Below are 568,936 nucleotides of genomic sequence, written 5' to 3'. Positions count from 1 at the left end.
ATTTCTGCAAATCCACAGAGCAGGGTGTAGGTGCTGTCTCCAGTGTCACTTCCCTCCAAACTCCCCGCTCTGTTGCACTAATTCATTTGTGGTTCATCTCACTGTGCCCCATGTGTGGGCTGAATGTCAGTCAGCTTGGCGTCTTCAGTGCCTCCTTTTGTCTTTCCTTAGCTTCCAGCTGTTTTCCCTATGTAGTGTCAGATGAGAGTCTTCCAGTGGGAGATGCCCATGCAGGGCCTGGAGGATAGAGGAGGAGGTGAAGCCTTTACTCTCCTGCACTGGCTACAGCAGACACAGGGCAGATGGCATACTCCTGACTGCAGGAAGCTAATACCAGCTGTGGCAGGTGTCACCACTCCTGAGTTTCTGGAAGTTTACAGGAGCTTCTCTGTCCTCTGCTTCCTTCATTTTCCTGTTTGGATCTCTGAGCAAAATCCATGACCCCTTGAGGGATGCAATGCTCAGATGTAAAGTCGTCCCCATCCTCGAGTCCCACCAAAACCACCCACTGCCACTCAGGGACTAGGCTTTGCTTCTAGAATTTCTAGCCCTCTGGTTACCTCCTCTGAGCTCCCAGTGCTGTTCACTTTTCCATTCTCAAATCCTCAGTTGTTCTCTAAAATGCCAGAATTTCTTTGCAATTTCCTAACCCCTGAACAAACTCACCTGGGTGGCACCAATCTCAAAGCTGCAGCAGTGGGTCTCACTATGCTTTCAGTACAACCTTACATAAGTTCAGAGAAAGCCTGGACTGAGGAAATGAAAACCTGCCCTGCTGCTCATCAGGCTGGTGATTGTTTATCCAATCCACTGGTGGTGAGCCCCTGGGTTGATTCCATGTCTCTGCTATTGTGAATAGTGCTGGGATGAACACGTGAGTGCACGTGTCTTTTTGATAGAACAGTTTATTTTCTGTTAGATAGATATACTCAGTAATGGGATTGCTGGGTCACATGGCAGTTCTCTTTTACGTTCTCTGAGAAATCTCCACACTGCTTTCCACAGTGGCTGAACTAATTGACACTCTCACCAGCAGTGTGTAAGTGATCCCTTTTCTCTGCAGCCTTCCCAGCATGTGTCATTGTTTTTTTAAAAAACAATAGCCATTCTAACTGGGGTGAGATGGTCTTTCATTGTGGTTTTGGTTTGTATTTCTCTGATGATTAGTGATTAGTGATATTGAGAATATTTTCGTGTTTGTTGACTGCTTGTATGTCTTCTTTTAGAAGTGTCTGTGCGTGTCCTTTGCCCACTTTTTAATGGAGTTGTTTTTTGCTTGTTGATTTAAGTTCACTGCTTCTTTGTTGTGGGAGGGGGAAGGCGGGGATGGGCGGGAGCTACAAGAAAAGAGGCATCCCCTCAGACACTGGGTTAAAGAAGGAAGAGGCTCTATTCAGCTGGGAGCATTGGCAGACTTGCGTCTCAAGAACCGAGCTCTCTGAAGAAAGAGTTCCTGGCCCTTTTAAGGGCTTACAACTCTAAGGGGTCCACGTGAAAGGGTCATGATAGATTAAGATCTATAGATAGCACATGTGGTTAGAGTGCGGGGTTAATCTTTTTCAGCTTTTACTTCCTCCTTCTCTTCAGAGACAGGAGACAGTAAGAGAAATGGCCTCTCTCCTCATTCCCCCCTTTGAGAACCTCACTCACTAGTGGGAGTTCTCACTTTCATCTTCACTATCCAGGTCTTCCTGAGAGACAGCTGAGGTCTTTTGATGAACTAAGGTGGTAACGGAGCCTCTTAGTGACTGGAGAAATATGGGTAATGTACAGGGGAGTAACATGCAGGTTCCTAATACTATTATTATTCGTATTATAAGAGTTTTAAATCCTCCTAGAGCTGGAAACCATTTTCCAAACGGGAATCCAGGATCAAGCCTATGCCAAACCTGCATGGGCACATGTGCCAGCTTTGTCATGTCTCTAACTATCCTCATGCTTCAGCTGTGCATGGACCAGTCAGCTTCCAAGTGTGACTGGAGCAGGGCTTGTCGTCTTCTTCAGAGTCACTATGCAGGTGTTGTCCGGGCTTGGTCTCGCCTCCCAGGTCTCAGTTGGCCGGGAGCGTCCGCAGACTTGTGTCTCAAGAACTGAGCTCTCATCTTTTCCTTGAATGACCTGAGAGACTTTGTTAACATTTGTGGCCTTCTGAGCTCCCTTCTTTAACCCTTCCAGAAGGGCTTCCCTGTATCGGTTTAGCCTTTGCATACCCTGTCTTTCATTTGGGTCCCACTGGGGGTCTGTTCCTGGTAATTGGATCCTCACATACTCTTGGGGGTTTTGGTAATCAGCTGGAACATGTTCTTCCAGCCACTTAGTTGCTGCTTGGAGCACTCTCCTTTCATCTGTGTTAAAGAGGTACATGAGCAACTGGTGGCAATCAGCTCAGGTGGGGTTGTGGGTCTGGATAATAGTTTGGAGCAAACCAATTATAGCTTGAGGCTTTTCAGTATAGGATGGGGTATTGTTTTTCAGTATAGGATGGGGTATTGTTTTTCCAATTGAGGAGATCGACAGAGGTGAAGGGTTTGTACACAAAGGCATGCCTTTCCACCATATGCCCATCCTCATCTACCCCAGTATACTGTTGCTTTCTCATGGGCATTTGTATCCCAGTTCTAGGCCTCAAATGGGCTGCCAAGGGAGGGGTTTCTCCTGAGGTCTCACATCCTGTCTTTTCTACCCTGGGTGGCCTAGGGGTATGTAGGCCTTGGGAAGCTCAGGCACAGTGGCCTCAGGAGTGGGAGGCCTTCATTCTTGGTGAAACGGGGGGCCACTGGTGCCGTTTCTTGCCATGAATCTTCTGATGTTGGGTCGGACAGGACTTCAGGAGCTGACTCCCCTCAGCGGGTGGAGCAGGATTCTTCTTTGGCTGTCTGTCCCTTTGCTACTAGTACTGCTGCTGCCTGTCCTCTTAACGACTGTAGGGGGTCTAAAACCAGCTGTAACCAAGTGTCTATGTACGGAAACTGGTCTGGGTGTCCTGGCTTACCAGTTACCTTGTGCCATACCTTTGAAACAAGGGGCCAGTCTAGGCTTCCTTCTGATGGCCAACCTACTTCTAATGCTGGCCAGTCTATCTCACACAAAGTTCTAAGTTTTCCTGGTGTCATAGTAACTCCATAGTCCCCATTAAATCCTTTCTTGAAATTTTTCAACATAGTTCCTAGTGGAGTGGGCTTACTTTGCGTTCCACCCATCTTCCTCCTGAGACAAAACAACACTCACACCACAAGAAGGAAAGTCTAAAGGGGTCACTCACTCATCTTGCCTGTCTCAAACTCAAGCACTCATTCACTTTCACTTTCCTTTTTGCAAACAAGTTAAGCCAAATCAAAATCAATACTGAGATCAAAGTGCCAATTGCAATCAAGTCAAGTCAAATCAAAATCAATACTGAGATCAAAGTGCTGATAAGGGCACATTGTGGGTGATCAGGCGACGCTTCCACTCAAATGGAGCGGGCAAATTCCCAGGACTGGTCCTACTGTATTCCAGATGTCCAGACTCCAAGTGCCAGTTCCTTCCCGGTGTTCAGCTGCTGCATTGATCCTCCATGGGGCCCTGCCGTGCACTGCTGTGATGAGGCGTTCCACCAGGGCAAATGCCTACCCGGCAGTGCTCTCAGGATCTGCATTGCTCAAGCTGGCTGGAGTCCCCCACAGGGATGCTCCGCAGGGCAGGCCAAAGCTGCCTAAGGGGCTCCCTCAGCTGTCCATTAATCACCTCACTTCTGGATCAGGGAACCAAGAAATGTAGCAGGACAAGCCGCAGACAAAACCCCTCAGACACCGGGTTAAAGAAGGAAGAGGCTTTATTCGGCTGGGAGCGTTGGCCGACTTGTGTCTCAAGAACTGAGCTCTCATCTTTTCCTTGAATGACCTCAAAGACTTTGTTAACATTTGTGGGCTTCTGAGCTCCCTTCTTTAACCTGGTGTCTGAGGGGTTTTGTCTGCAGCTCGTCCTGCTACAGTGACACTTAGCCTCAGTCTCATTTCCAGTAGGGTCAAACTGATGACCTGACATACTTATTTTCTGTGCTCTCAGCTGTGTCTAAATATCCCTGTGAACCACTATAAATTCATGGGCAATCAAGCGTGGCCCAAAAATATGACCAGAGTGGCGCAGACCTGCCTACAATAGCCCTTGAAGCTGATTGAGGCAGTGCCTAGATGCCCTGCAAGAAGGCTGGTGACACCTACCCCTGTCTGAGGCATCCTCCTCATGTCTGGCAGATGCTCTCTTCCTGCTCCTCCCCCATTGTCCCTGGGGCTCCTCAAGGCTCTCGAGGCAGCCACTGATGGCCAGGTTCTCTGTGGGAGTTGGCTCTCCTGTCAGCCCTCCTTCCTTCTCTCTTTTGCCCACATTCCCTCCTCTCCTGTCTTCCCCCAAAATTCAAAAACTGTTTTTATTCCTGCTGCATCCCCAATCATTCATCTGGAGACTCACAGGTGGTCCCTTCCCCATCCCCTGAGACTCCTTGGGAGAAGATAGTTCAGGATCCGAGACTTGGTCTAGTACAGGAATGAGTGATAGCCACCCTGAGTGAGTGCCTTCATGGCTCTCTGGAGTTCCAGGCCCTTGAAGCGGAGCTTACACTTACCCAGAGTGCAGCCCATGACAGTGTGAAAGAGCACTGGCTGTAGCCAAGTGTTAGGGACCAAATGCTTCCAAGATTCCAGAGCGTTGGTCTAGATTCACTGATGACATCACATCATTCCACGAGGAATGGCTCTTTGGTTTATAAAAGGCACTCAAGGAAAAGGCCATGAGCCTCACAGGGAAGGGGGTTAGTGTCCCAGCCCGAATGCTGGAGTCACCTGCTCTTACCCCAACATGACCTTCACGTGGGGCCTCATCTTGTGTTCAATCAAATCCATTAATGATTTCAAATGAAAATGTTACATTCACATAGCAGAAAATTGAGAATATGCAAAATTAAAAGTTGATTAACCTCTCATCTATACTACAAAGTTACAAATATTGTTTATTTCTATTGCCTTATTTGTGTTTAGTATCATATTAAAATTTAAAAATGTAAGCTTTAATATTTTGAGATAATCATAGATTCACATGTGATTGTAAGAAGTAACACAGAGGGGCTCTAGATACCCCTCATCAAGATTTCTCCAGTGGTAACAACTTGCATAACTATAGTTCAATATCACAATAGGAAATTGAGTTTGGTACAATCCATTGACATTGTTCAGATTTCATCAGTCTTATATACACTTGCTAGTGTGTGTGCATTTTGTTCTATGCAATTTTATCTCATGTATACACTTGTGTGACCACCACCAAGTTACAGAACAGTTGTATTATAAGAATACTTCCTATTACTTTTTTTAGAACTTCATCTTCCCTAATCCCTGGCAACCACTAATCTTTACAACCTTATAATTTTGTTATTTGAACAATATTGACCAGGCATGGTGGCTCACGCCTCTAATCCGGGCACTTTGGGAGGTCAAGGTGGGTGGATCACTTGAGCTCAGGGGTTTGAGACCAGCCTGGGCAACATGTTGAAACCCCATCTCTACAGAAAATACAAAAATTAGCCAGGCGTGGTGGTGTGCACCTGTAGTCCAAGCTACTTGTAGAGCCGAGTTGGGAGAATCACTTGAGCCCAGGAGGTCAAGCCTGCAATGATCTATGTTTGTACTATTACTGGTGGTGAATCCACGTGGGTCTGCAGCAACCTCAGTTCTTGCCTCCTCAAAAGAAAGAATTCGACTGAAGAGCATAAGGCAGAAGAAGAGACTGGGGCAAATTTTAGAGCAGGAGTAAAAGTTTATTAAAAAGCTTTAGAGAAGGAACAAAAGGAAGGAAAGAACACTTGGAAGAGGCCCAAGTGGGCGACTTGAAGGACAAAAGTGCAGGGTTTGTTGGGGTTTGGTATGCAGGCATACTTCTGGGGTTTTGTGTTCCTTCTCCCCTGATTCTTTCTTTGGGGTGGGCTGTCTGCATGCACAGTGGCCTGCTAGCGCTTGTGAGAGGAGCATGTGCAGTGTGCTGACTGGAGTTGTATGCATGCTCACCTGAGGCATTCTTCCCTTACCAGCTGAATGCCCCTAGGAGGTCATACACCAGTTAAACTCTGCCATCTTGCCTCTTAGTCTGCATGTGTGAGCCTACTTGTTCAACTCCTGAGATTTTACTGGGAAGCTACTGATCACCAGGTTCAGGTGTTTTCTATTTATCAGGAAACTGCCTTTCTCTGGCACTGGCTGTAACCAATTATTATTTTAGAGAGACAGTTAACAACTGCTTGACCATCACCTGGTGGTTGCCTAACATTCCTGGTTTGGGGTTGTGAGGGGCTCTCTCCTGCCCTGCTCAGACCTGACCAGCTACCTACTATAACAGCACCACTGCACTCCACCCTGGGTGACAAAGCAATGCTGTCTCAAAACAAAAAGAAAACAAAAATGAAAAGCCCCCAGTATTACCTAAATGGAACCAGCCAGTATATAATCTGGGATTGGTGTTTTTCACTTAGCGTAATTCCCGATATCCAGCCAAGTTGTTGCATGAATCAATAGTTAATTCATTTTTATTGCCTAGTGGTGCTCCCAGTCATATGATAAGGGCACATTGACTTTGTAAGAAGCTGCCATACTTTGTTCTAGAGTGGTCCTGCCATTGTACATGCCTGCCAGCAGTGTCTGAGTGATCCATTTTCTCCGCATTGCCAGTGTTTGGTGTTATCGTTATTTTCTAGTTTAACCATATAAGACTGTGGTTTTAACTGAAATATCTTTTCAATAACATCACACAGTTGGCAAATAATGTTTATCCTTTGCCCATGTCTTCTCATTATTGAGCCATAATTTTTAAAGATATTTTATTGGGTAAACATATTTACATAACAGTAAATGCCTTAATTGTCTTTGTATATTCTAAATATAATTTCTTTATCATTTATATGGCTTGCAAATATTTTCTCCCATTCTGTATTTTTTTTTTTTTTTTTTGAGACGGAGTCTCGCTCTGTCACCCAGGCTGGAGTGCAGTGGTGAGATCTCGGCTCACTGTAACCTCTGCCTCCGGTATTCAAGCAATTCTCCTGCCTCAGCCTCCTGAGTAGCTGGGACTACAGGTGCATGCCACCACACTTGGCTAATTTTTGTATTTTCAGTAGAGATGGGGTTTCACCATGTTGGTCAGGCTGGTCTCAAGCTCCTGATCTCAAGTGATCTGCCTGCCTTGGTCTCCCAGAGTGCTGGTATTACAGGCGTGAGCCACCACGCCTAGCCCTGTCTCTTTCTTCCTTCCTTCCTTCCTTCCTTCCTTCCTTCCTTCCTTCCTTCCTTCCTTTCTTTCTTTCTTCCTTTCTCTTTCTTTCCTTCTTTCTCCTTCCTTCCTTTCCTTTTCTTTCTTTCTTCCTCTTTTTTCTTTCTTTCTTTCTTTCTTTCTTTCTTTCTTTCTTTCTTTCTCTTTCTTTCTTTGTCTGTCTTCTTTTCTTTCTTTCCATCTCTCTCTCCTTCCTTCCTTCCTTTCCTTTCTTCCCTCCCCTTCCCTCCCTTCCCCTCCTCCCTCCCCTCCCCTCCCCTCTCCTCACTTCCCCTCCCCTCTTCTCTTCTCTTCTTTTTTCTTTCTCTCACTACATTGCCCAGGCTGGAGTGCAGGAACCTAGATTCAAAGATACAATTTTAGCACTCTGTAACCTTGAACTCCTGGCCTCAAGTGATCCTCCCACCTCAGCCTCCTGAGTAGCTAGGACTATAGGCCCATGCCACAATTCCCAGCTCAAGGAGTGATACTTTGTCTTGTGCATCCTCTGTCTTGCCTTTCCACTTAGCTATGGCCTGGCTAGAGTTCTTAATGAGAGAAGTCTGCTATAATCCTTTCTCCCAAAGAGCCTCCTTTATACACTACATGGTCACTTTCTTCCATATACGAGAGAAGAGTAAGCTTGCTCTCTCACATCATCATTACCAAATCTCAGCTGGGCAATTAAAGGAAATACTTGGATATTTACTTATCCAAATACTTGGACAATTTCCAAAGTAGAATTATCACAGTTTTGGCTTTGAGAAAGAACTTGGTATTATTGCAGGTATTTTGGGAACACTTATATAATATTTTCTATTATACTTCTTGAGAGGGGTTGGTTATTTAGTGACATGAATTAAGGCATTATAATATTAAAGAATGGGGCATCAATTTCATTGGTAAGTTTCCTCTTCAGCAGAAAAGAGATAAGAATGTTCATTTATGCATAAAAGAACTTGTCAAATGCTTTTTTTTTCCCATCAGTTAATATGATCATGTAATTTTTCCTCCTTAGTCTGTTGATATGGTGAATTACACTGATTGCTTTTCAAATTTTGAGTCAGCCTTATATCCCTGGAATAACTTAGTCATGGTTAAGAAAAAATATATATTGCTGAATTTTATTTGTTGACATTTTGTTAAAGATTTTTATATATATCTTCATGACAAATATTGGTCTGTAATTTTTAAAATACTGTTTTTATCTGGTTTTGGTATGAGGTTAATATTAGTTTCATAAAATAAATTAGGAAGTATTCCCTGACTTTTTTTTTTGTAAGAGATTTTGTAAACTTGGTGTTTAAACTTTTAAAAACATTTGTTAGAATTCTCGAGGGAAGTTATCTGAATCTAGAGATTTCTTTTATGTGAGTTTTACAATTACAAATTCAATTTCTTAAATTATCTATTTCATCTTGAGTGAGTTGTGGCAGTTTGTAAGTTTCAAAGAAGTAGTTCATATATCTAAGTTGACAAATTTGTTTGTAGAGTTGTTTATAGTATTCCCTTATTATCATTTAATGTTTTAAATATCTATATCCCCTCTTTCATTCATGATATTGATAATTTGTGTCTTTGTTTTCTTTGTTAGATTTGCTAGAGGTTTATTTTATTAATCTTTTAAAATAATCAACTCTTTGTTTCATTGATTCTCTACTGTGTTTCTGGTTTCAATTATATTAGTTTCTGCTCTTTACTATTTCCTTCCTTCTTTCTGTTTTGGTTTTCTTATATTTATTTATTTTAGAGACAAGGTTTGCTCTGTCATCCAGGCTGGAGTGCATGATTATAGCTCCCAGTAACCTTGAACTACTGGACTGAAGCAATCCTCCCACCTCATCCTCCTGAGTAGCTAGGACTACAGGTGCATGCTGCCACACCTGGCTAATGTTCTTTATTCTTTGTAGAGATGGAGTCTTGCTATGTTGCCCAGTCTGATCCCAAACTCCTGGACTCAAGCAGTTGTCCCAGTTCTGCCTCCCAAATCACTGGGATTATAGGTGTGAGGCACCTTGCCCGGCCTGTTTTGGTTTTATTTTGATCTTTTTCTAATTTTTAAAGGTGGAAACTTAGATTATTGATTTGAGACTTTTCTTTTCTTATGTAAGTATTTAATGCTGTGAATTTTCCTCTTAGCACTGCTTTGGGTACATTTCACAAATTTTATGTGATAGTTTCATTTTCATTCAGTTCTATGTATTTTAAAAATTTTCTGAGAAATTGAGAACTTTCTTTTTGACCCATGGATTACTTATAATTGTGTTGTATAGTTTTAAAGTGTTTGAAGATTTTTCATATGTCTTTCTGTTATTGATTTCTAGTTTGATTCCATTATGGTATGAAAATATACTCTGTATGATTTCAATTTTAATTTTGTTGAGATTTGCTTTATGGCCCTGGATATGGTCTATCTTGATAAATGTTTTGTGGACATTTGAAAAGATAATGTGTGCTGTCTGATGTCACTGGGGCAATGTTCTACAAATCTCAATTATATTCTTTTCATTGACACTGTTTTTGTGTTCTTCTAAATGCTTGCTGATTTTCTGCCTAGTTGTTCTTTTTTATTATCACTTTTTATTTCTTTATTTGGTGGTTTTGCCTAGTTGTTCTATCAGTTGTTGAGAGAGAGTGTTGAAATTTCCAACTATAATGTGATTTCTCTCTTTCTCCTTTTGGTTCTATCAGTTTTTGCTTTACATATTTTGCAGCTCTGTTATTTGATGCATGTACATTTAAGATTGCTATGTCTTCCTGGTAGATTGACTCTTATCATTATGTAATATCCCTTTATGTCTCTGATAATCTTTTTGCTCTGAAGTCTGCTTTATCTGATATTAATAGCAACTCCTGCTTTGTTTTGACTGATGGTTACATAGTAACATGGTATATATTTTTCTCATCCGTGTATGTTGAACTTACTTATATTCTTATATTTGAAGTTAACTTCATATGGATAGCATATAGTTGGGTCATGATTTTTAATCCACTCTGCCAGTTTCTGTTTTTTAATAGGTCTATTTAGACAATTTACATTTAATATAAGTATGAGATATTAAGGCTAAGTCTGCCATTTTATCTATCTGTGCTTATTTGTGTGTTTATCTCTTTTTTTTCTCTGTTTTATCTTCCTTGCTTTCCTGTGGATTGCTTGAAAATATTTTATAATTCCATTTTGACTTATAGTGTTTTTTAAGTGTATTTCCTTGTATCAATTTTTTAGTGGTTGCTCTAGGTGCTACATCCTGTACATGTAACTCAGGAAAGTCTATTTGAGTTGATGTTTTATCAGTTCGAATAAAGTGTAGAAACTTCATCTCCCTTTAGATAACTTTACCCTATCACATTGATAATATAATTATCTTAAATAGTTTCTTTCTATATCTCGAGAAGTATATTAGACAATGTTATAATTTTTGCATCAACCATCATAGTTTAGAAAACTTGAGAAGCTAAGTGTAGCATATATTTACCCATATTTTTTCTCTTTTTGTCCTTTCTTCCTTTCTGCTACTAGAAGATTCTTTCTATCATCATTTCCTATCCATCTCAAGAAATTTCCTTAGTTATTCTTTTAGGGTAGGTCTGTTGGCAATAAATCCTGTTTGTTTTCCTTTATTTGACAATATGTTGATTTTCCCTGCATTCCTAAAGGATATTTGTGCTAGATATAGAATTAGGGGTTGACAGGTCTTTTCTTTCATTACTTGAAAAAAATCTGTCACCTCTAGTCTCTGTTGTTTCTGATGAGAAACACATTGTCATTTGAATTGTTTTCCTCTTATAGGTAAAATGTCATTTCAATGTTTTCAAGATTTCTTCCTTTAGTTTCAGAATTGTGATTATAATATGTCTTAGCACGGATTCTTTTGAGTTTGGGATTTGGAATTTGCTCAGCTACTCGAATCTGTAGCTTTTTGTCAAATTTGTCATTTTTCAACCATTGTTTCTTTGAATACTTTTTAAGCCCCATACTCTTTCTCCTCTTTTTCTTGGTTTTTGATCATGCAAATGCTAGACCTTATAAAAATAGTCCCATGGATCCCTGAAGCTCTTTCCCCCTGCCTTAGTATATATTCTTTTTCTGGCTCAGATTGGGTACCTTCTATTTTTCTATATTCAAGTCCATTGATTCTTTTCTCTATCCTCTTGTTTCTGTTCTTCAGCCATATTGCTAAAATATTTATTCTGTTTATTGTATTTTTTTCAATTCTAAAATTTCTATGTGGTTCTTTTCAATATCTTTTTTGCTGAGACGTTTTTATTCTTTCATTTGTTTCAAGCATTTTCATAATTGCTCACTGAAGCTTTTCTATTTTAGCGAGTGTTCTTTGACATTGTGTTGGCAGAGGGGAAAAGGGCATTGCCTTCTTAGTGCCAGATGGGAGTGGAAGTCCAGGTTACCCATTTGGCACCATTGACACCTATGCTGGGAAGGGGTTCCTTGTTACTGCTAGGTAGAGGTCAGAGTCTAAGATTTCCATGTAGCTTTCACCAACACTACTGAGGGGGAAGGGCATGCTTCATTAATGCCAGGCATGAATGAAATTCCTGGATCTCATCTGGTTTTGTCCAACACCATTCTGGCTGGCGTGGGATGGGTAGGGTGCTTTGTTGCAGCCAGGAGAGGATGCAAGTCTAGATTCTCCACTCAGCCTTTGCTAACAAGTGTGGGGCTGGAGTCACATTTTTTTCATGGTGTTTGGCTGGGGGTGCTTATGTTGTAGACAGAAGTTTTCTGCCTTGTTAGGCTGACTTTTTTCTGGTCCTTTGGCTGGGGAAGCTTTTCTTGGGGCCTTTTTTTTTTTTTGGCTGTGCCTGTTGGTATTTCTAGGTTGCTGCTTCTCTGGCACCCAGTTTGAGACATAAGAAGCCAAAAAGAGGCCAGGCACAATGGCTCACACCTGTAATCCCAGCACTTTGGGAGGCCAAGGTGGGCTGATCACTTGAGGTCAGGAGTTCAAGACCAGCCTGGCCAACATGGTGAAACCCCATCTCTACTATAGATACAAACATTAGCCAGGCATGGTGGCAGGCACCTGTAATCTCAGCTATTTGGGAGGCTGAGGCAGGAGAATCGCTTGAATTCAGGAGGTGGAGATTGGAGTGAGCTGAGATCACACCACTGCTGTGCTCCAGCCTGGATGACGGAGTGAGTGAGACTCTGTCTAAAAAAAAGAAGCCAATCAGAGAACTTATAACCATGTCATTCATTTCTTATGTCCTGGGATCCTTATTCAGTTTGTCTTCTTTCCATATTTCAAAGTCTTTCATGCTTCATATATAATGTCCAGTGTTTTCGCAGCACTTAGAAGGAGGAATAGAGAGAAATTTATCTACTCCATCTTGTCCATAACCAGAGGTTCAAGAGAGTAATTTTATTTTGCCATTAAATTTTGAGTGTCTAGAGGCCATTACTGTTAGCAAACTTTCTTCAACAGAGGGAGTGTTTACCCTGAAAGCTGCATTTATATAAAAAATAAGGTACCAAAAAATTAGGAAGAAAAATGCAACCTGAGAGTATGTGATAACTTCATGTACACTTCTTTTCTCTTTTATTTGTTCACTATTATACCTAAAAGTTATGAGAATAGAGAATAACATTAATAACGTTCTGACAATCCTTGGAATTCTAAGAGAATATAAGACATCCCTCTCTTATTTTAAGAAAGCATGGAATACTGATCAGCAAAAAAAGAAACGACTTGGGTGGATATCAAGGGAATTATTCTGAGTAAAAAAATCTTTGAGGGTTATATGCTGCATGATTCCATTTATGTAGCATTATTGAAGTGACAAATTTATGGAGGTCGAGAACAGATTTGTAGCTGCCAGTTTAGGGAAGAGGGTAGGGAGAGGGATGGCTGTGGCTATGAAAGAAATAGCATGAGGATTCCTTGTACTGTGTTATCTGTGGTGGTGGTGGTCATACAAATCTACACATAATAAAACTGCATAGACACACACACATACTGGAGTGCATGTAAAAGTGGTGAAATATCAATAGACGAAAGGATTGTATCAATGGCAATTTTGTGGTTGAGGCCAGACACTACCCAGAGACTTCAGTGACCCTCCCCTGCTGGTGATATTGTACTATATAGTCCTGCAAGTTTTCACCATTGGGGAAACTGGGTGAAGGGTGTATGGGAGTCTCTCTAGTGTTTCTTATAACTGTATGTGTCAGTCTACAATGAATTCAAAAGAAAAAAGTTTTAAAAAGCAAAGCAAAGCATTTTGCTATTTTGTACTTTCTTCCTCTGCAGACTGCCCTACTCACTTCCCCGGTGCAAAGAGGAAATGGACAGTCTAATGTGGCTTCTGCTTAATAGTCTCTTGTGTGCATAGAGAACCTGTTTTTTCCCAATTGTGTAAGAGTTGGTTGTTCTTTTCTCCATGAGCTATTGTTTGGGCTTTGAGTGAGTGAGGGGAGATTTGGTCCTATTCTGGAGTTACAAGAGGGAGAATCTGACTTATGTAGGCACCATTGGTTTCCACTGCTGTCCTTAATGCCCTTCTGAATAATCCAGGTGATTTTCTCTGCACAGTCCTGAGGCTACATCCACTGAGACTGGCTCTGTACAAAGATGCTAAACGCCAGACACTCCCCAGATACCTCTGTGCCCCCTCCCCTATTGATGGAGAGCAGAAGAGATATGAGTCTTTCACGGAGGCTGACATCACATGCAGACTTTGGCCTCAAGTCTTTGTCACGTGCCAAGGACAGAAGAAATACCGTGAACTAGAAAGCTTTTGTGAGTATAAGGAGGAGAAAAAAATTAGCCAGAGTTGCAAGATGCTTTATGTTGTTTCAAGTTTGTTCTCATCTCTAAAGGTAAACTATAGAACCCACCTTCTGGGGCAGGTAGATGAGATAATCCTGCATTAGTGAACTGTAGCATCTGACTTTCATAGAGAATGGTTTTCTTAGTAGAAATTGGGGCGCAAAAAAATGAATGCAGTTATGGGAACTTTGCGATGAGATGCAAAATATCTGGGTAGAAAGCAGATAAATTACCCTCATGTATGTATTTTAGTGTAAAGTGGACATGATTACTAGGTAAAATGCACAGAATTTCTCAGTTTTCATTGATGGTATGAAATGTCTCACACTCAAATGTCAGTAAGGGCCAGAAGAAAATGTAAATATAAGGAGTTAGTGGATAAATAATAATAGAAAGTATGGGGCATTGTCAATAAACTGGAGATCTTGGATTCAATATGAATGTTTTCAAATTCAAATTTTTAAACATTGTGATGGCTGGATAATCACATCTGACCACAGATGGTCAGCAGCTGCTTCAATATAAGTTGTGCTTGGCTTTTCTACATTATGAACCCGGAAATTAAGCTTTTCTGTATATAACAAAAGCACAAATATCAATGGCGTAAACAAGATTAGGTCACCTGCTTCTCGTTAGGATGTAGAAAGACGTGAAAACTTTCCTCCTGTGGTGATGACAAGAATGAACCACATAAGAATCGTACGTTCATGGGGCTTTCAAAGATTGGAAGATGTAAGGAAGCTCTGATGAACTGAATTGCAGAGGGCGCGCCCTCTAGATGAGCAGAGACCCTGGAGCTCTCTGGGGCAAGTGCCTGAATGAGTTCAGGTGGGAAAAGTAGCAGCTGCCTACAGGCAGGAGGCTTTGCAGGGTTAAGAAGGAGCATCCTGCGTCAGGGGCAACATGTGGCTCTGGAGGAGTTCCAAATGCAAATATCCATCTCTCAGCCCAACAACTCTCTTCCTTACCTGGAATTTTGCTGGGAAAGTGGCATTGGAGAAGGGGTTGGTAGCAGGGAGAATACAGACAGCCTTACACATCTCTGTGAGGCTTGGGTTCTGGAGCCCTGCAGAAGGTGAACCTAAAGGTGAATCCAAACTGTCTGAAACAGTAGCCACTCCCCAGCTTCCAAACATGAAGAAAAGGTAAGAATCCTTTAATTATAGCAATGCAAGAGGCTGGGGTTGGGCTACCAGAGTTTCTTACATTAGATGTAAAGTGGTATGATATGAATTCAAGATAGAGATTGCCAGACTGGATAAAAAAGCAAGACCAAACCATACAGTATTTACAAAGATACACTTTAAATATGACACAGATACATTGAAAGTAAATGGATGGAAAAGGAAAAACATGGTAATGTCCAGACTCAATGTGAGAGGGAACTCACACAGAGGTGTGGCTGATTTTGGCATTGGGAGGTGTGACTCATTGGCATTGGGAGGCATGGGCCATTGGCACTGGGAGGTATGGCCCATTGGTACTGGAAGGCATGGCCCATTAGGACTGGGAGTTATTGAGCATTGGGACTGGGAGGTACGGCTCAGTGGCACTGGGAAGCATGGACCATTGGTGGGAACCATGGCTCACTGCACTGGGAGACGTGGACCATTGGCTGGGAGGTGCAGCTCATTGCCCTGGGAGGTGTGGATCATTGCAATGAGAGGTGTGGACCATTGCACGAGGAAGCATGGACCATTGCACTGGGAGGTGCAGCTCATTGCCCTGGGAGGTGTGGACCACTGCACTGGGAGGTGTGGCCACTGCACTGGGAGGTGTGGACTATTGCCCTGGGAGGTGCGGACCATAGCACTGGGAGGTGCAGGTTATTGCCCTGGGAGGCATGGATCCTTGAACTGGGATGCGTGGACCATTGCAGTGGGAGGTGTGGGCTACTGGGGGCCATGTGGCATTTGAGTTATGGCAGAATGGGTCTGGGAAAGAGAATTCTGGGCTAAGAGAGTCTTCCGTTCTTTCTTGTTTCCTCCTCTGGAAATGGCTACCTCTTCTTCCTCAAAGGAAGCTGAGGAATGTCTGCAGCAGGCAGGCTGTGTGGGGACTTCTAGACCACAAAGGCCTGTCTCTGTGACAGCTTAGGCCTGGTGGGGTGTTCATGGCTGTGAACACCCCGGAGAGAACATGGCTGTGGTCTTTACCAGCCCTCCATTCCTCTTCCCCTCATAGATCTGTGAGAGAAAAGGAAAATGGATGTGTTCCTTCGTTTTAGGTAGAAGGGCTTTGAGGACTGGAGAACGCCTAGGGAGAAAGGGGTGATCAAAATATAACGTTGTTCCGGGATGTAATTATAAAAAACTGGGCTCCAAATATGAATTCAGGAATACTTGGTCCCCGTGCCAATGCAGCCAAACCCCTGCACAGTGTGGGAGCAACTCCTGGGGTTGGTGGGAGGCCTGGCTGATGCATGATGGGTCTGAAAACCGCTCAGGCTTTGCCAGGTATGTGTCAGGCACTGATGGCGGCGATCGGACCGGCCTAGGTTGGCTTAGCGCGCCCTCTAGTGGGAGAAGGTCTAAAGAGCAAAATGCGAGCATCCTTGCCACAGGGCAGAAATGATGCTGAACGTGCACGCCACATCAAAGGACATACGTGCTTAAGGGACTTGTGCTTAACAATTACTGTGATTAGTCCGTTCTCACGCTGCTCTAAGGACACACCCGAGACTGGGTAATTTATAAAGGTGTTTTAATAGACTCACAATTCCACATGGCTGGGGAGCCCTCACAATCATGGCTGAAGGCGAAGAAGCAAAGGCACGTCTTATATGGTGTGTGCAGGGGAACTGCCCTTTATGAAACCATCCGATCTCGTGAGACTTATTCACTATCACGAGAACAGCACGGGAAAAACCCACCCCCATGGTTCAATTACCTCCCACTGGGTCCCTCCCATGACATGTGGGGATTGTGAGAGCAACAATTCAAGATGAGATTTGGGTGGAGATAGAGCAAAACCATATCAGTCACCATCTTAAATTGTTAATACATTGGAATTTGTTTATGTCTGTTGTAAAAAAGGCCAGTCGCTTAGCTATTTCATGGCGGTTTTGAGGAATTACCACCATAACTTATGGGAGAGTGTTTTGGTAAATGGTTACATAAGTATGAGGAATTTTAATTTTTTCATTAGAAATAATGTGTGGAATTTATAGGACAATTTATTAAGAAGCTTAAATGTATGTATGGTCGTTGATTAATCTAGGGCCATTTCTCTCTTAGAGTCTCTTAGAGAAGTTGCTAAGCATTTTGATTGCTGTCAATAGAGATTGAGTGTGTGGTAAGGCTTCCTCCTTGGTGGGCCTTTTGGTGATAGGATGGTCAAGTGAGGAAGGGCTGTGCTCCTGCGGCTCCTAATTCTGAATTATATTTATTGGGCCATGCAGTCTGGTTAGTGCCTGAGTTTATGTATGGGAAATGAATTCCATTTCTACATGCTGGGTCCTTATCAGAGCAGAAAAAAGAACCCACGCTATGCAGATACATAAATGTCACCCACATGAACAAGGCACTGTCTTCAGTATGGCATGAAGGGGGCAGTGATGGATGGGCAGCTGGAGAGGGGAGCGTGTTCAGATGAGACAGGCTGGTGCAGACATCTGGGGTCAACCACAGCAGACACTAAAATGCAGTGGGGCCGTGGTGAGGGGGATGGAGGGGATGTGGGAGGTGAGTGGGAGCTGAGGGAAGAGGAGTGGCTCAGAATGCAGCGGGGGGTCTGCGAGAGGACCAGAGAGGGAGGAAGCCTCTCCTTGGGAAGAGTTGGGGGCAGGTCAGGAGAGGTTCCAGGTAGAGTCAGAGGTGGCTGGGCTGGGGTGGTGAAAGCCACCCTTATCCTCCCTGTGACTCTTAGGGTCATTGCACTGCTTTTCTGCTTCCAGATGAGATGGAGTAGCAGGGACGGCGTTTATCCTTTCACCTGACATAATTAACACAGGACAAAATAGATGAGGAAAAAAACAACAAAGCGAAACTCTTGCCATCAGACAGCGCAGAGCTGTGGTCCCTGAGAGGGAGAGACAGACAAGAGGAGTGCTAGGATTTCCCCAGAGGGCGTGGCCTGGACACTTTCCAAGCTGTGGCCCATGGATGTGGCTGCTGTCGTGGTGGGGTCCCTCCGGGGAAATCACTTTGTCAGTGAACAGCAACATCCTTTTCTGATTTTTCTAGTACCACGCATTGTTTTCTCCCATTGTCCAACAAAGGAGGCAAGAATGCAGTGTGCCGCATTCCTCCTGCAGCAGCGCTCCGGTGGCGTACCTTAACCTCGCTTTTGTTTTTTCATGTGTTGGCTGAGTCAGTGAGTGTGCTGTGGTGGACCTCTGCCATTTGTAGCTCCTCAAATCTTCAGCACCCTCTTCACAGTTTGATAGTTCCCCACAGTGTACCTCCTGCCTTCTAATGAGTCTCCAAATATTCCATTTCACAACCATCCTTGTTTTTGAGGTGCAAACATATGATTTAGGTCCAGGGATCATAGGCACCCACTCAAGGCTTTGATCCCAAACAGTTCCCATGGCTGGGGCAGATTGCGGTGGAGGGGCAGGGGCAGGGGCTGACAGCTGTGGCAGAGGCGTCCTGATTCAGCTGCCTCCAGATGGGGCCAGAGCGGCTGCCCCTCACTGCATTAGATCTATGGTATGGCACTGGGGGTCTCTTTCTTCAGCATTCGATTTGGTATGTTATCTTTTTTTTTTCTTTGATCAGCTTTTCATTATCTCTATTCACAAGTCGTTATAATATTGCTATTTATCAGTTTAATGTAACACATATGATAAAAACAGATGATAAAAAGTATCATATTAACAATGAGAACATTATTGGCTGGGTGCAGTGGTTCACGCCTGTAATCCCAGCACTTTGGGAGGCCGAGGAGGGTGGATCACCTGAGGTCGGGAGTTTGAGACCAGCCTGACCAACATGGAGAAACCCTGTCTCTACTAAAAATACAAAATTAGCCAGGTGTGGTGGCACATGCCTGTAATTCCAGCTGCTAGGGAGGGTGAAGCAGGAGAATCACTTGAACCTGGGAGGCGGAGGTTGCGGTGAGCTGAGATCGCGCCATTGCACTCCAGCCTGGGCAATAAGAGTGAAACTCCATCTCAAAAAAAAAAAAAAAAAAAAAAGAGAACATTATTTTACACAACCCATTTACTGAATATGCAGCCTCTTGCAACAATAACGTAGTGGACCCAACTCTACCCTCTGAATGGACCACTTTTATGATTCTCCTAAAAAGTTTTGAGTTGGATATAGTTTCTTGTTGCTTCTTTCTGTGATCCGAGACTTAAGAATGAGTCTCTGGAAACGCAGCAATTGGAACCAGACCTCCCCAGGATCAAAGAGGACAGGAGTGGGAGAAAGGATGCAGGACACGACTCCCACCGTCTCCAGCACTGCGCCGTATGCTTGACCTCAGAGCATGCAGGCACTCAAGGTCAAGTGTGCAGCCACGTCTATATCCTGCATCTCAAGTGCTCGCAACTGTGACAATTAGCAGATATGGGAGAGAGGAGGCATATCATGGAGGAATGAGTCAGTCCCAAAAATTACATGAACATTTCTGAAATTTCAATACCAAGGGTTAACTTCTAAAGTACTAGTGTATAAACAGAAGCCATATAGCTAGCCATGAACTGAAACGCATGTACCATACAGTGAAGGAGCTCCTGTGCATACAAAACCACCCACGTCTCATTTATCTCTAATTTTAAAATAACTCATTCCCTTGCTGGATATGCAAGTGAGTGGTGGAGAAAGCGGTCTATCTGCAAGGCTGGCGGGGGTTAAGGATTTCATTGCTTCCAAAAGACGTGAGCAAGAGAACTTTATTACTCACTGAAGGGGATTCTTCCTTCTCAGCCAAGATGGTCCCATTTAAATCACTTTTGAATTTCCTTTCAAGCTTCAATTGTGCAAATTCTAGTTGTGGTTGAGGATCGTCCCCAACAGCTTTTTGAGTTATTCCTTGGACTCTTCCTTTTTCTACTATGTTTTCATGAATAATTCTAGAATCCATATTTATATCCAGCCCAAGGCTTCTTTCCTATAGAGGTGTCGTCGAGTTGTGACAGCTTCAAAGATCTGATCATACTGTTTAAAAGCAATAGGCTTGGGAGTCCAGATGTCAGCTTCTCAGATCCATTTTCACAGTCTGATGCTGTCTGCTAGCAATTATCAGTGCCTGACCCAGAAGCGGTCTATTGCACCTCAGCTTGGAGGAAAAAGTGAAGGCACATGCAGTCTGGGAAAAAAAGAGAAAGGAAGGAAAAGGCAGGCAGGCAGGCAGGAAGGAAGGAAGGAGAGAAAAAGAAAGGTGGTAGGTTTGTATGTACTGACTTGGATTTGTGTACTGTGTTCCCCAGGCAATTCTAATCCAGACTGCATTCCCCTCAATGTCTCTAAAGCTGTCACATTTGTAAATGCTTACTGCAGAATTTTCTTTTTTTTCTTTTCTTTCTTTTTTTTTTTTTTTCTGAGACGGAGTCTCACTCTGTTGCCCAGGCTGGCATGCAGTGGTGTAATCTCAGCTCACTGCAACCTCCGCCCCTGGGTTCAAGTGATTCTTCTGCCTCAGCCTCCCGAGTAGCTGGGATTACAGGTACCTGCCACTGCACCTGGCTAATTTTTGTATTTTTTTAGTAGAGACGGGGTTTCACCATCTTGGCCAGGCTGATCTTGAACTCATGACCTCGTGATCCACCTGCCTCTGCCTCCTGAAGTGTTGGGATTATAGGCACGAGCCACCGCGCCCGGCCTGAGGAATTTTCTTAAATGAATTTTTAAGTTGTTTCATATCAAAAAGGTCAGCATCTTCACCTGGTCCTTTACTCGTCTGAAAAGCATCCCAAACTTTCTTGTGCTGATGAAATTGAGTATAAACTGTGTCTCAAAGGGCTGCGTCATAGGGATATTTGCATGCTTCTCACACAGCAGAACCAAGTGCTGAACGAGAGAGTCCTTTCTCTGCCGGAAATTTAAAGTCTGCAGTTGATTTTCAGACAAAAAATCCCAGGCTTTAGGATTGTTGTCATTTCCGTCATGGGGTTCCTCTTTCTCTCTTTTCTTTCTTTCTTTCTTTCTTTCTTTCTTTCTTTCTTTCTTTCTTTCTTTCTTTCTTTCTTTCTTTCTTTCTTTCTTTCTTTCCTTTCTTTCTCTCTCTCTCTTTTCTTTCTCTTTCTCTCTTTATTTCTCTCTCTTTCTTTCCTTTCTCTTTCTTTCTTTCTTTCTCTTTCTTTTCTTTCTCTCTTTCTCTCTTTATTTCTCTCTCTCTCTTTCTCTCTTTCTCTCTGTCTCTCTCTCTTTCTGCCTTTCTTGCCTTTCTTGCCTGCCTGCCTGCCTGCCAGCTTGCCTGCTTTCTTTCTTTCTTTCTTTTCTTTTCTTTTCTTTTCTTTTCTTTTCTTTTCTTTTCTTTTCTTTTCTTTTCTTTTCTTTTCTTTTCTTTCGACAGGGTCTTGTTCTGTCACTCAGCCTGGAGTGCAGTGGTGTGATCTCAGCTCACTGCAACCTCGACCTTCCGGGCTCTATCGATCCTCTCACCTCAGCCTCCTGAGTAGCTGGGTCTACAGCATGTGCCACCACGCCTGGCTAATTTTATTTTTTGTAGAGATGGGGTCTCACTATGTTGCCCAGGCTGGCCTTGAACTCCAGGGCTCAAATGATCTTCCTGCCTTGGCCTCCCAAAGTGCTGGGATTACAGGAGTGAGCCATCACACCCAGCCATGAGGATGTTTGAGATGATCCTCTTAATAAACTCAGCAACAGTCTCATCCATCTCTCTGTCATGGCCCACGTCTTCAGCTACCTTTCTCCTCCTGCATGCTATCTTTGTCCTGTAATAAATCATTCACTCCTGAAACCTGGTAGAGGGGATTCTGTTGTCTATAACCCCCACCAGTGCATTTCTATCTAATGGTTAGGAAAACCTCCTTGGCTGGGCACAGTAGCTCTCACCTATAATCTCAGCACTTTGGAAGGCCGAGGCAGGCAGATCACCTGAGGCCGGGAGTTCGAGACCAGTCTGGCCAACATGGTGAAACCTTGTCTCTACTAAAAATACAAAAAAATTTAGTTGGCTGTGGTGGTGTGTGTCTGTAGTCCCAGCTACTTGGGAGGCTGAGGCAGGAGAATTGCTTGAACCTGGGAGGTGGAGGTTGCAGTGAGCCGAGATCACACCATTGCACTCCAGCCTGGGTGACAGAGTGAGACTCTGTCTCAAAAAAAAAAAAAAAGAAAAGAAAAGAAAGGAAAGCTCCCAACTAAACACTCAATGGCCTGCTCATAACAGGAGACACAGGGGAGGTGGTCCAGGGTGGGCGAGTCAGCCGTTCAGCAGCATTGTGAAGAAGCCAGTTCCTTCCACCTTCTACTCATTGTTGTGCGGCTTCTTCCCCTTTGCGATCTGGTGCTGCTTTCCATCTCTAGTCTTCGGGCATCACTACTTTTCCCTGTGGTGCTCAACAGGCCATACAGGGCAGCTCTGATGTTGGCCAAGTGGAACTGATGTGGTCAGGAGACACAAATCCATTGAGAGGAGGCAGCTTCTCCTTGGAAGCAGAATCTCCCTTTTTATATCCATGAGAAACAGCCAGGAGAGCAGGAAGCCAAGGGCTTTCTCCTTTTCTGTTGCATGCCAGCGCCCTCTTTGGCTATGAGCAGCAGGTCTCTCTCCCTTCACCACTGCATTTGGATGAGACTCAGAGGCTGCTTTTGCTGTCATCTGTTTGGCTTACTTGGTAAGTTTCTGTGATTTGAGGCTTGTCACCACTTGTAGAGTTTTTGCTTGATCGTGTGTTGTTTGTCCAGCTTTGGTTAAGGCCGCTTAAAACCCTGACCTTTGGAGACTTTGTGTGCAGGTTTCCTATTTCATCATTGTCGTGTTTTGTCGCAAAGTCAGGTTTGCATCTTGGAGAGCTTTCTGGTCCCCCTTCCTGAGTTTTGTGCCCAGTTTTGTGGATGAGTCCATCATAAATCTTGTGGATGGAATCTTCCAGGTGCTTCTGGACTTTTCTGTTCTTTTGCTTCGCCTGTGTAGTGAGAGGGAGAAGTCCAACATTAAATGAGCCCTATTTTTACCCAACGTCTCTTTCTCCCTGACCACTCTGTGTAAAATGCAATCATAACTCCTCCTTCCTGACCAGCACTTCTAGTCCTCTTTATCCTATTTTTTCTTTCTCCATAGCGCTTATCACCCTTTCCTATGCCATCTCTGCCTCCAGATCTGGAATGTAAAGTCCTCAGTAGGAAATACCTTTATCTCTTTTGTTCAATGAGGTATTCTAATTGCTCAGAATGGTACCTGACACATATTAGGTGCCCAATAAATCGTTTGTGAATAAATGAGTGAATAAATACTCAGGATTTTTAACAAAAGCCACCAAAGAAAACATGCTTAATTTATTCAGGAAGTGGAAATCTTGGGTGGGATGAATTCCTTATGAGACCTGCGAGAAGCGCAGGTGATAGTTTGTGTGTGTGTTCGTTGTGCATTTTTATTGATATAAAACAGAAGCACTGGAAAGTGTGGGAAGTGCGCATGTCATGAGGATGCAGGCCCTTGGCTGGCTTGTTTATTTCAGGGGTGGTTAGGCATTGTCGCCCTGGGTGGAGGGGTCAGCGACGAGCCCTCTGAGGCCATCCTGTGACATCCCCTGGGCACCTCCTAGTGTTTGTCATTCCCCACGCCCCAGGGCCAGTGTCCTTGGCCTTGGAGATCTCAGGCTCTGCTGGTTTCCCCACCTCCCTGGCTGTCCCTTTTTAGTCCTTTGCCACCTCCTGACCAGACACTGAACATCCTTGGGGCTGGTCTCCTTCATTTCTTGCTATATTCTTTTTTTTTTAAAGACGGAATCTCGCTCTGTCACCCAGGCTGGAGTGCAGTGGCATGATATCGGCTCACTGCAACCTCCGCCTCCTGGGTTCAAGTAAGTCTCCTGGCTCAGCCTCCCAAGTAACTGGGACTACAGGCATGAGCCACCATGCCCGGCAAATTTTTGTATTTTTTAGTAGAGACAGGGTTTCGCCATATTGGCCAGGGTGGTCTCGAACTCCTGATCTCAAGTGATCCTCCTGGCTCAGCCTCCCAAAGTGTTGGGATTATAGACGTGAGCCACCGCGCCCGGCCACTATATTCTCTTTCTATTCAATTTCATTCTTCCCTGTGCCTCTGCTTACCATGGGGCACCTACTTGCAGAGGATGCCTGATTCCATGCCCTGGCTCCCTCCTTGGTGACCTCATGCATCTCAAACTCAATATACCCAATGCTGTGCTCAGACCTTCCAGCTCAAATGCGCTCTGTCTCAGACATGCTGCAACCATCCTCCTGGGAGTTGACACCTCCCCACCGTATCCCCTCACATCCAGTCCCTCAGCATGTTCCCTTGATCCTAACTTCTAAAGTGTCCTTGAACCTACTCACTTCTACCTCCCATGTGCCCACCAGACCCAGCCCCAACCACTTTTCGCTGGGGTAACCTCAGTAGAATTTACACTGGTCTCCCTTCATTCTCTCACGCACACGACAAACCATTCTGTACCCTGAAGCTGGTATGGTTTTTGAAAAGCTCAAATTTGGTTGTGTCTTTAATGAGTTCCCATTGCTCTGAGGTCAGTGTGGCATCTTTCATGGGGAAGGTCATGGCCAGCCCCCTTCCCCTTCCCTTCCTATGTTCCAGCCACCATGACCTACTGTCCAGTGGTCATGAGCTGAGTCCCTCATACCCAAGGCTTTTCCAGATGCTTTTTCTCTGCTGGAACACTGTTCTTGCCTTGCATTGCTAGCAAAGATCCCCATGTTCATTAAGTGCCTCTTAAATGTGACCTCTCCAGGGAAGCCTCCTCCACTCCCATTGCCCATTGCCCTGGCTCAGTCAGACCACTCTGTGTCTTCCTTGTTGGTGCTCTCTCCTCTTGTCATTAAATCGCTCCATGTTTAATGTCTGTATCCTCCACTTGACTGTATGCTCTACAAGGGCAGGGTCTAGGCTGGCTTGGATGTTATGCTGCTGAATCTACAGGGCGAAGCATAGGAGGTGCTCAATAAACTGAATAGATTTTGAATAGATGTTCACTGAGGGTAATACTGAGGAGTGGGGTTGTTCTCGATCCTTACTGTAGACTCCAAATGCCAGTACTGTTGGGCGTTGCTTCCTCTGAAACACTCCTTGAAGCTCTGAGTCTCCTTTGGATGGTTTTACCCAACTCCACTCATGCCTCCATCCCTTGCTGCCTCTCCAGACATTTGCCTTCCTTGTCATTTTCAGGCCGTCAGCTACAGTGACTGGGAATGTGTGCCACTTGGCTCTCACACTAGCCTCTCACTGTCGTTTTTCTCTCACGGGAGTTTATCATCTATTCTTCTCATTTCCTTGCCTTTCTCTCTGCAGCACCGATAAATCATCAGTTTCACCTGAACTTCAGAAAGAAGCCATTCCTTAATTTTGGCAGAAGCACGATGGAGTAGAAAGTGACCAAGTAGACTGACTTCTGATCATGTCTCTATTGTGACATGCCTTCATGAGCTCCCATTGTTCTTGGGGTTAAGGCCTTTAATATATGTTACAAGGTTGGAATCACTCTGGGGAAATGGCCGAAACTCCCTGAGCTTTGTTTCCTCAAGAGGAATGTGAGGTGGATTGGATTAAATTCCACCTACAACCATTTCCATCTCTTACATTTCCAGAATTTGTCCCAGAATCATAGAAGCAAACCTTGTTCAGAGAGGCCATATCCAGCTTTGCAAAATAAAAAAAAAAAGTCACTGTGCTGGTGAGATGGGCCTCAATCCTGGTCACATTTCTCTCTTCTCTCCAGATATCTATGCTTCCTCCCTCTCCTGCCTCCCCAGAACATAAACAGCTCCCTGAGGGTTGAGGATGTTCCTTCGTCCCACTCCCAACCTGTCACCCCCAACTTCCAGATTTCTTTAAAAGTCAAAGAGAAAGGAAATTTTCAGGAAGGAGATCATGTCTAAGAGCTTTTTATTAGTCTCATCTTCCAATTTCCTGTAGACTCAAGCTTCTTTCTTTCTGTCGTGCGGGGTTTAATATCCAGTGGCTGTTTGACAACAGCACCAGGAAATGGAATTTCCATCCTGATTCTGCCTGGAACCTTGGGCAAAGTGCCCAAACCTTCTGCCTCACTCTCCTCCTGGGAGTAACAGTCCCCACCCTACAGCCTTCTGGGGCAAGCAACAGAGACCTAATATGAAAATGGAACCAGAGAGTTCTGATGGATGTAAAGTCCTCAATAAATGCATGCAGGTATTATTTGTTAATTTTTGCCATAGGCAGGCTGCAGCCCCCAGGCAAACTCTGAGTAGAAGGAGCCTATAAAAACAAGCCTCCTGCTTCTCTCTCTCTCTCTCATTTTTTTTTTTTTTAATTTTTTTTTTAGACGTCTTCCTCTGTCGCCCAGGCTGGAGTGCAGTGGTGCGATCTCGGCTCACTGCAAACTCCGCCTCCCGGGTTCATGCCATTCTCCTGCCTCAGTCTCCTGAGTAGCTGGGACTACAGGCGCCCGCCACCATGCCCGACTAATTTTTTGTATTTTTAGTAGAGACGGGGTTTCATCGTGTTAGCCAGGATGGTCTTGATCTCCTAACCTCGTGATCCGCTCTCCTCAGCCTCCCAAAGTGCTGGGATTACAGGCATGAGCCACCACGCCCAGCCGCCTCCTGCTTCTCTCTTGAAGCCTGGGTTCTGCTCTGGTGTCTCCCCAGCTCATTGCCGGTTGATGGCACATTGGGCTCCCTGTCAGTCAGGTTGGCCACGTGAGGAGGAGTCAATGAGGCACTGCTTCCTGCCAAGCTGAGGCTGCCCTTCTTATAATAAGGAGGTGAGCCTGTCTCAGGGAAGGTTCTTTTCCTAAATTTCAGGTGGGATTCTAAACAGGACACCACTGATTTTTTAAAAAATGAACCTATCAAGACATGCATTTTCATGGGTGTAATCCTGTTTGAAGTGGTCACATTTGGGGTTTTTATGTACTTGCTCCTATTACTGGTGAAACTTCTGTGAATGGGCTACAGAACATGAACAGCCTCAGTGGTGGCAGAGTCTCATGATTTCAAGTTACCTTATAGTTGAGAAATAGCCCCGCAGGGTAGGTGATGGCGTACTCCCCACTTGCCATTCTATCTGGAACCCGGAAGGTGGACAATCCATATTCACTGAAATGAACCAAGAAATGAGACTGTGGCTATAAGGTTGAGGATGTTCATTTGCTTGTGAAGCTTCTAAACAAGATCTTCCGAACAGTTAAGAGAACACTTGGATATCATTATGATGGTGTGTTTGCTTTGAAAAATAAACATGAAAGAGAACCATTATGTTATAGCTCCGCTTTCTAGTGAGTACCCCGTCAAGGCATCATATCCCTCTGTGTAGCAATGGAAAGGCATTTAACCCAATGATTGAACCTCTCTGTGCCTCAGTTTCCTCATCTCTAAAATAATAATAGAACCTAGCTCATATAACTGTTAAGGGGGATCAAAGGAGGTAAAATGTTGTGACAAAAGTTGCATAACACAGTGGAGTGTATTTCATTCATTCCCAAGTCTGAACTTACGTGTAGAATAATGCCACAATCTATGGCCCTGTGTCCTGAAATGCCATTCCTCCAGGCCCTTTTGGAGCAAGAGCTCCAAGGGGCTGTTCCCTCAGATAATAACCTAGGTGATTGGAAACCTTGGCTAGGGAGCACAGACCTGGAGGTCGGTTCCAGTGTGGGACAGTTGGTCATATTTCCCAGTCACCCTCTGCCATGCAAAGTGGGTGAGGCAGTGGCTCTGGCCAGTTCATTGGCAGGTGGCAAAACCTTGTCTAGTCTTTGGCATTGGGCATGTGATACCATCGATGGCCAGTAGGTGGCACAAGTTGTCCATCACTGCCGCCAGCTTTGCTCCATTGGGTGCTTTCTCAGAAGGGGAAGATCTATTTCTAATCCAGTCCTGGCTTTATGGCAATGCTTAATCACATGGAAGGGAACATGCAATAACTACTGGTATTTCTGTAAACATGCATGCTAAGAAGCAGCTGCCAGTTGGAAATGAGGATGGAGGGAACACTCAGTGAGAGGTCTCCTGAGGACAATCTAAAAAAGGAAAACCCTGAGGGTTTTAAAATTTTAGAGCCAGTTAACCTTTGTGACTCATGGAGAGAAACGTTTAGAACCCAGAAGGACAATGAGAATACATCCTGTGGATTGTAACCTGGTCCAAGGTCCACCTTGCCCTCTCCACCTTCCTTCAGCTGTGAAGTTTAGGAAGGAGAGACAAGATCCCCTTGCATGGAGTCAGCTTACCCACCTCATGACCCCCAGCAGGGCCGGGCTGCACCTTCTGGGCTGTTTGCTTATTTTTTTATTCTTTTGTCCTGGCAAGTTGCCTGCTTCTTGGGTTTGTCGTTTCCCTGGAGGAAAGTTTATTTGAATCTCATTCTACCCTTAATAACATTGGCACCAGATAAATACGAAGCGGATGAAGAGACACATTGCAGCAAAACAAAAAGTGGAACGTGGTCAACAACGGGGCGATGAGGACTTTAATACATGTGTACACTTTCTAAATAAAAAATTTTCATTGTAGTAAAATACACATAACATAAAATTTACCATCTTAGCCATTTCTAAGTGTACAGTTCGGTAGTGTCAAGTACGTTCACACTGTTGGGCAGCTAATCTCCAGGACTCTTCATCTTGTAAAACAGAAACTCTCTACCCATTACACAACAGCTCCCTGTTCTTCTCTCCCCCAACCCCTAACAGCCACTATTCTACTTCCTGTCTCTATGAACTTGATTACTCTAGTGTCAAAGAAAAGAATCAAACTCTGTAAGATATTTGAAGAGATTTATTCTGAGCCAAATATGAGTGACCGTGGCCCCCGACACAGCCCTCAGGAGGTCCTGAGAACATGTGCCCAAGGTGGTCGGGGCGCAGCTTGGTTTTATACATTTTAGAGAGGCATGAGACATCAATCAAATACATTTAAGAAATATATTGGTTTGGTTCAGAAAGGTGGGACAACTCAAAACTGGGTCGGGGGGACTTCCAGCTTATAGGTAGGTTAAAAAATTTTCTGGTTTACAATTGGCTGAGTTTATCTAAAGACCTGGGACCAACGGAAAGAAATGTCTGGGTTAAGATAAAGGATTATGGAGACCCAAGTTTTTATTTTGCAGAGAAAGCCTTCAAGTGGTAGGCTTCAGAGGGAACAGGTTTTAAAATGTTTCTTATCAGACTTAAAGTCTGTGTTGATGTCAGTGCTGGAGAGGTATCATGAGGCATGTCTGACCCCTGCTTTCCATCATGGCCTGAAACAGTCTCTCAGGTTAAATTTTAAAAGAGCCCTGGCTGAGAAGGAAGCCCTTTCAGATGGTTGCAGGGGCATGGGGGGATGCTTAGAATTTTATTTTTGGTTTACTCTAGGTACCTCATATAAGTGGAATCACACTATTTTGTCTTTTAGTGACTGGGATATTTCAGCATAATGTCCACAAAGTTCATCCGTGTTGTAGCATGTGTCAGAATTTCCTTCCTGTTTAAGCTGAATAATATTCTATTGCATGCGTGATGGTTAATTTTATGTGTCAACTTGACTGGGTTAAGGGGTGTCCAGATAGCTGGTACAACATTATCTTTGGGTTTGTCCTTGAGGACGTTTCCAGAAGAGATGAGCATTTGAATTAGTAGGCTGAGTAAAGAAGGTCCGCCTTCGCCAGTGGGTGGGCATCAACCCATCTGTTGAGGGCCCAAGTAGAATAAAAAAGGCAGAGGAGGGCTGGGCTCGGTGGCTCACGCCTGTAATCCCAGCACTTTGGGAGGCCAAGGCAGGCAGATCACGAGGTCAGGAGATCGAGACCATCCTGGCTAACACGGTGAAACCCCGTCTCTACTAAAAATACAAAAAAAATTAGCTGGGCGTGGTGGCGGGCGCCTGTAGTCCCAGCTACTTGAGAGGCTGAGGCAGGAGAATGACGTGAACCCAGGAGGTGGAGCTTGCAGTGAGCTGAGATCGCGTCACTGTACTCCAGCCTGGGCGACAGAGTAAGACTCCGTCTAAAAAAAAAACGCAGAGGAGGAGCAAATTCTCTCTTTCTCTTCTTAGCTGGAGCATCCGTCTTCTCCTGCCCTGGGGAATTGGAGCTCCTGTCTCGAGCTTTCTGACTTGGGGACTCATCACCCTTAGCCCCCCAGGTTCCCAGGCCTTCAGCTGAACGTTGGTCACTCCAATGGCTCCCCTGGTTCCCAGGCCTTCAGATTCAGCCTGAACGACACCATGGCTTTCCTAGTTTTCCAGCTTGCAGATGGCATAGGGTGGGCCTCTTTGGCCCCCTTAATTGGATGAGCCAATGCCTGTAACAAATCTCCTCTTATGTATCTGTATATATTCTACTGGTTTTGTTTTTCTGGAGAACCCCGACTAATAGACTATGTACATACCACATTTTGTTTATCCACCCGTTCACCAACAGACACTCAGGCTGCTGCCTTCTGGCCATTGTGCATAACACTGCCATGAACATGGTGTAAAATGCCTCTTCAAGACCCTGCTTCCAACTCCTTTGGGTATATGCCCAGAAGTTGAATTGCTTGTTCATGCAGAATTTATTTTTAATTTTTTTTGTGTGGAACAGCCATACTATTTTCCATGGTGGTTGCATCATTTTACATGTCCATCAACAGTGCACAAGGGTTCCCATTTGTCCACATCCTTGCCAACATTTGTTATTTTCTGTTTTTCTTTTTTCTTGATGGTAGCCATCCTAATGAGTGTGAGATGGTGTGTGGACACTTCAAGTTTGCTCTTTCTAGGGCTTTTTCTGGAGTGGGCAAGGCTCCCTGATCCCTTCCTCTGAAAGTGGTGTTACTGTAAAGGTGGCATTTTCCTGCTGGTCGTGGTGGCACGTGCCTGGAATCCCAGCTACTCGCGAGACTGAGGTGGAAGGATTGCTTGAGCTGAGGAGTTTGAGGCTGCAGTGCACTATGATTGCTCCTGGAAATAGTCACTGCACTGGAGCCTGGGTGACATAGTGAGACCTTGTCTCAAAACCAACCAACCAACCAACCAACCCACCCAGACATTTCCCCTTCTGCCCTCCCCTCAGAGCTCTGCCTAGAGAGCCTGCTGAGTGTGGGTACTTCTGGGTTGGTGTCTCCACCCTAGGAACCCACTTGAGAGTGACTTTATTTGGAACAATCTTCAGTCACAGGAATCTTCTGGGAAGTCACCAGACCATTGCTTTGAAGAGTACACAGCCTCAGACCCTCTGGGGACAGGAGCAAGGCAGGCTGATTTATTAACCACGCTGCGTCACCCTTTTGCCCTAGAGGTTAGATGGTCCCAGGAGCCCCCCTCGCCAAGACACTCCTCACAGTGGGGGTAGGAGGGTGGGAAGTTCTAGATCCTCAGTCTGGCCTTCAAATATTCCATTACATTGCCGGGGACATGGCGCACCCACATTTATCCAAAGGACAGGGGTCTCCAGAAATGTCTGCCCACAATATCCTTTGGTTACCTCCAAAACATTCTCTTGAAGTTGTTTAACTGCCATACATTGTTGTGGGCCAGCCTTTTATTCCCAGATTCACTTATTTAAAAAAAAAAAAAACAACAACTCTCGAGCATCTCTGAAGAGAGAGGTTATATGGCAGATGCAAGTCAGCAGAAGGCAGAGAGCTGAGAATGATGGGGAGAGAGACACAGGGCTCACGGTGTGACAAGCTTCTTGGTGAGTGGTCAAGTGCGTAATGGCCAGGTAGGCGGCTGGTGGGATGTGCTCAGGCAGACCAGCGTCTGAGTCCCAGGCTGGTCACTAATTTGCTCTGCGTCCTTGGGCAAGCTCCTTCCTTTCTCTGTGCCTCAGCTTCCTCATATACTAAATGAGGGTAGTGAGAGCTAGCTCAGAGCTGTTGGGAGGTTTAAACGAGTGGATGATGTAAATACAAGTGTCAGGAATAGTGTAGGTGCTCTTTAGTGTTCACCCACTGCTGTGGTTTGAGTGTGTCCAAAGTTCGTGTGTTGGAAACCTAATTCACAACACCAACAGTGTTTGGATGGGGGACCTTCAGGAGGTGATTAGGTCATGAGGGCTCTGCCATCATCAATGGATTAATAGTGTTACCTTAGGAGTGGGTTAATCATTGAGGGAGTGGTTTCTTGATTAATGGATAAGTTCAGTCCCCTTTCTCTATTGCTCCCTCCTGCTCTTTTGTCCTTCTACCTTCCCCCATGGGATGACGCAGCAAGAAAGTCCTTGCCAGATGCAGTCTCCTTGACCTTGGACTTCCCAGCCTTCAGAGCTGTAAGAAATAATTTTTTTTGTTTTCTTTTTAAAATAAACCACCTGTATGTGGTATTCTGTTACAGGCTAAGATACTTTCTTTCTCCACTAGCCACTTGCTCAGTACAAGTTGAGAGAAGAGTGTTGTGAAGCCCAAGTTTAGGCAGAGAGGAGCAGGTTAGGGCAAGTGAGCAGGCAGGGTTTGTCTCTCACCCACCTGCATTTAGCCAACAGCTACCAGTGGCAGCCACTGGGCTGGTGGACATGTTCCCTGCCACGGAGAGAGGGGAGTGGTCCAGCTGCAAGGCTCTAGTTCTGGGATCTAGTCTTGGTGACGGAGGATCCTGGAACCATCTAACCTCTGGGGCAAGAGGGTGACGCCATGTGGTTAATAAATCAGCCTGCCTTGCTCCTGTCCCCAGAGGGTCTGAGGCTGTCTACTCTTCAAAGCAATGGTCTGGTGACATCCCAGAAGATTCCTGTGACTGAATATTATTCCAAATAAAGTCACTCCCTGGCAAAGGGATAAGTCCCTACCCAGTAGCTGCCCAAATTTTTTTTCGAAACGGAGTCTCACTCTGTCACCCAGGCTGCAGTGCAGTGGTGCGATCTTGGCTCACTGCAACCTCTGCTTCCCAGGTTCAAGTGATTCTCCTGCTTCAGCCTCCCGAGTAGCTGGGACTATAGGTGCTTGCCACCATGCCCAGCTAATTTTTGTATTTTTAGTAGAGATGGGGTTTCCCCATGTTGGCCAGGCTGGTCTGGAACTCCTGACCTCAGGTGATGTGCCCACCTCGGCCTCCCAAAGTCCTGGGATGACAGGCGTGAGCCACTGTGCCCGACCTCCTGCCCAGATTTCTATTTTATTCTTGCACTCAGCCAACAGCCTGGCTGCCCAGAGGCAGGTACAACTTATTCAAGAGCAGGAGAATTCCAATTTTATTATTTAAAAAATCACATAATTAACTGAGTATTATAAGCTTTGAGATGTTTGTTGGTTAATAAAGATGAATGGGCTATCTGAGGTAATGGCTTTTAATTAAATGGAAGCTAATAACTTTGGTAAGTTTGTCCGAGTAGTAATCTTGGCTAACAGTTTGAAGTTTCGTACAATAATCTTGGCTAACAATTTGTAGCTTGCCTTGCACTGATTTCATAGCATTCATTGTTTACAACACGCAGAACACCCACTTTACAGATGGGAAAACGGAGGCTGAGGCTAAGGGCACAGGAAGGCTGTGGGGGGATTGCAGTCCACAGCAGCCCCGGGGGTCTCAAGGGCATATTCCTTTTAATCATGGCTTCCCACACAACATGCATCCCTAATTCTGTTCAGCTGACCCCTGACTAAAGCTCAGCTTTAGGGCAGGAGATTTAAAATACAAACGCATTATATCTGCAGGTATGGGCTGCAGGGAGGGCTTGGAGATGTAGAATCCTCCTTTGCTGCCATGTAGAGAGAGGAAAGACTGCATGCAGGCCCAGCTCTGCTACTCACGGCCTATACAACCCTGCACATTTTATCCCAGAGCTTAAATCTTTTCCCTTCTTGCAGCTCTTCTTCTGTTAAGGGACCTAGAGCAGGACATAATCATCTGTTCTTCTTATGGAGGGGCTAAGGAACAAGAAAAATGGTAAGGAGCAAAAAATGGGGCCAGGTCATTTGACAAGGAACCCTGGGAAATGCAAAAGTTGTATATTCTTTGCTGAGTTGGAGCATTAGTGACCTTTCTCTCTTTTCTTGTGAATTTACAGGAGTTGCAAAGGCCCAGCACCTCCCTGTGGCTTTTAAAACCAGGTATGTGGGCAATGCTCAGCAGAGACTGAGGACCATGGCCGGGGTGCCCTGCAGCCCTTTCATGCCGGGCAGCTGCAGCCTTTAATTTGGGGGCTATTGTGGTATTGTTGGTATTATTCAGGGTTTGGGCTTCAAGAGAACCTGTGATGATTTCTTTGTTATTTCACAGAAATTGGTCCGAACGGTTGGCATGTAATGCGGTGGCACTGGTTCTCCTGTGTTTGCCCAAAACCTTGCCAGGAGAACCAGGCAGTGGACGGGTGTGTGGTCAGTGTGGTGACCTGCAAACACCACTGTCCACACCTCATGCTCTTGCTCAAGAATTTTCCCAGGCTCCGTGCATGTGTAAATTTGCAAAAATAACAAAGCCAACCTTCATTGTTTGTTCTCTAAATAAGAAGAAGCTTCGTGGTTTGTGTTCGAGTGAAACAGCAAGGGAGAATTTTGATCCTGTGGAATCTGGCCAGACCTTACAGGGTTGAGGGGTCTCTGCACTCACATTTGCCATGTTCCTGTCCCTCTGCCTCTCACCTTTGAATGCCTCCCTGGGGCAGATGCTCCCGGCTCCTACTCCTCGGATCCTTTGTGTAATTTCTCACAAATTTCTAGAGCTCACATGGACCTTCCTTTCATAGTCCAGGAACACACAGGGTTGATCCTCGAGGCCTGTGCCTCTCTCCGGGCACCCGTAACACCCTGCTCCATGTTTGCTTCACCTTGGAGTAATCACCTTGCACTCACCCCATTGTCTTTGGGGGCTTATGTTTTGTGGGTGATAGAGTGCATCATCTATGAGGTAAAATCTTTTATGTGTGTTTGCTTATTCCGGGATGCACTGGTGGCCAGGCTGTGCTCATTCTGGCTCACTGAGGGTGTGTTATCATCCTGCCATGGACCACCCTCTTCTAGAAGGAACAGAACATCAGGGTCTCCCTCCCAGCCCCGTTCCAGGTAACCACAGCGTTCTGCAGGAACAAAGGTGTAGACTGAAAGTAAGTTAAAGGACAGGGCTGAGGCCTATAGACTGATTTTTCGGAGTAAGGAGGTGGGCCCTTTTGAAAATATTGAGATATAATTTATATAAGATAAAATTTACGGCTGGGCTAGGTGGCTTACACCTGTATTTCCAGCACTTTGGGAGGTCGAGGTGGGTGGATCACCTGAGGTCGAGAGTTTGAGACCAGCCCCACACAAAACCCTGTCTCTATTAAAAATACAAAAATTAGCCGGGCGTGGTGGCACGTGCCTGTAATCCCAGCTACTTGGGAGGCTGAGGCAGGAGAATTGCTTGAAGCCAGGAGGCAGAGGTTGCAGTGAGCCGAGATAGCGCCATTGCACTCCAGCCTGGGTGACAAGTGCGAGCGAAACTGCGTCTCCAAAAAAAAAAAAAAAAAAAAAAAGATAAAATTTACCTATTTTAAGTGCACACAATGAATTTTGGTAACTGTTTGCATTTGTATAACCACCCGACAATGAGATACAGAACACTTCATCACCCCCAATAGTTCCCTCGAGCCTCTTTGCAGTTTCTCCCCTCCCTTTGGCCTCAGCAACCAGTCTGTGAGTCTAGTTTTGCCTTTCTAGTCTTTCATGTTAATGGAATCAAGAAGTGTGTACTCTTTTATGTCTGGCTTCTTGCATTCAGCATATTTTGGAGCCTTGTCCATGTCACTGTGTGATTTCTCTTTATTACTGAGTAGTAATGCATTGTACAGAGGTAGCACAATTTGGTTTTTCATTTACCAGTTGGTGAATATTCGAGTTGTTTCCAGTTTTGGGCAATTAGGAATAAAGTTGCTATAAACATTAATGTACAGGACTTTGTGGGGAGTTCTACTTTCATTTCTCTTTGGTTCATATTCAGGAGTGGGTTTGCTAGGTCACAGGATAGACATATGTTAAAACTTTGTAAGATACTGCAAAACTGTTTTCCAAGGTGGCTATACCATTTGTATTCAAAATCAACACTTTTAGCCTAGACCATATAACTGGCCTTCCTGAAATCCATGGATATCTATCTGTGCAATGGTTTTAGAGACATTTTATTGACTCCCACATGTAATTAAGTTACTTGGCTTTTAGGCAAAAGATGATACCATGTCTATGGATGAGATGACTCTAGTTTTGAACTCTGGGTTTTGCAGAAGAGTTTGCATTATCCTCCTCCTGAGGAAAGCAGATACATCCGCCACGATGCATGTGAGTCAGGTCTTCTGCGTGTCCTCTGAATCAGGTTCGCATGTGTGCCTCTAATGGCAGTTTCGAGTTCATCCTGTGTTGAGATAATGCCTGAAGGCGAGAGGAAAAAATATCTGTGGTTGTCAAATCGGGTGGAAAGTGATTAATCATGGAGACATTTACGGCATGCTGAACTGTTTCGTTTCCTGACCTTTATCCCACGTGCGTTAGGGGCAGGCGGGGTCAAGTTTAAATCCAAGATGACAAGTGTCTGAGGCTAAGGAAGGTTTCTGCTGAATACTTGGCTTAGAGTCAATGGCTCCGTGTCTCACACCTGGTGAAAACCGACTCGCAATTGAAAGAAACAGCATGGGAGTGTCAAACACTTGCTGACTTGGCCTTGGGCTAGAGCTTCTTGCGAGGGTTTTAGAACTGACACACCCTTTGGATGTGCTGGGGGCATCTGGTTTTTGGTGCCTGAGTCACAAATCCTGGAATACATTTGCCCACAGTGTTTCCATACCATTGGAAGTGCATTATGGCTGCTTCTCTTAGAGTCCTTTAACCTCTTCCTCAAGAGCCAGCTTTGTCAACTTGATGTATCTCATGGCAGGCATGGACTCATGCCTGTGTGTCCCATTGTATCCCCAGATCATGGGATTTGTGGGATTCAGCCAGTGTGATTTACTAATCACTAGGTCCAGGGCCAAGTTTAGGTGAGGTTCACTCCATCTAAGCTGTGTTTTGGGGGAGGGAGGGTCTCTATTTTTTCATTTAGAGAAGTGACTAGACACTAGAAAATGTCACAGAGTAAACGTATGGACTACAGCTTGTTTTCTGAAAAGGTTTAGGGATCCCGTGTTAGTATTGAAAGACCCTTTGAGGCCTCATCCCCTCCACCCAGTGGGCACACAGGCCTCTGACCTTCAGCGCCAAGTCTCCCTTGAGGTCACCTTCTCTTCATCTTTCACTTCTTTTCTCTTCCTTTCACCCCTGCTGGTTGCAGCGACAAGGTCCCTGCCAACTGCGGTGTGCACACTGGCGGGCCTTCACCTCCCTTAAAATCCAGCTCTCGAAATGCCTGCAAGGGAGCAGCCTGCAATATTACCTAATTTGTCTTTAATCTGGTATTCCTAGAATAATCCAGAGAATAGAGTGGCCTACTGTACACACTCTGGATTACTCAATAAAGAACATGATGGGAAACGGCAGTATTTTTCTGTTTTAAAATAAGTAGGTTTGGAGGGAGCTGGGAAACTGCGGGCTTTAGTTACAAAATGACTATAATTGTGGGAGACGTATTTTCTTTGAATGTTGAAACACATTGGACAGGATATACAATTTAGAAATAATTTACAGTTAGAGAAAGGCCCTTTCATCTGAGAGGGGGCACATCTTCTGATTGGAAAGGATGGTCCCAGGGGATGAGGGATCGGGCCCCAGGTGAGCTTCATCTTTTTCTCTTCCAACTTCAGTGTGGCCAAACAGAGCGGAAAGTCATCACGTAGAAGGACAAAGTCTGTGTTTTTTTGTTTTTGTTTTTGTTTTCTCTCATGAGAGAAGCAGGCAAGTGCTGCCTGAGAAGGTGAAGGCTCACCTGTGGCAGGCTTGCTTCAAGCTGGCTGCAGACTGAAGGCCACCCAGAGGCTTTGGTCACCAAGGGTGGCATGATGGGTGGCCTTCTCCTTGCTCATGCAGCTCTCACCAGCAAATTTCTACTGAATGCCCACTCTGTGCAGGGTACTGTGCCAAGCACGAGGGATGCCAGGACCCGGAAGAAAGAACTCTGTTAGAGAACCACAGCTGATAGCTGCCAGTCAGCAGTAAAGGTTCAAAGCTTGGCCTGGCCAAGGAGCTATCACGGAGGGCTCTGTGGACCAGGGTCTTGTAGTGGGAGTGTGTCAGCAGAGTGGAGGGGTTGGAGGAGTGAGCCCAGGTATGCAGGGGTATGGATGGGCCGAGAGCCTTGGGCCTGGCCTGGCTGAAGGCTGTCCTGTTGAGGCACTGGCACGTGGGCTTGGGAGGCAGACGGATGACCAGACACGGCCCCACAGAGATCAGCCCAAAGCGCTTGGACCTAGGGCATCTGGGATGGTTCTTGAGGTGAGCGCATGAAGCCTTGTTTTAGACACATACACTAGAGGGCTCCAGCCTCCCTGCAAGCCCTCCTCCTCTCTCTCTCCTCACTGTTGAGGCGAGTGCTGTGTCTGCCTTAGATTCCTTCTGCAGGCCTCTGTCTGCCTGCCAGCAGATGCCTCTATGTCTGTCAGCCCTCAGAATGTCAGGCACATGCACTACCCACTGTGTGTGTGGGGTGTGTGTGTGTGTGAACATGTCAGATACCCACACAGGCTCTCCACTGTTCAGTGTGTCTCCAGTCTGGGACCTGGGGGTGGAAATAGTCACCGTCTACATCCATCTTCTTCTGCTTCTCTCTTAGGCATTTCCAACTCAACATACACCAGCCTGAACTCTTTATCCACATCCCTTTCCAGCATGCTCTTCCTCCAGCCCCTACTGACCCCATCACAGGAAAAAGCCATTCTGTTCTTCCAGTTACTCAGGGCGACAGCCTCGGAGTCATCATCGATGTCTTTTTCCTCTCACACCTGACACCTGACCTGTGGCCATCCTGTTGACTCTCCCCTTGAAATACATCCAGAATCCAGCCCCTTGTCCCCACTCCAGCACTCACAGTCACATTGCACCTGGTCTGGACCCCAGCAAGTGCTGCCCTGTGGGACTCCCTGCTTCTCCCCTTGCTCCACACTGTCTATTCTCTGTAGCCTTTAAGAACAAGTCAGGTCATTTCACTGTCCTGCTCAAAACCATCAAATCGTTTCCCGTTTCCTTCAGAATGACATTCACAGTCCTTTCCGTCACAGCTCTGCGTGGCCTGTGGTGCCTCTGTATCCTCATCTCTGACTTAGTTTACTCCACCCCATTCTCCTCCTTCACCAGACTCCCAGGCACTCCTTCACGAGCAGCATGCACCTGCCCCAGAGCCTTGGCACCAGCTGCTTTCCCTACCCAGAACACTCTCCTTCCCACATCTTCACAGCCAGCTGTTTCATTCCCTCCAAGTCCCTTATCAGAGAGGCTTTTTCAGTCACTTTGAGTAAAACAGAAACCTACCTTTTCATCATTCTTGACCCCTTAACTAAACTTGCTTGAGTTTTTGTTGTTGTTGTTTGCTCGTTTTTTACTTATTACCACTTGACATCACTTTTGTGGGAACCCCCTTGCTTTTATGGAAATATGTAAGAGTAAAGAACTTCATCTTATTTTCCGATTATCCCCAGGTCCTAGAACAGTGCTGGCATTTGGAAGCTGTTCAGTATTTGCTGAATAAATGAAATGAATTATGCTGTGATTCATTGTGTGTTTGGAGGTGTTTGGAGGGACTGGCATGGGAGGATTGGATTCTACGGTGGTAATAGTGACATGGCATGATGAAGGCATGGAGTAGAGGGGCGGCCACAGAAATGCAAAGGAAGGATGACTGAGGGAGAGGCCTCTAGCTCGGTTGTTGCAGGACAGGGATGCTTGACTGGCAGTGCCTTGGATGACTCGTTATAAGAGCTGTACTCCAGACTCAGGATATGCTTTAACCATAGGTTTTCAGATTTCTCCTGGGGTCCAGTCAACTCCCATGCCAGTCCCTTGTTCCATGATCCCAGGCCCTGCTCCAATTCCTTAACTCTCATTCTGTAACCGTAACCCAAATGGCTAAGCCTGAGGATGCAGGCTGACCTTTAGAGAAAAAGTTGAACTTTCTCTTTAAAGCTAAGTGGGAAAAAAACAATGATGGATAAAATGTAAAGATGTACAAAGGTACCAGTTTGTACCTGGGTGTTTGAATTTCTTTACATTTTGCTGTCAGTTGTACATGGCCATTTGAAATGAGTAATTTAATATTCTGCTGATTTTTAAATACATAGATCATTTTCATGGCACTACATAGTAAATCTGTGCTTTGCTTGTCTGCTATCTGTGTGTTTAGGTTCACACCAGTTCTGGTCGTGAAGCTATAGCTCAGGCATTATCATGGACTTCCTAGAAGCTGCCTTGCCAGCAAGGAGCCTAAGAGGTGTTCAGAAAAATTATCCAAAACTTGGAAATAAGGAAAGAGGATGACTCTATGTCCTTTAAAGTCCAGATCAGAGCATTGTCTATTAGATCCACTCAAGGATTATTTAAATCTCAAGGAGAATGTAACTTTGCTTCACATACTGTTTACTAGTAACTGGCTGCCTGTCAACTTGTGGGAGATAAGCTGGATACAATTTTGTCCAGTACAGATGCAAATGATTCCCTTCCCTTCCCTTCCCTTCCCTTCCCTTCCCTTCCCTCCCCTCCCCTCCCCTCCCCTCCCCTCCCGTCCCCTCCCCTCCCCTCCCCTCCCCTTCACCTCCCTCCCTCCCTCCTTCTCTCTTTCTTTTCTTTTCTCTTTTCTTTTCTCCCTTCCTTCCTTCCTTCCTTCCTTCCTTCCTTCCTTCCTTCCTTTCTTTCTTTCTTTCTTTCTTTCTTTCTTTCTTTTCTTTTCTTTTCTTTTCTTTTCTCTCACTCATTCTGTCACCCAGGCTAGAGTGCAGTGGCATGATCTCAGCTCATTGCAACCTCTGCCTTCCGGGTTCAAGTGATTCTCCTGCCTCAGCCTCCCAAGTAGCTGGGACCACTGGTGTGCACCACCACGCCTGGCTAATTTTTGTATTTTTAGTAGAGGTGGGGTTCTGTTATGTTGCCCAGGTTGGTCTTGAATTCCTGAGCTCAAGCAATCCACCCACTTTGGCCTCCCAAAGTGCTGGGATTATAGACATGAGCCACCGCATCCAGCCAGCTCTTTTATGTTTAAATCGGCCAAGCGTGATTGATTTCCTTCAGGTTCAAAAGATTACCCAAACATTACAGTTGTATTGTGCCATAGAACATTAACCAGTTTTGTATGTAACTTAGCAAACTTTTTTCAGCATTCTTTCTGACATACGATACATCTGTGTTCCTCAAATGCTTTGAGAATCAGCTTTTCCATCCTATGGGTTCCCTCAGTAATGAGTTAAAGAATTGTGCTTGCTACATGTATGAGGGTATGAGAGCCAAGTTCCTAATATTTTGAAAATGATGTTTTGATGGAGGAGATAAAAAGTCTCCTGTGTTAGCTATATATACCCAAACCTACAAAATGATGTCAAGTACCATAGAATGTATACAAAAGACATAACCTACTCCTCCCACCAATTTCTATTTTATTAGCATGCATTTCTCAGGAAAGACTGTTCAAAAGGTAAGGAGAGAATACCATTCTACCATTCTGCCAATTCAAGTTAGACCAGCTATTTCTCTTTGCTTATTCACTTCCTGTTTTCTCTTAATAAATTTATTTAAAGACAATTTATTAGAGAAAAAGTTGTCTTACAAATGCGAATTGTTAAGTTGTCTTACTGATGTGATCCAGCAATCCATCCTGGCCGGCACCCTGCCAGGTCTGTAATTAAGACTGGGGGTTTGCTCTGCAAGGACACATTCTCCACCTTTGTCTGGGGGGCTCTGTACTCAGTCTTGCGGTTTGTCTGTGGAGCTGAGGTGCTGGTTGGGAATCAGGAGACGTCAGTTCCGGTCTCAGCAAAGCTGCTGCGAGGTGCGGGGCAGAGGCCTGGTTTACCTGGTATACCACATGCCCTTGACTTCCCTGTGGTAGGTGCCCCTGATTCCGCTCCAGCTCTTGCTTTGCATGTAATTTACACTGAGGTTGCAAACAACTGCTTATTCCTGTGGGACTTAGTTTTTTCCTTAGGGCCAATCTGAAAAACTTACCTCCTTAGTTACATCCTACGGATTTGCAGACAAATAGGGGAAAGAAATGGAAGAAATAAGGGAAAATGTTATCCAAAGTTGGAAATAATAGAAGATTACTCTATGTGCTTTCGATGTCATACTAGAAGAAGCCGCTTTATGTAACACCATTATTCTGAATGGAGAAATCTGTGGTTGCTTTAGTCATGGAGACTACATCACAACTAGGGTTTTCCTTTTTTTTTGAGATGTGTGTGATGGGGGAGAATAGGGGTACAGCATTCTAGAAATGGCCTCATTTTGCATTTCCTTAGGTCCCAAGTTAAAATAACTTTCTGTTCTAAGAAGCTTTAAAAGTGGTTCATGGACCAGGCACGGTGGCTCACGCCTGTAATCCCAGCACTTTGGGAGGCTGAGGTGGGCGTATCACCTGAGGTCCAGAGATTGAGACCATCCTGGCCAACATGGTGAAACCCCATCTCTACTAAAAATACAAAAAAATTTGCTGGGCATGGTGGCGTGTGCCTGTAGTCCCTGCTACTTGGGAGGCTGAGGCAGGAGAATTGTTTCAACCCAGGAGGCAGAGGTTGTAGTGAGCCAAGATCCTGCCACTTCACTCCAGCCTGGTGACAGAGCTAGACTCAGTCTCAAAATAAAGTGGTTCATTTCTTTCTAAAATCATTGATTGAACATTAAAAAACATTGGTAAGAAAAATTGAACCAAGAAGGTTTTGGGTTATACTGTAGGTCAGTGAGCTTTAAGTTTCTGTGTCTCTGAAGCTACATGGCTGGACGATAGCTGAAGTCAGTGCCCCGAGTGAAGCCTGAAGAGGAGCTGATGGATTTTTCTGGTGGGGAAGGCCTGTGACTGCACTCAGAGAGAGCTGGGCCAGGCGGGGTGAGGCACGGTCACTCTGAGTTCACAGACCCACTCTGATCCTTGAATGGGTCTGTCCTGAAATAATGGGGAATCCTGGAACATGCTGCTTTGTGTAGACGCCTTTCTCCTTTGCAACTTTTAAAGGTATTTGTCCCCTGGGTTTCATTTGAAATGCTTTTTTTTTCCTTCTTCTTTTTTTTTTTTGCCAGATGCTTTCACTAGGAGCAGTATCCAGAAAGCTATGTTTCTAACCTACCTTGTTGTTTGCCTCTTGGGCAAATGGGTTTGTTTACCTTATTGACTCAGTTCAGTGGAAAATATTACCCTGATTGGGATGGAGATGGGGCTGCTGTTCTGAAATAACTACGCAAGTTTACCTGTTCAGGTGGGACACAGCTTCTTGTGTTAGTCACGGATGAATTTTGAAAATTTATACATAGTGCAATAAATGCTGGTTTCTTTCCCCTTCCTCACTCCTTCCTGGGGCCTATATGTGTGTATCTCTAACACACATACACACACACGCAGGCACACACACACTCATACACATGCACACTCACACACAAGAGGATACGTTGCATATACAGCTCAATGCTACAAAGAAGCCCTTTTACCAGAAGAGCACACGGGAACTCCGCTGAAGTTTGACAGGGTGATTGTCTTGTGGCTACTCTACCTTGAGGCCAGAGCACAGTGAGGGCCTCCCTCCTGCCCCCAGCCACACCAAAGAGGGGGCAGGGGGTCACAGGGAGCAAAAGAGGAGCTTTTTGCCATCACCATGAGACGGTGACCACAGGAGCCTGGCTCGAAGGTGAGGGTGGGGCTGGTGACTGGTGCCTGTGGATTCCAGAGTGGTTGGCCTACACAGCCTACTGAGAGGTAGAGCATGGTCCTTTGCGTCCCTGTGGACTCCGAGTGCCTGCCATGGTTTGGAAGGTCCACTGAAGGCTGAGTGCTCAGCGGCGTTGCCAGCCAGCTGGATGCATGTAAACAGCATTGTGAATGGAGAACATTCTTTCACCTTATTCTTGCACATTCTTCTCCCATACTTAGCTTCTTATCCTTCCTATCTACTCATCTAGCTAGCAATCCCTAAAATTAAATCATTTATAAATGAGTCCGATGAGGGTCTTTTTTTGAAAACTGGATTTAGTGAATAAGGCAGACCCCTGTTTTTGGATAGGGCTTTGCCTCTTGTTATTAAGGAGGAATAACTTGTTCCCAACTTGGTTGGTGACCCCAGCTGAGGAGGAACAAGTGGCAGATGAGTCCCAGGGAAGACCCCTAGGGGGAATGGCTGGAGGTAGCTGTACCAGGGATGAAAAGGGTGGGGGTGGTGATGAGGGGAACGCAGCCCTTCATGCAAAGAAGTGGGTGTTTGAAATCAGTGGGTGACTATTTTTTTGGCAATGTGGGCTCCTTAGGTCATATACAGTGGCCTTAGAAAGCCAGCCCTGCCTCTCTTCCCTCAACTGATGGTGGATTTGTGTAATGAGATCACCGTCTTCTTGAAAAACACTTCCAGGGTAGCTCATTACAAAGCCTCGCACAGTGTTCGGAGCAGGGCGAGCTGCAAGGCCCCGGGCTTTCCATTCTGAAAGAGCTGTGGGTGTCGGGGTGGCTGCCAGCTGTGAGAGCTCTGTGGGTGGGGACTCTGTCCCTCAAAGCCACGCACTCAGGCTTGCCCATTCTAGTGTCTCCGTGGGAGACACAAAGCTGAGGTTTCTCTAGGAATGGGGAGCTCCAGCTGGAAGGATATGGAATTTGAATGCAGCATCTGCCTTTAGCTCAGCCCCGAAGAGAGTCAGACAGAATCTGGTGAGAAGGAGGCCACTGAGTGATCTGATGTCCCCTCATCTGGCCTGGACCTTTTTTTAAGTGAAACTCAGCCCAGCCCTCAGGTGCGTCCCCCGGCATCCCAATCACCTGCGAACTGTGATTCCCTCTCAGGGCTTCGGTAAGTGATTCAGTGGAGGCAGCCAGCAATTAAAAGAAGCAATTAAAGATCTTTTATTAAAAGATCTTTATGACAGGCTGGGCAAGGTGGCCTGGGCCTGTAATCCCAGAGCTTTGGGAGGCTGAGGAGGGAGGATCACTTGAGCTCAGGAATTTGAGACCAGCCTGAGCAACATAGTGAGCCCCTCCCTGTCTTTACAAAAAATGAAAAAAATTAGCCAGACATGGCTAAAAAACAATCTTTACGACAAATTGTTAAATAAAGAATGTAAGTGATGGAATGATATATGTAGCAGATTTTTATCTGTATGTATGCAAATATATAAAGTTCTGTAAGATTGCACACTAAACCATTGGCACAGATGGAGAGTAAAGAACTTTAATTTTTTACTCTATAGGCTTTCCCCCCCACAACATTTCAGATATTCTTTTTTTATTTTTTGAGACAGGGGCTTGCTCTGCTGCCCAAGCTGGACTGCAGTGGCACCAACATAACTCACTGCAGCCTTCACCTCCCAGGCTCAAGCAATCCTCCCACCTCAGCCTCCCAAGTAGCTGGGACTACAGTGCAGTGGTCACCATATCTGGCTAATATTTTATTGTTTGTAGAGACAGGGTCTCACTATTTGTCCAGGCTGGTCTCAAACTCCTGGCCTCAAGCGATCCTCCTGCCTCAGTCTCCCAAAGTGCTGGGATTACAGGCATGTGCCACTATGCCCAGCCAGCAGATACCCTTGAAAACGTGATGTATCATATAATACAAGCAATGTGCACTCTCCTTGCTATTTGAAATGCCTCTGAAAATGAAAACCTAATTCTTCACTAAAAAATTGTGTTGCGGCGGGGCGCGGTGGCTCACGCCTGTAATCCCAGCACTTTGGGAGGCCAAGGTGGGCGGATCACGAGGTCAGGAAATCGAGACCATCCTGGCTAACACGGTGAAACCCTGTCTCTACTAAAAATACAAAAAGTTAGCCGGGTGTGGTGACACACACCTGTAATCCCAGCTACTTGGGAGGCTGAGGCAGAAGAATCGCTTGAACCCGGGAGGCAGAGCTTCCAGTGAACTGAGATCATGCCACTGCACTCCAGCCCAGGAGACAGTGCGAGACTCCATCTCAAACAAACAAACAAACAAAACCCAAAAAACAACAAAAACAAAAACAAAAACTTCTGTTGCATCTGACATGAAAAGGGCACATAGTCTTCAAATGTCAAGTTTTCTCCATAGCCTCCCTGTCTTGCTTGGGCTGTAACTCCTTATTCCAGCCATCTCTTTGCTAATTCCTTCAGTCATCGTGGGCTTCATTATTGTCAATTCTTAATCAAGCTTCAATTTTACAAACCCAGCCTTTACATTTTGGTGAAGCAATTTTGGGAGATTTCCCACAATTCAGGAGAAAGCATCTGGAACAATGCAAACTCGAAGAACAAAGAACACCAGAGGAGTCTCATGATGCTTTGATTTTTTCTTATTTCTTTTCTTTATCATGATAAGCTCTTTTTTTTGTTTGTTTTCAACTGTGCGTTGCCTTATTCTCATATACTTGGATTAAAAAAAATCAAGTTACTAGATTTGTACAAGACTGTCCTGACGGCAGAGATTCTCTTGAAGTAGTTTCACTACTTAACCATTCTCTGTTGATGAACTCATCATAACCAAGTTCTTCTGTCAGAGGACTAGTAGCTTCAGACGCAGTCAGAGCTGTAGTCAGTGTTAGAATATCAGAATCCATCCTCCGAGGATTTCTCTGTTGTTCGGCATCAAACGCCGCTTCCCTTGCTCTGCAGGCCTCTGCTAATCGCCTGCGGCCTTCTGCAAGTTCCTGCATTCTGCTCGGGGCAATTGGGTAATTAATTCCTAAGACGATGACAAGTGGGTGTTGGAGGCAGAGATTCGGCAACACGGCTAGGCCTGGTCAGTTCAGGGGCTCAGACTTGGGCGTGGCCTCTACACCCTCCTCTTTGGCTGCTCTGAAAACAATCGGATGGCCCGGTCATTGTCATCGGACCTTCCCCGGCCTCCTCACGCTGTACCACCTGGGCTCCCACCTTTCTTGGCCTCCCTTTACCTGCCTGCCCAGTGTTAGACCACAGGGTCAGCTGAGCCTCTCCTAGGAAAATTGGAATAACAACAGCACAGCTGAGTGTGCACGCGCCCTCACATATCTTGCAGACTGTTGTCCCCATGTAGACATGTTCCCATGAGTAAGGACTTATCTATTATTTGAATACTTGGTACATTTATAAAAAGAAAACAATAGTGCAAGAAGAAAGAGAGAGTGTGTAGCAGGCCCCAGATGCCCGAGTTCCCCTGGGCAGAACCTCTTCCCAGCCTGGTCTCTGGCATCTGGGAAGGCCACTCTGCCTTAACTCCTGCTGGAGACACTCAGCTCACAGCTGCTGACAATTTGATGCTCAGTTTTCACTGTAACTGGGGCGGACGTCCTGGATCTCACTGAGGAGTCAGAGGAGGGTTGTTCCCTAAGGCATCTCTCCTCCTCCCCAACTCATCCACCAAAGCAGGAGTGGCCACTCTGAGAATGCAGTGAAAGCACTGGATTTGCTACCGATGCCAATGCAAATACTGCACACCTTGCATGACACCTTAAGGCCAAAGGGTCTGGGTTGGGAGCTTTTGCCTTAGGGAGGTGCTTGCTCCTTTAGCAATGAGTTCTATTCTCTGCCCTCCTTCATCTGAAAACATGCAACCCTGAGCTGCCAGCAGCCAGAGAATGCAGGACTAATGTTCAGGGGGAAGGCAAGTTGGTCCTGGGGCTTGAAGGTGTCAGGGGCTGCAGGTGGCTGCTATGGTAGAACTCTAGGAGACTGCTCAGTCTTGGGGGAGTCAAGAGCATAGCTGGGGGCTCCGCATGTCCAGGCATTTCCTAAATACACTAGTCACTGTTGCGAAACCTCCCACACCTGAAGGGGCAACCAGTCAGCTTACACTGGGCAAATCGCAGCCAGGAGCAGACTAGAGATAATGTCTGCCCTGTCCTCACCACCGCTTCCCCTCTCTTTCTCCATTTTCTCTCTCTCTTGCCTAACTCAGCAGGAGTTATAGCTACTGTTGGGTTTGCACTTAACAAAGTCTATGAGGGTCTCTGTTGACATTTTGGCAAGAGGGGCCCGGAATGCCCGTTGCGCGGTTCACCTCCATCCTCAGCCACGTCGCTGACATTTTGGAGTGAAGAAGCCCTTTGGTGAGATGCCAGTCCAATTTGGATTTTGCTCAGTGTTGAGCCTGGGCACCGGGCCCATTCCTGCATTCACTGCACATTAGGATGTGGCTGTCGGCTGAGACATTTCAGGAGAGTGGGGTAATCCTGAATGGAGTTGGCCTGCCTGGGCTCAAATTCCAGCCCTGCCATTGACCTGCTGGGTGACCATGGACAGGTTTCTTAACCTCTCTGGCACAGAGGTTCCTTGGCCATCAGTGGGGATAACAGTTGAAACCATGTTATGAAGTCACTGAGAATGAAATGAGATCTTTCTTATAGAGTTTTGTTTGCATTATTATGCCAGGCACATGAGAAGTACTTTGGAGTCATGACTTTCAATCGTGTTTGGCACCAGAGAGAGGGATTGTGGTTCTGAACCACTTCTCTGAGTAAAATAATCTCTCAGTGTCTCTCCTTCTTCCACATCACTGTGCACATAGTTTTTCTTTAAAACTTTGAATATAAAATTAGCCAGGCATGGTGGTGCACACCTGTAGTCCTAGCTACTTGGGAGGCTGAGGCAGGAGAATCGCTTGAACTTGGGAGGTAGAGGTTGAGTGAGCCGAGATCCGAGATCGCACCACTGCACTCCAGCCTGGGTGACAGAGCAAAAGACCCTGTCTCAAAAAAACCAAAAAAACCCAAAAACACTTTGAGGTGTATTTTTTGCCATTAGGGATGTGAGTCCAGTGGATCAATAGATGTCTTTGTGACTCACAGTGATGCAGATGAACCACAGTGGTGCATTCATTCATTCATTCATTCACTCATTCATTCATTCAGCAATGACTTCTCTAACTGCACATTGCTGGCTGGGCCTTCACTTCTGCACATAGTGTGCAGGGGAGCAGATATCTCAGAGTCCTGATTGAAACAGGCCCGAGTCTCGTGCTCCTTCTGGGGAGAAGTTTGCCCTTTTCAGCCCGAGGTCAGGATGGGGTGAGTGGTCACTGCCAGAGGGCCGTGTTAGGAATCATTTAGGACTCATGTGACCTGGATGGCTGCCCACTCACCTGGGGTGTGAGGGTGTGAGCTTTTCCTTTTCCTGGAAAGTTCTTTTCAAGTGTGAGGGGTGGGATGAAGACTTTGTCCACATGTTTTCTCCCTGCCCTGACTCACTTGTGGTTTTCGTTCCCAGAATCTCCTCTGCCGTGTTTTGGTTTTGAGGAAGTCGTGTGTGTGCCTTGCTTCTCTCCACTGGCCTCACCCACTTCACCACACCAGAACCTTCCAAGGAAACATTCTGGATGTGCAGTTTTCTAGCAGTTGAGAGAAGAAATGGTGAGGGACATGCTATTTTGCACCATTTTGTTCTTGAATATTTTTAGTTCAAGAAAAACAATAATACCACACCCAAACTAGCGTTCCATTGCACTCACCTTTTAGAAACACGAGAGAACCTCTTGAGCTTAGCTGTTGTGGTCCTACCTCCAGCCTCTGCCCATGCAAGCCCTGCTCTCACCTGGCTCCCAGCCGGTCTTACCTGTCCTGTTGCGTCCTTCCCAAGCCACCAGGCCACAGGGCTTTCTTTCTTCCTGTGTGGCGCTGGTCCTTTTCATTAGCTTCTGGCACATCACCCCAACTTGCCGGTGAACCCCTGAGGAGAGGGACTAAACCCTGACCTTTACAAAAGGTTTCTGTAAAATCAAATCATAATCACTGTAAATTAAAATAATGCAAACAAAACAAAAGCGCAAGGAAGAAAGTCAGTGTCAGTTACAATCCAGCCCCCTAGAGACATCCGCTGCCCATGCCAGCTGCAGCGTCCCTCTGGCTAGCTCTCTCTACACCTGTATCAGGTGCTGCTTACGGAGGTTGTTACAAGAGTGGGATGGTAATAGGCGTTGCTGCTGTGGGACTGACCAGGACTACACTGCTTTGTCATTTCTTTCTTTCTCTCTTTTTTTTTTTTTTGAGACAGAGTCTCGCACTGTCACCCTGGCTGGAGTGCAGTGGCGCGGTCTCGGCTCACTGCAACCTCCGCCTCCTGGGTTCAAGCAATTCTCCTGCCTCAGCCTCCCGAGTAGCTGGGATTACAGGTGCATGCCACCACGCCCAGCTAATTTTTTGTATTTTTAGTAGAGACAGGGTTTCACCATGTTGGCCAGGCCGGTCTTGAACTCCTGACCTCGTGATTTGCCTGCCTTGGCCTTACAAAGTGCTGGGATTACAGGCGTGAGCCACCGTGCCCAGCCTGCTTTGTCATTTCTTGCTCTTGCTTTGTCATCTGTTTCCCTTCCCAACCCAGGGGACCCATTTTTAGCGTAGTATTATGTAAGAAATAGGTACTCTAGCAAGCCTTGATTGATGGCCTTGACTGATTATTCAACACACATTTCTTTTATTATTATTATTATACTTTAAGTTCTAGGGTACATGTGCACAACTTGCAGTTTGTTACATATGTATACATGTGCCATGTTGGTGCGCTGCACCCGTTAACTCGTCATTTACATTAGGTATATCTCCTAATGCTATCCCTCCCCACTCCCCCACCCCACGACAGGCCCCAGTGTGTGATGTTCCCCACCCTGTGTCCAAGTGTTCTCATTGTTCAATTCCCACCTATGAGTGAGAACATGCGGTCAACACACATTTCTTAAGAGATAGAATGACACATGGTCAAGAACACAGCCCAGTAGCCAAACTGCCAGGGTTTGAGGCCTGCGTATATCTGGCTGACCCTGGGCAAGTAACACAAATTCTCCATGCCTCAGTTTCCATATCTTTAAAATGGGGATTAGAATAGCACCTACCTCACATGTTTATACTAATACTTGATTGTGTTATAAACAGCGCCTGCCTTGTGGCAAGTGTTTGGTGAGAGTTCTATTGACCATCTATTAATGTGCAAAGTCCTGGGAATATGGGAAGTGAAGGCTACAGCAGCTCTCACGAGTCATGCCATGCATGCAGTGAATGACACCATAAGGGCCGCTGGAGGGCAGTCAGCTTGGGATCTCTATCCATGGCAGCATTGAGAAAGGGTGCTTAAGCCAGCATGGGAGGGGCAGGAGAGCATCCTCCTGCAAGGGTGCCCTGGCCTTCCTCACCTCCCCGCCCATGCAGAGAATAACATTTGCACCACTCATACTGGGAGGTGCTGGTGGGACGAGGCTGCTCATGGCTGAAGGGGACCTGCAGGGCTCTGCATGCTCTGGACATCCTGGTTTCCCCTGCACAGCCTCCATGGCAGGGGTGAAGGACTCTGATGGTGCATGTCACACCTGAGCAGCTTGGGTGGTGAGACAGTGTTTCTTGGCTCTGTCTCTTCTCTTCTGTTGCTGTGTCCTTGATTTCAGTCCAGAAATCCTATGGGCCCTGTGTCCCCTTCTCCTGTGTTCTTCACCTCAGTGGCTGGTGATCTCCAGCTTGAGGACCATTGCAGAAGCAACAAGGAGCTTGGAAGTTTATTTCTATCCAACAAGAAAAGATCATGACTCCCTTTATTTTCTGGTCTGGATACTAGAAATGAGAGATCAGGAGAGGAGAGGCCACATAGACTTTAATTATGCCCAGGCCAGTTTCTAAAACACATTTACACTAACCAGCTGTCTTCTGAGGGTGCTAAATAAACCCCTCTCATCCGAGGCTTGCCCTCGGCCCTGGGCTGCAGCAGGAGGGCCTTCACTCACATCCCCAGTTGTGGGGCTACCTGAGTCTTGCTGCGAGCTGGCGGTGTGATTGATGTAGGGTTTTGCGAGATGGGAGCGAGCAGGGATTCTGCAGGGATTTCCTAAGTCCACTGTTTTGGTTAGATTCTCTTGTTCTTCCAGTTCCCCAACAGATTTCACCATCACATAAATCAATGCTGAAGTGAGTTGTGGCACGAGTAGTTCCAAGCAATCCATGATCAATATGTACATTTAACACTGGGGCAAATGGCTCAGTTTCCATTACAAAATTGACCTTCAATCATGTTCAGTTTGGGGTGATATGGAAAGGCAGTCTAACTGAAGAGAGCGTAGTTGGGGTGTTGGTGTAACTGCCCAGTGTGTTCTCCTTGCCCCCTGCCCAGATACAGCCAATTTATCAGGAACAGAAGAATTGCAATAGAGAAAGAGTTGAATACACACAGAGCCAGCTGAACAGGAGACCGGAGTTTTATTACTCAAGTCAGTCTCCCTGAAAATTTGGAGGCTAGGGCTAAGGATAGTTTGGTGGGCAGGGGCTAGGGGAATGGGTGCTGCTGATTAGTTGGGGATGCAATCATAGAGGTGTGGAAAATGGTTCTCATGCTGTGAGTTCACTTCTGGGTGGGAGCTTCAGGAGCAGTTGAGCCAAGAGTCATGGGTCTGGGTGGGGCCACTCGGTCATCAGAAATGCAAAATCCTGAAAGGACATCCCAAAAGGCCGATCTTAGGCTCTACAAGAGTGATGTTATCTGTGGGACTTGGTAATCATTTATGCCTACATCTTAGCAGAATTCAGCCCCTCTCATCCCCCTAACTTTGTGGTCTCTCATCAGTTTTACAAAGGTGGTTAGTTTTGGGGAAGGGCTATCATCATTGAAACTATAAACTAAATTTCTCCCAAAGTTAGCTTGCCCCAGGTCCAGGAATGACCAAGGATACTCTGGAGGTTAAAAGCAAGATGGGGGTGATTAAATCAGATCTCTTTCACTGTCATAATTTCCTCACTGTTGTAATTTTTGCAAAGGCAGTTTCATTGGGAGGTTACCTGGAGGCGGCAGGACACCTGTGCACAGGTGAGTCTGCAGGGGAGTAGGCGTTGGTCTGGAACTGCTTCTGACCTTGGGTACACAGGTCACGTGACCTCAGGCAAATCCCTTAACCTCTTAACTTTCCTTTTTTCTTTAAAACCAAGAGCAGTAAATTGTGTTCCAGATGCTAGTGGGTGTCTCACCAAGAAGGTTCCATGGGCAACTATGTCTGGAAAAAGCTGGTCTTCCACGTCCTCTCAATTACAAGTTCATTAGCATATTAAAGACTCTGCAAATACCTGCAGGAAGAAAACTGTTTGGTGTTCAGCAAGCACTTTCCCCTTGTTTTTTGACCACAAAACCTCCTTTCTGTGGTGATGGGGGGACACATTTTGGGAAATATTGGTCTAGGGGTTCTTCCTGTGCTCGAACCTTGTGATGTAAAAATTTTGCCTGCAAAGCGCATGTTGTTGACCTTGGCCTTAGCAGCCTCTGCTGAGGCCTGCTTTAGGAGGGAAAGCCTCAGGCAGCAGAGTCGCAGAGCTCGGCCCTACCACCAGCTTCCAAAACATGGCATCCAGAAGAGCTTCAGTTCAAAACCAAACCTCGCTGTAAACTTGCAACTGAAATTGTTGCAAGTTCCCTGTGGGTGAGAAACACAGGGCAGTGTGTCTGCATCCTTCCCTGTCGTGGAACCTGCCATGTCCCAGCAGCCACCAGGGTCCTGGCCCTCCCCTCCCCTCTCCCCTGGGCCGCTGTCATTAGCCCAGCTGACTCCCAGCCCCCTCCCTTCCTCTGTGCCTGGCACCCTGGTTCTGCTTTTAGAGGAGCCGGCCTTGGCTGAGCAAAGTGGCCAGCATTGGGAGGGAGCAGAATGGCTCCTGTTATTCCCTCCCTTCCTCAGTTTGGAGCAGGAAGCATCCACCTCTTCCATCCACCTGTAAGAGTCTTTCTTACATCCACCTGTAAGAGTCACCAATGACTATATCTGGAGACTTATTCGTTTCTGTGGCTTGAAAAAAGCTTTTCAAAATATGAAAATCCCTTGTATTTACATAGCTTTTTCACTCTTCGAAGGCTTCACTCATGATCTGGTTTAGTTGCCTTCAAGCCCCATGTCTGGAAAGGCAGTGGGCAGAGACATATTTTATAGACCCTGCAGCCCGCAGAGCAGAAGAGGCTGAGGGAGTCCTTCACGTTATCCTGGCAGTGGCAGGAGTTCTAAGCAGTCTCCCTCAGGATTCCCTGAGCTGTGATGGCCTAGCTCACTCCATAGATGGACGCTTCCAGGCCGGCTGGAATGCTGCCCCTTCCCGTGGATTTGGGTTGACTCCCAGGCTGACCACAGAAAGAAATGTCCCTTACTTCCAGAAGCTCAGGAGTGAGGGTGCAGAACACCCTTCCTGGGGGCTTCTGTATCAGCAACAGGGGCTTTCTTGCACTGCTTTGTCAGGATATTTGGGGCATGCGTAAGTCTAAGGCCAAATTCCTTGGCCTGCATTGGAGAAGCAATTTCCTTATCTAAACACGTGAAGGGCAAGTGGAAGAAGCCAGGTGGGGGGGCTCTAGGGGCATGCAGATGATTATGTAGAGTCAAAATAGAGTCAAAAGCACCCATGTAAGGGACATGTTGGCAGTGCTGCTGGGCTTCTTACTAGAGAGCACACTCTTTGCTGCTCCATCAGGGACATGCTGTCCAGTCTCTGGCCCCCTCTGCTGCAGCCATGGGGCTTCAGAAGCCTCAACCAGTGTTCCAGGTGGTCAGAGATGTCCTGTGAGATGGAAGCTGTTGCTTTCTTCAAGCTCCACACCGGGAGGATGAACTGTCAGTAACTTTATGTATCCTGTGGCTTATACCTGACACTTTTTCTTTGTTTTAAATCTCTCAGTGTAAACAGAGTAATTATATAACCCTTTCCTGCAACCCATTTATTACAGTGTTTAAAAAAATAATCTCAAAAGACGCTGTCCTAAGTCAGGTGTGCTGAGACATTTTGTTTTGAGTTTCCAGAATTACTGCAATCCTTTGTTGTTCGCCCTTGGTCCCTGCCCCATTTTGCTCTTGGGAACAGGAACCAGAGGCTGGCACTGGGCACCAGGCTCAGCTCTGCAAGAGCAAAGCCAGACCAGGACAAGAGCTGTTGATTTTTACAGCCATGTTTAACTAAAATTCCACATAGAACATTTTCTAAAAACGCAAACTTTGAACCATTTATTATGGAACATTTTTTTCTTATAATTTTTGGTAGAAATTTCTTTTCAGTAGCTTTTTAAAATTATAAAGTCAACATATAGAAAATAATAGAGGGGCAAAGAGAAGATAAAAATGAAACATAATCTCACCATCCAGAGATACCCACTTTTGACATTTTGTTGTATTTCTTCCCAGTTCTCTGTATATACACATATATGTGTAATTTTATTGTTGTTTTGGAATTCGTTGTGTATAAATTTTGTACTATAGCTTTCCACTTTGCATCATATAACTATGTTTCTGCATCATTAAATAGTCTTGAAAAACACCATCTTGAAGTTGCTACAATAGATTCCATCTTATAGCAGTGCCATAATTATTTAACTGTTCCCATATTGTGGGACAGATGCACTGTTGCCAGTTTTTTTACAACTATATATAAAGCTTCAATGAACATCTTTAAAAAGAAGTCCAAGTTTCTGACTCCTTCCTTCCCATGGTTTGCCAGAAGGGTTATTGCCAGGTGGAGGGATATAAATTCCTTTATTATAAAGGCCTGAAACCCAGATTGCCAAATTGTTTTCCAGAATAGTTCTTCCAAAGACACATGCCTGAGGCTGCCAGCAACTGCCAGCAACCTCAGCTGGGGGCTGTGGAGGTGAGAGGAGGCCATTTATTCATTGCACATTCTTTCTGTGATTTATGAGATGAAGAGAGAGGTTGAGATTTGACTTGTTGCTTACAGAGCCGTAGGCCACAACGGAGGAAGGGAATGAATGAGTGTTGAGAATGCACCTGTGTCAGATCTGATGGGAACCATAATGACCCAATGCCTATCACCCAAGCTGTGGTGAGCAGTAACATCCAGCAGGTGTGTGGACTCCTGAATTCCTGACGTTTCTTCTGACTTTTCTCTGTACCCAGTTAACAGCCAGCAGGTTCCAAGCGTGCTCAGGTCAGGCTGGACTCTCTCTCTGAAGAACATCAAAATTGTCACTTTACACGTAATTGTAAGTACACAGACTCTGGGAAGGCAGTCCTTAGGGTGTCCTGAGAGGAAGTATTGGCTTTCTGCAGTAATGTTTCTCTTTTGTTCGGGTTCAGAGGCTACTTTTCTTGCTAACTGCTGAGTTCTGAGCTCCTGGGTGAAGTAGATTCTGAGTGCCAGTGAAGCAGAACATAATGATCCTCAAATTTAGGTTTATTTCTTTAAATAACCATAAAAAAGATTTGTAGAAAGGTCTTAGCTAAAAACACGATGCCTGGAGCCAGCCATACGCTCAGCCAATGTTCGTGATGCTGAAATGAAATGAAGTGACGAATGTCACCCCAGGAGGTGTCCAAAGAGCACCCTCCAGGGGTCAAAACCTCTACCAGGCATCCATTGCCACCTCTTCCCAAGACAGCTGAGGGCCCAGGACCAGGGCAGAAGGTCAAGCATTAGACGCTCCAGGTGCCTTGTCCCCCAGGCTGGCATCTGCCCGGTGCCAGGTGCCAGTAGAAATGTGAGAAACAGTGTCCTGCTGCAGGTGTGTGACACCACAGAGCCATGGGCTGTCGTGGCTGATGTCCGTGGGGTTGAATCTGGGCTTCGGTGGCTCTGCAGACATTACTTAATCTCACTCATCATCACATCCTTCATCTATAAAATGGGCTTACAGGCTGTCCACCTTTTGAGTGGTTGGAATCACTGATGGAAAAGTTGATATTGGAAGTGTACTGAAAAACTTAGGAGGGCTGGGCACGGTGGGTCACGCCTGTCATCCCAGCACTTTATGAGGCTGAGGTGGGTGGATCACTTGAGGCCAGGAGTTCAAGACCAGCCTGGCCAACATGGTGAAACCCTGTCTCTACTAAAATACAAAAATTAGCTGTGCATGGTGGCACACGCCTGTAATCCCAGCTACTTGGGAGGCTGAGGCAGGAGAATCGCTTGAACCCAGGAGGTGGAGGTTGTAGTGAGCCGAGACTGTGCCACTGCATTCCAGCCTGGGTGACAGAGCAAGATTCGGTCTAAAAAAAAAAAGAAAAGCTTGGGAGTTGCTAAATGAATGTTACCTTCCATGTGCCTCGTCCCACAGATTGAGCAATCCAGGAGCAGAGGCAGTGACCTAGAATCACTAGGGGTGATTATCATAAGAGATTTTCAGTATGTATGGGGGCCTTTGGGGGAGATATTTTCCCTCGAACTGAGGGAGGTCTTCTTGCGTCTTCAGGTGGTGCTTGTCCCACGGGCAGGATGCACAGTGGCTCCTACACATGGGGTTTGGCAACCCTGTCCCTCCTCACCTTGGTGCCCCAGCAGTCCCTTCATATTTCTGTCCTTCGCATCTTCTCTGAATTCCTGAATTCCTAGCTGCTGCCTTGGCAGCATGGCCTGAACACTGTGCCCACTGGCGGTCGTTTAGAGGGCAGAGGTGTTCCCTGGGCTCATAGGGAGCCCAGCCGGGCACAGGGCACAGCACTTGCAGGTGGATGGAGGCTCAGGAGGCACAAGGGTATTGCGGGCAGATGAAGTGGGGCTGTCCCCTCGCCTGCCCTTGCTGAGAAGGAGACTCTGGTGGGGTCAGAGGGTCCCAGTCCCTGGCAAGGCAGCCTAGTGGGTACCATTTGGGAACAGGCAACTCATAGCCTACTGCCGCTTGTGCATGGTTCAGCCTATAGAAGGCAGCCTTGGCTTGCAGCCCAGTCCCAGTTCCTTCCAGGTGGGACCACAAGACCTGAGCTATGTGACACAGAGCATGACAACTTTCACGTGGGCCACCTCTTCTAGAATGGCTATGAGGCCTGACAGGTCCCTGCGCCCCCTTGGACAGCTAGACTTGTGACAGTAAGTGATCAAACAGGGACAGGGCCTGGTGTGTGGCCGTCCCTCTGCCCATAGGAGGTTACCAGGTCTAGGCTGAGCTGGAGCTCCATAGCACTGGTTTCTAGAATAGTGCAGATGCTGGGCCTATCCTGGAGGCTACACTTAAAATAAAAAAAGAACAAAAAAATCTTTATTAGGGTGTAACTCTTCACAGTTATTCCTAGTGCATAGGGGAGCAACTGTTCATGATGTTTTCTGGAGGCTTCTTAAAGGAAACCTCTCACCCTCTCTCGGGTGTGGCACTTGGCTGCTGGGAACAGACAGTTTATCTTGCAGAGAAAACTGTTTTGCAAGAGGTTTCCCACCATTATGGTCTGAGGGAGGGTCCCTGCCAGCTTTTCTTAGTCACTTGGGCTTAGAGGGAAGGTGGTTTTCGTTTTTTTTTCTCTGTTCTTTTTTTCTGAAGGCAAGAGCCATCTGGGGGCAGGGCACACATGGGTAATTACCCTGACTTGGAGAGACAAAAGGACTGCTGATCAGCAGTTCTCAGGGCAGCTGCAGGTGGCTGATGCTTTTGGTGGAATATCACAAAGTACCCAGGCTGGGGGTGAGTCAGAAATCCTTAGGTCACTTGTGGTTTTCTTTCATGGTTTTGCTGTGACTATTAACTTGTTTTTACTTAACAAGAAAAACAGGTGTTTGGGTGTCTGTTTGAAACAGTGCTGCCCTGCTGTTAGCAACTCACTGTAGTCACGAGGCTGCCCTGGCTTGGCGACACTGAATACCTAACTGGAATAAGGAGCAAACCCTGGAAGAAGCCGGAAGCCAGTCCCGTGAGAGGGATGGGGCATCCCTGAGCACAAATACAGAACCTGGTTGTTGTGAATTTAAATCGAACTTGGAGTCAATCAGCCAATTCATTAATTTGAATTGCTTACTTACTGCGCCAGCCCCTAGCACCCTCCTGCACAGCTTTGGAGATGAACTTCCACCTTGGAATAAGCGTGTGTGCTTGGATCTTGGCTTTGCTTTTGTATGTGTAGCCAGGTGAGCCGGCAGCTCTCACCTGAGTTGTGTTGCTTTCTGGAGGGAAATAGAGGCAGTGCCTTCGTCCACATGCTGCTGTGGGTTTTCTTTCCACCTGGCCAGGCAGCCAGATGCTGCAGCTTTTTAAGTCTCATTAACGTCAACGTGTGCACTGCCCGTTACCAGTACCAAGAGACTGACAAGAACTCCTGCCTCCCCAGCTGCAGGTGCTGAAGGCTTCCCTCAAGTCCTTAGGCCTTAAAGGATGAGTTTCAGGCTTTCTGCAAAGACTATCAGAAATGGGAATCTGGCTCAAAGCAAGTCTGTGCAATTCTGCACAGGGATCAAAGGAAATGGAGGCACCAGTTTGAGTCCTGGGCCTTGGGCCTGGACATGGCTGGGATCTGCCAGAAAAACAGACCAGGAACTCTTTTTTTTCTCTTTTTTTTGAGACAGTTTCTTGCTCTTGTCACCCAGGCTGGAGTGCAGCGGCACGAACGCAGCAACTTACCGCCGCATTGACTTCCTGGGCTCAAGCGATTCTCCCACCTCAGCCTCCCAAGTAGCTGAAACGACAGGCATGTGCCGGCTAATTTTTCAGTTTTTTGTAGAGATGGGGTCACACTATGTTGCCCAGGCTGATCTCTGACTCCTTGGCTCAAGTGATCCTCCTGCCTTGGCCTCCCAAAGTGCTGGGATTACAGACATGAGCCACCACGCCCAGCCTGCTCTTTTTTTTTTTTTTTTTTAATTTCTTTAAAAAAATTTTTAAAAAGAAAATTGGGTGGAGAAAAACAAAGTGTTTTTTAAAAGAAAAAACAAAAACAGGAGTGGGGCTGTATTCTGCAGCTTGGAGCACAGGTGACTGTAATGCCGAATAGTGATTGCTCAGGGCATAGCCTTCCCCATCCCCTTTCACCAAACCAGACCCCAAGGCTGTGGGAATTCCTGGAAATCATGGGGTACTTGTGCTCTGTCCTGTATGGCCGAGAGCTCCAAAGATTTGCTGCCTTGCTGTGCCACTGCGGCTGGCAGGGAAGAACCAGAGCAGCCGGTGAGTCAGACACTCGGGGTGATTGTTGCTGAAGTCATTTCTGAGGGAGGTGGTCAGCACCTCACTGCAACCAACTGCTCTCCAGGAGGCACCAGTTGCAAAGGTGGGCGAGTGCAGTCGCTGCAGGCAGACTTTGCTCTGTATCTTGCTGTGTCCCCAGTACTGTGGACATGCCCAGATCCCAGCAGACAGTTCATCTGTTGGATTAATCTGTTTTATTCTTTTTGAAGAAGAGGCAGTCCAGGGTGGAAAGCCTGAGAGTGCATCACCCGTCACTTCAGGAGACATCCTCACCTCCGATTCCTTATGTATATCAGATAGGGTGTTCGTGGGCCCTTCCCTGGGCCTCCCTGAGGTGTGAATTGCCTGTGTGAAGGGAAGTTGAAGCTGGTGCCTTGTAGGTCCCCTAACAGTGGCTGCAGGTGAGCCCTGAGCCATCTGGGCAAAGCCAGCTGTCATAAATGACCAAGCAAGTTGGCTTGTGGCTAAATTGATGTCCTCACCAGCATGTCCTCGCCAGAAGGGTGAAACTTCATCAGGACAGGCCGCACGCCAGTCGCAACTGCCCTTGAGGCAAATGAGAGACTCCTTCCATCTCTGCAATTCCCACACTTGGGGAGTGCCTGTGCTTTGCAGAGGCCCATGGTGAAGAGACAAGGGTGGCTTATTGTCTGGCTGGGGAAGCCCAGGGCTCAGGGCTCCTGGCACAGGGAAGGTGCCGGGAGCCCACAGGCTTCCAAGGGCCTGAGTGAGGATGGCTGGTGGATGTCTGCCCTGCTGGCCACGCTCACTACTCACCGAGGCAGAGTTGGCTCTGCTCAGCCTCTGAATGCCTAGGAGGCATTTGTTGTCTGTGCAGGGACAATGAGAATCCAGGATTAGAGGGGGACAAGGGTCCTAAAATCCACACAGGCCACTCCTAAGGTTTGTTGATTTGACTAGCATGAATTGAGTGCCTACCGTATACAGGAAACTGTGCCAGGTTCACAGGGATGTATCTGTGGCTGGTAGTGGATGAAATGAGGCATCGTGACAGGAGCTGCTGTCAAGCTTCCCGGAGCCTGAAGGTTCTTAGGGAAGTGGAGATGGGGATGACAGGGGCATTCAGGAACTACCAACAGAAGAGAAGCATTTACTCTTTTCTCTTTCTTTCTTTCTTTTTTTTTTTTTGAGACAGGGTCTCACTCTGTGGCCTGGGCTAGAGTGCAGTGTGGTGTGATCATAGCTCACTGCAGCCTCGGTCTCCCAGGTTCAAGCGATCCTCCCACCTCAGCCTCCCGAGTAGCTGGGACTACAGATGTGCACCACCACACCCGGTGAATTTTTGTATTTTTTTGTAGAGACAGGGTCTTGCCATGTTGCCCAGGCTGGTCTCGAATTCCTGGGCTCAAGCAATTCGCTCACCTCAGCCTCCCAAAGTGTTGGGATTACAGGTGTGAGCCACTGCGCCCTGCCAGCTCTTTTATGTTTAAAATCCAGTCCTTGGTTTTTGTTTATCCATCTGGCAGTGGCTCCAGGAATACAGTCACCCCAGCATGTCTGCCACTTACCTGCCCAGGTCGATCTTCCCATCTATCAGACTTGGGCACAAAGTGTGGCGGGTTGGTGCCTAGAAGAGAGATCAGGAGGAGGGGAGACCCCACAGAGCAGTCTGGTGCCCCTCCTCCTCTGTTTACCGACTTCCTTGGAAACCAGGACCATGCTTTACTGCCTGTGCTCCATTGTCCTCTCACTTCCTGGAGATGGACACTGAGTCCCTTTTTCTCTCTCCCAACATCGAATGACCCTGACCTTTCCTTCCTCCACAGTCCGCACTTCACCAGAACATGATCTCGCTCTGTGCGAAGATGCATGTGGTCCGGGGAGGGGAGCCTGGCCTGGCCTGTCCTCCAAGTCTGCCTTCCGGAGGGAGCGAGAAGTCGTGGGCTGAAGCTGAGTGTCTCTCCCCGCAGCCATCAGGAGTCCACCAGCTGTGGACACGTGGGAGGGGTTCTTCATTCTTGGGGCCTCCCTTCCTTTGTGCTCACACAGAGAGGGAGCTGTGAAAACTGCTCTAACACAAGGGCCTGGGAGAGAAGGTGGACCGACCGCACCTTTCATCTGGTGTGGGTGGGGAATTGTCTTTCCTTGTTCTCAGTTCCTGTGAAGGGAATTTCCTCTCCCCTACCACGGAGGGGCAGTGTTGGGCTGAACACTTTGTTTTTCTGCACCCAATTTTCTGACTTGCCCCCAGGGAGGTGCTGTGTTTTGTCTGACCAGAGAGACTGTTGAGGGCCTGATGCATGTTGGCTCAACTTATGAGCGACCATGGCCACCATGTTGCTGTCATGAACTCTCTCCCTCTCTCTCTCTCTCTCCTCCTCTCTTCTCTCTCACCCACCACGCATCTCACCACCGGGAAGAAGTGCCAGGGCCCTTCTCTGTTTTCTTTCTGAGGGAAAAGGACATCTGTGGCAGAACCAGTCTCTTTTGACAGCCCATTTCTTGCCTGCCGTCTGCTGGACCTTTGGGCCGGGGCGTAACCTTCCAAACGGGACTTGGCAGACTCAATTCTCCCCTTTGGCAGTTCCGAGCCCAAGACTTGAGGGTGATGCTAGGAGCCTCCAGTTCGCCCTCTGGGACCAACCAAGTTCTAGAATCCAGCTTTTCCACAGAGCGGTGAGCTTTCCAAGTTTGGGGTTATCTAGTCCTTATGTTCATCAAGTGTTCTCTCACATGAGTTGTAAGATTTCAGGGAAATGTAAGTTTTCTTGAGCTCTGGCTAATCAGAAATACTCTTAGAAGTGTCTCCACTCATTCATGAGTATCATCCATGTCCTTATTGCAGTCACATTTTACGAGTTGCACTGATCTCATTGGCCAGTCTCTGCTCCATGGTGTCCAGGACCTCAGCTGGTGAGGCGCAAAGTGTCAGGTGAGGTGCAAAGGCTGAGGCCTGGAGTCCTCCAAGGCTCCCTTGCACTTATGGCACTTCATGCCAGTTATCAGCTGGGACTTCGGTTGGAGCAGGCTGCCAGCACACCTGCGTGTGGCCTGGGCCTTCTCTCAGCACTGTAGCCTCAGGGCAGGAGTGGGTGTCAGATTTCTTACTTGGGGCTCAAGATTGCAAATACCAAGGTGGAGACTGCATCTCATTTTATGACCCAACCTTGGAAGTCATGTGAAACACTGGCTACATTCTTTTGGTTGCAGGCAAGTCCCAAACCTTTCCAGATTCAAGACATAGGGAATTAGATTCTAGCTCTTGGTGGAGGAAGATGAGTTTCTAGAATAGCATGTGGGATGGGAGGTATTCTGAGGCTACCTTTGGAAACACAATCTGCCATAGACCAGTCAGGGAGAAGGAAACTGTAATGCTTCCTCTTTCATCTGCCCAGGCTTACTGGTAGACACATGGTTGAGAAGGGCAAAACCTAGGCCAGGTGCGGTGGCTTACACCTGTAATCCCAGCACTTTAGGAGGCTGAGGTGTGCAGATCACTTGAGGTCAGGAGTTTGAGACCAGCCTGGCCAACATGGTGAAACCCTGTCTCTGCTGAAAATACAAAAATTAGCCAGGCATCGTGGCAGGCACCCGTAATCCCACCTACTCGGGAGGCTGAGGTGGGAGAATGCCTTGAACCCGGGTGGCAGAGGTTGCAGTGAGCCAAGATCACACCACTGCACTCCAGTCTGGGCAACAGAGTAAGACTCCATCTCAAAATAAATAAATAAATAAAGCAAAACCTGGCAGGAAAGCTCCCATGAACAACCAGTAATGGAAACAGTTGCAGATTTCTCATGCCTTTGACCAGGAAACACCCACATGGAGGGCAGGGGGCTTGGGCACCTCCATGTGGTTGGCCAGCTCCACGGGCTCTTCTGTACTCTTGAATCTGAGCTCTTGCATTATGCAGTGAAGTAGCTATTTCCTTGCCATTTTGGGCCAAAAATACTACCACAAAGCGGGGATGATAGCTTTCTGTAAAAGTGCTTTGTGTAGTGCCTGGGACCTAGTACATGCTTAACAAACAAGAATATTATTATTCTTGTCTGGCTTTCTCATAATCATTAATGCATGCTCTAGGAGGAATAGTGTGTCCTTTCTCTTCTTCTCCTTTTTTTTTTTTTTTTTTTTTTGAGATGGAGTCTTACTCTGTCGCCCAGGCTGGAGTGCAGTGGCTTGATCTCTGCTCACTGCAACCTCTGCCTCCTGGGTTCACGCCATTCTTCTGCCTCCGTCTCCCAAGTAGCTGGGACTACAGGTGTCCACCACCATGGCCAGCTAACTTTTTTGTATTTTTAGTAGAGATGGGGTTTCACCATGTTGGTCAGGCTGGTCTTGAACTCTTGACCTCAGGTGATCCACCTGCCTTGGCCTCCCAAAGTGCTGGGATTACAGGCGTGAGCCACCGCGCCCGGCCTCTCTTCTTTAGTCCAGAAGATGGACTGTGTGAAGAAAGTCTCCGCCCAGCCACTGTCCTGAGGGTTTATAAAAGTCCACCTCACCCTTACCAGCTCGAGTTCCTAAAAGGTGAGGAACTTTGTGGTGATAATTTTAACATTACAGTATCTATTCAGATAGGTAGAAAACTGACTTATTCTGTTTATTTTTTTATTTATTATTATTATTATTATTATTTTGAGATGTAGTCTTGCTCTGTCACCCAGGCTGGAGTACAGTGGCGCAATCTCAGCTCACTGCAACTTCCGCCTCCCAAGTTCAAGCAATTCTCCTGCCTCAGCCTCCCAAGTAGCTGGGACTACAGGCACCATATTAGCCAGGATGGTCTTGATCTCCTGACCTTGTGATCCACCCACCTCGGACTCCCAAAGTGCTGGGATTACAGGTGTGAGCCACCTCACCTGGCCTAAACTGCCTTATTTTAAAGCCTTTAGATTGTTATGTGTTTTGGGCATGTAATGCCTATTGAATGAATCTTATGTGTGGTGAGCATAATTATTTCAAAACATCTATGATCCAATAATTCTTTAATATTATCTCCTTGAACTTGCACACTGGCTGTCTATCACTGTTCAGGTGGAAAAGAAAGTAAACTTCTTTAAACAAGTGGCTTCAGGATCACAGTAACATTTGTTTTAGGGCTGTGTGTGTGTGTGTGTGTGTGTGTGTGTGTATCATGTTTTGATACTTAGATGCTTAGACTCAGAGCAGTAGCTCTGCTGGGGACTTAGTGAGTGACGGAATACCAGCAAATGGCCACATGTGGGTGTGCGTTCTCCACGTATGGATCAGAGACCTGGAGCACATGGAGGTTCTGCCAGCTCGCACACCAGCATTCAGCAAGCAGATGGTCCTGGCAATATTTGCAGCCATTGAAAATCATGTTTTCCAAGAATATTTAATGACGGAGAGAAATATGATCTAACGTGAAGTGAATTGCATCAAGACTCTGAACTGTGTACCCAGGATGGTCTGATGAGTCAGCTATAATAACCACAGGCAGGAAGTGGAGCCAACCAAACCCTGCTGACTCATTCCCATGGACGGGGAGAAGGGGAGGAAGCTCCTATAGAAGGTGCCCAGCCCTGGGAAGGTCAGTTAACGCCTGACTGACAGGGTCAGAGGAGGAGGAGGAGCGAGCCGGGCAAGAAAGGGGGCGAGGCTGCTGGGAACAGGACAGGGCAGCACCCCTGCAAAGGTCATCATGTGGACCATTTTCCCAGGTGCCAACCCCAAACTGTCCTACCCTTTTCACTAAAGGGTGTTGGCTGCCGAGCTCTTGTTTGGTAGTTCCTTGAGTGTCCCTTAAAGTCACGTCTACATGCTTTTTAAATTTTAATTTTACAGTACTATTTGAAAGGCAACTTGAATGTGGTCTAGTCCCATAACTAGAGGGTCGGCTGAAATGAATCTATGTGGCTTCAAAAATAAATTGCAAATGTATCTTTCAGTTGTCAACCCTAATAGTTATCAATAACTTGCTTTGGGAAAGATCTTTCATCTCTATGTATTTACTATGATTAGACTCCATTAATACTATTAATATTAATAATAATATTAATCTCTGTGGCCTTTGCAAACAGTGGTGTTTATTTATTTGTAGCTGTTGGTTCAGATAGAACTGAAAAGGAGGGAAAGTGGTTTGTCTTAAGAAGGTGATGAGATGGAAAAGAACACCTTCTGGTTCTGAAGTGACCGCTTTCCACGTGCCATTTTCCCGGCCCTGCTGCCCTGTGACCTCTCCCAGGATCACTTAAGGAAAGAAAGAGGAGCTCAGACTTCCCTTCAGGGGTCTGACACCCTGGGGGCTTGGCTGCCACAGGAGTTTCTTGGCATTCAGGCTGGGGACATCCTAATTCTTGCACCTGAGAGGCCCTGTCTCTCTTCCTCCAACATTACTGACAGGCATCACGGGGTTAATTGGTGTGTGTCTAAGTTCCTTCCAAGGGAAAAGTTGTGCACATCCTTGTTAAGAGGAAAAGGAAAAAAAAAAGCTTGTTTTTTTCAGGAGGTCTACATGTTTATTGTTGAAAATGTGTATATTGACTCTCTGCTATGTATCTTCTTGTTTTTTTAAATTTTTACTTTGAAATAATTATAGACTCATATGAAGTTGTAAACATAGTACAGAGAGGTCCTGGGTACCCTCCACCCAGGTTCCCCCATTGGTTATATCTTATATAATTATAGTACAGTACCCAAACCAGGAACCTGGCATTGGTATATTGTGTGTGTATAGTTTTATGACATTTTATTACATGTGGAGAGCACTGAAACCACTACCACAATCAGGACACAGAACTGATTCGTCGCCACAAAGGGACACTGCGCTTCCCCTCCGCAGTCACACCCCCTCCGCCCCCATCGTCCCCAACCCCCGTAACCACTAATCTGTTCTCCGTGTCTATATTTTAGAAATGTTATATAAATGGAATCACACAATATATGACCTTTTGAGGCTGGATTTTATTTAATTAATTTATTTATTTGAGACAGAGTCTGGCTCTGTTGCCCAGGCTGGAGTGCAGTGGCGTGATCTTGACTCACTGCAACCTCTGCCTCCTGGGTTAAAGCAACTCTCGTGCCTCAGTCTCTCAAGTAGCTGGGATTACAGGCATGTGCCACCACTCTTGGCTAATTTTTATATAGTATTTTCAGTAGAGATGGGGTTTCATCATGTTGGCCAGGCTGGTCTCAAACTCCTGGCCTCAAGTGATCTGCCGGCCTTGGCCTCCCAAAGTGCTTGAATTACAGGTGTGAGCCACCATGCCCAGCTGGAGACTGGGTTTTTTGTTTTTTTGTTTTTTTTCACTCAGCAGGATTCCCTAGAGACCCATCCAAGTTGTGGCATATATCAATAGTCCATTCTTTTTTGTTGCTGAGTAGTACGCCATGGTGGTCATTAATTTTATGTGCCAACTTGGCTAGGTCATGGTACCCAGATATTTGGTCATGCGTTATTCTGGATGTTTCTGTGAAAGTATTTTTTTTTTTTTTTTTGAGACAGAGTCTCGCTCTGTTGCCCAGGCTGGAGTGCAGTGGCGCAATCTCGGCTCATTGCAAGCTCTGCCTCCGGGGTTCACACCATTCTCCTGCCTCAGCTTCCTGAGGTAGCTGGGACTACACGCGCCCGCCACTGCGCCAGGCTAATTTTTTGTATTTTTAGTAGAGACGGGGTTTCACCGTGTTAGGATGGTCTTGATCTCCTGACCTTGTGATCCGCCCACCTCGGCCTCCCAAAGTGCTGGAATTACAGGCGTCAGCCACCGTGCCCAGCCCACGCCTGCCTAATTTTTTGTATTTTTTAATAGAGACGGGGTTTCACCACTTTAGTCAGGATGGTCTTAATCTCCTGACCTCGTGATCCACCCACATCGGCCTCCCAAAGTGCTGGGATTACAGGCGTGAGCCACTGCGCCCGGTCTCTGTGAAAGTATTTTTAAGATGAGATTAACATTTACATCGGTAGACTTTGAGTAAAGCAGACTATTCTCTATAATGTGGGTGGGCCTCATCCAATCATTTGAAGGCCTTAATAGAACAAAGACTGATGTTACCCAAGGAAGAGGGAATTCTGCCAGCTGACTGCTTTGAGACTTGAGCTGCAACCTCAACTCATTCCAGCCTGGCAGCCTACCTTGCAGATTTTGGGCTTGCCAGCCTCCATAATCATGTGAGGCAATTCTTAAAATAAATCTCTCTCTCTCTTTACACACACACACACACGCTCGCACATGCATGCAGATGCACACCTATTGGTTCTGTTTCTCTAGAGAACCCTGACTAATACATCCATGGCATGGATATACTACAGTTTGCTCAACTATTCACTCATTGAAGGATATTTTGGTTGTTTCCAGTTTTTGGCTATTATTATAAATAAAGTAACAATGAATATTTGTATAAAGGTTTTTGTGCAGACATAAGTTTTTATTTCTCTGGGATAAATACCCAGAATTGCAATTACTGTGTTATAAGGTAAGGGTATGTTTAGCTTTTTAAGAAACTGCCAAACTATTCCCCAGAGTGGCTGTAGATTTTTATGTTCCTACTGGCAATGTGGGAGAGACCCAGTTTCTCCACATCTTTATCAGCATTTGCCATTGTTACTACTTTTATTTTAGAGGTTCTAATAGGTACGTCGTGATATCACATCATCATTGGTTTTAATGTGCATTTCCCTGATGGCTTGTGTGTTAGTTAGTTTGCATTGCTATAAAGGACTACCTGAGGATGGGTAATTTGTAAAGAAAAGAGGTTTATTTTGGCTCACAGTTCTGCAGGCTGTACAGGAGGTATGGTGCGGCATTTTCTTCTGGTGAGGCTTTAGGAAGCTTTTAGCCGTGGCAGAAAGTGAAAAGGGAGCTAGTGTGTCACATGGCAAGAGAGGAAGCAAGAGAGATGCCAGGCTCTTTTAAACAACCAGCTGTTGTGTGAACTCACAGAGCAAGAACTCACCCATCACCCAGCCGTTTATGAGGGATCTGCCACCATGACCCAAAACCTCCCACCAGGCCCTACCTCCATCAGGAATTGCATTTCAACATGAGATTTCGAGGGTACAAATATCTAAACTATATCAACTTGTAATGCGGAACATGTTTTCGTGTGCTTATTTGGCATTTGTAAACTGTCCTGCAGTCAACTCTTTGCCCATTTTTTAATTGAATTTTTTCCTGTTTTTCAAGAGTTAAAAAATATATTTTAGATATAAGCTCTTTGTCACAAATATGGTTTGCAAATTATTTCTCCAAGTCTGTGATAGGATTAACTTTTAAATGTTCCCCAAGAACCTTATCCCCTATTCAGTCAAACACGGATCTACTGCTGTGAGGGATTTTCAGATGCAATTAAGGTTACTAAGCAGCTGACTTCAAAATAGGAAGATTTTCTTGAATTATCTGAATGAGGAAAACAGAAGAGATGAGGCAGAAGAGGAGGTCAGAGTAATTCCAAGAGTGAGAAAGGACTCAACCCACCACTGATGACTTCAAGATGGAGGAAGTAAGGCAGGAGCCAAGGAATGCGGGAAGAGCCTAGAAGCTCAGAATAAACCTGGGCTGCCAGCCAGTAGGAAAATGGGAACCTCAATCCTATGACTGCGTGGAACTGAACTCTGCCAACAACCAGAATAAGCCTGAAAGTGTATTAATCACCAGAGCCCCCAGAAAGGCACACAACCTTCCTGCTATGGGAGATTAGGAACAAAGAAACCAGTTGAGCCTGCCAGATTTCTGACTTACAGAAATGTGAGATAATAAATGGGTGTTTCAAGCTGCCAAATTTGTGGTAATTTGTTATGGAAGCAACGGAGCACTAATACATAGACTGTGGTTTGTCTTTTCATCTTTTTACCAAGGTCTTTCACAGAGCAATAGCTTTAACTTTGATAAAGTCTGATTTGTCATTTATTTTCCTTTATGGGTTATGCTTTGGTATCAAGTTTAAGGACTGTTTACCAAGCCCTGTGTTCTGAAGATCTCCCCCAGGTATTCTTCTAAAGGTTTCATAATTTACATTTTATTTATTTTATTTTATTTTTTATTTATTTATTTTTTTGAGATGGAGTCTCGCTCTGTTACCCAGGTTGGAGTGCAGTGGCACGATCTCTGCTCACTGCAACCTCTGGCTCTCGAGTTCAAGCAATTTTCCTGCCTCAGCCTCCTGAGTAGAGTAGCTGGGACTACAGTCACACACCATCACACCTGGCTAATTTTTGTATTTTTAGTAGAGATGGGGTGTTGCCATGTTGGCCAGGCTGGTCTTGAACTCCTGACCTCAGGGAATCCACCTACCTCAGCCTCCCAAAGTGCTGGGATTACAGGCATGAGCCACCATGCCTGGCCCATAGTTTACATTTTATATTCAAATATATGATCTCTTTTTGAGTTAATTTTTGTGTAAAAAATGAGGTGTAAGTAAAAAATTTTCCTTCCTTCCTTCTTTCCTTCCTTCCTTCCTTCCTTCCCTCTTCCTTCCTTCCTTTTGCCATTGAACATCCCCTTACTCCAGCATCATTTATTGAAAAGACTACTCTTCTTCCATAGAATTGCTTTTGAACCATTATCAAAAATCAGTTGGCTTTCTCTTCTGTTTCATTGGTCTGTGCATTTATTTTCCTGCCAATATCACACAGTCTTCATTACTGAACTATACAATAACTCTTAAAATTGGGCCAAGGGACTCCTCCCATTTTATTTTTTGAAATTGTTTTAGCTATTCTAGTTTATTTGATTTTCCATATAAGTCGTAGAATAACCTTATTTATATTTAAAAATATCTTTCTAGGATTTCAATAGAAATTATTTAAACCTGTACATCTATCTGGGAGAATTGGCAACTTTACTATGTTGTTTATTACAATTCATGAACATAGTATATCTATTTGTTTAGTTCTTTGATTTCTTTCATCACTATTTTTTGGATCTAGGAGTTTTAATTTTTTGGTAGATTTCATAGCGTTTTCCATGGACATCATCATGTCATCTGCAAAGAGCAACGCTTTACTTTTTTTCTTTCTGATCTGTACGCCTTTTCCTTTTATTTACTTTTTTTTTTTTGCCTATGGTGCTACTAAAACTTTCAGTACTAAGTTGATAATAGCATGACAGCAGACATCCTTACCTTGTTCTTAGGTGGAAAACATTCACTTTCATCAAGTTTGGTGTTAGCCATCGTTTTTGTGGATGTTGTTTATCAAGTTGATATTCTCATCTATTCCTAGTTTTCTGAGAGATTTTGTCATGAATGGGTATTGAATTCTGTCAAATGTTTTCTCCACATCAGTTGATATGATCATGTGATTTGTGTTCTTTCTCCTGTTGATGGTGAATTACATTGATTGACTTTCAAGTATTGCACCAACCTTGCACCCCTGAAATAAACCCCACTTGGTCATGTGGTATAATTCTTTTTATATATTACTAAATTTTATTTATTAATATTTTGTTAAGAATTTTAGCATCTATACTTAATGAAAGGTATTGGTTTCTAAGTTTTTTTTGTACTGTCTTTGGTTTTATTATCAGGTGATACTAGATTCATAAAATAAATTGAGAAGTATTCCTTTCTTTTATTTTCTGGAAGAAATTGCATAAAATTGGTGTTTTAAACATATTTGTTAGAATTTCCTTCTGTGAAACCATCTAGGCCTGGAGTTTTTTTAAGACAGTTTAAAAATTATTAGTTATTTATTAGTTTCAGGGCTATTGATAGTCTCTATTTCATCTTGGTGAGTTGTGGTAGTTGGTACTTTTCAAGGAATTGGGTTATTTCACTGAAGTTGTCAAATTTATGCATGTAGTGTTGTTTGTAGTATTTCTTTATTATCTGTGCAGTGTTTACAATAGCTATGGCTTTATCTCCGATTTCATTTGTGATGTTGGTGATTTGTGTTTTCCCTTTCTTTTTTCTTGCTTGAGATTTGTCAATTTCATTGATCTTTTCAAAGAACCAGCTTTTTGTTTCACTGATTTTCTGTATTAATTTTTCTGTTTTCAGTTTTATTGATTTTTGCTTTGTTCTGATTTCTGGTGTTCTTCCTCCACCCTCCAGCAGGAGAAGCTTGAACTGGGCTTAGGAGAAGTGAGTGGGGTGAGGAAGCCATCTCCACTTTAGGGAGTTGCAGACGGGAGTGGATGAAGGTGGAGGCCAACAGCCTAAGTAGCTGAGAGGGGGTGCTAGAGTAGGTGTTGTTGATTTACTCTCTTTCTGACTCCAGGTTGCACTGCAGAATGAGCTGAAGGTGGTGAGGAGGCAGCCCCCACCAGCACTTCCTGACCTCTCTTTAAGGGGACTCTGGCTCTGGCAGGGCTTTGGGTGCTTGAAGGGTACTCTCTAGTTTAAAACCTCATAAGCCCTGTCAGCAAGAAATGGATGAGGAAGCTGAGACTCCCTAAGCCTCTATGTGGTGAGTGTGTCCCTCCTTACCTGAAGATCCTGAGAATTCTGAGCTCTTCACTTGTGCTTAAGGACAGTGACCTCAGGAGGATTCTTTCTGAAAACGTTTGCACTGGGCATCCTAGTCTCCTCCCTGGGTCCAAGAGGACTTTGTTGGGTGTGGAGGTGAGGTGGACTGGGTGGTGTCCAGTCTGCCCTCCTGCCCTGAAATGGCCTGAGTTGTGTCTGTGCTTTAGTTACCCCAGGTTGTCATGGGGCAGCCAGGCGCAAGCAGAGTGAGTGGGGCCTGGTGGCACAGCAGGGCCTCCATTTAACAGGAGAAACCAGGCTGCTCTCCACATATAAATATAGGAAGGGAAAGTTTCCCAGACCTTTTGGAGTTTAGACAGCTCTTATAAAATGGCATTTTGATGAGCTGAGCATAAATGAATTGGAAACATTCAGATAACATTTCCCCAGAGTGTATAAACCGAAGACAAAAGTGCTTGGCAAAGAGTTTGAGGGGCTGGGCCAAGAGTTTGAAAAATGATTTGAGATGTTGTGATGAACCCAAACTACCACCAGCTTCTCCTGGCTCAGCTGCTTTGGAGAGCCTGGGAGAGGGGGCCTCAGGCAGGAGAGGAGAGATGCTTTCTTTCCCTGGGAACAGAGAGAGCCACTTTGAAACCATGCTCACCTGCATGTAGCTTCCCACCTGGGCTGTATTTGCAGCTAGCGACCAACCATCCATCCATCCATTCATCTGTCCATCTGTCCATCCATCCATCCATCCATCCATCCATCCATCCATCCATCCATCTGTCCATCGATCCATCCATCCATCCGTCCATCCATCTAACTATTCACTGTTTGTCCATCCATCTACCATTTATCCATCCCTTCATCTGTCTGTCCATTCAACCATCCATTCATCCAACCAACACTTGTTAAACACCTACTGTGTAGATGGCTCTGGGAAGACAGAAGGTAACGAGACTTAGCCCCTTCTCTTGCAGAGCTCAGTGTCATGGTGGGAGAATGTTATAAACGAAGATTTGAGGACAGGCAAGCGCTGCAGAATCCCAGGGAGGAGTCACATACTTGTGAAACTGTGAGGGTGACAAGCTTGCCAAATCTTCCAGTGTTACCCCAGCAGGGTGTTAGGATGCCTCTAAGTTGGACCAGGGACCCTCAAGATGAGATGTTATTTGGAATAGAAGGTAAAGGAAGGGGTTCACCTTGCCCCTGAGCTCAGAGCTACACCAAACCTACTGTAAGACAGTGGAATTCAGACATCACAGCAGTGGGATGGTCATCATTGGTAAGGGAGAGACCTCTTTCTCTTAACATTGACCCCGGGACCACTGCTTTACCCCATGCAGCTCCTAACCGAATCCTATGGGGAAGATACTGCTGTTCTCTCAGGAAATGGAAGCTAAGTGTGAGGACTCAGTTTGGGGCCACCTGGCTGGCAAAGGGAGAACTGAGACTTGAATCTGGGCCCATTGACTCCTGTACTGGGCAGTGGGGCTTCTACCCAGTAGGTGAGAGAAGAACTAGGGGTATACTGGTTGCTGCCAAATCCAGGCTCTGTCACTGGGCTATGGGTGTAGTGTTTGACCTTAGCCAGGTAGGGAAGTTGCTGAGAATGGCAAAGCTGTAAGCTGCAAGGATATTCAGGCCCAGGGAGGTCTCTTGTTGAGCCTAGGTCCTTCTTAGTGTGGGAGACAGAATCTTGGAGTAGATTTGGAGGCCATATGACCTGAATGCTGATTACGCAAATCATCCTGTCCCAAAAGGGGACTTTTATATTATGGACTTTTTTTCTCTTAGATGCAATTATGCTCTGTGTCAGTGGTATACATTCAAGTGTTGGAGAACCTAGGATAAATATTTCAGCTTTCTTTTCCTCACTTAGGTCTCTAAGTCACTACCCCAAGAAGCCCCTTGACAGTGTGCCCGGCTGGTGAGAGGATTCTTTGAATGATGTCTGCACACTGACTTTCTCCTAAGCGTAGAATCACTGTCACTGACAAATGCAGACTGGAGCTGGGGTGTGGTGCTGGCAACTGAAATACTTGGAAAGCAATGCTGTTTGTAATCAGATTGTCCAGCCTGGAGAACGGCTCGTAGAAAAGTTCCAAACCAATCAAAATACAGACTTCTCTTGATGGGTACAATGGTTGCATTCCTGGGAAATTCAGTGTATTTTAAGCCATGTAAAAAACACCCCGTACAATGTTTACATATAAAATGGAATTAGGTTCCAGGCTCAGGTAATTAATAGATTTTTACCCATGAGGCTGTCAACAAGGATGTTTGAAAATCATTTGGGATGTGGGATGATTCTTTGTTGTCAGGGATTGTTCTGGATTTCTTACTGCATCTGCCAAATTCTGTCAGTGTCCCTTCCCTGTCATGGTGATGACAGAAAAGGCCCTACTGATTTTCGAAGTTTCTCCGAGGGGGCCTCCTCCCACCCCTGCCCTGAGAAAACCCACTTGCATGAATGAAACATTTTGTAGAGCATCAGAAAGCAGACTGTACCTGCCATCATCTCTGTTTGCTAAAGAGGTGCTTCTCTCTTTCCCACTGAGAACACCTGACCATTGTAAAAGTCCAGAAACTTCTGAGGGTCATCCAAAATTAGCCCTTTGAATCACAACATGTTACAATGGTTTTTCTGGACAGGTAATTTTTTTCCCCTATATTGCTTGAAATGACCAAAACAACCACCATTAAAAATACTCTCTAAAAAATTGGTTCTTTAGAAGGCCCTCTGGTCTTCACTGTAGCAAAGGTACTGGAGCATGACTTGCATAAACATTGCCAATTACTAAATATGGGGTGTGGAGTATCACAAGCTTTACAAGGAGCCCCAATTACCATGGGGACAAAAGGCAAAATTCTGTCTTCTGCACCCTTTGTCTACTGTCTGTGGTCATCAGGCTCCTGGGCACAGCTTCTGGTGGGACATGCCCCACTGGATTGCCATGGGCTTGAGCCACAGCATGGGAAATCACTCAGGCGCCTTTGCTGGGTGGCAGAACTTGGAGGCTCTTGGATCCATAGCTGGGACCTGAGTGTGATGGGGTCAGGTGGGCCTGTCCTCAGCCAGGCTGGGATGTCCAGCTGTTGCTGGTGTCCCCAGCCGGGGCTTGGAGCGAAGCTGGGAGGCATACAGCACTTACCATCCCAAACTCAGTTCCATCCATGATAGGAGCCCCAGTTAAGAATCCAAACCGGCCCATGTCAGGAAGTTTGTTTGTAAAATAAAAGTTCAGAGCTGCCCCTTATGTACACATCACAGTGATAGGAACCCTGGAGAATAAGAAAGAACTCGAAAGCTGGTTCCTCACTTGGGGGAAAAAAAAAAAAAGTAACCAACAGGTCCTTGTTGTGCCTCCATCAGCGGCGGATGTGCTTTGGAAGCTCTCTCACTAGTTAGTAACAGCTGCGTACGCTCGGGGCCAGGCAGGGTTCAGAGCACTTCACAGACACAGGCAGCACACAATGCAAGCCTGCTCCGTTTCCCATGCAGAACAGGGAGTGAGAGTTTGGACAGGGAGGAATACTGGCTCCACCCAAAAAACTGCATCCCAATCTATCACTCCCCGAGGTGTGACAGCAAGAGTTCTTAGGATGAGAGTTTCCATAGCAAACGTGGTGCATTTAGTCCCCCAACTGTTCAGTCTTCTGACTCTTTCAATCCTCTGAGGCTTTGAACCCTCCCTACTGCCCTATGAGGGAGATGCTGTTAAGGCCCTTTCATGAAACTGAGGACCAACAAGTGAACCTTTTGGTCACTTTAAAGTCATGTGACTTGCTCACAGTCACTCTGCTGGGAAGTAAAAGGGACTAGAAAGCAGGCTGCCCAGCCTCAAAGTCTGCAGCAGAGCTGGTGTTCTGACAGATGACAAACCGAGCAGCCAGGCTCTGGGACTTCTTGGCCCAGGGAAGCCCCTCACCAGCGTGACAGGTCTGGGTTCTGTTAGGGAAGCCCCATCTTCTTGCAGGATGATGGAATAGGAAACCTGCGGGCCAACACAGGCCCCGCAGCTCCGCGGGTGCTGGGGCGAGCCTGGGGAGTTGGAGATCGGTCTGTGCTCACCCCAAGAACTGAGTCCACACACACCCCTGCCCCCTCGTTATCCATCAGAAAATCTGCTGTTAGAGAGAGGGCTCCAGGGCACCTCAGATCATGTCCTGCCGTCTCAGAATGCTTTGAGAACGTGGGAGGCCAAAAGGGGGGTTTTGGAGGCCTTGAGACCATCCTCACATTCTCCATCAATTATAAGCAGTGCTCACTGGACAGTCTCCACTTCCTAGTGTGGCAGCTGGCACCTCCTGCTCCTCATGGCTGGGTGGAGAGTGTGACCAGTCCTGGCCAATTCGCTGTGAGCTGAAGTGATACTGTTAAGTGCTGATCTGAGACCCTTGAGAGTGTTCCTCTATCAATCAGTGTACCTGAGTGACCCCAGTGAGCACCAGAAGTTGGGGCTGCAGTTGAAAACCAAGGCCCTCCTAGCCCTGGGCAGTGATGACCATCTGGCAGAGAAAGCCAAACCAAGAGAATTAGGTATCCAAGGAAAATATCAGTCAGAGAGCTTCAGCACTGTGCCAAAACTATCACATGGCTGGAAAGCGGTGAGAAAGGATTTGAACCCAGGGCTGCTTCCAGAGTGCAGGCATCCTGCCTCCCAATAATGGACTTGTGGTTCCTGATGCAGACAGCTGTGGAGTAATGATGAGAGGCCCAAGGGGCCAGTGACAGAGGCTGCTTCCCAGAGTGCCCGTTTCTCTGGACACATGGTGGGTCCCAGAATTAATTGGGGCAGAAGATGTGCTGGAAAGAGGAGCTGAACACCAGCCTCAGATGACTTGGAAAGCTGTTAGAAGTTATTCAGTGAGCAGGTGGCCTCGTCATACTCTCCTTTCTCTCTCTGCCCTGCTCTGGGCACTGATTCCATGCCAGCTGCTTCACCTATGACCCTGTGAGGGCAGTGCTTATTACGCCGGGTCACAGAGAAGGTCCCTAACCAGCCCACTGGGTCAGCTCTGCACTTGCCTCACCTCAGTCACCAGCTTCAGGCCTGCAACACAGGACATGGGAATGATTTTAGGGAAATATTGCCTAAGTTAAGAGAGTCCTCTAGCTTGGCTAGATGTCTTAGTTTAGGCCACAGAAATACTACAGACTGGGTAATTTATAGGTAATAGAAGTTTATTTCTCACAGTCCTGGAGACTGAGAAGTCCAAGATCAAGGTGTCAGCAGGTTCAGTGTCTGGTGAAAGCCTATTCCTTATAGATGGCAGCATCTTGGTGTCCTTACAGGGTAGAGGGGCAAAATGGGGGCGGCAGCTCTCTGAGGCCTCTTTTAGAAGGGCATAATCCCATCCATTAGAGTGGAGCCCTCGTGGCCTAATCATCTCCCAAGGACCCCACTTCTTAATACCATTACCTTGGGGGTTAGGTTCCAACATATGAATTTTGAAGGTACGCATGCATTTAAACCATAACACTAGATATAGGATAGACCTAATCCATTACCAAGGCTTGGCCTGGGCAGGGATGAATGTGAGTTGTGTGGAGGAGGGGGTGACATGCTGTTTAATCTTCACCACGTCTTCAGTGCATTTTCCAGAGAAAAATGACTTATTTCTGGTCCTCGGGCATGTGGTTGACACCAATGCTCCTCAAACCTGAAAGTGCACAGGCATGCATGTTTATAGCGGCACAATTCATAATTGCAAAAACGTGGAACCAACCCAAGTGCCCATCGATCAATGGGTGGATAGAGAAACTGTGGTATATGTATGCAATGGAATACTACTCAGCCATAAAATGAATGAATGAATGGCATTTGCAACAACCTGGATGACGTTGGAGACTATTATTCTAAGCAAAGTAACTCAGGAATGGAAAACCAAACATCATATGTTCTCACTCATAAGTGGGAGCTAAGCTACGAGGATGCAAAGGCCCAAGAATGACACAATGGACTTTAGGGACTCGGGGAAAGAATGGGAAGGGAGTGAGGGATAAAAGACTACAAATTGGGCCGGGCACAGTGGCTCACGCCTGTAATCCCAGCACCTTGGGAGGCCGAGGCAGGCGGATCACAAGGTCAGGAGATCGAGACCATCCTGGCTAATGCGGTGAAACCCCGTCTCTTCTAAAAATACAAAAAATTAGCTGGGCATGGTGGCAGGTGCCTGTAGTCCCAGCTACTCGGGAGGCTGAGGCAGGAGAGTGGCGTGAACCCGGGAGGCGGAGCTTGCAGTGAGCTGAGATCGCACCACTGCACTCCAGCCTGGGCGACAGAGCGAGACTCCGTCTCAAAAAAAAAAAAAAGGCTACAAATTGGGTGCGGCGTATACTGCTTGGGTGATGGGTGCACTAAAATCTCAAATCACTATTGAACTTACTCATGTAACCAAACACCACCTGTTCCCCAATAACCTATAATAAAAAATTAAGAAAAAAACCCCCAAAAAACCCTTGAAAGTGCATATGAATGATCAGGAATCTTGTTGACAGGCAGATTCTGGAAGAGCAGGTCTGGGATGGGGCCTGAATTCTCTGGAGGTGCCCTGCTGTTCTGATGATAGCAATAACTGATAAGATACTTTAAGACCAGGCCCTGTGCAAACAGGTTTCAGAGTAGGCTAGATCTTATTTGGTCTCTGAAATTTTGCCAATTTGGCCACAGAATAGATTGTCAGCTCCAAAATAAGTTTCATTTTCTAGCATATTGAAATAATTAGAAGAAAGGGAACCTTTCTTGCTCTTTTGGAATAAAGAAGACAATGAGGCCTGTGAACCAAGGCTAAACCACTGTGGTAGGTGGACTTCTAAGATGGTGCCGAAGATGCTTGTCCCCCTGGCTTACACACGGCTTCTCCCACCTGTTCAGTCAAACACGAATTGAGGTGCTGCCATGAAGGGATTTTGCAGATGTAGTTAAGGTCCCAAATAAGTTGACTGTAAAGAAAAGAGACTATCCTGGGTGAGCCTGACCTAATTGGGTGAGCCTTTAGAAAGGCCCGGGCTCTTGTTGGTGCAAGAGATTTGGAATCTAAGAGGGGTGGATGCGAGGGAGATACTCAATTGCTGGGGTGTAAGAAATGGCAGGGAATATTGATGGCCGCCAACAAGGAGAGTTCAGTTTCCTTGTGGTTCTGTAGGGACTTCCACTCTACAATTCATTCATCCAACAACTTAAATGAGCTTGCAGAATCTTCCCTTGGTCCTCTAGAAAACAACACTGCTCATCTGATGCTTTGAGTTCAGTCCTATGAGACCCTGAAGGGAGAATGCAGGCACACCACACCCAGACTTCTGACCTAATAAACTGTATGTAACAAACGGGTGTTGTGTGAAGCTGTTAAGTTTGTGATAATTTGATATGCACCAACATAAAACGAATACAGTCACAAGAGGGGAACTTTGCAGCCTTAGCAGCACTTGTGGGGGTGCAGCCCTGTGCATGTGGCTTAGCAGGGTTCATCTTTCATATCGACATGATGGGTCAGAAGTGTCACAGATAGGGTACCTGGAACCTGAAAGACATAGGTTTTGTATCTAAAATTTGATTTCTTCCATTTTTCTTGTAGAAAAAAAGACTGTGTGTTAAGAGAAGAATTATTATTTCCTTAAAGTAATTTGTGCCTGGTATGATATTTATGTTTTTCTGGCCAGCTCAGTAGGAAAAATATGGTTTGAAAATATTTGGCTAAACACTTAAGCTCACCAAGGGAGGTGAGGGTGGGGAGTGGGGTAGGAGCTCTGAAGCCGGGTCTGAATGGGGTCATATGTTGCATGTTTACTTTCCTTTTGCTTACATGTTATTTTGGTTTCTAAAGATTTAGTTGCTTAGCTAAGAGGTGCATGATATTCAGCTTTATTGCCTAGACATGTTGGGGGTAGTCCTTCTTAGAAGAGCTCTGAAGAAAGACTCCTCAGGTGCACATTCCATTCCTCTGTGCTCCCCAACTCCAGCCACTAGGGAACTCCCACCTGGATGAGGTCGGACTTTATTTTATTTATTTATTTAGTTTTTGAGATGGAGTCTCGCTCTGTTGCCCAGGCAGGAGTGTAGTGGCGTGATCTCGGCTCACTGAAACCTCGGTCTCCTGGGTTCAAGTGATTCTTGTGCCTCAGCCTCCCAAGTAGCTGGGACTACAGATGCGCACCACCATACCCAGCTAATCTTTGTATTTTTAGTAGAGACGGGGTTTCTCCATGTTGGCTAGGCTGGTCTCAAACTCATGACCTCAAGTGATCTGCCCGCCTTGGCCTCCCAAAGTGCTGGGATTACAGGTGTGAGCCACCGCACCTGGCTAAGATCGGATTTTCAAGACTCTGAAGAGATCTCAGTGATGGGACTTTCCATGGATGATCTTGTAAACCCGCAAGGCTTAACCTCATTTTTGAATAGCCCAACATCATTCGTTATTATTACTATGCCATAATTATTATGATGAACTTAGTATTTTAACAGGGGCACAGATCTCTGACTTCTGGGAGAATTCATGTCTTATTCTCCAATCTCGAGTTGAAGCTTTTCAACAGAACTGGCTTAATTTGGAGGCACAGTTCACCTCAAGTTGTTTGTAACTTCATCTTTCCTCACTCTTACCTATTAGATGGGTTAATGCCTGGACCTAACTTTAGAGTGGATTTAAGGGGGCAATTTAAGTGACCCAAGTCAAGTTCTTGACTTACATGTCCTTGAGGGATCTAGACTTTAACACGTTGGAAGATTAGGGGGTAGCTGGGGAAGGGTGAGCAGACATGCTGAAGCTGGGGCATATGTTCCCATTGGAGGTGTAGCACACGCGGTCTATGGGGGCATGCAAGAAGCATTGCCAAGTGACAGACCAGAGAGCAGGGGCCATGTGGAGGTGATTGCTAAGGCCCATATTGTGTCCGGAATTGGTGGGTTCTTGGTCTCACTGACTTCAAGAATGAAGCCGCAGACCCTCGCGGTGAGTGTTACAGCTCTTAAGGTGGTGCGTCTGGTTTGTTCCTTCTGACGTTTGGATATGTTTGGAGTTTCTTCCTTCTGGTGCGTTCGTGGTCTCGCTGGCTCAGGAGTGAAGCTGCAGACCTTCACAGTGAGTGTTACAGCTGTTAAGGTGGCGCGTCTGGAGTTGTTCGTTCCTGCTGGTGGGCTCATGGTCTTGCTGGCTCAGGAGTGAAGCTGCAGACCTTCACCGTGAGTGTTACAGCTCATAAAAGCAGCGTGACCCAAAGAGTGAGCAGTAGCAAGATTTATTGCAAAGAGCGAAAGAACAAAGCTTCCACAGTGTGGAAGGGGACCCGAGCCGGTTGCCACTGCTGGCTTCGGTGGCCTGCTTTTATTCTCTTATCTGGCCCCACCCACGTCCTGCTGATTGGTAGAGCCGAGTGGTCTGTTCTGACAGGGCGCTGATTGGTGCTTTTACAATCCCTGAGCTAGACACAAAGGTTCTCCACGTCCCCACCAGATTAGTTAGATACAGAGTATAGACACAAAGGTTCTCCAAGGCCCCACCAGAGTAGCTAGATACAGAGTGTCGATTGGTGCATTCACAAACCCTGAGCTAGACACAGGGTGCTGATTGGTGTGTTTACAAACCTTGAGCTAGATACAGAGTGCCGATTGGTGTATTTACAATCCCTGAGCTAGACACAAAGGTTCTCCAAGGCCCCACCAGAGTAGCTAGATACAGAGTGTCCATTGGTGCATTCACAAACCCTGAGCTAGACACAGGGTGCTGACTGGTGTGTTTACAAACCTTGAGCTACATACAGAGTGCTGATTGGTGTATCTACAATCCCTGTGCTAGACATAAAGGTTCTCCACGTCCCTACCAGACTCAGGAGCCCAGCTGGCTTCACCCAGTGGATCCTGCACCGGGGCTGCAGGTGGAGCTGCCTGCCAGTCCCGCGCCGTGCGCCCGCACTCCTCAGCCCTTGGGTGGTCGATGGGACTGGGCGCCGTGGAGCAGGGGGTGGCGCTCGTCGGGGAGGCTCGGGCCGCACAGGAGCCCATGGAGGGGGTGGGAGGCTCAGGCACGGCGGGCTGCAGGTCCTGAGCCCTGGCCCGCGGGAAGGCAGCTAAGGCCCGGTGAGAAATTGAGTGCAGCGCTGGTGGGCTGGCACTGCTGGGGGACCCAGTATATGCTCCGCTGCCGCTGGCCTGGGTGCTAAGCCCCTCATTGCCCGGGGCTGGCAGGGCCGGCCGGCTGCTCCGAGTGCGGGGCCCGCCAAGCCCACGCCCACCCGGAACTCCAGCTGGCCCGGAAGCGCCGCGCGCAGCCCCGGTTCCCGCTCGCGCCTCTCCCTCCACATCTCCCTGCAAGCTGAGGGAGCCGGCTCCTGCCTTGGCCAGCCCAGAAAGGGGCTCCCACAGTGCAGCGGTGGGCTGAAGGGCTCCTCCAGTGCCGCCAAAGTGGGAGCCCAGGCAGAGGAGGCGCGGAGAGCGAGCGAGGGCTCTGAGGACTGCCAGCACGCTGTCACTTCTCAATATCAGAGAAAAGAACCTGGAGGCAGAGGTGAGGACTGGGTGATGGGTGTGATGTGGGAGGTGTGCGGGAAAGAGGAGGTGAGCTTGACTCTAAGGCTTCCAGCCTGGACACGTGAGCAGATGGAGAAATAGGAAGGCGGGCTCATAGAGAGGGGTGGTTGGAGGAGGCATGAGAAGGGCTCTAGACTTCATGTATTTGACATGTTTGAAGACAATTGGTTGGGGAGACTTACAGTCTGTTGGAAAAATATCCAGTGCTAAGGAGAGAGGTGGGGATAGACTGGGAAGAGCCACTGATAGCTATACTTTCTTCTATACTCATTTTTGTTAACTTTGCCCTCTGACCATCCCCTACTGTATGAGGATTTGTAACCAAACAGCCCTAGGAAGCAAACTGGGTGGCTTATACCAACAGACGTTTATTCTTACACAGTTTTGGAGGCCAGAAGTCTGAAATCAAGGTGTTGGCAGAGCTCTGCTCCCTCCGGAGGCTATAAGGGAGGATCCTTTCCTTGTCTCTTTTAGCTGCTGCTAGCAATTCTTGGTGTTCTTGGCTTGCAGCTGCATCACTCCGATCTCTCTGCCTTGGTCTTCACATAGTCTTCTTCCCTGTGTGTCGCTCCACTTCTTATAAAGACACCAATCATATTGCATTTAGGGTTCACCCTATTCCAGTATGATCTCATCTGAATGAATTATATCTGTAAAGACCCTATTTCCAAATGAGGACACATTCTGAGGTTCCAGATAGACCTGAATTTTTGGAGGAACACTTGTGAACCCAGTACACCTTTCTTACAATGTACATTTCGAATTCCAGATGTGCAAAATGTGGATACTCATTTCAGGACCACAGTTGCAAGATACATGATGGTATTGAAATTTGCATGCATAGCATCAGGCTATCTTGAAGTTGGGGTTGTCCATTCACGTAATGTAAGTTTGATGCAGGCTGGCTCTGGTATTTGTAGTTCTTTTCATGTAAGAGCCAACACAGAACTCAGTGCCTTTCTAGCTATCCCCCATAAAACATCACTGAGAGTTTTCTAGGGAGGATGTAAAGGAGGTTTTTCATGTCATCACAGCCACCAGCTGACACATCCTCGCTGGACTCTGGAGGGCTCTCTTTCCGACCCCTCTCCAGCCCAGCCCAGCCTCAGTGGCTGCTCTCATCCTCCAGGACTTCCTTCATCCCCACCAGAGGAGGCTCCTGCTCCTTTCCCGTTGTATGGAGTTGTGATGGATACAGCTGGCTTGGCAAGGGTCATGTCCCCAGTCTCCCTTCCCTCTAGATGGGGCCCCTTGACCAGTTCCCACCAGTGAGATGGGAGTGGACGTGATGTGGGTCACCTCACCTAAGTGGTTGTCTACTGGCCAGAGGCCACCACGAGTTGGAAGGATCCTGGATCCCTGAACCATGGTGTGGAAGGCTGCCTCCTAAACACTCACCTTGGACTGCCTGTGAGCAAGAAAGAACTTTCATCGTGAGACATCTCTGAGCATGGAGGTTTATCGGTCACAGCACTCATGTCCCCTCTCAGACCACCTTCTACACAGCTGGGAAGTCTCCATCCTTGACTACCAGGTGCAGTTCAGCCCTGTCCCTGCTCCTATTCCCATCTCACAACCCAGGCCTGTCGTGGGGCTCAGTGGAACCCATTGCTGCCCAGGGTGCAGGGCCCTCTTCATAGAGGGTATTAGGGATGATAAACAACTCAGAATTGTTTGGGTGGGGCAAGGTATGGGGCTCATGCCTATAATCCCAACATTTTGGGAGGTCAAGGCAGGAGAATCGCTTGAGAGCAGGAGTTGAAGACCAGCCTGGGCAACATAGTGAGACCCCATCTCTACAAAAATAAAAATAAAAAAATAGCTAGACATGGTAGCAGGTGCCTTTGTTCCCAGCTACTTGGGAGGCTGAGGTGGGAGGATTGCTTGAGCCCAGGAGTTTGAGGCTGCAGTGAGCTATGATTGTGCCATGCACTCCAGTCTGGGTGACAGAGTGAGACCCTGTCTCTAAAAAAATAAAAAAGAATCCTTCTGGTGCAGGTTAAACTTAAGCAAATACAATGCTTGCTGTGGTATCTTTTTGGGGGGAGAATTCCATTTTTTCATCTGCTCACCTGAAAAATTCAGTTCTTGGTGCAAGACTAGGATAGCATTGGTGTGACCAATGCATTGTACACCACTGCCATCTCATCTGATACAGAATACGTCCCAGTGGTTTCTGTCACCAAGAAGCCTCTCATTGGCATTGAATCATCACGGATGCACATGGCAGCTCTCATTTCAACAGAAATCTGTGATTTTTAAAATGATGATGCAAGTCTGTGGCTTTTGAGCTTTGTGTTGTTTTCATTTAATGTCTTCTTGAGTGTGACTGCTTTCCTTTTGAGGCCTGGGGACCCAGGAGTAAATAAAACAGACAAAGCTCACTACTCTCATGAACTGACAGTTAACTTTAAGCCCAAAGTTTGGTTTTTGTTCTGCAATCAGTTTTATGCTATTTTTTCTTTTTTTTTAATGTTAACATTCTGCAGCTGTATATGGAGCTGTGACAAGGGGATTGCTTTGGAGCCTGGCAGACGCGGGCTGGAATGGTCCCTCTGCCCCCACTCTGGGTTTTCCTGGGGGTGTCGTGGGCTGCTGCTGCCTGCTGGCTTAGCTACTGTAAGGAATCAAGGTGTCAGTGTAGGCCTGGTGCCTGATCGTTGGGAACCAGTTGGTGAATTACTCATTTTGTATGAATAATGCATGACTTTTGCATTTTACAAATCATCAAATGTAGTGCACATGGATCACATTGTTTTTGGTTTATCAAATACCTAGAAAATCACTCCATTTCCCAAGGCAACCTTGCCCTGGTCCTTCCACCCCGATGTTGCTTTCTCCTTCTGTTCCTCATCTACCTACTCCCCTGACTCAGCATCATCAGATCAAAGGAAAACACAAGCTTCCTCGAGGCACTTGAAAATGAGCCGTGACTGCTTAGGAGAAGAGAAGCAAAGGACTAGATTCAGGGAAGGGGGGCGGGGGGAGGCAGGGCAGTTCTGGCAGTTAAGCCCCCACCCAGGAAAATCTTCTGTTTGTCTCCATTTCAGCACAGAACTATAATCATGATTTTTCTTGAGTCCCATCCTGACTGTTACCAAGCTGCGGCGTGGACAGGCTGGCATTTTGCATTTGCATCTGCTGATTTAAAACAGGAAAAGGTGTATCTTTTTAAAGCAATCAGAATGTGGATAGTCTAGCTGTGATTGCTATGCACAGCTGAAAACACTTCTTCCCACGTGGTTCGGGTTCTGTCATGGGGTGCCCCTGTCTGTGGAATGCTTTCTGTAACCTTGAACTGGCTTGGTTTAATTTGCTGCACGTAAAGATATCCCCCAAGTGCAGTTTTGGAGGCACCTGATTCTATGCGGTTAATGAGGGTTCCCGTCCCTATTCTATGTCAAACTATTGTGAATGAAAAACAGGTGAAATCTGATCACCACAATTCACTTTGAATGGATAGGTTTTTTAAAAATAGGTTTTTATTTTCTAAAGATAAAGGTAATATAAGCTCATGTTTGAAAAAAAAATGAAAATCAGCAAAGTACAAAGAAGGAGGTACACACACACACACACACACACACACACACACACACACACATAAAATCCTACTCAGGATTTGCATTCTTGCTGATTTTATTTTGGGCTTCCTTAATCTGCTTGTCATTTTCTACCTTCTCCCTCTATCACTTTAAATCAATGATTCTCCATGGTCTCCTTTCTTGAAATTTTCCTGAATACATGTGATCTCTCTTAGAATGTTTTTGTTGTTGAAACTCAGAGGGAAGTGAGCCCTGGGCTTTTCCTTAGCGGTAAGCTTGGGGCCAAGGCTACGTGGAAGCCACTCCAAACCCCCAGGGAAGGCAGACCTTGTTAAAAAGGGGCATTCAGGGCAGCTCCCGAGGACAGGATAAGAACAAGGACAGGGTCCATGGGGACAGGCCCATAGGCGTATTTGGGGGCTTCTGTGAGGCAAGCACTGGTCTAAGAGCTTGAAGATAATTAGCTGGCTCTCCCTCCTCAGGTGCTCTGATTACCCCATTTGCAGATACCAGGGGGAGGTGTGGGGATGGGCGGGCACCCAGGTGGGGCTCCTGTTGCAGGCTTTGGCTGGCTAGGATGATGCCAAGCTGTGTAGCTTGGTATCAGCCACTCTTGTATGGGACCTGAGTGCCTGGTAAGGAGCAGACACTTGCTGAATAGTTATTGAATGGCTAAATGTATGGAGCTTTTAAATAACAATCAATAATCAATGGTGTTGAAGGAAATGAGCCTGTTCCTAAAGAAGAAAGTCCCCATACCAGCCCAGCTTTAGACACCTGACTACTAAATCCTTTGTTCAGGTCTGTGGAGGGTGACCAGCAGTCCAGGTTTCTCTCCATTTGTCAAACGTGGCCATATATGTTCATATGTGGTTTTGTGTCCCCAGAGTGCTCCCAGGGCCCGTGGTGCTCCAGCAGTCAGTGTGGCCAAAGCCCCAGTCACCTGTGTGACCAAATGCCGAGTTTCTGGGCCTTCCTGGCGAGCAGCTCCATGAGCCAAGTGGGTCCCACATCCTTGGCTCCAGGGTCTGTATCTTCCCATGGGTTGCATAAGCTCTTGTTTCATCTTCCTGTGTCTTCTGTTTTGAAGTTATTTTATTGTGAAAAACTAAATACACAGAAGCACAGAGAACACACCAATCCCTGTGCTCATACCACCCGGATTCGGTCATCAGTACTGTCTCGTCATTCTTGCCTTGGGTCTTTGTTTTAATGCTATATTAAGGCATTGTATAGAGGTGGGAGTCTCACTGGCTCTCCCCACTCCCCGGGCCCCCTGCCCCAGAGGCAGCCTCCTCACTACAGGTTTGTGCCCTTCCAGCCCATTTCTTACACTTGTCCATACAGTCCACACACACAGCCAGAGCAGAGAAGTTTATGCCTACCATTCAGCATCTGTGGTTCTTAGGATGTTACCACATTTGCTTACTTTCCTCCTATCCTCTTTGCTGAAGCGTTTTATCACAGATCCTAGTCATCCTGTCATTTCATCCTAACAGCTGTGTGCAATGCTACACTGTTTACTTTTTTTTTTTTTTTACATAGCCACAAAGCTACTATCAAATGTAACAAAAGCAGTAAGAATTTCTTACCATCTGTAGTCAGATTTCCCTGTCTTAAAAATATCTTTTTCGGTTGGTCTGTGTGAATTAGAGTCCAGACGCTGTGTGTGGAGCATCCTTCCCTCCCCTGTTTTATTTTTATTCCATGAAAGCAAAGGAACCCAATCACTTGCCTGGAAAACAGCCCCCATTTGGGGGTCTCCTTTTGCTCTCAGAGTGTCATAGAGCCTGATCCTGTATTTCTTTAACTCCAAGAAATGGATATTTATCTAAAGGCTGGACTAGAAGCTGGTTCAGCTTTTGGGACAGGACTTCTTTGTAGGTGCAGAAGTTTTACTTATTTGTTTATTTTAGCTCATCACTGTCATCTGTATCTTCCTGGAGTTTGAACTAGCTTGTTCCCTTTAACTGCTGACCAGGGCATATTCTACTTCTCCATTCTGCCTGTCTCAATCCATTTGGGCTTCTATAACAGAATGCCATCTGGGGTGGCTTATAAACAACAGAAATTTATTCTTCACAGTTCCGGAGGTTGGGAAGTCCAAGATCAGGGTGCTAGCAGATTTGGTGGCTGGTGAGGGTCTGCTTCCTGGTTCACAGATGTTGCCTTCTTGCTGTGTGCTCACGTGGTGGAAGGAGTGAGCGAGCTCTCTGGGGCCTCTTTTATAAAGGCACTAATCCCTTGTATGAGGATCTTAGTCTCGTGACCTGATCACCTCCAAAAGGCCCCACCTCCTAAATACCATCACATTGGGGATTGGGTTTCAACACATGAATTCTTGGGGGACACACGCATTCAGCCTGTTGCACTGCCGTCAGTGGATATTCGGTTGTCTCCACCGTTCTGCTGTCCATGTGGAGCTGCAGGGCACACTCTCCCTTAGGGACATGTGCAAGACGATCTCTAGGGGTTTGGTCCAGGTATGTAGTTACTATGCATAACCTTTTTTTAGAGGAAGTAGAAATACCTCACTACTGATGATAAATATCTGAGCCCACAGCACTGAGTCCAAACATTGATATTCATATAATTTATAGTTTAGGCTTGCATTTAAACTGGTTTCAGTTTCTCTCTCGTTTTTCAGACAATGGATGTTCTTGTGTGTTTTTGCCTTTGGGGTTTTTTTTTAATTACTCAAAAAAGCTTTATTTATTTATTTATTTTAAATTTAGTTCTCTGGTTCTGTATTTGTGCCTTCAGCATGTTCCCAACAACTTTCTGCTCCTCAATAAGGAAAGCACACTTGGTCCGGTCACAGACACATTTGGCACTCATGGGACCACCATCAGCCTTGCTGACTTTTTTCATTCTAGACAATCTCCTAAGAACTTTGGTCTCACAGCGCAAATCCCTCCATTTGCCTGGGCACAGGTCACATGCAGATATGGGTGTCTTCCCAGCCTTCTTGGTATAAAGGTAAGCAATTCTATTATCAGAAGTTTGGGAAAGTCTAGTTTTGTTAGAGGCTGCATTGTAGGAAAGCCTATGCCCAATGCAGGACCATTCTGAGTGCCTCCAGACACCATCCCTGGAAGAGTACAGTTTTAAGTTTCACTTTCAAATAAAATACACCAGTTACAAAAATAATGAGTCAATCGCTTAATTTATAAAGTAAAAATCACCTTGAAACCTACTTTTTCCATAAGCATGGTTCATAATTTGTTGACTGTCCTTCCAAATTTTTTTATATTTGTACACAAACATGCAAATATTTGAGCATTCCATTTAACACAATACGGGCCCCCAAATGGCCCCCAAATGTATATTTTTCTGTGGCTATTTAACAAAAACATTCCATGGACATCTTTTCATGTCAGTGTGCTCAGATCTGAGCCTTTTTTTTTTTTTTTTTTTTTTTTTGAGATGGAGTCTCACTCCGTCACTCAGGCTGGAGCGCAGTGGTGTGATCTTGGCTCACTGCAACCTCCACCTCCCAGGATCAAGTGATTCTCCTGCCTCAGCCTCCTGAGTAGCTGGGCCTGCAGGCACGTACCACCACGCCTGGCTACCTTTTCGTATTTTTAGCAGAGACGGGGTTTCACCATGTTGGCCAGGCTGGTCTCGAACTCCTGACCTCAAGTGATCCACCCACCCTCAGCCTTCCAAAATGTTGGGATTACAGGCATGAGCCACCGCGCCTGGCCCAAGTCATTTCATTTAATGGCTGGGTAGCATTTGATGGCCCAGGGATAGCAGGATTTATTTAAACATCTTTTTATTGAAGGGCATTTAAATTTTTTTCCCAATTTTTTGTTTTAAAAAACAAACCCATGGATCATTCTGCATGTCTATATCTTTGTACCCTTGAGGAAGTGTGTCTTTAGCATAGATTCCCAGGAGTGAGATGGCCGGATAGAAAGATATTTCAGATTTTGATAAATACTGCCAAACTGTCCTCCCCCAAAAAGTGATGCCAACGTATGGCTCTGCCAGAAGTGTACCAGAGCCAAGCCTGACTTTTAGGAGAAAAACACAATTATCTGACCTCAACTAGAAATAGCACAGAGGTTTAGAATACAGGGTGCAAATGGGGAAAGAGAGGAGCTGCTGGACAAATCTGCCCCTAGATGTGTTCTATTTGGCCGGCAGTGTTTAAATGCTGGAAAAAATTAGTTGTTAATATTTCAAAGCAGGAGATTTAAAATCTGGATCTTCTGCCTCTCTTGGAAATTTGCAAGTGGGCAGGAGGTGAGTGGTGGCTGCCCCTTGCACATGGGGCAGGGGTCTCTGGGGCTGCCGGGCCTCTTTATTTGTCCCTTGAACCACCAGCCCCTGCCTGCGTCTGGGTTCGTGACCTCCAGAGGAGCATACCTAGAATGTTTGCAGGGCTGGGGGTGGAATGGCATAATTTGCTTAGACATGGTAACAGTAGGTTTCTATTTTTATCTCGATCTTTTTTATCTTGCAGTTTTTAAACTGTTGCAGAATGAAATAGAACCACCAGATTTTTCATAATTTACAGATTCCTTTCATGTGTGTCTGAGTTGTTTTTATGTTTCTCACTTTTTTTTTTTTTTTTTTTTTTTTTTTTTTAGTATTTATTGATCATTCTTGGGTGTTTCTCCGAGAGGGGGATTTGGCAGGGTCATAGGACAATAGTGGAGGGAAGGTCAGCAGATAAACATGTGAACAAGGGTCTCTGGTTTTCCTAGGCAGAGGACCCTGCGGCCTTCCGCAGTGTTTGTGTCCCTGGGTACTTGAGATTAGGGAGTGGTGATGACTCTTAACGAGCATGCTGCCTTCAAGCATCTGTTTAACAAAGCACATCTTGCTCCGCCCTTAATCCATTTAACCCTGAGTGGACACAGCACATGTTTCAGAGAGCAGGGGGTTGGGGGTAAGCTTATAGATTAACAGCATCCCAAGGCAGAAGAATTTTTCTTAGTACAGAACAAAATGGAGTCTCCTATGTCTACTTTCTACACAGACACCGTAACAATCTGATTTCTCTTTCTTTTCCCCACATTTCCCCCTTTTTCTATTCGACAAAACCGCCATCGTCATCATGGCCCGTTCTCAATGAGCTGTTGGGTACACCTCCCAGACGGGGTGGCGGCCGGGCAGAGGGGCTCCTCACTTCTCAGACGGGGCGGCCGGGCAGAGACGCTCCTCACCTCCCAGACGGGGTGGCTGGCCGGGCAGAGATACTCCTCAGTTCCCAGCCGGGGTCGCGGCCAGGCAGAGGTGCTCCTTACATCCCAGACGGGGCGGCGGGGCAGAGGCGCTCCCCACATCTCAGACGACGGGTGGCCGGGCAGAGACGCTCCTCACTTCCCAGATGGGATGGCGGCCAGGAAGAGGCACTCCTCACTTCCCAGACTGGGCGGCTGGGCAGAGGGGCTCCTCACATCCCAGATGATGGGCGGCCAGGCAGAGACTCTCCTCACTGCCCAGATGGGATGGCGGCCGGGAAGAGGCGCTCTTCACTTCCCAGACTGGGCAGCCGGGCAGAGGGGCTCCTCACATCCCAGACGATGGGCGGCCAGGCAGATGCTCCTCACTTCCCAGACAGGGTGGCGGCCGGGCAGAGGCTGCAATCTCGGCACTTTGGGAGGCCAAGGCAGGCGGCTGGGAGGTGGAGGTTGTAGCGAGCCGAGATCACGCCACTGCACTCCAGCCTGGGCACCATTGAGCACTGAGTGAGGGAGACTCCGTCTGCAATCCCGGCACCTCGGGAGGCCGAGGCTGGCGGATCACTCGCGGTCAGGAGCTGGAGACCAGTCCGGCCAACACGGCGAAACCCCGTCTCCACCAAAAAATACAAAAACCAGTCAGGCGTGGCGGCGCGCGCCTGCAATCCCAGGCACTCGGCAGGCTGAGGCAGGAGAATCAGGCAGGGAGGTTGCAGTGAGCCGAGATGGCGGCAGCACAGTCCAGCCTCGGCTCGGCATCAGAGGGAGACCGTGGAGAGAGAGGGAGAGAGAGAAGGAGACTGGGGAGAGGGAGAGGGAGACCGGGGAGAGGGAGAGGGAGACCGGGGAGAGGGAGAGGGCTGTTTCTCACTTTTACAAAAGTTTTTTTCCCTTCTGGGAAGTTGGGGCTATCCCACTCCACAGAGGCCTCCTACAAAGGACAGGTCCCCAAGAGAGAAGAGGGTCGCCATCCAGGTACCAAGTCTGATTCCTGTGCCTCCTCACCTAGGACCATGCCAATTCCTCCAGGCAGCGGAGCCAGTTGGTCAGAGGAGGTGGGGAAGGCCTGATGCCAGAGAGTTTCCTGGGTAAACTGAGGCTCACTGCCTTTTTTTTTTGAGGACTTGCCTGCCAGGGCAGAAGCCTTCCAGTGGCCCTGAACTGAGAGTGGAGGCAGCTGGGTCCCTCCTTTGTTGCCCTTTCACCGCTTCCTCCAGCCTGCGTTGCAACTCTGTGAGGAAAAGCTTGGCAAGGGGATGGTAAAGGTTTGACGTCACCAGCCCAGTGAGCATTTGACCGTTACCATGGGAAGGTCAGGCCAGGGCCAGCTCTTTTCGTATTGACTTTGGTTTCCTTCCTCTTGGGTCTCTTTCACTGATCATCCCACTCTTGTTATTCGGGGCTGTCCTCGAGTTTTAATTTACTTATGCTCAAATACCTTGGCTCTGTATTCTTATTGAAATAAGATACACTCATGTGCTCCCACCCTTCACTTCTCCATGGCATGTCTGTGTCTTGGAACATTTTGAAACATGATGGTTATTCCATTAATTAAAAAAAGAAGAAGGAATAGCTGCCACATGTTAAACTCTGCTTCACAAATGAGTCTGAGGAGAAGAGAATGGTATCTTCAAGCCCAGGTAGAGTAATTCTCATCCTACAGCTGACCCAAGGAGCAGCACTGAAGATCAGCAAGGCGAGCCACTCTGACTGGCAGGCAGGTGGCCCCTTCCCTCTGTCCATAGCAGGCCTGAGAGTCACACTGTGGAGGAGAGGGGCGACCTGCCTGCCCTCTTCATCGCCAGTACCACCACTGCTTCTCTCTTTAGCCAAGTTTCTCCCCGTGCCCTGCCTTGTGGAGATCTTCCAATGCGTCCTAAGTCTCTTCCCCAAGAAGACGATGTTGGCTGCTAGCTGCCAAGAGGTGGGGGCTGGGAGCTGGGGGCTGGGGTTAGTGTCTGTGCATAAGGCCACAGCTGCATTGTGCAGGTGGCTGGGACCTCCAGTTTAAAAAGTTTATTTATAGATCACTGTCGAGTTCAGACTTGTCTATAAATGTGAAATGCTCATTCCATGCCCAGGCCCATGCCTGGTTTAGAGCAATTGAAACGAAAAACAAATTTAAAAAGTTAATTTAAAAATTTCAGCTTTACTTAAAATTATTAACATGCACAATTTGTTTTTAAAATAGAGGTGCTCTGGGCATGCTGTCCTAGTTAGCTGTTGGGTTAAGTTGTACTAATGCATAGGTGTTTACCTTTTGGGGTGTGAAAAGGTTGATTAGGGAAGCTGCCCCCGTAGGTCTGCTAGCCACCTTTGCTCCTGTTAAATTAGATCTCTGAAAAATGCTTAGTTCTCAGCACAGGGCCCAGCCTGCAATGTCAGCCCAGGCCCCAGCGTGTGCATTATCATATACTATTATTATTGCCACACAGGCAGGCCCGCCTCTCTGAAGCTGTGTTGCTGAGGATGAAATGTCAGAATTGAGGCTGCACTCAAGCCAGGGCATATTTCCTGATTGCTCTGTATTCACAAATATGTGTCCGTCAAGTCACAGAGCACTTCCTGACGGACACCTCAATGGCCTTCTGTGCTGGAGGTGGACGTGATCTGAAGGCTGTGCCGCAGCCTCATATGGGCTGTCCCTCCCAGGGAGGACCTGCACCCCAAGCCCCCTCCTCTGGCCACAGCCTTTGAGCTGAAGGAGAGTGGTGATGCAGCGGGAGGCACTTTTGCGGGGCTCGTCATGGTTTTTCAATGGGTTGATCTGTTGACCAAAACTCTGGAGACATCTTAGATCCCCTTCTGTTACCACAAGAGGGTGTTTTAAAACAACCTTGCAAGTTCTCATAACTAAATACACTTAAATTTCCATTTGCTCTAAAACCAAGGCAGCATGTCACACGCAGAGTGGGCACAGTGCAGTGGAAAGGCTGACCTCACAGAGGGTGACCAGCAGCCGCACAGGCGGGACAGTCGCCCTCAGCGTTCATTCTCCGTGTTCTTGGCCCCCTGACTCAGCCCTCCCTTGGTTTATGGTGAGTGTTTAATGTCCACCTTCACTTCTAGACGTACGGGTGGGACTTTTCTGTCTTGTTCACCTCTGTGTCCCCAGCTGGTGCCTGACAACTAGTAGGTGCCCAGCACAAAGTTGTGAACAGACTAAATGGATGGGTGCTATTTTATATTTAATGGTTTAGAAATGCTTGTGAATGGAGTTTAAATTAAAAAAAAATCAAAATTGATTTAGAGAAATTGAGCTTGATTATATTAAAAAAAAAAACAAAAACAACAAAAAAAGCAACCCTCCTCACACCCCTCATCAAGCGCACACACACCTTGAAAAAGGGCGGGAATGCCAAGATGTTAACTGTGCTTGTTTACTGATGGTCAAACTAGGGATGGATTTTCCATGCTTTTTGAAAGTAATTTTTAATGTTTTCCAAACTGTCATCAATACATGTATATTGCCTTTATTCCATGGCAAATAAATGCAAAGTAAACAGAAAAATCAAATCTTTCACTTTTTCTTTTCTGAATCACAAAAATCCAGTAAGTTGGGTGGGAGAGCAGGGCCCTCAATGGTGGGGAGCACCTGTCCTAGGTCACCTGTGTTATGTGACTTAGGGGGTGAATAAATGTATTTTTTTGTTTTTGGTCATGCTCTGTAATCAAGTGTGCAGCTTGGATCAGGCCAGTAAGAAACTCAGCAATGTCAAAAGCGGGCACAGGGATTCCACCACTGCTGCCTGGCCATGCGCGTGGTCTACTCCAGTCATGCAAGTTTGGTTCTTTGCTCTCATGATGGTTAGTTTTACATGTGAATTTGTGTGGGTCGCAGGACACTCTTGGATGTGTCTGTGGGGTGTTTCAGAATGAGGTTAGTATTTGAATCAGTGACTCTGTCAGGGAGACCTCTCTCCCCAGTGTGGGTGGTGCCATTCAATCCACTGAGGGCCTGAACAGAACACAAGACAGAGGAAGGAGGAACTTGCCTCTTTTCTACCTCACTGCTTTAGCTGGGGCATCTCAACTCATTTTCTCCACCCTCGGCCTGGGATGTATATCATTAGCTCTCTGGGTTCTCAGGCCTTGGGACTCGGTCTGAATTACACCACTGGGTCTCCAGCTTGTTGATGGCAGATCATGGAGTTTCTCAGGTTCCATAATGTGTGAGCCAATACCTCAGAATAAATCACACACACACGCACACACACACACACACACACACACACGTACATGTATTCACTGTTTCTTTGTGTAGCCTCAGATTTGCAGTGGAACATAATGATAGACTTGGTGTCTTAGCCACAATCCATTTGGAGTGAAAACCTAAGGCAGGCAGAAATCAAATGGATGCAGCACAGGCGAGCGCCCAAGTTGGGGCTTAGCCCAGGAGGGTTCTTGGTGTCACTCAGGAAAGAATTCATGTGTGAGCTGGAGGTGTCAGACAGCAACTTTTATTGAAGCGGCAGTGTACAGCAGCAGCAGAGGAACTGCTCCTTGCAGAGCAGGGCTACCCATAGGCAGTGTGCCCGCAGAAGCAGCTCAGGGGAAGTTCAGCAGTTATAGTTATACCCACTTTTAATTACATGCAAATTAAGGGGAGGATTATGCAGAAATGTTTAGAAAAAGGGTGGTAACTTCTGGGTCATTGCCCTGGAAAGGGTTGATAACTTCCAGGTGTTGCCATGGCAGTGGTAAACTGACATGGCAGTGGTGGGCATGTCTTATGGAGAGGTACTTTAGCCTCTTACCTGTCTCAGCCAGTCTTTAATCTGGTCTGGAGTCCAAGCCCTGCCTTCAGAGTCGAGTCCCACTGCCTACCTCAAAACTGGACAAGGAAGTTTCAAAAATCTGAGGAGAAACAACCCCTGTCAGGCATATTTCATGAATGCCATCAACAGGACCACATTGGATACTACAGCTAAAGTCTTATGGCTAAAGTCCTCAGAGCTTCATGTGCTTCCAGAAGGGCCATTCCATAGAATTCCTTCGTTCCTCAGGCTGACGGTCTAGAGCTGGTATTGGAGAGAGCTGGGCAGGCTGGTGCCCTCTGGGCCCAGGGCTGTGATTTCTGCAGTGCCTTGGCCTCTGCCTGTGTGAGCCTCTGTTCTCCTCTGTGGAATGCAGGTCACAGAGCCTGCCCTGCAAGACTGTTAAGAGTCAGCAAGGGGCTCCACACTCCATGGTTTTCTTACTTCCTTTTCCTTCCTAGATAGGGCTGGTATCCACCTCCCTGATTTTAAGAGGTTTCCTTGTCCTCTCTCCTCTGCTCTCTTTTCCTTTCATTTTAAAGTACCTTTATAACTTTTCAGCAAAAGTTTTCTTATCACCGCTTAATGTTGTCCTTTTGGGCTTAGGGATATCTTAACAGAATTTCCTGGATCAGCTGTTTCTTTTAAGACATAAAAATCGCAAATTAATTACATTTATTTGGTGCCTACTGTGTGCCTTTGCCTGTAATATGTATACCAGTGAGAAATAGAAAAGAATTAGAAGCTGATGCTGATACGGTTTGGCTCTCTGTCCCCACCCAAATCTTATATTGCAGCTCCCATAATTCCCACGTGTTGTGGGAGGGACCCGGTGGTAGATGATTGAATCATGGGGGCGGGTCTTTCCCATGCTATTCTTCTGATAGTGAATGGGTCTCACGAGATCTGATGGTTTTAAAAACGGGAGTTTCCCTGCACAGTCTCTCCATTTGTCTGCTGCCATTCATGTAAAACGTGACATGCTCCTCCTTGCCTTCTGCCATGATCGTGAGGCTTCCCCTGCCATGTGGAACTGTAAGTCCAATTGAATCTCTTTCTTTTATAAATTGCCCAGTCTTGGGTATATCTTTATCAGCAGTGTGAAAATGGACCAATACAGATGCTTTTCAAAAAAAGGGTTTACTTCTTTATTTTCTTTACCATAGTGAGTGCCTGAAATTAATAACATTTTAATAAACCTTTGTTTCAGTAGAATCTTGTCTATACCTAATACTGTTGCCATTATAACCACCACCACCACCATCACCACCACCATCAGCTCCACCATCATCACCACTGGTACTGCTAATGCTGCTGTCACCATCATTGCTGCCACTAATATCACCAGTACTGCCAGCACTACCACTAACACCACCGTCACCACCACCATGACTACTAATATCACCATTACTGCCGTCACTACCAATGACACAACCATCAACACTACCATGAATACTAACAACACCATCATGGCCACTGTTACCAGTAACACCACCATCACCATCACCACCATCATTGCAGTTATACCACCATCAATGGTCATCACCACTACTATTACCATCATCACCACCATCACCTGTATCAACATTACCATCACCACCACCAATCCCATCAGCATAACATTACTACTACTACCGCCCCCCCAAGATCCCTGCCATCACTGTCACTACCACCGCTACCACTAACACCACTGTCACCTTTACCTCAGTCCCAACATCACCATCACCATCATCATCTCTACTACAATCACTCACCACCACTACAATGATCATCACCACCTCTGTTGCCATCACAACCACTACCATCACCTCCATCATAATCCCCATCACCACCACCAGCAGCATCCTCACCACCCTCATCCCACATGTGGACCACACTCAGAGCAGAGGTTTTCAGATTACACTTGTAAAACCTTCTTCAGTCTGAGACAAGCCCCATGATTTGTTTCTCATATTGCAGTTTCTCATAAAATTCCACCTGAAGAAAGAGTTCGAGACCTTAAAGACTACTTTAAAACCCTGCCTGCACAGTGCTTCATCACACTTTCTCACACACGCATACATGTTTTCTGGGGAGCATTTATGAAGATGTAAATGTGCTGTCTGAGGAGGGTGCACAGTGAAGGGGGAAGCACCATAGATTTGTGTCATTAGAGAGCAGGGTCACCTTGGGTGCCATGGGGAGAGGCCAGGCTTCACACTCCTGGGCTAGCATCACAGAAGGAAGGTGGAAGGAAGTGATAAGGGAAGAGAAACTTGAAGGCAGCAGAGTCAAATATTGCTTTTATTTCCAAGGCATATTAAGGATGAGATGGGTTAGTTTAAGTTTAGGAAGAGGAGTGGAGGAGGCTGTGAGATTTTTGCAGGGCTCAGTGTGAGGACAGGCATTCCCCACCAGCCTGCAGCCCCCTGCTGGGTCACTCCACCTGATGCCAGGACCAGGCGGGCTCTCCTGGGAGGCTTCTCTCTCCACGCTTATTTCTGGCCTATCTCATCTTTGCAGGCAATGGCATGAGTTTTGTCTTTTTTGGATCAGAAGTATTGGAGAGCCTTATTGAATAATTCTGTCCCTTTAGATTTTACTCTCTGTGGAAAAAGACATATTAATACTTTCACTAGATACATAGTATATCATGCTTTGATAAATCCAGCACCGAAACAGACCTGAGACATACAAACAGGTCCAGTACTAATGACAGTTCCTTCATTTATTTACTCAACAGTGATTTCTTTGCCCGACTATGTCAGATGTGGAAACACTGTGAGGTGGGGGTGGCTTTTCCAGCGTTCCAGAAGCTAGCTGAAGTTTGCTTCCCTTTTCCGCTCTGAGGGGCAACTCGATGGGAGTAGGGGTAGGAGTGGGGAACCTGAGGCAGGAGAGGGGTGTATTATGAGAGAACCAGGCTCCAGGGTAGACTTCTGGGGTGCAAGCTGACATGCCTCCCGGTGGGCAGGTGGTGGTGGGCACAGAGGGCCGGCTGTGAGGCAGAGGGGAGTGGGGGCTGCGGGGAATGTGGAACACATGCCCATCTCAATGGAACAAAGCACTGAGGTCTAGCCAAGTTTTGCCATGAGAAAAGGAGGGCCCATTGTTGCTAGATTTTCTGATCTTTTTTTTCCAAGAGAAGCTGGAATCGAAACTTTTTAAATGCAAAAATGCTTCATTTTTAAATGTCGATAACTCCTTGCATTAACAAAAATCATAACCATGAGGTCAAACAAACACATTTAGGAATAGTATCTGTTCTCCAGATAGCCAGTTTGCCTTCTCTGTTCTATCCAGTAAAGGATTTCCAGTCTCCAAGTGAACACACAGAAAAAAACATTGGAGTATCTATGGCTAAAGAAGACTTACTTAGCAAAGAACCATTTTCCCTCCATTGGCATATTTTTGAGAATCTACTGGGGAAGAGCCCTGGTTTGAGATGGTTCTGGTGGGCTGGGATGTTCAAGACCCCTTTCCCGGGGCCAGGAAGCAGTTTGTGGTCAGGTCACTGGTCGTGGAGTGAGGGGACCTGGATTTTAAGCATGACCAATGCTAATCAATCATTCCTTTCCCAGCCACCCGTTTATTACCTGTGAAATGAGAGAAATGAATTGGGCTTGGAATTTCAAAATGAGTATGGGTGTGTGTGTGTTTAATATTCTTACTCAAAACTACTCAAAAAAAAAATGCAGCGAAAGAAGCAGATGAGTGAAGATCATCTGCAGTTTAGGGGAAGGGAGGGTCTGCAGCCTCATGCCTGTGCCTCCCCAGGCCCTGGAAGAATGTGCCAACCTCTGGCCTGTCTTTTCCAGATCCTTTGTGCTGAATTTATTTTTCTTTATGCTCATCTCAGAGCCAAACTTTTGGGGATATAAATTTGGTCAGATGCCTTTAAGGAGGAGAACTTGGCCAGAGCAGATTCTCACTTTAAAAAAGGATAGTGGAAAATCCAGACCTCAAGACATTTTATCCGCCAAAACATAAAGTGTATTTTTCTGGTGAGTTGGAACTCCCACTTCAACTAAGAAAAGAAATATAGCCTAAAGGAATCTTCAGAAACAGGAGATACTGTCTTGAAGTAAGCATGGGTCCAGGTACTGCTTGGCTACCGTTAGTTAGTGAAAGATCACAATTTCAGTCCTTAGGACGCTGATGGAAAAATCGAGATGGATTACATCCTGCCCAGCGCACAGGACCCTAGGGAGTGATGGTTGTCATCTGTCTAGTTCCTCCTGCTGTGTGTTTGGCCTTCGTAAGAGCAGCGACCACCAACAGTGATGTGAAGTGTGGAGACTAAACTTTGGAAGGATGGAAAGAGCCAGCAGAGGGAGACGGCATTTGGAATGACTTAATGCCGTGTTCTCAGGCAGTGTTCTCACAGGGGTGCTGTCTGTCACTCTGTAAACATGCACGTTTGTGGAACTAAAATCCAAGCAAAGAGCCTCTGAACAGTTGTAAGGGAGTTGATAACAGCTATCTTGAGCTGCAGATACATTATCTCATTGAGTCCTCATAACGACCCTTTGAACAAATAATTTGACAGATGTCACAGATGAGACTCCAGGATCACAGAGCAGCAGAAGTGGTGGGGTTGGAGCCCTTCACCCCGTCTGTTTTCCAGACCATGCTCAACCCTATTGGTGTTCGTAAGAAGCCAATTCCTGCCTGTCCCACTGATGTGTAGGATTTGTGAAGGGCCCTGGGCATCCTTGTCCTTAGTGCTGCCTACAGAAGCCTTGCTTCCTTGGGGATGAATGTAGAGTCAAAGCATAGCCGAGTCGGCCTCCAAGGTTGCTGCCCTGCCCTCGCTGCTGGTTCTGGGAGAGTCTGTGGTTTGCTCCGTTCCTGGCTGAGATTCACAGAGGTTCCTGGTTTAGCCTCTCGGTTTCACCTTCTCTGGCAGGTTCTGGGTTGACTCAGAAGCTGGGTGTCAGGCTGTGAGCAATGGTCTAACTGCCTGGGTGCTGTTCTGCAGGAGAAAAATGCAAAAATGCAAAACAGAGTCCACCCTTTGCTTCCCAAGGGTCCTCTGGGACCTGGCACGTCTTGGAGTTGCAGGAGGTAGCTGTATGAGGGACATGGGCTCTCTAGGTGCCAGAGCTGGGAGGAAGGAGAGCCAGGCACTGGTGGGGAGAGGGACTGGGTCCTGCTGGGGGCTCCTGGCACCCACAGTCTGACTGGGATGTGAGGAAAGAAAAAAGCTCTGGACAGGGCAAGAAGGGGTTTCCTGGGGCAAGAGGAGCCCAAGAAAGGAAACCAGAGGGCAGGAGGGCCGGTGGCTTGGGGTCTCAGCACAGCCTGGAGTTGGGGGATGGGTGCACACCACAAGTCCCATCCAGCAGCTTGTGTCTGCAATTCAAAGCTGGTCCCGGTTTAAGCCTCAGATGTTGCTCTCAGGCCAAAAATACATAATGATTTTCACAAATGAAATAAAGCGAGGCTTAGGCATTATTATCTTTGAAAAGAGATGTTTTTCTCTCCCTCTTCATCCCTTCTTCAGGCACCCTTCCCAAATTACAGTGAAAATCATCTCTGTCCAGGGCTTTGCACAGAGGTTGCATGCATTGGCAGGAAGTACAGTGTGAATCACATCTACTGACAAAATCTGAGTCTCCGGCCCTGTGATTTTTTTTTCTTTTTTTTTTTTTTGGCAGAATGCATGTCACTAACAGAACTCTAGAGAGGACTGCAGGGTTTCTGAGTTGAGATGGGCCTTAGAGATCACCACCTTAATTCCCTTATTTTATAGAAGAGCCCCAGGAGACTGGCGGGGTGGGGACAATGGCTAAGGCCACTTAGTCAGCTACTGCTGCAGACCAGGCAAGGGCCTGGAGTGAGGGCTGCGATTGGAGTCATGGCTGTGCTATTTACTAGTTATGTCATTTTGGGAAAACCACCTGACCTCTCTAAAACTCTCCTCTCTCAAGTGCAAAATGAGAACAAGAATGTCATCTACTGTAGCATTTTGGTGAGAATTAAGTGAGTAGAAGCAAGTTCATCTGTCTAACTCTTCTATCATTAGTGGTTTCCATGCCTTACTCATTTAAACCATTAGCTACTTCTATTTATAGGTTTATGATTCAATTAAACGAATGTTTATTTCACCCATACTATGCATCCAGTAATTAGGCCAAACATATGACAAATTGAAGGCCTTAGCTCCACCGTCTGGAAACGTGCAGCCTCCGCATGGAGGGAGTGGTTGAAGGGATGGCAGGGGTGTGGCACTGAGTGTTGAGGGTTGGAGAACGACTGCACCTCAGGGCACAGGAGGTGCCAGGGAAGGAGGCTGGGAAGGAATCATCCTTGTGGCGGGAGACCCAGGAGAAGGGAGTGGGCATGAAAGCAGGAGAGAGATTTGAGATGCAGGAGGTGCCGGGGGTCTGAGGAGTGAGTAGATGTGCGAGTTTTCTGTCCACTGACGTTGACTCCATCAACTTCATAAGGGAGAATATTAGTAGGAAGGGGCTGGGGGAGGAAGAAGCTGAAAGAGACAGGGCACATGTGCCCTCATGCCATTGGGTCCAGATCTATTGGATTATCCCGGGGGAACAAGGCCTGGAAGCTTACACCCTAGACAGGCACCCAGTGGTAAGAAGCCCCAGGCCGGGAGCCCACAGAGGTGGCCTTGTATACTCAGGAGTAAGAAGCCTGGCTCTGCCACTCACTCCCTATATGGCCCTAAGTAATCTCTTTGGCTTCTTTGAGTCCAGTTTCCTCCTCTGTAAACTGGGCCACTAATAGCACTGGTCTCATAGGGTGCTGAAAGGATCAAATGGGGAAATATATGGAACTGACTTGGGCCCATGCAGGAGAAATGTTGAATACATGCTTGCCATTAGTTTTGAGGCTTTGGTCTTCTCATATTTAAAAAGGAAGATGGCAATAGCTTTTCTGCTCTGGAAAAAGAATGAGACAGGGTAATGTGTGTGAAAGTAATTTGGAAATGTAAATGTGTAATGTAGTATTATTGTTGGAGGAGCCTTCAGTTCACTTTCGTTGAGGAGGTCGAGGGAACATTAGGGACATGGGGAATTTTATGTGTTGAGTTAGGAGAATAAGCTAGAGAATCACATGCTGGGTTTCAAAAGGAAAAATGGTCTTAAATAAAACTGTGTGTTTTCCCAGTGAATTTGTGGAAAGAACGTAAAATCCCCCATTATTGGTCTCTGTTTTAACGAAAGAAAGGGAAACTTTATTTAAAGGGCCTGTCGACCATATCAGCAATGTGTGGGTAACATCAGTGAGCATAGGAGGGAATCATCTAGGGCAAACTTAGCTTTCAAAATGGGCCTGGTGTGGTGGCTCATGACTGTAATCCCAGTGCTTTGGGAGGCTGAGGTGGGAGGATTGCTTGAGCCCAAGAGTTTGAGGCTGCAGTGAGGCATGATTGTGCCACTGCAGTCCAGCCTGGGTGACAGAGCAAGACTCTCTAGAAAAATAAATAAATAAATACATACATAAAAAGAGTAGGCCCTTTGAGTCCCAAATCAATTGCCTAAGTATGCTACCTTATAAGGTAGTCTATTAAACCTTTGTGAAACGATTATGCTAGCACTGATTGTCGGGCACACACTGCTCAGTGGGGATTCCCATGTGTTCTGCCCCACACGTTACTGATGATGGGCCTTTCAGAATTGTGTTTCAAAATATTTCCATCTGAGCATTATGCCTTATGCTGGCCATGTGAACACCTTATTTAAGGGAAGGAGAGAGAACTGCATTTTGAGTTTCTCATCGTGTATTTTCAACCCACTGCAGGCTAGATTATCTGCCCCTCAGTATTAAAATTACGAGGTCTCAACCCCTCTTGATGCTCTATTAACAATCTGGTACCATGTGGAACACAATCAGGAAGCCTCTGAGCTGGAGAAAGTGTGCGGTTATTGTTATTGATTGCATCAAAAGACAGGCATGTGATCAGGGAGAAGCTGGTGAGGAGGAAAGGCGAGGCTCCTTCCAGGGCCTGGGAGGGGTGAAGGGCCTGTCCGTCCAGCACGGATTCTCTGGCACCAACTGGGTGTCCCACACCTCAGTTCAATTCTGATGTTAACTACCCAGAGTTGGCGCAGACCCCACAGGTGAAGGGGCTTGGCAAGACTGTCCTCACTTCAGGCACCAGCTGTAAGTCCTGGGTCTCCAGGCTACTCATACTTCTGTCCAACTTGGCTACAAATTTGAGAGTTCCCATGACCTCCCTTCTGGTTGGATGGTTTGCTAGAATGACTCACAGAGCTCAGGAATGTGCTACAGGTTACAACTACAGTTTTATTATAATGGATACAAATGAGCAGCCAGATGGAGAGATGTAGGGCAGCAAGGTCTGGGGCAGGGGTGGGGGCGGGGACAGCGGCAGGTGCAGGAGCTTCTGTCCCGCTGGAGTCAGGGTGCTGCACCCTCCCAGAGAGTCAATTATGTTCACCAGCCAGGAAGTCCCCAAGCCTCACTGTTGCAGTATTTGTCCAGGGTTTCACTAAGTAGGCATGTGTGATGAAATCATTGGCATGTGACTGAACTCAAATTTTCAGCTCCCTCTGCTCCCTGGAGATCAGGGCGTGGGGCTGAAACCTCCAACTCTCTAATCACGTGCTTGGCCTTTCTGACGTGGCCAGCCTCTCCCCTGAAACTATGCGAGGGCCACCTCCTTTGTGCAAACTCAGGTAGGAGTTGTATAAGGGGCTGTTTCTGAATAACAAAGCACAGTGGAATCACTCAGGAAATGCGAAGGGTTTGGGAAGCTCTGTGCCAGAAACCATGGACAAAGACAAACAGGTATTTTGATGAGACCACAGCACAAGTTTGTTCATCACAGAGTCCTGGGTTCAGATCCTGGCTTCTCCTTGCTGGGTGAGGCTCTGCCCTCTCAGAACCTGATATGCTTCCTAAGTAAGGTGAGGGGACTGACAGGACCTGCCTCTCAGGGTTGTTGTCCAAATTCAGTGGGTAAGGCTGAGAAAGGCTTGATGGGAGATCAAGCAATGGCAGGATTCAGGGTGGCAGTGGTGCTGCGGTGAGGGGTACGCACAAACACCACGCTGTGGACGCAGACCCCAGACAGTCCTTAAAACGCTCAACACAGAAGTCTAGGACAGAAAACTTGGTCAACATTTGGAATTTACTGTTTTTTTTTTTTGTTGTTGTTGTTGTTTGGTTTTGGTTTTTGAATCAGAGTCTTGCTCTGTTGCCCAGGCTGGAGTGCAGTGGCGCAGTCTTGGCTCACTGCAGCCTCTGCCTCCTGGGCTCAAGTGATTCTCCTGCCTCAGCTTCCTGAGTAGCTGGGATTACAGGTGCATGCCACTATGCCCCCTAATTTTTTTATTTTTAGTAGAGACAGGGTTTCACCATGTTGGCCAGGCTGGTCTCGAACTCCTGACCTCAAGTGGCCCACCCACCCTGGCCTCCCAAAGTGCTGGGATTATGGATGTGAGCCACCACGCCTGGCCTTGGAATTTACGGTTTTGAGAGAAGGTCTTGCTTGAAAATCCAAATAGTTTGAAAATTGATGAGAAGGATAGTTGCTGACACTAAGACTGAGCCCTAATGAGCTATGGAGGAAACATGGGCATTTTAGGGACCACTCACTTAAAGGTTAGTGGTCAGAACCACTGATCTTTTGGTTCTGAGAGGAAAGCCCTCTCCAAACACCTCATGTCCAGGACTGTGAGTGATACATCCTAGTCTGAACAGCCCATGGGTTTGACCTGATGGCCTTTTTTTTTTTTTCATTTTTTATTTTTTGAAACAGGGTCTTGCTCTGTTGCCCAGACTGGAGTGCAGTGGTGCAATCAAGGCTTGCTGCAGCTTCAACTTCCTGGCCTCAGATTATCCTCCCACCCCAGCCTCCTGAGTAGCTGGGACTACAGGCATGCACCACCATGGCCAGCTAATTTTTGTATTTTTTTGTAGAGATAGGGTTTCACCATGTTGCCCAGGATGGTCTCAAACTCCTGAACTTGAGCCATCTGCTCACCTCGGCCTCCCAAAGTTGATGGCTTTTCTTGAGCCATCGACTTGATTTTAATTGTCTTTATTACACTCATTGTTTCTCAGGAAAAATAATGAGCTGTGAAAACACTATCATATTTCAATCTTAGAAGCTTGGTTGGTAATTGTGATCAGAAGTATCGGTTGGATATAAAGTACATGCCAAGTTGAACCAGGTTTCCTTCTGCTTCATCCTCACCTGGGCAGTCTCACTGCTGAGACCCTCTGTATAAGACCTCCAGCTGTCGAAAGTGAAGCAGTGTGACAGGCCTTAGGCAGCCTGGTCCCAGGGAGAGCATGGGGCGTGAGGAGGTGCGACTTCCAATCCCACCTGTGCCTAGACATGTCTGAGTACCCTTGGGAAACTCATTTCCAATTCCTGGGCCTTGGTTTCCTCATCGTAAAGTGAAAAGATTCGACTAGATGCCATGCATCTTTTTGCCCCCAGCTGTCACTGTCCATAGCATGGATGGTCCTACCCCAGCCAGCACCTCTGGAGCTGTTACTGAGCATTGACTATGTGCCAGGCCCTGTACTAACACTTTCCACACTCTGTCTCACTGCCCCCCTCCCAGGAAGTAAGACCTGTATCATCCTTATTTGTTGGGCGGGGAAATTGAGGCTCAGAGGTTGAGTGACTTTTTTTGGGGTCTCAGCTGGTCACTCGGGAGCTGGGTTGGAGTCCAGTTGTGCCTGAGTCCACTGAATAAAAGCATTATTGGGAACTGGCTTCATTAACAATGAGCCCCAGTGGAAACGTAGTATGGAATGGAAATGGAAATGGAAATGCAGTGGAAATGTAGAGTGGATATGGTGTAAGACACCTGGAAAGCTTAAGGAGCGGGAGCTAGAGAGACAGAGAGAGAGACCGAGAGACAGAGAGAGAGAGAGAGAGAGAAATCCCCAATTTCCTGGGTAACAGACACACACCCTTCTCTACCCTGGCTCAGGGCTGGCCATGGCTGTCGTGGCTGCTTTCTGGCCAGCAGAAAGGAATAACCTTGTCACCCGGGAGCAGCGGTGGGTGATGGCACTCCATGAAGAAACCTTTGCCCTCTGGCTGGTAATAAAATAAAGAAAGCTTCAAGTAAGGTGACACAGAACAGAAGTAAGAATAGCAGCAAGGTTATTCTGAGAAAGGCAGAGAGGTCTGTGCTTCGGCTGTGGGAGGATGGAGTCCTGGCGCTTGCTAACCTGCCCGGCTCGTCCGCCTGGAGTTATCGTGAAGGCAGGAGGGAGGATGTCGAGCAGGAGGGGAATTGAAACCATTTAGTCTTGGGGCTGAGATTGTGTTTTACGTATTTGGCAAAGACATTTTCAGTCATTACTTGGATTAACCCTTGCTGGGAGCACAAAGAACAAATCCACGCACGTCGTCCTTTGCTGTGGAAAGACGAGGCACTCAAGGAGCAGGCACACTCCCTTTGCACGCCGACCCCAGCAGGGGAGTGGAGAGCCCACTTGAGGCCCAGGGCCTCACAGAGCTCCATCAAGGACACCCAGACGTCATCTTGCCTTTTCGACAGATAACAATACTGTGTCCCCGCAGCTGGAAGGTGGGCTCCAAGTGTGATGGTTGCAGAAGAGGCTGCTCTCCTATTTGCCTCTCTGAGTGGCTTTCTGCCTTGCCTTGTGTTTCCCCAAAACAGAACCCCCTTTCTGCCCCCACACCATACTCTACCTCCTCACCAACAATAAAAACAAACCCAATTGGGAATGGTTGTACTTTGAGGCTCTGTATGAAGGTTTGGGTCAGAACTGCCTACTCCATGCGGAAGTCTGAGTGCCTTCGTGGAGGTGGCAGGCCCAGGGCATCCTAGCTGTGGCAGGGCTGAGAACATCAAGCCCATTGCGGGGTCACTAGTAATGCCAGTAGCACATACCGTAGCAAATGACAGTGACTTAAAAAGCAAAAAACGGAAATAATAAATTCCCAGAGCAAGACTCTTGGGAGAGTGATTTATCCATAGCATTGTCAATGAGCATCAATAGAAGAAAGGGAAACTTTTGGGTAGAGTTTCTGTTTTGTTTTGTTTTTGTTTTTTTTAAGAAATCTGATCTTTAGTAAAATTACTATAAAATCTGTAAATCTGTAAATCTCTTCACCAACTGAAGACCCTCTGGGAGTGAGGGGCTTGCAGAACTCTTTTAAGAGTCTCCCCAGTTGCATTCTTGGATTTTCTTTTTTCTTTTCTCTCTTTTGGAACAAAGCCTTAAAAGTTTTTATGATTTGTAACATATATTGATCAGATGTGGGTAAAAATCTCAAAACCATTCCCTCGGGTTGACTGTCTTGCTTATCTTTCCTTTCTGAAAAATGAAACTTGTGCATATCAAAAGGTTGGGGCAAAATAAATAAGAGTGATATTTCAGAGAAAAACCCAATGACAAATGAAAAGTCCAAGGCTGACAGCCAGTGTCTGCAGAGGAGGAAACAGAGCAGATACTGACCATGAAGTAGCATCTGTGGCCTGTGGGCTGCTCTAGAAATTGAGTGGTCTGAGGCCGGTCACCAAGGGTGCTGTGGCTGGATTAGCAGAGCGCTCATCTGTGTGTGTTCTGGGCATTATTTTCTTTTAATTAAGCTGAAGAATTACCTGCACCTTTATTGACAGAGAAACACTGAAACATTATTGTCTAACAGAAATAAATACCAGAGCTCTGGTCTCTTTCTTTGGAGGTGGTGGGGGTGGTGGGTGAGAGGCAGCTGAGGGTGGGCTTTGCAGGCTTGTTAACAGGGAGAAACATCCCCCAGCAGAGGCCTTCCTCCCACAGCACAGCCATCTGACGCCATTTCTCGGCTACACACTAAGATGTATGACTGGTGCTCTGTGCTAGTTAGTGAGCTAGGCTTGATGTGTGAATTTATTTAAATCTCACAACAGCCCTGTAAATAGATCTAACTATCCTGGGGCTACAGGTGAGAAAAATGAGGTTCAGAAATGCTGAGCCGCCTCTTTGAGGCCCTGCAGCCTGTGATCAGTGAAGGTGGGATGAGGCTCAGGTGGGCTCTCTACTCCCCTGCTGGGGTTGGTCTGCGCAGAGTTCCCCCATCCACAACCTCTCTGTTTTTAAGGCAGGGTCTTCAAAGCCAAACTGACTGAGCGCAGGCAGCCAAGCAGCTGTTCAGCCCTCAGGCTATGATTCCGCAGTTGTCTCAAGAACTTGATGTGTGCCTGGGTCACCAATACCAGAACAGGGGATGTGGGCAGAAGGCCCAAGGGTGAGAATACAACTTGCCTTCCTTTTCTTTTTCAGGATTCAAGGGGGGCGGGGGGCTAGAGTTTTTCCAGTGTGGGAGGAAGGTGTCAGGCTCTAAACTAGATTATGAGCATGGAAACTCTGTAGGAGTATGAACATCAGAATGAAATATCATGATTAATAGAACTATTAGAAACCGGAACAATTATTTTGTCCTTGTCTTGCATTTTTTGGACAACATTTTCCACTTACACAAAACTTTGTATTGCAATGGATGAGACTTGAAATTTTGTAGAAATGATCTGGAAAGAAGTATGCAGAGCCATATTCCTTTCCCTGGAAGGTGATCCTTGAGGCAACAGCATCCATTCTTCCACTTAGGCACAGCACCAACAACAGGCCCACACACTTAGCAACCACATTGTCCATTTGTTATTTCTTTTTAGTCTCAGTGGTATTGGTATAGTGGTTTTTGACGGAGTTGACTCCATCGGTTGTAAACAGAGAGGGGACTGTGAATGACTTGAGAGGGGCATGAATAGATTGTGTGCTAGAAAATAATGGGCTTGTTAACCATGACCCAGCTGATCTATAACACATTCCAAATTGTGCATTCACTTCTTTGCCAAGATGGGAAGCTGATATTTACAAATCCCCATAAATGATAAAGATGTGGTTCAGAAGAAGCAGCCGTGCTATACCTCAATGCAGACCTTCCCAGTGTGGACAGGTTCAGGGTCCAGTGAGTTAGGGTGGGATCGCTGGGCCAGTGTACCTCTGTGCTCCCACATTTCAGCCCACATTCCAGCCCTTAGATGCAGCAAGGAATGCTCACGGGAACCCCCATCTGTCAGCCTGCTTTTGGAACACTCCAGATAGGAGGGAGGGCAGAGGGAAGGGTCTCAGCAGTGCTAGCTCAGGGGACAGCTCTCCTGCAAAGCTGATGTGCTGCTTCTGAAGACAAGTGCCAAGTGGCTTCCAGGGGCTGTGGTGTCATTGGGAGGCCACCGTCCTACAGGCACTGCCTGGAGTAATGGCTAGAAACCCAATACAGATGGTTTTCTTGATGGACAAGTGTGCCCTTGAGACATTGTCAATAAAGGGAAAAACTTTTTGCTAGGGCCCATTGTCGTTCAGTTTTATAGAATAAAGAGCAGGACTTGAGCCTGGGATTGAATGAGACTTTCCATAGCATGTGTGGACCTCTTGAAAAGAACATCACTTATAGTTGAAATTTTGTGTTTGTGGTCATTTCTGTAAAAATTTGAGGTTAGTCTTTTTATTAGCAATGTGATATCTCTGGGGTGGAATCAAACAGCATCCCAGCGTTTTCCTCTGGAAGGCACATTTTACCTTCTAGGTGCATGGATTTTGTGCATTGGATTTGAATTCCCTAAGAATATTTCTCTGGAAATGAACCCAGTCTTGCAGAAGCTGCCTTTGGTAATATGCAGAGGCAATCTGGGTCTGTGTTAGTAGGAGGTGGTATCTTGCAGAGGTGGAGAGCACAGGCCAAATGCCAGCTCCACTACTAACCAGCAGTGGGAGCTTGTCAAGGTGCCTACAGTTTTGTACTTTAATATCCTCCTCTGTCAAATGGAATGATGATGGTAAACTATGCTTCATAGGCTTGTTGTGAGGATTAAACAAGTTAATACATATCAAGGGCGTAGAGCACATCCTGACACTCAACTGTACTCATCCTTTACTCAACTGTGCTAGTTAGCAGTGCTGCTGAAGGGCTGAAGCAGTGCTGCTGAGTTCTGACATATAGGAGAATTGTGTGCTGGACTTCCAGTGTTGCACACTTGCCTTCTGAAATCTGCCTAATATTTTTCCCTGGTCATCTTCAGAGACACTTTTTTTTTTCCAGTCAGCTCTATGCATGCACATTTCTTCCTTTTGTGCTATCAGGAAGGAACTGAAGATGGTTCAAAACTATGAGAGGAGGCAAGTGTGATGGAGTTTTCCATGAGGACCAAGTCAGCCCTTCTAAGTGTCTCTCTCTCATACTCAGAATAGCAGCTGCTCCATTTCAGCAAGACCAAGCACTTGATTCCTGGAAAATGTGATAAGAGAGGAATCCAGTCTTGCTTTTTGACTTTGCTTGCAGATTCTGCTTAGACTCACTCTCACCTGGACTGCTTTTTATGCACACTTCTTCTGGCAGTTTCTGGATGACCTCTCTTGCCTTGCCTTCCAAATGTTTTCTTTGGTAAAGCTTTTGACATACACAGTGAACGGTGCACACACCATGATGAATTATTACAGAATCAACATACTTGTCTATATTCCACCTAACTATAGATATTGAACATTGCAAGCACTCAGTATGCTGCCTCATGCCTCCTCATAAGCATTACTTCCTTCAACGTTAGCCAGTATCCTGACTTTTCTCACAATAGATTAATTTTTGGCTGTTTCAAAACTATGTATAAATGTAACTGCATGGTTTCATTCTTTTGAGCTTGGCTTCTTTTGATTGATATTCTGCCTGTGAGATTCCTCCATATTGTTGACAGTGGTAGCACTTTCTTTTCCATTGTTGTATAGGGCTCCATCGTGTAAATTTTATCCATACACTTGATTTATTCATCCATCCTTTTTTAATGGACATTCGGGTTGTTTTCAGTTTTTGACTACCATGAATAACGCTACTATGAACATGCCTTTTGGTGACTATATGCAGGCATTTCTGTTGAGTCTGTGCCTAGGAGTGGAACTGATGAGTCATAAGGTTTGCAACTGTTCAGCTTCAGTAAATTCTGTCTAATAGTTGTCAAAAGTGCTTGAACCAACTTATATCCTACTAGCAGTATATGAATATTCCTTTGCTGAACATCCTCACCAACACTTGGTATTATTAGTTTATTTTCTGGAGTGTGTGTAGTCGTATCTCATTGTGGCTTCAGTTATATTTCTTTGATGATTAATAATGTCCTGTACCTTTTCATATTTTTTTTGCCATTTGGATATCTCCTTTTTTGAAGGGCCTGTTTACATTATTTGCTCAATTTTAAATTGGGTTATCAGAGCTTGTCTGATTTAGAGATGTTCTTTATATATCCTGTATATGAGTCCCTTGTTGGATACCTATGCTACAGTTACTTTGTCCTACTAGATTATTTGCTTTTTTGCTTTCTGAATAGTGTCTTTTTTCTCAATATTCTTAATTTTAATGAAGTGAAATTTAGCAATTTTTCACTTACTCGTTGGCGATTTTGTGTCCTATTTGAGAAATCTTTGCCTAGCTCAAGGCTATAAAATTATTTTCCTATGTAATGTTAGAGAAACTTTATTGATTTGCCTTTCACATTTAGATTTATGGTACTACGGAAATTGATTTTTGTATATGGTATGAGGTAGGCATCAAGCTTTGTTTTTTCCGTTCATATATCCAATTGAACCAAAACCATTTATTGAAAAAATAATGTACTTTTATCCTTTGTCTAGGATATTGCTATAGAACCATTGCTGTAAATCAAGTGGACTTATATGTGAAGGTCTGTTTCTGTACTCCTTGTTCTGTACAATATATCTATTTGTTGACTCTTTTATGAGAAACCACACTGTCTTAACTACTGTAGTTTATCTGCGGTATAAATCCTCCAACCTTGTTCCCCTGCAAGATTATCTTGGCTATTCTTGGAGCTGTGTGTTTCTAAATATTTTAGAATCAGCTTGTCACATTACACACACACACACACACACACACACACACACACACCACCACCATGCTGAGATTTTGATTAGAATGGCATTGCAGTTATAGATGATTAGGGGAGAATCAATACTTTTACAATACAGAATCACAAAATCTTCTGATCCATGAACATAGTTCATCCTTCCATGTATTAGGTTGGTGCAAATGTAACTGCAGTTTCAAATATTTATGCCTCATTTAATTTTTCTCAGTTATGTTTTATGGCTCTCTGTAAAATTTTGTACTTTTGTAATTAAAAAAATTTAACATCTCTATTGAGATATAATTCACATACCATACAATTCACCTGTTTAAAGTGTATAACTCAATAGTTTTGATATATTGCATTATTAATTTTTAAAAATTGTAAGATATGTATAACATAGTTTACCATTTTAAACATTTTAAAGCAAAAATAACATTCTCAATGTTGCACCATCATCACTTCTATTTCCAGAACTTTTTCATGATTCCTAACAAATTCTGTAACCATTGGGTGATAACTTCCCATTTTTCCTCCCCCAATCCCATCAATAACCTCTAATTTATCTTCTGTCTCTATAAATTTGCCTATTATTTGTCCTTTTGTTCCTGTTTATTTTTATTTTTATTTTTTTCTGAGATGGAGTTTCACTCTTGTTGCCCAGGCTGGAGTGCAATGGCACAATCTTGGCTCACCACAACCTCCACCTCCCAGGTTTAAGTGATTCTCCTGCCTCAGCCTCCCGAATAGCTGGGATTACAGAGATGCACCACCACGCCCGGCTAATTTTGTATTTTTAGTAGAGATGGGGTTTCTCCATGTTTGTCAGGCTGGTCTCGAATTCCAGACCTCAGGTGATCCGCCTGCCTCGGCCTCCCAAAGTGCTGGGATTACAGGTGTGAGTCACCATACTCGGCCTTGTTTCTGTTTTTTAAACTTGGTATCATGTCTTCAGTGTTCACCCATGTTGTAGCATGTATTAAAACTTCATTCCTTTTTGTGGCTTAATAATATTCCATTGTATGTGTACAACTTATTTTATTCTCTCATTTGTCTGTTAATGAGCAATTAAGTTGTTTGTAAATTTTGGCTATTGTGAATAATGCTGCAATGAACATTGACATAAAAATATCTGTTCAAGTTTCTGTTTTTAATTCCTTTTGATTTATACCTAGGATTGAATTGCTGGATCATATGGTAATTTAATGTTTAGCTTTTTGAGAAACTGCCAAACTGCTTTTATAGTAGCTGGAGCTCTTTACATTCCCACCAGAAATGTATGAGGGTTCCAACTCTCCACAGCTTCACCAATGATTATCTTCCTTAGCATTTTTTTTAAAAATAAAAGCCATCTTAAAGGTTGTAAAGTGGTGTCTCATTGTGGTTTTGATTTGCATATCTCTGATGATGTTGAACATTTTTTCATGTGCTTGTGCTTATTGGCATTTGTATATCTTCTTTGGAAACAGTTTTATTCAAATCATTTTTTTCACTTTTAAATTGTGTAACTTGTCTTTTTAGCTATATAAGTGTTCTTTATATATTCTAAATAATAGACTATTATTAGATATATAATTTTTCCCTACTATGTGCATTGTTTTTTCATTTTCTTGATAGTGTACTTCAACACACAAAAGTTTTTAATTTTAATAAATTCTGATTAATTTATTTTTTCTTCAGTTGCTTGTGTTTTCAGTGTCATAGTCAATAAGCCATTGCTTAATCCAATATTATGAAGACTTACACCTATGTTTTTGTCTAGTTTTATAGTTTATTGTATTCAGGTTGTTGATATATTTTGAATTAATTTTTGTATATTGAGTGAGGAAAGGGTCCAACTTTATTTTTTTTTTGTGTGGATATCCTGCTATCTCAATACCATTTGATGAAGGGAGTATTCTTTTTTTTATTGAGATGGAGTCTTGCTCTGTTGCCCAGGCTGGAGTGCAATGGCATGATCTCAGTTCACTGCAGCCTCTGCTTCCCGGGTCTAAGCAATTCTCCTGCCTCAGCCTCCCGAGTAGCTGGGCTTACAGGCACCTGCCACCATGCCCAGCTAATTTTTGTATTTTTAGTAGAGATTGGGTTTCACCATGTTGGTCAGGCTGGTCTCAAACTCCTGACCTCAGGTGATCCACCTGCTCTGGCCTCCCAAAGTGCTGGGATTACAGGCGTAAGCCACTGAGCCCAGCCGAAGGGAGTATTCTTTAGCTATTGAATGCATGGAGTGCTTTATAGACATAAGACTAGTTTGCTTATACTGTTGTTAATGTCTTATATTTCTTTGAAGATCTTCTGTCTGGTTGTTCTATACATTATTGAAACTGGATTTTTAAAAATTCAGGTTGAAATATATATAGATTCAGGTTGAAATATACATAGTTCTACCTCATTGTAAGCTATTGTTGGATCTTGAATCTTATGGTGATTGGAAAAAAAAAAGAAAGTGGAGTATTGAACTTTCTATTATTATTGAATTGTCTATTTCTCCTTTCAACTCAATCATTTCTTGCTTCATGTATTTTATGGGTATATTGTTAGATGCATATACGTGTATAATTGTTATATCTTCTTGGTTGATTGACGCTTTTATCTTTCTAAATGTTCTATCACTACAGTAACAACAATTGTTTTCGTAAAGATTATTTTAAAAATATTAGTATAGCCACTCAGCTTTCCTTGGGTTACTGTTTGCATGGTGTATCTTTTTCCATTCTTTTATTTTCAACCTATTTGTGTCTTTAAAGAATGTATCTTGTATTCAACATATATTTGGCTCATTGAGAAAACAATTCTTCCAATCTCAACCTAATAGGAGAGATTAACCCATTTATACATAATATAATTACTAATAAGGTAGTATTTAGGTTTGCCATTTTTGCTATTTGTTTTCTATATGTCTTATGTATTTTTACCCCTCAGTTTCTCCATTGCTGCATTCCCTTTTTGTTAAATATTTTCTAGAGTACCAATTTAATACACTTGTAATTTCTTTTAATATGTGTGTGTGTTTCTAGTAAACATATATACATGTGCGTTTACAAATGCATAGTGGGAGTCCCACAAATATAAATAAATACATATTTATTTATATATAAAATGTTTGTATATATATGTGTGTGTATATATACACATATATAATATATATGTATAAATATATAATATACATAATTATATATAAGTATAATTATATATATACACACCCACATATATATATCTATGTAATTTTCTTAGTGGTTGTCCTGGGGATTAACATTAACATCTTAATTTATAACAATCTAATTTATAACAATTAGATTAATACCTACTCAATTTCGATGGTATACAAAACCTTTGCTCCTGTATAGTCTCATTTGCTTCTTTGTGCTCTTATTGCCACAAATTACATCTTTATACATTGTATGTCCATCAACTTAAATTTACAATTATTGCATTATGCAGTTGTTTCTCAAATCAGATAAAAAAAAGGAATTATATGCAAACATTCAATTATACTCTCTTTTACATTTATCTATGTATTTACCTTTGCCAGTGCTCTTTATTTCTGCTTGTGGACTCAAGCTACTTTAATTTCATTTCAGCCTGTGGAACTCCATTTAATATTTCTTATAAAGCAGATGAGCTAAGGACAAGCCCTGTCAGTTTTGGTTTATGTTGGATATCTTAATTTCTTCGTTTTTAAAGGATAGTTTTGCTAGATATAGAATTCTTAGTTGCCAATTTTTTCTTTCAGCTCTTTGAATATGTAATCTCACTGCCTTTGAGCCTCCATGGTTTCCGATGATAAATTAGCTATTAATCTTATTGGCAAATCTTTATATATGACGAGTCACTTCTCTGTTGCTGCTTTTAAGATTTCTCTCTGTCTTGAGCTTTCAACCATGTCATTATCTTACATCTTGGTTGGGGTATATTTGAGTTTATCTTATTTGTAGTTCTTGTAGCTTCTCATATGTGTAGATTAAAATTTTTCATAAAATTTGGGAGGTCTTTGGCCTGTTTGTTTAAATATTGTTTTTACACATTCTCTTTATCTTCTCCTTCTGGGGTACCCACTGTACATTTGATAGTATGCTTGACGGTATCCCAGAAGTCACTGCACTCTGTTCATTTTTCTCTATTCTTTTTTCTTTCTGTTCCTCATACTGGATTATCTCAATTGACATACCTTCAAATTTGCAGATTCTTTTTTTCTGCCTGCTCATTTTGCTCTTTATTTCTTGTAATCATTTTTCATTTCAGTTATGGTACTTTTCAACTCCAGTGTTTCTATTTAATTTCTTTTAATAATTAATAATAAAATAATCTCTTTATTGATACTATCTATTTGTTAAGGCATTGTTTTTATGCTTTCCTTTAGTTCTTTAAACATAGCTATTTTGATTTTTAAGTGAGGATAGCTGATTTAAAATAGCTGATTGTCTAGTAATTCCAATGCCTGGGTTTCCACATGGACAGTTTCTATTAATTTCTGTTTTTTCTGCATACCAGTTATTCTTTTTTTTGTGTCTTTGAACATCTCTCCCCACCCCTTTTTTTTTGTTTTGAAAATTGGACATTTCAAATGATACAGTGTGGCAACTCTGGAAATAATGTTTTCTTTAGTTTTGTTGTTGTAGCTTCTTGTCTTAGTTGTTGTTTGTTTGTTTAGTGATTTTTATGAACTGATTAGTTAAAGTGTGTGCTTTGTAGTATGTGGCCACTGAAGTCTCTACTTGCTTTACATGGTGGCTGGCTAATAACTTGACAAAGATTTCTTTAAATGAGTAACCAGTAAGTCTCCAGTCTTTGTGTTTCTGCTGAGCATTTCTCTGTGGGTGTCGGGACGCTGCTTAACGGTCAGCCAGGTAGTTGACCACTATGCCTTAGCCTTCACTTCTTGCTTGGAGAGACTCAAGGTCAGTTAGAAGTGAGAGATAAGAGCTTTCTCAGGTATTTTCCTGAGCACACACACACTCCTTGTAGATTCCCAGGACTGTGTGGGAGCTTTTCAAAGCCCATATAGACATCTCACTTCTCAGCTTTTCCTTTTAAGTTTTTTGGTTAGCCTATTGTTTGGTCCAACTATTATCTATTACCTCAGGTAGCTGTAATTAAAAAATATTCAACAAAGGCCTCTGAAGAGAAGAAAGTTAGAGTGACACCTTTCCAGTATATGCCAGGGAAACACCAAATAGGCCAATTAATAGCTTTTTGTTGGGATTAAGCCTTTTAAAGTACTCTAGACCCATAATACTCTCTCAGGCACTGGGAATGTAGCTGTTAATTTTCAAGGTTGCCACAGAGCTGGGAAGTAAAGGATGAGACTAGAGTATGTTCAATTGCCACAAGGCTTGCTTTTCATTATGAGATTCAGCAATTTTTCTTGATTAAATTCTCCCTGGGTTGCTGGGAGCTTTTGGTTAATTTTCAGACTTCTGGAAAAAGTTGATTTTGAGAATTTTTACCCATTTTTTATTGCTTTTATGGAGGGGAAATTTTTGGAATTCATTACTCTTCTGTTTTTGCTGATGTCTTCTCAGTATTTTGACTTATTTTATTTATCTCCTATATAACTATGTCTTATTTTATTATATATATATATATATATATATTTCTTTTTTTCTTTTTTTTTTTTTTGAGATGGAGTCTCACTATGTTACCCAGGCTAGAGTGCAGTGATGCGATCTTGGCTCACTGTAACCTCCGCCTCCTGGGTTCAAGTGATGCTCCTGCCTCAGCCTCCCAAGTAGCTGGGACTACAGGCGCATGCCACCATGCCTGGTTAATTTTTATATTTTTAGTAGAGATGAGGTTTTGCCATGTTGGCCAGGCTGGTCTTGAACTCCTGATCTCAGGTAATCCACCTGCCTTGGCTTCCCAAAGTGCTGGGATTACAAGCGTAAGCCACCACCTAGAATAGATAAATTCTGTTATATTTTTATCTCTATAACAAAAGAACCTAGGGTTCATATGGAAATGAACTTCATTATTGCTATTTCAAATGTACAAATCATCAAAAGTGTTGCAATATTTTTGTCACTTGGTATTTCCCTGCTTTGATCTCAATATAACTACCTACTGCCAAAAGGATCCAAGAGAATACATGTGAAACACAGACATATGTCTTATTTTCCTGTTCATATAATCTGTTTTACATTTCTTTTTCTCTCTCTTCCTGCCTCTTTTTGTATTAATAAAGTATTTTTATCACTTGATATTCACTTTGCATTAACTCATTAGTTTTTTAAACCTTGGGCAATTACATCCAAATACAAATGAATATTTTTACCATTTCTCAGTCAATGTTATAACCTTAGAACACTTTAACTTTATTTACCCCCTCATGCCTTTATGCTCTTATAGTAATCATGAATTTTAATTCTAAATATATTTTAGTTTCTGTAAGCCATCATCATTATTGTTTTGTACAACCAATATTTAACTACATTTACCCAATATACAATGTTTTCCTATGTTGTGAGCTATTTTCTTTCAGCCTTAAAGAAAAACCATTCCATTGTTCCTACTGGAAAGTTAACCGTAAGTCTCACTGTTGCTCCTTTGAAGAAAATATGTTTTCCTCCCTCTAGCTACTTTTAATATTTTCTTTTGTCTTTAGTTTTCTCTGATTTTATTATAGTACGCTGCAGAAGGTGCTGTCTATGTTTCACATGTATTCTCTTGGATCCTTTTGGCAGTAGGTAGTTATATTGAGATCAAAGCGGGGAAATACCAAGTGACAAAAAAATTGCAACACTTTTGATGATTTATAAATTTGAAATAGCAGTAATGAAGTTCATTTCCATATGAAATTTAGGTCTCTTTGTTATACAGATAAAAATATAAAACAAGCCTAATTCTCAGCATATCATTTGTACTCTGTAAATGTTACAAATAAATATTTCAGTAATCTTTTCAATGAGGGAATAAATGAATGAAGCAGCCCAAATTAATGATTAGGCCAAATTAAAGATATGTGGGCCTCAGTTTTGATCTGGCAATCATTTCATTTTGTTGAACACATCCCTGAAACTCTCTTGGGGCCACTTTCTTCAGGTTATTTATTCACCTGTAACAGGATAGTACTGGTGTGGAACATCTTTAGGTTCTCCTTTGGCTCTACTAGTCTGTGCAACATCTGAAACAAAGTATCTCTGTGCACTGAAGCCAGCCCCCTTTGGTGGCTTCTCAGCCTGTCCCAGGGCTTCCAGGCAAAACAGACTTGCCTAACTCATAATTTTTTCTCTGTGGGTGCCTCACTTCAGTGCAGGAGTAAGAAGATGATGAGGGTTGCTCTGTTCTACCCCAAATCAGACATTTCCTGTGCTCCCTCTAGCTCTGTGTCACCACCTTTGCTTTGCTTCGCACCTGCATATCCATCTTTTTGTCTGCTGCCTTCTTCCTGTCTATGTGTCTACCCAGTGTCTGGTGTAACATCTGACCCATGGCAGGCTCTCATTGAATCATGAAGGGGGTTCCTCCATTGGAAGTTCTACTTCTAATGGCACAGTCTTCTTCCTATCAAGTGGAAACATTTTTTCCTCCTCCAGATGAAGTTTTTTTTTTTTTTTTTGAGACAGAGTCTCGCTCTGTCACCCAGGCTGGAGTGCAGTGGCGCGATCTCGGCTCACTGCAAGCTCTGCCTCCTGGATTCACGCCATTCTCCTGCCTCAGCCTCCTGAGTAGCTGGGACTACAGGCGCCCGCCACCGCGCCCGGCTAATTTTTTGTGTTTTTAGTAGAGATGGGGTTTCACTGTGTCAGCCAGGATGGTCTCGATCTCCTGACCTCGTGATCCGCCCACCTCGGCCACACAAAGTGCTGGGTTTACAGGCGTGAGCCACCGTGCCTGGCCATGAAGTTTATACTTAATGATGGGAAAGAGATTGTTTTAAAAAAGTGTGAAACCAGAACTGCTCAGAAACTTTTCCTTCAGTGCAAGTTATTCACCTGTGGGAAGAGAAAATTAGAAGGAGGAAGGTGCTTGGCTCAGCTTCCCTCTTCTGGCTGTGCTTCCGCTTTCCCCTGCTCACCCCCATCCTCTGCATTCCTGGTTCTGGATACCAGGCTCCTCATACTCACAAGGCAATTAGGTTCCCATGCAAGAGGAAGACTTACTCATTTGGGAGGGCATTGTGGGCAGGTGTGATTTGGGGTGTGCTTGGGCTCTTGTCAGCTCACACAGCAGAGCTCACTCAGCCTCTTATCTGCAGCTCTCAGCAGCAGCAGCAGCAGTTCCTCTTTTGCCTTCTTGAATTTTCCTTGGTCCAGTCCCTTGAAAACTTGTAAGGCCTTGACTGCCCCACCTACTCAGCCCGCCACAGGGTAAATCCATGGCTACCATTGCTACCAAACTTTTCAAGTTGGATATCCTTTTGATAAAAGATTTTTCTGATACCCAATCCACCTTCCTTGAACCTTCTTTATTTGGGGAAAAGACAGTGTGGTTTCCAGCCTCAACTCCAGCTTTCCAGTTGGGTGACCTTGGGTGGACTTTTTGGTAAATCAGTGACAAAGATTCCTCATCTGTAACAATTACAGCAGCAGGCATATGTGAAAGCTCCTGGCTGCCACCTTCAAATCTGGACTTCATTGTCCACTAACAGAGATACCTTAGAACAGAAACCTGTCTTGGTCTCTGCTTCTCTTTCTGCATATTAGGGACTTATGACATCCCTGTGAGAAATATCAAATGAGATGATGCTCATAATAGCCGTAGCAGAGTTTCTAACTCAATACATGTTCATGGTTGTTGCTTCCGCAGCCTCTGAGACATGGTAAATAGTCAAGATCAATTTCCTCCTTTTTTCTTGGCTTAGTGGCGTTTGAGCAACAAGTCAAATCCTGATTTCTCTCTCTACTTCAGGAATCATAGGAAGAATGTAAAGTGGGAATGCTGCCTCTTCTGATGCCTTATGGTTCCCAGCTGAGGTTGCAGATGTGGGCTTCCTGGAAAACACTGTTGTACTCTTTAAGGAACTCTTTCCCAGTCAGTTATTTGCTGAACTGAATGGTCCTTCATTCCTGGGCTTGCCTACATTTCACAAAATTGCAGATTTACTTCTTCTTTTTTTTTTTTTTTTTTTTTTTTTGAGACGGAGTCTCGCTCTGTCGCCCAGGCTGGAGTGCAGTGGCGGGATCTCGGCTCACTGCAAGCTCCGCCTCCCGGGTTCACGCCATTCTCCTGCCTCAGCCTCCCGAGTAGCTGGGACTACAGGCGCCCGCCACTACGCCCGGCTAATTTTTTGTATTTTTAGTAGAGACTGGGTTTCACCGTTTTTTTAGCCGGGATGGTCTCGATCTCCTGACCTCGTGATCCGCCCGCCTCGGCCTCCCAAAGTGCTGGGATTACAGGCGTGAGCCACCGCGCCCGGCCCAGATTTACTTCTTTTAAATAAAAAGAGAAGTTTCCTTTGGAGACCTCAGCAAAGTCCTATGAGAAGGCAGAAATCTGCCAGGGATGACACATGGGTGCTCACCCTGGGTCACAATTGCTCTGTCATAACTGCCCTTTGCAAATGGAGACAATAACATCAGATACAAAAAAAAAAAAAAGTCATTGAGGGGTTAACATTGGGTGAAACCCCTCTAGTAATTCAATAGGTCACAGTTCACAAAACCACAGTTTATTATGATGATTGTTGTTCCATGTTAGAATTCTGAGAATTGGTGACAAAGAAATGTCAGATATTGTGCCTCCTTAGTGTGAATTCACTATTTTTATAACATCATCTTGACCTTCATCAGATAGTAAAAGAAACCACATTACCTGTTGAGGATTCGTTTTTTTTTTTCTCCCTTTATTAACCAGTCTTTTATTCTAGATTTATATCTGATTTCCTTGACTTTTAACACAAGGATTCTTAAGATGATTAATTTTGTTGGCGCCTATGGGTTTGATTTTCTATGGTAGGGAGTGGCAGGGGTGTGAACTTTGGTTCTCACCCTTTCTTAAGCAGCACACCAACCTTCCACATGATGTTTTTTCCTGTTGGAGTAGCTGCTGAACTTGGAAACTTGCTTTTCTAGTTTATGTCAAGTGTTACAAGAACCTAGACAACCAAAAATTATGAGTGACTTTATAATCAAACAACACAAGCAGACATTCCTGTGAAAAGGCACCTGGATCAGCAGGGAAATGGAGTAGGAAAAGATGGTCAGGATGTTACTAATGTGTGTGTGTGCATGCACGCCTGTGTGTTCTTCAGGGGACTAGGAGTTATTCAGAGGCTCTGTACTGGGACTGGGGACCTGGGGAGGCATCATTGCATAGTAGCTAATGGACAACCTCTGGGGTCCAACCAATTTGGGATCCAATCCCTACTTTCCATTTAGGGACTGTGGCTGTATGAACTTGCAAAAGGGACACAGCTTCTCTATGACACTGTATCCCTGTTATGGGCTGAATTGTATCCTCCCAAATCCATATGTTGAAGTCTTAACCCCCAGTACCTCAGAATGTAGCTGTACTTGGAGACAAGGTCTGCAGTCGTTTGCTATGACAGCCCTAGCAAATGAATACACTCCCCTTCCATATAATGGAGGTGACGACAGCAATAGTTACCTAACAGGACTGTAGTGAAGATTGAACAAGACCAGGCATGTAAAGCTTTCAGCAAAGGCCTGATGCAATGCATGCATTATGACCATAGGTATTACTTTCTATTGTTGCAGTAACAAATCATCACAAACTCTGTGACATAAAACAACACAGATCTACCATCTTACCATTCTGGAGGTCAGAAGTACAACATGGATCTCACTATGTGAAAATCAAGGTGTTGACAGACCTATGTTTCTTTCTGGAGACTCTAGGGGAGAATCTCTTTCCTTGTTTATCTGGGTTATTTGCAGAACTCAGTTCCGTGTGGTTGTAGGACTGAATTCTCCATTTTCTTGCTCGCTGTAGACTGAGGGCCATTCCCAGCTTCTGGAGGCCATCACATTTCTTGGCTTGTGGCTTCCTTCCCCCATCTTCAAAGCCAACAATGGTGGGTTGAGCCCTTCTCATTACATCTCTGACCAACTCTTCTGCTGCTCTATCTTTTTTTTATTTTTTATTTTTATTGTAGAGGTGGGGTCTTACTATGGGGTTGCCTAGGCTGGCCTTGAACTCCTGGCCTCAAGGAATTCTTCTGCCTTGGCCTCCCTTGGCCCTGGGATTACAGGCAGGAGCCACCATGCCTGATCCCTCTTTTGTTTTTAATAGCTCAGGTGATTCAGTTGGGCCCACTAGGTAATCCAGAGTAATCACTCTGTCAGCTGATTAACAACCTTAATTCCTTCTGCAACCTTATTCCTTTTTGTCACATAACCAGTAACCTATTATTCTGGAACCCGTAATATCTTTATACTCAGGTTCTAGGAATTATTAGGCAGATATCTTTGTAGGGCAGCTATTCTTCCTACCATACCATCACAATCATCATCCTCATTCAGAATGCATTGGCCTTGGGGTTGAGAGCTCCCTCATCTCGAGGAAAGACTTGCCCCAAAGGCGAAGAGGAAGAGAGGGGAGAGGCTGACTGAAGTTCTCTTCCTTCAGCACTAGCCGAGAGGGAGTTTCTGGATGTTTAGGTGGTGAGATGTGGAGAGATGTGGATCCTCGAGGTGGCTGAAATTATGCTAATCTGTGCCCTCAGACTGACTGGCTCTGACAGCATGGCCCTGCATCTCAGCTCTGAGCCAGCCTGTGGAAGGAAGGGAGAATGGATGCCTCAGCTGGCATCTGTGTGAAAGTGGCTCAGTGGCAACACACATGTGTCCATGTACACACACACACACACACACACACACACACACCCCTGCGGGCTTGACTAGAAAACATGGCATCTGAAAGAGTTCAAAGAACTTAGATTGAGTACAGAAGATTGACAACTTTTAAAAAATCTACAAATCATGCTTCTTTCAGTGTGATACCAATATTGCACCCCTACTATGTGTCAGGCCCAGGGTCAGGTGCTGTATGTGCATTAGCTCTCTTAGGATTACCCAAAGCTCTGCGAGGATTTTCCCTTTTACCAATGACAGAACTAAGGTGCAGAAAGGTGGAGGGCGAAGGCTGCTGCTCAAGGCCCTCAACTGGTAAGTGGTAGAGCCAGGCAGAGCCTTCAGTGAACACAAGGAATAGACGGCCTTACGACAACACAGAGGACTTAGGTTAGACATGAGACTAACTTGGGAAAAACAAAGCTTACTGCAAGGCTTTGCAATGAATTACTAGAAGGCTGTGGAATCTTCTGAATGCCATGGGAAATAGGATGGTTTCTTAATAGCCAGAAGGTGGAAGCAACACAAGTGTCCATAGATGGATAAATGGATAAACAATGTGGTATGTCCATAAAATGGAAAACAATTAAGCTTTAAAAAGAAAAGACACTTTGACATATGCAACAGCATGGATGAACCTTGAGGATATTATGCTGAGTGAGATAAGCCAGTCACAAAAAGACAGATACTATATGCTTCCACTTATTTGTGGTATCTAGAGTTGTCAAATTCATAGAGACAGAAAGTAGAATGGTGGTTGCCAGGGGCAGGCAGGGAGAGGGGAGTAGGGAGCCAATGTTTAATGGGTATGGAGTTTCAAATGGGATGATGAAACCCATCATAGATGGTGGTGATTGTTACACAATAATGTGAATGTACTTCATGCCACTGAACAGTACACTTAAAAATAGCTCAGATGGTGAACTACTGGGTTACATGTATTTTATCACAATTAAAACAATAGGATGGTTAAATGTGGTAATTCATGAAGGTGAGTGCTCGTCTCTAAGGCAGGCTGTCATGCCCTCGGGTGCCACGTGACTTGCTGTGAATACCAATATAACTATCATGTCATCCCCCGTCCTGGTCCATATCCCCTGATGTTCTCTTGATTGTTAGCTGGTAATTCTGCCCCTTAGCTTAGCTTTTAATGCATCACATGGTTGAGAGCTCTCCACCAGGGCTCTGCTGGCTTGGGCCCCCAGGGGTGGTGTTTTTGTGGGTAAGCCTGGGTTTGTAGTTTCTAAGACATTGACTAGGTTTTATGTTGCATGCCTGGGAAGAAGACCTGGGTGCTTTTTGCCAGAAAAAAGCCTTGTGCCTGATTGACATGTGGGTGAGTTTTGAAGAGTATACCTAAGATTGGCTTCGGAATGTGTGATCCAAAAAGGAAAACAATGTGTGATCTTGTTTTTGGTGCAGATGGAAACATAAAAGAATTTGTGCTTCTCTCAAAGTTCCAGAAATTTTGAGGCACAACTTCTGGTAAATCATAGAGGACCTTTAAGTCAAGATTCAGATTTTGGTGGTAGATATCTTTGGATAATGCCTCCTTTTAACCCACTGAAGTTCTTTTCCTTCATCACTGTTTTGCAATTCTCCTAAAAGAGTTCAAGTCCAAGACTTTGTGATTGCCTCTTCCTTCTTTCTTCCCCACAGCCAGTTGGAGGTGGTAGCCCTTAGTGCAGGGACTAGCAAGGTTGGGTATCCTCTTAGCTACTTTGTGCGGGTTTCTCTTTGTGTAAATTGCCTATCCACATCCTCCTATTTTAAAAAGAGGATTATTACTGTTTTCTTATGAAATTGCCTATAAATTTTGGACACTAATTCTTTATTGACAATGTGTGTTGCAAATTTTTTTGTTCCAATCTGTTGTTTTCAAACTCTATTTTTGTTGTTGTACATAATTGAGATATGTATGTAGTCCTTTTCTTTATAGCTGTTGCATTGCATTTCTACTCTACTCTAGATTTACCAAAATGTGATCTTACAGTTTTTTTGTAATGCTTCTATAGTGTGTATTTTATGTTTGTTCTTTAATTCACTTAAAATTCATTTTTGTGTGTATGGTGTGAGGTAGGAATCTAAACTTTGTTTTGTCCCACATAGATACTGGATTGAATCCCCAAATTTTATTTTTATTTCTTAACTTTAGAGACAAGGTGTTACTGTGTCACCAGGCTGAGGTTTAGTGGCATGATCATAGCTCACTGCAGCCTCGAACTACTGGGCTCAAGCTATCCTCCTGCCTCGGCCTCCCAAGTAGTTAGGACTACAGGTTTGCATCACCATGCCTGGCTTCTTCTTAGTTTTTTTTTTTTTTTTTTTGGTAGAGATGGGATCTTGCTATGTTGTCCAGGCTGGTCTCAAACCCCTGTGCTCAAGCAATCCTACTGCCTCAGCCTCCCAAAGTGCTGGGATTACTGGCATGAGCCACTGTGCCCTACCAAACTTTAATTTCCCACTGACCTGAGATCCCATCACTTTCACGTTCAGTGGCTTACATACCCGTATCTACACCCACACGCACTCCTAAATTATACATTGTTGACTCCTCTCTCCTATTTAGAGTTATTTATCTAGTTTTTGATCTAGTTTTCAAGAAAAGCACTTTTTATTTTATTGAGCAACTCTACTACTTTATTACCTCAACTTTATTTATGTTTTTGTATTTATTAATTCTACACTTCCTTGTTTTTTTTCTTTTTGAGTTGAATGTTCTATGCATTTATTTTCATTTTTAGAATTATCTAATATTTGCATTAAAGACTAAGTTTTTTTCAGAATATCTGTCTGACTGCAATTTATGGGTTTTGATATGCATTGCCCTGTGTTTGTTTTAAAATAGTTTATAATCCTGTTTGAGTTTTACTGTTTTTTAAAAGGTTGTTTTAAAGTTCTCAAATGAATTGGATTTTTGTTTCTTCTTTTGCTATTAATTTATATTTTATGAAATTGTGTTTGGTGAAGGTGCCCTGTGAGATTTCTGCTTTGAGAAACCTGCCGAGGTTTTCTTTGAAGTTGATAGTGATCCATTTTTGGACAGGTTTTGTGTGTTTGCAATTTATGTGTATTTTCTGCTTGCTGGATACAAAGTTCTCTATTAAATAATTTCTGTTGGTAATATTTTAAAAATCTTCTAAATTATTACTTTTTTGGGTATATTCAATCTGTTGATTTCTGAAAGAAGTGGGTTAAAATATCCATGTGAGATGGACTCATCCATTTCTTGTCTTTCTATCATCAGTTTTTAAATTAAATATTTTGGAATTAGTTGTTAGCTGCTTAAAGGTAGATGATTTTTATATAGATTCTACCTTTTTTAAATTAGAAATATTTTTATTTGTCTCCTTTGATGCTTTTATCTTTGAACTCTGTTGTCTGAAATTAACATTATTGATCTGGTATCTATTTGTTAGTGTTTGCCTGTGATGCCTTTTGGTTTGTTTTGCTTTAGCCTTCTTGCATTATTTTATTTCAGGAGTGTCCCTCATTCTCAGAATTTCTACCTTTACAGAGAAATTGTACTGGTCACTGATCTGTTAGAATTTATTTTTGCCATGTTACTTTATCTCTAAAATGCTACTGGTTCTTCTCCTTTTTGATTAAAAAAAAAACCAAACAACTTCTTACCTTCTGTTGGATTTTCTTCTTTTTGCTGCTTTCATTTTTATTCGAATGGTTTGAAAGCAATATATCTCAATTATACATTTTTTTCTAGTGATTATTCCTAAAACTGTAATTTATACATTGACACTTATTTCCTCTCTCAGTGTCAATTTAATTTCATCTATATTCCTCATTGTTTACTGTATTGTCTGAATAAAACAAGAATCTTAACTTTTATTTCCCCTGCCATCACCAGTTCTCATTTAAGATTATATGGAATGATCATCAAGAGTATTGTCTTTTCTTGTGATTGATAGTTGTTTAGATGTAAGTATATATTGCTCTTTTCTTACCACTTAAAAAAAAATTCCCCGACAGTCTCTTGGATCATACTGCATTTTGCTGTAGGCTATCCTTTAGTAATTCTTTCAGAGAAGGTGCCTGAATATTAAACTTCCTATTTCCCTATTAATCAGGTGTTGCTGCATTAATGCCATCTAATAATTAATACACGACTTTGTGACTTATAATGGCAAACATATATTTTCCTTGTTTGTGGCTCTTTGGGTCAGCTGGAATTTGTCTGCTTCTGGTTGGGCTTGACTGGGCTTAGCTCCAGCTGTAAGTTGAATTTGAGTCTGTTCCATGTGTCTGGTTCTGGGAGCAGTGGCTCCCTGGGGCATATTCTTCTCATGGCAAATCACAGGAGCTCGAGAGGCCAGCAAAACCATGCAGACACGCCCCAATTTTTGCTCACATATCATTGGCCAAAGCAAGTCACCTGGCCAAGCCCAAAACCAATGGGGTGGGGTTGATAGGGTCCCACAGTGGAGGGAGAAAGTGAATAATTGGAAGCAACAATCTAATTTACCATGACATAACTGGAAACAGTTTTCTTTTTCCTCACACTTGAATGATAGTTTGGTTGAGTATAGGATTTTAAGTTCTTTTAATTTATTTTCTTTTTCTTTTTCTAAAAAAATTAATCCTATCCTCTCTCATGCCTTGAAGATTTTACTTGTTCTTTTTTTAGTAGTTTTTACTTTAAACATTTTAAATTTCTATTTGTAAAAGAATGTATACCTATGATTGGTATCAGTTTAATTATGTCTATTTAAAGATTATCTTCTGTTTCTTCCTAATTCTTTTTCTGGATAATTTATTTTTCTATTTGTGTGTTTGAAGCTTTTTTTTTTCTGATGGATTATAGTCTTCTTTAAATACTTATGCTTTTGTTGATGTCCCTTTCACTTTTGTATTGAAGGTTGTCTGACTGCTATTTCCCCTTTATTACAGTCTAATGACAGGGGTGGTATTGGGCAGGCAAGGCTGTGCAGAGTAGGCTGTCTGTGTGTTATGGTTTGAATGTGTCCCCCAAAAGTGATGTGTTGGAAACATAATCCCCAATGCAACAGTGTTGAGAGATGGAAACTTTAAGAAGTGATTGTGGCATGAGGGGTCTACCCTCATGAATGGATTAATGTTGTTATCTGGGGAATGGGCTTATTATCTCAAGAGTGGGCCCTTATGAAGAGTGAGTTTGGCACCTTCTCTCACTCTCTCTCACACATGTGATGGCTTCCATCCTGTTATGACACAGCAAGAAGGCCCTCACCAGATGTGGCTTCTTGATCTTGGACTTCCCAGCCTCCAGATCACGAGTGAAACAAACTTCTAGTGTTTATAAGGCACCCAGTCTGTGGTATTTTGTTGTAGCAACACAAAACAGACAAAGACACTGTGGATGCGGGCTCAGTCACCATCTGACCTCATCCCTCATGGTGTCTTATAAGTTTTGGGTCCTTTAAGCACCCTTTCTGGTTATCTGACCCAGGTAAGGATTGTTTTCTTTTATAAAGCATACTTTATTCTTGTCTCCAGAGATTTGGGATGAGAGGGAAGGAAGGTATATGTGCTCTGGTTAGTGTCTTCTCTGATTCTTTTTTTTTTGAGAACCCAAGAACTCAGGGGAGAGAGAACAGGAAAGGGAGTCTCTTCCTCCAACACAGGCCTATCTCAGGCTCTGGGAAGCAGTACTGGGCACGGGTGCAGATAAGGTTTGCTCTTTCCTTCCTCCTCCTTTGGCCTCTCCCCGTGTGCAGCTCCCCTGTGCCCGGGCAGGCCGAAGGGGGAAGCTGGCTATGGCTCTGGCCCTTCTCCGTTGGTCTTTTCTGGCCCTAAGCACCCTCTGCCTCATTGCCATCCACATGACGGGCCTCTTGGGAGATACATGTGTATTCTTTGGAGGACCCAGCAGGCTCCCACTGCACGGTTCCCTGATGTGGGGGATCCCCTTGGCCTCAAACTTTTCTTTTTGATGTATCCTTTATTCAATTCAGATAAGGGCCTGGAATTCTCTGCCAGCTGCAAGATGTGTTCATTCACTTGCCCAACATTTGTCAAGTGCCGTTATGGGCTAGGTACTTTGCAGGGGCTTTTTATCCCATAGAAACCTCTGTGTAGGATGATAGTGCTTACAAAATAGATGATGTGGTGTTGTTTCTGTGTGCGGAGGTGGGGAGATGGATGGACTGGTTGGAAAATATTTTACAGAGGATATGAGTCCTAACTGAATCTTGAAAGGTGAGTGGGCAGCATAAAGGGAGAGGAGTGGGGAAAGTCAGGCTTGGAGGTAGACAGTGGGTCCACAGCCCAGTTCCAGGCAGTGAGGCAGTACATTCCCAAATGGTTCTGAACAGGGAGGGGAGATATGACTCCCCTTAGTTTTGGGTTTCAGAAAGACCCGGGTGGTATGAGTGAGGAGGAGGGATTGGATGGGGCAGTTTGGATTGAATGGAGACACTGCTAAGAGGCTGTTTGGAGTTCTGGGAGCTGAAAAAAATACCCATGAGGATGTTTATGTTTGGGAAACTGTGCATCTGCGTGTACACCTGCCACACACACACACACACGCACTCTCTCTCTTGCACAACCAGATCCAGAAGCTGCTGCTCCTGAATCAATTGCTCAAACTGGTGCCGGGCTGCACTTGCTGTGGAAGGATAGAGTCCAAAGAAACAACAGCTCCTGGGGGCCAGTTTTCTTAAAAAGCTGCTTTTCTCTGAGCCCTGGGGTGAAAGCTGAGCCTGAGAAAGGAAGTAGGGCCCCAGGATGATGTCATTGCCCACATCATTCAGTGCAAGGTGGGAAAGGGAAGCTTCAGCATAGCTCTACAATCACCTGACAGCTCAGGGTATCTGGAGGGGGATGCCGAATCTCCAAATAAGTCTTCTCACTGTGCATCAGTGGGAGACAGAAGTGTGGAGAGAAAGGGTGGTTTGTCTGGTCCTTACATGTGCTGCTAATGAAGGTTCAGCAACTTTGCCAAAGGCCGTTAGGAAATCAGGGTATGTGATTATTTTAGGAACCTGTCTTGACTCTAAATGGGTGAGATTAGAAATGTGTAACCATCATTATATTTGTCTCCTGAAGTCACACAGGTCTGTGTACCAGCTGGGCCTAATTCCAGAACCTGTGCTGTGGACTTTTAGGGCTGATTCTCAATGATGGAAGGTCCCTGGCGCTGAGACTCAGAATGAAAATCTGGGTCTAGGAGAGGAGGGTTCTACATTTTGGAAATGGCATTATCCAACACACATTTAATACTAATTATAATTGGATTTAATTTCCCACAAAGCTCAGCTGAAACCCCCTTTTGCCTCCATACTATTTTTCTTGTAGAAGAGCTATAATTAAGTTACCCATGACATTGTCAGATTTCATTTTGGGATGAAATGTCTCATGCTTGATTTTGGCACAGAAACACTTTCTTTTGGAAAGTGTTGTAAAATACCCTTTCAGTTGCTTTCTTGTAGTAAAAAGTAGAAAAAAACTATCTTCACTCTTGTGTATTCTTCCCAAAAAGGACTTGAGTCTGTGTCTTGAGCCTAAAATTGTTTAGTGTTGTTTTTTTTGGGGATGTAGTGGGGTTGTGGGGAGAGGGTGTTTACAAAGTAAATGCAAAAATTCTCCAGTTATCTAGAGGCCACTTTTCTAGCCTTGATTATTTGTAACACAGCCAATAACACGAATTTAGTAAAAGCAGCTACTGAACTGCCAAAATATTATCAAAACTCCAAGAACCCAAGCTCTGGCTCACAATATATATGTCTCTTAGATGCGCCTTCCCAGTCAACTTACTCTTCATTTAGATACAATAATATAATCCTGGTTATATTATTTCCTTGACCCTCAGCAAATTAGAAGTAAGGATTGAAATGAGAGCCTTCCAGAAGTAGGTACCCTGATGTCAGAGTGACAACTGGCAGACAGACAGCAAGTCTAGGGAGAAAAGAGGTATAAAAAATGGGGAGAAGAGAGACCCACTTATTGAGCTGGACCATGAACAGGAGACAGAAACATAGCAAAGGGTAGAGGGTGCCCAGAGGAGTTTAGATTTTGTCCCATTTAGTGACTGTGCAATACGTCGAGAAAACTTTTCATCCTGTGAAATTAAATAAAGCAACTTTGAAACTTTGGGTTAAAGGAACATTCACGTTTGTGAAACTTCACCTTTCTCAAAGACTACCCCTGAGAAGCCAATAGCCTTACAGCAGAGGTGACCCATCACCATGGTCCAGGCAGTCATCAGAGTCCCTGAGGGTCTGCTGTTGGTTAGCCGTGGAAGCTGAGTGCAGTGCCTGGTGCAAAGTGGCATCAAAAATAAATGCCAGCTCTTCCAGTTCTAGAATCAGATGGCATACACTCAGTTTCCCCTCTCCAAATATATCTAAATCCCCTGGAAATTATTTGACAGACAGTTATAAAAGGACCCTAAAAACTGAAAAGAAGGAGGATTTGGTATGGGCCTCAGGACTTGAGGAATGACAATGAGGTGAGTGCTTGGGTTTTCTTTGTATCTCTCAGATTGGGTGCAGGAGGGATCTGCAACCTGGGACCGACAACAGACATAGATTAAAAACAAACAAGAGAAGCCTGATCTCCCCGGCCAGAAGACTAGGGAAAGGAAAGCCAACCAGAGACCTAGTGGGGACCTCCAGCCTCAGGTCTGTAACCGGGTTCCCTGCAGGTGGTCTGATTTGTTTGGAGGAGGAGAAATGAAGCCTTGATCAGTCCAGGCCCCACTCACAAGCCCAGATCAGTGGGCGATCCCATCTACCCATAGTGGCAGCAGCCAGGAGGCCTATGTTGGTGTGAAACTAAAGAAAATATTAGAACTAATGGCTAAACACTTCCCAAGTTTGGCAAAATATATAAATCTTCAGATTCATGAAGCTAATAAAATCCCAAATAGAATAAACTCAAATCCACACCCAGACACATCATAGCCAAATTTATGAAAACTAAAGACGAAGAAAAAATCTTAAAAATAGCTAGAGAGAGGCTGGGCGTGGTGGCCCATGCCTGTGATCCCAGCACTTTGGGAGGCTGAGATGAGTGGATCACCTGAGGTCAGGAGTTTGAGACCAGCCTGGCCAACATGGTGAAATCCTATCTCTACTAAACAATAAAAAAAAATTAGCTGGGTGTGGTGGCACATGCCTGTAGTCCCAGCTGCTCGGGAGGCTGAGGCAGGAGAATCGCTAGAACCCAGGAGGCAGAGGTTGCAAGTGAGCTGAGATTGTGCCACTGCACTCCAGCCTGGGTGACAGAGCAAGACTCCATCTTAAAAAAAGAAAAAAAAGTAGTCAGAGAGAAATGATACATTATCTATACAAGAATACCAATTTGATTGACAGTGGATTTCTCATTTGAAACCATGACTATTTGAAGGAAGTGGAACAATGTTTTTCAAGTGCGGAAAGAAAAGAACAGCCCCAATTCACATATCCAGTGAAACTATGCTTCAGGGTTGAAAGAGAAATAGACACCTTCACAGAAGAAGAAAAACTAAGATAATTTGTTGCTAGCATAGCTACCTTTAAAGAATGTCTAAGGAAGCTCTCCAAACAGAAAGAAGATGATAGTAGAAAAAGGCTGGAACCTTCAGAAAGGAAAAAACAAACAACGACAACAACAACAAAAAACAATGGAATGGATAGAATTAGAAGTAAACAGATTCTCCATCTCATGAATTTCTTTGATTATATTTTATGGTTTTATGGTCGAAGCAAAAGCTGTAACACCATTTGATGTAGTCCTCAATGTCTGCAGAGAGAATACTTTTAAGAGGATTACATTTAATAAGCAGAGACAATAAAAGGATCTAAATGAAAGTAAGATTTCTACACTTGTGTTATTGATTTTCTGCATTGTCTTTCTGTTTTAATTTCCTTGATTTCTGCTCTTATATTTACTATTTCTTTTTTTTTTTCTGTTTGTTTTGAGCATATTTATTTATTTTTTTGAGGTGGAGTCTTGCTCTCGTCACCCAGGCTGGAGTGCGGTGGTTTGATCTTGGCTCACTGCAACCTCTGCCTCCCGGGTTCAAGCCATTCTTCTGTCTCAGCCTCCTGAGTAGCTGGGATTACAGGCATGCACCACCATGCCTGGCTAATTTTTGTATTTTTGGTAGAGATGGGGTTTCATCATGTTGGCCAGGCTGGTCTCGAACTTCTGACCTCAAGTGATCTGCCCTCCTCGGCCTCCCAAAGTGCTGGGGTTACAGGCGTGAGCCACCGTGCCTGGACTGTTTTGAGTATATTTTGTTCTTTTTTTCCCTAGGTTCCTTAGGTAGAAGTTTAGGTTCACTTGAGATTTTCTTTCTTCCAGTGTATGCATTTAATGCTATAAATATCCCCCTCAGTACAGCTTTAGCTGTGTCTCACGACTTTTGATATGTTGTATTTTCATTATCATTCAGTTGAATGTATTTTTTAAAAAACTCTTGAGACTTCATCTTTGACCTATGGATAATTTAGAAATGTGTTATTTAGTTTCCAAGTGTTTTGAGATTTTTCTTATTGATGTCTAATTTTATTCCATTGTGGCTGGAGAATACACTGTATGATTTCAATTATCTTGAATTTGTTGAAGTGTGTTTGGCTCAGAATAGAGTCTGTCTTGGTATAAGCTCTGTAGGCAACTGTCAAGAATGTATATTCTGCTGTTGTTGGGTGGATTGTTCTATAAATGTTGATTAGATCCTGTTGGTTGACGGTATTGTTCCATTCTTCTATACCCTTGCCAATATTCTGTCTGGTTATTCTATCAATTGTTGAGAGGGAGGTATTGAAATCTCCAGCAGTAATTGTGGATTAGTCTATTTCTCCTTTCAGTTCCGTTGGTTTTTGTTTTGCCTATTTTGCAGCTCTGTTGTTGCATACACATTTATGATTGCTAAATCTTTGGTGGATTGTTTCTTTTATCATTATACCATGTCCCTCTGTCCCTCTGGGTCTCTGATAATTTTCTTTGCTCTGAAGTCTACTTTGTCTGAGATATACATTATATATATAATCTCAGTTTGTTTACCTTCAACCTATCTATACTATTATGTTTTAAATTGATTTTTATAGATATTATATAGTTGGATCATGTTTTTTTAACCCACTCTGCCAATCTCTGTATTTTAATTGTCATATTGTAACCATTTACACTTAATGTAATTATTGACATGACGTAAATCTGACTTTTTTTCTCTGTTCTTGTTTGCATTTTTCTCTTTTTTCCTTTCTTTCCTATGGGTTATTTAAACATTTTTAAGAATGTAGTGTTGGTTTATCTATGGCATTTTTGAATGTCCCTGTATTAGTCTGTTGTCATGCTCCTAATAAAGACATACCTGAGACTGGGTAATTTATAAAGGAAAGAGAATTAATTGACTCACAGTTCCACATGGCTGGGGAGGCCTCATAATCATGGCGTATGGTGAATAAGGAGCAAAGTCACATCTTATATGGCAGCAGGCAAGAGAAAACTTGTGTAGGGGAGCTCACCTTTATAAAGCCATAAGATTAATGAGACTTATTCACTATCATGAGAACAGTACAGGAAAGACCTGTCCCCATGATTCAGTTACCTCCCACAACACATGGGAATTATGGCAACTGCAATTCAAGATGAGATTTGGGTGGGCACACAGTCAAACCATATCAGTTCCTCTTTGCATGGCGTTTTAGTTGCTGTAGGTATTACATTATAGATTCATAATTTATCACAGTCTACAGGTGTCATAATTTTGCCAATTTTAGTGAAGTGTAGAAATCTTATTTGCCTTTATGACCCCTTACTATCCTCATTTATAATATAATTGTTTTAAATATTTCTATTACATAATTAGAACTATATCAGAGGGTGCCATAATTTTTTACTTCAAATTTCAAACATAATTTAGAAAACTTAAGACAAGGAAAGTGATATGATTTGGTTATGCGTTCTCACCCAAATCTTATCTCAAATTGTAATCCCCATGTATTGAGGGAGGGACCTGGTGAGAGGTAATTGGATCATGGGGCATTTTCCCCCGAGCTCTTCTCATGATAGTGAGTGAGTTCTCATGAGATCTGATGGTTTAAAAGTGTGTGGCTTTTTTGCGTGCTCTCTTTTGCTCCTGCTTTGCTGTGGTAAGACGTGCTTGTTCCCCTTCTGCCTTCTGCCATGATTGAAAGTGTCCTGAGGCCTCCCCAGCCATGTGGAACTGTGAGTCAATTAAACCTCTTTTAATTATAAATTATCCAGTCTCAGGTATGACTTTATAGCAGTATGAAAACAGACTAATACAGAAAGTGTATTGTATTTATCGACATTTTTGTTTGCTGTTTTCTTCCTTCCTTTCTGATTTTCAAAGGTCTGATTTTCTTCTTTTGTCATTTCTTTTGTATTTATAGAACTTCTTTTATCCTTTCTTTTATTATAGGTCTGTTTGCTACAAATTCTCTTAGTTTTGTTTCATTTGAGAATGCCTTAATTTCCCCTTAATTTCTGATATTTTTGTTAGATATAGGATTCTGGGTGGACAGTTATTTTCTTTCAACACTTGAAAAATATGCCATTTCCTTCTAGAGTCCATGGTTTCTGATGAGAAATATGCTGTTATCTGAATTGGTTTTTATCTATAGGTAAGGTGTCATTTCTCTCTTGCTGTTTTAGGTTTTTTCCTTTGTTTTAATTTTCAGAAGTTTGATTATGATAGATTTTTGCATAGATTTATTTGGTTTGACCCTGTTTTTGGTTTTCTCAGCTTGCTGAATCTTTAGGTGTTACCAAATTTGGAAGGTTTTAGTCATTATTTCCTTTACCAGTTTGTCAGCCCTGTGCCCTTTCTCCTCTCCTTCAAGAACTCTGATAATACAAAAGATGTATCTTTTGTTACAGTCTCACAAATCCCTATGGCTCTGTTTATCATTCTTTTTCAGTCTACTTTCTTTCTGTTGGTCAGACTGAGTAATTTCTATTGTTCTATGTTCCAGCTCACTGATTCTTCCCTGTCCCCTCCATTCTGCTGCTAAGCCCACCCACTGAGCCTGTTATTTTAATTATTGTATTTTTCACTTCTAAAATTTCAGTTTGGCTCTTTTCTTTGTATATCTTCTTGTTCTTTGCTGAGAGTTTCAATTTATTTGCTGAGAATTTCAATTTTTTATTGGTTTCTCGTGTGCTTATAATTGTTCATTGAAGCATTTTTATGACAGCTACTTTAGAATCTTTGTCAGATAATCTAACATCTCATTTCTCTCAGTGTTGGTATCTACTGATACCTCCCTAGCTGAAAAAGATATGAGTGACTCATTTCTGCTCCCCATGCAGCCTCAACTGACACCACTGATATGGGGTGTGGGCCTTCTTACACTGGGCTGTGGTGAAATCCTGGTTCTCCACTCTCCTTTGAGACTACACTAGCAGAGAGCGGGAGGCCTTATAACTCTGAGTTAGGGGTAAAAATCCAGACTGACCAGGTGATCTTTAAAGGCACCATGTAGTGATGGGAGATGCTTGTTACTGCTTGGTGGGGATAGAAGTCCTGGCTCCCTATTCAACTTTCTCTGACACCACCTGACAGGTGATTGGGGCACATTCCTGCAAGGCTAGGCTCCCACTTGACCTTGGCTGGTGTGGGTAGTGGCTGAGCCACAGTTTTTCTTGGGTGTTTGGCTGGAGTAGGATGGTTATTGCCTGAAAGTTTTCTGTCTTGCTAGGCTGACTTTTGCTGGCCCTTTGGCTGTGGGGAGCAGGCTTTTGTCAGGGCGATTTTTGTCTGTGCCCACTGGTGTTTCCAGTTTGCTGGCTTGTTCAGTTCCAACTCTGGCATATGTGAGGCAAAACATTAACTTGGAACTCCTTATCATTTTGTTACTTGTGTGTTGAGGTTCCTAGCCTCCTGTCTGCCTTCTCTCCACCTCTCAGAATCTTCTTACCTAGTTATTGATTTTACATATAATGTCCAGGGTTTTTAGTTGTACTTACCAGGAGGAATAGGGAAAAGTACATCTCCTTCATCTCATAAGCTCAAATTCTGGCATCACATTTTTAATTATAAGAAACATGCTGTGTAATCCCAGCACTTTGGAAGGCTGAGGCAGGCAGATCACGAGGTCAGGAGGTCGAGACCATCGTGGCTAACACGGTGAAACCCCATCTGTACTAAAAATACAAAAAATTAGCCGGGTGTGGTGGCGGGCGCCTGTAGTCCCAGCTACTCAGGAGGCTGAAGCAGGAGAATAGAGTGAACCCGGAAGGCAGAGCTTGCAGTGAGCTGAGATGGCGCCACTGCACTCCAGCCTGGGGAACAAAGCGAGACGCCGTCTCAAAAAAAAAAAAAAAAAAAGAATCATGCTCATTTTTACTAACTTGTAATAGATTCTGGCCTGATGGATTATAATTTTGAAAACACAATCAAGATCCAAAGACAAGAAAAGCTTCGTCAAAGGGACTGTGTTCTATATACCATGTACCAAATGTGCTGATTTTTACAACTGTGACTTGCTTCTGTGAGCAAATCTTGTAATTGGAACCCTCACTGAAGCTTTCTTCTTAGAAGTCCATGTTGAGAAATGCACTGATGTGAGATTAGCATCTGAACATGTTGCTTAACATAGCTAGTATTTCCACACAAACTCATAGCTACTATTTCCACACAAACTGTGATTTATATCAGGAAATGGGCTCTTGACAGTTCTTAAAGAAACACAACCAGCTAATTCGTGGCAAACCCATATTTGGCAGACTTGGGTTATTGGAGCAGGAAAAATAATTTCTTAAAAACAGTAGTTGCCCCCATTAAAAAGTAGGCAAAGGACATGAACAGACACTTCTCAAAAGAAGACATTCATGCAGCCAACAAACATATGACAAAAAGCTCTACATCACTGATCATTAGAGAAATGCAAATCAAAACCACAATGAGATACCATCTCATGCCAGTCAGAATGGCAATTATTGAAAGGTCAAGAAACAACAGATGCTGGCAAGGCTGTGGAGAAAAAGGAACGCTTCTACACTGTTGGTGAGAGAGTAATTTAGTTCATTGTTTAAGACAGTGTGGCAATTCCTCAGAGATCTAGAAGCAGAAATACCATTTGATCCAGCAACATCCAGCAATCCCATTATTGGGCATATACCCAAAGGAATATAAATCATTCTGTTATAAAGATACATGCACATGTATGTTAATTGCAGCACTATTCACAATAGCAAAGTTATGGAATCAACCCAAATGCCCATCAACACTAGACTGGATAAAGAAAATGTGGTACATGTACACCATGGAATACTGTGCAGCCATAAAAAGGAATGAGATCATATCCTCTGCAGGGACATGGATGGAGCTGGAAGCCGTTATCCTCTGCAAACTAATGCAGGAACAGAAAACCAAACACCGCATGTTCTCACTTATAAGTGAGAGCTAAACAATGAGAATACATGGTCACATGTTGGGGAACAACACACACTGAGGCCTGTCAGAAGGTGCACTGGGGGGAGAGCATCAGGAAGAATAGCTAATGGATGATGGGCTTAATACCTACCTGATGGGTTGATCTGTGCAGCAAACTACCATGGCACATGTTTATCTGTGTAACAAATCTGCAAATCCCGCACATGAACCCTGGAACTTAAAATAAAAGTTGATTAAAAAAATAGTAGGTGCATGATTGTGCCTGTGAATAGCCACTGCAGTCCAGCCTGGGTAACACAGTGAGACCTGTTTCTGAACATAAATAAATAAATAAATGGTAGGTGTAACAGGTGTGAGAAGGCTGGAAGGTGCTGGAAGATGAGACACAATGCTTGGTTTCTGATCCAAGCATTCAGTGTCTGGTAGGAGAGAGAAATACAAAGAAATGATCCTGGGGCGGTGGTATAGTAGGGAAGAGACTCCTGGAGACACCATGGAGGGAGAAGCAACCTGCAGGGGAGGATAGTGAGGCACAGATAGACTTGGTATGGGCCTTGTAGTGAGGTGAGAAGCAGCATCTGAGCTGAAATTGTGGGGGCGATGATGGGGTGCAGGGAGCAGCATGCAGAGTCATGGAGGAAGATCCATTACTGCTGAAGGAGAGTGGGTGTGGGGCAGCATCAGAAGACAAGGCTGGAAGAATAGGCAGAGACAGATTGCAAAAGATCTGGATGCCATGAACTGCGGAAAACATTTTTTTTTTTAAAGAAAAAGTTGGCTTTGAAGGGAAAAGGCCTTGTTTTGGTACCTCTGCAATAGTTTAAAATGCAAAGGCAAGACTAGGAAGATGAAGAAATGGGAAACTGTGACATGTGGAAGAAACAAAGGTGCTACCCTCCGAAGGCGTGGCTGAGCCTAGGAAATGGGAGGGCGGGGCAGGTGGAAGGTGTTTGCACAGATGATGGGGAATGTTTCATGGAAGAGGTGTCTTTCTCATGTCATTGGGTGACCCCAAGGCATAGGCCCAGGCCCACTGGGGAGCCACGGCCAGGCTGATTTGTCTTTGCCACAGGAATGTTTCCACACAGCTATGCATGGATGCCATGGCTGCCTATGAAGGAGTGAGCTCCCTGTTCCTGGAACGTGTTGTCCAATGTGTTGGATGTGCTGGCCAGTCAACCACTGAGCTAGTGAAATTTGAGAATTTGAGCTTCCAGTGGGCAATTGGATGAGACAATTTCCTGGGTCCCTTTTAGGCCTGAGGATCTATGATTCATATTTACTAATAGACTGGGTGGAAATCATGTTGGGATCAAAGTGTGAAACACTCGATTCTAACACAATCCACTCAGAGAAATGGAAGCTTTGCAATTTTCATTATTTATGTTTTCTGTGAGGATCTTTCTCAGTGCAAGGCACTTCTATAAGCCTTTGTCAGAATTTTCAGCCACTCCACGATTGGTATGATTCCTTCAGAGCTGAACTGTGAACCTGCTATGGGCTTAGCTGGGAAAATGTATCATCCATGTGAATCTAGATTGGATCATGTCCCCAGATGTGCCCCAGAATCAAACTTGCTCCAAGTTGGGGTCATTTGACCCAGGACTACTCTAAACCACTGCAGATTCAATATTTTCAGAGTTAGGAGGGAGCTCAGCCAGCCACGGGGAGAGAACAGAGCCATGCACAAAGGCCACAATATTGGGCAGGAACTGTGTTCTTGCCTTCACTGGCTGTATTCTCAAATATGCATTCTTCTTCTCTTTCCCTTCTCCTATCCACCTGTGGGGCTGATTAATAATCATCATAGCCAATCTATTGAACATTTGTAGTATTTTAGGCAATGTGACACATATTTAATCTCCTCAACAACACTAGAAGTAGAAGTTTTTTTTTTTTTTTTTGAGACAGAGTTTCATTTTTGCTGCCCAGGCTAGAGTGCAATGTTGCGATCTTGGCTCACCGCAACCTCTGCCTCCTGGGTTCAAGCAATTCTCCTGCCTCAGCCTCCCGAATAGCTGGGATTACAGGCATGCACCACCACACCCGGCTAATTTTGTGTTTTTAGTAGAGATGGGGTTTCTCCATGTTGGTCAGGCTGGTCTTGAACTTCCGACCTCAGGTGATCCGCCCACCTCGGCCTCCCAAAGTGCTGGGATTACAGGCATGAGCCACCATGCCTGGCCAGAAGTAGAAGTTTTTATCTCCACTTAACACAGGAAGAAACTGAAGGCCAGAGTGATTAGAACTTGCCCAAGTTTGCGGAGCTGGATGGAGCCACCAACTCCTGATCCTGAAGTATTCGAGTCCCGTGTATGACCTCATTTGATCTCTTTTAAAGGTTCAATCAATGATCTTTTTTCTCTTAAAAGGGAATAGAGGGTCCCCATTTTCTTCTCCACTACCAATATGAATAGAAATGTTATGAGGCTGTGTCTATGAAAAACATTCCATCGTAAATGTGAAGCACAAAGGAATATAAATCATTCTATTATAAAGATACATGCACATGTATGTTCATTGCAGCACTATTTTCACACACTGACCATGCCCATGAAACCACCACCAAGATCAAGACTCAGAACACAGCCGGTTCCCCGGATGCCCTGCCATACCCATGGCTTCCATCACCATAGCTCAGCTTTGCTGTCCTTGATCTCCTCATATGGGTCATGCATAGTGTCCTCTTTTGTATCTGGCTGCTTTTGCTCAGCATTTGTAAAAGCCATCCAGTGGCGTTCTGGTCAATTGGTTCTCAGAAGACAAAAAGCAAAACCAACCAAAAAATCAAAAAACAAAACAAGATCTCAGTTTTAACATTTACCAATGTCAACACCTCCACCATGGCTGATGTCAAGCTACCAATGATTTAAATTCCAGACTATTTCGTGATCAAGTCTTGTGAGCTGATATGGGCCAGCCCCATCATCTGCAGGACTCATTCACCTGGTGACGTGTGGTTGCATATCATGCATTTTCAGTGTCCCAGGTGTACAGATATGTGGGCTCTTTTTTATTGTGGCCTTTGGGCAAGTCACTGGTTTTGGAAGCAGCCTCTTTGGGGGAGTTTCATTTCTGTAGCTCTGTGATGCTAAGTTGCAGAGGTGTGAACACTGGGGCCAGAAACCTGCGGTCCTGGTCTTGTCTCTATCAGTAACCCTCTTGACTCCCATACTCAATCTTATCCATACAGATGGGAAGCCGCATTCCTCCTCACAGGCTTGTGAGGTCACTTACCACTCATTAGGTGCTTAATAAAGGGTTTCTCCCTCCCTTTCTCTCTCTTTTTCATCTCAGAGAAGGTGACTGTACCTTGGGTGAAGTTGTATGGAGATGTAGGAATCCATGTCCTTCCACTGATCTTTGGAGTGTTTTGCTTTGACACCCAGAGCCTCTGCAGGATCCTCTGAAGGGAAGGAAAGGAAGGAGGGAGGAAGGAGAGAAGGATGAAAGGAGGAGTGGAAGGTGGGGAAGGAGAGAAGGAAGGAAGGGAAGGAAGGAAGGAAGGATGGTGGGCCTATCAGTTCTGTCCCTGTGAGCCTGGAAGAAGAGTTCCGTTGACAGATGGACCGTTTGAACTGGCTGCCTGTGATGGACCCAGAAGACCTCTCACACATGGAAATGATGTTCTTTTTGCACCAGAGTCTCCTTGTTCCTGAATACAGTCAGTCATGTGTCACTTCACAACGGGGATACGTTCTGAGAAATGCATCATTTGGTGATTTCATCGTTGTGTGAACATCACAGGGTGTACTTACACAAGCTTAGATGGCATAGCCTACTACACACCTAGGCTGTATGGTGTAGCCAATTGTTCCTAGGCTACAAACCTGTACAGCATGTTACTCTACTGAATACTGCAGGCAATTGTAACACAATGGCAATAATTTGTGTATCTAAACCTTAAAAAGACACAGGAAAAACACAGTATGAAAGATTAAAAATGGCACACCTGTATAGGGCACTTCCCATGAATGGAGCTTGCAGGACTGGAAGTTTCTCTGGGTGAGTCGGTGAGTGAGTGGTGAGAGAATGTGAAGGTTTAGGACATTGCTCTACACTGCTGTAGGCTTTAGAAACACTGTACGCTCAGGCTACACTAAATTTATTTCAACATTTTTTCTTTAATAATAAATTAACATTAGCTTACTGTAACATTTTTACTTTATAGATCTTTTCATTTTTAAATTTGTTTTGCTCTTTTCTAATAACAGCTTAAAACACAAACACGTTGTACAGCTATACAAAAATATTTTCTTTCTGTATATTCTTATTCAATAAGCATTTTTTCTGTTGTAATTTTTTTTAACATTTTACACTTTTTTATTCAGAACTAAGACACAAACACACACATTAGCCTGAGCCTCTGCAGGGTCAGGATCGTCGCTATCACTGCCTTCTTGTCCACATCTTGTGCTGCTGGAGGGACATCGGGGCAATACGATGCATGGAGCTGTCATCTCCTAGGATAACAGCGCCTTCTTCTGGATACCTCCTGAGGGACCTGCCTAACTATTTTTTCATAAGTAGGAATACACTCTAAAATAATCATTAAAAATACAGCAGTAAATACCATAAGCCAGCAATCTAATCATTTATTATTATTATCAAGTATTATGTATTGTATGAAATTGTGCTAGACTTTTACAGGCCTGGCAGTGCAGGAGGTGTGTTGACGTCAGCACTGCCACAAACACGTGGGTAATGTGTTGTGCTATGATGTTATGTGCTATGGCTGGAAGAAGTCCTGGTGAGCCTGGAAGAAGAATTCTGTTGACGGATGGACCACTTGAATTGGCTGCCTGTGATGGACCCAGAAGACCCACTCACATATGGAAATGATGTTCTTTTTGCACCAGAGCCTCCTTGTTCCTGAATACAGTCATGTGTCACTGTATTTGCGACATGTGGAAGAAACAAAGGTGCTACCCTCCAAAGGCATGGCTGAGCTTAGGAAACGGAAGGGTGGGGCAGGTGGAAGCTGTTTGAACCTTCTCCCAAACCCATTTACTTAACAATGGTGATTTCGTCATTGTGTGAACATCACAGGGTGTACTTACACAAGCTTAGATGGCATAGCACTGTCACTTGGTGATAGGAATTATTCAGCTCCTTTATAATCTGAGGGAGCCACTGTGGTGTATGTAATCTGTCATTGACCAAAATGTTCTGACCATAGATCCTCACAACCCAGGCGTCCTCTGGAGAGATGTCCCATCTCTGAGGGATTGTGAAAGGAAACCGGAGAAAGGCAGTCAAGAGACCAAGAATGATAGTCTGTGAAGACGTTTTTCAGGGTGAAGGGGAAGTAAAGACTTGGCTGCAGAGGGGAACCCGGGGCCTTCGCAGCCAGGAGGCTGAGGCCTCAGCAAGGCAGAGAGTGCCCACTGGCCTTGTGTCGCCACCAGCTGGGTTCGTGCATCCACCAGCAGGAGCTTCTCCTGGAAGGGGGGTGGGGAACATCTTCCACGGAGTTGGGCCAAGGGCACTTTCTCTCTGCCACAGGCTGGAGAGTCATCTCCTGCTCTCTCAACTGTAAAAACATGCTGATGTGGCCAAGGGAAACAAAATGCCCCTCCCTGCCTGGGAGTTCAATCCATGTCCCTTTAACAGCTGGCTGAGATGGAGAACAGCATCTCCTTCCAAATCAATGACTGTTTTTTTTGGATCCCCCTTCAGCACCCCAATCCCAGGACTTGGGGCTTCCCGGTGAAAGCTGCTGATTTCTGTGACCTCTTGGATGGATGCCTTGCGTCCCAAGGGCAAAGATCACGCTCAGATCCCTGTCTGGGGCCTCACTTCTTGGCCGCCTGTCTGCCGCTCATGCTGCTGCCGCCTCCCCAGGGCTTTTTGGAGGATAATCTAGAAAGAGGCAGCCTGGTATGCATACGGAACGGAAAAAGTAATGATTCTGGAACTGGCTGGATCTAATTTAAAATCCTGGCTCTGCAACATGCTGGCTGGGTGACTGTGGGCAGAGCCTGGCTCCCATGTGTCAGGCACCCTGTAACTTCTCCAAGAGCCCTGCAGATTCAGAACATCAACCCCACTTCCCTGGGTTGGGGGAGGCAGAAGAGCTGCCCGGGCTACGCAGGCCAAGGCAAGACCAAGCTGGATTTGAGCCCATGCTGTTCTGACCACAAAGCCACCCTCTGTTGTCCACGTGACACTCCAGTGCCACAGGCTGGGAGTGCCCCAGGAGCACTGGAGTTCCTGTAGGTCCCATAGCTCTTCCTATGGGTGGAGGTGAGGGGTGCACAGGAAACTCTTCCTGCCTGGAGAAGGTGCATGCACACGTGCGTAAGGTATGCATTCTACTCATGGGTGGCACATTTATTTAACTATTCCTTTACAGTCAGACATGGCGATCACTTCCAGTTTACTGTTCATCAGTAAAGCTGTGTAAAATATTCAAAATCCCAAGTCTTTTCTCCATTCCTACTTCCTTATGAGACATACCTGAAAGCCGAGTCACTGTGTCTCTGTATGAAAAATGCAGGCCTTAAATAAAATACCTGTTGTTAAATTGCCATCAATAAGGGCTCTGGTGGGACTTGTACTCCCCCTGCTCAGAGACTTTTTCCCTGTAGCTGGAGGCTGTTTGTGAGTTAAGGTCAAGGCTATGTTGTTTTGATCTTTGGTTAAGACTAACAAAATACCCAGTGTGTGTATGTGCGTGTGTATGGGGGGGAGGGGAGGGCTGCAAAATCAATTTCTACCACAAAAGGGCACCCTCAGTGCCCTCTCCACTGTTTTCCCAATCTATTGTTTAAATCCCACGGTGCATAGGCAAATGCACAGAGAATGTAAGGAAATGAAAAAAAAAAACAAAAAAACAAAACAAAAAAAACAACCAGAGAGGAAAAAGAAAAAAGAAGAATCTTGCCTGGGATAGTGAGTATATAAGAGGTTTTCTTTTTCTAGTCAAAATGTTTTTACAGTAAAAATGGGAGGGGAGGGAAAGGATATCCTCAGCCAGACTATGAACCCAACCCTCTTAGATGTTAGACACTTGGGAACAGACAGGACCTGTCAATTAATTTTTAAGGTAAAAAATGTGGAGATCCTTTTGTTCCGCCTGGAAACTGAAGTCCAAGCGTGGTCTGTCTGCCCTCTGGCAAGGCAGGCTGCTGACTTTTCTCTCCAGCTGTGCACCTGTGTGCAGGTGCCTCTCAGGTGTCATGCATCGAAGTGAAGTTGCTCTGACCCAGCCTCTGAAGAGGACAGAGGGGCTCTGATGCTGCTCCAGTGAGCACTCTGTCGGCTGAAGTGCGGGTGCTCAGGCTCTGGCTGACCAGGGCAAGCGTGGGGTGAGAAAGAGCAGCCGCATCTGGATGTGCAGGCCAGTGATGCCCAGCAAGGCTGCATTCCTCAAACCCCAGGGACAGGGAGCCATGGACTTCACCTGGTGACCTTCAGATTCTGCCCTGAGCTTAACACGGTACAGGGGGAGGGCAGATACCATCTTCATTTTACTTCTGGCCTCCTCAGTCACTGGGAATGGTGATGCCAGGACTTGACTGTAATTGGAGATAGGCCCTTTGAAGAGGTACTTAAGTTAAAATGAAGCTGGTAGGGTGGACCCTGATCCAAACTGATGGGCGCTCTTAGAAAAAGAGGAAATTTGGACAAAGAAGAAACACGAGGAGGTCTTGTTCATAGAGGGACAACCACGTGAAAAGACAGCGAGAGGGCGGCCATCTGCAAGCCAAGGCGAGAGGCCTCGGCAGAAACCAGTCCTACTGGCACTTGATTGGGACTTTGAGCCTCTAGAACTGTGAGACATAAATTTCTGTTGTTTAAGCCACCCAATTCATGGCATTTTGTTTTGGCCATCCTAGCAAACTAATACAACCAGCCTCTCTCATCTCACACACAATTTAATAAAACTGGAGTCATTCTGCATTGCAGTTCTGTATCATGCTTTATTCACTTCATCTTTGCATTGTGAGCCCTTTCCTGTGTTCACGGTTCCCTGCTGACCAGGAGGATAAGGTTTGAATGCCACAGCCCAGCACTCGTGATCATCCATGGACAGCCCTTCTTCTACCCAGCCATGCTGGTTTGCTCTCTGTTTCCCAGACTCTGTATGTCTGTCTTTTCTGCTCCTGCCAGCCCCTGGCATCCATTAAAAGTGATTTTCCCTGCTGTCATTCAAGGCATGGCTCATACTGAAACCTGTCTTGCCATGTATCCCGCTTCATGGCAGGGCATTTATAAATCAACCTGTGTCTCCAGCATTTACCATGCTCCCTTGTAACACATATTATGTCTTCACCCAGCCTTAGGAGATGGTGATTATTTTAAAATGAGGATTGAGAATTGTTAGTCTGTTCTGGCATTGCTATAAAGAAATACCTGAGACTGGGTAATTTATAAAGAAAAGAGGTTTAAGTCGCTCATGGTTCTGCAGGCTGTACAGGAAGCATGATGCTGCCATCTGCTCCACTTCTGGAAAGGCCTCAGGAAACTTAAAATCATGGTGGAAGGCGAAGGGGGAGCAGGGATCTTACATGGTAGGAGCAGGAGCAAGAGAGAGTGAGGGGGGTGGTGCTACACACTTTTAAAAAACCAGATCCCTCAGTAACTCACTATCACAAGAATAGCACCAAGAGGTTGGTGCTAAACCATTCACGAAGGACCACCCCCATGATTCAGTCGCCTCCCACCAGGCCCCACCTCCAAAATTGGGGATTACAATTCAACATGAGATTTGGGTGGGGACACAAATCCAAATCATATCGAGAATTACAGGCATAATTAAATTATTCCTTGGTCCCTGTCTCTGACTTCCATTAATATTAGAGAAAGGGTAATACATCTTCATTAAGTTGGGTTTATCTCAGGAATGCAAGCTTGGTTAAGCATTAGAAACCCAATCAATGTGATTTACTCTATTAATGGAATGAAGGATTACAATAATAAAATCTTTTTCAAAGAATGCAAAAAAGCATTTGTCAAAATTCAATATCCATTAATGGTAAAAACTCTCAGCAAACTAGGAACAGTAGGAAACTTCCTTAAAATAATAAAGGCATTTACAAAATTCCTGCAGGTTGCATCATGCTTAATGGTGAAAGCCTGAACTATCTCCTAAACCCATTTACTCCTCCTCAGGGAAGACTTCCCTGACCCCATGTTTAAGTCAAACACTCATTATACATTCCCTTAGGACCAGCCTCTCATCCAAAGAAGTGATCATAAATGCAATTTAAAATGTATTTGTGGTTGGGTGCGGTGGCTCATGCCTGTAACCCAGCACTTTGGGAGGCCGAGGCAGGTGGATTTCTTGAGGTCAGGAGTTCCAGACCAGCCTGGACAACATGGTGAAACCCCATCTCTACGAAAAATACAAAAATCAGTTGGGTATAGTGGTGCGTGCCTGTAATCTCAGCTACCTGGGAGGCCAAGGTGGAAGGATCACTTGAGTCTGGGAGGTGGAGGCTGCAGTTAGCCAAGATCGTCCCACTGCACTCCAGCCTGGGTGACAGAGTGAGACTTCGTCTAAAAAAAAAAAAATTATTTCTGCCACTATTTGCTTAATGTTTGTTTTCTGGTGTAGGCATTCAGCTCTGTGAATAAAAGCATTCTGCTGATTTCTGCTGCCCTGTATCCAGACGGAAGGAATGGGTGAGTGAATGACAGGCACCTGTTCTGTTTACAGTCAGTAAAGTAAACACAACACTACACGTATGAACTCCACCGGAAAGATGAACACTTATGGCATATTTGGTGCCACTGTCCCAGGGAGAGTAGAAGTACAGGGTTTTGTTCTTCTGACTTGAGAAATTTTTGTGCTAGAAGGGCCACTGAGGGTCATCCAGGCCTATCACTGCCCACACCAAATTTATAGGTGAGGTCACTAGGGCCTGAGATCTGAAGCATGCATGACATCCCGAATGAACTACAAATCCTAGGTCAGAGTTAACAGTAGTGGTAACTGCACAGGATGAGTTGGTGCAGGGTGACAAGCTCATGCGTGGTAGCTATTTTGAATCAATACCCCGTAACTAACCTCTGCTGTTTGAAACACCTGGCAGAGTGCTGCAACTCACCCTTGGGCAAAGCCCCACTCTCTGAGGCTGTGGTGGGGTTCAGGGAATACTACCCCAAAATATGGCAGATTGGCATTGGAGAAAACGGCAGAAGCAGGAAGGCCTCTCTCACCTTCTCCTTGCCCTTCTTTTCCTGAAGCAGGCCATGAAACCAAGCTGACTTTCTCCTGGAGCAAGGCATAAGGTCCTTGTGTGAGAGGTGCCCACTCTTTACCTGGAGGGGAGGAACGTCTTTATCTCTGAAGACACAGGGATGCAGAAGAAAAGCTGAACAAACAGGCCTTGCTGAGTTCCCCCTTGTATATAACTAATTAGATCATACTCTCTTTGTCCAATCACACTTCTCCACTACTATCGACTTCTCCATCAAACTTACAATAAAAACACACAGGTGTCCCTATTCCCTATTTCTTTATCTTTTTCTTTCTTTCTTTCTTTCTTTTTTTTTTAAGATGGAGTCTTGTTCTGTCACCCAGGCTGGAGTGCAATGGCGTGATCTTGGCTCGCTGCAACCTCTGCCTTCTGGGCTCCAGCAATTCTCCCACCATAGCCTCCCGAGTAGCTGGGATTACAGGTGCCCGCCATCATACCCGGCTAATTTTTAAATTTTTGTAGAGACGGTGTTTCACCATGTTGGCCAGGCTGGTCTCAAATTCCTGACCTCACGTGATCCACCTGCCTCAGTCTCCTAAACTGCTGGGATTGCATGCATGAGCCACTGTGCCCAGCCTCTTTGGATCTTTTTTCCTGAGGTGTCTTATGTTACATAAAATTTAAATTAAATAAGTTTGATGTTTCTCTTGTTAATCTGTATTTTGCCATAGGTGCCTCAGCTATGACCCTCGTAATGGGTGAGGAAAAAACATATTTTCTTCCCTGCAGCTGCTTGGCCACCTGCCTTTTGCTTGGATTGGCAGAAATCTGGCTTAATCTGGCTTCTCCAGTCCTCCATCACCTGGCCAGGAGGTAGCCCTTGGTCTAACCCCTTCTCATGTTTGGAAGCAGACTTTCCCTTTCTTTCTAAGGACTGGTAGGCAGCTCCTCATGGATGGAGTGATAACTCCAGAATGTCTTCGTGTGATGGCTGTTGGAGTGGGAAGTGGGCTGGGAGGCTGTGCTGGCATAGACTTTGTGTAGGATTGAGAAGACAATAACTGCCAGTGTGAAGATCAGGCGGGAGTTGGGAAGACAGCTGAGAGTGGCCAAGGGGAAGCCAGAGCCTCTTCAAGTCATCTCTAGATGGGTGTGAAAGGGAGAGAAGAGGCCAAGAAACCATGAGATTAAAAGGTGGAGGTGGGGGCATAGAGATCCCAGCTGCTCTAGGGGACCCTCCCAGGCAAGTGCTGTGTGTGTATGCTTCTCCACTGTTCCTTCTGCAATGCATTCCATCTGGCTGCTAGATACGGTAAAGGGAATGAAAGGTGGGAAAGGCAAAGGGTGCGTTTAATCTACCCTTCAGCTGTGAATTCTCTAGAGGAGAGCTAGTCCTTGTGTTTGTTGATGCAGCTGCCTCTCTCCTGAGACCTGTAAAATGACTTTTTTTTTTAAAGGTAAAATCATGACTCTTACACAAATGTAAAATGAACACATGTCAAAGATTTTATTTAGTTCATTAATTAATGAGGGAACCAGTAAGATGCTACAACCAGCCCAAAGGAGAATTAAAAATGCCACGCATAGCTAGGACAATAGGAATGCTGACATAGAATTTACAAATAGATGCAAAATTGATGATAGCCACTGGACAGTCTGTCCACATGTCCATGGACAAGGATAGTTGGCATTCCATGGGTCTTTTACAACTTGCAAACCGAGGAAAGTTTAGGTCCTCCTTTTTCCTTGCTGACCTTTCATGGGTCAGCCCTCATCTGGACATCAACACTCCTGAGACATGTGGTCACTGCAATAATTGACTGAAATCAGTAAAGACACAATTTCTCCCTCTGCTGCTCCGTGTTCCTGTCTAGATAGTTGTTTTCCTCTCCAAGTAAAAGTTGTTAAAGAGCTTAAAGACAATGAAGGGCAGAGAGAGCCAGGATGTGAATACTTTTCTGCTGTACTGTCTTTCACAGATCCATGTTGCAGCTGGGAGCATGGGGAAATCTGGACACGCACTTCACCAAAATGAGACAACTGTGGCAGGAGACAGGCTAAGGCGAGTGGGGACAAATCAATGTGCTGGATGCCCTGGTGTACCTGTGACGAAGAAGCAGGAGCTGGGAAGAGAGAGGAAAAGGAAATAGACAAGTGAATAAATAAATAAGAGTTCAGAAACCCCGTCTCCACCAAAAATACAAGAAATTAGGTGGGCATGGTGCTGGTGCCTGTAGTCCCAGCTATTCGGGAGGCTGAGGCAGGAGAATGACGTGAACCCAGGAGGCGGAGCTTGCAGTGAGCCGAGATTGTGCCACTGCACTCCAGCCTGGGTGACAGAGCAAGACTCCATCTCAAAAAAAAAAAAAAAAAAAAAAAAAAAAAAGAGTTCAAAGGAAGTGTAGAAGAGTTGAGAGAAGAACTCTATTTGCACATTCACTCTTCAGTTCATTTCCTCATTCATTTTCTGAACAGTGAATCTGGCTCTGTGCTGGATCCTGGAGCATAAAGACTAAATTAGCTGCACAAAGACCCTGATCACTAACATCCTAGTGGGAAAGACACACTGTGTATTAAGCTGAGTAATCACCACCTTCCCACCATGTCTGTATCCTGATCCCTGGAACATGTGAATATTATCGTATATGGCAAAATGGACTCTGTAGATGTGATTAAGTTCAGGATCTTGAGATGGAGAGATTACTCTGCATTGGCCTAATGTAATCACAGGGGTTTTCATAAGGAGGAGGCAGGTGATCAGCATAGGAGAAGGCAATGTGATTATGGAAGTAAATGTGGGAGTGCTGCAGCTACAAACTGAGGAAAGCTGGCAGCTCTGGAAACTGGAAGAGGCAAGGGACAGATTCTCTGCTGGAGCCTTCCAAAGGAGCCAACCCTCTGATACCTTGCTTTCAGCCTTGAAAGACACATTTTGGACTTCTGACCACCAGGACTGTAAGAGAATAGATTTGTGTTGTTTGAAGCCACTGAGTTTGTGGTAATTGCTATAGGAGTCATAGGAAACTAACATATATGCTGAACAATTGCATGGTCGCATGATTGCAATGTAGAGTGTTTTGAGGAAGGAAATTAAGGCAGCTGGGGAGCTGATGACAGGTGTCCTGGAGGAGGAGGTTTCCTGTGGAGAGCTGAGGGCTTTGAAGGAGGCCACCCATGGTGGTGGATTGGGGACGTGGCAGTTTCAAAGCATACACCATGTGAAGGAAGGACCCTGCAGAAGTCCCAAATCAATGTTTTCTTGCTTATCCCTGGTGGACGATGGAGGCTGGTGGCAGGGGCATTAATGTGTGGCCATGGTGGTCTGTGTGATATGGTGAAAATGCAAAGGAGATGAACTCCCAAGACTTTTGGGAGACATTTATAGGAAGATGGGTGCTAAGTAAATCCAAGGCAGTCTTTTCAGACAGAGGGCTTGATACCACTAATTAGGCAGCTTGGATGAGTGGCACCATGGAACTGGCTGGTGGTTTTCTTGTCAAAATAGACACAAACTCCCTTCTCTCCATGTCCTTAGAAGATGTGAATTTAGAGGTCTCCACATTGCCTGACAAAGTCTGTTTTAACTGGGTAAAATAAAAAAAAAATTACCATTGTATTGCTCCTGAACCTTGCTTAAAATTCCCTTTAAAGATCTGCAAAGGGTTTTGCTCATTTGTACAATCTTAAAGGTCACAAAATTAGAAGCTTAGCAGCCACATGCCAACTGCACACAGCATTTGAAATCTTTGACACAGACCGTTCCAGAAGTCACAATTGGCCAAGCTGCACTTCTTGTGACACTCAGTAGCCTGCACACCCATCTCCTGGCTTGTAAGCATATGCCTTTTTGTCCAGCCAGCTGAGGTACTTGGTTCCTGATTGTTTTCTTGTTTGTTTTTTAATGCTCAGATATTCTCATATGGTGAATATTTGTGAGCCAAATTACTTGGCAGGAGCGTTTGATGCCATGGCCAAATGGGGAGCCCAGAGTCAGCATCTTTTTAAAGCTAACTCTTACTTGCCAGCTCCTCTTTCTGCCCACATACTCGCCCCGTACCAGGCCCAGTGGCTGTTGCACAGACAAACACCAAGCAGTCCTGCAAACCCCATTTGCTTCCTTCTGGGCTTGATGCTGCCTGGGAGTGGGCTTCTCCCTGGGTGGTATGTAGGAGTTTTCCTTACATTTTCATTTCTTATCAGCTTACCATTTGCAACTGATGCAGGACAGGCAAGACCCCAAACTGGGGCTTAGCCCAGGAGGATTCTTGGCTTTGCCCAGGAGAGAATTCAAGCACAAGTGGTGGTGTTAGACAGCAACTTTTATTGAGGCAGCAGCAGCTGTACTGCTCCCTGTGGAGCAGGGCTACCCCACAGGCAGTGTGCCCAGAGTAGCAGCTCAGGGGCAGTTCAGCAGTCATATTTGTACCCACTTTTAATTACATGCAAGTTAAAAGGCAGTTGATGCAGGCATTTCTAGGAAAAAGGTGGTAACTTCCGGGTCATTGGGTTACTGCCATAGAAAGGGGTGGTAACTCTCAGGTGTTGCCACGGCGATGGTAAACTGACATGGCACACTGGTGGGCATGTCTTATGGAAAGCTGCTTCTGCCCTGGCCCTGTTTCAGCTAGCTCTCAATTTGGTCCAGTGTCTGAGCCCAGCCTCTGGAGTTGAGTCCCGCCCCCTACCTCACTATCTTGGTTCTATTTGGAGATGCCCTGAAAGGCTGTGTCCAGTCCCACAGTGAGTGAGGAATCTATGCTGAGGTTCCTTTGGAGGTGAATTTTGAATGACGTATAACCCAGTACAGTGGAAAAGTCCAGAACTGAGGGATGCAGGCTAATATTAAAGACTCATAGTTTTGGGGGCTGTCTGTCCAAAGGCTCATGCATGGGCAGAAAGAGTTCACCTGACCTGTGCTGTGGGAAGTTTGCTGTAAACATTCTGATAAACATTTAACTGTAGTCCCTTTCAGTACCAGTGCCATGCCCTGCAGTGTTCACTAAGCACCCACAGGCATCTGCTCTCTGTGACCTGCTCATATGACGAGCTAAAGTCGAGCATGCTTCATTCACAGCCAGGCCTCCTCCTTTTTGTTGGCCTGAGTGTGTTGCTGACCATTCATGGGTCAGCCCCGACCTGGACATCAACACTCCTGAGAAATGTGGCAACTGCAATAATTGACTGAAATCAGTCTCTCCCTGTTTGCTGGTCCATGTTCTTGTCTAGAGAGTTGTTTTCTTCTCCAAGAATAAGAAGGTGGAATCGATTTTTCCACCTTTTGTTCCCCTCACCCCAATGATGATGAGGCACCAGGAGGGAATTTTCTGACTTTCTGCAGGCATTTATGTTCTGCTTCACATCATCATATTTATTCCTTTAATGTAGGAGAACCTTAAATGAAGCTTGTTGGAAATAGGCCATCCTCCATAACCTGGGTTTGTTGGAGCCCATCTATAGAAATGATTTCTTGGCAACTCTAGTTCTCTTGAGCATGTGTGCTATGGTTAAAGAGGCAGAAGGGCACAAGAATTTTAGCACCCTGAGGACTGAAAACCTTCCATAGAACCAGCATACATATTGTTTTATAAATAAGGAGTATTCTTGGCGTATAGTTGTTTGCAAAGAAAGGGAGCTCCTTAAGATTTATGACCCAGCTCACAATAACCAGATGACCTGAATCAAGGGTGTATGTCAGGAAACAGGATCCTGGAGGGGTCAATGACAGTGTCCATCTGTGGCCTCAAAGAGCCCGTTCCCAACTCTCCTGCCTTTTGACAGAAGGTCTGTCTGGTTATGGCTTTAGGAAGATAGATGACTTCTATATAGTCACAGGAAGAGTCTGCGTGCCTGGAGCTGTGGGCTAGAAAGGAGGTGAGAGATGCTGGCCTCTCCAAGGCCTCGTCCACGTGCCCCATCTCCAGACAGGAGCAGCCAGGGCTCCGTTAGGCTGCAAACAATGGAAAGCCTGAATAGCAGAGGCTTAAAAAACATGTGGTTTGCTTGTCTCACCTGAAAGAAGTCTGAAATTTGGAAGTCCAGGGCTGGGTCAGAGGTTCAGAGATGCTGGGGTTGAGGCCTAGATGGCTTTTTGGCCTTTTCCCCAGGAAAAAACAGAATCAATCAGAAGGTGGCTGATGTAGGTCAGGTGGGCTGGGGCTGGAGGGGATGGGAGGCTGTGAGTCTGGCGCTCCCTCTTGCTGGTGTGGGGATGGGTACCAGGAGGGCTTCTCTCCTCCACCTTGCTCTGTTGCTCTGTTGCTCTGTTGCCCAGGCACCCATTGCCAAGAAGCCAGACTGGAATTCCCAATGGGATGGGGCAGTCCCAAGGCACATGGAATCTTTGGTGGGACTTATACACCCTGTACTCCTGTGAGCTCCTCAGTCACTCTGGTCAAAAACTCTAATATTGTTCCTTTTACACAGTCATCACCCAAAACCCTGTTAAACACCCAAATGCACCTGGGGCAACCCTTGACCTTATGGAGCCCACTTTCTTTGCAAACAACACAGATGTTGAGATGAAGCAGGAAGGAGTGGTTACATAGGAGGATCCAGAATCCCCAACCCCGAGGAGTTCGATATGGGAAAAATGCCTCTGAGTAGGGTGGAGGGATGCTCAGAGGGCTGCAGGGTCCTGGGAAGTGTCTGTGTCTCAAAGTGTGCTCCATATTCATACCCCGTCTCTCCCCACTGCTTTTATTTGCTTCGCTTTTGAACCTGTGATTCACCTTCTTTGGTCTCACCTCTTCCTCGGGCCCTTTGGTTAAGGGCAGGCTGATTACTGCATATGGCTGTGCCCCAGCCCTCTGCTTTACCCAGCGATTAAGGAGAAGCCCACACCAATTCAACAAGGCTTGCATTTTAGGAGCAGACAAAAATCTTAGACCCAGAAGCCAGGTGTGCAGAAAATGCATGTTGGCTTCCCTTTAGCGTTATCTAATTTCCCAGGCTCAATTCTGTCTGGGTAAAGGAACATTATTCTTGGTTAGCTGAAGTCCCCTGCTTTTCCTGCAGATGTGTCTGATGCTGGGGGCTGGCATTGCTCCCCTTGGGGGCTGGGAGATGCTCTCCTTTCTGGTCTTTGGTTGTCAGAGCCTGCTGTTCACTGCTGTTGTCTCTTGTTCTGACTCCACCCCAGCTCTGCTTCAATCCTACTCTCTCCAGGCCACAGCCACCCACTTGGACCTCCCATGAAGCTCTTGGGAGCTCTCACCCATCCTGGAGGGAGCCCATGTAAATTTGGGCCTGGCTTGTTGATTCTGAATCACCAAATAGGCATTTGCGCAGCCTGCCTCTCCAAGGGAACTTCAGGGTTTTGCTGCCACTCTGGACTTTGTCTGAGGCTATCTTTCTGCACAAACTGCACAAAGTGGGGATGAAGCCCACTTCATGGGCACAGGCCCTTCCCAGGACACTGCAGCCTCTCCATACCCCTCCCCCCTACTCAGGAGGCCTCTGTGCTGCTGAGGCCAAAGATTTGCTTTGAAAGGCCAAATGTTCTTCCTGAGCCCTGGTCTTAACCCGGGGCTGAAGCTTTGCTCTCAAAGGTAAAGGTGAAGACCTCCATTTTCCTCTGCTCTCTGCAAATTGCCTTTGGCTGAAGCAGGGAACAGGAAATGAATGACCAAGTTATGTGGCCTGGGAGAGGGAGAAGAGCCCAGTCAACAGCTCAAGAAATCCCGCCATGTCTACTTAAGGGGAAGAAGAGAGAAAGGAGGATAAAGAGAGATTTTTTTTTCCTTTTAATATAATGCACATTAAATTTTAGGTTTTTTTTTTTTTTTTCTACATTTAGGTCCCTTACGTGGCAGAAAATTCCAAAATATATTAGTAAAAATGAACCCACCTTACATACTCTTGGGGTTTCGTTGAAATGTTGAGAAGTTAAGAAACTTTGTTAGATTATTTTACTTAATTTTTAAAAAATAGCCTATCAAGGAGTTTTCAAAACTTTTTAGGTGTATAAACACCCTATTTCGGAAACCACCGTATTTTACACTTTCACTTCCCACCTACACCAGCTCAGTGACAAGAAAGTGTCTGAAACAAGGTGCAAAATCAAGGTTCTCAGAAACATGCTTGGGACCTCTTGTTCCGCAGCTTGGCTGCTCTTTCCGCCCGGAGTGTCCTTAGCCTGTGCCCCTTTCGAACTCCGGCACTTTGTCTGCGGAGTAGCTCCAGCGCAGTCTCCCAGCGTTACCTGGCAGCCTCCTCCTTCCTGGAGCAGGAGAAGCGGCTCTGTCTCCTGTGTTCCATCATCGATTATGGCTGCTCTCACACTGGGTTAGGAAGGTTTGGTCACCTGAGTGCCTCCCTCCTCTGTGCTGTTGGACTCTATGGTTTACATACTCCTAGATGCTATTTTTTACATACTCCTAAATTTTCAACCTGAGAAATCTGAAACCATCCCCTAACCTTACCTGGTTACCTGTTGAAAAATGTGTTATCCCAGAGGTAGATTCTTTGGGTCCTAGGCATCTGGACTTGCAAGAGTCTCATGTCAGTTTCATGTGCTTACAAAGGTGATAACAGAGAGGGACATAGCTGTGAGTTTTTCCCAACGGCCAGTGAGTGCTTCGTTCCCTGTATCATGTTTTATTTATTTATCTATCCCCAGGGCTAGTGCAGTTTGGACATAGGGTGCTATGGGTTGAATTACATACTTGTCAAATCCATATGTTGAAATCTTAACCCCTAGTACCTCAGAATGTGACATTATTTGGAGAGAGGGTATTTATAGAGGTAATCAGGGGAAAAGGAGGTCTTTAGGGTGGGTCCTAATTCAATATGACCGATGTCCTTATATAGAGGGAAAATCTGGACACAGAGCTGTATACATCCAGGGAGAACGTCATCTGGAGATGAAAGCAGAGATCAGAGTGATGCAGCTCCAAGACATGGAATGCTGAAGATGGTGAGCAACCCACCAGAAGCCAGGAGAGAGGTATAAACGGTTTCTCCCTCACAGCCCTTAGAAGCCACCAACCCTGCTGATGCCTTGATCTCTGATCCTCAAGGATGTGGAGTAGCTGTGTGAGAGGCTGTCTGAGGGCTCTTCAGAAAGTTCATAGGAAATGCATATTATGAAAAAACTATGCTGGATTTCAAATTTTTTGCACCAAAATTGATTTGTACTACCTTTTTATAACATGTTCATGCACAATCTAGTTTGAGGCACTAAGAAGGATAATACATCAGTTTGAAAAGAGCCTCTATCAGAGCAATGTGAATTTCTGCTAAAATTGAAGTAAGAACAAACATCAAATTTATAGTGAAGCTTGAGGGGAAGTATGGTGAACTCATTGATGCTTTGTGAAAAGCTTATGGGGACAATACCCCCTTCCCCCAAATCAGCAGTTTACAAATAGATAACTTCTTTTAAGAAGGGAGAAGTTGAGGCTGGGCACAGTGGCTAACGCCTGTAATCCCAACACTTTGGGAGGCTGGGGCAGGTGAATCACTTGAGGTCGGGAATTCAAGACCAGCCTGGTTAACATGTGAAACCCCATCTCTACTAAAAATACAAAAAAAAAAAAAAAAAATAGCCAGGTGTGGTGACAGGCACCTGTAATCCCAGCTACTTGGGAGGCTGAGGCAGGAGAATCACTTGAACCCAGGAGGCAGAGGTTGCAGTGAGCCGAGATCGTGCCACTGCACTGCAGCCTGGGTGACAGAGCAAGACTCTGTCTCAAAAAAAAAAAAAAAAAGGGAGAAGTTGATGTTGAAGATGAAGCCTGTGGTGGCAGACCATTCATGTCAATTTGCAAGGAAAAAATTAACCATGCCCTAATTGAAAAGACCTGATGATTAACAGACATTTCAGTTGGTTCAGTTTATGCAATTCTGACTGAAAAATTAAAGTTAAGTAAGTTTTCCACTCAATGGGTGTCAAAACCATTGCACCCAGATCAGCTGCAGACAAGAACAGATCTTTCAATGAAAATTAAACAAGTAGGATGAAGATCCTGAAGGATTTCTTCAAATAACTGTAATAGGAGACGAAACATAGCTTTACCAGTACAATCCTGAAGACAAAGCACAATCAAAGCAATGGATACCAAGAGGTGGACATTTTCCAGTCAAAGCAGAAGCAGACCAGTCAGGAGCACAGGTCACAGCAAGAGTTTTTTGGGATACTCCAGGCATTTTGCTGTTGACTGTCTGTAGAGCCAAAGAATGATAACATCTGTTTATTATGAGAGTGTTTTGAGAAAGTTAGCCAAAGCTTTAGCAGAAAAATGCCACTGAAGAATTCAGCAGAGAGTCCTTCTCCACCCTGACAATGCTTCTGCTCATTCCTCTCATTAAGTAAGGGCAATTTTGTGAATTTCAATAGAAAATCATTGGGTATCCAACTTGCAGTTCTGATTTTGCTTCTTCTGACTTCTTTTTGTTTCCTAATTAAAACAAAATAATTAAAAGGTACCCATTTTCTTCAGTTAATAATGTAAAAAGACTGTATTGATATGGTTAAATTCTCAGCACCCTCAATATTTTAAGAATGGACTAAATGGGTGGTATCATCACTTACAAAATTGTTTTGAACTCAATGGAGCCTATATTGAGTAATACGGTTTATAAAGTTGATATTTTTCATTTTTATCTTTTGATTCCATTTTCCATGAACTTCCTAAAGTCCTCTTGTATTTCTAGGAGGGTCTTGGATTAAAGAAAACAGGAGGAAGGAACAAATGAGAAATTATTCTCATAGTTTATGGCGTGTCTTAACATCAAGTTACTTTTAAGTCTTTTATTCTTTTAGGAAGATATTTTCTCTTTCAGGGAAAATTAAGAAACATCAGGGCCTGAGTTATGTTGGAAAATCTCTCCCCTACTCTGACTGTCTGGCTTTATTCTGAGCCCCCAGGCTATAACAGTGGCACTTGGGTGGGATGAGAGTGGGGTGGGGCTCACATCTACATGGCTGAAGACCAAGGCAGAATCTCACACCCAAGTCTTGATTCTCTGTGCTGCTTAGCTGTTGTTCACACCATTTTTCCTGCTTGTGTCCAGATCTGAATGAAACTGATGGCTGTTGGAGAGGCCTTTGTCATCTGACTCTATCTGTTCCTCTGTCAAGTAATACCATCAATGATGCTATTCATAGAAACATTTCATGTTTGAGAGGTGTTAGGAGTTGAATTGTCTTCTAGAAGCTGTTGAATTCCTAACCCTTTATATCTGTGAATGTGACTTTATTTGGATATAGGTAGGGTCTTTGCAGATGATCAAATTAAGATGAGGTCAGTAGGGTGGGCCCTAATCTGTATTACTACTGGTCATTCTAAAAAGGGAAAATGCCGATACAGACAGATGCATTCAGGAGAATTCTGTGTGAAAATGAAGGTGGAGATCAGTGTGATGCATCTCCACACCAAGGAACACTAAAGGTCACCAGCAAACCACCAGAAGTGAGATGCGAGGCATTGAATAGGTTTTCCTCGCAGCTTCGGAAGGAACCAACCCTGTTGACACTTTGTTCCTGGACTTCCAGCCTGCAGGTGGTTGTGTAAGCATTTCTGTGGTCGAAGCCACCTGGTTTGCAGTACTTTGTTAGGGCAGCCCTAGCAGACTAACACAAGAGGTCATTGAAAGTGTCATATCCAGAACAGTGTGCCTTTTGGGGGAGGAAAGTCCAGTTGGCCCTTTCACATACACGAACATCTCACATTTAAAGACACAATTCCAGGCTGTCTGTGGACACTCATAAGTGCCCGTGAAAGCCGCCTCAGCCATAAACTTCTTGGAGTCACATTGTGAAGTATTTATTTTTAATTACAGATTTTCTTTGATGATCCTCTTCTCTTCTCTTTTTGTTTCCTTGGCTTGTCACTCATTCGTTGTGGTAAATAGACTGCCTGCTGTTTACGATGAGAAGTAGCCTGTGCTTTGGTCTGGTCTCCTGACGCCCGGTTGCCAGCAGTCCTTGCTGTCTCTGGGTTGGAAGCCGTGATGCCTGCTCATGGGCTCGCTGTCTCCTCAGGCATGAAAGTGGAGGCATCCTTCTGGCTCTATTTTCAACTTACCTTGGTGAGGCCACAAGACCCTATTGACACATGAAGGGGAAGCACAGAGGGAAAGGGGGTTTTACTTTTCCTCTTCAACAGGGCTAGCCCTCGGGGACTGAGCGGAGAGAGTTGTGAATGCTGGGTTTTGAAACTGGCCCCAAACGATTGTCTCCTGGAATCAGAGAAGGAACAACCGACCGCGCCTAAAAGAAACAGAGTGTTTACCAGTCTTGCTGGATGGCTTTAAAAACCCAAATACATACGCATTCTCATTAGCCCATAGCACTCAGCCATCTTCACCCCCATTAGAGAAAGCCAGTCTGCTGCCTGCCCCCCTCAAGTCACTGCTGAGCTCATAGCATGTGTCGGGGTTCTGGAACCTCACAGATGTATTGCCGCAGACACCCTTTAGATGAGAGGTGTAGGTTAGGGGCACAGGCAAGGGAGCGGTCACTCCTAGACCTGAAGCATCTCTTCCATAGACGTCACAGTATATATCTTCCCAGCCAGCTCCTCCCCAGCCCTTCAGGGAAGGTGAACACAATTCCACACTAGAGTGGCTTTTAAAGAAAAATAACATGTATGAACTCTTCCCAGAATTCTATGAAATGAATGAGTTTGCATTACTTTTTCTAGCTTATGACCCGAGTCTTTTATTTTTTCAGATACATTTAGTTGTGTCTTTCAAAATCTATTTTTGCAGAACCTACCCTTTGTTAGCATTGGGCTGGAACCCCGGAAGGATAATTATGTGTGGGACTTGGTAGCTGCCCTTAGGTGTACAATCCCATAAAGGAGAGATGCCATATGCAGAATGATGAAATGCAGCATGAGGCTAAGTGTCCAGCATGGGTTATGGAGGGTAGATGAGAGAGAGGTTGGTGCCCAGAAGACAGCCGTCCTGCCTCGGGCCTATATGTCTGCAGAGGCCCACAGGAGTGGGGCAGTCCTGTTCAGGGAGGGCTGAGGGGTTCTCCGAATCTTATCAGGTAGGACAGGGAGACTTTAGAAAGGATTGGGCATTCAGTTTGTGGGTGTGTTATAAGCAAAGTCTGGAGCAGCTGTGAGTTGGATTTCACTGGGTTTCATGGAGCAGATGTCTCTTGCTGGGGAATGATGGGATGTAAGACTAGAGACAGACACAGTCAGAGGCAATGTCTGCCTTGAGGCAGACAAACAGATTTCAACTTGGTCTTCTGGGCCTAGGCAGTGAGAAGCCTGGAAGGTGTCTGAGCTTGGAGATGACCTCATAGATCCAACTTTTTGGAAGATTGGTTGGGTGGCAGAGTACACTGTATGAAGGCACAGGAGAGAGAAAGGACAAATGCACAAAGGAAGGATCCAGAATTCCAGGGCAGGCTGGACATGTGGGCCTGAAGGAAGGGGAGGGGTGAAGGGAGACCTGACCATGGCTTCTGCCTGCTTGACCAAGCTTGGCATGTACATTAGAATATACAGAGTTTGAGGCCTGAGGACCCTTGTTCTTTTTCAATAAGTAATGGTATTTTAAAAACCATCTCTGGGTTTTATCATGAGCAGAGGTGAATTCCATGCACGGTGAGGACTGTTTTATTTATTTATACTTGTTGAATAGTAAACAGCATTGAAGAATGTTTTTAAAGAAACCCAAACTTCCTTTTCCATTTCTCAGTATTAACTTTCTTTTTAGCAACTAGGGACACAATTGAATGCTATTTTCTTAAACCTGCCTGACAGAGCAGAGGTACACGCTGGGGGGCGTGGGAACCTCTATTTGGCAAAGGGAACTTCTCCTGTTATTCCCATATGGAAAGAGACATAAATTTGGGGAGAGCTTGCTCCTTCCCTACATTTCTGTGATCCATGGTTAACAGTCTCCTCAAGTGAATTTCAAATTCTCTTTCCAATAAGCTGCAAAAGTACTTAAATCATTTATTTGTTCTGCTCCTGAAATGAGAGTTACTCACTAAAGTCCCAAAGTGTCCCGAACCATGAGGTGTCCACAGTAAAATGACATGTTTAAAAGTTGCCATAAATGCTGGTAACTGGACATGATAATAAATCTGAGTCATTTCACATGGCCAGTTGGGTCGGTAATACAAGACATGAACTTAAAATATATATCTTTTTGCCTTTCGGGCTATAAAGATTAATAAATTGTGTAAATTTCCAAGATAAAGTGTGAGACATTCTGAATTTTATGTGAATGACTTGCATGGTGACAGTAACCATGTTCTGGCCCTTGGAACAGGAGGTAATTTACTGTTGATGGTTTCTTGGCATAATATATGTACGTATTTGGGGGGTAATAATTTAAAATCATCCAGCACATGGACTCTGATAAGGTGCATAACTCAGGTACTCAGAGTTGTTTTATAGGAAAAGAGATACAGGCACACCGTGCGACTGCAATCCCGGCACGTTCTCCTTCCTCAGGAATGACAAGGGATGGAAACCTGGCTCCCCACGGGGAATAATAAAGCATGCCTGTGAAAAATGAATCCTGGACCTGAGCTCAGGGCCAGAGTGCTCCAAAATTTGGGGCTTTCCCAGGACTTAGTCCAGATTTGCTTCTGTCCAGGCCAGTGACCGCTTGAAGCTGTAGAGGGCAGGGGAGGGAGGGTCCCCTTCCTGAAAGGGAAGTGCTGTGAGACGTGGCTGTCACTGATACCAGTGGGGACCTCTCTGCCCCCAGCCTCTAATCATGCTTGAAGGTTTACTCTCTGAGCATGGCTTGAGAAGACAAGGGAAAGCAATGGAGATTGGCCATCACAGCCAAATTCTGCCTGATATGGAGGCCTGAGTCCTTTTGTGCAGGTGGTGACTCACTGCCCTGTTGAATGGGAGGAAGGAACAGTGATCAGACCCAAACACTCTGGTTTTCTTCCCACCTGTTTCTCAGAAGTAATAAGTGCAGGGCTCGTGCTCTGCCTCTGTGTGTGTGTGTGTGTGTGTGTGTGTGTGTGTCTCTGTGTGTCCTGTGTGTGTGTCTGTGTGTGTGTGTGCCTGTGTGTGTATGTCTCTTTGTGTGTCTATGTGTGTGCGTGTGTGCCTCTGTGTGTCTCTGTGTGTGTCTCTCTGTGTCTCTTTCTCTGTGTGTGTTGTCTCTGTGTGCACGTGCATACATGTATGTCCCTCTGTGTGTCTATGTGTGTGCATGTGTGCCTCTGTGTGTTTCTGTATGTGTGTGTTGCAGAGGAGCTGCTAATGTGTTCTCATGCTGGTTGTACTGCCCTGCCTTGGAACAACTTTATCCTTGGGTGCAGGGGCTGGGTGAGCCTGGAAGCTGCCAGATGCAGCACATGATGGAGGAGAAGGGCCTGGAAACTTTTGCAGTTGTCACTCAACAAACACTCATGCAGCTCCTCCTGTGTGCCAGGCCAGGTGCCAGGAGCTGGAGGGAATACAGAGAGTGAGCCTGCCGCTTTGGGATCTCATCTCCTGGAGGAGGAATAAGTTATCTACTTAGGTATTCAATTTTAACTAGTATTTAATTACAGCCATACAAGTGGTTCCATTATTAGTCAAGCTGAACTAAGTTTTGCTGCAATAACAAATTTTCCCAGAATCTCAGTAGCTTAACGGAGCAAAGGTTGGTTGCTTGTGAATGCTGTCTGTCCTACAAGGTGGTGCTCTGCTCCGTACAGTCACTCAGGATTCAAGGCTGACAGGCTACCTTCTTCTTTAGGCTGTGCATTCTGGAACATGGGGTTTCTTTAGCCTCTGTAGTGGGGAAGAGAGACAAGAGACTCACTCACAAGCTTCTCTATCATACTACCTTATGATGGAGGTGTTGTTATTAGCCTTTTTACATCTGAGGAAACTGAGGCACAGAGGAGTTAAGTAACATGTCCAAAGTTTCACAGCAGGTGAGTAGCAGAACCAGGATTGTGAGCTCCAGCCATCTGGCTCCAGAATCCCTGTTCTTGTCATGCTCTGCCATCTAATTAAACAGTTTCTTGGGAAGGGAATGAAGAGACGTCAGACAGGCCAGGAGCTCAGGGGACTAGAAAAAGAATTTATCAGAAGAAGGAAAGTATGTCGGGGAATGACAGGGAAGGATAAATGAGCAAGGCTAGAATCCCAGAAAAATAAAGAGACTTCATCTTGGCTGGCAGAATAGCTTTTGCAAATTCGGGATTAGAAGCCTGGTTTCATCAGTTTGGGACGAAAGCTACAGAAAATGCAGACACAGGGTGGATCTTACAGATTGTGAAGTCAGGAAGGTCTGAAATAAAATAGAAATGGCCCGAGGAAACCTTTCATATTCCTTTTTGTTTCCATTTACATCTGGCCACAAAAGCTCTTTGGTGGTTTATCCCAGCTCACTGCTTCCTTAGGGCTCTTTCAAACTCCTTGCATCTATGTAAGCATGGATAAGGAGCACAGCAGACATGGGACACACCTGTGTTGCTTTCTGGGCATGCTGTAGGATGCCACTTTTTGGCTGTGCACCTGGAGCAAGAGGCAGCAGGGCAGCAGCACCCAGCCCCCTGCAGTTGAAGCTAAAGACTGCAGCTGCAGCGCAGGAATTCCCCAGTAGGACAGGAAAGCAAACACAGGCAAGATAAGGTCAGAGACAGCCAACTGTTTACAGCGTCCAAGCTCTTCCTGGGTTTGGTCCACCCTATTAAAAGATAATAACCTCTTAAAACATTTCAAAGGATGTGTTAGCAGTGTTTAAGAGGAAACATAATTGTCACCACAGCCTGGGTAGTGTGCAATTGAGTAGGAGACCATCTTCAGGATAGGATGGGTGATGGGCAAGATTGTGCTGGGAGAGGAGTTCGTTTGAACTGCAGACTCCAGAAGCTACAGTGGCTGCCCAACCCATGAAAACACCCACAGATGCTGTAACTGCTGGGTATCTGTCATCTTTGGAATAAACCACTCATGCTGGGGTCTCACTTTCTAAGCCATTACCAGCTGCAAGGGTTGGCTTTGTGAAGACAAAGGGAAGTTTACTTTATAACGATGTAGGCTATGTGGAGATATAGAATTATAGGAGCACAAAGTGCATTACTGACTCACTGTTCTGCTGCCCATAGAGCAGCTCATCCTGCTTTGTGAGGCATTGCTGTGAGTTGCCTTCAGGCAACTTGGGAGGAAGAGCTGCCTGAAACCCTTTCTTGAATCTTCTTTAAGGATGCTGATCAGGACCCATCTACCATGGGAGGACTGTGGGGATTCCTCCATGACCTCAGTGCTGAGCTGATCTGGCTCATTAAGAGATGGTTCTTACGACCGGGTTCAGTGGCTCACGCCTGTAATCCCAGCACTTTGAGAGGCTGAGGTGGGCAGATCACCTAAGGTTGGGAGTTTGAGACCAGCCTGACCAACATGGAGAAACCCTGTCTCTACCAAAAAAATACAAAATTAGCTGGGCGTGGTGGCACATGCCTGTAATCCCAGCTACTCGGGAGGCTGAGGCAGGAGAATCACTTGAACCTGGGAAGTGGAGGTTGTGGTGAGCCGAGATTGCGCCATTGCACTCCAGCCTGGGCAACAAGAGCGAAACTCCATCTCAAAAAAAAAAAAAAAAAAGAAAAAAAAAAAGAAAGATGCTTCTTACAAAGAACTCTTTCTTTGCATCTCATGGATAATCTGAATTGTACATCTCACTGAACTACCTTCTTTGCCATGGCTGCTGGGGTGCCCAGAGCAAGTGACCATGGCATGCATGCTGTCACCTAAGTGGCTTTCTCTTATTTTTCTTTTCCTTCTCTGTTATTTATTCTGTTGTATTGTTTATATTTTGATAAACTCACTTAAATTCATTTTGGGACAAGATGGGATCTAAACCAAGAAGTAGATAAATATGTGTGCTTTAGAGGGTAGTTATTGCAGAGTCTATCCTGGGAAGAGTGGCTCCTTTGTTCAGGATGCCTTTCTGGGTATGAGGGGTGGGTTCAATTCCTTCCATCCCTTTCTAGAAGTATGTAGTCTTTGATGGATTCATTGAGTCACTGATTTGTTCTGTGGACACTTATTATGTGCCAGGCCCTGTGCTAGGCCTGAGGAAAGTGACGATGACCTCAGAGTTATGTTCCAGTGGTGGGAGATAGGCAAAGACTATGTAAGTGGGCAGAGACACTAATTACATGTAAGAACCACTGCCTTGAAGGGAGAATGAGGATGAGGGTGTGTCTTAGGTGGGCTGCCATAGCAAAATACCATCTACTGGGAGGCTAAAACAACAGACACTGATTTCACATGCTCTTGGTGGCTGGAGGTCAGAGATCAAGGTGTCAGCAAGTTTTATTCTGAAGCCTCTTCTTTTAGCTTGTAGGCAGCCACATCTCACTGTATGCTCACATGACCTCTTCTCAGTGTTTGAGCAGATAGAGAGAGAGAGTGCTTTGATATCTCTTCTTACAAGGATGTTAATCTTATTGGACCCCATCCTTATGACCTCATTTGACCTTAATTATCTCCACGAAGGCTTCATCTCCAAATCACATCACACTGAGGCTTGGGGCTTCAACATATGCATTTTGGGGTGGGCACAGACATTCAGTCATGACAGAGAGGGAGAAGATCTACTTCCTATGGGGTGACGCAGGAAGCCCACTCTGCGGAGGGCAACATGCATGCTGGAATGGAAAGGATAAGAATGAGGTGGCTGTGGGAGAGGAGGGTGGGGAGGCATGTGAGGGCGCGAGGTGGAGAGAACAGCCAGGGCAGAGGCCCTGAGGCTCCCTGAGCAGCTGGTGTGGTCGCAGCTTACTCAGGAGTGGAGAGTAGCACAGGGGAGGATGTGAGATGAGTGGGGCACGAGTGTGCAGAGCCTTGTAAACCAGCTATGGTGAGGGTTTCGGGTTTCCTACTACATCCAGTGCAACGTTACTGAAAGATTGTAAGCAGAGGGATGTCATGATCTGGCTTAGGCTTAAGGAGCTGTGTGGACAGTGGGCTGGAGGGATTGGGAATGGAGGCAGGAGACTGCTTGTCAGTTTTGGTAAGAGGCTGGGACCATGGTGATGGCCACGTTCTAGAAGAGAGAGTGGAATCTGTTGATGGAGGAAATGTGAGAGACAGGGAGAGGGAGCACTTAAGGGCAACTCCTAGGCTCTAGGCAGAACATTTAGGTGCATGGCGATGCTGTTTACTGAGCTGAGGGGATGCGGAAGGGAGCAGAGGCAACGTGTATGTAATGGGTAATTGCATGTGTCAATTTGACTGGGCTAAGGGATGCCCAGATAGCTGGTAAACATTGCTTTGGGGTGTGTCTGTGAAGGCATTTCCAGAAGAGACTAGCATGTGAATCAGTAGACTGAGTAAAGAAGATTACCCTCACCAGTGTGGGTGGGCATTATCCAACTGAGGGCCTGAATAGAACAAAACGGCAGAGACAGGGCAAATTCACTCTCCCTGCTTGATTGCACATCTTCTCCTGCCCTCGGACATTGGTGCTCCTGGTTCTCTGGCCTTTGGGCTCAGACAAGGTGATATGGTTTGGCTGTGTCCCCACCCAAATCTCATCTTGAATTATGGCTCCCAAGATCCCCATGTGTCATGGGAGGGACACAGTGGCAGGTAATTAAATCATGGGGGCTGGTTTTCCCATGCTGTTCTAGTGATAGTGAGTAAGTCCCACGAGATTTGATAGTTTTATAAAAGGCAGTTCCGCTGCACATGCTCTCTTGCCCGCCACTGTGTAAGACATGCCTTTCCTCCTCCTTTGCCTTCCTCCATGACTGTGAGGCCTCCTCAGCCATGTGGAGCTGTGAGTCCATTAAACCTCTTTTTCTTTATAAGTTACCCAGTCTCAGGTATTTCTTCATAGCAGTATGAAAATGGACTAACACAACAGGGCTTATACATCACCTCCCCTTTAGACTTGAACTGAGTTACATCAGTTCACTGTCTGCAAGCTGGAGGTTTTCCTGGGCCTCCAGCTTGCAGACAGAAGATTATGGAACTTCTCAGCCTGGGTAATTGGGTGAATGAAGTCCCATAATAAATCTCTTATATTTCTCTACATGTCCTGTTGTTTCTGTTTCTCTGGAGAACCCTGACTAATGTAGTATGTAAGGCACCCAGTCATAAGGGCAGGCTATCCTTCCATTAATGACCTCATTCCGGGTGTATCTGTAGCCTAGACCACTCTTCTAGGAAAATCCTATTCCCTTCTTGTCTCTTCCATGTGGAAATCTCACAGACATTGCAACCCAACCCATCCAAATCAGATGGGAACCAGGGGTTTAATGTTAACAGGTGATATCTGCTGCTGCCGGTCTGCCATTGTCCTAAAGCATTTTATACACATTTTCTTATCTTAGAAAGTCCCTGTAAGATAGGTGTGCTAACAAGAATCATTTTGCAGCTGAAGAAATGGAGGTGCTACTGGCTCAAGGAACCTGGATTCATTTAGAGAGTGTGCCCAGGATGAGACGTGTGGAGAGCCTGGCCTGAACCAACACTAACAGTCTCCTGGACAGGAGGTGAGTAAGGAAGAAGCGGCAGGGAAGGAGGGACACCGGGTGAAAGGAGGTGGGTGTAGGAGGAAGGAGATCACAACTGTGTTGAAAGTCCTAGCAGCCTGAGAAAGATGGGGGAAGAAGGCCCTGCAATGAACCCTGTGACCTTGGGAAGGACAAGTCCTCTTGCCCCTGGGGCCCACTGTCTGAGTCCCTAGGAAGTATATATACAAAGGGTTTCGGAATGCAGAGTTTGCAGATGTGGGCTGCAGCTGCACCCTGTGTGTGACTGGATGGAATTCACAGCTAGAAGTGGTTTTGTCCCTGGCTGCTGAATGTATCAGCTGTTGGTGCCGCTTTAGTTTTATTGAGTGGGAAGGATGTAGACCCTGAGTCTGGAGAATGGGACTGGGCTGGCCATGGAGCCTGGAGAAGAGAATGAGACCATGCAAAACCTTTATTCCTTGTTCTTGGTTTCTTGTTAAACAGGCCCAGTGCCACCAGATTAAGGAGGTGAGGGGGCGGTTGTAAGAAAGTAAGAGATCAGTCTGAAGATTATAAACATGGGCCAGTGCAACAAAGGGAAATTCTTGTGTCAATATTTTTCTGAGCCAGCACTTGGGAGATCCTGATTTCCTTAATAAAATGATAACAAACATTTTTTCATGTTAATAATGTAAGGTGAACATTTCCTTCATGTTTAAGCCACTGAATGTGCAGTGAACAAAAGACATTTACATACAGGCATATTTGAGGATATGGAAGGTTCGATTCCACACCACTGCAATAAAGCAAATATCACCATAGAGCAATTTATACAATTTCTTTGGTTTTCCAGTGCATGTAAAAGTTATGTACATTATACTGTAGTCTATTAAGTGTGCAATAACCACTCCTTATCTGTCTAAGAAACATACATACCTTAATTAAAAGATACCTTATTGCTCAAAGATGCTAAAGGTCATCTGAGCCTTTAGTGAGTAATAATCTTTTTGCTTGAAGGAGAGTCCTGCCTCCGTGTTAATGGCTGCTGACTGGCCACGGTGGCGGTTACTGAAGCTTGGGGTGGCTGTGGCAATTTCTTAAAATGAGACAACAATGAAGTTTGACACATCAGTTGACTTTTACTGTCAGGAAAGATTTATTTGTAGCATGCAATGCTGTTTGGGATAGCATTTTACCTACAGTAGAACTTCTCTCACAAAAATGGAATCAAGCCTCTCAAACCCTGCTGCTGCTTTATCAACTAAATTTATGGAATATTCTAAATCCTTTGTTGTCATTTCAACGATGTTCACAGCATCTTCACCAGGAGGAAATTCCATCTTAAGAAACCACTTTCTTTGCTCACTCATAAGAGGCTACTCCTCGTCTGTTCAAGTTTTAATATGAGATTGCAGCAATTCAGTCACATCTTCAGGCTCCACTTCTCATTCTAGTTCTCTTGCTATTTCCAACACATCTGCAGTTACTACCTCCACCAAAGTCACAAACCCCGCAAAGCCACCTATGAAGGTTGGAATCGATTTCTTCCAATCTTATGTTAATGTTGATACTTTGACCTCCTCCCATGAATCAATGTTTTTAATGACATATAGCATGGTGAATCCTTTCCAGAAGGTTTTCAATTGACTTTGCCCACATCCGTTAGAGGAATCACTATTTTTGGCGCTATAACCTTACAAAATGTATTTTTTAAATAATAAAACTTGGAAGTCAAAATTATGCCTTGATTCATGGGCTGCAGAATGGATGTTTTATTAGCAGGCATAAAAACAACATTCATCTCCTTGTGCATCTCCCTCAGAGCTGATGGGTGACCAGGCATATTATCAGTGATGAGTGCTATTTTGAAAGGAATCTTTTCTTCTGAGCAACAGGTCTCAACAGTGGGCTTAAAATATTCCACAAACCATGCTGTAAATAGATGCTATCATCCAGGCTTTGTTATTCCATTTTTAGAACACACCCAGAGTATGTAACTCATTTATTTATTTATTTAATTTATTTATTTTATTATACTTTAAGTTTTAGGGTACATGTGCACAATGTGCAGGTTAGTTACATATGTATACATGTGCCATGTTGGTGTGCTGCACCCATTAACTGATCATTTAACATTAGGTATATCTCCTAATGCTATCCCTCCCCCCTCCCCCCACCCCACAACAGGCCCCGGTGTGTGATGTTCCCCTTCCTGTGTCCATGTGTTCTCATTGTTCAATTCCCACCTATGAGTGAGAACATGCGGTGTTTGGTTTTTTGTCCTTGCGATAGTTTGCTGAGAATGATGGTTTCCAGCTTCATCCATGTCCCTACAAAGGACATGAACTCATCCTTTTTTATGGCTGCATAGTATTCCATGGTGTATATGTGCCACATTTTCTTAATCCCGTCTATTATTGTTGGACATTTGGGTTGGTTCCAAGTCTTTGCTATTGTGAATAGTGCCACAATAAACATACGTGTGCATGTATCTTTATAGCAGCATGATTTATAATCCTTTGGGTATGTACCCAGTAATGGGATGGCTGGGTCAAATGGTATTTCTAGTTCTAGATCCCTGAGGAATCACCACACTGACTTCCACAATGGTTGAACTAGTTTACAGTCCCACCAACAGTGTAAAAGTGTTCCTATTTCTCCACATCCTCTCCAGCACCTGTTGTTTCCTGACTTTTTAATGATCGCCATTCTAACTGGTGTGAGATGGTATCTCATTGTGGTTTTGATTTGCATTTCTCTGATGGCCAGTGATGGTGAGCATTTTTTCATGTGTCTTTTGGCTGCATAAATGTCTTCTTTTGAGAAGTGTCTGTTCATATCCTTCGCCCACTTTTTGATGGGGTTGTTTGTTTTTTTCTTGTAAATTTGTTTGAGTTCATTGTAGATTCTGGATATTAGCCCTTTGTCAGATGAGTAGATTGCAAAAATTTTCTCCCATTCTGTAGGTTGCCTGTTCACTCTGGTGGTAGTTTCTTTTGCTGTGCAGAAGCTCTTTAGTTTAATTAGATCCCATTTGTCAATTTTGGCTTTTGTTGCCATTGCTTTTGGTGTTTTAGACATGAAGTCCTTTCCCATGCCTATGCCCTGAATGGTATTGCCTAGGTTTTCTTCTAGGGTTTTTATGGTTTCAGGTCTAACATTTAAGTCTTTAATCCATCTTGAATTGATTTTTGTATAAGGTGTAAGGAAGGGATCCAGTTTCAGCTTTCTACATATGGCTAGCCAGTTTTCCCAGCACCATTTATTAAATAGGGAATCGTTTCCCCATTTCTTGTTTTGTCAGGTTTGTCAAAGATCAGATGGTTGTAGATATGCAGCATTATTTCTGAGGGCTCTGTTCTGTTCCATTGGTCTATATCTCTGTTTTGGTACCAGTACCATGCTGTTTTGGTTACTGTAGCCTTGTAGTATAATGTGAAGTCAGGTAGCGTGATGCCTCCAGCTTTGTTCTTTTGGCTTAGGATTGACTTGGCAATGTGGGCTCTTTTTTGGTTCCATATGAACTTTAAAGTAGTTTTTTCCAATTCTGTGAAGAAAGTCATTGGCAGCTTGATGGGGATGGCATTGAATCTATAAATTACCTTGGGCAGTATGGCCATTTTCATGATATTGATTCTTCCTACCCATGAGCATGGAGTGTTCTTCCATTTGTTTGTATCCTCTTTTATTTCACTGAGCAGTGGTTTGTAGTTCTCCTTGAAGAGGTCCTTCATATCCCTTGTAAGTTGGATTCCTAGGTATTTTATTCTCTTTGAAGCAATTGTGAATGGGAGTTCACTCATGATTTGGCTCTCTGTTTGTATAAGAATGCTTGTGATTTTTGCACATTGATTTTGTATCCTGAGACTTTGCTGAAGTTGCCTATCAGCTTAAGGAGATTTTGGGCTGAGACGATGGGGTTTTCTAGATATACAATCATGTCATCTGCACACAGGGACAATTTGACTTCCACTTTTCCTAATTGAATACCCTTTATTTCCTTCTCCTGCCTGATTTCCCTGGCCAGAACTTCCAACACTATGTTGAATAGGAGTGGTGAGAGAGGGCATCCCTGTCTTGTGCCAGTTTTCAAAGGAAATGCTTCCAGTTTTTGCCCATTCAGTACGATATTGGCTGTGGGTTTGCCATAGATAGCTGTTATTATTTTGAGATACGTCCCATCAATACCTAATTTACTGAGAGTTTTTAGCATGAAGGTTGTTGAATTTTGTCAAAGGCCTTTTCTGCATCTATTGAGATAATCATGTGGTTTTTGTCGTTGGTTCTGTTTATATGCTGGATTACATTTATTGATTTGTGTATGTTGAACCAGCCTTGCATCCCAGGGATGAAGCCCACTTGATCATGGTGGATAAGCTTTTTGATGTGCCGCTGGATTTAGTTTGCCAGTATTTTATTGAGGATTTTTGCATCGATGTTCATCAGGGATATTGGTCTAAAATTCTCTTTTTGTTGTGTCTCTGCCAGGCTTTGGTATGCTGGCCTCATAGAATGAGTTAGGGAGGATTCCCTCTTTTTCTGTTGATTGGAATAGTTTCAGAAGGAATGGTACCAGCTCCTCCTTGTACCTCTGGTAGAATTTGGCTGTGAATCCATCTGGTCCTGGACTTTTTTTGTTGGTAAGCTATTATTGCCTCAATTTCAGAGCCTGTTATTGGTCTATTCAGAGATTCAACTTCTTCCTGGTTTAGTCTTGGGAGGGTGTGTGTGTTGAGGAATTTATCCATTTCTTCCAGATTTTCTAGTTTATTTGCATAGAGGTGTACAGTGCAATCAAACTAGACCTCAGGATTAAGAAACTCACTCAAAACCGCTCAACTACACGGAAACGGAACAACCTGCTCCTGAATGACTACTGGGTACATAACGAAATGAAGGCAGAAGAAATAAAGATGTTCTTTGAAACCAATGAGACCAAAGACACAACATACCAGAATCTCTGGGACACATTCAAAGCAGTGTGTAGAGGGAAATTTATAGCACTAAATGCCCACAAGAGAAAGCAGGAAAGATCTAAAATTGACACCCTAACTTCACAATTAAAAGAACTAGAGAAGCAAGAGCAAACACATTCAAAAGCTAGCAGAAGGCAAGAAATAACTAAGATCAGAGCAGAACTGAAGGAAATAGAGACACAAAAAACCCTTCAAAAAATCAATGAATCCAGGAGCTGGTTTTTTGAAAAGATCAACAAAATTGATAGACTGCTAGCAAGGCTAATAAAGAAGAACAGAGAGAAGAATCAAATAGACACAATAAAAAATGATAAAGGGGATATCACCACCGATCCCACAGAAATACAAACTACCATCAGAGAATACAATAAACAGAGTATGTAATTCTTAAAAGCCCTAGGAGTTTTGGAATGAGCGTTGGCTTCAATTTAAAGTCACCAGGTGCATTCGCCCTAATAAAAGAGTCAGCTTGTCCTTTGGAAACAGGCATTGACTTCTCCTCTCCAGCTATGAAAGTCCTAGATGGCATCTTCTTCCAATAGAAGGCTGTTTTGCTTGCATTGAAAATCTGTTGTTTAGTGTGGTCACCTTCATCAATGATCTTAGCAAGATCTTCTGGATAACTTGCTGCAGCTTCTATGTCATCACTTGCTGCTTCACCTTTTTTTTAATTTTTTTTTTGACGTTTCACTCTTGTTGCCTAGGCTGGAGTGCAATGCTGTGATCTCGGCTCACTGCAACCTCTGCCTCCCAGGTTCAAGCAATTCTCCTGTCTCAGCCTTCTAAGTAGCTGGGATCATAGGCGCCCACCACTACTCCTGGCTAATTTTTGGTATTTTCAGTAGAGACGGGGTTTCACCATGCCTGGTGGCCAGGCTGGTTTCAAACTCCTGACCTCAGGTGATCTGCCCGCCTCGGCCTCCCAAAGTGCTGGAATTACAGGCATGAGCCACCACACCAGGCCCACCTTGCATTTTTATGTGATGGGGACAGCTTTTTTTCCATAAGCCTCATGAACCATCCTCTGCTAGCTTCAACCTTTTCTTCTGCAGCTTCTTCACCTCTTTCAGCCTTCATTGTATTGAAGAGAGTTAGTGTCTTGCTCTGGATTAGGATTTGGCTTAAGGCAGCATGGCTGGTTTGATCTTCTATCCAGACCACTTAGGCTTTCTCCATATCAGCGATAAGCCTATTTCACTTTCCTGTTCATGTGTTCACTGGAGGAGCACTTTTAACTACTTTCAAGAACTTTTCCTTTGCATTCACAAGTTGGCTGTTTGGTGCAATAGGCCTAGCTTTCAGCCTGTCTTGGCTTTTGACATGCCTTCTACTAAGCTTGATCATTTTCAGCTTTTGATTTAAAGTGACAGATGTGTGACTCCTTTCACTTGAACACTTAGAGGCCATTGTAGGGTTATTATGGACCTAATTTTAATATTGTTGTGTCTCAAAGAACAGTGAGGCTTGAGAAGAGGGAGAGAGATGGGAGAACAGCTGGTCAGCAGAGCAGTCAGAACATACGAAACCTTTATCAATTAAATTTGCCATCTTATATGGGCATGGTACCCCAAACAGTTATAATAGTAACATCAAAGATCACCGATCATATGTCATATGTCACCATACAGACATAACGATGAAAAAGTTGAAAATATTGTGAGAATTACCAAAATTTAACAGAGACAGGAAGTGAGCACATGCTCTTGATACAATTGCTTGACACAGGGTTATCACAAACTTTCAATTTGTAAAAAATGCAATGTCTGGGAAGTGCGATAAAATGAGGTATGCCTTTACTGACTTTAATTTTAGTAAATGACTTCATAAGGAAAAGGAAAAAATGTCATTGTGAGGGCACTGTGTTTGTTATAGACTAGCTAGGTCATCAACTGGGTGGTTTTGATGATACTAGCAGAGTCCTCCATGTGCTAGGACACTGTTTGAAATTCTTGTTATAGCTTTAAAAGTCATGGTTTTATCAACTAACTCCCTATTAGTTACTGTAATTGAATTTTTATGTTAGCTTCCACTAGTAGCAAGTTTTTGAGTCAAGATGGCCCTTGGGTTTTATTGCCAACCCTGACAGCAGGATCCTAGACAGGGTCGCTTTGCTCTTAAAGCCTCTGATGTCCAGTTGCAAAGTGAGTATAATTGCTTCTCTCTCAGATCTGTGTTGAGGAGCTCAAGAAATAACGAATGTGGAAGCACTCAGATCAATTACTTTTTTTGTTTGTTTCTACCTTATCTAGTTTCCTAGGTCAAAAGTTTGCTTGGCTAATGGAAGAAAGGAGTCCCAACCTTTCCAAGTGGGACAGATTCCCTAGCTGTGCTCTGTATATTGAATCTGCTTCTTATCATTTGGCTGTGGTCTGTGTGAGTGCTGAAAAGGAGGAGATAATTTCACGCACTAGGGAAATGGAAAAGACTCCTGCTTGGCAGGCACCAGGGTGGCAAGAGAATCCAGGATGTGGCCACGCACAGTTTAAGGACTACATTTCCCAGCTGCCTTTGCAGGTGAATGCCATCAGTGAGACCTAATTGAGAGTATAGTCTGGGGAGTCTGGGAATGTTGCCTAAGAAAGGCTGATTTAGTTGGTGGTGCAACTCCCTTTTTACCTCCCCTCTTTCTCTCTTTCTGGAATGTGGATATGATGGCAGAACCACAGATGATCTTGAATGAGGAGGTCACTTGCTGAGGATGGTGCAACAGAAAGATGGAAGGAGCTCAATCCCTGATGAGCTTGTGGACCTACTGTATCAGTCCTGGGTTACTCACTTTCTGTCTTTTATGGAGAGAATAAACCATCCTCTTTTTAAGTTGCTCTTCCCCCTTTGTTTGTGATCCCTCTTACCATAGACCAAACTTAATTCCTAATGAATAGATCTGCCAAATTGTTTATATCAGAGATGACAACAGGAACACATCTGTTTACATTTTCCTTTCTCCTGAAGCCCCACCTAGTCCCAGAGGGTGGTGTGTTTCTTCACTGCTATTTTGGGCAGAAGCTACCCGGCTGTGGTGGTTAAAGTCAGCACTGCTGTTAGCCCTTGTGGGGCCTTTGTGCAAATTGAAAAAAGGCATTCATATCCTAAGACACCTTCCTGTTCTTTGCCAGAAAAATGTCTCGATGCAAATTGACAATGTGTGGACAGGAATGGAACATGCCCTTGAGAAGCAGCCCTGCACAGGATGCCACTGCTCAGCTTTGGGTCAATGTCCAGGCCAGTATCTGACCTCGAACTTCTCTCTAGGTCTTCCACCTTTACTTAGCACAGGCCTGAGAACAGTCCAGCCAGGGGTCTAGGAGAGAAAGTGGCTGAGACTGTGTGAGACGGGGATGGGGCAGAGGACGGATAGGGTAGAGGGTGGATTACAGTGAGTTTCTGGCTATTGACTGCTTTCACATGAGCAGCTCATTTCTGTGCCAACCATTTGACTAGTAAGTTGGCAGAAGCCCTGCCTGTTGGTCACATTCTGGCCCATGCTACAAGGCCACCTGGCAGGCTCAGGCTGCAGCACGGCAGGCTGTGTGCACACGGCTATCTCCCCTAGTCCGTCCCCAGAGCTGTCTGTGCAGTCCTGAGCTCCCATGTAAGCCAGTGCTACTTTTGTGTGAAGAAGGTGGACGAAATCATCAGCAACTCTTGCTTATATAGAATGTGACCCAAGCAGTGGAAAGAGAAAATCCAGGTCTTGGTTTTGTACTGGCTTGCGAGAAGTCCTTCTTTTCCTCTCTAGCAATTTCCCTACATCCATCCCTGCCTACCCACATTGGATTAAAGGGAAGAGAGAAAAATGCCCTAAGCCCCAGAGAGAAAGGTGGCAGAACCATGATATTGCTGCTCTTGACTTTGTAAGATGGCCAACATCAGCCCAGAGAAATCTGATCTGAAATAGAATGAGCTCACCTGACTTCGAAATTTACCACATTTGTCATGAGGCAGTCACTTAACCTAAAAAGTAAACAGGCTCTTACTCTGTCATAGTTTACATTTGTGTGTGTGTGTCCTTTTCTGTTTTCTTTCTTTCTTTCTCTTTCTTTCTTTCTTTTCTTTCTTTCTTTTTAGTAGCTTTAACTTGTTCTGCAAACAAAGAATATGACAGAACAATGTACGTTCCTTTGAGATGGCCCCATTAATCTTGATAGCAAGTTTCTAATTATGAAGGATAGAGAGCTTTGGCTGCTTCATGGAACTGTGTCCTGGTGACTTTTTTCAGTCCCTTTTTCTTGCTTTCCCTGTCTCCGGTAGCTTCCTTGAGAGCTGTGGTTTCTCAGTGTTAGATATTCAAAAGCACAGCAGCCTACAGGCCATGGCTAAATCTTCTTTACAACCAGATGCATATGAGATCTTAGCAGGAAGTAAGAAAAGTAAACGCATTATTAATAAACACACTTAAATGCATACAATAAAATGAATGCTGTTTCCTTCAAAGTAACCCTCCTTTGCAGATATAGTCTAACCAAGCCTCTATTGCCCTGCCCAGCATGGATCTGAAACTCTCCTCCGTAAATTCTCTAGAACTCTAGGACCGCCCCTTCTAAATGCCCAAAAGAATCCCAACTGACTGAGGGCAAAGATGCACCTTATTTCTGGCTCCCTTTCGCTTCACCACTTGACTTCAAATGACTTCAGGCTGATTCCAGAAAGCTAATACACCCTCAAAGGACAATGCACCTTCATTTAGCTCACTCAGGAGAGAGGCCACAGTCTTGAGGGGAGGCACTCTCCAAGGCACAGCTCAAAAATTGTTTCAAGCAATGGAATCTTCACGTGAATGGGCACATGGCCTCCCACAGCAAGGATGCTCGTTAATGGGGAAGAATCACTGAAAATCCGAATTCAGATGTGTTTCAGAAAGCAGCTTCAAAGTGTGTGACTGATCTTCCTAGTCCTGGGAAGAGCAGAATTGGCCCTTAGAACCGTTAAGAGTCAGATTGTGAAACAGAGAGTTCTTGTTCCCCATATGTTTCACTCTAAATGGAACATGAATCAGAGCTGGGAGAGGAGCTTCCAACTTCTGTCAATAATAAAAGCCTTCTTATGAGTCAAGTGCTTTGTAAATACTTTGATTGGTAGAGGAAAAAGGAATTGCATATTGAAAGAACTGTATTTCCATTAAAATGCATGTGTGTAAAGTAAAGAAGGGCAGGAAACATTGAGCCCAAGACTTTCTGAGTTTGAGTGAACCAACCTGCTGGAGTGGTTTCTGGCCATCACTTTGTGCTGCCATGTCTCAGCCTGTGCTAAGTCCAGAGGATCTGGGGTTCCGATATTTGCAAGAAAAAGCAAGGACAACAGGTTTGAAGTCAAGCAATGGGAGGGTCTCCCAGAGACCTGGAGCAGGGGGGACAAGTGCCTTAGCTGCTTCTGTCTATCCATCTTCCATCTGTCTGGCAATCAGGATATTTTCTGGGGCCCATTCAATGCTTCTCTGTTGGCTGGGGGCTCCCATCAGCTGCCAGGGGTTCCACCTGTTTTCAGTGGTCCATGTGCAGTACTCAGAGAAATGCCTCCTGAGGGAATGAGTCCAGCGGGTGAGCGCCTTTTAAGAAATGCGGTGGCTCACGCCTGTAATCCAGCAATTTGGGAGGCCAAGGCAGGCAGATCAACAGAGGTCAGGAGTTTCAAACCAGCCTGGTCAACATGGTGAAACCCCATCTCTACTAAAAATACAAAAAATAGCTGGGTGTGGTGGTGGGCACCTGTAATCCCAGCTAATCAGGAGGCTGAGGTAGGAGAATCGCTTGAACCTGGGAGGCGGAGGCTGCAGTGACCCAAGATTGTGCCACTGCACTTCAGCCTGGGCGACAGAGCGAGACTCCATTTCAAAAAACAAGGAGTATGAAAATGCTTTCCAGCTCTTTGCAGTAGGGCCTGTCTCATGGGGTGCAGCCTGGAACTTGCGCAGGCCCCTACACAGAAGGACCTGTGCTTGGCCCAATGCTCTGCTCCTGCTGTCTTGTCATACTTAATACTTTTTTTAGCAAGAGGCCCTGAATGCCATTTGCATTAGGCAAATTCTATAGCTGATCCTGATGAGGCTCTTCTGTATGGGGACCTGCACAACTGCAGGGCTGCACCCTATGACGCAGGCCCTATTGCAAATGGCTGGAGAGCATTTTTGTATTTCTTAAAGGGTGTTCACTCCCTGGACTCAGTCGCCCCCAAAATAACGTCTTGGGTGTCTTATTTAGGTGGCGCCTGCTTGGTCTGAAAGAGCTCATGTGACTTCAGGAAATACTGAATTTGTTCTGAGAAAGCCTCTTGCCCTAAAAAAAGCGTGTGGGGGGAGTGCTCCTAGTCTGTCATAGTTAAAGTTCAAAGGTTATTTACAGTGTGTTGCATCCACTGTGGTGACTCCTGGCAGATCCTGAACTTAAGCAGACGTGTGTTACAGATCTTAATGAGTGTGTTGATGCCGATGGGAGTTGCCCTGGATCACAGCAAGTGGGTGATGGGTGGGTGAGAGGAGAGACATTCTTTTTGTTAACCCCTCATTTCCACGGTCAGTCTCAGATGGTCATTACAAACCTCTTCTAAATCTGGACCTCAACAAGCCCCCCTCACACCAGGGACAAAGTAAGGGTCATGCGATGGCCTCTGAGCTGACCTTCGAGTTCAGAGTGGCCGTGTGCTGGTGCTGTGATCATTAAACTGACTGCTTTGCAAGGTCAGCACTGAAGGCTATAGATTTATATCTCTCTTTTATTCTAAAACTAGACTATGCCACAACCAGGCGACTGTGGTGCCTCACTCAGGTGGTCTGTCTTCTGCAGTTGAAGGCAGGTCTTTTTCCTCCATCCATTCAGATTGAATCCAGGGGGTCCTCCCTGGAAGACCTGTGTTCCACAGAAGACTCCCCTGGAGCTTCTCCTCTCTGCACCTCAGCTTTCTTGTGGGTGCAGCAGGCCACCCAGGCCCAGTCCCTGCTCACGACAATGACTTCGGCTTTCCAGGGTCTTTCTCATGCATTCTCAACCATTAGACTCCCCAGTCCTCTCTCTATTTTTTCCCCTTATTTAGTAAATATTTATTGAAGATCCATTACTTGCACAAAAGACAGCAGGCCGCAGGGAAAGGGGTTTATAGTGGGAGATACGATGAAAAGATGATTAAGATTGCAAGTTCTCAAAAGTTTAGATGTTGAAGTATTATTTTCCAAAGTGAGTTACACAGGGTATTAATGGGTGCCGCTCAAAGAAGGGGTTCTAGAGTGAATATGAAACATTGGCTTAAACAAAGTCAAACATTTTAAATTACTGCACAGCTTCTCAAAAGTTTTAATATGCTAATGTGTCATCTGACTTCCCAAAAGGAGAAACATAATATATTGGACTTCTTAAAAGTATTTATGACATTTTTTCTTGCATTGAACTAGTCCCAGATAGAAGACTTAGCCTTAAAGGGCAAAATAAAAAGATGAGTTCTTTTTCTTTTTAACTGACAAATAAAAACTGTATACATTTATGGCTTATAATATGATGTTTTGCAATATGTATACTTTGTAGGATGGCTAAACTGAGCTACTAACATGTGCATCACCTCCTATTTTTTTGTGTGGTGAGAACACTTAAAATCTACTCTCAGTGATTCTCAAAATACAATACATTATTAACTATAGTCAGCATGTTGTACAATAGATCTCTTGAATTTATTCCTCCTGTCTAACTGAACTTCTGTATCCTTTCACCAATATCTCCCCAACCTTCCCCATACCCCTGACTCCAGCGCCTGCTATCACCACTCTACGTTCTACTTCTGAGTTTGACTTTTTATAATAGATTCCACATATGAATGAGATCATGCAGTATTTGTCTTCCGTGCCTGGCTCATTTCACTTAGCATAATGTCTTCAAATGTCCTCAGGGTCTGCCCCTCTTTCTGCCTCTGTGGGGGCTCCAAGTGGGAATTCGTGGTTACTGTAATTGGCAGGGGGCGGAGATTTGGAGCTGGAACCTCTAGAGTCTGAGCTCTACCATGGAAAGGCCGTATAATGCTCAGCAAGTCATTTAACTCTTTGGTGTCTCTGTTTTCTCATTGATAAATGCAAAGATAATAGTGCACCTTCACTGAGCTTCACTGGGTTAACCAGGTAAAAAGCCTTATGGGGCAATGCCTGGCTCTGGCAGGCTTGAATGCTGGCCGCTGGCTCTGGTTCTCCCATGTGGAAACAAAGCCTACGTCTCACACCCAGCAGCAGGAGCAGCGGGGTCTCGGCTCAGCCAGTGTGTCCTGAGTGGCACAGGGTCAGACATAACCAGGTCCATGAACATTTGTGTCTTTGTATAAGGTCAGACTTTTATTGATGCAATTTCAATCATAAGAGCCACTAGCTGCATGGAGTTCCCAAGGAGGCGATTTTCTTTAGTGCTACCTGTTTACTTGGTAGTTAAAGCCTCAGGCGCACTTTACAAATCAGTCAGTATTGCAAACAAGACATAGTAGTACACTTAATCAATATACAATTGCTATAGATTAAACCTTCTACATCAGTAAACATTCATAAAGTAATATTTAACATTAAGAGAAAGGGGGATAGGATAAACGGGTTAATGAACCAGTCCAAGAGGGTAACATGAACAAGGAGAATGTCCTGGTCTGATCTGGATGGACATCAACATTTTGTAAGAAAGAGACTATCGTGGCAGATGCTGGGTGCTGGTCATGAGTGACAGCAGGATGGGGTCTATGAAGACGGCCATCTGGAGCTGGTGAATTCTTCCTCTTTTTATAGCCCCCGAGTCCTCTGGTGAGGACTGATAAAGTGAACCTTATCTGATTGGGTATAGTCACTGTTGATTAGACAAACATCTGGCTCCTGTTGGCATGATGTCTTTTAAAAATGTAAGATGGAGTCTTTTTCTAAGATGGAGTCACTTAGGTCAAAGGTCCTGTGTGCACAGGGGCTGCCCACATTTCACCACAAGTTGCCATGAGACTGCCCAGGAGGACCCGAATGCCTGGAGTGCTCCAGCCATGCTCATGCCGACGGCTTTTGTCCCTCTGCCTGTCTTTGGACACCTCTGGTGTGGAGTTGGAGATGAGGAGGAGAGGCTTGCGTTCCTATCAGCAGTGTGGAATGAGCAGAGGTGCGGGTAGACTGAAGCTCTGTGTTTAACCTCTGTTTACAGAATATGGATGCTGCGAGAGAGTCTGGGGTACTTAAGGAAAGGCTTGATTGGATTGCAGAAAACAGTTTCTGAAACTTAGACTATTTCTGAAGACTCAAATTTTAATTCTTTTGAATTCCTACAGCAACTCATCTCACAAATAATTATTAAATGATAATAACAATAATAATGATACTCTTCCTCCTCCTATTATCACCAAATAGCATTTACTGGGTGTTGGCAAAATGCTGGGCATTGGTCAGGAATGCTGGACTTGTATTTCCACTTGACCCTTCAAAAATCCTTGTGATCAATAAATTACTATGTTATATAATTAAAATATTAAAATTATTGGAAATTTTATTTAATAATAGCAATAATATATTAGTGTAAATACTTTTCTGAATAATGAAATATACAATAATATATTATGCACAAACACAAATGTGTTAAGTAAACACATCAGAGCTTGTTGCCAGCCATGATATAATGTGTATTATCATATGCTATACCGACATCCCCATTTGACATTGGAGGATATGAGCTCTGGGTTGCTAAGTGACATTTCCCAGGTTACAGCTCTCTGGAGGAGGCAGCTGGACTCCAGGACCCCGTGTTTCCTGAGACCTCCATAGCCTGCCTCCCGCTTTGCTGTGCTGCTTCTATGAGAAGATAAAGTAATTTAATAGCAGCTGTCGATATGCAGGGCCACCTCTCAAGTGCTTGAAAATAGTTCTCTTAAGCGGGAAATACTTTTTTTTTTTCCAAAATAATTTATTATGTTTCGAAAGTATTTCCTCTAATTGCAGGGAATCCAAATCAAGCGCTTGCATTTCTTATAAACAAACACCTCTGTATACTTTCCCCTGACCATGGCTGACTTCAAAACCAGGCCGGCCTGCACCAGAGCCTCAGAGCCAGAGACCGCCCCAGGCAGAACCACAGACTATGCAGGGCACCTCTGTTCACCTCTGCACCCATCTCCCTGAAGTGCCGGGCTTGGCTTCCCGGCAACATCCTTCATTTCAACAGCTAAATACGCGGTCAACAACGGGTTGGTGAAAATGGGGGCGCCCAGGAGCCATTCCATGCCTTCAGATGGGGTCCGCGCTCACTGTGCAATGCATCATTTCACACAGGTTAAAAGGAAAAGCAGTTGCCAGTGCCTGTTGTTCATTTAAGGAGATTAAAATGATAGAAAAAGAGGATTTTGCATTTAGACAGTGAGCAGTGGAATTTAAAAAGCAGTGCCAGAAATCATTTAGTATGTGTTACATTCTATTCTTTTTTTTTTTTTTTTTCCAGACAGAGTCTCACTCTGTCATCCAGGCTGGAGTGCAGTGGCATCATCTTGGCTCACTGCAACCTCTGCCTCCCTCAAGTTCAAGTGATTCTCCTGCCTAAGCCTCCCGAGTAGCTGGGATTACAGGCACCCGTCACCAAGCCCAGCTAATTTTTGTATTTTTACTAGAGACGAGGTTTCGTCGTTTGGCCAGGCTGGTCTTGAACTCCTGACCTCAGGTGATCCGCCTGCCTCGGCCTCCCAAAGTGCTGGGATTATAGGCGTGAGCCACTGTGCCTGGCCTTAGTATGTGTTACATTAAAAAAATGACTCCATAAAGATGTACAATTATTATGTATTAATAAAAAATGAAAATAAAAAGACCGTGGAAACTGCCATGTATTCCCACCGGAGAGCTGGTGAGTCTCTCCGTGGATCGTACCATTACCACAAGAGTCCTCTGGCCCACGCACACCCTGCTCTGCCCATCAGCAGTGCTCCCCTCCTCTCCGCCATTGGCTTCTCATATCCTCCTGGGCTGATGTGCCCATGCTGCGTACTCAACACTGCCTCTGGCTGGTGCAAGCCTGGAAGGGAGGTAGACGGTATGGATGGCTAAGCAGGCGAGCTGGGCTGGCTGTGGCCTCGGCTGTCTATCACGCTGCTACCCAGCCTCGGATTCAGGTCGAACTTGCCTGCACTTTCTGAACACCTAGCAAGATGCAGCCCAGGCCCAGACAGTTCACTTCTCACTCAGCAAATGGGAAAAAAAAAATGGAGAAGGCGCTGCGTCCTTTGAGGCTCCTGCCCTCCAGCCACCTTATCTACTGTGTCTCTCTGGGCTCAAATGGTGCTTTCCTCCAGGGCTCTCTTGGCGTCTCATCCCTCTACCTCCACAGGGTGTGGTACCTTCCTGTGTTCCTGTGGTTCCCACTGCACAGCTGGATCTCTGTTCTCACTGCCTGAAATTAACATTCCTGTTCCCGTTTCTCTTGCCTTCCTGACTTCCAGGAGGTGGTGGCAGTTACTCAGCTCTGCTTCCACACCCTCGCCATGTCTTCCTCAATAGACTCAACCCTTTGTCCTGCTAGTTGCTAATACTCAGGTCACAGGCAGTGGAACTCGTCTTCGGCATTTAGTAAGAGATGGCCTTTCTGACTTTGTGCCCCAGCCACGGTGCAGTCTTCTGGATCTTTCCCAGCAGCGTCGACACCGTGAGTGCTGCCTGTGCACGCATTCGTTGCATTCTTGCTCCAGATGGCAGTCTGACCAGCACGACTCAACTCCCCTCCCCTCCTGTCCCTTTCTAGTAAAATTGCCTGTATGTTACCCCAACCTCTGCTGACTCACAGGTGACTGCTGTCCTGATTTTTAACCCCGCAGAATAATTTTGTCTGTTTTTGAGATTCACATAAATGGAATTGTATAGTACACACTATTTGGTGCCTAGTGGCTTGAATTTAGTACAGTGTTTTAGAAACACATCCCTGCTGTTTTGTCTGTCAGTAGTTTATTTGTTTGCTGGGTGATGTTCCATTGTATAATTATCCTATAATTTCTTTATTCATTCTCCTGTTGTTGTGCCCTTGTTTATTTCCAGTTTTTGGCTACTGTGGGAGACAGCATGTGTAGCAGTGGCGCTAGCTAGGCTTGGACATTAGTCTCTCTCCAGAACTTGGGACAGGCCATTGAGGACAGGACCGGTGAATGTGACCCAGAGCTTGCTGACCCTCAGCTGCCTGGGACAGCAGTGGCAGTCTGACCCTGGGGGAGTCAGAGGAGGGCCACGCGGTGACCGTTACACCCCAGGAGATACGGACTCAATGAGCAAACCCCAGTGGACAGGGGTCAAGGAATCTCCCTCCTAAGGAAATATAGGGTTTTGTGATTTTCTTTGGTTCAATGTCAAGAGAATCAAGTTGTGGGAAATGCTGGAACCCTCCTCAACTCAGTGCACTGAGTCCCTGAATGCTCACTGAAGGAGACAGGAAAGGTGGAGTGCAGGCCTGCACAGCAGCTACTGAGCTCTGGATCAGGGAGGGCATCGTACAATATCCAAGGAGAGAGCAAGGGAAGGAAACACCAGTTAACTCATTTAAATCTCACAATAACATGTCATCTCTATTTCATAGATTTGAAAGCTGAGGTTCAGATATGTTAAATAATTTGTCCAGGGGTAGCAGCTAGTGTCAGAGCCGCTTCTTAATAACTGGCCACAGGACTAGATAATTCTCAAAAGATAAAATGCAAATTAAGTGACTAGTAGAAAACATTGATTATATATTAGTTTTATGCCAAATGCTATTCTTGCCAGGGTATTACAGTTAAAAAGACAGACAGAAATTCTTGCCTTGATGGTGCCCCAGGGTGAGATGAATGATGAACAAAGTGAACACATAGAGTATTCTAGAAGGTGGTCTATGGAGAAAAATAAAACAGAGAAGAAACAGGGGTTGTGGTTTCAGGGGTATTTGCAAGAGTAAATATCTTGACCAGGAAAAGCCTATGAGAAAGTGGCATTTGAGGACAGACTTGAAAGAGATGAGAGCATGACCCTGGGGTGGGATTGAGCATTAAAGGTGAGGAAATGGCCGTGCAAAGGCCCTGTGACAGCAGTGTGCCAAGGCTGAGAAAATGCAGAGAGGGCAGGGTGACTTAAGTGACTGAGTGAGGGGGAGTCATAGGAGCTGGCGTCAGAGGGGGGTTTCTGGGGATGAGCTCAGGTGGACCTCACAGGCCATGGTGAGGAATGACTCTTTGCTGAGTAAGGTGGGAAACCATGGAGGGTTTGGAACAGGGGAGTCACATGCCCTGAGTTGCATTTAACAGGATCGCTCTGGCTGCCCAGTTGACAACAGATAATTGTGGGACAGAAACATGAAGACCCTTAGGACATTATTGCAATAATTCAAGCAATAATTCAGATGGTGACTTTGACCAGAGTGGCTGTTCCACACGTGGTGAAAAGTGGTCACAATAAGGTTCAATTGGGAAAGTGGGACCCAAAGATTTGCTCACGGATAGGATGAGGGATGTGAAAGAATTGATTCTGACTCCAAGGATGGTGACATTGCTATTCACTGAGGTGGGGCAGGTGACAGGAAAGCAGCTTTGCAGGGAAGAACAGGAACTCATTTTTGGATACTTTACACTGGGAAATGCCACGGAAAGCTGTTAGACAGCTGGATATCTGCATGTGGAGTTGAGGGAGGGGTCCAGCCCGGAAATATAAGCATGGGCGTCATCAGCATACAGACTGTATTTCAAACATGAGAGTGGATGGGGTTATCTAGGGAGTGCCTCTGACATTCTGAGGTTGGGCTTGACCCAGGGGAGGAGACAGTAGAGGGGCATCCAGTGAGGGGAGAGGAAAGCAGGAAAGCAGCGGTGGACTGGAGGGGGTGTCTGGCTGTGTCACAGCAGCTCTTAGGTCAGGTGATCTGGGGGCTTGGCAATTTGGAGCTCATTTGAGGGAGATTTTGCAGCAAAAGCCTGAGTGGGGTGGGTTCAAGAGAATTGGGGACTGTGGACACAGACAACTGCAAAGGGCTGGGTGGAGAGGATGTAGGCCAAAAGAGGCTCTGTCCAGCCTGACCAACATGGAGAAACCCCATCTCTACTAAAAATACAAAATTAGCCGGGAGTGGATGTGCATGCATGTAATCCCAGCTACTCAGGTGGCTGAGGCAGGAGAATCTTTTGAACCCGGGGGTGCGGAGGTTGCAGTGAGCCGAGATTGTGCCATTGCACTCCAGCCTGGGCAACAAGAACGAAACTCCGTCTCAAAAAAAAAAAAAAAAAAAAAAAGGGAAAGAAAAGAGGCTTCTTCTAACTCTTTTTCATGGCAGATTTCAAACATATACAAACACAGGATGAAAGAACAAAATGCTTGTGTCTCCACCACCCACTTCAACAACGATCTTGACCAATCCTGCTCCATCTATACCATTCCTTCCCTTGCAAACCCCAAACATGTATATTAAATTAATTGATATTGCCCCACCTGCAAACCCCAAACATGTATATTAAATTAATTGATATTGCTCCACAGCTCACTGAGGCCCCACAGCTCACTGAGACCCTGTAAAAGTTTTTTTTTTTTGTTTTTTTGTTTTTTTTTTTGAGTTCTTCTCCCCTCTATGCTTCATTTGGGATAGGTGCCATGGGGCTGCCTTCTAGTTTGCTGATCTTTTCTTCTCCAGCATCTAATGTACCATTCATCTTATCCAGTGAACTTTCCATTTCTGATATTTTACTTTTCATTTCTAGAATTTCATTTGTTTGGTTTTTGTATCTTCCATTTCTTTGCTTGTCATGTTTATGCCTTCCTTTTTGGTGGCTCATGCCTGTAATCCCAGCACTTTGGGAGGCCGAAGCGGGTGAATCATCTGTGGTCAGGAGTTCGAGACCAGCCTGGCCAACATGGTGAAACCCCTTTTCTACCAAAAATACAAAAAATTAGCTGGGCGTGGTAGTGCATGCCTGTAATCCCAGCTACTTGGGAGGCTGAGGCAGGAGAATGACTTGAACCTGGTAGGCAGAGGTTGCAGTGAGCTGAGATCGTACCATTGCACTCTGGCTTGGACAACAAGAGCAAAGCTCCACCTCAAAAAAGAAAAAAAAAAAAAAGGAAAAAGAAAATATTTGTAAGATTAAAAATAACTGTTTTAAGATTCTTATCAGATAGTTTCATCATCTTTGTAATTTCTATTGACTGTCTTTTTTAAAAATCCAGTTTATGGGTTATGGTTTTCTTGCTTCTTTGTATGCCTGGCAGTTTTTTATTAGATGCTCTATATAGCGCACTTTTCATTGTTGAGGGCTAGATTTTGTTGCATTTCCATAAAGAGTGTTGGACTTTCTTTTGGAACACACTTAAGTTGCTTGGGATCAGGTTGACCACTTCAAAGCTTACTTTTATGTTTTATGGCAGGCCCAGAGCAGCATTTAGTTTGGGACTAATTTAGCCCTACTGCAGCAATGTCCACAACTAGGGCATGGCATGGATGGAGTGGCCCATGCAGAGTAGGGAGGGGCAAAGCGCGTTCAAGAGCTGAGAGGCCATTATAGGAAAGATCATCTTGTGACTATTAAAGTGGCCAAGGTACTAAATCTGTTTGTCCTTCCTTCCTTCCTTCCTTCGTCCTTCCTTCTTTCCTTCCCTCCCTCCTTCCTTTCTTCCCTCCTTCCCTCCTTCCTCCCTCCCTTCCTTCCCTCCCTCCCTCCTTCCCTCCTTCCTTCCTTCCTTCCCTCCCTCCCTCCCTTCCTTTCTTTCCTCCCTCCTTCCCTCCCTTCCCTCCCTCCATTCTTCCCTCCTTCCCTCCCTTCCCTCCCTCCATTCTTCCCTCCTTCCCTCCCTCCCTCCCTCTCTCCTTCCCTCCCTCCCTCCCTTCCTTCCTTCCTTCCCTCCTTCCTATCTCCTTCCCTCCCTCCTTCTTTCCTTCCTTCCTTTCTGAAAGTTGGGAAAATAAAGAACTAAATTCCGTGCATGATCCTAGATTGGATCCTGAATTGGGGGTGAGGTCCTATAAAAGATATTATTAGAACAATTTGATGAAATTTAAATTTGTACAGTATATTAAATAATAATACATAAATAATAAATTTCCTGAATTGGGCCAGGTGTGGTCGCTCATGCCTGTAATCTCAGCACTTTGGGAAGCTGAGGCAAGTGGATCACTTGAGGCCAGGAGTTTGAGACCAGGCTGGCCAACATGGTGAACCCCATCTCTACTAAAAATACAACAGGCATGGTGGCGGGTGCCTGTATTCCCAGCTATTTGGGAGGCTGAGGCACGAGAATTGCTTGAACCCAGGAGACAGAGGTTGCAGTGAGCAGAGATCATGCCACTGCACTCCAGCCTGAATGACAGAGTGAGACTCCGTCTCAAAAATAAAAAAAAAACCCATACAAATGAATAAATTTTCTGAATTTGATCAGTGTATTGTGATTATATAAGCGAATTCCTTGTTCTTAGGAAGTACATATGCTGAAGTATTGAGATGCAAAGGGTCAATTTACTCTCAAATGGTTCAACGACATAAAGAGAGAAAAAAGAAAAAAAGAGAAAGAGCACAAATGTGATAAAATGTGAACAAAGAATGAATCATTGTTGTACTATAATTCCCTGGATCCCAGGAATATGTACTCACTAGGACAGTCATTTGTCACGTTGCTTAGGAAGCAGGTTTGGAGTCTTGTGTGGGGAGTTCGTCGACACCACCAGTCCCGAGTTTATGTGCAGTGGAAAATGGAGCAGTGTGGTCAGCAGTAGGAGAGCCAACTTCCACCCTCCACCTGCTGTTCCACGTGGTGGGTCTGCACAGCCTGGCTTGTGAGCAAATCCATTTTTCCTTCTCTTTGGGACCAACATGGGCTTAGAGATGACATAGCCTTGGGCATCCAATAAATTCAAATTTGAGAATCTCAATGATTCATAATTGCTGCTGTCAATTAATACATGATGAATTCATGTTGTTTTGAAAAAAGAATGATTGAGGTGACCAACAGAAGACTTCAATGTTTGTCCCCAAGTAGGTAGGCCACCCCAGATTTCCAACCCTGGGTGCATTGCATTGGCAATCTAAATCCCAAGGACTGTGAACTCTGTGGTCATTCTGCAGTTTCCTCTGAGAGTATTCATGGGTTGGGGAATCTCCTGCTGAAAAGGATATTGGGTAAAATTGCTTTATGTGAGCACTAGTAAACATTTAGCATATATTACCAAGAAAAGCAACACTGTAAGCCCAGGAAGCTTAGAGCTTCTCAAACAGAAGGGGATGATGGAGAAAAAAGGTGAAAAGTCTGGCAGGCAGGATGAAGGTCAATCAAAAAAGGGCAGCTGGCCACAGGGAAATATCATTTCACCCCTACTAGCATGACTGAAAAAAATGTATGTTGGTGAGGATATAGAGACATTGCTGATGTCATTTTAAAATGGCATAGCTACTTTGGAAAACAGTCTAGCAATTCCTTGAAAAGTTAAATGTAGAGTTTCCATATGACCCAGCAATTCCACTCCTAGGTATATACTCAAGTGAAATAAAAACACATGCCCCCGCAAAAACAAAACTTGTACACGAATGTTCATTGCAGCATTTTTCATGATAGCCCAAAGTGGAAACAACCCAAGTGTCTACAAACTGATGAACGAATAAATAAAATGCGGCATATTCATACCAAGAACTATCCTTTGGCAAGACAAAGAAATGAAATACTGATAAATGGGACAATTGGGGTAAGCTTTGAAAATGTGCTGAGTAAAAAAAAGCCAGACACAAAAGGCCACATATTGTATGACTCCGTTTATCTGAAACATCCAGAACAGGCAAATCTGTAGAGACAGAAAGTAGATTAGTTGTGGCAGGGCTAGAAGGAGAGGGATTTAAGGAGTGATGACCCATGGGTGTGGTGTTTTCTTTTTGGGGTGGTGAAAATGTTCTGAAATTAGATAGTAGTGATGGTTGTACAACTCTGTGAATATACTGAAACTAACTGAATTGTACGTTCTAGAAGGATGAATTTTATGGCATATGCATGGCACCTAAAAAAACCAAAAGAGGGCAGCTGTGTATCCTGGGTTGTTCCTTGCTTCTTGTATGTGTGTTTCTGCAGTCCAGTTGAGCAGCTATGCCTCAACCCTCGGGTCTATCCTGGTCTTGAATGTTCCTGACTGTTGTCTTCAGCCTTGGAACCACACAGCACCGCAGCACAGCCTGCAAGCCTTCCTGGGAAGATTTACACCTCTAGGCTGAGTCTCTGCTACTGCACTTTCTCCTCCCTCTCAAATGAAACCGCAGTGCCTCTCTGTGTGACCTTCTCAGTCATGCAATGACTTCTCTTTCATTTCCTATAAGCCTCTGAGCTCTGCCTTCTCCTTGCCAATTCCCCTTAGCTCCATCTTCCTTTGGCCGTCCGCTGTTGTGTAAATCTGTAGGGAAATGTCATTCAAAGACAAAACCCACTGCTTATTCTTCTTTCTTAATTGCTCCTTGGGAAATGTTTGCTTCTGTGTTCTTGGTGAAGGAAAGCTTAATTTTGTCTGCTTTTATATCACTAGTCTTTTCAGATTACACATTCCCAATCAATCACCTCTTGAATCAAGTAATTAGTTTTATTGTATCAGTCTATCCTTCAGAATTTCATTATGCAAATATAAACATGCATAAATACATTCATGTTTCCCCCCCTTTTACACAAAAGGAGGCACACTGTTTTGTGCCTTGCTTTCGTTTCACTTACTATGTCTGAGAACTTTTCGCATCATTATATGGAGAGCTTCCCCTTTCTTTATCAGCTGTGTGAGAGTCCAGTGTCAAGATGGACTGTGTTTGGTTTCATCAGTCTCTGTGGAAGGATCCTGGCTGACCTGTGTCTTTTGCTTTTACAAACCTTGCTGGATGATCTCACAATCACCTTGTTGCATGCACACGTAGGCAGAGCTGTAGAATAGACTCCCAGTGGGGCAGTTGCTGGGCAAAGGGTAAATCTCTTTATAATTTTGGCACATATTGCCAGAGTGCCTTCTACAGGGTTCTATCAACTGCTGGGCACTCCTGTCAGCAGTAAGAGTGGCTGCTTCTCCCAGCCTTTCCAATAAAATATGTTACCAACATTTGAAGCCAGGTGCAGTTGCTCATGCCTGTAATCCCAGCAACTTTGTTGCTAACATTTGGGATTTCCGCAATGATGTGCTAATAAATGTTTAACAACCACTTCTCCAAACAAAACAAAACAAAACAAAACCCAAAACCAAAAAAACAAGAAGCCCTAGTTGTAGTATCTGCTGATTTCCATGGCATAAATACTTCTACCCAGGCCAACTGCAAGCTATCAACATGATGTCCCTGACCATGGAGTTGGGAAGAGATGGGCCGTAGCACCCACTGTATAGTATTTCTACCACACAGATGCAAGAGATGCAAGTAGCATGGATAATTGTGAAATGTGGTAAAATAATAAGGAATTTAAGAGTTTTTATTTCCTTTGTATTTGTATGATTTATTTAGTTATAAATTTATATAATTAAATCTTAGCAACAATCTGCATTTAACAACCTACTCATAAAACCAGCTCCTAAAAATCTGGTAATTATTCATGGTCAACTGTCAAGAGTCAGCTCCAGCACACTACTGCAATGCTGCCAATTTGAAAGGTAGCGAATGCCATCCCAATGTAGTTGTCATTTTTATTGTTATTGTTTTACTTGTTTAAGGACGATTTGCATTTCCTTTTCTGTGAAATATGTTTCTGTCCTTCGCACATTTATCTACTGAGTTTTATTCTCTTGTTGATTTCTAGGAGATCCTTATACATGAAGCTCCTTCCGCATATCTTTTGTCTGTGTTATAAACTGCAGTGTTTTTTCCCGGTTTGTTATTTATCTTTTGTGCTTGCCCATGGCATTTTTCTTTTTTTCTTTTTCTTTTTTTGCCATGAAGTTGTTGTTGTTATTGTTTCAAAATATAGTTGAATTATTTTTTGCATTTTTTCTGGTTTTTTTTTTTTTTTTTTTTTTCTTTGACACGGAGTCTCATTCTGTCACCCAGACTGGAGTGCTGTGGCATGCTATCTCGGCTTACCACAACCTCCACCTCCCAGGTTCAAGCGATTCTCCTGCCTCAGCCTCCCGAGTAGCTGGGATTACAGGTGTGTGCCACCATGCCCAGCTTATTTTTGTTTTGTTTTGTATTTTTAGTAGAGATGGGGGTTTCACCATGTTGGCCAGGCTGGTCTCGAACTCCTGACCTCAAGTGATTTGCCTGCCTTGACCTCCCAAAGTGCTGGGATTACAGGTGTGAGCCACTGTGCCCAGCCCATTTTTTCTTTTATGGCGTCCAAATGTTGAATAACTAGGAACAACAGGATTAAATAAATTTTTTTTCTAATCACAATCAAGTTTCACATACTCTAAGCAATCTGTACAATTCCTGTATCTCCTTGGAGTTCATTATATTCAATTTTGTCTTTTTCTTTTGAGTCAGATTATTATTTAAAAACCCTCTCTACTTAATGGTATCACAAATATGCATAATATGTTAGAGACAGGCCTGGCATACTTCAGCTAAAAAGAAGTATGCATAGAGGTTATAAAATATTTATCAAGATACCATCACTAGTTCAGTGGTGGCTAACCCCACCACTTTTCTGTGACTAGTATTATTTCCTACTGGGGAGTTTCTTCACTTGTGTTTGACTTCCCATGTGGGCATTGTCTTAGTAATTTTGTGTTGCTGTAACAGAATAGCACAGACTAGGTAATTTATAATGAATAGATATTTGTTTGACTTATGGTTCTGGAGGCTGGGAAGTCCAATATTGAGGTACTGCATCAGATAAGGGAAGCTCTCATATGGCAAGAAAGTTTACAGGGGAGAGATAGAGAGGGCTGACCTTGCTTTTATAACAAATCCACTCTCAAGGTAAAGAATCCACTCCCTCAATAATGACATTAATCCATTCCCGATGGCAGAGCCCTCATGAAATAATAATTGCTTAAAGATCCTATTTCTCAACACAGTTGCACTGGGAAAGAAGTTCCCAATGCAGGAACTTTGGGGAACACATTCAAAGCATAGTAGGCATGTACTGGCTTAGTCCTGCATTGCTCTCTCCATCAGACTTCAAGGCCCAAAGCTCTAAGAATGATGCTGGAGTGTGGTTTGTGTTCAAGAAATATTAGTTGAGACACCACATTCAAAGGTATGAACCCCTCAGATAGACTTTCATCTGCATCTCCATCATCCCTGACAATGCCCATTAACATTTAGTCAGCAGCCACACATTTCCAGCATTACTTGAGAAGCTGTGCATGTGGTCTATGTGGTGTAGCCTCAGAATACGGTCATGCGGAAAGTTCTAACTCAGTGTATCTAAAAGCCACTTGACCGCTTAGAGTGAGCTTTTATTTCTAGCATCTCATTTTTGGTTCTGACTTTAGAAATGTGAAAACCAGATCTCAGATATGATATGTAATTTACCCAAAGTTACCTCATTACGACTTTGGCTTCTAGTAGTGCGTCTGGCACATAGTAAGTCCTCAATAAAATGAAGAGCATTTGAGATGACATGATTTTCCCATTTCCCAGTCCATGGCTCATGTCACTGTCCTATTACAGGTATGACCCGAGATGGTGGTGGCTGGATAGTTTCCTTCCAAGGTACTCTTTAAGGGGTAGACATGAAAGGCAGTGATCACTCATCCCAACACCCTATGCTTGTAACCTGATCTCCCCCTGGCTGGTAGGCCTTATTCTGTCAAGATTTACCCTTAGAAAAGCATATGATAAGTATAACAACTACAAAATATTGAGGGCATATTATATACCAGTTAATGTGCTATGTGTTCAATCCTCATCCAACCCTGTCTGGTGTTAATATTATTACTGTCATTTTATAGGGGTGCAGAGAGGTTATAGGACTAGTCCAAGACCAGACAGAGGCAACAGTAGAGCCAGGTGGAAATTCAGGTCTGTCATGGTCACAATGCTCTTTGTCCGTGGGGCATGGAGTTGCCCAATATATTATTGTTTTACAGTCTTTAGACACAGTGTCTTCGCTTGACAGGAGGCATGTTCCTTTATGTTGTAGGAAATGCACTGAACCTGAATAACTCTACAGGAGAGCTCTCATCCCCCCTTCCAGGTCGTCCCTGCTCTCAGCCTGCACCTCCCATTTTTTGATCAAGACAGCCTTGAAGTTCTTTATGTCTGTGGAAGGAAGGAGACGGAGCTTGTTTTTCACTTTTGCTGCCATGATTAATTATTTTTAGGAAAGCATTGTGTCTTTTGAGAGAGGATTGTAAGTGCTGGGAGAATAAATGGACCTTAGAGTGAGCCGTGTGTGCTCCAGACTTCCCCAGCTTGATAAACAGCTTCCTGACCAGTGGCTGGCAGTCCCTGGTCTCACTGGACGGACATTGGCTGGGGGCCAATGTCTGAGTTGAATGGCGAGGACTGGACAGTGCTTCTTCCCAGCCAGTGTGGCAATGAGCCCACTATTGAGAAGGCGCCTTGGCTTGGGAAAACACATTGCACATTAGATGTTGGTATCCGCGGCAGGGACCTGAGGCTGGAGTCACTGCCAGGCACCTTCTGGGAGGCCTGGCTTTCCAGCAAGGCCTGCTTCACATTCTCGGGAGAACTGGACCCAGCATAGGAAATGCCCTATTGCCCAAGAGGAAACCCCATGTCGAAGAACTGATATAATTAGGATACTGATAAAAATTAGAATGAGAAGGGGAGGGCCTAAATGAAGGGTCATGGGGTGTACTTTTAAAAAAAAAAAAAAAAAAAACCTTCCTGCCCTTCTCTGCATATGAATATACTACATGCTTATCCAAGAAAACTTTGAAAAGTAAATAAAAATTTCTTCCAATAATTTCACCCAGAAATTTAACTTCTACTATTTTTAAAGGAGTGTCTTTTGTATGCCAAACTTCTCCTATTTTTAAATAATATATCATGACAATCATTTTATTTTGTAAATCGGACCTCAGGTGTATGAAACTGGGTTAATTGTGACCTATGATTCATAGTGCATGTATTAGTCCATTTTCATGCTGCTGATAAAGTCATACCTGAGACTGGGAAGAAAAAGAGGTTTAATTGGACTTACAGTTCCACATGGCTGGGAAGGCCTCAGAATCATGGGGGGAGGCAAAAGGCACTTCTTACATGGTGGCAGCAAAAGAAAATGAGGAAAAAGCAAAAGTGGAAGCCCCTGATAAACCCATCAGATCTCATGAGACTTATTAACTATCACGAGAATAGCATGGGAAAGACCGGCCCCCATGATTCAAATACCTCCCTGCTAGGTCCCTCCCTCAGCATGTGGGAATTCTAGAAGATACAATTCAAGTTGAGATTTGGGTGGGGACACAGCCAAACCATATCATTCTGCCCCTGGCCCCTCCCAAATCTCATGTCCTCACATTTCAAAATGAATCATGCCTTCCCAACAGCTCCCCAAAGTCTTAACTCATTTCAGCATTAACCCAAAAGTCCACAGATCAAAGTCTCATCTGAGACAAGGCAAGTCCCTTCTGCCTATAAGCCTGTAAAATCAAAAGCAAGCTAGTTACTTCCTAGATACAATGGGGGTACAGGTATCTATGAAATGGGAGAAATTGGCCAAAACAAAGGGGTTACAGGGCCCATGCAAGCCTGAAATCCAGTTAGGCAGTCAAATTCTAAAGCTCCAAAATGATCTTCTTTGACTCCAGGTCTCACATCCAGGTTATGCTGATGCAAGAGGTGGGTTCCCATGGTTTTGGGCAGCTCCGCCCTGTGATTTCGCAAGGTACAGCCTCCCTTCAGGCTACTTTCACAGGCTTCCATTGAGTATCTGCAGCTTTTCCAGGTGCATGGTGCAAGCTGTCAGTGGATCTACCATTCTGGGGTCTGGAGGACGGTGACCCTCTTCTCAGAGCTCCACTAGGCAGTGCTCCAGTAAAGACTCTGTGTGGGGGATCCAGTCCCACATTTCCCTTCTGCACTGCCCTAGCAGAGGTTCTCCATGAGCGCCCTGCCACTGCAGCAAACTTTTGCCTGAGGATGCATGCATTTCCATACATCTTAAAGATCTAGGTGGAGGTTCCCAAACCTCAATTCTTGACTTCTGTGCACCCACAGGCTAAACACCACATGGAAGCTGCCAAGGTTTGGGACTTCCACCCTCTGAAGTCACAGCCCGAGCTGTATCTTGGCCCCTTTCAGCCATGGCTGGAGTGGCTAGGACACAGTGCACCAAGTCCTTAGGCTGCACACAGCACAGGGACCCTGGGCCCAGCCCAAGAAACCACTTTTTCCTCCTGGGCCTCCAGGCCTGTGATGGCAAGAGGGGCTGCCATGAAGGTGTCTGACATGGCCTGGAGACATTTTCCCCAAGGTCTTGGGGATTAACATTAGGCTTCTTGCCGCTTATGCAAATTTCCGCAGGTGGCTTGAATTTCTCCCCAGAAAATGGATTTTTCTTTTCTATTGCACAGTCAGGCTGCAAATTTTCCAAACTTTTATGCTGTGCTTCGTTTATAAAGCTGAATGCCTTTAACAGCACCAAAGTCACCTGCTGAATGCTTTGCTGCTTAAAAATTTCTTCTGCCAGATACCCTAAATCATCTTTGTCAGGTTCAAAGTTCCACAAATCTCTAAGGCAGGGGCAAAATGCCACCAGTCTCTTTGCTAAAACACAACAAGAATCACATTTACTCCAGTTCCCAAAAAGTTCCTCATCTCTATCTGAGACCACCTCAGTCTGGACCTTATTGTCCATATCACTATCAGCATTTTGGGCAAAGCCATTCAACAAGCTCTAGGAAGTTCCAAACTTTCCCACATACTCCTATCTTCTTCTGAGCCCTCCAAACTATTCCAACCTCTGCCTGTTACCCAGTTCTAAAGTTGCTCCCACATTTTGGGGTGCCTTTTCAGCAATGCCCCACTCTACTGGTACCAATTTACTGTATTAGTCCATTTTCACACTGCTGATAAAGACATACCTGAGACTGGGAAGAAAAAAATGTTTAATTGGACTTACAATTCCACATGGCTTGGGAGGCCTCAGAATCAAGGCAAAATGCACTTCTTACATGGCAGCGGCAAGAGAAAATGAGGAAGATACAAAAGCAGAAGCTCCTGAGAAACCTGTCAGATCTTGTGAGACTTACTATCATGAGAATAGCATGGGAAAGACCAGCCCCCATGATTCAATTACCTCCCCCTGGGGTCCCTCCCACAACAAGTGGGAATTCTGGGAGAGAGAATTCAAGTTGAGATTTGGGTGGGGACACAGCCAAATCATATCAGTGCACTCTCTTCATTTGACCATGCAATGCATGTTTTTAATAATAAACATCTCCATCCAATATGAAAACTCATACTGTAACTGTGATTTATAAAACCTTTGGCCCAATCTTTTTCCTACAACTACACTTCTCTTTATCTACCTTTTATTTTTACTTTTTGCTTACTTGAGCACATGCTATACATGCCCCTTTTTATGCCTCTCAGGAGGTTTACAGTGGTGGAATTTCATCACTCAGATAGCTTTCCACTCCACGCCCTTTGGATCCCAAAATGGACTGCCCATTTATCTCTTTCTGTGTGAAGGAAGTCAGGGTTAGGAGAGTCATCTGTATATGCCTCCTCGTTTATCTCTGATTCTTTAGCAAAACCACCCTGAAACCCAGGCAGATGTCAAGTCAGCTTGTCCTTGAGGGTCTCTGCTAAAGGAGAGGCCCCAGTGGCCACTGCAGCCTCCATAAATCGCTGTGGTCAAGCATGCATCTTGCCATCAGACCAACCACCACCTGATATGTGAAATTCACATTTGTTAATTATTTGCTAGAAATCTAAGAAGCTGTTATTTATTGTCATGTAGTTGAAAGCCTCTTTCCGCCTCCTCCAGAATTCACTTTTCTTTCTATCTTTCCTCTGATCATTGTTTTTATCCTTTGACTGTTCTTTTGTAGTTCTTTTCTTTATTCCTGAATTTATTTAAGTTGCAGATGAGGATTTTGGCTATGTCCACACCCCAGACTTCACCAGGAAGGTAACTTAGGGTTCCCCAAAATCCAACCAAACTGTTCTCAAATGCAGGAGGAGAACTCTCCCCTTCCCCTCTACCCCTGCCCCCTCATTTCTTCTCTTACAGGCTTTTCTAGCTCTTTTCCACCCCATGCCCCTTCTGTCTCTCCTTCCATCCTGGGGTTTGTGGTAGAGGATTACCCAGTTGCGGACGAGTCACATGCCTTATCCAGTGAAAATATTATTGTCTTATGGATGCCAAGAACAACTCCTGAATGTACAAACTATTTTTAATGCTCATTTGAGATTGATATCAGGCAAATAATAAAAGTTTCACAAGATTGCTACAAATAAATAATTTTGAAAACAAAACCAACCAAAGCAAAAAACAAACAAACAAAAACAACCTTTTCTATTGTGATTAGCATTTTTGCTAAACTCACCTTGGGCTTTTGACTTTCCAGACACTCTCATTGCAGGTGCTTGGAGCTCAGTTCTGTTCCTCCAGTCTTGTGCGCTCTCCTTGACCCGACCTTTTGTGCGTGTGCTGTCCTTGTCTGAAACCAGCCTGGAGCTCCCTATACAGATGTGTCAAGGTCAGGCCAGGTCAAGGCTGAGCACAGAGAAAGGAGCTGCTGTAGGAGGCCCATAAGGAATTTTGTTGGATCTGTGAGATCAGTGTATGCTCCAGCCCCTCTGACATACCCAGAGGAGACAGCCTTGAGTTTGGGCCCAGTACTGCCACTTATTAGCTGTGTAAACTTGAAAAAGTCAATTAATTTTGCATAAGTCTAGTGCAATAAGTAAGAGTCTCCAAGTCATCACCCTGTTGTGATGGATTACATGAGATCAAGCATGTAATGTGTCACCATGATAACTGGCAAAAATAAGTGCTTAGTAAATGCTGACCATTCTTCTTCTTAACAACATCATCATCATCATCATCATCATCATCAACAACAACAACACTAGGTGCAAGCGCCAGCCCTGGCCAAGGCCAATAGGCCCTGTGTAGGTTGCGGGCTACCTACTCAGTCTGGATGCTGGTTTCCTGTTCTCCTGCTCCTGTCTTTGCTCTTGACCTGTTTTCTTCTTGCCTCTGCAATGGACTCTGCTGCTGGTTGTGCCATCTCCTCAAGGTTGGACCCTTGGAAGCTGACGTATAGCTGGTACCTTCCAGCTACCTCTTCAACACCCCTGCATAGCTTGAACTCTGGTGACCTGCTCTGCTCCAGGCTCCGAGTCCCCCAGGTGCATTTTCCTGTCCTTGTTCCCACCATGGGCTCAGACAGTGAGTGCCTTGAAGGCAGGAATAGGGGGTCCTCAACCCATTCCCTGGCCCCTGACAAGCAGCTGGCTGCAGGATGTCCTCCACTACCTGTTAGTCAAATGCATGAAACATTGGATGAAGGCAAGAAGGTGAGATAGCCAGGTGTGGTGGCTCACTCGTGTAATCTCAACACTTTGTGAGGCTGAGGCAGGTGGATTGCTTGAGCCCAGGAGTTTGAGACCAGCCTCGGCAATGTGGCAAAACCCTGTCTCTACAAAAAAAATTTAAAAATTAGCCAGGCATAGTGGTGTATGCCTATAGTCCCAGCTACTTGGGAGGCTGAGGTTGGGGGATTGCTTGAGCCTGGGAAGCAGAGGTTACGGTGAGCTGAGATCTCACCACTGCTCTTCAGCCTGGGCGACAAAAAAGAGAATGTCTCAATAAATAAATAAATAAATAAATAAATAAATTAGTTAATTAATTAATAAAGGAGAGATAGACAGGAACCTTTTCCTTTGTTGAATCCAAGTTTAGTAGGATGTTCCTTTCTTTTCTCTCTCTTTCTTTTTCTCTCTTTCTCTCTCTTTCTTTCCTTTCTTTCTTTCTTTCTCTTTCCTTCCTTCCTTCCTTCCTTCCTTCCTTTTTTCTTTCTTTCTTGACAAGATCTCACCCTGTCATCCAGGCTGGAGTACAGTGGTACAATCATAGCTCACTGCAGCCTTCAGCTCTTGAGCTTAAACTATCCTCCCACCTCAGCTTTCCAAGTACCTGGGACTCTAGGAGCAAGTCACCATGCCTGGTGGATGTTCTTTTCTATTGAAAGTCTAGAGTAATTCATGGCCAATACTTAATTTTAGCAGCTTTGTTCCTTTTGAATGAGCCCTCAAGCCAAAAACATATCCATCTTTTAACAGTTTCATTTATTTCCTTTGAAATCACTTCAACTGGATTCAATGCAGTGCATTTGAACAGATGTTTACACAGTGTGTTGGACATTGTTATGGGCACATGACTGAGAAGAGAATGGTTAAGTTTCCTGCTCTGGACAGAACTAAAATTTTACCAGGAAGAGAGATGCTGAGCACCTAACTAATAAATACACAGGGTAATTTCATTTTTATAAGAGTTTCCAAAGCAATTACCATCACCACCAAAGAAGCAGGGTAGATTACTGGGTCTCGACAAGTGTGTGTGTGTGTGTGTGTGCGCGTGTGTGCGCACGCACGCGTGCGCATGCATGTGTGTGTCTTGGGGAGGAGATAAGGCCTGAATAAGGAGGGACAGCTGTCCTGTGGAGATCTGGAGAAGATTATTGTAGTAGAGGAATGGCAAGTTCAAAGGCCTGGAAGTGGTAGCAGAGTCATTGTGTTTCAGGGGCAGAAAGGAGGCCAGCGTGCCTGGGTGCCAAGGGAAGGAGGTGAGGGTGAGGGGGCGGACAGGCATCTCAAGTGCATGGAGAGCCACCTCTTCTTGGGTCCCCAGTCCAGGGCACTTTCTTTGGACCCAGGATGTAGGTACTGACAGCTGCCATGAATCTCGGAGTTGTTAGCATTCACAGCAAAGGGCATTTCCAGGCTAAAATCTAAGTAAACAAGCTCCAGAACAAAGAAGACACCATGTTCAAAGTGTGTGAAAATGGATAACAAATAGGAAACATTTAAAAACAAGGACTTTGTGGTAAACCATGTTTCCTTGATGTGCTTTCTGTCATGGTATCTGAAACACTGCAAAAGGACATCGAAGATCTGGGAGGGAGAGCTGACAATCTTCCCAAATAAGATACAGTTATCTTATTTCAAATAAAAAGGAAGCAAAATTGGCACAAGCTTTGGGTCAAATTTCTCCTGTGCCAAGTCTAGAATCAGCAGGTAGTGCTGAAATCACTGTCCCACATCCCAGACATAGTGAGCATTCTTTTAAGGCTCCAGGCTCAAGTGTGTGCAAACAGAGGGAAATTACACTTGAAAAAAAAGATCAAGGACCGTGAATTAGATACAACCTTGGGCAACAAAAGCAGCAACCATGAAAGGTTGTATGTACTTAAGAAGTCAAACACTTCTGGGAAAGCTGTGGGGAAGAGAGTTGGTATATGGGAAAAAAGTGGTAAACTCAAAACGCCTTTTGTATGGAGAAAGGCATTGGCCAGCTTTAAAGGCACTGCAGCATCAGTTGAGCAAGTGCTTTTAATAAATTACTCTCTTTTGTAGCTCTGTACTTTTTCTGATATGGATAAGCTATCTAGCATCCAAAGCAAACTCATCTTAAACCAAGAATTCAAACAAATGATAATAAAGATGGTAGAATGCCTATTCCACTCCATTTGAAAGAGATGCACAAAAGAAAATGGTAGGTGTTGCTTGCAGGAGTGTGATAATAGTGTTGCTCTTCTAAACTGGCAACTTTATGAGTAGATCATCAAAGCCAAGGTATTTTACTTTGTGGAATAAGAAACGATCACACCGAAAATAATAAAATTCAGCACTGGAGGTTTTCTGCCCTTTATAAATGTTTTTCAAAGACGGAACCGAAAGAATAGCTTGAGTGATAACAAGCTTTTCAGAAGGAGCTCTGGAAATTAATATGGGACAGGTGATGGAGCAAGACTTTCAGCATGAAGAAGCCCAGGAACTGGGAAAACACAAGTCTTTACTTCAGAATCACCCCATAGCCTCCAAGTAGTGTGTTGCAGGTTGAATCTAGCTGCAAATGGCATAAAACAGAATATTAATAGCTATATCCACATATCATTAAACTAGGTACATTCTTGATGTTCCTGAATATAAGGAGATTATAAATTAAAATGATTCTGAAAAACTACAGACATTGATGCAAGTTTCTAGTTTCAACCAGGATAATATCACATCTCACCTCAAACAAAAGGCATTTTCTTCAGAAAGGAACTAAAAAAAAATGGCCTTTATTCTATACTTGCTTATGGTTCTGGTTTAAAAACAAAAACAGGTTCCAGAAGACTACTTATTCAAAGACCCTGCCCCACATTCCTCTTGAGGATCCCAGTGAATGTGGCACTGATAATATGAATGGTTTACCTTCCGTGAGATTGCATTGAGGGGGGAAATATTCTTAGAAATAAAATTTTTAAAAAGAAAATATGATGTAAATTGACCAAGGGGTTTAAAAAATCTGTCAATCTCATATCCTATACCTAGCAAAAATATCCTTCAGAAATGAATGGAAAATTAAGACATTCTCAGATAGAAGAAAAATAAGAAATTTGTCACCAGCATTAAAGAATGACTAAAGGGATGTCTCTAAACAGAAAGTGAATAATAACAAAGGGAGGCTGGAACTTCAGGAAGGAAACAAAACAATGCAATGGTTAAAAATTCTCCTCAAGTGTTTAAAAAATTGTGTTGAAGCAAAAAAATATAACATCATCTGGTGAGATGTTCAGTGTCTGTAGTGGAAATATTTATTTAACATATTTGTATTTTAAGGGGGAGGGTAAACAGACCTAAATAAAAGTCAGATTTCTATACTTCACTTGAAGAGGTAAAATGCTGATACAGTTAGCTATGACATATTATGTATATATATTGTAATATCTAGGGAAATTAGTAAAAAACTATATGATGAAGAGATATATTAAAAATGTACTATAGATATGAATGTATGTGTGGGTTAGTATACATACATAGTTTTCCTTACTCTGTCACCTGAGAGAACAAAGAAGCAATGACAACCCTCTAGCAATTAGCACACTGGACACACAGATCTTGGTTTCTAACACCATTCACCAATAAAACAAATCAGGGCTCCTTGGAGAAATGGCTGATTCCAGGCCTTGGGGGAAAAATATATGAGATGAACCTGGAGCATTTTGTAGCACCAGAATGTAAGGAAATGTGTGTGTGTGTGTGTGAAGAGACACAGGAGCCAACCAAAAGAGCTCTCAATGGCCAAACTTGGAATAATTGGAGCAAGAAAATAATAAAGTAGTAATGTATTATCACCCAAAATAAATATCCACGAGTCCATAGTGATATAAGTAAATACTCGAATAAATAAATGGGGGAAAAAAGACAACTCTCTCTTATGAAGAACTGGAAATAGTTAATACAGATACTACAGCCTGAAGGAGGAGAAGTGTAAGTTCCTGGTCCTTAGGTATGGGCCTACATAGTGATTTTCTTCCAAAGAGTATAGAATAGATAGGGGTGGGGGAAAGTAGATTTACAGTGGAGACACCTGCCAAGCACTACTTCAGCCAGGTGATCATGGTCAACACCTGCTGTGATAAATCATGGTGTGAGTATGTACCCTGGATATGATGTGATGAAAATGACACTTCACTGCTTTACCCATTACCCTTGTCGAATCATGAAAAAAGCCTCAGGTGAATTTCAACAAGGGGGTATCATAGAATACATTGAATATAGGATAATACCTAACCAGGACTCTTCAAAATTGTCAAGGTCCTAAAAATCAGGAAAAGTTTGAGAAACTGTCACAACCAAGAGGAGCCTGAGGAGATGTGATGACTAAACACAGTAAGTGTCCTGGATGGGACCCTGGGCCATAGGAAGATGTTAGGTAAAACTAAGGAAATCTAAATAAGATATAGACTTTGGTTAATAATAATGTATCAATATTGGCTCATTAATTGAAACAGTCGTGCTAATTAATATAAGATGTTAATAAGATGGGACACTGAGTGAGGATGTATATGGGAACTTTCTGTTCTACCATCTCATTTTTTTTAAACTTATAAAAAATAAAGTCTATTAAAACATTATAGCACTTTGGGAGGCTGAGGTGGGTGGATCATCTGAGGTCAAGAGTTTGAGATCAGCCTAGCCAACATGGCGAAATGCTGTCTCTACTAAAAAAACAAAAATTAGCTGGGCGTGGTGGCAAGTGCCTATAATCACAGCTACTCGGGAGGCTGAGGCAGGAGAATCACTTGAATTTGGCGGGATGGAAGTTGCAGTGAGGTGAGATCATGCCACTTCACTCTGGCATGGGGGAAAGAGCGAAACTCCGTTAAAAAAAAATCATGAGTTTAAACATAAAACATAAAAATATATAATGTTTAGAAAGAATTCACAGGAGAAAATCTTTGGGACCTAAGGCTAGACAGAATTCTTAGACATGACACCAGCAGCACTATCCATAAAGAGAGAAGAAAAAGTCAATATACTATACTTCGTTGTAATTAAAAACTTTTGTGGTGTAAAAGACTCGGTGAAGAGGATGAAAAGACAAACTGTAGACTGGGAGAAATTATTTTCAAATCCATATCTTTTTTTTTGTTTTTTTGAGATGGAGTCTTGCTCTGTTGCCAGGCTGGAGTGCAGTGGCGCAATCTCAGCTCACTGCAACCTCCAGCTCCCGGGTTCAAGCGATTCTCCTGCCTTAGCCTCCAGAGTAGCTGGGACTCCAGGCCCAGCTAATTTTTGTATTTTTAGTAGAGACAGGGTTTTACCATGTTGGCCAGGATGGTCTCGATCTCTTGACCTCGTGATCCACCTGCCTCGGCCTCCCAAAGTACTGGGATTCCAGGCGTAAGCCACCGTGCCCGGCCTCAAATCCATGTCTTACAAAGACCTTATATCTACAATACACAAAAATTTATCAAATTCAACAGTAAAAAGACAAGAAGAAAAATGAAGAATCCCATCAGAAAATGAGGGGAAAATATGCCCATGAATTTCACCAAAAAGACTATACAGATGGTAAAGAAATGCAGGAAAGGATGTTCGATATCACTAGCCTTTAGGGAAATGCACATTAAAACCACCGTGAGATATTACTACACACCTATCAGAGTTGCTAAAATTGAAAACAAATTATAACACAAAATGCTGGCAAGTATGTGGAGAAACTGGATCACACCTACATTGCTGGGTAGAACAAAAAATATTATAGTCATTCAGATAACAGTTTGGCAGTTTCTTTAAAAACTAAATATGCAATTGCTGTTTGACCTGGAAATTGCATTCCTGTGCATTTATTGCGGAGAAATGAAAATGTATGTTCACACAAAAACCTGTACAAGAATGTTTATAGCAGCTCTATTCATAATAGCTAAAAACTGAAAAGATGCAAAATGTCCTTTAGTGGGTTAAACCATCCACATCATGGAATACTACTCAGCAATAAAAAGGAACCAACTATTGATACACACAAAACCCTGGTTAATCTTGAGAATTACATTAAGTGAAAAAAAGCCAGTCCTCAAAAGTTACATACTGTGTTACTCTATTTATACAACATTTTAAAAAGGACAAAGTTACAGGAATGAAGAACAGATTAGTGGTTGGTGGGACAGCAGTGAAGTGGGGTGGTTGCAAAAGGGCCACATGAGGGATGCTTGTGGGGATGGAATTGTTTCATAGCTTGACTTTCTTTTTGTTTGTTTGTTTGTTTTTTTTAGACGGACGGAGTCTTGCTCTGTCACCCAGGCTGGAGAGCAGTAGTGCAATCTCAGCTCACTGCAACCTCCACCTCCCAGGTTCAAGTGATTCTCCTGCCTCAGCCTCCCGAGTAGCTGGGATTACAGGTGCCACTACCACGCCTGGCTAATTTGTTGTATTTTTAGTAGAGACGGAGTTTTACCATCTTGGCCAGGCTGGTCTCAAACTCCTGACCTCCGTTGATCCACCCGCCTCAGCCTCCCAAAGTGCAAGGATTACAGGCCTGAGCCACTGCACCTGGCCAATAGCTTGTCTTTCAATAATAGTGTTCTTGCTGTGATATCGTACTACAGTTTTGTAAGATATTACCAGTAGGGGAAATTTGGTTAAGAGCATGTGATGTTTCTATTATTTCTTACAACTGCTCATGAATCTACAGTTACCTCAAATTAAGTGTAATTTAAAAAATACTGGAAAAGAACAACCCCCTTACCCCATGCAGATATTTTCATCTATTTTGGTTGTATTTATTTGGTATTGACTTCCACAATGTATATAGTATGTTTTGATTGCTAATCTATGATTTATTAATTGAAGACGATTTTAGATAGATCTGTATCTTTATGGTAGAGTTTATTTATTGTAGCTGCATTTTAATTTAAAACTTAATTACTGTTGCTTTGTTTCCTTCTGGTTTCTGCATGATTTCCACTGCTTCTCTTGTGTTCTGTTTGTTTGTTTTGGAGTTTCTCACATTGAGAGATTTTTCTCATTGTTGGGTAACCATGACTCTATCTTCCTGTTTAAGAATTAGGGGCTGGGCACCATCGCTCAGGCCTGTAATCCCAGCACTTTGGGAGGCCGAGGCAGGCAGATCATCTGAGGTCAGGGGTTTGAGACCAGCCTGGAGGGTTGGAGAAACTGGCTGTTGCATTAGTCCGTTCTCACACTGCTATAAAGAATTAACTGAGACTGGGTAATTTATGCAGAAAAGAGGTTTAATTGACTCAGAGTTCTGGAGGCTGTACAGGAAGCATGGCTGGTAGGCCTCAGGAAGCTTACACTCATGGCAGAAGGGCAAAGGGAAAGCAAGCACATCTTCACGTGGTGGCAGGAGACAGTGAAAGAAGAAGCACTACACACTTTTAAACAACCAGATCTCGTGAGGACTCACTCACTATCATGAGAACAGCAAGGGAGAATTCTGCCCCCATGATCCAGTCACCTCCCACCAGGTCCCTCCCTCAGTGTTGGGGATTGCAATTCAACATGAGATTTGGGTGGGGACACACAGCCAAACCATAGCAGCTGTTACCTCATGCTCCTAATTTTGTGGAAGATCAGATAACAACTTAGTTTCAGTTTGGTGGAATTGTCGCATAGATAACTCTGTTTTGATTTTTAGTCTGGTTGTTGGGGCGTAGTGAGGGGGCTTAGCGGGGGCCCTGTGTGTTTTATCTGGTGACCCTCCAGTTTCTCAGCGCCATGCATTTGCTTGTCCTGGCCTCTGCAGTCACCTTTGCTGGCTGTGGCATTGTGAGGGTGTGAAGGCTGCAGATTCTTAGAGGGGGCCTATTCCAGGCTCTCCTGTGTTCATGACTGTCACATCCCATCTTGGGCGAGGCCAGGCTAGAGTCCACAGGCTCCACTCAGGCTCTCTTTCCCAGACCCCGACACCTCTGTCAGCCTCGTTGTAGGTCCTCTTTTGATTGCTGTTGCCTTGGACCTGGACAGTTTATAAACCAAACTTGCCAAGAGGCAAGAGTGAAGAGGTCTGTTAAATAGGGAAAGAGCTTGGAGTCTCCTGGGCCATGTGCTCAGTACACAAGTTCCTACAGGTGGGTAGTCCTGTTTGGGATAGTTCAGACACACCAGAGTAGGGAGTGAGGGTCCCATGCTGGCCACCTTTCTTCTTCATCTCCCTCTTCTCATGCCTCCCTGCCACCACCCAACATTTTCAGCCTTGAGAAATTCCAAGTAAGCCCCTTGCTCAGGGCTGGGAATCCAGTTGGCAGTTCGGGAGGCGGTGGGGTCAGAGTTACCGCTTCTTTCCGGGCCTTTCCAGAGGTTCTGCTGCTCCCCCAATACGCCTTCCATTGTGCTCCAGTGCGTCCCTCCAGCACATTCCCACAGTTAGATTCTTCTGGGGACTGTTGTAGGCACATCCCTGAAATTCCCGAGGGATCTCCCCCTGGCTAGTGTACTTCCTTTTCTCAAGGTATGTGGGAACAGGAGCTGTCTGCCGGGATTAGCAGCCCACATGATTTCCCAGTCTCAGGACCTGTTTCCTGTTGGGAGCCCCTGAGCTCTGAGACATGTGGTTGCCAAGTGCTTGCAGCGCTGGGTGTGGTGGAGCCCCAGGCTGACTCTCCTAGGTGGCAGACTCTTGGGGGCGAGCTCTCCCCAGGGCGGGGACAGGCTGGGGGTGGCGGGCTCTTGGGGGTGGGCGGATCTCCTTGGGTGAGGGGTGTCTCTGGGGGTTTGGCTCTGGGGAAGGGGTTCTGAGGAGGGGGCAGATTCTCCTGGGGAGGTGGGCTCTGGGGGTGGGGAGCAGGTTTTCCTGGGTGGGCCTCTCCTGGGACCAACTCTCCCTGGCGGCAGGCTCTCTTGGCCATGATTCTTTCCTCCACAGCAACATCCATGTGCAGAGGTGCTAGAGCTGCCAGTACTAGCTTACCAGCGCTGGCTACAAGATCTTCAGGAACTTTTTGGCCTGGTTGTTAACCAGAGCAACTATTAAAAATTATAGAACCTCAGGTAAGCAAATTAAATCGCAAACAAAAGTAATGGATACACAAAACTTATACTACCTTTTTTATGACATTTTACCATTTCCTGTGCCCTTGAGGCTCTTTACGTTATGGTACCTGTGTGGTGGAAATACTGTACTGGGCGACGGGGCAGCTGTGCTTCTCTCCCCAGTTCCTACTTGTGTGGGAGTATTTCACCATGGAAATCAGCAAATCATGCTTAGTTATTTGGACAGCTGGTTATTAAACATTTACCAGCACACACCATTACCTGAGTTCTATCAGCTTATTAAATTAAAAAATAAATGGAGCCCTTTAATCACATTGTTCTTATTTTATTTTATTTTTTATTATTTTTTAGAGGTAGGCTCTTGCTGTGTTGCCCCGGCTGGAATGCAGTGGTACAATCATAGCTCACCATAGCCTGGAACTACTGGGCTCAAGTGATCCTCTTGTCTTAGCCTTCTAAGTAGAAAGGACCACTGGTGCTTGCACCATGTCTGACTAACTTTTTTTAAAAAATGCTTTTTTGTAGAGATGGGTCCTTGCTTTATTGCCTAGGCTGGTCTTGAACTCCTGGCAAGAGATGCAAGTGACCCTTGCATCTCAGCCTCCCAGAGTGCTGGGATATAAGCATGAGTCATCGTGCCTGGCCTAATCACATTGTTCAAGCATTGTGCAAATCAATGGAAGCCTAGCTCACAACACTTCTGGTTTAAATGCAGGCACACTTCCCCTCTGCCTGGCCCTGACTCCTGCTGCCCTCTCCTACTCAGTTCTCTGGCAGCTCATCCCCCTCACCCACTCTACTCCATTCCCTGCCTGCTTTCCAGTCTCTCGACCTGGACAGGTTTTCTGCCCCTTTCCCCATTGTTTCTTTCAAGTATTCATTATGTACCTTCCTTTATCCTCTCAGCTAAAGGGTTTCCCTTTTCTTGCCAAGGTTTGTGATCCATCTCTCTCTTCTCATTCTCCTGATTCTGAATTTATCATAACATTTCCTGGGCACAATTTAGATATGCTTATTTGACCTTCCCAGGCTGTGCTAACAGCACCACCACCACTGCTGCTGCCGAAAAGAGTTAGTGATATTTATCTACACCTGTACCTGTGCCACCTGTGTCCCATGCCAGAGACCCCGGAGCACTCCATGGGCAGGTCCCATTTAATGCTGATACCTCCATGAGAAATGAGTGTTTGGTTGAATTTAAGTACTGTAAGGGAACTTTTTAGACTGCCCTAGGTGGTATGTGAAACCTGAGGGCTTTGTGGTTGTGCCAAGGGGCTTCTGAGTAGAGAAGAAGAAGGGATACCAGAGAAGATGAGACTCACCCACAGCCCTTCTAAGCCCAGACCTAGCAGAGCATTTCACTGTCCAGAAATAGGAGTTGAAACTGTGGCCTTCAGAGCAATGTTTTAACCTGGCTTTAGTATTCTTACTAGCTGAGTGACCTTGGGCACTCTGTGCCTCAATTTCCTCATCTGAAAAATGGGGATAATACTATTACCTTATAAGGTTTTTTGTGAGGTTTAAATGAGTTAATGCACATAAAGCTCTTCGAAAAGTGTTCAACTAATAAATATTAGCCATTGTCATTACTGAGGCTATGTGCAAAATTGTACTTAATAAAATAATGCTTCTGGTAAGAGGTTGAAGACCACATATGTAGCTCTATGGCCTTTATTTTATAGTTGAGAAAACTGAAGCTCAGAGCTAAGAACTGGACACAGCCAGTGAGCAGCAGAGTCAGGACTAAATCCCTTTCTGCTCTGAATTTTTCAACAAATGGTATTAATCCTCTTCTTTGACCTGGAAGGGGCATGACACCTACAACATTTGATACCCATGGCATTTGACACCCACACCACTCAACACCCTTGTGCCTTTATTTTGATTAAAGGTGTGTCTTTAAAGTGATGAGAATAGTGTCCAAATAAATATGACAGAACCCTTCTATCCATTTTCTCTGGGAAGAAATGAATATTAATATCTCTGGTAAGATTTGAATATTAAACAAAGAGAAAGAACTAGCCCCTTTAGTGGATATAGCATGATCTGGGGAACAAAGAGACAGCCCAGATGGGAGCATGTTATTGGAGAGGGATAAGGAGCGTGCAAGGTAAGGTGTCGGTGAACAAAAGTTCTCTGTAAAAGAATTGGAAGGGAAGAGACTTTATTCCACTAAGCAGTTTGCAAAATGGGGAGATGTGACCTGTGGTCTAAAATGAAGGTTCCTTCCAGGGAGCAAAAGGAGGTTTCAGTTTTGACAGCAAAAGTTCCTGTCCGGGTTCCCACTCAAGTCCATTTATGCAAATGAAGGATTCAAACTTGCTTAGTTCTAATTACTTGATGAAGCTAAGTTCTGATTGGTTGGTTCAGGTGAGTTCTGAAAGTCCCAAAGTTGAACAGAGGTATGGGTTTTCTGTTGACACAGAGTACATCTGTGATGTCTAGTCAATAAATGACCACTAGGCTCAATGTTAAATTTAGGCCCAGTTAGCCACTAGGGATCCATCTTGAAGGACTGGCTCTTTCGGTTTCATATTCATTCCCATGACCGAGGCAGGACCCATCCTGCAGCTTTTGCCCAGCGGGTAGGAGACCAGGCTTGGGAGGCCATTAAGTCAACTTCAGACACTGTTTTACTGCCCAGGGTGGAGGAAGATCTCTAAACTAAATGCCTACAGCATCCACAGCTGAATCTGGCTGGCATGTAAAGAACCAGCAGTAAGCGATGTGCCTGGTGTGCTGGGGTACACGAACGGAGGTGGGCCGGGCCCTGTAGTGATAGTCAGTTTCACTGGGACTACCCTACTCCAGACAGGAAGTCCTCATTGCTGACAGCACTTAGGAGCAGTGCCTCTCCACCAGAAGTGTATTCTCAGCAGGGGTGGATCTGAGAGCAGAATACCTAGTGGAGAAGAGGGGTTTCCACTTGTGGGGTAGAGCTCTTTCAAGCACCCGGGCCACATTCAGAGAAGTTCCCCTGCACTGGGCTAAATGAGTCAGGTGGCCTCACTTCTCTCAGACACATCTGGCAACCTGGGCAGCTTTTGGGGTGACACTGCAGGACCACAGGAGGGACTCCTTCTCTCTGGCATTCTGAGAGGTGAAGGGCTTCACATTCCAGTGATGGAAATCTTGGCAACACTAGAGAAAGGAGTGCAGCTCCTACCTAACCAGTGAGAGAATATTATACATGATTTTGTATAATCTGATTTGAAACTTGAAATAATGCAACATTTTCTTAGTTGAAAAACAACAAAAAATACATAATTTCAAGCTGTTCTTGGGGGTGAGGTGCAGAGCGTGAACTGTCTCCCACTTCAGGGGGTAAGCAGGTAGACAGGAATGTCACCATCCATTGTCTCATGGGTGTGAATCACTGCTTCTAGACTCCTGTGCTTTTGATAATTATTGCAAAGTCATTTCAACTTTTGCTGTGTTATGATCTTTAAAACAAATAGTGTATTCTACTGCAGGATAGGCTAATTGTCATTAAGAGGTGATTCCAGTGGTATTGTTAAAAAAAATACACCCACAATCAGTAAATTTAGAAAGAAAGTTAGGTGAGATAAAATATCTTGAAGATTTAAAAACACCAGGAAATAAATACCAGCCTGCTAATTTTACGACAAGCATCCCAAGAAATATTGGAGATGATGCTGAGAAAATAAAAATAGCATTAAAGATCCTCAAACAGCCCCTGTTCCTCTGACTTTGCAGCATTTGGAGGGGAAAGCACTCTTACATTATGAGGGCCTCTGGAGCCCCACCTAAATCCTTAAGTGAAAACTCCCAGGGAGCATCATTTTCTGACAGTTGCAGCTGGATTAGCACCACGTGGGCCAGTAGCCTCAGAGAAGGGAGTGTGCAATATCAGCTTCCTCCAGAGAGATGCCGATGGGTCCATTCTGGGCCCCCATTTCCATACCTGTAGCCTCTTAGGGGACACAGAATGACTGGGAGGTGCTGCCTATTCACCTGTGGAATGTGGGCACTTCTGGGGTCTGACTTTCTCCTATATAGCTCTGTAGCTTTTGAATACCTATAATAATTATGTACTTGTATTAATTTTTAAAAATCTATTAAAAAGAAAAAAAATAAAGGAAGAGGGGCTGAGTTCTGCTGTGGAAATCAGATCTATTTAGAAAGCAAGAAGGTCTGTGGACAATCCAATACAAGGTGGCCCAGCCTCCATACCACCTCCAGCTGTCCCCGGGCTGCTTTGCAGTAACAACCTATGGGCAAATGGCAGCGTGCGCCTCTGTCTTTCTGCCCTATATGCCTGAACTCACAGCGGTCCTTCAGGAGTGATATGACTCATTCCCATGGGGAGGTGGGGGCGTGCTAGGTGTCTTAGTCCATTGTGTTTGCTCTCATAAAATACCATAGACTGGGGGGCTTTAACAATAGGCATTTATTTCTTACAGTTCTGGAGGCTGGAAGTCCAAGATCAAGGTGCAGCAGATCTGGTGTCTGGTGAGGGCTCCCTTTCTGGTTTGCAGATGGCCGCCTTCTCTCTGTGTCCACACTTGGTGGAGACAGGGAGAGCTCTGATCCCTTCCTTTTCTTATAAGGGCACTAATCCATCATGAGAACCCCACCCCCATGACCTCATTTAAACCTAATGATCTCCAAAGGTAATTACATAGGGGGTTAGAGCTTCAACATGCAAATTTGGCAGGGACAGGGGGTGGGGAACATGAACATCCAGTCCATTACCATAGAGATATTCAAATGGGGGTAAATGCTTCTGTGGAAAATCCCCCCGTGGGAGGCTGCTCTGGGCTGTGTGTCCACCCCAACTTGGTGCTCCCACGAGACTGTGGGACAGGGTGGCAGCCCTCTATCCCCAGTGTGGCCTTCAGCATGTGCAGTCCCTGGCCTGGCTACCTGCAGAAGCCCACAGGAAAGGGGCAGCCAGGGGTTGAAGGAGAAAGGAGGAGAGAGGGGTGGGGATGAGACACTCCATTCTGAGGAGAGGTCCCCAGGAAGAGGCTACGCAGATTCTTTGGAACTGGAATTGCCTGAGGAGGCTTAGGACAGCACTGCTCATTAGACCACTGCCTGGGAAATGGCCATCAGCTGAGAATGTGGGACCTTAGTGTCCCTGTGTCTGGGGGAGTCCAAGAGAGAGAGATGGATACTGAAGATTTTGCAAAGTGGCATGGCTGGGTGAGTGGGCCCTCCACCAGGAGACACTGACTACAGGTGCTTGCTGGGCATAACCGAAGGAGGGCCCGGCAGAATCCAGACCCTCCCCGTTGCCGTGAGAGGCTCAGGGGGCTAGCTTATGAGGAAGAGAACTAAAAACTAGGGGACACATTCTGAGGATACAAAATGCACAATGAGCCCTCATTTAGATGAGGGGTAGGGTCTTAACCAAACTCCAGCATTACACCCCAGCCTTTCCTTGTGGTTCCATGTTGTCATGCACCATGTGCTTAGCTACAGCTCTCCTGGGTGCTGCCTTCCAGAGATGGGACCACCTCAGTGACAGTGAAGAGATTAAGTGTGCAAGCTGGGGACAGCGGGCACGTGATTAACGTTTCCTGACTCTGACTCGTCCTTTGGAGGGTGATGCTACATACAGCCCATCATACGCACTATCATGGCCCAATCTCTCTGAAAGTGAAATCACTTCTCCCCACTGAGCTGCATCTGGAATTTTAGCAGCTTGGAGCAATGCAAAATAATGGTGCTTAAACTCAGGCCAGCCTCCTCAATTTTGAGCTGGGCAATCCATTACACATACATTTTAGGCAGAATGGGATCCTGGCAAATTTGCTGTCTGTGTATGTGGCCCACAAATTTCCATTCATTGAACAGTTGTCATTTTTAAGCGCTGCAGGGCAAAAAGGTTATTTGTTGACTTTTTGTTTTTTGCAAATGATATTACCTTGCAAAAGAGCTTACCCTGAAACTGAAAAGAATGATTCTGTGTTACCATATGCTTTTATAGGCTTAGCTCTTGTCTGTGGGAAGTTTGCAAGCATTCCCTCCTCTGCTCCCCATTCATTTATAAAGAAACCTCCCACATGGTGCTATTAAAATAAAAACTTACTCATATGCTTAGTCAATACCGAGCAGAATTTCTTTCATAGGTTCCGTATGAATGAGTTCTGAAGTAACAGGTTTAGAAAATGAAACTGCTCAAAAAGAATATGAAAATGACTTGAAAAGGTGCCAGAAAATACTTTGACTGTGTGTGCATGTGTGTGCACGGGGGTGGGGGAAATATCAGATCATGGGAAGGTTCCAAGACCTTCAGGTTATAATGGCATGTGAACAACCTCAGGAGTTGGTGTGGGAATAAACGATTCAGGCTTAAAATGAGAAACTCCTGTTATGGACACCACGGGATGTTCTAGTCAACAGATCTAAACACGTGGCCCCGTGACTACCTGTTTATGTGGGTGTAATCAATGCCCAGCTCTGCTATTCACCAGCTGTGTGGCCTAGGGCAAGTTGCTCCACCAACCTGATCCTCAGTTCCCTTGCCTGTAACATGCTGATAATAACAGCATTTATTCCATAGGACATAGGATCCCCACAACCCCAATTCCTTGGAGCTCAAAAATTAGATGAATCTTGATCCTTGTTCACAGTACTTTCCACCACGGATCCATCCATGACTTTGTCATTTATTTAGTTATGTAACTAGTTATTTCCAATATTGTAATGAGCACCCATGAATCTACCACCAAACAAAAGCTAAGTCTAGGACAATAACCTACATCTTATCAGCTAGTCCCCAGTATCTTATTAACCTCTTCTCCCCACTTCTAAGGTCTACACCATCATGAATCTTGTGTTCCTGATACCCCTGCTTCCCATTTTATTTGGTTTTATGCTTCCATATGTATTTCTAGAAAGTAGGTATATTTTTATCTTAATTGTTTTTTAACTTTATAAAACTTTTAGGGACTTACTTTTTTCCATTTAATGTTATATTGCTAAGAGTCATTCACAGTATTGTGTGTCATTGTAATTTCTTTGTTCTGACTGCTGCATAGTAGTGTATACAAATAAACCATAGTGTAATCATCCATGCTCCCATTGAGGGGTCCTTGGGAAAGGAGAGGGTCCAGACTTTTGCTAGTTAGAACAGGGCTGTTATAGTCCTACTGGTACATGTCAGCCTTTGTACAAGTATAAGAGTTTCTCTTGGGTATGGACCTTCAAGGAGAATCATGGCAGAGAACATGTGAAAGTTCAACTTTAGGAGACAATGCCAAAACATTCTCTAAAGACTCTGTGCTAATCTACAATGCCACAGGCTTCATCCTCTCCAGCACTTAATTGTGTTAGGCTTTCTACTTTTTGCTAATTGAATGAGTATAACATGTTATTTCATTGTGATTTTAATTTTCACTTTTTTTCTTTAACAAATTTTTTTATTTTTAGTTTTTGTGGGTACATAATAGGTACATATATTTATGGGGTACATGAGATGTTTTGATATAGGCACACAATGCATAATAATCACATCATGGGAAATGGGGTATCCATCCCCTCAAGCATTTATCTTTTGTGTTATAAACAATCCAATTATACTCTTTTAGGTATTTTTAAATGTACAGTTAAATTATTTTGACTATAGTCACCCTTTTGTGCTATCATATACTAGGTATTCATAATTTTTTTCACTTTTCTTTTTGAATCTTTTCATAAGTTTATTGGGCATATATGTTTCCTCTTCTGTGAAATGCCATTGGTGCTTTTTTTCCTCATTATTATACTGGTTATTTGTGCTTTGTTAACAAAATTGATTTGTAGCAGTTCTACATATATTCTTGGTACTAAACCTTTGTGGTTGATATTATGAATCTCTTGTCCCAGTTTTTACTTTGTCTTTTTACTTTTTAAAGGTATCTCTTGGTGAACAAATGTTCTTTATTTTGACATAGTTAAATTTATCATTTTATAGTCAACAATTTAAGTGCTTAAGAAAAACTTTAGCTGCGTGTATTAGTCCATTCTTGCATTGCTATAAAGAACTCCCTGAGAATGGGTAATTTATAAAGAAAAGAGGTTAAATGACTCACAGTTCTGCAGGCTGTACAGGAAACATGGCTGGGAAGGCCTCAGGAAACACAATTATGGTGGAAGGCGAAGGGGAAGCAGGAATATCTGCATATGGCCAGTAGGAGAGAGAGAGAAGGGGATGGTACTACACACTTTAAATACAGAACTAGGGGGATGGTGCCAAACCACTAGAAACCACCTCTATGATCCAAGCACCTCCCACCAGGCCTCACCTCCAACATATGGAATTACAATTCAAAATGAGATTTGGGTGGGGACACAGAGCCAAACCATATCACTACTCCAAGGTAGAAAATAGTTACCTGTATTTTACTATAAATTATAAAGTTTCTTTTTTGACATTTAATTCCTGAATCTATCTAGGGTTATTTTTCGGATGTAGTTTGAGGGAGATATTCAAGTTCATTTTTTCCCATATGAATAACTACTTTTTTCCACCTCCATTTGTTTATCAGCCTCCTCTCCTCACTGACCTCCTGTATCCTCTGTAATAAACCAACATTCTTTATTTGCATCCATCTTTTTCTGGGATCTTATTCATACCCCATGGTCTGTTTTTCTGTCTCTGCACCAAAACTACAGGGTTTTAATTGCTCCAGCTTCATAAAAGTCCAGACATCAATAAGGGAAACCCCTGATCACTACCTTTTCAGAAACATCCTATTTTTGGTCTTTTATGCTTTCACATAAGTTTAGAATCATTTTTTCAGGTTCTATTTTTAAAAATATTATTAGGAATTTGACAAGAATTGCACTGAATATATAGATCAAATTACACTATTAAATTATATAATCCATGAACACAATATCTCTCTCCAATTACTTAGCCCTTTTTAATATCTCTTAAAGTTTTACACTTTTCCTTCTAGAGGTCTTGAAAATGTGTCCATTGTTAGGTTTATTCTAGGAGACTTGATATTTTATTTTATTTTATTTTATTTTTTGAGGAAGGGTCTTATTTTGTCATCCAGGCTGGAGTGCAGTGGTACGATCATAGCTCACCGCAGCTTCGAACTCCTAGGTCCAAGTGATCCTCCTACCTCACCCTCCTGAGTAGCTGGGACTATAGGCACATGCCACTGTGCCCCACTAGATACCTGATGTTTTCTGATGCTGTTGTAAAGAATATTGTCTTTCAGCCTGGGCACAGTGGCTCATGCCTGTAATCCCAGCACCTTGGGAGGCTGAGGCGGGCGGATCACTTGAGATCAGGAGTTCTAGACCAGCCTGGCCAACATGGTGAAACCCCGTCCCTACTAAAAAAAAAAAAAAAATACAAAAATTAGCCATGTGTGGTGGTTTACACCTGTAATCCTAGCTAATCAGGGGGCTGAGGCACGAGAATTGCTTGAACCCAGAAGGCAGAGGAGGTTGCAGTGAGCTGAGATAGCGCCACTGCACTCCAGCCTGGGTGACAGAGTGAGACTCTATCTCAAAATTTAAAAAAAAAATTGTCTTTTAATTAAACTTTCTAGCTGTTTGATGTATGTAAATTTTATATCTTCACTAAATTTAATTGTTCTTAATCATTTGTTTATGGATTTTGGGTATTTTCTATATAAGCAGTCATACCTTATGTGGGTGATAATGGTTTCTTTCCCTCATAAGATGATTTTAAAAGTGAATGGGGTTATATAAACAAAGCAAACAACACCGTGGTTGGCAGCTAGTCAGTGCTCAGTAAATGCTTGTGACTACTGATATTATCATCATTACTCATTAACAGAAGAATTTTAGAAATTTCTTTAACAAATTCCTTCATGTTGAAGAAAGAAACAGAGGCCCAGAACAAGTCCATGATTTGCCTGGGATGACATGACAACTCAATGCCAGGACTGCACCTGGAAAACCTGGGTCTTTGGGCTACAAAGTCAAGTGCCCTTTCTTTTAATCCCCAACAAATGCAGGCTTCTGTCTGGCATAAACTTTTGCAATTGTAGTGTTTACATGAATGGGGCTTTCTGGCACATCCATGAAAAAAAATCTATTAAATCAGCAGCATGAATTAAGCTCTTTCTGTGTGCTGGGCTTCCCACATTGCACACGCTTCTAGCAGAGGAAGAATTTACACCCTGCAACTCAGAGGGGCAGAAAATGATAATTTATTTCCTTTTAAATATTCTCTATATGGATCTCATCATTTCCTGTTGATGGCAGAGGAAGGAGGGAGAACCTTAAACTTGCCCATTGAAAGCAACTTAGACTCTTTTGGTCTAACTCACTTTCTTTTGGGTAAATACACAGTTAAATAAAAATTAAGATTTCCTTCTCAAAGGATGTCTCTTCACCGTCTATGTCCCAGGTTGGCAGCTGGAAGAGGGAAACAATTATGGATTCTCACAGTGTGGAGTGGTGCCTCTGAACTCATCCTGCCTTTGAGACATAGCAGGTGCTGATTGAGCTGGGCCTGGCCTGATCATGTCTTTGAGCATCCAATTCTGGGGCCACTAGGTCTAGCTGTCTCTCCTGGTGCTTTGGGACCTCCACTGCTCAGATCTTCCTGGCCCCAAAGATCTCTAAATCTCAGCTTTGTCTGTCATCTGTCTCTAGGCTCTGCAAAGGTGACCTCTCAGCAGTCTGACTCGCAGCTACACCCTCTGGGGGCACGTAGAACACTGAGACCCCTTTCTGGCCACAGTGTAGCAGAGGAAGAGGCAGGCTGTGGGGCACATGTGAGGTATTCTCAGATACTAGCTCAGCCTTAACTTCTCTCATCTTCTCTTCTCTCTGCATCCCTCCCTCCCCAACTTGCCTCTTGGCCAGAAGAGTGTCTCCTTCCTGTTGGGTGGGGTTTCCCTAACTTGATGTCCTCTGTCTTCTCTTTATTCAGGCTTATAGCAAACTCCACAGTCACACTGGCAAGGCCTAGCTCTTTGAAGATGAAGGGAACTTTCAGAATCTAGAATAATGTGTGTCCTCTTTCAACAAAACTTGACATTGGAAACCTGTTTCTCCATGGCCTCTAAAAATGTCAGTTTTGGCATGCAAATATTTTCTAAATATTATCCCAATTACCCATGGTTATGGCTGCCTTTGGGATTATGATGAAGACTGTAGTTGTGTAGAACATGTCATGCTCCTGACTCCCCTCTCGGGATATGGAGGCCACTGTCTTTGTGAGTGGGTGGAGCTCCTTCCTCTGTCCATCTCTTAACTAATGAAAGCCAGGTCTGTCTGTTCTCAGCAGTCTTTCTCTGCCTAGCCACTGTACAGGACACTGTCACTAACATGTCCTCAAGGAATGACCTCTGACTTCTGGCCTGAAGATCTCTGTGGCCTCTATTCAACCTTTATTGAGAGCTTATTATGGTTACAGGTCTGTGCTCGTGAGAACCCAGAGAGAGCGAGACAGAATTGTCTTCAAGCTGCTCAAAGAGTAAAATCCATGCATAAAGACCTGGCTGTATCACAGCTGTGCTTATGATATTAGCAAAATCCAGTACAACTAGGAAGAACATGTACAGAGAAGGAAGGAAAGGCAAAACTGTTGGGTCTAGTTTTCTTGGTTCCTACATGAAAGAAGGCTGGGCAATATTTACCCTCGATAAAGTTCATTATGCCTTGGGTATAGTAAAAACCTGAAGTTTTGCCTCTGTAGACCACTATTCTGCCAGGGCTGGGTGCCAGAGTGTATTTTACAATGCTGACGCCTGTCCGAGACAGTGGGTTGTGGTTTCTGTTCCACTCTCCAATGCACTTTTGGGAAGGCAGGTGACTGGGATGGACCTGCTCTAGTCATCAAATGTGGCAGGCCCACTTTCCATTGCCAACAAAAGTTAAGTAAATTAAATAGGGCCCCAAAGGAGCTCTCTAGGAGTTGGTGTATCATGAAATGTGAAGTGGGCTTGCCCCTATGCAAGAACTAAAAGAAACACAATTTAGTTATCTTTGGCTTCTGAGGCATCGGCAGAGTTTTCTGCTGCCAATATGAGATTTCAGTGGAGAGTAGGGTTTCCCAAATCATGTTGAAACGTGACATTGTTTTCCTTAGGCCCACAGGGCCTTGGCCTGACACTGAGCATGTATTCGTGTGTGCACACATGACTGACCACTTTCTGCACGCTTCTTACACATCCGCCATGTGTCCGCCTCAGCCGGTGGAAGCCCTGTGCCACTCTTGAGATGCAGGTGGCTGTTTCTTGCTGCTGTCACTGTTACTGCTGCTGCCGCTTGCAGCCTAATTCCTCGCTGGTTTCAAAATGTGTCTCAGAGATTTCCCCAAATCCATTTCTCCAAATTCTGAGTTGTTCATCCATGGATAACAACAGGATGGCATGGATGTAGGCACTGGTAAAGAAGCACAGAAGCATGTACTGAGGGTGTTAATTCTGAACATGGAGAGACTGCATGTTCTGAAACACATCTTAGCATTTCTGTGTCCACATATGTGTATTGCATTTCAAGCATTTTTATTATTATTATTATTATTTTTGCTGGGTCGTGTCAATAGAACTGACAGCATCCTGTGACCATATCTTCACCTTTAGTGCTTTCTAAGTAAAACTCAGTGTCTTAATATAGCCAAAGGAAAGAAAATCCTAGTGAGAGAATGAACTTTTTCTGACATTCCTGGTTGGTGAAATGCAATCCTCTTTTCCTAGCATTTGGTGAGGATAATTGAATTTATGTCTGGTAACTAAGGGGATGCTCGGGAGCCCCAGGAACCATGAGCAGGAATGACGATGGTCAGAAAGCACATTGGGTTATGTGGATTCAGTGACACAAACCCCAAGAAACCTGGTGGCTTTTGGCACTGCATGTGATTAGAGACAAATGATCTATTTTCATCTTCTGGAAAAATCAATAAATACATATATAAAAGAGTGCCTTCAAGTCCTTTGAGCTATTAAGAATAGCTAACGTTTTGATTGCTTATTGCATGTCTATTGCTGTTCTAAGGGCTACATATGTATTCACTCATTTCTTCTTATGACGTCCCTGTGTGGCCCACGGTCATGTTATTTTCATTCCCATTTTACAGATAAGAAAATGGAGGTCACGAGCTGGAGAACTCCTTGCTCAAGTTGCATAGCTAATAAGGGACTTAGCTGGGATTCCTGGCCAGCAGTGTGGCTCCAGGCCTGGTTTCTAACTTCCCCTTGTTGGCAACCACCTTCACAGAGGAATGCAAGAGGTGAGTGGATTTGATGTGATATTTTATATCATGCCTATTTCTATCCACTTTCTCTGGAGTCCACTAAGATTAAAGAAGGAGAGAAATTCTCTAGTTCTACAGGAAGTGCGGGCTGTTTCCAGTGGGTCCTTGAAGTCCTTTGTCTGTTTCCAGTTTTTCCTTCAGGTCTTTTGAGCCCGGCTTCCCTCTGGCCAGCTCAGGCTCAGGGAGACGGGCATACACCGGTGGCCTGGGTGACAGTGTGCAGCTGATGAGCCACAGGACTTGGGCAGGCCATAGTGGGTCAGGAGAGACTGGACGCTTCGTCTTTTATGCTTCTGGGATTTCTGTTGTGGCTTCTGTTTTCACCGCATTTCAAATCCTTTAAGTTAGGTCATAATGGGGAAAATGCTTGTGCTTCTCATTTATCTCCCTGGAGGCTAGCCTGGATCTCTGATGAGGAGGAGCACCAGGCCACTCCATAACCACCGGGCTGCAGGATCTCCAGGGCCACCCAGGAAGCCAAAATCAGAACAGAGCTCCTTGCTGTGGGGGCTTTGCTCACCCTAGTTCTGGGAGCCAGCCAGCTCTATCTTGGGGATATAACTTTCCAGGGACAAGAGATGCCTGATTTTGTGCAGACACCTGTGTCATGGAGAGTATTTCTTATGTTCCAAGCAGAGAAGTTCAAATTTACCAGTCTTCCTGTCACTCCACCCCCAAAATCTGGCGACCCTACTCAGCTGTTTTTCAGGGCCCACCCTCATGGCACCTTCTGGGGACTCCCTCTTTGCTACTGAGGTTGAGACCTAGCACTAGGTTTTGTGCTAGAAGCGCCTTGGGGGCAGAAACCCCCATATGCCAGCTGCCCAGGTCAGGACTGCATGTTTTCCTACTCACGGCCACCTTGCCTTGTAGAGAAGAGGTGTGGCCACGTGCGGAATCCGCGGGCACAGGCAGCGAGGCCAATGAATGGTATCTTGCCTGCGGTCTGCTCTTGGGAAGGGTCCTCTAGTCCCGGTGTCCAGGGACCCACAGGCTACATCACATAGTCTCCATGTCTTCTTGCGGGAAGGTACCGTGTGAGTCTTTTTAAAAAGTAATCTTAAAAGAGAACATCTTTGACTGGGCGCAGTGGCTCATGCCTGTAATACCAGCACTTTGGGAAGCCGAAGCAGGCAGATCACACGGTCAAGAGATCAAGACCATCCTGGCCAACACAGTGAAATCCCGTCTATGCTAAAAATACAAAAATTAGCCGGGCGTGGTGGTGTGCACCTGTAGTCCCAGCCACTTGGGAGGCTGAGGCAGGAGAATTGCTTGAACCCAGGAGGCGGAGCTTGCAGTGAGCCGAGATCATGCCCTTGCACTCCAGTCTGGTGACAGAGCGAGACTCCATCTCAAAAAAAAAAAAAAAAAAAAAAAATAGAAAAAAAGAACATCTTTGTTTTTGGGCTTGGGCGCCGCTCTGTGATGGGTGCAGGGATGCAGTGGACGGAGACGTGCAGTCCAGTCAGCAGGGGCGAGTCCCACCAGGGAGCCTCCCTCTGCACCCACGCCACATCCACGAAAGGCCCTGAACTGTGCTTACGGTTTTCTCTATCCTACCCCACAAAAGTCTGGTGGTCATGATAGCTACAGGAGGGAAAATGTTTTTTAACCACCTCACCACCAATGGTTTTAGAATTCACGCACTCTGCTGCTGCTTCTCAATGATACCTACTTTCATGTCGTCTTTCCGCTCACCACAGCTTCTCACCAGACACCCCCCAATGGGTAAGTCACAAAACCCAGCTGAAGAACAGCCAAGACTCCACCAGGCTTCAGACCTCAGCACCCGAGCCCTAGCGTGGGCCGTCCACTTGCTGGGGGAGAGAGGCTCTATCCCAGCTTGGCACAGGACACCCCGGGGCCAGCGTGGCCTGGGTCAGGCAAGCGCAGAACCTGGGCTTGCTGGGGCACCCCAGAGTCTGGAGGGAGACCCCCCAGCTCACAAAACTGTCTGGAAATTGAACGGAAAGATCTTAAAGGCATAACTTTTGTTACATAGAATGAAGTCCCATTTTATCCGCCCAGGAATATTTATTCATTGAGGACCCTATCTGTGTGTGGCGCTGTGTAAGTTCACTAAAAAAGACTTGGCAGGACGGTCTTTATTAGTCATGTGTGTAAAATCTGACCCTCCAGGTTAGCATCCGGCCAGGTGTTTGTTCACTTCAAATGCTCATTGAGTGACTTCTAGGAGGTACACATCGTGCGGGGTGCTGAGAAGGCACGGTAGCTACAGACGCAGAGAACTGCTGAGCAGGGGAGTGACCACCCTGGGTAGCCCTTGTTGATGTGATTGGTAATTGCTCTGGGGAGGCAGGTGGCACTGGGGCACGGAAGGGCCCAGATACTTGAGGGAAAGTGCCTGCACCGTCAGCCTGCCAAGGGCTGCAAGGGTTGTATCCCGCGTCTCTCAAGCATCACATCATCAGCCCTTCAGATGTGTCAAGTCATTTAATTCCCACAACAGCCTGATGAAGTAGGCACTGCTATTCTATTCTCCCTGCTTTTTCTATGGGGAAGTTGATGCATGGAGAAGTTAGATAACTTGCCTGAGGTCACACAGCTAACCTGGCAGTTCTTGAAGGTAACTCACAACAGATTTCCTCTAAATTAAATTCCATTCGGGCATTCAAAATAGAATTCTTTTCACAAAATGCATTTCACAACTTTTTCAGAAGACAGCAGTTGTTCACAGTGAATAAGCATTCAGCAGGTGGGCATGGCTAGAGCTGGGATGTTTGTCTCCACCAAATCTCATGTTGAAATTTGATCCCCAGTGTTAAGAAGTGGGGCCTAATGGGAGGTGTTTGGGTCATGAGGGTGAATCCTTCATGATAGATGAATGTCCTCCCTGGGTAGGGTGAGGGAGAATGAGTTCTCACTCTGTTAGTTTGTGAGAGCTGGTTGTTAAAAAGAGTGGATCACTTGAGGTCAGGAGTTCAAGACCAGCCTGGCCAACATGGCGAAACCACATCTCTACTAAAAATACAAAAAAATAAAAAAAATTAGCCGGGTGTGGTGGCGTGCACCTGTAATCACAGCTACTCAGGAGACTGAGGCAGGAGAATCGCTTGAACCTGGAATGTGGAGGTTGCAGTGAGCCGAGATCACACCATTGCACTCCAATCTGGACGTCAGAGCGAGACTCCATCTCAAAAAAAAAAAAAAAAAAAAAGAGCTTGGCACCTTCGTGTCCTCTTTCTTGCTTCTCCTCTCATGATGTGATCTCTGCACAGGGCTCCCCTTCACCTTCCACCGTAAGCAGATGCAGCCTGAAGCCCTCTTTGGAAGCAGATGCTGACACCCTGCTTGTACAGTCTGCAGACCCATGAGCCAGATACACCTCTTTTAAAAGTAAATACCCAGCCTCAGATATTTCTTCATAGCAAAACTACACAGACTGAGACAGGCATCCTAGCAGACTTCCCTCACGTGACCTCTGGCCAACTTTGCTTTCACATCAGCTGGTCAGAAACTTTCCTCCCCTGTTTTTGCACCAGGTGACCCTTCCTGCTCCTGTTAGGCTGACCCAGCAGAGATCCTTCTGCCCTGTCTACCTACAAGGCTGTTCTAACTGAGATAAGCATTGTAAAGGATGCCTGTCCTTGTCCTGGGCAAATGCCAGCTTCTTTCTGCAGAGTTTAATCCTTCAGGAATGTTTTGTTTTTCAGTTGTCTTCATTCAGTTAATAGATTTAAGTGTTTTCTTGATTCAGTAAACAGATCCCTTCCAGCTGTTCTCATTTGTTTTAGGGAACTACCTTTTGCCTATGGGAAGGATTCAGTGGGAATGGGAGAATCCCACAGAAAGACCCTCCAGTCTGTGTGACTGGCTGTAGTTCAGTGGAGTTCAGCTCATGCGTGGGGCACCTGCTGTGTTCAGACCTAGTCAGTCCTGTCCTCAAGGAAGGAGGGCTGGTCTGTGTGGGGAGGGGGCAGAGCTGTAGGAGTTCTTTCTGTGTCTCTCAGTGGGGAACCATGGCTTTTTGTTTTCTCATTCAAATATCTGAAAATATTTTATAGTCAAGCTTTGCAATCATTTCCTTAAAGGGTGTTTTCAAAAGTAGAGGGCTGGCTGCTTCACGTGGCAATATGACGTCAGGCCCATTAAACGGCCAGTGCTCAGTGAAGAGTGGTTTTCATGGTGAGGGCAACATAACAATGTTTCTGGGGTGCATCTACTGAATGGGAGGCATTGTACCATGTGCCCTGTCGCTTGGAATCCCTGGAAGAAAGCAGAACCGAGAAGAGAAGCCCGGGTTTAAAGCTGTGGTTTCTTTTTTGCAAGATAAAAACCATGTGATTTAGATATATGCAAACAAATCTTGAGTTAAAGGAAACTGAGTTTCAAATTAGATAATTGTCTCTGAGAAAGGCATTCATATATCTCATATTTCATTTCTAACTTTTTATCATAGAACATCTTAAACATACACCAAAATAGAGAAAATTATAATGAGCTCCCATCTGTCACTTGCCTTCAACAATGATCAACTTATGGCCAATTATGTTTCAGCTACAACCCAATCTCGCCCCATTCTAATTTTTTTAAAGCGTATCCTAAACATTGTATCATTTTATCTGTAAATATTTTAGTATATATCTCTAAATATATATGAACTCTTATTTTTAATAGACATAATCGTAATCATCATGATTTTAGGAAATGATTTTAATAAAAATCACACCCAATTCACGAAGTTAAAAAACCCTCCCAATATTCACACCCTTCTCATTACTCTTGGTTTTAAATGACTTTTCCTGTTGTTTGAAGCCCGCGTTGCAGTCTGACTCTGATCCTTCCAAAAACTGCTCCTAGAGAAGCTAGAGGTACGCTCTGAGATTAAGCTACCTCAACTTCAAGCCTCTGGATTCTGGGAGGAGTTGAGTCCACCCTCTGATCTAGAGTTTCCAGGCATGGCTTTGTGAATGCACCTACCTTCTTCCCGGATTTTTGCCCGTCTGACCCTCTTACACGAGAACATCCCCATGCATGGCTGTGGAAAATCCTCAAGTGCAGTGAAGGCAAGACTGAAAACAGAGCCGCTGCCAAACAGAGCAGCAAGTTGAAGGGCAAGTGCCTGTCAACACAATCCCCTTGAAAGACTATAAAGAGCTGCCAAAACATGAGATGCATCTGACATCCAGATAGTATTAGCTGACTGCTTCCCAAATGGGTTAGCTGTCTACAGAAACGCCCTAGGTAGCTGATATGAATCGCAAATGTGCTGTGACTTGATTAATTTGTAACAGTCAGAAATTAGGTAGTTCAGTGCTAGTCATGCTCAAGCTCAGTAGTAGCTGGTTTAGTTGTTTTTTGCTTTTTTCTGTTTGTAATTGGATCTAGGATGATAGTGTACCATCCCCCAGCAGTCATAGAAGACATGGTAAAAACTAGCTTTACACGGGTCCTGGACTTGAGGTCACGGGTGTGGAAGGTGATTCACTAGGGAGTTGGCTCTTAGCTTAGTGGGTCATGTATTTCTGAGAAGCTTCTTTCCTGAGGTTTACAGTCAGTTTCAGAGGTGAATGAACTGCTTCAGATGATCAGAAAGATACACTCTGTCATTATTCCCCCAAGAATAATCTTTGCTTCTGTAGTTACATTAAAGCTAAATTTTGCTGCCAGAGTAGGAGCCATCCATTATATTATAATCGATGACATGAATGTTTTGCTCAAGTTCAGATGTCTAATAAGAGTCATTTTCTTTCCGAGGGAGTGTTATCAGTTTCATGAATATGCGCTCTGTATTTCATTAGCATTCTTCTAGCAAAACATGATTCTGAGTCATTTCTGAAATATCTGCTCTCGCCTGCAACTTGTTTCTCAGTTTTTACAAAAATTGCCTTTTCTACTTACTGGCAGAAAAGTTTGATACCGCACGAGCCTAAAATGGGTATGCTGAGAAAAAACACAGCACACCTATGGAACCGTGACCACAACAGTGCATCGGTCTCTGTCCCACCGTCTCATTCGAGGTTAATCCCTCTCCACAGGGCGGCACCTCAGCAGGGAAGGGCGAGTCTGAGGACTGAGGGTAAACAGTCATGACATGGGTATTCACTATCATGGCTTTCTTAGATTTTTAAGCCAGAATGAAGTTCAGAGAGCTTGTCAGAGGATGTTGAATGAACAGAAAAGGAAATTTGGAACCCATATGAAAAGAGCTGCTTTATGAATCACAGAGAGCTTTTGAGTTCCAGCTTACAGTAATTCAAACACCACTCACTTATATTCAACTGAGAGCAGCTCTGGCCCAGCCTTGTCCCCTGACCCCGGGGACACTTTCTCTAGGATGAACAAGAGAAGATGTTCTCCACTGTACTAGCTGCCAGTGTGTTTCTTTCAACCGAGGAAGTATCTATGTCTCTTATTCTATGTCATTATTGTAAGAATGGTCTACCTTGATCCTTAGAAGCCAACCAGGATGGAGTCCCATTTTGCAGAGTCTGCTGTGACTGCCAGCCACCCCTGTACCATGGACTTCCACAGCAATGATGCTGTGCTGCATCTCCATCCAAAGGGATTGCATCTGTTTTAATTGCTTGACTTTCAAGGACACTCAGGGACAGGTACTCTTCCATAATTCTACGTCATCCCAGTTTCACGGGGGCATGAATCCCCCATCCCCTGCAAGGTCTACTGCTCTCCAAAGTGTGTGTCTTTGAGATGGAGGCTCTTCACAGGGTTCACCACCTCTGCAAGTAGGGCTGTGACAACTCAGCCTTGTGCACTGCCACAAAAGGCCCTTCAAGAGCTTCTAGAAATTTCTGGCTCACAGAAGCCACTGGAATACTGTAAATGGAGTTGGTTTTGGTGGCTCTGTCCTTTGATGGGAGGCTCTGTCTCCTGAGGCCAAGATTGAAGGCAGGATCTGAAGATTGTGCGCCTGGATCAACTCTAATCCTTTCCAGCCCAAGAGAGTTGTTCTTGCTTCTTCTTGGACTGTTGTGAGAAACTTCCACACTGACTGCTTGGAAGTGTCACATGTTGGACCTCTTGGTACCAGTGTCTCTGACAGACTCATACCACTGGGAGCTCAGAGCGAGTGGCTGAGGCCAGCAGAGCTGAACACTTAGTGCCCTGTCCCTGCATTCTGTGGGATCAAGAATGAACTGGAAGTAGGATGCCGCCCTAGAGGAGGCACAGGTGCTACAGAGGCAGCTCAGCTCAGGAAGCGGACGTGAACCCCTTCCTACCCCCCATTAGTGCTGTGGCCATGAGGCCCCCTCACCTGAGGGGGAACACCTCTGTCAGCCTGGCTATCTGCCACCAACAAACACATTTTCCTGGGAAGGGGCCTGGATTCCTCCAGTTGAGCCTCCTTAGATGCACAGGTTGCACCAGGGTGGAGGCCACAGCCAAAACCAAACAGTGTAGCATGAACAGGCCAGGCTCCCAGACTGGGAAGGGAGGACTGCCTGGAGGCAGCAGGAGGCTGGAGCCACATTTGCCTGCAAAAAGTCTTTTCAGACGCACATCTCAGGCCAGTTACGCAACTGGCTCCTGGATCCCTCTGCCCAGGCCCAGTCCCTCCCATTGCCTCTCAGTGTAAAGCAGGGAATGCTGCAGGATGGAGAGTCCTAAGCCTTAATCGTGGATCTTGGGATTCAGAGTCCAGAGAGGATAAAGAAGCAAATTCACAGTCAACACTTCCTTTTTTTGGATGTTTACCATAGTGAAGTTTTGTGCAAAGTGCTATGGGGACATGATCTGACACATCATGTTCCCCCACCCTCCCGGCCCAGGATCTGAAGGTCCAGCAGGAGAGGCAAGCCAATGCTAACCAAGGCTCAATCTGATGCAGGGACACAGACTGCTCTGGACTTCCGTATATGTCTTTAAAAATATATATATATCTTTAGGCTGGGCGTGGCGGCTCACGCCTGTAATCCCAGCACTCTGGGAAGCCGAGGTGGGTGGATCACTTGAAGTCAGGAGTTGGAGACCAACATGGTGAAACCGCATTTATTTATTTTATATATATATAATTTTATTAATAAATACCCTGGAAGGACCTTGGTCCTTTAACGTGCTGGCACCTATAGCAGGGACCAAATTTGTACTTTTACAAACTGTCTGTACTGGTCTAAGGAGGAGCAGAGGCGCACATACAATAGCTGCTTATGCAGAATCACTGGAAAACAGGTGATTCCTGAACGTTGCTAGATGAATATAACTCAGAAACAACCCACAGCCTAGATTAGTAATCTGTGAAAGTTGGAGACCAAATGAAATTTGTTTAGCAATAAAATGCTTTTGAAGAGAATTTCTCTTTCTTTGATGTTCTTGCTCATTACTGTACACTCTAATGGTGTTGGGCTCAGAACTATTGCTCAATAGAGGTTTGATAAATGAATGCTCCAGAAGACACACAAAGGCTATCAGTGTGGTCGTTGTCAATGAGTGTCCCAGACATTAAATAGGAGCCTGCAATGCCTGAGAGCCATGCGCAGAGATCATGGGACTGACACCTGGGGAGAGGTTCTGAAGGGACCTAAGCACACAGACAGGAGGGAGGTGTCATCAGCAGATTCATCCAGCCCCATGTTTTGTAGATGAATAGTTCCAAGACACTTTTTAATAGTTATCCAATCCTGTGTCTCCTGAGCATGCTCAGTGCCATAGAGCCTCAGTTTCCACATTTCCAAGCAGACTTCTCTGTTCTCTCATAAGCACATTTGAGAAAGGACTTGTTTCCCCTTGCTGCCATAAATGCCCTTGCTTTCAAGTTCAAGCCAAAAAGAAGCAGTGCAATTGTTCTTCAAGCTGATCCGGTGCAGAGGAACCGCAAATGCCAGCTCCAGCTATGGTTTCTAATTGAATATGACTTTCTTTGTAAATGCCTGTCCTTGCCCCCAGCAGCAAACTGACAACTAGGACTTGCCTTTGTGAGCTGAAATGATGTCGCTGATAACCAACAGCTTGTATTAATTTTTCCTGATAATCTCATAGTACTTTTAATGAGATTGGTGGCAAACATGCCATTCTGGGGCAAATTAATTTGTCGTTGCAAAACAGAGTGTCAGCGATTTTTATTTCCTTTGTCTGACGTGTAAATGGGTTGTTTTCAATGGCAATTGATACAACCTAGTATTTTCGGCTGCACTGAAGGGAGAACAAGATTTTGCCAAGAGCAACAAAATCAGCACAACCACAATTAAAGCAGACGATCGACATTTGGAAAATGGTCTGCTGATGTTTCTTCCTTCGTTTTCCATGCTGAAATAGGTTGTGATTTAGACAAGGGCCAAAGAGATGAACAAGGCAGCCAGCGGCTGCTCAGCCTCCATGTAGCCTGGTCATGGAGAAGCAAAATCGACATGAAATGCGACCCTCTCTCTTTTATGTGCTTTCACATGCTGTGGTCAGGAACCAAGTACTGTATTTGCATTCACTGCTCAGGCACTGTGCGGTGACCTGCTTTTATGCCACTTTGCATTGCTGAAGTGATGTGGGTGAAAACTGGAATCCTAGTTAGAAGGAAACATGGCATCCGACTCTTCCATTCTCTCATTTCCAATGTATTGTGTTGCCTCTCTCACCCGCCAAAGAAATGAAATGTGATTTTCTACCAGAGTTGGAAGAGTTTTGGCCACAATATAAGTCATTATGGCAGTTTCCATTTTCTTTGCTATACATTTTGAACAAGGAACCACAGTTCATGGAATTGCATTGAAAATTAACAGCTTTTTTTTTTTTTTTTTTTTTTGGCCAAGCTAGCCAGAAAGGAACTTGCATGAGAAATTCACTAATGCTAATGCAGTTTTTCAAGTGGTAATATTTCTAGAATTTTAATTAGGACTTTTTTTTTGCTTTGAAGGGCCCCATCACAGAAGAGAAAGGAATGCTAATATTTGTCTTTGATGGCCAGCAGGGTCCTGGAGGACATGAACGTTTTGCAAGCCGAATGAGGTCTTCCCACTGACATGAGCGTAAAGAGCAGGTGGATTTAACAGCTTTCATTCCATTTTCTGTTTAGTTTAATCAAGATACCAGTTAAGAACAAGGGGAGGCTGCTCCCAGAGCTTCTCTGTCCTTTTAGGGGTTGACCCTACTGGCTCGGCTGGCTGTGGATTAGACCACACCTGCTACAAATCAACAAATAATGAACTTCGGATGCTGAGAACCTGAAACACTACATAAAAGAGGGCATAAACAAACTCTTCTTTTTCAACATATGATGGGCGATTGAAGCGGTCAGTGGAAGATAGCTGTGCACAAGAATGTGGGCCTCCTCCCTTGAGCCAAGGTCTGAGTTTTATGATTCCTAACTTAGAGTTAAAAGAAGCAAGCCATACAGGTAAATGATTATCAGGCAGAGAGGCTTAGAATGCATTACAGTTATGCAAAACCTGGGTTTTTCATAGGTGTTTTCAATGTTGGCATGAACAGTGGAGCCAAATAGCATCTTGTAGCCCCTACGTGGGCACGATTCTTTCCTGGGCGACACCGTCTGCATACCCCATGGTGACATTCCTGTGCGCTTGCTACAGTTGGCTAGTAATCCTGGCTTTGAAGAAGGTTTTCCAGTTCCAATCACCATGTTCAAGACAATGTGTGGGCCAGTATTCTGGGTCATGCGTCTTCCCCAGGAGCTTTGGTTAAAGTGAGTTTGAGGAAAATATGGGTGCTCTCAGATGCTCACAGACCACGTGGATGTGAAATTTAGACTTTTATTTGGATGATAATAAAGACAGACTTTAAATGTTTTCAGAGTAACTGGACAGCTCTATCTGTCTCAATAACTGCTGGCAGTTCAAATTCAGCTGGAAACTGTACTCAGGTTCCTCCTAGCCCTGCCCCATTCTTTATAACATGGAAACCCTGATTCCCCCCGCCGAACACTTTCCTTCAGGCAGCATGATTTTTGCTTCACCGTAAACACACCAGGATCACGGATGATGATAGCATTTATTGCTTGGAATAAAAAGTGATTTGCGGCCCTGTAAATAGGACAGCAAATAGTTTTGCTTTTGACGTAAGGCTCCCATGTCACTTCATGATTTCATTCATCTTCATATTCAAAAGAAGGATAAATAAACTGCTTTCCTGCTTAGTAGCTTGGTCATCTGAAATCCAGTATCTGACATCAATTCCCAGTGGGAGAAATTGTGCTTTGCTGCGTGTGTCTTAACTCAGTCTCTGATGTTCTGGTTCTGACTCAGGATGTTGGTGACAGCTGCACCACATATGCCACGTCTTTCATGCTAGACTAAGACCAGACATCTTTTCTGGTGCGCATGGAGTCACACTGTGACCTAGAAGACAGTGCTTTGAAATAATGACAAAGCACAGAGGCAAGGAATGAAGTTGACATTGCATACCAACGGCATCATCAAATTTGTCCTCAAATGTCACTGTGTAATGCTGAGTGATTTTTGGAATCTCCCTAGTTTCCCCCAAGCAAATTACATATCTTCATAGACACATCGATATCAATGTTTTGGATGTAATATATTTTAATGAATATGTAAACATGTACAAATAAATATAATGAATATAACAAGTATGACTGTCCTATATGAGACATAGATATTTTCAATAAATGTATATTTATTATGAATATATATTTATAATATAAATATCAATACAATGTTGTTGAATGGGTGAATAAATCCTTTAAAGCAGCCTCAATGTTATAAGTAGTCACTATGATTCATTCATCTCATACAAGCATTCTCTTTCTATGTATGTAATTAATACTTATGGCAAATTGACTTTTCTTGAGTCTCATGAAATAGAAAAATTCCTTTCTGACATTTTGACTATTCTAATATGGCACAATATTATAATTTTAGTGCATGTAATCTTTTCCACCCAGAAAATTGGCACTTTCTAAATTCCTGGTTTCTTATTTGAAAACAAAAAAGACAAAAATTATGACAAATACTACCAAATTAATATTTAAATTATATTTGAATGGCAAATTAATACTTAAAATTACATTGCTAAAAACTAATTCCAGATACGGAGCAAACTTAAATGAGAAAGATAAAACAATTTAAATTTTAGAAGAAAATATAGGAGGGCAACTTCATGATTTTGGCCAAGGCAAAGATTTCTTAATTAGGATGCCAAAAGCACCATTAAAAAAGTGGGTAAAATAAGACATTGAAATAATATTGGGGGCTGGGCACGGTGGCTCATGCCTGTAATCCCAGCACTTTGAGAGGCCAAGGCAGGTGGATCACCTGAAGTCAAGAGTTCGAGGCCAGCCTGGCCAACATGGAGAAACCCTGTCTCTACTAAAAATAGAAAAATCAGTCAGGCATGGTGGTGCATGCCTGTAATCCCAGCTACTCGGGAGGCTAAGGCAGGAGAATCACTTGAGCCTGGGAGGCGGAGGTTGCAGTGAGCAGAGATTGTGCCACTGCACCCCAGCCTGGGACAGAGGGAGACTCTCTCGAAATAATAATAATAATAATAATAATATTGGGTACAGATAATAATTTCCTCCACATGTGTGAAAAAGAAGGTTATGAGAATCAGAAAGCAGGAATTTAGACAATATGTAGGGGCAGCAGATTTCCCTTGTTTTGTAAAACAGGCCTCAGAGAGGAGTATCAACTTGCAAATAGGTCAAAAACCCTTTGAGGGAAGGAAGTTTCTGGGCAGCAGAAGCTTTACCACCATCCACTGTCACATGGATAGGGATTGCAACATGCTGGCCCTTTACTAATAACATCTCGTCCCATTTGGATGGCAACCCTGTGAAGTACATATGATCATGCTAGGGAAACTGAGGTTGAGTGAGGCCTGGTGCCATGCCCGAAGTTGGGCTGCTGTCCAGTGGTAAGGCACGGGCTAGCTGTGTCGGCCCTAAAGGGCACCCCACTACATATCCCCAAGATACAGGCCACGGGGCTGCACCCTCAGCCACGGCCCAGCGTCCCCAAGGCTCAGCATGAGTTTGCATCTGCTCCTTCCCTAGAAAGTCATTTATTTACATAAATGACTAATGATCCTGGGCAAGGGCTCCTGTTGGGCCACATGTTCTGCTTTTTAAAATTCAGAGCCTAGGTCAACTGTTTGATAGAAAAATGAAAACATAATGTAAATTCTAAATAAAGCTGATATGCAAAGAAACTGCCCTGTTAACTTACCTTACTTGTAGATCATATTTTCGGTGGAAGTCTGTTCAGTTTAAAGATAAACATGACATGATTAGAGGAGAAAGAGGATAGCCCCTCCCTTTAAGCTCCAAGATAATTCAAGACATCAGTTAACTATTGAGCGATTAGAGAAGGTGTTTTGGGAGCTGACCTTGACCTAGTATTCTCAAATCTCCTTCCCCTCCATAAGGCCTGGTATACTTCATGTTGCTGGCAGTCAACATCTGTCTGGCTTATGAAGAACGAGATAATCACACTCGTTTTGGGGCCTCAGGCTATGAGCACCTGAGTGTGTTAATATCAATTAAAAACCCCAGTACCCATCTGTTGAGGTCAGGACTATTAAAAGTCAGGCGTGGCTGGGCGCAATGGCTCACGCCTGTAATTCCAGCACTTTGGGAGGCTGAGGCCGGTGGATCTCTTGAGCTTAGGAGTTCAAGATCAGCCTGGGCAACATGATGAAACCCTCTCTACTAAAAATACAAAAAATTAGCCAGGTGTAGTGGTGGGCACCTGTAGTCCCAGCTACCCAGGAGGCTGAGGTGAGAGAATCACCCGAGCCCCAGAGGATGAGGTTGCAGTAAGCCATGATCGTGCCACTCCACTTCAGCCTTGGTGATGGGAGTGAGACCTTGTCTCAAAAAAAAAAAAAAAGAAAAAGAGTCACGAGTCAGGAGTCAGGTGTAAATGCCTGTATATCAGACTGTATTTTAGAAATTTGCTTTTAAAAGTTACCCTTGTGACTGAGACTCAAAAAGAAACTTCCAGGATGAATGTTCAAGCTTCCAGATTGAATCTATTACCCATGTGATGTAGGGTATGGATAAAAATCTGTAGCATGGGTTTTAAATAGATACCTTCATGTGTGTAAGCTCGCACATATTTGTGTGTGTGTGTGTGTGTGTGCTTACATCTTGAAAATCGCATGGATCTGAGCAGACTTCCATTAATGCCACCATTTTTCTGCATATCCCAAGCCTCAGATCAGAAGCTGTGTCTCTAATATGTGCAGCTCCTTTAGTCCTTAGATTAAATTGCTCTCAACCCTTGCTACAGGAGCAACTTAACTAGAGCAATGTAATCTTGGAACTAGAGGAGCCAGCAGCAATGTCATCCCCAGGAATCTTGTTAGGAATGCAGAATCCTAGGCCCCAACCCAGACCTACTGAATTAGAATCTGCATTTTGCTGAGATCCTGGGGGAGTTGAATGCCCGCAGGTGTTTGAGAAGCTGAGAAATGCTGCTCTAGCCCACAAACGTGGATGATCCTCTCTTCTACTCTCTTTAGAGTATGTTTCTAAGGTCCTTTAGATCCTAGTTTGGGAGATTTTAATTAAACATGGTAAGGGGTTTAGTATTTAAACACTTGTTTGGATTTCCAATGTTTGTTTGGCATCATGTCTATAGTTTGGGTTTCCTTGGTTAGTTGCATTCCTTACCACTTCATTTATCAACACCTTCTCTGGAGAGAAGGAGAATTACAGACAAAATGGATTTTGGTAGCTAGAGGAACATGGGAAGCTGGCAGGATCTGGCCACATGTGGGACTGAGACCCAGGCTGCCGTCCTGCCCGGCCGTGCTCAGGCCCTAACAGGACATTTTCACAGAAGATTTGGAACTGAGCTACAACACTGCCTTCAATTCCAGTGGCTGCCTACACTTGCAACCACTTTTTATTTGACCAAATAACCATTCCCCTCCAAAAGTCTAGATAAAATAGATTTAAAATCATATCACGACACTTTGACTTTTTACATAAATGATGAATGCACTGAAAGGTCAGGTTGTTTTTAGGATCTGTTTTCCTTCTTGGATGTATCCTATTTCTAGCTTGATTCTCTTGTGTTTTCTTACATCTGCTTTTTGTCAGCTCAGTGTGAAATCAACTCAAGTGTCATTCTGAGACCCTTTCTCTTTCCTCCCTTCTCCCCTCCAGAAGCCCCCCAACCTGCCCCATCTCCAGCTATGCACACAGCCTGCATCCCGGATCACTGCCCCATGCTGACAGAAGCCTGTACCCAAACACTCTTCACTGGGTCCTGAGTCTCTTGTTCTGGAAGGAACAACCTAGAAACCTCGACGTCACTGTTCACCAACAAAAAGTGAATCTATTACAACGCACATCCCTGCTTTGCTGTTTTTATGGCTTGCCTGTGGAAAGCAGGGTCTGTAGAGCGCACTAAGAAAAAGCCTGACAGAGATCCCAGCGACGTTTCAGATCAGAGGAGAAAATCTGTCCCAACCTCATCCGTTTGGAGGCAGGGGGGAAGGGGTCTTCCAGGACTCCAGGGTGAACCAGAGCCCCCCGTCTCCTGTGTGGATCCATGTCCACATTCATGATGCGGGCAGTGTGTTCTCAAGCTATATGGAAAGCAACTTTTTGTAAGCAGAATAATATTTTTTATTGCACGGGATGAGGAGCTATTTTTGTAAAGGAATCCTGCAGTGAATAATTTGTACAATGAGGAACCCTCCTGTGCTGCAAATGTATTTAATTTAATAAAAACCTACATTTGGATCTCAGGGTTTCTTAAAACAATGCACACACCACATACAGGAATAAATACATTTCTGTACACACAGATACATTAGATAGGGTAATGCCAGAAGCTATACAGATGAACCCTAGCACACCAGTGCCTTACGTGCTCGTGGAACAGTCCTGGTTGGCAGGCTCTCTCCTTTCCCTTGTGATTCGGAGACCCTGGTTCCTTCCATCTCACGCCCTCCACCATTCCCTGAGACCTCGGAGGTCCCGGCGGCCTTGGCATTCAGCCAGCAGACAGGGAGAGTGGCCTGAGTGAGACCCGTGACGCTTCCCCTCTCCTCCCACTGGTGAGAACTGGACCTAGGGCCATGTCGGGCTGCAGGGGGGCTGGGCCGTGTAGTTTTTGGCCACAACGCCACAGCATGAAGAGGAGGCACTAGATTTTGGTTGACAGATGTCATTTCCACCTTATGCATGGGTTCTAAAAGCATATTTCCTCTAAGATGTCTGAACTCTTACATGGAAGTTTGAGTGACTGGTGGTACCTTTAGTTTTTGGAGAGTGAATCTGAGACCCTAGGGAAATTTATTTGCATTCTGGCAGATGTGAGAGGAGAAAGAAAGATCTCAGGGACTCCCCGTGCTTTGTGAAGACTACTTTTTTTTTTAATCACTATGGTATTGATTTTAGTTTTTTTTAAAAAGCAAGCCAGTAAGCAAGAAGTTAACTGCACAGAGGCAGCTTTGTGGCCTATTATCTAAAGAGAGGAGTCTGGGGGCTGTGGGGCCGTGGGGCCATGTCTGTCATGCGGCTGCAGCCTGTGTACTCATCGTCTGTGTTAAACTGGGTCTGGTTCTGGTTTCTCTGGCATCTCTGGGTTCCAGAGGAGCCTTTGTAGAACTGACCCAGGGCTTAAGCCAGCTTTGCACTGTTTACACTTCCCTGGATTTCATAGCTTTACTGGAACCTGAAAATAGTTTGTTTTTTTTCCTGAAACACAGATGTACCAAGTTCTTATGAAATTAAAAGGAATCCAGTAACCAAAACCCATCTCCCATCTCATCTGTTGTGAGTGCAAATGTCGCATTTAAAGGCTGGAAAGTACTTGGCCTTTGGCCTGGAGACACGGGGCCCTAGAAGGAGGAACCAGTGGAGAGTCCCACAGACCTGGGTGTTCACCCTTCTCTGCCACCTGATAGCATTTGAACTTGGGTGAAAATTGTAGCTTCTTAGGGCTCAGTTGCCTCATCTGTAAAATGGGGCAAAATCATCCACTTTGCAGAGTTGCTGTGTGGGCTGGAGATACAGAGAATGGGGACCTCTCCTGTGTGTTTAGTAAGTGGTGGGTGGGAGGTGATTTTCCTGGAGTCCGTGCCTTCCTTCTTCACCTCCTTTGGAAAGATTCTTCCCCAGCCTGCTCCTCCCTGCTCTGATCACTTTGCACACATTTTTCTGTTCCAAATCCCAGACCTGGATCTGTAACCCCAGCTTACCTGCTCTGTACACCCCTTCTTGTGCTCTTACCTATGGGCCAGCTTCCCTCCAGGGTCTCGTAGGCCCTGAAAGTACACGCGCCAGACACTGATCTCCTCTTTCCCCACAGGGTGTCTCCTCCTGCCTCCCCGTGCCTGTTTCATCCATCTGATTACTCGGGTGCCTGGGTGGCAAACTCGGAGTCATCTTTGCTTTGCTTTTCCTGTCTCTGATGACCTCCTTTCTGCTCCCTTGCCAGCCCCTTACTCTTGCCTCCGGCATCCTGGCCTCCGGCCAGTCCATTTTCCATATTAAGGGCGGATGCATTTTCTTACCACTCTCCTTTCCTTGGCAGCCTTCAGAGATGGCCTGCTTCTCACCAGGGGAGACACTTGTTATAGGACACTAGCTCTAAATGTCATGAATCAGAAATAAATTTCTAGCCCCACGGTCAGGGTCTTGCGGTCTAATCCCACCTTGTTGTTCCTCCTTTAGCTCCCTCTCCTCCCCAGCTGAAATCATTCCGGTTCAATCCAATCAAGCTAAACATTAGCCAATGGAAGCTTCACATTCCCTACAGAATCCTGCTCTCCGGTTCCCATTCTGCTTTCTGGACTCATCTACTTTACTTTTGGACTACTCTTGCCTAGAATGCATTGTTGACTCCCTACTCTTTAATTTTGTCCAAGCCTTTTCTCTCATCTTATTTACAAAATCAATCCTCTATTGGGTGTTGTCAGTGGGAGTCAGGGTAGAATCCCAGAGAGCAGTAAGTGCACAGAAAACAGGTCAAATGTATTAGGGTTGAAAAATAAATGTTAGAATTTTTTAAACATTCAAAAACCTAGCTTCTTTAAGTTTTAGAGTTCAAATTATAAATTTCATTATTCTACCTACTAATTTAATTTTACAACTTATTAATTACACCCCATAAATATTTTAAACTGCGTGTATGCATCTAATGTATTTGACGGTCTTAAGTTCTCCCAAAGCTTGTAACAAACAAGATCTCTCCAAGAACTTAAAGCATTCTTTGAAATCTGATAAATGAAACATAGAATGCATGTTCATCCTATGTAAAAGCTTACACAAGTCATTTTATACCTTTTGACCAATATCCAGATTCTAAAGTTGAATACCCAATTATACACTTTAAATTGGAGTCACCAGGCTAATCCAATGGATTTGCCAACATTTGCAAAATATTACAAACCTTTTAAAAGTGAAATACACACCAATGGCTCACCAGGGTTAATGTGGCTCTGTATGGGTTTGACAGACTCCCTCATTTCTCAGATTAATTCTAACCTCCTGTGTTGAAATACTGGCCCACCTAAACAGCAAACAAGTTGAGCTTTCCATTGCAAGGACCCACTAGAGGGATTTGGGGCTAAGGCTCAGGATTTGAGTTAGCACAGCCGTGTTTATTTGATTGTAACATGAATGCCCCTACTTACCAAGTGATTGGTCCGTCAGACCACGGTCCTTAGATCAAAGGTACACATCACCCAGCTCTGGGACCCTTCAAATCTGCACGCCCTGGGTTTCCATTTCTGATTCTCCTCTTCACCCCATCTCATCTAGGCTTTAATGACCCTCCATGGGCTTCCCATCAGACCCTCTCCTCCACATACAAATGGCTAGGGCCTCTTTTATCATCACAGATAATTTTAGTGGAATCACAGATAATTTAGTGGAAGGATAATTGTGTCCTTCCCAGATTCTTCTTGTCAAATAAGCCCCAAACGTTGAGAGATGTTAAGATGTCATGGACAGAATTCTGCCTCTCCTGCAGGATCTGCCTCTGGGCCTGTGCACTGTAGTCTTGCTAAGGACAGAGGTCTGGGCAGAAAGGACTGCCCCTCTGTCCATGATCTATTGCACATGGCAGCATTGCCTGTCAGATCCCACATGCCTTTGAAATTGCAGCGGGTCCTCTGCGATCCACCTCCCCTCCTCCCCGCCCCTATGGTAGCCCACATGTTTTAGGTGAGCAATAACTAACTGTGGTCCTGCTGGATGCATTTGCCTGTGAGAGAGGGCCAGATAAGGGGAGTGATTAGCTCAGGACCATACAGAATCGATGCCCTCACTATAAGCTGTGTCACATTTGATGTACTTTCTCCTTCTAGTACAGCTGCTGACATAAGACTAATGGATTAGCTCTTATCCTCATATTCTCAAGGTGGCTTTTAGCTATAGAAACACTAATTTATATTCCCCAAGTGAGAGAGACTTTGAGTTCTTAAACCATCATCACAATGTTGGTTCCTGGGGTTAACGGTGATCATGGACAAAATTTCACTTCTTCATTCATTGCAGCTCAGTGAGGTTGTAAAAATCACATAAAATGCTATTATTTGGTGTGTTGAGTAGTTCAGGCTCCAAAAAGGGGGTGGCATCAGATGTTGTATTTGTTAGGCATTTTTGGTAGCAAGCTAAAAGAAAATTCAGAAAACTTGAGATCACACAAGGGAGAGAGAGACTATATGGGAAGATGTAGGATTTACTCACAGAGTCAAAGAGAGCCTTGCAAAGTGAATCCTGGGAAGGCAGAGATGGTCAGCCCGTGCCAGCCCTGGTCCCATGAGTGCAGGGAAACCAGCAGCAACAGAGTAGAGGGGGACACAGACCTGTGGACAGTGACGGTAGTTGGCCTGTCATTTCTGGATTTGCAGTCCCCCTCCAAGGTACCCATACTGTGAACACAACTCAACCAGCCCTAGAGAAACTGCTGGTGGAGGGGGAAGTATGTTGTCACAAAAGGATTTCTGCTTCTGGACTACATCATGTGCTAAGCCACAGAAGCGTGAGGAGGAAGAAATGAGAATAAATGGATATCTTGAAGGACAGAAAGGGGCCTGTATGTGGAAATGAGGTTCCTTTACCCTTCGAGGAAGGTGACCCAGTCCCTGCCTAGAGGGCAGCTTCCCTGCAGACACCAGTGATGGGCTGGGCTACCTGTAATCTGTGGCTCTTTCAGCCACCAGCCATCACTATCCTCTTGTTTTCAAACAGGATTGGGATTTGATTATTTCAAACCCTTCATGGGATTGAAACTTTGTCTTAAGTCAGTGACTACTACATTTCCAAGTACTTTTGAGGAGACATATTTTCATGTGTTTTTTTGCATAGCTCTGGATTTCAACTTACACACCCAGAAATGTCACCTTTAGAGGCCCCTTTGTTGAGTACATTTGATCTCAAGTATTCCAGGTCTGGGGATGGATCTAGCTGGAAAATGTTCAGACACTGAAGTTTCTAGAGCCTGAAGATGCTCCCCTATCAGGTACCAGGACCAGCCAGATCTCATTCTCTGACTCTACATAACTTCTGACAAATGAAATGAAGTTTCCGTTTTTGGCCAACCATGGAGCCTGCTCCGTGTCTGATATTCTTCTTTGAAGACTGAGGATGTGACTTGATTGTTCTCTGCCTCCTTTTTCTAGCTACATTTTTTTTTTCTAGCTGGTTCTCACACGGGCTTTCCATGGCCTCTCTCTGATTGTGGGGACTGGCCGTTTCCCAGGCACAGCACCTTGGCCTGGGGGAGCCGTGAGAACTGATGAGTGTCTTTTGAAGGAGGCACTGGGCTTCTGCAATGGGAGGATCTTGGTGTGTGGGGAGCGTGGGAACTTTTCCTTTTGTTGGTTCAGGAATGAAATTGTTGTGTAAATGGACCAAGAGACCTAAGGAAAGGGACAGTCCTTTTGGCTGGTGGGTCCTCTCCACTGATAGATCCAAACAACAGAGTGGAAAATGTACCACAAGAAGACTCCGTTCATTGCCTGGAACTCAGTAGCCCCTGTGGCTGGTGTTGGCACTTGCCTTACCAGTGTGAGCCTGGTTTTCCCAATCATTTGGCCTTCCACAATAAGGACAATTTAAGAGATTATTTCTCAATGTTAACTACTTCCTTGGGTAATTTTGTGATCTACCTTTCTCCTTTCTGACCAGTAGTAGAATCCATTTATGTTTTCAAGATGTTGCTACTTAGGATACAATTATTTCTAAGAAATACAAGTGACATTGCTTTGTAGAATGGGAACCATGTTCTACAGCCCTACAAAGACCTGTCTTGAGAGAGCTGGGGGGACGCAGGCTTGGAGGAGGTGAGGGCAGGCACTGAGTGGGTGGAGGGAATCAAACGGCTGCCAGAATAAACATCAGATGGAGCTCCTGGGCTTCTTGAGGGGTAGAATTTCCTCTGAGCTCTCTGCAAGACCTCAGCCACAACCATTCATCTACTTAATACATTGAAGCAATTCACATAAAAAGCCAGACAGATTTTTTTCTCTGAATTTAAAACTGGATTTAGAGACTAGATTAATAAATATTGTCTTTGTCATGTGAGTCACTTTGGAGAGAATCATGTCCCCACTGTATGGCAATGCAGCAGATCCTGACCATGCATATTTAGTGTGTCCTTCCTGCTCTCTTGGGCAGACCATCCCATCAGGCTATAGCACGGAGCTCTCACCCATCTCCCTGCTCTGCCATGCACCCTCCTTCTTGCCTGCTCTTTCTTCTCCCTATGGCCAGCCCCTCCAGCCAACATACTTTTTATCTCTCTTTGTTTTGCAAAATCCTTTTCTCCTATCACTTCCATCATAAAACTAGAATTTGGCAAACAATCACATGTCGGCATAAAGCTCTTAAATTGACCTGCTTTAGATTAAAGCACAATATGGGTTTTATAGTTTGCCTCAGGTGACCATTTAAATGTCTTGAATAATGAAATGAAAAACTGGACAGACTAAAATAAGAGTCCTGTCTGCCTGTGACAGTGAAGAATAAGAGTCCTGTCTGCCTGTGACAGTTAAAGAATGATCCCTCATTGCCTCTCACACAGCTGCAGTCAGGGTTCCCACCACCCTTTCTGCTGATTCTGAAATCAGCCCTAGTTCATAAATTATCAGGGAATTTGGTGAGTTTTCTCTTTTAATGTCAGTCTGTTTATTTGACTGGTAGTTTCTGGCCTTAACACATCCCACTAATGTGTTGTTTAGTTGAGCACAATAATAAATAGAACTTTTGTTTACTTTTACATCCAAAGATAAATGTTGAGTGCTATTAAAAACTTTTCTAACATAGTAGGCCTCCAATGAGGAATTTTCCTTCAGCAAATCATAAAACTGGGTCTAGAAGTGCCAACCCAAGTAAAATTACTGATGAACTAATCATAGTTGTTATTTTTCCTTCATCTTTTCCTTTTTTTTTTTTAGACAATCTTGCCCTGTCACCCAGGCTGGAGTGCAGTGGCGTGATCTCGGCTTGCTGCAAGCTCTGCCTCCTGGGTTCACGCCATTCTCCTGCCTCAGCCTCCCGAGTAGCTGGGACTACAGGCGCCCGCCACCATGCCTGGCTAATTTTTTTTGTATTTTTAATAGAGACGGGGTTTCACTGTGTTAGCCAGGATGGTCTCAATCTCCTGACCTCGTGATCCGCCCACCTTGGCTTCCTAAAATGCTGGGATTACAGGTGTGAGCCACTGCGCCCGGCTCCTTCATCTTTTCTATGTGCTTTGTTTGACACTTATTGAGGATACAGTTGCTGAAGACCAGCTGAGTAGGACATAGGCTCTGTCATGCATTAACTCATCCACCCATTCATTTATTCACTCATCTATTGAGCATCTGCTATGTGTCAGGCTCTATGCCAAACTTTCTGTTCAGGAGCCAATATATCAATAACTACAGTGTAAGCTAAGTCATGCAATGAAAGGCTTAGAGAATAGACACCAAGTTGAATATTAACCCAAGTAAATTATTGGAAGATATATTAGTTATCTAAAATAGGCTTAAAACAATAAACATTTATTATCACAATTTCTGTAGGTCCAGAATCTGGACATGGCTTAGCTTGATGTTTATGGCTCAAGACCTCTTGAGGTTTCAATAAAGGTGTTAGTCAGGGCTGCAGTCTCATCTGAAGGCTCATCTGGTTGGGGGTGGTGTCTGTATCTATGTGGTTATTGGCAGGCCTTGGTCCTCACTACACTGGAACTCTTCAAAGGGTTATCTCATGACACAGAAGCTAGCTTTCCCCAGGGTGAAGAATGTAAAAGAATGTGAGAACTCTTAAGACAGATGCTATAGTCTTTTCTATAACTTAATTTTGGAAGTGATATTCCATCACTTCTGCCATATTCTTTGTTAGAATCAAGTCAGTAAATCCAGCCCAGATTCAAGTGAAAGGATTCCACAAGAGTGTGAGTACCAAGAGGTAGGGATATTGGGAGCCGTCTGAGAGGCTGCTTACCACAGAGGGCCAGCCAGTTAGGAAGTGGGTTCAGCTGCTGCTGTTAACAGGCTCGACCTAAGTGGCTTAAACACAGAAGAGTTGTTGTTGTTGTTGTTTTTTCTAATGAGAAATCTGGAGGCAGTCAGTTGCTGGCCTTGGCTCAAAGGCTGAGGGCACTGTGGTTCTTGTAGCCTTTCGCTTATGGCCCTAAGCTGCTGGAACTCTTGCCATCATGTCTGCATTCCAAGCAGCAGAACAAGAAAAGAACAGGGGGAGAAGAGAAAGAGGGCACCAGCCCACTGACTATCCTGTTCATCCTGGGAAGTACCACTCAACAAGCTCAACTCTCATTTCCACAGCCATCGCCAGCTGCTCAGGAGTCTGGGAAATGTAATCACATGCACCATTATCCCCAAGTGCACCACTGCCTCCAGCCCCTTTCCACCTTTCAGTTATAGCCATAAACATCCAGTTAGCCATAAACATTCAGCTAATGCACGTGCAGATTCTTGACCTACAGAAATTGTGATAGTAAATATTTATTGTTTTAAATCTATCTTAGATCACTAACATATCCTCTACTTAACATTTCACTTGGGTTAATATTCAGCTTAGTGTCTATTCTCAAGTTTTCCATTGTATGTCTTTGTTCGCACTCTCCTCATTGAAATATTGGCTCCTGATTAGAATGCTTGAGTACTGTTCTTTTATACCACCAAGCCTGCTCCTCAAGCCGATTTTGTGCCCTGCAAGCCAGCGATGGCTCTATTAATGGTTGTCCTTGTCTTTTATGAGTTCATGTGACTGGGTGGGGGAGATTCAACACCCACCCTCACGCTGCTCACTCTCAAGTAAACAAGTAAGCCAACATTAGAGTCTCAGGGCTATGAATGGGAGCACAGAAATCACAGTGCAACCTCCCAAGTACAGGTCAGGAAGCCTGGTTTAAATATTTGAAAGCAATTTGAGGAAGTTCCCAGTGGGAAATGAACTTGAGAACTAGGTCATTCATATGTCCATTCAACATCTACCTTCTGCTTATCTGGAGTGTGCATGGCACTGCCTGGGGCCACTGCAGTGAATAAGAGAGATGAGAACCCAGGCAACTCCGAGAGACCCAGTCTCACCTGCTTTGCTGGCAGGGGCTTAGGATGCAGTCACTTTCCATTAAAGTCAGAGTCCTGGAGTCCCATCTGCTTTGCTTCTGCATTCCCTACAATGATGAGTGGTTAGGAGTCCAGGTCCCAGAGAAAGACTGTCTAGGTGTGGGTCCCCATCTTGTCACTTCTGTGTCCCCTTGTGTGAGCTGCTGGACATCTCTGGGCCTCAGTTTCCTAATTTATAATGTGGTTGCCTGTCAGAGGATTACATGAGAAGATACATATTGCTTAGCGTAGTGCCAAGGGCATAGTAATAGCCCAACACTTATTAACCACGTTGATGATGGTTATGGAGATGATGGTGATGATGACAATGATGTTGATGATGACAATGGTGATGATTATGATTCAGTTTCTATTCTAAGATGTGGTTACAGTTTCCTAACTTTGGGAGATATGCCTATCTGTATATATCACGGCATAGTCTCTTTCTCTTATTGTAGAGAAAACACCTTCACATTATAGATGCACCGCTTGGCCTTCCTATCTCTCAGTGTAGAGGAGACTCTGGAATTCCTCTTGACTGGTCCAGATGCCCAGAAAATTCTACAGACAAGCAGCACCAAACTTAAGAGCATACATGTGATCCAAAATATTCTTTTAAAGTCAAAGCTGTCATTGCATTTTTCCAGAAATAAAATGATAAAAATTGTGCACAGGACTGCTTATCATACTTAACTCTTAATACAGCTGACCTTTAAATGGCATTAAGAGTACCAACCTGAGTTCTGGGTCCTAGGAACCAGGAGGAGATAAAAGATTAAGTAATAGGGAAGGAGAGGCCGGGTATGGTGGCTCACGCCTGTAAGCCCAGCACTTTGGGAGGCTGAGGCGGGTGCATCACCTGAGGTCAGGAGTTCGAGACTAGCTTGGCCAACATGGTGAAACCCTGTCTCTACTAAAAATACAAAAATTAGCTGTTCTGCAGACTTGGGTCTAGAGGTGATCAGTTTTTTCCCAGCCAAAGCCCAAGGGCAGCCTTGCTCCTCTCTCCCTCCCCTGGCTTATGTTCCTCTGTGTACAACTGTGTCCCTCCAGCCCATGACCTATAGAGAATGCAGACCATCCCTCTGCCAGTGTTGGAGACCAGATCCCATGGAAGGGCACTCATGTCCAGCCTGGGGCCCCCTGCCTTGGCAGACACTACTAGTTGACATAATCCAGCTACTTGGGAGGCTGGGACAGGAGAATTGCTTGAACCCAGGAGTCAGAGGTTGCAGTGAGCTGAGATTGCACTGCTGCACTCCAGCCTGAGTGACAGAGTGAGACTCTGTCTCAAAAAAAAAAAAAAGAGAAAGAAACAGGGAAGGAAAAACGATTGGAAGAAGATGAATATGCTGAGCCACATTTTGAAATTGAGAAGTCTATCTATGATCACTTGCACCTCTTCTCTTCTGGGTAGTGTCTACTTCCCCACGTCCCTCTGCCGTTCTTTTGCTGAAGCCATGCCCACCTTACCATGGGGTGCAGGGCAGTGAAGAAGCAGCAAGCTGCGAAGGCTGAGCCATACCTGGAAAGAGTGACTGCTAAGTGCATGTGTCCCTGGAGGCATTTGTTCCTTCACAAGGAAATGGTTGTGAACTCAAACTGGGTTCTAATTGTCAACATTCAAGGGAGTTGGCAAAAAGAGTCATTATTCAATAAACTCTACCAAATACTACAGTATGTGCCTGGCATGTTGTAGATGCTGGAGACACAGGAGTGAACAAATAAGCAAAGCCCCTGCCCTGTCACTGCATTTCTACAGAAAAGATGTTTTGCTTCAGGGAAGCCAAATCGCTCACCAGGAGCCTGGCCCCGAGTCCACTCTGGTGGTCAACACCCAGGGCTGCCCAGTGGGCTGTGTCTGCTGTCCCCCCGGTCCTAGTCCACAGGCTTTTTGAAATCTCCAGTGCGCTCACCATGAGGAAAGCAGGGGTGAAGTCTGCTGGGCAGCCTTTGTCATGTCTGTGATTAAGGACGACTCTTTTCTGGAAATTAAAATGAGCAGTCCTGCTATCTCACCGTACAATCACTGGCATAGTTTACTTTTTTATTCTGTGTCTGGATTTTCCCCCTGGGGCTGCAGCAGTAAGCCTGCTTCCTTGGTTCAAAGCCAGTGTGTGTTTCTACAAGAAAGAACTTCTGGATCAGCAGGGCCCCTTAACAGGCTGCAAGCTGGCTCTTGAGAGGGAGCAGGCAGCCAAACAATATTTGGCCTGTCCTTCCCCTCCATGCCAGCCTTAGTTCTGGTTCCTGCTCAGTAGGCAAGGGGCAGCCCAGGACTTCAGAGGGAACCTGATAACTTGTCTTTGTGTGATTAAGGCTGGGTAGCAGAGCCCACTGAGAACCAGCTATGCTTCACCATAAAAATAGAACTTAGCTGTGGGTACCAGGGAGTTTTAATAATGTGGAAAAATGCTTATGTTGTCATGTTAAGTGAAATAAAGTAGAGTCCTAAGCAATGTATACAGTGTAACTACAACTCTGTAAACAGAGAGAGAGCAGAAGGAAATATAGGAAAATATTAATAGTGTGTGGCTTTGGAAGGTGGGATTAATATGCTCTACTTGGCTGGGCACAGTGGCTCATGCCTGTAATCCCAGCACTTTGGGAGGCTGAGGTGGGTGGATCAAGAGGTCAGGAGTTCAAGACCAGCCTGGCCAACATGGTGAAACCCCGTCTCTACTAAAAATACAAAAATAAGCCAGGTGTGGTGGCATGCACCTGTAGTCCCAGCTACTTGGGAGGCTGAGGCAGAAGAATCACTTGAACCCGGGAGGCAGAGATTGCAGTGAGCCAAGATCATGCCATTGCACTCCAGCCTGGGTGACAGATGAGACTCTGTCTCAAAAAAAAAAAAAAAAAAAATACGCTCTACTCTTCTAATTTTCTAGGTTATCCCCAGGCAGCATTTATAACTTTTATAATCATACAAAAATAAACTTTATATTAAAATTTACATATTTTGCATATTTTAATACTTTTCCCCAGCTTTAAGAATATCTGATAAAAGAAATTTATGTTACTCTAACAAGCAGCTGCTATCTTGGTTAATTCATATTTTTTCACAATTAATAATATAAACATTAAACAGAAACTGGTGGGAGCAATTGTCCACTGGGTAATCAGTGGGCGAAACTGCCCATGAAATGAAAGCAAAACAAAAACAATATGAAAATAAAAACAAAAAATCCACAAACTACATCAGAAATGAATTTCCTCTTTGGGACATGCTGAAAAATATCCTGGGTAAAATCAAGGTATTTTGCAATTATTTTTCAAGTAAATATTGTACAGAGGGACGCAGTGATCAATGCTGCTTTCCTTTACTGCTTTGCAGGCCTGTCTAGAAACTTCAGTGGCCAGAGAGGCGGCCTGCAGGCTCAGGGATAACTGTCTTGCCAACAAGGAACTTGTTAAGTTCCTTGTTGCAGTTTCCTACTATGAAAATGTGGGGTAGTTTTGTGGGAAACTGTTAGTTCCCTAGTCAATTTCTGAAAGATCTAAGAGAATAAGGAAGTTCACCAAATCGCAAATTATGGTGGGGTTACAGCCACACTGCAGATTTTTACAATGTGGTACCCAGAGTTGATTAGGATGGGGCCCACTGTATCAATTACACTTAACGGTTCGTTGCATATAGCAGAAACCTACAGTAACAAAGGCTCGAATACAAGACATTTTATTGTTTCACATAAAAGAAATCCAGAGGATAGTGGGTCTGGGGTTACCTGGCCACTGCTCATCCCTGCTAACTCAGGCTCCTTCCACCTCTTCACCCTGCCTCTCCCCAGTGGTGGCCACCCCCAGCTGCAAGGGCGATAACACACATGGAGTTGTTCTAGGAAGAATTATTTTGTGCCCAGCTGAAAATCAGGGGCTTGATTATCAGGGAAGGGGGAGAACACATGTGGGGTTAGGCAATCAGCAGTCACTGCCGTGGCCATGACTGAAGCATGTCGAATGTTCTGAGGCCTCCAGGGGGTGCATGGCAGTCTCTCAGTAGTGTGCAACTTGGCCTTTCTCGACCCAGAAGCCTATAAACAGATAATAAAGCAATAAATTAGCTGCCACACACAGCTCGGTACCCTACAGTAGAACAGGGGCAGGATAATAGCAACAGCACCACCATTCTAAGAGGAGCAGACGGGAGGCACACAGGGGCCCCCGCCTAGCAATAAACCTTCTGAGCATGCAGTGGGAGGCCTTTCCCCCTGGTGTTCTGGTTTATCCCTGGGGAACCTCTCTACTCACTGTCCTCTGGGGCCCCTAGCTTGTGCTCAGAGAGACCCTCTGGTCTCTCACTCTGGATAGCTGTGTATGATATGGGATTAGGGACATGCCCTTAGTGGGGTCTGCACAGCTCCTCCTTCCCACTTGCTGCTGCTGAAGGTTGGAGGTTCCACCGTTGAATAGTCGAATGCCTTTAAAAAAAATTGAGATGTCGTGGGGCACAGTGGTTCACGCCTGTAGTCCTAGCACTTTGGGAGGCTGAGGCCGGAGGATCCCTTGAGCCCAGGAGTTTGAGACCAGCCTGGACCATGCAGTGAGACCTCAGCTCTACAAAAAAACAAAACAATTAGCTGGATGTGGTGGTACATGCCTGTAGTCCCAGCTACTCAGGAGGCTGAGGTGGGAGGATTGCTTTAGCCCAGGAGGTCGAGGCTGCGGTGAGTCATGAACTCACCACTGCACTCCAGCCTGGGTAACAGAACCAAACACTGTCTCCGAAAGAAAAAAAGAAAAAAAAGGGAGGGCGGTGAAATTCAGGTAACATAAAATTACCATTTAAAAATGAACAAATTCAGCGGCATTTAGGACAACCACAACATCGTACAACCACCACTTCTATCTGGTTCCAGAACATTTTCCTCACCCCAAAAGGAAACCTTGTACTCATTAAGCAATTATTCTCATTCCCACCTCCCCCCCAGCCCCTGACAACCGCTAAACTACTTTCTATCTGAATGGACTTGCCTATTCTGAATATTTCATATCAATGGAATCATGTAGTGTGTGTCCACTTTGCATAATGTATTCAAGGCTTGTCCATGTTGAAGCATGTATTAATATTTCATTCTTTTTATGGCTGAATAATATTCCAATTTATCCATAAAATATATTTTTAACTCATGGTTTCTTTGACAATTCAGGATCCACAAAAACACAGTCAGCTTCTGACCTAGTTGCTTCTCATCAGCTCCCTGGCAGCAGTCACACTGAATTCTTGCCAAGACCTATGCCTCAGACCTGCTTTATTGCTTTTCTTTTGTGCCCCTTCCCTCACTCTCATTTGATGGAATGGTGGCTACCTTGACTCTTCCGGAACACCATATGGCAAACGCCAGTCCTTTCCCTTCATCTCATTCTGAGCCGTTTCAGACCTTGACCACTCAAAGGCCAGCACAGTCTCATCTCTAATATTTGGGCTTTATAAGCAGTCGACTTTTCTGACTTTGCAAAGCCCTGAATTTCTGAACTCTATTCCTTTCCTAAGAACAACAATTCCGTTGACTTCTAAACAGCATTGGTTGCATCACCAAGGGGAAAAAAATAAACCAAAAAAACCCAAAAAACCCAAAAACCCCAAACCTCTGCCAGTTAAACCATGTCGTGCCGTATAAAGCAAGTGCCATTACAATGTGAAAAAGAAATATGCGCCGCAGAGTTGACGACGTGCAGTAAAACAGTACCGATATGAATGGCTGACATTAGTTGAGGTTCTACACTGTGTCAGGCATTGTGAATCTTTTGAGAGAGATGTCAGAATTGTTATCTTTCTTTTACAGAGGAGGCAGTGGAGGCAGAGTGAGGTTCACACCCAGCAACCCTCACTCAGAAGGCTTCTGCTTGGGTAGAGCTTGCATTGGCCAAACCTCATCCACTTGCCATTCATTCAGTCATTCAGTGACAAGTGTTTATGGTCACCTGTGGGAGTGTGTGTGTGGGAAGGGTGGAAAATTTCCCTCTTGGTGTTTTCAATTTAGTGGAGGAGTAAAGCCTTGCAGCAAAATATGAAAGATCATTCAAACATTAGGGACTCAAGTGAATGCAAAGGAGTTGGGGAAAGTTCCGCTTAGGAGGTGACATTTGAATCTGGTCTTCAAGACGAAGAAGGAATTTGCTTGGAGAGAGGGGCTGGAGGAGAAATGAGCAGGCTGGGGGTGGGGGGAGCACAGGTGTAGGCAGGGAGAGAAGAAAAGGGGCTTTTGGTTTGAGACCCTGCGAGGAGGCAGCATGGAGGAAGGGGCTGCAGGGAGCTTTGGGGTTGGGGAGAGGATGCAGCTGGAGGAGTCCCTGATGTCACTTGGGTATTATTAATGTCAATAATCAGCTTATATAGAATGACCTTCTCACTAGAATAAACAGTCATAACTGTGGTGCTTTAATCAACATGACAGCATTGGAGACTCTACTCAAACTCACTTGGGTCTAGAGGGGATCAGTTTTTCCCCAGCCAAAGCCCAAGGGCAGCCTTGCTCCTCTCTCCCTCCCCTGGCTCATGTTCCTCTGTGTACAACTGTGTCCCTCCAGCCCATGACCTATAGAGAATGCAGACCATCCCTCTGCCAGTGTTGCAGACCAGATCCCATGGAAGGGCACTCATGTCCAGCCTGGGGCCCCCTGCCTTGGCAGACACTACTACTTGACAACAGATACCCCTCTCCCCTTCTTGCTTAATTTAAAAAACTTCTATTTCAGATGGCATTGTGTCAGTGAAAAGATCACATTTTCTAGACTAGTCTGCAGCTAGGTGAGCCCAGGTGATCTAGTTCCATACGTGGAACCATTATGTGGAGTTTTCAGTAGGCTCCGTCACGGTGGGAAGAGATGGCGTTACACATTTTTCTGTCGTCCCTCACTTCCTCCTACTGTCAATATGGGGAATACGGACTTGCTGGCTGGAGTGCCAGCAGCCATCCTGGGCTGTGAAGCCACTTTGAAGATGAAAGCCAGGCTCTGGGATGGTGGATCAGGAACACAGGGGCCCAATTTCCTAGCAATGCTTTGGGGCTGCACCCTCGGCCTGTGCTTCCTATGCCAGGCTACTTTTACATGAAAGAGAAAAAGAAGTCCTGACTTAATGCATTGCTGTATTTTTCCAGAAATGTGCAGCCAGACCTAATGATAGGTGGTTTAGGGTGAGAAGCAGAGTAAGATGACAGAACTTTAGGACCACATGAAGGGAAGGAGAGGGTCCCCCAGGAAAGGGTGCAGTTTGTTAGACAGAACAATAGCATATCCGCTACAAAGAGCTGCCATTTGCTGGGCGCTAAGGGCCTGGCCCTCTGTGAACCTCACCATCTGCATCATCTCACTTCATCCTCACCAGGGTGGGGGCACGAGGACTCTCTCATGACCAGGGCTATTCTCAATTTACAAATGAGGAAACAAAGGCTCAGGAAGGGCTCTTTCTCAAGGCCACTGAGTTGGGAGCTACGTTCCACTCTGGGTCTGTTTGTCTCAGGGACAAACCTTGAAGCCACACAAGGGCCCCGAGAAGCTGTGCAGATGTGAAACCCAGAGTGGCCCGATCAGATCTATGACTTTGTGTCATCACAAAAGTGAAAGAAGCAGTTCACAGAAGGAGTGGAGTGTGCAGGTCAGAGGCAGGAAGGACAGGCAGACACTGTGATGATGATAGGCTGTGAAGAGGTGGGCGATGCCTGGGATGGGAGGGACTGTGTTGGACCCAGTGCTGACCTGAGAACCTCCTCTCAGGCCCTCAGTCAGGCTGGCCCCTGTTAGACATGAGATTTGACTCACTGGTTCCCATTAACAGCCACTAGAGATGAATGCACTCTATCAAGTCCATGTCTGATTAAATTCAACAACTCAGTAGTAGTGGTCAGGAAGTGTGCTGATTTTTTTTCAATACAGGTAAAGTTTTTAATTATGAACTTTTCAGAGGGCAAACTCAGATTGCTTAGGGTGTATTTGTCCTTGTAGTGTTTTTGAGGGAGTCATTAGGGGCATGGAATAATTAAGTGAAAATTAAGCTATGAAAGAATCACTCAGCTAAGAAACAAGATGGTAGATCAGGCTCCGTCTGATCTCTTGGCAGTATGCATTAGACCAAAGGGTTATTTAGGTGTCAAGGATTTTGTTTTGCCAGTTATCAAGCCTAAGAAACTTCCCAGTTACATCAAATCAAGCAAAATGATGAAGGCTATCATCCACCCTTGCTTACAACAAAAAGAAACCACTTATAAGTTCTTCCCGTTAGCCAAAACTGAAGAATTTAAACTGCCTTGGCTCTTAATAATAGTTTTACTTTATGGTTTTCTTGCTAGTATTTCAAATACGTAGTCTGTCTTCACCAAACTAGAAATAGTTGATACCAAGAAAAACGTGTTTGCCCGGACTGCATGATGTCATTGCACACTCACGGACCATGCACTCTTTAGCAGCACCCATCTAATTCCATGCTGACCTGCCTTCTCCATTTGTAGGATAACTGCAATACTCAGAAGCCGGCTGGTGGATCCCAGGCCTCTATCATTCAATTGCCATCACTGTACTTGGTGGGGCCTCAAAGGATGCTCCAGATCCCATTTTCCTGCTTCCCTTTTTGAAAGCATTGTCTATGGGTGCTGCACCCACTCCCTGCAGCCAAGCTCCTGTGCCTCACTCATGGAGGCTGCCGGGGCCATCTCCCTGGTCACCATGGCCTCCATGTGGCCAGGTCAGTGCATCCTGCTCTGCTCCTGTCTGACTTGACCTCTCAGCAGTGCTGGCAGGTGGACCTCTCCTGCCTTCTTGGTACGCTCACTCCTTGGCTTCTGAGCAGTGATTTTCTTGGTTTTCTTCCAACCTCACCCTCACTGGCTGAGGGTGCTGGGTTCCATTCTCATCTTTCTCCACATATTCTCTCTCTATCTCTCATCCAGGCCAGGTCTTTAATTCCATCTGTAGAACATTAACTCTTGAATCTGCCTCTAATATTGACTTTTCCCAAGAATTCTAAGCCTACTCAACATCTCCACGTGGATATCTGATAGGCACGTCCAAATTAAGATGGCCAAAACCAAATCTGGGATTTCACACCACCCATCTCTGTAAGTGGCACTCCTCAGTTACTCAAACCAAAAATCGAAGGGTTATGCTTGATTCATCTCTCTCCATCACTGCCCTCGAACCCAATCCATCCAACAACTCTATCTCCAAAACATTACTCAAACAGGTCCTCATCTTTCCGTCTCTGTTACACTCATCAGACCCCAAGGGGACCCACTGATCTCCCTTGTTTCCACTTGGTCCTACACAAGGGCTTCACACTTAGCAGTAAGAGTTATCCTCAGAGGCTGGGCTTGGTGGCACATGCCTGTAATTCCCGCACTTTGGGAGGCTGAGGCAGCTGGATTTCTTGAGCTCAGAAGTTCAAGACCAGACTGGGCAACATAGTGAAACCCTGTCTCTATAAGAACTACAAAAATTAGCCAGCAGTGGTGGTGTGCATCTGTAGTTCCAGCTATTTGGGAGGCTGAGGTGTGAGGATCACTTGAGCCCAGGAGGTTGAGGCTGCAGTGAGCCATGATCACGTCACTGAACTCCAGCCCGCAACAGAGCGAGACCCTGTCCAAAAAAAAAAAAAAAAGAAAACAGAAAAAGTTGTCCTCAGAAAATTCAAGTCAGATCATGTCACTCTCCTGTTTAAAAGCCTCCAGTGTCTCCTCATCACACCTGGCATAAAATTCAAGCTCCTTCCTTGCCACCTTCTCCAGCCCCATCCCATCTTCTCTTGCTGTTGCTTACTAAGCAGCAGCCATCCTGGGGACTCTTACTTGTTCCTTTGTGTCTTGGGGTCTTGGCGACAGCTGCTCTCTTGTCCTGGAATGCTGCTGACTGGCTCCTGGACATCATTCAGATCTCAGCTTAAATGGCACCTCTCCAGAGTGACCTTCCTAGATGACCTGCCCATCTCAAGTATTTCCCTCCTACCCTATGCTAATTTTTTGCACTGTTCAATTCACTAGCTTGTACTTTTCTCATGTACTTATTTTCTGTCTCACCCTCCTAGAACATAAGCTTCACGAGAACAGGGATCTTTTGTGTCTTCTTCTTGCTGTGTCCCAGGACCTGAGTTGGAGCTTGGCATCTGGTGTGTATTCATTAAAGATTAGTTGAATGGTTGAGTCCCAAACTTACTGTCTTTTGCTCCATGTGTTCTGATATCTTCTTTATTATGGTCTGCTTTGTTGAGTAATGTGTTATGATCATCGAGATTTACTCATAGGCACTGAGTTTCAAAAGATGATGCATATTTAGTGTATGATTCATTTATTTAAAATTCTAGACTTTTGACTGCAGCCTGTGACTCAAATACTGTATTGGTGGAAAAACTTTCAAATCATCAACCACACGTATTTGGGTTTTACCAGCTCCATGGCACATACGAAAAATAGCCAGTACTTAGAGATTGTTCTTATTATCATCCTAGACATTTGTGGATATTAATTTTTAATTCTTATGTAACCCTATGAGTATGAAACTCTTATCCCCATTTTGTAAATTGGCTGAACGTGTCAGTTCTCTAATGCTGTGTAACAAATTCCTGCAAATGGAGTGACATTAAAACAAACCCCATCTATGAGTTCACAGTTCTGTGGGTCAGAAGTCTGGGCAGACTCCACTGGGTTCTCTGCTCAGGGTCACACAAACCAAAATCAAGATGTCAAAGGGGTTGGGTTCATGTCTGGAGGCTTTAGGGGAAAATTGACTTGCAAGCTCATCGGAGTTGTTGGTGGAATCCAATTCCTTCTGGCTATAACCTAGAGGTATCTGTTTTACTGCTGGCTGTCAGCTGGGGGTTGCTCTTAGTGCTTAAAGACCTCCCGAATTCCTGACACGTGACCTTCTCCTGCTTTGCGTCTCTGACTTCCTCTTCTGCTTTCAGCCAGAGAAAACGCGCTGCAATTTTTTTTTTTTTTTTTTTTTTTTTTTGAGACAAGGTCTCATTCTGTCACCCATGCTGGAGTGCAATGGCATGATCACAGCTCACTGCAGCCTCTCTGAGTAGCTGGGACTACAGGCATGCACCACCATGTCTGGCTAAATTTTTAATTTTTTTTATAGGTAAGGTCTCACCATGTTGCTAGCTGGTCTTGAGCTCCTAGATTCAAGTGATTCTTCCGCCTCAGGCTTCCAAAGTGTTGGGATTTCTGGTGTGAGCCACCACGCCTGGCCAATGCCTTGCTTTTAAAGGGCTCACCTGACTGGGTCAGGCCTACTCATCTATTCTCCTTATTTTGTGGTCAGTTAACTTGGACTTTATTATACTTACAAAATCCTCTCGCAGTATTACCTATTATTAGTGTTTGACTGAAAAAGCAGAGACAGGAATCTTGGGGAAGTATCTTTAGAATTCTGCCCACTGCCCTGAGGTTCAGAGAAGTTAGGTGATTTATCCGAGGTCATACAACCAGCAGTGGAAACCAGATTCAAATCAAGGCATTCTGGCCCCCAGAGTCTATGACCTTGAATAATACCCTGCAGTGTGACGAGAATCCAGTGCTGCATTGGAAATTCTGCTGGGCAGATTTTCTGACAATCTGATGTAGCCATGCAGGTGAGATGCACTGGGCTACTTTGTTCATAAGGACCGGAACTATCCATGGTGCCTTGTCTCCTCACTCCCATCACCTCCGATGTAACTGAAGACAGACATGACCAAAGAAGTCAGGACTCTGCTTTTCAGTGGATTGAACCCACGGATGCTGCACCATTTTCCACAAGTCAGCAGCACCATTTCCAGGTTTTTGCTGCCCCCAGAACTTGGTTACCCCTCAAATCCTTTCATCATCAGCATGAGTGAAATCAATGTGACTCCCATTAACAAGAATATTATTATTGTGCACATGAGAATTAAGCCCAAAATGCAATCTGTGCTCACACAGGTTTGATGATGGATGGATGCAGTGGTGTGTTGGCAGTGACTTGTTCTGGGTTTTGGAACTAATTTGTTCATCTCTGCCCAACTCACTTTCAGTGAGAGCATGCTGGTAGTTTGCAATTGGCAATTGGGGAGAATTTACACTAGAGAAATCAGCAAACACTACAAATTAGGGTTTGCTTTATTCATTTATATTTGAAGATGTGATTGCTAAACATTTGCCAGCACACCTCTGGATGGATGGATGGTAGATGGAAGCGGTGAGAGCCAAGAGAGCTTGGGGATTCCAGCTTTCATAACCAGAAGCATGGACATTCTTGGAATGCTTATGGGGGTGTGGAGGGAGGACCCCCAGCATCAGCCCAGGAGAATGAGTCTTGTGAGCTGGGAGATGAAGTCTCTAAATAAGTGAGAAGGGAGGTGATTTGAGCTAGGAATCTTGGCAAATAGCCCCAGGGCAGAGGCAGAGGGGAGGAGAAAAAAGAACCATCAGAGCCAGGAAGATCAGTGGAAAACTGGAGGCCTCACAGAAAGCAAGGGCCTTGCTTGAGCAGAATGATGCCTCTTGAGTTTCTTAAAAAGGAAAAGGTAGGGGTAAGGGGCTGTTTAATCTATTAATACTTCAGCCCACTCTCAGCACCCAAATAATAGGGTGGGTGCATCAAATCTTGGTAGCCATATACATAAGAATACTTGTAGGGGTTGTTTAATTTAGGGCCTTATAAAGACAATAAAATGACTTATTGAGAATCACTAAACCAACACCCAAGTATTTAATGAAAATACTTTTTAGCTCATATAGCTTGAGACACCAAACTATGACTATATAAATAGCTATACCATGTTTATAGATTGGAAGACTTAATGTAGTAAAGAAGTAGATTCTACCCAAATTCATTGATAGGTTTACTGCAGTTCCTTTCAAAATCCAAGGGGGGGACATTTTGTAGATACAAATGAACTGATACTAGAATTTATATAGAAAAAAACCAAGAATAGCCAAAATAATTTTGAAAAAAGAAGAATAAAGTTGGAGGAAACATACTACCTGATTTTAAGATTTAACATATAGCTGTATTAATCAAGATTGTGGTGTTGGGAAAGGAATAGACTGGTAGATTAATGGAACAGAATTGAAAGTCCAAATATAAATGCACATAATATGGCCAAGTGATTTCTCTTTTTTTTAGACGGAGTCTTACTCTGTCGCCCAGGTTGGAGCACAATGGTACAATCTCGGCTCACTGAAACCTCCCTCTTCCAAGTTCAAGCAATTCTCCTGCCTTGGCCTCCCGAGTAGCTGGGACTACAGGCGTGCACCACCATGCCTGTGTAATTTTTTCTGTTTTAGTAGAGATGGGGTTTCACCATGTTGCCCAGGCTGGTCTCAAACTCCTGACCTCAGGTGATCTGCTTGTCTTGGCCTCCCAAAGTGTTAGGACTACAGGCGTAAGCCACCATGCCCAGCCAGCCAAGTGATTTTTTTTACAAAGTCCCAAAAACAATTCAATGGAGGAAAGATAGACTTTTTAACAAATGGTGTTTTATTGGATATCCTCAGTCAGAAAACTCCTCAATCTAAACCTCACATATTGTGAAAAATTAACTTAGAATTGATAATATGCCTAAATATAAAATGTAAAACTCTAAAACTTTTAGAATAAAACAGGAGAAAAATCTTCATTACTAGAGTTAGGCAAATATTCCTTAGAAGACCTAAAGCACTATCCATAAAAAAAAGATAACATCAACTGGATTTCATCAAAATACTTTTATTCTGCAAAATATATTGTTAAAGAGGATGAAAAGACCAGATATAGACTGGGAGAAAATATTTGCAAATTACATATTTGATCTAAAAGGTTGTACCTAGAATGTATAAAGGTGGCTCTAAACTCAACAGTAAGAAAACAAAGAATCCGATTAAGAAGTGGAGAAAAGAATGAGCACACGGAAAGATGCTCAGCATCATTAGTCATTAGGGACATGCAAATTAAAGCTATGAGGAGACACCATGACTCACATGTTAGAGCAGCTAAACTAAAAATACTGACAATACCAGCAGGGGAAAGGATGAGGATCAACTGGTCTCTCATGCATACATTGCTGGCGGAAATGCAAAATGGATTGTATGGTCACTTTGGAGAAAGTTTGACAGTTTCTTATAAGGGTAAGCATACAGTTACCATATCACCCAGCAGTAAATTAACTATTTACTTTAGACAAAAGAAAAACTTACATCCATACAAAAACATGTACACAAATGTTTACAGCAGTTGTGTTTGTCACAGCCAATGTGGAAAACAAAACAAATTTCCCTCAACAGGTGAATGGATGAACAACCTATGGTATATCCATACAATGGAATAGTTCTCAGACATCAAAATAAATAAAATCCCACAACATCACCAAAGGAGACTTTAGTTTCATCTGTAATGTTTTAAGGTTTTAAGTAGACAGACTATTTTCATGTTCTATTTGTTGTTGAGTTTTTAAAATTGATGTTTCTTTTATTACAAAGTATGAAAACTACAAGAGCATACCTCCGTGCCTGGTCAATGTCCTGTCATGTAGATAGATTCTCCCTCACCATAGCCAAACCCTCTCTTTGAGCAGTAGGTTCTAGCCTTCTTTCTACCCCACCAAATTCCTTCTCATTCTCTCTTGCATCATCAATTTTTCTCTTTCTACCAAATTATTTCTATCAACAAGTACACGGATGGGCTATTATTTTTCCCATCTTAACAAATAAGGAAATCTCTCTTGACCTCATTTCCCCCTCCAGCTATAGCTTTATTTCTAGAAAGCAGTGTCTGTTCTGTCTTCAATTTCTTTCCCCTTTCTCTCCTCACTCAATTCAGAGTTTCACCCCCTCTTCCCCAGCAAATCCTTTTTTTTGCCAAATCCATGTATACTTTTCTGTCTCCACCTTACATGACCTTTCAGCAGTGATTATGCAGGTGATCAGTCTCTCCTCCTTGAAGCACCTTCTTCACTTGCCCTTGAAGGTCCTACACTCTCCAGGCTTCCCTTCCACCTCACCAGCCCTTACTTCCCCCACTCCCATCTTTGCTGGCTCCTCCTCACTCCCTGACCTCTTAAAGCTGCAGGGCAGGGCTCAGTTCTTGCTTTCTTTTTCTACGTTCATTTCTGTGGTGAACTCATGCAATTTCCTAACTTTACAGACTACATTAGATCCAATTTAAGATGTCCTCAATTATAAGATGCACCATTAAGTTAAAGTTCCACTAAGGAAGAAGAAAGCACTGCCAATTAAACTCTTTTCAAACTCTTTTTTTTTTTTTTTTTATATGGCTCTGTCATCCAGGCTGGAGTGCAGTGACAGTCTTGGGTCACTGCAACCTCCACCTCTCAGGTTCAAGCGATTCTCCTGCCTCAGCCTCCCCAGTAGCTGGGATTACAGGTACTCACCACCATGCCCGGCAAATATTTGTATTTTTAAGTAGAGACAGGGTTTCACCATGTTGGCCAGGCTGGTCTCGATCACCTGACCTTGTGATCCACCCACCTCGGCCTCCCAAAGTGCTGAGATTACAGGTGTGAGCCACTGAGCCCAGCTGCCAATCAAACTCTTACATCCTATCATCCCAATTTCAGATGTCTCTTTGTTCTCAGAGTCCCTAAACTGCTCTGGAGTGAGTGATGATGCTTCTCCTTCCCAGCACCCCTCTTGGGGAACAGGGTTCGCACCCTTCCTTCTATCTCTTTCCTTCTAACTCTCTTCATCACCCAGCCTGTGGAATCCTTATATGAGCTTGGGATGGTATCGCCTGTTTCTACACCTAGCTTTGCCACATATGGTTGGGCACATCACAACTTGTATGGATTTACTCCATTGGGTTGTGCAGTATATAACCTGTACAACTATACATTGTTGCCTGACTTCACCCATTCCTCCAAGGTTTTTTATTTTTCTCTTTATAATACTGTCTTAGTCTATTTTTTGTTGCTATAACTGAACACCTGAGGCTGACTAGTTTATAAAGAAGATAAATTTATTTTTAGCAATTCTGGAGTCTGGGAAGTCCAAGGTTGAGGGGCTGCAACTGGTGAGGGGCTTCTTACTGGTAGGGACTCTCTGCAGAGTCCTGAGATGGCTCAGGGCAACACACGGTGAGAGGACCCACCAGAGACGGCCAAAGTGGCTTTCATATGAGACCCACTTTTGTGATAACCCATTAATCCATTAATTTATGAATGGGTCCATTCATGAGAGCAGAGCCCTCATGACCCAATCATCTCCGAAAGGCCCCACCTCTCATATTGCTCCATTGGTATCCAAGTTTCCAACACATCAACTTCTGAGGAACACATTTAAACTACAGCAAATACCTTGTCCTGAACTTTTGAAACTTTAAAGCAAGAAGGAGACTCTTTAGTTCTGTGCATTCTTCCCTGTTATTTCTTGCCTGAGGCAATCGCTGTAGCCTTGGGGTTTTTGCTCCAGTTGGGCACCCCTGAGCTTACCACGGTGGCTAGAAAAAACATGCCCTTACTGACATAGGCCTGGGAGCCCATCTAGGAGCCATTCACAGTGGCAAGGGGTGGCCCTTATTTTGCATAGCCAATGAGAAGACTCCCCTGGCTATGAGGGTGGAGTCCATCTTAACCAAATGTCAAGGTTGCTGCCAATGGAGGAGGAATGGAATGAATGTGGGGGAACCCATTGGGTCTACTCCACAGGGTCAAAGGCAGGGATAGTGTTACTGGGATGAAAGAGACTTGAGCCTGTGTTTAGGTCTACAGACAGGAAGCGATTAAAGACGTTGGAGGAAAGAGCCTAAATTTGGTTAGGAGCAAAATCCTAGAGAACAAATGAGGTGTACGGGGGAGGGTCTAGATTTGAAATGAGGGCATGAAACTTCTCCTGGATGGAGGATGATGAAGAGACCTGCTATGAAGGTGTAAGTGAAGGAAGGGATGTGAGGGCCTCTAACAGTCTTGTGTCCTCCAGGTAGGAGGAGCAGCGCAGCTGGAGATATTGGTAGTGTGGACAGCTTCATGGTACTTTCTGGGAAGTGTCCAATGTGTAATTTTAATTGGCTCTTTTCATTAAATAGAATTGATATTATTTTAAGAGACAGATCACTTGAAAATTAGGATTTTGATTCACTTCTCAAATGAAGAGAAAGTGCCTTTGCCTCATGTATGTGTGCAGAATTTGGGAGAATACATCATGAGCTCAGGGAATGTGTGTGCGAAGATGTTTAAAAAGTCACTTGTGGGAATTTGCCTGGCTTGGTGGTTAGGAATGTGGACTCTGAAGCCAGGAGGCCTGGGCTCACATCCAGGCTTTGCAGCCTTGGGAAGGCTCCTGAACACCTCTGTTTCTTTGCTAAAAAGTGGGCAGGATATCACTATTTTTGGTATAGACCTACCGGAAGGATCAGAAGACTTAATACCTGTGTGTGTTTTGGAGAGTTATTGGCACATATTAGATAGTTTTACTGTGAATCATCATTATTTATAATAATTCTCTGACATGCTGGAATGTACACTGTCTTTAGAAATGAAATTTGTTTTGTTTTCCTAATTTCGTGCAACCTACATTTTTCCAGTGCTATTTTCTTTGGGGAAAGAGCATGCAGATGTTCCGTGTTTTCAATGTAGCGGTGTATAAAATGTCATCATTGTTTCCTTTCTGGTGGAATATTCAGAGCCAGCTTAAAGATAATCTACTCCAGAAAGTTCCATATTAGCAATTATGTGGGGGCTGGTGCTCATATGCCTCAATGAATGATTTATTTATTAGTATATTGGGAATGGCCTCCCTCTTCTCACACTAGCACCTTTTCCCCACTTTCCAGCCCATTTCCAAATGAGAAGGGCTGAAGTCAATCAGGAATTAAGATTTAGCATTTGTGGGATTATCTTCGAATGCGACACTGGGGGGGACACAGTTTCACTCACTCTCCATGGTGGCAGTCCAAATTGCTCTTTCGGGACCCTGGCTGTGTCTAAAGCCTCAGAATGATCCAGAAGGCTCCTATAACAGTGCCACTGTGGAAGAAACCACTTCTAATATGGCAGGAAGGTGTGGCCCTGCTTGGAGCCCATGTTTTCTAACTATTTCACGTTTCTTTCTTTCATCCCTGGTGTTATTTTTTGAAATTAATTTTTATTTTCAGTTCTCCTAGGAATTAATGAGTTAACTTAATAAAAGTAAAAGTCTTCATAAAGAAGGTAAAGGCTGGCTTTCCACATAGAGAACAAACATAACAACCCACATCCTCTGCAGAGCTCCTGGTCAATGCATTCTTCTAGTGGGGCTGCCACGCCCCTGGGGCCTCAGGCAAGCAAGCCCCTTGTGGATGACAGGGGCTGGGCTCAAAGCAGTCTCTGGGGCTGTGCCTCCTTCCTGTTCTCCACTCTTCTCTAAAGGAAATGCACTGCAATGAATTGCACAATACAGACATTCCTAAATTCTGGAAAACCAGCAGGCTTTGAACTCTCCTGGGGGAAAAAAACCATAAAACACAAAACTGCAAGGAATGAGACTATTTGGCCAAATGGCCAATATGCTACAACTTTCATAGGGAACTCACCGCACTTGGTATTGCCTGATGGAAAAAAATGCCCTGAATTTCCCGATAAAAGATTTGAGATGTGGCAAAGGAATAAATATTTTTTCCCTAAGATAAATCTAGCTGTAGGTGAAAACTGGGTCTCATGCCTCGGACAAAATATTATTTCCTTATTTACTCTAAGTCTATATCAGAATATAGCCTACATAGCATCAGGTACTAAGCCAAAAAAGGCTCCAAGGGCACCATTGTTCATCCATGACTTTGACTGTGTCACCCCCCAGAAACCTTGAGTTGGGCAAATGAAATCACAGTAGCCTTTGGTGGCTTCTTGAGCAGCTGCTAAGGATCACATGGATTCTGCTCACACCCAGTGCTTCTCATAATTTAAAAATGCTTGAAGCTGTGGGAGGCTGCCCGGCCCTCTGCATTATTCAAAAGAAAACCAGGAGGCAGCGACAATTCTTGATTCTTGCAGATAAACATTCTCCAACAACTATTAAGAGTTGGATTGCTCTACCTTCATTTAATTCCTTGGTGCTTTACTATTTGAATCTAGAATATTCTTGAAGTCTGAAAGATGGATAGAAAAGAGGTAAGTCATGTAAACTTATAAACAGGGCACGAACCCCGCTAACAGACAGCTTTGAAGAGATGATGATTTTAGATCTTGTGAATTGTTATGTCAGAGGAATACATGCAGAAGAAAACAGGCACCGAAATAGTTATTACCAGAGCAAAGTAAATCTGAACACCTAAAAGAATAAGAAAGTATCTTATGCTTCTCTCTACTCTGAACTGCCTTGAAAAGAGCAAGAATTTCATACATGAGCCTGTAGCACATTACAAAATCTGAGTATGTATTTGAAATTCAAATGCACACAAAGTTCATGCATTTTATTTTCCAGTTGTTCTCAAGACTCCTAAATAAAGCATTTCCCCTGTGTGGGCGACCCCTGGGTCCCATGTGGGGTCAGTGTTTGGGTCTCTCTGAGAGGATCAGGAAGGCTGCTCTTCCAGGAAGGGCTGCAGGGACCCTGGGAACCGGACCAGTCCAGCTCACAAGTATGAAGAGAATGTCGGGAGAGGAAGTGGTGGCTATGAGTCAGCATGAGTCATCTCGTTCCAATGAGAATGAAGGCTGAGGTGTGCGCCTTTTTTTTTTTTCCTTCTTAGTCGTGTGTACATCATTGGGAATGGAGGGAAATAAATGACTGGATGGTCGCTGCTTTTTAAGTTTCAAATTGACATTCCAGACAAGCGGTGCCTGAGCCCGTGCCTGTCTTCAGATCTTCACAGCACAGTTCCTGGGAAGGTGGAGCCACCAGCCTCTCCCTGGTGAGTATGTTTCTGTCATTTTTAGGGTTGCTTCTGCAGTTTGCCTTGGAGTCTGGGCTGTGGGAAAGGCTGCTGCGTCCTGGTGAGGACACTGCGTTTCTTTCAGACTTTGAAGATCTGTCGTTTTAGAAAAGTGGCTGCCTCTGTCACCAGCCCCATGGTTACTGTCCTGTAGTGTGACTGTCAGGAGGTGTTTCTCAGTCCTTCGTTGTAAGAATGTAGATGCCGGTTGCACCTTCTGTTGTCTTGGAAGAGACTGCAGTGCTTGGCTGGAAAATAAGCTGCTCGGGACTCCTCTGAGAAGCCAAAGTGAAGCTCAGAGATGGAAGTGGGTATACTTGTGCTAACCCAGGGTTGCTGAGGTTGGGTGAGCTTCCGCTTCTCAGAGGTGGAGGAGAGGCAGCTCCTGAGCCATTTCTGGCCTCGTGGTCAGAGCTGCCCAATTTCAGTGTGAGAAATACCAGAGAGGCAGAACTTTGGCTGCCTTCTCTAAAAGCATATGAATGATTGCAGGAGCGTATTTTACGTCCTTTCCTTTTCCTTAACGTTGAAAGTCACAAACTGTAGTAAAATCAGGAAGAACGTAAAAATGCTGGGGGCCAGCGCTGGGGGTGGGGGACTGGGGAGGACTGAGGAGGGGGCCACTCAGTCTTTGAGGCCTGACTTGATCTTGATAGGTATTTCTCAGGCTGTTAGTATTCCGATGAAGCTTAGCTTTACTGTCAAGTAAAATACAGGAAACATTTTTTTTTTAATGTTGTTCTAGTTACTGTAAATGAAACGGTTAAAATGTCATAAATACCTTATGATAAACATTTTTCAAATTTGCTTAAAAAGCAACACATCAGTAGGCAGGGTATGACAGGGAGCTTTTTCAGTACAGTCATTTGAGTGTGTGGGCTTCCTGAGTTAATAATGAGTCAGCACCCAATTCTAAAATTGGAGCAGCTAAGAGAATGTTCAATCTGCTCCTCAGCACAGCACGGTGGCTGGCCGGCCCCCCGTAGGAAGGCTTGGCTGGTGGATCTCGGGTTAAAATCGACTTAGGATGCCCCCCTTATGTAAGTGACCAGCTCCCAGCTTGGGTCCCAGCTCCTCTGGGCTTCTGCTGAGAGACCCCCTCTGCTAAGGGATCTGTCTCTGAGGCAGGAGCTAACACATTTGGCTTCCAACCTTTGGCTAATGTTGACGATTTTTAGGTTGTCTTGAGGCAACAGGTTGAACATAGTTTCTGAAATGAAAAATCTAGTGTTTATTAAGGCCAGGGCAGCTGAGGGCTGAGCCTGCATCTGGAGCCTTGAGATGTTCCGCTTGCACGTCACCCTCGCCGAGGGATTGGGCGGGAGAGTCGGTCACCGAGTGAACTTCAAAGTTGGCGCTCTGCATGTGACGTGTAGCGTGGGAAGATTAAGTCAGCTTAAAATGAGAGAACAAGATTCCAAGGAAGAAAACCTCCCCAGAACCTTACTCGTTTATAGATAAAAGAAGATAAATATTGAGAAAATTAAAAAAATAAAACGAAATAGTTGGGCTGCAAACCAGCAGCTCTGGGACCAGATGCAGCCCTGGTGAAGGCATCCCCCACCAGGTTCTGTTTGGCCTGCTCAGGATTGTTTTTTTGTGTTGAGATAACTGTGGGTGGGGTCCACACTCTCCGGATCTCAGGCCCTGTCACACCCTAATGCCACAAAGCTTGGAGAGTGCGATTACAGCGAGGCTCAGAAGCCAGGCTGAGGGCCTGCCAGCCTCGTGGGGCTGCTGTGTGGTCCCCATGGGTTAGCATCTGCCCGGCCGCCGGAACAGGGCCTGGATGGAGAAGGAACTCCATCAGCACTAACTCTGCTAGACTCTCTTATTAATCTGCCCTCTGAAGGCATTTGGGCTTGTGGCCCTTGAGTTAGTTCCATGGCTTTTTCAAGAAAGATCCTGCAGTTCCAATGTGAGCAGCAGTTGTTTCCAAGGCTAACAATTTCACGCCAACTAGAAGCCTCCACAAGTCAGGTGCCAGGCATTTCTAAGCCAGTAGAGCAGCTCCGCTTGTTTCTCTGGGTGAGTCCTCTCAGGGTGAGACCCTGTCTCCTTGTAAGCAGTCGGAGACGTGCCACCTTCATGGAGACGGGAGCCAATCAAAGGCAAACTGCGTTAGACAGCTCTTCCATGCGGTATGGACACCAACATTCGATCATCCTTGTTTCAGAGAAGGTGCCGGGCCCCAGACATGTGCTTATGACTGGGTCCCATGGCCTTCAATCCTTTAAAGGGTTTTAAGGTGGCTGATTTTTATCCCAGACATTGATCATGTTTTTTTTCATGCAGAATTTGGGCAGTTGTCTGGACATTAGGAGTTGAGTCACCTCCTACCCATGAGGAACAAGCCTGTGGGGGGACTGATATTATCACTTCTGTCATCAAGAAATAAGGCCGCAGGCATCCCTGAATATAGAGCATTTATTAATCGAACTGTGAAAATGAAACACAGACAGTGATGACAGCTGGAAGTTGGCCAATGTCCTGTTGTCATATTGCCCTCAGCCTAGGGACTGGCCTGTGGCTCACTGACCCTGTCTCCCACTCTCCACCTCTCATCAGCACCTGGACCTGGTGCACCTGGTCTACCTCATGTCCAGTGTTTTCCGCAGTACCTGACTGGTATCCCCACCCTTGGTTGTTGTGTGGTGAGCTCGTCCCTATGTTGGCAAGTTACTTAATTCCTAGGTGTCCCGCCTTCCTCACTGTAAAATGAGAATAGTCATAGCACGAATGTCATGAATCCTTGTGAAGATTTTATGATTAGCACACGAGTTACAAGGAGACACGATAACTGTTACGTACGTACTCATTCGTTCGGAAATACAACAGACAGCTTAGTATCTCCACCCGGGTCCCTCTGCCCTGTGGGAATCCATAAAGAATTGATTCTCATCCCCCAGAAGTGAGATCCCGCTTGTGTCATCAATTACATGGCATGTTCTGCATTTACAGGACATTTATTTATTAGGTAAGTGGGGAATCCTCCTTGGTTCTCTCCAGGAAAACCTGGAGTTCTAGATATCATCATCATCATCATCATCACTGTCATCATCATTGACATCATCACAATAAGTACTCCCATTGTATTCAGCCCTAACCGTATGGTAGCAACTTTATGGTATTCCCTTTAACCTCCCCCCACCCCAATATCCATCCTGGAAGATGGGAAGGATGATAGGTTTGTTGACTCACTCAAGGCGGTGGGACTCTCCAGCAGGTATCAGGCACAGCATCTGCTTCAAAGAACACATCGACGACAGGGGAGCCCCTTGCACTCACTCAGGACAGGAGAATCAGGAAAAGCAGCAGATCTGCAGGGCTTTGTGTGTAATCCAACCAGACTGATGCCACAGGCCAGGAAACCGAGGACGGTTGGCTTCAGACCTACCCTGGAGTGGAAGCAGCTGGATTCTGTCCTCACGCTTCCTGTCTAAAGCCAGCTAGAGTAAATTTCTAGTCATCTAGATTCTGGTTATTTGGAAATCATCACAGTATCTGGAGATGACTCATATTGAAAAAAATTAAATAAGATACACTTAAAACTTAACCCAGGGTGAACATAACATGGCCTTTCCTTGTCAATTCTGAAGAAGATCATTCAAGTTTGTGCAGTGCCTTAGAAGCCAGATGCTCTCTTCCATTCTGCCAGGGTCCTAAAGAAGTACTACTGTGTCCTTTAGATCACTCTGCCTTGATCACTCTGTCCCGTCACTCTGCTATTTCACCTGTCAGTGAAATACCTGGTATCGTCCTGCCAACGTGAAGCATTGAATGCTTTATACGTCTCCATCCTGATTGTTTAGGCTTTGAATGCTGAGAAGTATCTGCACTTTGTTGGTCAATTGTAGATGGTGCTAATTTGTGGGGAGTTTTTCCTGCAACTTCCCCCTGTGCCATAATCCAGAGGACCTCCCTCTGCCCCCAGTGCTGTAGGCTAGGCAGCTATGGGCCTGGCTCAGGGCTGTCGGGCAAGGATTGGACTCTCTATAGGTTCCGTTGGGTTCTGGTTAGATCACAGAGCTCAGGCAAGGAAAAGCCGACAATAGATCAGAAGGAAGTTGAGCGCTCAGGAAGGAGGAGTGGGCAGGATGCTTGGTGGTGTCAGAGGATTCCTTCGGATTAAAAAAAATAGATGTTATTGCACTTTGTGTAATCAGAAAAGCTAAGGTTGACAGCAGATCTTATCCACTGTGGTTTTCCTGCTTATCTTTTGTTTTAGGAGTGATAACCCTGCGAGTGAGGGCTTCTGTTACAGGGTCTTGTAGCTCTTCTCTTCATCCTGCCCTTTAAAACATTTATTGGACTAAAAATCACAGGATTTTTAATGATGACAGAAAATGTATTATTTTAGCTGTTCTCACTGGACAAATCACTTACGGAGTGTTGATTAATACATTGATAAGTTTCTATCAATTCAGCTAGATACAAGGGAAAATGTATAAAATAGCAAGGGCTCCGAAAAGAGTCAGGCTTAATTTCTCTTGCACAGAAAAAGGATTCTATTGCTCTTTCTGTTCCGTCCTCAAACAGGAAGCAGGTTTTCTGGGACAAGGGTCAACAGGCAGCCAGTTCATCCATCTGCCTACTCCGCCATCCTTAGCACTGGCTTCCTTCCTCCAAGTTATCTTATGCTTCAAGAAGGCTGCTGGAGCTCCTGCCATCACTTCTGCATTCCAGACAGAAGAGAGGAAGGAAGTGGGGGGCAAAAGGCAAAGCCTCCTAGATGTCAGACTCCTCTGCAGGCCTTTCCTTGAATTCCCAGCTAACCCTTTCAGCCTAGTCTTTCACTGGCCACCCTATCTGTAAAGGAGCTGGAGGAGGAAGATGGAGGAGTGAGGCAAGGCCCTGAGATGATGCAGAGCAAGGGGCACACAAGAGGGGACTCAGGTCCAAGGTGAAATAGCAGCAAGCACTCTCCCTCCAAAACCCACCGCCTCCTTATGAATCCCTTTGGCCTTGATTATGCCAGTAGATAATGGGTATGTGACAGTTTTAGCTTCTCTGGCCTTTGATCAGGTTGATTTATGTGAATAGACTCCATGTCCTTGGAGATGAACCTGTTCTAAAAATTCTAAGCAACCAGCCATTTGGCTCTTTGCTGGAAAGTAGCCTGGCTTTTGAAGCCAAGTCTGGACAGTTTCCTTGCTGCACCTCAGGACTCAAAGGACATGGTCCTGACTCAGGAAGAGCTGGCTTTGAGGGAAGGGGTGAGTCATGAACCCAAGCACAGCAGAGATTCTTGGTGTGTGCTGCAGAAGGTGAGAGTAGCCCCCATCTCCCTGTGCCAGTCTCCTGGGGGAAATTTATGATGGCCTTACATAATTGGGCTTATATGTGTTTCACTAGAAAGACAAAAAAAGGTGAGACCTTGTCTGCCAATTCGCTACCACCTCCTTGGGGTCTAAGAGCTAGGCTGTTTGTTCAAAGCTAGGCTCCTTTGTGTATTAACAGTGTGACCCCGGGCATCATCCTTAACCCCTCTTTGTCCCAATTCCACATCTGAATGATGGGGATGATAATGGTAGACTCTGCCACATATGGTTCTGAGGACTAAGTGAGGCCACATGTGCAAAGGATCCGGAACAGTGCCTGGCCCCAAGTCAGCCCTCAGGCAACAGAACAGTGTTTGGATTGTCCTTGTTGCTTTATTGGATACGTGATAAGTACTGGTGAAATGCATGAATGAAAAGAAATCCCACTTGATTTTAATACAAGAATCAAGCAAGTGACTTCTGTCCCTTTGAATACCCTCCTCCAAGTGGTCCAAAGTCCTTGAAGCTACCATCTCCTTGGTACCCTTCCTGATGCTTCTGGTGTGGGCAATGAGGTTACTTCATCAAGTAGACCCTGGTTACAGAGAAGTTAAATGATTTGTCCCCAGGCCCACTCACAGGAGAGAGTACTATACAATATCAAGCTGGTTGTCTTCAGCACTCTGTTGTAGAGACTTCCAGTATGCATTCTCTTCTGCTTCCTCTGTTGTCAACCACAAGTCCATGTTGTTAGGGACAACAGTGTGCCCAGTTAAAAAACGATATTTCCTAGTCTCCTTTACAGATACGGTGGCCAATGAAAGATATAGGCTGAAAGGGTTAGCTAGGGATTCTAGAAAAGCTCTCTAAAGGAGACTGACATGTAATAGGCTTAGCATTTTGCACCTGAATTCTCTCCTTCCCCCTGTCTGGAATGCAGACGTGATGGCTGGAGCTCCAACAGCCTTCATGAAGCCATAAGACAATGTGGAGGAAAGAAACCAGTGCTAAGGATGGCAGAGCAGGCAGATGGTCACAGGTCTTTGGGTGACCAGCTATTTTGCCTGCCTGGAGATTTGACTATTTTTGGAGCCGGATGCAGAGGGAGGTGGGAAAAATATTCCAGCTGAAATTCAACCTGTAGGAGTATTTTTCAGGGTGTCAGGGTCACTTCTGTGTGGAGCTGCCTTTCAGGTCTCTGGTATAGGGGGCAAGGGTCATGGCCTCATGGTGATGCCCAGGGACCCCAGGTGCTTTGGTCTTTGCAGACCACTTTCTTATGAAAAAGCAGAGTGTGACTGCTCTGGCAGAAAGATAAATGTCATTCAGGCTGATTCATTATTATACATTCATTTTCGTTTATTTGTGGTTTTCCTCTGATTTTAAAATAAATCAAAATTAAAACACTTGTGCAGGCCCCTAACAGTATCATGGGCCCCATGCACTGTGCCCAGCATGCCCAGTGGACATGTAGGCCCCAAGAGGGCAGAGAGCAATCACAGAAGGACTTGCCCTGGCCAACATAGGCTGGTCTCTCTAGGGGCAGCTTCGGAATTGTGAATTACCCAGAGCTGCGTGCCAGGAAATGTGGACCTAACTCTTGCCTCTGAGGAAGGCAGGCAGGCTTGGTTTCATGTACTGTTGATGAGCCCGACATCCTCAATGCTCACTCGAGCTTTGGAAATGACAAGCAGGATTTTCAGAACAGGATTCTCTGTCCTGTCCCTGTTTTAATTTCAGCCTCCTTATTCCCCATGTAATAATTCTCCATACTGGCTCAATTATTTGTTTAACGGGTATGAATTCCAGTCTATAATGCCAAGGTATCAAAATGTGACGTACCTTTACTCTAGAAATCTCTAAATTATATTAAATCTGCTCCAAGATCGCCCTGCCCTACCTCACCCTCTCTGCCTGGTTATTGGGAGATTCAAATTCTGTCATTATTGGGGATCCTTTCTTGTCATAATGCTCCAGATGTCATCAAACAAACTTGGGCTTAGGTGATGCCAGGAAACCTGGGGGGGAGCATCCATTGTCTGCAGTGGCTGCTACCATTGCAACTTCGACACCTGCAGTCTCAGTGTGTGGGGGGCTCTGGGAGCTGCTCAGGGCCTGCTCCAGTTGGGGTGGACCCCACACCTCTCGTGATCTGTCCTCTAACTGTAGGCTCCGCTGCTGGAAATGTGTCGCTGCTCTCATGGCCACTGTGTGAGCTCCCAGTCTCGGCAAATGCACCCAGCAATGTCTGATTGATAGGGCACCCTCTGTGGGCCTTGTCCTGCTTGCTGCTAGCTGCTGCTGGGCCTCTCCCAGCCTGGGCCTCCTGTCTCAGTCTGAAGGCCAAGAGACAGCAGCGACAGCAGAGGAGGCAGAAACAGAAAACTCTCCGAGGACCCGGGGAAGTCACAAGGTGGCTTCCCAAACTCTCTAGTGCAGCACTGTCTGATAGAACCTTCTGCAAGGATGGAAAAGTTCTGTATCTGTGCTGGTCAAAGCAGCGGCCACAAGTCACATGTGGCTCCTAAGCAACTGAAATGTGGCTACTGTGACTAGGAACTGGATTGAAAGTTTTATCTAATTTCAGTTAATTTTAATTTAAATGCCCACAACTGCATGTGGCTACCAGGTTGGACAGCACACATGTGGAACACAGACTCCTGATCTGGGAGCCTTGAAAGATGAGCCGTCACTCTGATGAGGTGGAGGGCCTGAATTGAGCCCTGCGGTGGCACTCGGCAGGTCTTCAGAGGGGCTGGTGACCCCTCCAAGGTGCACAGCCCCTGGGCTACGAGCAGTGGCTAGTCAGGTTGGGGTCCCTGGCCTCTGCCATGAGTGGCCACTAGTGGAAGCCTCAATGTCTCCACCTCCAGTGGGCTCTCAGGCCTCACGTGCCCATGCCAGGGTAGGGGGCCTGTCGAGGAGGATGCCCTGGCACCCAGAGCTTCTCTGCTGTTTGTCCTGAGGGTTCCCTTGGGCTGGGGGCCTCAGGTGCAGGGCACATGCAGCCGGACTGTCCAGCCTTGTGGTATTTGCACATGAACTTTCCTGCGTGGGGATAGACAGCCTTATTCTTGTTTGTGTAAAGCCATTCCAGGAACTATTAATAGTTAGACTGGCATAAATAAGCCTCAGGTTTGGTTCTTGTTAGTGTCCTACAAATCCCTCAAACTTTACTCTTTTGGCTTTTTAAGGGAGAAGCTTTACAGTATGTTCAGGCACAATTGACAAGAAACATACAAGTTGTGCGGAGATGAGCAGACCCAGGGCCCCAGGCCTGAGCCTCTTTTCTCTCCCATGCCCTGCCTGCTCAAGTTACCTTGAGCACAAATGATGTCCTTCTGTGTGTGGGATCACAGACTGAGACATGGGGCTGTTCCTCCCCTGAAGTCACCCCTCAAGTTCCCCACATGATTTTACTCCTGGCTACTCCCCAGTTTGCTGTAGTTTGCTGGACCATGTGACCTTGGAGGGGCTCACAAGGCACAATGATGAAGCCACTGCCAGGGCTGAGCCTCAGCTCAACCAGCTACTTAATGCATGCATAGCAAGTTACTTAACACCTACTGACCTCAGTTTCCTCACCCGTAAACTAGAAATAGAGGAACAATTACCACAGAGAGTTGTTCTGAGGATGCAAAGAGTTCTTGCATGAAAAATTCTTAGGAAAGTGCTGCACATAGTAGGTATTCAATAGCATTAGCTATTTAGATTGGAATTAGTGGCTTTTTGCCATTTACTCCTGACTGTAGGAGCTGTTCTCTGGGCCCCAGATCTCCATTCCAGCAATGATCTCTCTCCTCCAACTCTGGCATTGGAGGAGTACCACAATCCTGCCTCCAGGTTTCATTTGCTGACACCCAGGGGCAGCATTAGGTGTAGAGTGCTGGACATCTAAGGGAAGAGGTTCAATTGTCCATCCGTTTAGTTATTTACTCATTATTCAATGAATGTTAATTGAGACCAGTCAGGGCAGCTGAGAAGCAGTGCGGTTGTGAGGAGGGCTGTTAGTAGGGGAGATGCAGGTGCTGGTGTGCTTCCCTGTATGAATATGGCAGCTAGTGCAGCGTCATGAAGAGGGAATCAGGGACACTCTGGGGATGTTAAAAACTCTGTTGATGTGGAATCAGAATCCCTGGGCCAGTCCTGCCTTCCTCTTGCTAGCTGTGTGGCCATGATCGAGGGTCCTCTTTGATCCTCCCTGATACATGGGCGAGGTGACCCACAGTGGCAGATGCTTAACCATCCAACATGGAGTCATCATCATTACTTAGACACCCTTCATTTGGAATCACGATTCTCAGTGTGAAGGGCACTTCCCACCATAGAAGCCCCTCTCTGTGAGCCCTCAGAGGGCTGTCTAATCCATAAGCCCTTTCCCTCCCAAAGAGGCAGCCCAGCGCATCACTGCAAAGCGCCAGCTGAGAAGACGTTCTATAAATTATCCAAAGCCTATTCTCTGGCACATCCATATTTTGGACCTAGCTTTGCCCCCGAAGTCATATAAGCATAGCCACGATGGGAAGGATGGTCATAACTCAACATGCCCATTCATATACCTTGAGCACATATCCTGTCCCAGAAACTGCTGAATTATTGCATGAGCCCCAGCTCCTTCCACACCAAAGCCCTTCCGACTGCATGGACCTCACCACTTCTTCTTTTTTTTTTTTTTTTTTTTTTTTTTTTTGAGACGGAGTCTCGCTCTGTCGCCCTGGCTGGAGTGCAGTGGCGGGATCTCGGCTCAATGCAAGCTCCGCCTCCCGGGTTCACGCCATTCTCCTGCCTCAGCCTCCCAAGTAGCTGGGACTACAGGCGCCCGCCACTACGCCCGGCTAATTTTTTGTATTTTTAGTAGAGACGGGATTTCACCCTTTTTAGCCGGGATGGTCTTGATCTCCTGACCTCGTGATCCGCCCGCCTCGGCCTCCCAAAGTGCTGGGATTACAGGCGGACCTCACCACTTCTGTTCAAGCTCTTCCTTCTTCTCATGATTCCTGGAAAGATTCTTTATGTGCTGAGGTGTTCAGCTACCCTTGATCTTGTGCTGCCTTCCACAGCATCTACTTGGCAACTTTCCAATGTCCCACTTCAGGTGGGCACAGTGACCTCCTTTGTCTGGTTTTTGGCAACCATACCTATCTGTTGGACCTGGGCACTGCACTGACAGCCAGCTGACCTCCCTGCCTCTCTGTGTGGGAACGTGCTGCAAAGCCACATCTCTCTAATTCTGTGTGTGTGTGTGTATATATATATATATCTTTTAGAGACAAGATCTCACTCTGTCACTCAGGCTGGAGTACAGTGAAGCAATCATAGCTCACTGCAGCCTTGAACTTCTGAGCTCAAGTGACCCTTGACCTCAGCCTCCTGAAGAGCTGGGACTACAGGCATGTGGCACCATGCCTGGCTAATTTTAAAATCTTTTTTTTGGTAGAGACGAGCGTCTCACTGTGTTGTCCAGGCTGGTCTCAAACTCCTGTCCTCCAGTGATCCTCCCACCTCTGCCTCTCAAAGTGCTGGGATCATTCTGAATATGAGGTGGTGACTTTTTAAAAAAAAACTTTTTTTTTAACCTAAGTAGAACTTTGCATTATCGCTGGTGTTGTCTTTTAGATTTAGCCCATGTATTCTCTAATATAAAACATGAAGCTTCATGTCATCTATAACTTGGAGTGGTATCCCCTTTACATCTTCACCAGAAGACCACTTGGATCAGTGAAGACCAAGAGCAGAGACCTGTGACATCCACTAGCGATTGTCTTCACTGTTGCCACTATCCCAGTGCTCTCGGGCACTGCATTGAACACAAATAGCTCCCCTTGCTGCACAAGTTTCACTGATGGGGGTAAAGGGGGTTATGAAATGTATCATGTGATCAAATCTGTGATAGTGATCCCACAGACAAATGGAGCATGTGGGGATGATTTAGACACTCAGCCAGCCTTGTCTTGATGGATACCCATCCTTCTCTGCTGCTCTCTCTTTCCTCCATCCTCAAGCACAGGGAGCTTTTGGCGAGGTTAGCTAACTTCGGGGCAGCTGTGAATTAGATACTGGCTGTAAGTTACCTCCAACATCCAGAGCATTTAAACGCTGGGCTGTCAATGATTGTCATTTTCATTGTTTACACATAATCACATCCTCAGTTTGTGGGGTGGATGCATTTGATTCAATTCAGATATGCCTTTCAAGCTGGCCCTGCTGAGCTGGGCCTGAAAGGCACATGGCTCATCTCATCTGCATGTGACAGTCTCTTTGAAGTCCCCAGAAGTGCCTGCTCAGAGTCATGCTCGGGAGGGAAGAGGTAAGGCACAGAATGAGTACAGACTGCCACCCAGCCGCAGGAAAGGTGACTGCACACCAGAGGTTCCTGGTAAGGAGGTGACTCACCCGTGACTGTCTCACCTGTCCAAAGTGTGTGTCACCTGCTCTGTGTTCACCCACTGGGTTCATCAGAGGGGCACTTGAACAAAACAGGAATGTCACTGGAGAGGGGAACAAATGCTGTCCCCAAGTCCTTCCCTGCCGTTTAGAGTAACACAGCCCCTGTCCGCACATCCTCACCCCCATCTGCCCTCTGCTTGCCAGAATTATCAGAATCTCTCCATTCTAATTTCAGCCATTCTCTGTGAAAATGAAAAGTTAGTGGCAGGCAATGGACACCCTATTGAAATAGAAATTGTTCTTCATATGTCAGAAAAGTCCCAGAGTAATCTGGGAGTAATCTGAGCAAACTGATTCAAAGGATTATTACAATTTCTTAGTCTTCTACTGCTGCAAAAGTGGCACTCTTTGATTCTCATGTTTGAGGTTCTAATTGCTACCTCATGCAGGACTTACGAGAGATCAGCCATGCTGCTTACACTGTGTGTAGTGAATCAATGTTATTCTGAAGGGCCTCCTGGAAGCAGTAGAGATTGGAGAATGTATGTCTTTTAACATGATCATTCCCATCCTATGGGGGTTGGGCACTCTTAACTCATGTTGCAGATGAGTAAACTGAGGCTTTTGAGAGTTTGAGGGTGCACAGCTTGAGGCAGAGGTGGAATTCCCAGCTTCATCCAAGAAACCACGAATCTCCAATGGCTTGCACACATCCAGGTTTGCTGGATCCTATTTGCCAAGACCACATGCAGATTAGGAGCCTTCAAACAAATTATTTCCAAGGGAGGGCATCTTTCTCTGTAACCCCTACCCTGGCAATTCTCCATGGCCTCAGGGAGTCCAGCCGGAAGCTCTGCGATGAGTCCTGGGGAACTCTCATCTGGAAAAAGGCGCTCATGACAGGTGGTGCCAACCTTCCACGGATGCTTTTCAGCATCTCTTGGGATGAGGATACAGAATTTCTCTTTCACCCTGTAAACGTGGTAAATGAGGGAATAGAATTTCCAGCTTTAATTTTTCTGAATAGGATTCAAAAATGAAATTGTATAAAAAGGTATCCAGTGAAAAACACACACCCATCCCCATCTCCCATCCAGTTCCCTCCGTAACCCTTTTCTTAGTTTCTTATATGTCCTTTGCAAATACAGTATAAGCAAAAAAGAATGGGCCTTTTTCTTTTCTTCCTTATTTTCCACAAAATCTATCAAAATGGGTTTTTTTTTGTTTTGTTTTGTTTGAGACAGGGTCTCACTCTGTTGCCCAGGCTGGAGTGCAGTGACACCATCACGGTTCACTGCAGCCTCGACCTCCCCAGGCTCAGTTGATCCTCCCATCTCAGCCTTCTGAGTTGCTGGGACTACAAGCATGCATCACCAGACCTGGCTAATTTTTCTATTTTTTGTAGGGACAGGGTTTTGCTGTGTTGCCCAGGCTGGTCTCAATCTCCTGGACACAAGCAATCTGCCTGCCTCAGCCTCATAATGTATTCTTTAATGTTAAACCCCTTCTTGTGTTGAGAGGCCTGGCTTGTGTGTTTGAGCGCAGCTGCCTACCTTTGCAGCTGTAAATGTCAGGGCTCCAGGAGGGCTGGCTGGGTCTCCCCTCCTCCCCTGTTGGGTGGGTGGGGCCCTGAGCTTATCCAGGCAACCCCAGGGGAAGTGTGGATGGATGGGTGGATGGGTAGGCCCTGGCCTTCAGGGAATGCACTGTGTGTGGTCTTCCAGCCCCAGCAAAGTCTCAGGGGGCCCCAGCGGGAAGTCGCCATCCTCAGGGGGTCCGAGTGGGGAGTCGCCATCCTCACGGTCAGCCGTGGTTTCGAACTGAGCTCCCAGGGGCGGAGACTCCATTCCCCCGGGGAACAATCTGATAGCCAGAAATGAGAGCAGTGAGTGACTTGGACGCTGTGTGATTCAGGAGGGTCCCAGTCCCTCAGAGTCGCCTGGACACCAGATTGTATTTACAAAACAGATGGATGAGGAAATGGAGATTGGATCTTCAAAAGAATTAACCTCAGATTTTATTTATTTATTTTAAAAATTTTAATTTTTCCCAAGGACCCTTTCCAAGTCAAGAATTGTTTTAAAAAGAAGCCTGGTGAAGGCAAATGCTGTCTGTGGCCGAAGGCACCGTGAGGAGCTGAGGCTGACTTATGTTTCTCCTCTGGGCTACGTGCGCCTCTAAGGAGTTCACACACTTTAACCCCCTTAGGAACCCTACATGATCATCCTCGTTTCTTAAAGAGGAAGCAGAGCCAGCAAACAAGTGGGGGAGCCACAGTTCCAGCCCAGGTGTCACTGGGCCCTGCCTGCCCCAGCCGGCTCCTCAGGAGCACACGGCACCCCACGCGCGTGCAGGGGACAGCTGTCCTCACAGGAACAGCCCTGGGACCTACAGGACTTCCTGGGGTTTACCCTCAGATCACCCATGAGGTTAGAATCACAAAGCCCGGGAGTCAGGAGACACAGGGCAGCTGGAGGGAGGTCTTTACTGAGGCTACTGAGGCACAGCAGCCCCGTCTAGAGGCCTCCCTGAGAGGCACTTCCTGAGGAGTCTGGTGGATTTTGAGCTGCTTTTTAAACAACCTTCTCCTTAGCATAGACACTGACACTGAAGGGAAAGAAAGCAAATGGTCTGTTCTTAGTGGGAAGGCAACTTGCTTTCAGGGGAATGAGTTTGGGGAAAGAGGACTGGTAGAAGACACGACTAAGAAAGTGAGTAGGAGTCCAGACGTGTGTGATTCATCCTTTAGGGCCTCTGTGTGTGATGGGTTGACTTGTGTCTCCCAAAATTCACATGTGGACGTCCTTGCCCCTGGCAGCTCAGACGTGACCTTATTTGGAAATAGTGCCATTGCCGATGTAATTAGTTCAAATGAGGTCATGCTGGAGTCGGGTGGGCCCCTGATCCCATATCACTGGTGTCCTTATAAGAAGGGGAAATTTCAAGACAGACACACACTCAGGGAGTGCACCATGTGAAGACTGGACTTAAACAGCTACACCACCAGAAGCCGAGAGAGAGGCTGGAACATAGCCTTCCCTTTGGAGGTAGCCTGGCCCAGTGGGCACTGTGATCTCAGACTTCCAGCCTTCAGAACTGTGAGACAATATTTTATTGTTTAAGCCACTTATTTTTTGGTACTTTCTTACGGCAGCCCTAGCAGATGCTAATCCAGCGTGCGTCCTGGCAGAGGTTGAAGGGGGCTCCTCAAGTCCCAGGTCCAGCTTGGTGTGGTTCAGCTACTCGAGAGACATCTGCTGCTAATGGATGAGCAGTCAACCTGGACGCAGGAAATCATTTTTTATTTGGGTGAATACAATATTCTCCTTTTGTTTTCACTTTTCCTAAAAGTTAAATCAAGGTTCAAAAGAAAATCGAGGTTCAAAAGAAAAATTTGGTCTTTACATGTGCTAAAAAGAAAAAAACAAAAAGACTCATTTCATCTTTATATGGGATGGGATCCGTGCTCTGGTGGGCTACAGAGTGTGTCTCTGTGTGGGTCCCTGTACTCCATGCGAGGTTGGCGGCCGAGCCATGGTTCCCATGTGAGCAGGACAGTACAGTCTCACCTCACACAGAGAACCTCGCCCGAACATGGAACTTTCACCCACATTGCCATTTTCCCGCTCCCTTTCCCTCCTTTGAGGTTCACACTCGTCTCTTCAAATTAAAATTTACAAAGAGAGGAGATGGAGGCTCCCAAGTGGCCACAAAGTCACATTTTATGTGAGACCTTTTTGCCTCATTTGCTAGTTATTGAACAAAGGTGACTCTGAACCTAGCAGAAGCACGGGTTCAACACACAGTTCAGAAAAACAGGAACCATCAATTCATAAGAACTTAAAGAAAAAAATAGTTTAAAGAACTGAGAAGTTGCCACATTATAGTGAAAGAATGTTGGGTTTTGGAAATGACAAAAACGAGCAATCTTCACCTCGAAAATCCGGTGGAGTCAGTTACACAAGACATAACCGCACACAAACATGGCATTTCTGATAATATAATGGCATTTACAGTCAAGAAGCTTCTTTCAGAGTATTTCATGGAAAGTTATTTTAGTAGCAAGGGTAGCCTTAAGCAGTGAGTATTCGTCAAGAGAGTGAAACCTTGACTTCAAAGTCAAGAGGCGGAGGAGTGAGGACTCAGATCTGGAGGCGACCTGCAGGGCGGGTGCCCACGCACAGGTGTCCCAGCTGTGGACATCCCACGTGCACGGGAGTGGGCCAAAGAGCGGCCCATGGATCCCTGCCCACCTCAGAAATGTGAGCAGGCAGCTGGGGGGCATTTGGACTCTAACCGGGACAACCTAGTGGCCGGGCAGGGGATGCAGGCACCACAGGTCACAGTAGTTTGCTACGAGTGTCAGCTTTTAAAATTTTAAATAATCCTCTTATTGTAAAATTGAGGACATTATTTGAAGCAACGCAAAAACCATGTAAAAAAAATGTCTGTAGGATATGAATAGCATGTTTCTTTAAGGCAATATCTGAAGAAAATATAAAAGCCCCAGGTGAAAGACACCCTGGGAGCAGAGGTGCCCCTGAGGGTCGGCTGCCCCAGGACAGAGGAGGGCTCTGCTGGTGCCCAGGTGGCACTGCCTGTCTTGATGCCAGGTGCAGGGGTTTAGAAGAAAAGACAAGGAAGAAAATAAAACTCACCACCGACATTCCTACCACTAGAGTTACCCACTGTTCCCAATCAGGCATATTTCCTCCCAATCCTGTCCTCTCTGTGTATTTGGTAATTGCGTAAACCATCTCTCCCATAATTAATCTCCTTTAAAATTTGGAATAATATAGTTGTTAGAATAATATAATAATCATGCAGAATAATTTAGAATAATGTTGTTTAGAACAATTTTTGTAGTCATGCTACCTTGCAGTCATTCATAACTCAGAAGAACTCTGCATTTAGAAGGTCTATTTAAAATGTGCCCTCTTTGCTGAAGAGTTAGTTTTATGGTAAAAATCCAATAAAATTGTAGCTAAGCACTGAAAAAAAGTAAAGGATTAAGCTCAGCCTCCAGAAATACTGATTTTATATATATTTGCTCTGGGGAAGATTGGTTTAAGAAGACCTATTGCTCTTTTATAAATTGCCTCCTTATATTTTTTGCCCTCTTTTCCCCTCCCTCCCTCCTTTATTCCCTCTGTCTCTTCCCTTTCCCCTCCCTCCCTCCCTTCGTTCCTTTCTTCCTTCTCCTTTTCTTCCTTTTTTTTATTGTTGTTCTGGGGGAACTTTTCTAATATCCTGGATTTTAAGACTTTGATATATATGCTGCAAATACTTTCTCTCAACCTGTCTTAACTTTCTTTACTGTGTCGTTTATATTATGGAACTATTTAACTTTTAAGTAGTTATTATTTTCCTTTTAACACCCAGGTTTTGTCTTGCTTAGAAAGTCTGTTCCTACCCCTAGATTCGAAAAATATCCTCAGATTTTTTTCTTCTGATACTTAGTAATTTTATTTTTGGTTTAAAATGTCAAGTCAAGTAGAACTTATTTTTGTTTATAATTTGAAGTAAGGGAGTTTCATTTTACCCTAAATGTGTAGCAAATTTTCCCAGACTATTTATTAAGTCATTCACTTTTTTCCTGCTGAAATTATGATATTTAAGTTGATAAGTTTTATGTGTTGGGGAGGTGTCAAATGGGCAGTTTCCAGTTGGAATGTGGGATTGGGTAGAGCTTTGACACAACGTCTGTGTCTTTCCGTCTCCCATGTGACTTCAGGGCAAAGAGGCAGAGGAATGGAGCTCAGAGCTTTTAGAGAATATGGGCCAGAAACAGGAAGGAGTCAGGACCTGATAACGGGAACCAGCGGACAGTGAACGCAGTGGAGGGCCACTGGGGCCGGAGCAGCCGAGAGATTTCAGGAGGTGAGCTTCAGAGAGCCTCGGCATAAATGGATCCAGGGTGTGGTCAGCTCAGGGAAAGACAGACAACCAGGGCTGAGCACAGGCCAGGCCAGGCCAGGCAGGGCCCCCGGAGAATCACGTTTTAGTATCTGCATATTGAGAAAGTTTGACCTTGAGTGTGAAATGTAGACAAGCAACCCAAATAAAAAATAGGCCTGATTGGGGCCAAAAACAAAACAGATTGATGAAAATAATCTCAAGAGTAGGAATGGACACAACCTACAAGAAGGAGACTGAACCCACCAAGTGTGGCGCTTGAGTCAAATCAAACGATTAGAGGCTGCCAAGTCGGCCCAAACCCCAAGAGCGTGGGAATCTGGGAGGGCACCGAGGGCTGGGCTGAGAGCCTCTTTTCAAGGAAGTCTTTCCAGGATGCTGTACTTCTGTCTTGCCACCTTGCAGGCCTTACAGTGAGACCATGAAGTCCCTGGCACTCTCCCTGTCGGACCCGTGGCCGATGTTGATATCTGCTCGGCCGGCCTCACAGGTGTGCGCGCTGTGCAGTCGCTTAGGGCCTCCCCTGCGCAGAAGGGCCTGGCTTGGTTTAATGCCCTGCTGTTACCATCTTAAAATTCTTAATGGCTTTTGAACAAAGGCCGCACATGTTCATTTTGCACCGCTTTGTAATTACATAATTTAAAACTCTGTGCTTTTCTCTTCCTTTTTATTAAAAACAAGAATGTCAGAAATTGCCCCTTTAAAACTGTAAAACAAGAAGGCATTAAACTCTTAATATTTCAGGTCAAATTTGACACTGTCTCTGGACATGCAGGTCTGGGTATTGGTGGGCCTTAGCCCCTTTCCTGCTGAGCCCAGAAGATGCTTCTAGTCACCTAGCATAGGTCTCTAGGGGGCCTCTGCCACAAGGCAGGGCCAGCGCCAAATGACATGCAGTTGCCTTTGATGAATGGGACTCTCCACCACTGCTTTATGTAAACAGCAGGTCCTGATATATGAAATGTGGCTTCAAAGCAACTTAAAGAAATGAAGGGTCAAGGATAGAATATGTGATGAGATTCTGATACCATGGAGCCTCCAGCCCCATGGCTTGCTGTGCTTGGGCTGTGTTCTCTGTCCTGGAAGGGTCCACAGAGAGGGCAGGCTGCCAGCAGGAGGCCTGCCTGCTCCACCAGACTGATGACACTTATTCCACTTGGTTCCCAGAACTAAGAGGTCAGGGGCCATGAAGGACTAGTTGCAGGAGAACACTCTGTCTTAATTTAAGGCATGCTCTGTGGAGTGGGGCTGTTGGGCAGCCTTTCCAATTTATCCACCCATCCCTGGGATCTCTTGGGATTGAGAAACTGAGTTTCTCCAGGGTTCTTCTCTCACCACTCATATCCTGCAACCTTAGGGTCCTCCCTGTACTGGGTATCAGCCTGGTCTCAGCATTCAGGGACTCAGAGAGAATAATCAGAGGTGCATTTCTATCACTGTGAGGACCTTAGGCTCAGGCCAATAATGCAAAGAAGCACCCTACCTGGGAGAAACTTACTGTCTAGTTGTAAAGAAAGCACCAGGGGGCCATGATGCCCATCCCACCCATGTTCCCACCCAAACTCTCCTAAACCCACAGCTCCCAAACAAGTCCTGGATTGTACAGATCAGGCTCCAGCCAAGGTGAGCTCACTGAGGTCAGAGCTTACAGAATCTGGGAGCTCAACCAACATGATGGCTTCAGAGATGAAATACCCAGCACATCCAGCTGCAGTTGCCCCATAAGGAGCAGAAAGTTTGCTATCACTTCCTCTGTACTGTTTTTATGTTCAGGTGACCTGTGGGTCAGTTGTTTGTAATGTGGTGATGCCTGTAAAGGGAGCACTGGAGGTCAGGGGGTGCCAGTGAGTGGAGGAGACCATTATAAATACTGTGTCCCCAAAGGGTGTACAGTCAAATAAATATAGCATGGGAAAAGCCAGGTTGACCCAAGAGAAACATCTTTTTCTAAAAATCTGCAAGACTTCTCAGAGCCTTTGGTCGTGCATTTTAAATATCCAAATATGTGTTTTGAAAATATGTGAAACAGCATAACATTTGTGGTATATGTTAAATGTAGATGATGGTGGAACTTTCTGTTTTTTTCTTAGAGAATTTCATGGGACCAGGCTTCCAAAAAACACAAATGTTTTGAGGACAAAACATATGAATATTGTAGAAGATTAGAAGCAATAAATTACTATAGGCAGAAGATAAGTGACATTGGATTGAAATTTTTAAAATGGGAAAATAATTACAAATGGAGGAGTGGCATGGTCAGAGGCGGAGTGCAGGTGCCTGTGGCACATCTGGGCTCACTGGCTCAGGCAAGCTGCGGTGGAGCAGGAGGCTGGGGACATGTGTGTAGAGTCCCAACTGTCAGATCACAGTGTTGGGTTGGGTCTTCCACCTGCAGGGGCGTGTGTGTGTGTGTGTGTGTGTGTGTGTGTGTGTCTGTGTGTCTGTGCACATGTGTGTGTGTGCTGCTTAGAGTTTTTGAGCAAAGTATGGAATGATCAATGTGCAGCTTTAGAATAATGACTTGGTGGGAAGAATTGAAGTGAAGAAACACTGGAGATTTGTAGCCCTCCTAGAAGTCACTTTCAGCATGGATCTTGGTGTGGCCTGGAAGGAAAGGACCTGGCTTGTGGGAGGCAGCAGCAGAATGGACACATGAGAGCCACAATCAAGACAGACGTGGCAGGGTGAATAACTGGCTGAATTGTGAAACTCTAGGCTGCCCATATTACACTGACATTTTGAGAATTCAGAACAGATGGCAACACCTGGGCCCCTGCCTGTGCAGATGGGCCAGAAAAACGTGACACGTGTGAAGGTGGGCATGGGGTGGCAGCAGTTTCTCTCGCCCAAGCATTAAGAGTGTTACAGAGCAGAACTGTTATTACGGAATTGGTGAAGCACCTCTGGGGGACTCCCCCTCCTTCCCCCAAGTATATGTTGGCTAAGTAGCCACCAATAACAAATGGAGACACCTGCATGCTCCTGCAGCCACTGCAGTGTGGCCAGCTCCTCTGCTGGGCTATACACGTGGAGATCGTGTAAGTGACCAGGGCCAATGTCTCTGGCAGCCATGGAGAAACAGGCGGCCCAGCCAGGCCCTTTCACTGCCCGTGATGGACAGCTTGCCATCGCTGGTCAATAGCTGCACTCCCAGATAGTATTAGGTAATATATAATTAATAAAGAATATTCCAGTTGATCTGGTTCTTTTAAAACAAGGAAACTTCTTGCTATTTGGTACCCACAAATTCCACTACTCCCTGAATTGTATGTCCTGAAATCTCACAAATTTGCATGCTGACATTGTTAATAAAGGAACAGGAGATAATTTAAACGGCCCTGTGGTTTGGAAGTCACAGGTTCTGCTGCTTCATGTTCATGCACGAGACTAAGAGCCTTTGAAGAAGATCACTTCCTAGACCAAGGCTTTATGTTTGGATTAAATGCAGCTCCTCCAGATCATCTCCTGAGGAGATTCAGCCAGCCTCTGTTCTCTCTACTATCCCCGTCTTCTTGCCTCATCCCATGCACACATTTATATGTGTTCACATTTATGCATGGACATGCTCTAGTGTGCCCTCTAGTGCAGACATTTTATGCATGAAACTTTAACCCCTCTTGCATCAAGGCATATAAGCAGAAGAGATGAGTGGAAAGATTTTAGGGCTTGGAAGGGCAAACGTGATAGTCACTGTACATTATAAAGAACACCAAATGACAGTGTGCTTTGGAATATACTACTAGGAATGTTTCTGCTTTGCAATTAGAAAGTAATGACATTGAAAGGAAGTGAAAAAAAATCACAGGTATATAATTCAGCGCCGAATTGATGAGGACACAGAGGTGAACTAGAAAGGCATCCCAGTGGAAACCACTTACAGCCATGCCATAAAAGCAAGATCTAAGCAATGGGGATATAAAAAAGGAAGGGAAATTGATGAAGATGACTTGGGGTGACGTGACCTGGAGTTTAGGGAGGGACAGGGACTTGCCTTGGACTCACTATGGGTGCTCATGAAGGAGGCAGCATTTGGACAAGGCCCTGAGAGGCAGGTGGGTTTGGATGTGCAGTGGTGGTCCGGGTGTGTGGAGCGGGGGTCAGCATGTGCAAAGGCATGGAGGTCAGCAAACCAAGGCTGAGAGCACAAGAGGTTCACTGTGTGTCTTCCAGCTGCCCAGTGAGCACATGGAGGTAAAGGTGCACAACTCGGTAAGCGACAGGAGTTTGTGTGGATCAGGCCTGCTGTGACATAAATATGCAAATGATGTGGTCCCTCGTGGTACCACCCTCAGGATGACACACTCTTCTACCAAAACATGGCTGAAAATTTTTGGTGTGTGGGGGTGTACCCTGGGAGCCCATTTAGAAGCTACAGTGAAAAGAGCCCTCATTGCTTCAGCTTTGAGCCATCTGGGCCCTCGCACCTGGCTCATTTCACCTGACAGTTTCTAAAACTTCTCACAAGGAATTTGTCGGTTTATTACACATCCATAGAATGCCCTGAAGAGCTATTCCAAAAGAAGAGCTTGAAAGTCGAACGCTAAGCAGAAAAACAGTGACTTCCAAACCACAGGGTTTGTTTGAATTATCAACTTAGTCCTTTATTAACAACTTCAAGGTGCAAATTTGTGAGATTCCAGACAGGCAGTTCAATGAGCAGCTGGATTTTGCTGGTTCCCAAGAGCAAGGAAAATTCCCTTGTTTTAAAGAGCCAGATCCATTTGGAATAGTCTTTCTTCCCCACATATTACAGCATGAACGTGACTCTAAAGTACCTGCCGAGGGTCTTTCTTTTTGTGACGGTGGGCGCTGTTCCCCACTGTCGTGGACTTCTCACAGCGCTCAGTGTGCATTCAGTTGCTTCTCTCCATAACGCCTCTCAGCTAACTGTGCTGTTTCTGTGCTCCTGGGTTGTTAATGTTCAAGTCTTGGCTCTATACCATTTTCCTTATCATTTAGGATTCCACTGGGAAGACATCACTAAGTTGTGAAATCAAACTTCATGAGTTGGCTGAGATCATAGGGTTGGGTGTCCTCTGAGCACTTGCAGGCTGGGGGAAGACAGAAAACCTGGACACCTTGCAATTGTTTGCAACAAAGTGGAAAAACTAAAGTAGTTTTGATATGTGCATTAGTTTGCTTGGACTGCTATAACGAAATACTACTTGGTGGCTTAAACAACAGAAATTTCTTTTCTTACAGTCCTGGAGGCTGGAAGTGCAAAAGGAAGGTGTCGGCAAGATCGTTTTTTTCTGAGAGCTCTCTCCTTGGCTTGCAGATGGCAGCTTGCTCCTGGCACAGTCTTTTCTCTGTATGTGCTCATGTCTGTGTCCTGATTTCCATTTCCTAGTAGGGCCAGTCAAATTGGATTAGGGCCTAAAGTAATTATCTCATTTTACTTTACTTCTTTAAAGGCCATATGTCCAAATACAGTCACATTCTGGGGTGCTAGAGGTTAAGATTTCAACATATGAATTTGCAGGGGACACATCTCCACCCATAACAATTTGTTTTTCGTAATACGTTTAAAATACCCATTTCTGGGCTGGACGCAGTGGCTCATGCCTATAATCCCAGCACTGTGGGAGGATCACTTGAGCCCAGGAGTTTGAGACCAGCCTGGGCAACATAGCCAGACTCTATCTATAAAAAAAAATACACACACACACAAACTTGGCCAGATACAGTGGTGCACACCTGTAGTCCTAGCTGCTTGGGGGACTGAGGTGGGAGGGTCGCTTGAGCCCAGAAGTTTGAGGTTACAGTGAGCTATGATCATGCCACTGCCCTCCAGCCTGGGCAACAAAGCAAGACTGTGTTACTTAAAAAATAAAATAAAACAAAAAGACCCACTTCCATTTATTTCACCCATGGATAAATTGTGCAGCAAGTGGTTAGGTGAAATGTGAAATGTCTGGCCAATTATTGTCATCATGCTCAATTATAGAGACACAGTATGCTCCCCTTTGCATTCTTCATTGCTGATTCTGTGCTTTACATCTGGCAGCTACAAAAATTTAGTATTTTGCTAGCAGGTGCATCAAATCTATTTTTGGTTTCAAACAATACACTTTTTGTTTTCAACGATTCTGACCAGTAGTCAACAATTGCAAGTATGTGGAATGTGATTCTCCTGCTTTGGGAACAAGGGAGCTCCCAGTTTTGTGGGCAGGATCCAACATTCCCATCATAAGGGCAGCCTCACCTGTCTGTACCTCTGACACCTCAGTCAGAGCCCTTGGAGTCGGCTAGGCCAGTTTTGGCCCTCCTTACTGAGACCTAGTCATTCTGTAGACATACTTCATTCTCCCAGGCTTGGGCTTCTGGTTCAACCTGTGGCTCTGACATTATCACCAGAAGATATCCATCTGGCCCACCTTCTGTGGCTTTTTTCCCATGCACCTTTCAGACTAAATTGTATACGCTCATCCTCCAAAGGGTTGGCTGTCTTTGGTGGTATTTTGGCCTGAGTTCTGCCTTGGATTTATGTTTTTTGTTACATATATATATATATATATATATATATATATATATATATATTTTTTTTTTTTTTTTTTCTTTTTTTTTGAGATGGAGTCTCACTCTGTTGCCCAGGCTGGAGTACAGTGGTGTGATCTAGATTCACTGCTACCTCTGCCTCCTGGGTTCAAGCGATTCTCCTGTCTCAGCCTCCAGAGTAGCTGGGATTACAGGCATGCACCGTCATGCCTGGCTAATTTTTGTATTTTCAGTAGAGACGGGGTTTCACCATGTTGGCCAGGTTGGTCTCGAACTCCTGATCTCAGGCGATCCACTCGCCTAGGCCTCCCAAAGTGCTGGGATTACAGGCGTGAGCCTACCGCGCCCAGCCTTATTTCATAATTTTTGATCGTAATTCCACCCACATGTTCTATTCATGTGAAATTTACTAAGGTGAGACCAAGTGGAGATAAAAACTATCTAAACGAAAAACTTAGGTCTCTCTTTCAGACTTTTTTTTGGTTTTATGGTGGTAAATACAACCCACTTGGCCTTTCCCCTGAGACTACTGGTTCTTTTGTCACTGGAGTCCCAGAGATCAGGGTTTGAACTAGCCTACCACTTACTGGTCATGTAACTTTGGGCAATTCAGTTTGCATCCCTAAGCCTCAATGTCTTCATCTGTAGGATGGAGGTAACCATAATGCCTGTCTCAGAGGCTGCTGCTAGTGTTAACTGTGGGACACAACACAGAGTAAGGCACAGACGAGGTGTGCAGAAAACATCAGCTTCGTGGTTTTTTACTCTTCTGCACTTGCTGTAGCATTCTGCAAAGCTATTATTCCTTTCCTAGACTCACGCCCAAAGTTACGGAGGACCCAGCAACCATCTCCTGCAGCCCCTGAAAACCTCTTGACTCTTCTGTGATGTCCCCAGTGATCCAGCAGCCCCGGCCTTCTTTTGATGGCTTGAACATTTGGTCTTCATTGAACAGTTTGTATATTGGAAACTTGCCAGCCTCCATCCACATTCCAACCTCCGTCTGCATCCCTCGGTACAAAATGGTTCAATCTGTCTACCTCCTTTCACATTCCACCAAGATATTCCAAGGTCCAGGGTTCCTTTGACCACCTCACACCTAACAAGTTCCCTCACTGTCTCTCACTCTCCCCTGAAGATTCTAAGCTGCCTCTGTCCTGCTAAAACTGTAGACCTGAGAATGAAGTAAGGTGCTTCAGGTGAGGTTTGATCAGCCCAGAGCAGAAAGGGGCCACCTCCTCCCACCCTATAAGACCCTATTAGTGCACCTTGGAGCCCTTTGCTTGGCTGGTGGCTACAATACACTTCTGTTAATGACGGAATTCCATAACATTTTTCCCCATTAATTTCTGCTACAAAACACAAAAGTCTTAGCCAGGTGTGGTGGTGCACACCTGTTGTCCCAGCTACTCAGGAGTCTGAGGTGAGAGGATCACTGAGCCTGGGAGGCAGAGGTTACAGTGAGCCAAGATGGCGCCGTTGTACTCCAAGCTGGGTGACAGAGGGAGACCCTGTCTCAAAAACAAAAAACAAAACAAAACAAAAAAACAAACCAAATACACACACACACACACACACACACACATACACACACACACATAAAAGTCTCATATTTTACACTTATGAAGTTAGGTGGGTTTTTTTTTGTTTGTTTCTTTGTTTTGTTTTGTTTTGTTTTGTTTTGTACCCAAAAGTACATAACCTACTACTACCTACCTTTTTGGTTTTTTTTTTTTTTTTGAGATGGAGTCTTGCTCTGTCACCCAGGCTGGAGTGCAATGGTGCTATCTCAGCTTACTGCAACCTCTGCCTCCCAGGTTCAAGCGATTCTCCTGCCTCAGCCTCCCGAGTAGCTGGGATTACAGGCACCTGTCACCACACCTGGCTAGTTTTGTATTTTTAGTAGAGACAGGATTTCACCATGTTGGCCAGGCTGATTTTGAACTCCTGACCTCAGATGATCCACCCGCCTCAGCCTCCCAAAGTGCTGGGATTACAGGTGTGAGCCACTGCGCCCGGCCCCTTTCCTAAGGTTTTCTAAAGCATGTTTGTGGCAATCTATCTTAGAATCTTGTCAAAGGTAAATACAAGGTTCAGGGTTTACGGAGCCACCTTCTAGCCCTTTAAGCCACCAGAATTGCTGGTGTCTTATGGACTCCTGAGAAGTTTGTGGTGGTGATTCTTAGAGCTCAGCTCCCAACTGCTGGACTGCCGGTCACTGGGCAGAAACAGAACTCAGTTCTCATCACCTGGATGCCATTTCATACTCTCCACCCTCTCCTGGGCTTCAGTTGCCCCACACAATGTCAGTCTCTTTGTGATGGTTAGTTTTATGTGCCAACTTTGCTAGGGCATGGTACCCAGATATTTGGTCAAACATTATCCTGGATGTTTCTGTGAAGGCACTTTTTAGCAGATTAACATTTAAATCAGTAGATTTTGGCAAAGCAGAGTCATAATGTGGGTGGGCCTCATCCAGTCAGTTGAAGGCCTTAATAGAAAATGATGGGCTGGGCGCGGTGGCTCACGCCTGTAATCCCAGTGCTTTGGGAGGCTGAGGCAGGCGGATCATGAGGTCAGGAGATTGAGACCTTCCTGACTAACATGGTGAAACCCTGTCTCTACTAAAAATACAAAAAATTAGCCAGGTATGGTGGCAGGCGCCTGTAGTCCCAGCTACTCTGGAGGCTGAGGCAGGAGAATGGCGTGAACCCGGGAGGCGGAGCTTGCAGTGAGCTGAGATGGCACCACTGCACTCCAGCCTGGGTGACAGAGTGAGACTCCGTCTCAAAAAAAAAAAAAAAAAAAGAAAAGAAAATGACGAACCTCCCCAAAGAAGATTGGATTCTGTCAGCTGACCCAAACTGCAACAGGGACTCCTGGGGTCTCTGCCTGCCAGCCTGCCCTGTGGATTTTGGACTTGCCAGCCCTTACCATTGTGGGAACCTAATCCTTAAACAACTCAATCTCCACTACCCTCCTCGCCCTTCTCTCTCTCTCTCTCTCACACACACACCCACCCACCCACCCCCCCCCCCCCCACACACACACATCCAATTGATTCTGTTTCTTTGGAGAACTCTGACTAACACAGTCTCCTTCTCAGTATTAATATTTTTTTCTTGGACAGAAAATGTAGATAAAATAGAAGTCTAGAAGTTCTGTTTTCTCTCACGACCAAATTCTTCTATTTCTCTTTTAACCCATTCAGATTTGTGAGTCCCGGAGCGTGCTTTGCCAGGGCTCTGTTGAGTTCCACAGTGCATTGAGCACCACTATGTGGGAGGCACTGGCTCCCAACAGGCAGCAGGCACCTTTTCCCTAATGAACTGTCTTTCCAGGTTTCACTCAAGCCCTTTCTATCAGACTTCTACCATGCAGCTCTGCCAATGTCTTTAAGCATCTCTCCCTTCTTCCTGACTGTCCTGACCAAGAAACTCCCTAATCTCTAATATCTAAAGTCATGAAGCCAATTGCATCATTAGATGTGCAGTATATATAAATAACATTTACTTACAAGAATATTTTTATAGAAATGTATGTAAACATACTTACATACGTTTCTATAAATACATTTAAATTCCTAAAGACTTGTTTGAGCAATTTAAAAAAAAAATGCTCCAGTTTAACTTCCTACTACAATTAGGAATTTGGGGCAGGGTGCATAATTGCCAGTGTACTCACAGTGACTGCAATTAGAATGTACTGTGGAGTCAGAGGAACTGCCTGACAGTGCCGGGCAGTTGACCCTGGGCTGGGTTCAGAGCTCTCCAGTGGCCACTGAGAAGTAGGAGAGTGTTTCCTGCACAATCCTGATTTCTTGGGGGAGGAGGTACTATTGCACGCTGCTGGGTGGAGCCTCTGAAACTCTCCTGGGCCAGGTCTCCTCCCGTGCTTCCTCTCCCTGAGGCAGCCTCACCTCTTGACGCCTGTCCCCAGCACACCCTTCTGTAGCTTTCCTCTGACTCACCCCTCTGTGTGTCTTTCTCTCCAACTTGGGGTCCTGTCACCTAGGCCTCTCTCCTTTTTCCTAGGTGGCTGGCAGTTGCTCTTCCCTTGGTTTTCTCTAATTTGATCTCTTTCCCACCCTTCCAGTCTGCCACAGTCACCCTTGACATCCGCAGAATCCACCCTCCTTGGAAGGGATGAGGAAGGCGGTTTATATAACTCAATTTCATTTGTAATGTTTCAAATGGTATTTTTTTTCTGGGAATAATTGGCGCTGGATTCTGAACTATCTTTCCTGTTGCAAAGAATGAAATCCCTTCTAGGTGATGGGGCTTGATCTTTCTCTGTTGCAATAGCAGCGATGTCCAAAACAATCAATCAGAGGCATTTTCTACCGTACCTGAGCCATTCAGTGGTTTCGACCTCTGCTCCAGATTACCCAGGGTTATTCAGATGGGTTAATGCGAGTCCTTAGAATGGTGTTTCCCACCTTGAGAGTGGGTTGTTGGCTAGGTGTGTGGGGGAGCTGTTTGTCTACACCTCAGAAACGCTCACAACAGCAGGTTCCAGGGAAAGTCCCTGGGTGTCCAGTAAAAGCTGGGTCGCCCTCCCTAGGGGGCTCTGAGACTAGCAGAACTGATGGCCCCATAATTTGAGCACAGGTATGCATATTTCATAGGGGTTGGTGGGCAGACTCATTCATGTTCCCATCCCAGGGGTGCAGGGGACCCTTCTCCCTTCCCCACATCAGCCCAGGGCTACAGAAGCTCCTCAGGAGGCAAGGAAGGGAATGGAGAGGACAAGAGTGCCTACAGAGTGGGAAGGAGACAAGGATTCTCAGGTATTTATCCAGGGTAAGGGCAAGGGCTTTTCTGCAGTCCAGGACATTAGAAGAGTCCTGAACCAAGAACTCCACCCCTGCCCCGATATCAGCTGTTTTTACTGACTGAGCTGTTGGAGAACAGTTTTGGTGTGCGGAAACAGTGAGATCCCTAACCCTACACCCCTGAACCCAGCAGATATATCCACACTGACCAGAAAGGACTGGCTAACCACAAGCCTGCCTGTGCATGGCAGGGAAAGGAAAGCCATTCTTGAGTAAATGGTGTTCAAAGGTTGGGCAATATATGTGTATGGTGTTCTCCTGTGGACATAATTGTGCACAAGGGTCAGAAGAAATTGCTTTCATTGGGCAAGCTACTTAACCTGTCTAAAGCTTTGTTTTTTTATGATCTGTAAATGAAGACAGATCCTATCTCATGGCTCTGCACGTCACACAGCGATAGCAGACAGGTAATTAGGATGCAGGTAGTTAGCAGACAGCCAGGGTATACTTTAGCTGTTCAAGTTTCCTCAACCTGGCCTCCTAGCCATGACCTTTCACAGAGGTGCAAATCATCTATGAGTTTGCACAGAATCCCCTGCAAGGAAATATGTTCTTGTTCTTGACTTACATTTGAGTTGGTTGGTCTTACAGTTAAGGCGGAGGTCATCACTCTTAATAAAGGCCATTTTAAGTGGAGTGACAAGTCACTAAGGGACTTGTTGGCATTGTTTACTTCTTATCCAGGGCTTTCCAAGAAGGGACAGTGTGTCTGAGTTTTTATCTTATGAAGGTTTCCCACCTGCAGTTTAGTTTACTATTATTTTAAGGGCTGTTTATAAATGAACTAGCTTGTCTTTGCACTCAGGGTAATTCACAGATTTGTCAGTGACTTCATTGCAGCTGTGAGCTTTACACGAACCTTGCAATCCGCCTTGAAAAATGAAACTGAGTATAAGTGGGGACCAAGGAAGAATGTTTTTGAGGGAAATAGAAATTACCATCCTAAAAATGGTTCCTTCTGTGTGTCTGCTGATAGAAACCCTTGACCTCTTTAGAAACAACCGCAAAATTATTCACTACGATTATCTGAATCTCATAAATAAAATAATGATTACAGCTGCATGGAATTATTCAGGTCTAAATTCATATAAACATATCCCTAATGAATTTATTTATCATGACAGGAAAGGAAAGCATAGCTTTGTGCACCCCATCCCACACCCTCCACCCCCTACAAATTTTACTAACACTGTTTCTGGGTTCAGAATTTTTTTGCCTGAGTTGGTACCTCAAATCACTTGAGTTAAACTGCAAATGAATCACACATAATGCAGATAAAATGACTTCATGCCCTAATTTCTAGAACGTGACCTGAATGTGAACTAGACATTCGTTTTCCTAAACCCCATGAGACCCAGGTATTCTTGACATGTGTAGCGAGGATTGAAGGGGCCCGAGGCTGTCTGTCCACTCTCCGTGGGCCTGGCTCTCCTTGGACCAAATCGAATGCATGGGAACACACCCCCCAGTTGTCTTTTTCCTTCGGTTTATATAATTCCTGGCATGTGCCTTTCAACACTCCGTTTATGTTAGAAGTTTGGTATTAGCCTCGGGGCTTTACTCTTGACACTGCTACTAATTCTCTACTTTATATTCGTGATTGCCCTTCTGAAAGGAGAATCTTGTTTCAAAATTGCACCTGGGCATTTTAAAGTAAATAGGATGCAAATCCTTAGTTGGCCTCTTGTGTACATTAACTTCAGAGTGAAGAATGAATATGTAAGCCAGTGATGGGGGATGGGGAGTTGAGCAAGGAAAATAATTTGCATAATGGTGTTTGCTCCCTGGTGAAACTGAAACCCAGCCTGTGTGGGTGGGGCCTTGTTTCCAAACGTCAGCGCTGCTGCCCACGAAGGCCTGCACCAACGCACGGTGCCCTCCGGGCCGCCCACAGAGGCCGGCGTCTGGCCAGGAGCAGGGGCTGGGGACAGCAAGTGTGAAACCAGCTGAAGCACCTGCAGCTCAGGCGGGCTGCAGGCTCCCTGCTCTCCCCCTGTGAAGAAGCACACATTGTTCTTTCTTCCCGCACATTTGAATCTCTCAGTGGGGTCTCATTTTCTGTGACATGGCAAACTTCAAAAAATGGGAGTAAATCATTTCTAAAGAGCTTAGCTAGGCATGGTGGCTCACGCCTGTAATCCCAGCACTTTGGAAGGTCGAAGTGGGATGATTGCTTGAGCCCAGAAGTTTGAGACCGGCCTGGGCAACATAGTGAGACCTCATCTCCACGCACACACATGCGCGTACACACACACGCGCGCGCATGTGTGTGCACACACACACAAATTAGCCAGGTGTGGTGGCATGGTAATTCCAGCTACTCTGGGGGCTGAGGTTGGGAGGATGGTTTAAGCCAGGGAGGTCGAGGTTGCAGTGAGCTGTGATGGCACTGCTGCCCTCCAGCCTGGGTGACACAGTGAGATCTTATCTCAAAAAAAATAAAAAAATCAAAAATAAAGAGCTCCTGATTTCCATCCCCCACCGAGAATCATTTTCTGAGTCAGCTGGAGTGTTTCAGAGCCCAACACCCAAGGAGCAGTGCAGGGATGGTGCCCAGTTACAGGGGACAGCTCAGCTCTGAATGTTACAAAGGGCACTTCATGGACCACCACCTTTTCTCTGCTTGCTCTGTACCCCTAAAGTACTACAAGGCATTTTTGGTTAATAATAATTTGAATACTATGTGATCTTGTAGATTCTACTGCGTTTGGCTAGCTAATGTCTCTAAGTAGCAAGATGATTTATTTTTTCTGGACAATACCAGGACTATATGCTGATACAGGACTGGCTTGCTCTAAGGATCAGATTTTCCAGTGTAAAATATATACTCCTTATAGGGTTGTAAGAGCAGAAGCCCGTCATAGCCTGTTTCTTTTTGCTCTCTCTTCAGCCAGCAGTTGGCCTGGATCTTTGCTGGTAGACACAGGGAATGTTCTCCTTGATGAGTGGTTCCCACCCTGGCAGCCTCAGATCCCACCATGTTGGCAGGGATGCTGAAATCCACCTGCCTATCAGCCTTTGTAAATAACAAAAATCACAAGTGGCTCTAGCATTTATGTATTCTATGATATTGGGACTCTTGTGATATAAATAATACAAATGCTTTTACATGCATAATTCAATTTATACTATGTTTTATCTTTAATTACCGGATAATAAAAACATAACTACTCTCAGGAAGTGTGAGGGATGGTGACTCAGGCTAAGGTGAGCCTCACAGCCTGGAGGCTGGCTTTAGTGCTGGCTGGGAGAGCTGCAAGGAGATGGCATATGCTGCCGATGAAGGTGTTCTCCAGGAATTTTCAGTTAGAAGTTTTGATCATTGTTCATTTGGCCTCAGGATGAACATCATGGTACTGCTTTTCATTCTCTATAATTAATATACTTTTCACAGTCAACTTTGCATTTGAAAGTATTTATTTTATGGGAAACAGTGAAAAGTAGATAATTAGCACATGTGCAAATCTGTTTGGCATTTGTGGGGTGTTTGCCCTGAAAACCTATGGATGAAGCCCAAAGACAGGAGCTGGGGGGTTTCATTTAGTTAACTTAAAAGTTTTAATTGGTCTGTGTTACTCTTCTTGTTACATATTTTTTTAAGGCCCTAAGGTGAGCAAGTTACATTTTAAAATAAGGAGGAAAAGCCAGTTTTAAAAGTAGAATTGAGTCATTGCATGTGTTTTTTTTTCCCACAAACATTAGCTGTGTGATTATTATGTCCCAGGCACCTAAGGAATAGTGCCCTTGTCCTGGGGAAGTTCACAGTTTGGAAGGGGAGATAGTTGGGAAAGGTAATGTGAATATTAACACTCGTGTTTCCTGGGGGCCAAAAAGTTCCAGCTTCTGGGCCAGGTTAATTATCTGAATTATCTTATTTCATCCTTACATTGGGAACCAGATGCCCCCAATGCCCTTCAGTGACTTTTTTGGTGGCTTTGAGGAAAAATGAGGCCCAGAGAGGTTATGTAACTTGTCCAAAGTCACACAGCAGGTAGACTTAAAGTCAAACAGTTAGCTCCCAATGTGCACACTCTTAATTACCATGCCACTAAACCAGACTCTGAACAAAGCACTCTGGGAGCACAGAGAAGACCTCTGAGGGTCTGTCTGTGTGAGTCTAGGGCATGTTCAAAGTTAAGAGCTGATGTTTAGCTCAGCAGGAAAGGGCTGGGGCACAGTGTTGAATACACATATCAGGTGGCATTTATTGCTGATGACAGTAAAAGAAAAGTGTAAAACAAGATAATTTGTTTACATTTCAAGATACGTTAAGTTTTTTTTTTTTTTTTTTGAGATAAGAGTCTTGCTCGGTTGCCCAGGCTGGAGTGCAGTGGTGCAATCTCAGCTCACTGCAACCTCCGCCTCTCGGGTTCAAGCGATTCTCGTGCCTCAGCCTCCCGAATAGCTGGGACTACAGGCGTGTACCACCACGCCTGGCTAATTTTTGTATTTTTAGTAGAGATGGGGTTTTACCATATCGGTCAGTCTGGTCTTGAACTCCTGGCCTCAAGTGATCCACCCACCTCGGTCTCCCAAAGTGCTGGGATTACAGGCGTGAGCCACTGTGCCCGGCCTCAAGATGCATTAAGTTTTAAAGGCCCCTGGTTATTTCTCGTCTTCTGAGATGTCATTCCAGTGTGACATGGTTAACATCAGTGAGGATGGCATTCCTGTCCCACACAGTAAAATGTCACCTCTCACACACATAACTCTGGGCGTAAAGTGAGTAAAAATATGAGACTTAGAAGAATATTTCATCATGGTATGCTGATTGGGGATTTCACTTACTGATACTAGAAAGGTTTTGCATTTCAGAACACGATGAAATAGGTAATATTTATCTGAAAGACGCAGACAAGTGGTGGAGGAACCAGACACCCCCAGTGCCGTTTGCTGGCTTTTATCAGACAGAAAGCAGAAAGGAGAAACATGTTTTATCCCATGAGAAGGAAATATTGGCTTGATGTCTACCATGCCCAGCCTTGCACTAGACATCCAGGTAGCTGCTCCATGGAGAAGTTCACAGGGTGGTCAGGATAGCACAGGGAGGAGGTGATACGCTTGAGGGAAGTCCAGGAGGGACTCAGGGAGTGTAAGCCAGTAGGGGGGTGCTCCTGAGAAAGGGAATGAGGCTGTGCCTTGAAAGACTGATTAGATAGAGGAGGAAGTGAAGCATCAGAGGCTGCCCAACAGAGGCAGGAGCTGGGGCTGGGGTGGGCAAGGAGAAAATCACGCCGTCCTCCTGTGTGAACAGTAGAGTTTCATCTGCTGAGGGCAGAGGCCATGTTTTATCCATCTCTGTCCCCTTCTATGTCCCTTTTTCTCCTCCCTTCCCCATTCCCTGGCATCATATTGGGACTTGTTAAGGGCTGAATTGTGTCCCATCCCAAATTTGTATGGTGCCACCCCAACTCCAGTACCTTGGAATGTGACCGTATTTGGAGAAAGGGTCTCTGAAGAGGTAATTAAGGTAAAATGAGGTCATATGGGTGGCCTCTAATTCAATATGACTGGTGTCCTTATAAAAGGAGATTAAGAGCACACCAACATGGCACACGTATACATATGTAACAAACCTGCACATTGTGCACATGTACCCTAGAACTTAAAGTATAATAAAAGAAAAAGAAAAAAAAAGGAGATTAGGATATAGACATACACAGAGGGAAGACCCACGTGACAACATAGCAAGTAGGTGGTCATCTACAAGCCAAGGAGAGAGGGAGGCCTCAGAAGAAACCACCCTGCCAACAACTTGGTCTCAGACTTCCAGCCATCAGAGCTGTGAGACAATACATTTCTGTTGTCAGTCTCTAATACTTTGTTATAGTAGCTCAAGCAAACTAATAATCCAGTGCTCAACATATTTTTGTTGAATAAAAGCACAAAGAGATTCATGAGAAGAGGGAAATGTTGCATACTTAGGGTAGGAGCAAACCACAGAGGTCTTTCTCAGCCTGGGCAAAGAATGTCAACTCTGTGTTGGAGCCAGTAGGGAGCTCTGTGGGTCCTCGAGCAGGAAAATCCCATGGCTTAAGCAGTGTTTCAGGAAGACTGGGATGTTAGGCTCCAGAGCTCTGAGCAAGTCAGATGGGACTGGGAGTCATAAGAAGGCTTGACTGTGGCTAGTGATAACCAATGAGCACTGGAAACATGGAGGGGAATCTTTCCTCCCTTTTATATCAGGGTTCTCTCCTAGAGGAGCAGGTGAGGACCTCTGATGGACCAGGAAATTGGAATTCTGCCTGGGAGGCAAGCCCATGGAGGCCCTGATCTGCTTGGACAGAGAGTAGCTCCCTTCACCTGTAAAATGAGAGTGAACGAGCTGGTGTCTAAGGAATTCAGAATCCCCCCCCTGGAGTTCCACAGGGTATGTGGGATTTTAGGGGGACCAGGGTGTCCCCAGTGCAAGAAGGAGGCTCCCACCAAGGGGCTGCAGCACTGCAGATAACCCCCAGGGGTATGAAAAGAGGCTGAACTGGGGGCCTCCACAGTCAGAATCCATCCATTGACCCAGGATGCCAGGAACGGGGAGGCCCATGGGCAGCAGAGGCTCAACGAACTCCGTGGCCTGACTTGGCCACTAGGTTTTTTCAGCTCTTCAGCCACTGCCTGTAGGAGGCTAGCTGGCATTCCTTCCTTGGCCCTTAGCTTGCATGGATGGGGGTTTCACGTTAAATTCTAAGCCCAATAACATGGCTCTTTTTATTTAAACTCAGTGCTGCACAATGATGAATGAATGAATGAAAGATCAGGGCAGATGAACTGTCAAACCTCAGCAGTTGCCCTTATAGTTAGAGGTGTTTCTGTGAAGCAAATCAAAGCTTATAGTATCAAGAACTTTTTAAAAAAGTACACTTTGATCCAAGTTGGATGTTATTTCTAAGTGTACTCAGGGTGAACACCTCTTAAAACCCCTTATTATGTATGCTGAGCTATTCTGAACCTCAGTGAGAAATCAGTAATGTCAAGAAACCTATACATAATTATTTGTTATAATATAAAAATCCAGAGCTCTTCAAGCATTATTCTATCCTAGTTGGTCAGATTCTGCAGGAAAGAACACTGAGCCTGAAGCAAAATAAATTCCTTGAGTTAAAGAAATTTGTGTCTTGTAAAAAAGCTGAATGAGAAATAACGTTAAAAATGGAAGGAGGCCTAATGATGATATTATGCCATCTCTTGTCATTACTTAGTCCTCTGTTGTTTCAGTCATTTAATCTGGTTTTCTTTCTGGATGCTTTAACTTCCATTTTAATATTCCTTATAATTGTTGTGCAATTATAAAAGACAATCTGAGGGACCCGCCTTGACAGCCTGGGGTAGTATCACTGGGAGTAGGATCTCTCAGAATGCTAAGGAGCAGATGCACTAAGAGAGCTGCATTTCACTCCATTTTATTGGATCTTTTGGTATATACGTTTCTGTGACTTTAGTTCAATGGGATGGACTGTTGCATAATACTGAGGGCGATATGAAGGAGGAGTCGTCTACACTTGTAAAAACCTTCTTCTTTAGGGGTGGGTAGTATATAATTGCAAAGGCATTTCTGATTTAATTAAGAGTTGTTTGGTTGGCCGGGCGTGGTGGCTCACGCTTGTAATCCCAGCACTTTGGGAGGCTGAGGTGGGAGGATCATGAGGTCAGGAGATCGAGACCATCCTGGCTAACACGGTGAAACCCCGTCTCTACTAAAAATACAAAAAATTAGCCAGGCGTGGTGTTGGGGGCCTGTAGTCCCAGCTACTCGGGAGGCTGAGGCAGGAGAATGGCGTGAACCCGGGAGGCGGAGCTTGCAGCGAGCCCAGATCGCGCCACCGCACTCCAGCCTGGGTGACAGAGCGAGACCCCGTCTCAGAAAAAAAAAAAAAAAAAAAAAAAAAGAGTTTTTTGGTTACAAGTGACGGAAAACTCAATTCAAAGTGGTTTAAGCAAAATCCAGAGTTTTACCATCTCATGTAAGTGAACAATCTAGGAAAAGGGCGTCATACATACAGCTCAAAATGGAGTCGAGATATTTCAGATCTGTCTTCTCCTCCTGGCCCAGTTTTTAATGCTTTGACCCCATTCTCAAATAAACTCAACCCTCATGATCTCGAGGTGGCTGCCATTTGTCCTTTCAGGTCCAAATCCAGCAGGAAAAACTTTTGTCACAGCATTCCTGTAAAAGGTATGAGGTTCGCCCTGATTGGACCAGCCGAGGTCACATGCCTACACATGAGCCAATCACAGTGGATAAAGGACTGTGATGTACTCATTAATTTACCCGCCATTATCTCCACTCCTGTCCTGAGGGTGGAGTTATGAAGCTTGCTAATGGGGCACTAGGATGTCCACTAGGTTTTACTCAGTGACATAGGTGACCCACTAAATTTAAGCATATTGGTGTGCAAAGGAGGCATTTGTTGACTTGCAAGTAGACACCTCTCACTTATTTGTCACACTCGCTCTTCCTTTTGTAAGCTTCCTGGGAGAGGGATCTCAGTGGCTTTCAAGATCACCCCTTGCAAATTAGGCATCATGCCCATCACTCCATCCCCTGTGTGAGATGGCGGCAGAACAGTTCCTATTCAGACACCTGCCCTCATGCCTGTTCCCCCGTCCTCCCAGCAGCCCCAGCTCCTGGTTCCCAGCATCTAGCTCCTTCCTTATCAGCACAGGGAGTTGCTTTTTGTTTGTTTGTGTTTGAGAAAGACTTCTTATTTCGTGCATGCACATTTCCTTTCTGTGAAGCAGACTCGGGAGCTTTGCCTTTCTGACTTATTCTGTGCATCCTATCAGTGAAGTCAGTGAGTGGCTTCAAAAATGCTTGCTTTCTTTCTTTTTCTTTTCTTTTCTTTTTTTTTTTTTTTTTTTTTGAGACGGAGTTTCGCTCTTGTTGCCCTGGCTGGAATGCAGTGGTGCGACCTCGGCTCACCACAACCTCCGCCTCCCGTGTTCAAGCGATTCTCTTGCCTCAGCCTACCAAGTAGCTGGGACTACAGGCGTCCGCCACCACACCCGGCTAATTTTTTTTTGTATTTTTAGTAGAGACGGGGTTTCACTGTGTTAGCCAGGATGGTCTCGATCTCCTGACCTCGTGATCCACCTGCCTCAGCCTCCCGAAGTGCTGGGATTACAGGTGTGAGCCACTGCTCCCGGCCCCAAAATACTTTCTGATGCTGATAAAATGTTTTGTCTACTCTAATGCCCAAGGAACAGTTCCTCCCTTAGCAGAAGTTAGTGGTTAAAGCTTCCTCTATGTTTGCCAGTCAAGAATGCCACAGGGCACCAGCCTAAGTGTCCATGAGTGGATGAGTGGATAAAGAAATGCAGCACACACACGTATATACACAATGGAATACTATTCAGCTTTTAAAATGAGGAAATCCTGACATTTGCAACAACATGGATGAACCTGGAGGACATTATGTTAAGTGAAATAAATTAGGCACAGAAAGACAAACAACACATGATCTCACTTATACGTGATATAGAAAAAAGTTGAACTTACAGAAGTAGAGAGTCGAATGGTGGTTACCAGGCATTGGCAGGGGTAGGGTAATGGGGAGATATTGTTCAAAGGATACAAAAGTTCAGATAGATAGGCGAAATAAACTTAAGAGATCTACTGTACAACATGTGACTCTAGTTAATAGCAATGTATTGTATTCTGAAATTATTGAGAGTAAATTTTAATTGTCTTCACCATAAAAGATAAGTATATGTGAATTAGCTCAATTGAGCCATTCCTTAATGCTTATTTCCAAACATCATGTTACACAGTAAATGTAATAGAGTTTTTGTCAATTAAAAAAATTACCAAAAAATAAAAAATGAATTCCATAGAGACGTTCTCTCCAGGAAGGGTCCCCTTCCTAGATCTGACTACTGGTTAGGGTTAATCAATGCCCCTTGGCAAAACAAAACCAACCCCACATTTCTTCATCTCCCATGTCCAAGACACATGCAGTGAGTTCTCAGTGTTTACTACCAGCACACAAATGATGGCTGCTTTATTATTTGGTGACCTTTGTTGTTTGTTGTGATTGTTCTGTTCAGTTTTAGTCCCTCACAGCACTTTCAGCCATTTAGAAAGACAGTATTTGTTCTGCTAGAGCATTTGCAATCTGTTTCTGATTAGCTTAACTGGTCTTGACCAGTGCTAAGTTCACATTTCAGCTTTGATTTATGCTGTCTCTATCTGCAGATATGTTTCTTGTTACGCTAAACAAGAGGAGGCCTCTTCTTACTGACTTCTTATTTTCATGTGAACGAGGTAATAGGTATCAGGAATAATTAGACAAGGCCATACGTGCTAGTGTCATAGGAGACTGAGATATGGAGAGTAAATAATAACAAAATTCCTGATTACTAGGGCATAGAAAAAAAATCTTAGGCAATTCCCCAAGTTGATAATCCCAAATGTCTAGGTGTCCTTCTCAAATAGGGAAACATGACATTAAAACTACTCAAAATAAATGAGACTCAGTGGTATTTATAACCATAGATAAAAAAGAGCAAGGGTCCTAGGGAACTGTGCCAAGGCCCAGCCCTTTGATTCACAAGTATCCACAAAAACAGACTGTACGGGCTGCTTTCAGGAGAAAATGTGGCCATCAAGGTCAACACTGGAAGCCCTATGGCCACTCATTCATTCCATCTCATTGGCCCTGAGCCTTTCGAAAAGTAGGCAGAGAAGAAGCCCAAAGAACAACATGGCAGGCAGGTTAAGGAAGAAAAGCAGAGTTCACAGACATCACTAACAATTTCGTAATGACCTCATGACTTCGCTGGAAGGATTCCAGTGGAGGCGTCACCAGCCCTTTGTCCACCTCTTAGGCTGAGAACCTCAAAGGTTGCCCACACCTTGACCACATACTTTCTTCCTTTTCTTACACAATCAAGCTCTGCACCAAACATTAGGGGGACATTTGCATTTTCATTATATTCATGCGTATTTCTAGCAAAATACCAATTCTTACTGATAAGATGTTGACTTGTACAGTGTGGCAAGGAATACTGTCATACAGTTGTGCCGAAAACAAGCCCATTTACTTATTTTTTTAAAAATTAATTATATATAATTCTTATAAAATAACAAATTCCATTTATTTCCTCTTGATCTCTGTCATCAGAGACATTTGAAGGTCGGAGGTGGGTTCAATTGAAAGACATAATGCACTTGACAAGTTGTTGTATGTGTGCATTGTGAATAGGCCTTAACAGTGCATTCATTTGTTTTATTTTCTCCCATTTATACAGACTTTTGTTCTGCTCTTAGATAAAATACTAATAAACAGGAAGTTGAAAAAAAAATGTGGTGCAATTGTTCTGAATGTTGTTTTTCTTGCAAGGCTTTATGGGCCACACCACACCATCCTATTCAAAGCAGTCCCTGTAGGTGGTGGTGTTAATAAAGAAATGAGGCTGCCCAGGGCCGCCTGCCTGAGCCTCTCTGCAGCTGCTCACCTCCTGCTGAGGCCTCTGCCTTCAGAGCTAGTGGGGCCTGCTCACACATTCCAGTAGTTTCCTCTTTATTTGTCCTGAACCAAGTTGTAGAATTTAAAGGAGGTGAAGTAAGGCGATTTCTATGGAAAATATATTTTTCTTCTTTACTCCTCATGCTGAATGCATAAGAATTTATTATTTCCCCTGAATGTTCAAAGTGGTGTGTGTGTGTGTGTAAAAGAACCAGGAGCAAACAATCTTAATAGGAATGTGCGATCTTGTGTTTATCTTTAGCACACTTAATTAGCTACAACCCGGGACTGTTGCCATTTGAACAAGTTGTTAAGAAAATCTGCCATGTTTTGCTCTTTTTTAAAAGGAATGACTTTAATAACCATAGCAACACTTACTCAGTTTTGTGATCCACTCCAAGATTATGGGAGCAAGAACAGATACTCCTGAAAGCAACCCTCACCTCCTCCCCCGCCCCCTGCCCTCAGCAAGTCCTGGCCTGTGTGAACTGAAGGGTTTGGAAGCTCTGGTTTCTAGGAGTGCCCAGAAGCTAGAAAGACTAGGGTGTACTAGTTATTGAGGGGCAGTTGTCAGTGGCAGTGTGGGGGCACCCCAGTTGTTATTCGAGGCACTGCATTGCTTTTTTGTCTCCTCTGTAAGCATCCTGCCTCAGTGTCAGGGCTTGCAGAACTAGGCCTGGAGTTATGCCCCCTACCCAACCAAGGCTTTGCCTTTTGCCCCCCACTATGGTGCCACCTACTTGGGTTTCCCACAGTTGGTAGTGCCAGGCAGGAAGCAGGAGTGCAGGTTGCAGGAAGGGAGAGCAGAGGAAACAGAAGTTGCTTAGGAGGGAGTTGGGCAGGCTCTGTCCCCAGCAGATCCAAGGGTCCCTGACAAAGAGAACACCTCACCTCCGCCCCTCCCCAGAGGCACACAGAATGCCCCCTCCCACCACCTCCAGGCTGTTAATTCACACCCACCCAGGCTGCCCCCAGGCTCCCCAGACCTGTGCCAGTCAAGCCTGGCCTGTGGCTGTGACACCTGCATTACCCCAGATGGTTGCCTGACCTAGGCCTGTCCTTCTATCTGCTTTGTTTTTATGTTGATTACTAGGTGAAGCACAGTGTTAAAAACGGGAAGAAAAGGCTAGGAATGCAGTTATGGGAGTGTGAGGCTGGGTTGGAATAGGTGGGAGAAAGTCCAGGGCTGAGTGTGTGGACCCTGCTCTAGGGATCTGACCGGCTCAAGCTCCCAGGCCATTAAACAAAGTTGTTAATGTCAAAAAAAAAAAAAAAAAAAAAAAGGGAGAGAGTAAACAAATCTCTCCTCTGTTATTCTGCACCTGGAGAAAAGTAAACCCCTTGGGCATAATAGGCTGTCACCAATTAGACATCCGGGAAAGGCTTTTCTGGGTTTAGCCCTTTTGGGGAAGCATGGGGGTAGATGTAAGTGTGTGAACCTTCACCCAAGTTCTGGAGAAGGATTCCAGAGTGAAAGAGGTTTCCATGCTGAGTCTTGCATTTAAGGGACCTTCCATGGCGTAGCTGCAAAGAAACCTGAATTGCCCAGGATTAACCACCTTTCCTTTAGACGGTGAGCAGTGTGTTTCATGAACACATTACACATTTTAGGGTTGTCTATGGAGGTATCGGCACTCTCATTACTATTTTTAACATTTTATTCTCTGTTCAGGGTTAAGAACTTCACCCACCTAAGTCAGCTCCTGATACAACATGGAATGTTCCAGCAATGAAATGTGAACTTAAGATATTTGGATTAAAACCCCAAAGTTGAGTCAGGTTTAAATATTCTGCAAGAAGCAGTGAGCTCCTTTTGTCTATTTGGGCACAGTTTTCGTGAATTATTTAGGCTTTTCTTAGATGCCTGAGCTCCGTGGTTAGACAGCAGATAAGTTATTTTTCCCTTTAATGCTGAGGCATTTTCACTGATTTCAGTCTTACTCATTAGAAAATTCTGTGCTCACCCACAGCTGCCAGGGTTTCTAGAACACAACACCCTACCTTCTCCTGTAGACATTTTAGTCCGTCCTCGCTCCTGCACTGTGGCTTTCACAGTCAAATGTGAGTTGACCAGCCGTCATTTGTGAGCTGTGAGTGGTATTTTTGGAACTTGCCCACCCCCATTCCCCCAGAGTCCTGTGGAGGTCATGCTCATGGGTTCTGCCACCGGGACAGGAAAGTTTGGACATTACTACCAAAAAAATGCAACGTGACTAAGCACCGTTTAAAATAGCCTTTCTTATTCTCTTGTAAAATTGCAGGGATTTCCATGACAGATGTCGTTTTAGTCATTTTAAAACTTCAGCGCGCTGAGCCTCATCAGCATATTTTTATTTTTGACATTTCATATTTTAGAGTGGATTGAAAACTAATTTGATCCGTTTCAATTTGGAACATCCCTCAAGGTCATTTTACCAGCATTTAGGCCAGTGTTGATCTTGCTTTCATTTTAAACATAGTTATTTTCTCTCTGTGAAGTGATTACTCCTTGCTTGGTGTGTGGTCTGGTGACTTGTTAATTTCAAAATTCTACGATGCAAGCGGGTTTGGACGTGGAGCCTGGCCCGGTGTGGCCAGGCTGTGGCTTTGCCCATCGCAACGGCTGCCTTTGCCTCAAATGGCTCGAGGCTGGCACCTGGTCAATATTTGCTTTTGTCCAAAAGAAGGAAACAGTAGAGGACTTGGGTGGTGTAATTTTAGAACTTTACTGTTGGGTTGTTGGCTTGAAAGATCCATTCTCTTCTGTAAATACAGATACATATTTACTCCTCCAACCTTTCCCTCCACACAATTAAGAAACCCTACAATTAATTATGCCAAATCAAGATTTGCTTTTCTACATGATTTTTTCCCTTTTCCCTAGGAAGTCTGTAATGAATTTTCTTCTTTATTGTAATATTTTATGTTTTTATATACACTTGTATATTCTTATAGCACATATATGTATATATGCAAACTTTCTGAGGCTTCTAAAAAAGAGAAATAATATTGGTTGATTAACCTCAATTTCTTTTCAATATCAAATGTGTAACAATAACCCCAAAAGGAGAGGTTTCAGAAATTAAAACAAGTTGACATTTGCCCACTTCTGAATTAAAATGCAGCATTTGACTTTTGTACTGTTTTGGCTGTCAAGCCTTAGTTTTTTCACACTATCAGGTATTTTCAGATCAAAGGTAAATATGATTTAGAATTATATTTCAAATTAGAACTGTCATATGCCCACACATACATTTTGCTGATATACTTACAAACTGGTAAACAATGCTCTTTAATCAACAATTCATAATCTGGGTCAGCGATTTTTATCTCCATATTTGCTCATACTGTATGACATCAATATTTTATATTGGCTTGCCCATAACTTAATATTTTATAAAAGCCTACCTATGAAATTCATATTTCATATTTGCTTGGCTAGGAAATTAATTTTTGTGATGCTGCAGTTCACCTTGTAGCATACAAATTGAGAAAATTAGCAAGCTGCATGTAGTTCCTTGCTGTACAAAAACAAATGACACATGGTGTCTTTATCACTTGTTTTGTATTTACAGATAAATTTTAAAAATAAAACTTGCCATTTCTGTTAACGTGGAAAACTCCCCACCCCACTCCCATTCTTGTTGACTCTTTTTTATTTTTAAACAGCAAATACATAATCAACTTCAGTCATCTCATTTTCAGGGGAATTACTCATTGTATTTTCTACTTACAGTCACCGGGGCTGATGTTGGGATCTGTGATCAGTTTCCTGTTGTTACGCATAGCTTTTCTCAGCGGTGAGAGAGACATCATGTACAGAGTACACACGGAGGGTTGAGATAGCAGCCTGGTTTATCTTACTTCTGATATGACTTTTAAAATATTGATTTTAAAAGTGTGTCTTTGAGTGTACCAAAATAGTATGTCCCTGATGCTTCTCACTGGATGCAATCCCTGCGCAAATGCTTTCTATGTAATTAGATTTTGGGGCTCAGCTTCCATTTTTTAAATCTGTGAAAGCATTGATCATGCCAGCGGCCCTGGAGAGGGCCACTCTGTTTTAGTGCCATTTACATGTATCAGGACAGGACAGAAAAGGGACAGCATATTACAAACAAAATAAAACTATAATCTTGTTCAATCCTTGTCATGCTGAGGATGTTTGTAAATATAAAAAAAATTGTATGGATTCCACTTACATGAGATAACTGGAAGGGTTAGATTCATAGAGAAAGAAATTAGAGCAGTGGTTACTAGTGGCTGGAGGCAAGGGGGGGGAATGAGGAGTTATTGTTTAATGGGGACAGAGTTTCTGTCTGGGAAGATGAAAAAGCTCTGGAGATGGATGGTGGTGATAGCTACAGCACAGTGAGTGTACTTAATACCACTGAAGAGTACACTTAAAAAATGGTTAAAATAGTAAATTTTATGCTATGCCTATTTTAGCACAATAAAAGAATACACATTCATGGAAACAGGGCATTTAAATCATTATGCATAATAAAGTGAGAAGGTAGTTGTGATTTGCAAAAAATTATAGAAATTATAGGGAGAAACACAATCTCAAGAGCCACCCTGGAGTCCAGAGCTCTCGTTTTACAGATTCAGGAGTGGAGGCTCAAAGAATATATGCTTTCTTAATGACTGGAACCCAGACGGCAGGACCCCCACACAGGGCTCCTTGCTGACCCTTTGCTGCCTTCCCCCCTCCCTTAGAGGGGCCATTCTTTATTCTGAGTAAACGTGCCACTGATTAGATGGGCTTCATGATAAAGACCTGCAGTAAGGACGTTTTAATCTTTTAATCTAGACGGTTCACGAGTTCCACTGGTGTGTCTCTGGGGGCAGGCTCCCAGATCACAGACTGGTTCCACCGTGCCCCGTGACCTCAGCGTGCCATTAGATGGGAGGCCGTTATTTCAGGGAAAAAATCATGTTTGAAACTAAGTGGGTCCCCGGCAGTTTGCAGCAACACTGGCTGCTCAAAAGGACAGCACGAGGCTTTTCACAGCATGTAGATGCCATGGCTTTATGAGAGCTTTGAGCTTGGGAGGGTCTACTTGTGCTTTTGCAACCTTAGTTTAGATTTCATTTGCATCTACTATTTGTAAGTGCACCATTTTTCTAAGGGAAGTATGTATGTGAGAATTATCTACATGATTTTTGTAGGTGGCTCACAAAACAAATGTCAGTAGCCATTCTATGGCCTTGGAGTATCATTTCCCACACCTTTTCTATGGGCTGTCTTTATTTTTGACTCTAATACGTATCCCTTATCATACAAAAAGTTCTTGAGCATATTTGATATATTTTAAAACTTCCACCCCAGTGGAATTAACACTAATTATATTTAATTCCACACAAACTTTTGTCCCAGTTGTAGACCATTTACCTACTTCCTGACAGCAAACACTACACCGCTGTGAAATTTTATTTTAACACATTTGTGCCCATTTTCAGCATTAATAATCGTGTGTGGAAGTGGCAGCAAAATGAAGATATCGCCTGAGCATGGAACCACAAATGCCTGAACGTGTGATGGCATTTGTGAAACAAAAGCATGACATACTTTTTCTTTCCAAATGAGGCAGTGCCACAACTAAAAAAGCCAGTTCGCCTTTCGCTTTCTAAAATCATCTTGCTGGAGAGAACGGTTATCAAATCCCATCCACTGCCCATGTAAAATAAATACCATTCAGAAAAGCGTGGCATGGATGGCCATACTTCTGATGGGTTTATAACTGTAGATTGCATACGATCCCAACGTGAAGCCTGAAATACGACATTCAACGTCAGGCTTATTCCAGGCTACTGCTGTGGCTACTTTTGTAATTCAACCAGTGGGGCGTTTTAGGCTAACGTATATTGCCTCTAAGCTGATAAGCATTTTCCTGATCCCAGGCCCCTTCTAAAATTGAACACACACGTTCAGCTGGGGACACCTAGATGGAAGGAAGGGAAAGAGGAGAACCCGAAGTGAAGGAAAAGTCACCAAGAACAGTTTCGTGGAAAAAAAAAAAAAACTCTCAAGAATTAAGAATGTTGAGTTGCTTGAATGGAGCTTGGGCAGGAAAAAGACCATAACTCTCACACACGTGAAGGTTACTGATACCCAGGAGGTAAAAGAAGTATTTAACATGCTCTAAAGAAGGGTAACCAGAGTAATGGGGCGAAACCAAGGGAGGACGTCCTGGAATGTAATATTAGAAATAAACTTCCAAACAGGGAAGTGTCCATCCGAGTGTGAAATGGGTTTATCAGAAACAAGCTGCATGCCAGTTTCATTGACATTGCAAAGAAGGTTAGAATAAAAAGCTAATGAACAGAAAGAAGAAAGAGGCAAACAGGGTGTGTGTTGAGAGTGGTGGAATATGAAGGATGGTGCATTTGTCCAGGCTGGGGCTGCTGGCCTGAGGAATGGTGGTGGAGTTTTTTTACAGAGCATCTTCTGAGCACCAGGAGAGTCCCGGAAGCTGAGTTTGACACTAGCAAGACCTGCCCTGAATTGGGGACTGCTGGATGCCTGGAAGCTCCCCTACACTTACGTTCCTGAAGTTGGGCTTTTTATCACCTTAGGACTATGGCTTCCCAAACTTGGCAGTCAGCGTCCCGGCAAAAGCCTCTCTATTACTGCGAGGTAGTGTTTATGGAGTCACAGCTAAGAATTACAGAGAAAATCATAATAGGTGAATCTTTTTTTTTTAAAAAAAACAACATTTTTTGACTTTGCAAATAAATTGCAGAATTATCACCATTGTTGAAATATTTTCCATTAAAACTAGAGTTTATTAAAAGTGCCTGGAAGGATGCCCCCTGCTGCCTCCCTGAGTCATCGCTTTGGATTTGTTCTTCAGAGGCATAGATTTATTTCCATAGCAGGGGTTTTCAGTTTTGTGCTTACAGTCCCGCAGTAAGTCTTACTGGCTTCATCTTCTGACCTGCTTTTAAAACAGTCCTCCACCGTGCTAGGTACACAAAGGGATACTTTTTGGGTTTTTTTGAGACAGAGTCTCGCTCTGTCACCCGGGCTGGAGTGCAGTGGTGTGATCTCAGCTCACTGCAACTTCTGCCTCCCGGGTTCAAACAATTCTAGTGCCTCAGTCTCCCGAGTAGCTAGGACTACAGGTACGCATCACCACACCTGAATAATTTTTTTTTTTTGTATTTTTGGTAGAAACAGGGTTTTGCCATGTTGGCCAGACTGGTCTCAAACTCCTGACCTCAGGTGATCTGCCTGTCTCGGCCTCCCAGAGTGCTGGGATTATAGGCGTGAACCACTGTGCTGGGCCCAAAGTGAAACTATTATAACAAGGTAAGAGCAACTTTTCCCAGAGTTAAAGGATGGTGCTCCATGGAATAGTGAAAGTCTGGGACCAAAGCACCTTTTCCCTTTAATTTCTCCAATTGCTTTTAAAATATTCTATGCAATAAGCATCTGAGTCCAAAGGGAGGCTGTGTCTTCCTCTAGGGTCTCTCTGAATGAGGTCAGTTTCTATGTTAACTTTTACGCTTCCTTTTTTGTCTCATCCCAAACCATTTCTCCTCTTGTCATCCTCTTTTTCCTCCTCCTTTTCCTTCTTATTTCTCCTGTTGCCTTTTTTCTACCTTTTTATTTTTTGCCAATATACATAAAATTGCTTGTTAAAAAAAGATCAAAGACAGCATTTTTATATTTTTTTCTTAAAAAACAATATGAAGGGCTGGGCACGGTGGCTCATGCCTGTAATCCCAGCACTTTGGGAGGCCAAGGTGGGCGGATCATGAGCTCAGGGGTTCAAGACCAGCCTGGCCAACGTAGTGAAACCCCGTCTCTACTAAAAACAAAAAAATTAGCTGGGCATGGTGGCGCACACCTGTAGTCCCAGCTACTCGGGAGGCTGAGGCAGGAGAATTGCTTGAACCTGGGAGGCAGAGGTTGCAGTGAGCTGAGATCGCTCCACTGCACTCCGGTTTGGGCAACAGAGCGAGACTTTGTCTCAAAAAAAAAAAAAAAAGAAGTTAAACCATGAAACCACCCATAATATATTAGTCTTCAGAAAGAAAAGAAAACCAAGGTAAGATGCAAATAACAGAAGTACAACTTTTATTTTTCTAATTGTGGAGTGACTCCAAGAGGATTCTGCTCCCACCAGGTAGGCGATAGGCGTCCTGTTGGTGGCGTGTAAAGGAATGGAAAGCTACCACGACCTGGGGGGTCCAAGAGGGGCTGCTGCAGGTAGCCTACCCCCCCAGCCTTCCCCATGACCACAGCCACCCACTCCCTCAAAGTGGGACTTCAGGCCAAGCAGGGGAAGATCTCAGGCGAGGAGAAACAGTCCATCCGAGAGCTCCCTGGGAGAATCTTGTAGACTACACGCTAATGAGATAGGCCTGTCGCCAAAGGTCACCTCCGCACTGTCTTGGCCACAAATGAGGCCTGAAATCCTGCTATTAGAGTTGCACACACACAGGAGCCTCCTCTGGGAGTTCTGTTAACCACTGGTCTGGGAGAAGAGACGGCACAGATGGCCTCCCCAGTCTTTCCAGGGCAGAGCGGTGGGGGCGGGAAGGAAAGGAAGTGCCGAGTAGTTCAGGAGAGGGGGTGGGCATGGGGTTGGGGGGCAGCCTGGGGACACTATGGCCCCATCCTAGCCTGGTGGGAGCTAGAGGAACAGGGAAAGTAAGTCTAAAGTAAGCTAGACTCAGGAAAGGGAAAGAAAACTCTGCGTGTCTTTTTTTCTTTCCTTCTTTTCCTGACACACATAGTCTTGTGCTCTCTCTGGGCTGGTTCCACTAGTGCAGCGATGCTATGGGGGAGGGGCCCAGGGCCCTGATAACAGGTGGGCGTGTGTCAAATAGCAACTCAACCAATGAATGAATGAATCTGCCTCTCCTACCTCTCCGGACAGTTTTGAAGTTTAGGTGAAACCATGTGTACAAAAGCTCCTGTGAACTGGGAGACACTTTGCAATCCCAAAGTGGTTAATAATAAAAATAGTAATACTTTTAAAAAATCATAACAAATAATAATAATGCTATTGGAACCATCAATCTAATACACTTTTTTTCTGTGAGAGACTTATTGGATTCTTTCCTTGGCATGAAAGCCCTGCTTCTCCCAACACAGGCAGGCTCCCTCTGGCACAGGGTGATTGCATCATAGACCTGACCCAACGTGACAGAGAAGCGGTTCTTTCTGAGTTACCAATGGCCATCCATCTTTCAGCAGGCGTGCCTTCCCATTTTCCTTGCTCTGCCCATGAGAATTTTCAGCAGAACCTTGGATTAGGTGTGCCAGACATGTTCTACTCTTGATTGTGAAGATTATACACACTCTCACCTTCTGAGATAAATGTTATTAAATTGGATAAACAACCGTGTGTAGTTTTGCTTTTCTGTTTTATCTCAAGATCCTGCTGACATGGCTAACAGGGCAACTGTGAAAAGATTTTTATTCGTGTCTACATCAGTGTGAAAGGCTTCATCCTGGTGTGTACTAATCACTCAGACAGTGGTATGAATAAATGAAGGAATGCATTGACAAACTAATACACAAGGTGATTCCGGAAAGGCGCACCTCCTGGGATAAATACGGTGACAGTGGTGAGTCTGCTCTAGGTCTACGAAGTTCTTGCTCTTAGTAGAGATCCAGACACCCAATGTTGAAGACAGTTCCTCTTTGCTTTAGAAAGCTTTGTGTGCAAGAGATGGCAAACTACTTCTTAAAAAACAGAGAGTCCCGTAAACATATGCCAAGGTCCACGGTGCTCCAGGCAGGGTGCTTGGTGCCAGAGAGACAGAGTGAACTGAGCTGGCCATGGCATCTGTCCTGGAGAAGTCACACTCCAATCAGGAAGGCAGGAATGTGGGCCAGACCTACAGCCTCTGGGGAAGGGTGTCCATAAGCTGTGAGGTGGTGGCCACTGACTCCAATGGCAGAGAAGGTGTGGTAAAAAGGCAAGGACATCTGCAATCCTTCTCTAACTCTTGACTTATTGTTATCTGCAGCAGGTTAACCACCCCTCTGTTAACTTCCTTCTCTCTAATGAGGATATTAAGAGTAGTTGCCTCAGAAGGTTGAGCAAATTTGGTAATTTACACAATGTGTAGTTGTCCCTTGGTATCCATGGGGAATTGATTCTAGGATCTCCTATGGATATCAAACTCCAAGGATGCTCAAGTCTCTGATACAAACTGGCATAATATTTGCCTGTAACCTACACAGATCCTCTTGTGTACTTTAAATAATCTCTAGATTACTTATAATATCTAATGCAACATAAATACTATGTAAACACTTGTTATGATATTTTTATTGGCATTATTTTTATTGTTTTATTATTTTTAAATATTTCAATCCATAGTGGGTTGAATCCAGTAATGTGGAACCCACAGATATAGAGGCCAAGATACCTCAATGATTGGCAGTTCCAGCATTGCCCATCTCCCTGTACCAATCTGTGCCAACCTCGGAACTGTGGTTGAGTCCCAAGCTAGGGGGTCGGTTCACACCATCCATCCCACCACTGCAGCAGATGCTCACCCAGCGTCAACTCTGAACCAAACACCATTCTGGGCAGGGGCGAAGGTGAGAAGCACAGACCTTGGCCCTGCTCTCCCCTCCTTGGGAGCCCAGCAGAGCCAGTCCCCACAGGTGGGACTCCACTACCCAAGGGAAGCCTGAGGCATGAGGCCTGTGTGTTGCTCAGTGACCGGGTCCATCCTCCCAGTGCCAGAGAAAAGGAGGTGCCCCTCAAACCACAAAGTAACCCTTGGACTTCTCTTTAGCTGGGGTGGTGGCTGCTGGAGAGGGCCCTGCTTGCTCATCTCTGCCAGCTTCCCAGTCCCTGCAACCAGCAGTGGCCAGCCTCTGGCCACCCCCATGAAAGCACATAAAAGGGTTGGGGAAGCCGCAACCCCAGAATTGAGGTGAGCTAGAGTTTGAGGACATAGGTTGCTTTTCACTTATCTCCAGCAAGAACCATGTTATAGATCATTGGTACAGTGACGATTTTATGCTTCTAATTGAATACTGATGAAAAATGGCAATGGTTTCTCAGTTACTTCTTGGAAATAAATTGTGGGTAAATAACATCTGCTTAAAGCTTGGAAACCCAGTTTCCTTTGGTTTGTGTTTTTAAATGCTTTGACGATGCGGTTTGCTTTTTTACTCCAAGAAAAAAAAAACAATTAAATAGAGGCTGACAACTAGGTGAGATCCACAGCCAAGCTATTCTAAGAGCCCGAAGTCACCCTGGACACCCAGCTTGATGACAAAGGGCAGAAATTCAATATGGAAATAGGATCCACTCCAAATGCACCATCTCTGACATTATGATGAAGAGAATATGTATTTCATGACAGGGCAAATGTTGCCATCCTTCTGAGGGAAGATGTAAATGAGGATGCTTTTAGGGATGATTTCTACATTGTCACTAAACTGAGACATTTGTGCTTGCTCGTGCCAAGTGAAGATTGCTGTTGCTGTTGTTCTCTCGCAGTGATTAAGGTTCATTCCCTAGCAACAGGCAGCAGCAGAAAGGAAGCTTTGCAGGCAGAGTCACCGAATAAACGCAGTGGGAACAGTATCAACAACAAACCCAGTGATGAAGGGAGGGGCATGTGGGGCACACCACATTGCCTCTCTGGCTTCTCGTCTGCACCTGGGGCCAGAGGCAGGTGGGAAGGAGACCTTGACAATGTGGGAAGTCCCTTTGATTTGCTGAAATGGAGGAGTTCACATTTTACTGTGCAGTCTAACATTGCCCATTCTGGATTAGCTCCATCAGACACGCTTTTGTGCTTTACTGTAACTCTTTCTTTATTTGTCCTCCTGGAAACTGATCCATAATGCCAATTTGCTGATCAGCTGTCCCTGGGACTTCGGTGTACTGGGCTAGAACCTCAGTCTAGTGTTCAAAGGAGCTGGCAGAATGGGTTGTCTCGGCATGGAGGACCCAAAAGCAGAGCTCCCTGGTGCTTTGGGGGAGAGTGAAGCCCTTCATTCCACTCCTCATTGCAGACCAGCTTTCCTGGTATTCATGCACTGCTTTTGGTAACGCCTCAAATGAAGGCCACAGCTCAGCCAAGTAGAAGAGAGCTCCTAGTAAATGAAGTCTGGTTGCCTTTGAATTTATAAAATAATCAAAGTTGCTATTTCCTGCTAAGGAGACAGATACAGAACAGGAGATAGGCCACAGTCATTACTGTCCCCTGCTTGTTCCCTGAGCCCCTGGCCTTCTACCTTTTCTAACTGCTGTCAGAACCCTGGTTGGGGACTTCCTTTTGCCTGGTTCTCCTGGGCTTGAATGGCAACCTATATTGACAGATTTCATGCCACTGTTCTTTTTCAAACAAGATGATTAACAATGGAATAATTGGGTTTGGGAAGAAGGCCTTTTTAAAGCAAACTATGGAAAATAATTGATGAGTAGCGCAGTTTTATAAAGCTTTTTTTTCTATTACCCTTTAAAAACTATGTTGCTAACTGCACATCACACTGCATTCATATCCTGGGACTAATACCCCTTGACCTCTGCCATATGAATTAAGGTGGAAGAAGGGTCATAAGTAACAAAGTTTCGAAGTTGAATGAACCTTTTTTTTCCTGTAATTTTACTGACCATTTCCCTTTCTGTTTGAGAGATCTGTGCGGTCCTGTTGCTGAGGTTCTGTGGTTCAGGGGTGTTATCGGTGACAGAGTGCTGATTTCACTTGGGTCTGTTCTGGTTTGTCTTAATTTCTCTTTTAGAGCTTAATTTTCATTTCCAACGAATTAGGCAAGACAGAAAGTGACATTTGGAAAAGAGTGAATGGATGACTAAACATTCACCAGACGTCATTCTTGTAACAGTTAAATGGTAGTGATTCATGTCTCCATCTCTTGATAAAATATAAAGCATTAAATCTTGATGGCTAAACACACTGACAAAACTACCGAACCACGTTCCTGGTTGAGGATACCTGAAGGTCGACATTTATCTGGGATCTTTTGCTGCTGCTTTGGTATGACTTCTATCAAGATAGCTTTCGACGAGGTAGAACGTTTGCTTTCACTCTGGGTTTTCCTTGGTTTCGACAATTTTTAGGTGTTAACTGAAGGAAATCCCGTCTTGTCAGAATGTTCTTTTCAATACAAATCGCAGTGAAATAACGGGCTAGAAAGATGTGGATCCTTCTTGATTTTAGGAAGCACACACCTATCGGCAACTCTCTCTGCCTGGCCTGTGTTCACGGCGGTATTTTTGCCTCTGTCACCATCCTTGGGACTAGGTACAAAAATAGGCTTATGTTCCACGTGTCACCCACCACTTCACTTCCTTTTTAATAGATCATGGGTAAGGAGGTGAGAGGACATGAGAAGGATTGGCATGAAGTAAATAACAGTTAAATCTTTTCAGCCAGGGGTGGTGGCTCAAGCCTGTAATCCCAGCACTTTGGGAGGCCGAGGCGGGCGGATCACCTGAGGTCAGGAGTGCGAGACCACCCTAGCCAACGTGGTGAGACCCCGTCTCTACTAAAAAATACAAAAATTAGCCGGGCGTGGTGGTGGATGCCTGTAATCCCAGCTACTCAGGAGGCTGAGACAGGAGAATTGCTTGAACCTGGGAGGCAGAGGTTGCGGTGAGCCGAGATCGCGCTATTGCACTCCAGCCTGGGTGACAGAGTGAGACTCCGTCTCAAAAAAAAAAAAAAAAAAAAGAGTTAAATCTTTTCAGATTTCTAGGCTGGAAATCAACAGAACAAGATCTGCTAGCAGAAGTTGTTACATCTCAACTAAGTATAGACTGGAGATGAATCTGACAACCTGTGACATCTTTAAATGTCAAACCCACCGCACATCACAGATGACATCGTACCTAATGATCAAACTCCCTTTAAAATATACTTCATGTAAATACATTTTTGCGAAACCACAAGCTGTTTCTCTCAGTTTTGTTTTCAGCTGGCTTTGATAAGGAGATTGGTTGGCAGCCTACAGCTAATTAAGCAGCTTTCAAGCCAACATCAGTGAAAGGTTTTAGGTGACTATCAGAAATCCATTCCACTCTCCATGGTCCACCGGTGTCGACTATGCCTTTCAATTGTGCCGACAGACCCTGTCAGAAGAGAATGGTTTCGCACTAATCCAAGTTTACAACCAAAATCATCCTGTTTTCAGTGGTGTAGATCCAGTGTCTGTATCTGTCTTGTCAACTCACAATAGCATTAGCACAGGGGGCTGGATTTATGCTCTAAGAAATGCAATTTACCTTTCTAAGCTCACTTATATATATTTGTATCTAACATATTGTAAATTTCTTAAACTTGTTACACATTTAATTTTATAACTAGAAATCAATTTTTATTTATTTATTTATTTATTTATTTAGTGGACAACAGAAAATGAAGTGCAAGAGTCCCTCATTTCCGGGGCAAGAATTCTGAGTTCCTTGGCTTCTTTCATTCTTGTCTGACTTTCCCCCCTCCAGTTGCAGTTATTTCTAGATTTTGGTAAATTATTCATTGCTTTTAAAAGAGAAAAAGCTCAATTTTCTAAATCTACATTTGAGCTAGCCCTAACCTCTAAAGCCAGATTGTTTTAACAAAATTGTCATCATTTTATACATGACAGATTGGCTTCAAATAAAATGGTAAATGGGAGGAAAAGTATATTTTGCTTACACTTAGGAATGCCTGTAAATGTAACAGAGTTTAAAAAAAAATCTTGGTGTTTTAACAAATGCATATTGTGAAAAAGAGGAAGAAAAAATTAGCTGGTTGCCTGTGAAGTAATTGTGCTAAAAACATTCATTTTTAATATATAAGAGTTCACATTTTAATTCATATACTTGCAAAAGAAAAGTGGGATTTTTTTTCTTAATGCTTTGACTATTTAAGGAAAGCTTTTGTGCTGTGCCAGTCTGCTTTTAAGAAATTCCAGAGTTACAGATACAATTGAGGGTGAACTTGAATTTGTTCCGTGGGCACGGCCTTTTCTGTTGTGGTAAAACAAAGTTAAAATGACAACGGTTCTGAAGAAAGTGCTTCAAGACCATGTCCTGTTTCACTCTTTCCAGATGACTAAAATCACCCTCATTTCCCAAGTCTTACATCGGGGGAAGAGGATATGTGGTTTAAAAGAGTGGCAAGTACTAGTTAAGGTCAGGCTTTTTCTGAATGTGAACATTCAGTTATGCTGCATGAAGATAGGGGCAGGTATTGCAGAGTAAAATTCTCATACAGAAAATGTCTGAAAGTAACAAATTAGGTGATTACCACGGTCTCCTTATCCACTGTCATCTTTAATCGTCATGTTTTTTTTTTTCAAGGCTGTTTTGTCTGTTTTTAAATGCTGTTGTCTTATATAAATCAGGCTACTTGCTTTAAAGTACCAGAAGAATCCTATAATACTGAAAAAATTGAAATATAAAAAAGTGAAGTAAGAATTCTGAGTCACATGTTTTAGATACGGTGTTAAACAACATAACACATTATCTTGAATGGAAGATGTTATTACCTTGGTGCTCTCATCAGTTCAGCTTGCCCAGAAGCAATGCCAACCTTTCACTGAGAATCTTTTAAACTGACCACAAATGTCCCTATTCTTCTCAATGATTTAAAATGTCCTGTGCTAACTTTTCTATCAGTCAATATGTATTTTTCAGTGTTCTTACTGAGTTTTGTTATTTGCTTTTAGTTCTTTTCACTGTTTATTTGCTGGTTTATGTTTTATGAAGAAATCCACTTTCAGAAGAAATGATGACTTATTTTCTGTGGGTGTTTCCTTTCTTCACTACTTTAAGAATTTTCAAGTATAAATAAATTGTGAGAATACATATGTGTGCAAGGAGTGTGGGGAAGAGTTAACTAATTTTTAAATTGAAATGAGGGAAATACTGGGCTGACTCTATTGGTGTTTTTCAGAGTGTTCCTCAATTTAACAAAGCAAAGCACTGAGTAGTATTTCTTTCTAATATAGATGTTTAAAAACATCTTCCAAAGTAAGTAGCAAGAACTAATGCTCAAAGTGTTGTCTGAAAAATCTAGAAATATCTGCATGCTGTTATGAACAATTCTGTTTCTTTATGGAGAGTTGTTTGGGCTTTTTAGAAACTCATTAATTTGATTGTAAGCGCCTCACTGTTATCAGGAAAAGAAGCTTTAGAAAATGGTTTCAGAATGTGTCATTTTCTCCTTGTTTTAATCTGAGACAGTGTGTGGGCATGCTGGTATTTTAAAAGGCTAAAAATGTTGTACATATTGCTGTGTCTTCAAATATGAGGGAAGATTACAAACAGAAGTTTTCTTCAAGCCTCTGTCTGAAATTCTGCTTTTCTTCTCAGTAGTGATTCTTAAATTTTTACGGAGAGATCTTTCATTCTTTTTTTTTTTTCATTTTCAATCTGTTGTTGAAATTCAGCAAAACAAATATTTTAAAAGCCAAGTCAGCTTTCTACCGTTTTGATCTGAATATTTAATGCTTTATAAAATAAAACCCTGTGTTTTAATTTTAACTAGTTTCATTCTTTTTTTTATGAAATGATTTGCGGTATTAGACTGTCATTTGGTTTCAATATTAATATATAACATGAACTACGTGGGTGTCACTTATTTTCAGTAGTAAATAACTGCTTAACCGATTACTTTACTTTAACATAGTTCTACTGTTCTCCTTGAGCCTCGTGATCTGCATCTTCAAACAATATTTGGTGTGTGTTTTTGCAAAATAGCATTTACATACTGTGTCATTAAAAACTAGTTTCATGGTGTCATGGTGGTCGGAATCAGGGAATGTCGTGTAGTTGGTTTCAAAATCCATCAGTAGGTTAATCATTAATTATCCTTTTTCCAGGAAAAAACTGATGAGGTTGTTTCAGAATTTGAATTTACTAGAATTCCTTTTTTTTTGCATTAAAAAAAAACTTTTGCATTTTAAGCTTAAAGGGGGTTAATTTGGTAAGAAAAGGTACCTTTTCTGTTTGTATTGTGGCTTGTTCATTTTCTCATAAACTGTATTTGGTAGCTAAAATGTTGAAAGCAGTTTGGGAACAAAATGTCTGCTCAAACCATGACAAAATTGGCCACAATTTGCCGATTGGGCTGATAACAAAAGCCAGCAACACAAAATAGGTAGAAAAACAGTTTGTTCGGTGATGTGAGACCACTGAAGCTCTTTTTTGCATGTTTTTTTTTTTTTTTTCATTCTGATGCTTATGTTGTGATGGAAATACATGAAGTCTCTGCTTACCCATTGTTTCTGATTAACTATTTCATCTTTGGATTTCTTTTAAAACTTCAGAAAACAAGCTGCCCCCTGGGCATCTGAGACAAATTTGAAATAAGAGCCAGCTCTGCACCTAAACATTGTGTTTTCTCTAGACCCCACTTGGTTGTAAATGTCCCAAAGCTCTTGTTTTGATCGTTTAAAGCAGCATTTAAATTCCATTTCCCCCACCACCCCAATGTTCAACATTGAATTGTATGGCTTTTACTACACTTTTGCAAGTGTAAAACAAAAATTCTAGTTTGCAGTTTAAAAGAAAAGTTCTCCACCTGGGTATATAGTTGACAAAAATGTCAACAGCTAAAAGTACATATTGACTCTCATATTATCTTCGCAGACTGTAAGCAACTATTAATGTTTTACATGAGACAATACATTTTTTTCAAATGATAGAACGAGATAACAGCCTCCTCTCCCTTGCCTCTGCTGTTGTAACTTCTCATACCTTGTGTTGCCTCTGTGTGTGTGATGGTCTTATTTTTTTGGTCTTAAAAATCAGATCCTCCAGGACAATAATTAGGATGAGGTTTATGTTTCTACTTATCTAATCTTTGTTTTCACAAATAAATACAAATAACTCAAACTGAAACTTGATGGCTTTGGTGATAATATAATAGCAGCCACGGGGAAATTTTCTTCATTTTAATGTTCTTTCACAACCCACATTCAGTTTCGGTAGGAAAATTATTAACCTTTTCAACAGCATGCTGAAATATGGGTTCACAATAGACTCCTGAGTATGATTTGCAGGTTTTGGTTCTATTTTGAGATTTTGGTGTACAGTTTTTCTCTTTTTTTCTCTCTTTCTTTCGTTCGTTCATTCTCTCATACCAATTGCTTTCTTTGACACCAATCGCAATGACTTAAAATCCTTCAGTTGATATCTTTTTAATGTGTGCACGTTATACAGTGTTTGCATTTATTTTTTTATTATGAGAAGGGAGAATTCCTATTTCCTTCTCTCCTACTGATTGGTTCTATGAAAGAGGACATACTCTTTATTCTCACTGTTTTTCTCCACTCTAATCCTCATGTGGAGGTTGTGAGTCCTCCAGCCCCATTTAAAAAAATCCAGTTGAGCCACATTTCCCCGAGGGCACCTGGCTCCATGTCAGGCATCAGATCTGACTCCTGTCTGCCTCCAGTGGCCTCGTGTCTGTGTCCATCACACCAAAGCAAGTCCGCCCGTTTGGGCTTGCTGTCCTGAAGGTCTGCACGGCCTCAGGCTTCCAAGGAAGGCCTGGGTGGCGGTGTCTCCATAGCTGACTGCTGCTGGGGCTGCAGGTCTGGAAGGGCTATTGGAGGGAGGTGATCATGATTTTGTAACTCTGGCTTCTTCACCTGAAACACACACGAGGGCAGGACCTGGGGCCAGAGAGGCAGGTGAGTAGGAGGATCTCGGATAACAGTTTCTGTTTTAGGCATCCCCTTCTCCAAGTCTGGGTGGGACAGCCACACCTGCAGAGAGGGCCCTGATTGGGGTCGTGGTCCTGCCCCACATCTGGCAAGCCTGTGCCTCATGTACTCACAGTCACCTTTTTTATTTGATCCCCATCCATCCTAAGTCCCCACCCCCCCGCAGTGCCCTACCCTACCTGTTCCCACCGTCCCTGCAAAGTTGAATATGGAAACTGAGAAACACATATTTTATCTGTAACAAATGTGGACATTTCCAGTATTTTAGCCTGGGTTTTTTTCTTCTTCTTCTTCTGCTTCTCATACTTCCTGTATGAGGTTAGTTTTTTTAAAATGATAAACAAACAATTTTTTTTTTTCAACTTTTTTGGGAGGCCTGGTTGTCTAGTGCCTCCTACCTGTGTTGTTGTGAGCCTTTTGCTGGTGCTCTCTACCTGGGCACAGAGGTCGGTGTGAGCAGAGCCTGAAAGTGGGAGTGGGGGATGTGGTGTTTTGCACAGGGTTGCAGTGAGGAGGGTTGAGCTGGTGAAAACACTTCTGTTCTCCTATTTGAGAGAGATGCAGCAGAATTCATGGTTGTCGTGTTCTGTGCAGGCAAAATGAGCTGAAGGATGGAAGGCAAGGGGGATAGGAGCAGGGGTGGAGCATGGCTAGAAGAGACATTTGATGTTTAGGGAGAGAACACTGGTGCAGATTGAATATCCCACAGTGCTCAGTCCCACGCTGTGCAGATGAGCAACATCTGGAAAAGAAGATTAAGGGATGAAGCATGCCAACATTTCTCCCCAGGTCACCCCAAAAATGAGTTGAAAATTCTGGATGGCTTCTGAGCTGCTTGCTCTTTCCGCCCCCAGTCGGGATCTCAGGAGAGAGCGTCCGGCAAGTAGCTTGGGTACAGTTGACTAAGTGTGAACATCAGTAGCCAGCCGCATAGCCAACCTGCAGTCACCCATGGCCCTGCATACAAGAGTGTCACTAGGAGCAGATATCACTTGCCACTGGTGGTTGTGTGTATCTGAATCACCTGGGCACTGTGAAACACACATTCCTAGGCCCCAGCCCCAGGGTTTCCTTCTTAGAATATGTGAGGTGAGGCCGGAGAATTTGCATTTCTAACAACTCTCAGGTAATGAGATGCTGCCAGTGCTGAGACTCCCATTGAGAACCGCAGCCTAGAGCCAGGGTGCTTGAAATGCCTAAAAACCGTGTCTACTGGAGTCTGCAAGTTGTCTCCACTTTTTTCCTAATGTCCCTTTGTGTGTCCTACCACAGACTTAAAATCCACACCAGCCTCTCAGAAGGCCTTTTGCATTTCTCAGTAACTGCACAGCAAGGTTACCTGTCATCTTGGCCTTTTACCATGTCCATCAGACTATAAAGTGGCTAAAATGTTTTTGAGGTTTGGTTCTCTGAAAAATGGGTTGTATTTTACAGATAGTGAAAGGGTCAAGCTGTAGTGTATGGTATCACTAGACTAGGAAACAATCTACCAAGGGCCAACCCTTGGGTTGCTGCCCCTTGACAATTTCCGCCTTTATTATAAACTAAGGGAGCTGTCATAGGTTCTTCCCTATATAGAGCACTCTTGACATAAGTGACACCATCTTAGAAAAAGACTCCATCTTACATGTCAAAAGGCATCATGCCAACAGGGAACAGATGGCCACCTAATCAATAAAGACCACACCCAACCAGACAGGGACATCACCAGCCCTCTTCTACTATCAGTCCTTGCCAGAGGTCTCAGGGCTATAAGAAGAGCAGGATTTCACCAGCTTGAGATGGTCATCTTAACAGAGCCTTGCTCTGTTGTTGCTCGTGATCAGCACCCGGCATCTGCTGCCAAAGACTCTGCCCACATCAAAGACTCTTGATGTCTGTCCGGAACAGGCCAGGACACTCTCATCCACGTTGCTCTCATTGGATTGGCTCATTAACCCTTTCTTCTATCCCCTTCTCACTCTTTTTTTTTTCAAAGCCACACTTATGCTCTGTTATCCCCTTTCTCTCGATGTTAAATGTTACTGTTCCATGTGGAATGTTTAATATAGCATTTATATATTGATTAAGTTAAGGACACTGCTGTGTATGGTTTGCAATATTGACTGACTTGCAGAGTGGCTTGAGCCTGAGTGCTCACAGCTCTGACTACCAGTTGAACAGGACGTACTAAGGAGAATCACTTCCTTGGGAACTCCATGTAACTTGTGGCTTTTGTGATTGAAATAGCATCAGTAAAAGTCTGACCCTGTGGAAAGACACAAATGTGCGTGGACCCGGCTATGTCTGACTTTGTGCTGCTCAGGACACTCTCTGTAACCAAAAGTGAGAGAGCCTGGAAGACCTCAGGGGGTCAGATGTTTGAAGGAGCTGCTGAGTATCCTGGCAGGCAGCAGAGCCTCACCATCAGTTTGCTGCATGGAAGGCTGTGTGCCTCTATTTCCCTGCTATTTGTTGAACTCCCTTGAGCTCCGGTCCTTCCTAAGTGAGAGAGATGATCCCAATAGCACCAACCTGAGAGGGCTGGGGAGATGTTTGAAGGAAAGCTTGGCTGGGGAGCTGTAGCTGGCCTGTGGTACATCCTTGGTAAATGGTGGCCAGGAGACCCGGGTGTGTGTCCTGGCACTGTCACACTCTGCTGACGAGGGTATTGAAAGTCCCCACTCAAAGACACAGAATCTTCCTGACCAAGTGTAGGTCTGTAATGACGTGTGGAGCACTTTGCAGAAACTGCTTCTCAGCGGGGGTCCCCTTGAAAAGGTGCTAAGTCTGCTCAGAGATACGTGGCTGAAGCTCTAGACGCGGGAGCCTCTGTCAGAGACAAGGGCAGGGGGACTCAAGTGCTGCTGCCTGGCTCCCCTGCCCTGACAGCTCTAGCAGCACACGAGTCTGATTTATACAAAGAACCCATCTCATATCTCCCTAAAATTAGTCTGTGATAAGCAATATACATTTCCTGAGTGTGCGGTCTAGGTTTTAATATTCTGAAAAATAAAAACAGTGGTCTCTTGAGAGCTGAACAGTTTGGTAGTTACTGAGCAGGCTCCATCCTCCTTGGCAATTCTTTTGAAATCTCAAAAAGTTGGCTTCCTATACTGTTAGAATCTGGTGTGAGTCAAGAATGGACAGGGTGTGAGTTCCTCACTCGTCCCTTTTCTATGCATTGAGGAAGACCTCGGTGCTGCCAATGGGGCAGAGGAAGCTCAAGTGTGTTTTTGCATGAGGCTGGCTGGAAGCTCTGGCTTGGGCTCTCAGCAGTGAGGTACTGGCAGTTCCTTGGATGTCACAGCAAATCGAAGCTTGTGGTCTTCACTTCCTCCTACCTTGAGACTTACTGCACAGAAAGTAGAGGCTTGGATGGTTCAACTTCAGGGGCAAAACAGCCTGCCTTGGGGGTGGGACTGGGGGTATGCATCTGTGCCACTGCTTCTCTCCCTTTGTCAGTTTACCATGCCAGCAGCCTTCTGTCTGTTATCGGGAAGAGAAAGAGCATGATTTGGGAGCTAGCTGGGGAGCTTCCTGAAGGTTGCCTGAGCTGCATTTGGGGCCCCTGATGAGGGCTTCTATTCAGGGTGATGTGTGTGACCCTGAGGCCATCTCTCAGATCTGGGGGGAAGTGAGGTTTTGTACCCACAGTGGGGAGACCTACCTGGCGGCTCATCAATATTAGACACCTGCAGGAACAGCAGGTCAGCCAAGCCAAAGAGTAAGAGTGGCCCTGTCTGTGACTAGATGCTTCTTCAGGGTTGCCTCAACACCGGAGTGGCGCTGGTGGTCTCCACCCACTCCCAGTGTACACTGGCATCTAGGAAGCCATGTGTGTGATCGGCCCTGAATTAGGGGCAAAACTTTTAGTTCTCAGATGAACTGTCGTGGGTTTATTCAGTGATAACTAGACAGCCAGGCCAACATGGAGTTGATTCATCCATGCAAAACTTCCCAGACAAGGCCTTTCAGTGGAGAACTGGAATTCAGGGTCTTCTCAGCTTTGGCCAGAAGCCAAAGGTAGGAGAGGTAGGAGAGACCCAGGTCCTGGTCCCAGCTGTGTCCCATCCAGAGTGACCTTGGGAAGGTTGCCAACTTCCTTTTTCGGTGAGCCTTGCTTTCTTCACCTGCAAGGTGAAGGGTTGGTTGGATGATCCGTAAGGGCCGGCCACCTCTCACTCTGTGACTTTGGCCCAAGGTCCACATGGTTGGGTGTTCCATACTGTAGCCCTCCTGGGCTATTACATTTTGGTTTTTCATTGCACTCAAAAGTGGGGGTAACTGGTGAGGGGCACGGGTTGGTAAACCACCTCTCTATTTCAGTGATGAAACTAAAGAAACCAGGTTTCCCCTTCCACCCCTACAGGCCACTGATGCATTACTTAGTTCCTGTTTCTCTTTGCCCACCCAGGAAGACACTGCGTATGAAATCCTGGGCCCAGATGCTGGACTTTAAGCCACATTAGAAAATGCTAGCTCATAGGACTCAAAACGGGAAGCTGGCTTTCCCAACAGATTCATCTGGGCAGTGTTCTTCCCAGAATGTGTAGGAATCATGGGGCCAGGTTCGCCAAGGCTCAGGAAGCTCGGTATTTCACTGTCACTAGCCAATGAGGCCTTTAAGGAAAAAACAGATAAGACTGTAGGAGTTTATATGGATCCGTTAACTCACTTGTACAAGACATTGGGAAAGATACTGGGGGTGGGGGGAAACAATACAGAGTTTCAAAAGATAAATAGAGACTGTCATAATCACCACATGTCCTGGCAGCCAGGGCTACGGGGTCAGGAGAAGCTTTATTCCCTGGCCTGCAGCACTGCAAGAGACCCTAGGAGGAGGAGAGCTCCGCCAGGCCCTGCAGGCTGGGCAGCCTGCCTTCGGCCACATTTCCTAACACCACTCAGCAGAGCCCTGCCAGCAAAGGCCAGTGTGCAAAAAATGTTATGCCCTATATATGTTTGGGAAGTGCACAATAATTTAAACAGCTTTCTTATTTCTTAACTTCTCTGGGTATTTTGTGTGCTACTGTATCTTGTGAATGAATCTCAAGAGGAAGGATGAAGCTTTTCCAAAATCACATGCCTTCATCTCATTTTACAGAAAAATTTGTGCCTAATATTAACCAAAGGAAATGGGGAGCGGCAGGGCCAGTGGGTTTTCATGGTGAACTGAGGGTTGCATCTTGGACAGGTTGCATGTGGAAGGGACAGCAGGGTTCCCAAGGAAGCTTTGCACGGTCATGGGTAGAGCCATCCCTTCTTCATCCATAGTGAATATGGCTGGAAATAGCGGGTAGTCTTGGATTTGACCTCCCTCCCATGGAAGTGCTGTCTCCAGCTCACTCCTGGAAAAACTGCTTTCTCCCCAAAGTGTGTCTGAGCAGCAGATTTAAGCATGAAGTTGGTTTTGTGGGGCTACAGTATGGACTTTGGGAAGATGGTGCCATCTGTATTTCTGATTCTACCGTCCCTCTGTCTGTCTTTGGAAGTATCCTTTCACTTGTTTGGGAGACTGAGAATGATTTTCTGCAAACAGTGAGCCAGACCATGCTGGTCTCAAGCGGCAGAGCAGTTATTAACAGAATCACAGTCTTTCTGGAGCTGCTGTCAGTCCTGTGCTGTCCTCAGGGCCTTTGCTTGGTCAGGGGCCCCACTTCTTATCCACCCTTCCCTCTACCTCACCGAGGCTGCTAGGCCCAGGTGTATTGTGATTATTTGATGCACCTGGGAGGCCATGTCTCCCGGGGAGTCTCAGGACCTCATTGGGCTGGAATTCCACGGGGATCTCTCATTGGGTCTCTTTGGGCCTTTGGAGAGGGGAGTGCAGGGCACCACCTGGGCGAACACCTGTGCCATCCTGTAAGTCCTTGTGTGACTCTTCATCCAAGTCAACAGGGGCATGTAGGGGAAGAGCCTCAGGGCCCATCAGGAGTCAGACCCTGACCAGGAAGTCAGAACTGAATCAACTTTTCAATAAACACACAGGCTGGCCCCAAACAAAGCAGCAGGCTTTTGGGAACATCTGCCTTTTCAGTCTCTTCTGAATTCTGTTTATGTGGACACCCCATGTCCCGCACCACCATTGCCGCCAGCAATGTTTGTTGCTTGCCAATATTTGAATAGATGCTGATAAATTTGATTCTCTGGCTTATTGTGGCATTCATGATATGTCTTTCCCTTTTCAGTTTCCATGTACTAGAGCGACTGTCAGTGTGGTTGGCAGTGACCTGTGTTTTTCATGCATGTTTTTGTTTCAGAATAACTGGGAGATGAAACAGGAAGCTCTATGACACACTTGATCGAATATGACAGACACTGAAAATCACGACTCATCCCCCTCCAGCACCTCTACCTGTTGCCCGCCGATCACAGCCGGAATGCAGCTGAAAGATTCCCTGGGGCCTGGTTCCAACTGCCCACTGTGGACTCTGAGGCCTCTGCATTTGCGGGTGGTCTGCCTGTGATATTTTGGTCATGGGCTGGTCTGGTCGGTTTCCCATTTGTCTGGCCAGTCTCTGTGTGTCTTAATCCCTTGTCCTTCATTAAAAGCAAAACTAAAGAAAACAGAATTGTTTGCTTATTAGCTATCTTTAAACGCTGATTGAAAGGATATCGAATAGTGTTTGAGGGAACCCTGGCACGTCCACACAGCTCATCTGACATGTTTAAATGTGTGTTGGGCTTGACTCTCTCATAACTCAGCCACGCTTGTCTTGCTGCTTCTCATACCTCTCCAGATTGCTGTAGAGTCAGTGTGGGCAGACTGACATTTGAGAGAAACGTCAGGCTTCATCTGGAAGCCTCTTTCCACACCCACCCTGATCGTGGCCTGTAAACTGTGACCCCAAGATCTCCATTAACCTTGGGCTTTCCACTAGAGACATCTGCCATCTCTGCTGCCTCCCTCCCCTCACACATCCTTTACTGCTTCACTTATTCATCCCATAAGGATTTCTTAGGGGCCTGCTGTGTGCTGGTTCTGGAGACAAAACAGTGGATGGGACCAACTCAGCCCCGGTCCCCACCCAGCACCTCTAGCCAAGTCTGAGTGGGCTCTGCTGAAGAAGTGTTGGGTGCAGTGCACAGTTCATCATGGTCGATGCCTCCGTCCCATTTCACTTAGATGCCCCGATTTCCTAAATGCTTTCTTGAACTCTGACACTCTGGGACTGGCACCTGAACAGTCTATAAAACGGTGAAATGTCGAAGCATTCCTGCTGTGTAATCCCACTCTCTTCCCTAACCTCAAGCAGGACAATTTGACCCCCTCCTGAGGACATGGCCAGACAGGCCATTAGTAGAAGCCTTCCAGAACTTTCTGGCAATCTTCACTTTTAAGCTTAGCAAACATCTAAGAATGATTTTAAATGACCATGTTTACTCTTTTGTACTTGTTGGAATTCGTTTACCAATAGGCCATGATGGTGATCACAAAACCCCCTATGTACATGCACAGTGTTCATTGCAATGCATATCCAGGTCTCAACCCAATGTCCCCTTCTCGAGGAGAATTCCCTGAGCACCATGTCGTGAGAGAACCCTCCTTCCTCCCCACCATTTCTCTCTATCTTGTGATTTTATTTTATTTTATTCATAGACTTATCATTATCAGCACTTATCCTGAATGTTCAATTATCATCTGTCTGTCTCTCACTCCACTCCCAAAAGGCAGACTGTGGTCTGTCTTATTTCCCGGTCTGTCCCCGGCGTTTGAGATCCGAGCCTCATCAACAACTATGTGCTGACTGGGTTCATCCTCTTATTACTTCTCAGGCACACCGAGATGCTGAGCAGCCCAGTGCTCTGACCATGTTTGGTGGATAAGGAAACTGATCTGAGTCTGGTGAATGGCCTCACTAGGGTGAGGACCCAGGCTTTCCTCTGGGACATCACCCAGCAGAAAAGGGTGATTGTGAACTCTCTACTGTCTGGACAGTCAGGTTCTCATCAGAAACCAAGCTTTGCCCTGCTGATGAACTTCCTAAAGTTTACGTAATTTGCCCCCATCCTGGAAGATAAAGACCACTGTGTTGTGGAGGGAAATAGCCTCAGCTGGGCGTCTCTGGATGCTACTTTCTCCAGCAGAACACTAAGAAGATCAGATGAGATGAATACAAAGATTCCACCCTGCCCTGAGTTTCTGCTGGTTCTACCTGGCTAGGTTCTAGCAGAAGAGAAGGAAGTATACAAGGGTAACATGTGCAAGGGCAGTGTACAAGGGTAACATGGGCATCAGGGACAGTCCTCCTGAGGATGTGAGGAGCCAGGCCCAACTGTGGGCTGGCAGCCTGCCCCAGGGGTTGCTCACACTCACCTAACTCCGGCCCCTCTGGACACACCCTTGCCCAGGTGCAAGGGGCTCCACTGGGAAGAACATCTCCACCCAAGTGATCACTCTTCCTCTGCGTTTTTGAGCAGGATGAAACCACATTCTCTACCCATTTCGCAGTCTTACCCCCAGGATTATTTATGACCTCAAAAAGATGAAAGTCACAGGTGCAGGGAGGACCAGACGTAACCCATATGATGCCTGCAGGATAGTTAGTTCACAAGGATATTAGGAGAAAGAGCAAAAGAGAAGTGACCACACAATTCTAGATGGTTAAAGCAATAGTTCTGACCCTGGCCAGACATTAGAATTACCCAGATGTTATAAAAAATCCAGACACCCAGGATCCACTTGGACCAATCACATCAGAATCTGGGGATTGAGGGGGTGTAGACATCCGTATTTTTTACAACTCTGCAGGTAATTTCAATGCATAGCCAAGACTGAGAAACATTGGTCTCTCAACGTACCATCCAATGTAGTAGCTGTTAGCCACAGATATCTATGGAACCTTTAAAATGTGGCTTGTACAACCAAGGGACTGAATTTTTAAATTCCTTTTTATTTTAAATTTAAATATCCACATGTGACTTGTGGCTGCCATATTGGACTGTGCAGGTACAGAACATGTCTACGGTCACAGGAAGTTCTACTGGCTAGTGTGGTCCAGGGGAACCTGGAGTCCTATAACTGCCGAGTGAAATCCTGCTGATCCTGAAGGGACTTTAAGGTAATTCTGTCTGTTAACTTCACTAACAAGCCCTCCTGTCTTGGGTTTGTTGTATATTTTTCATCTATGTTTCAAGCCAGGGCTTGTGCAGCAGCAAGGGTGACAAACTTTCAAAGCACTGCACTGTAGGATTGAAAAGCATTGAAAATACAGTTATGCACTCACTAATGTCTCAGTCAACAATGGACTGCATATACAATAGTGGTCCCATAAGATTATAATGGAGCTGAAAAATTCCTATCACCTAGTGATGTTGCAACTGTCATAATGTTGTAGCACAATGCATTATCTTTTCTGTGTGAAGACATGTTTAGATGCACATATTCTTACCGTTGTGTTACAATTGCCTACAGTATTTAGTGCACTGAAATGCCGTACGAGTGCGTAGCCTAGAAGCAATAGGCCATACCATATAGCCTAGGCAGGTAGTAGGCTATGCCATCTAGGATTGTGTAAGTATACTCTGTGATGTTCGCATCACAAAGAAATTGCCTAACGATGCATTTCTCAGACTGTATCCCTCTCATTAGCAATGCATGATTGTATCTGTAAAAATCTAAGGCCCAGACCTCAGTCTTTTGGTGTTCATTCTGCTGGTTTACTCAGTTTGCACCGTTGAAGACCCAGTCCTAGAAAGGAGCTTTCTAAATTATTGTTTAATTAGTGTAATCCAAGAATTTATGAGACTTTTGGAAAAGCAGAGCGCTAGAAGTGCCACCTTTCGGAGGTCACGGATTTAGTCAGGTGACCCAGCAAACTCAACTCGTTGGGGTTAGAGATGGAGAATTAGAACCAAAGCTGAATCACTTTCTGCTTATCACTCATAGACTGCCAGATTTTCTTTTTTTGTTGGAGGGAAAGCACCTTACAACAAATAATAATACTATTTTGAATTTCAGAGCTTTCCCTTTTTCAAAGCACTTTACCACCTCTGACTTATTTTGTCCTCCTAACAAGGCCATAAGATAAGGAAGGGAGGGCTTTTTAGAGCCTGTCTAACACCCTAAGACAGAGCTTAATATTGCTGAAGGCATTGAAAAGTATAGGTTTTGTTCTCTCATCCCTGGCCACACTCAAGTACTTAGTGGCACAACTTGAAGCAAATTGACATAGATGTTTAATCCTACAGTGGACTGTGTTTTTAATAGACACTAGAGCTTCACATTTGTTCTCTTTGGTTCCATCCCAGGTTTCTAACCTTGTGCCTAAATTTTTGGGGGCCCTTTCTTCCTCAGAGCTTTGTGTGTTCTGCAAATTTGGTAAATATGCCTTCATTTACCATGTCTCTTTCCAAGGTGGGTTTCACCATGTTGGCCAGGATGGTCTTGATCTCTTGACCTCGTGATCCACCCACCTCAGCCTCCCAAAGTGCTAGGATTATAGGCGTGAGCCACCGCACCCAACCTCCAAGGTGTTTTTTAAATGGTGAATGGGACAGAACACAGGACAGAGTCCCATGGCTCTCCATGAAGAAAGTCCTGTGTCACTTCAAAGGATGTCCCCTGTGCAGAACCAACCACGCTAGGCTGACATCCTCACTTTTGGGTCCCCAACCTTCTCATGGGTAGAGCTGCAGAGAGTCATTTCAAACCACACTTGCCTGTGGGCAGAAAGCACGGAATTGTCTGTCCAACTGGGGACTCAGGAGCAGCCTGGCTGTCTGCAGCAGCTGCAAAGGGAGCAAAGGCAAGCAGGACTTCCATGAGTTAGGAGGTGGCCTTCTTTGGAGATGAGTGTCCTGCCAATTGCAAGTCCTCCTGGTCACACCATCATCTGGCCCATCTTTTGTATCTTAGATCGGATAGGGTGAGAGGTTTTCAAAGGCTTTACTGAAATCAAGACACACTTTCTGGGGCATTCCCCTAATCGACTGTTCTGGTGAAGCTCGTCAAAACAGGAAATGAGGTTAGCATGGAATGACTTTCTCTTAGAGAACTTATGTTGCTTCCTTGAGACCACCAATTTCTTCCCAAAAGCTTGTGAGCCTTATTTCGTGTCTCTTTTGGGTTTTCTTGGAACTTGGAGGAAGTCTGTTCTTCTGTAGTTTTTAGAATCCATTCCTCTGGAAAATGGTGGTGGTGTTTGCTTATTCCCAGCCTTCCAGACTCTCTCCCTTTTTCTCCAGTATCTCTAAGATGTTTGCAAGTTTGTCTGAAGTGAGATCTGCACATACTTGAACTACAGCAAGAATGGGATTGACCCACATGCTCTGTGCCCACGACCAGGCTGACAGGGCCGCATGTGGGCTCTCTGGCATGGGCTTTAGGCAGCTCCTTCCCCTGAGAAGCTGTTGGATCCACATGTTCTCACGGTATCAAAAACGGCAGGAAGAGAAAACTAACCTGGTGGAGATGAAACTTAGTGGGAACACTCCGCTTTCCTCCCCTGCTCCGTGTGTGAGCACTTGGCTCAGAAATGCACTGTGGCTGAGACAGCCCTATCTGGCTTCACCTAAGCCTACCCCCGTGTTGAGTTCTTTAACTTAGTTATCAAAGCGGCAAGGGTTTCAGATCTAGACAAGCTGCATCATGCTTATTTTTGCTGAGGTTTTCTGACAAATGGCTCTACTTGAAATTTCCAGATTTAAATGTCTGTTTTATTAAAACTAAAGTACTTTTGAGTCATATTTGCTTTTATGTAGTAGAAGCAAGTAGAAGAGAGTCCATGGGAAGGAATAGCTGGCTTTGCCTCACAGGTGTTTAGGGAGGACTGCTGTCTCCAATGCAAGACCTGGATTACCGTTTAGAGATCCACCTACCCCTCATGATGCTCTTGTTGCTGGAATCATGGTCTGTTTCATGCTTTACGTGACTTAGCAGGACCTTGAAAGCTGTCCTGAGTGCCCATGCTGGAATGGGGTAGATTTCAGTTCCCTCTCCCTCACTCCCGCATGAACCTCAGCCTCACTCTACTCAGGTCTAGGGTACTTAGTGTGTTCAGTGATGATTGTCTACATAGATGGATTAATACATATGCACCTTTATAATCATCCCAGCTACCATCTAAGGTTCTAGCTTTCTCTGGAGACATTTTTGGTGGTTTACAATGTTATTTTCCAGTGCGCATAGCAGGCCCCAGAGGCAAGGTGATCACCTCTTTGTTTCAGTTAAGAAAACTGAGTTTTAGTGAGGACAATCAATTTTTCCCATATCACAAAACTGGTCATGTGATGCTGCATCCCATATTTAAGTCCAGAGCAGTGAGCTTCTCCCTATCCCTCTATTATGCTGCCATTTTGTATTTTGTAGGTGTGTAAAATCAAATGTCATTCTTCCTTAAAAAGGACTGTGAATGGTAAGCAACAGTTGGGAAGGGTGACACCAGACAATGGCTGAAAACAGGGCGACTGGAAGTTGACTGATGGGTGCTGAGCGCTTGGCATCCGTTCCTGCTGCAGACCCCACTGGAGTCTCCTCAGAAGGGGACACTGGTGGCTTCCATTGGCCCTGCCTCCCGCCAGGGCTGTGTGAGGATCCACATGGGCTGGGATGAGGGTGGATGTTGTTCTCTGAAAACTGTCCACTACTCAAAAGTGATGTTGTGGCTGGGCACGGTGGCTCACAACTATAATCCCAGCACTTTGGGAGGCTGAGGCCGGTGGATCACGAGGTCAGGAGTTCAAGACCAGCCTGGCCAACATGGTGAAACCCTGTCTCTACTAAAGATACAAAAAATTAGCCAGGCTTGGTGGCGTGTGCCTGTAATCCCAGCTACTTGGGAGGCTAAGGCAGGAGAATCACTTGAACCCAGGAGGTGGAGGTTGCAGTGAGCCGAGATTATGCCATTGCACTCCAGCCTGGGTGACAGGGGAGACTCCATCTCAAAAAAATTTAAATAAATAAATAAATAAATAAATAGATGTTGCTGGGTCAAAAAGGGAGAGGCCCCACGCTGACCCCCTAGCACCAGAATCTGCATTTCAGCAAGATCCCAGGGGGCTGTCACAGTTGCTAGCTCTGCTCTTTATGCTCGCCTCAGCTAGGTGCCGAGTACCTGCTAGAGGAGTGAATTCGGTCTTTATTCTTCAGAGGCACTGGTCAGAGGGTGGAAACATCAGACAGGGACTCCTGGGCCCCCAGGCAGGACTCCAGGGGGATGGAGCGGGGGATGGAACATTTGAGAATCACCAACATGCAGCAAGGACATTAGTGAGAAATGAGTTCCACCTGCCAGAAGGGAATCTGAGAAGGGAATGCACAAATCAGGAAAATATACCATCAAAAACTACGACTCTTCTACCTCCAGCCCTCGCCACCAACTCCTATCCCATTATTTTATATCCGAGAGGGTTGATAGGCAGCAGACACACTGATTCTGTAAGCATTGTCCCTAGTCCCTGTAGGCGAGGTGACCATGTACCCAAGTTCACTCAAGGTGGTCCTGTCCATGCCTATTAGAAATGAGTTCATAATTCCTTTCAGCTCCGCCTTTCACTCTCGAGCGTGCCCTTGCTTGATGATTCCTATCTGGCTTGGATACCCTCACTTATATTACCTTATATCTGCTATTATATTTCCCCAAGAAGTTGCTTTACAAACACTGACTCCTCAACACACGGTCATCTCTAAAAGAAAGGGTGTTTGGCAGTTCCTCGACAGTTCTGGAAAGGCTGCCTTACTAGAAGCAGAGTCAGCCATGGGGGGGTGAGAACAAAAGTGTGCACTCAAGCATGTGTGTGTTCGGGGTGTGTGGGTATGGGTGTGAGACATGGTCATATGGGTTCTGTGTACCTGCATGTGTGACACAGGTGTGGGTGCAGAAGAGGACACGGGGTGTCTGGTGCATGGGTGCCTGTATGCACGTGGGGTGGTTGCGTGCATCTGTGAGTGCACATCTATGGTATGTGTGTATGCTTGTGCATACATGCCTGTGTGTTTGCATGTGTGGTGTGGTATGGTGTGCGGGAATGCATGGGCGGATATAAGTGTGGGTGTCTTAGTGGATGTGTGCATGGATGTAGTATGTGATGTGGCTGGATGTGGGTATGACGTGTGCAGTATGAGAGTAGGGTTCTGTAGCACGTGTGTGTATGCAGTATGTATGTTTGTGGTACATGTGCATTGTGTGTGGCTGGGGGTGGGTTGCATATGTTGCATATGGAGTGAGGTGTTTGTGATGTGTGTGGGTGTGTGCGGTGGGTATATGCTGGTACCTGTGTGCATGTGTGTTGGTGTGTGGAGTGGCTATAGGTGACATGTGATGCCATGTGTGCTTCCTGAGCTTGTTTGTGGTTGTTCCCAGACCCACTGCAGACTCAAGCATGGCTCCACATGGCACCACCACAGGATAAGCCTCTGTGTGTATGCAGTATGTATGTTTGCGGTATGTCTGTGCCTTGGGAGCTGGTGGGGAGGAGGGTCTCACCCTTGTCTGTCCCTGGGCATCCACTATGGCTGCACTGGGAAGCCACTGGGTGCAATGGTGTTGCTGTGTGGGACGGGGCCTCAGGCCCACAGGCAGCAAGCATAGACCAGATCCACCCAGCACCCTGACTGTTGAGGATGGGCCCTGGCTGTGTCTCTCTAGCCCAGCTAGCTCCTACTGCATAGTCAGGCCTTGGGAGGGAGGAATCACTGAATGGATTTCCTTCCTCCTGCCCTGCTTGGATAGGGGCACTTGTGGATGCTTCTGGCTCCAACTTTTGTGTGCAGTGACTATGATGGAGAAGTGATGAGCTCCCTCTTCAGCCTTCTGGGCTGCTGGCATCCCCAGTATGTTTCTCCCTGGAGACACTCTCAGTGAGGCCAATTCCAGGCTGCTGGGGGCTTTTCCTTCTGTCACTGTCGGGCCTCCACAGGGATCTGCCTGGCTGCAAGATGCTGATGGGTGGAGGGGTGGCCCACCTGGCCTCCAGAAGCAGGAGCTCCCTGCCCACTGCCCGCATGGCCCTCAGCCCTGGCCCTCACCTGTTGCCCTTCTGGAAGAACGTTGCTCTTGTTAGCTAACAACCACCTGACTTTCCTTGATCTGTCTCTCCCTGAGGCAAGAATGACCTAGGTCTGAAGACTGAAGACCAGTGCTGGGGCCCCTCTTGGAAGGCCAAGGAAGTGGAGAAGTGCCCAGGTCTGGTCTGCTTAGCCTCCTGCTAGTTGTTGGAGCTCTTTGAGCCTTGGTTTCCAAACCCATAAACTGGGAGAATGACACCTACCCCAGCAGCACAGAGGGATCTTTGCAATAATGTGCAAACCCACTCAGCATGATGCGTGGCACAAAGCACAAACCCAATAAATGGTGGCTATTATCACTATTATTTTATTTCATAGATTCAAATATTGAGAATGAAATAAATATATCAGAAAGTAGTAGCATCGTGCCATCAGAAAAATACTCTGATGGGGTCCTAGCGATCTTATCCATGAAAATAAAATATCAAAAGAAAGACAAGACGATCTAGAAAGAAGGGATGCCGGCAGTCTTAGAAAAAACAAATAAACAAAAACAAACAAACAACAAAAAACAAAACTGGTGGCAGAGAGTGAGACAACAGGAGCAAATATAGGGCCAGCCAGACAGACACTGCTTCCTCTCCCTTTGACAGGCAGGACAGCGGCCCGCTCCCAAATCTGCAGGGTCAGACGCGGTAGATGAACAGTGATTTGCCTGAGTGTAAATATTGTGATGTCTTTCTTTTCTTGAACTTTTAACCTTGCTGGTAAACAGGGTGCATCCAGAATTGTTTTTCTGAGAACTGAGTTTTGAGGAAATGGGGGGAAAAGGGTTTTTATTAGCTAATTTTCAGTCTTGTGCGTGACTCAAAACCTTCTTATTCTGTTTCTTAACTTTGCTTCAGGAGACACTTGGCCAAAAAATAGCTTTGTTTTTAATTGATGGAAGAAAAATCATTACAATGTGTAAGTATGCCAATTCAAACATGGCAAAACTTTCAAAGACAAAGCAGGGGTGGGGAGGTCATTCTGAAGAAGATTTCTGAGACAAGAAAAACAACCAATCCAAATCCCCATTTGTGTTTTCTAATGAGAAACTCCTCACACGCCATTGCCCTGCTGACCCCGGTCTTACCTTGACCACCTCGCCCCATCTTCATCTGTTATAACTTCTGAGATATTGTAATGGAAGTATAGAGTAAGCCTGAGATACACTCTCAGCATTCAAGGTGCTGCCTTCCTTTCTCCAGGCAGGAGGCTGACACAGCCGCCTTTATTTACAAATGCCGTAAATTGACTGCAGGATCCTTTCGTGAGAAAGGAGAATAACGGCAGGGAACCATCCCAGCAAAATGAAGTTCTGGGCTCCACCGCCAGCTTTTCCCTCGAAGGTCATATTTCACGTCTGCCCTGTAATTTCATGAATTGTTCAATGAAGATGTGACTTATTGGCTTCCAAGCTTCATGGAGGTGTTGTCCAAATACAAGGTCCATAAAGTGCTTTGGAAGGTTTGGAGGAACAAAGAAACACTTTTGATCTGAGGTTGTGATGGAGTCTCCTCAACATTGTAGCCGATGATGGCGAGTGCTGGAGGGTTCATCAGACCTGACAGCAACCCCAGCCTTCAAACCACTCTCTCCCCTCACTATTCATACCTGCATTTGTGTCTGTTCAGTTGAATGCTGGCAGGCCGTCTTTCAAATAATGCTCCAGTTGCAAAGTAAACTGAGGACATTGAGAATAAATATCTCCAGTCTTCTAAGCTATACGGCAGTGTTGCTGGGACCTGTAAGAAAGTTTCTCTCTGCCATCTTAGAAGAAGGAGGAAGAGGAGAAGGAAGCAGGAAAATGGAACAAATTGCCGTACCTTTGTAAAAGATGAGATTGAAATAAATCACAAGGAGTGTTAAAACAGGCAGCTTGCGGGAAGCCAATTGCTAACACTCTCAGGCCCCATCCTTTCCTCCTCCTCTTCCTTTCAGAATAAATTAAAGAATGGGCCCAAGTCCAAGTTGTGTGTATGGTATCTTTATCTGATTGACCTCGTACTCCTAATAATATCTTATCTTCGCTTGTAAATCATTAGCACCCTTTTCCGTTCTCCCGGCATGTTACTTCTTTAAATGTGATGAACACTCACAGGAGTCCGCTCTGCAGACAGACAAAGCTACTGCAAGGATCCTCTGTCATTCATTTGGCGATTTGGTCCCGAAGGCCTCAGCTGGCTTCACTAGCAAAGTGTTTCACAAATTCCCATAGCCCTGCAAACAGCCACTCCCCCAAAGCAAACAACCTGAGACATCAGGTAAACACTGAAGAATGGAAATTTCATTCATTTTCCTGCCTGCATCCTCTCTAGTTGACAGAGAATGTCAGTCAATACAAGATTTGTTGAGAGTGGTACATTTGAGGATTTATTTGTAGGCTGTGTTAATATACTTTTGAGAAATTCAGTTGTATCTAATTAATGCTTTTTTCCCTTTGATTCATTCCAAACTATTTAAATTGGAAAATTGTGTGCTATTTGAAGATGCACTTTAAAACTCCTTTTGTTGTCATGGTGCCTGTTGTCACTGCTTTTTGTTGGTTGGTTCTTGTTTCTACAGGGCCCCTCCTCTTTGGGATCATGTGGGTACAGATGAGACTCACAGTTCCCTAGCCAGATGATCTATAGTAGTTTTTCAAAGACTGCATAGGTAGTGTTACTGAACATAGTTCAAATGTGTGTGTGTGTGTGTGTTTCTAACCTTGCAAGCTCCTTGCAAAACTACATAAATACTTGTATTTAAGTTGTGCTGTGCATATGAGCATACCTTATTATGAGAAAGGTAGATTTTAAAGTATTCCTTCCATGGGTAAATAAGTCTTCCCTGATGATAAATCATTACAGTTGCTTTCACCTCCCAAACTCCTTTAGCTCTCCTCTCCCATTCAGCCCCTGTAGAAAAGGGCTCCCTTTATTTACTGCCCCACTTGTTGCAAGTTGGGGGCTATTTCTTTAAGTCTAACTTAATATTCCTTGTATTTAGTTCAAACTGAAAAATTCTCATGTGTAACTGCCGGGCAGGGCAGAGGGAAGTAGTGTCTACTTTAAATCCGTTGCAGCACATGAACTTAAATGACAAAACAAACACAGAAGACTGAAAAGTCAGAGACCCTCTTAAAGAAAAGCTTACAAAATTATAGTGTCCACTCTAGGCAGGACTTTCATATCCTTTATCTAACTGTCACATGATGGGGTGACATGTTGATCCCCCCACAGCCTGGATGATAGAAATATTTGTGGTTTGATATGCGTCAGCGCTTATGACTTTGGCATAAAATACAATCTCCTTTGTTTCTTCCCCAAATTCAAGAAGTGCATCTTTCCATAATATTGAGAATAGAACCTAACATTTATTGAAAATCTACTAGCATATTTTGTCTTAAAAAAAAAAAAAAAAGCACTTCCACATACTCAGCAATGGCCCAGTGAGGCAGATAATAGCTTCATCCCATCTCACAATGGTGAAATAAAGATCAGAGGGAGCCAGTAACTTACCCAAAATGACTCCCTTAGGAGGTGGCAGAGCCCATACTCAAAGTTGGTTTGTTTAACCAAACTGCTTAAAATGTCAACTTAGTTTGCAAAACAGCCCTATGTGGTTGGTGGTATTATCTGCAATTCATCACCAACACACCAGGCCCAGGGCAAAGCTAAAAGCAAAGCTAACAGCCAGAGTGACCAGAACTGGGTCTCACCTCTGCTACACCTGTGCCAGGGAGAGGAGATGAACACTGTAAAGTGCTTTCATGCACTTGGGGGCCTTCCTGTCCAAGTGCAGTATAAATGTTCTTTGTGCCACATCTTAAAGGAATCCTCTTACAGAAAGGGCTTCCCATCTGAGTGGCAAGACCCAAGGCTAGGCTGATGCCTCTTCCTTTGCTATGTGAGACCTGAAGGCAAAGTCTGCCTGGACTGACAGAGATGGATGTGGCCTCCGTCTGTCTGTGTGTCATGACAGAAAGGAGGTGGGAAAACTTGGAAAATGGGAACCCTCACTTTCCTGAAATTCCCAGCAATCAGTTCCAAGAATTGTAACCTTGAAGCACAGGAAAGCAAGACCCTCAGCCGGGAACATGAAAGCTTTTGTCGGGAATTCTTTGAGGTCCTGATGAGGTGACACAGTGACCAGATGTTCCAGATTCAACATCAAGGCCGGTGGGGGTGGCACTGCACCGGTCACTTCAGGAAGAGCAGTGTAGTCAGAGAGCATGGCAACCACCATTCGCCTGGTAGACAGCTCATTCCATCTGCCTTGCATATTTTCCTACTTCCGCTGAGCTCAGAATGGAGAAGATCGAATACAGTCTGCTCTTATCACCCTGAAGACTTTTAAAAAGGCTCTGCATACTCACACAAAAATCGGGAACTTGATCACTGTGGCCTGACAATGTGTTTTGAAAAGGCGGGGGTTGGGGGCGGTCAGTCTTTCCCTGAAAGTTCCCATCCATTGTTGAGTAAACATCATAAATCTATCGCAGAGAGACAGGCTGCCTGTACTCAAATTACCGCCTGCTACAATTTTAGCTTCAAGTTTTAATGCCCTAAACATGAATAACGTCGTATCCCAGCACAGGTCTGATTAATGAGGCAACTTTGCCAACTTCAGGGTCGGAGAGTGGCTCCCCACCTCCTTCCTTTTTTTCCCCCTGTGGCTTAGTAACCATTTCAGCAAATTTCCTCATTAAATATACAAGGCGACTGAGTGCAATAAAAACTAAAGGATGTGGCAGATAAACACCAGCGTCTCTCTGAGCAGACCTCGCTGCCCAACAGAGCAGGCCAGCTCAGGTTTGCTGGGAGGAATCCAGAATGTTCCATCATGAATTCCAGCATAAAAATCATGCACGCATTGCCCTTTGCCATGGGTCATTTTCAGTCTGTGGGTTACACTTACAGGACCGTCTGCTTTCCGAGCTGTCACGTGGTTTATACATGGAATGCCACTCATGCCCTACTTGCACGTAAGGTGACCAATGGCTGGCTGAAGGTCACACTCAGGAGATGACCCAAATTAGCACGTAATGTCCAACCTTGAAAGGAAAGAGGGAAGTTTTATCTTGCCCAGATATTGTCTGTTCCCCAAATAAGATTGTGTGTCGCTTGAGTAATTCCCGAATAGGAGCCCGTTTGTTGAGCACTTAATGCACCCTGGGCACTGAAGAAGAAATGCGGAGGAGTCCCCAGGACTTGCTGAGTCTCCTAGAGACAGCAGAGGTGCTCTGCTCACAGGAGCTCATTTTCTGCCCACAACAACCCTGTGCCATCAGCTACATTATCTCCAGGTTTCTCATACAACCAAAGCTGAGGCTTATAGGGTGGCACAACTTCCCCTGCTCTGGCTCCGAATTCAATATTCCTAAGCCATAAAGCATTTCTCTTTCCTCCCCATCCTGTTCCTATTCCCAGTCTCTCCATGAACACACACACACACACACACACACACACACACACACACCCTTGTCTACACTTGAGCTGTAGTCTGGGCCCGTTACATCAACAACACAACCACGGCAGAACGTGGATTGGTCCAAATTGCAGAGATTTTAAATCTAAATTTCCCATGCTATTGAGACTTTACAGAACCAGTCCTTCAGGTGAGTTTTGATTTTCTGTTTAAGCCAGGGTTCAGCAAACATTTTTTCTAAAGGCCAGAGAGTAAACATTTTAGGCTTTGCTGGGCTGCATGGTCTCTATCACAACGGCTCAACTCTGCCATTGTAGCATGAAGCAGCCACCGGTAATACATAGAGGAATGGCCCAAGGTGTGTTTTAATACAACTTTATTTTTAAAAACAGGCAGAGGGCCAGATTTGGCCTACGGGCCATAGTTTGAGACCCCATAGTTTGAGATCTAAGTCATCACTAAAAGTGTTATCAGTAATTGAGGGTTTTAGACATTGCATCTGTCTAACCTATCAGAAGTAAGATTGGGGGCCAGGGCCATTGCAGTGAGGCTGTGGAAGTTCACAGCTGCTTAAGAAGCACTGTGACCAACATCGCTCCTTACCCCAGATGGGCCAGGCCAGCAGTCACAACATGTGCTCCATGGGGAGACAGCAATAGGCATTTCGCTAGAAAAGAGTTCTCTGGACTAGTAAGTTTAGAAAACCTTGGGCTATTATTATCGTTATTATTATATTATTCCATGACTGCAGGACTTCTCAGGGCTTTCATAATGCTGATGAACATGAATCTTCCTAGATATTCTGGATCTCTAGGAAGGGAAGGTTTGTGTGCAGAGCATGTCTGCACGATATTCTTTGGGAAGACTGCGCTGGCTCCCGTCCTAGAGATTCTCATGCTGTCTTTTCTTTCTACCTGTTTTCCCAACTGTTCCCACTTGAGAGTACTGGCCTGAGTTGCTGCCAACCTTACAATATCCAGCTCCGTCCTCAGAGCCACACTGCGGTCCCACTGGGGACTTTGGTGGCCCTGCCTCCCTGCAACCCCAGGTACTCAGTTTGGAGGGTGTGGAGAGGGCAGGGTTGAAATGCAGGCTGCTGTGTCTCTTTCCTTCAATTTTATCACCAGCTGCTGACCATGCTTGCTTAAAGGTCTGGTATTTATGGTCTCCTAGAGTCTCCCAGAACCTCACAAATACCCCCGGGCTCCTGGTTTGAGGGACTAGATGGGAAGCCCCCCTCCCTGGGAGAACACAGGCCTAGAGCTTCCTGGAACTTAGGCAGCTTGGTCAGGGAGTGTGAGGACTCTGACAGGAGCACGGGTGTGGGACATTCATGCCTGGAAGGCCCTCGCCACCTGAGACCTCGGTGTGGAGGCGGGACTTGGAGGAAAGGAGTCCCTGCTATAGTGGAAAAACCAGCCAGGGTAGGTAGTTTTGTATAAGACTCTTAACTCTGTGGAGACTTCTGTTCATTATCTGCAAAATAGAAATGTGTATCCCAGCAGCCTAGGCTTAGACTGTGAAGGACTAGCTGAGGGGTGTGTGAGAAAGTTTTGCAAACATGGCTGGGCACAGAAGGCTGAGCTATTGTCTGGAGGAAAACTCTCAGGGCAATTCAGACCTTTCTGGGCCCTTCTGAGGCAAGAGGCATTGAGGCAAAGTTTGAGATTTGACTTCAGGGACACTGTTCTCTAAGCATATGCTTCAGTCACGAGCGCTGAACCCACTCTCAAAAGCTAAGTAGTAGCAATGAAATGCTTAAAAAGTTCGACCCAGACTGCAAAGACCCACAGAAAATAGAGCACAGTGGCTGGCTTGGGGAGGGACCCTCGGTCCAGACAGCAGCCAAGGAGTTCTTGAGCCTTATTTATCACGTTGTAGTATTTTACAAGGAGGGCTATGCGTTATTTCTCTAATTGAACGTTACTTTTAAAAACAGACAAAGAGAATCAGGAAAAATGATGTGAGGACCTTAGGCCCAGATCTGTTTCCGTTTCAACAAGATGTGTCAGGATGATGAAAATGTCGTTTGGTTGAGCCGTGGTCATCACCCCGCATTGTTGTTCTTTCATGTGTTTGTGTGTGTGTGTGTGTGTGTGTGTGTATGTGTTTCCCTCTGAGTTTCCCAGTAGTCATTACTAAAAAAAACTCCTAAACTGACTCAAAACAACAATGACAAAAACAAAAGCAAACAAAAAGACCCAATCACCACAGGCGCCATTCAGGCCCTCTTGTCTGACGGTGTTCACAGACTGTGCTTGTGTTTCTGGATGTACCCGCTTCCTTTTCTCTCTTACTCACCAGATATCACTGGGAATCCCTCCTTCTTGCTCCAGGACTCTAAAGGAGACACTGGGGTAAGACTCATGTGGGTCTTGGGGCAGCCCATTTCCAGGAGAGCATGACCCCCACCCCCCAAGCCCCAGGAGGACGGACCCTTCCCAGCTGAGGCCTCCTCTGCATCCGGACCAGGGCCCTGGGCCTGAAGCCAGGTTTTAGTGAAGGCCTTTTGTGGGTGCCTCTCTTGCCCAGGAAACACAAGGTCTTTAAGCTAAGCCTGTTTGTGGGGAGAGCAACCCATTTCTTAGAGGGACTCAATCCATAGGGAGGACACTAGTCCATCAGGGGGCCCTTGTATTTTCATCCTGGAAAGCACAGTCCCCTGTTTCCTTCTGGGACATGAGAAGTTGCTTCTAATGGTTCATCCCCACAACCTCACTTCCCCATCCTTGATTTGCAAATGGGTCCATAGAGAGGTCCCAGGCAGCTACTTGACCCAGGCAGCGAAGGTGAGCGTGGGTCTCCTCACTGCCATGAGCCAGGCAGAAGAGCAAGCAAAACAGCTAAGAACCAGACAGGCCAGAGTTCAGGTTGCAGCTCTGAACCTGACTAAGCTGTGTGACCCAAGGCAACTCACCCAACCTCTCTGAGCCTCAGTTTCCCCACTTAAAGTGGAAACAAGACCAGCCCCTGCCTCATGGAATTGTCATGAGGAAGAGTGAAGGGGTGCTCGTGCAGAGCTGGTGCCCAGGGAAGGGGCTCCGGTGCCAGGCCTGACAGCTCGTCAGGGAAGCCTGCTGCCGGCCATCCCAGGGAGACAGTGCCAGATCAGAGGGAAGCTCAGCAAGCCACTTAAAAGGGACCTTGACTCATTTTGTGGTAACCGAATGTGCAGTTCAGGAAGTGCTTCGCAAAAGCGAACTGGGCTCCAGCCGCCCCCTCGTCCCCCTGCCCTCTGCTCAGGATTCACTGTGCGAGGACCCACCTGACACCACCTGATGCATGCCAGCAGCGTGGATGGCAGGCCCCACGTGTTCTCAAGCCCACCAAAGGCTGGTGGGTGTCGGCTCTCGGAAAGACAGCCTGACCTCCTGGACTGAAATTCCACTCCTCTCTTTAGTCGAGGTGCTCAATCTCCCTGAGCCTCTGTTTCCTCCTCTGTAACTGGCACTACCGCATACTAGGGCCGGTGCAAAGCCCTTGGCAACTAGGTATCATTTAATCCCCACAAGCAGCTCTAAAGGCAAGTACGAAACCTTGCCATTTAAGGATGGGGAAGCTGAGGGCACCTTGAGTTATGCCAGGGCACACACAGGGTGAGTCTTGGAGCTGGAATTTGAACCTGGGGAATGGCACTCCTGGGCCTTCCCTCCTAACTCATAGTATCTACAACCTGGATTGTAGACCTAGCTAGTAGGTCTTGGGGGTCCTTCCCTCCTAACCCCTGGTATCTAGAACCTGGATCGTAAACCTAGCTAGTAGGTCTTGGTGGTTCCTCACATGGATAGAAGAGATGCCAATTTCCATTAACCATGCACACTGCTGCTTGGTGGGCAGGTGAGGAAGTGGTCTGAGTGTGGAGGAAGCCCAGGACAGGACCCTCTTTGCCTCCCCGTGGGATGTCCTGGCTGCCCTGGGAGGATATGTGTGGTGTTCTCTACACCCACCTGAACCTCTAGCTCCCCAGAGCCTCTGACTGCATGTTCTGAGGGCAGTGGCATCGGGAACCCATGGGCGCAGTGTGCAGAGACTGGCCGAGGAGAGCTGTAGGGGTTACCTATTAAGGAGGCAGGTCCCAGCAGGTACTAGGGACTGAAGAGGGTGGAGGGAGACCCGAGGGGGGAAGAGGCTGCCCTCGTCATTAGCCCAGATCCATCCCACCCACTTCTTCCCATCTCCCTGTACTTGCCCCATAGGGATTCCCAAAGAGAGGGAAGTAGAGGGGGAGAGGAGTACATGGGCACAGGAGAGCGAGTGAGCACCCCACCCCACAACAGTGTCCTGAGGAAGGCCCCTCTTTTGTCTCCTGCTTCACAAGCCTTGGGAACGGGGAACTCTGCAGGCTGAGCGGCATCCCTGCTGGGAAATGAGGGCCTGTCTTAGTTCCTCATTTAAGGCACCCACCCTCATTCCCAAGGCAGTTAAAAGCCCCAAGTTGCCCAACTCGGTCAGAGGAAGCCTGTCCCATCAGTCTCACACACCCAGAACTTGATTCTCTGGCCTCCGAGACTGGGCAGGGACCAGCTCTGTGTCCCCGAGCCCACATGTAGAGGAGGGAGCCGCGAAGCTGATAGCCCAGGAACTTCTATTCCCCACTTGTCATTGTCAAACTCTGATGTCTTCTGGGACTAAATTTGAAGGACAGTTTTTACTGTTGTAACCAAAAAAGCAAAAGGAAGCAAACAATTAACAGGCCCCCTTCTTTTCGGGACTTTTTTCTTTGTCAGTAGAAAGCCATCTCAGTAAACAAGAGCTGTTACGAAATGTACCTCACCCCACACTATGCCTGTAAAGCATCTCCCTTCCCCCCGCTGCACAACCCATTGTACAAGAAATATTGTGATAGATACCTTTGGGTTGAGGCTGGAACAAAATGAGCCATCAGGAAGCATTCCATTTTCAGCTGGACTTGTTTCTGCATCTTTTGGAGGATTTCTGCAAACCCACAGCCCAGTATGGCATTTCCCATACTCTGTGATAAGAACCTCCAGGATAACGTTGGTGGCTCAGGGATCATCTGAGCCTTGAGCAGCTTCCATTCTGATCTGGATGTCTCTGATGTGTGCTTGTTCAAGCAATCGATGAGCCAGTCGTGGGCCCCAGACTCATGGGAACTGGGGGAGTGCCCAGGTCAACCCTGCTTGCTTTTACAGCTTTCCTATAAAAGCTTCTCCACTCTTTGCCTGGGCAAGCCCATGCCCAGATCTCCAGCACACACTCCAGCTGCCAGAGGGGGTGGGGGGGCTCCCTCCTGCGTCTGGAACCTATTCAGCCAGCCTGAGATTCAGAAGGGCCTACCTGCTGGAGCTGAGGGTGGGTGAACCCACCCACTTGGGGCTAGCGAAAGATTGCATCTTGTCCCAAGGCTCTGCTGGACCTTGGAGGATTCCCACCATTGTCTTTTTGGGATTTGAGGGAGGTGTTTCAGACTGGGAGACTGGGAGAATGTTTCCCAGCAAAAGGCAGAGGTTGGGGTTCCTGGGATGTGGCTCCCCACAGACCAGGAGGCTGACACAGTTCCTCTCTCTGTCTTCCTGCTTTTCTCATGCAAACAGCACCCCTTTCCCATGGCTGCTCTAACATCCTTGGTAGCTTAACACAAAACACAAATGTATTCTCTCACAGTTCCCAAAGGCCAGAAGCCTGAAATCTGTTTCAATGGGCTAAAGTCAAGGTTTCGGCAGGGCTTTGGGGAGATCAGCTTCCTTGTCTGTTCCGGCTTTTAGACATGGCCAACGTTCCTTGGCTTGTGGACCCTTCCTCCACTTAAAGTCCATCACTCCAGTGTCTGCCCCATCGTCACATGGCTATCCCTTCTTTAACCTTCTTGCCTCCTTCATATAAGGACCCCAGTGGTTACGTTAAGGGCCCACTCAGATAATCCAGGACTACCTCTCTATCTCAAGATCTTCAACTTAATCACATCTGCAAAGTCCCTTTTGCCGTGTAAGGTAACATTCTCAGGTTCCAGGGATTTGTGGATGTCTTTGGGAGCCATTATTCAGACTCAGATAGTTATAGTTAAGACCTATGAGACAGTCTTCTACATCCCTGAGTGATACTTGAAGCAGCCTAGCAACAAAAAAAGCCACAAAACTTTGTCAGGAGAGCTGTTTTTGGGGCCACCCCACATTGACCCTTACCTCTGCAGCCCCTGGTTTCCTCTGGCCCCTGCACTTGTGTGATACCTTGAGAAGGGGTGGATCCACATGCCAGCCTACGCAGGAGCAAGAGGACCAGTGCTTCTTCTCCTTTCTTGGTACATGCCAGCACGGTCTGTGGCTGGGATGCTGCTCTCTGAGACTTGGGAGCTTACTTGTTCACCTCAGCAATGAACTCTGACCACATTTTGCCATTCCTATTCTCAGGCCCCTAGCAATCTCATTCCCAAACTCGATGACCCAGTCTTTTGCATGGCTCAGAGAACTGCCAGAACTGTTAGCACCTAGGCCCTCTGCTGGAGTTCACAGATGCAAATTCTGTTGCTTGCACTCCAAATCTGTGATGCAGGATTGTCTGCTATGTGGAATTAATTCAGAACTTGAGGAATCCTTGTAGTGCCACCTTACAAATGGGTTGGTGCCTTGGAAACCCAGTCCTGGCATCAAGGCCTTGGCATCTGTCAAGCAGAAGTGTGCCTGGGGTGTATTGGGGGAGGGGCAGTGTTGGAGCCGATTTCACCGATTTCTGTTCCTGGCTCTCTATTGTGCAACAACAGGCTCTTCTATTCCTTAAGACGGCAGCATTATTGCCAGGTCCTTCTATTTGCTCATAAAACTCCCATTTACACAGCAGTTTGCAGGACACATCAAATACAAAAATGGATGTGAGGTTTAGTACAGGGAGACCACAGCCATAATGAATCCTGGCAGGGTTTTTATTTTGGTTGCATCTCAGAAGCACTTTGCCAAGCAATGTATATGTGTTGAATGAATGAATGAATAAATGAATGAATGAATGCCGGTGGACTGACATGGCCGTATAGAACTGTAGTCACCCTTCAGAGAGAAGCCTCTGCAATGCACCTGAAAAGCAATGACCATCTACATGTTCTTCCTTTTCTTGTTACTATGTTTTACCCCACCAGGATGCCCACTGACCAGAAACTAAACAAAAAAACTCATGTTCCTGAATTCATCTTTTACTTGAGGGTAAAAGCTTGGGGTAGTGAAGTGAATGTTGGTGCCATATCATGTTCAAGCATTTTGGAATTATATAGCTCTAATTTAGACAACAGCAACAACAAAGAAAAGAGACTCCATCATCAGAATTGATAGGTTAGTAAATTTACAGATCACTCAAAGATGTTAAAACAAAAAAACAAAAAACTTTCTAAACTCTCGGTGTTCTTGGGAAGTAGCCTGCTGTCGTTGGGCTAGAGATACCAAGAAGAGCCAAGGCAGCAGATTGTGGTTGAAATTTAACACGGTGTGGCGGTGGTAGGCTGGCGGCACAGGGGCTGCCGTCAGAGATAACACACAGCCCGGAGAACCAGGGTGTAGATCAGTGCATCAGAGCCCTTTCCAACGGTCAGGAGAGGAGGCAGCTGCCCTGGGGGCAGGGAGGACCTCTGACCCACAAGTCCTGACCTACTGGCAGGAGAACCATTCCTGGTTTGCTTGCTGGGTCTGAGACATTTCCGGAGATGTGGGACTTTCAGTGTTAACACCCAAATAGCCCTGGGGAAACTAGGATGGTTGCTCACCCAAGCTCCAACTTGTCTATAGAATTATCTGGCTTTGAAAGAATGTCACGTGCTTTTATCTTGAATCTAAGGTCACTGGCATGCCCCTCTCATCCACTGGTTATTCTTGATGGTAAGGGGGCGGGGTGGGTAGGGTGAGGGGAGGGTGAAGGGGAGGTTCCTCCTGCCATTCCTTCCTGGAGAAGAGACCAGGGCCTTTCCAGGATTTTGGACTCTGACATGGAAGGAAAACACTTAAAGACCTTCAGGATTTCGTGAGAATAACAAGATTTTATTTTAACCATAAATTGTAATATTTGAGAAAATGCAGACATATTGTTTCTCAGAGCCCATACTAAGTCAGTGTGGAAAACAGCCTTTCTCTGGAGGCAAAATTGCACTGATTAACTTGAATTACAAAGGGAGCATTGCTTACCTTAAGCTAAGACAGCTCAATGAGACCTGCTGTAGCATTTTTATTACATGTGCAATTGTGCACATGTACCCTAGAACTTAAAAGTATTATAATAATAATAATAGGAACCTGAAAATCTAGACGTGGAGTGCTTGCGGTCTCTGGACACTCAGGTCTCTCCTCTTACCTCCTTTCACCTCCTCTCAGAGCCCATCGCTGACATTTAGATCCTCTAGAAACACAAGCGTAGCTCAGCTGCATGTCAGAAGTGCAAAAATATTTAACTTTAATTTTTTTATGTATATGTCTAAACTTGTCTTACACTTAAGGTCCCTGTATTAGTCTGTTTTCACACTGCTAATAAAGACATACCTGAGAATGGGTAATTTATAAAGGATAGGGGTTTATTGGACTCACAGTTCCACATGGCTGGGGAGGCCTCACAATCATGGCAGAAGACGAAGGAAGAGCAAAGGGACTTCTTACATGGCAGCAGGCAAGAGGCATGTACAGGGGAACTCCCCTTCATAAAACCATCAGATCTCATGAGACTTATTCACTACTACAAGAATGCCATGGTGAAAACCTGCCCCCAAGATTCAGTTACCTCCCACTGGGTCCCTCCTATGACACATGGGGATTATCACAATTCAAGGTGAGATTTGGGTGGGGACACAGAACCAAACCATATCAGCCCCTTTCTATTGGTGGCAACAAAATATTTCATTTTACTAACTAAAGATTAGTAATCTCTACTGTATTAAAACTTACGTTCATTAAGGTTCTAAGTTTCTGATGCCACTCAAGGATTCCCCACTCCCCTCCTTTCCCAAAATGCAGCCCAGGTGCCAGGAGAAGTGGGTGTGTGTGCCCTGTGGCATCTGGGGAGAAGGGGCTGGCCTCCCAAGGAAGCAGAGCTTCTCCCTCCTGGTCTTCAGGTGCCACCCTCATGGGGTCCCTGCCTAGGTGTCTATGGCTGGGGTTGCTCATGACCTGTTCTCACCACAGGCACAGCATTAAGGTCCGAGGTGACTTGTATGTGTCCCCAGATTGGCTGAGAAGTAATTCATTGTATGATTATAGCACAGTTTGTTTAGTCATTCACCTGCTGATGGCCATTTGGGCTATTTCCAATTTTGTAGTACAGTAGTCCCCCTCCTATCCACAGGATAGGTTCCAAGACTCCCCAGTAGATGCCTAAAACTGTGGACAGTACTGACCCCTATATACACTGACTGTGGATAGTATTGACACTATCCGTGGATTTGATAACTGAGAGGGCTACTAAGTGACAAATGGGTGGGAAGTGTATATGGCGTGGAGACACTGGACAGAGGGAGTATCACTGTCCCTGGTGGAATAAAACAGGACATCACGAGATTTCATCATGATACTGAGAAGAAGGCACAATTTAAAACTTATGAATTGTTTACTTCTGGAATTTTCCATTTAATAATTTTGGACCATGATTAACCACAGGTAGCAAAAACCATGGAAAACAAAACTGTGGAAAAGCAGGGACTACTGTATCATGAATAAAGCTGGTAAGAACAAGTACAGGTCATTTTGTGGACAAGTGTTTTTACTTCTCTTTGGAAAGTAGAAGTATTGCTAAACCATACATAAGTGGATGTTTAATGTATAAGTAACTACTAAATAATTTTCCAAAGTGGCGTATGTTCCCACTAACAAAGTATGAGAATTGCTTCATGTCCTCACCAACATTTTGTGTCTTTAATCTCTATAATTTGAGCTGTTCTAGTACATGGGAAACGGCATTTAGTTCTGGTTTTAATTTGCATTTCCCCAATTACTCATTATGTTGACTACCTTTGCAAGTGCTTATTGACCATTTGCAAAGTGTCTGTTTTAGGCCTTTTCTTAGACCTATCTCTAGGCTGTTCCAGGCCTATTTTTATATTTGGCCATGTATTTTTTATTATGGATTTATAGAAATTCTTCATGTATACTTGATATAAGTCCTTTGCCAAATAAATATATTGTGAATATTTTCTCCTAGTCTTTGGCTTATCTCTTTTTCATTTTCTTTCTTTCAAAGAGAAGAATTTCATGAAAATAAATTTATTACTAAAATAAATGTATAATTAATGTATGAGTAGTGTTTTTTGTATCCTAAGAAATCTTTGCCTAACCCAAGGTAGCAGAGATCGTTTATGCTTTCTTCCACAAGTTTTATAGTTTTAGGCTTTTATTTTTAAGTCTATATTGATAAACCTAAAAGTGTGTTACTTAATTTTTGCATGAAAATTTTTAAGATATTATATGGTTGTTGATTTCTAATACCCACTTAGTTAGAGAATACACTTTGCATAACATGACATAGACAACAGGGATAAGCAATGGGCAATTATTTTTTAAAGAAATTAGAGAAAGACAAAGAGAGTAGTCTTTTATGGTTACAGACATATTTTACCTATCCATGGTTGTTAACATCTTGGTATCTGCTTTCCATTCTCAATACCCAAGTTTCCATCTGATGTCATTTCTCTTCAACCTGAAGAACTTTCTTTCATATATCCTGGTGATGAATTCTCTCAGCTTCACTTAACTGAAAATGTCTATATTACCTTCATTTTTTGAATGATATATTTTACTGGACATAGAATTTCAGCATTTATTATTTCGTTACCACAAAATTTTGTCATCTCTGACCTCATTGCTTCTGATAAAAAAACCGATATGATTTATATCATTGGCCCCACACAGGTAATGTGCCTCTGGCTGCTCAAGATTTTTCTCTTTCTCTTAATTTTTCAACAGTTTGACTGTGTTGTGCATGTGTGTGTGAGTGTGTGTGTGCCCTGTGTGTGTGTGTGTTCATCTTCTTCGGAGTGTTTTGAGATCCTTGGGTTTATAAGTTAGTGCTTTTCATCAAATATAAGACATTTTCAATTACATTTTCTCTCTATTCCTCTTCTGAAATTATAATTACACATATGTTAAACTATGTGATATTATGCCAGATGTCGCTGATACTCTTTTATTAAAAAATATTTTCTATATGTTCTTAAGATTGGATAGCGTATATTGAGCTCTCTGCCAGTTCACTGACCTTTTCTTCTGTTGCCTCCAATCTAATGTTAGGCTTATCCACTGAAATTTTCATTTCTGAGTTCTAGAAGCTCTATTTGTTTTTGTTTTTTGTTTTACCCCAAGTTGTTGCTATTTTCTTCTCTGATTTTCTATCTGTTCCTTCATTATTAAAATATTTTCCTTTATGTCCTTGAACATATTTATAATAGCTACTCAAAAATTCTTGTCTACTAATTCCAACACCTAGAGTACCTTGGAGTTTGTTGCTATTAACTTTTTTTTTCTTTCGAGTATGAGTCACTTTTTTCTGTTTCTTTGCATGTTTATAAGTTTTTATTATATACTGTGTTTTGTGGATAATAGATTTAGAGATTCTGGATTCTATTGTTTTCCTTTGGCAACATCAATCAGTTAATTATGGAATGTCACCTTAAAGTTGCAGAACCTTGGTTTTATACTCTTTAGGGTAGGCCTATTTAGATTTTTCGTTAGTCTTAGGGAGGATCTTTAATCCTGGGGGCATAGTTATTACTCTTAGGTATGACCCCTTCCTAGGATTTTAGTGAAATGCCCAAGATGTTTCCAAACAGCTCTTTTGGAAAAATTGATAGGATTTAAACTCCAAAATCTGTCTCCCAATCATTGAGCAATGGGCAATTGGTTGAAATCATTATTCAGCTTTAAAAACTTTAGCTCTTTCCAGGATTTATCCCCCTCAATTTCCAGTCACTCTGGCAGCCCCAAACTCTGTCCTCTGACACCTCAAGCAATAAGATCACAGCTTTCTGCCTGGCGGACTAGAGAGAGCCCTTAGATAAAAACAGGGTAAGCATAGGAAGCACGGGTGCAGTTCCTTCTTTCAAAGGTCAAACTCCAGTTTCTCTCTGCCAGTGCTTTCAATTTTTTAAAAATATTTTGTTCAGAGTTTATAAATCTTATCTGCAGGAGGATTGGGCCAGTGGAGGATACTCCATCATCATTAAAACTAGAACTTCTTCTATACCCACTTTATGGTTCTTAAAATGTATTCCAAAATTGACCTTCACAAAGATTAGACATTCTCACTGGCAAGAAATGAGAGTCCCTGATATCCTTTCCCCTTGGCAGCCAGAATTTCTTAGACCAAATTGCATAGAATGCCAGAACCTTAGAAAACACCAGACCCAGTACTTCCCAGCTCAAGGCTCCTGAATCCCAAAAGCGTTTATGAGGGTAGCACAGGGTCAAATGGCAGCTTCTATAAGTTATAAGCACTATGTATTTTTCCAAGCATAAAATATACAGTTATTCATAACACAAATCTTAAATGTCATTACTTTTGGTTGGAATTACATCATAGTTTTCCTGCAGACATAGGTTTTCTCTTGCTCATCAGAAGCACTGCTTTATAGTTAAGTACATTTTTGGTCAACCTCAAATGGCAAGGTGTATTATTATTATTGATAAGTGACATGTGGCTTTTAGGACATAGGAACCTCAGAAAGAAAGTTTATTAGAAGAATTCTTGGTGGCCCTGGGCACTTTGAATAGTAATGAGTGTTTCTGGTTGATGAATTTAGATTTAATCATTGGATCTATCTTTGTTTATAAGAGCTGCTATAGCTTTAGCTTCATTATTTGCTGAGGCCCCAAGACATGAAAGCACTTGCCTGGAGTGACACAGACTGACACCCCTTGTGGGTTCAGAGATCAGAAACTAAGATCAGACTTTGTTCTGAACACAGCAGCATTTATAACTGTGAAGGACTAATTCTGATACCTACCATGTTTCAGAGACAAAATATAAAAGGGTAAACTTAGAGAAGAGCACTTTAGAGAGGCATCCAGAGAGAATGTTGATGATTGGATGGACATGACCTTTTGAAATGCCTGTGATTTCTGTTCCATTTCTTACCCCGGCAAGAATAAACCAATTGGAATTCAGGCGAATGAATTTTGATTGAGCACAGATTCATCATATCTTGCCAGGTTTGTCCTTTATTTGTCTCCAATGCTGATGCATCTGGATTCACATCAACTCCATCCACTACACTTACAAAGGCAAGTGCTTCCCCACCTTCTGTAATCATGGAGGAAATGTATGGTATAGGGCAAGCACATAGGTGGCTTTTTCTTTATAACTCCTGTAATATCCAGGCCAATGTTACATATTCCTTAATATATATTTACTGCAGCAAAATTTAGATTTATTTCACCATATTTTTCCCCAGAAAAGCCAGCATCCCCATTTACAGAAGCAATCACAGAAACATGGAGAAATTCATTACAGTCTTAGTGCCTCAGAAGGACATAAATCAACTTTTAATTACCTCTACCTGGAGATGCTTGGTGCAATGCGCTGTGTGTGTGAGACTGAATGTGTGTGTGTGTGTGTGTGTCGGAGATTGAGTGTGTGAGTGTCTGAGAAGTGTGTGAGGGTGTGAGGTGGGTGTATGTGAGATTGTGTGTGAGAGTTAGCTACGCATCTCCTCTGTCTCCTCAGAGCCATTTCTTTTCTAATTGTGCTCTCAGACAACCAGCCAGCTAAGCAGGGTCTGGCGAGTCTGAGACATTCATGCTGGGGTTTGCATGAAGCTTGTCTCCAGGAATCCAGGACACAGTTTAGATTTGCTCAGACCCGTCTCAGCAGCCTGGAGTTAGGATGACCAGATCCTTTGAAAGGTAAAGAAGCTGCTGCATAGGAAACAGAAATGAGTCAATTTCTGGGAAGTTGCTAGAGTTTGAATATTTGTCCCCTCCAAAACATGTGTTGAAATTTAATTCTCGGTATGTCAGTATTGAGAGACAGTGCCTTTAACAGGTAACTGAGTCATGAAGGTTCTTCCCTTATGAATCACAGGGTTATCATAGGAGTGGGACTGATGTCTTCATAAAAAAGGAAGCGAGACCTGAGCTAGCAGGTGAGCATGCTCAGCCCCCTTGCCATTTGATGCTCTGTGCTGCCTCAGGACTCTATAGAGAGTCCCCACCAGCAAGACAGCCCTACTAGATGTGGCCCCTCCACCTTGGATTTCTTGGCCTCCAGAAGAAAATAATAAATGCCTGGTTTCGAGTGCTCTGTTATATGCCACAGAAAAAGACAGAAGTGGAGAGGCTTATAACCCCCAGGATGGCCACAGGCTTATATCCGTTTTATCCTCAGGGGCGAACCCTTGCCTACCTGTTTTTCCATCCAGCCAGGCCAGCACTGTAGCAGAGGGAAAACCCAAGGGCCCCGTATCCTGGCAATGCAGCCAGGACTAGTGTCCAAAAATATACTGGGAATGGTGCTGTGACTACATGCTGTGAATGGAAACAGCCTGACTGCAGAGGGAGGAGTCAGGAGGGGCTTCCCAGAGGACAGGGTGGGGTGGGGTTCACCCCTAGTGCAGCCTCAGCAGGAGAATGGGGGGTTGTTCTCTCTCCACTGTGAACCTGGTGTTCTTCCCTTCTCTGGGGTCTGGCTCTTCTACTGAGAGAACAAGGTGGGCAACAGAAGTCACCAAAACCTCCTCCAGTTGTGCAATGCTAACCTTGAGAGCAGGGCCAGGCTGAGACAAACACAGAACCCAGCTTCTTGCAGATAAGATGTGAAAAGAGTCTGTTACTCATTCCAGGTCCTGTGGCACTTTTAGCAGAGATGGATGTTTCCAGCTGGGGCTTGCCTTAGTTTACTAGAGACACTGTAACAAAACACCTTAGACTGGGTAATTTGTAGGTAATAGACATTTATTTCTCAGTTTTGGAGGCTGGAAGTCCAAGATCAAGGCACAGGCAGATTTGGCGTCTGGTGAGGGCCCACTCTGTACTTCATAGATGGTGCCCCTTGCTGTGTCCTCACAAGGTGGAAGGGGCAAGCAAGCTCTGCTGCAGCTGTTTTATAAGGGCACTAATCCCATCTAGGAGGCCTCCACCCTCATGACTTAATCATCTCCTAAAGGCCCACCTCTTAATACTATTACACTTGTAGTTGTCTCAACATATACATTTCAAGGGGACACATTCAGGCCTTGCAGGGCTTTAGATCCCACCACTTCATCTTATCCTCTTTCTTGTCCCTTCTCCCTTCTCCTGAAGCTTGAACTGAAAGATGCTTGATTTTGGCCTCTACTTTGTCCTCATTGCCATTTGTGACAAATGAAGAAATTCTATGTATGGTGAGGACAGCACCATGGAGCCCCTTAGACTTTAGGCTTGTCCATTTGGCTCTGTGGATATGAGTTGTATTTTCTCTACTTTTCTTTGAGCTCTCCAAATAAAAACAGTTGATAATCTGAATACATTGACCATGTATTCTAGAGGTATACAGAAACATGTGTGGACTCTGAAGCCAAACTTTCTGGTTTAGTCCTAACTTCAACACATATTAGAAGTATGACTTGGGCATAAATTATCTGGGTCTCAGTTTTCTCGTCTGTTAAAAAAGACAGTGATACAGCCAGGTGCGGTGGCTCACGCCTGTAATCCCAGCACTTTGGGAGGCTGAGGAGGGCAGATCACTTGAGGTCAGGAGTTTGAGACCAGCCTGGCCAACATGGCAAAACCCCGTCTCTACTAAAAATACAAAAATTAGCCCGGCGTGGTGGCTGGTGCCTGTAATCCCAGATACTCTGGAGGCTGAGGTGGGAGGCGGAGGTTGCAGTGAGCTGAGATTGCCGCCACTGCACCCAAGCCTGGGCGACAGAGCAAGACTCCATCTCAAAAAAAAAAAAAGAAAAGAAAAAAAAGACAGTTATATAATAGCAAAGACATGGAATCAACTTAAATGCCCATCAATGATAGACTGGACAAAGAAAATGTGGTACATATACACCATGGAATACTATGAAGCCATAAAAAGAATGAGATCATTTCCTTTGCAGGCACATGGATGGCGCTAGAGGCCATTGTCCTTAGCAAACTAATGCAGGAACAGAAAACCAAGTATCACATGTTCTCACTTACAAGTGGGAACAAAATGATGACAACATATGGATACTTAGGGGGAACAACACACATTGGGGTCTGTTGGGTGAGTAGGGGATGGAAAGAGGGAGAAGATCAGGAAAAATAACTAATGGGTGCTAGTCTTAATACCTGGGTGATAAAATAATCTGTACAACAAATCCCCATGACATAAGTTTACCTATGTAACAAACCTGCACATGTACCCGTGAACTTAAAATAAAAATGAAAAAAAACAGTGATAGTACCTATCTCATAGTATTGTTCTTGGAATTATGTTAGCCATTATATAATTCTTAAAGAGTTCCTGGCATGTAGAAAGTACTATGTAAGTGACAGCCATCGTTGCTTTTGTAATGATTATTTTGCTTCCTTTCTTTTTGTTCATTGCACACTTAAATTTCTAAAAGAGATTCCAATGTCTTTATTATTAAGGTGAGAGGAAAGCCTGAATTTACCTTCCCCCTCTTCCCAGCTCTGCCCCTCACAGCCCCCAGACCTTTGCTTTGCTTGCTGGACCCAAAGACACACAATTCTCGTCCCTGTGCCTGGGAAGGGGTGTTGGGATTCAGGGCAGATGTATTTACCAGACTGTGGTTTGGGCCCCTGTGTTGTCTTTTAACTTATAAAATATCTGTATAATTATTTTTCATTACTAGCCACCACATTCCTTTGTTATAACTGCTTTTTTGAAAATGAATATATGCACATTGTAAACAATTTCAAGTGAAACCCCCTCCCCATCCCTTGTCTGATGGCTAGTCTCCCTCCCCTGAGGGCCGACGCCACTGCTTGCCAATTTTGACATAAGGCTTGAAACCAATGAGTGTCAAGTGACTGGGTGAGTTTGATTCCTCCTACTTGTCTTGGCAATCCCAAACAGTTCCAGGAGAAGATTGTTTCTTGGAGAGTGGGTGGCAATGAAATAATAGCAATGGTGGTCAACCTTTATTGAGCAGGAATTGTCTGCCAGGCACCCTTCCAGGAGCTTTGCCTGAGGGATCTCGTGATCTTTGTGATGAGCTATCGAGGCGGCTACTGCTGCGACCTGGGATGGAGATGCCCAGGTGGAGGCCCAGAGAACGGAAGTGTCCTTCTAAGGCCTAACTAACAGATAGGGGACTTCCATCTGCTCCAAGGATATCTAGTTCCAGAGTCCACACTCTTGGAATCTAGAAAACTCCATCAGGACTAATTTATGAGCATCTTAGAACCACTTTCCCTGAAATTTCCTTTCTACAAACCTAGGAAGGGTTTTTTCTCCCTTCTTCCTAGCAAGTTCTTAGCTTTTTATGGAATAAGAAAATGCACAGAGTGGCCTTCATCCTGGACAGGCTCCTTTGATGTGAGCCACGAGGCACCTAGGGCTGGGTCATCTGTGGCCTCTGCAGGTGGCCACCACGTGTCCTTGGGCTTCCCCATCTGCTCCAGGCTTTGGTCTTTTAATTTCAAAAGCAGGGAAAGAGCAGGCTCACCTGAACCTTCTCCAGAGTTCTTTCTATTACTCAGAGTCCATCTAGCTAAACATGTTTTTAAAAATATTTATTTGCACTGGTGAGCCCATGGCCATGGTGGAAGTGGGGACATGGGTAAGCAAGAGTCCACCCTGCCCCACGGAGCTCACGTTCCGCAGGAGTGGAACACACAGCAGCCCGGGGCAAGGCACCTCTGGCCTGTCCCTCACCTGCTTTGCACCTGGTTATGCTTCCCTTACTCCCAGTAGCAAGTGCCCCAGGAACCCCGTGGGTGACCTACTCAGTGGTAGGCTGTGCCTGCTTGCAGGAGGGACCAGAAGGCTACCTGGGGTTATTTCTCAGGCATGAGCCAAGGGTCACATTATAAAAGCTATGCCAGATTCCCCATAGATGATCCTCTATCCAAAAATTAGGAGCTCTTAAGTCATAAGATGAGTCAAATCTTCCCCGTTAGGACTCAACATAGCTATGTTCAGTTTTACTGGAAAATAAGTCACTGGAAAGCACTTTTTATGGTTTTCTAAATCTCTCTTATGCCCAAAGAAGTGGTTCAGCCGTGGTCTAAGGCACTGCTCACTTACTCTGATTGCCATCTTCAGCATCATCGTGATGATGATAATGATGATGATGATGATGATATAACAAGATAGTAGCAATAACAAGAGCTGCCTCCTCCCAGTTGTGAAATTATGTTTATGGATATCTGGGGCTCACTGTTCTCTTTAGGAATGACCCCTGAGGGCTCATGGCTCCCAGCCCCCAGTACTGCAGGTAAAGCAGAAACGTGGGTACCACCACCACAGTCATAGCTTAGATGGGGCAAAGAGTGCTGACTCCAGAAGCCGCCATCATCACCGACTGTGTCGAATTTGGAAATGGGGACAGAAATGTACACATACCCATGGGCTTTGCAGAGAGGCCATCAAATCTACTGTTTCTTTTTGGTTGTAAAACCCTGAGGATCTCTCTGCATTTCTTCCCTTCCCACCCCCATTGTTTAAGCCTCAGTTTCTCCTTTGAGCTACCTGGGATTCTGATGGGCAGGATTGCTCTGTAAGCGCTAAGCTCTGTCCACAACTCAGCCATTTTGTGTCTCTGGTTTGCTTTGGATGGCAGTTTTCCCCTTATCCTGCCCAGATTTCCAGTATCCAAGCCCGTTATTTTCTTATTTTCTTCTTTATGACCTGTATTTTTCCAAAGATTGGGAAGCAAAAATGTCAAGGTGATAGATGCATATAGATAGGTAAAAAGATGACAGTCAGTTTTAATCCTCATTTTGCTTTTCTGTATTTCCAAAATTTCTACAAGGAACATCTATTGTATTTGTAATAAGAAAAATAGTCTAATGAGGCTGGGCGCGGTGGCTCACACCTGTAATCACAGCACTTTGGGAGGCCGAGGGGGCGGATCACGAGGTCAGGAGATTGAGACCATCCTGGCTAACACGGTGAAACCCCGCCTCTACTAAAAATACAAAAAAATTAGCCAGGCGTGGTGGTGGGCGCCTGTAGTCCCAGCTACTCGGGAGGCTGAGGCAGGAGAATGGCATGAACCCTGGAGGCAGAGCTTGCAGTGAGCTGAGATCGCGCCACTGCACTCCAGCCTGGACGACAGAGCGAGACTCCGTCTCAAAAAAAAAAAAAAAAAAAAAAAAAGAGAAAATAGTCTAATGAAAAGCAAGTTGGTGCCTTGAAGTTGAGTGTTTTGGTTGAATGTTGGCTAAGGATCCAGTCCCCCAGAGGTTAGTTAAAAGCTTTTCCTCCAGCCCTATGACCACGGGGGTAACAACTCAACTCCTCAGGCCATGAAATTTCAGAGGGTTATCTTTGTCCTGAGCCTCAGACTTCTGTGGATCCAACAAGGGAAGGGCTGTCCGGCAGTGGAGACTTGACATCTCACTGGCTCCCAATACTTGCAGCTGCAGTGTTTCTTGAGCACTACTGTGTCACACACGGCCTGAGTGCCTGCCCCCATCTTCAGAGAATGGCACCCGGGTCTGGTTGGCTCACCTCACTCAAAGTGGCAGGACCGTCTCTACTGCATGCATTTTCTGTGTGGTATGTTTTTCTTTCTTTGGTAGCTCATAAAATTCCCCTATCTGTGCTGGGCCTCTTGGTCTTTAATCTTCAACCTCTGCTGGAGCTGTCCCTATTTCTTTTTAATTATGCCTCTTTTTTTATGGAAGTTTCCTATTAAATTTTTATGACTATATAGAGCTGTGGATAGACTCCAACAAAAATGAAATCTTTATGGAATAGTCATTTCTCTCCAGGAGCCCCTGATAGATGTTCCTCTGTGGATAGACACACATGTGTGGTGGGGGTGGGGAAAGTCCCTCTGGTCTTGGCTGCAGCTCGGCAGGATGCGGGAGAGGCAGCTGAGCTGCTTATTCCTCAGCGTGAGGGCTGCTGGGAGCGTGGGGTGCAGCTCAGCTGGGGGGGGTGGGGGTGACGTGGGATGCAGAGGATAAGAAGTAAATCTTCCCTAGGTGTAATTTCTTTGCCTTGGTGTCTGCTGAATTAGCACTGCTCCCTAATCCCAAGCCATCAAGCTACATGGCTGCATATGAGCGGAGACATGCCCCGTTACTCCTTATTCAGAACCTTCATGGCCAGGCACGTTGGCTCATGCCTGTAATCCCATCACTTTGGGAGGCCAAGTAGCAGATCGCTTGAGCCCAGGAGTTCGAGACCAGCCTGGGCAACATAGTGAGACCCTTCTCTATATAATATAAAAATTAAAAAAAAAAAAAAAAGAGAAGAAAAGAAAAGAATTTCCTGCCCAGGTCTGCCAGCTGAGCTTGCAAAAATGTTATCCTTGGGGCTAACATTCTGTATTAGTTCATTTTCTCGCTGCTGATAAAGACATACCTGAAACTGGGAACAAAAAGAGGTTTAATTGGACTTACAGTTCCACATGGCTGTGGAGGCCTCAGAATCATGGCAGGAGATGAAGGGCACTTCTTACATGGCAGTGGCAAGAATATAATGAGGAAAAAGCAAAAGTGGAAACCCCTGATAAACCCATCAGATCTCGTGAGACTTATAAACTATCACGAGAATAACACAGGAAAGACTGGCCCCCGTGATTCAATTGCCTCACCCCTGGGTCCCTCCCACAACACGTGGGAATTCTGGGAGATACAATTCAAGTTGAGATTTGGATGGGGACACAGCCAAACCATATCACATCCTAAGTGACTGTCTGGGGTCACTGGACCCTGGCATGCTTCCCCCTGTGCCAGCTACCAGCTATGTGGTCTGGGAATGGCTTGGGATCCACAGATAGCTCTCCAGGGGGGTCACGGACCAGAGTTGCTGTTGCAGGGTGTGAGTCCCCTTGCCAGGGAGGGAAGGGACAGTCATTCACTTATAAACAGATGTTGGGACTCACCCAAATTGAGTGCTGGGCCTAGATCAGGGCACCAGGGATTTCTCATTCTTAGTCCCGTGGAGCTGATGTTCCTGAAGGAGGAAATGGAGAAAACTCAAGAAAGCTTGTAAACGAGTGAGGTGGTTTTAGATTGTGGTGAATGCTGGGGGGCAAACGGAGAAATTAAGAGGGCTGCCAAGGGAGGAGGAGGGAGGAGTTCTCATTTCAACAATGTTCAGGGAAGGCTGCCTGCTGGGGCGATCCTGGAGCTGGGACAGGATGATGAGGGGCTTGCATACTCAGATCAGGGGCAGAGCCTTCCAGGCAGCAGGACCAACAAGTGCAAAGGCCCTGAGGTGGAATGAGTTTGTCAAGTTGAGAAACTTGTCAAGATGAGCGTGGCTGGGACAGTGTAAGCCATGGGGAGAGTGGAGAGACAGGAGGCTGGGTCAGGCATGGGAGATTTTTAATCCTTGCTAACTTACTTTAAATGTCTAAAGACACCATTTTGACTGCTGGACAAAGAATGGACTATGGAATTGCATTAAAGTCCAGAGGTCCAGTTTTTGGAACCACCAGGAAGGCAACACAATGCGCCTACTCTCAAAGGGATTTGGGGAATGGAAGAAGGTGGGGTTATTGTTTCATCAGGCTGCTTGGATTTAGACCTGTTTTCTTAAGCTGCAAGATCTCCTACAAAACTGGATCCTCACCTAAGTTTGGAGGACAACTGAGAAGTGATAGTTATGTTTGCCTCCCTGCAGAGAATAAACTCTCAGGAGAGGATGGAGCACTGCAGCTCTTACCTATGAAAGTTGATAAGGAAGGGAGTCTCCAATGTGAGTGTGGCAACTGTCTACTCACTGGAAGGAACAGTGATACATATCATAATAGGGAAGGAAATGAACAGCATCCATTATGTGATGGCGTCTATCCCATGTGTTAGGTCCTGTAACTGACAACAGCCGCCCTGAAAAGTATTATTGCATATGAGACTGGAGACCAGAGAGGTTAAGTAAATTGCCCAAGATCACATAGCTACTAAGAGGCAGAGCTGGGGTTTGGACTCACGTCGGCCTGACTCCAATGCCCTTGCATCTGTCACTCGTGCCCATAGCCCTAGTCAACACCCACATGCTAAAGGCGTCAGTGGTCCCCTCTAACAAAAGCTGTTATGGCTTCTCAGAGAGACTGGAGTCCATGGCTGGGAGAGGCAGGGGTACCCTGGGAGAACCATGTGTCATCAGGGTTCTTTCCAGGCCCTTCCAGCCACCCACCCATGGGCATAAGGCCTACCCCAGCTCTGCAAGGTTTCAAAAAAACATGCTTGACACTTGAACAAAAATTGGCTCCAAAACATAAGAAGAAAGCTGCAAAACCATAATTAGTAATTTAGATCAATAAAGAATAAGGACTATAAAGAAGAGAGTAGGGGAAGTAGGGAAAAAAAGGAACACGATGTATTTATTACCATTGAACAATACACTTAAAATGGTAAAGATGGTAAATCATATATGTATATTTTACCTCAATAAAAAAAGAATTAAATTAAAAAAATAAGCAAAACAAACGATCTTATTTTGCCTTCATTTATGCTTTCTCTGCCCTGCATCTCTGCCTGATGCTGACCCCAGTTTCTGACTAATAAGGTTTTCCTTCTGCCTGAAGAGCTTCTGCAAAGCTGTCCTTAGGACAGATCTACTCGCTAGGAATTCCCTCAGTTTTTGTTTGAGAAAAATATTTATTTCTGTCTCACTTTTTAAAAATTAAGCTTTGTTTTGTTTTGTTTTACTATAATTATCTTTTTGTTTGTTTGTTTGTTTTGAGATACGGTTTGACTCTCCCACCCAGGCTGAAGTTCAGTGGCTCAAACATGGCTCACTGCAGCCTCAACCATCTGGGCTTAAGCAATCCTCCCAACTCAGCCTCTCAAGTTGCTGGAACCAGAGGCACACGCCAATACATCATGCTATTTTTTTTTTTTTTTTTTACTTTTGTAGAGGTAATGTCTTGCTATGTTGCCCAGGCTTGTCTCAAACTCCTGGGCTCAAGCGATCCTCCTGCCTTGGCCTCCCAAAGTGCTGGGATTACAGGCGTGAGCCACCACGCCCAGGCCAAAATTAAGCTTTTTTATCTGGAGATCATTGTAAATTATTCTGCAGTTTTAGGAAATAAATCAGATAATATACTGTGTGCCCTTTATCCAGTTTCCCCTAAAGATAACATCTTATATGATAGTATAATAGCACAGCCAGAATATTGGCATTGATATACTTTTACTTGTCCTCATTGTGTGTATGTGCACACATGCATGTGTATTTATTTCCATGCAATCTTATCCCACATGTAGGGTCTGTGTATCCATCACCACAGGGTTCCTCTTGCTGCCTTTTTATAGCCATACCTCCTTCCATCCTCTTCTCCTTAACCCCTGGCAACCAATAATCTGTTCTTCATTTTTATAATGTTGTCATTTCAGGAATAATAGACTCGTGGTGTGCATGTCTTTTTTGCTCAGCACAATTCTCTGGAGATTTGTCCACACTGTTGGGCACATCATTATCCAATGCCCCCTTTTCTTGCTGAGTAGGACTCTATGGAGTGAATGCTCCACAGTTTATTTAATCAGTCACCGACCACACAGAGTGAGGCTGGAGAGAATGGCAGATGAGAGAGGGGAGGGGTCGGGACAGGGAAAGAAAACCCTCTCAGAGATGTCTCACGATATCTGCAGTAAAACCTATACTCTCAAACAAAAACTTTCTTGGTGGACTCTTTTCTTCTTCTGGGAAAAGAGGCAACATAAATGGACGCAGATCACCTGCCACATACACATGTGCATACTGATATGTCCCCTCGTGTGCTCATGTGTACACATTTTTGCACATGCATACACACACACACACACACACAGACATGCCTGTGAAGAGGCCAACCCCAGTGTACAGCAGCTGTGAGGGGGCTCTGCCCCTCCTCTCCTAGAATGGAACATACGTTCTTGTGAACATAGAGAGTGGCATTTTCTTATGTCGATGTAATGTGAACAACTCCTGGTCACCAGCCCCCTTGACCACTGATGCCTCTTCATGGGTCGGTGAGTGAGGGAGACACAGCCATTTATTCCTGGCATCTTGAATTAAACTTGAAATTACTGCCCACTAGAAATAAGGCCTGGGGCATAGAGTCTTATTATTAAAATCTTTTGTGGAAAGTCACAGGGCTCCAATCACCCCAAAAACATTGTGTCTATGGGAAAATGCACCTTGAGTTCCATCTTACAAATGGATTTGTAACAGTTTAGGTTTCATGTAAGCTGTTCACAGTATCCTAGTGATACATGTTTATGGTAAAAAATCTTGGAGGGTAAAGAACAAACACTGCCCATAATTTTTTACTGTATACACTTTTTTTTCTTATAAAAATGTTACTCTATTGCACATAGTGTTTTGAATCATGCCAATTTTTATTTGGCAATTATATAAAGGCAGAACTTTAAATATCATCCCCAACATTCTGTGCCTACGCCTCAGAGCCTATGCTTAAAAAGAGCAATCATATTCATGACTACGTATTTAATGCAACATTAGAAAACTAATGCAGTCATAACCCACAAGCGTTTTCCATGCCAATGACCTTTTTGCCATCTGGTTTAGTGACTGCAGAGTATCCCATTACATGGTTGTCTCACACCTTGGCAAGCATCCCTTAAGGATGGACACTAAATCATCATGGGGTTTAATACTCTCATCCACAGAAGGGACTCCCAAGCCAGTCCTCACATATCTTGCTCTCATTACTAGGGCAGAGTGTTCTAAGAATTTTCCTCTTATGGGCCACCACCAGAGCAGACCAGACTCACTGTTTCCATGCCTGCTGGCTCTTGCTGCCACCATGCCCTGATTTCAAATAACCACTCCATCCATGAGCTAACTGACCTTAGAAAGATATACTTTTAAAATGCATATCCTCCCAATTTTCAATTAAGGCCAAAAGGAGTAGTAGAGACCAAATATATCCTCTTTCATGAAACAAACAAAAAATGGCAAAAATATGTGAATCTACGAAAAGATACTAGAACTCTTAAGTGAATTTAGAAAGGATACAAGCTGTTATATCAATATTTAAAAAGTCAATTTCATTTATATGATTAACAATGAACAATCAGAAAGTGAAATAGAGAGTGTCATTTATAATAGTATCAGAAATATAAAATACTTAGAATAAACCTGACAAAGGATGGGGAAGACCTGTATACTGAAAACTACAAAGTATTCCTGAGAGGAATTAAATAAAACTTAAATAACATACCACATTCATGTGTTCAGTCTGAATTACAATGTCTAAAGTTAAACATACTGACCACACCAAGTGTTGGTGTGGATGTGGAGGAACTGGAACTCTTATATGTTGCTGGTAAGAATGCAACATGGTACCTCCACTTTGGAGAACAGATAGGCAGTTTCTTAAAAGTTAAACATACATTTACTATATTACTCAGCCATTCCACTCCTAAGTATTTACTCAAGAGAAATGAAAGCATTTGTCCACACAAACATTCTTACATGATTGTTAATAACAGCTTTATTTTCAATCACTTGAAACTGAAAATGATCCAAAGGTATAGCAACAGATAAATGGACTGTGGCATATCCATATAATGGAGTACTATCAAGCAATAAGAAGAAACAGACAGCTGGGCAGTGGCTCACATCTGTAATACCAGCACTTTGGGAGATTGAGGCAGATCACTTGAGCTCAGGAGTTTGAGACCAGTCTGGGCAACATGGTGAAACCCCATCTCTACTAAAAATACAAAAAATTACCCAGGTGTGGTGGCGCACACTTGTAATCCCAGCTACTGGGAAGGCTGAGGCAGGAAAATTGCTTGAACCCAGGAGGTGGAGGTTTCAGTGAGCCGAGATCACGCCACTGCTCTCCAGCCTGGGCAGGCGACAGAGAGAGACTGTGTCTCAAAAAAAAAAAAAAAAAAAAAAAAAAAGAAAGAAAGAAAGAAAAGAAAAGAAAAGAAAAGAAAATTAGCAGGGTGTGGAGGTGCACACCTGTAGTCCCAGCTACTCATGAGGCCAAGGTGGGAGGATTACTTGAGCACAGGAGGTCAAGGCTGCAGTGAGTTGTGATTACATTGCTGCACTACAGCTTGGGTGACAGAGTGAGACTCTGTCTAAAAAAGAAAGAAAAGAAAGACTATTGATACGTGCAAGGATATGGATGAATCTGAGAACAATTTTGCTGAGCGAAAGAAAGCAGAGGAAAAAACATACAAGCAGCATGATTTCATTTACATAAAATTTTTAAAAATGCAAACTAACCTATAGTGACAAAAAGCAGAACAATGGGAATTTATAATGTTAAACACATATGTTTATTAGAAAAAAAAAGATCTACAGTCAATCATTCAGGTTTCCATCTTAGGAAACTAAAGAAAGAGGCCTAATTTAATTTAAGCCTGAAGCAAGGAAAATAAGATAAGTAATTAAAAATTAGAACAGAAATTAATAAAATTGTAAACAGGAAAACAGTAGAGAAAAATCATAAAACAAAAGCTGGTTCTTGGAAAAGATCAATAAAATTGATAAACATTTAGTCAGGCCAATGAAGAGAGAAAAGACACAAATTATTAACATTAGAAACAAAAGAGAGGTCATCACAACTGATCCCATAGACATTAAAAGGTTAATTAAGTAATACAACAAACAACTTTATGCTCATAAATATAATTAAGGTGAAGTGCAACAATTCCTTGAAAGACACAAACTATTAAAACCCCCCAAAGAGAGTAGTCTTATATTCGAAGAGATTGAATAATTTAAAACCTTCCAGAAAAGAGAGCACTAGGCTCAGATAGTTTCACTGGTACTTTCAACAGAATACTTAAAGAGGAAATAATAACAATTCTCCACAATATCTTCCAAAAAATAGAGGCAGAGGCATTGCTTCCAAACTCATTTTATGAGGCCAGTTATCTTAGTCTGTTTAGGCTGCTGTAACAGAACACCACACAAACTGGGTGGCTCATAAACAATAGAAATTTATTTTTCACAATTCTGAAGGTTGGGAAGTCCCTGAGCAAGGCACTGGCAGATTTGGTATCCAGTGAGGGCCTGCTCTCTGCTTCATAAATGGTTCCTTCTAGCTGTGTCCTCACATGGTAGAGGGGATGAGGAGTCTCCCTTAGGCCTCTACTATAAGGGCATTTAGGTCTCTTCTACAAGGGATCACCCATTCATGAGGGCTCCGCCCTCATGATCTAATTACTTCCCAAAGGCCCCACTTCTTAATACAATCACCTTGGAAGTTAGAATTCCAACATATGAATTTGGGGGAACACAAACATTCAGACCATAGCACAGTATATTACCCTAACACTAAAACCTGCTAATGACATTTTAAGAAAGGAAAAACTACAGACCAATATCTCTCATAATCATAGATACAAAAAAATCTTTGAAAAAATTATTGAATCATATTCAGTAATATTATATAACATAACCAAGTGGGATTCATTCCATGTGTACAAAGCTGGTTTGACATTCAAAAATCAACGTAATTTACCATATCAATGGGCTAAAGAAGATAAATCACATGACTATATCAACTGCTAGAGAAAGTATTTCAAAAAAATCAATACCTATCTACAATAAAATCTCTCGGCAAACTAGAAACAGAGGGTATTTCTTCAACTTGATAAAGAACATGCACAAAAAGCCTGCACTAAATGTCATACTTATTGGTGAGAGGCTGGGCATTTTCCCCCTAAAATCAAGAATAAGGCAAGGATGTCCTCTCTCACCACTCCTATCGAACATCATACTGGAAGTCCCAGCTACAGCAATAAGAAAAAGAATTAAAAGAAAGATATACAGACTGGACAAAAAGAAACAAAAATGGTCTTTATTAGTAGATACACTGTCTATGTAGGAAATGCCAAATAATCTGTGCACACAAAAAAAGGTGAAAACCTCATTGGAAAAGGTGAGTATAACAAGGACACAGCATACAAAGAAAATATACCAAAGTCAATTGCTTTCCCATATACAATGAACAATTAGAATTTGAAATGAAATTTACATTACCATTTACAATAGCATCCCCCCAAATCAGTATTTAGTTATAAATTTGACACAATCTATGGAAACTGTAGGCAAAAAGCTAGAAAATACTGGCAAAATAAAATAATCCAAATAAATGGCAAGATAGTCCCTGCTTATCTGTTGGAAGACTTGGTATTGTTAAGATGTGAAGTATTTATAACTTGATCAGAGCAGTCCAATTCAAAATCCCAGCAGGTTATTTTTTAGATATTGATAAACTGATTCTAAAATTAATATAAACAAGCAGAAGGCCTAGAATAGCTAACACAATACTAAAGAAGATCAAAGTTGGAGTACTCAGAGTCCTTCATTTCAAGAATTACTATAAAGCTATAATAATCAAGATGGTGTGGTATTGGCAAAAAAAGGACACATAAATCAACAAATGGAGATGCCAGAAATAGACCCCCCCACACAATATAATAACCTGACTTTTGACAGAGGCGCAAAGGCAACTCAATGGAGCAAGTGAAGTCTTTTCACCAAGTGGTGCTGGAACAATTGGATGTTCATAGGCTAAATGAATCTGGACACAGAACTTGCAACTTACACAAAAAATAACTCTAAATGGATCATAAACCTAAATTTAAAATGCAAATTTATAAAACTTTTAGAAGAAAACATAAGAAAAAAATTTATGTGACCTTGGGTTTGGTGAGGAATTTTTAGATACACGACCAAAAGCATGAACCATGAAAGAAAAAAAAAATAGAGAAGTTGGACTTTATTAAAATTAAAAACTTCTGCTCTATGAACGATTCTGTTAAGATAATGAAAACACAAGCTGCAGACTGAAAAGAAATATTTGCAAAACATGAACCTGATAAGAAACTTGTATCCAAAATATTTTAAGAAATCTTAAAAGTCAACAAAAAGACCATAAGTAATCCAATTGAAAAAATGAATAAATCTGAACAGACACCTCCAAATCACCACCAAAGATGATATTTGTGTGTGTGTATACATATGACATATACATATGTACATATATGTATATATATATATCTTACAAATGGGAAATAAGCATGTGAAACATCATCTGTCATTAAAGAAATGCAAATGAATACAACAATGAGCTTTCACCACACACCTATTAGAATGGCTAGTATACAAAAAACCAACAATACCAATTGCTATGAGAATTTAGAAGAATAAGAACCCACATGCGTTTCTGGTGGGAAGGCAAAATAGTACAGCTACTTTAAAAGATGTTTGGAAGTTTCTTAAAAAGTTAAATATTATTTTACTGTATGAACCAGCAAGCATACTCCTAGATGTTTACCCAACTGATTGAAAACTACGTCCACAAAATACCTGCATGCAAATGTGTGTAGCAACGTTATTCATAACCACCAATATCTGGAAAACCAGGATGTCTTTCAGTAGGTGAATAGATTAATAAACTGTAGTACATGCATATAAAGGAATACTATTCAGAGATATAAATAAATGAACTATCAGGCTATGTAAAAACATAGATAAAACTTAAATGGATATTGTTTACTGAAAAAAGCTTATCCATTTATATTATGTTCTAGAAAAGGTAGAATTATCGAGATGGTCAACGGATCAGTGGTTTCCAGGGGCCTGTAGAGATGGAAGAGTAGAGTCAGCAAAGCACAAGAGATTTTTTTTTAGAATGGTAAAATTATTGTGTATGATACTGTGGTGGTGAATACATGACACTGCATTTTTCGAAACCCATGGAATTTTACATCACAAAGAGTGAACCTTAACATATGCAAATTAAAAAAATAATTAAAGATGTTGGGGGATTCCAAGATGGGGTGCTGAGTATGACAGAAGACTAACTGTATTACAAATGTATAAAATAATTCCACTGAAGGGGTGGGAGGAAAGCGTACTGACCAAGTGGCATTGGAAGTGAGTGGAGACTGTAAGATTAAGGCATAAGGAACTGTCCACAACCCTGTATTCTAGTAGATAAAGCTCTTTCCCAAAAGGATATAAATTCTGAAGCCACTAGTCACACGCTCTGAAATGTGAAGTCACTGGATGGAGGATGGTGGGAGCCAGGTTTCTCTTTGTTGGAGGGGAGGCTACCAACAAGCAAGCAGGAAAGGTTGCAGTGATTCATATGGCAGTGGTTAGTGTTGGGGACATCAACGTGGAATCGAGTTCAGCTCAAAATAGATGCAGACGGATATGTACAATACACTTACAGATATGGGTTGGTATATATTTCCTTGTTCTGTCTCCTGACAGGGCCTGAATAAGTGTCATCCCAGTAGCAATGAGCACACCTACTGTTTACGTCTTAGTTTTTGATGCTGTTCTTTTTTTTTTCTTTGTAACATTTAATAAGCTCAATCTACATCCAGAATAATTTACATGAAAGGACAATATTTATTTAAACAGAGCTCAGTGGGGTAGCCATGGTATCATCAGAGTGCATCCAGAGGAAAAGAGGGAGGAAGGGCCGAAGAAGACACAATCAACGGCACTCCCACACTTTTACTGTTTGAGCCACGCTGCCAGTGACCACATAGGGTGCTGTCTTGTGGAAATCCAATGAGGTAACAAAGTGTTCATACGCATTGAGGGTCTTCATGCATTGCCTGTTCTTGTAATCCCATACGTGTAGGGTCTTGTCATCAGCACAACTCAGAATAAATTTCCCCCCAGAACTGAACAGAACTTCACATACCCAGTTACCATGACCCACGAGGGTCATGAGGCACATGCCGGTACTGACATCCCACATCTTAATAGTCTTGTCCCTGGATCCAGACAGCAAGAATGGCCCAGATTTACCACTTTTTTTTAGTCTCAGAGCCTGTTGCTTCAGAGATGGAAGAATATGAGCTTTCTGGAGCCCAGGAAATGCATTCTACCACATGCTCATGTTCTCGGAGCTCAGCCTTGCATTGCATTGTTGCTACAACCCATACACGCACAGTCTGGTCATTGGAACAGCTGGCTATCAGAGTGCCATCTTGATTTGGTTGTACAATATGTACCCATTCTCTCTGTCCTGTGAACATCTTCACACAGTAGCCAGTTTGCACTTCCCACATTTTTATAGTTTTATCCCTTGAGGCGGACACTATATGATCTCCACTGGCCATGATGACTACTGAGGAAACATTATGGTCATGGGGAACCATGACTATGCATGGTTCTGATGCATTCAAAGTCCTGAAAATCCCATGGTTTAATGGTCATAGCTGCAGAACAGGAAGCCAGAAACTTGCCACTGTGGTCAAATGAAATGTCCTGTACAGAGTCTGTGTGTCCTTCCTTTAAGAGTTCTTTCAAAATCTCCAGTCTCATAATCCCACACCTTAATTGTAGCATCCTCTGAAGCAGAGACCATAACACTGAACACAGGATGGAAAATGACTCGAATGATTGGACTCCTGTGACCACTCAATGTGTATTTTTCTGGCAGAAAATACCCATTCTTTTGGGTCTTGTTTCTGACCAAGAGGTCCACCTGACGTAAATTCTTCTTTTGCTTCATTTAGTGTTGATTCTAATTCCATAAACTTCTTTTGTAATCTAATAACAGATGTCCATTTTTTCCCCCAAAACACCAGCCTACTTTATTTCTTCATTCATATCTAATTCAGCTTCCTTTTTAAAAACTGAATATGCCTCTTCGTAGCCATTTGAACGAAGATAATCTGCTTTAGCTTGATTTAGTTCATCTCATTGTCTCTGGGACAGCACCATCTTGGCTGTAATGTCAAGCTTATCTCATATAGTGGTATGTCCCTCCTTTGGGAAATCAAAAAGCTTTTTGATCCGTGGACGTATAATATAAATATGACACTAAGTGTCTTCCACTCAGCGGAAAATGATTCTTTTACAAATGAATCCAACTAGTAACCAGAAGATATTCAACAAGTAAGATTCATTCCACTCTCCCGGCCGCTGGATTCTGCCACCACCCCGCCGCTCCAGCTCTGTCTGTCACAGGAGCTGCCCCAACGCCCTGACGTCACTGTGCCACCACTGCCACTGCCCCCACCACCGCCCCCACTGTTCTTAATACCATTTAATAAAAGGAAGTAAGCCTTCCTGGAGAAATGGCTGATTCTAGGACAGGCGGGGAATGTACAAAATGAGCCTGGAGGAGCATTTTACAGGGCCAGAAAGTAAGAACGTGTTCAGAAGAACAAACAATAACACACAGGTCAAGGAGACACAGTGACCACTTGAAAAAGCTTTCAATGGCCTAAGCTGGAACAATTTGAGCAATAAAGTAGTATTGGATTATAAATAACCCAAGTATAAAATAAATATGCATGATTCCATACTGATTTACATTTATATATTTATTTAATCACATACATATGAATAAGTAAATGGCAGAGAATAGGCACATCTCCAGAGTGGTGGAATTTCAGGTAATTTATGTAATACTGCACCCCCAAGGAGGTGGAGCATAATTCCCCCTCCTTAAATATGGGCTGCACACAGTGACTTCCTTTCAAAGTGTACAGTGTGGAAAGGGGGCAGGGGAGAAACTTCACAGTGGAGACGTACAACAAACACTGCCTCAGCCAGATGATCATGGTCAACATCACGAGTGACGTCATGTTGATAGGATGTGCTCCTGATAGAATGTGATGAAAGTAGCACTTTACTTCTGTGGTCTTCTCCCAATAATCATAGGAGAAAACACCAGGCAAATCCCAATGTTGGGACATTCTACGAAATACCTGACTAGTGTTCCTCAAAACTGTCAAGGTCATCAAAAACAAGGAAAGTCTAAGAAATTGTCACAGCCAAGAGAAGCCTAAGGAGATGGGACAACTCAGTGTAACATGATGTTCTATGGTGGAAGAAGGACAGCTGGGTCAACTAAGGATATCTGAATGAAGGGTGACTTTAGTTAATATGCATCAACATTGGCCATTAATTGTGACAAAGGTACCTCATTAATGTAAGATAGTAACAATGAGAGAAACTGGGTGTGATATCTAGGGAAACTCTCTGGACTATTCTCAACTTTTCTGGAAATTTAAAACTATTCTAAAATAAAAAGTTTATTTTTTTAAAAAGGAAGGCAATCCCCTTTCTCCTCCCTCTTTCTCCTTTCCCTCTCTTTCCTCATTTCTCCCTTTTCCTTCCTCCTCTTCCTCCTGCCCCCTCCTCTTTTCCTTTAACAATAACAATAATGTGTAGTCCATTCTCACACTGTGATAAAGAACTACCTGCAACTGGGTAATTTATGAAGGAAAGAGGTTTAATTGACTTGCAGTTCCACAGGCTTTACAGGATGCATGGCTGGGAGGTCTCAGGAAACTTGCAATCATGGCGGAAGACGAAGGGGAAGCTAACACATCTTCACGCCGGAGAGAGAGAGAGATAAGGGGGAAGTGCTACACACTTTCAAACAGCCAGATCTCGTGAACTCTATCAAGAGCACAGCAAGGCGGAAGTCCACACCCGTGATTCACTTACCTCCCACTAGGCCCCTCCTCCAACACTGGGAATTGTAATTCAACATGAGATTTGAGGGGGGACACAGAGCCAAACCACATCAAATGGCATCACACATGTGACCAGTACGTTGTCGTTTCCAGCTCTCTTCCCTTGCATTATTCTGCAGGAGCCCTTGCCACAGTGCAGTGCTGGATGTGGTATTCTTGAATTCACAGTTGGGCCAGGGAGGTGAAATGACCCACCTAGGAGGTAGCAGAGGTGCTAGCAGCACTCCCAAGACTCATAGTGAATTCTCCTGGGCCTGTCCGTCACCCTGTTATGCCACTTTTCAGTTTCCCTCTGATCACAAATGACTCAGCACACAGTGTAAGTGCTACAATTTTACTCCAGAATTTGACTTGTATTGTCCTACAGACTGCAGGTACCCTCTTGTTGCTCCTTTCCCTTGAAAAAAAATACATCATCTCAAAAGAACGCAACCAGGAGCTGGCAATGGCACTGGAATCCCTTCCTGGTCACAGAATTGATGCTCATCTGCCCTGTGCACAGCACTTTTACAAGAAATCTTATTTGGTCAACCCCCCAAATATCACAGAAGGACATTATTATTATCTCCAGTCTGCAGTTGAGAATGCTGAGGCTAGAGAGTGGTTACCACTAAAAGCAAACCTTTTCTCTCTTTCCCATTGCCTATCCACCCTGACTCTGGGCTCTGACCCATACCCACCTGCTCAAGGTCCCAGGTAGGAGTTGCCCATTCCTTTAAGTATGAGTTCATTCATACACATCACCATGTGAGGCTTGATGTGACCTCACTAACAAGCAGGTCTCATCTGCCCTGTGCATGTGAATGTGCCTTAGGAAGCTTATCAAATCCCAAAGGAGAAATTACATCCTCTAGGAAAAGTACAGTGAGGTGACTGTCCCGTTTCCTTTACTGGCTCTGGACCACAGCTGAGTTCCCACGCACGCACTGTGGCACACGAGAGTGTGGGCAGAGGCACTTCTGCTGAGTGGGATGAAACATCTTAAGTGCTCTGAGGGTTGAAACTTTGAAGAGGTTGAGATCTGTGAGAGCTGAAGAACCTTTGAATCTCCCTTCAGCTCTCCCTACCCCAACCACAGCCCTTCTCTTGATGTAAAACATGTGTTCAGATAGAAAACAAATGAGGCTTACTTCTATGCCAGTAGGACTGTTTGGCTTTAAGCTTCCCCAGTGGTTGAAAACAGCAATCTCCGAGATTTGCCCAAAACTTTAAATGGAAGTCACTCCCATGGGTCACATCCATGGATTTGTGAGATAGGGCAGGAGGCTGTGTCTCTGCTACCCAGCGGTGGGAGCAGGAGTCTGTGCAGCCTGGTTGTATTGGGGATGGGCCCCTCGTCCAGTTGCCTATGAGGATAACCTGCGGAGAAGATCTGATGGAGATACCTGGACTTATGCAGAGGCGTGTTTGGGTTAAATAGAAATGCCCAGGGTCCAATAGAGGGAACCTTCCAACAAGTGTATGAGTTGGCCTCTCACCCAACGCTGGCCACCCAGATGACAGCTTCTTGGACATGATGAATGGCCTCACTTCCACCAGAACATCTTCCTGCCAGGCCCTGCTGCTGCTTCCCCAGCTGTGTGGCCTTGGATGAGTAACATGGCCTCTTATTAAAGAAATGGATGAAATACTTTCTAAAGAATCTTCCAACTCTGAAGATCTGTGACATCTTGTCACTGAATTAATAGGAAATCAGCTCCTTATAGATTTGGTCTATGTTAGGAGACAACCTCTGTTGATGGGCTGACCGAATGTCTGAAGTGGGAAGGATTTGGGGACCAAAACAGGTAACAAGAGTAGACGAACACAAGAAATTCAGGTTGAATTAACCTTCAACAGATATTTATTGAGTAACTTCTACATGTAAGTCACCAAAATCTGGGAAGGGGAAATGGATAAAAGTACGATTCTCTCTCTGGAAAGCCTATAGTCTAATTAATTGATGTATTAAGTAATGCTGGGTGGAGGAACAATAACCCAGGACTTGTATAAACAATAGGAAACTCTGGGGGAAGAGCAAGGCTAGAAGAGACATTATCTGGGAGGCAATTCTAGAGCAGGTAGATTTCAGGAACAGGACAATCAAAGAAAAGGAGAGTGGCATTCACACATCAAGTCTAATAATATGGCCTTATTTTATGGTCCACCTGAGTACTGCAGAATTTAGCCCTAGGTACTACCAGGTCCAAAGCTGCTTCTTTAAGCTACACTTTAAGCTCCTGTCACTAGAAGGGGCTGTCAGAGTGCCAGGGATTTTGGTAGGTTCCGTGCAGACTTCCCTAGTCCTAGAGGACGTTGGAGTCACTGGGGTGTGAGGACATTGGAGAGACAGGAATAGAGTTCCACGCTGCGATGAGGAGATGGAGCCTGATGCAAAGCCACAGGGAGGCTGGCGTTGTTGGGGTGGGAGGAATTCCCACCCAGTGGGAGAGTTTTACATTGAGGACTACATACCTGGTCAGGGTATAAGGCAAAGTGGGCTCCCACTCCTGACATGTTCCTCTTTACCGATGTTCCTTGTGAGCTTATTCCCCACCTAGGACAGCTAACACTTTAAGCTCTTGACTGTCATTTATACTTTATTCATGTGAATGAGTTTTTAGTTTTCTCTTGAAAGCAAGTTGGGATACTAGGAAAGTTGACAAGAGTTTGAGTTTCTATGTTGGTTGGGAAAGAGTGATGTCTCCACATGTAATTTGTAGAGGGTCCCATCAGTTTCCAAAAGAGGAAGTGGGTGTTTGTCTTGCTTTTGAGACATTTTGGGAGACTTAGACACAATATAATTTCTATTGAGAACAAAGTAGGGTTAGGATTTGGAGAAGGAAGACAGATATTTCCTTCTCTCTGCTAAAGAGATGGTCTGGAGTAGAAAACTTGTGGACTGTGTTTACAATTGTGGAGTACTACTCTTGGTAAAAACAATAAAGCAGAATCGATGTCTGTAGAACAGAGCTGGAAGGGGCCTCATGGTTGGTTTTCAAGGTAAACTAACCACAGACATCAGTTTTCCACTCCTCAGCCTTTTTAGCATCTGGGTTCATCTTCCAGGAAGGCCATAACAAAGCTCCACAATCTGAGGATCTTAACAACTGAAATTGATTGCCTGGAAGTTCTGGAGGATGAAAGTTCAAGGTCAGCTTGGGCAGCGTAGGTTTCTTCCGGGTGCCATGAGGGAGAATCATTCGTGCTTCTGGTGTTTGCTGGCAGCCGCTGGTGTTCCTTGGCTGGCAGAAGCACCACCCCAACCTGTCTCTGCATCTTCACAGGGCATTCTCCCTGTCTGTGTGTGTGTCTGAATTTCCCCCTTTTATAAGGACACCAGTCATGTTGGATTAGGGGCCCACCCTACTCTAGTATAATCTCATCTTAACTAATTATACCGGCAATGGTACTAGTTCCAGATAAGGTCACATCCTGAGGAACTGAAGGTTCAGACTTAAACACATGAATGTGGGGGAGGAGACGCAACTCAGCCCATAACCACATTCTTTCTACACAGGGAGTTCAAGTTAGAGAGCCCATCAAATCATGCAGGGAAAGGAGATGAAATCCTCTGGGTCCGTCACTGTTTGAGGCAGCCCTAGACACATGCTGAGCTATTGTCCCCACTTTGCCAATGCAGACTAAGCTTGTGTCCATGGAAAAGCCCAGTGTGAACTAAGATCACTGGATGCCCACCTTGGTGCTGGGGGCCGGGGCCCACACAGAAGTCCCAGGCCCAACCTGAGGGGAGCAGGCTATACCAGGCCGAGGATGGCCCCCTTGATTTGGGTGCACACTCAAATGTACAAACTACTGCCTGCACCACAGAGACTGGCCCGGAGGTGTTATCTTCCCAGAGGGCTGGGCAAAGGGCTATCTTTGAACCAGCTGTTCCCACTCAGGCAAGAGTGGCTTTGCTGGGCCTCCACTTCCTCCACAGTAAAACGAGGGTGATGCTCTGCCCTGCCCGACCCATCTAGGGTCAGGTGAAGATCAAATGGGATAATAAGATAGAATGTCTTTTGAAAGACCCACACACGAAGGTGGCATGAGGGATTGTCTTTATGACTATCATGTTCTATGCAGCCCTGACTGTTACGTGCTAGCTGGCTGTCTCATCTCCTCGAGGTGTCCTGCGTGCCTGCTGATGGGGATGATTCCAATGACTAAAAGGTACCTGGCCTTCTCCATGCCCAGCTTTACATCCAGTAGAGGCTCAGGCCACACTCGATGGCAGCCTGCCCGCTGCGGGCCTGCTTGTCTGCTCAAAGCAGAGGTTGACTTGCACCCAGGTTGCATTCCAGAAGTCCTGGCCTGCTTTCTCCACATGGTTAGCTTCGAGCAGTGAGCTTGGGAGCAGCCTTTCTGCGAGTTCTGCCAGGTGAGCCAGCCCGCAGGAGTAGGGGGTATCCCAGGCACGCACCTGTGGCTCAGGTTTCTCCCTTGTGGCCCGCTCTCTCCCCACTGCTGTTTTCCAGAGCACCTCCATCCTGCAAGATTGACAGCTCACTCTTGGTAGGGAACAGAGTGTAGGAAGTGATCGTTTCAAACTTCTCTTGCAGCTCCATCTGCCAAAAGCCCCTCTACCAGTTGCCGTATTTACCCTGGCTGCCAGGCCTCTCTCAGCTGCCCTAAGAAAACAGATTACCGTCCAGAGCAAAGTCCTCGTGTGTTTCCTTTCTGGAGATGAATCAAGTTCTGAAAGAAAGGTTTCCTGTAGCCCATTACACCATTTCAGTTTGTTTTATCTGTCTCCACCTGCGGAGCAGGGAATTAACCTGCTGCCCAGGGCCAGGCCAGCGAATGCTTGGAAGGAAAGCAAAGCGCACGGGTGTGCGTTTTTTGACAACAGACCATGGCCTTGTTCTCCTCAGCAGAGCATTGTCCCCATGAGGCCCAGGCCCAAATCTGAATAGGACTTTGTGTAACTCGATCTGTTTTCCTTCTTGGCTATAGTCTCTGTGCCAAATTTAACTGTGGTCTGTATATATAGTGTTGTGGGAGGGTGGGGGTAGACCAGGGAAGGTTGGGGGAGGGGAGTATATCCATGCAGTTTTTTTCCTGTCTTCCTTTTTTTGTGCTTGCCTGCTTTGCTCACTGTTTGCTATATATAACTCAACATGACTGTCCTCGCATCTCCAGTCATTAACCCTTTAGGGATAACTAATGCACCTCTTTATGTAGGCCCCTGGCTGGGAAGCGCTGGCACTGTTGGAGTTAACGACTGGCCCCTGGAAAGTGAACTTCCCCAGAAGTGCTTGTGAAGCAATTAACAGGGCCCCACTCAGATAGTAAAAATATCCCCTGGCTTACAAACAAGCAGAGAAGCGCCTCCAAGCCAAGAGTCACCGCTGTGCCCCAGGCATGTAGTGGGCGCTCCCTCTTTGAAAGTCTTGTATCTTAGACTTTGCAGAAATGCTACGAAAGCTGGTGATGCAGCAACGATTTCAGGGGAGACTGAAATCTATTGTCCAACTGAAAGCCTGTCAGAGCTGGGCCTCTCTCAGGAGGTGAACCATCCCAAGGGTCATGGAAAGAGCTACTCATTGTGGGCCTGGGGTGACAGTGACCCATGCTGGGTGAACAGAAGCCTCACTTCACTTTGCCGGAGGGAGACAGTAGGCTGACAAACTATTGTGGAATCTCCTAAAATTGGTTGCTAAAGGGAGCTTCTCACCAGGGCCAGCTTGCCTGGGCTCTTCTTTCAAAGGGTGGAGTGTTGTCTGCCAGTCCCCAGGCTCAGGGGATGCAAGTGAAAGGGCTTCGGGCTTTACTGTTCATTTCCTCAGAATCATAGAAGTGCCGAAAATTACAAAACTGCGGTCTCCCTGCAAGGGACTCAAGATGTCTTGGGTCATCTTAGGCTATATTTAGAATGGAAAATGTGTTGGCTCTGAGGAAACAGGGTATGTGTCCTTCTCCAAGCAGGATGCTATGAACCTTGCCCCATAGGCCCTCCTACCCATCCTCACAGAGCCCTGAAACTCCTCCTCCAGGAACCCTTCCAGCCAGTGGGAAGACCCCACAGATAGGACCCAGTTTCCCCTGTGAATCAACTTCTCTAGCATGTCCCACTGCCCAGGGCTGGGAAGGTCCAGTGTGCCTAGTGTGGCACTGTTTTCCAGGGCTGGATGCATGTTTGGTCCTCCAGTGGGAACTCTGCTATCGTCCCTGCTTCACCAGGAGTGATGATGGGGACAGGCACGGCAGAGAGTGGACACAGGGATCCTGGCCTTAGGGGGCAGTCACTCATCCAGCTCACTTGTACATACGTCACCATGGACACAGAGGTTTTCAGTATGTTAACGATTTGCACAGTCCACATCAGCATCCCGTTAACTTTCTTTTTGTAACCCTCAGCATGGTTTTAAGAACCTGGAAGTTTATTGCGTAACTGTTTTGCTTGTGAAGTTGCACATGATTTCTCAGAAAGATCAATTCAAACCCGCCTTGTCACCCCTCTCCACCCAGGCCCCACTTCCTGCTTTGCTGGGGCTGGGGGGTCAGAAGTAACATAGCTAGAGACAGATGTCCATCATCTGTGCTTGTGATGACAAAAGGAGGTAACAGGAGCACAGCCAGACCCTCACTCCTTGGAGCCCTGTTGTGAGCCACTCATGGCATGCACCATTCTCTGTCCTCACAACAGCTCAGACGGGTAGGAATTATTGGATTCTTTCTCTAAATGGGAAACCAGGGGTTTTAGGTGCCTTATCCATGGACCCTGCCCTCACCTCCCTCACCCAGTGCCCCCCTGTGCCTTGCTGGCTCTATCTGTGAAATTTATCCATGGACCCTGCCCTCACCTTCCTCACCCAGTGCCTCCCTGTGCCTTGCTGACTCTATCTGTGAAATGTCTCAAGAGTCCATCCTGTTGTCTCCCATCCCATGTCTCCCACTTGGCCCACAGTCCAGACTCTTACCTGTCCAGACTCCTACTCCAGAGAGACCCGGCAAGATCTTTGGGAAAGGCACATTGAGCCATGTCCTTCTCCCCCTTGGAACTCAACAGTGGCTTCCTGTCACTCTGAGAACAGAATGCAGCCTCCTCCCTGTGCATGACAAGCACCTCCCTGAGGTCACAGCTGTGGCTCCCTGACTCTGCACTGGTCCAGTCCAGCCTCAAGGCCTTAAATTTGCCACTCCAGAACCCTGGTTTGGACCCTGGACTCTGAATACATTCTGGTCTTTTCCTCAGGGAGGTCGAGGCACTGTCCTAGCTTGTGACCTGCTCCCATACCTATTTTCTCAGGGTGGAAGCAGACGCTCCAACTCCCACACTATGAGGCTGGTACCATTACCTCCAAGACCCAAAGCCTGTAGGAAGTATAGCAGGCCTCACCCAATACCCTGCAGTTCCCTCACTTGCTCCAAGTGGGAGGTGGGTCTTCACGGGTCCCCAAGATGAGGGCCAGTGGCTTTCCTCTTTCACAGGCTACAGTGGGAGCGAGTCTTCCACCATGGGACCTCTGGCCAGATCTCAGGGCTCTGTGGTTGGGGGAAAATGGCTCTCTTTTATGGGGCTTTAAGACATGAACTGACATGACATGTCCTAGAGACTATCCAGAGAGCATGTGGATCACTTTTTGCTGCTTTAGATCACCTTCTTTAAAATCAATGCATTGACATACTTTCAGCACTTAAATTTTCGTATTCTATTATCGCATCATCTCAGAAGAAAAGTCTTTCATAATTAATGAATCTCAGGCTGGGTTAAATATGCAGTGGCTGCCCACACACCACTTACTCTATTGCTTCAAAATAATTGGCTTTCACTTATCAGGTCTACTAGAATGACTGTCTTAAACCAGTCACGTGGTGGAAGCATCACCATGTTTCTTGCTCAGAAAATACCCTTTCAAGGGCTTTTCTAGGGGAGCCGGAACAGTAGCCAATTCTAGTGGGACCTTTAAGAAACAACTTTGCCCAGGATGATATTTGAGCCCTCTAAAGGGCCAATAGGGGTCCCTCTATTCAACTTTCCCTCCGAGTCCCACCAACCTCCCCACTTTGGTTCCATACAGCTTGGATTATTGCCCTACTAGTTCAAAACTGAAAGTTTCAAATAAAAACCAAAAGACAAATGTTAAATCACATTGAATTGATAACTGAGACAATCCGTCAAGCATATTTTGCTTTCCTGATTTTTCAAAGAAACCCTAATGTTGCACCTTCCTTGTTGTCAGTTTAGTACGTTAACATTTTTTTAATTAAACTTCAGTATCATTGAACAGGTCATAGAGTGTGAGCAATATTGTCTTTGTTCCAAAACTCCAAATGTAATGAAGCTGCCATTCACAATTGTTTTCCGCTGGGCTGCTTATTTTAAAAAAATGATTTTGATGAATAAAAATAGGTGCATTTTCACAGCGTGGGGTCCAGCAAGAATGAAAACCTTACGGATCACAGCCCGGCCCCTGGGGGTGCGGGAGGAGGTGTTGTCAGATGTCAATTTTGGCTGATTGTTTTTGAGGCCATGAGACTGCCATTCCTGTGTCCCGTGGTGCATTTTAGAGACTGATGTCACTTTTTTGAGATAAATTATTAGAGAAATGTTTATAGATGAATATACATTTCACAGTGTGCCAGAGTTGAGGAGTCTAATGAAGTTTAGAAGGGACACTGGGATGAGGGTGCTGAGCTGCGGTGCCTGTGGCCTGTGACAGACACCTCCTGCACCAGGAGGCAAGGATCCTGATGGTCAGATGCTCAGTCCCCAACAAGAGGGGGTTCAAAGCCAGTGCAGCCCCTTCCTCCCACCGCTGGGGGCAGCAAAGGACCCACAGTGGAGATTGCAAACTATAGCAGGGGCTGTGCTTTGTGTTTGTTTTCAATATTTGAGCCATCATACAAAAATCTAGTGATTTCTCATTCTCTATACAAAAACCAGAAGATCTGGGCCACAAGGTCTGCATTTTCCCCAGTATCAGTCTGCTATGGCCCCATATTAGCTGCCTAGGGCCCCTCACTCCTGCTCCTGCTAGACTCTGTGGATATTTGAGTCATGACCTTGCCTCAAGGCTTATTCACGTATTATTTATTTATTGTTAATATAGGAAGGGTCTTGCTCTGTTGCCCAGGCTGGAGTGCAGTGGCACAATCATAACTCACTGCAGCCTTGAACTCCTGGGCTCAAGTGATGCTCCTGTTAAGGCATATTTAGATGGGAGGAAACATCTTTCTTCCTTTAGAGCATCTAATTATCGGCATGGCCCTGGACAAATTATCCTAGAGCCTGGAGCCTCAATTTGCTCATCTCTGTAAGGGGGGTGACAATGCAACCTCATAGGGTGGTTGTGAGTACTACATAGAAAAAGACTCCAGAAGGAGCACAGGGCCTCCATTGGGAGCCCCTCAGCCAACACTCCCTCCTTGCTGCCTGCACAACCTCAAGAGAACATGGAGTCCTTTGGGATGCTGAAAACTTTAAGGAAGACAACTGTGCATTCTCTGTGTAAGCAGTGTGCACACTGTCTTCCTCCTAAATGGCTAGTTGGAGGAGTGAAGACAGACTCACTCAGAAATGGGTGATTCCCTGGCTGCAGTCTCCTCTCTGATAACAAAGGACTGGGCCCAGATTAGAGACGAGGCAGGAATTATGTGCTGCAGAAAGGCGGTGGGGACATCTTGAGTTTGTTTGTAGCTAATCTCAAATAATTCAGGTCTTTTCCATTTGCAGCAAATCTGATTCCCTCAACACATCTGTGGTAAAATGTTATGAGTGCTTGCGGAGACCAAGTGTGGAGGGGATTTTTTTTTTCCACCACCAAATCCATAGTTACCCTCCAAGTTGTAATCTTATCATATTTAACTGGTTCCACATAAACAGATCTATGTATATTTTCAGTAGTTTCAGCTGAAACCTGTTAAGAACAGATGTGCCAATGGTTCCCTGGCACTGATCCATTTAAATATATTTTTTCCACGAACAGGTTTTTCTCTCTCCCTTTCCTTAGAGGGGAGAAAAAATATGAAAGTGGAACCACCATTAAAGTGGATATTACATGCTTCTGTGTTCTCTGCAACCAGTGTTTGCCATTGGTTTTCCAACAGCAATTTGGCACATGAGGCTGTGAACACAGAGTGTGCATTTGATGGACAGTATTTGCTCTGAGGCTGTGTGGCTGGGAGAATGGGCTGAGAGCTCTGTAGTTGCTACCTAAGCTAGGGTCAGCCAGGGTTAGTTTTTCCCTGCTGCTGCTGCTAAGCAGCCCCTGGGCAAAGGCTTCAGCAGGCCGTCTGCCTCTTTGAGCCTTTAGTTTTTCAGTTGCAAACAAAAAAAAAAGGTCCAGGGAGTGGGAAGATAAAGAACTCCTATAACTCAGCAACAACAACCTGATTAGAAAATGGGCAAAGGACTTAGATAGATATTTCTACAAAGATGATATATATTAATAAATGGCCAAAAAGCATGTGAAAAGATGACTGGCATCACTAATGATTAGAGAAAAGCAAATAAAAACTAAAATGAGACATCACCCCCACACCGTTAGAATGGCTAATAGCAATAAAACGGAAAATATCAAGTGTTGGCAAGGTTGTGGGGAAATTGGAACCCTTCTGCACTTTTGGTGAGAATATGAAATGCTACAGCCACTGTGGAAAACAGGATGGCAGTTCTTCAAAAAATTACAAATAGAACAACCATATGACCCAGAAGTTCCACTTCTAGGTGTGTATTAAAAAAAATTGAAAGCAAGATCTCAAATAAATATTTGCACATCCTTATTCCAATATAGCAGCATTGTTTGCCATATCCAAAAGGTAGAAACAACCCGAGTGTTTACAGATGGATGAATAAACAAAATGTGGTCTATACATACAGTGGAATATTATTCAGCCTTAAAAGGAAAAGAAACAGTGCTATATGCTACAGTATGGAAGAACCTGGAAGGCTTTATGCTAAGCGACTGAAGCCAGACAAAAAAGGACAAATACACTATAGTTCCACTTATATGAGGTACCTAGAGTAGTCCACTGCATAGAGATGGAAAGCAGAATGGTGTGCTAGGCACGGTGGCTCACGCCTATAATCCTAGCCCTTTGGGAGGCCGAGGCAGGCAGATCACTTGAGGTCAAGAGTTCGAGACCAGCCTGGCCAACATAGTGAAACCCCTCTCTACTAAAAATACAAAAATTAGCCAGGTGTGGTGGTGTGCACCTGTAATCCCAGCTACTCGGGGGGCTGAGGTATAAGAATCGGTTGAACCCAGGAGGCAGAAGTGGTGGTGAGCTGAGATCGCACCACTGCACTCCAGCCTGGGTGATAGAGACTCTGTCTCAAAAAAGAATGGTGGCTTCCAGGACTGGGGAATGGAGAGTTGTTTAATGCCTAAGAATTTCAGTTTTGGGGGATGAAATGAGTTTTGGAGATTGGTCACATAACAATGTGAATGTACATAACACTACTGAACTGTACACTTAAAATGGTTAAGATTGTTGAAAAGAAGAAAATAGGGGAGAGGGTCTAATTTGTGACACCAACCTCATCGATGGGGGAGGGATTCAAAAGAGAGGTGCACATTCAGCCAGACACTGAGCCTGTTGCCCGTGGGGATTATGCCTAAGAGGAATGAGATAGGAGGGGTTAGGTTTTCTCAGCTTTGAATTTCTTTCTCAAGAACACTCCTCTGTCCACCTTCCCATTGCCCACACGACAGAGTTCACCAGGCCTCCTAGCTCTCTACCAGCCTATAGCCATCTGCAGGAATGTCCTCACTGGGCCCTTTGGGCCATGCCCTGTGTCTGTGACTCTGGGGCCTAGCACTCTGACCCACTGGCCTGTGTTCCTCTCTGGTTGGAAGACAGTGCAAAAGGGACCTATTCCACCTTCAGTGGCCTCCGAGTAACCCACCTGCTCCAGTCTGCAGATTTCCATCTCACTGACTTTGCCCTGGCACTGGGAGGGGGGAAGTGAGGGCTGCAGGTAGGAGTTTGATGGCAGATGAGCCTCAGGGGTTCAATGTCAGCTGGGAGAAGCAAGGCCACTTCCAGACTCAGTTCTGCCACTGTCTGGCAGTGAGGCTCTGGGCAAACCATTTTGCTTTGTCTCTGGTAAAAGAAGGCTGTGGGCAGGATTGGGCTTTGTAATTGCCAAAGATTCCAGATCTTTGAGGGGCTCTGTCTTCCTAAATTCTGTGCAGCCTGCTAGCCTCTGCAGGAGAGTATCAGGGAAACTTAACATGCCTGTGTTTCGTAGTGAACAGGATATCTAGGGTTGAGAATTACTGCGAACACTGTTATGTTGTCACGTGAGCTGGGGCTCCATGGTGATGCACCCTGGGCTCCCAGAACAATGTGAAGCACTGAGATGCCCTGCACCTGGGCCTGGGTCAGAATCCTGGTAGAGGGGTCTTTGGCAAGGACAGGAGAGGACCTCCTTGGGATTGGACTCAGCTGAGCAGCAGGATGCCTGTTTGGCTTGGGAGGTGAGATTAGCTTCCTGGGGGCAAAAAGGAGCCATATTTGTCTTAATGAGGAGAAAAGAGCAAAATCAAAGCATTCGTTAACACTTCAAAGAGGATAAAAGAACATGTTCGGTTCACAATTACTGCCTCCCTAACCAGGCAAGTGTATGATGGAGAATCCTGTTATCCTAATTCAAGAGGACGATGCCAAAGGCTTCTCTTGCTGGCTGAGAATTGTTGGGGAGCTCCCTGCCCACGGAGGGCCTGTTTGCCAGATCCCCAGCCCCCTGCAGACCTCTGATCTGTGAGGAGCTGGTTCTAGTGATTCACACTTGTTTGTGAAAACCTTGATCTTCATCAAGCTTTTAAAAAAATCTCATCCGTATTTTTTCCCAATTATTTTCCTGCCTGCTCTTTTTTTTTTCAAAAGTAAACACTCAAAAGCCTTCATTTCTATAACTAATTCTGGAGTTTACAGAAGCAAAAATCAATAGGCTCAAAACTCCATTCCTTTATTCACTTGGCTCAGACTGGCTTGGGGCAGCACCTCTGAGCCCAAGCCAGAAATTGCCAAAAGGGGGTTCCTGTCGGAATCTTGGAGCTCATCCCCCAAACTTGAGATTACTGAGCAAGTGAGCAAGATGTCTCTGTCTGGTCCAGGAAGATGTCAGCCCCACACTGCCCCTCCCAGATAAAGAGATCAACACGGGACAGGTCAGTCTCTCCCATTCTGTCTCCACCTTTGCCAGTCTGCTTCTAGATCCCCTTCATGTACTCATGTTGCTGCCCTCCATTCACTAGATTTTCAGGATCTATTTATATCCATCCACCACATCCACCACTCTGTTTTCCAAATATTATCACAATCAGCGCAGTAGTGCTTCCCCCCGAAAGACTGGCAGCTCTCTGACCTTTCTTTTCAGCTACAAATGAAAGGGGACTTAAAAGCTGTGTGTGCATGTGTGTGCACACGCCTGACTAATGGACACACTCCTCATGAAAAACAGGATAAATTACAGAGAATGGCAAAGTAATGATTACAGAAAGGTATATGAGGCAGAACCCATTAGTGAGCTGCATTTTGTTCAAAACCGAGATACTGGCAGGCAGAATAACATGCCTTTGTACCAGAACGCATTCAGCTGTAGCAATGACTAATAAAGTAGCGAGGATCTGTGCACATTTTCCCCCTTTTGTGCCTATTTTCATAAGTTAATAACTCAAGCATGAAAATTGTTTTAAGGCTGAAGACTGGTGGTAAGATCTGGTCAAACTGTGTGGGAAACAACTTTTGTTGTTGTTGTTACTTAATTTAGTTTGGCTGTTTTTAAGTTAGAGGAGTGGAAATGTCAATGTCAATGTGAGTCTTGCAATGTGTTTTTGTTAAGCCCAAGAGCATTTGGGATTGCATCATACAAAGCACATTTTTAATGACTAGAGATCATAGTTTCTCTTCCTACAGGTGTATGTTCCTATTTGGTACAGGTTGGGATTGTTGGGGAGGGAGGAGGAGATGGAAGCAAAATCTTATAAATGACATCATCCTGGGCTTACCCTTCTTCAGCTAGAAAATTCCTATCCCACCAGCAAATCAGCCCGGTGAGCAAACAGCTGCCTTAGACAAATGGGGTTGAGTGTAGGGGTGAAACCTGCTGCAGGATTTTAGTAAATTCCCAGAGCAATGGAAGGAACAGAAATATCATGAATAATTGTCATACCTCTCATTCCTACAGGACTCAGGTTTTGTGAGCATTTTCCTGTCCATAGAACCAGAGAAAGTCTAAGTTAAGGGTACCAGATTTTGCATAACTCCTCTTTCTTCTTGCCTCTTCTTTTCTTTTTATTGGATGAGAAGACTTTGAAAGACACAGAAAAACACAGAGAATAACATAAATACCTGTGTAGCCACATTCTGGGAGTAACAACTGTAATATTTTATAATGCTTACTGCAATTTATTTTTTAAAAATAAAGTAACTGAAGCATTACTGATAAAGATGTATCATCTCCTTTATCTCACAGACAAGCAAAGTGGATCAGCAAAGGCTGCAGTCACCAGCATCTTTTCCAACCTTAATGAACTGTATCCTCAAAAGAACACTATCAGACTGGTAAGACAAGCATTATTGTCCCACTTCACAGATGAAGAGCTTGGGGGCCCTGTGGATGTGTAGGAGAGTCGGCCTTCCTTTTTATAGGCCTTTTGCTGAGCTCAGAGGACAGAGCAGAAGACAAAGCCGAATGCAGCCCTAAGCAGACACTATCCCAGCCCAAGGAGCTATGCAGACAGCTCCTGCCTAGAGGAGAAACAATTCTCTCCTTCAGCCAGGCATGTGGCACAGAGGTGAACAGGAAATGCTTAGGGAGACAGTTCACAGATATATATGTACTTCACAGGGCACAATTTAATCCATAAATCAATCATGGATCACCGCTAAAGAAAACAAAATATGCTGCCACTAATTTGCCACCACCCTGTGAGCATGATTGGATGATGTTTATTTTGATTAGGAGATTGCTCCATTTATAAATCTTCAATACATCCTGTCCCCCTAAAACGGCATCTGGGTCTTTTGAGGGTTAAAAAAAAAAAAAAGTGAAATTGGATGAGGGATGAGAGCTGGACTTCTGTGTGTCCCGGGGTCCCTGGATCCACAGCCTGGTGCCTAGCATCAGTTAAGCCCACGCTGGGGTCGCATCACATCCCGCAAAGCCACGTGCTCTGTGAGGCCAACAGGAGCCCCGCCGGGTGGACCAGCTGGAATCTCAGAGAGCGCCGACTCTGAAACTACCCGGCTCTGCAGAAGCACGCTGGGCCCAGGGGCTTCTAGACTGACAGCTCCATTTATCAACTACCTATTGGTTTTAAAAATTGGAGTGTCTTTTCCGCGTTGACTGATTTTGGCTCTAAGAGATGTCGCTGGTCATTTCAGAGTGACTGAACCTCCCCTCTAACAGATCCCGGGAATTGTTTTCAGGAAAGGTAAAAGGCAGCCTTTTCTGTCACAACACAACGCTGAGCCGGCAGCCTGGCTCTGTCAGGATCTGGGGCTCCCGCGCCCGAGAAGCCCAGCCTCGCCGGCGGCCAAGTTCACCGCGAGGCCCCGCGCTGCCTGCGCTGCGCTCCCGGACCCGCACCGACCGCAGCGCGCGCCGCCGGTGCTTCTCCCACCCCAGCCTGGAAGCTGCCTCCCTCCGCCTATGCCTGCAGGATAAGAAGCCCGAGGAGGCGGAGCATGGAACTCGACAGTTAAAACATTTAAGAGAGAAAACCTAGTGTCTTGCTGGCCTGAAATCGAGTACGCAGCCCGGGGTGATCAGGGTCTCCCGGCCCGGATGTGTGAGACTTGCTTCCCCTGGGCAATAGGCGATACGATGCTTTAGGAGGAAGGTGTCTCTCCCTCCTAAGCCCCGGAGGGGAGAACTTCCAAAGACAGAAAACCACAGGCTTCCTGGCACAGAGCTTTCCCTTTATCAGCTAAAGCAGAATCTTTTCTGGCCTTAACCTGGCCCCTTCCTCTAACTGCAGGCAGAGAGGCAGACAGAAAAGCACTTGCTGAAACACAAAGTTTTGTTCTGTCCTCAACGAACTGTCTAGAGCTGATTGCTGATAGTCGTGGTGCATTATGCCTTCCTGGTTTTCATTTAATTGGGCACCACGCTGCCTTTCAAGACGCCTTAAAGGAACCAACAACCAAATCCAAGAGAGCTGGACAGACCATTGAACACACAGTAGGCTGTGTCTCGTGGCTTTCGTTGTCTGGTGCCTCAAAGAAAACACCAGAAAGATTGTTTCTAAGCTAGAGCCACCCCAGATTGCTTAAAGTGCAAAGCTCACTGCTGTTGGGGGTACCCTTGTGAGACACTGGAAAGCTGGTTTTACCGTGGCCCTATGAAGAGGAAGACTGAAATTTAGACAGTAATACCTTTACTAGGATTGGAAAAGATTTGGTTAATGACAGCCCTGTCATTTCTAAAACCCATTATCACTGTATGAGAGATTCCTTTGCGCTGCATCCTCGACAGTGCTTCCTAAGGTCAGTCTTTTCTATTGTATTCATTTTAATGGGTGCATAGCCGTATCTCGTTGTGATTTTAATGTGCATCTCCCTAGTGACTAATAATGATGGGACGCTTTTCATATACTTGTTTGTCATTCATAACTCTTCCTTGGTGAAATGTCTGTTTAGATATTTTGTCCATTTTTTTTATTTGGATTGTTTGATTTCTTATTATTGAGTTTTGGGAGTTCTTTATGTATTGTGGATACAAGTTCCTTATTAGGTATATGATTTGCAAATATTTTCTTCAAGCCTGTAGCTTGTTCTTTCATTTTCTTAACAATGTCTTTTGTTTTTAATTTCAAAGAAATCCAATTTGTCAATATTTTCTTTTACAGATTATGCTTTTGATGTAAGAAATCTTTGCCTAACCTAAGTCACAACAATATTCTCCTAGAAGCTGTAGAAATTTCAATCTGTAATGATCAATTTTGAACTCGTTTTTATATTTATTTATTTATTTATTTATTCTTTGAGATGGAGTCTCACTCTGTCGCCCAGGCTGGAGTGCAATGGCACTATCTTGGCTCACTGCAACTTCCACTTCCCAGGTTCAAGCGATTCTCCTGTCTCAGCTTCCTGAGTAGCTGGGATTACAGGTGTGTGCCATCACGCCTGGCTAATTTTTTGTATTTTAGTAGAGACGGAGTTCCACCATGTTGCCCAGGCTGGTCTCGAATTCCTGAGCTCAGGCCATCCACCCGCCTCGGCCTCCCAAGGTGCTAGGATTGCAGGCGTGAGCCACCATGCCCGACCCAGAACTTATTTTTAAATATGGTGTGAGGCATGGAGCAAAGTTTACTTTTTTACATGTGTTTACCCAATTGTTCCCTCAACATTTGTTGAAAAGACATTTCTCCACTGCATTGTTTTATGTCTTTGTCGAAAATCAGTGTATGTTTGGACTCTTGATTGTTAGTTCCATTGATGTTTGTCTTGATTTATTTTTTGGCCTTGAAACAACAATTTATTATCATCTCTCATGATATTGGAGGTTGGCCAGGTTCAGCTGGGCAATTCTTACTTGGGTTCTCTCATGCATTTGCAGTTGGATGATGGCTGGAGCAGCAATCTGGAGGCTCAAGGAGGCTGAAGGCCCCATATGACTCCTTCATTTCCATATCTAGCACCTCAGTGGAGTAGGCTGGAACAGCTGGGGAATGATTGAGCTTCTAATTCTCTCCCTACCTCCTATCTATGTGTCTAGTTTTCACTTCTTCACAGTACGGCATTCTCAGGAAAGTCAGACTTCTTAGTAGTGGCTTACCCTAGAATGGCTTTTCCAAAAGCACATGTTTCAAGAGACCCAGGCAGAAGCTGCAAAGTTTCCTGTGACCTAGCTTACACATCCTATAGTTTCTTTTGCCATATTCTGTAAGGAAAGCAAGTTGCTATGGCCAGACCAGGTTGAAGGAGAAGGGTATGAGACTCTACCTCTCGATTTCAGGAGCATTATTACGGAGAGGGAAGGATTGTTGGTTGCTTCTGTATAAGCAATGCCAATAATAGAAGGCTCCACTGTCCTGATTAATGTAGCTTTATAACAAGTCTCAAAATCAAGCAATGTTAGTCCTTCAACTTTGTTCTTCCTTTACAAAGTTGTTTTGACTGTGCTAGGTCCCTTCCATTTACATTTGAATTTTAGAATCAGTTTGTCAATTTCTACCAAAAAGAAAGCCCTTATGAAATTTTGATCAAGATTGAATTGAATTTATGGATCAATTTAATGAGAACTTACAATTCAAATTATTTTAAGATCAATTTGGTGAAAATTTACACCTTAAAAATATTGAGTCTTTTGACCTATGAACCTACTTAGGTTTTCTTTAATTTATTTTAGCAATTACATTATAATTCTCAATGTATAGATCTTTCTATCTTTTATCACATTTGCCCTATTTTATACGTTTTGACCCACTATAAATGGTATTTTTAAAATTTCAATTTCCGGTTGTTCATTGCAAGTATATAGAAACATAATTGATTTCTGTACATTAGCCTTATATTCTATATTTTTGCTAAAGTCACATTTTTAGTTCTAGTAGTCTTTTTTTCATAGGATTTTCTGCATACACACTCATGTCATCTACAAATAAAGATGGCTTTTCTTCTTTATTTCCAATCTCAATCTCTTTTGTTTCCATTTCTTGCTGTTGCACTGGATAGCACCTTCAGTACAATGTTGAATTTGTGAGAGTTTCTGATCTTAAGAGGAAAACACTCAGTCTTTCACCGTTAAGAATGATGTTACCTATAGGCTTTTCATAGATGTTCCCTTAGCAGGTTGAAGAAGTTTCCATCTATTCTTAGTTTGCTAGACTTTTTATCAGGAACGTTTGTTGAGTTTTATCAAATTTTTTTCTGCATCTATTGAGACATGCAATCTTCTAGTGCCGTCATTTTACAAGCTCAAGTGAAGTGTAGGGCACTTACCTTTCTTTACGTCCTACTATCCTCTCTGTTTATAATATAATTGCTTAAATATTTTCTCTGCATATATTTAGGATCACATTAGATAGTTATAATTTTTACTTCAACTGTCAACATAATTTAGAAAAGTCCAGTGAAGAAGGAAAGTCTATTATACATACCAATATTTTTGCTTACTATTATGTTAATATGTTAATATGTTCTTTCTTCCTTACTGATGCTCCAATATTCCTTCCTTTACTGTTTGCTTTTTGTTTAGAAAACTTTTTTTTAGCTGTTCATTTATAGTATGTCTGCTGGTGACAGACACTTTTAGTTTTCCCTCTCCTGAGAATGCCTTTATTTCCATTTTATTCCTGAAGGACCTGTGATTGGGGTGGGGCTGTGGTATTTTAAGTGGTGTTTGGCTAGAGTGGAGCGGTTATTGCCCAAAGCTTTTCTGTCTTGCTGGGCTGCCACTGTCCAGCTCCTTAGGCTGGAGAGAGCAGGCTTTTGTTGGGGCCTTCTTGGTCTCATTTGGAATTTCTGAGTTCAGTTTCTTCAACTATATATCTGGGATATACAAGACAGAAAGAAACCAGGGCACTCTCCACCATGTTGTTCCTCCAGTCTCAAGATCTCTAGACAGTCTGTCTTCTCTCCATCTTTCAGAGTCTTCTTGTGCATGTTTTTTATATAACATCTACACTTTTTAGTGGCGCTTAGCAGAAGCAATGGGACAAGTATGTCTACTGCAGCTTTCTGGAAGAGAAGCTCCTCATTTCTTTTTTTGGATACATTTCAAAAGAAGTTGCAAATATATGACCCTACACATTTCAGTATGCATATCATTAACTACAGCTCAACATTAGTTTATATTTTTCTTTTTCTTGTGTGAGATGAAAACTATACATACATTGCCGTCAGGCTTTGCCCAGGCATCAGAACTCACTAGACAGCAGAATATACATCTTTGAGAGGAACCACAGAAATGTAATGTGCATGCTAAGGCTTTTACCTGAACATCAAAATGGAAACATCAGAGTATTCATATTAGAGAGCAACCTTACAATTGTAATGGATGTGGTAAGGCTTTTTAAAAAATCAAATGTTCAAAGACATAGAATCAACCAAAATGGCCATCAGTGATAGACTGGATAAAGAAAATGTGGTACATATACACCATGGAATACTATGCAGCCGTAGAAAGAAACGAGATCATGTCCGTTGCAGGGACATGGATGGAGCTGGAAGCCATTATCCTCAGAAAACTAACCCAGGAACAGAAAAGCAAACACCACATGTTCTCACTCATAAGTGGGAGCTGAAGACTGAGAACACATGGAACCAGGGAGAGGAACAACACACACTGAGGCCTGCCACTGCAGGTGGGGGTTCAGGGGAGGGAGAGCATCAGGAAAATAGCTAATGCATGTCAGGCTTAATAAGTAGGTGATTGGCTGATAGGTGCAGCAAACTGCCATGGCACACGTTTACCTATGTAACAAACCTACAAATACTACACATGTACCCCAGAACTAAAAGTAAAATAAAAGAAAACAAATTTCAAAAAATAAAAAGAAAATTCTAGGTACATTGAAATATACAATTCTTACGTGCACCATTTGATGAGTACCACCCACCCCTCTGTCAAGATACAGAACTCATCCATCACCCCACAAGTTCCTTCTTCCTCCTTCACAGTCTAATCCCTTCCCCAGCCACCTCGCGGGGACAAACATTGTTTTGTTTTGTTTTTTTACACCTCCTAGATTAGTTTCATCTTTTCTAGAATGCAGTATGAATAGAAGGGATATCATGCACTCTTTTCTGTCTGGCTTCTTTGTTTCAGCCTAATGTTTTTCATATTTAGCAAGTTTTATAAGTCATTCGTTTCTGTTGCTGAGTAGTATTCCGTTGTGTGCATATACCACAGCTTGTTGATCCATTCTTCTATTGATGGATATCTGAGCTGTTTCCAGGTTTTGGCTAGTATGAATAAAGCCAAAGAGAGCCATTTTAATCTGGGGCATTTAAAAAATGGTGTGAATAAACTTTCATCTGAACACAGGGTTCCGTGGTAATAATTTTTGAAAATATCACCTCCAGCTCTGACGTGCCGAGTTTGTAATTTTCGTAAATGATATAAGAAGTCATTTCTTCATCCATTCATTTGTTCACTCAACCCTTATTTAGTGGGCCTATTCCCTGTGCCAGGAATCATTCAAGGCTCAGTGGGGAAGAGAACAAATGTAAGTCGGCCTGGTGCAGTTGACATGCTAGTGAGGGAAAAGACAAAAACATCAGTTAGTGAATACCTGTTATGACGGAAAAGAAGCCAGGTAAGTGGGTAGGGCATTACAGTTGGTCCAGAGGTAGGCAGGGTGTCATTTTAGCTCTGGAAGTAGGGAGAGGAACTTAGGGAGATGGTCAGGGGAGGGACTTATATGATTTGGATCTGTGTCCCCACTCAAATCTCACACCAAATTATAATCCCCAATGCTGGAGGTGGGGCCTGGTGGGAGGTGATTGGATCATGGGGGCAGTTTCTTATGCTTTAACAACATCCCCCTTGGTGTTGTCACAGTGACAGTAAGTTATCACAAGATCTGGTTGTTTAAAAGCGTGTAGCATGTCCCTCTGTCTCTCTTCCTCCTGCTCTGGTCATGTGAAGATGCCTGCTCTGGCTTTGCATTCTGCCATGAGTAAAAGTTTCCTGAGGACTCCCCAGCCATGCTTCCTGTACAGCCTGTAAAACTGTGAGCCAATTAAACCTATGTTCTTTATAAATTACCCAGTCTCAGGCATTTCCTTATAGCAATGTGAGAATAAACTAATACAGAAAATAGGTACCAAGAGTGGGGTATTACCATAATGATACTGAAAATGTGGAAGCAGCTTTAGAACTGGGTAATGGGCAGAGGTTGGAGGAGTTTGGAGGACTCAGAAGAAGAAGGGAAGATGAAGGAAAATTTGGAACTTTCTAGAGACTTGTTAAATTGTTATGACCAAAATGCTGGTAGTGATATGAAGAGTAAAGTCTAGGCTGATGAAGTCTCAGTTGGAAATGAGGGACTTATTGGAAACTGGAGCAAGGTCACTTTTGTTACGCATTAGCAAGAGGTTGGCTGCATTGTGCCCCTGCTTTAGGGATCTGTGGAACTTTGAACTTGAGAGTCATGATTTAGGGTATCTGGCAGAAGAAATTTCTAAGCAGCAAAGCATTCAAGATGTAGCCTGGCTGTTTCTAATAACCTATGCTTATTTGCATGAACAAAGAAATGATCTGAAATTGGAACTTACATTTAAAAGGGAAGCAGAGCATAGAAGTTTGGAAACTTGCAGCCTGGCCATGTGGTAGAAAAGAAAAACCCATTTTCAGGGGGAGGAATTCATGCAGGTTGCAGAAATTTACATAACTAAAAAGAAGGCAAGTACTAATAGCCAAGACAATGGGAAAAAGGCCCTGAAGTCATTTCAGAGAGCTTCATGGCAGCCCGTCCCATCATAGGCCCAGAGGCCCAGGAGGGAAGAATAGTTTCAGGGGCCAGAACCAGGGTCTCTACTCCCCTGCACAGCTTTGGGACACTGTTTCCTGCATCCCAGCTGCTACAGCTCCAGCTGTGGCCAAGAGGGCCCAAGGTACAGCTCTGGATGCTGTTCCAGTGGGTGCAAGCCATAAGCCTTGATGACTTTCACGAGGTGTTAAGCCTGTGGGTGCACATAGTTTAAAAGTTGAGGCTTAGAAGCCTCCACCTAGATTTCAGAGAATGTATGGAAAAACCTGGATGTCCAGGCAGAAGCATGCTACAGGGTTGGAGCCCTCATGGAGATCCTCTACTAGAGCAGTGCAGAGGGGAAATGTAGGGTTGGACCCCCCACACAGAGTCCTCTTTAGGGCACTACGTAGTAGTGCTGTGAGAAGAGGGCCACCATTCTCCAGACCCCAGAATGGTAGAGCCACAAGCAGCTTGCACCCTGTGCCTGGAAGAGCCGTAGGCACTCAATGCCAGTCCATGAGAGCAGCTGTGGGGGTTGAACCTTGCAAAGTCACAGTGGCCAAGCTGCCCATGGCTTTGGGAGCCCACCCCTTGCACCAGCATATTCTGGATGTGGGACATGGAGCCAAAGGATAATATTTTGGAGCTTTAAGGTTTAATGACTACCCTGCTGGGTTTTGGACTTGCATGGGGCCTGTAGCCCCTTTCTTTTGGCTGATTTCTCCCTTTTGGAAAGGGTATATTTACCCAATGCTTATACCGCCATTGTGTCTTGGAAGTAACTAACTTCTTTTTTATTTTACAGGCTCATAGGTAGAAAGGACTTGCTTTGTCTCAGATGAGACTTTGGACTTTAAACTTTTGAGTTAATGCTGAAATGAGTTAAAAGACTTTGAGGGACTGTAGGGAAGGCATGATTGTATTTTGCAATGTGAGAAGGACATGAGATTTGGGGAGGAGCCAGGGTCAGAATGATATGGTTTGGATATGTGTCCCCACCCAAATCTTATGTTGAACTGTAATCCCTAGTGTTGGAGGTGGGACCTGGTGGGAGGTGATTGGATCATGGGGGTGGTTTCTTATGGCTTAACACCAGCCCCCTTGGTATTGCCATAGTAAGAGTAAGTTATCACAAGATCTGGTTGTTTAAAAGTGTGTAGCACCTTCCCCCTCTCTCTCTTCCTCCTGCTCTGGCTATGTGAAGATACCTGCTCTGGCTTTGTCTTCTGTCATGAGTAAGTTTCCTGAGGCCTCCCTAGCCATGCTTCTTGTATAGCCTGTAGAACTGTGAGCCAATTAAATCTCTTTTCTTTACAAATTACTCAGTCTCAGGCATTTCTTTACAGCAATGTGAGAGTGGACTAATACAGGGACCTTTTAGGAGGAAGTCATAGGAGAGTTCTTGGAGAAGGTAAGGTTGGAAGAAGGTACAAAGAAAAAAGCTTATGTCTTTAAATCATCTTCATTCCTGATAATTCAGCACACTTTAGAGGCAACTTCCAAGTCAGCTGTTGATGGTAGTGAAGACCCAAGGCCCAGAGAGGGAGCAACTGGCCCTAGAGTTGCATGATGAGTCTTCAGTGGCAAGGCCGAGATTAGAGGTCTGTACTCAGCATTCAGCTATTGGTGGACAGAACTCGTCCTTTGCTTCCTAAGTGCGGCTTCAGTCCTGTCATGGCCCTGCACTTCCCCGATTCCCTGCCCACTCCGTCCCCACTTCTTCAGGTGCTTCCCCATGGGAACTGGTAGAATAGTGTTAGAAAGCCACATCCATAGTATGGCCTCTTGAGGATTTCTGGTTTGTGTGACTTTGAGCAAGTCCTCCCCTGATGTTGGAGGATTCTTACCCCTGAAGTTGGGGAAGGAGTGAAATCTTGATGGTAGGACATCTGCTCACATGTCCTTTGAGACTTACCACGTTTGTCACCATGTATTTAGCACAGCTGCCTTTCATCTGCAAATACAGCCTGGGAGCTCTTTATGTTTTATCTAATTTTAATTCTTATAACAATCCCATGGAGTTGTTAGGTAGTAAAGTGCTCTCTCTGTTTTTACAGATGGAAATCTGGAGACTGAGTGAGGTTGAGTAATTTGCCCGAGGTTGGCAAGAGGCTAAAGTAGAATTCTAAACCAGATCTGTTTGATTCTGATGCTCTTGCTTTTAGCCACAATGTTTTAGCATCTGTTCAATTCTGAACAGACGGACAGAATTTGCAGAGGTCAGAGGGAGGTTCTAGAATAAAGCTGTTCTCTAGTTTACAGGACAGAAATGGAGGTAGTGATATGCCTGTGCCAGTTCTGGGATGTGTAGCTGGGAGGGAAGCCTTCTGTGGACCACCATGTAGGAGGGAGAGCATAGCAGGGTATGATGGGAGGAGCATGGGTTCTGGAATTGAAAAATCCTGTGTTCAAATCCACACTGTACCACAAATCCCACGAATGGAGGACATTTGGACAAATTGTTGAAGCCCTCTAAGCTTCCATTTCCATGTCTGTAAAACGGGATAATAATGGTATCTCCCTAGAGGGTTGCTGGGTAGGTACAATGAGATGATGCAAATAAAGTACTTAGACAATACCAGGCTCACAGTAAATGCCTAATAAATGCTGGCTGTTGTTTTTATTCGCTATTGTTTTGAAAAATGGCAGGCACTACAGACATACAAAGTGCAGAGAGTGGAAAGACAACAATGTGTTTTAGGGCCAGGCAGCCCAGAGCTGCCCAGGCTGGCACCCTGCCCAGAAGTGGGAGTGATCTGGCAGAGGCCAGGGCCTTGCAGGAGGATTTTTGCAGACACCCAACTTCCTGCATCAGTGGGGTCGAGTGATCTCTGGAGTGCCTTCCGACCTGGAGAGGTCATTTCAAGTCTCTGCAATGGTAGCGATGGTAGCTCCAGCAAGGGAGGGAAAAGGGGCTTCCACTGGCTCTTGGACACTCCAGCTGTCATTTTTGGGAATGTGCTTATCTGCCCCAGAGGGAAATAGATGATTGAGAAAGGAGGCAACCAGGGGACTTAGGCTTTACCAGCAGTGACCTACTAGCTCCGGTGTGTTTGCCTCAGACAGCAGGCCAAGGCTAGTGTCACGGCAGTTTAGGGGGTCCTGCACATTCACTGTGCCAACGAGCGGTATTTTGCAAACTTATTATAAACAGATTATATTTCTTATCCTAATGTGGCTGTTGGCTACCTGCCCATGAATTTTAGCCTCCAGGAGAAAAACAATTGCTTGAGCTGAGTGTTCTGTGCTTTTACTTTCCATACATTACTCAGGGCTCCTTCCAGTTCCCCCAACCCTTAATCTCTCTCTTTCTCTCTCTCTCTCGCTTTCATTCTCTCTCTCTCTCCATCTTTTTCCTTCTTTTCAGAAAGTCCTCTTTCATCTTGGGCATAACTAGAAAATCTGTAAGCTGTGCTTTCTGCCATGCATTAGCCAACAGGGTCCTTTCCTCCCAAGCCAGGGAAGAAAGCACAAAAAGCAATGTCCAGGCTGGGCCTCTCAGGGTCCACAGCATCACAGGCAAAGGAAGCAACTGTCTCCATGCCTACCAACGGATCCACACACATCTCGCTGGGCAGCATCTCTGCCCCAGGAAGCAGCGCGCTTACTACACTGGGCACCCAGATGTCTGGTCTTGCGTGGCAGGCAGCCACTTTCTCCCGGCCTTTTCTTGTCCCAAAAGTCAGAGGGGCAGGCCAGTTCCAGAATGGGATTCCAGGCAGACCAGGAGACTAGGAGTGCATGTGAACAACTGCAAGGGGATGCGTCTGTCTGCCTGGTGTCCGTGTGTTCATGTGCACACCTGTGCACGCGCTCCCCCAGACTTACACACACTCGTGAACACATGCTCACACAAGTTCATGCACGGGAGTAGCTCCAAGCCTCTCACTCAGCACTTTGCTATTAATAGCTCACTTTTCTAAAAAAGTCTGCTTAGCCGTTTGTAAGAATAACCACCACTGCCTGTGTGACAGCCCAGGCCCCCGCAGGGAGGACAGGACCGGCCCTCTGCTAGGACTGCCTGACTGCCTGCCTCACGTTAGAATCCAGAGGGAGGGCCAAGAGGGGAGATGAAAACCCTTCCTGAGTGGCCAGGGCAGCCTCCAGTGCCTGTGCCCAGGGACAAGGCAACTCACTGGTAATGTCTGCGGGCAGTTGGCCAGGCCCCTGAGAGCCAAGATGCCACCTTCTTCATGGTGACAGCAGGGAGCATGCTCCATGAAACCAGAATGAGCCTGTTCTCCACTCTGGGGTCCTGCTGTAAAAGCCAAGAAGCAGAGAGCCAAGCTGAGCCCACCAAGAGCTTGGCACGAGGCTGTCACCCACAACTTCTCGCTGATCCAAAAGACAGGCTCTGAGGCTGGAAATTCAAGTGTGGTGGTGCTGTGACACAGCACACAGCCACCGTGCACTTGTGTCCCTGGCAGCCGCAATCCGGGCCTGAGAGGGCCCAGTGTCTGTGGGTGTTTGTATTTAATTGCAGTGGGGTGAGAAAGGCCAATGGTTGGGTTTTATTTCAAACCTGCTTTGAGGAGAAGTAACATTAGGTGGCCCAGAGCTGTGAAATGTGTCCTGGTCATAAATGCTTCACCATCAATTAACACCTCCAGAATACCTAAGAGTTGCCAGCAACTTCCCATTCAAATAACCTCTTAAACCTTCCTCCACACCACACTGCCCATTCCCTCGCAGGCAGACCTGCATGGTTTGATGACGACTGGTCACACTGCTGGCCCTATCTGTATAAAAGTCCAGACAGTTGGGCTGTGAGGGGAAATGCCTACCTCAGAGTAGCTTAAGAAAGAAAGATATTGGTTTACTTCTGAAAAGCTCAAGACCAGCTGAGTTTAATGGCATCATTAAACTCATTAGACATGGGGCTGGGAAGTGGCTGCCAGCAGTTTGGTGCACAGCCTGTCCTCTCAGCAGCCCAGGTGGCAGGTGTCTTGGGAGTGGCAATGATGAGACCAGCTGCTCATCCTGGGCTGGTCATTGTGACTCAGATGTGGAGTGGGCTGGTTAGTGGTTCTGGGCCACTTGTCCATCTCTGGATCTGGCAGCTCCATCTACACAGTGTCGGGCTAGGCATGGGAGCATTCTGGGCCAGGAGAAAGGGGATTGGATCCTGGATGGTGGGAACCGCAGGTGTCCCCCTCCACGTGCCTGGGTCCAAGACTGCTCTGCTCTGGACCTTCTACGCCTTCAGAGGTACAAGTTGCAGTGCTACCCTTGCTGAACCTACAACCCTGTTCAAGTGACAACTTCTCTGAGTCTCATACGAGGATATTGAAAGAACCTTCTGCACAGGGCTGTTGTGAGGATTAACCGTAATAATACAAGAATATCTGGCACTTGCATTCAGCAACTCACCGCTTACTTGTTCAACCAGGTAAAAAGGTTCTGATCCCAGTGTTGCAGGACAGAAAGACCTCCCCCTCTGTAGCTGCAGGTGTGACCCAGCACAGAAAAAATGGCAGGTGAAAGACAGGCAGGAAGAGCAACTAAGAAGGTGGGAGGCACCTCCATAAGATGCCTGAGGCCATGGGGATGACTGTTCACAGAGCTAGTCCCTCGAGCAATGTGTTAAATCTACTGAACTGTGATAAAGCAACTTCTGGGTGAATTTTGTCCTGCTACAAGGTGTCATGGAATGGCAAGGTGGCAGATCTCAGAAGTGGATCCAATGGTTTTTTTTTAGTTAAAGCAGAACATTCCTGGGGATGGTGTCAAACTCCCTTCCATACTGTTGAGTCTGCTGATGATTACACTGGCTTCTCCTCTTTGCCCCATCATTTCACAGGTTCCCATCTTAAAGAGGAAGAGAAAGGAAGGAGGGAACGAAGGAAGGGAGGGAGGGAGGGAGGAAGGAAGGAAGGAAGGAAGGAAGGAAGGAAGGAAGGAAGGAAGGAAGGAAAGCGAGAGAGGGAGGGAAGAAGAGAGGGAAGGAAGTTATCAAACCCAAGCTCTGTGCAGAGCAGGAGACGTTTCCATGGGACCCCTAGAATAGATAGGTTCTTGCTGCTCTCCTGGTGGATGAAGATGCCCACCAGTAGCTGTGAGAGTCTCCCCGAAGGCCTGATTGTGGCTCCAAGTTCCGTAGGACTCACTAGTCTTTTTTTCCCTAGAGGGTCTTGCCATTGAGAGGCAGGTGATGTGCTGTTTCAGAAAACAAAATTGGGACATGTCCTGATATGACATCCATCAAATATATACAGATAGGTGTCACAGCCCCCGAAAAAGCTTATCTCTTCTAGGCCACACATAGCTATTTCCTCCAACTGTGTCAGACATTACAAAGTTTCTAGCAATCAAAACAAGTCAAATGCCATTCTCAGGACCCGTTGGAGGATTTTTTGCTTTGTTTTGGCTTTGTACGGTATCCATACCATTTTCCAAATTCTTTTGTCCTTACATATTTTGTTTTTCTTAAAAAAAAAAAAATCACCTATAATCCCATCACCAGACAAAACCACTAGAAAGAAACCAACATTTTAGCCATGTTTTTCTGTATATAAAAAAAGTGTGTGTGGAATTTTTCATAACAATATTGGGACCATGACATCTATCACATTTTTTATTAGGAAATGGCCTTCAACAATATGCATTTAACAATATGCTTGATGTCTGTGTAATATTTCATCTAACAAATATATCATGATTTATTTAAGTATTCCCTGATTGCTTGCTTCTAACTAGAAAAAACAATTTTTCTAAGTGTCACCACTGGGTTAGAGTAATCTCAGCCAATCCTCCTAATAGCACTGTGAGACCAGAGTTATGATAATCTTCAGTTAATGGACAAGGGACATGATGGTGTGGAAGGATAAATAAACTACCCAAAGACAACTAGCTAGTGAGACCAGCATGGACAGTCAAGCCCAGTGCATGTAATCTGTGCTCCCCTGCACTGTTGCTCATATACTTGGACCCTTGCATACATGATTTTCTTATTCATCTTGAAAGAGAAATGTTAGCTTACTGTTTTTATTTGCATTTATTTCGTTGCTTTTGAGTTTGAGCATCTTTCCATTTCTTATAGACCATTTGCATTTGTTTTCCTACAAAATGCCTGTTGATGGCTTTTGCCCATTTTTCTGTTAGCCTTGTCCTATGTATACACACATGTATATTATTAGTTCACTATCTGTCAGGTAAATTCCCCAGTTTTCTTCTTGCCTTTTAATGTTGTTATGGTCATTTAGGACTAGAAAGTTTTAAATCTTGTATGCCTATCAGTATTTTACTGTGTGACTATTCCCATTATTTTTATGCTTAGAAAGTTTTCATTCCTATCAAGTATAGATAAATGTTCAGTTCTACTATTTTATTTTAATTGTGCAGTGGGTTCATTTTTGGCATTGAATTAATTAATCTATCTGGATGTTATCATTAGTTTCCTTCTGAAAAAGTCAGTCCAGGCTGGGTGTGGTGACTCACACCTGTAATCCCAGCACTTTGGAAGGCCTGAGTCCAGGAGTTCAAGAACCAGCCTGAGCAACATGGCAAAACTGTGTCTCTATCAAAAATACAAAAATTAGCTGGGAGTGGTGGCACATGCCTGTGTTCTTAGCTACTCAGGAGGATAAAGTGGGAGGATTGCTGGGGCCTAGGAAGTTGAGGCTGCAGTGAGCCATGATTGCACCCCTGCACTCCAGCCTCGGTGACAGAGCAAGACCCTGACTCAAAAAAAAAAAAAAAATGCAGTCCAGATGTACTGGAACAAGCTTGTGTGGGATGGCTACACTCCTTTCCTGTTCTAACACACCTGTTACCTGGATGAGCTCCTATATCCTTATCCAGGTACCAGATCTGCCACACCTGGTACCGGCATGAGCCCTGTGGGGAACATACCAGCAGAGACATTACACTTCCACCGAGACAAAATAAAGCCACATTGACTTTTAGTACTCATATTATTGACTGACATTAAACCCATGGCAACTAAAATCTCGTTGTTTTTTTTTTTTTATTCTGGGGGTGAGGGTACAACTTTTAGAGAAAGTATCTCTCCCTAAGACTGCCAATCACTCTAAATTTGCATCTAACACTTCTACATAACTTTATCTACCGAGTAGGCAGTATTTACCGTCTGCTGTTTCATCTTGTAGCATAATTTTCTTTTATATTTCCAGGTGTGAAAATATTCAAACTGACCCCTAATTCTCAGCTTTCAGAGCTATCTGCTACTTCCCAGGTCACTTTGGTTTTTAAGCGCTTTCACATGCTGTTGTTGGACATCTGGGTTATTCCCAAATCTTGTTTTCACGTAGGCAGCTGTCAAGTCAAGATAGCCATGGCCCTGCCTGGCATGTTCTTTAAGATTGCATTTTATTTTTATTATTTTATTTTATTTTTCTTGGAGACAAGAGTTTCACTCTGTTGCCCAGGCTGGAGTACAGTGGCATGATCTTGGCTTACTGCAACAGATCTTGACTTACTGTAACCTCCGAGTCCCAAGTTCAAATGATTCTCCTGCCTCAGCCTCCTGAGTAGCTGGGATTACAGGCACCAGCCACTATGCCTGGCTAATTTTTGTATTTTTAGTAGAGATGGGGTTTCACCATGTTGGCCAGGCTGGTCTCGAACTGCTGACCTCAGGGGATCCACCCAGCTTGGCCTCCCAAAGTGCTGGGATTACAGATGTAAGCCACTGTGCCAGGCTGCATTTTTAATACTGTGTTTTTCTTGACATATATTCCAACTAAATTCTTCTGGGTGTTGTTGGTTTGACCTCATATTCGGTCCTATTGAAATGAATTTGAATCATTCATGATTTGGTTATTTATTGCATTCATTGTCCTTCTCAGCTTCTGGTTACCCACACAGTAGACACAAGTGCCTTTGGCATCTTTTTTCAAATCTACAGATGAGGAAACTGAATCCCAGAATGGTGGAGTGATTTGACGAATATTGCAAAACTATAATGGGGAGATGAGATGGGGATCCAAGTCTTGTGCCCCCAAAGACAGGGCACCAGGCAGCGTAGAGGTGGCCAGTACCAGAGCAACAGCCTAACAATGGTATGTATGTCACACACCCAGCTCACTCAATCCTGACCACAACCCCCCACTGCTCTGATTCCTGCCCCATCAGTAGCGTCTGAAAGGACATCTCCAAGTTCACCTTCAAGGACACTGTTAAGGCTGGGCCAGTGGAAGGAATATGACCCCTGGCACTGTCCCCCTTCATAAGACTTCAAAGTTCATCATTTCATTTGGGCATCATTTTACAATTTGCTAGGAATCCCTCTTATCTTATTTTCATCTGGTCCATATTCCTCCGTTTCAAAAACAAGACTATCCTGAAAAACTGTCAGCTGCTTGCTGAGGTTATTTTTGGTATACAGTACTTACCAGAGTCACCTGGTCAGCATTAATCACCCCATCATGAAAGATTTATGGTTGTTTGGGGGGTACTGAACCCATGTTGTACCCTATGTTTTTTCTGAAATATTTTCAATCTAGATGGTCAGTAGTTCTAGAATATTCCCTCAGGGATTGCCATCGACAATTGACCATTTTTATAAATGTTAGAAATGGACCGTTTGCCCAGGAGAGGGCTTCCCTGTGTTGAGTTTCTGTGTTGCTGCCAGGTCATCGAAGAGTTTTCATTGTTAAACTTGTGTAGGGCATCCAAGCACCACCTTGCTGTCTTCTCACCAGGCCAGGGGTCCACCTTTTGGAAGAGCATCTTTCTAACTAGAAGAGAGAGACGTGAAGTTGAAATTACTTGGCTCTGCCTCCTTTTTTTTTTTTTTCTCAAGTTTCTACATTTTAGCATCTTTCCTGTGTAATCCCTTTCTTGTCCCACTCTTCAAATAGCTTTGAAAACCCTTCTGAGATCACGGGCCTATTTTCAGCCTCTGCTTGGTGTGGGCTTTTGGTTTCCCAGTGTGGTTCTCACAGGTTCAGGCCCCCCCAACCCCGGTATTGACTCCATGTCAACTTCTTATCTTCTGGGTATGCCTTTCTGAAAGTCTGAGATCACCAGTGGTACCCTGTGTGGCCCACACTGGATTTTTCTAACTATTTCCTCTTTTTGGTCCTCACTGGGCTTATTCAGGATTATTGACGATACATATGCAGAATTTGGGGTTTTCTCCTAATCTCTTTTCTCACTTGGGATCTGTGTGTGTTCAGACTCCCTAGCCCCAGCCCTCCAGGTTAATATTGTGTGGCACTAGGACATTAGCCTCAGTTTCTTCAATTTGATATAATTGTGTATGATAACAGAATTTACCTCCTGGAGTTGTTATGAGGATTGAAGGAAATAGTGCTTAGTTGTGGTTAGTATTAATATTATTATCTACCTATTCCTGACACACTTTGTGGTTATAAGTGACAGAAAACTACCTCAAACTGGCTTAAACACGAAAAGAGAATCTGTTGCTCAGAGAAGTTTCCCCTAGGAATTACCATCAAGCAACATCCAAAGGTAGACCTGGCTTTCGGCACAGCTGGGTTCACAGCCCTGGTAATGTCCTCAGGACTCAGTTGTGTCCATCTGGTTCCTCTGACGCTCTGTGTGGAAGGAGGAGGTGGCGCAGCAGCAGCCTCCAGCTTGGCATAGCCATGGTGGGGAGCAGGACCCCAGCGCTTAGGTTTGGCTCCTATCTCAGCAAACTGGTGCTCTGCCAAACTGAATTTGGAAGACTTGCTTTCCCAGAGAAGAGAGCACATGAGCCTTCCTGACTGCGAGTGATATTGCTGACACAAACTGGACACTTCCTCCACTCTGTAGCTAAGGGGCAGCTGGGCCTTTCAATGCAGCTCTTTTCTAGCAAGGGAGACCCCACCAGAATTGAGATGGGTAACCCCGAGCCCTGTGCACAGGTGCCTGCTTTTATTCCCTCATTCATCTCGGTCTGAACATTCCTGACCTTGACTCTTGCCTGCGACATCCTCTGCACTCCTCCACATGCTCCACTCAGCTCGCTCCTGAGAGCTGGTAATTAATCGGCCTTGTCTTTACCCTCTGACCCCACTGAGCCTCCCAGATGGGTTTCCACACCTGGCAAATGACCTTGGAGTTACTCCTAACTTTGTCCCACAGGCCTGCTGGATTGGATTTAATGTTTGCTTGCTAACTTCTCTGACTCTTGACCTGGTCTGGTCACTTGCTGTGGTTGTGTGTGACACCTCTGTGTTATACACAGTGCCGGGCATTGCTTTTTCAGCAGCCTGGAATCCACTGCCTCTTCTTTCCCCAATTCGATGTCCTTTTGTGGCACTACTCTCTCACTGGGCGCCGTCTTCATGGTAAATCCAGGTGCTTTTCCCCCTGCGTGGAAGTGGAAAGTTGTCCACAGTGTCTCCTCCCTTGCCCCAGGGTGGTCCTGAGCTGAGCTGAGCTGAGTGGTCCCAGGGGGAGGGACAGCAGGCTGTTTGTTCCCTGTAGAGGCGCTTGATGGTGGAGCGCTCTTGTCCCAGTTGAACCTGGTTCTCCAGCTCAGAATCCAGCACCCCTGTTGACCTCACAAGCTCCTTCATAGCTTCCAATTCATTCCCCTCCCTGCTTGAGTCAGCAAGGGTCGTTCCTTCTGCTTTCAAGAGTCCTAGCTCATATTCCTGTGCTGTGCTCTATCTTCCCTGGCTTTATAGATTTACTTGGGCTCTTTTCACTCCTCCCTCTGAAGTTACCAATTGCACTTTTTCTGGTCTCATGGGCTGGCCTCCTGCAGCATGCTCTGCTCTTCCCAGCTTTGGGCCAGCACTTCCTGCTTCCTGCCAGGCCCCCGCTGTTCTGAGGTGGATCTGGGCTGCAGTCCAGGAGACAAAATTCTCCACTGTGACACCATCTACATGCCCAGATGTTCCCTCCATGTACTTCCTCTTTCTCCTTTTCTTTTCCAAACTCACAACCTTCCAGTGAGAGAAGGAATGAAAACACCACCTGTAACACCAATTCCTCCAATTTCCTCCCCAGAACTTCAAAGTAAACAGAAATGTATTGGGCTTAGACTGGGACTTATGGATGGTCAGAGTTGGAAGAAGCCTTAGAAACCATCACAAGCCTTTGCTCCCAGGGCTGTCTCTGATCGTTTGGTTGTGGCTGACTGGGTTGTCACATCTGGACACAGGAAGAAAAGTGCTGGGAGTGATTCCCAATGTCTGAGTGGATGAGGGAAGGGGGAGTGACAGCATATGAGCTAGTTATTTGCCCGTCCTTTAACAATCTGCTCTGTGTTTTACAAAATGGGGAAACTGAGTCACACATCTATCAAGCTGTCTAAGGCCACACAGGAAGTCAGGGCAGATTTGGGGGTAGAATCCAGGTTGTCCAGCCTTCTCTATCAACAACAATGACTTCTCTTTCCCATTGGAATTCACTGTCATAGGATGTCATCTAAGTCCACTTCCTGACAGCATGTGTGTCTCCCAGTCTGTGATGTCATGCTATACTCGGCCACCTCTGTACAGGACAGTGTGGCACGAAAGGGATCCTGCTGGTGCCTGTGGGGCTGGGGCTAATACTCTGGGACAACTTTCAGAATCACAGTTCTTCTACCCTAGGACAAGAGGGTGGTATACAGCCAAGGAAAGGTGGTCCTGGGCTCTGCAGCCATGGAGCTCCAGGGTTTGGAAGGTGCCGTGGAATCTTACTCCTTAGTTTGGACTTTTGTCAAACTGCAGCTGGAAAAAAATTAGAAATTGCTGCTCCAAATGGAACATACTCCATTTCATTCCAAATGAGAAGTAAACAAATAGACGGGTGAGCCTCCCCAAAATGATAAAACTCTTCACACTTAAGATGAGAAGTCAGTTCAAGTGCAGTCCTGGCGTGACTCACTGGGGTTTGCTGCAGGAAGATAGGGGCGAAATGTCCTCATCCTGCCTGTAGAAGCCAGCTCCTTATTTTAAATCCCATCCTGCTTGACTATCAAAGTCAGACAGAGCCTTCCTAAAAGCTGAAACACACGCACAGAATGAGAAGTCCCTGCGGGAGCAAGCTCACTGTGGTGAGAACCTTGCAGAGCAGACAGCTCCAGGGGCCAGCGGCTGCCTGCAAACACTTGCTGAGCAAGTCCCTGGGAGAGGGGCCTTTCTCCCAGGCCAGGAACGCCAAAGTGGGGTTTCCTGATAAGGAACACAGAACTGCTGTTTCTTGGAGAGGGAGTTCACACGGACTGGGATCCATTCTCAGGCTGGGCCTTAGTAGTGGGACAGCATCCTGTTTTATTAAAAGCCTGTTGCTGGCAGGGAAAGCCGTCTGCCTGCTGAGTGGGCAGGGGCCCAAGATCGCTGTGGGCAATTCCAAGCCAGTACTGGGAGCTGACATCAAACCAGGAAAGAACACGACTGTTTTTAGCTGATGTAGCAGTACATTTTCTTTCTTTCTTTCTTTCTTTTTTTTTTTTTTAATAGTTCTATTGCCCGGTTTCACTGTGTACATTTTGTGTGTGCAGGCATGCGTGTGACATCCTGTACCCAGCTACAGCCGAGGTTCACTCTGAGATGAGCCCACCCCACTTATTCTCCCCTTCTCCCTCCTTTCCCCACCTCCCCCTCTTCCCCATCCTTCCCCCACTGACCTCCCCAGCTCTAAAACCCCTGATAGACATAAAGAACAGAGGGAAACCCAGGCTGTAACCTGGGGTTATTCACAGGGTTGGGGTGGGTGAGAGAAGAAAAACAGACTTCTTTGTTTATCTTTTGAGTCTTGAAATTCTAAAAAATTCATTCATTTCCAAGGAAGCCTTAATTTGTAGGATTCCAAGAAATTTAAAAAAAGTAAAGGGAGATTCACTTCAAAAGAAACTAGGGGAAAAGCTGTTTTCTTTTTTAGCTGATTTGTTCATTATTCTTATTTTATTTAAAGTTAGGTTTGTTGAAGGCAGGCAAAGGTAGTCACTTTTTCATATTTGTATTACATTCTTACTTTCTTCCTCCATTGCCTTATCAGTTAAGAGGGCAAATAATATTTCAAGAGACTGATAGAATATGTTCTGCACTCTGCTCATTTCATAGCTCTCTGGGGAACTGGGGTTTTTATAAACTTTTATAATCACATTTTCTGCTGAGGTTATAGATGACTCCGAGAATCTTCCATTCATGCTGTAAATTAAAGTGACTCAAATTGCTTCCACTTTTACAAATTAAAAAAAAATGTACTTCTATACAGATTTTTAACAATTAACAAAAGGCCATTTTAACGCTCTGGTTGGTTGCCTGTACGTGATTTTTCTGGCTTTTCTTAAAATTTGGAGTGAACAGCTCCCATGTCAAATATAACATGTTAACTTATTGGCTTCTCTTTAACCCTGCACACAAACAATAAACTTTTCATGTAGAGCCAGAAAATGGTATATGTTGTGAACTTTTTTTTTTTTTTAAAGATAGAGTTTGTGGTGATAAAGGGATTTCAGAAAAAAAAAATGTAGTTGAAAATATGTTACTTCACATTGGAACATTCAATTTTATCTTAAGGATATAAATATTCAATTTTACCACATTAATCTTTGTACTGAGATAAGCCAAAAATAACGTAAACTGACAATTTTTTGCTATACATTCTAATATTTTACATATTTATAGGAGTTTTCCAAGTCATGAGATATCATATAAGGCACACAAAAAAAGAATGACATAAATCATGTTAAGTGCAGTCTACTTTTTCCTGAGCTATATCTTTAAGACAAAAGATATTTAACAAATTGAACTTGTTTTTTGTGGGAGGGTCCACTCTCTGGTTACTTAAGAGAAAACCAGAGGATTATCTTCGTGGTGAAGGAAAGTGTATAGAAGGCAGTATTTTTTTTTCTGTTATAAAGGGCCAGGGCTCTATCCATTGGTGCAGTGTTCTGCCTTTTGTGTTTTTTTCTGGTTAATTTAAAACATTAGCTCCAAGTTTTTAATGTAGTAGTTTCCCGTGAGTCACTGGGCTGAAAGCCCATCCTATCTGTGTCAGGCAAGGGTCCAAGACAAGAAACAAGGAGAACACAGATATAAGAAAGCTTTATTAGTGCAGCTAAACATTGATAATTAGGAAAGTTCCAGTTCTTCTATGGTAGTTTATTTGTAGATAAATGTAGTTGTAACCTTTTGGTGCCAAAGGAAAAACTCCTCATTCAAGACAAGGGATACGGAATAGGAAGAGCTCAAAGAAAACACAGTTTTCTGTGTTACAGACAAGTATTTACATTACTAATCAACTTTTGGTTCAGGAAAGAAGTGATAATCTGTTTAGATTTTTAAAAGGAATTCAATATCCTGTTGACTAAATGCAGAGCAGGTTCAGAGGAAGACGACTGTTGAATAATGCAATTGATTCCTTCCAAGAAAGCATAGGGTGTAGTTTTTATTATAGGAAGTGCCATCGATAGTACTTTTTCTGCTTTCTGGAAAATCACCCACGAAATAAAATTTGTTTTAAACATTATTTTTAAAACAGGCTCTGCCGACTTCCAGTTCTGGAACAAGATGGTTAAACTCATTTTTCCCTGCTCTGCTCCTCTAAATACAACTAAGTACCTTGGAAACTATTCAGCAGACAATGATAAAGGGCTCTGAAAGCTAGAAGAAAAGGTGTACTTGCAAGAAACCTCAGGACTTGAGTAACAGCAACATGGTAAGTTTTCTAAGTTTTCTTTTTGTCTCCCATATACGCTGGGCTGTGCTGGAATCACCAACAGGCACAGAAAAAATGACAACAAAACAACAACAAAACCCCCAAGAATATCCTGTTGTCTTTGGCCAAAGTTCAGGAAAGGGGAGCCCCAACAGAGACCCAGTAGGAAGCTCTAGCCCCTGTTTTGTACAACCCAGGGTCCTTGCAGAGAGATTGATCTGCCAGCAGTGGCATCAGCAGCAATAGTAGCAGCAGCAAAGCCCTGGACAGTCCTGGCCCCCAGTCCACAACTTAGACACAGCACATGGCCTAATTCACCCACAGAAGCAGCCACTGTGAAGCCCTGTGTCTCCCCAGACTCCATCCAGTGGCATAAGGAGACCCAGGCCCTGCAGCTTCCTCCCCATCATGGAAGGCTGTCCATCTACAGAGTTTCCAAACATAATAAGCACTAAGGAAACAACATAACATGATATGCCGAAAAAAAAAATCACAATTAAATCAAAATGAAACATCAAAAAATGTCCAAGTAAACCACAGGAAGGCAAGAAAAAAGAAACAAAAGTGTAATAAACAAAAGGATCAATCAGAGAACAAATAATAATAAAATATCAGACTTAGTCCTAATATATCAATAATTATCTTAAATGTAAATGTTCTAAATGCATCCATTAAAATGCAGAGATTGGCAGAGTGTATTACAAAACATGACCCAGCTATGTGTTGTTTACAAGAAACTCACTTCAAATTCAATGATATAGGTAGACTGACAGCAAATTGATGGAAAAAGATATAACGTGTAAACATTAGTCAGAAGGAAGCACAAGTGGCTATGTTAACATCAGAAAAAGCAGACTTCAGAGCAAAGAAAGTTACTATAGGCAAAGAGGGAAATTACATAATAACAAAAAGAATTAATTCACCAAGAAGATGTAGCTCTCCTGTTGTGATGTTATGATATATGTCGGCTTTCATCCATGGGTCCTGGCTCATAACTCCCACATCCCGTGTTAGAGTCTTTTGTTATATTGTTGGGGGTGTTAGGCCTCAGGGACAGGCCTCTGACCTTCTCCTGCCTTCCTTTCACTCTAATGTTCTCCCACCTTTCTGCCTTTCTCATTGTGGATCTTAAGACCCTCCCATGAGACAGTCCCACCCTATATCCTGGGGGAAGGAATGCTGACATCATGAAGCTTCCATAAAAAGCCAAGAGGACAGGGTTGTTAAGCTTCCAGATAGCTGAACATGTGGAGGTTCCTGGAGCGTGGTGCACCCAGGGAGGGCATGGAAGCTCCGTGACCCTTTCTCCATACCTCACCCTAGGCATCTCTTCATCTGTCTCCTTTGCAATATTTTTTAATTATAAACCCGTAAACATAGGTAAGCATTTCTCTGAGTTCTGAGAGCTGCTCCAGCAAATTAATCAAACCCAAAGAGGGGGTCATGGGAACCCCACCTTGAAGCTGGCTAGTCAGAAGTTGTGGAGGCCCAGACTTACAACTGGTGTGTGTATGGGGGCAGTCTTGGGGGCTGAACCTTCAACCTGTGGGATCTGACTCTATCTCTGGGTAGATAGTGTCAGAACTGCATTGGAGGACACCCAGCTGGTGTCCGCTGCTATATTCTAGCTGATTTTCTCCCTAGTAGTCCTAGTAGTCTTGAGTGTGGGGAGACAGTGGGGGATTGATGCCCCAACCACAATTGTGGATTTCTTCTTTCAGCTGTCTTAGTTTTTGCTTCAGATATGTGAAAGTCTGTTGTGTGGTTCATAGGTATGTAGAGAAAACTCTCCCTAGCTGTGTTTTTCTTCTGCTGTCACACCATGACAACATCAACACAGAAGCCTTTCTTCATATCGTATAAGGGCACAAAAAAGGAATGACATAAATCATGTTAAGTGCAGTCTATTTTTCCTGAGCTGTTATCTTTAAGACAAAAGATATTCAACAAATAGAATTTTATTTTTTTGCGGTGTGGGGTATCCACTCTCTGGTTACTTAGGAGAAAACCAGAGGATTATCTTTATGGTGAGGGAGAGTGTATAGAAGGCAATATTTTTTTTCTTTTATAAAGGCACAGGGCTCTATCTGTTGGTGCAGTGTTCTGACTTTTGTGTTTTTTCTGGTTAATTTAAAACATTAGCTGCAAGTTTTTAATACAGTAGTTTCCCATGAGTCACTGGGCCTTTCTTCTGTGTTGATGATTGTGGTGTGACAGTAAAAGAAAAACACAGTTAGTGAGCATTTTCTCTACATACCTATGAACCAAACAACAGACTTTCACATGTCTGAAGCAAAAACTAAGACAGCTGAAAGAAGAAATCCACAATTGTGGTTGAGGCATCAATCCCTGCTGTCTCCCTGCACTCAGGACTTCTAGGACTACTAGCAAGAAAATCAGCAAGAATATAGAAAAACTCAACCACACCATCAACTGACAGGATCTAATTGGCATTCATAGCACAATCTGTCCAACAACAGCAGAATACACATTTTTTTAAAGGTCCCATGAGACATTTACCAAGATAGAGCATATCCTAGATCATAAAACAAACATTAAAAAGTTCAAGAGAATTGAAATTATACAGACTATGTTACCTGGCCATAATAAAATCAAAGTAGAAATCAAGGCAGAAAGTCAATAGGCAAATCTCCAAACCCTTGGAAACTAAACAAAAAACATTTAAATAATCCATGCGTCAAAGTGGTAATCTCAAAGGAAATTTTAAAAAGACAAGAAAAGAATGAACATGAAAATATGACATGTTAAAATTTGTAAGATTAGCTAAAGCAGTGCTGAGAATAAAATTGATAGGAGTAAATGCTTACATTAGAAAAGAGGAATGATCTCAAATTACTAATCTAAGTTTCTACTTCAAGAAATTAGAAAAGTTGAGCAAAATAAACTCAAAGAAAGCAGAAAGGAGGAAATAAAAAAGAGCAGAAACTAATGAACTTGAAAACTGGAAAAAGAAAAAATGAAACAGAAAGTTGTCTCTTTAAAAGAATTAATAAGATTAATAACTTTTAGCAAGAATGGCAAATATAAAAAGAGAGAAGACATGAATCACCAACATCAGAAATGAAATAGGGGACACCACAATAGATGTCTTTAGCTATAAAAAGATAATTTAAAAACTGTAATCAACTTTATGCTCATATATTCAACAAGTTTGAAGAAATGGGCTAATTCCTCAAAAACCACAAAGTACTAAAACTTAGCCAAGGTGAAACAGATAATCTGAATAGCTGTGTAGATATTTCTAAGAATTGGATTTATAATAAAAATACTCCCCAAAAAGAAATCTCCAGGTCCAGAGGGTTTCATCCAAGAATTTTACCAAACATTCAAATAAAAATTAATGCCAATTCTATGTGTATCTTCCAGAAAATAGGAGAGAAGAGAAAATTAGGAAGTTCCCAATTCTCTTTATGAAGCCGTCATTACTCTGATACCCAAACCAGCTAAAGAAAGTATGCAAAAAGAAAGCTACAGATCAATATCTCTCATGAACTTTGGATGTAAAAACCACCAATCAAATGTAATTAATCAAAATCCAACAATGTATAAAAAGACTAAAGCACCATGACCAAGTGAAATTTATGCCAGGTAGACAAAGCTGATTCAATATTTGAAAAGAAATTAATAAAATTTATCATAGCAACAGGCTAAAGAAGAGAAACCATATAATCATAGCAGTTGGCAACAAAAAATTATTTAACAAAATTCAACACCCATTAATGATGAAAATAGAAAATCCTCTCAAATACACTAGGAATAGAGGGAGACTTCCTCAACCTCATAAAGAACATCTATTAAAAAACTACATCAGACATTGTATTTCATGATAAAGACAGAATACATTGCCTTATACAATCCAAAACAAGGCAAAGATTTCTACTTTCATCAGTCTTATTAAACACAGTACTAGAAGTTCTAGCCACTGCAATAAGGCAGGAAAAGGGAATAAAGGTCATGCTCATTGGAAAATAAGAAATGAAACTGTCTCCTTTTTTAGGCAGCATGATTATTTAAATAGAAAATCCCCCAAAAAATCTATGAAAAATAGGTTGTCCTCCTTCTGTTGGCTACATTGATCAGGCAAGTGCTGCTAGTTGTTCTTAGGGGTTCTGTTTAAGTGCTGCAGGAGATGGCAGCACAGAAGCTGAGGCACAGCTTGGGCATGGTAGACCAGGGGGACACCCAACTCCATTACTCCCTAGCTCTATGCCCCTGAACACCTTCCTTGATCCAGCTGAACTTTGGTCCCCTCATCTGCAATGGTGTTGATGATAGAACCCAGAGGCCATAATTCTTGTGAGTATTAAATGAGAGCAAGTGTGTAGTAAATGTGTCATTGTACTTGCTGCGGGTACTGCTGCTGTTGCTGCAGTTGTATGTGATACTGTGCTATTTGTTCTGCCACTCCCAGGCACTGCCACTGGAGCCCTTGTTCAGTGATCCTATGACTTGTCAGCTCAGTGAATTGCTCTGACTCTTACTGCTTTCATTTATGAAATGGAGACAATAACCCCTCTCTCATAGGAAGGGTAAGACCAGAAGAGCCTACACTATGGTTGGAATAATATTTGTATACAGTGATCAAGAGAATGTTCTCTGAAACCAGACTCTCTTTAAATCTTACCTCTATCACTTATTAGTTATATGGCTAGCTGTTAAATGAGGTCAAAAGAGTGTGTTCTTCATAAAACTATACAGAAGATTAAATTAATTAAAACATGTACAGTCCTTTTAAAAAAGATCAAGTGAAACAGCATACATGAAAGTGCTTTCAGCACGCTGAGAATAACAATAGCAATGGCTAGAGATTATGGAGCACTCCCCACTGCCAGCACCAGGGGAACTTTGTACCTACAACTTTTTACTTAGTCCACATAACCATGAATTCGTCTCATTTATGTAGACCGGGAAACAAAAGCCTAGAGAAGTAATTTGCCCAAAGACCTAGCTTACAAAGCAATAGAATCCAGGTCTGGACTCTCGGGATCTGACTGTGTTCTAATGCCTCCCAGAGAAAGTAGGCTAGAGAGGGCAGGAATAGCTTGACTTAGAGATCACTTCCACTGGCACGGTGGGTACAATCTGATGTGGGAGGCTCTGGGTGCAGCCTGTGATGGCAGAGTGGAGGAGCCAGGAGTCATTCTTGGCCTCATTGTCACTGCCTTCAAACTAACAAGTTGCCTGAGAGCTAAGGTTCCATTTGATAGGACACCGGGTGGGATGTGCATCAGAATATCCATTTCCTTGAAGGATCCAATGATTAGGCTGAGGCAAAATGTTTTAGACCATTCCCAGGTCTAAAAATAACTCCATCATCACCTCTAATAAGGACTCAGTCTGGAGTGACATCACTCCTTCAGGTGCAGAAAAGGAAAGCATGACTGTGTGTCACTGACTTAAAATAGGAGTGAGGTGAGAGGGGCAGCTGGGCTCATGGACGTCAAGTGGACAGTTTCTCAGCTGGTATTTCCTATATTTCCTGTTTTGGACAGCAGGTTCCTGCCCTTCTAAGCTGGGGGTAGGGGTGAGGGAGTGTATGTTAAAAAGCTCTGTGGACTTGCTTTTTCTCTTCTCCATGTGTGTTCTTTCCATCAATAATCTGCGTTCATCTTTACTGGCTGTTCATGCATTATCTGGAGATACGCTAGTTACAGAAATTCAAACAGGCAACTCTTCCTCTTTCTCCCTAGCTTTACACTACAGATCCATGAAGTTTTCTTGACTGTCCCTGCCTAGGGTACAACAAGGAAACCACTATTTGGATAATTCCCCTGATTCCATGGTACTGTGGAAGTGGTGGGCTCTCCATATGTCAGGGTATTCTATGTCTATGAAAAGGTATCTCTTTTGAGACCAAGGGTGGACGGGAGTCTAAGAGTCTACCAATTTTTAAAATAATTTAGCTATATTTAAGTCAATAAATTGTATTCAAGGCTGACTTTGTAGTGATGTATTCCATGAATTATTTCATTCAAAATAATTTTGAAAGGACTTCTGGTCCAGACAAAATAGCATAGATCCATTTCTGTCTTCTCTCCTCTCAGTTAAATGCAATTATAAAGTCTAGAAATAATGCAAGAGGTAACCAAAGGAGAACTCTGAAAGATGGAAACAGAAAGAGGAATTAGTTAGGGACCCTAAGACTGGAGGAACAATAGAGGTAGGATGTCTTACCATCACCGCATCCAACAAGAGAAGGTGACCTAGGCCTGGTATTACCTGATCCCAACTTGGCACCAAAAGACAGCCAACATAGACTCATTCCTCCTGCTTCCTGGTGAGCCTGGTATTCTCCTCCACTTCCACTGACAGACATGTAGGGTGACTGGGTGGTATCAACAATAGGAACCACATCATAACAGGCAGCCTAGTTTGGGAAGCACTCTTGGTCTCCGTAGGCCTGAGACTCCTTTTGCCCATCTAGAGGCACCAGGTGGCCCAGCCCATGGAAATTCCCTCAGCCCCAGAAAGGGGCACCAGAAAGGACCAGTGGGAGCTCCAGTAGGCTATAATAGTATGAAGGCTCTGAAATGAAGTTGCCACTGGACCTACAGCCCACTAAACTAGGCTAGGACCTTAGGTGATAGCCTGAAAAAAAAAAAAAAAAGACCCAGAGTCTTTTAACATAAAAAACAGGATGTGCAAATACAATGAAAAAACACACATTATACCAAGGACTAGGAAAACTACCTAAATGAGAAAAGACAAGTGACACCAACACTGAGATGAATCAGATAGTGGAACTGTCTGACAGACTTTAAAACAGCCATTATAAAAATGTTTCAGAAAGCAATTACAAATTCTCTTGAAACAAATGAAGGAATAGAAAAATCTCAGTGAGGAAATAGAAATTGTGAAAGAAGAACCAAGTGGAAATTATAGAATTAAAAAATATAACAATAGAAATTTAAAAAAAATCACTGGATTCTACTCAATAGTAGAATGGATATGACAGAGGATAGAATCAGTGAAATTGAGGAAAGAACAATATAAATCCCCCAGTCTGAATAACAGAGAGAAAATAGACTGAAAAGCTCTACCTTGAATGATAACTTTGATCACAAACTAGTAGTATTAACCACGTGGAAGAGGAGTTGCTAAATCAACTTAAGAGAACAAATAGTTTTAGGTGAGTGACAAATAATTGGAAAATTAAAAAGTTAAATGATGTCATGTATAATAACATCAACATACAGAGAAATAAATCTAATAAAATGTAATTAAAAACTATAAAATTATTGTGAAGAGGCATTAAAAGAATCCAAAATATATATTCATGGAATAAAAGACAATATTTTTATAGTCAGTTCTGTCCAAATTGACCTATAGAGTCAGTACAATTTTACAACAAATTTTAGTGGAATTTTGTTTATTTTATTTGAGGAATAAAGTTTATATTTTATTTGGAAATTTAAAGGACTGAAACAATCTTGAGCAAGAACATTTGTTAAGACTTATTCTGAAGCTTTAGCAAATAAGACAGTGTGAGATACACACAAGCATAGACAAATAGACCAATGGAACAGAAAAGAGAGTACTAGAAAACAGACCACGCATATTCAGTCAGTTGATTTATGACAAAAGCAATACTGCCATGCAATTGGAATAGGACAGATAATGTTTGCATAAATGTTGCAGGGTCAGTTGGATCTTCATACTTAAAAAAAATGAATCTTGACTCTACCTCACACCACACACACAAATCAATCAGATAGAATGTAGATCTAAAAGTGAAAGGCAAAATAATAAAACTTCTAAAAGATAACATAAGAGAATAATTTATGACCTTGGAGTAAAATCTTTTCAAATGTAATACAAAATATACTAAGCACAAAGGAAAAGACTGATTGATGAATTGGACTTCATTAAAACTAAGAACTTCTGCCCGGGTGCGATGGCTCACACCTGTATTCCAAGCGCTTGGGGAGGCCAGGAAGGGAAGATCCCTACAAAATATTTAAAAAATTAGCCAGGTGTGGTGGCATACCCTTGTGGTCCCAGCTACTCAAGAGGCTGAGGTGCAAGAATTGCTTGAGTCCAGGAGTTTGAGGCTGCAGTGAGCCCTGTTTGCACAACTGCACTCCAAAAATAATAAAAATAAAATACATAAAATTTTAAAACCTAAGAACTTCTGTTTATCAAAAGACACCATTAAGAGAGTGAAGAAGCAAGCCCTTGAGTAAGAGAAGATATTTGCAAATCATAAACCCAATACAGGGTTTGTATCTAGAATATTTAAAGAATTTCCATGAGTCATTAATAACCCAATAGAAAACATGGGCAAAAGATTTGAACAAGCACTTCACAAAAGAGGCTTTGTAATTTTCTAATAAATGCTAGCAAGGAAGTGCAAATTCAAGTCATAAGGAGATAACCTCTACAGAGCCACCAGGGTTGTCCAAAATGACAGACTAATAATACTAAGTGCCAGAGAGAATATACAACAACTACAGCTGCCATCCTCTGGCTGGTGTGAGTGTAAATTAGTATAACCACATTGGAAAACTGGCAGGATCTACTACAGCTGAGCATTTGTGTATCTTATGACCCAGAAATTCTACAAAAATGTTCATGACTCTCTAGTTATAGTAACCAAAGACTGGAAACAATCCAAATTTCCATCAACAGTGGAATGGATAAGATGTACTGAGCAATGAAATTAAAGGACCTAATGCAACAGACAGTAACATGGATGAATGTAATAAACATCATGTTCAGTGAAAGAAGCCAGAAAACCAAGAGGGTACCCTGATGACTCCATTTACATGAAGTTCAAGAACAGACAAAGCTAATCAATGGGGTCAGGAGTCAAAGGTGATAGTTATTTTGGGTATGTGACTGGTAGGGGTACAAGTGAGACTTCTGTGGTGTTGGCAATGTCCTACTTCTTGACCTAGTCAGTGATTTCTCTGGTTTGCCTCCTTTGTGAAAATTCATCAGTGTGTTCTGGTTATTATTTGTGTGCTTTTCTCTATGTATCTTTTACTTCAGTAAAGAGTTTACTGAAAAGAACATACTTGGGTTTGCAGAGTTGAAAACACCCGCAACATCTTCATTGCCTCACAAAGACTATTTTACATGATGTTTAAAAACTTTAGAAGCTAAAATGCTGTTCTTTCATTCTGAGCTGATTACAGATTACAGATTAGTAAGAAAGTAAGTGGGCTACTTGTTTAAAGATGGTCTATGTTAAGTACCCTGATATCTTCTTTTGAAAGAGAGGTCAGTCTTCCTTTCAGCAGAGCATTCTGTTCACCTGCCTGCCCACCTACCTCATGGACCTTACAGAGCTTGGTTACCCTGACTCTAGGCCTCTCAGCTCTTGTACTGATCCTCCCAGCTGCTCTATTCTGATGCCATGACCCTGTCTGGAGACTAGAGAGGCTAGGCCACATTCAGCTCTTCCTTGTCACTGTACAACTCACCTGGTGACTTGGTTGTTTTTTTTTTTTTTTTTTTTAATTCCATGCCGATGTACCCTGACATGGAGAACTAAAGACAGAATTATTTAGGGATTTCCTCTCTCTCATTCTGAAAACGTATAAATAGCCTTTGCTGAGTTACTTTGTTAAAATAACCCTGACATTTTTTTAAATGAGCAAAGGGGCTCTAACATGGAAGGTAGATATACTGAAGGAAAGAGCCCTTAAAGACAAAGGGCTAGTTTATTTCATTATGAGATGTCCAGGGCTTTCCAGTCCCTTAATTCTATCAATGAACCGAGTGAGAGGTAACAATGAGCTGTACATTTTTTACAAAACCTCTCTGCGTAGTCCCAGTAGTAGGTTGCTGAAATTATGTTAAAGTCAGGTGGGGACTTCTAGAATACCCACTGTAACCCTCTTGTTTGGATGACATTGAGGCCAGGGAGGGGAAAAGAACTTGCAAGTTGAGCAGTAATAACACAGATCCCACAGGACAGCTGGCAGTGACCCCACAACAGGGATTTGAAAACAAAGTAAGGTCTTGTTGTTCCCTTGGTTCCTCTTCTTTACTTCCTACTATCAAAGTCAGGTTCTAGAAACTTCCCTAGGAGGCGGCAAGAGGCAGTCTCTGCCTCCTCCCAGTAGCAAATTGGCCACAGGAAGTCCTCATTTGGGATGGACTGGAGGAGAGAGGCAGCTGTGTGGAAAGGGCAAACCTTGAAAACACCCAAGTCCTTGATTGGGCTTGCAGAAGGATGTGGCAAAGAGTAAAGATCTTGAGTTCTGGAGGCACAACTCATAGGTTCGAATCTTTTTTTTTTCTTTTTTTTTTTTTAAATGGAGTCTGGCTTTGTCGCCCAGGCTGGAGTGCAGTGGCACGACCTTGGCTCACTATAAGCTCCGCCTCCCAGGTTCATGCCATTCTCCTGCCTCAACCTCCCAAGTAGCTGGGACTACAGCGCCACTACGCCCGGCTAATTTTTTGTATTTTTTAGTAGAGACGGGATTTCACTGTGTTAGCCAGGACGGTCTCAATCTCCTGACCTCGTGATCTGCCCGCCTCGGCCTCCCAGAGTGCAGGGATTACAGGCATAAGCCACCGCACACAGCCCGTAGGTTCAAATCTTACCTGCACCTCTTAACCTCTCAGGGCCTCAGTGTCCTCTACTTGTGAAGTAGGGATAACAGTCATATTCACTTCCTGGTTTTGCTGTGCAAAATGAATAGCATGTGATGCTGAGGCACTGTAAGTCGTGAGGATCACCCGCTTTAGGAGCCATTCTTCCAAAATCTTAAGTGAGTGAAAAAGAAGCAGAGATAGCTTTTTGTATTTGCGCATGGAGGCAGAGTTCATCTGTTGCCTGAGCTAACAGTATACTATTAGTGAAACTCTGGCCCCAGGGCAGGACCAACTAACTAGGTAGGGCAGTGATGAAAAAGGGAGAGTCTTCTCAGTGGAGTCTGGTCTGGGTAGAGATGTCAAAGGCAAACCATCACCTCCTTGACTTGTTGGCTCTAGGTGATGATGCTAACCTGACCTGGAGGGATAGCCCTTCTATGGGGTGGGCAGGGGCAGCCAGAGGTGTTCTGAAAACCAGAGAAGTCTCCTCACTGGAAAACATTTATTCCTGGGATCTGTCAGTTGATGGCAGAAATGTTCATTGTTAAAGAGCCATTTCTTTGGCTTATTAATTGGTCCTCTGTTAGCCAGTCAACAATACTGTACCCAGCACAGATATCCTTGAGAAATGAAGGAGAAATAAAGTCTTTCCTAGATAAGCAAAAACTGATGGAATTTATCATCACTAGACTGACCCTACAATAAATGCTTAAGAGAGTCCTACATCTGGAAGCAAAAGGGCTATATTCACCATCATGAAAACCCAAAAGTATAAAACTCATTGGTAAAGCAGACACACAAATAAGAAAGAGAATGGAACCACATGTTATCATTACAGAAAACCACCAAACTGCAAAGATAAACAAAGGAAAGAAAGAAAGAAAGGAAGGAAGAAAGGAAGGAAGAAAAAGGATTATTTAAAATTATCAGAAAACAATTAAAATGACAGGAATAAGACCTCACCTATCAATAACAACTTTTTTAAATGGCTTAAATTTCCCAGTTAAAAGATATAGACTGGCTGAATGGATTTTAAAAGTGACCTAACTCTATGCTACCTACAAGAAACTAATTTCACCTGTGGAGACACACATAGACAGAAACTGAAGGGATGAAAAAAGATATTGCATGCAAAAAAAAAAAAAACCCAAAAGTGTGCAGGAGTAGCAATACTTACAGCAGACAAAATAGATTTTAAGTCATAAAACATAGAGAAAAAGAGGTAATTATATAATGATAAAGGGATCATTTGAGTAAGAGGATAAAACAATTATAAATATACATATACTCAACACTGGAGCACCCAGATATAAAAAGAAAATATAATTAGAGCTAAAGAGAGATAGATGCTTATACAATCATAGTTTGGGACTTTAAAACTCAATTTTCAGCTTTGGAGAGATCATCTAGACAGAAAATCAACAAGGAAACATTAGACTTATACTGCACTAGAGACTAAATGAAGCTAATAGACATTTACAGAACATTTCATCCAGTAGCTGCAGAATCACATGCTTCCCTCTTCAGTACATGAAACATTCTCTAAGATAGACCATATGTTAGGCCACAAAACAAGCCTCAACAAATTTTTAATAATTGAAATCATATCAAATATGTTCTCAGACCACAATCGAATAAAACCAGAAATCGATGACAAAAGGAACTTTGAAAACTGTACAAATCCATGGAAATTAAACAACGTGCTCCTGAATGGTCAATGGGTGAATGAAGAAATTAAGAAGGAGGTCAAAAAAGTTCTCAAAACAAGTGAAAATAGAGCTGCAACATACCAAAACCACCAGCATTTTTTTTTTTTAGCAATAATCTATTTTTAAATCAGGTGTATATATTTTTTAGACATAATGCTATTACATGCTTATGGGCTACAGTATGGTATAAGCATAACTTTTATAGTCACTAGGAAACCAAAAAATTTATGTGACTCACTTTATTGCAATATTCACTTTATTGCAGTGGTGTGGAACCAAACTGGCAATATCTCAGAGGTATGCCTATAGTTAACAAGAATATATTGCATATGTTCACAAAGCTGGAAGAGAAGATTTTGAATATTCTCAGCATGAAAAAATGATATATCTTTAGGTGACGTATTTCCTAATTATCCTGATTTGATCATTATATGCATGTACTGAAATATCACTCTGTGCACCATAAATATGCGCAATTATTTTGTGTCAACTAAAAATAAAAGGAAAAATAAAAGGCAGAGCCCTCTGGGAGGAGAAGACTAATTAGGCTTAGTGATTGCTAATTCTGGGAGCTGCATGCAAGCAGGTTTTAAAGAAGGCAGAAAACTTAAGGATGTGGATGTAAAAGGAAGTTACAATGACAACACAATTTACAGAAATCACTCAGTCACCTGGAGGACTCCAATTTCAAATGTGCCATGCTTGGATATTTGCTTACATTTTGCACAATGACTTTTCTGCCATCTCCTGTGAACCTCTGAGCAATCCTGTAAAGCAGGGATCATGCCCATTTTCCAGATGAGGAAACAGAGTGCCCATGCCCTGCCCATGGTTCCAGAATGCAGAACAGTCATCCTTGGGAGATGGGGGTGTCTGGTCCGAGTACCTCCAGTCTCACCTCTGCTTTGTGTCGCAGGTGGGGAGGGGTCACTGAAGACAAAGGCTCCTTGTGGCTATAGGAAGGGTCTGCCCACCAGGAGAGGTGGGAGGGGAGGAGTCTTATTCAGGCTGCCAAGGTTAAGCCTGGTTAACCACTTAGACCCAGAGTTAACTAGCAAGGGGCACAGGTACCTGCCTCAGAGCATTTGTCTCTGCCTGGAGTGTTTGACTAGAGGTCCTGAGAGCCTGGACCCTCCGACGCTCAGGTCTCAGCTGCCACATTCCCAAAGGTCATGATCATCCTAGACCACTCAGGTGCTCTTTGTTCTTCACCCTGCTTAATTTTTGTTAGGAGTGCTTCTGATGGCTTCTGGTCCATAGCCTGCCTCTGTCTCTGCCCTGCCAACTCCGTGCTCTGTCTCAACGTTGCACCTGAAACTGTGCCTGCCATGGGGTGGGTATTCAGTAGCCAACTGATGAATGAATCAATGAATAAATGAGCAGATAAATGAATGGGCAGGAAAGCTCCTCCTGTCACTCTCTACACTAACATGTAGGAAGTGTTGGAGGGACACACGTTAGTGGATGTCGGTCACTTAGTCCTGATAAAACAGAGTAGATGGTTTTCTTAGTAGGAGATCTTGAGGGCTCTTCTGTGAAGCCTCTTGTGGAACCAGTGAAGTACCTGAAAGGCAAGGATTGGGCAAATCAATTCCTTCTGGTTGTGGAGGAGAAGCCCTTCTAGGGTTGATGTTAATGCTGCATTTTAATGAAAGTGACTTTTCAGGCTTATAATTGGATGACATCAGCTCTATTTCTGCTTTTGCTTCTAGAATTTAGTGTGATTCTATTTTAAGAGACTAAGAAGAAAAAGCAATTTTTAGACTCTCATAAGAATACTAGCAACAATGGCAATAGCTAATGTCTCTGCAGCACTTAGAAAAGACTGTGCCCCCTGCCAAGAGCTTGACCTGGGCTATCTCGTTGAATCCTTGCAACACACAGCCCCTTGTATAGATGAGAAAACTAAGGCCTGAGCCAGCTGGCCACTCATCCGTCACAGCCTCCTTTCCTTTCCAGTGTTGGGGACAGCTCACAGTGGGCTGTAGGATGCCACTGGGCATCAGCCTGGCAAGGTAGCAGGTCATCTCATTTTTCTTTTTTCTGGAGGGTGAGGTTATCCTGCAAAATGGAGGTCATGGGGCCTCCTGCCCTGGAATTTCTGCCTCATCCCTGACATCTTGGATGTTATCCCAGGCTGCTCTGGTCCAGTTCTGGCTTCATTTTCTCAACATATCAGATGCAAGAGAGGCCTGGCCTGCTAGCTCCTGTCTCCCTGCTCTGCTGCATTCCCTCCCCACGCGGTGCAGGTACTGACTCGTTCTCAAAACTGTCAGATGGGCTGCCACCTACCTGGGAGTTTCATGACATGTCCTGGGATCCTACTACGCCAGAGGCTCAATGCCTGGCAGAGTGAACACTTAGTAAGCTGCAGTTGCCCTGAAATATTTTCCTGTTGCTGATTCATTTCCTCATCTGTGGATACCATATTCCAAACTTGCTGTGCCACCCTCTGAAGGGGCAAGTTCTTTCCTAGGAGTAGATACCAAGAGAGAGGAAGCCCATGTCATGGGGACAACCACACAGGCCAAACACAGGTGTCACTGCCTGCAGGGACAGCCTGCAGGCATCAGGCCTCCCAGGAGATAGCAGGCAGGACAGGACCATTTCAGACTCATTTCAGCAGTGTGTGGACAGAACCCCACTGAGAAATGCAAGCATGAGACCTGGAGTCTATTCCTGTCTTGTCCTGGGGTTCCTTCCACTGGATGCTCATCAGGGGAAATCCTCCCTCTGGATGCTGATGTGGGGAAAATGGCCAACTAGTTTTAACCTTAAACTCATCCAAAACTTATTTTCTCTCCACTTGAGATAGTTGTCAGGAGATCTGAGTTCTCACCTTCCTTCTGCTCTTCCCTTGTATGTGACCTTAGGCAAGTTGCTTAATCCCTCTGAGACTCAGTTTCCTCTCTTGTAGCTGCAGGATGATGGCTGGGCTCTATTCTAGATCAGTGAGACTCAAACCTGCCCTGTGGCATCAGTCAGGAACAGTTTTGCCGAGTAGGCTCCAGTCCAGACCAATACATCACGATCTGTGGGAGTGAGGCCCAGGCGATTCCCAAGCACTGGAAGGGTTGGAAATTCAGGCATATGGTTTCTGCCTTAAATTCCATCTATGAAAGCCGAAGCGCTCTCTTTACCACCACCACCTCTCCTTCCCACCCTTGTCTTGTTTGCTGCTGATTTCTCGCCTGACTCAAGAACAAATGTGTTTAAGCCCCAAGCCCCTAAAAATGGGAAGCTGTCTATTTCCCTTCTGTACCAGCTCCCACATGTGTCTGGACACAGACTCTGCCAGGGAAGTCCCCTCCCATAGGGACCGTGTGCCTCCAGAGTTGTGTGGACAGGACTTGAAGACATCCAAAGCCCCCACAAGAGATGATGACAACAAAACTCTGTGTTAAAGAGTTTCCAGGATGGAGAACTCCTGCCTGTCAATTATCCTTCTCAGACACTGATTTTGTTTGTTTGTTTTCTGGCTAGAGACGATTATTCCACACAGGAATGACAGACAGTCCCTCTGTTCTTTGTCTGCTGGTCCTGGGGGCCTCTTGCGTCAGTGGGAATGGAAAGTATCAACTTTCTTATTTCTCCATGTTCCCTCTTGCCTTGCATCTTTCTTCCTGCTTTCATTTCTAATTTCTTGGGCCCTTTGACTTTCTCTTCATCTCCCTCTTCATTCTTCACACAATAATGTTTATTTAATTTTGGATGTTCTCTTCTGGCCAAAAGTTGACTTGGTCCAGACCAAATGGAAATATATGTGATTAAATCTGTTCTCTGCGGAGAGGGACTAAAACAAAGATCAATGCCAGATATTGTCGTGATGATGAAATGTCAGGGCAGAGGGCACCAGGAAGGACAGACCAGGCTCACAGAAGCGTGCCATTCTTTCACAGCACATGCAGCACACAATATGCAGAGGCATGACATTCCAACCTTCTCCAACCCACCGTTTATCAGTGTGTCCCCTGGACTGGTAGTATCAGCATCACCTGAGACTTATTAGAAACACAAATTCTCAGGCTCCATCCCAGACCAACTGAATCAGAAACACTGGGGGTGGGGTCCAGAAATCTGTTTTCACAAGCCCCAGAAGACTCTGATGCATGTGGAAGTTTGAGCACCACTGCTTCTAGTGCGTAGACGTTTTGCTTGCTATCATTGAAAACTCGCTTGACCTCTTTGGAGAGGGGCATGGCGGCCCCCAGATATCTGAGGAAGGCTGAGCAGGAGGATAAGGTGAGCTGAGGAAAAGGGAGGGAGCAATGGGGTATTCACGGCAGGGGAGCCTGAGATGGTCCCTTAAGGATTTGCATTGGTTAATGGGCAGACTGGTGCAAAAGAGGCTGAATTGAATAATTAGGAAACTGGGAGAATTCAATTCAAAGAAGAATTCTTGTTCGCAAGGTCAATTTTTATACTATTTAAATAAAATAACTCTGGTAGGTTCTATAGCAAATGCTAAGTAAAGTAACCGCTGGTTTCTAAATTATTACGATAATCTGAGAAAATTATTTCTTTGAAAATATTATAGAACTTTCAAATATGCAAAAAACTCTAGAGAGTAATATAACAAATGCACTTAATAGGGACAACCTTTAACATTCAGTAGAGAACATTTTACTCTATTGGCTTCAGATCTTGTTTTGACTGCAGCTTGATTCCCACAGTCCTCTCTCATCCCCACCCATCGTGGGTCCTCAGCCTCATCTCACCACCCTGAGTTGGGTATAGAATTTCCTGTCCAGGTGTTTAGAATTCTATACATTTATCTAAAAGCAATATAGGGTATCATGTGTTGGGTTTTATATGCTGATGTAAAAGGAGTTGTTCTGCAATTTGCTTTCTTCTCTCCATGTTATTGAGCTCTATCCTGTTGCTACCTGTGGACGTAACTCGTTCTCATTGCTGGGTGGTATCTATCTTATGGTCCCTTTCTCATCATCATGAGCATTTAAGTGAAGATCGTCTTCAGGATTTCCATGTGCTCATGTGGGAGAGTAAGTCCTGAAAGTGGAACATCACCTGTAAATATATTAAAGACAGGGTTTTCCAATTTAACTGGGAAAGTCTCCAGACTCAGCTGGAGCTACATTATCTGTTTCTCTAAGAAAGAATTTTTCTGTCCATAAACTCATTGTATTAGTCCATTCTTGCACTGCTATAAAGAAATACCTGAGACTGGGTCATTTACAAAGAAAAGAGGTTTACTTGGCTCACGGTTCTGCAGGCTGTAGAGCAAGCGTAGTGGATTCTGCTTCTGGGGAGGCCTCAGAAAGCTTCCAATCATGGCAGAAAGCAAGGGGGAACAGGTGTCTTACATAGCAGGAGCAGGAGCAAGAGAGAGTGAGAGGGGAGATGCTTCACACTTTTAAAGACCAGATCTTGAGAGAACTCAGTACCATGAGAACAACACCAAGAGGGTAGTGCTAAACTATTCATGAGAAATCCACCCCCATGATCCAACCACCTCCCACCAGGCCCCACCTCCAACACTAGGGACTACGGTTTGACAAGAGATTTGGTGGGGACGCAAATCCAAACCCTATCACTCATTTTTTTCTCCCTTCAATCATTCAACCAACAATTGCTGAGCAACTCCTGTAGGTCAGGCACTGTACTGGGGGCTGGGAACCAGTGGGAATAAATCCTATGGGTCTCTGCCCTTGTGGAGATTCCAGAGTAGGGCTGCCCGGATGTTCTTGCATTGTGCACAGTGCAGAGACAGGAGGCTCCTGGATATTCTGGCCTAGGCAACTCTAACCCTGAAAAATGAACAAGCCCATCACATTCTATTCATGTGGTTATAGTTTACCTGAAACCTCAACTGCTCCACAGAATCAGATCTCTCCGCAGCTCCCAAAAGTGTCCCAAGGGTTAGCACTGACCAGCTTGCTGGGTTTGAAGGAACCACAATGCATCGGGTGTGGCTCTCTTCCTGCTAGCTGCTCCGAAGTGAGCTCCTACTGATTCTATTCAGTTGGACGCTCACATTCAGCGAGTCCAGGGGGTTTTTCATGCTTTGAGCATTTTTAAGAGTCTGCTATTTGCCCAGTTCAGTGAGGGGCACTCAGGATGTATCAGTGGTTCAGGCTGACTTGGTTCCTGCCTAGGGGAAGACCCACAAGACCAGTACCCAATGCAGGGATGGCATGGATGGTAGGGGAGGCTTGGAGGCCCTAACCCACTCTTGAAGGGATGACAGAAGCCTCCCAGGCTGGGATTGGAAGGATGAAAGGAGCAGACAGGCCAGGGTAGAGGGCATTGAGTCCCAGTTTGAGCGAAGGGCTGGAGCAAGAGAGAGCCTGGTCTCTGCAAAGATCTGAAAGAACCTCAGAGCAGGGGCCAAAGGGTAAGGGTGTCAGGGCAGAGGCTGTGCCAAAAGAGGTGAGCCTCATCCTAAACTCTGTTCTTGATTTGGGGTGGAAGTGTCCCTGGAAAGGCAGATCAACAAAGGAAGGAGCATGAGCCAATTCTCACCACACCTCTTGTGCTTCAAGTCCTCTCTTGGGTTGGGTGATGTCATACAGGGACCCACACTTGATTGGACTGCCCTCCCCACCTTTTAAACCTCTCCTGTCACTGAGGGGGTACACCACTGGAGCCTGGCAAAGGTAGCCAGTACTCAGGGGGTGTGCACAAACCTCACACCCATGTTTATAAGGCCATTACAAATGCTGGCCCAGTTGGTGACCAGACACCAATCCTTGTCCTTCCACGTAGCCAACAGTGGGCTAGTTGGCAGGTGCATGGCAGGCGCTCAGGGCTATAGACAATGCAGGCTTTAATCCCATGAGTGGAGTCGGTGCCAAGTCTAGAATTCAAGGATGACTCTTCACCCAACTGACCCTCTTACCCAACAAACCAATGAGAACAGCTTGAGGTCTGGAGGACCCGTGCTTGATATCTGTCCACTCTTGTATTTGAGTAAGGTAGTGGAGGTCACAGGCTCACATCATAAACTTTGTACTTTATTTGAAACACTTTTCTGGCTCTGTTAGTGACTCCAACACCATACTTAAGCTTACTTCAAAATGACTTATACATCTCTATTTTCCTTAAAGTATGCGCACAGATAAGAAAAGATGGGGTGAATTTTTTTTTTTTTTTTGAGAAGGGGTCTTGCTCTGTCACCCAGGCTAGAGTGCAGTGGTGCGATCTCAGTTCACTGCAACTTCCGCCTCCCGGGTTCAAGCAATTCTCCCACCTCAGCCTCCGAAGTAGCCAGGATTACAGGGGCGTGCCACCACACCTGGCTATTTTTTGCATTTTTAGTAGAGATGGGGTTTCACTGTGTTGGCCAGGCTGGTCCTGAACTCCTGACCTCAGGTGATCCACCTGCCTCGGCCTCCCAAAGTGCTGGGATTACAGGCGTGAGCCACGTCGCCCGGCCAAGATGGGGTAATTTTGATGTCCAGACACAAGTTGTCATTTAAGATGAAGCTTCGATTGTAACTCTATGAAGCCCTGCTGAATATTAAAAGCTTATAGAAAGCAGCTTTTCTCCCCCAGGCAAAAAGAGCCCTTTGATCTGTGGTGGGACTTTGCAAAAAGCTGAGCTGCCACTCAAAGAAATAATTCCCCGCTAACTGCAAGTTTCTGTCTTGTTTATGGAGGGCCTGTTGAGAAGGCCCTCCAAACCTTTGGTTCCAGGGTCTGGCAAGGGGAATCTGTCATCATTCATTGCAAACTACACCTCCACCCACTGGGCTGAAGACCTGTGCAAGGATAGACCAAGAACTTCCTCTGGGGTGGCTGTGCTCATGGATGCTGATTTGACAATTTCCAACCTCCCTCATTACCAAGATCCCCTTCCTTCACCTGTGAAACCAAAATTCCATCTTCTTCTCTTCCCTCCTTTGTGACAGAGTGGGGAAAGATGGGGACTGAGGGAAAGGAGAGTAGAAACTCAGTCCCTTGAGAGATGGGAGCTGATGGGAAGGAGGTAGAAACTTGGTCCTTTAGCCAGGAGGCTCTGCAGGCATTCAGGCCTGATCTACCATGTAAGGTGATTTCTTTCTTTTTGGAAAGCTCCCATTTCATGGGGTGGACAGGTCCAAGGACTGCTCTGGACCACTTGGTGATCACATGGGCCGAAGTAGGGGTAGAGGACCCCAAATTGAATGTGTGGAGGGGACTCTGAAGCAGGTGTGAATGCCAGGAGAGGTGGGAGGAAGGACAAGGGCGGTGCATCAAGACCACAGAAGCCGGCCCGGCCAGCCTTCCCACAAAGTTACTTGAACTGAGCTCTCCATAAGTACACATGCACACACACCCAAGAATAAACTGGACAAATGGCAGCAGAAAGAGAAAGAACAGAAAAGAGAGCTGATGAATACATCCATAATCAGCACTAACACAGCCCTGGAAAGAAAAGCAAAAAGAAAAGGCAAGCGCTGTGGTGTGCAGCTCTTATTGTCTAATAAAAGAAAATATACCAATTCTTTGGGGAATTTAATTTTTTCTGGAAATAAATTCTTGGAAGAATTTATGTGACAGAACACCCCAGGGGAACATCCTTGCGTTAGGAAGGAGGCCACCTCGTCTGGCGGCCTCGGGCATTCCAGTGATGCAGGGGAGGGGCCCAGGCAGCTGTGCTGGTCCAAGGGGCTCCAGGTAGAATGAGCTGTATCCTTGGCCAGAGGATGTTGCGCATCCTCTGGGGGGATATGACGGGAGAATGATGGGGGGAGTTGGGGAGATGTCCCCAGGTATTACAAGTGGAGGCTGGGGACTACCACTGTCAGTTCATTGTCAACTATGTCCGCCTCATAGACAGGGCACAAGCCTATCCTTAGGGACACACGTGAAGAGGGGAGGCAGGAAGATTCAGGCGCGCTCTCCGGCCTAGACTGGCTGAAGGAGGGAGATTTTAATGCTTGGCATAGGTGGTGAGGGGTCCACCAAAGGTAGGAACACATCCCTGGGGCTCTGGGAGGAAGAAGCGTCAGGACTGCAGCTCCAGCCTCTTCAGGCCCAGGGTCCTAGGGTGGAACAAGGCTGGAAAACTGGTGCATGGAGGAAAGAAAAAAAATGGGAAGGGAGAATGGACAGGTAGGAAGGAAGGAAAGGAGGAAAGGGAAATGGAGGAAGAAAGACATGGAAAGCTGGGAGGACAGAGGGCAAGGCAGAAGGTAAAGGAGGCAAGGCCAAGGCTGTGAGGAGGAATTCCGCTTTTATTCTGCTGTCTGGCTTCATGCCATTGCATGGGGCCCTGTAAAATAAAAAATGATACCTCCCAGGGCTATTGGTTTTTATCTTAGAGGACTCTGTGGGGAGATGTGGAAAGCTGTTCAAGTGGCAAGGCTTGGGAGCTGAGTTTCATGACGATGGCCGTCTAGGGCTGTTCAAAGTTAAGATGACAGATTGGCAGAGTGCAGGGAGGTGAGAGAGTATTGGGGAAGTTTTCCATACAGGGGACCATGTAGTGTTTTGCTGGGAAGATAGACCTGGGTGGAGGTGAGACTGGTGGGTGCCACAGATGATTCTAACTCCTGCTCCTTCTCTTGTCCTTCCAACAAACCAACCACACATGTAACATAGTCATAAGAGCTTGCAGGGAGGAGAAAAGAGAGATATCAACAGACCAAGGGAGACAGAGGGTGGAGGGCCATGCTGTGGACAGTGAGGGGAGGAGGTCCTTCCTCTCCGCCACTGCCCTCAAGGCTGCTTGAGGCTCCCACGCTGAGGTGTCCACCTGGCTGAGAGGCTGCTGCTTATCTGTTCCCCAACTTCTCCACCTGCTGGTGCAGCTCTCCCTTGCTGTGCTAGGAGAGAACCCACTGGGAGGGTCTTGGCATCTCCAAGTGGGGCCCTCCTGCTGAGACACTGGGTGGCTGTGGAGGGAGCTCAGCCCTCATTCCTCCCCGAGCTCATATCTACAGAGCAGCAAGTCTCCCCACTCCACCAGAGGAGAGCACAGGAGAGCTAGGCAGCTGCCTCCACCAAGACTTCACCCAACCACGGTCCTTCACTCCCACCAGGACAGGACAACCCAGCCTCCCGGGTCCCAGGAGGACTTGGCATGGCTGAGGACACCCAAGAGGAACCACCAGCCTATCCCTGAAAAAGCAAAGACACTTTGGGGAACAGAAGAGCGTCTTAAAAGATATCAACTTTGACTCAGAGATTTCAAGAAGACGCTCTATCCAAAAACCAAAGAAGAAGTGTCAAAGCTGTTGTAAATGTTTAAAAGAATAGCCACCTTGATTGCATTTTGAGTGAATTGTGAATTCCCTCTCCCTGGGTCTTCCTCATTCTTCTACATCCTCCCCATTTCTGTACTGAATTTATAGCAGACTGAATTTGGAAGTTGATTTGAATGTTTAAATATATGAGACACTCTTTGTTACTTTGGAATGAGTAAGGCATTAATTCTTTTACGTTTTGATTTTTAAAGGTTTTATAGAAAATTGCATGTTTCATCAGGAAAAAAGTTATCTAGTTCTACTCAAAATAATATCTTATGGAAACTTTCAGAGTTTCACCAGACAAAATGCCCCAGGCTTTGGCTTTGCAGTTGGTGTCTACAGCTGAGCCTAGTCCTTGAAGTAATCATGACTCAGCTTATTCAAAATAAACTCTTCAAGAATTGCAAACTCTCCTCTCAGCACATGCCCTGTGACCTCCATGTCCCTCCATTACATCTCCTCAGAGTAAGGCCCAATGCCACTGACTCATGGGGGAACCACAGGCAGCAAATGGCCAGAGCTCACACAGAGGGATGAGTGCACTTCACCTGCAGTGTGACTCAGCAGGCCAACAGATGCTATCAGGGAAGAGCACTAAAAACCAAAGGGTGGCTGGCTGCGTCTCAGCATCTGTCCGCGAGAAACACGATGCCATGGTTATTGTGTGATTTTGGTGGTAGGCTGCTGGTCAGGTGTCTCCAAGCAAGTTGGTCAAAATGGGAACAGTTGTTTCTCTGGGCGGGCAGGGGTCAAGGCTGGTCTGGAAAAGGCCGAGGCAGCTGCACCCTCTTGAGCCACTGGCCAGCACCTGTGCCCTGTCTGGGGCTTTCCTCTGCCCACAGGAGACCCTTCTCCATGCAGGTGCTGCGTGGCACCAGGCATGAGTCTGAAGTTCCTTCTGCCACAAGCACCCTCGTTATTTGTGATAGTGCAAAAAAGGAAGTCTCTGCCAAGAAACTAACTGAATGTTAGTGCCTGTTCTCAGGACTTTCCATAACCCTGCTCTACTAGGATACCTTTCACCCACTTTGAAAGCAGCCAAAGGGTTAAGTCATCCCAGGTGCATCTCAAAGCAGGGCTGCGAGCAGCAGGAGTTTGAGCTTTGTTGCAATTAGAAGTTGAGTGTGAGAAAGGACATTCAGGCACAGCTTATCTTTGAATACACACGCAGGAGTATCAGGAGCAGTTAGAGATAAACAGCTGGCTAATAAACACATGAAAAGATGCTCAGCATCATTGGTCATTAGGGACAGGCAAATCAAAACCACAATGAGACTCTACTTGACTCCCATTAGGATGGCGACAATACAAACAAACAAACAAAAAAGAAGGTAATCAGTGTGGATGAGGATGTGGAAAAGTTGGAAACTTCAGACATTGCCGTTGAGAATGGAAAATGATACAGCTGTTTTGGAAAACAGTTTAATGTTTCCTTAAAAAGTTGAATAGAGAATTAGCATATGACCCAGCAATTCCATTTTTATGTTTGTACCCCAAAGAATTGAAAGCAAGGACTCCAATAGAGACTAGTATACCAATATTTATTGCAGCATTATTCACAATAGCTTAAAAAAAGTGTAAACAACCCAAGTTTCTGTTGGCAGATAAACAAAATGTGGTATGTACACACAATGGAATACTATTCAGCCATAAAAAGGAATCAAGTTCTTATATATGCTACAACGTGGATGAACCTTGAAAACATGCTAAGTGAAATAAGCCAGGTACAAAAGGACGAATATTGTATAAAAACACGTATATAAGGTACCTAGATTAGTCAAACTGATTGAGACAGAAACTAGAATCGAGGTTGCCAGGGGCTGGGGAGAGGGGAGAATGGGGAGTTATTGGTTAACAGGTACGGAGTTTCAGTTTGAGGTGATGAAAAACGTTTTGGAAATAGTGGTGCTGGTTGTACAACATTGTGAATGTACTTAATGCCACTGCATTGTATACTTAAAATAACTGGGTTAGGGGCATTTATGGATTTTCCTCTCATTGTAGGTCACTAAGAACATGGTGGGAGGAGGAGCCACTGCCTTTATAGGCCCCGACTGCCCCAGAGCTTCATTCCTCACCAGGATGAATGACAGGATTCTGGACTAGAGGGCTCTTGCCTGAGCCACCAGGGCATCCGGGGGATCCCTGTGAGCAGGGTGAGGGTGAGCACCCAGGTTCCACAGGGCTCTGTCCTGGGCAGGCCAGCAGATGCAGTGATTGCAAATCCTCCTTGTACAAATGGAACAGGCACGTGCATTTGTGGCACACTCAGAGCTGCTGGCCACTAGTGTGCTTTGGAGAATCAGTTGTCTCCCAGGCGGGGAAGGTCCCTCAGACATAAAATACTCACCCATTTAGAGGAATGACAACAGCAAAGGAAACTATATTCTGCTAATTTACTGGTAAGAGAGGAAAAACTCTGTCATGCATACACAGACAGAGGCTCTGCCAAAAGAGAGAGGCAGCAGATACAGATATTAGCAAATGACTCCTCTCCAGAAGAAACACACCAGCCAGGAACGGCACTCACACCTGTAATCCCAGCACTTTCGGAGGCCAGGCGGTAGGATGGCTTCAGACCAGGAGTTTGAGACTAGCCTGGGCAACATGGCAGACTCCATCTCTACAAAAAATGAAACAAACAAACAAACAAACAAAAGATCAGTGTGGTGACACACACCTGTAGTCCCAGATATTCCAGAGGCTAGGCAGGAGGATCTCTTGAGCCCAGGAGATGGAGGCTGCAGTGAGCTATGATCCTACCACTACACTCCAGCCGGGGCAACAAAGCAAGACCCCATCTCTTTTTTAAAAAAAGAAAGAGAAAACGAAAAGAAAAAAAAAAACACACGATTTCACCTGCTTGAAGGCCTGTGCTTCTCTTTGTTGTCCCCATGACACTATACCCAGGCCACTGTCAGGGACCCTGGGGGGCTTACAGTGGCTTACTGAAGGCTAGACAGTATCCCCTTGCAGTATCAGTTAGGATTCTATCATCATGAGAAAGAGGCTCCAGCCCGCTCAACGGAGCAAACTGGAAGGTAATGAGGGGCTCAGGGAATTTGTCCTGGGAAGGCAGGAAGCACAACCCTGTCTTATGGCAGAGGCCATCAGTCCAGGGTCCCAGCTGGACCTGCTGATCCTCTGTCCCTGTCTCACTCATTGCAGATGCCACCTCTTCGGTGAGGGCCTGTGAGCTAGGGTTAGGTCACCTACCCTACCCTGTGTGACCACAGGCAGGGAGAGACAGGATTTCACTTCCTAGACTTCCACGGTGGAGGCCAGGCACCTAAGATTATTCTCCCACCCACACCAAACACAGTGGGGGAAAACTCATCCCCAAAAGGAAACTGGGGCCAATAGGCAGGGGTGGATGTGGGGCAGCCCAAAAACCAACACACAGCCACCGACCCCATCAGCCATGATTTATATCCATGCCTTTCCTGGACAAAAAACCAAATCCCACTGCCCTGGGCATCAGCGGGCAGGGCCCACACAGGCTTCATAGATGTCTCCTCTCCGGGAAGTGGAGGGTGTGTTTGTGCATTCGGAGTAGCTGGTGCCTGGTAGAAAATCAGTGCGGTTTTGGCTTTGGCAGAGCAGCCCAGGCTCCCTTTGCATTCCCACAAATCGAGGCAGCTCTGCTGTGCTACTCTCACAGTTTTGGCGGCTTTGACCGCAGGTCCTCCTGAGGCCGGGAGACTGCTGGGGCGTGGTATATCAGTTGTTGGGGGCCGTGCTTCCCCAGGGCAGATGCATGCAGGGGCTCTGGGGCAGAGTGACCGTGGAAGTTCGATGATGTCACCCCTTCTCATGCAGCTGATCGTTGGGTCAGGAAACGACTCTCCTGGCATGAACCTGTTCCTGGTCTCAGCAACCCGCACATTGTGCTGGTGCCAGGTCAAAGGCAGGGCAGGAAGCCAAGGGATGGGGCAGGCCCAGGGGGCAGAGAAGGGCAGGTGGGTGGGATGTCGGGGGCAGGTGAGGGTAGAGCATGTGTATTTACCCAGGCAAGGGTCCGGCCAGGCTCGCAATCAGAAGAGGGAGAGAAGACCCTGACTCCAAGCCAAACCCTTCACCGAGGGAAATGCACCAGCACTCAGAGGGTTCTTGTTTAGTAGGTGAGCAAGCAGCCAAGCATTGGCCTTCCCCAGGGCAGGGGCATAAGGCCGGTGAGCAGCTGAGCCAGGATTTGAACAGCAGTCACCCTTGGTGAGGCAGAAGCAGATGAGGCTATGAATGGGGATGGCTAAGGAAAGGTGGGCTTGCTTGCACTGGGGAGAGGCCTTACTGGGGATTCAGAATTGAGGGCTGGGGTTTGCTTCCCCAGGGGGTAATGGTTTCAGCTGCCTGAGTTTTTATCTCACCCCTTCTTACCTCCTCCTGCAATGACTGACCAACTTCCACTTCAAAGAGATCTTTGATTATGACTCCATGACATCAGTAAGCTTTCAAGTCAGTGAATTTACCTTCTAATGGTGATTGGAACTCAAAGCCAGTTCACAGCTTGACCTGCATACATCAAGCAGCTGGGTGACTGTCAGATGTGTCATCTCATGTGGGAGGAGAATTTGTTAAAGTAGGGAGAGAGGACCTCAGGAAGAGGCCTCTTGAAAGTCTGTGGGTGCCTGAGGCTGGAGGCCACACCTGGCCTCTGGCCTTCAGGACAATCCTCAAAAAGGGATTAGGATTAGCCCACCTGGTTCTCAGTTGGCTGATTGGTTAAAAACGTGAACACCAAATATTAATTTGCTTTTGTTTTTATCAAGCGATTCTATTTGGGGTGGGATGGGGGAGAACGAGAAACATTTTAAAAGTTAGAGTAAAAACCCAGCGCTACATTGCCAATTTCAAGATGAAGTAATAAAGAACTACCTGGGAGGGAGAAGCATTTCTGATGAAGTTAACTTTGCAAACTGAGCATTATGCATTTTTCACTCTTGGTGGTTAATATTGGGAAAGTGTCTGGTGGTCCTTGGGGTTTAGGGTGCTGTCTAAAACCTAGAGCTGCCTGGTTGTGGCCAGTTTTTGTTTTTAACCACGAATTAAGCTTGGATCATTCAGAACAGACTGACTTACTCATCAGGGATGCAAACTCCACACGCCCAAAGCAGTCTCGAGTCTTCAGTCCTGGGTCTCGGCTTCTTTCTGTGTTTCGCAGGCACTCACGCCCCCGTGGGCTCGGTTCTCCAAACAAGCCCTTATGGAAACCAGGCCAGATGTAGGGATTAAAGTTCCCGAATTTCAGCAAAGTTAAATAATAATAGTAGACACAAAACAACCAACCAACACCAAAAGACATAGGTGCAAACTATGCTAATCCCAGCAGTGGAGAGGAACAGGCCTTTGATGATGATGGCCCTGATGGATGGAGGACAATGGAATGCTCTAAACACGAGGCCTCAGGGGACAGCCCCGGTCCTCCTTGTCAGAGCCTGCTCTAGTTTGGGATCCAGCAGGAACCTCAGGAGCCTCCTTCACTTTGGTGGAGAGGACTGAGACTCAGAGCCCCCAAGCACACCTTGGGACGGTCCCCACGCTTCCCTAGGGTGGGTCTGGGGCAGGCCTGGGGCATTTCTATACTGCTGTTTGGGAGAGCGCCCCAGACCTAGTGTCCTGGCTGGGGCAGATGAAGCCAGGGCGCTCTGGCTGGTAGAGGCAGGAGGGGAGGCCAGCCAGGCCCCGCATGACCCCGCATTGACAGGAAGGAGAACGGACACTTTCTTTCAAGGTGCTCAAATGTCCCACATCACTTCTGTGAAAACCCAAACACAGAAGCCACCCCTCTCAGCTGCTACAGGCCAGAAATGAAAATTACTGCAATCCCCAGGAGCCAGGGAAGACCTCTGCTGACATTCCCTATGACCACTGTGACGGTGCCGCCTTGGGCTGCCTCCCCCACTCCGTACAGAGAGCGTTCCAGCCCCAGGCTCCCAGTGCCTGCTCCCAGCGCCTGCTCCCCGGCCTCCATCACTCCATGCCCCAGGGACCTAAAGTAGAAAGCTTAGTTTTCTCCTTGTTTGAGTGCAGTTGGGATAATTTTTAATACATTCCTTTTTGCTCTTCATCAACTTCAAATGTCTCAAGATGTCCTGAGGGCAAAAGAGCTGATTTAGCTCTCAGATTAAAAGAGAGTGGCCTAACGCCTCACTCATTTTGAAATACTGACATTAACGGGGAAAATTACTCAAGCTCTCCTGTTACTTCCTGTGCTTAATTAAGTGGCTCTGCAGGTGACTCACTCCCTTATTTTTCAGAATGACATCAGACTTATTTTCCATTTTAATAGCCTGGTTACTTCATTGATTTTTTAAAAAATCCAATTTCACTTTCCAGTGCAATTTCTTTATCTGATTTTTTTTCTCCACACTAGGAAATGCTAACTCTCGTAGTGGTAAAACTTCGACTTACGAATGCCTCAATTTTTTTTTGAGTCTAGGGCCCCAAATCAGAATTTAAAGAAGAAATTAGAGGTGTAATCTTTATTTGCTAATTACCTAAATAATTTCACGAAGTGTTGGAGTTGTTAATATTATTAACTATTCCTGAGAAGGGGCCCCCGGGGCCACCAAATGAATACTTTGTCTTGGAGGCAGGTCTGTGTCCCTGCAAGAAGCCACATCTGGCTCTCGGCACCCTCCACACCCACAGAAATGCCTCCACTTTTGTCACTTTCTCCATCAATTTGAGAAGGATGATTCCAAATTCAGAAGCTTGTTTTGAGCTCATTCAATATGCATCAGGTGGCGGTAACATCTGGAGGTCAGTTTTTCTTGCAGTTTGGTAAATTCTGTTGTCTAAAGAGAGATGTGAGAATTGCTCATCTTCATATACCACACTTGGCACTCGTAGGTTTGTGAAGCAGCAGATGCAAATGTTTCACATGGTGCTTGGCATTTATTTATTGTTTATTTGTTTATATTTTGTTTTTGGTTTGTTTGTTGGGTGTCTGGGCTGGCCAGGTGAACTTCATTTTCTGCCCTCACTGAGAGCTTTTCCTCCATTCAGCTCTGACTCTGTTTCCCCATAGGAGCCACACCGGTGAGGGCAGGGAGAGGGTGCTGGTTCTGAGCCAACTTTGCATGGAAGGCCCAGCAGACCACGCTCATTACTTACAGCCAGCATCATCGGGGAACTCCGGCACAGACCTGTAGTCAGTGCCCCACAGCGCCCCAGCCTTCTCTCCCGACAGGAGCGGCCAGGACAGGGAGCAGAAGGTGACTGCTGTGCTGCCTGGAGCTCTTCTGTCCGGAGGTTTAGTGAAACTAGAGAAACTCAGTGGACACACTACAAGACTTCAGAGATACTTTTTGTAAACCCAGGAAGAATCAAAGATATGAAACATGCAGTAGGCACTCACTAAATGTTAATTTTCTTCCTTTTTAAATATTTGCATTATGATAGTTAAATTAATGACTGCACGACTGGAAGAATACACACTCTAATGATTCTTTTCCCTAAAATAAATGTGTCCACTATTTGCTGTCTACCTTCTTGAACATCCTGCTTCCTCTAAATAACTAAGGAGATTGATTCTACACTAACATCCAGTTGAAGCAAAGTTGCGTCATGATAAAATCTGGCATGGGCTATCCCTTCAAAAAGTTCTTTCTGAACCATCATGACCATAAATTGCACTAGGCAGGAGGTGGTGCTGGAGGGACAAAGAAATGCCAGCCAGTGCCTGCACTGGAGTTGCCAGCAATCACACGGGAAGGCCTCTAGTCTAGAGAGACGGGTAGGAGAGAGATGGGAGCACATCAGAGGAGCACAGATGCTAGTGCATGGGTTAAATAGTCTCTTACACATCTGGTTAAGATCACCTCAAATTGCTGTGGGGTTCCATAGCTCTCTACAGCCCAGTTCCAAGCTTCTGCTCTCACTGGATTAGTTCCACGGATACATGGTCCTCTGCATTAGCTGGGTTCTCTATCTTGGGTGACATCAAACCTAGAGATGAACTCTAGCCCCTCACTGATACCTCACAACTCAGTCTCAGAAGACATTTTTGCATGGAACAGACTTTAATGAATGGTGGGTGAGGGGGTGCCTGCTATTGAATGAATAAGTATGGGGGGAATTAGTCACAGGACTTCATACTGAGCATTAGAGTCCGGAGTCTTTGTTCTTGGAAGTCTTCAGCTCCCGCCCGGTCCCTGAGGATCTTCCCCCGACTGCTTGATCTTGCATCATTGCCCTCCCTCCCCGAGGGAGCAACACAGAGCGGCCCTAGTCCACTCTCATGATGCCTCCATTAATCCCCCGGTCAGGGACCTTCCAGCCCTGCCCACAGCAGTCGATGCCTTCAGTGCATCTCAGTCTTCCACCCCCAAAAGCGGTGGGGGGTCTCTGTGCGGGATCACCCCTCTCCTAATACCCCTGGTCCCAGGAGATGGGGAGGATGGAGACAAGGCCAGTGTGGGAATGAGGTGGCAGGCTTCTCAGGACATGAGCTGCCTTGCTCTGCCCCCTTGGGCCTCATGGCCCCCATTCTCCCTGCTGGAGTTGATGTTCTGGCAGACCGGGCTGTCCCTTGGCCCAGTTCCTGGAATACCAAGTAATTAGGTCATCATCGGGGCAGCGGAGGCCAGCCTCTGATGTTCTGCGGCATGTTACGTGCTCTTGGGGCCTCTGTTTATTGGGGCTACATTGCCCTTTCTTTGCACAGCTGGCTTTGTGCTTGCTACTAATTTTTTTTTAAACTGAAGAATCCATTGTTTAGAGATCACACATAAATGGTAAATTATAAAGAAAAACAAGTGGATGACCGACATAAAAATCAGGAGGTTTGCTAGCCCTGGTGAGGGAGGGAGGAAGACACCATGTGAGAGAAACACAGGACCGTTTTGTAAGATGCTGCTTTTTTGTTTTGTTGTTTTGTTTTGTTTTGTTTAGCATTGGGTGTGGATACTCAAATGTTCATCTTATGATTATTCTTTAAATCGTTCAGGTACATTTTATACAGTCTTCTGTATGTGTGATGCATTTTATAATATGAGTGGTATACTTCACAATCAAAATCACTTTTAAGAAGCTCTTTTGCCTTGGCTAACTCTCGTTTGCCGTTTCCCCAGGGCCAGCCAGCCCGGCGGAGCATGGGGAGGACCTGAATCTGCCCCGGCACTGTCTCTCCTACCCTCCACAACATGCTCAAGTCACATCCTGTCCTGCTTTCCATTGCCTCTGGTCACTGTCACTTGCCAACATTCTGAACATCCCACTGCCTTCAACCCTCCCCACTTGTTCAGCACAATATGGAAAGTGAAAAAAAAAATGAGTTGCAGAGAGCCTTGCTTCCGGGTTTGGAATCCAGCTCCATCTTGAGTCTGTTTAGAGAGGTATGAGTGCTTTCTGATGTAGGGCACTTATCACTTTAGCACACAGGGGGCTGTGTGATGGCCCAGTAAGAGCCTGAGCTTTGGAGTTACAGAGCCGGGGCCTTCTCAACTCCATCCCTCATGGGTGGCATAGATGGTTCTTCCCTCCCTGCTTTCTCTGACTAGGATTAACTTCCCCCTGAGCCCAGGACACTTGTTACTCTTGTGCCCTAACCTTCACGTCATCTTTCCACCATCTTCCATCTGCAGCTTTCTCAGGTCATCCGCTCCATGGAGGTCCCCGTTCCTACCTTGGCCTTGCCTTTCCCCCTGCATGTAACCTTGGTGAACTTTTCACAAGAGTCTGCGCAGTCTTCTTGTAAGCAGATTAATGCCGAGGAAAAGCCTTGGTGAATGCACACCCCACCTACCACCTCCAACCTTGCACAGCTGGCCGGGGCAGTCGGTGCCAAGGATGCCTCATGGCCCTTCGGACTCTGAACCTGCTATGGGTCCCACTGGCCAGACACGTGCTTTCCTTTTGGAAGTGCTTGTCTCAAACATAGACACATTGAACCAAACCATTGTGTGTGGGCTATTGGAAGGGGTGCACAGATTCATTTGTTGGTTGCAGCAAATGCTTGGTTTGGCAAATGCTTGAGGGCCTTGTGGCTGGAATAGCTCCACTGCATGTCTGCAGATCTGTCACGAGGATCCCAGCTCAGGTGGGAGAGGATAGGGGCTATTGGTCAGACTTTCTCAGGCCACGCTATTCCCTTCCTCCATGCAAGGCAGCGCGGTATGAATGCTTTAGATGGGCCTGGGTGCAAATCACTGTGTGATCTTGGGGAAGTTGCTCAGCCTGTCTGAGCCTCAGTTTCTTGAAGCATCAAATGAGGATGATAATCTCTGTTTCTCAGGGTCAGCAAGGGACTTAAATGAGAAAATTGAGGTAACCCATGGGCAGAGCACAGGGCACTTTGTGAGCACTCAGTAGGTGCAGGCTCCTTTCTCCTCCCCTCTGCCTTTCTCTCCCCACTTACCCCTGTCAAGTAACTTCACCTCTCAGAAAGCCGCAAAAATTGTCCAGTGTCTCCCTCATTCCCAAGACCCCCACTGGCCCCTCACCCAGTGGCCTCTCAGGGCACTCCCCCGTCCTCAGAAGTCCTATCCCAGCGGAGATGGAATCCACATAGCTGGCCCTTTCCTCCACACGACCCTGCCAGCGCAACCCTTCCCCGTATGATTACGATTTGTTTCTGGTTGTTTACCATGAGAAGCTCACTGAAGCAACGAAGGCTTCCTAGGTGCCTCTAAAGAAGCAAGGTAAATTTTAGAACCTTGGTTTAAAAAAATGCTGCGCTGTGCAGAGAAGCCCGTGGAGAGAGCCCCGCTGGTGAGGAAGCACGGGGACCCTGCTGCAGGGCTGGTGGAGGGCTCCTTCTGTAGACTTCTGAGCTTGGAGCACAGATGGGCAGCACACAGGTGAAATGTGATCCTCTGTGGGGCTGTGTTTTCTGCCCCAGGAAGAAAGAAGAGTCAACAACTTAATTATTTCGTCATGGTTTTGTACAAAGCTTGAGAGGAGGAAAAAGGTTCCCTTTTTTGAATAATAGACAGGAGTTACAGCCTGAAGGGAGCCTGCTCAGGGCGGGCAGGGCTGCTGCTGTCCCATTGGCATCAGAGACGTGCTGCTGTCCCGAAGGCTCCGCCCTCCTCTGACTGGCTGCTGGCCCTGGCTCCTGCACTACTATGGCCTTTTGGCTCAGGTGCATCCTTCCTGGAGGCTGGAACTCATCCCCCGCCCCCGGCATCACCTCCATAGCCAGGGGGCCACCCAGGAAACGCAAGCCAACATCTGGGGAGGCCAGCCATCTCCAGGCAAGTTGGAGACCAAGAGAACTGTGTGAATTTAGACTCTTGGTAGATGCTGCCTGACCCTGGGCTGCCTGGAGCACTGCATCCCTGTTGCCTGGCACACAGTAGGGTTATTGTCTCTGAGTAGCTGGGTGAATGTAGGTCAGAGCTGGGAGGCACTGTGGGCTTTCATAGTCAAGGTCACATGGCTCATTAGGGACAGTGCTCGAAACATTTCAGTAGGGACTCACCATTCAGTCAACAAATTTTGGTTGAGCATGTATTATGTGCCCGCCACTGCATTAGGAGCTAAGAGTACAGTCAGGAACAAAAGAGCATTCAGTGTACTCCAGACAGATGTTAAACAAATACATAGAAGCCAAATTATGTACAGTGCTAAGAGGAATGGCATCCAGGCCAGGGCAGGGTTCTCCCAGGTGGTGGCATTTCAGGATGAGTGACATTGACCACGTGGAGAAGTGAGAAGAGGGTCTCAGGTGAGGGAGCAGCTTGTGCAAAGGCCCTGGGGAGGCCCGCACTGCAGGAGCTGGGGAAAGGGAAATGTGGTAAGAGGTGAGGAGGAGAAGGACCTGATGGTGAGGATATCACAGTCTGATTTTCATTTTTTAAAGAACACCTTGGTTCCTGCAAAGGTGGGAGGGGAGGAGAGGGGCATTGGTGAGTCTATGGGTGATGATTGCAGGGGGTGGTGGCTTGTGGTGCCCTGTCACTCACCAGATCAGTGACTGTGGCAAGCAACTGGCCTCCCCAGGCTCAGCTTCCTCCATGTGACTTGGGGACGCATGCTTCACAGCACTGTTGTGGGGCATATATTATTGCAAGGGGCTGGTGCTGGGAGGGAGCCAACACTGCCACTCTTCCCATGCATACCATCCTATGCTTCCAGGGGAAACCTAGACTTTACACACTGGCTTTTCTTCTTGTTTTAAGATAGAGAGAAATTCTTAATTGTAATGTGGTCAAGTGTGTCAGCCTTTTGTCGCTTGGTTTGTGCTTTTTGAGTCTTCCCCAAGAAGTCCCTCCTTCTCACCATGAGGTCATAAAGGTGTTCTCTCGTGACTGGAAAGTTTCACGTTTCCACTTAGGTCCTTGAGCCATCTGGAATTTGTGTCTGATTTGGTGCAATCCAGCTCTCCTACAGCCTGGCTGGGAGACTTGGAGCAAGTCGGGCTCCCTGTGTCCCCAGCTAACAGATGAGAAGATTAATTAGGCCATCTCTGTGGCATCTTCATCACCTACAGTTGCAAACATTCAGTCTTCCTTGCTGCAGCCTGTGACCAGGGTGATAGTCCAGTCAGCGTGATAATAAAATAATCCCGCCGACTTCCATGCTGCAAAAATGCAGCCACGCCGACATAGCATTGGCTGTCCTCCCCAGCTCTCTTCCAGAAACAAAACAAAGCACCTCAAAGCAGGTTTCCCAAGGCCCACTCACGGCCAGAACTTTGCTTTAAATCATTCCCCTTCGACAGTTTAGTTTTAACTATACTGTATGTACCCAAGCCAAGGATGGGAGGAGAAGCCTCAGTAACTAGAATTGTTATTAAAACCATATATCCAACTCCACTGGCTTTTCTGGAAACCTCTACCTAAAGGACGTTTAAGTCGTCTATTAAAATATTTCAGACTTGCCCTGAAGGAGGCACCAAGAAGTGCCACAACTTTGCAGGCTAGTGACCACACAGATGGAAATGTGTCTCTGGAAGCAAGTGGCTGGTGTTAGAAACACACACACACACACACACATACACACACACACTCCCACAAATAAAAATCTAGTCTTCCGTGTTCACTCGAATTATTGTAATAATCACTGAGGATGTGAGACTCTGTATTTAGTCAGTTCTCTAAGTATGACCCAGCCCAGCCGTAAGAAAACATGCGAGGGATGGGTGAAGACCCCACAGAGGAGGGAGAGCCTGACTGAGGGGAGCCAGCCTTCACAGGGGTCCCGGTGGGGATGCAGGCAAGAAACTCAGCCCAAGCTCATCTAAGGTGGAAGGTATGCGTCTGATCAAGATACAGGGGCAGGGAGGGGTGGTGTCCTACAATTCTCAAGGGCCTGAGAAGGAGGCCAGGAGCAAAGTTGTCTGCCCATCAGGTCCCCAGGTCCTACCAAGGCAGAGACCAGCTGGTCTCTCTGTCCCAGTAGAAAATTCCTCTGGAGAGAGAATCTGATTGGCTTGAGATCTGTGATTAATTTTATGTGTCAACTTAACTGGGCCACAAAGTCCCCAGATATTTGGTTAAACATTATTCTAAATAGGAGGCTGGGTACGGTGGCTCACGCCTGTCATCCCAGGACTTTGGGAGGCCGAGATGGGCAGACCACAAGGTCAAGAGTTTGAGACCAGCCTGGCCAACATGATGAAACCCTGTCTCTACTAAAAATACAAAAATTAGCTGGATATGGTGGCGGGTGCCTGTAATCCCAGCTACTAGGGAGGCTGAGGCAGGAGAATTGCTTGAACTCGGGAGGCAGAGATTGCAGTGAGCCGAGATTGTGCCACTGCACTCCAGCCTGGGTGACAGAGCAAGACTCCATCTCAATAATTAATTAATTAATTAATTAATTAATAGGGGTTTTCTGGATGAGTTTACCATTTAGATCAATAGACTGGGTCAAGCAGATTGCTACTGTGGTGGGCCTCATCCAATCAGTAGAGTCTTGGGTAGAACAAAAAGGCTGACCTTCTGAGGGCAAGAGGGAACTCTCCCCCTGCCTGAGTACCTTTGAACAGGGACACTGGTTCTTCCTGGGTTGGGAGCCTGCTGGCCTTGGAACAGGAGCTACACCATTGGGCCTTCTGGGCTCAGGCCTTTGGACTCCAACAAAGGCCTGTGTGAGAAATGATGTCAAGAACTGGTCAGTTCTCCTGGGTCTCCAGCTCGCTGGCTGCAGGCCTTAGAACTTGTCAGCCTCTGTAATCACATGAGCCAATTAATGCACATCCTACTCTTCTCTCGGCTCCGTTTCTCTGGGGGACCCTGACTAATCCAAGGTCCCACAGAACACAGGTGACTCCTTGAGGCTCACCTCTGTGGATGGGAGAGGCAGTTCCCAGACAAGGGAACATCATGAGTGGGGCAGACACCCACAGAGGCCTACAGTGGCCACTTCACTCCAGGAGCAGCACACCTAGCTGCAGGAACCCGAGCCCCAGTGACTAGCGCTCATGGGAAGGGCCTGCATCCCAGATATGTGATGACAGCCCATCCCAAAGGCCAGCTCAGAAAATGCTAGGATTTGCCTTCACCCCCAGTGGGGTCATGTGTATGAGGGGGGCAAGTGGGAAGGGAGACTTTGGACCTCAGGCCCTGCCCATCAGCCACCCCATGGCTGAGGGGTCACCCCCATAAGCTCTTGAATGCCAGCACAAGGCAGTCTGGGGAAACTTGGTGACGTGGACAGAGCCCCTCCTTCAGGGAAGTTTCTAGACTGGGCTATGTGCTTGGAGCCACTGTGCTGGGCACAGCCTCCCCCAGTTGACCATGGGCTCTCCACCATGTGCTCCTGCCTTAGAATCAGCCTCCTTCTCTGTAAGTGGAGATGGCCCTGGCGGCCCAGGTATGAGAGGCCCCAATCAATGGCACTTCTCCCATCCACCTCTGAGCTAGTGGGGAAATAAGACACAAGAGTGAGGCAGGAAAAGACCAAAGCAGCAACAGCCAGGGCCTCTTCCCAGTCCCCAGGGAGCCCCTCGGCCCCTACCCACTTTCAAGGCCAGCGATATAATAAGTTTGTTTTTGTTTTCCAAATAAAGGTTTATTTCTTTCTGCTTAATTCTTTTTCAAAAAATTTGATTTTATTGTGCTAAGAACACTTACCATGCAATCTCCCCTCTTAGCTGGTTTCTAGGGGCACAATACAGTCTTGTTAACTCTAGGCAGGTGCCATGCTTCATGGCCGGTCCCCAGGGCTTATTCATCTCACTGCACTGAAACTTGAGGCTCTTTGAGCAGCAGCTCTTCAGTCCCCTCCCCCAGCCCCTGGCAGGACCATGCTCCTGTCTGTTTCTGCGAGTTTCACTATTTTATATACGGCATGTTAGTGGAATCAAACAGTATTTTGTGTCTGCCTTCTTCACTTAGCATCATGTTCTCCAGATTGATCAATGTTGCAGCATGTGTCAGAGTTTCCTTCCTTTTTTTTGAGGCTGAATAATATTCCATTATTCCATTGCGTGAATACAACACATTTTCTTTATCCATTCATCTGTCGGTGGACATTTAGGTTGCTTCCACTTCTTGGCTATTGTAAATAGGCTTCTAGGAGCATAAGGATGCTGACTGTTTTGGATAAATACCCAGAAATGGGGTTGCTGGATCATATGGTAGTTCTCTTTTTAATTTGTGATACATTTCATCTCTCACTCTGGCGATGTCTGAGCTTCTCCCTTGATAGAGGTAGAAAGTTCCAGAGAGGCACAGGCAGGCCCGCAGTGAGAAGGCCTGAGCCTCCTTACCAGGGTATTTCTCCCCCACAGGCTGCCTCTCACTAACTGCACAGCTCAATCACACGTCCCTTCCCAGGGCTGCTGTGTGTCACACGCTCACACCCACACTCGCTCCATCTGTGCTGGGTCGAAGAGTGACCCTGTATCCACATCCATCCAGGACCTCAGAGTGTGACCCTACTTGGAAATAGGGTCTTTGCGGGTGTAACTCATTAAGATGAGGTCATACTCTTCATGTTGGATGGTCATAGTACATCAATGCCTGTTGTTCTTATGAAAGGAGAAAACAGCAGGGCCAGGTAGCTCATACCTGCAACCCCAGCAACTTGGGAGGCTGAGGTGGGAGGCTTGCTTGAGGTCAAGAATGTGAGACCAGCCTGGGAAACATAGCAAGACTCCATCTCTAAAACAATTTTAAAAATTAAAAAATTAGCTGGTGGCACATGCGTATAATCCCAGCTACTGGGGAGGCTGAGGCAGGAGGATTGCTGGAGCCCAGCTGGAGCTGCAGTGAGTCGTGATCACACTGCTGCCCTCTAGCCTGGGCCACAGAGCAAGACCACGTCTCTATAAATAAATAAATAAATAAATGTTTTAAAAAGAGAGCCAGGGTCTCTCTCTTCTCTCTCTCTCTCTCTCTCTCTCTCACACACACACACACACACACACACACACACACACACACACACGAGGGAATGTGGTATGGAGACAGAGGCAGAGATTGGAGTGACTCAGCCCCTCCAAAGAGTGCCAGGAATTGCAGGCAACCACCAGATTCAGGAGGAGGCAAGGAAGGACCCGCCCCTGCAAGTTTCAGTGGGACCATGACCCTGCCCCCACCTCGATCTTGCACTTGGAGCCTCCATAGCTGAGACAGAGTAAATTGCTGTTGTTGTTAGCCACTCAGTTGGTGGGCATTTGTTACTGCAGTCCTGGGAAACAAATGAGCTGTCCACTCACTCATATACAGCCTACTTCTATTTTACTGGTGCTTTCTGCTAACTCCTCTCCTTTCCATCTACATATTTCCTCCTTCCAGTTCTCCCTCACCTCCCTCAAGAGGGGCTCTGTGGCCAGGAAACTTTTAATGAGATCTGGAAAAAGTGTTACTTGCACATTAAATCCATTATTTTATGAATATCATGGCTTAAGACAAGCTGAAGTTTAAAAGTGAGTGATTTCAAGTTGATCAGAAGAAAAATATCAAGTAAATGGGGTGCATGGTGACACATGAGTTGCTGAAATTTGGGGAGCACTGGAATGCAAGAAACAGCACTGATTCAGGGTCTGTCTGTAATTCTGGGTCCAAATTCTGCTTTCCCTACTGGCACTGGGACACACAGGCATTGTTGAAGTACTGGACCCCAGATTTCTCTTCTGTAAAATGGAATCACAGGGTCTAAATTGGAGGCTTTCTCTGAAGGATGAGAATAAAGTTAGAATGAGAATGTTCCTAGCATGGTGCCTGGCATGAGCAGATTCTCAGCAGATGGGCCCTCCTGTAATCCGCTGAGGGCTCTCCTGCAGTGCCAGCAGGGATCCTAGTCATTGTCTCCACCACTCCTGTCTGTCTTCACCCAGAACCTTGTCTGGATCCTGGGAGGAAGCAAACATCTCCTGGTGGGAATGTGAGGCCCTGCCAGGTTGTAGGAGTAACTGGAAAAGGGCAGGTGGCCCTGCCCACTATGTGGGCACCTCATGATAAATGATGGCTCTCATTAGCCCTAACTCCTCGGGCACCTTCCTACCTGGCACCATTATGCTGGGACTACCCTCTCACTCTGGGAGCTTCACGATAAACCCATCTTGGCTTACCCTGGACGCCTGTCAGCTCCTGGCAGGGTGCAGGCCAGAGGGATACCTTTTGCACCATGAGATTGTGCAACTTGGGAGGCTGAGGCGGGAGGCTTGGTTGAGGCCAGGAGTGTTCTGGCAAGTTCACGGAAAGTTCTGGCAAGTAGGCAGGCCAGCCTCTTGCTTAGACAGTGCTAAAAGGATTCTTTTTCACTATCTGCCAGTAAGGAAAGTGGCCATCTTGTTCAGAGGACGGAGTGCAGCATCCACATACCTACCAGCATGAACTTGGTGAGCAGAGGCCACCTGCATCCCAGAGCCACAGGGTCCCTGGAGCTATTGGCTTCTTGCCTGGATACTTCCAGCATTCCCAGTTTCTGGAAGCTCTGGTTGCAGTGTGCCCTGGTTCTGTGGCACCCAGCAGGTCTGCAAGGGCAGCCAGTGGGTGTGAGTCTGGAGAGTGAACATCCCTATGAGAACTGACTCGTGACCCTGAGTTTATCACCAAGGGGCCTCTGCAGAGACAGGTCCTCAAATTAAGAGCCAGGCAAACCTGTAGAGAGAGAGGCTCTGGGGGTAGACTGGGAGGAGTGGAAGATGGTCAACTGTCCCCACGCACTTCACGAGGATTCTCCACCTCCCATGTCCCCTGGCATGGGGAGTGCAAGATAACAACAAAAAAAAGAGAAGGCAGTGAGCAGGACCCACTCTTCCTGCAGCTTCTGCACACTCTTCCTACAGCCCCAGCTGGGCCACCTGCACCAGTCTGTCTGCATCTGGGGTTGGGGTAGGTGGGTTCTGGCTGGTTTATGGAGAGCCTGCTCCTCCATGAGGTCCATATCTGTTATTTTTCCGCGGCATCAGCATAAGAGGTTTCTGGTTTTATGTATGTATTTTCTGGCTCTGGCTCCTGGTCTGCATTTGTATGCACAAGAAGGCATAAGAGAGATAGAGCACTGGATTTCCAGAGACATGTGTCTGGCAGCATTCGGGAAAATAACATTATAGCCTAGGAATCCCATCACACATATGTGCACACATGCCCACATGCAGGATCATGGTATGTTGGTGGTGGTGCAGTTCGTGCCCATGAAGGAAATTGAAAACACTTGTTGGAGAGAAAACCCAGTCGCTGGCATACTATTCCCATCACGGAAGAGGCAGAGCCTATGATTGGTGCCTCACTGAATCACAGGAAGTGTTTTATTTTATCCCCACATCATGATGGAGGGCCACAGCTGCCAGCTATGTCTATTTCTTATGCACAATATAGACCACAAGAGAGAATAAAACAACCTCAAAACTACAGTGTGGAAAAAAACCTGTCAGCTAGAAAGGGGGAGAAGGTATCTCCAGGAGCCAAGAAAATCTCTTCAAGGAAAAATAAAAAAAGTAACCCACTTTACTTTTTCCCCAAACTGACAAATTTGACTTGTCAGATGTAAGTTTAACTTGTGGACAATCCACTCAAGACTGATAATCGCCATAGTAACTGCTGTGTCACATGATCACACAGAAACCTAGAGACGGGGAGAGTGGCTTTCCAGGCCACTTTTCTTCTGGTAAATTCTGTGATGTCAGCCTAATTAGCAGGAGTGGAATCAGGACCTTGGTTGAAGTAATTGGCAGCCCTTCTTTAAAAAGAACAAAGGTATTTTAGCACCTTCTCTTCCTATTTATGGGGGCCTGTGCCAGGACCAACAGGGCTCTGGTGCGGAGTCTTCCTCACCCTTCTTCCTAACTGGCCAAGCTCCAAGCAGTGCCTCTAAATGTGATTCTTTGTAGAGCCATGTCTGGAGAAAAACTCGAATTTATCTCCTGAAGTTTTCAAAATATCAGAAACTGGTGAGAGAGGGGGCCGGGAATACATTTCAGGGCTATCCCAATTCTTTTCAATTAGTATTGTACATTTCAACTTCTTTCATTTCCAACTGCTTCTCCCTGCAAAATAAAGGTATCATGTCTTTAAAGCTCTCCGTCCATGACAACATTTTGTTCTTATACTAGAAAATGCCATTCCCTTCCCAAGGCACATCTCTTTTAGTTGGGTTTAATTTGAGATGCCTCTTGCCTGCTAAAAACATTGGTGACTTGCCCCAGCAAGGAGGTGACAGGGCCACTTGTCCATGTTGGCCCCCTCCAGTGGGACTGAGTGGCCACCACCCCCAGTGGCTGCCTTTCACAGGAAGAGAACTGCCTTCTTCACCGCCGGGCATCGGCCTGTGGAAATCTGTGCCCAGACAGCTCAGGTGGCAGCTTATCCAAGTCCCCAGCACTCTGCTTTGTCTGCCCCAGGACAATTGCCCCATTGTCTTCAGGCTAATGAAGTTTCTGGTCAAAACACAATGATTTCAAACATCTCTTGAGCCTCTCTGCCCTCCATCTGGAACAGATGAGTACATCAATCCCTTCAAACCTGCCTCCTCCAAGTGCATTCTGCAGAGTTAGTGTGTGGGGGTGCATTTTAATCAACCACGTTGGCCAATGCTGCCTACCTGGAGTGACCCCAACCCCCAACTAAACTGTGAGCTGTGGAAATGAACAAAAGCCAGCCAAATGAGGAGCAAAGGCTATTTATTCAGAGCTTGTGCTAGCGAGGGAGTCAGCCACCATCCCTTGTGTTTTGGCAGAAACTCAGAGGCAGGTAGGGGAGTGGGAAAGCCTCAAAGAAGAAAGAAAGGAAGCCTTCGGGTTGCCCTGAGTGGAGGGTGTTGGCCTGGGGAAAATGAAGGTGGCTATAAGAAATGAGACTCCCATGTGATTGGTTAGGGAGCATGTTTGGCTTTCTTTCATTGGTCCTAAGTTGGAAGTGGGGACAAAAACCTAGGGAATCAGGCTGGGCATGGTGGCTCATGCGTGTAATCCCAGCACTTTGGGAGGCTGAAGTGGGCAGATCACTTGAGGTCAGGAGTTTGAGACCAGCCTGGCCAACATGTTGAAACCCCGTCTCTACTAAATATACAAAAAATTAGCTGGGCATGGTGGTGTGCACCTGTAATCCCAGCTACTCAGGATACTGAGGTGGCAGAATCGCTCGAACCCAGGAGGCGGAGGTTGCAGTGAGCTGAGATCATGCTGCTGCACTCCAGCCTGGGGGACAGAGCAAGACTCCATCTCAAAACAAAAACAAAACAAAACAAAAAAACCTAAGGAATCGGTCAGTTATTAATCGAGTCCTAGAATTTTGGGGCTGATTGCTATAGGAGCTGTTGTTTGGCTTCTGGGCTGATTGCTACAGATTGCGGGTCAGAGTCCTGTCTTTCTATATGGTCTTGACATTGTCTGTATATTGACTCTCTCAGTGTGTACAGGCTGTCTTCTCCCAGCCTGCTTAAAATTAATGAGAGTTTGAACAGACGCGTGTGTGGAGGGCACATCATCATTAGTACAAATAGCCACAGATGGAAATTCTGCGTGCCTTTGAGAAAACTGAGTTTGAGAGGCTCTACCTCAACAGCTTCCTCAGCCCAGCTGAAGTCTCTCTCCCTGAAGGCCCATGCACCTTTCTCAGCCATTGCTGGGAATTCAGGATTGTGTGTTGGAGGCCAACATTGGGTACCATGAGTGGAAACCATGAACTGGGGCAAGTCCTCCTGGTACACACACCCAGCTACTTTTTCCTTCCTCTTCTGCCCTATCCCAGGGAACCCTCTTTGCAGCATCTCACCCACTGGCCAAACTTCAGGGTCTTGTCTTCATACTTACTGCTTTTTTCTAAGGGAAAAGTTATTGAGAAGGCAGTCAAGGTTCATTTATTTTTAACCAGGAGACAGTGCCCCCAAACAAGAACTGAGTCCCTAGTTATGGAATGTCAGACACCTCGCAGCAGGTGGTGGTTCTGAAACACCCGGATCCAGATGGCAGCCAACTCCACCCACATGTCAGGCGGGCGACAGCATTTCCGGACATATTCCTTGTTTAGATGAGGAGATTCTGCCCCCAGTAACATTCCTTCAAGCAGCAAAATGATGCTAGATCTTTCCAGAGGTCACAGACTGAAGGCTTGGGGGCTACAGTCTGGAATGTGTTTTGCTTGGCACACATGCATTTTAAGTTGTTTAATGACCTATCAAGATTTAAAGATCAGGAGCTGACCTTTCATGTTAAAAAGAAAATCTATATTTTCCAACTTGTCTTGGAAAATGGGATGCTCTGGAAACACTTGGCCATCTTCCCACCTGCAGATGCTCAGCAGAATGGCAGCTGCCCTGTGGAGAGGAAGCACCTGTTCCCTTCCTTGCCACTCTCCCTGGCTGGCCTGCAGTTTTCTCCTGTGTGTCACAGTTATGGACTGACTGCTTGTGTCCTGCCAAATTCATATGTTGAAATCCTAACCCCCAAGGTGATCATATTAGGAGATGAGGCCTTTGGGAAGTGATGAGGTCACGAGGGTGGAGCCCTCATGAATGGGATTAGCGCCCTTATGAAAGAGACCCCAGAGAGCTCTCTCACTCTCTTTCCACCATGCAAGAAAATGAGATGTTAAAGTCTTCAACCTGGAAGAGGGTCCCTGCCAGAATCCGGCCATGCTGGGACCTGATCTTGGACTTTTGAGAACTGTGAGAAGTAATTTTCAGTTGTTTACAAGTCATCCCATCAATGGTATTCCACTATGGCAGTCCAAACTGACTAGGTGACTCACCTTCTTGGCCCAGTGGGCATTTGATCCAGAATAACTCATTACTGTCTGAGGAAATTCCCACTGTCTCTTTTCCCAGAAGTTTTTGTTTCTGGTGGCTTCTTGGGGGATTCCAGGCACAGTAGGGCCAAGCAATGGGTATAGAGTGACCCTACACCTTTGACTTGGCCTCCTGTGGACTTAGATGGATGGGTGTGTTTCCTAGGAGCCCTCTTTCCTGTCCTCAACCCTTTTCCCATGAGAAATGCCTCTTCTTGCCTCAGAAACAAACGAAGGGGTCAGTGTCTGCCAATGTCTGCTCAGCCCAGAGTGAATGTCTGTGAGATTCAGTGTGAATGTGCTGGTTGCCTGCTACAGATCAGGCTTGGCAGGTGGTGGTAGGTGGTTAAGGTTCCAGTTTCAGCATCAAGTGTGAGTTGTTACTGCTCAGAGTCTCAGTTTTCTCATCTGTAAAATGGGAAGATTCCTAGCTCTCAAATTTATAAGGCTCCACTGGCCGTGTGTAAAATGTGGCATTTAGGGGATACTGTTGGCTGTTAACTATATCCGCCAGGACAGGCTGGTTATGCTCTGGTAAAAAATAAACCCAAACTCAATGTCTGCGCCCAGCACACATTTATCTCTTGTGCATGCTATATGGCCATCTTGACTCAGCAGGGTTCTATTCTCTGTCACCTTTACTTAGGAGTGTTGGTTGGAAGAATCCCCCAAAGTAGTGCCATCAGTCTCTGTGGCAGGGGAAAGGGGACATGGTGTATCAAGCCTTGGGCTTGCAGGTCTGTTCCCAGAAGAGACGTCATTACCGCAACTCACGTTTCATTGGCCAAAGTGAGTCACAAGCCAAGTTTAACTTCAAGGAGCATGCCCCCAAGCCTCTGATTCTAAGTGCTACCGTCTTAACACATTTGAGCTCCTGTAACAAAATGCCATAAGCTGGGTGACTTATAAACAAGAGAAATTATTTCTCCCAGTTCTGGAGGCTGGAAAGTCCAAGACCAAGGCACTGGCAGATTTGGTTTCTAATGAGAACCTATTTCCTGGTTTATAGATGGTGCCTTCTTGCTGTATCATTACACGGTGGAAGGGGCAAACAAACTCTCTGGGGCCTCTTTTATAAGGGCACTGATCCCATTAATGACAGCTCTGCCTTTATGACCTAATCACCTTCCAGAGCCCCCACCTCCTAATGCCCTCACTGGGGGCTAGGTTTCTCCATATGAATTCTGGGGGGACACAAACATTCAGACCATGGCAGCGCTCTCTTCCCTCACAGCGTGGCTGGCTCTCCAACTACAACACCATGCCCCATGGCTCACTTCCAAGGAGACTTTCTGGAGAGGTTTGTCCTAAGAGACAGAAGAATGCATCCTGCCTCAAGTTTTAGTTGCATAGGTTCACCCTACAGTGAGGTAATAGTTACACATTCTTAATGAAAAGATCCAAAAGCCCAATACATCCTGTTCTGCAGCATATAAAGCATCTTCTTCAGACCTGGTCCAAGACTACTCTGGGATTTTTGAGTCAGAAGAGAGCCAGAGCCTATTCAGTATGCTGTTTGACTCTGATCCCAGCAGCCACCACCATGTTAACAGGATGAGCAGGGCTTCCTTCAACTCAGGGTTCCTGTGAAATTAAAAAGAATTCTCATCTTGACTCAGGATTGTTGAACACTATTGATATTTCTTCCAAGGTCTCACAAGAGTTTGCCTCCTCTCATTGCCATGTGAAGACCTCTGTGGGGGAACAATGCATGGGTTCTTGGGGTATTATAGGGGACTACAGAGAAGTGTCACCTCCACCCAACAGCCTGATTCAGTCTACTCCTCAGGAGGAACACAAAGTGGTCTCTCTAGTGCCATGAAACCCCAAAAAGTGTCAACCAGTATTAAAGGCCTGCCTGATATACAACCCTCGAATGCAACACAGTGTCCTTCTGAGGCCACTCTAAAGGCCAGGAAAGGTTTGCTAAGAAGTCTGTGCTGTTAAAAACAGAAGAAAAAGACCCTTATCCCATTGCTCTGTGTCTGGTGGCTATAGGGATAGTATTTCATAAAAAAAGAAAGGCAAAAATAATTTTCAAAAATGATTCAAGAAATGCTGTCAAAGATAGCAAAGAACAGAGTCCTCAGAGAACAGTGCCCAGGACAGGATAAGCACTCAATAACATATAACACTGTGTAGTGCTGTTGAGTGCTGGCTGTTGTTGAGTGCTAGCTATTGTTGAGTGCTTGTTGTTGAGTGCTAGCTGCTGAGTGCTAGCTGTTGTTGAGTGCTTGTTGTTGAGTGCTAGCTGTTGTTGAGTGCTTGTTGTTGAGTGCTAGCTGTTGTTGAGTGATTGTTGTTGAGTGCTAGCTGTTGTTGAGTGCTAGCTGTTGTTGAGTGCTAGCTGTTGTTGAGTGCTTGTTGTTGAGTGCTAGCTGTTGTTGAGTGCTTGTCCTGCCTGGGCCCTGTTTTTAGCCTTTGATGTACATTTCTCCATTTAACTTCCACAATAGCCCTATTAGGCAGCTAGTATTATTATTTCTGTTTTACAGATAAAGATTGGTTTTAGCTCAGAGTAGTTCTGAATCTTATAAAAAGAAAAAAATATCCCCAGGAACTGAATCGGCTCCAAAATAGCCCCATCTTGGGCTAAATATGGGATGTGACAAAGCCACCATGAAGCTAGGCCCCCCTGTCCTGACAGCTTTCCACCCCTTCCCTGCCCCTCTCACCCTGCTTTCCAGGGGCAATGCACCTCCCCACTTCTCCTGGGAGGGGTGGGCATCCTCTCAGTCCCATAATCTGTGCCAGGCCCACATATGAGGACTTGACAGGATTCAGCAGAGATGCAGGCCTCTGCTCTGCTCTGCTCATCTCTTTGCATATAGTAATTTAATGAGGACAAAAACTGCATAGAGCTAGTAATGGCACGACCAAGCAGCAGCTTAAGCTTTGAGCCGCTAAACTATGCTGCCTCCTATTGTAATACGATTATATTATAACCCAAGTTCAAGAGACCACCCACTGCTTTCTTTATTGGATCTTCCAATAAAGTGGCCATGCTAGTAGCACAATTCCCCACGGAAATAGATAATGACTATTCTAAAATAAATCCGAGGACACACCCAGCCACAAAGTGGGAGGTGTATTATACAAATGCAACCAGGGCCTCTGGATCTGGCATTTAGACCCACAGCAACAGCTTGTGTTTGCTCAGGGCTAAGAATGCAGGACTCAGACACTGAGAGCCTCTGAGCTGCTGCAAACTCATCAACCCCTCCCTATTAAAGGCCATTCTGACTACCCTCAGTTTTCCTCAAAGAGCAGTTGAGAGCTAAGGTAGGGTAGGGAGCCAAGAGGAGGCAGGGAGAGCCAGAGATGGCAGCCGGCAACAGGACACAGAAAGAAAAGGGACTTCAAAGGCAGATCTAAGAACTCACAGGGCTTTTTGGTGCAGAGTCTGGAGATAATGCACAGAAATGACACCTTGAAAGGGGAAGGAAAAGAAGGAAGAACACATCATCAGCCCCGGACTTCAGGTGGCTGAAGGAGAGAATGTATTTGGCATCTACCATATCTTTGCATCCTTCAATGACACATTTGTCCATGTCACTGATCTTTCTGGCAAAAAAAAAAAAAAAAAAAAAATGTGCTGTGTGACTGGTGGGATGAAGGTAAAGGGTGGCCAGATGAATCCTCTCCACATGCTGCCACGCTGGCCACCCAGGATGTGGCCTAGAGGTGCAAGGAGCCAGACACCACTGGCCTACATCAAACTCCAGGCCACAGATGGAAATAGGACTGAGATCCCTGGACCTGGGGCCTGCTCAGGTATGAAGATCAGGTGGATTGAGGATGTCACTGCCATCCCCTCCAAAAGCACCTGCAGGAAGGGGGTTGCCATGGTCACCATCTGTGAACAGGACTCCTCAAAATGTTTTCTATTAATAAATTGCCTTCAAGTAAACTGAAAAAAAAAAAAGAGGGAGAGAATTCACACAAAATGATGCCCAGTCTTGGTCTGCATGGTGAAGGGCCCAGGACTGATGGGCGGGGGCTCATTTGCATACCACAACACCAGGGAGAGTCCTGTCACCTGCCCTCCTGAGTCCTGAAGAAAACCCTTCACCCCAATTCCCTGTACACTACTTCTAAAGGCAGGAAATGTGTACAGTTCTAGAATTACAGTCACATAAAATGCTAGAAGAATAACGTGATTTATTTAAGTGCTTAGAGGTACCCCCTTGAAGTTTGTGTTACCTGGAAGTTGGCCTCGGGGAAACACCTCATTGACCTTCTCTCAAGGATAAATGAGATGCAGGGACAGGGAAGGGAGAAAGGTTATTTTAACATTTCATTCACAGTCCCTGGGATTCTTTGGAGAGCACCTTAGGAATGTTCTTAACCTGAGTCCTCTTACTAAGTATTATCACATAGTCTGCCAGGCTGGCATTATTAACCCTACTTTGCAGCTGAGGCAACTACAAGAGATGACCCTATCGGGCTAGTGAAGTGGAATTCGCCATGTACTGCATGCAGTCATGTACTGCAGTGACCAATCCGGGTCTAATTTCTTTGATGATATCATTGACGGGGTAGCAGGGGAGAGGCAAGTGCAAGAGAAGAAACGGGGTGAAACCCACTGCAGGGAAGCTTGGGCTGGGGCAGGATCGGGGAGCCAGGGTATGGGGCATGGTTGGGACTGAAACCCTTGTTAACACTGGCTTTAGCAAAAGAAATGGGCACCACAATCCCAGAGGACTTCCAGAAGCTTCCTCCCTCCCCCGCACCTGGGCACAGAGCCTTACCTCCCCTGCACCCTGGCCCTGTCTCTCTATTTGGCAAGACTCCCATGTCATCTGCTCCTCTTTACTTCGGGTCCCTCTTGGCACTGGAAATACTAAGTGAACCCAGCAGTTACACAGGATTCTAGGAATTTCTCCTTTCCAACTTCCTGAACTGGTTTTCTAATTCACCTCAGAGGTACCTTAACAAATCATGTTCCAAGGCCGGGCACAGTGGCTCACGCCTGTAATCCCAGCACTTTGGGAGGTCGAGGCAGGAGGACCTCCTGAGCCCAGGAGTTCAAGACCAGCCTGGGCAACATAGTGAGACCGTGTCTCTACAAAAAATAAAAGAATTATCCTGGTGTGGTGGTGTGTGCCACTGCACTCCAGCCTGGATGAAAGTGAGAGATCTCTTTCGAAAAACTCACGCTCCACACAATCAGGAGGTCCGCCATCCACAGACTCCAGACAGATAGTTCCATCAGCCAGCAGGAGCGGCATGGGCAACGTCAGTAGCATGCACATCAGGTTAGCTTCTCTGAGGTCACAAAGTTGCCTGGAAGTGGGGAATCCATGAGGGCCAGGCCCTCCACAGGAGGAGGACTTCCCTCTCCAGTCACCGGCCTCCCTGATGTGGTTCCCTCCTCTCAGCCCACATGCTCCTGCCGAGGTAACATGTCCCCCCACTCCAGGTTAGAAAACCATAAAGCCCCCAAGAGACGTTTCTACCAATCATCTAAATATTGAGTTTCACCTTATAAAATTTATAAAACGTAAAGAACACTTGGAACAGCCCAGTTTTAATGCCTCCAACTTTTGTTTTCCAAAGAACAATTGGTAGACTTGGCCCCGAGGGGAGCAGAGCCCGGCTCTCAGACAACGAGCCTCACCAGCAATTCTGTATCTTCGAGGCGGCAGAGGTTTTTGTGATCTTGTGTCATTTCTAAACACGACGGTGTAGATGGGATCCTCTTCATTTTGCAAATGAGAAAATGGAAAAACCCGAGGGACAAAGGGCCTCTCTCAAGGTGCCATGGTGAGAAGGAGGCAGAAGGAAGAGGACCTCGCCCCTGCCTTGATTCCACTGACTGCTGTTTATCACACCATGAGTGTCTTCAGGGAGCAGTCGTTCTCCCGCTGGAATGTTTACATGAGGAGCAAATGTGATGCCATCACATAATTCCAGTGAGGGCTGGTCATCCCCTGCAAGGCTGAAATGACCCTGTCTGTTTTAATGCTAAGGAAGCAGCAGCTTTTCTCCCACTCCCACACAGGATGTGTGCAGCATCTTCAAGTCTCTGCCTCGCGTTTCTAGATCTGTAGTGAGCTCTCCATGGTCAGGGAGTGGATCTTTCAGTTGGGTATTTTTCTGAAGCAACTGTCATTCTTTGCTTTTTGTAGCAAGACATGTTTTTAAAATCCTCTGAGAGAGAAAGAGGGTTGCCAGAAAAGGAATGAAGAGTGGGAGAAAGGTGCATTGTGGAGCTGTCTGAGCGTTGGAGTATGTCCCAATAACGAAGAGACTGTGGAGAAGCATCCCCTGTCCCGCTCCGTGTTCTAAATGTATGAAACCTAACAAGGTAATTGCATGGGAATAACACACTGTGAATGTTATGTGGGATTTGAAATTGTCATCCCAAGAGTGACCAGGTGGAGAGAGGAAGGGTGAACTCTTTCAGTCTAAAAGCTATGTTTTAAAAGGCAGGGTTAGACTATGTTTGTTTCTGCAGTGTATTTTCTCTGCATAAAGGGCTTTTTTTCCTACTTTTTCTGCTGGTGGACGTTTCCCTTGGGGGAGCCTGGCCAATGAAAGGTCACACAGAGACCAGTCACTCTCAGGAACACCAGCAGAGCCGGGCAGACACATGTCCTAATTTTCCCAGGAGCAGACTGATTGAACCATAGGAGGGTCTGTCTGATGTTTATCTTGGCAGAATTCTCAGATGAGTTAGCAAATAGTGGCTGGAGATAAACTGAAACTTTGAGCAACCTCTGGACTGACTCTGATTACCCTCCACACCCTACCTGCGCAGGGAGGAGAGACCACAAAGCCAGCAGCAAACAGTAAACTTTTCCAAGAATCAGAGAGGAAGGAGTTCCTGACACCCTGCAGCAAAAACAACCTCAAAATTCCCCTGAAGACAGACCCATGGGAGCTGGGGTCAAGGTGGCCTTGCGCTTCACCGAGGAGGTGTCATTACCAAACGTGCTGGACATTGGCTACCTACGGAAGAAAGATTAAGGACTGAAAGAAAATAGTGGAGAACATGCTTATGACATGGGGGTAGGACAGGGAAGGCCTTGAGCAAGACACAAATCACAAAAGCAAATAGAGAAAGAGTGATGTCTACCTTCAACGAAATGTGAAACTTCTGATTCAAAATCGGAAACCTCTATAAGCTGAGATAAAAGACAAGCAACAGAGTTGGAGAAGATATTTCTAACATTTGTATGTGTGCAAATGTATGTGTGTAATGTGCTTATACATATACATATAGATAAATGCGTGCGTATACACATGAATTCTGGATTGTTATCTAGGCTCTATGAAGAACTCCTATCTGTTAATAAGAAAAAAGACCAAGATCAACAACCTCATAGACAAGTGGATAAAGAAGATGACCAGTTAGTCCACAGAAAAGAAAATGCAAATGGAAGTGGGAGGGCCCAGAGGAACTCTTGCTTTATCTAAATTGTGTTGATTACGGGAGCATATGCTTATACTAATTTTATAGGTAAAAAAACAGAAAAAGTACCTGAAGATTAAACCCAAGCAATGCGATGTGTCAGTTTTGCCAACACACAGGAAGGGGCTCTCAGCCTGTAAAATAGGAGCCCTTTTGTGTGAAGCTGACCAGATGCGGAGAAGTTTCAACAGTCCTAGAGAAGAGGACCGCAGGGGACAGAGAGCCAGGGAACAGGGCAGGGAGGATCTAAGAGGGCACCCGGCCAAGCGGTTCACTGCAGCTGGTGCAGGGCTCAGCTATACCCTGGGGCTGGGCGCTTAGCACATTGTGGTCAGATGAAGGCAAGCAAGCAGTGGCAGGGACTCTCCATTTGAGTCAAAGTGACAAGCAGTGCCCCCAGTCCCTGGGAAGGATGAAATCCAAATTTAATTCCCTTCTGAACAACATTCTACAATCTATGCTTCATTTAGGTATCTGTAAGCCTAAAAGAGCTGAAAAATCATTTTATTTCCCCTTCCAATGTACAATTTCTAAGACATTTGAATTATCGATGTTGAAGTTTCATTGAGAATGAGCTGAGTGTCCTGCTTTCGGCCTGAAAACAAAGCCTCAGCCACAGTCTTCGTCTCACCCTCTTTCTCTCTGTTTATTTTCTTTTAAAAAATTTCTCCCATTTCTTTGTTCTTTAACAAAGAGTTGTGTGCATCTTCTAAGCTCCAAGTGCTGCACTGGCTTCCAGCAGACAATGGCAACCGTGGCCCTGACCTCATGGCGTGACTGAAGGGAGGGTCTCGGCCAGGAATGTGAGGGACGCCAGAAAGAGGACATTGGTGGGCAATGAAGGGTCTTCCTTGCGGGGGGGTGTTGGGGGGTGTGCTGTGCTTCCCTAGCAGTCCACGACCACTGGCAGGGGACACCCCGGGCAGACCAGTGGTCCAAATTTATACCAGCGAAAAGCAAATGTTGATGCCTTCCCAATCACGGTTCCTTCAAAGGCTTCAGGGTTCCTTGGGAAGGGAAAAGAACATTAGTTCAGCTCCTGCGATGTGCTGGGACTGTGCTAGGAAGTTTCACAGATGCTAGTTCATTTAGATTGGATATGCCTCCCGGACCAGTGTGCTGTCCGTTATGGAAAATCAAAACAGCCATTGCATTTCCATAGTGTTCACAAGGAGCCTCATTTCTGGGCTCAGGCAGGCTGAGGCGTTCCAGGGTTGAGAATCAGACTTGGTGACTGAGCAGGAACTGTTGTCCTTTTTCTCTTTTGAGATATGAAATTTGCTTCACATCTCAGAAGAGTGTGTGCCTCCATCCCACACTTGGGACAAGCGCCGTTATTCTTTTTTTAAAACATCTGTAGAACATATTAAATGCTCTGCTTTCTTCACGGGTTAAATCATGCTGGGGCGGGAGGCTTGTGGTGTAAGAGCGGTGCACTGTGCATCCACTAGGGCTCTCCCGTCATTCCAGTTCGTCTCCTTGCCACGCCCCAGCTCGCTGCCCCCAGGCTGTCTTGGACAGACACATCTGTGTTTTGTAATAGAGCACATCATGCACTATTATATGGGGATATTTTATAAAGGAGCCCACGTGACACAAGGAAACTAGGAGAAAACAATCCTAGAAATCCCCAAAGCTTGGAAGCAGGGACATGCAAGCGAGGTACAGCATATGCTATCAAGTGGCAATGTCCTTCCAGTAGGAAAGCCGCTGTTGTCATCAGTTTAGGCAGGTGCTGGGATTAAGCACATCTACCACTCAGAAAATAATACAAATAAGAACCACGGTCCACATCCAACATGGGTCTCCCAAATTCTCTAAAATGTGGAAGTGTGCAGATCTTAGCATCTCTGTCCTTTCTCTCGCTTCGAGGAAGTTGGGCTCCTGGGCACTGCCTCATCAATCATGCCCAGTACCTGTGTACAGGTGCCTCCCCTGCTCTCTGGAGCATCGGGACTGGAAGGATTGGGAACAGAACGGAGCTTTGATTGATCCTCTTGTCCGCACTTGTGCCTTTCAACTCCCTGTGGTGGAGGGTGACAGTTTAGTCTCCCTGTCTTCTCCTGGGGTCCCACCGGCTCCTGAATCAAATCCTGCTCTTCCCCTGCGTATTCTGAGTGGCCTGCACACTCTGGGCTCTCTCTCTCCTTGACCCCTGGAACACCACCTCTTTGGTTCTTAGTAATCCGGAGCCTTCCTACCTGGTAGTAGCACTGACATCCTCTTCATCCACTGGAAGCTTCCAGATCCTGGCCCCCACAACCCATTCTCTCCCCATAGGGCTTCCACAGAAACACAACGTGTACTGTGTGCCAAATGACTGGCCCAGAGGATGAGTGAGTGGGGGACCAACGTAGGCTAGGGGAGGGGTCAGAAGAGAAAAGTTCCAAGGGAGTGGGAACCCAAGGAAGGCTTCTTAGAGGAGCTGGGACACATTGGGGCCTGAAGGAAGTGGACATTTAGACGAGCATAAAGACTGCAGGGATGTCCAACCTTTTGGTTTCACTGGGCCACATTGGAAGAAGAAGTGTCTTGAGCCACACGTAAAATACACTAACACTAATGTTAGCTGATGAAGAACAACAAAAATAATAGCAAAAAGTCTCATAATGCTTTAAGAAAATTTATGAATTTATGTTGGCCCACATTCAAAGCTGTCCTGGGCCACGTGCATCCTGCGGGCTTGGGTTGGACAGTCTTGAGCTAAAGCAAGTGTGTTCTGAGCTGGAGAGAAGGCCAGCCCCACGGTTCATCGTTCATGGTATCATCAACCAATGATACTAGGAACAGTTGGTGGGTGCAGGCCCTGGGCAGGGCAATAATAAGAAAAAGCTTAGAAAAGAAAAGGAGGAGGAGGAGGGGAGTTGCGGGTCATGGAGGGCCTTGAAAGCGAGACTGAGGGTTTGGACCTTACCTTTTCGGCATACTACCGAGCAGAAACCCCTGTCACTGTAATTTCTGATGATTCTGTCTTCCATCTTTGGGAATAACAACGACATAGTCGACTACTCCTCTACAAAAAGAGTCGTCAGATTCTTTAACCATGTGGGGCATCTTGTTTTGGCATCCACACTAGTTCTGTTACAGCCAAAGCTGGGGGTGTTGGGGAATGTCGCATGCTTCAGGGGTATCTGTGTAGTGTGCATTTTACCCAGCTGAGCTCACAACTTTAATGTGTGAAGGTGATCCTCCAGTTCAGGAGGACAGAGTTGGTGCCCTTGCCTGTACCATCCTAAGAGAGGTTTCTGCTTCCTGTGTCCTGCTCTGTGGGCTCCCCAGGTACCCCTGCAGTTTTTGCCTAATACTTTGGAACCAACAATAATAACTTATGAAATCTTTATTTCAAACACAGCTTGAATTTCATCCATTTTCATCTTACCCAAAGAGATAGATTCTCTAGTCCTCAATCTGGATGGTCAGAATGGAGAAATCCCCTTACCTGCAAACACAGGTCTTTTATTCTGTAACCACTGTCTGTCTGGTTTTCTGTTTTGGAGTCTCCCAGGGTGATGGTGCCGCCAGATAAAAGTTGTAATGAGAGAGGGAGGGTGGGAGGGAGGGTCCAGTGGCAAGGCAGGGCGGAAGGTAAGCGGAGACCTTCTCCAATCAGAAGTCTAGAAGGCAGGGCACGCAGTAGGTCTGCAGGATGACTCAGAACCCGCGTATGAATGCTGTCTATTCATGGGTCCAGGCTTTTGTTAAAGTCTGGGCCTGCATTTTAAAGAGGGAGTCAGGGAACTGGCTGGACTGGTCTGACAACTAAGGAGTGGTGAACACTTCCCCCAGGCTAGTACTCAGGTGGATGAAGTCATCAATATTTTCTGGGCAGTCCTAATCTGTGATTAACTTTTATCTCTGCTGTGAAATAACAGCCTCCTTTTCAGCCTGCTAACAATAAGTTAACCTGGCTGCCCGGCTGGGGGATATTTTATGCTGGGCTCCAGCAGAGGCACACTTGAGAAGCCATGTGGGACTCCTGCCCTGGAGAGAGCCCAGAGTGGAGGGAGGGGTCTGTATGGTGGTGGGAGTCCTCTCAGCAATGGTCCTTGTGATGCCGGTGTACTCTGATGTCCTGACTTCAAACTCAGCTTACCCAAAGCAAATGTCCACTTTCTTCCGTACTCCTTTCTTGTTTAAAGCCTCACCACTGACCAGGAAGTCTTGATAGAGCCATCTAGTAATTCTTAAGTCCTACCTCATCCAACCTTGTTTTGACTCCTGCAGTGAGCACAGCTGCCCTCACCCTCCCCTCTCTATGCCCTCACCTTTGCAGGAGACTCTCAATTTCTCAGTCCACATCAGCTCTCAGACCACCAAAGCAAGGGTTATTTTTCTAAAAGACATTTGTTCCCATTGCTCCTCTGACTAAAGTTCCTACTATGGGACATTTGCCCTTGGCACTCAAGGACCTTGCAATCAGGCTGAGAACCTCAGGTTCTCAAACTCAAGACCATGGGGAATGTAATAGGTGAATCAGGCAGGTGAAGTCCAGGACTCTTTTTGGTTTATATTTTGTTTACTCAGTTTTGATGGAGACAAGCATACCAGAAAATTCACATTCCTCTTAACTCTAGCAGTAGACAAACAACAGAGCAAGCAGGATGTGACCATTTATACATGGCCTCACTGTTGGGGAGGCAGTAGGGAGTGTTGGAGACCAGGGTCAGGACTAGGGCTAGGGCAAGGCTAGGAAGGTGCCCAGGATGCATGTTTTAAGGAAGCACTCACTCTTGGGGCTTTGCAAGTACAAGGCTAGCAATGGGAGATGAGTGCCTCCTTAAAGTTGGCTTCTTGGGCCTTGTTTGCCTGACCTAGTCTGGCCTTGGTGAGGACAGTGGAGAAATGGAGCATGGACCTACCCAAAGGGATGGCTGCTGATCAGCTTCACCTAGCTGTTGCCAAAGGCAACACTGTGGCCCCACTTTTGCCAAATCTTTTCAAACATTCTGTGGGTGCTTCCATCATAGCTATTATCACCTGGCAAGGGAGTTGTCCCCACAGGTAACCTTCTCACTAAGTGGGGGTGTCTGAGGCCAGGGAGAGCTCTACTCATTCCCCTGTGTGATCCCAGCAGTGAGCATAGAGCAGGTGCCCTGCAATGTTAAGCAAAAAAAAAAAAAAAAAAAAAAGACTTTGGAAATAGAGTTATGGAGCCAGGATGGGTCTTGAGTTAGCCTCACTCTTTATTTCTTTATTCAAGGAATGGTTGTTCAGGGCCAGCGGCTCAGCCCTGGGAGCACTGACTGCTTCAAGACACAGACTCCTCTGGGATGCCAGGCAGAGTCTGCTCCTGAAGGCAGACTCCACTCTTCATGGGGCTCCCTCCATTACTCATTAGGTCACAGAATAATAGAAAAAGGCAGGAAAGATGAAAAAAGAGAATTTAAAAACAAAACACGTCCAGGTGTGGTGGCTCACACCCGTAATCCCAGCACTTTGGGAGGCTGAGGCAGGCAGGTCATCTGAGGTCAGGAGTTCGAGACCAGTCTGGCCAACATGAAGAAACCCTATCTCTACTAAAAATACAAAAATTAGCTGGGCGTGGTGGTGGGCACTTGTAATCCCAGCTACTAGGGAGGCTGAGCCCAGACAATCACTTAAACCCGGGAGGTGGAGGTTGCGGTGAGCTGAGATTGCACCACTGCATTCCAGCCTGGGTGACAGAGCAAGACTCTGTCTCAAAAAAACCCAAACCCCCCCCCCCCAAAAACCCAAAACACATGGTAGCAAAATAATAACAAATTGAAGTATGTCTGTAATGACAGCAAATGGGAACTTACCTACTCCAAGACAGAAAATGATTAGATTAGATTTCTAAAAAGTCCAGGTAGGTCTTGCTTCCAAGATACCATCTAAGATGAAATCACACAGGCTGAAAATAAAGGAATGGAAAAATATACACTATTTAAATGCTAGCAATAGCAGACAGATTATAATAGGAGAGAGACTATATAATAATCAAGGCACCAACCGACTCAGAAGCTGTCACAGGCCCAAATGTATATGTATGTGTCTAACATACACGCACCTCAAAATATAGTAAGCAAATTGACAGAACTACAAGTCTAAGATTACAACCCATTTAACTTTATCAAAAGTTGATAAATCAAGCAATTTAAAAAGTACTAGGTTATAAAAGATTTGAAAAACAAAAGTAACAAGCATTATCTAATGGGTGTGTGTGTGTAAAACTTTGCGGCCAAACATAAATGGTCATCATAGATCATTTAAAAACAGTTGGTGATATACAGATTATTTAAAAATTTGACCACATACTAGGTCACAAAGAACTCAACAAATATCTAGAATCATCAAATAACACAGATCATATTCTCTAAACACAACCCAATTAAATTAGAAGTCAATACTAAAATACAGTCTCAAACTCATATATGTGGGAACTAAAAAATTCACTCCCTAGTAACTAATAGGCTGAAGAAGAAATTACAACAGAAATTTGAGGAGTTTGAGACCAGCCTGGGCAACAATGCAAAACCCTGTTTCTACAAAAAATTAGCCAGGTGTGGTGGTGGGTGCCTGTGGTCCCAGCTACTTGGGAGACTGAGTTGGGAGGACTGCTTGATCCCAGGAGGTGGAGGTTGCAGTGAGCCATTATCATGCCATTACACTCCAGCCTGGGCCACAGAGTGAGACCTTGTTGAAAAAAGAAAGAATATCTAGAGGTAAATTTATAGCCTGACATGAATTTATTTCAAAATCATGAGAGGTTTAAGCGAGCTGAGTGCTCAAAATAGCAATTGCAAGGAACTTCCTTAATGTGATAAAGGTTATCTATCAAAAGTGTATAGTAAACATTATAATTAATGGTGAAACTTTGGAAGCATGCCCATCAATATCAGTAACAAGACGAGGATGTCCATTGTCAATATGTCTATTCATCAGTATCCTGGAAGCCGTACTGAGGGCAATGAAACAAGCAAAAGAAATAGGAGAATAAGAATTTAGAATGAAGCAAGAATATTTTTATCTGCAGGAAATATGATAATCTATATAGAAAATTCAAGAGAATTTTCTAATAAACTATTCAAATGAAAATACAGTCCAACGAATATATATACACAAAATTGGGTACAATTTATATGTATTAATTATAACCAATTAGAAAATATAACAGGAGAATGAGTCTTATATTTCAACTAAAGCTATAAGATCTTTCTGCATACATTAAACAAAATATGTGCACGTTGCTTGGTTTTGATTTTTCTTGGTTCATTTGGCTGGTTTTAGAGGAAACTTGGAAATACAGCTGAGGGACATGAAAGAAAATATTAGTGAGTGGAGTGATTCACCACATTCTTAAATGGAAAAACTAGTGTTGATTTAAGAAAGATGTCAGGCCGGGCGCGGTGGCTCACGCCTGTAATCCCAGCACTTTGGGAGGCCGAGGCAGGCGTATCACAAGATCAGGAGTTCAAGACCAGCCTGGCCAACATATTGAAACCCCGTCTCTATTAAAAATAAAAAAATTAGCTTGGCTTGGTGGCCGGCACCTGTAATCCCAGCTACTCGGGAGGCTGAGGCAGGAGAATCGCTTGAACCTGGGAGGCGGAGTTTGCAGTGAGCCAAGATTGCGCCATTGCACTCCAGCCTGGGTGACAGTGTGAGACTCCATCTCAAAAAAAAAAAAAAAAAAAAAAAGGAAGGAAAGATGTCAATATCATCTCCTAATTATTCTTTAAATTCACTACAATTCTATCCAAAATCTTGAAGGGGATTTTTTTGTGTGTGAAATTTGACAAGCTGATAATCATCAAGACTAATTATACATTTATAATACTTAACATAGTACAATATCGATATATAGATAGTGAATAGATCAATAGAAAATTAGAGAACTCAGAAACTGACCTATGCATCTGTGGAAATTTCATATATAACGGAAGAGTCATTACAGATTAGTAAAAAGAAGGGGTGGGCTCGTTCAAGAAATAACTTAGGAAAAATAGGTTATCCATACAAGAATAATAAAATTAGATCCTTATATCAACACACATGTAAAAACAAATCCTTGGTTGATTACATACCTAAGTGTAAAAAGCAACAACTTCAAATAATTTAGAAGAAGATGTAGAAGACTATCTTTACGAACTCAGAGTAAGAAATTATTTTCTTAAACTATATACAAAAAGACCCTTAATGCAAAAATTAACAGACTATTTGGTTTAGTAAGCAGGATTGTATTTTAAAATTTTTAAATTATTCATAAAAAATGTTAAATGTCAAGCCAGAAACCAGTATTTGCAATGCAGTCATATAATTGACAAAGGCCAGAATCCAGAATACATGAACACTGGCAAGTCAATGGAAAAAATGACCAAAAGACATGAACAAGTTATGGATGAAGGCAGCTCAAAGGGCAAATGAGCATTTGACTAGATGATTACCTCTTAGTAATCAGAGAAATAAGCAAACAAAAAAGTATGCCACCTGTGTATTAGGGTTCTCCAGTGAAATAAAACAAATAGGATTTACATGTATATAGAAAGAGATTTATTTTAAGAAATTAACTTCCATGATTATGAGAGTTAATATCTCTTCCATGATTATGGAAGCTGGTAAGTCCAAAATCTGCATGCTGGGCTGGCAGGCTGGAGACCCGGAGAGAAGACAATGCTACAGCTCAAGTCAAAAGGCCATCAGGCTGAAGACCCCAGGAAGAGCTGATGTTGCAGGTGAAGTCCCAAGAACAGTTTGCTGGAGAATTTCCTCTTGTTCAGGGAGCTCAGCCTTTTACTCTATTCAGGCCTTCAACTGACTGGACGAAGCCTGCCCAGGCTCTGGAAGGCAATCTGCTTTACTGAAAGCCCACCAATTTCAATGTAAATCCCCATCAGAAACACCCTCACAGAAACATTCCGGCCAAGTTGACACTCAAAATCAACTACAGAACCTCCAACACATCAGACTGGCCAAAACATTTGTCTGCCACTACCAAGTGTTGACACAAAAGGCAAACATAAGAAACTCATACTGGGCTGGTGAGGATGTAGAGCATGGATCCAGACTGGAGAACCTCTCACACATGTGCACAAATATTCACTGCATCATTATCTGTAGTGAAAAATTGAAAAGGAACTGAAAAACAATCAGCAGAAAATAGACAAATTAATTCTGATAAGGTTCATATGACTGAGTATTATACAGCAGTTAAAGGAGTTAGAGCAACAGGTATCTGCATGGATAAATCTAAAAACAATCATGAGTTTCAGGAAGATAGATACAACAGGACAGATTTCCATAAAATGGAAAACTTACAAACCAATACTTTATATTACTTAGGAATGAATACTGTAGGAAAATCTAAAAAACAGGCTTGAGATTAATACACAGTAAATTTAAGGTTGTGGCATCTCTGAGGAGTAGGGAAAGGGAATGAGATCAAGGAGGCCTTCATCTGTGTCTGTAATGTTTTATGTGTTTTTTTCTAAAGGCTTGAAACAAATATGGCAAAATATTAAGATCTGATAAAGCCATGTGGGCGTATGACATTTGTTATATTTCTCTCTATCCTTATTCATGTGTTTAAATAATTCTCCGAAAGCAGTTTACTGAGAGTTCAGCATGTCTCCTGAGACATGCTAGGAAGTTATGTGCAGGAGTGGAGAATATGATTCATTGGAAGAGTTAAGTGCCCTAAATGCCAGCCAGGCTGTGACCCCAGGACAGAAGTAGGGTGGGGGGGCCTTCTTGCTTGCTAGTGACAATCTACACCAACCAGCACCACAGGAGCCCCAGGATGACAAGGAAGGACAAAACACAGGGGGTGACAGATGCAATGAACCCCTATGTGGTACATTGAGTGGTGGAGACCGGGTGTAAAACACACGATCGGTGCAGGGAGACCAGCTATGGAGGCTTTGGGGACCATGATAATGACCATCCAGTGTGGCTGTACTTTTCTCTAGAAGAGGGTTGGCCTACATCCACTCCAGTGGATCCACATTCTCTCCCAAGAGACTGATAAGAGAGTGAAAGATTTAAGTCACCTGTGTGGGTGGCCCTCAAGACCCCTGCAATGAAAACCCAAAGGGGTATCACAGTGTTTTCTGGCAAGAATTGGCCATTGCTTAATTTTCTTGTCTGATTTTTCCTAGCAACCTTGTATTTGACCTCGCCTGGCATCCTGTGTGGTCATGAGCCACAGAGGTGGAAAAGGCAACATGGTAGAGGCAGGAGGAGGCAGGAGGTGGAAAAGAAGGGTTATCAGGTGATGAGTTCAGCCATCTCTTGCCCTGAGTTTAGTTGTGCTTTGTTTATAAAAAGTGCTTTTCTACAAAAAGTATTTGATGGTACAAAATATTATCAATATGGCTTAGATGGGTTTGAGAAGTAAGAAAAGGATCGTGGTGGTAGCAGGAAATAAGACAGAAATTTTCCATGGGGGCTCCAGGTCTGAAGGCACTGGCAGGTACTGCAGGGTGCCTCAAGCAGGCGTCACTTGATAGGGTCAAAAATCAGTAATGTCTATGCTCATCTCCAACCTCTGCAGATAGAGGAGGAAATGTTGTGAAGTATTTAGATGCATTTTCTTAGGTGCGTTGTTTTTGTTGAATTAGGACATGAAGCCAGCCACAGCCAGCTGTCTCTCCCCTTCGGTGAGAAGGGGACGACGTGAAGCACCCAAGATGTGAACCAGGACTCAATTCACATTTGGGGAACCTGATAGCCTCCTCAGATGCCCCCACAGAAATCCAGATTGACCCCTGAGGCTGAGCTTTACCCTCCGCAGGGATGACTTCCATCCAGCCTGGGATGGGCAGGGGAAACCGCTGCTCACCCGAAGTGTATTTAAGGGGTCCCAACAGCAACTTATCAACATTTTTTGTTGTAAAGCACACAGAGAGCAGTGAATTCTGTCCATTTTGTGAGCAGCACATCTGGATAAGGCAGGTGCCCCACTGCATTCAGAGCAGCTCTGGGAATGAGGAAGGAAGAGACAACAAAAGGAACAGGAGCCTTCCAATAAGCCCAGACATTAGACCTGAGCCTTGTCCCTGTCATAGGCTAGTCATTATTGATTAAAAGGTGGACATCAGATAAACCCAAGAGGGACAGCCCCGCCAACGTCCAGAGCAATGAGGCCCTCACTCTGCCCTCACCTCTGCCAGTGTAAATTCTGGGGAATTTCTGAAACACCGTGAATACAGAGGTGTGACTCAGTGGGAATCACAGGAATGTCAGAGGACAAAGCAGTTGGTATTAATAAATTGCTTTGAGTCTGGAAACAAAGAAGTGGCCTTCTTTGTTTCCAGGCTGAAGTACAGTGCTGTGATCATAGCTCACTGTAACCTCGAACTCCTGGCCTAAAATGATCCTCCTGCCTCAGCCTCCCAAAGCACTGGGAATACAGGCATGAGACACCATGCCTGGCCTGGCCTTCAGTTTCTCTGCTCTAACTCTGTGTTGCCCTAGAAATCCTTTTCTGAATTTCTCAGGTATTAGACATTCACCCATGACATCTGCATCTTTCTCATCTTCACCAGAATCACCCTGTCTTAATTCCTTAACTCTTCCTGCTTCTTGCCAGGCTAAGAAGCTGTATTAGTTATCTATTGCTGTGTAACATGTCACCCTAAAACGTGGCAGCTTAAAACAAATGTGTGTTATCTCACACTTTCTGTGAGTCAGGAATATGGACACGGCTTAGCTGAATGCTTGTAACTCAAGGCTGCTCATGAGGCTGCAGTCAAGCTGTCACCTGAGGCTTTGGTCTTATCTGAAGGTTGACTGGCATGGGGGCATCTGTTTCCAAGCTCACTCATGTGGTTCTGTCCCTCCCCACCTAGGCGTCTCCACAGGCTGCCTTGTGACATGTGGCTGGTTACCCTGGGGTCGTGTGACTCTGGAGAGAGTAGGACAGAGGACCCAAAATGGAAGCCACAGTGCTTTTTATAACCTATGAAGATGTGACATCTCATTACTTCTGCCCTATTCTAGTCATAGAAGCAAGTTACTTAGACTGGTCCACACCGACAGGGAAAGGATGACATGAGGGTGAGGATACAGGGAGAGTGGGGGTCATTGGGGCCCATCTTAGAGGCTGCCTACCACAGAATCCCTAATTATTTCTCTGAAAATAAAAGGAGGAGAAAGAGACACCATATTCTACATTTCTGCTCACCTCTGTGGTGGGGCTGATGTGCATGGTTTTCATGGCTTAAAAGCACACTCCATCTCACTGGGGGTTTCCCAAATGGTCATATGAAGAGAGGAATTGCTCCCCAGAACCGCTGGGGCACCTCATTTCATTGATGCTTTTTCTTCCTCTCCACGGAGATGCTCTGGGTAGAAGGAATGAAGCCTTCAAGGTGGACTCTGGAGGGCTCTCCCAGAGGCTTCTGTCTGAACCAGTGGGCTTAAAAATGAGCAAGGGAGAACCTTCATGAAAATCACTGTCAAGTACTGTCTCAGTTTGCTCCAGCTGCTGTAACAGAATACCATAGACTGGGTGGCTTGTGAGCAATAGAAATTAATTTCTTGCAGTTCTGGAGTCTGGGAAGTCCAAATTGAGGTGCTGGCAGATTCTGTGTCTGGTGAGGGCCCACTTCCTGGTTCATAGACAGCCTACTCCTCGCTGTGTCCTCACCTGAAGGAAGGGGCAAGGCAGCTCTTTAGTGTCTCTTTTATGATAGTACTAATCTTATTTGTGAGGGCTCCACTGTCATGACCCGAGCACCTCCCAAAGGTCCCACCTCCAGGTATCATCCCACTGGGGATCAGGCTTCAACACCTGAACTTGAAGACAAACATTTGGTCTATAGCAAACACCCACCATATACCAAGCCCCGTGCTTCTCTGGGCTTGGGGGTGCTGGGATACCAAGGTAAATTAAGCCTGGGCTCCATGGCAAGCTGGTGTGATGGTTGAGAGAAGGTCTAAGGGGTCAATAAGGGGTTCTTGCCTGGCGCGGTGGCTCATGCCTGTAATCCTAGCACTTTGGGAGGCTGAGGTGGGCCGATCATGAGGTCAGGAGTTCGAGACCAGCCTGGCCAGTATGGTGAAACCCCATCTCTACCAAAAATACAAAAAAGTAGCCGGGCATGGTGGCATGCACCTGTAATCCCAGCACTCTGGGAGGCCAAGGCGGGTGGATCACGAGGTCAGAAGTTCGAGACCAGCCTGGCCAACATAGTGAAACCCCGTCTCTACTAAAAATACAAAAAAAGTAGCCAGGCATGGTGGCACATGCCTGTAATCCCAGCTACTCGGGAGGCTGAGGCAGGAGAATTGCTTGAACTTGGGAGGTGGAGGTTGCAGTGAGCCGATTGCGCTACTGCACTCCAGCCTGGATGACAGAACGAGACTCCGTCTCAAAAAATAAAATAAAATAAGGGGTTCTTATCCTAGTGCTATTCTCAGCTGAGTGACTTTGGGAGAGTGACTTGACCTTCATGAGCCTCAGTGTTCAAAGGATCTTTATGATTATGTCTGTGAAGCCCTCCGAGTCACCTCTGAGTCTAAGCATCCATCTAGGTGCTCCATCAGCAGTAGGTATTCCCAGTGCTATTGCAGAGAAACTCTCTAAACCCACCTCTCAAACTGGGCCAGCCTGGAGACTGGACCCAGTGGGTCTGGATGCTGACTTGAGCACACATGTACCTCGGCTCCTCAGGAGACTCTCATGCACCCCAGTGGCTGGGAGCCACTGGTCTAGAGAGTGAGCTGCATCAAGGAATGGTGGCACATGGGAATGTGAGCAGGTGCAGGTGGACACTGGGCCAAGGTGGGGCGTGTCTGGACTCAGGGCCTCGTTGGCCAACTCTCCTAGGACTTAAGAAGGGAGAGGAGCCCAGATAGAGGAGCCAGTTTTTTTTTTATTTCCAACTTTTATTTTAGGTTCAAGGGGTAGGTGTGCAGGTTTGTTACATGAGTAAATTGCATATCATGGGGTTTTGGTATACAAATAATTTTGTCACCCAGGTAATCAGCGTAATACCCAATAGGTAGTTTTTCTGTCTTCACCCTCCTCCCATCCTCCCCCCACCAGGAGTCCCCAGTGTCCTCTGCTCCCATCTTTATGTCCATGTCTACTCAATGTTGAGCCCCCACTTATAAGTAAGAACATGCAGTATTTAGTTTTCTGTTCCTGCATTAATTTGTTTAGGATAATGGCCTCCAGCTCTATCCATGTTGCTGTAATGGACATGATTTCATTCGTTTCTGTGGCTGCACAGTATTCCATGGTGTATATGCACCACATTTTCTTTATCCAATCCACCATCGATGGGCATCTAGGTCTTTGCTATTGTGAACAGTGCTGTGATGAATATATGCCTGTGTGTGTCTTTATGGTAGAATATTTTGTATTCCTTTGGGCATATACCCAGTAAATGGGATTGCTAGGTCAAATGGTAGTTCTAGTTTAAGTTATTTGAGAACTCTCCAGACAGCTTTCCACAGTGGCTGAACTAACTTACATTCTCACCAGCAGTGTAGAAGCATTGAGGGGCCAGTTTTAAATCCTAGTCCCTTCCTGATGCTTTATTCATGCTTTATTCCTGCCTCCTGTCACCCGTCTTAGGGATGATTCACCCAGTCCCTTGCTCCTGGCTGGAAAAACCTTTTAAGGAAAAGTCGCTAATCTGGGTACATCTAGACTTAGCTTTGCCCGTGGAAAGTCTCTTGCTTTTCACAGCCATTTGCTACCCACCCTGCACCTCCCCACACCCCTCAGACTTCATGCTTGAGTCCTGTTTACCAAATGATGGGATCCTGTTTTGTCACCTCAGTCCCCTCTGAGGGGCAGTCAGCTGGTTGGAGCAGGAGGCTGCTCAATCCCACGCTGCGGGCTCCTGCACAAGGTCAGATGTGCAGGCCATCATGAAGTGAGTGTCGAGGGTGGTGTCATCCTGAAGGTTAACGCTGTAGCGGGGAGAGCGTGGGGTTGCGTGTCCCTCTCCCTCCTTGTGCAATAACTATCGTGGGTAATTCTTTTATCGTCTTTTAGATAATTTTTACATCCACAAATCAGAAAAGGAATGAGAATCAAACAAAGTAATACATGTGGAAGAACTCAGAGAACAGTGTCATTCTATAGCAACAATCAACACAGAGCCTCTGCTAAGTGTCAGGCCACATTCTGAGCACAGCGGAGACAGGACTGAGCAAAGCCACCACAGAGTTCACATTATAAAAATGAAACAAATGAATGACAAGTGTCACACGGGGTAACAGGCATGATAGGGGAGACAGAATGAGGAGAGCATGTTTAACAGTAAGAGGTTCGGGAAGGAAGCCGGCCCAGACCTGAGTGAAATTAGCCATGCCTGTGCCCGGGGGAAGCAGGTGCCAGCAGGAGGAACACCGAGCCCAGCCTCCTGAGGTGGAGGGCATGGGGCATGGTAACAGGCTGCACAGGAGCTCTGCTCTGGAGCACGCGATCCGGGCACAACCAAGAGCATTGGTGGCACCACTTGAACACTTGCAGCCAGCTCATGACAGCATTTAAAGTGTCTTTGCTGATTTGTTGAAAACAAGATGTAAAAATCACTCAGTGAGAAGGTGGTATAGACCATCAGCCTAACTCCAATCCTGCTCGGGCTTCACCTCCCACCTCCCAGCTCACGTGCCCTCGCAGCAAACTTCTCATTGCTCCTCAATTTATCTCCAGCCCCAGTTCCTCTGTTGAATATCTTCTGCCCCATCATTGCCCCTGTTTTCTAAGAACCAGCTCAAACATCACCACCTCGGTGGAGATTCCCTCCTCCTGGGGTTCACCCAGGAAACTCCACCCAGGAAGCAGGAGGTGGGATTCCTTGGATGAAGAAGAGGTGAGTGAGTCCCCCTATGATGTGAGCTAGTGAAGGGTTGTCATCAGCTCAGAGTCATTCCAAAATACTCTTAATACATTTCTGTTTTCATTGTATCTTTAGGAATTAGTGGCGATGTTTATGCCATTGCAGAAAAAAAAAGAATGATGCTCCATTTCACAGCTTACAGAGCTGGTTTCACATACACTTGAATGGTCCAGCTATTTCTGACAGCTACAAAACACAGGCGCACACACCACCTTGCCTTCTGGGAAGCTGTAGGAGACACGTTACCTCTTGACAGGATAAACAGCCACACACTAGAGGGTAAAGGCAGGGCAAGCTTCACCCCAGCACCTCCTAACCTGGCACAGGCTTGACCACATGCTACTTCAATGACTTCTTTTTGAGATCAAACACCTGCCCAGCACCCCAGTCTCCTGACTTCTTGCTTGGAGCCTGCATCTCAGCTTCCTCAGCAGCAATGAAAAAGGAAGCCAACCCCGACCTGTAGAAATAGTGTATTTCCTCAATTCCAAGGCACACAATTGTTCAAATTTTAATTATTCTGAAATCAGGATGTGTCTTACAATTAGTCGGTACACTACATGTGGTGTTTCTTTTTTCTTTCATTTTTGTTCACCCCCTACAAGCTGTTCTTAAAACAATGGTGTGTCGTACAATTGATGACATCTTAGAATCAAAGAAAATAATAGTTAAAATCATGGGGTGGCAATTTAAGGTCCACCCGTGTCAGACTTCTCGAAGTCATTGTGAAACTGTGTTTTGTTCTGCTTTGAATGTCTGGTGGTGTGAACCCAGAGAGACTGGATTCCTAGATCCCTGAGGCCTCCTGGCCGAGCCAGGAGCATGGGGCAGACAAAGGGCAAAGCATGGTCCCTACCGACTTGTCAGGCCTGCCAGCCCTGCCACTGGCTTTGTGATTTTCGTTCCTGAATTCATAGAGATGGCTGCCAGCAACGAGAGGTAATCTCAGGACACACAGGCCTGGGCTAGGCCTTGGAATATTCCGGAAGTCGGTGGCCAGAGTTGTATCAAGCCAGACGGGACACATATGGGAATACAATTACAGCAAAGCCGGCAAGGCTCAGTGAGGGGCAGAGGGCCTGGCCACATGAGGAGCCAGTGCTGTGGGCAGGCCCGGGTCTGAGTGCTGGCTGTGTGTCCTGCACAACCACATCTCCCAGAGTGCATTCGTCACCATCCACTCCAGATGCCCCTTGAACAAATGAATTTCACAGTTGCAAAAGGCTGAAAAATGCTCTGTGACCTGGCACCCCCTTGGGGAACCACAGTGCATTAAAGGCTCTGAGAAGTCCTGCAGTAAAGAAACCTGATGAACTTTTGTTTAAGTTAATGTTTTCCAAACTTCTTTGATCACAGAATCCTTTTATTCCAGTAACACCTTTTACAATCTTAAGATGCGAATTTTCTGCAGAACAGCCACCTGGGAACAGGCCTGTCTTGTGCAGAAGCCTGAGGGACTGGGAGCCAATCTCATCACTCCCTCACTTGATTATGGAAAGATGAAAACAGAGAGTGGAGAAATGAAGGGTAAGACCAGGGAAGAGATTCTCTCTGGGGTCCCAAAACATGGCCCTGGCTATGGACATACTTGGGGGTGGGGGGATCCACTTGCCTGCTGGCCTCTTTTGGGCAGTTGGTATTGGTTGCCCGGGTATCCCCGGGGCAGTAGCTGCAGCAGTGGCCTGATGGGTGTGCAAGCAGCTAGCTGGTGTGTCCAGCACGGTCTTGGCACACCTGGTTGTTTTGGAAAGGTCTTTTCTTGAACAGGAACTTGCATACTCAAAAACAACAGCAAAACACAAGGCCACACTCACCCCCCAAGGGTAAGTCCGTGGCTCCTCCTGCACACCCAGGAAAGATCCCGTGGAAACACAGCACCGGAGGATATGGGATAAGAGACAACAGAGAGGAGTGGTGCTTCCTGAATTTAGGAAACATAGCTGCTACTTTGGGCCCTCTAGATACTTGAAAGAAAAAATGATGGAAATCACTAGGTGAGAATTAAGTTCTTGGTGACCACTGGCTGTATGCAGGACAAATAGTACTACAAAGTACTACAAAGAATGCAAATCTGTCTGCTGCACCCAGCAACTTCCAGTTGGTAAAAGGCTATGTCCCTGGAGAGGTAATAACTGCCACTGTAAGAAATTCCTGGGGTCCAATCCTGAATCCTTCTCTCAACAGCAGGATTCTGGGAAAGGGAAGCCAGGTTGTTCATGGACATTCAGTGGAAGAATTAAGGCAATTAAATGTTAAGTTTTGCAGGGCTGGTCGACAAGAGAAGAAGGGAATCATAGGTAATGAGCACAACTAAAATGAAGGCACAGAAGCAAGACGGTCAGGCTTTGCTCAGAGAATAACTTCAATGAGAGCAGTGAGCAGGTGCTCCAGGGTCCTGGGAGACAGTGGGAGGTGGGTCACAGAGAGCAGGCTGAGGAGTTTGGATCTGCTCATAGAGAAATATCTTAAACTAACAGATTCCACGTCAGGCAAGGTCTCTTGGCTTCAAGGAGCTGGCAGTCAGGAGGGAGCGATCTAATGCTGGGTGGGGGTTGAGAGCATCTGGCGGAAAGAGGGAGGATGTGGGCAAAGAGTTTTTCGATAGGTGGTGTGGTTGTCCGAGGGGAGGCCATGAACAGAGAGAACTGAGGCAGGGAGAGGGAAGCCCACAGGCCTTGGGGTTGGGTCAGAGGAGGTGGTCAAGGAGGGAAAGGAAGGCGAGAAGACAAGGAGAAAGGAGGGGAAGAGGGAGGCACCCCCCCTCTCACTGGTGTCAGGATTCAGATTGTGACTGGGCTTTGCATAGAGCAGGTGGGCAGCTGTGACCCACACACGATATTCCACCCGAAGATGTGTTTTTCTGACGTGCACAGTAATTTTCAAAAGCAGGAAAACTTTATATAGATATCTAGGTTTCTCTAGATAAATGGAAAGGCCTGGCCTTCCTGGACCTGCACCTGGCAGTGCCACCTGGAGCTGGTCACAGCTGCTCCCACAACTCCTGGACTGGGCGCTTCAGTTGGCTGTAGTCCCCACCCTTCCTACTGCCTCACACCCAGGTGACTTCACTCACGTCCACTGACACCGTCTGCCTGTCCCCAAGGACACTGAAGTTTGCAACCTAGGTGCAGATTATGTGCACACAGGGCTGCCATTCACAGGAGGGAGATGGTCAGTGGGGTAGGAGGGCGCTGAAATCCAGCTTGCATGCATGCCCATGTTCTCTGTATGTCCCAGGGAAGGAGGTCCCTTCTGTATTTGCACAAAGACATCGTACTGGCTGAAAATGGCCCTGCCCGCAAATTCTCCCAAAGGTGTGTATTCTCCATTGGTCACAATGCACTATGTAGCCCATGAGAAGGAGACCAACTCCGAGGAGCTGAGAGTGAGAGGAGACTGCATTCTCAGACACAATTGTCCAGACACTTCCTTTAAAAACTACACGCCAATGCCCAATAATGCTCAGCCTTGGAAAACAGTGAGTGTCTAATCAAGCCATTTAAAGCAGGGAGAAGATTTTAATTGGTTGCAAGGGCTGGTGTAATTATTTACAGCATACAGAGGTTTTCCTTTTGAACCTCACAGCAATCAAGTGCAGCAGCAATTTTTCTTTCCCTATTTTGCAGATGAGGAAATGGAAGCTTATGGAGGTTAAGTGATTGGCCTCAGGCCATTGCATTTAATACTACTAATAATATTAACAGCCATAGTCCATCCTGGGCAGGCCTGAGCATCTCACACACATTTGCTCATTTCCTCCTCACCCGATGAGAGCACTGATGCTACTTTTTCCTCTCTCCCAGAAGAAGACAGAGGCCTAGAAGAGTCTGGGCAGACTCCAAAGCCCACCCTTCTAGTCCCAATGTGAGACACCCCCATTAATAACACCAAAGGGCCCACACCTAAAGGCAAATCAGTCAACTAAAATCCAGGTCTTTGGTCTAGAATCTGTCACTCTTATTCCTGCATAATTTTTAACACTGGACTCATGGTTCCTTGAGCTGAAATGGTTCATGCAGGATATATCAAAAATCTGAGCATTAACCAGAGTGTTTGTAATGACAAGGAATCTGTGCCTTTTCTATGAGACATACCAGCTCTGTGTTTGACTCTGGTCAGTGTAGGCGTTAACTTCTGATCTGAATCAGCAAGACCTGGGTTCCAGCCTTGCCCTGCAACCCACCAGTGGTGTGGCCTTGGACCCATCGCCTGCCTGTCAAGGCCTCATCTTCTTCCTCTGGGACAAGGGCACAGCCACAGCCCCTGTGTTATGGCAACACTTGGGTCAGGCTCAGGTCTGGCGCTTGGCAATCAGCTGATGATGGCAGGGAGGCTCTGCTTCCTGTCCCAGGCAGAGGGGATGGCACGGCCTGTGAGTAATGCAGGTTTGAGTGGTGAGCCAGTTCAGAGCAAGGCTGGGAGGACCTTTGGGCACAGTCAGGCTCCAGGGATGCAAGGCGTGGCTCCTTCAACTTGTCTCCAGCACAGCCACAGACGCCACCAGTGTGGGGAGGGAGCCCCTGGTCATTTTCTGCTGGGGAGCAGAATCGCTGATGAAGGGCCCAGCGCCAATGGGGAAGAGGCCTCCCCAACAACCCTGGGCCTCCTGCCCGCTCAAGCCACTTAAAAATCCGTACCGTGCCCACAAGGCTTTCCAGTCTCCATGTCTCAGGAAGGTCCAAGACAGTAGGTGGAGGTGGGCACATGACAGGGCTTTCTCATTGCCTCCAAACAATGCCATGTGCTGGGCCATATTTTCTGCTCTTCTAGAAGCTTCTGTGTCCCGGGCCAGGTGGGTGCTCATTGTGTTCCCTCTGTCTCTGGGATCCCCTCCTGCTCAGGATTTAGGGGGATTGGGAGCCCTGTGCCCACCTGCCAGCTCCCATTTACTCACACCACCCTGCAGGCTGGAGGCTTAGCCACTTCTCAGGAGGAGCCTAGAAAGGATATTGGTCGCCCAGCTGCTGAACCTGCCCCAGCATCCTTGAGGGTCTTGAAAATCTATTTTATGCTGGGCACCTGTAATCCCAGAAATTTGGGAGGCCGAGACGGGTGGATCACCTGAGATCAGGAGTTCGAGACTAGCCTGGCCAAAATGGTGAAACCCAACTCTACTAAAAATACAAAACTAGCCAGGCATGTTGGAGCATGCCTATAATCCCAGCTACTCAAGAGGCTGAGGCAGGAGAATTGCTTGAACCTGGGAGGCAGAGGTTGCAGTGAGCGTGAGCCGAGATTGCGCCGTTGCACTCCAGCCCGGGCAACAGAGCAAGACTCCATCTCAAGAAAAAGAAAATCTTAAAAAAAGAATGCCACTGTCATGTGGAAACACCTCTAACAAACATGAGGCCAGCTAAGCTGGGGTGGGGGCCAGGTGGCAGCCTCTGAGGAGGCCTCTGCAGTCCTGGGTGGATAGTTCGGGTACAGCCTGTGAATATGAGAAGCTCTTGGCCACTGCACATGGCTCAGTTCCCATCATCGTGCATCAGACACTGGAAGACAGTAGTTGGAGCTGCTGGACAGGGCTGTTTTTTCTCAACCAGACAGTATCCAGGTGCCTGTCCCTCAGCAGAGGGAGAGGTGCCACAACCGGCTACCATGATAAGGAGTCAGCTCAGAGCACCTTTGTTGGGGGGCCTGAGGAGATGAGGTGGTATGGGGATAGGATTCTGGAGGACCCTGCTGGAACAGGTAGAAGGACAAGAATAACTCCCCACTGGGACTGGAGGAGAGGAAGGCACATGGGGGCCCTTGGCAGGGTGGAGTAGGGCCATAGGTAAAAGGAAAGAGGAGAAAAGGACAGATACTGGGGAGAGTGAGAGGGAAGGGAGGGGAGGAGAAGGGAGGCGGACACCTCCAGATCTGGCATGGCAGAAGTCTCCTTGGAAAAGATGAGTGCAAGATGTGGGAGGAAGAGTAGGACGTGAGGGTCTCCAAAGTCTGCTCGAATTTTCAGGTACAAATGACCTCCCATCAGAATAGCCCCAATCTGAGTTCTGCAGAGGCTGAGAGCCAACTCAAGGGCATGGAGTTTCTGAAGCCAGAAGGGACCTTGATAAACAAGAAAGCCTGAGGCCCAAGGAAGTTAAAGTGATGTGCTGAAGATAACCCAGCCAAAAGGGGGCGCAGCCTGGATCCACACACTTCATGGTGCTCTACCCACTACACCATAAAAGGAGAGTCCAAACATGGTAAAGATGAATGGCAGACTGGCAGCCAGTGCTGTCTCCATGACAGCACTGTCATGGAGATTTACATTGACATTGACATTGACATTGACATTGTCATGGAGATTTACATTGACATTGACATTGACATTGTCATGGAGATTTACACTGTCATTTACAACCTGGCATGCTTTAGATGGTAAAGTAATAAAGCAGAATTGATGTGTCTAAACAAAGACCTCCAGTACCTTGGAAAACTGCACACCTTTGTTTAGCAATTGCGTTCACATTTAGTAATTGTTTTCTGAGTAATCCATTCATCATTCATTTATTCCTATGTCTGGTATTGGCAATTTAAAAATAAACACAACAGAACTCCCACTGTATAATTGCTAAACACAATGACAGCTATAATTGAGGCACTGAAGGAAGGTCAGGGGAGCCCAGGAGGGCGGGGCTGCTGCTGCCTGCTGAGCTGGGAGGGTTGGTGGCACCCCTTGCCCTGGGTTGCCATAGCAGATATCATAATCAATTACGGCCGTCTTTCATGAGGAACCTGGATCTTTCCCAAGGAATCAGTGAGAAGTTTCAGCTCACATACCATCTCTGATTTGCCATCCCTGGGATGTTAGCTGAATCCTCTCATTTTACGTGGAGGAGACTGAGGGCCACAGAGTTCAATGCAGGGCCTAGTTTAGACTCCAGACCAGCTGCCAAGAGAGATGAAGGGCTGGTGGAGACCAGCCAGCAAGTGGCCATGCTGCCTGCTGCAGACCCCACTTCACACTCTCATGCCACCCCCTTGGGCTCACTGACAAAATTATGCTCACAAAAGCAGTGCTCTGATTTCTATGAGATACTGTAGAAAATAACTTGTTTTTTCTTTTTGTATTACTTTTTATTGTATAATACATATTCATTTCAGAAAAACTAGAAAATACAGCTAAATTGGAAGGGAAAATTAAAGTCACTCATAATCTAACCACTGCTATTTACATTTATACCTTATTGGATATATTTTCAATATCTTTCTAGGCATTTTTCTCTCTGCTTATGTGCCTGTGGTGTTATGATACATATGCATAGGTTTTCATTCATGGTTCCTGGCTCATCACTCTCATAGTCCTTGTTATAATGTTGGGAGCGTTAGGCCTCAGGAGACAACGTCCCTCTCTCTGAGTTTTTCCTGTTCTCCTTTCTCCTGCCCAAGGCGGGACTCTAATCCGATTGTGGGTCAAAAGACCTTCATTTCAGAGCAGGTCCTGCCCCAGCCCCTAAAGGAAGAAATGCTGCACAGAGAGGCTAGGAAAAGTCTGAACGGGCAGGTCTTGCTGGGTTTAGATTGTGTTCTTTTTGCCCAATCACATTTCTACATGGTTGTCAGTCATGCCATGTAATGAAGGCTCCATAAAAACCCAAGACGGGCCAGGTATGTTGGCTCACACCAGTAATCCCGGCACTTTGGGAGGCCAAGGTGGGTGGATCACTTTAGCCCAGGAGTTCAAGACCAACCTGGGCAACATGGCAAAACCCCATCTCCACCAAAAGAAATACAAAAATTAGCTGGGCATGATGGCTTGTGCCTGTGGTCCCAGCTGCTCAGGAGGATCGCTTGAACCTGGGAGGTGGGGGTTGCAGTGAGCTGAGATTGTGCCACTGCACTCCAGCCTGAGTGACAGAGCAAGAGAGAGAGAGAGAAATAAAGAAAGAAAGAGAGAAAGAGAAAGAGAAAGAAAAGGAAAGGAAAATAAAAGGAAGGAAAGGACAGGAAAAGAAAGGAGGAAGGAAGGAAAGAAGGAAAGAAAAGAAAAAGAAAGAAAGAGAAAGGAAAAGAAAAAAGAAAAGGAAACGAAAGGAAGGGAAAAGGAAAGAAGAAGGAAAGAGGAAGGAAGGAAGGAAGGCAGGAAGGAAGGGAGAGAAAACCCAAGAGGACAGTGTTCAGAGAGCTGAGCACGTGGAGACAGACAGGAAGGTGGAGTAGTCATCCATGTGCCGAGTGGGTGGCTGCCCCAGCTCCACGAGGACCGGACTCTTCCAGACCTTGCCCTGTGTATCTCTTCATCTGGCTGTTTATTTGTATCCTTTAAAATATCTTTCTAACAAACCTATAATTGTTAAGTGTTTACCCAAGTTCTGTGAGCTACTCTAGCAAATGGAACCCAAAGAGGGGGTCTTGGGAACCCCAGCTTGAAGTGGGTCAGTCAGAAGTTCCAAAGACCTGGACTTGAGACTGGTGGAAAGTGGGAGGCAGTCTTGTGGGACTGAGCTCTTAAGTTGTGGGATCTGATGCTATCTCCTGGTAGGCAGTGATGGAAGGGAATTGGAGGACACCCAGCTGGTGTCCACTGCTTGGTGTGTGGGGAAAATCCCCACACATTTGGTCACAGAAGCCTTCTTCTGTTGTTGATTGCTGTTGCAGTGTGAGAGCAGAGGAAAAACATGATTTGAGAGGTTTTTCCAAAATGGTTCTTGAGTGGTAATCACAGTAATCCATCCACCTTGTGAGTGTGCATGCATGCTTATGTATGTGTATATGGGATTACATAAATATGGCTCACATGTGTATGATCATATTTGCACACTCCCTTGTCCACTTACTTATATATCAAAGTTTCCCTCATAATGTCTGCTCTGTGTCACTATGTACCCTCCCCTGTCCTCCATTCCCCACACCAAGAGTATTATGAGTATTAAATGCCACGTGGGCAGGTTCCCCAGGCAATGAGGGGGTGGGCCTGTCAAATGCAGGCCATGCAGAATGCCGCAGGGCGGGAGACGGGTGAGCCAAGGGAGCCGAGAGTTCCAGATAACAGAGTGCACAGCAAATGCCATGGCCCGCGTCCAGCAACCAGGAGAAACAGAACTGCTGAGCTCAGAATAGGCCAAGGCCGCGTCTGCTAGCAGGGAGCAAGGGCACAGCCTGCTGTCTGGCCTCTTCTGCCCCATCCCTCCACCGGGACATGGCCCAGATGAGAAAGAGCTGCCAGACGGCAAGTCAAGCGTGGGGCGGGAGAGGACAACGTTTTATGCAAGAGTGGATTCTCGGAGCCTCTGCACTCTCCATCAGGGCTGCTGGCATGGAAAACACAGAGAAACCATCACCTAGGACTTGATTGAACTACTGGACTTCCCAGAAGAGTCCAATTTAAAGCAAAGAGGTCCAGAGAAAAAAGCATTCTAGTGACATTTTTATATATTTAAAAACTGGAAAAAAGAAAAAATAATTAGAACACTGAGTTCCCACTGTCTATGAAAAATGGGCCCAGCCCCGCTGACAACCAACACGCCTCACCTCACACCTTCCCCTCTGCCTTCGTTCTGGCCGTGAGCCCTGAGCCGACCATGCACATCTTACCACCTGGAGAACCTCAAACTCTCCTCTTGCCCACCCCCACCAAGCCCCACATTCAAAAGGCTTGCCCGAGAGGCCTGCCCACTTCCTTGGCAGTTCTGGCCTCCAGTGCCCTGGCAGGTGAGTGACTTCTCTGTCCTGTGTAGCATTTGGTACAGGTATGTACTGCATTTATAACACTTACCATACTGGCTTGGGGTTGTGACACATCTTCAAGGGAGTCCCTGGAGAGCAGAAAGCTTGTCCTATTCATGTTTTGCCCATCTTGTTCCTGAATAATACCTGCACATTGCAAGGGATCAGCAATATTTCCAACCAAACCATAAACTTCTCCATCTCCCCTTGAAGTCTTCTCGATAACTTTCCCAGAAACTCCCAGAAACAACAATGGCTGTCACTCACTGAGACCCTCCTATGCGTTAGGCCCTGTGCCAGGCCTTGGCATTCACGTGTCACTTAAACTTCAGGTAGTTTGTCAGATTTAGCAAAAATAATAATAAATAATAATTTAGGATATCCAGTTAGATTTGAATCTCAGATAAGCAACAAATAATATTTTAGTATAAGTATGTCCCATACAACTTTTATACCAGGCATCCTATATTTTATCTGGAAATCCTGGCCCCAGGGCAACCCTACGTGAGAAACTTGTAGGTCCATTTTACATGTGAAGGAACTGAGGCTCGGAGAGGTTAAACAACTTTCCCACGGTAACACCTGAGATGGAATGGCAGGCAGCTGACTTCAGAGTCCCCCAACACGGCCTTTGCTTGTCTGGGAGAGGGAGCTCCAGGTGGAACTGGTAAAGGGGGTGAATCCATTGGCTGGGAGATGTCATGAGTTTGAGACTATATTGGGAGCACCCGGCACATGGTGGCCATCAAGCAATTTTTAGTCTCTCTCTCCCTTCCTTCCCTTGCGCCAAATTGGAAATTCCCTTGAGACCCTCACACGGAGTCCTCTGCAAACACATTGAATTTCAGCCCTCATAGGAAAGCAGAAGGAAGAAGGATGATGTTGGAGAAGATCCCTGCCATTTGATTTATTACAACAGTCTGAAGCCTCAGAGAGCTCAGAGCAAAGAGACCCTGGAATGCAGCCCCAGATCCCTGGAAGAGACTTTACAGGTGTCACGTTGGAGAGTGGAGAGTGTGGGGGATGGTCTCAAAGAACAGGAGCAGAGATTATCAGAGACACCACAAACTTGAAAAGTCAGGATGGGTAGGACTTGAGGAGAAAAAAAAATCTTACCTTTACAATAGCTTCAAGGACCACAAATTTAAGGGCTCTCCAGAGGCTTTAGGACAGAGTCAAGGAAGTGCTTCCTGGTCGACCCTTTCAACAAAAACTGTGCCCCTGGTCTCACTGCTGCAGGCAGTGATGGTGGTGTCAACATCTGCTCTTCTCGGGCTCCCTCCACGCCTCTGAAAACATGGAAGTGCTTTTACCCATCCAGAAAGAGGGGCAGCTGAAGGAAGGAGGAAAGGGGGTGGTCCAGCACAGGCGCAGCCTGTTGGGAACCTTCTGCTCTGTCTGCGCATTTGTGATGGTTGAATGGGCTGGCGCGGGCGTCTAAGGCAAGGGACTGCAAGGGAGGCTGCAGCCTGCCCTCGTGACCCAGCACACGTCAGATGGCCGGAGTGGGAATGCGTCAGAGATTTGCCTTTGGACAGAACTGAAAGGATATGAAGCAGGGATGAGAGAAGTTCTTTCCATAAAAATCTGAAAACCAAAGGGCCAAACTGATCAACTTGCAGAACGGGAAGGACTGACAAAAATCTCAGGAAATCACCAAGGTCACAGGGGAAGATCATGAGGAAAATGTATGTGAGGCTCCCAGCCCAGCCCTGCCACCACACAGTGTTGGCCCTGACTGCCACTCACCCGGGTGCCCCCTGGACTGCAAGCACCTGGCAGGGGCTGGGCTTTATTCCTGAAACAGTAGGGGGTCCTATAGCACAGCACCAGGAGAATATATAGCAATGGATGTCCACCCCATCCTGCAAAGTCCTGCTCAAGGGCCAGCCCCCATATCCCCAGCTAGAAGCCGCCTCTCCTTCTGCAACGTTCTACTGCGGCTCTCCACCTCTCTTGGGACTGGAAGTGAGAAGCATTTTTCACGGTGGTTCACAAGGTCTCAGTGCAGATGGAAAATAGAGAGTAGGTGAGTTGGAGAGGGTGGCACAGACTGAACCCCAGACAAGAAGGCTGTCTGGGGACTCAGCCCTGGTCTGTTAGCAGTTACGGGTACCCAGAGCAGGAAAGCAATGCAGAAGGGTCACTTTACCCCAGGCCCCACCTGGAGCCCAGCTGGGGCTGTCCACCTGCTTCTTCATTTGTCTTTCCTCCCAGATCCACATCCTCGCCTCACATCAGGAAGGCCCAGTGCTCACTTTTACCCACCATCCGCCTCCTCCCAGTTGGGCGAGTAGCCCTGGCTGCTGCACAGGGTGCCTCCCGTATGCCAGGCACTCTGCTGGCTGCAGGGCAGCTTAACCTGCAGGGCGGTCAGGACAGACAGAATCTTTGCTTTTTCTTTTCATCTGATCAGGGACTTCTGTCTGATCAGAATTAGGTGTCTGGGCTGTCCCAGGCAATGCACGACAGTCACTGGGCTCTCCTCTCGAAGATTCACCCTTTCCAGATGGCCACAATGGTGGCGGCAGCCAAGCGCCCACCTCCACATAAGTCTTCCCTCTTCTGTCCAAGCCAAATCCACTCACAGGAAAGGATCTGGAACTACATGGAGCTAAGGAGTAATAACTAGAGACAGTTCACTAGGATCTCGTGTGGAGCAGGAAATCAAAGTTGGGGACTGCATCACACTGCTGCAATCCCTATTAAACATTTGTTGTTCAAAGTTCTTTCTCAATGGCCTGCTGGAATTTTTTTTCATTCTTCCTCTTTGGCCTGTCTTCCAGCAGTAGCACCAGCCTCCCCAGCTTCTCCCGTCTCCTCCTGGACTTCCTCATAGCTGTAGGCTTCCATGTTCTCAACTCTATTATTCAGAGGAGTTCAGCTCAGTCACGTCTGCGCCAGAGCTTTGATGACCCACCTGTCAGCCACACTAAGGGCCCTGCCATGAATAAGGCCTCCGTCACTGAGGATCCTGTACCCCTCTGCCATAAACTCAGTGACCTGACTGCCAGCCACCAGGCAGAACCTACTAGACTTCTCTAAAATAGATACCGTGGCCTCCTTCCTCAATCATAGTCAAGGTCTAAGCTTCCTTATCAAAGGCAGGCAGTCCTGGGTTTTACGGCAAGAAGTGTGCTTCCTATGTGCAAGGTGCTGTGGGGAAGGGCTGAGTGTGGAGGCCATGTGTGCAGGTCTTTAGGATTTTAGCTGAGCTGCCTTTTCTTGCAGTTTAAGAAAAAAACAGCCAGCCGTTCCCTCCTTGTAATAAATGCCTCTGCATATTTGAAGACAGTAGTTAGGTCATTCTTGAGCTTTCTCATCTTCAAACTAAACAACGGTGGCCCCTGTAACCTTTCCTTGGCAAATTGTAAGGCCCATATGCAGAGGAAAAGCAAAACAAAACCATCTGATGGGGAAGGCCTCCTATCTCTAACCAAGTGTCTGTTTTGAAATGCGGTCTGCACTCGAGTCTTTAATTACATGTAAATTCAGTAGCTTCAAGTGTCTGAGCCAGTGGGAGACCAGGTGCTGCTCATCAGGCCCCTTGGATATGTTCATGCTGCAAGGCTGGGTGATAGCACTTGGCAGACGCTAGGATTTCTTCTCTTCAGATTCATTTTGGGGCAGGAAAAGGGGCTTCCGTGAGTGACCCAGGAGCACAGTCAGCTGACACTTCCTCCCCAGGTTCCCTGAGGGTAGGATGGGCCCCAAGAGCCTCCAGAGAGCCAGTGGCCTGCTGGAAAGGCTGCCCTCTGCCTCCACAGAAGCCAGCAAGTGTGGCTTCCAGATGTCCCTGGTAGAGGCTGGCAGCCTCATCCTGCAGCCAGCGTCTCCCAGGGGAGGCTTCCTGCTGCTGCTAACTCAGAGACAGGGGATCTGCTAAGCGCCTGCCCTCGGTGGGGGTGTTCTGATCACATCAACTTCTTTCCCATGGTTCTTTCCAGGCTCCTTTCCCACATTTGCAGTGTGTTATCTTGGGAGACCCCATGTGTTAGTCTGTTTGTGTTGCTGGGAATACCTGAATCTGGGTAATTCTTTTTTTTTTTTTTTTTTTTTTTTTTTAGACGGAGTCTCGCTCTGTCGCCCAGGCTGGAGTGCAGTGGTGCCATCTTGGCTCACTGCAAGCGCCAACTCCCGGGCTCACACCATTCTCCTGCCTCAGCCTCCTGAGTAGCTGGGACTACAGGTGCCCGCCACCACGCCAGGCTAATTTGAGTCTGTGTAATTCTTAAAGAAAAGAGGTTTATTTGGCTCATAGTTCTGTAGGCTATAGAAGAAGCATGGTGCTGGGCACAGTGGCTCATGCTTGTAATCCCAGCACTTTGGGAAGCTAAGGTGGGTGGATAACGAGGTCAGTAGTTCAAGACCAACCTGGCCAAGATGACGAAACGCCATCTCTACTAAAAATACAAAAAATTAGCTGGGCTTGGCAGCAGGCACCTGTAATCCCAGCTACTCGGGAGGCTGAGGCAGAGAATTGCTTGAACCCAGAAGGTGGAGCTTGCAGTGAGCCAGGATCGTGCCACTGCACTCCAGCCTGGGCAACAGAGCGAGACTCCATAAAAAAAAAAAAAAAAAAAAAAAAAAAGAAGAAGAAGAAGAAGCATGGCCACCGGCATCTGCTTCTGGTAAGGACTCAGGAAGATTTCAGTCATGACCAGTCATGGTCAAAGGGGAGCAGGCATGTTACATGTGAGAGAGAGAGCAACAGAGAGAAGGATGGAGGTGCCAGATTTAAAAAATCCAATCTTGCAGAAATAAGTAGAGCAAGACTCCGTACCGTGGGGACGGCACCAGGCCCCTCATGAGGGATCCTCCTCCATGACCCAAACACCTCCCACTAGGGCCCACCTCCAGGGCCCACTGGAGATCCCATTTCAATATGAGATTTGGGGGGAATGAACATCCAAACTGTATCATCCAAGGTCAGTGCGTTTCTCTGTCCTCCAGTTTTGCCTGCCATGAGCAGCTTTCCTGTGAGCCAGCTGTCCTTTTCATCTCCAGGGTCATTTTCTTCCTTCAGTGCCCAGTGTTTGGACTTTAGGCTGACCTTCAGGATTGTGGAGTCACAGAACAAGCTCATATAAGTGTGTAAGCAAGGCAGCAAATTTTTTAAAATAAAGAAAAAGTTATTTAGACTGTGCCAGTCAGTCTGTGTGCCATCCTAGCTACAACCCAGGGTGGATGCAGAGTGGAGGGTAGAGGAGTGCATCCCTCACTCTTATCTGTGCTTGTCCTTCCTGCATACTGCTGAGGCCAGGAGCACCTAGATTTGCCCCAGTGGGACTCACCTTTTTATTTATTTTTATTTTTATTTTTATTTTTATTTGAGATGGAGTCTCACTCTGTCACCCAGGCTGGAGTGCAGTGGTGCGATCTTGGCTCACTGCAACCTCCACCTCCCGGGTTCAAGCAATTCTCCTGGCTCAGCCCCCTGAGTAGCTGAGATTACAGGCGTGCATCACCACGCCCAGCTAATTTTTGTATTTTTAGTAGAGACGGGGTTTCACCATGTTGGTCAGGCTGGTCTCGAACTCCTGACCTCGTGATCCACCCACCTCGGCCTCCCAAAGTGCTGGGATTACAGGCATGAGCCGCCATGCCTGACCTGGACTCACCTTTGAGGAGACACGGTTTTGGCCAAGATAGCTGTTAAGTACAAGTGTTCAACTGGTGCCCAACCAAAGGGAAAGCAATCTTTTCCAACAGTGAAGAAGAAATTGGTTGTGTCTGCTTTTCAACAGCAAGGGGGTAAGTCTCAAATATGGTGCCTCCATTAAGGTGTTCAATAATTTCAACTACATGAAAAATGTGCCTTGGGAATGACTTCAGAACTTAACCCTCCAGGGAGAGATGCCTCTACTGTATGGCCCCTGGCCTGGTCTCAGATTGGATCATAAGCTCCCTCATTCTTGTATCCCCATGCCCAAAACTGTGCCTGGCACTTAAGGGCCCATAATACATATTTTTGGCTTTGTTGAATAGTTTAACTCATTAGTGATGCAAAGTCCCAACTGCATATTTAGAGATATTTATGTGTGCACTACATTATGGATCGTATGGGTGAGAAGGAGGAACTCAAGGAGAATAAATCATACTTTCCCTCCCCAAAATGTTTATAAAGCCACCAAGAAGACAGGACATAGACACATCAAATATAAATAAAATACAAAAGGATGTACCCTGACATGCCAAATATGTGTTCACAGAAACAAAGTTCCTCTTGCCAAATTCCTGTTGTCTAAAGCAGTTTTTCCTAAAACATATTCTTCAGAATACCAGTTTCTCAGAGTGCCAATGTGAGGAAAAGCTTTGGTGGTCAGATGAGTGCAGGGCTGGGTTAGGCTGACTTCTTTACCAGAGGGCTTCCTGAAGACTTAAAGAAATCTGTATTGAGATATAATTTGTATAGCATAAAGTTCACCCACTTTAAGTAAACAACTCATTGGCTTTTAGTATAGAGTTGTGTATCCATCACCACAATGTCACTGCAGAATGTTTCCATCACCACCCAAAACACCTCATGCTGTTTGCAGCCATTTCCCATCCACTTCCTTCCTAGCCCCTGACAACCACTAATTTACCTTCTGCCTCTATAGATTTGCCTATTCTGGACATTTCATACAGATGGACTCATTTACTGTGTGATCTTTTGCGACCAGCTTCTTTCATTTAACTTAATGTTTTCAAGGTTCATCCACATTGTTGCATGTATGCACTGATGGACATTTGGGTTGTTTCCACTTTTTGGCTATCATAAATAACGTCATTATAAACATTCATGAGCAAGTTGTATTTGACCATATGTTTTCAGTTCTCTTGGGTCTATACAGAGGAGTGGAATTGCTGGGTCATATGGTAATTCTACATTGAGCTTTTAGAGGAACTCCCAGACTCTTTTCCAAAGCAGGTGCACTATTTTGCATTCCCACCAGCAGTGTACACGAGTTCCAGTTTCCCTACATTCTCACCAACACTTATTATTGTCTGTCCTTTTTTATTATAGCCATCCCAGTGGGTATGAAGTAGTACCTAATTGTGATTGTGATTTTGATTTTTGTTTCCCTAATGACTAATTGTTTTGAGCATTTTTCATGGGTTCAGGGCCTTTGATATGTTGATTTTTTCACAAATCTTCAAAAGGGGACACAGTCGGCAGCAGTTCCTAAATGCGTTGGACCATGGAGCCAAACTTGCAAAAGCAGCTCCTGGAATGCAAGCCCGTACCCGAAAGCTGGGAAACATTGGCTGGAAACCAGCCTGTGCTGGAAATGTGAGTTTGGTGAATGTCCTTAGGTCATTACTTCTGCAAATTTTGCTCAAAGAAAGGGAATCTGAACTCTCCACTTTTGTACATTAAGATAATAATAATAATAATAATAATTTTACCCCAAGATATGGCACCCTGGCATGATGAATATTTTGAATTAAAGGCCCTTGGAGACAAGCAGATGCTGGAAAAGGCTTTTGGTTATCTGTATAAAGATTGGACCCACCAAGGACAGCAATTGCTTTCCATCTGTTCCCTGAAATCTCGTACCTGGATGGACCTTTTCACAAGATAATGTCTGTCTCTCAGGCTCATTAAAATTCAAAAGAGAATAATTTACAGGTTAGTTTCTGTCCCCCCTCCCCCACCATCTATTCATTCTCACTAATACTCATTTGTTGCCCCTAACAAGAATTACCTACATTCCCCACCTCCTCTCTTTCCTATGAGGCCTTGCTGAAGGTCACCACTGTGCCTTTACACTCACCCACCTTCCTTTCCCTACTGCTTACCTGCCCCACAAGCCAGTCATGGCCTCTCCTCTGAGCCCTGTGAGAATTCTTAGAAGTTTTATCCTCAGTATAATTCAAATGTGTTCCCTTCTCCAATACCCAAAAACATGGTATGGGATTATTTTTTCAGTAGGGAGACAAATAGAAAGGAGGCCATTCAGGTCTTCTATATTTTAAGATCACAATCTTGACTGAACCTATAGGTGACCCAGTGTGCATAAGCTGCTATTTCCTGTCCTCCTAGTCATCTTTGTGTAGAATCAAAGACACCCACCTCCTTGGTACCTCTCATTTGTCACTTTTCAACACTTCCTGGCAGGCAGGCAGCATAACTGGTCCTGCTGGGTGATCCAGACCACACTCTGCAACTCTTTCTTCTGAGCCAGGCTCCCCTACTGTCTTTTCATTTATGTCAAGGCAGGGGAAGACCTCAAAGGGCTCTTGCATCCCAGTCTCACTTCCCAGAGAGGCACGAGGCCCTCCAGGATGTGGGGACAGGAACTTTGGGGCAAGCCGGGGTTGTCCAGAAGATCACCAGGAGGGCTAAATAGTAGAAAGGAGAGTCTTATTGGTGATATGTTTGCAAACTGGGAAAAGATAGCCTCCAGTGTGGAGCAAAGATGCTCCTTCTTCAAAGAGGGCAAGGGCAGCTTGGATTTTGTGCCTTACAGGGTCGGTATTATATAATAGAGTCATGCATATTCAGTAGGTTTGGGGGAAAAGCTATATATATTTATGAGGGGAGCCAACTACATGGGCAATGGATAAACATACATGTAACACATCCCATGTTCACTTAGGGGCAGGATTTTAGCATTAAAATGAGGTGGAATTTGGCTCTTTACATCAAAAGGTGAGCTATCAGACACAAAGGCAGTTTGTGCACAAGCTCTCCAAAGGGACTTGAGGGCTACAGCTGCTCATCTGGAAAGAATCCTTGTAAGACCAGTCCTCTGTCCAACCAGAGTTAGGAGGCATCTGACAATTTGCCTGATTAGCTGTACTGTTGAGAGTTTAACAAGGGTGTGGTTTTTCTTGTAACCATAGGAATTTAGGGAGTTGCCACGCCAGCCAAGCCCTAAACCCTGGGCTTATAGGTAACTTTTTCCCTAACCTTAAGATCTGTCTTAGTTGGTAAAGGGGTGTCTATTTTGGTCTCTCAGATCACACTAGAAACCTCTCAAGTCCTGTATTCTTATTATAAAGCTGATTATAAAGCTTTACAATTTACTTTGTGATTACTGTAGCTTATCGTAAAGCAACTGTAATCAGTAGGATTGGTGTCAAGATGGGTACACAGATGGGTAGAAAAGAATTGAGAATCCAGAAATGGACTCATATTTACATGGTCAATTTATTTTTGACAAAGGCACCAAAGAAATTTAGCATAGAAAGTATAATCTTCATCAAATGATGCTGGAAAAATTGAGTAACTATATGCAAAAAAGAAAGAAAAGAAAGAAAAAAGTGAAAACCTCCACCTCCGTCATTACTTCATACCATATAAAAAATTAACTCAGAATAGATCATAGACATAAATGTAATAACTAAAACTATAAAACTCCTAAAAGAAAACAGGAGAAAATAGAGAAAACCTTGGTGATCTTGGTTTTGGCAGTGATCTGTTAAATTCAATAGATAAAACACAAATTAGAAATAAGGTATTGACTGAACCTCATAAAAATAAAACATAAACTTTTGTTCTTCAAAAGACATTTAGGAAAATGAAAAGGAAAGCCCCAGACTGAGGTAAAATATTTGCAAAACATATATATAATAAAGGTTTTGTATCCAGAATGTATAAAGAAGTTAAGAAGAAAAGCAACATACTTTTTTTTTAGTTGACAAAAGATCTGAAAAAGACATCTCACCAAGTCGTTTGTAGGACTGGCAAATAAGTAAACAAGAAGAGGCCCAACACCTTTAGTCATTAGAGAAATGAAAACTACAACCACAGTGAGATAATAACACACACTAGAATGGATGAAATTGAAAAGTCTGACCATATCAAGTGTTTGCAAGGATGTGGAACCAACAGGAACTCCATTCACAGCTAGTGGGAATGGAAAATGGTTTGACCATGCTGAAGAGCATTTTGTTGTTTTTTTAAAAGTTAAAAATATATCTACCATATGACTCAGTCATTCCACACTTGGTTATTTACACCCCACAAAAAATGAAAGCATATATTCACACAAAGGCTTTTAAACAAGTGTTCATAATAGCTTTATTTGTAATTGCCAAAAACCGAAAATCACCCAGTTGTACCCCAGCAGGTGAATGGATAAACCAATTGTGACGTAGTCATATAATGGAATGCTAACCAATAATTTAAAAAAGGAACAATTGATACCTATAACAGCATTATTGAATCCAATAGAATGATGCTGAATAAAAGAACATGGACAAAGAAAGAGCACATACTATATGATTTTAGTTACATAAAATTCTAGGAAGTGTACTAATCTATAGTAACAGCAAGCAGATCAGTATTTGCCTATTGGGGGAAGGAGTTGGACAGCAGCAGGGGAAGGGTTAAAGTCACATTTTAGTTTTAAAATATTCAGCATGTATTTTGGGCTACAAAATAGCACAAGGAAACTCTTGGGTGTGATGGACATGTTCATTATTTAATTGTTATGATAGTTTCAGAGACATAAACATAAAAAACTTCTCAAATACACACTTCCATTATGTACAATTTATTATGTGGCCATTATACTTCAATAAAACTGTCACAGAAGAACGACCCTTATCTTCTGGAGATACATGCTGAATGTCTTACAAATAAAATTATCTAAGAACTGAAATTGGCTTCAAGGTAAAGCAGGAATGGGGTGAGAAGTGTGTGTGACGTGGACACAAGGGTGATATAGAAGATTGGCATCAAGTGACAGAAGTAGACGGTAGATTCATTTTTATATATGTTTGAAATACTACATTACAAAATGCCAGTAGAAAATCTGAGTCTAACCCTAAGAATGCAGTACATCCTACTGCCATGTTTCTTTCTTTAGAGCTGAGGAGAGGCCTCTTTACTTTGGTCGGAAACCTCATTAGGTTTGATTTAGTTCAATAAAAATGTGTATAGGTGAAATAGTCCATACGAATTCATTACAATTGATGTGAAACAAAATTAATTAATAATTAATCCATGCAAGTCTTTTGGTAGCCTGCATTTTATCAAAGAAGGGACCCATGGCAAAGGCTGGGAAGGGACCTTTAACAGGGGAGCATGAGTTCCACGGCAGAGTTGCCCTCAAGTAATGCTTTGTAGATTGGTACAGCACATGTGCATCAAAGTAGTGAAAGGATTATGAAATGTGAATAAGGAGTTAGAAGGTGGACCTTGAAGTCCTCCTGGGTACCCATTTCCCCAAGAGTGAGCATCATTATTCTTCATTCCCATACTTCTACAGGATCAATGTTGCAGCCACAGTAGGTGGAAAATTCCAACTCTGCTAACAGTTGGGAGCGTGTCCCTCTAATGAGAGGACCTGTTCATGCAATTTTCTTGATGTCTGGTGAACGCTCCCACGTTATATCTTCAAAAGACTTTACTACCTGAGAGGGTTTCATGCTAACTGCTGAGTAAAACCATCCAGTGCTGAGCACGCAGAGGAGGGAGTAGGGATACAGGTCCACCACAGCCCAGGCTTTGGAGTCTGCCAAAGCAGTCAGACAATGGTGGTCAGAAAAGGTGTGTGAGTCACTCGACTGACTACTTAAATCCAAAGGAATTTGTTTATATGGACCAATCGTTTTAGTAAGATGGTTTGTTATGTGCCTTTATAATTTAACATATTAATTTTATTTAGACAATATTGGAAAAGATAATGCAATCCGGTGATCTCAGCAAAATTCTCTCCTCTATAAAAATAATGAGAAAAGTGACAAAAATAATCAGAATCAACTTTTTAGAACTCTGGAAATTTACCAAAGTGTTGCAGCCATCCAAGGATTGTTTGCTCAAGCAAAACAACTGAATTTCACCTAGAATAGTGGGTTTGTGACATTTTAACTTGCCCCATTCGCATCACCCTTTCTCCAGCTTCATGGTAGCCTTGAAAACCAGCAGCCCCCAGTCACAGAGAAAACCCGTCTAGTGGTTCTCTGAAAGACCCCACTTGCAAGGCTGTCTTTATTTAATCTGACTTGGAGTTTGCCCAGTGTGAAAAGCCATTTCTTCAGGGGCATTTGTTAAAAACATTTAGAGGCAATTGTTTAACTTCACAGATGCTTGAGATAGTGGATAATAGTTGCAACAAACAATAGGCTAATTAAAAAGCTTAAAGTGAAAACTGGAGAATGGATGTTCATAGGGGCTTTGAAAAGCTCTGACATATTCTGGGAAATCTGGAAGGCCATGAGCAGGAGTAAGATAGGCTTTGCACATGCACAGAGCTGTGTGCAGGCTTGGAAAAGATCTTAGAAGGTCCTAAACCCTCATCAATGGCTCCCTTAAAGTTCTGGACAAGAAGATATTGTCAAAATCTAAGTTTAAGGTGGAATTGTCAACTGCTTGGATGAGTGTGGAGGACATTCCCCAACATGCATGTAGAGCACCTCAGCAAAAACTTGGAGATGTAAACCAAAAAGAAAAATCTAAGGTCGTCCTACCCCAACCATCTGAATGGATCCCTCCTCTCTGTCAAGGGCATTCCAAAGTTTACCTGAAAAAGAAGTTCAGGCCATGATGGGAAGGCAGAGCTGGACAAACCTGGTAATACCCTCCTCCTTTTTGGAGTTACTAACAGAACAGACTCTAAATCTGATAAGAAACATTTACAATCTAGTCTGTCTGAAGCCTGCTACCTGGAGGCTTCATTTGCATGACAAAATCTTGGTTTCCACAACCTGTTATCATAACCCAGATATTCCTTTCTATTGATAGTAACTCTTTCAACCAATTACCAATCAGAAAACCTTTGAATCCGCCTATGATATGGAAACCCCCACTTCCACTTGTCCCACCTTCCTGGACTGAACCAATATACATCTTCCATGTATTGATTGATGCCTTATGTCTCCCTAAAATATGTCACACCAAGTTGTTACCCAACCACTTTGGGCCCATGTTCTCAGGATCTCCTAAATGCTGTGTCATGGGCCATTGGCCACTCATATTTGGCTCAGAATAAATCTCTTCAAATATTTTACATAGTATAACTCTTTTTCATTGACAGAGACTTACTAGTTCCTGATCCTTAAAGAAATTTCTCTCCAATCATTAGATGACCATTAAGCTAACAAAGCAGAGACGTCAGTGGCTACACAAGACAAAGAATACAGACTTATAACACAATTACATCAGAAAAGTTACTAAAAAACAAAAACACCAACAAACTGTAAAAACAACATAACCTGAGGAGTAGAGAAAGAATCTGATTTTTTAAAGTTGCCACATTGCATTTTTAATGTCCAGTTTTAACAGAAAATTACAAGACATGTAAGGAAACAAGAAAATATGTCTCATACACAGGACAAAATCAATTAATAGAAACTGTTCCAGAGGAAGCCCAGACATAAAACTTATTAGAAAAAGTCTTTAAATTTAGTTCAAAGGGTTAAAGAAAACCATGTCTAAATAACTAAAGGAAAGGATGAAAATGGTGTTTATCTAACACAGAATATCAGTAAAGAGATAGAAATGATAAAAAAAAAAAAAGAATCAAATAGGAATGCTAGAGTTAAAAAGATAACTAAAAGGAAAATTTTAAGAGGAGCTCAACAGCAGATTTGATCAGGTGGAAGATATAATCAGCAATCTTGAACATTGTTCATTTGAGATTTTCCAGACTGAGAAACAGAAAGAAAAAAAATTATGAAGAAAAATGAACAGAACCTCAGAAACCTGTAGATCTCTATGAAACATACTAACATATACATAATGGGGAGTCTCAGAAGGAGCAGAAAAAGAGAAAGGTGATAAAAATATGTGAAGAATTAATGTCTGTAAACTTAACAAATTGTATGTAAAACATTAAACTGCACTTCCAAAAAAAAATAAAAAAAAGCCAATAGACTCCAAGTAAGATACATTCAAAAATATCCACACCTGGACACATCATTATTAAAATACCAGAAGTAAAAGACAAAGAGAATCTTGAAAGCAGTAGGAGAGAAGTGACTCATCCCACAGAAGCAATCCTCAATAAGAACAACAGCTGACTTCTCACCAGAAACCAAGTTAGCAGGATGGCATGCTGGTGTTGGTTACAATGTGGCATTTGCTAATATTGTGCTTGTCTCCTGAAACTCTTATAGAATTGAGATCTTGAGCTTGTTTTGTTTGTGTGTTCATTTGTTTGTTGGTATGGTAGAGATTCTCATACAAAAAGCCACTTACAAGGAGGTTCCTTAGGTCCATCTCTCTTCTCTGCAGCCTTGCTGCTGTTGTTCCTGTTGGTGCTTCTACATGAAGGGTCTTCAACTGTCTCATTCTCTGGTTATGAAGTTAGTAGGACATAAACCTAAGCAGTTTTCTCAGTGGGCTTTCCAGGCATTTCACAGTGATGGTCCTTCTGAGCCCTGACACCATTGGTGCCAGTAGCATGCAGGCATGGCAGGTCACTCTTCCCAGTAGAACAGACCAGGCTCCACAGGAGGAAATCCAGGAGCTCCTCACTTGGATAGGGTTCGTGTAAAGTGACAGAGTCAAAGATGCTGTGGGGTTTTAAGTCTGGAGAAGCAGAATCAACTGGGGAGGTTCTGGATGTTATCAGAACCAACTTCACAGCTTTCAGCACTTTGTAGAGAGGATTAAATGAAATAATGCAGTCATGCACCAAACATGCTTAGAACAGGTGCTGTCCAAGAAATCTTGGCCTTAGCAATGAGAGGGTGGAGCAGAACAGCTGTTTATAAAAGAGAAGACCCATCGAGGAAACTATTTTACAGAAACCACAGAAGTCATCTGGCCTGGGATTAAGAACTTGATGATTTTCTAGGGCAACTATTGAGAATGCAGCAAGGAGTCCACTGGGAAGAAACCAACAGCGTGGCAGCTGCAATAAGGGCCCAGTTGAGGCCAGAGAATCGCAATGAACTCTGCCTATTGACAAGTGGTTCTCCAAACTCTGGTGTTCTCGCCCTTTAAATGGAAATAATTATACTACCTATCTCATAAGATCATTGTAATACCATTTGTAAATGCTGAGTACTTTGCCTGACACAAGATGTTAACTCAATAATTGATGGTGGTGGTGGTAATGGTGATGGTGGTGGTGGTGATGGTGATGGTGGAGGTGGTGATGGTGGCAGTGGTGGTGGTGATGGTGGTGGTGGCGGTGATGGTGATGGTGGTGATGAGGTGACGATGATCGCAGTGGTGGTGGTGATGATAATAGTGAAGGTGATGTCTCAAGGGAGATTGTATGAGACTCCTATAGGGTAGAACCTACTCTGAAAGAACTCACCTCAATTAAGCTTGATTGGAGTAAAAGCCAAGGCTAGACACCTAAGCTTCAGAGGGACAGAGAAGCTACTCTAAGTAAGAGAGGATAGGGAGTTGATTTTCCTGGGTGAGGATGGAGAGTCTAGTGGGAAGAGGGTCAGAAATGAGGCCTCAAAAGACAAATAACTTTGGGAAAAAAGAAAAATTATTCATTGGGGAATTAATTTTTTGTCTTTGGAATGTGCAATGTTAACCCCTTTCATGGTCTCTTTACATTATCTTCTGTAAAGTCTGTGCTTCTCACTAATGGTTTTGGAAAAGTGTACCTTTTTGGTTATCTTCAAGAGGGATTGAGTTCTGTGTTGAGTTTGGCATGTGATAAAAACAGACTGACCCCATGCATGCAGGATGCAGAAGAAAAGGTGCAGCTGATACCCAGGATGTATTATTATTACTGTGACACAGTGAATCTAAAAGAGGGGTCAGTGGATGAGGGACAGGAGATGCAGCTAAGAGCTAAGAGTGTGGTTAGTGAGACAGTGAAAGAGCTGAGTGACTCAACCCTAAAGGGAATTGTATCAGGGAGAAGAAAGATGGTTTAAACCTCCAAGGAAGCCAGAGGATTACAGACGAGTTAAGCCAGTGTTGAGTGATGGTGCTGAGGGTCTTGAGCAAAACAGCAGGAGACAGTGCACTGCACCCCATGGTGGAGGTTGGTGTTTGTGCCTGAGAACCTTGCTCTTGAGTCAGGAGTGTATGACCTTGGACTTGGGTTAGGACTTGGACTTGTGTTAGGACATGGGTTAGTGTGCAGTTTGTACTTCTTTTGTGTGTGTGAGTCTGGGAGAGAGACCAAATTTCTTAGGCTCTAGCAGCAGGAATATTCCTTGTACTCTAATGACATAAAGTAACTTGATTCTCATGTCTGAGGTATCAATTAGAGAAAAATAGATTAGGAAAGGGAGTTCAGAGGAGCAAAAGCTGGCAAGGCTCGTTCAGTCAAGCTTGCAGTTCAGTACAAAAAGGATTTATTTGAATGCCTACTGTGTGCTTAGCACTATACCTTTGTCTCCAAATTAGAAACATAAGGCTGCTTTCATCTAATTAGCAAACATGTTATAAGTACCTATTGCATGTTAGGTTCCACACACCAAAAATTGTCCTGGATGCCTGGAATGTGACTTTTCTTCTTCCCTTTACCTCCTTGCAACTGCCCTCAATATTAAAGCCTATTTATAATTCATTCAACATTAATTTTATTGAAAAAGCATTTGGTTTAGCCAAAACAAACATCAAACTCCATATACTTTTTTCAGTCTGAGAGTGGAAAATCAAAACTGACCTTGTGTTATGATTTACTGTATCTCCCCATCCTGGCCCCACAGGCCCATAAAGAAGAGAATCTGGTGGCTGTTTTTTCTCAACAGTACCATGACTTCATAATCTGAACTATATCCAATAATACTGATAGGATGGTTTTAAATTATATTGCCTTTCATTTTGTTTTATCAAGGAGGCTATGAAGTCCCTGCTAGTGTTGTCTTTCCACTTTGGGAAGTGAAGCCTGTGTTCTTTGTAATAGGCTTTCAATTGTTGCTAGTGCCATGGATGCAATTTTCACCTTTTAAGCTCATTTAAATGTCAACAATTCTCTACCTGCCTCTTCCTGAACAGAGTATTTTTGCACTTTTCAAGAGTTAAATTGAGGGGTGCAGTGGCTTACACCTGTAATCCCAGCACTTTGGGAGGCCAATGTGGGTGGATTACTTGAGCCCAGGAGTTCAAGATCAGCCTGGCCAACATGGCAAAACCAGTCTCTACTAAAATATATATGTACACAAAAATTAGCCAAGCGCAGTGGTGCACGCCTATGGTCCTGGCTGCTTGGGAGGCTGAGGCCGGAGGGTCAGTTGAGCCCAGGAGGCAGAGGTTGCAGTGAGCCGGGATCACACCACTGCACTCCAGCCTGGGTAACAGAGCTAGACCCTGTCTCAAAACAAAACAATAATAACAACAAAAAAAACTTAAAAAAATAGTTAAATTAGGACTAAAATTTCAGATGCTTTTAGTGCTGCACAGTCATCTATGAACAGGGCCTCTTTTAGATTACCATTGTATCCGCATGTATTAATGTGCTGTATTAGGCAGGCCCACTTAAATCTGTCTTGTCCCCCAGTTGGTGTTTTCTGCTTCCACTGATACAAAATGGCTCTCCCAGGAAAGGGACACCCTCAAAGCTCAGCTTCTCACAGGGTCCTCTGCCTTTCTCAGGGGAGCTTGGAGAATGGGGGAATTGGCCCTCATGGGGCAGAGTGGAAAAAGGGTCTATCTTGTGCTGAAAACAGACACTTATATGACTATACGGAGAATGGGTGCTATACAACATGCCTAACTCTTGGATTGATTTTTCTAGAACCAAGGAGTAGAGGTGGGGCACCAACACTATTCCAGCTGGGGCTCCAAATTCCTGTCTGTAGGATGGCCTCTGCCTGAGGTCAGAAAGCAGGAGCACCGTGAGGTTCAGGACCGTCTTCTGCACACTGGCTACCAGGACCAGGAGGCTATTCTATGCTCTGTCCATCCTCACTGTTTAACCAGAAAGGGCATGCCCAAGCCTACAGCAGGGGCTGACAGCATCTACAGGGTTAGAAAGAGATGGGGTCCATGAGGGTTCCAAGTCCAGGGACTGAAAACAATCCCATGGCCCCAGAGACAAAATTACAGCTCAAGTCACCATGTTCACAACTCTAACGTCAACACAAGGCTCCCTCAATTGCCTTGCTGTAAAATAGGTGAATAGGTGTAGTGGGAGATTCAGTGGCCAAGCCTGGGTCCCAGGTAAGGTGACTAACCATCCCAGTTTTCCTGAACAGAGAAATTTCCCAGGAAACTTTGGGTTTTAAAGCCAGGAAAGTCCCAGGTAAGCAAGGGTGAGTTGATCACCCTGGCAGGGAACTGATTCATTCAATTCTGGATAATTGAATAAAGTCCACATCCTCACCGGGAACATTCTACTGAATGATAAGAAGAAGTTCCTTCTAGTTTTGCCTGTTTCTTTTCCAGGATCTGGGTCCATGGGACCCCTACCTTATCAACTGTCCCCATACCCAGGCCCTGGCTCTCATCCCTACATTGACCTCCACCCCTTCCTCCACAGGCAGGCCAGAAAGCAGACCCAGGGAGGATAGCACATGTCTTCGGCTACACTGGTGAAGGCATCGTGCCTGCTCCACAGCACATTTTTATTCAAGGTATTGTATTTGCAAACAAAAATGAAGTCCCACAAATGCGGGACTCCACCTGACTCTCAAAAAGAAAATAAATCACAAGTGTATTTTAAAAGCTACATTTGAGATTAGCAAACTGGAATCAAATGACAGATACTTTATCCAGAAAGCAACAGACATTCTTTTTTCAGTTGTGCTTCTTTGTTAAAGCATCTTGCCTCCCAGAGGTATAATGCGTTCCCCAGGAGCAAACACTGAAGCGCACTACAGTAATATCTTTCAAGAGCGGTGGGTGTGGTTCCAGCAGGATTCTAATTATGGCAGAGAAACAGCAACTATGACCACCAAACCAACAAAAATGATGTGAAATGCAATTTCTTAATTTCAGTCTCAAACTGTGCCTGGGCCAATGTATGTGAAAGCCCGATGTCCATGTGGATTCAAATCCTGATTCACTCAGGCATGGTACTTAACATTCTAAGCCTCAGTTTCCTCATCTGTAAAATGGCTTTCCTATCTCACACAGGCAGTTAGCCAAGGCCTGATATGCAGAAAGTGCTCAGCTGCTGTGACTCTTCACCCTTCCTGTGAGATGCCTTCTTTAACCCCACAGATGTGTACCATGTGATGGCCAAGGGAGCTTCATCAATCATGGCATCTCAAGGGAGCTGGAGCAGATGAGGAGGAGATGGAGGTCCCAGGAAGGGCTGTGATCTGCCTGGGGTCCCACAATGGGAAACAGGCATGAGCTCTCCACACTCCCTGTCCAATGCTCTTTCCACTACAACTGGCTGTCGGTCTCCCATAGGACAAGAAAAAACAGTCAAAAAGGAAATCGAAGGGATTTTTGTTTTTATCCCTGTTCTTTTGTTGGTTCTATCTGTTCTGTTTTGGGTATTTTGTTTGTTTTTATTTGTGTACTTTTTTTTTTTTTAAATGGAGCTTCCATCATGTAGGAGTAGGGTGTAGAAATCTGAGTTGGTGGCTCCCTGGTATAAGACCATAGCCTTCATTTTGGTGAGTAACAACATAATTTCTGCTTTGAGTCCCATTTTCTTGCAGTGGAAGCTTAATCTCAGAGTATCAAAATCACTGCATCTGAGCGTGGGCCTCCCCACATCATGGGAGGAGAAGGATGAGTAGATGATGTCTCATGGAGAGGACCTGCCAGGATCCCTCATCGCTGGCCTTCAGCTTTCTCATCTGCCCTCAACCACAGAACCCTGGGAGGAGGCTCCCTCAGTGGCTCGTGCACTCTTGCAGGCCCTGTGAACATATATACTTCCTGGTGGGAAGAGCAAGGGAGCCTCTGGTGGAAAGCAGCCCCAGGGTCCAAGAACCACACAGCCCTGCATTAGGGCCCCCAGGGAGGGAGAAGACCAAGGTCATGCTTTTGAACCTGGATGCCAGAAGAGAACAGCTGTGGGGAAAAGCATGCCTGGAACCAAGAAAAACATGTTTACCAGGGGCCATTCCTCACACCAGCTGCAGGCAGGGTCAGGAAAGCCACAGGCTGCACTGTAGTTGCAACCTTGCATGCGGACGCAAGGCTCAGAATGTTCCTCAAAGATCCTAAAATGTTCCCAGAGTCAGGCTGAGTCCATTCAAATGTTCACTCACCCTGGCCACACTCACTACACCTGACTTCCCTGTATCATGAGTTAGAGAAATAGTATAGAGTCTGGTTGATGCTGGCAGGTGGGAGGGAATGGGATAGGAAGGAGAGAGAGAGAGAGCAAGAAAGAAGGCTGTTTGGGTTTTTGTCTATAACATATGTATATACACTCATCAAGTCCATTATTTAAAACCTCTTTCATGGTTTCAATTTCCTGTGGACCACTTTTCATGCCCATTTTAAGTTCCTTGAAGGCGAGGAGATACATGTGTATCTGCCAGCTTCACTGTGCCTTATATCTTAGGCAATCAATAAATATTAGTAAATCAAAGGATGCCTGATACTCTAAAAATGTCTTATTATTTTTAGGTGATTTGGGCAAAGCACACGCATTGTATTTGCATCTGGGAACCACATTTTTAATTTAAAAAAGTTATTTGTAGGCCGGACACGGTGGCTCACGCCTGTGATTCCAGCACTTTGGGAAGCCGAGGTGGGCGGACCACTTCAGGCCAGGAGTTTGAGACCAGCCTGGCCAACATGGCAAAACCCTGTCTCTACTAAAAATACAAAAATTAGCCAGGCGTGGTGATGCATCCCTGTACTCCCAGCTACTCGGGAGGCTGAGGCATGAGAATATCTTGAACTGCTCCTTTTTATTGCTGAGTGATATTCCATTCTATGAAGCTCAGTTTGCTTATCCGTTCTCCTGTTGATGAACATCTGATGTTTGCAGTTCTCCTCTCCGTGAGTCTTCTTGTAAACATAATTTTCATTTCTCTTGGGAAAAACCCTAGGAGTGGTACTGCTGGGTCAAGGGGGTAGGTGTTTGTATAGCTTTATAAGAAGTTACCACATCCTTACTAATATTTGGTGATAGCTATTCTTTAAGTTAAAAGTGTAGAGGCATCTCGTTGTGGTTTTAATTTTTATCTCCCAAATGAGTAATGATAAGTGTCTCTTCATATACCGAATGGCTATTTGTGTATCTTTTTTGTGAACTGTCTCTTCAACTGTTTCATCCATTTCTGATTGATTATCTTTTTATTATTGAGTTGAAAGAGTTCTTCATAAACCCAGGATTTCAATCTTTTTTCAGATGTTTTGCAAATATTTTCTCCTAATCTATGGCTTGCCTATTTTCTTAATGGTATCACTTATCAGCAGAAGCTTTTAATTTTGACAGGGACACATTTATTCATTTTCTGTTACGTTTATTGCTTTCTGTGGCCTGTTTGTCTATAAACATTTGCCTGTCTCCAGGTTATGAAGATGCTCTCCTATATTTTCTCTAAAAGTTTTATGATTTTATATTTAGCCCTACAATAATTTAGAATTAATTTTTGTTTGTGACGTGAGAAATAAGTTAAAGTTTTCTTTGTGTGTTTACTTCTGAACATCTAGTTAATACAGCACCATTTTTGAAAAGACTTTTCTTTCCCCATGGATTGATTGCTTTGGTACCTTTGGCAAACAAATGACCATGTAATCATGGGCCTGTTTCCAGCTCTCTTCTCAGATCCACTGATCTATTTGTCAGTCCCTATGCCAGTAACATACTGTCTTAATTATAAAACCAACAATGTCGGTATTATAATGTTTTAAAGTCATGTAGTTTGAGCACTCCAGATTTATTTTCCTAATTCAAGATTGTTATAGATACGCTAGATTCTTTGCATGTCTATATAAATTTTAGAATCAATTTGTAAATTTCTACAACAGATTCCTGCTAGCATTATTACTGGGATTGCAATAACTCTACAGATCAATTTGTGGAGAACTGACATCTCAACAACATTGAGTCTTCCAATCTGCAAACATGATACTGTGTGTGTGTGTGTGTGTGTGTGTGTGTGTGTGTGTGTGTGTCTTCTTTAATTTCTTTCAATAATTGTTTAGTTTTCAACATAGAGATCTTGTCCATCTTTTGTTGTTTATTCATGAGTATTTTATGCTTTTTGAAGATACTGTAAATAAAATTGTTTTTCTAATTTCATTTCCCAAATTCTTGCTGCTGATATATAAAAGTATAATTGATATTTTAATATTAACCTTGTATCCTGTGACCTTGTTCAATTGATGTATTAGTTGTAATAGTTGTTTCTTGCATTTCTTAAGATTTTCCACATAAACAATCACATCGTGTGTGGAGTGAGTTGCAATTCTTCTTTTTAAAATCTTTATGCCTTTTTTTTTTACTTACATTATTGCAATAGTTAAGACTACCTAAAATAAATTGGTAAGTGTTCTTGCCTCCTCTGTTTTTGAAAGAGTTTGTGAAATAATGATACTATTATATTTCTTCCTTAAATGTTTTACAGGATTAATGAGACAATCTTGACCAAACTTTTCTTTGTGGAAGATTTTTAAAAATAATACATTTTGGCTGGACACAGTGGCTCATGCCTGTATTCCCAGCACTTTGGGAGGCTGAGGTGGGCAGATCTCTTGAGCTCAGGAGTTCGAGATCAGCCTGGCGCAACATAATAAAAACCCCGTCTCTACAAAAAATGCAGAAATTAGCCGGGCATGGTGGCATGCACCTCCCAGCTACTTGGGAGGCTGAGGTGGGAGAATCACTTGAGCCCAGGAGGTTGAGGCTGCAGTGACTGGAATAACACCTTAGCACTTACACTTGGACAACAGAGCAAGATCCTGTCTCAAAAACTAAATAAATAAATTCAATTCAATTCAATTTCCTCTCCTACATGAGTTATGGTACATTGTGTTTTTCAAGGAATTTGTCTATTTCATCTAAGTTGTCTATTTTGTTAGCATAATGCTTTTATACTTTTTTTAAATGCTTGTAGCATTTTCAGTGATAACCCCTCTTTCATTCTGATATTGACCATTCGTATTCTCTCTCCTTTTCTTGATTAGTATAGCTAGAGTTGATCTTTTCAGAGAACAGACTTTTGGCTTTGTTAATTTTCTCTATTCTTTGTTGTTATCTCATTTATTTCTGTTATTATATATAGAATTTCTTTCCTTTCTACTTACTTTGGGTTTTCTTTTTTTTTCTTTCCTTTTCTTGTATTTTTCCCCTCCCTTCCATTCTCCCTCCTTTCCTCCTTTCTCCTTTCCTTCCTTTCTTACTTTTTTTCTTCTTTCTTTCTTCTCTCATTTTAGACTCTTAAGGTGCAAACTTAGGTTATGGATTTTAGACCTTTGCTCTTTCCAATGTAAGTATGTAAAACTCTAGATTTCCTTCTAAACATTGCTTTAATTAGAGCTCATAAATTTTCATATGTAACATTTTCATTTTCATCTGTTCAAAAGCTTTTCTAATTGTCTTTGTGATTTCTTCTTTAATTCATGGGTTTTTTTAAAATAAGTGAGTTGTTTGACTCTAAACACGTGGAGTCTTCCTAGATATCTTATTGTTACCGATTTCTAACTTAACTCCATTGTGGTCAGAGAAAATGCTCTGTAGATTTCAATTATTTCCAACTCATCAAGACTTATTTTATGGATTAACGTATGCTTTACCTTGACAAAAGCTCCATGTGCACCTGAAAAGAAGATATATTTTGCAATGGTTGGGTGTAGTGTTCTATAAATATCAATCAAGTCAAGGTGATGGTGGTATTACATAGATCATCTATATCTGAACTGATTTTGGGCCTAGTTTTTCTATCAACAGTCATTGAGAGATGTTAAAATTTCCAACTATGATTGTGGGATTGTCTACTTCTTTTAATTCTGTCATTTTTGCTTCATTTATTTTGAAGCTCTGTTACTAGGCCTATATACGTTTATGATTATAATGTCTTCTGATGAATTAATTCTTAATTCTTATCATTATAACATATCCCACTCTATGTCTGGCAGTAGTCTTATTTTGAATTTAATGTCATCTGATAATAATATAGCCACTTCAACAGTCCTATATTCTTCTTATACTCTTTTCATGGTATTTCTTTTTCTATTTATTTCTTCTTAATATATCTGTTTCTTTCTGTTTAAAATGCATCTCTTATAGAAAGCTTTTTTATCCATTTTGACAATCTTTGTTTTTAATTGGAGTTTTTAGTCCATGAGCATTTAAAGTAATTATTGACACATTTGGATATGTATCTTTCATTTTACCATTTGTTTTCTGACTACATCCCCTCTGATTTCTGTTCCTTTATTCTTTTTCTGCTTTCTTTTAAACTTATTGTAACATATTTTAGAATTCTTTCTTGATTTACCTATTGGCTTTCTAGCTATACTTATTTAACTTTTTTTTTTTTGAGACAGAGTCTCCCTCTGTCACCCAGGCTGGAATGCAATGGCATGATCTCAGCTCACTGCAACCTCCACCTCCTGGGTTCAAGCAATTCTCCTGTCTCAGCCTCCCAAGTAGCTGGGATTACAGGTGCCCACCACCATGCCCGGCTAATTTTTTGTACTTTAGTAGAGGCAGAGTTTCACCGTGTTGCCCAGGCTGGTCTCAAACTCCTGAGCTCAGGCAGTCTACCTGCCTCGGCCTCCCAAAGTGCTAGGATTACAGGCGTGGGCCACCATGCCCAGCCACTTCTTTGCTTTTTTTATTGATTGTGTAGAGATTACAATGCATTTCCCTTACTTTTCACAATCTATTAAAGATTGTGCCACTTGGCTGGGGGCGGTGGCTCACGCCTGTAATCCCAGTACTTTGGGAGGCTGAGGTGGGCAGATCGCAAGGTCAGGAGATAAAGACCAGCCTAAACACAGGGAAACCCTGTTTCTACTAAAAAAAAATACAAAAAATTAGCCGGGCATGGTGGTGGGCGCCTGTAGTCCCAGCTACTGGGGAGGCTGAGGCAGGAGAATGGCGTGAACCCGGAAGGCAGAGCTTGCAGTGAGCTGAGATTGCGCCACTGCACCCCAGCCTGGGCGACAAAGCGAGACCCCGTCTCAGGAAAAAAAAAAAAAAAAAAAAGAAAAAAGATTGTGCCACTTATGTAAGTAGAAACCTTGCAGTTATATAAAACTACCCATCCCTAATCACTCTTTATACTGCAATTTTCATATGCATCACATCTAAGTGACAAACCCCATAAGACATAAATTTTGCTTTAAAGAATCATATGTATTTTAAATAAATAAAGAGAAAAAGCACCAGTCTTTTCTATTTATCTAGAAATTCACTATTTCCAACAGGATCGTTTCCCTTCAGGAAATACTAAAGGAATTTCCTTTAGTATTTCTTATAATACAGATCTACTGGCGATGAATTCTCTTAGCCTTCTGAAATGTCTTTATTTTGCCTTCATTCTTGAAGGATAATTTTGCTACATATGGAATTCTGGGTTGACAATTTTTTGTGGCACATTAAAGATGTTGTTTCACTCTCTTTTGGCCTCCATTGTTTATCAGAAATCAGCAAATATTGCTTTTTTGTTTCGTGTGATGTGCCATTTTTATTTAGCTGATTTCAATCGTTTTTCCCTTATTTATGAATTCAGCGTATAACTATGATATCTCTAGGTATTACTCTGCTTGGAGTATCATGAGCTTCTTGAATCAAAAGTTTTATACCTTTCATCATATTTGGGAATTTATTTCTGCTCCATTTACTCTCTTCCCTCCTAGAAGTAAGAGTACCAATTACTAGAGTAACTAGAACTCCAATTACTCCTATGTTAGACATTTTAATATTTTTGAACCAGTCCTTGAGACTGTTCAATTTTTTCTCTGCCATTTTTCTCTCTTTTCTTTAGATTGGATCATTTTCATCTGATCCCTTTTCAAGTTCATGGACTCTTCCCTATGTTGTCTCTATTCTGCTAGAGGATGAATTTTTATTTCAGATATGTTATGTTTTAGTCTAGAATTTTTATTTGGTTGCTTTTTATAGTTTGTATTTTTCTGATGAAATTTTACAACTTTTTATTCATTAGGAGCATCTTTTCCTTTACATGACTGAACATAGTTAAAATCCTTACCTGCTAATTCCAACATTTGGGTCATCTGCCATTCTCTTTTTGTAAGTGTTGACTCTTCTCCAGAATCTGCCTGCTTTATTTGCCTCCAAATAGTTGTCCTGTGTGCAAGTGTGTGTGTGTGTGTGTGTGTGTGTGTGTGTGTGTGTGTGTTTTCAAACTCTTAAATGTCTCAGTAGTCAAAGGGTGGCTAATCTGATGGTGAGATCCTGAAAAAAGAGAATAAATGTTTTCATCCTGCTTTCTTTAACCCATGAAGGTGCAGGAAGAGATTGACTTCATTCTCCATAGAAGGCCTAGCTGGCTCTGTGGCACAATGGAAAGTGCATTGTCTATAGGAGGCCTTGTGTACATACACATGTGCACTCACACATGGGGGAGAGCCTATAATCTTTGCTGACAACAGCATGCAGTGTATAAATCTCTGTAGCTCAGACCCAGAACCTGAAAAATTTAGACCTAACATTACTTTGGCCCAGTAAGAATGTTAGCTGGAAATTAGTTTATAGCCCAGGAGCTATTTTTTAAAGATCTGTAGGCTTACTAGCCATGACAATGATGACAATAATGATGATGAAAATGACATCATCATTACCAATAGCTACTGCCATCTATTGATCCCATAACATGTGATCATATCTCTGTCCTCAGAACAATCCATTTCACAGATGAAGAAACAGACTCAGTGAGCACGTGATCACTTCTCACAACTAATGGAGCCAAGATTCTGTCCTTATGGCTCCAGAGACCTCTTTTTTTTCCCACTGTACCACAACACTCACCAGGACTGGAGTGCCACCTATGACCTCATTGCATAATGGATGGCTTGTCCTCAAATGGGCCCGGGTATGTGTACATGTATACTTATGTCTATAGGGGAGAGGGGAAATTGACCCACTTTCCTCCACTCTAACTCCAGATCTCAGCTGCCGAGTGGAAACCCCATTCTCACACCATAGCTATGGGACTGGGGGAAAGGGGAGGAAATAACTAAAGAGTAAGGAATTGGGGGAGGCTTTGAGGTTTGGATGTGACAGGTAGTTTGCATGTAGTTGGAATGCAGTAACATTGGTCCACAAGGTTTGTCAGAAACCCTGGTTATTTTGGAAGGTTCCAAAGTTTTGTCCTCTTCAGATATCATGAAAACAGGAAATTCTGTAAACATGGCCACTGAAGGGCTAGCTCATTTCTTGGAAAAGGAGTTTCTGGAGAGTTCTCAGAGCATATAAATAGCAGGGCCATAAAGACAAAGGTAACCATTCAAGGAATAGAGAAGTATATTCTCAAAAATTACACGCCAAGCCAGAGCTGTGGTTCAGAAAGGGGGTTTTATGTTGTTTCTGTTGTTGTTTCAGTTTTGGCCTCAGAAAGGATGCGCGGCCCTGCTGTAAACAGCCTCTCAGCACTGGGAAGGGGTGTGCTTACGAGGCTGGTGTAGACATCCAGAGCCTAGCCTAGATAGGAAGGCCCAGGCACCCACAGGGAGGCCTGCTTTGACAGAGAAGCATTTCTGTTTAGAAGAGGGCACCTGGGAGATATTTCCAGAGAGCTTCTTATGACTTGTCATGTAGCTCTTCCCCCATGTTTTCTGCAGCTGGAGGTACCATGCACCTTTGAGGGACCAAGGACCCAAGACTTGAGGTAGACACTATTCCCAGCTGGATACTCTCAATGTTGAGGATATAGATGCACAAACCAATGCAGGGAGGCCTCCAGGAGCCACTGGAGAAGAAATCTTCAGATCCTACCAGGCCCATAGCTGTTGCCTTTGTGGGCTCCTGGGTTAATTTCCACACATCAGTGGCCCACCTTATGATATCCTCCCTGCATGCCACACTCCCGGCCATGCTCTGTGGACAGCCATTATTTCCAGTAATTGCTAATGGGAGCCAGTCTCCAAAGAGTAATGAATCAGAGGTGTTCCTTGGAATGTGTTACACTAGGACTTCGCCGATCTCACAGGCTCCTTTCCAGATGAGCTGACTGTAATCTCTGGGAAGCTGGATCTGGAGGAACAATGGGATGGGATTTGCGGTGACCCTTCCTGCCCTTCTTGAGCAGCTTGTGAACCAGAAGATGTGCCTGGAGAGAAAGCCTCATTTGGGGAAGTGCAGTAGTCGAAGTTCTTTATTTTGAAAATGGAGAACAACCCTTCTCACAATCCTGTCTCCCCTTCCCCCTTTCCAACTAGAATATCAGCTCCCCTGAACATGAGTCAGTCACATTTCAGGGAAAACTGGCTGATGTTGAAGAAATCACTTGAGGGCAAACTTTGTCCTTCAAGCTGTGGGTCTCTGAAGTGTAGAGCCAGCAGATCCCCCAGTGTAGGGACTGGGCCTTCCTTGCCCATTGAATGCTTTCTATACATGAAGACTTGGAGCTCTTTACAGATGACAGTAGCCAGTGAGGAAGATAAAAGAAGAGAAAAGACCCAAAATGCGGGTTTGCCACTCTTTTTTGCCAGCACCGTGGGGACAGTCACTCTGCCTTCTTTCCACCACCTCCAACTTCACACTCACACGCACACTCTGGTCCCACAGAGCCTGTTTGGTACTTGCCTGACAGCCCACCTTGAAACCAGATGGTCATGAACCTGTCACCAAGTCATCTGAAGATCTTCCACTGCAACCTGTATGGCATCTGCCACAGGGACCATGGGACATGATTGAAGAACCACTCCAGTGCAGTTGATGAAGGGGTGGGTCTGCACTGGAGTTAGGTGCACCAGGGCCTGGGCCAAGGGTGGGCTGGGTCCATCTTGTGTGTGGTGGTCTTCTTCAGAGTAGCAGCTGATTCAGAGGGATTCCATAGAACTGCACAGGCTAGGTCTAGTCAGATATCTTGGACATTTTCTATTTCTAGATTAGAGAATATAGCATACGCTGATTTTAATATAACTGTGTATGTGACTTTTTCAGTGAGAAAAATTTTAAGTGATGTTCTAAACAATTTTTGGCATGTAGACAGAATAGTCAAATATCTGTTTAACTAGCAACATAGTTACTCGTGCATATTTAAAATACTACATGAGTATGGCCTGGCACAGTGGCTCATGCCTGTAATCCTAGCACTCTGGGAGGCCGAGGTGAGCATATTGCCTGAGTTCAGTTTGAGACCACTTTGGACAACATGGTGAAACCCTGACTCTATAAAAATACAAAAATGTAGCCAGGTGTGGTGGTGCGTGCCTGTAGTCCCGGCTACTTGGGAAGCTGAGGTGCAAGAATTGCCTGAACCTGAGAGGCAGAGGTTGCAGTGACCTGAGATTGTGTCACTGCACTCCAGCCTAGGTGACAGAGCAAGACTACATCTCAAAAAATAAAACAAAATAAAATAGGCCCTGTGCCGTGGCTCACGCCTGTAATTCCAGCATTTTGGGCAGCTGAGGCGGGCAGACCACCTGAGGTCAGGAGTTCAAGACCAGCCTGACCGACATGGTGAAACCCCATCTATACTAAATACAAAAAATTAGCCAGGTATGGTGATGCATGCCTGTAGTCCAAGCTACTTGGGAGGCTGAGGCAGGAGAGAATGGCTTCAACCTGGGAGGCAGAGGTTGCAGTGAGCCGAGATTGCGCCACTGCACTCCAGCCTGGGTGATAGAGCAAGACTTCGTCTCAAACAATAAAATAATAAAATAAAATAAAATAAAATAAAATAAAATAAAGTAAAATGCTACATGAGTTTGGAAACATTGCTTTTTCCCACATTACTCACCTCCTTTACAGCACCAGCATCTTGGTCGACACAAGATCTCTCTTTAATTATGTCACAGTTTGTTGATGAATACATTGCCTTTGCTTCAGTTAAATCAAGTAGGATGCAGTGACTCCAAGTCTGAGGGGTGCTTCCCAGGAAGAGCCACCCCCCACAGCCATTTGCAGAGCATTGGAGTAAGTTTTACCTTCATCCCTTAGATGTGAATTTGTTATCCTCACTGTGACAATCCCTTATCACATGGCTTTTAGAAGGATTCTCAAAAAGCTAGACTCTCACATTCAACTTTGCAATTGCCTGGCTGGGTGTTACGTTTCTTTGCCTCCTATTAGAGACCCTATCAGCATCTAAAACTAGCGTTGTTTGAGGATGTTGGAGCCAACGGTTCTTTGCCAGATAGAACTTTGTGTGTCCAAATAAATGGTTCAAAATCATCAAGCAAATAAATACCCTGGAATAAGAGAAGCCTCATGAGGATTTGACTCCAAATTGACTTCCTCTGTTCTGCAGTAAGAAGTTAGGAATTAAACCAAACCTTGCCTGAGGTTCAGGTATACTCAAAAGCAATGAGGTGTGGCTCAGGTGTGCGCTGGCAAGGTCACTGTGAAGTTCAGCCAGAGGCTTTGCAAGCCTGGGCCTGAGAAGCCAGACCTCTTAGATCCAGAAGGGCCAATGGAGCTGGGCTGGCCTGCTGCCACTCACAGGCAGAGACTCTGCCAGCAGAAGGGACTCTGCTGTCAGAGCTGGAGGGCAGCGGACCACATGGCTGAGGCCCAACCACAGGTCTCCTGACTCAAAACCTCTTCCCAGGGCTTGTCCTCCTCCCTAAATATATGTGCCCCAAATTGTCACCAGATCTCGGGAAAGCACTGGCTTTGTCTGGGATAAACACCAACTCCACAGCACACCCAGTCATTACCAGATTGGCAGTTGTTGTCTAGGTCTTGTGGCTTCTTGGGGTTTTCTCGGGTGTCTCTCTCCCAAATCTTTCCCCTTTCCTTTGATTATATTCACATAAACATTGAGCTTTGTAGCCCTCAAGCTCTCTCAAGCATAACTCACTTTGTCCCTCTCTGTTTCCCTATGCAGTCGCCTCTCCCTCTGCTGTCAGAGGCCCATCCAACTGCTCCAGCCCTGTGGCTCCAGCGTCTCCTCCTCTCTCTTTCCCCTGCTCTGTTTCTGGGAAGATCTATCTGAGGGTCCTGAAGGAGGAGACTCGAGGTTGTTCTCTTGGACAAAGAGGTCTGGGTGGATGACATAATTCACTTTACGTCTTAGAAAAATAACCTTGTGGCTCTTGGCTCTCCTGGGCTGTCATTTTGGTTGCCTAAGGGCTCTAGGCAGAAGGCCAGGGAGCCCAGCCCCAGCCTAGAACTTGCAGGGCTCAGAGAGCTGCAGTGACGGGGTGTCCGCTGTGCCTGCCGCCCCCCTTGCCATGGACTCTACTTGCAGAACTTCACAGCTGAGAGGCTGGCCCTGAGATTCCCCTTTATGCCTCCCAAAGCTTGCGATTGCTTAATTATACGCTGCTGTGTACCAATTTCCACTTTCTCTCCCGGTGTGTTTTGACTGATAACTTTGACTTAACCTCCTGATGCCAGAAACTATGTTGGCTACTGCTCTGGCGGCAGGAAAAGGCCGGTTCCAGGGAAGGCTGAATGCCTATTGTTCTGGATCATTTTGAGAAAAAAAAAGAGATACCTTGAAGAAAGATGAAGACAAAATATGGAAGGGTGCTGAATTTACAAAAAGCCTAAGGGGAAAAAACTCAAATGTCCCTCAGGAGTGGAATGAGTAAACAAATCATGGCGTGTTCACACAATGGAATGCTACCTACCAATAAAAAGGAATGAACTGCGGATGCACACAGAAACATGGGTGAATCCACTAGGCATCATGTTGTGTAAAAGAAAGCCAACTTGGCCAGGCGTGGTGGCTCACGCCTGTAATCTCAGCACGCTGGGGAGGCTGAGGCAGGTGGATCACTTGAGGTCAGGAGTTCAAGACTAGCCTGGCCAAGATGATGAAACCCCATCTCTACTAAAAATACACAAATTAGCTGGGCGTGGTGGCGCGTGCCTGTAATCCCAGCTGCTTGGGAGGCTGAGGAAGAGAATTGCTTGAACCCAGGAGGTGGAGGTTGCAGTGAGCCAAGATTGCACCACTGCACTCCAGCCTGGGTGACAGAGTGAGACTCTGTCTCAAAAAAAAAAAAAAAAAAAAAAAAAAAAAGCAGACGCAAAAGACATACTACATGGTTCCATTTATATGAAGTTTTAGAACAGGCAGAAATAATCCATGTGGATAGGATAGTGGTTATTGAAGAGCAAGAGCAAGGGAGAATGTGGATTGCCTGGGAGGGAAAGAGAGGCACTTCTGGGAGTGGCCTGTATCTCATTCACAGTGGTAGTCACACCTATGTATGTGTGCAAAAATTCACCCAGCTCTTAATATTTATGCACTTTACTGTATGCATGTGATGTAGTTTGGATGTTGCCCCCTCCAAATCTCATTCTGAAATGTGACCCCCAGTGTTGGAGGTGGGGCCTAGTGGGAGGTGTTTGGGTCATGGAGGCGGACCCCTCAGGAATGGCTTGGTGCCCTCTCCTCAGTAATGAGTGAGTCCTCACTCTATTAGTTCATGCTAGAGCTGGTTGTTTAAGAGAGTGGCACTCCTCCCACCGCTCTTCTTCCTCCTCCTCCTCTCTCACCTCGTGACATGCCTGCTCTCCCTTTACCTTCTGCCATAAGTGGAAGCTTCCTGAGGCTTTACCAGATGCAGATGCTGGTGCCATGCTTTTTGTACAGCCTGCAGAACCATGAGCCAAATATACATATTTCCTTTATAAATTGCCCACTCTCAGGTATTCCTGTGTAGAAAACAAAACAGACTAATATGGCATGTTACACCTCAATAAAAACCTTATAAAAATAGATAAAGGCAATGAGGAGTCAGTGGAGGAGGATCCAAGGCTCAGAAAGAGAAGGAGGTATATGAGAAGCTGAGGGAAGCAGGGGAGAGCATTTCAGTAACAGAGAGACACGGTGGACCAATGTGGAGAGACTCTTGGATTGGGTGACTGAGAAATTCTGTCCTGACAGAAAAATTTCAACAAGATAGCTCCAACTTGAAGAAAGAGCAAGGTTAAGGAAGATTCTGGAGGCTGATGTTCTTGTTCTTGTTGTTTAAGTCTTGGACGAGCCTGAGGATGTCTACAAGTGGAAGAAAAGAAGCCACTGGAGCAGAAGGTGGGGAGGATAAAATTTGGAGCAAGATTCTCAAGGAAGCAACAAGATCCTAAGGCGAGTAACCCTGAGTTTAGTTGGGAAAAGGAGGATCATTAGGAGACCAGGAGGGAAAGAAAAGGTGGCAAGGTGTCTAGCCACTCCGTGTGGAGCGTTTCTGAGGGTGCTACCAGCACAGGGTGAGCACATTGCTCCATGAGAGGGATGTGAGACCTTGAATAGAGGAGTCACTGTTGGGAATGTGAAATTTTTTCAACAAGAGATCAATACTGGAAGTGATAGAGGCCCAGAACTATAACTGGCTACACACCCAGGAAATCCCATTTTGACCAGTTACTAGCCATGTTTGGGAACCCAACAATTAATGCAGAGAAGGTGAGTGTGTACAGGTGTTCCTCCGGGTTGGGGATTAACAATGCAGATTTGACAAAAAGTTGACAATTCTTGGAAAGTAAACATGTCGCTCAGAAGGACCCATAATGACAGAAAATGATGGCTTAATATTTGTAACATTAAAGTCCCAAGAGGAGAGTATAATGAGTGAGGAGCTGAAAAATATTTGAAAAAATTATGGCTAAAAATATTTCTGAATTTGGCAAAACACATAAACTTGTAGATTTGAGAAGCTCAGAGAATCCCAAACAGAATAAGCTCAAAGAGATTCTCACTTAGAGACATCATAAGGAAACTACTGAAAACTAGGAACAAAGGAATTATCTTCAAAGCAGCAATGAAAAATGACATTATTTATAAAATTACAATTATTTAAAGGGTTGTAGATTTCTCATCAGAAACCATAGAGGCCAGGCCGGGCGCTGTGGCTCACGCTGTAATCCCAGCACTTTGGGAGGCCGAGGTGGGCAGATCACTTGAGGTCAGGAGTTCAGGACCAGCCTGGGCGAAACCTGGGCAAAACCCTGTCTCAACTAAAAAATAAGAAACTTAGCCAGACGCAGTGGTGTGTGTCTGTAGTCCCCGCTACTCAGGAGGCTGAGGCAGGAGAATCGCTTGAACCTGGGAGGCAGAGGTTGCAGTGAGCCGAGATCACACCACTGCACTCCAGCCCGGGCGACAGAGCATAGAAGCCAGAATGCAATTGAACAACATTTCAAAAAACCTTGTTTTGAAAAAATTAAAGATTCATGTCTCGTGTTCACTTTCTCTGATTTTCCCTGGTGATTAGCATCTTACCTAACTATAGTATAATGTCAAAACCAGGAAATCCATATCGGTACAATGTGTGTGTGTGTGTATGTGTATGACATTCTGTGCCATTTTTATCACAGATGTAGACTGATGCACGTTCAGCCACAATCAAGATGCAGAACTGTGCCATCACAACAAAGTTCTCCCTCATGCTGTCCCTTTAAAGTCACATCCACTGCTCCCCCATGACCCCACCCATAACTAACCCCTGGCAACCATTACTCTGGTCTCCAGTTCTACAATTTTGTAATAGTGAGCATTTTACATAAATGGAATTATACAATATGTGACCTATTGAGAATGGCTTTTTTTCCCCTTCAGTGTAGTGCCCTTGAGATCCATCCAAGTTGTATGTATCAATAATTTGTTTCTCTTTATTATTGAGTAGTATTCCATGGTATGGATATACCACAGTTTGTTTCACCATTCTTCTATTGTAGGACATTTTGGTTGTTTCTAGGTTTGAGTTATTACATATAAAGCTGCCGTGAAGAATCATATACAAGTTTTTATGTGCACATATTTCCATTTCTCTGAAATAAATGTCCAAGAATATCATTGCTAGATCGTATGAAAAGCGTATCCTAGTGCTAGAGTGTGGATTTTGTGTCGCCCCCAAAAATTTATATGTTGAAACGTAATCGCCAATGTGATGGTGTTAGGAGATTGGGCCCTTGAGAGTTAATTAGGTCTTAGGGGCAGGGCCTTTACAAATGGGATTAGTGCCCTGAAGAAAGAGGCGCTAGAGAGCTGCCTTTCTTCTTTCACCATGTGAGGATACAGTGAGAAGGTGCCATCTGTGAACCAGGAAGCCAGCCCTCATCAGATACTAACCCTGCCAGTGCCCTAATCTTAGACTCCCTATCCCCCAGAACTGTGAGAAATAATTGTTTCTGGTTTAAGCCACCCAGTTTATGGTATTTTGTCATAGCAGCTCAAATGGAGTAAGATACTCTTAAGAAACTGCCCAACTACTTCCCAAAGTGGTTGTGCCATTTTACATTCTCACCAGTAATGTAGACCTAATTTCTTAGCATCTGGGTCAACATTTGACATAGATTCTATTTTAAATTTTATTTTTGCTGCTCTGATAGGTGTGTGGTGATATAAAATGAGAGTCTTAATTTACATTTTGTTAGTGGGCAGTGGTGTTGAGCATCTTTTCATATGCTTATTTTCCATCTTTGGTAAAATGGCTCTTCATGCCTTTTGCCCAATATCTAATTAGACTGTTTATTTGTTATTGATAAGATTTAACAGTTCTTTAAATAAATTCTAGATATGAGTCCTTTATTGACGATCAGATATCAGAATTATTTAGAAATACTTTCTCCTAATCTGCACCTTGTCTTTGCATTCTCTTATGATATTTTACTGGCAAATGTCTTTAATTTTTATGAAGTCCAATTTATCAATTTTCAGTTTATACAACATGTTTTGGTGCCAAGTCTAGCCAACTAGGAGCTCCTGGAAATTTTGTCCTGTTTTTTCCTGAAAGCTTTATAGTTTTACATTTTACATTTAAGGCTGTGATCTATTTTGAGTTTTGTTTTGCTCTTTTTTTTTTTTATAATGTGTTAGGTACAAAGTACCTTTTTCTGTAAGCCCACACTTCCCTAGTTACTCAAGCACTATTTGTTGAAAAGCCCATTCTTTATCCATTTTGGATCTTCATCAAAAATCATTTGGCCATATTTTTCTGGGTCTCTTTTTGGATTCTTTGTCTGTTCCACTGATCTGTGTGTCTAATCCTCTGCCAATATCACACTGTCTTGATCACTGTTGCTAAGTAGAAAGCCTTAGCCTTGAGTAGACTGGTTCTTGTCCATTTATTCTTCTTTTTTAGAATTGCTTAGGCTAGTTTAGTTTTTGTGACCTTTCTTATAAATTTTCGAATAATCTTATCTACAGAAAACATTGCTGGTATTTTAATGCAAATTTTGTTAAAACTGTATATGAATATAGGAGAATTGTTGTCTTTCAATCCATGAATGTGATGGGTGTCTCTATTTATTTCAATTGCCTTTGATTTCTTTCATCGACATTGCATAGTTTAGGCATATAAACCCTTCAAGTACATGTTTTGCTAGATTTGCACCTAAGTATTTGTTTTCTTTTTTTCTGTGTGATTGCAAATGGTATTGCATTTTTAATTTGGGTTTCCACATGTTTATCGCTAGCATATAGAAATACAACTAATTTTATGTTGATCTTATGACTTTGCTGAGCTTATTAATTCTAGGAGATTTTTGATAGATTCCTTGGGATTTTCCACACACCTTTATGTAATCTGCAGATAGCAATAGTTTTATTTCTTTTCTGTCCTGTGGGTCTTTTATTTCCCTTTCTTGTCTTATTGCACTGGTTAGAACTTACAGTATTATGTTAAACAGCCTTGCCTTATGATCTTAGGGAGAAAGCATTACATTTTTCATCACTAAGTATGATGTTGTAGATGTTTTTATCAAGTTGAGGAAGTTTCCTTCAGCTCCAGATTTTTTAGAGTTTTCATCATGAATGAGTATTGAATTTTGTATTTGTCCTTTTTGCAGCAATTGAAATAATCATGTGATTTTTCTTCTTTAGGCCTGTTAATATGGTGGATTATTACACTGATTGATTTTAGAATATTAAACCAGCCTTGTATTCCTGGGATAAACCCCACTTGGTCATGTTATATAATGATCTTTTATATTAAAGAATTCTATTTGTTAGTATTTTTCTTATAGATTTTTATGTCTATATTCATGAGGGACACTGGACTATAATTTTCATTTTTTATACTGTCCTTTCCTAGTTTTAGCATCAGGGTAATACTGACCTCATAAAATGAATTAGGAAATGACCTTTCCTTCCTCTACTATTTTCTGGATGACACTGTATAAAATTGGTGTTAATTGTTCTATAAACTTTTGGTATAATTCTCCAGCAAAACCCCCAAGCCTATAAATTTCTTCCTATGGCTTTTAAAAATTATAAATTAATTTTCCTTAATAGTTATAAGGCTATTCAAATGATCTATTTCATTTTAGATAAATTGTGGAAGTTTGTGCTTTTCAAGCAATTGGTCCATTTCATCTAAGTTGTCAAATTTATGTATCTGGAATTATTCATAGTATTTTCTTATTAACCTTTTGATGCCTGCAGGGTCTTTAGTGATATCCCCTGATTCCTGATGTTGGCAATTTATGTGTTCTTTTCTTCTTTGTCAGTCTTGCTACAGGTTAGTCAACTTCATTGACCTTTTCAAGGACTAGCTTTTGTTTCATGGATTTTCTCTATTGTTTCTTTGTTTTCATTTTTACTGTTTTCTGGGCAATCTTTTTTTTTCCTTCTGCTTGCATTGGGTTTATTTTGCTCTTCTTTTTCTAGTATCTTGAGGCGAGAGCTTAGCTTATTGATTTGAAGAATTTCCTCTTTAAACCATGGGTTACTTAGAAATGTGTTGTTTAATTTGTAAGTTATTTGAGATTCTCCTGCTATATTTCTGTTACTGATTTCTTGTTTGATTCGATTGTGGTCCAAGAACACACTCTGTATAATTTCGATTATTTTACATTTGCCAAGGCTTGTTTTACAGCCCAAGATGTCATGTATCCTGGTATATGGTCTTTGGGCACATGAAAAGAATGTGTATTCTGCAGGTTTTGGGTACAGCGTTCTAGAAATGTCAATTAGACCCTGTTAATTGAAGATGTTGTTGAGGTCTTCTGCATCCTTGCTGATTTTCTGCTTGGTTTTATATCAGTTGGAGAGAAAGGCAGAGAAACAGTAGCAAAATGCCCAATGATAATTATGAATTTGTCTATTTTTCCTCTCAGTTCTGTTGGCTTTTACTGCACACCTTTTGGGTGCCTTCTTCTTGGCGGGGGGCAGCCCAAGCTTCCTGCGTGTTCTCCATTCACACTGCATGGAGGAGGGTCAGCAGCTCGTTATCTCCAGGCAGGAAGTCCTGTCCAGACTCTGCACCTGGCCTTCCTGACACTACCTGGGGAGCTGGGGTTGGGAGGCTGAGGTCCCTAGTCGGGCTGCCTTCTTCTCTGTATCTTTCAGTCTTCTTATGTTTGTTTTATACAATGCCTTAGTTGTACTTAGTGAGAAGAATAAGGAAAAATATATCTACTCCATCTTTCCAGAAGCAGAAGTCTCAAAGCACTGAACTTTAAAAATCACTAATTGATCCCGTTTAGCTGTGCTACTGTGAATGGTGACCAGGGTTGGCTGGTGCCCACCTTTCAGAGGTGGCACACTAGAGAGGAGTGCACAAGACACCGACTGCAGTGTGGCGGGGTGCATCTCAAGGGCAGGTCGGACGCCAGGCCCTGCACACGAGAGGTGTTCACTGGGCTCATGGGGTAGAGGAGCCAGATCCGTGAGGCCTGGAAGGTCCCACGAGGTGCCTGGACTTCAGCCTGAGAGCAGAGGAGGCCACATATGGGTCACAGCAGAAGTACGGGTCAGAAACAGATGTTAGTAATGTCACTGCATTCAATGCACTGCCCACTGGGTTGGCCCCAGTTGCATCCCCAGACTGCTCAAGGCAGGAGGAAGCCACAGGAATTAAATGTGTGGAATGTGTGGAATGTGTGGTGCTGGCTTAATGCTTCTGTGTTAGCAATTTTTTTTTTTTTTTTTTTTTGAGAAAGGGTCTCACTCTGTTGCCCAGACTGGAGTACAGTGGCACGATCTTGGCTCACTGCAACCTCCGCCTCCTGGGTTCAAGCGATTCTTATGCCTCAGCCTCCCCAGTAACTGGGACTACAAGCAAGCACCATCACGCTCAGCTACTTTTTGTATTTTTTGGTAGAGACGGGGTTTCATCATGTTGGCCAGGCTGGTCTCAAACTCCTGACCTCAAGAACATTTGCCAAAAGTCACACCAATTGCCTAAAAGCCACTATGTTAAAAATCAATTTGCAAAACGACCAGTTTCACAGATTCCCAAATCACTAAAAACTTCTTTGTAGTAATTATTTACAAAATGTGTAATCATATGTGTTTCACAGAAAGTTTCGAAATCTGGTAATGATTTTTTCCCAACATTTTGGCCTTTGGTTGTATTTAGTTGAGATGTTGCATTTTTAGTTTCTCTACCACTGTTTTCTATCAGATTTATAGGCATGTGGTTCATATTTCAGAAGCTGACTACTCCTCAGTAGTTACTATAAAGGTTTTGGCAATTCATGAGGCTTTTTATATTCTAACCTTTGGTTTTCAGAAAAGATGATCTTGCCCTTCAAGTGCAATTTTACACCAATTTTCGTCATCTTCTTTTTTTCAAAGTGGTTTGGCAGTCAGCCAAATAAAAGTTTTTTCTGCATGTTAATTTTCACATATCCATGACAACTTCCCCAATGACAAAATCCAAAAGTGGGAACTGTAGTCCAATTTAGACACAAGTCTAAAATTGGAATTGACAATAAATGTGGTTGAGGGAAAACCCGTCTATTGACACCAAAAAAATATTGTGTGTTTGAGAAGTGTCCCACTCCTGAAATATGGAAACCCACATGAAATTGACATTTACCAGGGAGGGACTGAGAAATCCACAGCAAAACGGCTGATAAAAACATACCTGACACTTGCAAACTAAACTGCTAAATATAAGTGAAATAGAAAACCAAAGCTGGGGGGAAATCCTCAGTGTTTTAGAAACCAGAGCACACAAATTGTTATAATTTTAAAAGTAATTAACCAAAGCAACTTTTGGGTGAATTCCAGAGATCACTTCTCATGGAAATTGATCGTTTGGAAAATTAATTTTCAGCAAATTGTTTTTCAATTAATTGACTTTTGGGAAATAGTGATTGGTAATTTGGCAAAATTACCAAATCACCTGCACCCAGTCACCTGCAGGGTTTGATGCTGCCTCCAGGGCAGACGGGGAGCATCTGAAAGCTGGAAAGGAACTTGAGTTGTGGGGTGGAGGATGCTGTCCTCCATGTGTGGGAGGAAAGATGGAAGGAGCAGCACAAAGACAGAAGAAACTGACCCATTTCTTCAACCTTTCCATTTTTCCTGGGTTTTTAACCTCTGTAAACCAACAATCAGGAACCTGCAGCCCCAAACCTGCCAGCCTCCCTCCTGATATAACCAATGAAATGGACAGACCCTCCTCACAGTCAGGGGGAAATAGACACTTGTCTACCCCTGCACTGACTCAAGCAGAATTATGTTTCTCATTCATATTCTAATTCTTATGGCTATTTTCTTCTTTTTTCCACATATTGATCTAAACCTTTGTCCCTAATAAAGACCTCCAAACTCTACTGACACAAAAGTGATTGGGCATGAGTGACGTTTACTGGGCTTTGAGGTTACCTGGTTAAGCAGGTAACTGCAAGTGGAATCTTAGTCATCCCCAGTCTGCCAAGCCATGCCTGGCTGCCCTGAGAAGTTCTTCGCATGACCTCTCTTCTTCCACACATACTCAGCTCCTCTCCTCTCTCTTTTGAGCTCCACCTCCTTTCTGCTCACTCCTCCTCCCTCCCACTGGTTCCCCTTCAATCCTCCTGTTGTTTTCTTGTACAACGCCTCTTACTCTGTCCTACCCTCTATTTCCACATGTTGATAGAGAAAGCTCACTTTCCAGAGCCATGCAAGCTTAAGAAGGTGCAAAAGAAACTGTGCCACTCCCCTGAGACAGAAAAGTCTGCTGCATTTCTGTAAACTGCAATTTAAAGCAATCCTCCATGCTTTACATGCGCTAAAGTCCCCCATCCTGACAAAAACCTCTCTCTTGACCACATTTTCCCCTCTCATCCCACCTTCCTTTCACAACCAATCTTCCTGAACCAGCTACTGATACTCGCTGCCTCTTCTTTGTCCCAACCAGTGGACACTTCCGACCTTTTTCTTACTTAACCTTCTTTTAATGTTTGACACAGTAGACACTTCTTCCAGAAACCCTTTTGTTGTCCACCTGCTCTGGCCAGGATTTCTCAATCTTCTTTGTACCGTCCTTCTCTGCTGTTACCATCTTAGAGGTCAGGGAACCCAGCTTTGGCCTTGGGACTCACCTCTTCTATAGCAGGACCTACGTGGTCCCACTCAGCGATAGACTCAGCCGTGGATTTCACCACATGTTGCCTTGGAGTCTTGGGTCCTTGTCCTGGGCTTGAGCCACTGAGGACACACCCGAATATCTCCCGGATGTCCAGAATACGCCATCTGCAAAACTGAACTCGTCCTCTTTCCCCCGAATGTATCTCCCAGATGTCCAGAATACGCCATCTGCAAAACTGAACTCGTCCTCTTTCCCCAGAATGTATCTCCCGGATGTCCAGAATACGCCATCTGCAAAACTGAACTCGTCCTCTTTCCCCAGAATGTATCTCCCGGATGTCCAGAATACGCCATCTGCAAAACTGAACTCGTCCTCTTTCCCCCGAATGTATCATCTCCCAGATGTCCAGAATACGCCATCTGCAAAACTGAACTCGTCCTCTTTCCCCCGAATGTATCTCCCAGATGTCCAGAATACGCCATCTGCAAAACTGAACTCATCCTCTTTCCCCAGAATGTATCTCCCGGATGTCGAGAATACGCCATCTGCAAAACTGAACTCGTCCTCTTTCCCCCGAATGTATCTCCCAGATGTCCAGAATACGCCATCTGCAAAACTGAACTCGTCCTCTTTCCCCCGAATGTATCATCTCCCAGATGTCCAGAATACGCCATCTGCAAAACTGAACTCATCCTCTTTCCCCAGAATGTATCTCGCGGATGTCCAGAATACGCCATCTGCAAAACTGAACTCGTCCTCTTTCCCCCGAATGTATCTCCCGGATGTCCAGAATACGCCATCTGCAAAACTGAACTCGTCCTCTTTCCCCAGAATGTATCTCCCGGATGTCCAGAATACGCCATCTGCAAAACTGAACTCGTCCTCTTTCCCCCGAATGTATCTCCCGGATGTCCAGAATACACCATCTGCAAAACTGAACTCGTCCTCTTTCCCCCGAATGTATCTCCCGGATGTCCAGAATACGCCATCTGCAAAACTGAACTCGTCCTCTTTCCCCCGAATGTATCTCCCGGATGTCCAGAATACGCCATCTGCAAAACTGAACTCGTCCTCTTTCCCCCGAATGTATCTCCCGGATGTCCAGAATACGCCATCTGCAAAACTGAACTCGTCCTGTTTCCCCCGAATGTATCTCCCGGATGTCCAGAATACGCCATCTGCAAAACTGAACTCGTCCTCTTTCCCCAGAATGTATCTCCCGGATGTCCAGAATACTCCATCTGCAAAACTGAACTCATCCTCTTTCCCCCGAATGTATCTCCCGGATGTCCAGAATACGCCATCTGCAAAACTGAACTCGTCCTCTTTCCCCCGAATGTATCTCCCGGATGTACAGAATACGCCATCTGCAAAACTGAACTCGTCCTCTTTCCCCCGAATGTATCTCCCGGATGTCCAGAATACGCCATCTGCAAAACTGAACTCGTCCTCTTTCCCCAGAATGTATCTCCCGGATGTCCAGAATACGCCATCTGCAAAACTGAACTCGTCCTCTTTCCCCCGAATGTATCTCCCGGATGTCCAGAATACGCCATCTGCAAAACTGAACTCGTCCTCTTTCCCCCGAATGTATCTCCCGGATGTCCAGAATACGCCATCTGCAAAACTGAACTCGTCCTGTTTCCCCCGAATGTATCTCCCGGATGTCCAGAATACGCCATCTGCAAAACTGAACTCGTCCTCTTTCCCCAGAATGTATCTCCCGGATGTCCAGAATACTCCATCTGCAAAACTGAACTCGTCCTCTTTCCCCCGAATGTATCTCCCGGATGTCCAGAATACTCCATCTGCAAAACTGAACTCGTCCTCTTTCCCCAGAATGTATCTCCCGGATGTCCAGAATACGCCATCTGCAAAACTGAACTCGTCCTCTTTCTCCCGAATGTATCTCCCGGATGTCCAGAATACGCCATCTGCAAAACTGAACTCGTCCTCTTTCCCCCGAATGTATCTCCCGGATGTCCAGAATACGCCATCTGCAAAACTGAACTCGTCCTCTTTCCCCCGAATGTATCTCCCGGATGTCCAGAATACGCCATCGGCAAAACTGAACTCGTCCTCTTTCCCCAGAATGTATCTCCCGGATGTCCAGAATATGCCATCTGCAAAACTGAACTCGTCCTCTTTCCCCCGAATGTATCTCCCGGATGTCCAGAATACGCCATCGGCAAAACTGAACTCGTCCTGTTTCCCCCGAATGTATCTCCCGGATGTCCAGAATACGCCATCTGCAAAACAGAACTTGTCCTCTTTCCCCCAAATGTGTGTCCACTGCTTGAACCAGGAAACTGGATATCATCTTAAATCCTCCCTTTCCCACCACCACCAAATCCAAGCTGGGGAGCCCCTCTTCTTTACTGCCTCTGAAAACCGCACTGTCCCCCCACACCCCATGGATCCTGCTTGAACCCAGGCACTCATCACTTCTTCGCTGGGGTATGACCATTCCCCTGGCCTTCCTATCTTCCCATCTATGCCCAACATGGCTGCCAAGGGGATCTGTCCTAAATGCAAAGTTAGCCATGCCTGCCCTCCCTCCCCTGGCTTGCCTGAAATCTTTCAGGAAGCTCAGAGCTTTTAAGACAACATTTTGAGAACAAGGACCTTTTGCAATTTTACGTCTTCTGTTTTCTGGAGTCCCCAAATTCAGCTCAGCCTTCATGGCTTCTAAGAAACTTGCCTTGACCTCATCTTTCCTATGCGTTCTGTGCCTAGCTAGCAAAATTCTTAGCTGACATTACTTTGATCATGAACTTTGTTGCCTGTGAGTTCCCAGAGGGCAGGCCAAGTCTGACTTGGCTTTGTTGCAAAGTCTAGCACATGATGGACATTCAATAAAGTTTTGATAGAGAGAAAAGCAAAATCTCAGACTTCTTAGCTCATGATGTCCCAGTGAAGAGCTTAAATGTGTGTGTGGTGTGGAGAGAGATAGGCAGCCCCACAGTGAGCCCCAAAAGCCCAAGGAAGCCACGGTGTGGCCAAGAAACTTTTCAGGCAAAGGCAATCAGTGTGAGGGTGCAGCCTTCCTCCTGATAGAGGAAGTTGTAATTTTTATTATTCTGTCTCCCTGGGACTCTGTTCAAGGAGGCTGCTGCCAGGGCAAGGGAAGGTAGGCCTGTGGGGAGGGTCTGTTTTGTCATGAACATTTTCAGGAGGGTGATTGAACAGCATAAAAATGCTACATATATGTTGATTGAGCATATAAAATGGATGTCTCTGCCTCAAGACAGAGGGCACATTTTCTATGCCGAGACCTTTCCTTCTGCCTCATCATGTTTGACTTAGTGACACTGTGGTCCCCACCTGGCTCACCTTCTCAGCACTGATGGGCCAGATATGGTGGTGTGGCAGTTGAAGGGGATGAATGGTTTAGAGCCTTCTTGAGTCAGGCTGCCAGTCCTTGTGGGGCTTTGCCACTGTGTTGCTCCTCAAATTCCACTGACCTGTGACCAGACACAGTCCAAGCAGGCCAGATTCTTTCCTAGTGCAATACCCACTGGGCATTCCAGGTATAGATGATGTCACTGAGAGGGCAGCCAAGCAGGAGGTGGCACCTGGTGCCCAAGTCTAGCCCAACAGGCCAACTTCTGTTGACAAGGGAAGTTGGTGTCTAATTCACTGTGACAGAACGGAACTCTTGCCAAGTCCCTTTTCAGAAAGGGGGAAGCCACTTCAAAATAAAAATAAAGCTGGCTCTACAAAATATGGCGTGCCTGGTATCAATGGCAGAGGTGGCAAGCTCGCAAAAGCTCTATGAACAATAACTTTCCACAGTATAGACACCAAAGGGAAAGACAGCAGAGCACTTAGCTGGCTTAGACCCGTTCTGGTATAACTGGCCCATGAAAAACTATTCAACAACCATATTAGTAATCAAATTGAAATAAATATCAATGAAGAGCTACCTTTTGCCCTGATACATTAACGAAAATTAACATTTCCATTGCAATTTCCAGTGCTGACAGGGATATGGTAAAACTGCTATCTTCTCAGATTGCTCTTGACAGTATGCATTTGTACAGTCTCCCATGGAGATCAATTTATCATGATGTGTTAAGAATTGCAAGAGTGTTCTTAACCCTCTCTACAAAAAAAAAAAAAAAAATCCAAAATATGGAGCAAAGTATCACTTGAGTGTTAATTGTCATTTTGATAGGTGTATGCAGTGCTAAAATTACAGTTCATTATAAATGTTTTAATGTTGTTATGCATGTACATGGTGACTATTGTTCATGTAGCAACATGGAGGCATGCTTTTGACAGGAGCAGGGCACAACATTGTGTGCATATAACCATGACAACATTCACAAGAAAGAGGAGCCCAGTCAAACCCACCAAAATGATAACTGTGGCTGTATTTGGGTGTGGGGGTGAGAGGGTGTTACTTTTTCTTTTTCAAATTTAGTGTAATATGATATTACAATAAAAACCTCTTTTTGAGGCTTGAGGGTGCCAAGCAGAGATGTAAAGCGCAAGTGAGAATACTCCCCAGGTAGCAGGGAGGAGCCAGCTGGGATTGGACTTTGCTTTATTTTGGACAGGGCAAGGGTAGAAGCTGGGCATGGAAGCAGAGAGGCTTTTACTCCCCAGCATGGAAGAGACAAGTTAATTTTTTTTTGAAATAGTTTCGCTCTTGTCACCCAAGCTGGAGTGCAGTGGTGCGATCACGGCTCACTGCAATCTCTGCCTCCCAGGTTCAAGTGATTCTCCTGCCTCAGCCTCCTGAGTAGCTGGGATTACAGGCACCCACCACCACACCCAGCTAATTTTTGTGTTTTTAGTAGAGACAGGGTTTCACCATGTTGGTCAGGCTGGTCTTGAACTCCTGACCTCAGGTGATCTGCCCACCTCGGCCTCCCAAAGTGCTGGAATTACAGGCATGAGCCACCATGCCCCGCCAGAAGAGACAAGCTAATCTTAATTGGGAAAAATTTGGAAACCTCATAGAGGGCTCTTTGGCTCTCTAAATGAGTCTGTCAGGGCCCATGAGGATGCCAGGGGGACCTGAGAAGAAGTAAGATCAACTCTGGAGGCTCCAAGGTGCTGAGGAGGAAGGAGACCAAGGAACAGGATGGGGGCTGGGGGGAGTGGCTTAGAGGCTTCCATGGACAGGTGAGAGTCACAGTGCTTGGGCTTGGGGGAACTGGAAAACGGATTCTGGTCTTCTAGTGGGAGAGAGGTAGAGTGTGGGTCTGTGGATGTGTTCATGATTTTGTCCTCAGAGAGCAAGCTTGAGTTGAAAGAGTCACTGGGATAGGTATATGGAGTAAACACGTGGCATAGAGCTTCATATCAGGATTTCATGTAGTAAAAGCTAGCTGAAAAATGGATGGATGAACAAGTAGATGCATGAGGCGTTATGCTAAGCATTGAGGTGCAATAACGTGGTCTCAATGGCTCTAACACTGTCCAATCATAATTCTCTGTTCACCATGAGTCACTGCAGCTAGCTCTTAGAAATATTGAGATCCGTTTTCTTAAATAATCCCTGCTGAGAATATTTGTCAATCAACCAGAAGGCTTATATGGAGATACTGTGAGCTTCTTACAGTTAAGCCTTACAGGATAAAAAAAAGAAGCCCAAGACAGAGTTCTGTTCTACAAAGGGCACCCATCTATTCCCCTATCCCCACACAAGTTTCTCCTCCTTGAGTTTTGTCTAATATTCTATTAGGGCCAATGCTACAAAATCAGGGGCATCATACATGAAATGAGAGCAATGAATAATTTGTGAGGACAACCGAGAAGAGTCCATTTACGATGCGAGAAACGAACCTGACTGTAAATCAGGTGAAGGCAAATATCTTCTAGAGTTAAAAGCAGACAAGAAAATATGCAAAATTAAGGGGAAACCACTTCATCTTCATGACGTGTGCACTACACTCTCATTTGCACTGGGAGTGACGTTAACTCACCAGTTTATTTGCAAATGGACAAAGAGGAACCTGAAACACTTTCATTACCTTAAAAGAGAAATTTGCCAGCTAAAAAGAATGCTCCCCTGAAAGCTCATAATCTTAGTCAGCCTCTTCTATGCTCCCCAGGCCACTGCTTTGCTGAGTCATTCTACTATGCAGCCCCTCAGACACAAAGCCCGGCGGCCACCTGCCCACAGAGGCACAGAGGGCCAGCCAACTGCAAGCACGGAACTTCAGGATCTTGCTTTTCGGGTTATTTTCACTACTGTAATTTTTTTGTCCTTAGGTAAAAAGGATAATAATTGTGGAAAATTATGTCCTTAGGTTAAAAAGATCCTGGATCATGCCAGATATTAAAATATGGATAAAATTGGCATGATCTTGGAATCTGAACAGAAAAGAAGCTGCTTTTAGCTGTTTTCAACTGTTTTTAGCTTTTCTGTCTAAACAGCTGTTTATTCTGTTTCACAAACTCTCTTAGCAGAATATTTAGGCAAAAAAGAAGAAAAAGAAATTGCAGAATAATAGGTCTAATATAATCCCAGTTCTAATCACACATAAAGAAATCTGAATGGTTTACAAAACCATTGAGAGCGGTGATATAAGGGCTGTGACTATAGAGGAATCTCATTTTCTAAATTTTGTTTTTCTCCAATGTATGAGAACTGGGATTACAGTATACCTATTATTCTGCAAAATGAATCATTAGTTTTTATTTATTACTCTTGCGATTAAAACTAGTAAACATTAAATTTGAGAGATGACCAGGCACTAGGATGCACTTTGCATGGGAAGTTTTCCTAGTGGTGAAATATCTTCTTAATTAAGCTGTTTATACTCTCCTCTATAATCATTTAGTCTCATTTCCTTCTTGTTTTGGTTTTTCCTACAGATGAAGAAAGTGGTCAGCATCTTCCCTAGATCAGAAAAACTGCATCTGTTTTCCCTTTTTATTGTGAAGTTTCAAACACATACAAAGTTAGCAGAAATTATTAAATGATTGCCTCTTGGCCTTTTGGCTAAGATCAAGTGTAAAAAATTATTAAATGAGCAATTAAAAACACTTTTGAAACAAAATTAAAAATAAAAGAATCTATGTAAAGGAATATAAGATATTGAATAAGTAATGAGCTAGAAATTATAAACCTAAAAAAATACAATAACTGAAATACTCAACAGATAGCCTCAAAAGTAGTTTGGAGACAACAAAGAATGAATCCGCAAACTTGAAGACAGATAATTAGAAATTACTCAGTGTAAACAATATAGAGAAAATAGCCTAGAAAAAAAATAAATGGTTTGAGAGATCTATGGATGATAACAAAAAATCTAGCTTTTGTATCATCAGGGTCCTAGAAGTAAGGAGAAAAACTGTTCAACTGAAAAAAATAATCTAATAAATAATGGCTAAAATTTCCCCAAATTTGACAAAAGACATTAAACCCACTGATTCAAAAAGAATAAAGTAGAACAAACCCCAAATAGGATAAATCCAAAGAAATCCATACCAAGACAAATCATATTCAAATTTCTGGAAATTAAAGATGGAAAAAGGTCTTAAGAGAGGTTAAGGGGAAACAATACATTACTTGTAAAACTTAAGCCAGAAAGAAGTGGCACAGCATTTTATAAATAGTGATTTAAAAAAATCGGCAATTCTGAATGCTCTACCTAGTAAGACTATTCTAGGTATATCAGTTTAATTCTGATGCTTGTTCTGTGTCTTCAAACTATTTTTTTTTTGTCTTTTAGCATGCCTTGTAATTGTTTTTTAATAGTCAGATATGAGATACTGGATAAAAGGAACTGCAGAAAGTTGGTCTTTACTAATGTGGTAGTGAGGTGTTGATGGCAGCAGCGCTGCCATCATGCCAGCTGCAGCAGGGAGGCACAGCTGGGGCTCCACATTCCTAGGAGACTGGAAGCCAGGACAAGCTGGAGACTTGCCCTTCTGAGTTGGGGCAGCAGCTCCCCAGGTGCCAATGCACCCACCCAAACCACAGCTGGCAACCCAGGCCTCCCACTTTATGGAGCAGGCAGGGTCCCTGCCCTCCTGGGTGCAGCTGCAGCTGCAGACCCAGGCCTCCTGCTCCATGGAGCAGGGAGGAGTCCTGCCTTCCTGAGTAAGGCTGCAGCTGCTCAAGCTGTGGCTGCCGATCAGAGCCTCCCTGTGCTCTTGCAGGTGCCAGGAGCAGGGAGGATCTCTGCCCTCCCTGGTGCAGGTGCAACCACCAGATCCACAAGTGCAGACCTGGGCCTCTGCTCCACCAAGCCGGCAGGAGCCAAGGACAAGCAGGAACCCCACCCCTTCTGAGTTGGCAGGGTGGGAGCTCCCTGGGTGCAGCTGCAGCCACCTTCCCAGGTACAAGACCTAGGTGTCTCTGCAACCTACACCCTTAGGGGCCAGGGAAGGCCCCCCGACCCCGGTACCCATAAGCCCAGGGGTGTCTTCTCCAGTTGCCTGGCTTCTCACTGCTCCGGGCACAGGCTCCCATATCAGAGCAGGGTTGGAGCCAAGGCCGGGTGCTATCACAGTTTGGCATGGTCTGCACACACTTGGATCAGTGCTGGCAAGCCAGTGCCCTGCTGCCCCAGCCCCCTCCAGAATTTGGGTACCAATGAGAGTAGGAGGGGAAGCAGAGGGGAGCTCTGAGGATTGCTCAGTGCTGGCCTGCAGGTGCCTCTTGGTGCCAGCAGCCAGGGGGACAGGGACAGCAGAAGGCAGGCAGGCTCCTGGGTGGAAGTGGGTGGGTTGCCAGTAAGACCCCACCTTCAGGCCAAGGAGGGCCTGAAGGCTGGGAGCCAGGCTGCCAGACCAGCAGAATGGAGTGGGGACTTGTGGTGCCTTTTCTGGACTGCCCATGGCCCTCCATGAACTGATCAACAGGGACTTCTTCCCTCTAAGGTCCAAAAAAGCCCCAGGCTCAGCCAGAGCAGGGCAGAGGACAGATGACAGAGGACAGATGGCCTGCTGCAGTGAGGAACTACTCTCTCTTCTGAGAGCTTCAGAGACCTGCAGAGACATAGGGACTACCAGCTGCAGAGAGAAGTAACTTTCTCGAGGGCCTCCTTTCTGGTGAGAGCAGCAGATGTCAGGATGATGACCAATAGCAGAGAGGAGCTACCCTCTCCAGGGCCTCCTCTCTGCTTGAGAGCTGAGCACTCAATGGGAAGATCTGCTTACAGAGAAGATGATCTGCCTACAGAGAGGAGCTATGCACTAAGGGTTTCCTCTGAGCTGTTCTAACACTTAGTAAAGCTTTCTTTGTCTTGTTCACCCTTCACTTGTTTGCATACCTCATTCTTCTAGAGGCAAGACAGGAACTAAGGCAAAGATGCCACCAGCCACAGAGGTTTCTGGCCAGAAAATCAATACCCCAAAGATCCTGTAACAGTGCAAGAAGGCAGGCAGGCTCCTGGGTGGAAGTGGGTGGGTTGCCAGTAAGACCCCACCTTCAGGCCAAGGAGGGCCTGAAGGCTGGGAGCCAGGCTGCCAGACCAGCAGAATGGAGTGGGGACTTGTGGTGCCTTTTCTGGACTGCCCATGGCCCTCCATGAACTGATCAACAGGGACTTCTTCCCTCTAAGGTCCAAAAAAGCCCCAGGCTCAGCCAGAGCAGGGCAGAGGACAGATGACGGAGGACAGATGGCCTGCTGCAGTGAGGAACTACTCTCTCTTCTGAGAGCTTCAGAGACCTGCAGAGACATAGGGACTACCAGCTGCAGAGAGAAGTAACTTTCTCGAGGGCCTCCTTTCTGGTGAGAGCAGCAGATGTCAGGATGATGACCAATAGCAGAGAGGAGCTACCCTCTCCAGGGCCTCCTCTCTGCTTGAGAGCTGAGCACTCAATGGGAAGATCTGCTTACAGAGAAGATGATCTGCCTACAGAGAGGAGCTATGCACTAAGGGTTTCCTCTGAGCTGTTCTAACACTTAGTAAAGCTTTCTTTGTCTTGTTCACCCTTCACTTGTTTGCATACCTCATTCTTCTAGAGGCAAGACAGGAACTAAGGCAAAGATGCCACCAGCCACAGAGGTTTCTGGCCAGAAAATCAATACCCCAAAGATCCTGTAACAGTGCAAGAAGGAGAAAAGTGTTCTATAGTTTTATATCTCAGTCTTTTAGTGAGCCTGTGTCTCTAAACTGTGAACTTCAAACAGAGCTTCTCGACCCCCCCAACACTCCCCTTAGGCAGGACAAGATGGCTAGAATGAACTGAAGTTGAGTATTTCTCTTCCCCTATGTAGAAGGCTAAGGCATGCTGGAGCATGCTATTTCCTTTCTTCCAGGTTGGTTAGGCTCTGATAAAATCCCAATAGTTTAGGCTCTGATAAAATAGTTTCTCCTGAGGCCAGGCCTTTTTGACTAGAAGAGAATGATCTGACTTACTTCAAATAGTTCCTCCTCCCTCTCCTCACCAGAAGAACAAGATCTTTTTTTTTTTTTTCTGATATTCACTGTGAGAACCTAGTTGAACTCCTGAAACCAGAACTCACAAAAGTGGGAGGCCCTCCTTTGAATGGGTCCCCCTGGACTGTTTAACTCTCATACTTATTTACTGTGAATGCCCAGCAATTCATCAATTACAGTTCAGGTTTTTCTACCCCATACTGGTTCCCACAAAGGTTTCTGCTCAAGGGTTTCTGCTGCAGTAATTTGTGATTCTAAGTATTTTCTTGTCAGTCTTTCCAATTTAAGGGGCAGTAAACCTCACTTCTCTGATGGATCTAAGAGTTGTTAATTAATCAGTTTGTTCAGCCTTTTATTTGTTGTTAGGATGTAGTGACAACTTCCAAGCTCCTTACGTACTGGATTGCAAACCAGAAGTCAAACTATTCCTTAGAAATGAAGGGGAAGTAAAGTCATTTTCAGATGACAGGATACTAAAAGAATATGTCACCAGAAGACTTGCCCTTAAGGAATGACTAAAGCAAGTGCTCAGAACAGAAAGGAAATAATAACAAAAGACTTCAGGACCTCAGGAAGAAAGAAAGAAAAGTGGATATGACCATAAAATGTAATCAATTATTTAAACAAAAGTAATAACAATGTAGCGTGATGTTAACATGTATGTAAGTAAAATGAATGACAACAATAATATAAAGGTCAGAAGGGGAGAAATGGAAGTATCCTGTTGTAAGTTTCTTATGCTATACGCGAACTGGTATAATATCATTTGAAGGTAGGCTATAATAAGTTAAAGATGTGTTCTGTTAATCCTAAGAAATATGAAAATAACACAATAACAAAGAGTTACAGCAAATAAGACAACAAAAGAGATAAAGTTGGATCATAAAAATAATCAATTTGAAAAAAGTCAGGGAAAAACAGAAAAAAGAGCAAAAACATATGGGATAAATTGAGAAAAACAGTGAGATGACAGGAATTAAACCTAACTATATGAATAATTACATTAAATGTAAATGGCCTAAACAACACCAGTAAAAGGCAATTTGTCAAATTAGATTTTTTAAAATGCTAATCCAACTATGTGCTTTTTACCAACACAAAAAGGCACTTTAAATGTAAAGACATAACTATGTTAAAGAAAAAGGATGGGAAAAAGATACAATGTAAAGACTAACAAAGAATCTAGAGTGGCTATATTAATATAAAAGTGGATTTCAAGCAAAGAATATTATCAAGCATAAAGAAGAACATTTAAAAATGTTAAAGGGATCAACTTGTCAAGAGACCATAATAATCCTAAATGTTTATGCACCTAATAACAGAGCTCCAAAGTACATAAAACAGAAATCAATAAAACTATAAGGAGAAATTAACAAATACAGATATAAATTAGATATTTTAATACCTCTCTCTCAATAATTGATAGAATGAGTAAAGAAAAAGATCACCAAGGATATAGATGACTTGAACAACACTACTAATAAAATATACCTACTTGGCATTTATAGAACACGTCATGCAGAAATAGCAGAATACACATTGTTTACAAGGGCACGTGAAACATTTTTCAAGATATATTCTATATTCTGAGCCATAAACAATGCATAATACATTTAAAAGGATTCAAGTCAAACAAAGTATGTTTTCGGAGCAATCTGTAATTAAAATAGAATTCTTTAGCAGAAATCTATCTGGAAAATTCCCAAAGGTTTGGAAACAAAGTAATGTGTTTGTCAATAACCAGGGGTAAAATAAGAAATCAAAAGGAAAATTAGAAAATATCTTGAAAAATAATCAAATGAGAACACAATATATCAACAATAGTGGAATGCCACTTCAGCAATATGTAGAAGGAAATATACAGCACTGGATTTCTACTTTAGAAAAAAGAAAACATCTCAAGCCAATGACCTCATCTTCCACTTTAAAAATTAGAAAAGAAGAGCAAATTAAGCCAAAGTAAGCATTAAAAGGGAAATAATAAAGATCAGAATGAAAAATCAATAAAATAGCAGACAGAAAAAAATAGAAAAAATCAATAAAACCAAAAGCTAGTTCTTTGAATAGATCAATAAAATTTAAAAACCTCTAGGTGTATTGATTTAAAAAATTACTTAAGACACAAATTCATCAATATTAGGATTTATAAAGGTGGGATCACTCAGATTCTACAGATATTAAAAGGATAATAAGGAAGTATTGTAAACTTTTATGCCTATAAATTTTAAAACTTAGATAAAATGGATAAATTCCTGGCAAGGCACAATCTACCAGAGCCCACTCAAAAAGAAAGAAAGAACCCAGACAATCCTCTATTTACGGAATAAATTGAATGTTTAGTTTAAAATGTATGCATGAAGAAAATTCCCGGTTGACATGGCTTCACTAGTGAACTCTACCAAACATTAAGAGAAGGAAAAATAACAATCCTTACAAACGTTTTCTGAAAATTGAAGAGATGAGAATAATTCCAAATTATTTTATGAGCCTATTATTGCTCTGATTTTAAAGTGAAACAAAGAAAACTATAGATGAATAACTAACTCTCATGAACATAAATGCAACATTTCTAAAGAAATTTAGCAAATCTAATCCAACAATATGTAAAAAGGATAAAACATGGTGAACAAGAAGGGTTTATCCCGGGAATACATTGATTGGGTTTTGATGTTCAAAACCCAATCAATGTAAATCACTATTAACTACAAAATAAAAGCAATATGATCATCTAAATAGATGTAGAAAAAAAATCTGAAAAAAACCCAACACCCATTCCTGATTAAAAACTATTAGAAAACTAGGAATAGAAAAGCATTTTCTCAACCAATTGAACAATTGAAGGGTAGCTATGAAAAACCTACAGCTAATATCATATTTCATGATAAAAGATGGAGTTTTCTTACTCTAAATTCAAGAATCAGGGAAAAGTGTCTGCTCTCACCACTCTATTTAACAGTGCTGGAAATATTAGCCAGCAAAACAGATAAAGAAAAATAAATAAATGGCATAGACTGGAAAGATTCATAGTTGGCACAATTATGTATATATAAAATCCTCAGGAATGTACACTTTACATACTAGAATTTAAAAGTAAGTTTAGCAACTGTGTTAGTTCGTTTTCATGCTGCTGATAAAGACATACCTGAGACTGGACAATTTACAAAAGAAAGGTTTATTGGACCTATAGTTCCACATGTCTGGGGAGGCCTCACAATCATGGCGGCAGGCAAGGAGGGGCAAGTCACATCTTATGTGGATGGCAACAGGCAAAGAGAGAGCTTGTGCAGGGAAACTCCTGTTTTTAAAACCACCAGATCTCATGACACCCATTCACTGTCAGGAGAACAGCATGGGAAAGACCCACCCCCATGATTCAATTGTCTCCCACAAGGCCCCTCCCATACCACATGGGAATTATGGGAGCTACAAGATGAGATTTGGGTGGGGACACAGAGCCAAACCACATCAGCAACATGTCAGAACACAGAAAAAATGTAAAATATCACTGTATTTCTATGTACTAGTAGTGAACTGTCAGATGTTAAAATTCAATTGCTTAGAATGGCATCAAAAATATGAAATACTGGCCAGGCGTTATGGCTCTTGCCTGTACTCCCATTGCTTTGGAAGGCTGAGGCGGGTGGATACCTTTGAGGCCAGGAGTTCAAGACCATCCTGAGCAACAGGGCAAAACCTTGTCTCTACTAAAAATACAAAAAATTAGCTGGGCATGGTGGCCTGTACCTATAATCCCAGCTACTTGGGAGGCTGAGACACAACAATCACTTGAACCTGGGATGCAGAGGTTGCAGGGAGCTGAGATTGAACCACTGTACTCCAGCCTGGGGAACAAACTGAGACTCTGTCTCAAAAAAAAAGAAAGAAATACTTATGGGTAAATCTGACAAAATAAGTGTAAGACCTGTACACTAAAAACTACAAAACATTGCTGAAATAAATTAAAGAAGACCTAAATAATCGGAGAGATATACTTTGTTTAAAGGTCAGAAGTCTCAGTATTGCTAAAATGAGAACTCTTCCCAATGCAGTGCTAATCAAATTTCTAGCAGGCTTTTTGTAGAAATTGAAAAGCAGATTTGAAATTCATATGGAAGTGCGAACAAAACCAAAAGAGCCAATATAACTTTAAAAAAGAGAAAAGATGAAGTTCTAAAACTATCTGCTTTCAAGATTTATTATAAAGCTACAAGTGATCAAAATATTCTAGTACTAGCAGCAAGATAGAGGAAAAGATCAATGAACCAAATAGAAAGTCCAGAAATAGACACACTCAAAAATATGGACAACTGATTTTGGACAATATTGCAAAAGCAATTCAATGAAGAAAGGATAGCCTTTTCAACAAACAGTACTGGAAGAGTTAGATTCCTGTATGCAGAAACAGACAAAAACAATGAACTTGGATGCAAACGTGCATTATATAAAAAGAAGTGATTCAAATGGATTGCAGATCTCAATGTAAAATCTAAAACTATAAACCTTTAGAAGAAAACATAAAAGAAAATCTTCATGACCTTGGGTTAGGCAGAGTTTTTAGGTATGACACCAAACACACAGTCCATAAAAAATAAATTGATAAATTAGACTTTATCAAAATTTAAAATTTTCATTCTTTGAAAGATACTCTGAAGAGATTGAAAAAATAAGCCACAGATTGGGAGAAAATGTTTGCCAAGAATACACATCTGATAATGCACTTATATCCAGAATATATGAAGAATTCTTAAAACTCAATAATAAGAAAATAGCCCCATTAAAAATAAAATAGGCAAAGGATTTCAACAGACATTTCCCCAAAGAAGATATATGGATGGTAATAAGCACATGAGAAGATGTCAGCATCATTAGGGAAGTTCAAATTAAAACCACCATGTGATACCACTACATGTATTTTAGAATTGCTAAAATTAAGAAGACTGACCATATGGGGTGAGGATATGGAGGAAATGAAATTCTCATACAATGCTATTGGTAATGTAAAATCAAACTACCACTTTGGAAAACAGATTAAAGTTTCGTGAAAAGTTAAACATGCACCTACCACATGTCCCAGCCTCTCAGTTCTACCAGAAAAGAAAGCAGATATCCATACAGAGATTTGTACACCAATGTTCATGGTACATTTATTGGTAAATAGCCCCAAACTGGAGACAACTCAAAAGTTCATCAACAGATGAATGGATAAACAAATTGTGATATATCCATACAATGGACTATTACTCAGTAAAAAAGAAAAAAAAGAAAATAATAGTAATGGATAATCACAACATGCATAAATCTCAAAAATAATTATATTAAGTAAAACAAACCAGTCAAAAAAGACCATATACTCTTTATTCCATTTTAATAAAACTATAGAAAATGAAAATCTTTGGTGATATAAAACAAACTAGTAGTGAGGAAGAGAGGCTTGGGAGGGAAATTATAAATTACATGAAGCAACTTTTGGGAGTGATAGAAATATTTACTATATTGATTGTTATGATGGTTTCATGGATATATACATATGCAAAAACATATCTACACTTCAAATATGTGGAATTTTTGTAGGTTATTTATACAGCAATAAGCCTGCTCAAAAAAGTAAATCGAGCAATGGAGGGTACCAAGATTTTACTTGCATATGACTGTTCTCTATCTAGCCTGCAAACAGGTGCACACAAAATCTGCAACTTTAACTGGAGCTTGCCAGGCAACACCTCTGCAACATTATGCAAATCACTGTGAGAAAGAGACAATAATTATGTCAAAAACCACCAAAATATGTTTGTTTCCACACACTTTTTTTAAAATTCCCAGATCTGGGCTGTCTACAGTATGTGCCTGCCAGTTAACCTAACTTGGGGCTTTTCACTTTGGTTTAAAGAATCTGAAATTGAGCTCTGCTCAAGTTAAGTGCATGTGGTGATTCATGTGCATGGAAAGTACCTTGGGCTGACCACAAACTAGAGTTCCCTACAACTACATCAATGTCAAAACTAACCACTGTCTCCTAGCTTGTTTGTTTAAAAAAAAAAATCCCATGGTCTTCAATTTGGTCATTTAAAAATAATCTACAAGGTATACTGTTTTTCTGTTCTTGTTATTTCCTAACTTTTAAGGTTTCTATTTTTCCACCCTGTAGATCTTGTTCTCACTAGAGAATAATTTCTACATTATGCCCAGGTTCTTCTGAGCTATGAAGGGGCCCAGATTTAAGGGCTATTTTTGACACCCTAAATGTGCTGAGACAAGTCATTAAGGTGGTCCTGCCAGGACACAGCCATCTAAAGCAGCAATCTGCTTCTTGCCAGAAAATCTCGTGCCTCTGCAGAGCCTTTTCCAGAATGAACCACACCATGCTGAGGTAGGGTAGAAGGGGCAGTACACCAATAGGCCTGGGTATTCTAGAACAATAGGCCTAGAACTTCTCATCAGCTCCTGTTTCTTTTCATCTCTAGGAAAGGAGAAAGAGACTACCTACTGCATTTCTGTCACTCGCTGAAAAGGACACTCTGTCAGAAAATCTTCTAGCAAACTTCAAAGGGCAAAATCACCCCTTGTTACTGATAAAGCCCAGAGAGCTTCAGCAGCTAACATTCCCTGGACAGGGCACAGCAAGGATTTGAACCTAGGTCAGTCTGGCCAGAACACCCACAAGCTTTCCTTAACTCAGTGTGCTATCTCCCCACGACTAGGTCACTACTGCTTTATAATCACCTTTGTAGCCACCAGTGGATTTTGCTCATCAGTATTTTTCAGGCAATTGATACTTTAGATATTCAGCTGCAAGACGTATGCAGTTTTCATTGACATCTTTTGGAGAAACTGACAAACCTGGACTTGACTTAATGCCTTTGGAACCTTCCAAGATGTTATATAACTCTAGATAGAAGGCTGGGCCTCCATGATGTCAGGAATGTTGCATTCTTATTTCCCCATAGATAAACCCATTTGTCCACAAAGTCAAGGAGTCAGGCAGAGGCCCTTGCCATGGGGCTTTTTAGGATAAAGCAACAAGCCTGGACTTTGCTCTACAACAGGGTTTTGCATAGGGAGTGGTATGACCAGATCCCTCAAGAAAGAAAGCTTAGAGACCAGGCCAGAGTCCACTGCAGTAGCCCAGTCAAGAGAGGATGGTGACTTGGACTTGTAGTAGAGCCAGTTAGAATGAAAGAAATTGACACATTCAGAAATGGTTTTAGAGATAGAGTCAAACTGGACCTGATAAAGAACTAGAGAAGCGGAGTGAGGATAAAGAGAAGAGCCATGACTGACTCGGAAGATTTTGTCTTGAAAAACTTGAGAACTCAAGACAGAGTGAAATAAAATCACATGTGGGAAAAATCTCCTGCTTTGTTTTGGACTACTTTGAAGTGAAATGCCTGTTAAGCCTAAGTGGGGTAGGTCATGGCGTACATGACTGTGGGCTCAGGATGGATACAGGCATTCAGGAGTTGTGAGCAAATAGAACTTAAAGCCATGAGAGAAGAAGGGATCACCAAGAGAGACAGTGTGGCATAGAGAAGAAAAGGGGTGGAAGACGATCCCTGGGCAGAAAAGTCCTTAGAGCAGAGGCAACAGGCATGACCAAGAAGACTAAGAAAGAACATTCAGTACAGCAGGAGGAGAGCAAAAAATGTGTGGTATTCTAGAAGCAAAGAGAATAAAGGGCTTCAGGAAGGAGCAGTCAAGTGTGTCAAATAAGATAAAGACAGACAAGTCCCCTGGATTGGGTAGGAATAAAATAACAACAGACTGCCATACAAATGGTTCTATCTACACCATCTAAAAGAATATAGTTTATTCTCCATACATTTAAGAAACACCTGCCATATGCCAGGTATCCTTTCAAGCACTGAAATGCAGATTCATAAAACATGGTCTCTGCTCTCAAGGAGCTCACAGTGGTAAGGAGGAAACAGGCAATAGCGAGTGTTCTCATTGCATTCGTGACCCCATTGATCTTGCAACAGCCCCATGCATCAGTTATTGCCATTATACCATTTTACCGATAAGGAAACTGTGGCAGGGAGGGGTCAAGCACCTTGGGTATTTGACAGCAAAACCAAGGCTTGGTGGTATCATAAAACTTCCAAGTAGTAATTCACAAAGGTGACTGGGAAATGGAAGTGACCAGAAATCTTTGCACTATGAGGACAAGTTCATGACCCTGATACATTCTTGTCCAGGTAGTATAGCTCCAGACCAAATGTCTGCGGCCACCCACCCAAAAACTTGTTGGATAAAAATGACTACACCTATAGTCAAATGATTTTTGACAAAGGTGCCAAACAGTTAGATAGGAAAAAGAAAGTTATTTTCAATAAATGTTGCTGGAGCAACCAGATATCCATATGGAAAAAAAATCTTGACCACCTACCTCACACCAAACACTAATATTAACTTGAGATGGATCATAAACCTAAGTCTGAAAACTAATAGTAAAGTTCTTGAGAAGAGAACATGGGAGAATGTCTTCATGATGTTCAGGTAGGCAAAGATATTTTAAGACACAAAAAAGCAATAAGCATAAAATTTGTAAAGAGGTGACTGGGGCTTTATCAAAATTAAAATTTATGTGTATTAAAAGACATCATGAATAAAGGGAAAAGGGCAGCCACAGACTGGGAGAAACTCTTTACTATACATATACCTAACTGAGGCTCATATCCAGATTATATGAAGAACTCCTTCATACTGATACCTAGGGTCTTGATTGCATGCCCCGAAATCAGTTGATTCTTCCCTTTTGAAATGCATTCCCACAAGGATCCAGCCTTTGGGAAGCCATGCAAGTAGAGGCAGAAGTTGTTTCAGCTTCGGAAAGGGCCACTCTGCTGAGGAGTGTCCTTGACCGGCAGAGAGAAGATGTTCCTGCAGCCATGCTGATTCCAGGGGGATATAGAATTTGGGGCCTGGGAATGTTTAAAAATGAAAGCCAGTTAATAGTTTTATTTTTCTTTTAACATGACAGACAGGAGAACAACCAGCAGGACTCCAGGCTTACCCTGACATTTTTGTCAAGTATATGCGGGTTCTCCAGAGAGCCAGAATCAAAAGATGTGTGTATATACAGCCATGTGTTGCATAACAACAAAGATACATTCTGTGAAATGTGTCCTTAGGCAATTTCATCGTTGTGCAAACATCATAGGGTGTATTTGCACACACCTAGATGGCATAGCCTACCACACACCTGGACTATGTGGTATAGCTTGTCACTCCTAGGCTTTGTACAGCATGCTACTATACTGAATACTGTAGGCAATTATAACACAATGGTAGGTATATATGTCTATGTAGACATATCTAACATAGAAAAGGTACAGTAACAATACAGTATAAAAAGTGAAAATTGCACACTTATATAGGGCACTTCCAATCAATGGAGCTTGTAGAACTGGAAGTTGCTCTGGGCGAGTCCGTGAGCAACTAAGACATTACACTGTGCGCTTAGGCTACACTAAATTTCTAAAAATATTTTTTAAAATATATAAGTTAGCCTTAGCTTACTGTAACTTTTTTACTTCATAAACTTTAAACTTCTTTTTAACATTTTGACTCTTTTGTAATAACACTTAGCTTAAAACAAAATCACACTGTAAAGCTCTACGAAAATATTGTCTTTCTCTATATCCCTATTCTATAAGCTTTTTTCTATTTAGAAATTTTTTATTTTTAAATTTTAAACCTTTTTGTTGAAAACTAAGACATAAACACACATTAGCATAGGCCTACACAGGGTCAGGATCATCAGTATCAGTATCTTCCGCCTCCACATCTCGTCCCACTGGAGGGTCTTCAGGGATGATAACATGCACGGAGCTGTCATCTCCTATGATAGCAACGCCTTTTTCTGGAACACCGCCTGAAGGACCTGACTGAGGATCTTCTTGAGGAGGTGTCACTCTTTTCAGAAATATGTCCATAGCATCTTGCTTAGTTGTTTCTTTTTTTCATCACAGATTTGTTTGTAAACAGATAATGCACCACGAACATTCCTCTCTATTAATAAAAACCTTTCAGTGTCGGGGGTCACTTTCAAACTTTTTAAAGAAAAAGTTGAGGTCTGCAAAAGCTTCTGCCAAATGCTTCACTGTGAATTTTCTCAGGGGTTCTTCTTTTCTTCTCCTGCAGTTTCTTTTCTCTTGCCTCTCTTCAGCTATGGATTCTGGTTCCAGTTCCTACAACTCATTAGTCAGTTTCTCAGGAACCGTTGTTTGCTGTCTCAACCACAGCCTTGTTGAGTAATATGCTGTCCTGTGATATTGTGATGGCTATGAAATCACTAGGTGATAGGAATTTTATTATATTATAATAATATATTATATATTATAATTATAATATATAATTTATATATAGAATATATAATATATTATGCTATTATAATCTCATGAGACCACCATCAGATATGTGATCCTTTATTGACCAAAACATTGTTATGCAGTGTGTGACTGTATATATAGGTATATGAAGAAATTTATATTAAGGAATCGGTTCACATGATTATGGAGGCTGACAAGTCCAAAATCTGCAGGGTGGGCTGGCAACCTGGAGACCCAGGAAGAGTCAATGTTGCAGTTCAAGTCTGAAGGCCATAGGCTGCAGAATCCCCTCTTGCTTAATCTTCTGTTTTATTCAGTCTTTCAACTGATTGGATGAGGCCCATCCTCATTATGAGGGTGATCTGCTTTACTCAAAGCCCATCCATTTCAATGTAAAAATCTCATCCAAAAACACCTACAGAAACATCTGGAATAATGTTTGGCCACATGTCTAGACACTGTAGCCCAGCCAAAGTGACGCTTAAAATGAACCATCACACCAATTGTGCTATTGACCTGTACCCACTGAGGTGAGACATGATCAGAGACTGGGCAATTTTCACAGTTTGGACACAGCTATGAGCAACATAGCAGTGATTCAGCAAGCTCACAATAGCTTTACCAGGCAGCAAATTGAAGCAGATTACAGCTACTAGGAAAGACGCTTCTCATTTTGTGAGATGTGCTCCCGTGGCTGAAAGATTGTGTGAATTAGGTAGATTGAGGGAAGGGCCAATTGATTTAGAGTACTGCAATCAAGACAACTGGATAGCCTAGTGATGCCAGCTCAGAAAAAGAATAGTAAAGTATAGTGAAAACAAAAATTCAATTTAACCTGGTTCTAGCAGAACACCAGCAAATAAGGAAAACAAACAAACAAACAAACAAACAAACAAAAAACAGCTGCAGAGAAAACTCAAGAAGCCCCATAGAGAGGGTACTTTGGGATCTGATGCATGCTTGCTGATGGTGCCCATCCATCCTGTCTCTGCTGGACGCCTAACAGTGTTCCTCACCTGCACTGTAGGTGTCCAATGCATGCTAAGTAAAAGTGATATTAAGAGCTGCGTGCCAAATTTCATTTCACATTATATCTCAGAATTTCTTTTAGTTTTTCTGGAAATGTAACTACTATAATGGACCTTACAAATGCACAAATGGGGCCGGGTGCTGTGGCTCATGCCTGTAATCCCAGCATTTTGGGAGGCCGAGGTGGGTGGATCACTTGAAGTCAGAAGTTTGAGACCAGCCTGGCCAACATGAAGAAACTGTGTCTCTACTAAAACTACAAAAATTAGCCGGACTTGGTGGTAGGCACCTGTAATCCCAGCTACTCAGGATGCTGAAGCAGGAGAATCACTTGAACCTGGGAGGCAGAGGCTGAGGTGAGCTGAGATCACACCAATGCACTCCAGCCCAGGCAACAGAGAGACTCTGTCTCAAAAAAAAAAAAAAAAAAAGCACAAATGGTATTCTGTATCTGAAAATTGTTTGGATTAACTTTTGATTCTTGCCTGGTTAAAGAATTACAATTCTTACCTCAGATCATGCTTAAACTATCTTATTTCTTCTCATCACAATAAAATAAATTAGTGTCATTTTTATACTTGATTGCCTCAAGGATATTTTAACACAATTTTGTTTCTTATCTTTTGTACCACTCATTTGAAAACTTATGGTCTTAATGCAAATAATCTGAAAGTAATAAAAGTATAACTCCTAGTAATTTCCATATTGCTGCCTGTAGAAAAGTTATAAACATCCCAATTTATTCTGGCAAGAAAAAAATTTTTAGTAAGCAAAAGCCTTGACTGACCAAGTGCTTCACAAAAGAGGATATCTAAATGGCCAATAAGCACATGAAAATGTTCTCAAACCATTATTTATCAAGGAAATGCAAATTAAAACCACAACAAGATACCATAACACACCCACTTAAGTGTCTAAAGAGACTGACCATACCAAATGTTGGCAAGTAGACAAAGCAATTGGAGCTCTCACTGCTGGTAGAAATGCAAAATGATACAGTAACATTGGACAAATGTTTGGGATTTTCTAGCAAAATTAAACATTCACCTCTCAGATCACCCAGGAATTCTACTCCTAGGTTTTTCTCAAGGAGAAGTTAAGTGCAAATATCCATCAAAATGCTCATAAATTTTATTTGTAATAGCTAAAAACAAGACACAACTCAAATACCTATTAAATGTTTATCTAGACACAATCCAAATGTAATACAGTCATGCTCTGCACAATCATGGTCCCATGAAATTATAATGGAAGGAAAAATTCCTATCACCCAAGTGCACACTGTTTATAAAGTCCACAGCGGTGTACAATAACATCCTAGGCTTTCACATTCACTCACCACTCACTCACTGACTCACCAGAGCAACTTCCAGTCCTGCAAGCTCCATTCATGGTAAGTGCCCTGTACAGGCGTGCCATTTTTATCTTTTATACCATATTTTTACCATACCTTTTTTAATTTTTAGGTATGTTTGGATACATGAATATTTACCATTGTGTTACAATTGCCAACAGTATTCAGTACAATAACATGCAGCAAACGTTTGTAGCCTAGGAGCAATAGGCCTTACAGCCTGGGTATGCAGTAGGCTGCAAAGTGTAGAATTGTGTAAGTACACTCTATGATGTTCACACAACACAAAATTACCTAATGACGCATTTCTCAGAATGTATCCTTGTGACTGTCACTGTCTAGACATACATACAATGAAAAACTACTCAGCAATGAAAAAGAATAAACTGCTGACACACAAACTTGGATGAATCTCAAAAACATTCTGGATGAAAGAAACTACTCAAAAAGAATGTTTACTGTATGATTCCATTTTTATGTTTAAGAACAGGTAAAATTAACCTGTGATGACAGACATCAGAGTCATGGTTACTCCTGAGGAGAGGGGTTTACTAGATGGGACAGGAGGGGACTCTCTCCTTCTCTAGGGTGGCAGAAATGCTCTGGATCCTGGAGTGGGTGATGGTTGCATGGGGTCATACATAAATAAAACTTGCTTTTTACATATAGATTTTATTCTATGTAATTTATATCTCAATTTTTAAACTGCAGAACAAAATAAAGATGGAGAGCAGGGAGCTGTGCTTTTTCCATTTTACTCCCAGGTGCCAGAAAGGAGCACTTCTGGAGGGGCTGAGGCTACAGGAGGTTAGAGAACTTCTGCAGGTCCAGAGACAGCTTAGAACCAAGCTCTGGCTGGTCTTCCCTCCAGCAGCTGGGAGGAGGGCCTCTCTCCACTTGACAGAGCAGCCCAGCCCCAACTTGGCAGCCTGCAAGTGAAAACAGCTTCTCTGTAGAAAGTACTAGAACATCCACCCCCTTTCACAGTGCGGCTGGCTTCCTCCATCAGTCTCTACAGGTGTCAGAAGGCATTGATAGCACCCTAACCACAGCCCCGGGGACTCTCCATGCCCAGTCATAATTCAACGGCACCAGGGTGACCCCTCAGTGGAGAGGCAGGCTTTCTTTGAGACTGTGAACATTGAACCAGGACCACTTGCCCCTGACGGTCTTTCCAGGCAGACTGGGAGACAGTGGCATTGGGACCATTCTTTCTTGGGCTACTCTGGGCCAGACATCTAATCAAATGCTCTCTTTCCCATCCACTGATTCCATAAGCCCCAGAGTGAGTCAGGTTTCTCACCCCAAGTGGAGGGGCCACTCACGCTAGGGGGCTATGTTCCTGCGTTCAGATCCCTCCTTTCTTCCTCTGTCCTCTCCCCCATCTCTTCAGCTGTACTTTCTCCTGTGCTCACTTTATTCTCTAGATTAATTTCTTGCCTCATCCTTACACTCTTGAGTTCAGAATAACTTCTGAACTTCTCTCTCCCAGGGTTCACACCAGTTGCCCAAAGAGGACTGTAATTGGGCCACTCCAGGACCAATCACTGTGGCAGGGGCACAGACTCTCTGATTGGCCAACCAGGTGATGGGATCACCCTTGGCTGACAGTCCCACTCCCTGCAGCCAGGGAAGAGCAGAGTCAAAAAGAAAGCAAAGCCACGCATGCAGAGAGGTTACCAGTGTCCATCCAGACGCCCACTTCACAGACAGGTAGCCAAGCGCCAGAGCCCGGCTATTGTAGCCCTAAGTGGTAAGACAGCTTTGAGACCAGCTGCCGGTCAGGGGTCAAGGCGCAGGAACCGGAAACCCCCAGAAGCCTGTCTGCTTCCCACTTTCACATAAGAGGATGAGCCCCGTCCTCTACAGCTTGTGGCACTCTCGCTCCACCGAGCCGGAAGCCATGGAGCAGACAGAGTCCCAGTCCTGACTCCTCCCACTTCCCACAACCCATACTGCTATCACTGGCAATCACAGTAGGAGGGTTTCTCTCTGTGCAAACAATGATACTGATCTGGCTCTTGGTAAAATCAGGGGCAGGTGTTCCCTTCTGGAGGGGGCTGCACAGGAAGGATTTCCCTGCTGTGAGGGAAACACGGGACTGGGAGAGGAGCCCTGACACACCACACACAGGCCTCTGCTTGTCTTCAGTCTCCGGAAAATAGAAGTTAGGGGGCAGGGAGGGGAGTGGGGAAGACGAGAGGTGTTCTCCCTGGGTTTGAGAAATTGGGCCTGGGAGGGGACCCCTTCAGACAGCACCCGGCTGCCCTGGGACTTATGGCAATAAGCAGGTAGCCGCCTTTTCTTTTATACCCTGCCCTCGGACATCAGCTGCCAGTTCCTGTCTCGCAGTGTGACAGAGTCTTTTCCTCCCATCCTGAGTCCTGCAGAAGCGCCCAAGCTTCTAAGGACATCCCCAACACGGTCCCTATTCCTGGTGAGTGACACACAGGGGAGGGTCCGTGCTACAGGGACCGTGGAAGGAAACAATTTGAAGGAAGCCTAATGAAAGCAGTGACTCCTGAGCTGGGATGTGAAAGATGAATAGGAGTCTTCCACGTAGTGGGGCCTTGGGGGCAGAGCATTCCAGACAGTGGGATTAGCAATGTCATCAGGTGTGGTCCTGGCAATTGCTGGCTCTTTGCTATTTATTGGGAGATAAAGGTGAGTCCTCCGGTGGAGAGAAGAAAGGAGACGAGGAAGGTGGCAGACCCGGCAGGGCCCCCGGGCCCTGCTACTCCCCACGTCTGAGTCCATCTCCATGACTCTGCCATTTCCCACCATCCAGATCACTGTTAGCCTAACACTGTTCTTCAGACCAATGGAGAAGTAAATCCATTTAATTCCACTACCAAAATGAAAAACCATGTTACTTGTCCTAAATAGAAGATGACCACAAAACCCAAAAAGTCACTATTAAAATAAACAGCATCAATTTTTATGCCACCTAAAGCCACCTGATGTGCCACACACCGTATTTTGAGAAACTGCCATAGGCAACAAGGAGCCAAGAAAGGATTTTCAGCAAGGGAATCATATGATCAGATTTGTCCTTTATAAAGACCAGTCCGAAGAGAAGGGATCAAGGGGCTGAAAGAGGGCCAGGCCAGAGGAGAAAGCAGTTCATCAGTTGTCTATTTTTACAAACCCTGTACACAGTTGCTCTTTTTTATTTAGTTGTCCTTGAAACTGAATTCCACATAAAACTAAATTGGGCATCCCCTTCTAGAAGCAGCTCAGTATCACTAGCAACCTGGAATGGTGGAAATGTCCATTTGCTACAAAGGACCATTTGGTGATGAGTGGCCGGCTTGAGTCCCACCTGGCCCTCACTTTCCTCACTTTGAGGGGTGAATTTAGAATCTGGGCTTTCTGATATCTCCGGGTGTAGAAGCAAGCAAAAACCCCTTCTCTCTTTTCAGGGCTGAACTCATCCAGAGGGAAGTGGAGATGGTGCTGGCTGTGGTTATCTTTCCTCCACTCGAGGGATTGAAGCTAGGCTGTCCCACGGCACCGGGCTCGTGGCTGGCCCTGGGTGTGTCGAGTTCATGTATTGTCTCCAGCAGTAGCCGAGGAGTGACAGCCTTGTGTGCAGGCCTGAAAGCCAGGGCAACTCCCAGGTTTCATTGCTGCGGTGGCTAATTTTTATGTCAGCTTGGTTAGGCCGTGCTACCCAGCTGTTTGGTCAAGCACCAGTCTCCATGTTTCTGTGAAGGCATTTTTTAGATGTCGTTAACATTGAAATCAACAGACTTTGACTAAAGCCAAGCAGATTACCTGTCATAACATGAGTGGGCCTCATTCCATCAGTTGAAGGCCTGAAAGGAAAAGACTGAGGTCCCCCAAGGAAGTCAGAATTCTCCTCCAGACTACAACATAGAAATCCTGCTCAAGTTTTCTAGATTTAGGATCCCAGACTGCAACATTAACTCCTACCAGATGTTCTAGCTTGTCACCCTGCTCTGCAGCTTTCAGGTTCTCTCTCTCTCTCTCTCCATCCTATTAGTTCTATTTCTCTGAAGAATCCTGATTCATACAATTGCTATAACCTGGGGCAAGCCACAGCTTTATTGTCGTTGTTTTTAATCTATGGCCATCATCCCCAAATGTAGTGGTTAAAAACAACAGTTGGCCGGGCGCAGTGGCTCACCCCTGTAATTCCAGCACTTTGGGAGGCCTAGGTGTGTGGATCAGGAGGTCAGGAGATGGAGACCATACTGGCTAACATGGTGAAACCCCATCCCTACTAAAAATACAAAAACAAAAACAAATTAGGTGGGCGTGGTGGTGGGCGCCTGTAGTCCCAGCTACTCAGGAAGCTGAGGCAGGAGAATGGCGTGAACCCGGAAGGCGGAGCTTGCAGTGAGCCGAGATCGTGCCACTGCACTCCAGCCTGGGCGACAGAGCGAGACTCCATCTCAAAAAAAAGAACAAAAACAAACAAAAAAAACCCAGTCATTTTATTATTTCTGTGGGTTGACTGCTTGGTAGGTTTCCATTTCCGTGTGACACTGGTGACATTAGCAGGGGCTACAGTCATTTGGAGTTCAACCGGGCTGGAGCCTCCAAGCAGTCTCCCCTGATGTGGCTGGCATTCGGTGCTACCTGCTGGCTGCGACCCTGACTCGTGCTGGGGCTGTCACCACGGAGCCTAGGTTCTCTTCCACATGCCTCTGTATGTGGCCCCGTCTTCTTTTAGCATGGAGACTGGGGCCCAGGGGAAGGAAGGTAGCAGAAGCTGCCAGTTAACACTTAAGGTCTTGGCTCAGAAGTCCCAGAGTATAATTCTGTAGGATTTTCTTGGGCAGAGCAGTCCCAGGGCCAGTCCAGACTCAGGCGAGAGGTGGGGGTGGGCATGGGGTAGATTCCACCTCTCAGTGGGTGGTGGCAAGTGCGTAGAGGATAGAATGAAGGGACGGCGACCATCTTTGGAAACTCTCCACCACACCAGATAGATTTCCCCTTTTGCCTTGAGAAATCCAGTGATACATAAACATCATTATGTTATTTACGTCAATTTGGGAATAAATGTGTTAATTTGCAATGTAGTCTCTGTCCACTTCCCAAGAGGATATGTAGTAGCTTTTAATGAAGGTATTACAGAAATAGTATTGTTTCTATCAAAATAAAAAATGATTAAAGGCTATGCAGAGATAGGAGAAAGACACAGTATATCTTTAAGCTTGATGAAAGTAGTTTCTGCCATTGTGTTTCCAGCTCACCAAGCTCCTGTATCTACTGGAAAATGGAAGTCCAGCCTTACCAACTTGTGAACCTTGTCTGAAGGGAGCCAGGGCCTGCCAATGGAACCACCTCCAGGAGCTGCAACTGCTGTTGTCATTAATACCATTGTGTCTATTTTTTGAGAGAGATAAACTTTTCATGGTGTTACATTTTGGAAAAAAAAAAAAAAGACTAGGTGAACAGTCAGGTAGGAAAGCAGCATAACAGTCCCTTAAATTCTGATCATGTAGGACATTCTTCTTTGCCCTGGGCCTGGGAAAATGCAGCATGTTCCAGAGCAAAAGTCCTAATGAGGGGAACTAAACCAGTGGGACCCAAACCAATGTCCTGGCTCACTGAGGACCCGTTAGAACCAAATCTCTGGGTGTGGACAGGCTCCCATACTTTTCAAAAATTCCCCTGATGACTAATGAACAACCAGAGGTAAGAACCAGTGGCCCAGAGGAATAACCAGCCCAGCTGTTGTACGAGCTCGCTAAGCTGGCTCAGGTCAATGTTGAATTCTCTGCTAGGCAGCTCCTCATAAGAACTGGCAGAGATGGTTCTTACACAACAACAGGTGACAACTCCAGACTCTGCCGGAAGTTCCAGGATCTGGGTTCCCGGACAATGCATGACACTCAGTCCAGCATTGCAGGTGGAAGAGCGACGGTGAAAAGACCAAAGTCAATTAAAATGTGTTAACCAAAACAGGAAACATGAGTGAGGTGATTGAGAGTGTGTTTAACTTAGATGTGTGATTTTATCAATACTTTCATTGTTCAAAAACTCTTATTTTTTAAAGATATTTTCAAAACAAATCCAAACTTTACTTTTCATTCCAAATTCGTGTTCCGTCTATACTTGCATTTGGGGAAAGATTGAAACAAAACACAAATACTTTGTAGCAATGTTGGAGTGTCATGTTCTTTGCAGAGGGACAGGAAAAAAAAAGGATTTTTTTTTCTTATCAAGAGATACTGTTTCCTCAAGGAGAAAGGGCATCAGTCCAAGGCACTGGTTTGCTCAAAAAGATTAGTAAAGAACAAGCATATTTTGTCTGTGGTGACAACATGATCTCCCCCCCCCCACTAGTAAACTCACAGCATCAGTACGCAGGCAGTGTGATGCATTTTCAAAGTTCCTCACTTTTCCAGATCCAACAGGACTCTTGTGCACATACTCGGTGTTTCCATGGCAAATCCACTGTGTATGAAAATTAGACCCTTCCAAAAAACAAATTTACTAGTCAGTAACCATCATCAGCACTTTTTTTCTGTACCATGAAATTTGGGAACAAAATTAAAGGGCTCTTGATTGAAATCCATCTCTCTTTTTGGATTCAGCTGTCAGGTATACTTTCCTTAATAAGTCTCTGTGAAGTGACCTGGTTGGATATGCTAGTTTTCCATTTTATAAATACCATGCACTCATGAAAACATTGTAGAAACATATTCAAGAACATGGAAAGATGATCACTGTAGAATTCTGAGCGGAAAAGAAGTATATTATGAAAAGTATGCAGTGCAATGATCCCATTTTGCATATCTAGCTAGCTAGCCATCTGTCTTAGTCCATTTGAGCTGCTATAACAAAATACCTCAGACTGGGGAATTTATAAACCATAGAAATGTATTGCTCACACTTCTGGAGCTTGAGAAGTCCAAGATCAGGGTGTCGGCAGATTCAGG

The 568,936-nt window shown here is 44.6% G+C and overlaps 1 protein-coding gene, 7 long non-coding RNA genes, 1 other non-coding gene and 5 pseudogenes across 22 annotated transcripts, besides 28 other annotated features; 6 read left to right on the top strand and 8 right to left on the bottom strand.

Moving 5' to 3' along the window:
- Positions 19,854 to 21,121, bottom strand: CENPNP2 (CENPN pseudogene 2; annotated as a pseudogene).
- Positions 43,328 to 44,222: an enhancer, noted in NCBI's record as "H3K27ac-H3K4me1 hESC enhancer chr2:112477789-112478683 (GRCh37/hg19 assembly coordinates)". NCBI's record gives its function as "activates a minimal SCP1, AML or CMV promoter by ChIP-STARR-seq in naive H9 embryonic stem cells {active_cell/tissue: H9 hESC(naive)}" and the evidence as "EXISTENCE:reporter gene assay evidence [ECO:0000049][PMID:30033119]".
- Positions 50,232 to 50,452: a silencer, noted in NCBI's record as "fragment chr2:112471559-112471779 (GRCh37/hg19 assembly coordinates)". NCBI's record gives its function as "represses an EF-1alpha promoter that drives an FKBP-Casp9 reporter gene in an ReSE screen in K562 erythroleukemia cells {active_cell/tissue: K562}" and the evidence as "EXISTENCE:reporter gene assay evidence [ECO:0000049][PMID:32094911]".
- Positions 57,615 to 58,398: an enhancer, noted in NCBI's record as "OCT4-NANOG-H3K27ac-H3K4me1 hESC enhancer chr2:112463613-112464396 (GRCh37/hg19 assembly coordinates)". NCBI's record gives its function as "activates a minimal SCP1, AML or CMV promoter by ChIP-STARR-seq in naive H9 embryonic stem cells {active_cell/tissue: H9 hESC(naive)}" and the evidence as "EXISTENCE:reporter gene assay evidence [ECO:0000049][PMID:30033119]".
- Positions 57,615 to 59,184: a biological region, named in NCBI's record as "OCT4-NANOG-H3K27ac-H3K4me1 hESC enhancers GRCh37_chr2:112462827-112463612 and GRCh37_chr2:112463613-112464396".
- Positions 58,268 to 58,562: a silencer, noted in NCBI's record as "tiled region #6320; K562 Repressive DNase unmatched - State 9:DNaseU". NCBI's record gives its function as "represses a minimal TATA promoter and a strong SV40 promoter by Sharpr-MPRA in K562 cells {active_cell/tissue: K562}" and the evidence as "EXISTENCE:reporter gene assay evidence [ECO:0000049][PMID:27701403]".
- Positions 58,399 to 59,184: an enhancer, noted in NCBI's record as "OCT4-NANOG-H3K27ac-H3K4me1 hESC enhancer chr2:112462827-112463612 (GRCh37/hg19 assembly coordinates)". NCBI's record gives its function as "activates a minimal SCP1, AML or CMV promoter by ChIP-STARR-seq in naive and primed H9 embryonic stem cells {active_cell/tissue: H9 hESC(naive and primed)}" and the evidence as "EXISTENCE:reporter gene assay evidence [ECO:0000049][PMID:30033119]".
- Positions 61,541 to 62,326: an enhancer, noted in NCBI's record as "H3K27ac-H3K4me1 hESC enhancer chr2:112459685-112460470 (GRCh37/hg19 assembly coordinates)". NCBI's record gives its function as "activates a minimal SCP1, AML or CMV promoter by ChIP-STARR-seq in primed H9 embryonic stem cells {active_cell/tissue: H9 hESC(primed)}" and the evidence as "EXISTENCE:reporter gene assay evidence [ECO:0000049][PMID:30033119]".
- RPL34P8 (ribosomal protein L34 pseudogene 8) lies at positions 89,091 to 89,408 on the bottom strand (annotated as a pseudogene).
- On the top strand, positions 144,607 to 154,023 carry LOC107985933 (uncharacterized). Its single transcript, XR_001739641.2, has 3 exons — positions 144,607 to 146,566; positions 149,824 to 149,891; positions 152,389 to 154,023. It is a non-coding gene; the product is annotated as an uncharacterized LOC107985933 (long non-coding RNA).
- Positions 146,155 to 146,827: an enhancer, noted in NCBI's record as "H3K27ac-H3K4me1 hESC enhancer chr2:112375184-112375856 (GRCh37/hg19 assembly coordinates)". NCBI's record gives its function as "activates a minimal SCP1, AML or CMV promoter by ChIP-STARR-seq in naive H9 embryonic stem cells {active_cell/tissue: H9 hESC(naive)}" and the evidence as "EXISTENCE:reporter gene assay evidence [ECO:0000049][PMID:30033119]".
- Positions 147,551 to 148,052: an enhancer, noted in NCBI's record as "H3K4me1 hESC enhancer chr2:112373959-112374460 (GRCh37/hg19 assembly coordinates)". NCBI's record gives its function as "activates a minimal SCP1, AML or CMV promoter by ChIP-STARR-seq in primed H9 embryonic stem cells {active_cell/tissue: H9 hESC(primed)}" and the evidence as "EXISTENCE:reporter gene assay evidence [ECO:0000049][PMID:30033119]".
- Positions 151,893 to 156,663, bottom strand: LOC105373559 (uncharacterized). The gene is made up of 2 exons (NR_188042.1): positions 156,419 to 156,663; positions 151,893 to 152,532 (listed from the first exon to the last, which is right to left on the bottom strand). It is a non-coding gene; the product is annotated as an uncharacterized LOC105373559 (long non-coding RNA).
- DBF4P2 (DBF4 pseudogene 2) lies at positions 204,497 to 206,034 on the top strand (annotated as a pseudogene).
- Positions 227,399 to 231,935, bottom strand: LOC124906066 (uncharacterized). The gene is made up of 2 exons (XR_007087190.1): positions 230,250 to 231,935; positions 227,399 to 229,535 (listed from the first exon to the last, which is right to left on the bottom strand). It is a non-coding gene; the product is annotated as an uncharacterized LOC124906066 (long non-coding RNA).
- Positions 231,155 to 231,656: an enhancer, noted in NCBI's record as "NANOG hESC enhancer chr2:112290355-112290856 (GRCh37/hg19 assembly coordinates)". NCBI's record gives its function as "activates a minimal SCP1, AML or CMV promoter by ChIP-STARR-seq in naive H9 embryonic stem cells {active_cell/tissue: H9 hESC(naive)}" and the evidence as "EXISTENCE:reporter gene assay evidence [ECO:0000049][PMID:30033119]".
- Positions 232,159 to 232,658: an enhancer, noted in NCBI's record as "H3K4me1 hESC enhancer chr2:112289353-112289852 (GRCh37/hg19 assembly coordinates)". NCBI's record gives its function as "activates a minimal SCP1, AML or CMV promoter by ChIP-STARR-seq in naive H9 embryonic stem cells {active_cell/tissue: H9 hESC(naive)}" and the evidence as "EXISTENCE:reporter gene assay evidence [ECO:0000049][PMID:30033119]".
- Positions 253,440 to 272,994, bottom strand: SOCAR (serous ovarian cancer associated RNA). The gene is made up of 2 exons (NR_187145.1): positions 272,772 to 272,994; positions 253,440 to 253,810 (listed from the first exon to the last, which is right to left on the bottom strand). It is a non-coding gene; the product is annotated as a serous ovarian cancer associated RNA (long non-coding RNA).
- Positions 268,768 to 269,967: an enhancer, noted in NCBI's record as "P300/CBP strongly-dependent group 1 enhancer chr2:112252044-112253243 (GRCh37/hg19 assembly coordinates)". NCBI's record gives its function as "activates an origin of replication core promoter dependent on BRD2, BRD4, P300/CBP, MED14 and CDK7 cofactors, with strong dependence on P300/CBP, by STARR-seq in HCT116 cells {active_cell/tissue: HCT116}" and the evidence as "EXISTENCE:reporter gene assay evidence [ECO:0000049][PMID:35650434]".
- Positions 269,273 to 568,568, top strand: MIR4435-2HG (MIR4435-2 host gene). Of its 8 annotated transcripts, none has more exons than NR_136163.1 (7): positions 269,273 to 269,549; positions 396,859 to 396,947; positions 420,197 to 420,373; positions 516,193 to 516,286; positions 524,438 to 524,632; positions 530,695 to 530,806; positions 567,240 to 568,568. It is a non-coding gene; the product is annotated as an MIR4435-2 host gene (long non-coding RNA). The 8 variants fall into 8 exon arrangements; NR_015395.2 differs by lacking the exons at positions 516,193 to 516,286; positions 567,240 to 568,568 and adding exons at positions 555,457 to 555,678; positions 555,773 to 556,661 and having other exon boundaries at positions 396,859 to 398,873; NR_136161.1 differs by lacking the exons at positions 524,438 to 524,632; positions 567,240 to 568,568 and adding an exon at positions 555,773 to 556,661.
- Positions 276,524 to 277,376: an enhancer, noted in NCBI's record as "H3K27ac-H3K4me1 hESC enhancer chr2:112244635-112245487 (GRCh37/hg19 assembly coordinates)". NCBI's record gives its function as "activates a minimal SCP1, AML or CMV promoter by ChIP-STARR-seq in naive H9 embryonic stem cells {active_cell/tissue: H9 hESC(naive)}" and the evidence as "EXISTENCE:reporter gene assay evidence [ECO:0000049][PMID:30033119]".
- LOC124906065 (uncharacterized) lies at positions 291,710 to 293,643 on the bottom strand. Its single transcript, XR_007087188.1, has 2 exons — positions 292,335 to 293,643; positions 291,710 to 292,185 (listed from the first exon to the last, which is right to left on the bottom strand). It is a non-coding gene; the product is annotated as an uncharacterized LOC124906065 (long non-coding RNA).
- Positions 310,088 to 310,821: an enhancer, noted in NCBI's record as "H3K27ac-H3K4me1 hESC enhancer chr2:112211190-112211923 (GRCh37/hg19 assembly coordinates)". NCBI's record gives its function as "activates a minimal SCP1, AML or CMV promoter by ChIP-STARR-seq in primed H9 embryonic stem cells {active_cell/tissue: H9 hESC(primed)}" and the evidence as "EXISTENCE:reporter gene assay evidence [ECO:0000049][PMID:30033119]".
- Positions 310,822 to 311,556: an enhancer, noted in NCBI's record as "H3K27ac-H3K4me1 hESC enhancer chr2:112210455-112211189 (GRCh37/hg19 assembly coordinates)". NCBI's record gives its function as "activates a minimal SCP1, AML or CMV promoter by ChIP-STARR-seq in primed H9 embryonic stem cells {active_cell/tissue: H9 hESC(primed)}" and the evidence as "EXISTENCE:reporter gene assay evidence [ECO:0000049][PMID:30033119]".
- Positions 327,858 to 328,422: an enhancer, noted in NCBI's record as "H3K4me1 hESC enhancer chr2:112193589-112194153 (GRCh37/hg19 assembly coordinates)". NCBI's record gives its function as "activates a minimal SCP1, AML or CMV promoter by ChIP-STARR-seq in naive H9 embryonic stem cells {active_cell/tissue: H9 hESC(naive)}" and the evidence as "EXISTENCE:reporter gene assay evidence [ECO:0000049][PMID:30033119]".
- Positions 328,423 to 328,987: an enhancer, noted in NCBI's record as "H3K4me1 hESC enhancer chr2:112193024-112193588 (GRCh37/hg19 assembly coordinates)". NCBI's record gives its function as "activates a minimal SCP1, AML or CMV promoter by ChIP-STARR-seq in naive H9 embryonic stem cells {active_cell/tissue: H9 hESC(naive)}" and the evidence as "EXISTENCE:reporter gene assay evidence [ECO:0000049][PMID:30033119]".
- On the bottom strand, positions 379,291 to 380,907 carry PAFAH1B1P2 (platelet activating factor acetylhydrolase 1b regulatory subunit 1 pseudogene 2; annotated as a pseudogene).
- Positions 443,276 to 443,911: an enhancer, noted in NCBI's record as "OCT4-NANOG-H3K27ac-H3K4me1 hESC enhancer chr2:112078100-112078735 (GRCh37/hg19 assembly coordinates)". NCBI's record gives its function as "activates a minimal SCP1, AML or CMV promoter by ChIP-STARR-seq in naive H9 embryonic stem cells {active_cell/tissue: H9 hESC(naive)}" and the evidence as "EXISTENCE:reporter gene assay evidence [ECO:0000049][PMID:30033119]".
- MIR4435-2 (microRNA 4435-2) lies at positions 443,348 to 443,421 on the top strand. Its single transcript, NR_039636.1, has one exon. It is a non-coding gene; the product is annotated as a microRNA 4435-2 (primary transcript).
- Positions 443,912 to 444,548: an enhancer, noted in NCBI's record as "OCT4-NANOG-H3K27ac-H3K4me1 hESC enhancer chr2:112077463-112078099 (GRCh37/hg19 assembly coordinates)". NCBI's record gives its function as "activates a minimal SCP1, AML or CMV promoter by ChIP-STARR-seq in naive and primed H9 embryonic stem cells {active_cell/tissue: H9 hESC(naive and primed)}" and the evidence as "EXISTENCE:reporter gene assay evidence [ECO:0000049][PMID:30033119]".
- Positions 447,041 to 447,573: an enhancer, noted in NCBI's record as "NANOG-H3K27ac-H3K4me1 hESC enhancer chr2:112074438-112074970 (GRCh37/hg19 assembly coordinates)". NCBI's record gives its function as "activates a minimal SCP1, AML or CMV promoter by ChIP-STARR-seq in primed H9 embryonic stem cells {active_cell/tissue: H9 hESC(primed)}" and the evidence as "EXISTENCE:reporter gene assay evidence [ECO:0000049][PMID:30033119]".
- Positions 453,275 to 453,782: an enhancer, noted in NCBI's record as "H3K4me1 hESC enhancer chr2:112068229-112068736 (GRCh37/hg19 assembly coordinates)". NCBI's record gives its function as "activates a minimal SCP1, AML or CMV promoter by ChIP-STARR-seq in primed H9 embryonic stem cells {active_cell/tissue: H9 hESC(primed)}" and the evidence as "EXISTENCE:reporter gene assay evidence [ECO:0000049][PMID:30033119]".
- Positions 453,783 to 454,291: an enhancer, noted in NCBI's record as "H3K4me1 hESC enhancer chr2:112067720-112068228 (GRCh37/hg19 assembly coordinates)". NCBI's record gives its function as "activates a minimal SCP1, AML or CMV promoter by ChIP-STARR-seq in primed H9 embryonic stem cells {active_cell/tissue: H9 hESC(primed)}" and the evidence as "EXISTENCE:reporter gene assay evidence [ECO:0000049][PMID:30033119]".
- Positions 458,710 to 459,210: an enhancer, noted in NCBI's record as "NANOG-H3K4me1 hESC enhancer chr2:112062801-112063301 (GRCh37/hg19 assembly coordinates)". NCBI's record gives its function as "activates a minimal SCP1, AML or CMV promoter by ChIP-STARR-seq in primed H9 embryonic stem cells {active_cell/tissue: H9 hESC(primed)}" and the evidence as "EXISTENCE:reporter gene assay evidence [ECO:0000049][PMID:30033119]".
- Positions 459,211 to 459,711: an enhancer, noted in NCBI's record as "NANOG-H3K4me1 hESC enhancer chr2:112062300-112062800 (GRCh37/hg19 assembly coordinates)". NCBI's record gives its function as "activates a minimal SCP1, AML or CMV promoter by ChIP-STARR-seq in primed H9 embryonic stem cells {active_cell/tissue: H9 hESC(primed)}" and the evidence as "EXISTENCE:reporter gene assay evidence [ECO:0000049][PMID:30033119]".
- Positions 462,489 to 462,989: an enhancer, noted in NCBI's record as "H3K4me1 hESC enhancer chr2:112059022-112059522 (GRCh37/hg19 assembly coordinates)". NCBI's record gives its function as "activates a minimal SCP1, AML or CMV promoter by ChIP-STARR-seq in primed H9 embryonic stem cells {active_cell/tissue: H9 hESC(primed)}" and the evidence as "EXISTENCE:reporter gene assay evidence [ECO:0000049][PMID:30033119]".
- Positions 468,353 to 468,878, top strand: RPS14P4 (ribosomal protein S14 pseudogene 4; annotated as a pseudogene).
- LOC101927283 (uncharacterized) lies at positions 473,250 to 499,056 on the bottom strand. 7 transcript variants are annotated; one of them, XR_923196.4, is made up of 5 exons: positions 498,971 to 499,056; positions 497,904 to 498,001; positions 484,525 to 488,660; positions 478,163 to 481,454; positions 473,250 to 475,395 (listed from the first exon to the last, which is right to left on the bottom strand). It is a non-coding gene; the product is annotated as an uncharacterized LOC101927283 (long non-coding RNA). The 7 variants fall into 7 exon arrangements; XR_007087187.1 differs by having other exon boundaries at positions 478,163 to 478,254; XR_007087184.1 differs by having other exon boundaries at positions 478,163 to 488,660.
- Positions 501,649 to 502,149: an enhancer, noted in NCBI's record as "H3K4me1 hESC enhancer chr2:112019862-112020362 (GRCh37/hg19 assembly coordinates)". NCBI's record gives its function as "activates a minimal SCP1, AML or CMV promoter by ChIP-STARR-seq in naive H9 embryonic stem cells {active_cell/tissue: H9 hESC(naive)}" and the evidence as "EXISTENCE:reporter gene assay evidence [ECO:0000049][PMID:30033119]".
- On the top strand, positions 516,227 to 541,839 carry LOC124907867 (periaxin-like). The gene is made up of 2 exons (XM_047446748.1): positions 516,227 to 516,286; positions 539,220 to 541,839. The coding sequence occupies exon 2, from the start codon at positions 539,221 to 539,223 to the stop codon at positions 541,387 to 541,389; it is 2,169 nt and encodes a 722-aa protein (XP_047302704.1). The 5' UTR covers positions 516,227 to 516,286; position 539,220; the 3' UTR covers positions 541,390 to 541,839.
- Positions 566,505 to 566,624: an enhancer, noted in NCBI's record as "active region_16385". NCBI's record gives its function as "activates an Ori minimal core promoter by ATAC-STARR-seq in GM12878 lymphoblastoid cells {active_cell/tissue: GM12878}" and the evidence as "EXISTENCE:reporter gene assay evidence [ECO:0000049][PMID:35858748]".
- Positions 567,688 to 567,982: a silencer, noted in NCBI's record as "tiled region #6991; K562 Repressive non-DNase unmatched - State 23:Low". NCBI's record gives its function as "represses a minimal TATA promoter and a strong SV40 promoter by Sharpr-MPRA in K562 cells {active_cell/tissue: K562}" and the evidence as "EXISTENCE:reporter gene assay evidence [ECO:0000049][PMID:27701403]".
- Positions 568,569 to 568,936: the final 368 nt, after the last annotated feature.

Source organism: Homo sapiens, chromosome 2, assembly GCF_000001405.40.
Source record: "Homo sapiens chromosome 2, GRCh38.p14 Primary Assembly".
NCBI lineage: Eukaryota > Metazoa > Chordata > Mammalia > Primates > Hominidae > Homo > Homo sapiens.
Note: the sequence above shows the minus strand (reverse complement) of the source record. Positions and strands in the feature narration are given on the sequence as shown.

Bases quoted from the DNA above. Each gene is read 5' to 3' on its own strand.
- LOC124907867 (XM_047446748.1), top strand. From the start codon at position 539,221: ATGTATCTCCCGGATGTCCAGAATACGCCATCTGCAAAACTGAACTCG.